This window comes from Homo sapiens, chromosome 12, assembly GCF_000001405.40.
Source record: "Homo sapiens chromosome 12, GRCh38.p14 Primary Assembly".
NCBI classification, from domain to species: Eukaryota; Metazoa; Chordata; class Mammalia; order Primates; family Hominidae; genus Homo; species Homo sapiens.
The window spans coordinates 113,018,786-113,571,106 of record NC_000012.12 but is presented as its reverse complement, the minus strand read 5'-3'; the positions used below and the strand labels follow the sequence as shown (position 1 = coordinate 113,571,106).

At 50.2% G+C, this 552,321-nt stretch overlaps 12 protein-coding genes, 2 long non-coding RNA genes, 2 other non-coding genes and 1 pseudogene across 73 annotated transcripts, besides 73 other annotated features; 8 read left to right on the top strand and 9 right to left on the bottom strand.

Moving 5' to 3' along the window:
• Positions 70,093 to 70,593: an enhancer, noted in NCBI's record as "H3K4me1 hESC enhancer chr12:113938319-113938819 (GRCh37/hg19 assembly coordinates)". NCBI's record gives its function as "activates a minimal SCP1, AML or CMV promoter by ChIP-STARR-seq in primed H9 embryonic stem cells {active_cell/tissue: H9 hESC(primed)}" and the evidence as "EXISTENCE:reporter gene assay evidence [ECO:0000049][PMID:30033119]".
• On the bottom strand, positions 90,626 to 99,104 carry LHX5-AS1 (LHX5 antisense RNA 1). Its single transcript, NR_126425.1, has 2 exons — positions 99,025 to 99,104; positions 90,626 to 90,924 (listed from the first exon to the last, which is right to left on the bottom strand). It is a non-coding gene; the product is annotated as an LHX5 antisense RNA 1 (long non-coding RNA).
• Positions 91,885 to 92,852: an enhancer, noted in NCBI's record as "H3K27ac-H3K4me1 hESC enhancer chr12:113916060-113917027 (GRCh37/hg19 assembly coordinates)". NCBI's record gives its function as "activates a minimal SCP1, AML or CMV promoter by ChIP-STARR-seq in naive H9 embryonic stem cells {active_cell/tissue: H9 hESC(naive)}" and the evidence as "EXISTENCE:reporter gene assay evidence [ECO:0000049][PMID:30033119]".
• Positions 99,105 to 99,235: 131 nt separating the features above from the next.
• On the top strand, positions 99,236 to 109,074 carry LHX5 (LIM homeobox 5). The gene is made up of 5 exons (NM_022363.3): positions 99,236 to 99,781; positions 101,762 to 101,985; positions 102,703 to 102,980; positions 103,686 to 103,851; positions 107,550 to 109,074. The coding sequence occupies exons 1-5, from the start codon at positions 99,609 to 99,611 to the stop codon at positions 107,915 to 107,917; spliced, it is 1,209 nt and encodes a 402-aa protein (NP_071758.1). The 5' UTR covers positions 99,236 to 99,608; the 3' UTR covers positions 107,918 to 109,074.
• Positions 99,354 to 100,154: an enhancer, noted in NCBI's record as "H3K27ac-H3K4me1 hESC enhancer chr12:113908758-113909558 (GRCh37/hg19 assembly coordinates)". NCBI's record gives its function as "activates a minimal SCP1, AML or CMV promoter by ChIP-STARR-seq in naive H9 embryonic stem cells {active_cell/tissue: H9 hESC(naive)}" and the evidence as "EXISTENCE:reporter gene assay evidence [ECO:0000049][PMID:30033119]".
• Positions 102,252 to 103,245: an enhancer, noted in NCBI's record as "H3K27ac-H3K4me1 hESC enhancer chr12:113905667-113906660 (GRCh37/hg19 assembly coordinates)". NCBI's record gives its function as "activates a minimal SCP1, AML or CMV promoter by ChIP-STARR-seq in naive H9 embryonic stem cells {active_cell/tissue: H9 hESC(naive)}" and the evidence as "EXISTENCE:reporter gene assay evidence [ECO:0000049][PMID:30033119]".
• A 23,756-nt stretch (positions 109,075 to 132,830) lies between the features above and the next one.
• SDSL (serine dehydratase like) lies at positions 132,831 to 148,727 on the bottom strand. Of its 4 annotated transcripts, NM_138432.4 has the most exons (9): positions 148,630 to 148,727; positions 143,856 to 143,977; positions 142,951 to 143,145; positions 142,648 to 142,687; positions 141,808 to 141,947; positions 136,885 to 136,973; positions 135,551 to 135,778; positions 134,232 to 134,356; positions 132,831 to 133,221 (listed from the first exon to the last, which is right to left on the bottom strand). In NM_138432.4, the coding sequence occupies exons 3-9, from the start codon at positions 143,122 to 143,124 to the stop codon at positions 133,028 to 133,030; spliced, it is 990 nt and encodes a 329-aa protein (NP_612441.1). In that variant the 5' UTR covers positions 143,125 to 143,145; positions 143,856 to 143,977; positions 148,630 to 148,727; the 3' UTR covers positions 132,831 to 133,027. The 4 variants fall into 4 exon arrangements, with proteins under 4 accessions (NP_612441.1, NP_001291922.1, XP_016874252.1 ...); NM_001304993.2 differs by lacking the exon at positions 143,856 to 143,977; XM_017018763.2 differs by lacking the exons at positions 143,856 to 143,977; positions 148,630 to 148,727 and adding an exon at positions 144,120 to 145,210.
• Positions 152,470 to 152,970: an enhancer, noted in NCBI's record as "H3K4me1 hESC enhancer chr12:113855942-113856442 (GRCh37/hg19 assembly coordinates)". NCBI's record gives its function as "activates a minimal SCP1, AML or CMV promoter by ChIP-STARR-seq in naive H9 embryonic stem cells {active_cell/tissue: H9 hESC(naive)}" and the evidence as "EXISTENCE:reporter gene assay evidence [ECO:0000049][PMID:30033119]".
• Positions 157,540 to 157,723: a silencer, noted in NCBI's record as "fragment chr12:113851189-113851372 (GRCh37/hg19 assembly coordinates)". NCBI's record gives its function as "represses an EF-1alpha promoter that drives an FKBP-Casp9 reporter gene in an ReSE screen in HepG2 liver carcinoma cells {active_cell/tissue: HepG2}" and the evidence as "EXISTENCE:reporter gene assay evidence [ECO:0000049][PMID:32094911]".
• On the top strand, positions 167,220 to 178,662 carry SDS (serine dehydratase). Its single transcript, NM_006843.3, has 8 exons — positions 167,220 to 167,339; positions 171,397 to 171,551; positions 171,956 to 171,995; positions 172,261 to 172,400; positions 172,501 to 172,592; positions 173,715 to 173,942; positions 177,091 to 177,215; positions 177,958 to 178,662. Exons 2-8 carry the CDS (start codon positions 171,399 to 171,401, stop codon positions 178,164 to 178,166), a joined length of 987 nt encoding a protein of 328 aa, NP_006834.2. The 5' UTR covers positions 167,220 to 167,339; positions 171,397 to 171,398; the 3' UTR covers positions 178,167 to 178,662.
• Positions 168,782 to 169,281: an enhancer, noted in NCBI's record as "H3K4me1 hESC enhancer chr12:113839631-113840130 (GRCh37/hg19 assembly coordinates)". NCBI's record gives its function as "activates a minimal SCP1, AML or CMV promoter by ChIP-STARR-seq in primed H9 embryonic stem cells {active_cell/tissue: H9 hESC(primed)}" and the evidence as "EXISTENCE:reporter gene assay evidence [ECO:0000049][PMID:30033119]".
• Positions 169,282 to 169,783: an enhancer, noted in NCBI's record as "H3K4me1 hESC enhancer chr12:113839129-113839630 (GRCh37/hg19 assembly coordinates)". NCBI's record gives its function as "activates a minimal SCP1, AML or CMV promoter by ChIP-STARR-seq in primed H9 embryonic stem cells {active_cell/tissue: H9 hESC(primed)}" and the evidence as "EXISTENCE:reporter gene assay evidence [ECO:0000049][PMID:30033119]".
• Positions 177,694 to 177,893: an enhancer, noted in NCBI's record as "active region_7074". NCBI's record gives its function as "activates an Ori minimal core promoter by ATAC-STARR-seq in GM12878 lymphoblastoid cells {active_cell/tissue: GM12878}" and the evidence as "EXISTENCE:reporter gene assay evidence [ECO:0000049][PMID:35858748]".
• Positions 178,663 to 179,477: 815 nt separating the features above from the next.
• Positions 179,478 to 212,520, bottom strand: PLBD2 (phospholipase B domain containing 2). Of its 4 annotated transcripts, NM_173542.4 has the most exons (12): positions 212,217 to 212,520; positions 201,898 to 201,991; positions 198,300 to 198,458; positions 196,533 to 196,633; positions 196,100 to 196,314; positions 190,265 to 190,362; positions 186,842 to 187,002; positions 186,161 to 186,256; positions 185,824 to 185,895; positions 184,018 to 184,170; positions 183,201 to 183,363; positions 179,478 to 182,648 (listed from the first exon to the last, which is right to left on the bottom strand). In NM_173542.4, the coding sequence occupies exons 1-12, from the start codon at positions 212,504 to 212,506 to the stop codon at positions 182,481 to 182,483; spliced, it is 1,770 nt and encodes a 589-aa protein (NP_775813.2). In that variant the 5' UTR covers positions 212,507 to 212,520; the 3' UTR covers positions 179,478 to 182,480. The 4 variants fall into 4 exon arrangements, with proteins under 4 accessions (NP_775813.2, NP_001153199.1, XP_016874466.1 ...); NM_001159727.2 differs by lacking the exon at positions 186,161 to 186,256; XM_017018977.2 differs by lacking the exon at positions 201,898 to 201,991.
• Positions 190,238 to 190,763: an enhancer, noted in NCBI's record as "H3K27ac-H3K4me1 hESC enhancer chr12:113818149-113818674 (GRCh37/hg19 assembly coordinates)". NCBI's record gives its function as "activates a minimal SCP1, AML or CMV promoter by ChIP-STARR-seq in primed H9 embryonic stem cells {active_cell/tissue: H9 hESC(primed)}" and the evidence as "EXISTENCE:reporter gene assay evidence [ECO:0000049][PMID:30033119]".
• Positions 206,896 to 207,396: an enhancer, noted in NCBI's record as "H3K4me1 hESC enhancer chr12:113801516-113802016 (GRCh37/hg19 assembly coordinates)". NCBI's record gives its function as "activates a minimal SCP1, AML or CMV promoter by ChIP-STARR-seq in primed H9 embryonic stem cells {active_cell/tissue: H9 hESC(primed)}" and the evidence as "EXISTENCE:reporter gene assay evidence [ECO:0000049][PMID:30033119]".
• Positions 211,262 to 211,761: an enhancer, noted in NCBI's record as "H3K4me1 hESC enhancer chr12:113797151-113797650 (GRCh37/hg19 assembly coordinates)". NCBI's record gives its function as "activates a minimal SCP1, AML or CMV promoter by ChIP-STARR-seq in naive H9 embryonic stem cells {active_cell/tissue: H9 hESC(naive)}" and the evidence as "EXISTENCE:reporter gene assay evidence [ECO:0000049][PMID:30033119]".
• LOC105369989 (uncharacterized) lies at positions 211,597 to 217,650 on the top strand. The gene is made up of 3 exons (XR_945346.3): positions 211,597 to 211,777; positions 217,339 to 217,432; positions 217,612 to 217,650. It is a non-coding gene; the product is annotated as an uncharacterized LOC105369989 (long non-coding RNA).
• Positions 212,097 to 212,156: a silencer, noted in NCBI's record as "silent region_4895". NCBI's record gives its function as "represses an Ori minimal core promoter by ATAC-STARR-seq in GM12878 lymphoblastoid cells {active_cell/tissue: GM12878}" and the evidence as "EXISTENCE:reporter gene assay evidence [ECO:0000049][PMID:35858748]".
• Positions 212,207 to 212,706: a silencer, noted in NCBI's record as "silent region_4894". NCBI's record gives its function as "represses an Ori minimal core promoter by ATAC-STARR-seq in GM12878 lymphoblastoid cells {active_cell/tissue: GM12878}" and the evidence as "EXISTENCE:reporter gene assay evidence [ECO:0000049][PMID:35858748]".
• Positions 235,788 to 236,077: a silencer, noted in NCBI's record as "silent region_4893". NCBI's record gives its function as "represses an Ori minimal core promoter by ATAC-STARR-seq in GM12878 lymphoblastoid cells {active_cell/tissue: GM12878}" and the evidence as "EXISTENCE:reporter gene assay evidence [ECO:0000049][PMID:35858748]".
• On the top strand, positions 235,998 to 272,336 carry SLC8B1 (solute carrier family 8 member B1). Of its 4 annotated transcripts, none has more exons than NR_152403.2 (16): positions 235,998 to 236,664; positions 238,147 to 238,358; positions 249,759 to 249,911; positions 249,999 to 250,051; positions 250,200 to 250,257; positions 250,421 to 250,526; positions 250,609 to 250,776; positions 252,036 to 252,143; positions 254,106 to 254,165; positions 254,451 to 254,581; positions 255,631 to 255,772; positions 260,752 to 260,873; positions 263,263 to 263,416; positions 264,532 to 264,612; positions 266,722 to 266,786; positions 271,133 to 272,336. NR_152403.2 is itself a non-coding variant. In NM_024959.4 (16 exons), exons 2-16 carry the CDS (start codon positions 238,229 to 238,231, stop codon positions 271,328 to 271,330), a joined length of 1,755 nt encoding a protein of 584 aa, NP_079235.2. In that variant the 5' UTR covers positions 235,998 to 236,114; positions 238,147 to 238,228; the 3' UTR covers positions 271,331 to 272,336. The 4 variants fall into 4 exon arrangements, 3 of the variants coding, with proteins under 3 accessions (NP_079235.2, NP_001345274.1, NP_001317395.1); NM_024959.4 differs by having other exon boundaries at positions 235,998 to 236,114; positions 238,147 to 238,384; NM_001358345.2 differs by having other exon boundaries at positions 238,147 to 238,384.
• Positions 248,416 to 248,616: a silencer, noted in NCBI's record as "peak1972 fragment used in MPRA reporter construct". NCBI's record gives its function as "represses an SCP1 promoter by STARR-seq MPRAs in K562 erythroleukemia cells {active_cell/tissue: K562}" and the evidence as "EXISTENCE:reporter gene assay evidence [ECO:0000049][PMID:32103011]".
• Positions 262,809 to 264,008: an enhancer, noted in NCBI's record as "P300/CBP strongly-dependent group 1 enhancer chr12:113744904-113746103 (GRCh37/hg19 assembly coordinates)". NCBI's record gives its function as "activates an origin of replication core promoter dependent on BRD2, BRD4, P300/CBP, MED14 and CDK7 cofactors, with strong dependence on P300/CBP, by STARR-seq in HCT116 cells {active_cell/tissue: HCT116}" and the evidence as "EXISTENCE:reporter gene assay evidence [ECO:0000049][PMID:35650434]".
• Positions 267,443 to 268,176: an enhancer, noted in NCBI's record as "NANOG hESC enhancer chr12:113740736-113741469 (GRCh37/hg19 assembly coordinates)". NCBI's record gives its function as "activates a minimal SCP1, AML or CMV promoter by ChIP-STARR-seq in naive H9 embryonic stem cells {active_cell/tissue: H9 hESC(naive)}" and the evidence as "EXISTENCE:reporter gene assay evidence [ECO:0000049][PMID:30033119]".
• Positions 270,989 to 271,283: a silencer, noted in NCBI's record as "tiled region #468; K562 Repressive non-DNase unmatched - State 5:Enh". NCBI's record gives its function as "represses a minimal TATA promoter and a strong SV40 promoter by Sharpr-MPRA in K562 cells {active_cell/tissue: K562}" and the evidence as "EXISTENCE:reporter gene assay evidence [ECO:0000049][PMID:27701403]".
• Positions 271,322 to 272,017: an enhancer, noted in NCBI's record as "H3K27ac-H3K4me1 hESC enhancer chr12:113736895-113737590 (GRCh37/hg19 assembly coordinates)". NCBI's record gives its function as "activates a minimal SCP1, AML or CMV promoter by ChIP-STARR-seq in naive H9 embryonic stem cells {active_cell/tissue: H9 hESC(naive)}" and the evidence as "EXISTENCE:reporter gene assay evidence [ECO:0000049][PMID:30033119]".
• Positions 272,018 to 272,715: an enhancer, noted in NCBI's record as "H3K27ac-H3K4me1 hESC enhancer chr12:113736197-113736894 (GRCh37/hg19 assembly coordinates)". NCBI's record gives its function as "activates a minimal SCP1, AML or CMV promoter by ChIP-STARR-seq in naive H9 embryonic stem cells {active_cell/tissue: H9 hESC(naive)}" and the evidence as "EXISTENCE:reporter gene assay evidence [ECO:0000049][PMID:30033119]".
• Positions 272,522 to 349,643, bottom strand: TPCN1 (two pore segment channel 1). Of its 15 annotated transcripts, none has more exons than NM_001143819.3 (29): positions 349,481 to 349,643; positions 345,771 to 345,863; positions 344,143 to 344,379; positions 310,615 to 310,739; positions 304,751 to 304,927; positions 303,151 to 303,264; positions 302,235 to 302,365; positions 301,262 to 301,350; positions 298,415 to 298,449; positions 297,817 to 297,875; positions 297,439 to 297,538; positions 294,072 to 294,188; positions 293,743 to 293,867; positions 292,870 to 292,918; positions 292,272 to 292,335; positions 290,912 to 290,956; positions 286,470 to 286,526; positions 286,336 to 286,389; positions 285,146 to 285,218; positions 284,013 to 284,120; positions 282,873 to 282,944; positions 282,260 to 282,349; positions 280,864 to 280,979; positions 280,109 to 280,155; positions 279,430 to 279,498; positions 279,149 to 279,233; positions 278,034 to 278,173; positions 277,758 to 277,838; positions 272,522 to 275,147 (listed from the first exon to the last, which is right to left on the bottom strand). In NM_001143819.3, the coding sequence occupies exons 2-29, from the start codon at positions 345,859 to 345,861 to the stop codon at positions 275,031 to 275,033; spliced, it is 2,667 nt and encodes an 888-aa protein (NP_001137291.1). In that variant the 5' UTR covers positions 345,862 to 345,863; positions 349,481 to 349,643; the 3' UTR covers positions 272,522 to 275,030. The 15 variants fall into 15 exon arrangements, 14 of the variants coding, with proteins under 14 accessions (NP_001137291.1, NP_001338275.1, XP_016874969.1 ...); NM_001351346.2 differs by lacking the exon at positions 345,771 to 345,863 and adding an exon at positions 338,500 to 338,760; XM_017019480.3 differs by lacking the exon at positions 286,336 to 286,389.
• On the bottom strand, positions 279,499 to 279,584 carry MIR6762 (microRNA 6762). The gene has a single exon (NR_106820.1). It is a non-coding gene; the product is annotated as a microRNA 6762 (primary transcript).
• Positions 283,220 to 283,387: an enhancer, noted in NCBI's record as "experimental_24616 CRE fragment used in MPRA reporter constructs". NCBI's record gives its function as "activates a minimal promoter by MPRAs in K562 erythroleukemia cells, with activity observed for both the introgressed and non-introgressed 12:113725608 variant alleles {active_cell/tissue: K562}" and the evidence as "EXISTENCE:reporter gene assay evidence [ECO:0000049][PMID:34662402]".
• Positions 290,245 to 290,414: an enhancer, noted in NCBI's record as "experimental_24613 CRE fragment used in MPRA reporter constructs". NCBI's record gives its function as "activates a minimal promoter by MPRAs in K562 erythroleukemia cells, with activity observed for both the introgressed and non-introgressed 12:113718583 variant alleles {active_cell/tissue: K562}" and the evidence as "EXISTENCE:reporter gene assay evidence [ECO:0000049][PMID:34662402]".
• Positions 301,919 to 302,088: an enhancer, noted in NCBI's record as "experimental_24611 CRE fragment used in MPRA reporter constructs". NCBI's record gives its function as "activates a minimal promoter by MPRAs in K562 erythroleukemia cells, with activity observed for both the introgressed and non-introgressed 12:113706909 or rs73192831 variant alleles {active_cell/tissue: K562}" and the evidence as "EXISTENCE:reporter gene assay evidence [ECO:0000049][PMID:34662402]".
• Position 302,003: a transcriptional cis regulatory region, noted in NCBI's record as "Neanderthal adaptively introgressed variant 12:113706909 (GRCh37/hg19 assembly coordinates) or rs73192831 in the experimental_24611 CRE". NCBI's record gives its function as "modulates activity of the experimental_24611 enhancer by MPRAs in K562 erythroleukemia cells {active_cell/tissue: K562}" and the evidence as "EXISTENCE:reporter gene assay evidence [ECO:0000049][PMID:34662402]".
• Positions 302,886 to 303,078: a silencer, noted in NCBI's record as "fragment chr12:113705834-113706026 (GRCh37/hg19 assembly coordinates)". NCBI's record gives its function as "represses an EF-1alpha promoter that drives an FKBP-Casp9 reporter gene in an ReSE screen in phorbol 12-myristate 13-acetate-treated (for megakaryocytic differentiation) K562 erythroleukemia cells {active_cell/tissue: K562(+PMA)}" and the evidence as "EXISTENCE:reporter gene assay evidence [ECO:0000049][PMID:32094911]".
• Positions 304,077 to 304,246: an enhancer, noted in NCBI's record as "experimental_24609 CRE fragment used in MPRA reporter constructs". NCBI's record gives its function as "activates a minimal promoter by MPRAs in K562 erythroleukemia cells, with activity observed for both the introgressed and non-introgressed 12:113704751 variant alleles {active_cell/tissue: K562}" and the evidence as "EXISTENCE:reporter gene assay evidence [ECO:0000049][PMID:34662402]".
• Positions 308,982 to 309,161: an enhancer, noted in NCBI's record as "active region_7073". NCBI's record gives its function as "activates an Ori minimal core promoter by ATAC-STARR-seq in GM12878 lymphoblastoid cells {active_cell/tissue: GM12878}" and the evidence as "EXISTENCE:reporter gene assay evidence [ECO:0000049][PMID:35858748]".
• Positions 314,167 to 314,336: an enhancer, noted in NCBI's record as "experimental_24607 CRE fragment used in MPRA reporter constructs". NCBI's record gives its function as "activates a minimal promoter by MPRAs in K562 erythroleukemia cells, with activity observed for both the introgressed and non-introgressed 12:113694661 variant alleles {active_cell/tissue: K562}" and the evidence as "EXISTENCE:reporter gene assay evidence [ECO:0000049][PMID:34662402]".
• Positions 319,001 to 319,501: an enhancer, noted in NCBI's record as "H3K4me1 hESC enhancer chr12:113689411-113689911 (GRCh37/hg19 assembly coordinates)". NCBI's record gives its function as "activates a minimal SCP1, AML or CMV promoter by ChIP-STARR-seq in naive H9 embryonic stem cells {active_cell/tissue: H9 hESC(naive)}" and the evidence as "EXISTENCE:reporter gene assay evidence [ECO:0000049][PMID:30033119]".
• Positions 323,936 to 324,599: an enhancer, noted in NCBI's record as "H3K27ac-H3K4me1 hESC enhancer chr12:113684313-113684976 (GRCh37/hg19 assembly coordinates)". NCBI's record gives its function as "activates a minimal SCP1, AML or CMV promoter by ChIP-STARR-seq in naive and primed H9 embryonic stem cells {active_cell/tissue: H9 hESC(naive and primed)}" and the evidence as "EXISTENCE:reporter gene assay evidence [ECO:0000049][PMID:30033119]".
• Positions 324,600 to 325,263: an enhancer, noted in NCBI's record as "OCT4-NANOG-H3K27ac-H3K4me1 hESC enhancer chr12:113683649-113684312 (GRCh37/hg19 assembly coordinates)". NCBI's record gives its function as "activates a minimal SCP1, AML or CMV promoter by ChIP-STARR-seq in naive H9 embryonic stem cells {active_cell/tissue: H9 hESC(naive)}" and the evidence as "EXISTENCE:reporter gene assay evidence [ECO:0000049][PMID:30033119]".
• Positions 337,639 to 337,808: an enhancer, noted in NCBI's record as "experimental_24604 CRE fragment used in MPRA reporter constructs". NCBI's record gives its function as "activates a minimal promoter by MPRAs in K562 erythroleukemia cells, with activity observed for both the introgressed and non-introgressed 12:113671189 or rs61943586 variant alleles {active_cell/tissue: K562}" and the evidence as "EXISTENCE:reporter gene assay evidence [ECO:0000049][PMID:34662402]".
• Positions 337,639 to 337,870: a biological region, named in NCBI's record as "ATAC-STARR-seq lymphoblastoid active region 7072".
• Position 337,723: a transcriptional cis regulatory region, noted in NCBI's record as "Neanderthal adaptively introgressed variant 12:113671189 (GRCh37/hg19 assembly coordinates) or rs61943586 in the experimental_24604 CRE". NCBI's record gives its function as "modulates activity of the experimental_24604 enhancer by MPRAs in K562 erythroleukemia cells {active_cell/tissue: K562}" and the evidence as "EXISTENCE:reporter gene assay evidence [ECO:0000049][PMID:34662402]".
• Positions 337,731 to 337,870: an enhancer, noted in NCBI's record as "active region_7072". NCBI's record gives its function as "activates an Ori minimal core promoter by ATAC-STARR-seq in GM12878 lymphoblastoid cells {active_cell/tissue: GM12878}" and the evidence as "EXISTENCE:reporter gene assay evidence [ECO:0000049][PMID:35858748]".
• Positions 337,891 to 338,000: an enhancer, noted in NCBI's record as "active region_7071". NCBI's record gives its function as "activates an Ori minimal core promoter by ATAC-STARR-seq in GM12878 lymphoblastoid cells {active_cell/tissue: GM12878}" and the evidence as "EXISTENCE:reporter gene assay evidence [ECO:0000049][PMID:35858748]".
• Positions 339,069 to 339,619: an enhancer, noted in NCBI's record as "H3K27ac-H3K4me1 hESC enhancer chr12:113669293-113669843 (GRCh37/hg19 assembly coordinates)". NCBI's record gives its function as "activates a minimal SCP1, AML or CMV promoter by ChIP-STARR-seq in naive H9 embryonic stem cells {active_cell/tissue: H9 hESC(naive)}" and the evidence as "EXISTENCE:reporter gene assay evidence [ECO:0000049][PMID:30033119]".
• Positions 340,736 to 340,785: an enhancer, noted in NCBI's record as "active region_7070". NCBI's record gives its function as "activates an Ori minimal core promoter by ATAC-STARR-seq in GM12878 lymphoblastoid cells {active_cell/tissue: GM12878}" and the evidence as "EXISTENCE:reporter gene assay evidence [ECO:0000049][PMID:35858748]".
• Positions 340,856 to 341,205: an enhancer, noted in NCBI's record as "active region_7069". NCBI's record gives its function as "activates an Ori minimal core promoter by ATAC-STARR-seq in GM12878 lymphoblastoid cells {active_cell/tissue: GM12878}" and the evidence as "EXISTENCE:reporter gene assay evidence [ECO:0000049][PMID:35858748]".
• Positions 345,222 to 345,391: an enhancer, noted in NCBI's record as "experimental_24602 CRE fragment used in MPRA reporter constructs". NCBI's record gives its function as "activates a minimal promoter by MPRAs in K562 erythroleukemia cells, with activity observed for the non-introgressed 12:113663606 variant allele {active_cell/tissue: K562}" and the evidence as "EXISTENCE:reporter gene assay evidence [ECO:0000049][PMID:34662402]".
• Positions 346,765 to 346,934: an enhancer, noted in NCBI's record as "experimental_24601 CRE fragment used in MPRA reporter constructs". NCBI's record gives its function as "activates a minimal promoter by MPRAs in K562 erythroleukemia cells, with activity observed for both the introgressed and non-introgressed 12:113662063 variant alleles {active_cell/tissue: K562}" and the evidence as "EXISTENCE:reporter gene assay evidence [ECO:0000049][PMID:34662402]".
• Positions 347,649 to 347,943: a silencer, noted in NCBI's record as "tiled region #2606; K562 Repressive DNase unmatched - State 5:Enh". NCBI's record gives its function as "represses a minimal TATA promoter and a strong SV40 promoter by Sharpr-MPRA in K562 cells {active_cell/tissue: K562}" and the evidence as "EXISTENCE:reporter gene assay evidence [ECO:0000049][PMID:27701403]".
• A 369-nt stretch (positions 349,644 to 350,012) lies between the features above and the next one.
• On the top strand, positions 350,013 to 375,661 carry DRC10 (dynein regulatory complex subunit 10). Of its 11 annotated transcripts, XM_047428260.1 has the most exons (6): positions 350,013 to 350,110; positions 360,979 to 361,106; positions 362,848 to 363,669; positions 370,294 to 370,523; positions 373,495 to 373,566; positions 375,218 to 375,661. In XM_047428260.1, exons 3-6 carry the CDS (start codon positions 362,941 to 362,943, stop codon positions 375,606 to 375,608), a joined length of 1,422 nt encoding a protein of 473 aa, XP_047284216.1. In that variant the 5' UTR covers positions 350,013 to 350,110; positions 360,979 to 361,106; positions 362,848 to 362,940; the 3' UTR covers positions 375,609 to 375,661. The 11 variants fall into 11 exon arrangements, with proteins under 11 accessions (XP_047284216.1, XP_047284220.1, XP_005253891.1 ...); XM_047428264.1 differs by lacking the exon at positions 360,979 to 361,106 and having other exon boundaries at positions 362,848 to 363,126; XM_005253834.5 differs by lacking the exon at positions 360,979 to 361,106 and having other exon boundaries at positions 362,848 to 363,126; positions 370,294 to 370,527.
• Positions 350,265 to 350,414: an enhancer, noted in NCBI's record as "active region_7068". NCBI's record gives its function as "activates an Ori minimal core promoter by ATAC-STARR-seq in GM12878 lymphoblastoid cells {active_cell/tissue: GM12878}" and the evidence as "EXISTENCE:reporter gene assay evidence [ECO:0000049][PMID:35858748]".
• Positions 362,099 to 362,258: an enhancer, noted in NCBI's record as "active region_7067". NCBI's record gives its function as "activates an Ori minimal core promoter by ATAC-STARR-seq in GM12878 lymphoblastoid cells {active_cell/tissue: GM12878}" and the evidence as "EXISTENCE:reporter gene assay evidence [ECO:0000049][PMID:35858748]".
• Positions 362,409 to 362,718: an enhancer, noted in NCBI's record as "active region_7066". NCBI's record gives its function as "activates an Ori minimal core promoter by ATAC-STARR-seq in GM12878 lymphoblastoid cells {active_cell/tissue: GM12878}" and the evidence as "EXISTENCE:reporter gene assay evidence [ECO:0000049][PMID:35858748]".
• Positions 362,929 to 363,058: an enhancer, noted in NCBI's record as "active region_7065". NCBI's record gives its function as "activates an Ori minimal core promoter by ATAC-STARR-seq in GM12878 lymphoblastoid cells {active_cell/tissue: GM12878}" and the evidence as "EXISTENCE:reporter gene assay evidence [ECO:0000049][PMID:35858748]".
• Positions 366,408 to 366,477: an enhancer, noted in NCBI's record as "active region_7064". NCBI's record gives its function as "activates an Ori minimal core promoter by ATAC-STARR-seq in GM12878 lymphoblastoid cells {active_cell/tissue: GM12878}" and the evidence as "EXISTENCE:reporter gene assay evidence [ECO:0000049][PMID:35858748]".
• Positions 368,156 to 369,047: an enhancer, noted in NCBI's record as "H3K27ac-H3K4me1 hESC enhancer chr12:113639865-113640756 (GRCh37/hg19 assembly coordinates)". NCBI's record gives its function as "activates a minimal SCP1, AML or CMV promoter by ChIP-STARR-seq in naive H9 embryonic stem cells {active_cell/tissue: H9 hESC(naive)}" and the evidence as "EXISTENCE:reporter gene assay evidence [ECO:0000049][PMID:30033119]".
• Positions 376,709 to 377,003: a silencer, noted in NCBI's record as "tiled region #6569; HepG2 Repressive DNase unmatched - State 5:Enh". NCBI's record gives its function as "represses a minimal TATA promoter and a strong SV40 promoter by Sharpr-MPRA in HepG2 cells {active_cell/tissue: HepG2}" and the evidence as "EXISTENCE:reporter gene assay evidence [ECO:0000049][PMID:27701403]".
• Positions 378,739 to 385,386, bottom strand: RITA1 (RBPJ interacting and tubulin associated 1). 2 transcript variants are annotated; one of them, NM_032848.3, is made up of 4 exons: positions 385,086 to 385,386; positions 384,791 to 384,922; positions 384,059 to 384,424; positions 378,739 to 379,797 (listed from the first exon to the last, which is right to left on the bottom strand). In NM_032848.3, the coding sequence occupies exons 3-4, from the start codon at positions 384,358 to 384,360 to the stop codon at positions 379,290 to 379,292; spliced, it is 810 nt and encodes a 269-aa protein (NP_116237.1). In that variant the 5' UTR covers positions 384,361 to 384,424; positions 384,791 to 384,922; positions 385,086 to 385,386; the 3' UTR covers positions 378,739 to 379,289. The 2 variants fall into 2 exon arrangements, with proteins under 2 accessions (NP_116237.1, NP_001273144.1); NM_001286215.2 differs by lacking the exon at positions 384,791 to 384,922.
• Positions 378,962 to 379,615: an enhancer, noted in NCBI's record as "H3K4me1 hESC enhancer chr12:113629297-113629950 (GRCh37/hg19 assembly coordinates)". NCBI's record gives its function as "activates a minimal SCP1, AML or CMV promoter by ChIP-STARR-seq in naive H9 embryonic stem cells {active_cell/tissue: H9 hESC(naive)}" and the evidence as "EXISTENCE:reporter gene assay evidence [ECO:0000049][PMID:30033119]".
• Positions 383,745 to 384,394: an enhancer, noted in NCBI's record as "H3K4me1 hESC enhancer chr12:113624518-113625167 (GRCh37/hg19 assembly coordinates)". NCBI's record gives its function as "activates a minimal SCP1, AML or CMV promoter by ChIP-STARR-seq in naive H9 embryonic stem cells {active_cell/tissue: H9 hESC(naive)}" and the evidence as "EXISTENCE:reporter gene assay evidence [ECO:0000049][PMID:30033119]".
• Positions 384,395 to 385,045: an enhancer, noted in NCBI's record as "H3K27ac-H3K4me1 hESC enhancer chr12:113623867-113624517 (GRCh37/hg19 assembly coordinates)". NCBI's record gives its function as "activates a minimal SCP1, AML or CMV promoter by ChIP-STARR-seq in primed H9 embryonic stem cells {active_cell/tissue: H9 hESC(primed)}" and the evidence as "EXISTENCE:reporter gene assay evidence [ECO:0000049][PMID:30033119]".
• Positions 385,046 to 385,695: an enhancer, noted in NCBI's record as "H3K27ac hESC enhancer chr12:113623217-113623866 (GRCh37/hg19 assembly coordinates)". NCBI's record gives its function as "activates a minimal SCP1, AML or CMV promoter by ChIP-STARR-seq in naive and primed H9 embryonic stem cells {active_cell/tissue: H9 hESC(naive and primed)}" and the evidence as "EXISTENCE:reporter gene assay evidence [ECO:0000049][PMID:30033119]".
• Positions 385,103 to 385,242: a silencer, noted in NCBI's record as "silent region_4892". NCBI's record gives its function as "represses an Ori minimal core promoter by ATAC-STARR-seq in GM12878 lymphoblastoid cells {active_cell/tissue: GM12878}" and the evidence as "EXISTENCE:reporter gene assay evidence [ECO:0000049][PMID:35858748]".
• Positions 385,629 to 413,934, top strand: DDX54 (DEAD-box helicase 54). Of its 2 annotated transcripts, none has more exons than NM_024072.4 (20): positions 385,629 to 385,829; positions 390,049 to 390,178; positions 391,102 to 391,172; positions 391,776 to 391,964; positions 392,081 to 392,130; positions 394,014 to 394,055; positions 394,172 to 394,267; positions 395,950 to 396,071; positions 396,171 to 396,232; positions 396,336 to 396,467; positions 398,544 to 398,754; positions 401,203 to 401,337; positions 405,075 to 405,305; positions 405,390 to 405,463; positions 406,822 to 407,040; positions 407,833 to 407,975; positions 408,062 to 408,175; positions 409,110 to 409,214; positions 409,725 to 409,837; positions 411,998 to 413,934. In NM_024072.4, exons 1-20 carry the CDS (start codon positions 385,656 to 385,658, stop codon positions 412,228 to 412,230), a joined length of 2,646 nt encoding a protein of 881 aa, NP_076977.3. In that variant the 5' UTR covers positions 385,629 to 385,655; the 3' UTR covers positions 412,231 to 413,934. The 2 variants fall into 2 exon arrangements, with proteins under 2 accessions (NP_076977.3, NP_001104792.1); NM_001111322.2 differs by having other exon boundaries at positions 411,995 to 413,934.
• Positions 385,733 to 385,812: an enhancer, noted in NCBI's record as "active region_7063". NCBI's record gives its function as "activates an Ori minimal core promoter by ATAC-STARR-seq in GM12878 lymphoblastoid cells {active_cell/tissue: GM12878}" and the evidence as "EXISTENCE:reporter gene assay evidence [ECO:0000049][PMID:35858748]".
• Positions 396,596 to 396,675: an enhancer, noted in NCBI's record as "active region_7062". NCBI's record gives its function as "activates an Ori minimal core promoter by ATAC-STARR-seq in GM12878 lymphoblastoid cells {active_cell/tissue: GM12878}" and the evidence as "EXISTENCE:reporter gene assay evidence [ECO:0000049][PMID:35858748]".
• CFAP73 (cilia and flagella associated protein 73) lies at positions 411,831 to 421,383 on the bottom strand. 2 transcript variants are annotated; one of them, NM_001144872.3, is made up of 8 exons: positions 421,194 to 421,383; positions 419,084 to 419,189; positions 418,220 to 418,324; positions 417,699 to 417,899; positions 416,472 to 416,693; positions 415,689 to 415,847; positions 413,417 to 413,505; positions 411,831 to 412,406 (listed from the first exon to the last, which is right to left on the bottom strand). In NM_001144872.3, exons 1-7 carry the CDS (start codon positions 421,247 to 421,249, stop codon positions 413,428 to 413,430), a joined length of 927 nt encoding a protein of 308 aa, NP_001138344.1. In that variant the 5' UTR covers positions 421,250 to 421,383; the 3' UTR covers positions 411,831 to 412,406; positions 413,417 to 413,427. The 2 variants fall into 2 exon arrangements, with proteins under 2 accessions (NP_001138344.1, XP_011536629.2); XM_011538327.3 differs by lacking the exon at positions 411,831 to 412,406 and having other exon boundaries at positions 412,583 to 414,510.
• On the top strand, positions 411,930 to 411,994 carry MIR7106 (microRNA 7106). Its single transcript, NR_106956.1, has one exon. It is a non-coding gene; the product is annotated as a microRNA 7106 (primary transcript).
• Positions 415,237 to 415,437: a silencer, noted in NCBI's record as "peak1971 fragment used in MPRA reporter construct". NCBI's record gives its function as "represses an SCP1 promoter by STARR-seq MPRAs in K562 erythroleukemia cells {active_cell/tissue: K562}" and the evidence as "EXISTENCE:reporter gene assay evidence [ECO:0000049][PMID:32103011]".
• Positions 415,804 to 416,303: an enhancer, noted in NCBI's record as "H3K4me1 hESC enhancer chr12:113592609-113593108 (GRCh37/hg19 assembly coordinates)". NCBI's record gives its function as "activates a minimal SCP1, AML or CMV promoter by ChIP-STARR-seq in naive H9 embryonic stem cells {active_cell/tissue: H9 hESC(naive)}" and the evidence as "EXISTENCE:reporter gene assay evidence [ECO:0000049][PMID:30033119]".
• Positions 434,351 to 471,829, top strand: RASAL1 (RAS protein activator like 1). Of its 22 annotated transcripts, none has more exons than XM_047429676.1 (22): positions 434,351 to 434,366; positions 435,508 to 435,709; positions 440,166 to 440,222; positions 442,929 to 443,042; positions 443,234 to 443,295; positions 449,469 to 449,598; positions 451,664 to 451,745; positions 451,848 to 451,979; positions 453,946 to 454,034; positions 455,056 to 455,173; positions 455,319 to 455,472; positions 455,843 to 455,907; positions 456,195 to 456,307; positions 458,829 to 459,021; positions 462,882 to 463,022; positions 463,866 to 464,010; positions 465,221 to 465,393; positions 466,809 to 466,946; positions 467,026 to 467,161; positions 469,098 to 469,218; positions 470,427 to 470,479; positions 471,039 to 471,829. In XM_047429676.1, exons 2-22 carry the CDS (start codon positions 435,645 to 435,647, stop codon positions 471,176 to 471,178), a joined length of 2,421 nt encoding a protein of 806 aa, XP_047285632.1. In that variant the 5' UTR covers positions 434,351 to 434,366; positions 435,508 to 435,644; the 3' UTR covers positions 471,179 to 471,829. The 22 variants fall into 22 exon arrangements, 21 of the variants coding, with proteins under 21 accessions (XP_047285632.1, NP_001381011.1, NP_001180449.1 ...); NM_001394082.1 differs by lacking the exon at positions 434,351 to 434,366 and adding an exon at positions 434,868 to 435,031 and having other exon boundaries at positions 462,885 to 463,022; NM_001193520.2 differs by lacking the exon at positions 434,351 to 434,366 and adding an exon at positions 434,868 to 435,031.
• Positions 435,220 to 435,359: a silencer, noted in NCBI's record as "silent region_4891". NCBI's record gives its function as "represses an Ori minimal core promoter by ATAC-STARR-seq in GM12878 lymphoblastoid cells {active_cell/tissue: GM12878}" and the evidence as "EXISTENCE:reporter gene assay evidence [ECO:0000049][PMID:35858748]".
• Positions 450,652 to 450,852: a silencer, noted in NCBI's record as "peak1969 fragment used in MPRA reporter construct". NCBI's record gives its function as "represses an SCP1 promoter by STARR-seq MPRAs in K562 erythroleukemia cells {active_cell/tissue: K562}" and the evidence as "EXISTENCE:reporter gene assay evidence [ECO:0000049][PMID:32103011]".
• Positions 472,598 to 472,857: an enhancer, noted in NCBI's record as "active region_7061". NCBI's record gives its function as "activates an Ori minimal core promoter by ATAC-STARR-seq in GM12878 lymphoblastoid cells {active_cell/tissue: GM12878}" and the evidence as "EXISTENCE:reporter gene assay evidence [ECO:0000049][PMID:35858748]".
• Positions 473,074 to 473,615: an enhancer, noted in NCBI's record as "H3K4me1 hESC enhancer chr12:113535297-113535838 (GRCh37/hg19 assembly coordinates)". NCBI's record gives its function as "activates a minimal SCP1, AML or CMV promoter by ChIP-STARR-seq in naive H9 embryonic stem cells {active_cell/tissue: H9 hESC(naive)}" and the evidence as "EXISTENCE:reporter gene assay evidence [ECO:0000049][PMID:30033119]".
• DTX1 (deltex E3 ubiquitin ligase 1) lies at positions 473,082 to 514,377 on the bottom strand. The gene is made up of 10 exons (NM_004416.3): positions 514,163 to 514,377; positions 512,656 to 513,658; positions 493,002 to 493,683; positions 477,884 to 477,945; positions 477,407 to 477,568; positions 477,008 to 477,069; positions 476,160 to 476,318; positions 475,904 to 476,065; positions 475,693 to 475,782; positions 473,082 to 474,392 (listed from the first exon to the last, which is right to left on the bottom strand). Exons 2-10 carry the CDS (start codon positions 512,912 to 512,914, stop codon positions 474,168 to 474,170), a joined length of 1,863 nt encoding a protein of 620 aa, NP_004407.2. The 5' UTR covers positions 512,915 to 513,658; positions 514,163 to 514,377; the 3' UTR covers positions 473,082 to 474,167.
• Positions 477,690 to 477,739: a silencer, noted in NCBI's record as "silent region_4890". NCBI's record gives its function as "represses an Ori minimal core promoter by ATAC-STARR-seq in GM12878 lymphoblastoid cells {active_cell/tissue: GM12878}" and the evidence as "EXISTENCE:reporter gene assay evidence [ECO:0000049][PMID:35858748]".
• Positions 484,194 to 484,283: a silencer, noted in NCBI's record as "silent region_4889". NCBI's record gives its function as "represses an Ori minimal core promoter by ATAC-STARR-seq in GM12878 lymphoblastoid cells {active_cell/tissue: GM12878}" and the evidence as "EXISTENCE:reporter gene assay evidence [ECO:0000049][PMID:35858748]".
• Positions 488,206 to 488,315: an enhancer, noted in NCBI's record as "active region_7060". NCBI's record gives its function as "activates an Ori minimal core promoter by ATAC-STARR-seq in GM12878 lymphoblastoid cells {active_cell/tissue: GM12878}" and the evidence as "EXISTENCE:reporter gene assay evidence [ECO:0000049][PMID:35858748]".
• Positions 488,346 to 488,405: an enhancer, noted in NCBI's record as "active region_7059". NCBI's record gives its function as "activates an Ori minimal core promoter by ATAC-STARR-seq in GM12878 lymphoblastoid cells {active_cell/tissue: GM12878}" and the evidence as "EXISTENCE:reporter gene assay evidence [ECO:0000049][PMID:35858748]".
• Positions 503,539 to 504,039: an enhancer, noted in NCBI's record as "H3K4me1 hESC enhancer chr12:113504873-113505373 (GRCh37/hg19 assembly coordinates)". NCBI's record gives its function as "activates a minimal SCP1, AML or CMV promoter by ChIP-STARR-seq in naive H9 embryonic stem cells {active_cell/tissue: H9 hESC(naive)}" and the evidence as "EXISTENCE:reporter gene assay evidence [ECO:0000049][PMID:30033119]".
• Positions 505,281 to 505,839: an enhancer, noted in NCBI's record as "H3K4me1 hESC enhancer chr12:113503073-113503631 (GRCh37/hg19 assembly coordinates)". NCBI's record gives its function as "activates a minimal SCP1, AML or CMV promoter by ChIP-STARR-seq in naive H9 embryonic stem cells {active_cell/tissue: H9 hESC(naive)}" and the evidence as "EXISTENCE:reporter gene assay evidence [ECO:0000049][PMID:30033119]".
• Positions 505,596 to 505,796: a silencer, noted in NCBI's record as "peak1968 fragment used in MPRA reporter construct". NCBI's record gives its function as "represses an SCP1 promoter by STARR-seq MPRAs in K562 erythroleukemia cells {active_cell/tissue: K562}" and the evidence as "EXISTENCE:reporter gene assay evidence [ECO:0000049][PMID:32103011]".
• Positions 512,351 to 513,139: an enhancer, noted in NCBI's record as "H3K27ac-H3K4me1 hESC enhancer chr12:113495773-113496561 (GRCh37/hg19 assembly coordinates)". NCBI's record gives its function as "activates a minimal SCP1, AML or CMV promoter by ChIP-STARR-seq in primed H9 embryonic stem cells {active_cell/tissue: H9 hESC(primed)}" and the evidence as "EXISTENCE:reporter gene assay evidence [ECO:0000049][PMID:30033119]".
• Positions 516,669 to 517,045, bottom strand: RPS15AP32 (ribosomal protein S15a pseudogene 32; annotated as a pseudogene).
• Positions 520,941 to 521,110: an enhancer, noted in NCBI's record as "active region_7058". NCBI's record gives its function as "activates an Ori minimal core promoter by ATAC-STARR-seq in GM12878 lymphoblastoid cells {active_cell/tissue: GM12878}" and the evidence as "EXISTENCE:reporter gene assay evidence [ECO:0000049][PMID:35858748]".
• Positions 522,179 to 522,298: a silencer, noted in NCBI's record as "silent region_4888". NCBI's record gives its function as "represses an Ori minimal core promoter by ATAC-STARR-seq in GM12878 lymphoblastoid cells {active_cell/tissue: GM12878}" and the evidence as "EXISTENCE:reporter gene assay evidence [ECO:0000049][PMID:35858748]".

The following is a 552,321-nucleotide window of genomic DNA, read 5'->3' as shown; positions in this document are numbered from 1 at the left end:
CTGGCCAATATGGTACAACCCCATCTCTACTAAAAATACAAAAATTAGCCAGACGTGGTGGTGAGCGCCTGTAATCCCAGCTACTCGGCAGGCTGAGGCAGAGAATTGTTTGAACCCAGGAGGCGGAGGTTGCAGTAAGCCAAGATCGTGCCACTGCACTCCAGCCTGGGTGACAGAGTGAGACTCCATCTCAAGAAAAAAAAAAAAGCATATTCGGTATGATCCCAATTTTGTAAATACATGCATAGAAAAAGATCCATAACTCCATATCTGAAAAATAAATGTAACAAACCTAATCGCTGGTGGAGATGAGGGAGAAGGCTGAAGAGAGAAGTTTGAGACTCAGTCCTACAAGATACACAGTATTCACCTTTCTGAGCCTCAGAATGGTGAGGCCGTAAAATAAGATATAATCAGTATTTCCCACCCACCCCCCGCCCCCCTGCCCACCCTGGAGGTGATATTGAGCAATCTCTGAAGATATTTTTGTTGTTACCACCGGGTGCTACTCGCATCTAGTGAGTAGAAGCCAAGGGCGCTGATAAACATCCCACAGCGCACAGGACAGCCCCTACAAAAGAGAATTACATGGCCCAAAATGTCAAAGTACTGAGGACAGAAAACCCTCACTGTAATAATAACCCCTGTGCACCTCACCGGGCTCTGTGAGATTCTAGCAGGTGCTGGGTAACAGGAAGCTCTTGTTATCACCATTGCTGTTCTTATCATCATGTTGGTGCTTATGATTATCAGCAATTTTGAAGAGCTGAATATTTTTGAAACCTGGAAATGCAGTCAGTTGTCTGAGCCTGAGCTCATGGAAGCCATTGGGCTGATTCACCAGCCAGGTGAGCACACGGCTGTCACAACATTTGCTCTAGGGACCAAGCCATAGGATGACCCTTCCTTCCCCTGCCCGAGGCCTGAGGCAGCAGGGCACAAGGTGGACCAGCAGGCTGGCCGGGGCATCCTTGGGCCTGGCATGAAGCCCCAGCCGGCAGCTGACCAGCTGGCCGAGCCCCTGAGTGGGGGCCCAGCTGCCCAGCCTGGGCCCCGGCCCTCTCTGCCTTCTCCGGCTGCTCCCAGAGAGCAGGAATTAGCAGGACGGCATCCTTTGCACCTCCCGAGCTCATTAGCTCCCCAGCCTCATTCTCTGCGGAAAGCTTGTGGCCTCACGCTCGACTGCTGGGCCCGTGATTGTGGCCAGCCGGCCTCCTCCATCCCGCCGGGGGCCACTCCTTCCCATCTGCCTCCCTGCTTGGAATCTTCCCCTTTGTCCTCTCCCCTCCGCCGCCCCCAGACGCCCCTCTTGACTCCATGTCCTCAGTACCTTCTCATCTTTCTTCTCTCCAGGGCCCTCCTAGCAGTGGGCACCATGCCTCCAGCTCCTCTCTACTCCTAATCAGACTCTGAGCCCTGAGACCCTCCTCCACCTCCCCTAAAAGAGGAAAAACCCTTAGAGGATTCATAGACACAGGATTTGAAAAAGAGACCTTGAGGCGGAGCGCAGTGGTTCATGCCTATAATCCTAGCACTTTGGGAGGCCAAGGAGGGCAAATCTCTTGAGGTCAGGAGTTTGAGACCAGCCCGACCAACATGGTGAAACCCCATCTCTACCAGAAATACAAAAATTAGCCAGGCATGGTGGTGTGTGCCTGTAGTCTCGGCTATTCCGGAGGCTGAGGCAGAAGAATCGCTTGAACCCGAGAGGCGGAGGTTGCAGTGAGCCGAGACCGCACCACCGCACTCCAGCCTGGGCGATAGAGCAAGACTCTGTCTCAAAAAAAAAAAAAAGAAAGAAAAGAAAAAGAGACCTTGATCTTGCTTATTCCATAGGTGTGAAAACTGAGGCCGGAGAGGGCAAGACTTAGCTGAGGTCCAAGAGTGAGTTGGGGAATCAAACACACATTCATTTATTCAAGATGTACGGTATCCTCTGGAAACTATCAGCAGGCCCTGCTCTAGACCCTAGGAACATAGTGGTGAGCAAATCAGCCACTGGGGAAGGAGGGTGGGGAGAAGGCACAGACCCTGAGGGTCTGGGTTGGGCAAAGACCCACCCGCAGGCAAGGGCTAGGCTTTCTTCCCAGGCTCCCAGGTCCCCCAGCCTGTTCCAGCCCCTTGTTCCTGGCTTCAGCCAAACTCAAGCCTCAATCTCAGCCCCTACCCTCATGGAGCTTCCTATCTAGAATGCGGCTGGCAAAGTTTTTCTGCAAAGTGCCAGACAGCAAAATATTCTGGGTTTTGCAGACCTCATACTCTCCATTGCAACTATTCAACACTGTCGTTGTAACGTGAAACACAGTATGTTTTCAAAAATGGGCATCACGGTGTTCCAATAAGACTTTATTTACAAAAACAGGGTGTGAGCTGGATTTGGCCCTCAGGGGTTAATTTGCTAACCCCTGGTCTAGGGATTTCTTTGTAGAGACAAGGTCTTGCTTTGTGGCCCAGGCTGGAGTACAGTTGCATAATCATAGCTCACTGTAGCCTTGAACTCCTGAGTTCAAGGGATCCTCCTGCCTCAGCCTCCCAAGTAGCTGGAACTACAGACACAACTAATTCTTTTTAATTTTTTTGTAGTGACGGGGTCTTGCTATGTTGTCTTGCTTGCTGGTCTTAAACTCCTGGCCTCAAGCGATCCTCCTGCATTGGCTTCCCAAAGTGCTTGGATTACAGGCCTGAGCCATCATGCTCTGCCAAGGGTTTTCTTAATTCTTGAATTTTTTTTCCACCTAGCAGCCCTAGCAACTCTCTTTTGCTTAATTACATGGGATTGTATTTAGAGAACAAAGAGAATTTTCCCCTTGATATTCCCCAGCCAAGGGATGGCCAAAGGCAACTGCTGACCAGAAGGCCGGGCCACTGGAGGGCAGTGGATAGAAACTAGACTTAGGGGGCTGGGCATGCCTGGTCTTGATGGCCAGCCTGCATGCCCCTAGGCTGAGTCTGCAAGTGGATCCTAGCTTTAGGTCCTCATTCAGACTATCACCTGCAGGTCGCTCAGCTCCATGCTGGCCTTTTCCAGCTCCACTTTGCAGACTCCTGTGATACCAGGGCCCCTGGAAATGACCTTGGGCTGGGAATCCAGAGTATGGCTTCTTTTCTTGGCTGAGGCTCTTCAAAAGGGTGCCTCAGTTTCCCCATTGTTAACACCGGGGGTCCCCGGTCATCCTCAAGAGTGGTAACTAGGTTCATCAGACAGCATGAGTACACGTGTGCACACATATGTACACATGCCATCCCCAAATTATTCATTCATTCCCAAAGGGAGGTGAGAAATCCTATGTCTTATGCCTGCATAGCCCCACAGTCTGAATGCAGATCACCTACACTGGGGTGGGGTAGGATAGTGCAGTGGTTAAGGAGGTTAAGGAGTGGTTAAGGAGGGGGACTCTGAAGGCCAGCTGCACTCCCTTAGCAGCTGAGAGACCTCAGGTAAATTACTTCCCCTCTCTGAGCCTGCGTTTGTCCTCAATAAGATAGGGATCACCATAGCCCCCACCTCACAAGGTCGGAATGAAGCCAAGATACAATTGCCAAGGAAGTCCTTAGCACAGCCTGGCATGTAGCACACTGTCAATAAACAGGAGTCACTACAATCATGTCATCGTCATGTCATTTGATCAAAATACTCTAAATGGTAGGCTGAGAAGAAATGTGCCATCATTCCCATTTTACAGACGAAGAGACTGAGAAGAAGGCCTATGCCTGGTGTAGTGGGTGCTGTGGTGTGCCACCCAGACCCCAGGCCCTCATTCCACAGATGATGCAGTGGTGGCTTCTGATGGTTCTACGCTGTCAGCCCTCCTCAGGAACCGCCCTGGGCTGAAGGAAGGCACCTTACCAGAGGCGCCCATATCCAGTGATAGGCATGGGTACAGTTGATGCAGGGGTGTGAAGACTCAGCCCCCTTCACCTCAATTTGGGGCATCTCTGAAAGATCACCCCAGCTCCAGAGCTCCCCATTGCAGCTGCATCCCAGCCCAACTTCCTTCTTGGCCCCCTCCTGCCGTCCTAATTCCTCGCAGGCATTTGTTGTAAGAGCACGCCCCGGGAAACCACCTGCGTGCACGTCTCCATTTCCGGGTCTGTTTCGGGGGAACCTGCCCTAAGATGCCTAACTAGCAAGCAGTGAAGCCTGCACCAGCCCCTGAGCCCTTCCCACCTCCTGCTCCAGGGCTGTACCCACCACATCAACCACTCTCTGCAAGAACATCTTCTTTTCATCTGGATAGAATAGAAATGTGAGCCCACAGAAAGCAGTGATGGCTGGTTGCACTTTACTTGTTGGCTGTGAGTTTCGTGAGCTGGATGGAATCAGCATGTACGAATAATAGCAACAACAGGAACAGAGAGGCACGATGTTTCACCACATGCAGGCTAGCTCGGTTCAGGAGCTCCCAAGCTTGGTGGTGCTTGCTCGTCAACTGAAGGGGATGGTTGCTAAAACACAGAGTGCTGGGCCCCGGCCCCAGAGTTTAGAATTCAGTAGGTCTGGGCCAGGCTCGGTGGCTCACGCCTGTAATCCCAGCACTTTGGGAGGCCAAGGCAGGTGGATCACGAGGTCAGGAGTTCAAGACTAACCTGGCCAATATGGTGAAACCCTGTCTCCACTAAAAATACAAAAATTAGCCGGGTGTGATGGCATGTGCCTGTAGTCCCTGCTACTCAGGATGCCGAGAAAGAAGAATCGCTTGAACCCGGGAGGCGGAGGTTGCAGTGAGCCAAGTTCGCACCACTGCACTCCAGCCTGGATGACAGAGCAAGACTCTGTCTCAAAAAAAAATATATATATATAGAATTCAGTAGGTCTGGAGTGAGATATAGGTTTCCAGGTGATGCCAATACTGCTGGTCCAGGGACCACAGTTTGAGTGAATATGGGCACAAGGCCTAGACTTAAAGACACATGCATTTACATTGTGACAATATCATGTGATGCTGTGTGATCTTGGACAAGTTACCTACCTTCTCTGGACCTCCATTTCATTATATGGAAAATGGATGTGGAGGGAGGAACCTGCTCTGCAGGATTAACTGGAAGATCCAAAAGATCGTGAATGCAAAAACATCTGGCACAAGGCGAGTGCCCAGATCGTGAAATCTGTCATTACGATGTCCAAGCGCGATGCTTGGGCATGCCACATGCTTCCTTTCATTATTATTTTCATTACTGGTAACAGTTGGCCCATCATCTTCGATGCCCTAGGCTGCCTGTTGCTGTCTGCCTCCTTCTCCCTTTGCTGAGTGGTTCTCCGCATTTGGGAGAGGAGAAAACTGAGGAATTTCCTGGCTGAAGGTCAGAGGCCCAGCTTGGGCTTTATCCGCCCCACCCATCTCTTCACCCTAGTCTTTTGCACAGCTTCCCCTCCTGGAGCTGGGGCTGGGCTCCTCTGGCAGGAAGTCTTTCCAAACAAGGAGAGAATAAAGAGCTTTCTGTCCACACCAGAAGAAAAACAAACCCCCAGCGCCCTCCATTCCCCGCTAAGGAAATGATGGATTTCTGTTATTGTTGTTGTTGAAATCACTACCAGGGGAAATAGATCAAGGGACATTTTGCCGGCGAGACAGCTCACTGTGTCACCGGGAAGAATACACATCTCCGCCACACCGCATTGCCTTTCTTTCCACAAGCTCCTTTTTCTCTCCCACAAACCTCAGGGTGGGGGCAGGACTGGACTTTGATGGGCCAGCGGTTGGGGCCCCATGGCTTGAGGGTTGGGGACAGTCATCAGCTTTGCCTCCTCCTTCTCTTCTTCTAGACCCCCATTTCTTTCCTTCCTGTGGGTATCTAAGGCAGGGGAGGGGGTGTAAACCAGTTAAATATTTAATTCGATTTTTCCCCTTTGTATAGGTGGTGATGGGGAGGGAATAATGGTATTCACAGGTGGGAAGGACAAAAAATGTTGTCTATATGGAAAAATTCCTCTGGACTTGTGGTCGGTCTGAAAAGCAACTACACATCCCATATCATCTGGGGCCATTTTGGTTTCCAATGTTCCGTGTTGCAGTCCCTATAAGACTCATATGACTGAATGTATACGGAATATCTGGAACTCACATTCCAACAGAGGAGATAAAATGGGGGTGGGGTTTTCGTACATTGGTTCTGCTCTAGTGACGACAGGTCTACAGTGGGTTATCTGCTTTGCCTATATCTCTCTCAACAAACTTTTCATATATCACCAAAGGCTGGGCTGAGACCATGTGGATCTGGCCTCTGTTGGTATTCTTACCACCTTCCCTCTCTCCTACCCCCAAGCCTCAAGCTAAGAAAGAACAGGGGTTTTGCAGCAGGTTTGAAGCCAGTACTTCAAATTTCCCACTGTGTGACCTTGGGCAAGGATTTTAAACCTCTACAAGTCTCAGTTTTTTTCATCTGTAAAATAGGATAATCTTGCCTACCCCCAATGAGTTAAATTAGAGGATTAAATGAGAGTAATCATAATCATTTCTATTAAATATCCAGAAAATAATGATAATCGTTAACACTTACTGAAATGTGCCAAGCATTGCTCTGTTTTTATGCGGATTCATTCAGTTAATCTTTACAATACCCCTATGAGGGAGGTACTACTATTATCCATTTTTTGCAGATGAGAAAACAGAGGCCCAGAGAGGTGAGGTAACTTCGCACAGGTCACATAGCTGGAAGAATGCAGAACTGGGGTTCAGTCACAAGGGACCTGGCCAAACCCCAGTCTTAAATCTAGATGTTCCTGAGGTCCAATGGCTTGACATTGCACTGACCAACCCCTAGAGGCTTGACCGAGGTTTTTCCTCTTTCCTATTTCATCGGTACAATCACTTCTGGTCATTTATATGTGACTGGCATGTTCAGATTTGTCCTCGGGGATTACTATTGGGTCCCCATGCCTTTGGGAACGATGATCCCAAAAATGTTATGCATCCAGGTTACATGTAGCATATCCTGTCATTTAAAGTATCTGAGGAAAGTGGCCCCAGGACATCTCTCCCATTCAAAACCTTTGCTTTGGGGAAAGCTTCCCTGGGTCTCACCTCTACCTCTTCTGCTCTGATCTTGGTCTACTTCCTGGAATTCTCAGCAGAGAGCTTTGCTCTGCACTCCCTACCACACCCACAATGTAATGGACTCATCATTAAACCGCAGCAGTCTCCTATCTGAGCGAAATCATAGCCCCATTAAACCCCAGAGACCCCACATTCCCCGCCCTGCACTTTTCCTGAAGCCCTGATCCCCCATTTTGCAGAAGAAATCCCACATTTAACAAACATTCCTTAAAGAACTACAAGAGTGCTGGGAATTGAGTTTAGCAGAAGGTGGAGACTTGAGTCTCGGTCTTTGAGGGCCAGATGCGCACATGTGTTTGGGTGTTTATCAATATCTACTGTCCAGGGAAGAACATGGCAAGAACCACAAGCCACAAGCCACCTTGGAGGCTGGCGTCAACAATGGACAGCAGTTTGGCAGGCAGGGATATTTGGCCGATGGCCTGCTAGGCTGGAGGGCATGCTTCAGAGACAGTGAATATTCAGTTCAGCTAGAGCATGGGTATATGAGAGATGCCACCAGACAGGTGTTTGAAGATCCTTGCTAAGGTGCCCGGACTTGATCTGATAGAAAACAGTGAAATGTTAAAGGGTCTGAGTAGATGTATCAGGGCTTGGTTTTAGGGTGATGGAAATGCATGGTACATGCCTGTCTTGGTTGACATCCCTTTGTGGGGAATGTTGAAATGCTAGTGGTTTATCTGGGAGGTGATCCCAACTGAAATGGGGGTGGAGAGTTAAGGAAGAAGAGAAGACGCTAATAAAAGGGATGTTACAGAGCCAGTTTCCACCTTGGACATCTGAAGCTTAACCCCACCAGAAAGCTCAGAGAGACAGACAGAGAACACGCAGCTCAGAGTTATTCCCTGCCTCCAGGTTGAGAAAGGCTGAGCATTGGTCTGCCATTGGCTGAAGCTGTTTGCCCAGCCAGCCTGCTCCCATCACCAAAAAGAAAGTCCTTGGGCAAAGAGTAAACCTCCTTCCCCAAGTAGAAGCAAAGACCCTGACAGTGTCTGCTGTAAGTGCTCGATAGACGTTCATTGAATGAATGAATGAATGAATGAATGATATTCTGTGTGCCTGACACTGTGCTGGTGGAATGTAGAGAAAACTTAGAGCCCTTGAAGAGCTCATGACAGCAGGGAAGACTGATACACACACACACACACACACACACACACACACACACACACACACACACACACAACTAATTATAATGAAATATGCAAGTATAAATGCTCCTGGAAACTGTTGCCTATTTTTAGTTACAGTCAGCCCAGAACACCTTCCTGGAAATTAGTGTTATCACTATGTTTCCCAAAGTGCATTTTAGGGAACTCTCCTCCCAGGACATGCTCTGAGCTGGGGAAATGCTCTGTGGCCAATCACAGGTGGAATTCTATATATTCTGTTCACAACAGCCAGGACCCACGGATCAATTACTCTTTGACCCAGAATTTGCCAAACATATTTGACATATTTATCCTCCAAGGTTCAAATTAAGTCCAGCAAAACTGGGTCAAGCAGTTCACTAGAATCTCCACTCTTCTGAGCTGGAGAAGATTACATGCCATGTTGTCCATGAAACCTTCTGCAATGGTGGAAGTGTTCTGAACCTGTGCTATCCAATATGGTAGCCACCATGGCTCTTGAGCACTTGGAATGTGGCTAGTATGACTGAGGAATGAATTTTTAATTTTAATTAATTTAACTTTAAATTAAATGCTATTATCTACCTAATTAGGCAGCATAGTTGCACCATCTAATTTTTGCCTATTACCCAGGTTCCCTGTTGAGCTTGTACCAACTGAGCATGGTGACTGGCACAGAATGACCCTTCTGTAAATCACAGTCTTCCTACAATATTGGCTGCCATTTATTGAGCACTTGCTATATGCCAGACACTCATAGCTTGATTTAATCCTCCAATAGCCTAAGGAGGTCAGTGCTATTGTTATCAAATCCATTTTCCAGATGAAGTGGAGGCATGGGGGCATTAAGTGACTTGTTCAAGCTCCGAAAACTAAGAAGTGATGGATCCAGGGATTGTGCCTGGGGGTGTCTGACTCCACATTCCCTTTCTTAATCCCGGTAGTGCACCCATATGCCAAGACTGGCTTCCAGGACAATCTCAGAAACAGCCCTGGGATGAGAGGTGAGACCCCCTATACCTCCTTCTTTGATGGGGCACTTTCCAGATAAAAGGTATTTTTCTCCACCTTTAAATGCCTGCTGAGTATGCACTGAGCATGGGGCTGGACACTGGGGAAGTAGGGAGCTGTGGAAGTCACAGGTGCACCCCTTGGGGAGCTCCCCATCTACTAGGGGGCAGCAGCCAAGTAAGCAATTACCCACGACACAGCAATATAAGAGTCCAGGGAGGAACAATCTCCTGCCTCCCCCACCATCACCCCTCCCCGGTCTGGCCCAGCCCAAAGCCTCCTCCTCTTCCTCACAAAGAAGCCCAGGAGGCCCCGCCCGAGCCCCTCCCCCAACAGTGGCGTGTTGTGCCCAGCGACTGAGGGTACATGATCCCATACCTTTCATCCCTTGCCGAGTTCAGATAAATATCCCCCTCCTCTCCCTCTACAGCTGAAAGTCGTCCGGTCTAGCTAGGGTTTCTCCCACTTATGCAGCTCATGAATATTTAACAGCATCTGCCATGGAGGCGATAAAGCCCTACCAATCCTTGACAAATATGGCCTAATCTTTTCAATTTTGGGGTGCAAATATGCCTTCTGAGTCCTGTTTGTCACCTAGATTAATGGCCCAGGGTCCCATAATCCTTTGGTGCTAATTCAAGTGGTGGCCGGCCGGCGTGTGCCTTCCAGGGGGATGCTGGGACGCACACAGGCACACACGCACACGCACACACACAAGAAGGAGTGATTAATCACGTGAAGATTACTTGTAGTGTGTGCGTGTGTGTGTGTGTGTTGAGTGTGGCCACTGCTTGTAGCACTTGTGTATATATAGGCCTGTATGGGTAGCCTGTGTCTTTGTGTACCTCGACTCTGTGTTTACAAGTGTTTGGCTGCATGTGTCCAGGTGACTTGTGTATGGTCTGTGTCTGTGTGTGTTCCTTTGTATGAGTGCATATGTGCGTGCATGCATGTAGAGTGGAAATATGTGTGTGTGTGTGTGTGTGTGTGTGTGTGTGTGTTTCTATGGGGGGAGGAGCATGTAAACCAGCTGAACACTGATGGCTTCACCCTTGTATAAGTGGTGATGGAGAGGAAGGAGATGGTAGTCACAGGTGGGAAGACATAAGAAAATATTGCCTACAGGGGAAAACTTTTCTAGAATATGTTTCTGGTCAGTCTGAAAAGCAGCCACACATCCCCCATCCTCTGGGGCCATTTTCATTTCAAATATTTTATGGTGCTGTCCCTATAAGAGACATATGATCAGATATGTATATGGAGTATCTGGAGTTTACAATCCAGTAGAGAAAAATAAGTGCGTGTGTGTGTGTGCGCGTGCACGCATACTTGCACACGTGTGTGTATGCAAGTGTGTGTGCATGTGCGTGTTGTTTTAGTGCCTTCATACACTGCTCTAATGCAGACAGAGATCCACAGCAGTTTATCTGCTTCCTTCTCTCTCTCTCAGCAAACCTTCAATATTTCACCAAAATGAAAGACTAAGACCTTGTGGATCCAGCCTCTGTTGATGTCCTTACCACCTGGTTCACTTCTCTCCCAGATCTATTCTCAGAGGAGCCCAGCAGGAGCTGGGGATGTGAGTGTGAGATCTCTCCCTATAGCCCAGTTGACCCACAAGGAAAGACCAAAATCCTTAATCTTTTCCCCTTTTCTTCCCATCACTAGCATCTGCACCACTCACCTATGAGAGCAGTGACCCAGGTAAGTGGCCAGGGGAGGGGGGAGGGGCAGCCTCACCCAGGATGGGGCTGGGAAGGAGGGAGTGCAGTGAGGGGTGCAAGGAGCTTGGACCAAAACTGGGACCGATGTAGAATGTCCACCCTCACCATGTAAGACGACTCCATCATGTCAAACAACCCTGTGTTCAAATGTAAAGAAAGGCCAGGCATGCTAACGCACGCCTGTAATCCCAGTGCTTTGGGAGGCTGAGGCAGGAGGATCACTTGAGCCCAGGAGTTCAAGATCAGCCTGAAAAATATAGCAAGATCATATCCCTACAAAAAAATTTTTTTAATTAGCCAGGCATGTTGATGTGCACCTGTAGTCCCAGCTCCAGCCTGGGCAACAGACTGAGACCCTGCCAAAAAAAAAAAGGTAGAGACAAAAATGCCCCTAGCTCAAGACAGCTCAAGACAGACCCAGGTGCCTTCCATTCAATTCTTGAGCAAATATTTCCCTAGCACCAACTATGTGTGCCTCTGTGCACAACATGGCTGCACGTCCATGGCATTTTTACCTGGCCCATTCTGTGCTGAGGATACTGACATGCAGAAGAGAACCTGTTGCACTGAGACCTAAAATAGAGCATGCCAAGGACTGTGGTGGGGAAAGTGGGGAATTATGTGGGAGTACCCAGCCTTCAGCAGAAACAACAAGGGCTGAGTTTATATTTTTGCAAAAGAACACAGCTTTGCGAACAAATTTACCAATCCCACCAAGATGTAGGACATAGAAGGCATAGCTTAGTGGTTGGCAGCGTTCACACTGGAGTCAAACAGGACTATGTGTAACTCTTTCCTCTGACACTTCGAAGTTATGTAACCTTGAACAAGTCATTTCTGTGTCCTGTCACTCAGTTTCCGCAGATGTAGCTGGGGACATCGAGCAGGACGGTCACTCCCTGTGGCATGGCGTGAGGATTGCATGCCCTGCACATGCTATGTGCTCGAGACAGTTAGAAGTTGTGGTTGTTGTCACTGTTATTACCTGCAGCCCCTGCTGCTGATGTTTCCATCCCCACTTTACTCCCACCTTTCCCAAGACTAGAGAAAGTTTCAGTAGTGCCGGCTTAAGGAACTTGATCTACAAACATTCTTCCTGCAACCTAGCCAGTGGGAAAAAGAGACCATTTCAAGACCCCTCTCCCTTTTGTAAGGAAAGTTCCGATCACTGGTCCTAATTTTGTTCCAAGCTCTTTGTACCCTACACCACTTCACTCCTTCCTTCCCAGCCCCATCCTGGGTGAGGCTGCCCCTCCCCACTCCTCCGGCCACCTACCTGGCTCGCTGCCCTCACTGGTGAGTGGTGCAGATGCTAGTGATGGGAAGAAAAGGGGAAAGGGTGAAGGATTTTGGTCTTTCCTGGTGGCTCAACTGGGCTATAGGGAGAAATCTCATGCTCACATCCCCAGCTCCTGCTGGACTCCTCTGAGAATAGATCTGGGAGAGAAGTGAACCAGGTGGTAAGGACATCAACAGAGGCCAGATCCACATGGTCTTAGTCTTTTGTTTTGGTGAAATATAGAAGGTTTGCTGAGGGGTGGGGAGGAAGATTGCAAAGTGGATAAACCACTGTGGATCTCTGTCTGCACTAGGGCAGTGTATGAAGGCACTGATACAGGAAAGACTTTTCACAGGAAAATGCAGAAACAGGAACCAGCATCCCCACCGCCTGGAGACCTACCTCCCAGGCATGGCTGTCTCCAATCATTCTGGCATATTTCCCCAGCACAACCAGGTCCTTCCCTCCACCATTATCCAGCCCATCCCACAGAGGAGGCCCCAGCTCTGAGGATGCAGGTGTTCGGGGGCTAAGAAATGACCAGAACTGCATTGACCAATGGTCACCTCTCTCTGAACTGGGAAAAATCACCTTGTTCTAAAGTAAGAGGAATCCAGGGCAACACTGTAAAGAATTAGGGTTAGATGTGCATTTCTCAGCCTTTTCATAACACAAAATCCTCCCCCCTCCCCTCCCCAAGAGTCTAAGAATGCCCACCCATCGACAGCTGAGAATTTCTGCCCTTCCATCTATGCGTCCCCACAAACCAAGGAGATTCTGTTCATCTTTCTACTCCATAGTTTGTGTAAGGAAAACAACAGGCTCAGCTCTTTTTCCAAATGCTACTAATTTTTCAAATGACATCTACTCCTCTCTGGGAGTCTCTCACTAGCAACCAATCCATCCACACCTGAATCAACAACCTCTGTATTTGCTTATTATTTCCTGGAAGACAGAGACCGAGGCCTGGGGAACTCTGTGGGGCACTCAGGGCATCTGCCCTGGCCTTTTTTTTAGGACACTGTAATGAATATGCTAAAGCAGCCAGAACATTTAAGCAATTGCTGACTATTACTGAGGGCAGCTGTGGTGTTTCAGGAGTTGAGTACAGTGGTTGTGGCAAGCAGCCTCATAAGGTGGCTGCCTTAAGATGTCCCCAAAGTTCCCCACCTTCCAGTATTCATTCCCTTGTGTAGTTCCCATCCCTTGAAAGTGGGCTGGACCTAGTGACTCACTTCTAATGAAGGCACTATGGCAAAAGAAATGGGATGTCACCTCTAAGATTCAGTTGGAAAAAGGTTATGACTTGCTTGCTCCCTCTCTGAGATCCCTGGCTTTAAGAGAAGCAAGCTGCCATATTGTGGGCAGCCCTAGAAAAGGCCCCTGAGGCAAGGAACAATGTCTCCAGCCAAAAGCTGGTAAGAACCTGAAACCTGCCAACAGCCCCATGAGCAAGCTTGGAAGCAGAGCTTCCCCCAGTGACCCTTGAAATGACTGTTGCCCGGGCTGACACCTTGATTGGACCTATGAGAGTCCCTGAGCCAGAGGCCCAAGCTAAGCTGCTCCTGATTCCTGACCCACAGAAACTGTGAGGTAATAAATGTTTATTCTTTACAGCCATTGAGTTTGTGGTCATCTGTTATAAAGAAATAGATAACTAATACAATGATTAAGCATGGCTTGGGTTCAAATCCTGGGCTCTGCTGTTTCCTACCTGTGTAACCTTGGACAAATCACTTCATCTCTTGGTGACTCAGTGTCCTTTTCTGTAACATGGGGTAATAACAGGACCTACCTCAAAGGGTTGTTGTGAGAATTAAATATGCTTAATATAGGTAAAGGGGCCGGGCGCAGTGGCTCACACCCAATCCCAGCACTTTGGGAGGCTGAGGCAGGCAGATCACTTCAAGACCAGCCTGGCCAACATGGTGAAAACCTGTCTCTACTAAATATACAAAAATTAGCCGGGCATGGTGGTGGGCACCTGTAATACCAGCTACTCGGGAGACTGAGGCATGAGAATTGCTTGAACCTGGGAGGGAGAGGTTGCAGTGAGCAGAGATCGCACCATTGCACTCCAGTCTGGACAACAGAGTGAGACTCTGTCTCAAAAATAATAATAATAATAATATAGGTAAAACATTTGGTACATAGAGAGCATTCTATAAGAGTTAGCATTGCTAGTATTGTTACCTCTGAAAACTTAAGTCTGAGATAACTCAGGTAACACATGGAGACGAGGAAGAAACTAAATGACCTGGGGAATGTCCCATCCAAACCAGCAGCCTTGAGAATATAGGACAAACTTACTACCTGTACCCCATTTCCTGAAACATCTTTCAACAATAAATTAACTTATATTTTCAGAGAGTTAACAAAGTACACCCCATATATGACATTATTCAACAACAATCCTATGAGACAGATAACATGATAGATTATTTCCAGAGGTAGCCAGCATGGATTCCTTCCCTTCCTGTTCACACATTCGGTTTTCCTTGAATCTAGTCTTACCTTGTGACTTGCTTTGACCCCTAGAATGAAGCAGAAAAGATGTTCTGAGATTTTTCAAGCCCAGGTCTGAAGAGGACTGGTAGAGTCTACTTTCTCCTCTTTGAAGCCACGTTCCATGTAAGAAGCCTGACTACCCTAAGACCACCATGTTGTGAGGAAGCCCAAAGCCAACCATGAGGTGTAAGAGGTCACATGGAGGAGCATTGAGGCAGGCACAAGACACTTAAGTACAACCTTCTTGGACCTCCCCATGCAGTCCAGCTACCACATAAATGCAGCCACACAAGTGACGCCAGCAGACACCACATTGAAGAGTCTCCCAGCTGAGCCTAGTCAACCTACAGAATTGTGAAAAATAAAAAATCATTGTTGTTTTCAGCCACTAAGGTTTGAGGTGTTTTCTTATGTAGCAATAGATAACTGAAACGGAGCTATTATTTCATTTTCTATTTTACAAATGAATAGACCAGGTCACTTGACTGAAGTAACATAGCCATTGGGTGGTGGTGCCTGGGGTGGGATTTGACCCCAGGAAGTCTGACTCCTGTAAATCTTACCATACAAACTCAAGTTTAAGTATGAGTCACCCTTCCTTCAGGAGGCCTTCCCAGCCCACTCTGAGGATGCTTCTCAGAGAGAGCAGCCTCTGGCCATAGGCCACCATATGGCTAGTGGCCTCATTTTTAGGACAGTGAATTCCTGATCTGAACCCCCAGCACATAGTAGGAGTTTAGAAAGTATAGCCTGATTTGATTTGTAAGGCACCTTATACTTTTCCAAATCGTTTCCTGCCCAATACCCCATTTGGTCTTCACTAAAGCTCAATGTGGGTACAGGACAAGGAGAAAAGGCTTTACTGACTTGATGTGAAACATCAGCCCGGATCACGAAACAAGTGAATGACCAAGCTGGGCCTGGAGCTGGATTTACCAAATCTCACACCCCTGGTCAAAGAATGTGACCGGATGATCTCAGCAAAGGAAAGAAAAATGACTGGCATGTGTCTATTCATGGAGCAAATATGTTCTACTCTCTACTGAGACGTGGGCAAAGGGTAGCTGAGGGTTTCTCAACCTTTGCGCATTTGGAGCCGGATACTTTTTGTTGAGGGGCTGTCCTGTGAACTGGAGGGTGTTTAGCAACATCCCTGGCCTCTCCCCATGAGGTCCCAGTAGCCCCTTCCCCCTCCCCCATTTTGGAGACAACCAAAAATGTCTCCAGGCATTGGTAACTGTCCCCTGGGGACAAAATGGACACTAGTGAACAAATTTCCACTTGGAGATGCCACTTCTAACTCTTATACTATTTTTTTAAAGCATTAGTATCAGTGAAAGCGGTTTTATTTTGTTTTGTTTTTATTCGTACAAATTGATGGGGTTTTTAAAATCCATAACAACCAAAACTTAGGACGTTGCTGATCAATGGTGCAAGCAAACTTCATTAACGGCAGGGTCAGTTGGCACAAACTTGTGGAAATCCACTTGTAAATATGATCATAGATGTGTCCTTCAATGCAATAAACCACGTATCAGTCAGGGTCTTTTAAATTTTATTTTATTTTTGGAGAGGGGGTCTCACTGTGTCACCAAGCCTGGAGTACAGTGGCACAATCATGGTTCATTGCAGCCTCGACCTCCTGGGCGCAAGCAATACTCTCACCTCAGCCTTCTGAGTAGCTGGGACCACAGGCATGCACCAACACATCCAGCTATTTTTTATTTTATTTTATTATTTATTTTTTTTTTTTGGAGAGATGGGATCTCATGATGTTGCCCAGGTTGGTCTCGAACTCCTGGGCTCAAGTAATCCTCCTGCCTCTGTTCCCAAAGTGTTGGGAATACAGGCATGAGCCACCATGCCAGCTCAGTCAGAGTCTTAGAAAGAGATGGAATTCATCCCCAGATGGTTCAAATAAAAATATTTTAATGAAAGGACTATTTACAGAGATGTCAGGAGGGTTAACAGAACCAACAAGAAAGGTAGAGGGACCCAGAGACTAGCAACAATGGGGAGCTGTTGTTCCCCACCCCCCACCATCACCCACTCCCCAGTGCTGAAGGGGCAGAGGGATGAAATGGCCCTGATAAAGCCCAGTGCTGGAGGAGGGGCCACAGGAGGGATAGTCTGGAGGGTGAACTATGGTCCAAGCCACACTGCAGAATCAAGGAAGGAGGCAGGAAGAAACACCCCAACCTCTCTCTCCTCCTGCCCTCCAACGGTGCCCTCCCACTGGCCAAACCCAACATAAGCCAGACAGCAAGGGAGCCCATAAAATATACGGGTCAGCTTCCCAGAGCACAGAGCAGGACAGAAGAGGAGGGAGAGACCAGGGGCAGTGGCTCACACCTGTAATCCCAGCAACTAGAGACTGAGGCGGGCAGATCACTTAAGGTCAGGAGTTCAAAACTAGTCTGGCCATCATAGTGAAACCCCATCTCTACTAAAAATACAAAAATTAGCTGGGCGTCGTGGCATGTGCCTGTAGTCCCAGCTACTCGGGAGGCTGAGGCAGGAGAATCACTTGAGCCCAGGAGGCAGAGGTTGTAGTGAGCTCAGATCGCACCACTGCACTCCAGCCTGGGCGACGGGAGTAAAACCTTGTCTCAAAAAAAAAAAAAAAAAAAGGAGGGAGAATAAATGGGTTGACAGGGAATAATAGCACCCCATTCCATGCGTAAAACCCTCTCCTGCAAATTAACGCTAAAAAAAAAATCCTCAGAAGTTAAAAGACCAATGCACAAAGATGTTCATGCAGTGTTATTTATAACTCCCCAAATCCACATGGGAAATAAAAAAAAATCCCAATCCAGTGCTCTTTCTACCATATCATCCCCTGGGACATCCCTGCTCCAGAAAGAGTCTCCATCACTTGCCCCTCAGCCCTCTGGGGTTCCTGAGACCCCGGAGGAGGGTAGAGACTCATTTAATTCCCATTCCAGAGTTTGGTCCCTGGGATGATGCCTGAAACTGCTGCACGGAGACCAAGCCCATGTGTGCTTTTGGAGGGCTAAGAAACTCACTTTTGGAGAAATGGTCCCCTATTGAATGGTTACCAGCACCAGGCAAGGTGGAGAAGACAAGAAAAGTCAGGGTCCCTGGTTCCCTCCATTCTCTCCAGGACATCATTGAGCAGAGACAACACAGAAGAATTGCTCAAGTTGCTCTTCGCAGTGCCCCAAATGCCTTAACTTCAGGATGCAGACGCCCAGGCCGCAATGGGGAAGGTGCTTGTCTTCCTCCTCCTTCGGATGCTGCATCTCCTGGCTGCAAAACCAGGGTGGGGACAGGACCTCTCACAGTTACTGAGCCGGTCCCTCTGCCTGTGTCACATGCACTATCCAAGCCTCACCCTGGCCTTACAAGGTTTGTTATTAAATCCGCCTTATGGATGAAGAAATGAGGCTCAGAGAGGTTAAGCCACTGCCCAAGGACACACAGCTACGAAGTGGCAGAACTAGGGCTCCAGCTCCAAGCTTGGCACTCCCAACCTCTAAGGTCTCCAGCCGCCCCCAGTCTCCTCCTCCACTCCCTCCTGCCCTGCTTTCTACTGGCCCCGTCACCCACCCAGGCATTGGCTGGCGGAGAGAAGAGAACAACTACTTGGTGCACCCCAACTCTGTGGCAAATGCGACTATCAATCCCCAAACTGCCCTCTCGACCCTGTAACCACAAGGCCCCTTACTTCCCAAGCCTCAGTCACCCCTTCTGTGAAATGGAAACAGTGTGATACCTACTTCACACGGTAGTGAGTGTGAGAACTAAGTAAGACAATGTGATTACTAATATTGCAGTGCTTGGTCCTATGCTAAGTGCCTTCTGTGATTATCTCATTGACTCCTCCCACCACCCTACAAGGGATGGACTATTATTCTTTTCATTTGAAAACAATTGGAAAGAAATGGAGACCAGGAGAGGTTAAGAAATTCACCTAAAGTCACACAGCGAGAAAGTGGCAAAGCCAGGATTCAAACCTTGATCTGTTAGACTCTGGAAGGTTTTAACCATCAAAACACCTGGTGTGTTAGGAAAACATGTAGAAGTAATCCATCCATCCATGTATAAATATGTAACAAAACTGCACGTTGTGCACATGTACCCTAGAACTTAAAATATAATTTTAATATATATATATATATATATATATAAAATGTTCGATGTAGTAGCCTCATGGGAGGAAGAAACAGTAATAGAGTTGGGGAGCACCTCTGGTCTTTCATCCCTAAGTGCATTAATAGTTTTAATTAAAAAAAAAACCCTTAAAAAAAAGAAGTCATCCATCCATCTATCATTTAAGCCATGTTTACTGAGCACCTGCTATGTCCTAGGTGTTCTTCTTGGCACCAAGGATACTATCAAGGATTAAGACAGGTGAAGTCCTTGGCCTCGTGGAGCTGACAGTCTAGAAAGGAGAGGTAGACAGGAAACAAATCAACGCATAGATAAATAAAAATGTAAATTATGCTGTTATGGAAAGAAACAGGTGCTATGATAAAAAGAAAATAATAACAAGGGGGATCTGAGTGGCGGGGGAGGGCCTCTCTCAAGGGATGACATTTGAGCTGAGCCCTAACGGAGGATATAGATCTCTCCCTGCCAGGAGCCAGGGAGATACGACCCATCCAAGGGAACAGCAAGTGCAAAGGTCCTGAGGCAGGAATGAGGTTGACCTAGCACAGCATTGGAAAGAGATGAGTGGTGAGAGAGTGGGTGGGCACAGAAGGAAGAAGGGGAGGCAGGCAGAAGCCAGGCCAAAGGAGGACCTTGTGGGCTGAGGCCAGGAGTTTGAATTTAATTCTAGTGCAATGTGGAGCCATTGAAGTATATTGACAATGATGCATGGGTGATAAGCTGGGGCCTCTGCCTGGGTCTGGCAGAACTCACAGTCCAGAGACAGACAAATGCATAATGACAGCATACTGGGACAGATGCTCTAAGAAAGATTCGTGCAGAGAGCTAATGGCCAGATACTGCCCAAGAGAGGTCTTGGACAGCACCAGCTCTTCAACCAGGGAACAGCCCTGCCCTAGAGGCCATCCCAACCCCTATTTATTCAGACTGTTTGTGAAAATGCTTTCATTTCTCCCCACTCCATGTTTCCATTCCCTTCTCAATATGACATTGCTCTTCCGATCAAAAACGGAGACCACTGGCCCTTTCTGGGCTGCTTTGTGACTTGCTTTGGCCAACAGAATGTGGAGGGAGTGAAGTTCAACCAGATCCAAGCTGAGGCCTCAAGACGCCTCATAGCTTCTTCTCTCCCTCTCAGAGTCCTGCCATCAGCATATGAAGAAACCCAGACCAGCCTACTGGAGGATGAGAGACAAAATAGACCAACCATAGACCAGTCCCATGGCCCCAGCAAGGTCCCAGATGTGAAAGAACAAAGCCACGTCAGCAAAGCTGGACCACAGCTGTCCAGAGATGTATGAGGAAGCCCAGCCATGGCCTGAAGAAAACACTCAGTTGACCCATAAAATAGTGAGCAATAATAATTGGTTGTAGTTTAAAAACCTTAAATTCAGGGGAAATTTGTTACACATCATAAGCTAACTGATAAACTTTTGAAGCTTTAACCTCTCCCCAACAACCAGGGCTGCCTATTCTCAAACCCTCAGAAGTGTGGAGAGAAGACCCAAAAAACATGTCCCCAAGAATCATATCCTACAGGGGTGGAAAAGGAGGGATTACAAACTCCCAAGCTCACACTATAGCCTGTTTCTCCCATAAAATGTGGTTAAGAATAAAAAAAATTCAACATTCCCTTTTATATGCTTAATGATTCTATAAGAGCAACATCATTTATTGTTATTTTTCTTTCTTTGAATCATCCTTTCACTCATCTAATATTTGTCAAGCACCTACTGTGTGCAAGGCACCGTGAAGACTGTACTAGACAAAGTCCCCAACCCCATGAAGCTGATGGTAAGGTGGAAGGATGGAGACACGAACAATAAATAAGTCTTTAATGACCAGGCGCAGTGGCTCACACCTGTAAATCCAGCACTTTGGGAGGTCAAGGTGGGCGGATCACTGAAGTCGGGAGTTTGAGACGGTCTGGCCAACATGGTGAAACCCCGTCTCTACTAAAAATACAAAAATTAGCTGGGCATGGTGGCGTACTCCTGTAGTCCCAGCTACTTGGGAGGCTGGGGCATGAGAATCGCTTGAACCCAGGAGGTGGAGGTTGCAGTGAGCCAAGATCACACCATTGCACTCCAGCCAGGCTGACACAGTGAGACTCTGTCTCAAAAAAAAAAAAAAAAAAAAAAAAAAAGTTGTATTAACTCCATACAACTGGTGGAGAAGGACAAGATGCTTTGATTGATAATGTTAAAGGAGGCTTATTGAAAGAGAGGGGTCAGAAAGGACTCTCTGAGAAGCTGACATTGCAGCTGAAATATGAGACAAAATCAGCTTTTTCAAGGGCTATAGGAAGAGTATTGCGAGGCAACAGAAGACAAGAGCAAAGACCTTGAGGCAGGAAAGAGCTTGATATGCTCAGAGGACTCAAGAGGCCAATGTGCCTGCAACAGCAAGTTTAGACCCCTTCTCTTGAGCTCATTCCTTATGGTCATTTGCAGCAATGGCCACAAAATCTTTGCTTCCTTCCCACCAAGAGGTGGAGTCCATTTCCCCCCCACTCTCCCTTGAATCTAGACTCAGCCATGTGGCTTGCTTTAGCCAATAAGAGATTAGTAAATATGAAGTGAGCAGAGGTTTAAACGGCGGTTGTGCATTAGGGCTTTCCCTGTCTTGCTGCTTTTTGGAACCCTGAGACCATCATGCAAAGAAGTCCAGACAAACCTGCTGGAGGATGAGAGACCACATGGATCAGTGATGAGTGAGGCAGGCCCTAGCTGAGGTCCCCTGGATCAAATAGCCTACCACCTGCCAGATGTGTGAGTGAAGCCATCCTAGACTATGCAGCCCCAGTTAAGCCAGCCCAGACCAAGAAAGCCGTTCTAGCCATCCCAGCCAACCCACAGAATCAAGAGCAAAATAAAATTGGTGTTGGTTTAGGCCACCACATTTTGTGCCTACTTGTTACACAGCAAAAGCTAACTGATACACTTGCCTCATCAGTGACTTGAAGTTAGTTTATTTTTTGAAGTGATTTTTCAAGAAAAAAGTTTGGATCCATTAACCAGATTTACTGAGCAGAAAATAGAGGTAATGAAATATGATTTCTGGGTGGTTGCTAGGCTCATTCCATAGCTGAATGATGCTCACTTATGCATGTGAGATTTAAATTCCTGCCTTGACAAAATAAATTACTACTGTGTTGTGCAAAGACTCCAGGTTATTCAGATGAAGCTACTAATGTTAAATTCACTAATTCTAGAAATCCACTATCCACCATGTTAAGCACCTTACTATGTGTAAGGTGTTGTAGAGATTAGAGAAAGCATGCGACACCGAATCCTTGTCTTCGAGAAGGTTAGAATACAACAGGGAAGCCTTGACTAATTCATGGAGTGTGTGTTGGACAGGGGATAGAAAAACATCTCAAACTAGTGGGTCAAGGAAGGAATTTTAGAGTATGCTTAGATGATAGTATTTAAAATATAATAAATGTCAACATCTTCAGGTGGGACACACTATCCCAGATATAATCGGCTTGTCCTCCTTTTCATTCTCCACTTTTTTCTACCCAGTCCTTGTCATGGGAGATGGAGTAACATGGATTCACCAATGGGCTCCCTTCTCTCTGATTCATGGTTGGATTCAGCCAATGGGAGGCACCAGTAGGAAACTGGAGGGTGGGAAGAATGTGAGGGTAGGGTGTTTAGTTACTCAGTCTCCTGGCTCCCTCCCTTCCCACTCGCTTCTCATCCCTTTGGCCTAAGAGTGGTAATGGCTCCTCTGCTACTCCCCCACCACTCCCAAGAGAGGAGGATCTATTTCTTTAGATTGCCTCCAAGGCCCCCACACCTTTGTAATGTATCCCTTTGTATATAAACCTTTTTGGATTATCCTAATTTGAGGATGTCATCTGTTTCCTCCCGGGACTCTGTTGGGAGATATGTGCACTCTCCAGTTTGCCCCCATCCCCACCATTCCCTATTGCCCTAAGGTGAACCTGACCAGCCACCTTCATGTATGTTACCTGCCTGGTTCATATCAGTTTGAACCTTGTGTTCATTTCAGTTTGGGATACCACCCCACAACTACAAGTTAAGTACTAAATCCTGAGGTCAAAGCGAACCCCTCCCTAGGCAGAAGGAATCAGAGGAGATCTCCTGAACAAGGAGAGGTTGAGGAATGGATAGGGTTTTCAAAAGGGAGAAGGAGCATGGCAGGTGATCCAAATGAAGGCATAGACATGCCCTCTCAAGAGGCAATGCCTTCATGAGAGCCCAAGCCAGCTTGGCCCAAGACAAGTGGGGATTGAGGATGTCGCTCCCCCATTTCTCTCTCCCTTGAAGCTAGACTTGGCCACGTGGCTTGCTTTGGCCAATGAGACATTAGTAAATATGATGTGAGTGGAGTCTTACAACGTGCTTGTGCATTAGAGCTTTCCCTAACTTGCTGCTTTTTGGAATCCTGAGACCATCATGCAAAGAACCCCACAAGCCTGGTGGAGGATGAGAGACCTCATGGAGCAGTGACATTGAGCAGCCCTAGTTGAGGTCCCTCCATTTGTCAGGCCCCTCTCTGGGGTCTGGGGACAGCTCAGGGCCCAGCCCTGCAGGCGCATCTGCTAGGAGCTCCCCTCCCACCTCTGCTTTGATTTAGACTTTGCCCAGGGCTACAGAGCGGGGGGAGGCTGTTGGAATTGAGAAAACAAATAAACAAACAGGCTGGGGCAGTCCAAGTCGCCTCTCCTTGCCTCCCTGCCTCCAGTTTCTGCCGCCTTTCCACCTTCCTTAAAACTGCATTTTCTTCCCACACTCCTCTTTCCCCAGCGTCCCTCCTCAGCCTTCTCTGCTTCTCTCTCCCATCCCCTCCTCCCTCTGCCTCCCTCTCCTAGTTCTCTTGCTGGCCACTTCCTTCTAGCTCACAGCGTCCTCTCCTCCCTTCTCATTTCTTTCCTCATCTCCCTTACTCAGCAATCTCTCCCCCTGGGGCCTTTCTTCCTTCTTTTCCCCTTTTCTCCTTCCCCTCCATTCTTCTCCTCCTCCTCCGCTCCCTCCTCCCTTCCCACTCCCATCCCTGCCTCTCAGCCCCCACCCCATCCATCTTCCCCTCTTCCTCCCCCCACACCCCGACCTCCCTTGCTTCGTGACAGGGAGCGGTTGGAGAAAGATGGATGGAAATGACACCCCGGCTCTGGCGTGACTGCCACTCCGTGATGCATTGGGAGCCGTCGCTGGCTTTCTGTGGGAGCCATACAGATGAGGCGGTGACCCCTCGCCACACAGGGTCAAGGACACTAGAAGGGCAGAGAGGGCTGGGGCCTGGGGAGGGAGGCCTGGGTCAGCACATGGGCTAGGCTCTCTCGTTTCTGGGGCCCAGCAGTGGGCAAAGGGCCTGCTCAGTTCCCACTGAGGGCTATATCCCAGGAAGGAAGACAACAGCAGAGAAGGGAAGCCGGAAGTGTGTGCACGGGGCCCAGCCACAGGCTTGATGTACAACAGTAGACAAGTCATCAAAACCCTCCGTGCCTCAGTTTCCTCATTTGTAAAAATGGGAATAGTAAGATTCTCAGATTCGATGAGTAGTCCACGTACAGAACTTAGCACAGCACACGTGGCAGAGGGTAAGCATTCAATGAGGATGAGTTTGTGCTATGATGAATGAGATGCCTATGACTGTTATTGAATATGGTCATATGCAAAATGATAGCATGTGGCTCATGAAGCTGCCATATGGGTTAAGCAAGAAATGCACAAGACAGAGTGATCATAAGAAGCACCAATGCATCCAGGCTCTTGTACATGCAGGCTGTGCTCTAGGTGCCCTCTGAGCACTAAACCATCCAATCCCTCCGTGACCTTGTGAAGTGGAGACTTATTCCCATTATACAGAGAAGGAAACCGAGGCCCAGGGTGGCTAGTATTATCATTAGGAGCTAAGGGATATTATAAGGAATGAAGTGTGACGATTCTGTCCCCCAGACACCCACTTGCACCAACTCACATGCAAAAGCTGTGCCCCAAGATGGGGTCACATGAGTCACATGTGGACTATGTCTGCTCTGGTGTCCTGGGCACCTCTGTCTCATGACATAGCCAAGCGCCACAGTACCCAACAAAGGGCTCAGTGTAAAGAATTTGAGCTATTGCCTGCCTGATGCTTCCACAGAGGGACCTGGGTAGTTGCAACTTGCGGGGGTGGGGGGGCAGATCCAGGGCACCTCCCAACATCTGAGCCCCAAACTCCTGTTTTCCTGGAATAAGTGGTTGGTGGCCGCTCCTTGTATGTCCAACAAGAAAATAAGCCTGCACAAGACATCTGCATATAGATAAGGCCTGCTCCGAAATCTCAGAAAGCAATTATGGCATGGGATTAAAAGAGAATTTTTTCTCTTGCTTTTTGTCTGCTGTTCCAGTTAACAGGCTGCTTGTGAAATTAGGGGCAGTTTGGAGTAGAGAGTAAACCTTGGACTTTGACAGTCTGGCAGCCTGCCTGTACCATCTCAGTCACTCAAACGCTAAGCCTCAGTTTCCTCATCTACAAGATGGGGATAATAATAACCCCTACCCTGTAGACAGATTTGTATCCACTCCTTCATTCATTCAACAGACACTTATTGAGCATCTACTATGGACCAGGTACTACTGTTCTAGGTTCTGAGAGGAAAGCAACAAACAAAATTTCAAAAATCCCTGCCCTTCTGCAGCTTACAAGCTAGTAGAAGAAGATAGACAATACATGTGGGAACTTTTGTTGGTGCCACTGCTAAAGACAGAGCCAGAGCACGCGTGCACACACACACACACACACACACACACACACACCCTGCCATGTCACATGGTCCTTTCCTTTCTCTGACCCAGACTGTCCCTAAACCAGCCCAGAGAGTCTACTAAGTTCCCAAAAATTCCTAGGGAGGAGGAAGCCCACACCCCAAAATGACCTCCTCACTCACCCTTCACTCTCCCCATGTCTTCACTCTTCCTTATTAGGCACCTATTATGTGCCAGGCACAGCTCGCCATCCAAAAGCTACACGTTGAGTAAAATGATCTCTGGCCTTCAAGAGCTTGCAAGCTACTTTCAGTCTCCTGCCTCATTGAATGCATTTCCTTCCTCCTTTCTGCCTCACCATCCCTCAATAACTGCTCAAAACTGTTCTTTTCCCAAAATTCCTCTGAGATCACCTCCTCTAAATGCCTGTACCTTTCAGACTCAAACAGGAGAATGTTCACCTCTTGGGGTCTCCCCTGGTGCACTCTTATTTGCTATATAGATCAGTGTTCTCTCTCCATCCAGACTTAAGCTACTGAGCAGTTAGAGCCAATTATTTCATTAGCCCCAATTCTTTATATTGCCTTATATGCATGTTGTTTGTCATTTGCAGTTTTTCCTTCTAAGAAGAAGTCCATTTCCTTGTCCCTTAAATCTGGGTTCAGCCACATGGCTGGTTGAATTTAATCAAATGCTGCAGAAACAACAGTGTCCCAGTTCTAAGTACAGGCCTTAAGAAGCCTTGCATGTTTCTACCTGTTCTCTTGTACTTCTGTCATCGCCATGAAAAGGACATGCCTTCTGGTCCAAGGAAGAAGATGAGAGAGATATGGACATGGCTGGCCCAACTAAGGTGCCCCAACCAAGCCCAACCTAGCATATAGCCTCTAGGCCAACCCTCAGAAGCTTGAGAAAGCCCAGCTGGGATGAGCTAAACCCACAGGGAAGTGCAATATAATAAGAGATTGTTGTGTTAAGCTTCTGCATATGGGGGCAGTTTGTTCCCCAGCATTAGCTGACTGATATAGTAGCCCTAGAAAGAGCATGGGCTTTGGAACCAGCAGCAGATCCAACTGAAGTCCAGCCACAGACTCACTGTGAGAACTTGGGCAATTACTTAACCTCCCTGGGCCTCATTGTCCTCCTCATCTGTAAAGTGGGGATGATGGTACCTACCTCACAAGGTTCCGTGAGGACCACATGGAGAGTAAAGCCCTCGGATCTAAGCAGACACCCATTGGATGGTGGTTATCATTATCATCATGAGAGTCATTGGGAAGGACTAAGATGGGATTTGCTCTTCTCTCTGGACAATGAGGGATTTTGCTTCTCTGTGCTCTGTACATATTGATAGATCAGTTCAGGAAAGCTGACCTCATGCTAAGATCTATGACACCATGGAAAAGGAATTGGATCAACTTAGAAATCTGTGTTCAAATCCCAGCTCTGCCACCTTACCAGTGTGTGACCCAGGCAAGAGATTTAACTTCTTTTTTTTTTGTTTTTTTGTTTTTTTGTTTTTTTTTTTGAGACGGAGTCTCGCGCTGTCACCCAGGCTGGAGTGCAGAGGCACGATCTCGGCTCACTGCAAGCTCTGCCTCCCTGGTTCACGCCATTCTCCTGCCTCAGCCACCCAAGTAGCTGGGACTACAGGTGCCCACCACCATGCCTGGCTAATTTTTCATATTTTTAGTAGAGATGGGGTTTCACTGTGTTAGCCAGGATGGTCTCCATCTTCTGACCTCATGATCTGCCCGCCTTGGCCTCCCAAAGTGCTGGGATTACAAGCATGAGCCACCACACCCAACTGGGACTTAACTTCTAAGAGCCTCAACTTCTCCATCTGCAAAATGGGAGTGATCAGACCCACTGGATCCCATGGTGCCCTCTTGATGACCCTGTAACCAACATAGACTGTGGGGCACAGTGTCTGCCACAGGGTGCCTATTCATAGAAAGTCAGTTCTTCCCCTCTCTCCACAGGAGCAGACAGTCTTTAGGGCTACCGCCTTTTAGATAACCCCACCCCACATCCCCCGATTTCAGAGAGCTGGTTTCTCTTCTCCCTGGGCACTGGAATCAGACATCCTGCTTTTATATATATATATATATATATATATATATATATATATATATATATATATATATATATATATATATATATTTATTTATTTATTTACTTTTATTTTTTTTAATTTTTTTTGAGACTCAGTCTTGCTCTGTCACCCACCAGGCTGGAGTGCAGTGGGGCGATGTCGGCTCACTGCAACTTCTGCCTCCCAGGTTCAAGTGATTCTCCTGCCTCAGCCTCCCGAGTAGCTGGGACTACAGGCACCCACTACCATGCCCGGCTAAGTTTTTGTATTTTCAGTAGAGACGGGGTTTCACTATGTTGGTCAGGCTGGTCTCAAACTCCCGACCTCAGGTGATCCGCCTGCCTCAGCCTTCCAAAGTGCTGGGATTATAGGCGTGAGCCACCGCACCCGGCCATCCTGCTTTTAATCCACGGCTCCTCCTTGAGCATTCCTGTGCATCCTCAAGCAAACCATTTTAACACTTCTAAACCTCAGTTTTGCTCCCTGTAAAATAAGGAGTATAAAATAAATCCTGTAAGATTTTTGTAACGGTTTAATTTAATTTGCCTAAAACAAAAGCATGTTCAATAAGGAATTGTGGGAGGCAAGTGAGACAGAAGGAAAGAAGAAAGGAAGGAAGGGAGGGAGGGAGGGGGAGAGGGAGGGAGGGAGGGAAAGATTCTAATTCAGAGGTCTTAAATGCACACAGCAGAAGTTATGATGGTTTCTCAGAATTCCGTGCAACATTAAGGCACTTAATCCCACTGTGCAAACTAGGAGTGGTTTTTCTAACAGGAAACAGGAGGATATTATACTCCTGTAATATAAAACTTCAGCCACAGGCACACAGGTAATCAAGCCACAACCTCCCAAACAAACTACTGAACTAAGCATGATAGAGGGCAACCGGGTTCCCTGTCAATAGCTGCTGCCACTCAGTCATTTGTTTTGTGGTTGTGAGAGCTGTCTGGCTGGCAAGCAGGGGCCGGGGTCAAGGTTTGCAAAAGAGAGACTTGGAGGAGAAAAGCTTAAAGATGAACAAATGCTGCCCAGTGCCTGAAATTGTCCCTGCATGGGTTGAAGACAGACACTGTTCCACTGAAGCAGCGGATCACCTTTGTGTCAGAGTGCGGGACATGTGAGGAGAGTCATTCCCTAGAACAGGGGCTCTTGAACTTAGGCCTGCATCAGAAGCCCCTGGAGGGCTTATGAAAACACACAGTGCTGGGTTCCTCCCTCAGAGCTTCTGATTCCGCAGGTTTTGGGGTCTGACATGAGAATTCTCATTTCTTCCAAGTCCCCAGGTGATGCTGCTGAGCTAGGAACCACGCTTTGAGAACGACTGGTCTAACGCAATTGAATGAACTTGGCCGATGACAAGTAGCTGCTTCCAGGTGCATCTTTCTGTGTTAGGAGCTCTGGGAGGTATAAAGGAATGAGTGGAACAAAGGTCAAAGGAGGCATCTGTCTTCAAGGAATTGACTGTAAGCTTTGCTCTTAGAAATAACAGAGTAGCAGTTAAGAGAAGAGAAAAACTTGGGTTCAAATCTCAGGCGCACCCCTAAGCTGTGTGACTTTGAGTAAGTTACGTGACCTCTGTTTTTCCATCTGTCAAACAGACGTAACAAGAGTAGTTACTTTATAAGTTTGCTGTTGAGGAAACTATCTATGTGTCCATCAAATGGTGGCCTGGCCACTTCTTTGAGAGTGGTTATATTTGCAGCCAGCACTCCTGGTTCTAGGCAAGCTCAAAGGACAAAGAGTTCCCTTTGGGTGACTTGGGAAGTTCTTTCACAGGGGATAAGGCTATACGCTAAGCCTTAAATTATGGCTGAGACTTGGACAGGGCTTAGGAAGTGGGGAATTCATCCTTGGCAGGGGAAATGGTATAAGCAACAGCTCAAAGGCCCATGGGGCATGCAAGACCAGGGAGAAGAGCAGCCTGTCCACAAGGAATCTTCAGCCCCTCACGGAGCACAGAGAAGCAAACAACCTAACAGTCACCATCATTTACAGAGGGCATATGCTGTGCTAGATATTTCTCCTGCACAATCTCATTTAAGCCTTTCAACAACCCTGCCAAGGAGGGGAGTTATTTTTCCCCTTCTAACCAATGAAGAAACTTGGGTTCAGAGAGGTTAAGCAACTATCTCAAGATCACATAGCCAGTGATAGAGTTGAAATTTGAACCCAAATCTCTGTGGCCCCAAATCAGATCCTTAAAACCCCAACTGATTATCATTTGACCAACTTTCGGCAGTCCCGTGCCAGGAATCGGGGTTTAAGGGCACTCTACTGTTGAGGATGAAGAACTTCTTGAAATGCATGAATTGGATCTTTCGACACCAAAGAATTTTCCCCAGGGACTTGGCCCCCTATGTGGCACAATTTTAGGACTCTCAGTCACTCCTCCTGCAATCTTTCCCTCATCCATCCACTGCTGAATTCTGAAATATCTTTATAGCCTCTACAATGGCCCCTAATGATCTCTGCCTCCTAGTGTTCATGCCCTCATGTAGTCCCCCTTCCACACTATCCGCACCTGTATAAACAGGAGGATATTGTGGAAATGACAGATTGTGACTTTCCAGGTTAGGTCATAAAAGACATTATGGCTTCCTCCTTGCTCTCTCTTTCTTTGTTGATTGACTCACTCAGAAAAGCCAGCCGCCATGTTGTAGGATACTCAAGCAGCCCTATGGGGAGGTCCACATGGAAAGGAGCCAACTTGCCAGCCATGTGAGTGAGACACCTTGAAGGCAGATAGACCCTCTGGCCCCAGTCAAGCCTTCAGATGGCTGCAGCCCCAGGTGACAACTTAAGCCAACTCATGAGAGACCCTGAGCTGGAACCACCCAGCTGGGCTACTTCCAAATTTCTGGCTCACAGAAGATAATCAGTGTTTGTCGTTGTGTTAAGCTGTCAATTTGTTATGCATCTGTAATTAACCAATATACCAAGGGCAGTCTTTAGCTCCTTTTTATTTTTCTGTAAGTGACCAAATTGCCCCCAGAAGGACCACAAGCTCCTCAAGGACAAGGGAGAGGCATCCGTCTCCCAATCCTCAGCATCCCATGCAGAATAGCTACTGGTGTCACTATTCTACATTTGCTGAAAATGACCAGAGGTGGGAGGGACTTGAAGCAGAGCTTTCAGAAAAGAACAGAGCTCAAAACCTGACGCTTGTGGTCACCACAGTCTAATGGGAGCCTTGGAACCCTGGTTCTGGGATTCCCTGTGTCTTCCTTTGACATCCTGGATGGTATCCTCACAGGACCTGGACACAGAAAGTCCCGTCAACCCAGCCCAGCTGCCAGAGCTCTCTACTCCTTCCTCATCCCTTTCCTGATCCCAGGGTTATCAGAAGAAGAAAGAGAGAAATGAGAGGTTCTTACTAGAGGAATTCTGAGCCTGGAGCAAAAAGTAGGAGAAAGCACACAGACCCTGGCACCGGAAGACCCAGATTCTCCTCCTAGCCCTGCCACTTGTTGGCTTTGGGGCTGTATATTTGTTTTCCATTGCTGCATAACAAATCACCCCAAAACTTAGCAGCTTACAATATCAACAATTTATTCTCTCTCAGTTTCTGTGGGTATTTGAGAGTAACAAAGTTAGGCTCGGGGCCAGGCACAGTGGCTCACGCTTGTAATCCCAGCACTTTGAGAGGCCAAGGTGGGTGGATCACGAGGTCAGGTGATCAAGACCATCCTGGCCAACATGGTGAAACCCCATCTCTACTAAAAATACAAAAATTAGCCGGGCATGGTGGTGTGCACCTGTATGTAGTCTCAGCTACTTGGGAGGCTAAGGCAGGAGAATCGCTTGAACCCGGAAGGCAGAGGTTGCAGTGAGCTGAGATCGCACCACTGCACTCCAGCCTGAGTGACAGAGTGAGACTTCATCTCAAAAAAAAAAAAAAGTGAGGCTCAGGGTCTTTCAAGATGTTGCAGTCAGATGTCAGCTGACGCTGAAGTCAGCTGAAGATTCCACTGGGACTGGGGATCCACTTCCAAGATGGCACACTTTCCTGGCTGGCAAATTGGTGCTGGCTATTGGCTGGGAGAGGGCCTCCCCACAGGCTGCTTGAGTGTCCTCACAACATGGCGGCCAGCTTCCCCCAGGGAGACCAACCCAAGGCAGAAGCAGCAGTGCCTTTTTTGACCTAACTAGCAATCACACCTCTTCTCTGGACCTCAGTTCCCTCATTTTTCAAATAATCCTCACTCACACTGCCCCATAGGGAACCAATGTCTTTTGTAAGAGATGGGGGTTTCACTATGTTGTCCAGGCTGGACTTGAACTCCTGACTCAAGCGATCCTCCCACCTCAGCCTCCCAAGTAGCTGGGACTACAGATGTGCACCACCACATCTGGCTTTAAAATTGATTTTCCCCTCTTCCCCAGCCACCTAGTCTTCTTTTTCCTCCTCAAATATGCTATGCTAGTTTTCTAGGGCTGCCGTAACGAAGAACCAAAGCTAAGTGGCTTAAAAAACAAAAATGTCTTCTTCTACAGTTCCAGAGACTAGAAGCCTGAAATCAAGGTGTCAGCAGAGCTGCCCTCTCATTCAGGGTCCTAAAGGAGAAGCTGCTCCAGGTCTTTCTCTTAGCTTCTGGTGCACCCCACAATCCTGCATGTTCCTTAGCTTGTAGACATATCACTCCCATCTCTGCGTCTGTCGTCACATGGCTTCTCCCTGGGGTCCTCATGTCATCCTCCCTCTGTCTTCTTAGTATCTCTCTCTTTAGTCTCTCTCTTCTTCTTATAAGAACAGCAATCATATTGGATTAGGGCCCACCCTAGTGACCTAGTTTTAACTTGATTCCATTGCAAAATCTCTATTTCCAAATCAGGTGCCATTCACAGCTACCAGCAGTTAAGATTCCAACATGTTTTTGAGGGACACAGCTTAACCCATAACACACACCACGTTCATTTCCACTTCAGGGCCTTTTCGCCAGCTGCCTCTCCATCTGGAACACTACTCTCCCTACACCCCTTTGGTGTTTGTCTGTTTGTTTTGAGACAGAGTCTCTTTCGCCCAGGCTGGAGTGCAATGGCACAATCTCGGCTCACTGCAACCTTTGTCTCCTAGATTCAAGCGATTCTCCTGCCTCAGCCTCCCAAATAACTGGGATTACAGGCACGCACCACCACACCAGGCTAATTTTTGTATTTTTAGTAGAGACAGAGTTTCACCATGTTGGCCAGGCTGGTCTCGAACTCCTGACCTCAAGTGATCTGACTGCCTTGGCTTCCCAAAGTGCTGGAATTACAGGCATGAGCCACCAGGCCCGGCATCCCCCCAGCTCTTGGAATGACTGGCTCTTTTGCAATGCTGATTTCTCAGCCCCACTCAGGGAGGCTGAGTCCCTCCCCCGACCCACCAAAGTAGCCCCTCCATCACTCTCTTTTGTCCCCTGCTTGTCCTATGTTCTTCAGAGAAGCTAACATGGTTCAGATATATGTTCCTCCAAATGGCATGTTGAGCTGTGACCCCCAATGTTGGAGGTGGAGGTGTTGAGTCATGGGGGCGAGGTGTTGAGTCATGGGGGCGAGGTGTTGAGTCATGGGGGTGAGGTGTTGAGTCGTCATGGAGGCGAGATCCTTGTGAACGGCCTAGCACCATCCCCTTGGTGATGAGCAAGTTCTTGCTCAGTTCGTTCCTGTGAGATCTGGATGTTTAAAGGAAGCTGGGACCTCCCCCTCACTCTCTCTTTCTCTCTCTCTTACTCTCTCTCTCTCTGTCTCTCTCTCTCTCTCTCTCTCACTATGTAACATGCTGGCTCTCTCTTCACCTTCCACCATGATTGGAAGCTTCCTGAGGCCTCACCATGCTTCCTGTACAGCCTGCTGAACTATGAGCCAAAATAAACCTCTTTTCTTGTAAATTACTCAGCCTCAGGTGTTCCTTTATAGCAAAGCAAATGGACTCACACAGAAGCCATAACAACCTAAACATTAACGTGTTCATTAATTCCTTTAGCTCTTCACTGAGTGTCTCTCCCACAAGAATAGAAGCTCCTTGGGGATGTGACTGTATCTGTCTCACTCGCAGTGGCTGTATCCACAACATCTCACCCAGCCCACGGCACATAATACATGCTCAGTAAATATTTGTTGAGCAAATGAAAGAAAATCACAAACAAAGGCTGATATGCTGGAGCTGCCAGGTCTGTGCACATTTCCATCCGTCTGGGGCTTCATTCCCACGTGCTTCCCACTCAAGGCAGCTCCGCCAAGCCCAGCTGCCACTCAGAAGGGTTTCCGGCTGTCTTCTTTCCTAATCAGTCACCTCATCTCCCCTCCACACTGGTGTCACATTTTAGAAAAGCTACGAGTCCCCACAGCCGTGTTTACCGCCAATTTGAAATTATCTATCACTCAGCCTGCCTCCTTCGTCTGCCCATCAATCTTATCACCTGTGGAAGGAGCGAGGTCTGGGGGCCACTCTTCTGGCTCTCTTTTGTCTCCTGCAGGCATCAATTTTTCTCGCTCCCGGCTTGCACTCCTCCGGGATTGAGCTGCCTGGACCCTTCCTCTGTTTTGATGGATGTTTCTGGATGGAGTGACCCCCGGCCCCCGACTTTCCTTGCATCCCTGCAGCCTTGGCCCCATCAGCCACACCCACCCTAGCTGGACCCAACCTGAGAGCAGGGTACCCAGGCATCCCCCTGGAGCTTGGGGGTAGGGTCTGCCAGGCTCCAGGCTTAGGGGGGCCCAAAGTGGTGATCTCTCCCATCTGCTGCTTCCTGGGAGCAGCGTCACGGGATTTCCTGTCTGCAGGCAAAGCCCTTGCCCCCCACAAAAGAGGGGAAGCCATGTTTCCTGGGTGCCTACCCTGGTACTTTCAATGCATTACCTGATTTTCTCTTCCCTACATCCTTGGGAAGCAGAAACTGTTACAATTAACCCCCATTTTACAGCCGAGAAAACTGAGGCTCAGAGAAGTCAACTGACTTGCCTAAAGTAACCCAGGAAGAAGGTGGCAGAGTGGGGCTTTGAATAAATGTATAGCTGACTCCCAAATCCATGCTGTCACCACCATCTCAACAAGGAAATTCTTTTGGTTTTGGGTTTTGTTTTGTTTTTTTTCTGAACAGGGTCTCACTCTGTCATCCAGGCTGGAGTGCAGTGGCACAATCATAGCTCAGCTCACTGCAGCCTCAAACTTCCAGGCTCAAGTGATCCTCCTGCCTCAGCCTCCTGAGTCCTCATGGGAACACAGGCAGGCACCACCACACCTGGCTATTTAAAAAAAAAAATAGAGTTGGGGTCTTGCTTTGTTACCCAAGCTGGTCTCGAACTTCTTGCCTCAAGCAATCCTCCTGCCTCAGTCTCCCAAAGCGCTGGGATTATAGGTATGAGCCACCATGCCTGACCTCAATAAGGAAGTTCTTGATGTTAAAACCTCAATCCCTCTTGTTACTTTAATATGTCCATTTCCTTTTGTTCTGTGCAAGGAAATGACTTTTTTTTTAATCACCTAGACCAGCAACTCTCAACCAAGAGCAATTTTGTCCCTCTAAGGGACATTTGGTAATGTCTGGAGATATTTTTGGTTGTCACAACCAGGGACAGTTGCTGCTGGCAGCTACTGGGTAGAGGTCAGGGGTGCTGTTCCCATTGCAGATAATTATCCAGCCTGAAATGCCAGTGGGGCTGGGGCTGAGAAACCCTACTCCGGCCACACTGCCAGTTAGCTCTCTGCAACAGTAGAAATGTTCTTTATCTATGGAGTCCAACACAGTAGCCACAAGCTACATGTGCCTTTGAGCATTCAAAATGTGGCAAGTGCAACCAAAGGACCGAACTTTTCATTTTAATTCATTTAAAGTTAAATAGCCACATGTGACCCTATAGGACAGAGCCACTCTTGGCCATTTTGAGATAGGTCAACTATTTTTATTCTTAAAGATGGTTTTCAGGAACTGGATTGAGGAGTGAAGGAAAAAAAATAGAAAGCAGAACCTGAAAACAGAAAGCTTACAGCCCTGATCATTGTCTGCTTCTCACTTTTCACACCTGAAAAAGAGAAAAAGACTAACAGAAAGGTGGGAAAGAAAGGATTGACCAAGGCGATGACATTAACCTACAAGAACACAATGATGGTGAGATGTTCCACCTTGCGAAAGTGCTTAGCTATTCTGAGCCTCAGTTTGCCAATCTGTGAAATGGGCAACTGTACTTAACTCACCTCTGTTCTGTGGTTTATAGGTTGACTATGGTTGGTAGGGGCAACCTACAAACCACAGAACAGCGGTGAGTTATTGTAGCTAATAATGACAGTGCCTGGATTTTGTCGTCTCATCTCAATGTCACCACAACCCTCTGAGGCAGAGCGGGGACAGAGATTAGACAACTCAAATTGAAGCTGAGACTACGGAGACCCACAGACATGACTTGGTTTGTCCAAGGTCACACAGCCCGCAGTCAGGCCTCGCCATCTAGGATTTACGTCTCCAACCCGCAGCTCTGCACTCAGGCCTGGGGGAAGCCATGGGGAAGGTCAGACCCTGACGACCCTGATAGGGCAAGAAGGGGGCTCTGGGTGCACAGAGACAGGGCAGGGGACAGGAAGGGATCTACCATCCCACACCAGCCCCATAATAGCAGCTAACGCAGATAGAGTATGTCACATATATTAATCCTCACAGCAGCCCTGGGAGAGAGGTACTGTTATTGCCAAAGAAGTGGCCGTGGCACAGAGAGGTTTATTATTTGCCCATGGTCACACAGCGTGTCAGTGATGAGCTTGGAGACCGCCCTCAACCCCTCTGCTTCAGAAGCTCATGCACCATGAGATGTTGCAGGGAGAGTGTTAAGAGGTGATCAGAAAACACCTGTAATCCCAGCACTTTGGGAGACTGAGGTGGGCAGATCACTTGAAGTCAGGAGTTCGAGATCAGCCTGGCCAACATGGCGAAACCCCGTCTCTACAAAAAATACAAAAATTAGCTGGGTGTGGTGGTGGGTGTCTGTAATCCTAGTTATTTGGGAGGCTGAGGCACAAGAATTGCTTGGACCCGGGAGACGGTGGTTGCAGTGAGCTGAGATCATGCCACTGCACTCCAACCTGGGCAACAGAGTGAGACTCGGTCTCAAAAAAAATTTTTTTAATTAAAAAAAAGAGGTTATTAGAAAGGTCTGAGGCAGGTCAGACTTAGAAAGGATTTGCTGGGGTTTTGCTCTGAGTAGAAACAGCAATGTGAATGCTGAAACGGAGATTGGGTCAGAGATTCAGTAGAAAGATGGAAGTAAGGATTGACCCTGCGTGGGAGAATTTACAACCTCCCTAACATACTCCCACGTGGAAACCGAAGACATGAGACTCCTGGGAAACGAGGAAGACTGAAAGCAATGTCACAGCAAACTGGCTCTGAAAGGAGACAGTCATCTGGCCATTGTGAACCAGAGAAGGCTTCCTGGAGGAAGAGGCTCCAATGAGATCTTGGAAGCAGCAAGTTGTCCTCTTCAGCAGAGTAAGCCCAGACAAGAGAATCCACATTCAAATCTTGGTTCCAGCATAAACTGGCTGTGCAATGTTGAACAAGCTCCTAAGCCCCTCTCTTCGTCTCAATTTTCTCACCTATAATCTGGGGCTAACATTATGTCTACCCTACAATGCTATTATATGGAGTAAGTGGACAGGAAAGGCTTTACAAGTTGTAAAACAACCTGGAGGTGGGTTTAGGGAAGCAGCGTCAGGTGGAGAGACCTGGGTTGAAGTTCAGATTTTGCTGAGTACAAGCTGTGGAAACCAGCAGGTCCTTGAGCCTCTCTGAGCCACAGTCTGCTTATTTATAAATAGGGGATCATCCAAATGTCTACTTTGCGGTAATTAAATGAGACAATGCAACACAGGCAAATGCTTGCCATGGTGCGAAACGCTCGGTAAACGTGAGCCGTTCTCATTTTACTTAACAAGCACTTACATGGCACCTACTCTGCACCGAGTACTTTTCAAGGTGCTCTACTCATTCTAAGTACACAGCTCATTTAACCCCAGAACAGCCCTCTGAGATAGCATGGCCATCAGGATCAAACCTGGGAAACACACACCACTCTAAGTGTGAAAACAGAGGGAAGGGAGAGCAAGGAAGTGATCCCAAGCCAGCACTTCCACCCCTAGGCTGGAGGGACGGGGTGGGAGTGATATTCCCAGAGCCCAGTGGTGGGGCCCATGGAAGCTGGAACCACAGCCGGGAGATGGAGGAAGGGGTTCCAGGTGGAGAGGCGGCCCAGGTCAGGACAGAGAGAGAGAAAAACCCTGGCCTCTCCCTTCCTCCACCCAACAGATCTCCCATTGGCTGAGCACAGCTGATACAAGGGGAGCCAGGACCATGCAGCCTATGGGTCAGCCCCTGGTGACACTGAGCAGAGCAGGGAGTAGAGCTGAGGGCAGTAGCCCCACGACTGGCACAAGGGGCACTATTATCAATCCCATCACCCAAAAGGGGACATTGTGACACAGAAAAATTCAGCAGCCTGCTGAGGTCACACAGGCTCCTCTTAACCCAAATCATACGAGTCTATGCCCATAACCACTACACAGGGTGCCTCTCCTCCATGGCTGAAGTGTCGCTTTTACAGATGCCGAAGGTACGATGCAAAAAAGACTGGAGCCCATCTTCTGGATTGAGAGACTGGAGCCCATCTTCTGGATTGAGAGGTGCCAGACCAAGAGGGCTGGAGGCCCGGCTGGAGAGGGAAAGCAGGCATTGCCCCTGAAGGTTCGCAGAGAAGCTAGGATCTGACCTGGAAGAAAGGAGACAGCCACCTTCTCCAGAACCGCATTAGCAGCAATTTCCCGAGGTGAGCGGGGACGGGAGTTGCCCGCCTGAATGTTGGCCATTTGTAATCGCAAAGCAAGCATTTTTCCATCCCTTAATGGGGGACCCAACCAATCCGCGAAACACCCTATTTCTCTTTGTCTTTCCCCTGCCAAGTCAGCAGGCTGACTGATCTCCCCCGGGTGATTAATTTTCCCCTTGACACCCTGGGGAATGAGACATTGGTCCCAAGGGAAGAGAGACAAAGAGGCAGGGCTGGAGTATGTGGATGGCGGCGGGACCATCGCAGGCCTGGCCCACCTTCCCAGACCCACCAGCTGGGGAACAGGGGGTTACGGGGTTATGGGGTTCTGGGGAGGGCTTCCCCAGCCTAGGATTTAGTGAAAGGGAATGGCAAAGGCAGATGGGAAGGTGCAGGACAGCAAATCAGTAGATGCCACCATCCCACTGGGGGAGAGCATAGAATTTTTGGTGGTTGGAGCGCAGGCCACGTTTTAACAGCTCAGTGGGCTATTTTGCTTCCTGAATTGCTAAGATCCTGGATCGAACCAATTAGAAAATAACACTAGTGTGGTCATGGGGCAGGAGGTACGCAGAACGTATCTCAGTGTTTCACATCTTCCTCTTCTAGAACTATAGCCAAGTACCTGCCTGCACAGCCCCTAAAGCTACATTTCCTTAATCCCAGAACGGCCCCCTTCAAGTCCTGAGTTGGCCATTTGCTAGCTGCGAGATTTGGGGAGAATTGCCTAATGTCTCTGAGCCTCAGTTTCCTCATCTGGTAAATGGGGCTAATAATTTCGCTTACCACATATTAGGTTAGGATGTCCTCAGCTTTAGGTATTGAAAGCCATAGAAATGTGCCCAGCACACAGTGGGTGCTGTGTTAAGTGGGAGCAATCACCACATTCCTGAGGTTGGATAAAAAGAAAGGTCTCTCAAACTCGTGTTCTTTTCAAATGCCCCAAGCATGGTTCTTGCCAGATTCAAATGGCACATCTAATACAATTCATTTAATATGTTTATTTAAGTTGATTCTGGGCCAGGGCAGTGGCTCACACCTGTAATCCCAGCACTTTGGGAGGCTGAGGTGGGTGGGTTGCTTGAGGTCAGGAGTTCAAGACCAACATGGTGAAACCCCTTCTCTACTAAAAATTAAAAAAATAGCCAGGCATGGTGGTGTGTGCCTGCAGTCCCAGCTACTTGGGAGGCTGAGGCAGGAGAATCGCTTGAGCCCATGTGTATTAGTCCATTTTCACACTGCTGATACAGACATACCCAAGACTGGACAATTTGCAAAAGAAAGAGGTTTAATGGACTTACAGTTCCACGTGGCTGGTGAGGCCTCACAATTATGGCGGAAGGCAAGGAGAAGCAAGTCATGTCTTACATGGATGGCAGCAGGCAAAGAGAGAGATTGGGCAGGGAAACTTCCCCTTACAAAACCATCAAATCTCATGAGGCTTATTCACTATCACAAGAACATCATGGGAAAGACCTGCCCCCATGATTCCATCACCTCTCACCAGGTTCCTCCCACAACATCTGGGAATTCAAGATGAGATTTGGGTGGGGATGGAGTCAAACTGTATCTTCCACCCTGGCCCCTCCCAAATCTCATGTCCACACATTTCAAAACCAATCATCCCTTCCCAACAGTCCCCTAAAGTCTCAACTCATTTCAGTATTAACTCAAAAGTCCACAATCCATAGTCACATCTGAGACAAGGTAAGTCCCTTCTGCCTATGAGTCTGTAAAATCAAAAGCAAATTAGTTACTTTCTAGATACAATGGAGGTACAGGCATTGGGTAAATACAGCCATTCCAAATGGGAGACATTGGCCAAAACGAAGAGGCTACAAGCCCTGTGCAAGTCCAAAATCCAGTGGGGCAGTCAAATCTTAAAGCTCCAAAATGATCTCCTTTGACTCCATGTCTCACATCCAGGTCACGCTGACACAAGAGGTGGGTTCCCATGGTCTTGGGCAGCTCTGCTCTTGTGGCTTTGCAGGGTACAGCCTCCCTCCTGGCTGCTTTCACAAGCTGGCTTTGAGTGTCTACAGCTTTTCCAAGTGCATGGTGCAAGCTGTCAGTGGATCTACCATTCTGGAGTCTGGAGGACAGTGGCCCTCTTCTCACAGCTCCACCAGGTGGTGCCCCAGTGGGAACACTGTGTGGGGGCTCCAACCCCACATTTCCCTTCTGCACTGCCCTAGCAGAGGTTCTCCATGAGAGCCCCACCGCTGCAGCAAACCTCTGCCTGGACATTCAGGCATTTCCATACATCCTCTGAAATCTAGGCGGAGGTTCCCAAACCCCAATTCCTGACTTCTGTGCAATGGCAAGCTCAACACCACATGGAAGCTGCCAAGGCTTGGGGCTTGCACCCTCTGAAGCCACGGCCCGAGCTCTATGTTGGCCTCTTTCAGCCACAGCTGAAGTGGCTGGGATGCAGGGCACCAAGTCCATAGGCTGCACACAGCAGGGGGACCCTGGGCCCAGCCCATGAAATCACTCTTTCCTCCTAGGCCTCTGGGCCTGTGATGGGAGGGGCTGCCATGAAGACTTCTGACATGCCCTAGAGACATTTTTCCCCATTGTCTTGGGGTCTAACGTTGGGGTCTTCATTACTTATGCAAATTTCTGCAGGCAGCTTGAATTTCTCCTCAGAAAATGAGATTTTCTTTTCTTTTCTTTCTTTCTTTCTTTTTTTTTTTTTTTGAGAAAATGAGATTTTCTTTTCTATCACATTGTCAGGCTGCAAATTTTCCAAACTTTTATGCTGTTTCCCTTTTAAAACTGAATGTCTTTAACAGCACTCAAGTCATCTCTTGAATGCTTTGCTGCTTAGAAATTTCTTCTGCCTGATACCCTAAATCATCTTTCTCAAGTTCAAAGTCCTACAAATGTCTAGGGCAGGGGAAAATGCTGCCCTGTGCCTGAGGCTGCACAGCTACCAAGTGGCAGGGCTGGAATCCAGGTCTGAGTGTTGCTCTTGCACGTGTAAGTTTGATTATTGGAGTAGCGAGTTCACTGTAATCTTTCTGTTTCTGGTTAGCGTCTCCCAACTGGACTGTGGAGACAGGAAGCAGACATCAAATTTTCTGTAGGTCTGGCATCTAGGCCAGCACCTCTACTAAGTGAGCCAACAAAGCAAGTTGCTCTTGAATCTTAAGAAAGTTTCCATCCTCTTTAAGCCTTTGCTTCTTTCCAAATGCATATTTGAGAGCTCCCTCCATAAGCATGGGCATGAGCTGCCTCCCTCAAACCTCAAAACACTGTGCTCTTTCCCACTTTAAGATCTTTGCATCTGCTGTCCTCTCTACCCACAATGTTCTGTCTCCAGACCTCTGTTGCATAAATGATTCAAATACACTTGTGCAGGAAGTAACTTTACAAAATGCATTCACAACAACTGTGAAAGACAGGACTTCGTCTCCCATTTTACGAATGAGGTGCTCCAGTACACGGGCTGCCTCCAGTTCACAGGGGAACTGCAAGTGTCAGCTTCCCAGCCTTGGGGGAGTGGAAACAGGACAGAAACAAGTCTAGGTTTTGCACAAGCCTCTCTAATCCAAAGCAAACAAATAAAGCCAGCGAAGAGAAGTGGGAAGCAGGCACTCCCCCACACCAATGCCCAGCACCAGCTCAGGGGTTCTAATTGCCTTAGAAACCACCTGGTCTCCATTTAGCAGAAAACTGCCCCCTTAGCTTGGCACGGTGTCCGAGGGGACGGCAAAGGGACATCAGGTGCTTCTTGGCTGGGAGCACAGAGGAGCTGGGACTCGTGCCTTTGGCCAGTCCGGGCTCCCACGATGGAGTGGACCGAATGGGCCAGGCTCAAGGCTCCTTTCCTGCTGGAGAGAGAGGGGCTTGCACGCCGCAATGCTGGGGTTTTGTTGTCTTCCTCCTGCTGCTGGCAGAGGAGGCTGGCAGAGTTGGCTGTAAGCCCTGTCCCTGGAATTTGCCATCTCAATTAGGACCCAAGATAGGCAAAACACCTGACAGGGGGAAGAGAGAGGGAAACAGGGAGGGGGCAGGGGCTGAAGACCTACCGGCCACACCTCCAGGAAGCAGAGACACAAAAAGAGAGGAAAACAGAGGCAGCCTTAGGAACCCTTCAGACCTAAGGAAAGTTCAGGGAAGGAGCCTATCTGAGAAGGCACAGCCTTGGCACTGGACAAGCTCTCTGTCTTTTTGAGAACTAATAGGCATTGCCTTTCAGTGAATACCTATAGTACCAAGTAGGGTGCTAAATGATTTACATGCATTATTTACATCTTCCTGGCAACCTTGCAAAATAAGCATGCATTCATTCATTCGTTCCGGAAGGTATTCCTTTCTTTCTTTGTTTAGAGACAGAGTCTCACTCTATTGCCCAGGCTGGTGTGCAGTAGTGTGGTCCTAGCTCCTTGTAGCCTCAAACTCCTGGGCTCAAATGATCCTCCTACCTCAGCCTCCCCAGTAGCTAATACTACAGCACATGTCATCATGCCCAGATAATGTTTTTTCTTGTTTATTTTTGTGGAGACAGGGATCTTATTATATTACCCAGGCTGGTCTCAAACTCCTGGGCTCAAGCAATTTTCCTGTCAGCCTCCCAAAGTACTGGGATTACAGGTGTGAGCCACCTTATCCAGCCCTCCCTATAAGTATTTCTTGAGCACATGCATACCTGGGCACTGTTCCCTATTTTGAGGATTTGGTGGTGATCTTTCTAGACAGACACAATCCCTGACCCTCATGGAGTTTATAATTAGTCAGAAGAGCCAGGCAATATACAAGTAACTAAATAACTTAAGTATTTTGGAAGGTGGTTGAGGAGGATCTAAGCGGGGTAGGCAACATTGGAGCAGAGACCTGGACAAAGTTCAAGTGTGAGTCGTTCTCAGTAGAGGGAACAGCATGTGCAAAGGCCCTGAGGTAGGAGGGGGCTGATGGGTTTGAGGGGTAGCCAGAGGACCAGTGTGGCTGGCACACAGGGAGCAATGGGATGGCATGAGGGTAAGATCAGGAAGGCAGCAGAGAGTCGACAGGACCTGGCCTTGGAAGCCATAGGAACACAATGGGGTGTGAGGGGCTTGAGCTGGGAGTGATGAGCTCTGATTGATAATTTACAAAGATCCCTCTGGCAGTGCAGCAGGGAAGAACTGGGGCAGGGGAAGGCCAGGTGTCTAATAAGGAGGCTGATGCCTTAGTACAGGTGAGAGAAGATGGTAGCTTGGACCAGAGTCATGGCAGTAGGGATGAAGAGAAATATTTCATTTGGGATACAGTGTGGAGGTAGAGCCAATTAGAACAAATGCTGGCCGAGCACAGTAGCTCACACCTGTAATGCCAGCGTTGTGGGAGGCTGAGTCAGGAGGATGGCTTGAGGCCAGGAGTTTGAGACCAGTTTGGGCAACATAGTGAGACCTCGTCTCTACCAAGAAAAAAAAAAAAGTAATTCAGTGGGTGTGGTAGCGTGCTCCTGTAGTCCCAGCTACTCAGGAGGCTAAGTCAGGAGGATCAACTGAGCCCAGGAGTTTGAGGCCGCAGTAAGCTATGATTGTGCCACTGCACTCCAGCCTGAGAGACAGAGCCAGACCCTGTCTCTAAGAAAAAAAAAAAATAATAAAGAATCCTCTTCATTCACAAATGAGCAAACAGAGAAGAAGCATGACTTGCCCCAAGGTTTCCCAGTGAGTTGATGGAACTGGGACCAATACCCAGAATTCCCAGATGAAAACCTCCTCTGCGCCCCAAGTTGCTGTCTTACAACAGGGGTTCGTAAAGTTTTTCTGTGAAGGAACAGAGAGCAAATATTTTAGCCTCTGCAGGCCGTAAAGTCTCTACTGCAGTTGTTCAGCTCTGCCATTGAGCCTCAAAAAGTGGCCACACACAACATGAAAGCAAACGCCCGTGGCTACGTAATGCTAAAACTTTATTTACAAGAATAGACGTCTGGTCCAGGGGCCATAGTTTGCCAATTCTTGATCTAAAATGATCCAGGAAGACTTTCCAAAGAAGAGGAATCATTTAAAGAAGCAAAAATAACCTTATTAAATGATTTAGGTTAATGGGACAGAACTTCTGTGCCCTGAGAATATAAAAATGCCCACTGCAAAGAGAAAGAAAAAAGGTAACTCAGGCATTTGACATAAGCTAGGAAACTTCCTGCTCCAAGAAGAAGTCCTGGCTTAAACCCACGGTGGGGAGGGCTGAGAAGGAGTTCTAGCCTGGAGGTGCCTGGCCGATAAGAGGACCTAAGGAGGTGGGGGAGCTAAGACCATCCCAGTGCCATTAGCATCACAGATGTGCAGGCTGGCAACGCCTCTAGACCATTGGCACTCTGTGAGGGTCCCAGGAGAGAAAGCAGGACACAGATGCTATTCTGGAGCATAAAATGGGTTGGAAAAATGAAAGCAGAGCCCCGGGAGGGAAAGTAGCCCTTGGGGTCCCTGTCCTCTGTAGAAACAAAGGTTGGCAAAACTTGCAAAGCAGTAGTTGCTGTTTTTTTTATTGGTGTGAGTTTATGCATGTGTTTGTTTGTGTGGGAGAAGTGGATTTTTTTTCTTTACATTTGTTATTTGGTTTAACAAAGGCATTTTGGCAATATCTGGGTCTTTATGCGGCTTCATCACTTGGTGTGAGACTTTGCCACACTTGGGCTGTCTGAGCCTCAGTTTCCTTCCCTATGAATCAGGAAATAATCAAGGTAGGGGTGGCATCTCACTGGGTTGGCCCAGTGCCTCTCAACTCTGCGTGTGCATAAAACACCCCAATGCCCAGGATGCCCCCCACCCCAGAGATTCTGATATCATCAGAATCAGCCAGCCAGAACGAAGCTCTGCCACTGCTATTTTTAAAAGCTGCCCACCCAATTCTAGAGTGTCACCAGGATCAAGAACCACTCTGTGCTCTACATAGATATCAGGAAGTGGTTCTCAACTGGGGCCCTTTGGCCCACAGAGGACACTTAGCAATGTTGAGATATTTGGATTGTCACAGCTAGGAGGTGGGGGTGCTGTTGGCATTATCTAGTGGCCAGGGATGCTGCCAAACATCCTACTCTGCATAAGACAGCCCCACACAACAAAGAATCATCAATAGTATTGACACCTTGATGGGAGGGACTGCTGTGTGATGTGACGGGGCTAAGTTCAGGAAAGATCTAAACAGGAAGTTTTGCCACAAAGGTCCAGCAGGTCTCGAAGCAGGTACAGGTTCCTCCAGGGAGCCTCTCCAGGTTTCCGCCAGGTGTGCTGGGCTCCCACGGCTCCATCTGCATCAGTCAGGGGCCAGTGAGGACATCAGAAGCCTCTTCAGGTATTACCCACAGAGGAAACGAAGGCAGAAAATTGGTTACTTTGAAGAGGCAGAAAGCTCAACAGAGAACAGAGAGGAGACACCTGGAGACTGGCAAGAGTGGGAAGCTGCTTCCACCCACCCGACTCTAAGGAACAGAGGAAAGGGATGGTATCACCAGAACCTCAGAAAACACTAGAACCAAGGCCAGGTGTAGTGGCTCACGCCAGTAATCCCAGCACTTTGGGAGGCCAAAGTGGGCGGATCACTTGAGGTCAGGAGTTTGAGACTAGCCTGGCCAACACGGTGAAACCCTGTCTTTACTAAAAATACAAAAATTAGCTGGGTGTGGTGGCATGCACCTGTAGTCCCAGCTACTCAGGAGGCTGAGACAGGAGAATCACTTCACCCCTGGAGGAGGAGGTTGCAGTGAGCCAAGATCACGCCACACCACTCCAGCCTTGGAGACAGAGCAAGACTCTGTCTCAAAAAAAAAAAAAAAAAAAGAAAGAAGAAACTAGAGCCATAGCTGGCAGCTTTTCAGCAGGAGAGGGAGCTGCAGAGGAGATGCAATGGTGACTGGAGAAGCCACCCATGGTAGAGAGAGATGGGGAGAAATCTCCCGGCTTCTCTCACCCTCTGCCCTCAATCCTTTGACAGCGCCTCCTCTTGGCCAAACCCGGGTAACCCAGGAGCCTGGAAGCATGGGCTGCAGGCATCACCCTCCCCTCCATCTCCCATGGTATAGCCCTGGGCAGGGGAAGATAGGAAATGGATCCAAGGGCAAGGGAGCTTCAGACCAGCCCACTATGTCCCATGTCCTGCTCCCAGAACTCGTAGACTGGGCCTTCACTGGCCACCTGTCCGTGCACCATATCTGACTATCTCATTGACAGTAATACATACCCTGGTGCCTACCACGGGCTGGCACCGAGGAGGGGCTCTGGCTTAGTCTCACAATGCATAAGGGGGCATGTGTGTGTGGGACACACCACCGTGACCCCTTATGCCTCCATTCAGGAGGAGTTTCAAAGGAGGGACTCTTGGAAGCAACCTCGGGACTTTCCATGAGGTCCTCTGACTGCAGTGTCTTGGGCACCTGTTATCTACCCAACCCTGGGCTGCGGGCTTTAGGTGTTCAGAAGTCAAACAAAAGTTGGCAAACAAGCCAGGCCAACATGGTAAAACCCCATCTCTACTAAAAATACAAAAATTAGCCAGGCATGGTGGTGGGCGCCTATAGTCCCAGCTACTCAGGAGGCTGAGACAGGAGACTCGCTTGAACCCAGGAGGCGGAGTTTGCAGTGACCTGAGATTGTGCCACTGCACTCCAGCCTGGGCAATAGAGCGAGACCCCATCTAAATAAATGAATAAATATAAATAAAAAAGATGGCAAACGAAATAGATGAGGTATCTACCCTTGGGGAGCTGACATTTTAGTGGGAGACAAATGGAAAGCAAGTAAACAAATGCATTCAATAATTCCAGATAACTAAGTGGTAGGAGGGGAAAAATAGGATGCTGGATCAAAAACAATCAGGAAGATGGCACAGGGACTGTCTTCTGCAGAGGAGTGGACAAAAGCCTCTCTGAGGTGATGTTGAATCTGAGACCTGGACAAAGTAAAGGAAGGAGTCCTGCAGCTTTCTGGAGGAAGAACATGCCAGGCAGGGGGAGCAGCAAGGGCAAAGGCCCTGAGGTAGGAGTGCATCTGGTGTGTTTGGAGAACAACAGCGGCCAGAGATGGTAGAGGGTCTCATAGACTAGAGCCACACATTGAGTTCTAGTTTGAGAAAGATGGAAGAGCTTTAGGCAGGAGAGCAACATGATCTGATTCCTGTGTTTATAAGATTACCCCACCTCTTGTATGGAGATAGGAACCAAGCTGAATAAATGAATCATGCTATCATTGATTCACTTGGACTTTACAGCACTAGTGAATTCTTCCCCCACCCCCAAAATAAGGAACCATTTTAAGTTTGTGAATGCTTCATCTCACCAAGATTGAAAATGTTAAAAAAAAAAAATACTGGCTCTTATCATTATAATTTAAAAATAGAATAGACATTTTAACACCAAAAAAAAAAAAGCTAAACAAAACCAGTAGGAAGGACAAAATCTCAGAATAAGGGACAATGGTTTGTATTAGATACATTTAGCTTTGTATGAAGCTCCTGCCTTCCTACTAACTTTTTGGTGTTTTGTTTGCTTCCTTAATAAAGAGTCTTGCTCTGTTGCCCAGGCTGGAGTGCAGTGGTGCGATCTCAGCTCACTGTAACCTCCACCTCCCAGATTCAAGCTATTCTCATGCCTCAGCCTCCTGAGTAGCTGGGATTGCAGGCATGTGCCACCATGCCTGGCTAATTTTTGCGTTTTTAGTTGCCATCTCTTCGGGCCGTTTCACCTGCTCATCCCCAGCAACAGCCAGGTCAGAGGAGCCTGGGTGGGATGGAGCCCAGGCCCGATCCTCAAAGAGGAGCTGTGATGTGATGAAGCCCTTTTTTCGCCCATAGTCTTTTTGATAAATCTGCAACTCTCCCCGGGGAGGAGTCAGGCTCTGATTCCCCTCCCCCCCATTCCAAGAAACCCCTCTCCAAGCTGGAGGGTCACTAAGTCATAAAAGTCAGGAGTCCTCCCTGGAGACTCAGACAGTGTCCCTGAGCCTTAGTTTATATTACAAATAATAAAAATTACAGATGCTATTTATTGAGCACTCATATGTGTAGGCATTGTTCCAAGAGCTTTATTCATTTAATCATGACAATATGATAATTACAATGTATTACATGTAACATACATATACTATGCTTAAATAGTTTATCTAATACCCACAGTATTATATAATAATAGTAACACTATACAGCAAGTACCACGGTTTTATGATGAGAAACCTGCAGCACAGAGAGATTAAGTAACTTGTCTACAGTAGCACAGCACATAGATGGTAGGTCATGGATTGAAACCTGGGCAGTCAGATTCCCAGGCCAGTGATGTTCATTTTTCCACTTCCCTGCTTAGATTGTTCTCTTTCACTGTCCAAATATACAATGACATAACATTGAACATGCTTTTTCAAACTGCACATGCCCCCAAGATTCCTGTTCCAAATCCTTTTATTCGTTCAGTAGAAATCCATTGAACACCTACGGCATGGAAGCTTCTTTCCTGGGGAGCGGTCCCCACCTTGCACTCTGGGGATGAGGGGTAGCTGGGGCAAAGGCTTGGAGGGGTGAACCATGACAGGGACAAGCCGAGGGATGTAAAAGCAGGGGAGGTGCAGGGGAGCGGAGGGGAGCCGAGGTCCTGAGGGGCACCTGGGAAAGACTTTGAAGGCCAGGCCATATTTGAGCATCTCATTAAGAACATCCACACCCCAGCCTCTGAGCAGAAAAGGGCACATTGGTGACGCACATAAAAGCCCCTTTTAGATTCTGTTCTCAGGCTTTGGTTCAATGCCACTCATTTCTCTCAAGGTTTCCTCCTTCATTCAACAAAACCTCACTGAGCACCTCCCGCATGACGTTCTGGGCGATGAGGATGCAGCTATGAACTGAACAGAGAGGTCCCTGCCCTTTTGCAGGCAAATGTCGGGGAGACGTGTAAATCAAATATGCTTGTGATTACAAAGAGATGAGGAGGTGGAGGCTGAGCAGGCCTTGAGGCAATTCAGGGTGACCTGACCCGGCCTGGGGGTCAGGAAGTGGCCCTTGGGCTCAGGTCTGAAACAGGAGTAGCAATTGGCTGGGCCACAGCCTCTCAACCCTCCCAGGGCTTCAGAATCACCAGGGGTGCTCTTAAAAATACACACGCCCAGGTCCTACCCCCGAAGAATCAACTTCAATTGGTCTGCAGTGGGGCTTAAGGGCTGAGCTTTAAACACATGCCCAGGTGATTCTAATGTGCAGGCAAAGTTGGGAAACCCAGGGCTGGACGAAGAGAGGGAGAAGAGCTTCCAGGCAAGGGAACTGGCCTGAGTAAGGGGCTGGAAATGAAAGGGAGGAATGAAAAAATGTAGGGGCGGCTAGAGGAGGTGAAGTCAGGAGGACCAGCTGCCCATGCAGTGTGCCATGGCAGGGAAGAGACATTTTCAGGTTAGTATCTTTTATTTATTTTATTTTTATTTTTAGACACAGAGTCACTGCAGCCTCAAACTCCTGGGCTCAAGCAATCCTCCCACCTCGGCCTCCAGAGTAGCTGGGTTTAAAGGCCACCTTGTTTCATCCTCTTGGATGAGAACATGGAGACATTAGTTCCTCTGGCCCCTGGTTAGCTTCAGATTTCTCTTTCCCAAAGCAAAGAACTTTCTAGAATCACAGGGCTGGATGGACCTTCATTCCTTCAAATGTCTTTTTCTCCATCAGAAGGGTCAAGACCCAGCTTCAAATCCCAACTCTGCCCCCAACAATCCGTGCAACTCAGCCTCGTTCTGTGAGCCTCGGTTTTTCCATCCATCCAATGGGAATAATGTGTTTTGATTCCCAGAAGAAGCAAATGAAATCTTGCAAGGGGTGCTTGGAAACACACCATCACTGGGCACCTGTTCTGCACCAGGCACTGTGCTGGGCATTGGAAAAGAGCAAGGCACAAACTGCCACCACTATCCTCTAGCGGAGAAGACGAAGACCTTGACAAATACCCTGTGGCAAGACAGGGTGTCGGGGTCCACGCTGGTGGGGCAGGTCCTCATCGTAATATCCTGACGGAGGTTGGGTATTAAGTGCCAGGAGCCTCCAGGAGGGTAAGAGGCCATGAGTAAAGAGCAGAACGAGGGGATGGGGCAGGTGTGTTGTTGGGGTGGACAGAGAGGCGGTGAGAAGATGGGGAGTGGGATCAGAGTGGGTGCAAGAGGAACAGGGCACCTTGCCTGTGGGATGCAAGAGGAGGCAGCCCCAGAAGGAACTCGGAACACACAAAGGGAGCCAGGAGATGGCAGGAGGGGCCTAATGCAACCTTTTAAAAATAAATAAATAAATAAATAAATAATAGCGCCCGGTGACAAATGCATCTCCTCATCTGAATGGCGGCTGGAGAACCGGCCCCTTCTTTCTAATCACTTAATGACCCCCAAGAGCGCGGAGGGGGCTCACTCAGGGCCCCCCTCCTCTCTCCCCGCTCTGCACCGAGGTCTATAAAGAGAAACTCGCTCCTTAAAGAGGGTCATTTACAAACCCTCCTTAATGGAGGGCGGCAGAGCTCCCCGGCGACACCCTTCTGGTCCTGGACAAGGGTCATGAAAAAGGAATTGGCTTCCGAGGCCCGAGCACATGAGCTCCTCCAGCCCCAAGCAGCCCCCCTGCCCCTCGCGCCTCTCCAGCCAGGATCCCCGCGGCTGGCACGCTCCGATGTATTTATTATTTTTCCCCCCATTGTCTCGGCCTCCGCCCCCCCACCCCTGCCTGAGCCCCTTCGCTCCTCCGAGCCTCCCCCTCCCAAGCCGCCCCTCGGGCCCGCCCTCCGCCTGCATCCAGCCTCTCTGATAATAGCGTCCTTTTCACAGAGACAAATTGTCCAGCCTCGGGATGCACCTGAGGACTTTCGCCCCTTAACAAATGGTCTTTTAATTTTCTACCAGAAGGGCAGAGGGAAGGGGGGCCGAATCAATCACACATCCATCTTCATCATTGCTGCCGAGGGACTCTTTTTGCTGGCTGGCTGCCCCTGGGGAAGATGGGGTGAAAAGAGGGAAGGGGGGCGCCGTCGGCAGGGCCGTGGGGGAGGGGCGGCGGCAGGGAAGCCATGCGGGAAGCCCACCGCCCCTGCTCGGAGGGAGCAAGCCCGGGCCCTGCACACCTCGCCTCTGAGTCTGGCTTGAGTCCAGCCCTCACCACCCAGGGAAGAAGGAGGCACTGCTGTTTGGCAAATGGGAAAACTGAGGCCGGCACAGCCGATGGTCAGGACAAGTGGCCCTAACAGGGGAGAGGTGTGAAAGAAGCACGCGCCTCTTTGCCACTTTCGGAACTGGACTTTGGAGTCCAGTTCTGCCCCGTCCCCCAGTTACTAGCTGCACTCTGGCCAAATGAAATCACTCAGCCTACGCCTCCAGTGTGTCGTCTGTAAGATGGGGCTAATGAGAGTGACTCCCTCTCAAGGGTGTCATGGGGACTAAGTGAGATAATCTAAGGGGAGTGCTTAGGACAGTCCCAGCCATGGGTGGGCCCTTGATCCGTGATAGCGATGTGGCTCTTGAAGGTTCTTGAGCCTGGTTTTTGGTTTCCAGACTCCCCCACATCACCCTCCTACCAAGTAATATTGTGCCTCCAATTAGAAATTTGGTTTCCAGGCCAGGCACGGTGGCTCATGCCTATAATCCCAGCTCTTTGAGAGGCCCAGATGGGAGGATTGCTTGAGGCCAGGAGTTTGAGGCTGCAATGAGCTATGGTGGCACCACTGCACTCCAGCCTAGGTGACACAGCAAGACTCTGTCTCTAAAATAATAATAATAAGAAGAAGAAGAAGTAATTTTTAAAAATAAAAAATATGGTTTCCCTGGAGTCTGGGGAGCTGGCATCTACTTTCAGGCAGGGTATATTCCTGCCTCAGGGTCTTCTTTGCACTAGCTGTCTCTTCTGCCTGCTCCCCATAGATATGGGCATGGCTTACTCCTTCACCTCCCCAGATCTCTTCTCAAATGCCATCTTCCAAGTAAAGCCTTCCTTGGCCATCCTACATAACATTGCAGCACCCTGTGGCTCATTTTTCTCTGGAGTACTTACTACTATCTAATACACTATATGTATTTCTTATTTGCCTAACAAACACTTGGATAGCATTGTCCACATGTCAGACAGGGCTCTAAGCACATTTCAGGTACTGGCTCATTTAATCTGCATACAGTCTAGGAGGTAGGGATGACTGTTTCCCATTTAACAGATGAAGAAACTGAGGCTCCCAGGTAGTGTGCTGAAAGGGCCCACATGCAGTAACACCCCAGTAACAGTGAGCACACCTGGAACCCAAATCATGGCATCTACATACTATTCCCCGCTAAAAGGAACCAGGGCTCCTTGGAGAAATGGCTGATTACAGGGCTGTGACAGGAACAGCACAAGGAGAGCCTGAAACACCTGCCTGTGCAAGACTGTAAAGAGGTACTCAAAGAGTGGTGAGGACACGTCAAAAAAGGCACAGGAGCCAACCTGAAGCAATTCCCATTAGCCAAATCTAGGACAAGTGGAGGAACCAACTGGCGACATCTGCCAGGCACAGTGGCTCATGTCAATAATCCCAGCACTATGGGAGGCCAAGGCAGGAGCATCTCTTGAAGCCAGGAACTTAAGACCAACCTGGGCAACACAGCAAGACCCCATCTCTACAAATTAATTTAAAAATTAGCCAGGCATGATAGTTTGCACCTGTAGTTCCAGCTACCTGGGAGGCTAAGGCAAGAGGATTGCTTGAGCCCAGGAGTTTGAGGTTGCAGTGAGCTATGATCATGCTACTGTACTCCAGCCTGAGAGACAGAGTAAGACCCTGTCTCAAAAAAGAAATGTTGACTAAATAAATAGTCATAATAAAAGAGGATTATCTATTGAATAAGAGTTCATGAGCCTATGCTGACATATGTAAATTTAAAAGTAAGGAATTTTCTTCTTTACACTAGAAAGCTAACTAATAAATGTAGAAAAAAGACTGGAGTTAGAAAACTGCATTTAGGAAACATCATCATCATCATTGATTCAGGCAAGAATCATCAAACTATGCTAAAACAAGTGAGTCAACATCCAAGGAGTAACCAGATATTTACATCATCTCAAAGCACCTCCCCGACAATGCGGTTGTAAATTACAGAAGGAAAAACCATAAATGTACAGTAGGAAAACCTAGCAGGCACCACCTTGAGCAAGTGCTTCAGGTTCACATCACTCTGGGACAGATGACACCATGTGGCTCCTGATACGAGGCACCAAGAAGAACAGTGTCACCAGTATGGGATTCGTGACAAAATGCACCACCTGAATCAAATCACACGAAAATATCAGACACACTCAGATTGAAGGACATCTTACAGAACAATTGGCCTGGATGCTTCAAAAACATCAATGTCATAAAACCTGAAGCCTGAGGAACTGGATCCAGATTAAAGGACATGACAACTGAAGGCAACGTGCAATCCAGCAAGACAGTTTGCTATGAGGGACATTATCGGGACATATAGAAAGATCTGAATAAGGTCTGTAGATTAGATCATAGTATGGTATCAATGTTAATCTCCTGGTTTTGATCATTGTACTGTACAGTATATAAAGGAATGTCTTCATTTTTAGAGAACAGACACTGAAGTGCTTAGCGGTAAATGGCCACCATGTCTGCAACTTACTCTTACAAAGTTTTAATAAAAAATTATGTGTGTATGTGTATATATAGAGAGAGAGAGAGAAAGAGAAAGAGACAGAGACAGAGAGAGAGAAAGCTATGCAAATGTTAACATTTAAGATCATAAGGGAGTTTTGTACTATTTTTTTCAGGTTTTCCATATATAAATATTTAAAAAGTAAAGAAAAGAAGAAAATCCTGGCCAGGCACAGTGGCTCACATCTGTAATCCCAGCACTTTGGGAGGCCGAGGCCAGAGGATTGCTTGAGCCCAGGAGATGGAGACCAACCTGGACAACACAATGAGACCTTGTCTCTACAAAAAATACAAAAATTAACTGAGTGTGGTCTCAGCTACTTGGGAGGCTGAAGCAGGAGGATTGTGTGAGTCTAGAAGGTGGAAGCTGCAGTGAGCAGTGATGGCATCACTGCACTTTAGCCTGGGAGACCAAGCAAGACCCTGTTTCCAAAAAAAAAGAAAAGAGGCCGGGTGTGGTGGCTCACGCCTGTAATCCCAGCACTTTGGGAGGCCAAGGCAGGTGGATCACCTGAGATCAGGTGTTCAAGACCATCCTGGCCAACATGGCAAAACCCCATCTCTCCTAAAAATACAAAAATTAGCCAGGCATGGTGGCACGTGCCTGTAGTCTCAGCTACTTGGGAGACTGAGGCAAGGGAATCCCTTGAACTCAGGAGACAGAGGTTGCAGTGAGCCGAGATTGTGCCACTGCACTCCAGCCTGGGCAACAGAGCAATACTCCATCTCAAAAAAAAAAGAAAAAATAAAGGAAGGGAGGAAGGGATGGAGGAAGGGATGGAGGAAGGGATGGAGGGAGGGAGGGAGGGAGGGAGGAAGGGAGGAAGGGAGGAAGGAAGGAAGGAAGGAAGGAAGGGAGGGAGGGAGGGAGGGAGAGGAAAGAAGAGAAACTGAGCATAGAGAATGTAGAACTTGCACTAGGTCACGCAGCTTATAAGTAGAAGAACTGGGATTCAAACTTCAGCATTCAAGCTCTCAGACACCATGCTACCGTCTCCTTTATTCTCTTTCTCCCACAGGGACAGAATAAAATGTGGGAGCCCACTGCCCACACTCCCAAAGACCCAGGAGGACAGAGCTTTGCTTTTTGCAGGGAGAGGCCGTTGTTTGTTTGGGTTTGGGGGAAAATCTGTTTTGTTTACTACTGTATTCTCATCACCTATTTTTAGCTTCTAAATGGGCAAGAACGGGGCCTAGTACACAGTAGGTGCTCAATAAATATTTGTTGAGTGAATAAATGAAGTGCCAAGAAGCTAATTAAGGCTCCCCAGGTCACACAACTCTCAGGGGTGGCGACTGGCCCCAGCTCCTGCTGTGGCCGCTGTGAATGCACTCTTGCACCTGCTGCGTCCGATGGCCCGGGATGCTCGGTGTCCCGAGAACTCAGAGGGCTGGAGAATTTTCACAAGAAGTAGGCTTTGCAGTATCGCATCCCCACCAAAGGGGAAAAAGACAACAACACCCCCTAAACTCTCCATTTCCCCCGATTCTAGGGCCACATACCTGGCCCTAGAATAATGTGAGTTTGCAAAGCGTGTTGGGGCTTATTAAACAGGAATGCAGGTCTCAGATCAAGCCTGAGAAAACCAACAGCGCTGGAGGTTTAGCTCAGCCCCTACCCGGAGGGGAGCCCGTTAAAGAAAGAAAGAAAGAAAAGAAAAAAGAAAGAAAACGCCTGGCTTCCTCCCCTCGCGCCTGCCTCCCCTCCTCCTCCCTTCCCCCAAATCCATCCCCCGAGGGAAGACAGGCGCTGGGAGCCCTAGGAGGCCCACCTCCCCCTCTGCGGAGGGAACTGAGGGAGAAGGTTAATTAGATGTTTGCATCCAATTTACGTCTTGTTTGTGAAAGCGCCGTTTCAGCTGCAGCCCGGGCGGCGGCCCCTTGGCCTCCATCACGCGTTTTAGAGTTACTTCACAGCTCCAGAACTGGTTAACCCGGGTCAAAACGCGCCCATTATCGTTTTATCGCTGCCTCTTCCTATGTAATTATGCCCCCCTCTTCTGTTGTTTAGATCCCCCTTCTCTTCCTGCTCCACGTTGGGAGACATTGGGCCTGGGAACTGCACAGGAACCTGCCCTCTGTGCGCTGGTCCCTGAGCCGGGCACAGTGGGTGGATGCAGAGGGCACGGGGAATTATTCAGCCTGGAAACCTCCCACACCGCCGGCTGCCCCACCAGGGGTTAAAGACCCCTTGTAACCTCAGGTGCCAGGCAGAAAAAGCAAAGGAATGACTTTGGAGAGTGTGGGGCGATAGGGAGTGGAGGAGACTGTGGCAAATGGAAAGCACAGCCCGGCCTAAAGGGAACCCCATTCTGTTACTGGAAAGTGGACCTGATCCAGACCCCAAGAGAGGGTTCTTGGATCTTGCGCAAGAAAGAATTCAAGGCAAAACCATAAAGTGAAAGCAAATTTATTAAGAAAGTAAAGAGATAAAAGAATGGGCTAGGCGCAGTGGTTCATGCCTGTAATCCCAGCACTTTGGGAGGCTGAGGTGGGCGGATCACTTGAGGTCAGGAGTTCTAGACCGGCCTGGCCAACGTGGCGATACCCCATCTCTACTAAAAATACAAAAATTAACTGGGCATGATGGCCCATGCCTGTAATCCCAGCTGCTCGGGAGTCTGAGGCAGGAGAATCTCTTGAGCCTGGGAGGCAGAGGTTGCAGTTTGCCGAGATCGTGCCGCTGCACTCCAGCCTGGGTGACAGAGTGAGACTCCATCTCAAAAAATAAATAAATAAATAAATAAAAGAATGGCTTCTTCATAGGCAGAACAGCCCCGAGGGCTACTGGTTGGCTATTTTTATTGTTATTTCTTGATTATATGCTAAACCAAGGGTGGATTATTCGTAAATTTTCCGGGAAAGGGGTGGATTATTCGTAAATTTTCCGGGAAAGGGGTGGGTAATTTCCAGAACTGAGGGCTCCTCCCCTTTTTAGATCATATAGAGTACCTTCCTGACGTTGCCATGGCATTTGTAAACTGTCATGACACCGGTGGGAGTGTCTTACAGTATGCTAATGTATTATAATTAGCGTATAATGAGCAGCGAGGATGACCAGAGTCACTTTCGTTGCCATCTTGGTTTTGGTGGGTTTTGGCTGGCTTCTTTACCACATACTGTCTTATGAGCAAGGTCTTTGTGACCTGTACCTTGTGCCGACCTCCTGTCTCACCCTATGACTTAGAATGCCTTAACCTCCTGGGAATGCAGCCCAGTAGGTCTCAGCCTTATTTTACCCAGCCCCTATTCAAGATGGAGTTGCTCTGATTCAAACATCTCTGACAATTTTGCTCTGGTCAATGGATAACCATTGATCAGCCAATCTCTGTCCTCAGGGAGGTTTAGGGAAAGCAGGGGTATGGGTAGAGGGGGAGATGTGGGCACAAAGACAAGATAGTCAAGGATGGACAGAGAGCCCAACATAGGAAACCACCCAAAACCCCTTGTTAAATTAGGTGAAGGCAGCTTAAACCTGCCTTCTTATATATTTTAAATTCCACCTAAAGGTCTCTTTGTGCATAGTGAACTAACCTAACTTGGTGTATAAACAGGCTGTAACCTGGTCTTGTGCTATTCACCAAGTTTGGGCCCATTAAAGGCATCCACTGTTCAAACCATGTTCAAATAAGGCAAATGCCAAGCTGTATAACCAATCTGGCTGTTTCTGTGCCTCACTTCCATTTTCTGTATGTAGCTTTCCTTTTTCTTAATTCCGTAATTCTTGTTCAACCATGAGGCAGCACCAAAGTCTCTGTCAACCTATTCTGGTTGGGGGACTGCCCGGTTCACAAATCGTTCTTTGGGCAGTTAAACTCTGTTAACTTTCATTTGTCTAAGGTTTTTCTTTTAATGCCATCCATGACAGAATAAATAAATCAAATGTGTTTTAGTCATATAATGGAATATTAGTCAGCAATGAGATCAAATTTCACAAACATAATGATGGAAAGAAGCCACACCATGAGGAGCACGCAGGGAAGGCCACTAGTGTCAGGATTTTTGTCTCTTTTGTCCCCTGATGTATTCCCAGTGCCTCACACAGCACCTGACACATAGTAGGTGCTAAATGCATGTTTGTTGAATCAACGAATGAGCAAGAGTCCTTGATAAGTGTGGTCTAAGATTTGGTTCTAAAAGTCCACTTCCAGAGTCCCCTGCTTGGACCCAGAATCTCTTTCCACGTGATATCCTGGCCAGCCCTAGATCTGCTCAGAACTCCCTGCTGCCTTCCCCTGGTCACCGTCCCACAGCCAGAGCCAGGCCTGCTGTGACCTGTCAGTCACTCTAAGTCCTGCAGGCAAGACCCACTGGAGACCAGATGGAGCCCTCCAAACTCATTCTGTTAGTCAGGGCAGCCCCACCTGGAGGTGGGGGCCTCTGGGGAGAGGTGGCCAGTCTGTTTATTAACCCCTTCACCCCTGCCTAGCCCTATCCAGGGAGGGCTGGCCTTTGGGATGCAAATCCAGGTGGCCGCAGTGGAGGAGGAATGTTTCTCTTGTCCATGGTTTGGGAAAGCCTCATGCAGTCTCCCTGGGATGCTGGGACTCTCCCTGTCGCTGGTCCTGGGCCCCTAACACTTCAGAAAATGAAAGGTATCTCTGCTTTGTCTTTGCAGGGAGGGTTAAGTCACAGTAACTCCCTCCCTCTCCACCTTACAGGCATTTAAACTGCCTCCCTACTTGCAGATAGGGAAACTGAGGCCCAGAGAGAAGAAAGCCTGGTCACCAGCCAGAGGGGAAAGTGAGAGTGAACTTCCTGCATTCAAGGGTCTTGCCTCCTCCCCAGGCAGAGTCCCCACCATTCAAGCCCCACCCCTAGCTCTGCAGGGCCCCCCATCTGAGCGGGAAGGGTGGGGGGTGGGGGAGGGAGAGGTGGAGGTTTCCGGGAGAGGAGCTTGAACAAAAGAGAACTAGAAAAGGGAGATAGTGCCCCTTTTCCTGACTTGCCCAATTGTTCAGGACTCTGTGCAAAGGTACAGAATAACGCTCTGCCTCAGTTTCCCCCTCTGCCAATCTTTGGCTTCTGTGGACAGGAGCTATCTCTGGCTGCCATGTGGAAAAGAGATTGGAGGGATGGAGAGGAAGATGAGGTCAGCTGGAAGGTAGCAGATGATAGGGTCATCCAGGCATGGACAGAAGAGCTGCACGTTGCACACCCACCTGGTATATCACGTGGGATATTGGGTCATAGTCTTCCAAAACCCTGGCACGGGACCCATCCCTAAGAAACGCTGACTTAGAAGCTTCATTTCATACCAAAGAGCAACTCCCGGGCTCATTCCATTAGATGCCCCCTCACCCCTGCCACCCTCTCAAATCCTGCCCTGAGGCTCCTCCCCAAGTGACTAGATTGCGAAGGGAGGGGGCTGGTTGTGATCTGCCCAAACTGGTAAATTTCTTAAGCGTCAGTCCCCACCCTGCCTGCAGCCCCCCTAACTCTGCTGGGGAGATCAGAACGTCTCTGCAGCTGCAAGAAGGAAGGGAGGGGGTCCTAATTGCTACTTATGACACTATAATGGCAGGACTATTTACAGGAGATTAAAATCCAATTCATAATGGGATCTAATAATTTCACCATTGCTGGGCTGGCAGCTGGGCAGAGGGGTTTCTGTGATGCTGAAATGCTAACAGCTCAGCCACAGATTCAAGACTTTGGACAAATCAGTTTGCCTTTTGGCCCTGGGTGGACGGAAGAACTGGGAGGTGGCACTGCATTCACTTATTCTTTCATTCGCTCAAGTGTTTATTGAGTGCCCGCTGAATGCTAGGCACTGGGGAGGCACATTCCTGTCCTCAAAGAGCTTACAGTCTCATGGGAAACACAGTGACAGACAAGCTGCCTGATGAAGGAATACAAAGTTCCAGTGATTAGAATTCCATCGATCCCTTTCCTTGGAAGGAAAGATCCTGGGTTCTAGGGCTGCTTGGAAGCATCCTTCCTGCCCCAAGTGACAACATCACTATTATAAATTGAAGTGCATATCCCAAAACAGCATGTTGAAGTCTTCATCCACGGGACCTCAAAATGTGACCTCATTTGGATCTTTACAGAGATAGTCAAGTAAAAAGTTAAAATGAGGTTCTTAGTGTCGGCTCTGATACAATATGCTGGTATCCTTATCTTTATATATACACCTTTTTTTTTCTCTTTTGGTAGAGAAGAGGTCTTGTTATGTTGCCCAGGCTGGTCTCAAACTCTTGAGCTTCTCAAGAGATCTGCCTGCCTCGGCCTCCCAAAGTGCTAGGATTACAGGCATGAGCCACCACCAAAAGGGGAAATGTGGACATACAGGCAGACACAGGGGCAGACATGCACAGAGGGAAGATGACATGAGGAGATATAGCAGCCACATCATGTGAAGATGGAGACTTGAAGTGATGAAGCCACAAGGAGCGTAAAGGATGGCCAGCGGCCACCAGAATCCCACTGGAGGACGCCAGGAAGGATCCTCCCCTAGAGTCTTCCCAGCAGGCATGGCCCTGCCCACATTTTGACTTTGGACTTCTAGCCTCTGGAACTGTGAGACAATACATGTTTGTTATCCTAAGGCACCCAGTGTGTGGCATTTGTTACAGCAGCCCGAGGAAATGTGACCATCCCCTACTACAGGGACACCACAGCCCAGGTCCACCCTGGAGCCAGAATGCCAGGGATCTCAGCGGCTTCCTAACTGGGTGGCCTTGGGCTAGCAGCAACCTCTCCTCTCAGAGCCTGGATTTCATCTCAGGTTCTTCAACCTATCCTGTGGGGCTGAGGATGATGATGACAGCACCTCCTTCCAGGAGTCATTGTAAAGATCAAGGGATCAATGGGCAGGTTGTAAAATGATAATGGCAGTGTTAGGGACAAGGCTGAGGAACATTATTCAAGTCCCAGGCAGCTGGCTCCAGATTAAGGGCTTAGAGTCATGCCCCACCCCAGGATGGAGGAGGCAGGGTCAGTATAGGAGAGGAAAGAATGACGGTGGGAAGACAAATAGAAACGGGGCCGGGCACAGTGGCTCATGCCTGTAATCCCAGCACTTTGGGGGACCCAGGCAGGTGGATCGCTTGAAGTCAGGAGTTCAAGACCAGCCTGGCCAAAATGGCAAAATGCCATCTCTACTAAAAACACAAAAATTAGCCAAGTGTGGTGGCACACGGCTGTAGTCCCAGCTACTCAGGAGGCTGAGGCAGGAGAATCATTTGGACCCAGAAGCGGAGGTTGCAGGGAGCCAAGATCGCGCCACTGCACTCCAGCCTGGGTGACAGATTGAGACTCTGTCTCAAAAAAAAGAAAAGAAAAGAAAAGAACTCTTGTTACCATGGATTGAGAGGCACATAGGGTAGTGACTGTCACACAGACTGCCTGGGTTCAAACCCCAGCTCCACCTTGACTATGTGACCTTGGGCAAAAGCTACTTAACTTTTCTGTGCATCCATTTCCCCACTTAAAAATGGAGAGAATAATCACACAGACCCCACCGGGTTGCTATGAAAATTAAGTAAGCTATTCATTAGCTCAATTAAACCATTCCACGAAGTATACATATTTCAAAACATCCTGTTGTACACAATAAATCTATACAATTTTTATTTAATTTTAAAAATAAAGAAAAGAAAGTTAAGTTAATCTGTGGGCAGCACTTAAAACATGATGTCTGGTACAAACTAAGGGCCATGTATGTGAATGTGAAATAAATAAAATAAACTTATATGTAAACAGCATCCCATTCAGGCAGCCCCTGCAGGCAGCTTCCTCCCCTGCTGAGGCCAGGGTGGCAGAAGCTATCTCTTGCCCGGATCCCATGAGCACAAGGACACAGGACTTTGTAGCTGTTTCTGGGGACCAGCCTTCAGCCAAAATGACAGAAGGATGGCCCCTCATGCTGAAATGAGAGAACATTCCACCGTCAGGAAATGGAACCACTGAGAGCTTTTGCTTGGAGGAGCCGGAGATTATACCTTGGCCAGCCTGGAATCCTGCTGCTGACCTCAATGAGCAAAGGAGAGATGGTGACAAAAGACCTGGTGAATGTATTGGGCCCTGCCACAAATTGCTTTTGGGGAGCAACAGGTTGAAGATCAATAGGGAGTAGAAAAGGGAGTGGTTTAAAAATACCTTGGTGGGGAGGGGATTAAAGGGGATAATGTGGTAGGGAGGGAGGTGATGGAGATGCCCAGTTGAAGGAAAGCTCACTGGCTGGGGACTTGGGAGATGGCTTTTAGACCCCATGCAGATCTAGGTCAGCTGTGGATCCCAGATGAATCTCCTAGGAAGCCAACCCCAATCCTGGCACCTCCTGGGGATGTCACACAGTTTCAGGGACTGGGAATGACCCTAGGGTTCCGTCTGAGATAGCTCAGCTGATCCAAGAGGAGCCAGAATGGTACAGGTGGGGAATATTGTAACATCTAATAACATCTAACCAATAATGATAGAAGCTCGTGTCTACAAAGGGCTTACTACATGCCAGACACAGTGATAAGTGCCTTACCTGCTGTATTAGCCTCTTCTTGCTGCTGTAACAAATTGCCACAAACTTAGTGGCTTAAAACAATGCAAAATGTATTATCTTACAGTTCTGGAGGTCAGAAGGCTAACGTAGGTCTCACTGGATTAAAATCAAGTTGCTGGTAGGGCTGCATTCATTCTGGAGGCTCTAGGGGAGAATCCATGTCGTTGCTTTTTCCAGATTCTTGATGCCTCCTGAATTCCTGGGCTTGTAGCCACTTCATCTGTCTTCAAAGCCAGCAGTAGAGCATCTTCTCTCTCACCAAGCTCTCTCTCTCTCTCTCGACCTCTGCTTCCATCATCACATCTCCTTCTCTAACTCTGACTCTCCCACCTCCCTCTTAGAAGGCCCCTTGTGATGACACTGGGCTCACACATAATCCAGGATCACCTCCCCATCTCAAGATCCTGAATATAATCACATCTGCAAAATGCCTTTTGCCATGTAAAGTTACATATTCACAGGTTCTGGGGATTCACAAGTGAATATTTTTAAATCCAGCCCAGACTGGGTACAGTCCCTCATTCCTGTAATTCCAGCGCTTTGGGGGAGGCTGAGATGGGAGGATCACTTGAGCTCAGACGTTCTAGACCAGCCTGGGCAACATGGTGAAACTCCATCTCTACAAAAAATTAGCCAGGCTGGTGGTGCATGCCTGCAATCCCAGCTACTCAGGAGGCTGAGGGGGGAGGATGGCTTGAGCCTGGGAGGCAGAGGTTGCAGTGAGCCAAGATCGTGCCACTGAACTCCAGCCTGAATGACACAGTCAGACCCTGTCTCAAAAATAAATAAATAAAAATAAAATAAAATCCAGCCCACTTCACTTGGATTGACTCATTTCACCCTTGCAGCTACCTTCTGAGGCAGGGCCACTATTCCTCCCACTTTACAGATAGAAAACTGAGGCTCTGAAAGCTAACCAGCTAACCCAAAGACATGCTCCCAGGAAGAGGAGAGACTCTCCCTTTCTCTGGCCTTGAACCTGGGAGGACCAGCCCCTGGATCCAACTGTGCCTGAAGTAGTCTACCTTAGACTTTTCAGTTCATGAGCTAACAAATTTCCTTTTCTGGCTCAAGCCAATCAAGTTAGATTTCTTATTATTTGCAACTGAGAGAGTTCTGATGGACAGGAGAGTCCTCCTGAAAAAGAACATTTCCTCAATGGTCAAAAATTGCATATGGCTGCAGTGCCTGGTCATTTAACCTGCTGGTCAGTCTGGTTTTTAAAACATACTAGATCTCATATTCATTCATTCATTCTATAAATAAATACTGAACACCTGCTTTCTGTCAGGCATTGTTCTAAGCCAGGGTCAGTAAACTTTTTCTGTAAAGAGCCAGATAGTAGATATTTTCAGCTTTGCAAGCCCTCCTGTCTCTGTCACAACTCCTCAGCTCTGCAATTGCAGAGCAAACACAGCTGTACATCATACAGAAATGAACAGGTATGGCTGTGTGACAATAAAACTTTATTTACAAATGCCTGTGAGCAGGCTTTATCCACAGACTGTAATTTGCTGGCCTTGTTCAAGGTAAGAAGAATACAGCCATGGGCTGGGCACAGTGGTTGAGCAACTTGCCCTTGGTCACACAGCTATCCAGTGATAAAAATCTATGAGTCTATCTGGGCGCAGTGGCTCACGCCTGTAATCCTAGCACTTTGGGAGGCTGAGGTGGGCGGATCACCTGAGGTCAGGAGTTTCAGACCAGCCTGGCCAACATGTTGAAACCTCATCTCTACTAAAATATAAAAAATTAGCCAGGCATGGTGGCACATGCCTGTAATCCCAGCTATTCGGGAGGCTAAGGCAGGAGAATCACCTGAATCCGAGAGGTGGAGGTTGCAGTGAGCACCACGCACTCCAGCCTGGGCAAAAGAAGAGTCTCAAAATAATAATAATAATAATAATAATAATAATACAACCATGAACAAGTCTGCCCTCATGGGTTTCCTAGAGCTTCTGTTCTAAGAAGAGAAATGGTCAACATGCAAATAAATAACTGTAAGTAACATCAAGAAGTGGTAAGTGCTGTGCAGAAAAACAGACCTGGGGGAGGAACTAGAGGGGAATGGGGTATTTATGCAGGGTAGTCGGGGAAGGCTTCTGTGCAGGGGCCATTCGGACAGAGACGTGAAATGAGGACATGAGTTGGGGGCTGAGGGGCATCCGTGGGAAGAGCATTCCAGTAAAGGGAATGGCAGATGCAAACACCCAAGGATGAGGCCACGCTTGGAGAGTTTGAGGAATGGAAGGACCTCACAGACCATGGCTAGAAAAAAGAGAGGAAAGGACAGAGGAGGGCATGAGGGCAGAGAGTGCTGGCACCGCAGTAAGGGCTCTGGGCCTCGGATGCGATGGGGCCATCTGAGGGTCTGGGGCCGAGCAGTGGCAGGATCTGGCTTATATTTTGAAATGGTGCCTCTGACTACTGGATGCAGGATGGGTTGAGGGGTGAGGACAGGAGCAGGGAGGCCAGTGAGGAGCCTTCTGCCATGACCCAGGCAGGAGATGAAGGGGTCTTGGACCGGGGGGCTGCAGCAGAGAGAGTGGGAGGTGGTTGGATTCAGGATCAATGTTCAAGGTCGAGCTGACAGGGTTGTCTAACGATGCCACCCCCACCAACTAAGACCTTACTTTCTATCACCTTCCGCGGCAGCCTCCACCCACCCTGACGACAGCGAAAACAGCTGTCAAGACTTCTTTTTTTCAGAGAATGGAAAAAAGAGCCAACAATCTATTAACTCATCAATACAGAACCACGCCAATCTGTCCATCACCCAGGCCCCATCGATAATTCCATCTCGGGGCTGACAAGGCAGGAGAGAAGAGGGAAAATGAAATATTTATAATTTCTTAAGGGACAAAGCCCTTCCCCAAGGTGATGTTTTCAGGTTCAAGCACATTAAGGCTTCCATCACAGAACAATCTCCCTGCCTCCCTGCCTCCTGCTGCCTTCTTGGAAGAGCAGAGACATCCAACAGAGGGGACATCCTAAAAAAATCTAGGATCAAAGTTCTTTGATTTTGGACCAAGGTTTTGACATCAGACCCATAGTTTTTTTTTTGTTTTGTTTTGTTTTTTGAGACGGAGTCTCGCTCTGTCGCCCAGGCTGGAGTGCAGTGGCGTGATCTTGGCTCACTGCAATCTCCGCCTCCCAGGTTCAAGCGATTCTACTGCCTCAGCCTCCTGAGTAGCTGGGATTACAGGCACGTGCCCCCATATCTGGCTAATTTTTGTATTTTTAGTCGAGACGGGGTTTTACCATGTTGGTCAGGCTGGTCTCGAACTCCTTAACTCATGATCCGCCCACCTCGGCCTCCCAAAGTCCTGGGATTATAGGTGTGAGCCACCACGCCTGGCCAGACTCATAGATTTTTATCACTGGATGGCTGTGTGACCAAGGGCAAGTTGCTTAACCTCTCTGAGCCTCAGTTTCTCATCTGTAAAATGGAGACAGCAATAGCACCTATCTTATGAAGTTCTTGTGAAGATGAAGTGAGATGATTTATGGGAAGCACTTAGCAGAGTACAACCCTAGCATGTGCAGAAAGTTACTATAACGAATATTTTCTGAGTGCCCATTTGATCTGAGTCTTGAGGGGTAAATAAGTTTCCGTCACAGGAACAGTGTTTTGGGCAGGAGGAACAACCTTGGCACAGGCCCTGAGAGTGTGAAGGAGCAGTTTTTAGAAACTGCAGAATCACGTCGGGGGACCAGAGCAATGCGGGTAAATTAAATTCCTTTCTAACTGTGGGAGATTCTAAAATTAAGCACTCCAGGATGAAGGAAGGAAGGTGGGGTTTCCCCAGTTTCAGATAAGGAGAGTTGGAATCTGGGCCTGGTTGTTTTGCCAACATTTTTTGTATACAACATTATTTGTATATTGACCGTTTCTCTTCTTAGAACAGAAGCTCTAGGAAACCCATGAGGGCAGACTTGTTCATGGCTGTATTATTATTATTATTATTATTATTATTATTATTATTATTATTTTGAGACTCTTCTGTTGCCCAGGCTGGAGCATGTGGTGCTCACTGCAACCTCCACCTCTCGGGTTCAAGCAATTCTTCTGCCTCAGCGTCCCGAATAGCTGGGATTACAGGCATGTGTAAGGTGCCCTGAAGATGCGTAGGGAGTTTGTGAGTGGATGGGTTGGTTCCTTTCTAACCCTAGGTGCTGGAATTAAGATAATTCTCTCCTCAACTCATAGCGCATGCTATTGTCATTTATTCAGGCAAGGCTCCTCTTTTGCTTTTTATTTTAGTATTATTTTTCCCTTTATTTCTGTATTAGTCAGCTTTTACTGCATTGATGCTGCAGAACAAACAACCTCAAAACCCCAGAGGCTTACAACAATAAACATGTTTGTCAGGTTTTTTTTCACACATGTGAGCCTGTGGGTTGGCTGTGGTTTGGCTGATCCAGACTGGGCCCAGCTGGGTCAGCTCAGCTGCGCTCCAGGATTCCTAGAGGGCCCAGGTCTGCTCCACAGGGCCCAGACTAAAGGGGAAGTGGCTGCCTGGGGCATGAGCTTATCATGGGGGATCATAAAAGTTAAGAGAGCAAGGCAAACCCCACAAGCACATTGAAAACCTCTGGTTGTGTCACATCCTTTAACATTCCTTTGGCCAAAAGTCAGTTGCCTAAGTCCAAGGTCAAGGAAGGGGCAGGGAACTACCACACACACACACCGAAGACTTGGCAAAGGTGGAGAAGTATAATTCTATAACAAGGAGGGAGAGAAGGGCTGGGAATGATGATCAATGATCCAATCTACCACAATTGCCCATTCACAATTTCATTTTCCTTCCCACTACAGGCACTTATGTGTGTCAAATAGATAGAATATAGATGATACATAGATGATAGATAGGTGATGGAAAGATGGATCATAGATGATAGATAGATTTATTTTATTTCACTTTATTTTATTTTATTTTACAGATTCTCACTTTGTGATCCCAGCTGGAGTGTACTGATGCGATCACAGCTCACTGCAGCCTCAAACTCCTGGGCTCAAGTGCTCCTCCCACCTCAGCCTCCCAAGTAACTGGGGCTACAGCCATGTGCCACCACACTGGGCTAATTTTTTTATTTTTCATACAGATGGGGTCTCACTACAGATTGATGATGGATTATAGGTGATTGATTGATAGATTATATGTTATAGATGATTGATAGAGAGAATGGATTACAGAAGATGGATATAGAGATAGATATCATTAAAATTTTTACAGTATTATCTTATATCTCATTATTTACAACAAAATAATTGTTTTAAATAAACTTTATTGAGACTAATTTATATTCAAATGATGCATCTGTTCTAAGGGTACAGCTTGATATGTTTTGATAAATGTATACACTCATGTAACCTCCACAACCAAGATATAGAACTTTTCCAACACCCCAGGAAAAAGTTTCCTTGAATCTCTTTGGAGTCAATTCCCCCACCCCCACCCCCCAATCCAGGGAGCCTTTGATGTGTTTCCTGTCCCCATAGATCAGTTTTGACTATTCTCCACATTCCTATAAATGGAATCCTATCATAGGGACTCTTTTGGGCCTGGCTTCTTTCACTTGGCATGAAGCTCTTGAGATTCACCAGTATCACTACCCAGATCAACACCATGTTCCTTTTAATTGCTGCGTAGTACTCCACTGTATGCAATTTGTCCATCCAGTCAACTGTTGATAAACAGTATTATTGTTTTTAATTTACCCAAATGATATTGATTTTACAAGTCTTATTCTGTTCCATACTTTTTCACATACCATATTTTTGTGGTCATCCATGGTGTTATGTGTAGCTCTAGTTTGGTCTTTCTGCTGCTGCACGATCTTGAACACCTCTCTTTACCTTGTTTTCTTTATCCATTTGCCTAATGATGGACCATCAGTTTGCCTGTTTGCCAGTATGAACACTGCTGCAATGAACATGCATGTTTCATGCATGTTTTCTTATATATCTGAGAGTTTCTCTGCGGTTCCTACCCAAGAATTGAATTTCTGGAGCATGCTGTCTGCAAATATTTAACATCATAAAATACTGGCTAACCACTCCTCAAACTGGCTGCTCCAGGCAATACCCCACAGCACACATCAGGACATTTATTTCTCCATGTCCTCACCAGCTCTTGGTGTTATATGTCCCAATGTTCTGATTTTTACCAGTTGGATAGGAATACCATAGTAAGTCATTGAGGTTTTTTTCATAAACATTCCTCCAATTACTGGTGATTCTTTTCTTGTATTCTCTTGCCTAGGCTTATTGTCAAAATTGCGAGTTGGACAGCTTTCCTTTTGTTTTATTTTTCTGGAAAAATCTAATACAAGAGTTATCTGCTTCTTAACATTTATACAACTCACCTGTAAGACTGTCTGGGCGTGGTTCTTTTTTTATGGCAAGGTAAGGCATTAACGCCCTTGAGTCCCATACATTGATCTTTCTGGGGAAGCTTGGCTATCTTTGGTGCTGCCTGTCAGATACACAATAGCCTGAGAAGACAGTGCTGCAACCAGGTGGGTAAGGAAGGGACAAAGGGTTGGGCAAAGCATGGATGGGGGCAGTCACTGAGCCTGGGAATGTGGAGAGGCAGCAGGAATGTGCGATATAAAAAGTAGGCTTAGTTCAGAAGAAACAAGGGAGAGGGAAAAGGGATAGGACTCTGAAACTGTGAGCTCTCTGCTGCATGCCTCTGTGTGTGTGTTGAATCTAACCAAGTGACTCTCACTAGACCTTGTCATGCATTGTTTCTGTGTCCATGCATACTACACCCAATGTCTTTTTGCATCAGTGTCATATATGGTGCATGTATGTTTCTGTGTGTCCACATATGCACACACCTACCTGTCATTTTCTCCAGAGCCTATTTGTGCAAGCTCTGTGCAACGTGTATGTGTGTTTGTCTGTGCATTTTACAGTTGATTATTAATCATTTACAGAATCTGCATATGACTATGTTTAGCGCATTTGCATCTATTGTGTTATTGGGAAAGACTTCACACACAGGTTCTGAGTGTGTGTGTGTGTGTGTGTGTGTGTGTGAGATGGGGGTAGTACAAACAGTATGCATTATTGCAGAGGCTGAGTATCCCATTGTGCAGGTTTATTTGTTAAACAAAACCCATGCACCAATTGTGTTTGCATCCACATGCAAGTATGTGTGTGCGTGTGTGTGTGTGTAGTAGAGTGTTACCATCTCTGTGTCTATTGCCACAGACTCCACACACTGTGCTTTTGCATGTTGGTGTCTGTCTATTGCACCCACACAGCCTCCCCTGCCCCCTCCCGAGCCTGTTTGTAGAGACACCGGCATAATGTGGCTATGCGTGTGAATGTGTGTGTGTGTTTGCCTTTTATTTTGCTCACTGTTCTGTGACAACAGAATGCTTTCCCTGCTTACCTCGTCTTCCACATTGCAATCCTTTGGGGATATCAAGGGCAAGCCAGAGAAGGGTTACCTGGAGAAAAGGGTTGCTAAGCAACCAAACACCCACCACCCCCAAGCACCACCAACCCAAAACTCCGTTCCAGGCCTGCAACCAGATTAGCATATTAATGAGGCTGTAATTTCCCCCGAATTGTCTGCTGGTACACACTCAACTCACAGCACACTGGCCCAGGAGTTTGCTATGCAAATAAACTGGTTTTACAGACTGCGACTTAATTAACTCATCAAGTTCATCCTCCTAACAGAAAAGGCAGACGAACTACAGATTAATGAACCTGTGTTTGCTCGCCCCTCTCTCTCTCTCCCCTGCCATAGCAAGCTGCCTTTTTCTTTTTACGGCCCGTTTCTTTTCCTTCTCCTCCTGAACCTAGTAGCTCCCAAAAACCCATCTGGGGTTCTCCTCCATCTTCCTCTGGGGTTTCTCCATCCGAGCCTGATCTCTCCATTCCCCAAATGCCTCTCCCTTCTCATGCCTGCCTGGAGCCTCCCCCAGGCCTCACACCCAGCTCCAGGGGTCTCCATCTCATGGGTCCTCCTCCCTGTCCAGGCAGGCTGTTGGAGAAGCAGAGAACTGAAAATGGGACGCTGTTCCTTTAACGAGCCGAGAGCACAGGCTTTATTTTTTGACACACGATTCATAGTTTAGCCCCAGCCCTGATATTCAATCAGCTGAATACAGATTCTGGAAGAAGAGGCATTCTCCCTGCCTGCGTGTTAATTAGAAACGCCAGTCCTGGCTGCCTCCCACACTAATCAACTTTCTCCACGTCTTGATGGAGGACACACACCCAGGAGGGGTCCCTGGAACTCTCTGTGGAGAAATCAGCAATGCCCTGGATGCAGGAAGCCCCTTAGGATGGAGTGGCTTTGAACACTGGACCATTTCTCCCCAAACCCCATTTCTTTTCTCCCTGGCTTTGCCACTCACTGAGCTCTGGTGATGACATCACCTCCTCCAGGAAGCCTTCTCTGGTTTGGTGAAATTCAGAGCATAAATCTAAACCTAGAAGACAGCTCTACATTGGAATGTCAAGACATTTGCCCCCCAGCCCTGGCCTCCATGCAAGGAGGACATTCCACAACTTCGCCAATGTCACAAATAAGCCGCTTAGTGACATTCTGCCCCTTCCCCAGACTTCCCTGTCCAAATTCAGGCCTTACTATTTCTTACGTGGGTTATTGTACAATGTCTTATATCAGTTCTCTCTGCCTGTTATCTTATTTCCTTACAATCAGCCTTCACTGTGCCACTGGAGAAATAAACCAGTTCCTCCCCTGCTCAAACACCTCTGATGGCTCCCTATGGCCATTAGAACAAAGTCCAAGTGTAGCACAGTGTTCAAGCCCATCTGTGATCTGGCACTACCTACTCCCCTCCAGCTTCGCCTTGCAACCCAAATGTCTGTGGTTTTGAAATACAAGTGAGTATAAGAATCATCTGAAGGCCAGGTGCAGTGGCTCACGCCTGTAATCCCAGCACTTTGGGAGGCCGAGGCAGGCAGATTGCTTGAGGCCAGCCAACATGGTAAAAAAAAAAAACCCCATCTCTACTAAAAATACAAAAATTAGCTGGGCATGGTGGCACATGCCTGTAATCCCAGCTACTTAGGAGGCTGAAGCAGGAGAATTGCTTGAACCCAGGAGGCAGAGGTTGCAGTGAGCCGAGATGGCGCCACTGCACTCCAGCATGGACGACAGAGTGAGACTCTGTCTCAAAAAAAAAAGAGAGAGAATTATCTGAAGCCCTTTAAAAGATTCAGATTCATGGGCCCTACCTTGAGATAAACTGCTGCTGTAGAAACTGCTTCTGTAGGCCTACAGCAAACCCAGGAATCTACATCTTTAACCCGTATCCCAGGTGACACTGATGGAGGTTGTCCTCGGACCACACTGTGAGAGACAAGGCCCTTTGCTCACCCTCCTGAGCTCCTGCCTGCACTTGATTAAATCCCGCTGGCCAAAGCACTTGGTCCGGTCTGGCCCTCCTTCTCAAAGGGCCTTCTTGACATGCTCCACCTGGCACTCCTCCCCAGCATCACCTGTTAGAGATGCTGCCTGGCCAGTGGTATGGCGGGGCCCTTCCCCTGGCCTCCCTAGCCCTCTGGTCTCTCATCCCTCCTGTCTGTGAGTAGCAGGCACCCAGGCAGCCCTCGGGACGGTTGTGTATGACTTTATGACCTGACATAGGGGTAGGTTGGAGTATTTTTTAACTCTCCTTGAAAACCAAGAGAGGCTTGGAAATTAAGAAAAAAAATTAATTCTCCCAAATGATTGCTTTTACTGTCAATCAATAAAGATCTTCAGTGTAAATAGAAAAGAACGTGAGTCCTAGAGATTGACCAACTCCCCATCTCACCATCAACTTGCTGTGTGTCCTTGGGCAAGTGACTTGCCCTCTCTGTGCCTCAGCTTCCCCCATGCAAAGTGGGAACAATGATAGCACTCACTTCATAGAAGCAGAAATGAGATTTTCAAACAGCCACAGGAAGTTCTTGAGACACCCAGTTAGTGGTTAATTACTGCCTGTCGTTCCCTTAACGTGTTCGTCTGAATCCAAGGGGCACAGTGAGTTCTTTATCTCCAGGTGCTCTGTTTTTGGTTTTACTCTCCGAGTGCAGTGCCTGGTGCATGGTAGATGCTCAGCCAGTGAAGGTTTCATAGTTGGAACTTAAATGGAAAGTGGACAGCTCTGGAGGTGCAGGAAAGCTGCTTCTTTCATGAATCCAGGTGGCTCTTATGTTCAGGCACGTCAAAGACAGACACACAGGCACACACAAATACATACACAGAGACAAACACATACACAGAGACAGACAGGCACACACAAAGACAGACAGACATGTAACAGAGACAGACAGACATACACATACAAAGACAGACATGTACAAAGACAGACACATGAATATAAACATACACACAAACAAACACAGATAAACAGACTCAGAAAGCCAGGCAGACAATCAGACACACACACGTACCTACATAAAGATAGACACATACACACAGAGACACCCTTACAACAACCCATTCTTCCACATCTACGTAAAGAACACATAGACACACATGCACAGACACACAAAGGAGACAAACACAGACAGACACACATAGATCCATGCAAACACACACAGATTGACACAGACAGATACACAACCTCACATGCACACAGATTCATATACACACCCACACACCCTGGCACACACCCACACACCCTGACACACACACACACGCATGCACATGCACTGCCAGTCCGTTTTGTTCTTGTATACCAGAATCACAAGCGGCAGCGGCGGCAGCTGCCTCCCCATCTCTATAACAAGCCCGCATTTATTTGAAGAGTGTCAGGAGGTCATTCCTCAGCTAAATAGTGTCATTCCTATCCATTCCCTCTCCTCCTAGGACCTATTCCACAATCCATTCATCATGCCCATATCTCCAGCCGCAGGGCCTCCCAGACGCCCGGCCTCCCCCTTCTCTGGCACAGAGGGGCAGCAGCAGCCTCGCTAGGGGGCTGACCTCCAGTCCCTGCCCCTGGGCCTGACATTCCTGTTTCCCCAGGACTTTCATCCTGCAATCATTGACCCCACCTTGTAGGCAAGAGGGCAGAGGCACAGAGAAGAAAAATGCATTCGTTCGTTTATTCACTTATTCGTTCAAGATTAGGTAGGAACACTTGAAATTGCCATTTTTAAAGATCAAAACCAGTCAAATATCAACAAATTAAAATGGTTCATCCTAATATTTAATGAGTGGGTCCCTCGTGCCAGGCATTGGGCCAGGCCTTGAGATGCAAGGATTCACCTGACACTGACATTCTAGGGGGCAAGAAAAACAAATACATGAATGACACCTTCAGATGGAAGGGAGTGCCAGGAAGAAAAGAGCTTCAGTGTGTCTGTAGTTCCAACTAGCGGGAGGCTGAAATGGAAGGATTGTTTGAGCCCAGGAGGTGGAGGAAGACGCAGTGAGCTATGATTGTGCCACTGCAGTCCAGCCAGGGCAACAGAGTGAGACTCCGTCTCAAAAAAGAAAGAAAGAAAGAAAAAGAAGAAAGAAAGAGAGAAAGAAAGAGAAAGAAAGAAAGAACGAAAGAAAGAAAGAAAAAGAAAGAAAGAAAAGAAAGAAAGAGGAAGGAAGGGGAGCTATACTGTTTTGAACAAGGATGTCAGGGAGGACTCCTCTGGGAAGGTGACATTTGAACAGAGGCCTGAGTTAAAGTGGGAGGCTCAGCCCCTTGGGTACTTGAGGCCAGCTGGTTTACAGGCAGAGAAAACAGCCAGTGCAAAGGCCCAGAGGTAGGCATATGCATGGCTGTGAGGGCAGCAGGGAGGCCGGGTGGCTGGAGCAGAGGAAAAAGAGGAGAGGGTGGGGGAATGAAGGCAGTCAGGCAGGAGAAGCCCAGGCATGGGGGCAGCTTGGATTTTATTCAAGCGTGATGGGATCCACTACAAGAAAGTGATAGGTTCTGACTTAACGTTGCCCACATCACTGCTTTCTCAGTGTATGCCTGAGAGAATTAAAAACCTAAGGCTGGGCACAGTGGCTCACGCCTATAATCCCAACACTTTGGGAGACTGAGGCAGGCAGATCGCCTGAGGTCAGGAGTTCGAGACAAGCCTGGCCAACATGGTGAAACCCTGTCTCTACTAAAAATACAAAAATTAGCTGGATGTGGTGGCACGTGCCTGTAGTCCCAGCAATCTGCAGTCCCAGGTACTCAAGAGGCTGAGACAGGAGAATCACTTGAACCTGGGAGACTGAGGTTGCACTGAGCAGAGATCGCACCACTGCACTCCAGCCTGGGTGACAGAACGAGCCTCTGTCTCTCTCTCTCTCTCGATAGATAGATAGATAGATAGATAGATAGATAGATAGATAGATAGATATAGATGGATGGATGGATGGATGGATGGATGGATGGATGGATGGATAGACAGACAGACAGACAGACAGATAGATTAGATAGATAGATAGATAGATAGATAGATAGATAGATAGATAGATAGATAGAAATAGATGGATGGATGGATGGATGGACGGACGGACGGACAGACAGGCAGACAGACAGACAGACAGACAGACAGATAGATTAGATAGATAGATAGATGATAGATGATAGATAGATGATAGATACATACATATTCTATAAATATAGTCTAGAGAGAGAGAGAATTAAAAACCCCGAGACTCACACAGATCACTGCATATAGATATTCATGGCAGCATTACTTATAATGGCCAAAAGGTGGAAACAGCCTAAATGTCTGTCATCAAATGAATAGATAAACAAACATGGTCTATCTATACCCTGGAATATGATTCAGCCATAAAAAGGAACAAAGTCCTGACACACATTACAACATGAAAGAACCTCGAAAGCATTATACTATGTGAAATAAGCCGGTCACTAGAGGACAACTATTATGTGATTCCACGTGTATGAAATACCTTGAATAGGCAAATGCAGAGAGACAGAATGTAAACCAGAAGTTGCCAGGGGACAAGGGAAATGAGAAGTTATTGCTTCAGGGAAACAGAGTTTCTGTTTGGGGTAATAAAGTTTGGGAACTAGATGGTGATGGTTGCACAACATTGTGAATGTACTTAATGCCACCAAACTGCGCCCCTTAAAAATGGTTAAAATATTTTATTCTTCTTGAATTTAAAAAAGGAAAAGAATAGTTAAAATGGCAAATTTTATGTTATATGTATTATACCACACTCACAATAAAAAATAATAATTGGCCGGGCACACTGGCTCACTCCTGTAACCCCAATATTTGGGAGGCTAAGGTGGGAGGATCATTTGAGCCCAGGACGTTGAGGCTGCAGTGAGCCATGATCACACCACTGCACTCTACCCTGGGGACAGAGCGAGACCCTGTCTCAAAAATAGTAATAGTAATAATCACTGCTGGACAGAGATTAACCCAGAAGGGGCAAGGAGAGCAGCAGGGAGGCCAGTAGGAAGCCACTGCCTTTTTCTGGGCTTATGACCATAACAGTCAGAGCATAATGTACCCAAGGTGTCTCAGGGACACCATGAGAACAAGGGCTCCAGCCCAGGACATTGGCCTCTACACCTCCCCTGTGCCAGTCTGGCTTTGGGGACTTTAGGAGTAGAATAATAGCTTGGAGTGACAGCTCTGGGTCTGGGAACCTGTGTTCAAATTGCAGATTTGCCCCACTCCTAGCTCTGTGACCTTGGGATTGCGACCTCAGCTCTCTGGGCCTCAGTTTCCTCTTCTGCTGAGTCGAGATGATAATGGCACCTACCACAGGGGTTGTTGGGAGGCTGAACTGGGATAAAGTAAGTCAAGGGCTGCCTCCATGTCTGGTAGCAGAAAGCCCTCCAGGAGCCATAATTCACCAAGGTAACTGTGTGAGGCCTTTTTTGTTTTGCTTTTTTGTGGGTTTTGTTTTTGTTTTTGTTTTTTTTAGACAGAGTCCCTCTCTGATGCCCGGGCTGGAGTGCAGTGGCGCAGTCTCAGCTCACTCCAACCTCTGCCTCCCACGTTAAAGGGGTTCTCATGCCTTAGCCTCCTGAGTAGCTGGGATTACAGGCGTGTACCACCATACCTGGCTAATTTTTCTATTTTAGTAGATACGGGTTTCACCGCGTTGGCCAGGCTAGTCTTGAACTCCTGATCTCAAATGATCCTTCTGCCTCAGCCTCCCAAAGTGCTGGGATTACAGGCATGAGCCACCGCACCTGGTTCCCTCACCTCTCTTCTTCTCTTCCCATGTCACCCTGCCTGCTGTCTCCTCCCTCCAGGACCAGCTTCGTAGGTCCACAACCTGCATAGTTGCACAGGGCCTAGTTCGGAAGGCCCCCATACCTGGTTTTAATGCTCCACTGCCACCATCTTGAAACTCTTAATCACAGTCAAGCAAGGGGCCCCATATTTGCATTTGGTACCAGCCAGTCCTGCCACTTCCTTGTCCAGGTTCTCACTCACAAACAGAACCACATTGCCCCTTACTGCTTTGTAGGAAAGTATTTCTCAAACCTCCAGCCAGAAGGAGTGGGATACACAAGCCTTCTTCATCTCCAATTTCATGTCCTTCCCCTATTTTAAAAGCCTTCCCTAGAAAAATTAGCAAAGGCAGGGAATGGGAGATGAGAAGACAACAATGAAAATATTCCAGATTGCCTCAAGCTTTCTCCTCTCCTCATTCCAGAAAGGCAGGCTGCCTTGGGGACAAGGAGTAGTGAGCAAGAGAGAGACAGCTGGCATTAGAGAATGCCCCAAAGGTCCTCTTGTCTAGAGAGTCTCAAAGCTGGCTGCATATCAGAATCTCCAGGAAAACTGATTTGAAAAGTGGATTCTCTGGCCCCACTATCTCCTGGGGGTTCTGATGACTCTACTGCAAACAGAATCCAGGCACCCCATGATTCCCCACAACACCCCACGTGATCTGACCCCAATTCTCCAACACATTCCCCTTCTGTCAACCACAACTGTTTCTTCTATCAGGGACACTCTCCCTGGATCTTCCCAAGGCTGGCTTTTTGATGTCATCCTGGTCTCAGCTTAAAGGTCAGGGGCAGTGGTTCACACCTATAATTCCAGCACTTTGGGAAGCTGAGGTAGGTGAATTGCTTGAGGCCAGAAGTTCAAGACCCAGCCTGGGCAACATGGCAAAATGCCATCTCTACTAAAAAAAAAAAAAAAAAATAGCCAGGCCCGATGATGAATGCCTGTAGTCCCAGCTACTCAGGAGGCTGAGGCAGGAGGATCACCTGAGCCCAGGAAGTCAAGGCTACAGTCAGCTCTGATCATGCCACTGAACTCCAGCCTGGGCAACAGAAATGAAATGCTGTATTAGTCCATTTTCACACTGCTGATAAAGAGATACCCAAGACTAGGAAGAAAAAAGGCTTAATTGGACTTACAGTTCCGCATGGCTGGTGAGGCCTCAGAATCATGGCAGGAGGCAAAAGGCACTTCTTACATGGCAGCGGCAAGAGAAAAATGAGGAGGAAGCAAAAGTGGAAACCACTGATAAACCCATCAGATCTCATGAGACCTATTCACTATCATGAGAATAGCACAGGAAAGATCAGCCTCCAGGATTCAATTACCTCCCCCTGGGTGCTTCCCACAACAATGTGGGAATTCTGGGAGATACAATTCAAGTTGAGATTTGAATGGGGACACAGCCAAACCATATCATTCCACCCTGACCCCTCCAAATCTCATGTCCTCACATTTCAAAACCAATCATGCTTTCCCAACAATCCCCCAAAGTCTTAACTCATTTCAGCATTAACCTAAAAGTCCATAGTCCAAAATCTCATTTGAGACAAGGCAAGTCCCTTCCGCCCATGAGCCTGTAAAATCGAAAGCAAGCTAGTTAATTCCTAGATACAATGGGAGTACAGGCATTGGGTAAATACAGCCATTCCAAATGGGAGACATTGGCCAAAACAAAGGGGTTACAGGGCCCATGCAGGTCCAAAATCCAGAAGGACAGTCAAATTTTAAAGCTCCAAAATGATTTCCTTTGACTCCATGTCTCACCTCCAGGCTATGCTGATGGAAGAGGTGGGTTCCCATGGTCTTGGGCAGCACCACCCCTGTGGCTTTGCAGGATACAGCCCTCCTCCTGGCTGCTTTCATGGGCTGGCATTGAGCATCTATGGCTTTTCCAGGCTCATGGTGCAAGCTGTCAGTGGATCTACCATTCTGGGGTCTGGAAGATGGTGGCCCTCTTCTCACAGCTCCACTAGGCAGTGCCCCAGAAGGGATTCTGTGTGGTGGCTCCCACCCCATATTTCCCTTCCACACTGCCCTAGCACAGGTTCTCCATGAGGGCCCTGTCCCTGCAGCAAACTTTTGCCTGGGCATCCAGGTGTTTCCATACATCTTCTGAAATCTAGGCAGAGGTTCCAAAACCTCAATTATTGACTTCTGTGCATCCACAGGTTCAACACCTCATGGAAGCTGCCAAGGCTTGGGGCCTCCACCCTCTGAAGCCACAGCCTGAGCTGTACATTGGCTCCTTTCAGCCATGGCTGGAGTGGCTGGGACACAGGGCACCAAGTCCCTAGACTGCACATCGCACAGGGACCCTGGGCCCAGCCCACAAAACCACTTTTTCCTCCTGGGCCTCCTGGCCTGTGATGGGAGGGGCTGCTGTGAAGGTCTCTGACATGGCCTGGAGACATTTTCTTCATGGTCTTTGGGATTAACATTAGGCTCCTTCCTACCTTTGCACATTTCTGCAGCTGGCTTGAATTTCTCCCCAGGAAATGGGTTTTTCTTTTCGACTGCATCATCAGGCTGCAAATTTTCTGAACTTTTATCCTCCATTTCCCTTTTAAAACAGAATGCTTTTAACAGCACCCAAGTCACATTTTGAATGCTTTGCTGCTTAGAAATTTCTTCCACCAGATACCCTAAATCATCTCTCTCAAGTTCAAAGTTTCACAAATCTCTAGGGCAGGGTCAAAATGCCACCAGTCTCTTTGTTAAAGCATAGAAAGAGTCACCTTTGCTCCAGTTCCCAACAAGTTCCTCATCTCCATCTGAGACCACCTCAGCCTGGACCTTATTGTTCATACCACTACCAGCATTTTTGTCAAAGCCATTCAACAAGTCTCTGGGAGGTTCCAAATTTTCCCACATTTTCCTGTCTTCTTCTGAGCCCTCCAAACTGTTCCAATCTCTGCCTGTTACCCAGTTCCAAAGTCACTTCCACATTTTTGGGTATCTTTTCAGCAGCACTCCATTCTATCATTCTACTGGTACCAATTTACCGTATCAGTCCATTTTCACACTGCTGATAAAGACATACCCGAGACTGGGAAGAAAAAGAGGTTTAATTGGACTTACAGTTCCACGTGGCTGGGGAGGCCTCAGAACCATGGCAGGAAGCAAAAGCCACTTCTTACATGGTGGCAGCAAGAGAAAAATGAGAAAGAAGCAAAAGCGGAAACCCCTGATAAGCCCATCAGATCTCATGAGACTTATTCACTATCACAAGAATAGCAAGGGAAAGACCAGTCCCCATGATTCAATTACATCCCCCTAGACCCCTCCCACAACATGTGGGAATTCTGGGAGATATGATTCAAGTTGAGATTTGAATGGGGACACAGCCAAACCATATCAAACCCTATCTCAAGCAAAAAGAAAGTCACCTCCTGGGACCTAAATCTAAATGAGGTCCCCCGGTCCCTGTCACCTCCATCCTATTATCTGTGTTGGGCCCTCATCACAATACAAAGTGATCTTATTTGTATCTTGTCCATTTTCTGTCTCCCCAGCTAGAACATAAGTCATGTGCGAACCAGGGTCTCAACTGCCTCAACAGCATGGTGGCCTCGCTGCCTAGCCCACTGCCTGACACGTAGCAGGTGCTCAGTAGACATCAGCTGTATCCATGAACGAATGAATCTGGGTTTTTTAGCAAGAGCCTCGGTGATTCTGATGCGTCCAGTCTGAGGGCAATTGGGAACTGGTGGTCTGGTCCAATCTCCCTTAGAAATGCCCTCTGTACTCCATCAACCATTTCTTGCATATCCCAGTGATGGGGAGGCTCATCCCCTTTTCAACAGCCCTAACCATTGGCAAGATTGACCTTCTGTAGTTGTTAAATCTGCCTCCCCAGAGCTTCCATCCAAAGGCCCTTTTTCAACCTTCCAGGCCTGTCCAAACAGACCTAATTCCTCCATCAAATAGCAGCCCCTCAGAGACTCAAAAGCCTTCAAGTCTTCAGACAGTGCCTCCCCAAGCCCTTCAACAATTCCCATTTGTAAGTTTCACCACTACCCAGGAAGGACCAGGACTTAATGGAAGGAAGCCTGCTCCAGATTGGACACCTCTCATTTATTATTCTTTGACAACTGGCTTCATTTCCAAAATGTTCCTCCATGAGCTTGGATTTCTTCTGTATTCAGGCAGAAAAGTATTTAAGAAGCAACCCTATTCAAAGCAAGGGCTGCTTATGGGAGAGCTTCCACCTCCCATAGCACACCACTCCCCAAAAATAAAACGAGTGTTTTCATGGTCCAGAAAGATATTAAGTAGGCTGGGTGTGGTGGTTTATGCCCAAAATCCCAGCACTTTGGGAAGCCTAGGCAGGAGGATTACTTGAGCCCACGAGTTTGAGACCAGCCTGAGCAACACAGTGAGACCCCATCTCTACAAATAACTTTTTATAGTATCCAGGTGTGGTAGTGCACACTTGTGATCCCAACTATTCAAGACGCTGAGACAGAAGGATCACTAAAGTCCAGAGGGTGGCAACTGCAGTGAGCTGTGATCCAGCCACTGTACTCCAGCCTGGTTGACAGAGTGAGACCCTGTCTCCAGAAAACAAAGAATAAAAAATGAAAGATATTAAGTAATGAGGAGTTAAAGAGTGGAGATGAAGGGACTTTTCTTCAGGATGCTTATGGTCTGTTTGCAAAGAAGAAAGCAAATTCACATCCATTTTCACTAGGTCCAACTGGAGGATCACAGGCCCTGTGGGACCATCTTTAAGATAAACGGCAGACCAGCCCAAGCAACCAAGCACATGGCTCTGCAAAAGACAGAGTGAGATTCTGTCACTTTCCATTCAAGGTTTTTCAGCTACAAACCTTAGCTGTGTTATTGGGAGAAGTATATGGATCAAAAGAGGACTGAGGCTAAGTTTGGAAATCTTTTTCTATTGGCCAGGCGTGGTGGCTCATGCCTGTAATCCCAGCACTTTGGGAAGCCAAGGTGGGCGAATTGCTACGAACCCAAGAGTTCAAGATCAGCCTGAGCTACATGGTAAAATCTTGTCTCTACAAAAAATACAAAAAATTAACTGGGTGTGGTGGTGCACACTTGTGGTCCTAGCTACTTAGGAGGCTGATGTGGGAGGATCACTTGAGCCCTGGAGGTTAAGGCTGCAGTGAAGACAGAAAGAAAGAAAGAAAGAAAGAAAGAAAGAAAGAAAGAAAGAAAGAAAGAAAGAAAGAAAGAAAGAAAGAAAGAAAGAAAGAAAGAAAGAAAGAAAGAAAGAAAGAAAGAGAGAGAGAGAGAGAGAGAAAGAAAGAAAGAGAGAGAGAAAGAGAGAAAGAGAAAGAAAGGAAAGAAAGAAAGAGAAAGAAAGAAAGAAAGAAAGAAAGAAAGAAAGAAAGAAAGAAAGAAAGAAAGGAAAGAAGAAAGAGAAAGAAAGGAAGAAAGAGAAAGAAAGAGAGAAAGAGAGAGAGAAGGAAGGAAGGAAGGAAGGAAGGAAGGAAGGAAGGAAGGAAGGAAGGAAGGAGGGAAGGAAATCTCTTTCTGACCATTTGGGAATTGTTCCTGCAGGCAGGGCTGGGACCTCAGTCCCAGAAACCCTGAAGGTGCATTTCCTCTGTGGGAAAGCCTTGGGGTGGGTCCGGTTTGGAGATTACACAGAGGCCATGAGTCCCTGAGTGTCATCCAAGGAGACTCCCAGCTACTCGCATGGTTGCCACCCTGGGATGCTGAAGAAAGGGCTCCAGAAAACCTGTCTCCACCCCCAGGTGATTTTCTGGTGCTTTCTACCAAGCCTCCAAGAGGTGAGCCCCAGCTTTGCCCAGAGAAGCACTGGAATGGTGATGTCATGCAGTAGAGAGAGTCAATGGACAGGAGTTGCGGCCAGAGGAATAGCTCCCAACCCACCAGGAATGTCTACTGGCCAAGCCCAGTGGGAAGCCAGTGAAAGGAGAGTCCATGGATGCTATCCAAATGGGTCAGCCTCCCAGGCCAGGCAGAGAAATGTCAGGGAGTGGATGTAGGGAAGCAAAAAGAAGACCCCTAGCACGCCACTCCAGCCCTGTCCCTAGCAGAGTGCCTAGCACATAGTTGGAGCTCAATAAATATTTGTTGAGTGAATGAACGACAGCCTGGTCTAGTTACCTCAAAGTTTTCTACTTTTGGATTTGTCACATTGTTCTCTTCTCACAAGAATGCCCTCCACTTCCTGTCTAATCATACCCCATCCTTCATTACATAGCTCAGAACCAACTCTGAGCCAGGAACCCTGCTGGCCCCTTCCCTGTCACTACACCTCAGATCCATCCCTAACCCTGTTGATTCCCTCTCTTTCACACCTCTCACCTACCTGTGGCCCTGTCTTAGTTCAGGCCAAAGCCTGAGAAAAAGAAGCCAGACATGAAAGAATACATACAGAATGATTCCATTTCTATAAAAGTTTAGAAAATGCAAACTAATCCACAGTGACAGGAGACAGATCCGTGGTTGCCCAGAGGTGGAGGCAGGGAGGAGAAGGAAGAAGGGATTATAAAGGGACAGGAGGTGACTTTGGGGAGGTGTCAGGTGTGTACCTTGATAGTTTCTCAGGCATGTACATGTCAACGCTCATCAAATTGTACACTTTAAATATATGCAGTTTATTCTACATCAACTGTTCCTCAGTCAAGCTGGACCCCCCGCAAAGAAACCCTAAATCCCCACAAAAACTTCACAGGTCTCCCCATCTCCCAGAAATGCCGAGGTCACTGGTTGCTGGACCCTTGCATCAACTCATCCCCTGGTTATTTATTTAGCATCGGCTATAAGCCAGACACTGGGCTGGATGTTGGTAGGAGGGGTGGGTAGAGGCCAGCCCCAGCCCTCCGTGAGCTCAGTGCCCTGCTGGGAAATAGACAGCTGAGTTATGGGGGTATGGAAGGTTTCCTACAGGGGATTTGTCTCAGAGGAGACCCAAAAGGCAAGATAGGTGGGTGGAAGTGGGAGGAAGAATAGTTAAGATCAAAGGAACAACAGGCTCAGAAGGGAGTGAACACACTGGAGAATGCAGTCAAATGATAGAAAACTGGGGGAGAAAAGATGCAAGAGATGATATAAAGGAAGGGGACAGGGGCTTGGAAACCAAGTATGGGGTTGGGATTTTATCTTGACAGCAACAAGGGAGCAGGTTATAAGCACACAAGTGACCTAGTCAGTTTTATTCTGTGACAAAATCACTTTGGCTGGGGCAGGAAGAATGGATTGGAAGAGAAAGGGTGAGAACCAAACGTCATGGCAAGAGATGGCTTTGATCTGAACTGAGGCATGACCATGGGTAGGTGAGAGACATGAAGGAGAGGGAATCAACAGGATTTGGGATGGATCCGAGGTGCGATGAGAGAGAAGGAGCCAGCAGGGTTTCTGGCCCAGGCAGCTGAGCTCATGACAGTGGCCACAGAGGCAGCAGGTGTAGGGAGGGGAAAGTGATGATTCAGCATTGATAACACCAAGTTTCAGGGGTATGTGGGCCCTCCTGGAATCAGTTCAGTGAAGTTGGGTAGATAGAGCTGACATTCAGGAGCCAGGTCGTGGGTGGTGTCTCCTTAAGCCATGAGATCTTGGAGACAAGAATCTCTAACATCTTTGCATCCACAGCAAGCTGCACTAAAGGCCTGGCATGTATTTTTCTCCTAATAGATGTTTGTTGGTTGACCCATGACTGAGTTCTCTCTCCAGATCTGTACACATAAGCCCTGCTTCAGGGACATCTATTTATTTATTTATGGGTGAGGTTTCCACGTCTCTTTGCTCCAAGCCCCAGGTAAGGAGAGAGACAGAGAACAACCCTCAATACCCATGGGCCGGCTCCACCAAACCCTCCCTTTGGTTCCTATCTTGGCTCCGCATTCCTGGAAAGGACCTGGTCTCTGAGTGGCTCCTCTTCATGATCAGTTTGCCCTCAGAAGGAAACAGAACTCTATGTCTGCCAAATATCAGTCATTACACTTCAGATGGCGCTAATATAGTTCCCCAGGAAGCTCTGGCCAATGTAATTTGGGCTGGGGACATGCAACTCCTAATTCACAGATTGAAGGGTGGAACAGAGAGGTTTAGGAACTTTCCCAAAGCCTCACAGTAAGCCCCAAGGCAGAACCAGGCCTCCGAGTGCTGACTGTGGCTTGTCCCCGACACTAGCTGATGTTCTTTCTACCTACTCTCTCCAAATTTGCCTCAATCTTGGCTTTGCTAATGACTGGCTGCGAAATCCTGGAAGAGTTGCTCAACCTCTCTGCACCTCAGTTTCCTCATCTGTGAAATGGATGGAATAACAGTGCCTACGCTGATGACACATGGGAAGCGCTTTGCACAGTGCCCGGCACATGCAATCTCCAGACAAGTTGTCACTGCTGCTTACCTTCCCAAGAGCGCCCAAGAAGTGATGCTAATGGTGGAGTTGCCTTGCACTGAAACAGATCAGAAGGGGGACATCTTTTAGACCAGAAGGACTTGTAATGCCTCTCAAACTTTACAATCATCTTGTCCCCGACCGCCTGGCCACCTCTGCGCACACCGTGCCTGCAGACTCCACAGGGCACTTGGCCAGGCTGAGAGCTATGTGCAAAATAGCTGGATCAGCTCTCACCAGAGAGGGACCCAATGGCAACTTTTGAGGTTCTGAGGTCTGGTTTCCTCAGGACCTCAAAAATGCCAAAGCCTCCTAGAAAGAGGGAGAAAGGCAAAGAGGTTCTGAGAGGTTTTCACATTTGCCCACCAGGAGAGAGAGGTCTTGGAAAAGCCCATGCAGCAGCTGGCCCTGGAACTCTGACCAGCCAGGGATCCCCACTGGCTCAGGGGAGAGAGGGCGGGGCCTGGCTGGGAGTGACACACCCCCTTCCCAGTGGGACGTTCAGTGGGGCTGGGCAGGGGAACCTGGGCTTGTTACCAGCCACAGGATGTGAGGCAGGTTGTCTTCACCTCTGCACTATTGACATTTTGAGCTGAATAATTCTGGGGCTGCAGGAGAAGCAGGGCACCCTTCTGTATATTGTAGGGTGTTGAGCAGCATCCCTGGCCTCTATCTACAGTAGCATCACCACTCAATTGTGTCAACCAAACATGTCTCTAGGCATTGCCAAATGTTCCTTGGGAAACAAAATTCCCTTTCCTACTCTCCCAGGGAGAACCACTGATGTGAAGGCAGCTTCCCAAAAGAGGAGGGGACAGGAAGAGGGAAAGAGACACACAGGTTAACAGTGGTGGGTAGAAGGTGAAAGAGAAGAGGGAGGGAAGGCAGAAGTACCTGCTGGCTTTAGGGGGAGAAAAGGACTTTTTTTAACCCTGAGTAGATCACATTAGTGTCTCTGGAGATCTGATCCAGGAAGTTCTCATATCCTCCTCCTTCACACGGAGGCACGCCCCTTCCTATTTTTCTTAATAAGAGCACAATTTCATTCTGTAAATATGTATTGATTGCTTTTTGTAGACAAGGCACTTTCATGCATCCATTCCAAACAACTATTCAGCAAGTCTGTAATGTTATTGTTATTACTTAATATTTCATCACTAATAATTTATTGAAGCCATCATAAGTTGGGCATTTGCCTTGTGCCACGCACCGTGCTAAGCCCCTTACATTCGTCTTCTCATTTAATCCTCCCAACAACTCCATGAGGTTATTAGTTTCTTTTATCATTATTATTTTTCCTGGTTTACAAATGAGGAAAATGAGCCTCAGAGTGAATAACTGAACCAAAGGCATCCAGCTTCATACACTTTTTGGTGAATAAATGAATAAATAGCCCTTCTTTCTCTGATATCCAGAGTAACGTGTAGATGTACAGAAATTTGTGTTGATGTATAGGTCTCCTCTGCTAGGCTATGAGCAGCTTGTAGGGGCGGTGGGAGGTGCTCATTCACAGTGGCTTCTGCAGCCTCTGGTACATTCCCAGGCACACACAGTAGGTGTCCAATACATGTTTACCAAATGAACAAATGAAGGAGAGTGCTTTGCGTGTTTCTAATTTACCTTTATAAACACCATCCCCCGGTCCCAGCACAGGCTCTTTCTCATAGTAGGGCTCAGTATTATTGAGTTTTGTTCAGTATTATTGAGTTTTGTTCAAGGGGTAAAGGGTAGGAGACGTGGAATGGACACACATCTTTGCAGAATGCTTCTGTTATGTACAGGAAAGCTCCCCTGCAGGGTGACAGTGGCTCAAATAAAACCTATGGGAATGAGCTCTGTGTGAAGGCAGGCCAGCCCCAGCCCTCAGACTGGATATTGAAAGGTCCTTTCATAACTCCAAGCACATAGCTCTCTACACCTCTCTCCAAGAAGACAACCCTCACCTTCTTTCTCTAACTATTTCAAGGTCCAACCAAATGAATTCACTTGCTTTCACCTGAAAAAAAAAAAAACACCCTTCTTTTTGTAAAGAATAAAGAAAGTCGCCCCCAAACAAGGACCAGTAACACCAGCTACTGCTCAGGGTGCTTCCCAGTTTCCCAAACATCATTTCCCTAAATGATCCCGATAACTCTCTAAGGCAGGCACCATTACTGCCCCATTTAACGGATTAGGAGACTGAGATTCAGGGAGGCTGGGCATTCCCACCTGCCATTCATGAGCGGGTTAGCATGGGAGCTACTAGGACTCTGAGCCAGCTCCTCTAACTTCAGAGCCCTCTTCTACCTCCACAGGTAATAGAAGAGCTCTTGAAGGAGATGAGCTCTTAAACAGTAAGTCCCATCTTTTCCCCTTTGCATCACAGCCTCTTTGCTCCATTGCCTTCCCCCATCTCTTACTACTCTGCTTCCTTTTTTCTCCTATGCAAGGCTCTAACACAAATAAAACAGACCAAAACAATCCCTCATGGCTACTCTCTGAGACAGACATACACCTTTTTTATGTGACAGCTGCCATAGAAACAAGTACACACTTTTATCCCCATCCCTCAAATGTGGAAACTGAGGCACAAAGAAGCTAAGTGACTTGCCGTCTATTGCACAGCTGGTAAGTGATGAAGCCAGATTCCAACACAGGAGCACTGGGTCCCAGAGTCTGGATGTTAACACTATACTCCATCAGCTCCCCCACAGATGGGACTGGTAACCTTTCCAAAAATTGTGTAATTTAGATGTCTTCTTGATTCATTGTGTTTTCCACTATCACTCTTTTTTGTTTTTTTGTAACCAAGCGGAGATTTCAGATCCAGCAAGAACAATAAAAATCACTCTCTGAGGCCACAGACCTGTTTCTCCACCCCAATGTGATTCTGTGTCTAGTCTGAAGAATCCACCCAATGACTGCATTCTCTTGGGGTCCTTGGATAAGCTTTTCTTTCGTCCTCTTTCCAAACTGGAAACCTACCCAGCCAGCTGCTCCATTTGCAGACCTCAGAAGATGGGCAAATAAAGCTCAGTCTTGTCTCAGCTCTGCCCATCCATCTCCATTCACTTCTGTAACTCTGTCTATGTATTCATTCATTATTCATTCAGTCAACAAATATGTATTGAACAACTATGTTCCAGGTACTGAGCTAGGCATTGGGGATTCAACAGTGAGCAAGACAAACACAGTCTGTCTGCCCTCTTGGAACTGATATTTTATTAAGAAATACACAATATGCTCCTAAACATATAAATAGAATAATTCTAGATATTGATAAAAGCTACAAAGAAAATAGACAGGGAGGAGGGCTAGAGAGTGACTGGGGATGGGGTGCTTTTAGACAAGGTGGTCAGGAGAGGTTTCTTTGAAAAGCTGACATTTGAGCTGAGATCTAAATGACAAAAGGGAACCAACAGTGTAAGAATCTGAGGGCAGAGGGGAAGCCTAGTGCAAAGGTCTTGAGGTGAGAAAAACTAGGTCTGTGTGAGCCACAGCAGGGGTGGGGGCGAGGCTAGCAAAAACCAATCACAAAGAGCCCTGCAGACCAGGGTGAGGAGTATGGATTTTATTCTAAGTGCAATGGGGAGTTGTTGGAGGGTTAAAAGCAGAATGACAAGACCTGATTTATGATTTTAAAATATAAGTTTAGTTATAGTGTGGAGACTAGATTGTAGATGAGGGCAAGGATAGAAGAATCAGGGAGCCCGGTCAGGAGGCTACTGCTATAAAACAGATGAGATGGTGGTGGCTTCGACCGGGGTGATAATGGAGGAAAAGATGAGAATTAGATGGGTTGGAATGTATTTTGGAGGCAGAGCTAACTGAACTTGCTGATGGATTGTGTGTGAGGCAGGAGAGAAAGGGGAAATCAAGGATGACTCCTAAGTGTGGGTCCAAGAGATTTTCATATTAAGCTGGTCCCATTCTGCGAAATGCCCACCCAACCCACATGAAATGAGAGCCTCTGTCCTCACCATTTTCACTCCTTCCTTTCAAATTTAGGACTTAAGGCAAATTGAAGTCTAGACCACAGGCCATGATGGCCAGGGAATTCAATGGGACTGTGCTAAATACATATATATATATATATATATATATATATATATATATATATATATACCATTGTAACCACAATGTAACCATCTATGTGGCTCTAATATCATGGGTTATTAGAGTAAGCACAGTCTCCAAAGCCAATGAGATCTGGGTTAGAATCACAGGCCTTCACAGCATACCTATAAGCAACTTAATAAATATTTCTGGGCCTCAGTTTCCTCACCCATAAAATAGGGCCATGATATATATCTACTAATGTTTAGATTTGCAATGAAGATTAAGGAACCAGATGTACAGAGTGATCACTAAATAAATGGATTTTTAACAAAATTTATCCTTCACCCACCCAAGGTCAGGACGTCTCTCCTAGTACCATGTGGCTCTGCATTCTGAGAGGGATAGAGGTGCATGGTCCAAAGGAGTGACCACATTGGTCCTAATCAAAGATCTAAGGGTGCTTAAGTGAAAAGATAACAGTCAGGGTCTAGAGAAACTGGAGTGTCACTCCCCTAACCCAAAGATACAACCCTTTATTGCAAATCCTTTGGGTTTGAGAATTCTGGTTCCTCTGCCTTTGTGGGCAAATTAGCTCTTCAATGTTCAGGTAGGGAGCCGGAGTTATTGTATTCCATTGAACTCACAAGGACCCCTCCCCCTTCATATGTACTGGCAATACTAACAACTGGGCATAGCTGACACTCCTGCAGTGGGGAGGCCTGGAGGGTGCTGAGAAGACCAAATGAAGATGTGGCCCTAAGGCATCTAGGCTCTCTGGGAGGCAGTGTATCTATGAGATGCCAGAGGAAACATACACAGCTCTCTGTGCACTAAAATGGGTGCTCCCCCACGAGGGAGGGAAAATGTGATTTTTTTTCCTACCCTGCACAAACTTATTTAGGAAAGTACTGCATACTAATTTGAACAGAGGAACACACTTGGTTATGCACCATGCCAGATGCCTAGGTAACACCATGAACATTTAGAAAATTAAGCACCAGATTAACTTTTGTATCCAAACTTTCCAAAGGAATCACTTTCCTCTTACTACTGATCCTGAAGATTGACATCCTTACAGATCCCATCTCTGTCTCAAAGGGTTAAGGCAACTTCATGTCCATCACTTTGGCCTTCACAAGCCATCTTTCTTCACGTAGGCAGGTGCCTTAGTCTGTTCACCACCAGTCCCCCCGCCCCCCGCTTCCAGCTCTTATGTTTTTCTACCCAAGAAGTTAAGATGCCAGGGATATGATATTCCCAAAACTAAAATTTCTAAACCCATTGCCTCTTTATCAGAATAAATCAGAGGGCAGATTCGTGACATTTGTTATAGGTTAGCTCTATTGTTTTTAACATGAATTTCCATTTATTTAGGAGTAGAAATATCCATTTCTCTCCGTTTTAGGGTACAGTTAAAATAAACCTTTCTAACATCATTTATTTGGGAAGAAAGGAGAAGACACCGTTTTCAATCAATCGTTTTGTTCTTTGATATATGTATATACACCTGTGTACAGGGCGCAGGTTCTAAGGTGAGTCCCCCAAAAGGGAAATAAATTCAGGGGAAGGCAAGAGTCACAGAGCGAAGGGGAGCTAGAAGGATGGGGAGTAAATGAGCAGAGGGCTGGTTACAGAAGCCCCCTTGCTCCGGCGACGGCGCCGCCGATTCAGCACCGCGGACAGCTCCTGTCTTTGTCTTGGTCCAAACTCCGGCGCCGGTGCACAGCCGGGCAGCCACCGTGGCTCACCCCTGCCTTCTCCGGCAAACCTGCTTAGAGGAGAAAGAAAGAGAGCAGAGCAGAACGATGGAGATTTTTCTATTCTCTCCCCGCATCCTCCGAACTCGGCTATGATCCCATCCCACCGCATCTCAGCTGCCGATTTTAACCCGGCTTCACGGGGAACCTCGCTTCTGCCTACACGGTGTTTGGGGTGGGTGTTGGAGGGCAGGAGAGCGCCATGGCGAGTTCAGAATGGGTTTGGAATTCGTTTCACTGTCACTGCCCGAGGCCCCAGCCGGCCGCGATCTGTCCCCAAACAACGCCTCGCCTTCGACTAAAAAAACAAAGCAAAACAAAACAAAAAAGCGGCGATGTCGAACGTTTCGCGGGTGCGTATCCGGGGCTGTGGACACGCAAGGACCCCCAGACCAGCTAAGCCTCGCCCCAAGACCCGCAACTTCAAATCCAGGGAGCTAGAAAGATTAGAAAGCGTTTCTTCCGACGCAACCGCGTCCCGGGAAAAATAAAAAATAAAAAAGCTTGCGGAATTATGTTGCAATCAGAACCTATACTCCCCAACCCTGCGCACCGTTTCCGCGGCGTTTTTTCTCCGTTTCGCCAGAAAAAGCGTCTGGCTCCGAGTTCAACAAGCTGCACCCACAGAGGCTGCTCAAAATGTGTATTATTTTTTTTTCTGGTTCCTTTCGTAGGAGCCAGTATAAAAGGGATTCTTCTCACGTTCTACCTTGCCCGAAATCTGGCTTCTTCCAGAGGGTGAAAAATGCCGTGCACGAAGCTCACTCGCCAAATCCCACACACATATGTAAACAAACACCACACACGCACGCACACACACACAAACACACACACACCCTCTAGCCCAGACTCAATAAAGTTACTCGCTTCCACCAAGCTTTAGGGAAGTAGGCCAGCCTAGCTATGATTTTATTCTCACGGAATTTGTTCCCGAAGTGGGGCCCTAGGGTAGGGGTAGACCTGGGAAAGAAAGTTTAAGAATGAACCCTCTCCAACCCCCGCCCACGCACGGAAGGCTCTTCCTGTGGCTGTCTGTGAATACCATAGGAGGAAAGAAAGAGGCCTTTTCGCAGGTTCCCTAAAGCCTGGGGCCCCCACATGGGCATCGGGGTACAGGGAGCTCACCCCCAACCAACCACCCAGAAGACCCCGGCTTCTGCGGACCGATTTGTATTTGCCTCTAAAATAAGATACTTCACCCCTACCCTCAAAAACATCCCTTGGAATTTTTTCGAAGGGGAAGCACTCTGTCCTCCCCTTCCCCCTCCCCAAAAAACCTGGCGGAAAAGGCCGCCGCGCACTGCGGGGCAGTTGAGAGGAGTTTTAGAGAGCGCGATCCCGCAGTGGTCCCCGCGGAGCGGAAGGGTGCCCAGCAGGGTAAACATACTCGCCTTGGGAGGAAGGAGCTGGGGTCGCTTTCCCCGGACCCCTCCTCCCTCCCGGGGTCCGCGGCGGTGGGCGCCTGGGGGAAGAGTGGGGGCCTGGGGGGTGGGCACCGTCCCCGCCCCCCAGCCCCTTGGCTCGCGGTGTTCAGCCGGGCTGCTGCGTAAACCGCCGCTTTCCCGATGCAGATTTCCCTTTTAACACCTTCTAAACAAAGGCTAATGAGGCCACTGCATCACTCTATCAACACACAATCATTAGCAAGCGAGAAATACACGCGCAGGCACACACACACACACGCGCACACACACACGCAGGCACACACACACACACGCAGCGCTGGGGCTGCCAAAGTCGGGCCAATTCTAAAGTAACCCGTATTAGGCTAACAAAAAGGAGGTGGGATATGGAGGGGCGGGAGAGAGGCTGGGAGAGAATGGAGAGAGAGAAGGGGAGAGCGTGTTCTCTTGATACCGAAAAAAAGGCCAAGAGAAAAGAAAGAGGAAGCAGACCCAGACTGAAAGATGGCTCTGCTGGTTGGAGCGAGATCATTAGAAAGTCCGGGGTTCTATTTTGGAGGATGGGGTCCCTGCAAAGCTCTTCTTCTTGGGGCACAGGAGCTGGAGTGGGGCTGCAGCTGTCTTCTTAGAAATAGCTCCCAAGGCCTGGTTCATGGCCTCTACCATCAGATAGTCTCAGTGGGGCCAGAGGGGCAAGACTACAGCCTCTCACGACCAAGTACTGCCTGCCCTGAGACCCCAAAAGTCCAGGGCCAGCCTCCAGGCCCAACCATCTATGCGAGGATGAAGAGAAGCCTGACTGTGCTCAGTGCCCAGCTGGGACCCACTGCTCCTCCAGTGCAACTGGCAGCCTGGAATCCAAGCTTCACCCATGGGGAAGTGGGCCGCTCTGTGTTAAGTACAGGGCTTTCCTCTCAGAACAAAAAAAAAGTCAGTGTTTCCCTTACAGGTTGGAGGACTGGCTTGCTGCTTTCCTTCTGTCTCTCCCAGGCCCCCTTCTGGCCCCCAGGGATCAGCCCCAGACTTCACCCTCCCAGCAACTAAGTGTGTTTTGCCCGGGGAAGGAGCACCCAGCAGGAGAAAGTAGCCTGTTTTTGCTTGCCAGATAGCCCAAGGTGTGGGACCTCTAGGGGAGGGGTGCATTCCAGGAGAGGGGCTTGCAGTAAGGAAGGAGGGAAACCCACGCCCTGCTGCAGCTCCAGAGGGACCTCTGAGCTGACTGGCACTCACCAGCGCACACACTCACTCCAGAGAGACCTCTGAGCTGGCCGGCACTCACCAGCGCACACACTCACTTGGAGGCTGGATCTCAGCCACTGCCCTCTCCACCTGCTCCAACCACCAAGATCCAGGGCCTGTCCCCTGAGGGGTAGTAGGCCCAGTGGACTTCCACTAGCTAGGGCCCCTGATGCTACAGCCCCAGAAGTCTGACTCAGAGTTGGCCCACCCCTGCCGGGTCCCACAGGAAGCCCCCTTAAAGTTCCAGCCCGGATATTGGACTGGGGTTTAGTTTAGACTCAGAGCCCTGCTTTCCTGTGCTGGGGGGTGAATGCAGAGGAAGATTGGGCAGGGAGAAAACTTGGTGGGAGATGCCATTGTTTAATTCCCACTTCCTGCAGCTCTCCAAAGGAAGGAAGGAAGGAAGAAGGGAGGGAGGGAGGGAAGGAAGAAAGGGAGGGAGGGAGGGAGGGAGGGAAGGAAGGAAGGAAGAAAGGAAGGAAGGAAGGAAGAAGGGAGGGAGGGAGGGAAGGAAGAAAGGGAGGGAGGGAGGAAGGGAGGGAGGGAAGGAAGGAAGGATGTAAGGAAGGAAGGAAGGGAGGGAGGGAGGGAGGGAGGGAAGGAAGGAAGAAACGAAAAGGAAAAGAAAGGGAAGGGGGAGGGAGGGAGGGAAGGAGGAGAGAAGAGAGGGAGGAGGAATTCCCTGCCTTTTTGATTAAACGTCCCGGGTCGGGCCTGCCCAGTTAACGAGACCGTTAATTAAGCCGAGCACGATTCAACTGACAGGAAGGCCCTGCGCCCCGCAGAGATGTTCTGGAAACCAAGCAATCCACGGCCTAGCGCCAGTGGGGCACACCAGCCACGACGCCCCCGCCTCCCAGGGTTCCACCCAGGCCAGGACACTCTCCCCGCCTGGGCTCCGGGCCGCTCTCAGACGGCCACCCCCAAGGGTTCCCCAGAAAATTCACCACCACCCCCCACCCACCCCACTCCCACCCCCGCCATCCCTCTCGCATCCCTGCCCGGATGTCTAGGCCTGAGCACCCATTGCACCCCGCCGGCGTCCTCTCTGGCCCGCCTGGGAGCGCGCGGTCCCGAGGTTCTCGGGCAAACCCGAACTGCGGAGGGCAGAGGCTGGGCTCGCTGGGTCTCGCCGGAGCGCCACACCAGCCGCTCTCCTCCGGCCTCCAGACAGCGGGGCTCAGCCTTCACGCCCGCTCCTACTCGGGGGCCCGATTCCTTCCGGCGGCGGGCGGTGCTCTGCGGCGCTGCGGGACGCTGAGTGTGTGTGCGAGGCGCGGCCTATATTTACACCCCAAACAAAATAATTACACTTTTGTCGGAGGGAGAAAGCCAGTGATTAGGCGTAGGCTCTTTGCGGCAAAACAGTTTCTCAGTGGTACACCAGTATAATTTTTCACGGCTGGCTGAAATCAAAGAGGGGAGGTAATGAATCCGGCGAGCAATTTAAATTTACAATTTGTAACGCCGCCGCCGCCGCGCAGACCCGGCCGAGAGCGCAGCTCGGAGGCGCTCGCTGCGTTTGTTTAATGTTAAAGCCGCGCTGGCTCTTGGGGGTGGGGTGGGGGAAGTATGCGTGTTGGGGTGGGAGCGGTAATGATCGAAGTCGGGAGAGGACGGGCTGGGTCGCACAAGATGCCACCAAGAGAAGTGGGCAAAGCGCGCGCCTCTCCGGTCCCCCCAGCCACCTGGGCCCCCAGAGCGCGCGTTTCCCAATAAAGCTGCCACTCCCGGCCGTTCGAAGGAGAGGATGCTTTAAGAGGAGCCAGGAGAGACACTGGCTGCCAGAGAAGACCCCCTTTCCTGCTTGGCTGCAGAATCTCCCAGGCCGGAGGCTTTCCGGTGAGGAATAGGGAGGTGCAACTGAAACGACCTCTTCAACCCGCGGGTGGGTCAGCTCCAAACCTCTGGAAGCGCCCTCATTCCGGCCGCTGCCCGGTGTCCCGGGCTGGAGAACTCAAGAGAGGTATGCCCCACGCCCCAGCTCAGCGCTCCCCAAAACTCCCACCCCAGGCTAGTGTGCGCCTCCTCGCCAGTAATTAATTACCGAACTCAAGGGGGAATATGCAAACCGCATATTACTAACTCTACAGGGCTTAAGTGATTGGAAACAGATTATTATCTTGTTTGTCTTTTGTCTGTTTTACTTATCCCGCCGCCGTCTGTCGAGTTGTAATGTTGATACTCTTTACTCTAGGAGGAAGATTTTTATATAGTAAATTCCATCAACATCTTGTATAAGTGACATTGCGTCTCCATGCATTACCCTGTTAAGACACAAGCGGTTTATTAGTTACATATAGGAGGGGATTTCGCTGCCTGGTCGCCATCTGTTAGCGCTGTTAGGTCGGGATGAGTCTAATAGCTGGTCTGCTGGCATTTTCCGATGCTGTGCACCGGGGAAGGTGGTGGGCTAGAGAAGGCCGGGCGGGTTCTGGGCAGCTTGGCTGAGCCCAGGTCCAGGGAGTTCTCGAACTGGGGCTGAGCTGTACTGAGGATGAGGCCCCCAACGCAACTCTAGGGGACTGCAACAAGGGCAGGATTGGTGAGTTCCCCTACAAGAGATGGAAGATCAGACCAGGGCTTCTGGAAACAGAGTCCTCATCTCCTGCAACCAAACATCCAGCCCCAGGTGACTGACGCTCATCCCTACTCAGGGCTGCTCTCATCTTCTTCCCTCTTCCTACGACCTCCCTGGCCTGGCCACACGGTTGTTAGAGCCTGGCTATGCATTGAAGCTCTCTGGGAGATGAGGACTAGTGGATCTGAGATTCAGATAGAGCTGGGTACACAGGCCCCCAGCCACCACCAATGGGTGGGCAAAGCCTGGGCTGGAAACACACACCAGACAGGGCACTTTGCATATTTTGTGGGGTTTGGGGGAGAATGGGCTCAGTGTGCCTAGTCTGGAGCAGAGAAGAAAGTGGTTGGATGGAGGTTCTGAATGATCATGAAGCACGTGGTGGGGGTGCAAGTCTTCCCCCCACACCCCAAAATCTGCACGATGCAAAATAAGGAGCATTCATCTCAGCTTTGAGTCGGATGCTGGATTTGGAAGCTCCAGCAGAGAGGCCAGGGGAGGAGAACAAAAAAAAAGAGAGAGAGAGAAATGGAGAAAGAAAACAAGGGAGAACCAAGAGAAAATGAAACAGAAAGAGAACAGATTCTGAGCATAAGAGAAAAACGGAGACAGAAAGGAAAAGAGATATGGTGAGAACTCGGGAGAGACAGAAAAAGCCTAGTGAGACAAAGACGGAGAAGGCAGTACAGTTCACCTCTGCCGGGAGCCTGAGCACCTCTCTCCTCTTCGGGTTCTTATTTCTTTCCAGCTCTGCCCCTGCCAGAGCTCAAGGATCCTTTAAGCCCAGGCGGGCAGGGCCAAGTGCTGCCAGAAACTGCAGTTCCATTTGAAGTCTCTCATGGCCGAGCCTAGGAGGCCAAGTGAGATTCATCCTGCCTGTTCCTGGTTGAGCTGGGCTCTAACCAGCGTTACTACTATGCTCTGTAGATGCCTGTCCCCTGACAAGCTAGAGGGTCAGGTAACAGCACCAATAAGCAGAAGCTGCCCGGGTTAGGGATTCCTTTTCCAGCGGGCTGGCTGGTGAGTCAATGCTCCACTCTGTAACCAGCACTCACCAATTCCCTGTCCCTAGCAAGATCACCTCCCCTAGATACTGTGGGGGACAGTGCTAGGCCTGAGAGGAAGGGGGACAAGTGGGCATCCCTGAGCCCCAACACAGGCATCCACAAATCCTGCTCCCTCAACCTCCGAATCCACAAAGGTAAGCGCAGCTAGGAGTACACACACAAACACAAATACAAACATAACCCCCTCACACACACATACACACACACACACAAAAGCCTACAGGAGTTGCATAAACAAAAAACTACTGTTTGCACAAATACACACATTTGCAGGCACACACACACAGCGACTGGCACACAAACATAGCTCTTCAGAATTCTGCACTCACAAACACAACCAAGCCAGCTCAGTCTCATACACACAGGGTCTCAAGCATGCACGCCCTCACCTACACACAAACACACACATTCAGATTTTTCAAAGTACACCTTCACATCAATGCTTGCAAACACAGACACAAACACTCTTACGTGAATGCACACGTACACATGAAAACACCCTCACATTTATGCATCCTCAAATAAGCAAACACACATAGGCACAGACCAACAAAAATAAAAGTGCACACAGTGATAAACACAAACATTAGCAGGACCATACACAATTACAAACACACGAATCTGCACACACGAAAACGCACACGCAGAAATTTACTCACAGGATTGATGGTACTAACACAATAAACAGATGCAAAAATGGAATTCTCAAACAGCGAGTATACACTAACAAGCTCAGGAAACACACCCAAACAAACATTCACAGCCAAGTGCTGGCACAAACCCCTCCAGCTCCAGCCCTTGGTCCCAGGCCCTACTCCCTCAGCCCCCTTTCCAGAAGCGAAAGGCAAATCCTGGTTGCCCATTCCCGGCTTCCCCAACTAGGATCCCTGGTGGCCACGCTGGCCCCAGGGGAAAGGAGGCCTGGTCCCTTCTCCTACTCAGACCCACACACCCCCTCCTCACGCACACCTGCCAACATCCCCCCTCCCCCTTAACACACACACACTCTCTCTCCTCACACTCTGGGCGCCCTGCCGAGCACGGAACATACGTGCGCCGCTTCTCCTGCGCCCAATGAGGGGACGAACTTGCACACCCAGCCCGCACGGCGTGAATACAAACAGCGCTCTCATAGTCGCTGGTGTCCCCCGCCTCAGCCGTACGACCCACTCACCACAGTGCCCCATAGGCTGACCTGGAATCTGGAAGGTGCAGCGAGGAAAGGAGAGACGTGGTGAGTGCCACCTCCGAGCTGTCTGCGGGAAGACCCGTCCACCCTGAATCTCCCCCTGTCCACATCTCCCTCAGAGCCCCGTGAGCAGCGCACTCAGGCCTGAAACTCTGGAGTTCGGGACCAGGCCAAATGGCACCCCTCCTGCTCCCCCGCCTCCCCACCCTGGGCCTGGGCCTGGGCTCGGCGGCCGGGCGGGGAAAACTACCCAGGCCGCGCGGTCTCCACTAGCTCTCTCCATGAGAAAGGCCCGGCTGGGCCCCAGCCCCGTGTATGACAAAAAGAAGCCGGGGCCGGCTCCAGGAGCCGGGAGAACCGCGCTGACGCAGCTTCAGGGCGCAGAGGGGGCGCGGGGGTGGGGGAATCCAATCTGGGCTGGCTGGGCTGGAGAAGGGGAGCGAAGTGTGGGGCGTGGGGCAACTTCTGCAAGTTCCAGGGATGGCGAAGGGGGCAGGGGTACCTCCCGGACTAGGCCTTGGAACCCGTGACCCCCAAATATTTGTGAGGAGAAAGAGAGAGGAAGAGAGACGCAATTTTCGTTTCGCGCTGCCCCCGCCCCGTCAGCCCCAAACTGGAAGGTAAATACTTACTTAGCCTCCGAACCAGGTACAAGCTAATACTCAACAATACTGATGCCTTGTTTTTTTTGCTCTGTCCGGACAGCAACGCTGTAGCCAATTTAGATATGCTATAAATTTAAGAGGTTGCCATGGCCACGGTGCGCCCATTGGCCGCTGGGCCCCCTACGTGCAGCGCCACGTCACCAAATCTGAATAAGGATGCGCGAATTACGCGGCGACCAGACAAAGATGAGGATCCGGACCGCTTGAAAGTGGGGGAAAGTGCCGGCGCCTCCGCCACCGGGGAAAGCCGCTCCGCAGCGCCGAGGCCAGCAGCCACCCGAGATACCTGGGGAAGCCCGGAACAGGCGCCGGGGCGTGCGGCCCGTGGCATGAGGTTGTGAACGCCACCCGCCCCCCACCACCCCACTCCGGGCAGCCCAGCGCCAGGCCAGAGATTGCCCAAGGACTGGACCGGCTGAGTCTTGGTCCGGACCAGACTCGCCCTGCAGCTGCTGAGACAAGAGGCGAAGGGCAGCGGAGGGCCCGGCAGGCCCGAGGGCCAGGGGCCCAAAGGGAGGGCAAGGCGGCCGAAGCCGCCGGGGCGCGGGGCTATGATGGTGCACTGCGCCGGTTGCGAGCGGCCCATCCTCGACCGCTTTCTGCTGAACGTGCTGGACCGCGCGTGGCACATCAAATGTGTTCAGTGCTGCGAGTGCAAAACCAACCTCTCGGAGAAGTGCTTCTCGCGCGAGGGCAAGCTCTACTGCAAAAATGACTTTTTCAGGTAAGAGGCCGCGCCGCTCTGCTGCCTGCGCGCCCACCCTGCGCGCGCTCCACTGGGGCGCTGGGGAAGGGGATACCCCCATCCCCATCCCAGCCTCCCCGGATCACAAGCTTAGATGGGGAGCGGGCAGCACTTTGCTCTCCTCCTGTCCTTGGTCCAGGAAAGGTCCCGAGCCCAGGCGGAGGAAGAAGGACGCTGCTTCGCTGCCTCACGTTGGCTCGAGGCCGGCTCAGAGCGCTGGCGGGGCAGAGGGAGGAAGCCCTGACAAACTTGCTATCCACTCCTCTCCGCCCCTTCCAAGCAGCTGCAACCCCAAGACAGAAGCTTCAAGCCCCGTCCCGAGAGAGAGGAAGGATTTTTGCATGAGTTAGAGACGCCTGAAGGCTTCTCGCTCCAGGCAGAATGTGTGAGCCCATCGGCCGCAATCCCAAACAGAAACTTCTCAGCTCCAGAGGGGGCCCAGCGAGGAAGGTCTCCCCTGGTGATGGGAGGAGAGAACCTCCCCCACCCACCTCCCAACCCCTTAAACATTTCCTCCCATGTTGAAAAGTAGAAACGAAATCGAGGCTGAGAATCAGGACCTCTGGGGTCTAGACTGGGCTGTGGCACCTCCCCAGCCCCCCTACCCCTGTGGGCCCTGTGGCTGGCCAGGGCAGATCACCTCTCTGGGCCTCAGTTTCCCCAGCCTGGAAGCCACTGGAGTTTGGGGCAGCTGAGCCCTACCTGTTTCCTCTGGGCACCCAGAGCCGGCTTTGTGAACAGGAATTCCCCGCGCTGAGGAATGGGGGCGTGAATCACGCCACAGAGAAAGGCAGCCTGCCGGCCCCAGCGACTCCGCACTGAGAATTTGAATGGGAGAAAATGTCAGCCGCTCCTTTACACGTGTTAACTCCCTGGACCCGGAGGCCCGATGCCCCTAATGTAGCAGTGCTTGCAAAGTGCCTAATGATTTTTGATAAGGTGCATATGGCCAATTACGCTGCCGGATAAGGCCAAAAGTGACTTATGGCTTCTAATGCCCTCACTACATCAATGTCACCCAAATTCGCCCTGTTTAGAGACATGGGTGTGAGTAGATGTGGGGTCCCTAGAGTCCTGGGTCCTCCCCCACCCCACCCCCAACCTGAGCCTCACCCATCTCCTATTTCGGGGGAGGCTGGCTTTCTCCCTGAGCTCAAAGAAGAAAGAAAAGGAATGAGATCAGGAACGCGGGAAAGCGGGGATTTGAGAGATTCCTGTCCTGGCCTTGCAGGATCTATGATTGTCCTCTATTCACATTCCCCTGCTGCCTGCCAGGCCAGAGGTTTAGGGGGGCTGAAACTCATCCCTGCTCTCTAGGGTCCATCACTATGAGGCCCTGCTGTCCACAGCTCCTGATTAGCTCCAGCGGGTCCCAGAGCGGTGGATTGGAAAGCCTCTCCATTGGTACTGGAAATCAGTGGAAGGTTCCCTCCTTTCTGCTTCCTCCTTCCAGCCTAGGAGAAGGGCTCCCCACCTCATGGCTAGGCTCAGCCAGCCAGGCAGATTGGCCCTAGCTAGGCAGCAGCAGACTAGAAAGGATCCAGGAGGCAGAGCCACCAAGTGGCCCAAACCCTCCCCGCCTGGCTTCAAATCATTCATGGACTCTGAGTTTGCCTGGAGCAGCCCAGGCAGGCCTGGCAGGGGTTGGGTTTGGGGGAGGACATCTTGGGGTGCTCTGGGCTCTCTTCTTGGCTGAAGGCTGCACCCACTGCTCACCCCTTCCCAGCTCAGGAGAGTCTGAAAAGCCCCAGTGGAGGCATGGCAGTCCCAGTCCCAAAAGCAGCTCAGGACATTTGTCCCACTTCTCCCACTCTGGCCAGAGCGCTCAGGATTGGGGTTCCGTTTGACAGATATGGAAATGGGGACTTCACCGAAGCCAGGTCGGGTGGGAAGAGGTCAGGGGCTGGGGAGGGCTGGATGCAGTCCCACCCCATAGTGACAGGCACATTGTGTCCACAGGCGCTTTGGCACGAAATGCGCCGGCTGCGCGCAAGGCATCTCGCCCAGCGACCTGGTGCGCAAGGCCCGGAGCAAAGTCTTTCACCTCAACTGTTTCACCTGCATGGTGTGTAACAAGCAGCTGTCCACCGGCGAGGAGCTCTACGTCATCGACGAGAACAAGTTCGTGTGCAAAGACGACTACCTGAGCTCATCCAGCCTCAAGGAGGGCAGCCTCAACTCAGGTAGGAAGCCTGGGCCCCTCACTAGCCTTAGGCCTTAGCACCCTCCCACCGTGCCCAGCCTGGCACTCCCTACTTGGCCCCCGGTGTGCTGTCTGTGCTGAGCTTGGAGCTCATCAGCCCCAGGCAGTTCTAGGGCAAGGCAAGGGGGTTAGAGGCTAGAGAAGAGAAGTGGCTTTGGAGCAGGTTTTACAGGGGATCTGAGACCTGCCAGCTCTGCCTCACCCTCCTCCAATTCAGGAGCCTTTTCCAAGTTGCCCTCCTCCCCTAATTTGGAAGCGCACAATTCCCCCTTATGTGTCACTTGAGCTCCAGGTAATTTCTTGATGCACTGGAAGGACATTAATTGAGGTCTGGAGAGAGGAGGGAAGAGAGAGGAAGATCCAAGCCCCAAGGGAATCTGTGCCCTCCTTGTCCCCTCTCCTTGAAAGTGGGAGTTCTCCAGAGGGTACGCGTCCCCCTACCCTTACCCAGGTACTAGCTGAGACGCGCGGAGAGGGCTTAAGAGCGCCCCTCCAAAGGCCCAGCCCCGCCTGGAGAGAGTGGGCGGGCACCGGGTCCCTGGGGGAGGGGCTGTCGCAGGTTTGGGAGGGAATCCAGCGGGGCTGGCCGTAGCCTGGGCAGGCCGTAGCTTGGGCCGGCGGGAACCCGCCACTGGACTGAAGAGGCGTCTGGCCGTCGCTGACGCCGCTGTCCCCTTCCCGATCCGTCCGCCCGCAGTGTCATCCTGTACGGACCGCAGTTTGTCCCCGGACCTCCAGGACGCACTGCAGGACGACCCCAAAGAGACGGACAACTCGACCTCGTCGGACAAGGAGACGGCCAACAACGAGAACGAGGAGCAGAACTCGGGCACCAAGCGGCGCGGCCCCCGCACCACCATCAAGGCCAAGCAGCTGGAGACGCTCAAGGCTGCCTTCGCCGCCACGCCCAAGCCCACGCGCCACATCCGCGAGCAGCTGGCGCAGGAGACCGGCCTCAACATGCGCGTCATCCAGGTGCGGCCCGGGGCGGGCACAGCTCCTTAGCCCCGCTGGCCTGGGAGCCGGGAGCCTCGGAGGAGTCTCCCGCCAAGCTTCCTTGGCTACGAGCGCGCCTGGTTCTGGTCTGGGAGCAGACCGTGCGCCCGAGTGGGGCACTTGCCCGAGGTCGGGGACTGTGAACCGAAAGATTCCATCTAGCCCTGCTGTCCTCCTGGTATTGCGATTTGGGGGCGGGTCACTTTACCTCTCTGAATTCCGCCCCCCGCCTTGCTTATGGAAGGTTGTAAGCCTCTCTGGGGTCCGGGATCCCTCTTTACCTCCACCTTTCGAGCAGAGAAACAGGCGATGCCCCCTCCCTCCCTGCGCCGAAGCGCGGGCAGACAAACGGCCAGAGGCTGGCTCCGGAGCCGAGGGGCCGAGGCGAGAGCCGTGCCGGGAGGGAGGCCTTTATAGAGCCGTCAGGCCGCGGGCGAGCCGGGGACCAGGAAGCCCAAGTCTTTATGAGTCGCCCCACGGGTCCGCGAAATCCTTCACCCTTGGCTGGTTCGCCGAAGCCTCTCTCCACCCCTCCCGGCCTAATCCGGCCCGGCCCCGCCTCGGGGGAGTCCTGGTGCGGAAGAGGCGCAAGGACCCAGCAGGGGCAGCCCAGTCAGGGAAGGGAGAAGAGGGGGGGAGAGGACACTCCTGATCCTGGGTTCACAGCCCCCTCCTCTGTCCCAGGTGTGGTTTCAGAACCGACGGTCCAAAGAACGCCGGATGAAACAGCTGAGCGCCCTAGGCGCCCGGAGGCACGCCTTCTTCCGGAGTCCGCGGCGCATGCGTCCGCTGGGCGGCCGCTTGGACGAGTCTGAGATGTTGGGGTCCACCCCGTACACCTACTACGGAGGTAAGGGGCGCCCCGGGATTCGCTGTTCCGCACCTGTCCTATTCCGGGAGCTGAGGGCGAAGGGTCCCGGCCAGCACGCTTTCCGCCGCTCCAGAACATCGCCCACTCGCTGGACACACGATCACAGACACATGTACACTCACCCACATGTCCTGGACACAAAATCAGATACATGGTCTCACCCATACAGTGATGCACACAGAAGCACACACGAGATACAGTGACACATTCACCCACGCAGGGCACAAGGTGCACTCACACTTGCGTTCAGAGACTCCAGGGACACACGTCTAGACACGATCGCACGATCACGTATAGGTAAATTCCACCCTCTCACACACAGGTACACTCACGGAGACACAACTCCACAGACGCGCACACTCCCACCAGTCACACTGAGGCCAGTACTGGCAAATCCACATGCATGCGGCCCCCACGGACAGACGCACAGCCTTCCTGCCGCCCTGTGCCTGGTGTACTTGGCATGAGGTGGATTCCGAGCGCTGGAGGGTAGTGTGAGGGGAGGGGATGGGGGTCTGGATTCATTCCAAGCCGCCTGCTCACTAGCATCGAAGGCAGCAACTCCTGTTCCATGTGGCGGGGTGTGTGCGCACAGCATCTGGCAGTGTTAGCCCAAATGCCGGCAGTTGCTCTGGGCAGGACTGTAGTCCACCCTCCAGCCCCGAGACCCCTGGGGTTCCTACAGACTGGGGGCACAAGTGTTGGGCCAACCCCAGATTTCCACCGTCTTTGGGGCTGCAGAGAGCGAGGAGCCCCAGTTTACAAAGGGCTTCAGATGGTGGTACCAGGCTTGGGCCTGGGGTGAGCTGTCCCCTTGCCACCTCAGCTTTTCCTCCTCTCACTTCCCTCACACTGGATTGGTGAGCCATCCCAACTCCCCCTATCCGATTTTTTCAGCTCCTTACCCTGAGCCGCATTGCTTGAGCTCACCAAGCTCACTGTCCTGTTCTTCCCAGGGCTGAGGGCTCAAGAAAGCACCTCTCCTCTTCTATTCTGAAGCTTCTGAATTTGGAGAGACCCCAGGACTGTCTATGTCTGAGAGGCATCTGCACTTCTGAGTTGTAACGCAGGTTAGGAAGAGGCAATTTCTCTTAGAAAGTGGGTTCAGTGGCAGTGTTAGCAAGGCAGGAGCTAGGCACCCAGGTAGACGCAGAAGGGAAGGGAAGATAACCCCATCACTAACCTCAGCACATCCGGAAGCCTGAGGGGGGATTAGACCTTGAGACCGGACCGGGGCCCCTAGAAATTGTGGGCAAAATGCCAGGCTGTGCTTTTCAGGGCAGAGACCCCAGGCAGTGGCAGGGCTCAGGCTGGAGCGCCCCAGCCGCCCAACCCTGGACAGCCCCCCAACCCTGGACAGACCCCCAACCCCGGACAGACCCCCAACCCTGGAGAGCCCGGATGGTGGGCGTGTCTTCCGGAGTCTCCACTCACCGACTCTCTCCACCTAAATTTGCCTCTTTCCCTACAAAATCTGGGCCCGGAGCAGCGAGGTAGTGGGGGCGGTACCGGCCCGGAATTTTTCCCCGCCTGGATAATTAACCAAGGTTTCCCCGAGGACCACTTCGCCCCCGCCCCGACCTATCCCACCGCCTCCTCTCCCTGCGCGCTGGATGAGGTGGGGAGCTGGATACTGGGGGCCCCTCGTTCCCCGTAATGGTGGGGAAGACTCCCCAGCCCCCAGCGAGGCAGCCCCGCCTAATCCGCGCTGGGAGATCCCGGCGGTGGCGACCGGCAGCGGGCGAGAAAGGGGCCGGGCGGCGGGGCCGGCGGCTCCCCGTGGGAGCGCGGACAAAGCCCCAGCTGCGGCTTTTGTGCCCTTTTCAGACGGCGTTTGTTCCAATTACCTCCGGCCCGGCCGCCATATGGGCGGAGGCGGCGCGCACGGCGCGGGGGCAGCGGCCTTCGCTGGTTTTCCGGCTCGCCGCGGGCCGCGGCCGTCTCCCATCCCTGTCCCTTTGGGGCTCCAAATTTGCCGCTCCCCATCTTCCCCTTCACTTTCGGGGAGAATTAAATTAATGGTTTTAAAAAGTAATTGGCAACCGTTTTAGCTGTTGCTTAAACTGCCTCCAAGCCACGCCTCCAGACACCCCCCATTTGGACAGATTTCAGGGTTTGGAGAGGGAAGAGGGTGGCAGGGGGCATCAGGAATTCGCCCCTTGACTGAGATCCCAGGACTCAGCAGGGGGAGTGGATTTGCAGAAGAGACTCAGGCTTCTGGACTCGCTGGTTTTCCCGCCGTACAAAGCGGGTGCCTGGTACAAGGTGGTCCTTTCGTGACGTCCCCCACGTCAGTCCTTCAGGGCCCCACCTGGTGGGGGAAGGCAGGATATCCCGAAGGTTCTGGAAAAGGGGCTATGTGGGGCGGTCAGAGAGTTGATACAGATTTGTTGAGGCAGAATGGGTTTGCAATCCGGAGTCCCTACACCTCCTGAATTTATGGGCAAAATTCTCATCCTTGCATTTTCCTTGAGAGAGAGCCCATAGCTATCACCAGCTTCTCAAAAGATCTCAATGTCCTCAGATGCTTCAGAACCTGGGGGTGCTGGCAAAACCAACCCGGGGCAAGGCTGGAGGACCGAGCTTCTACCCCAAGGAGCCCGCGGAGCTCTGGCCATGACCCAGAGAATCTTCGTGTCCTCCTCCCCCTCTCCCAAGTCGCTGGAGCTCAGTTTTCTCTTTCTCAGGCTAGGCTAGGCCGGTACAAATGGTCTCACCGGGATCGACGCGGCGGCCGTACTTGGCGAGGCGAAGGACTTGGACTGGGTTGGTAGGGCGCAGGGACCGAGTTTAGGGCGCCAAGGCCGCCCCGCCCGGCCCAACCCACCAGTCGCTCCTGCCGCGGCCCGGATCCAGTTTCCCCCGGCCAGGTCGCTTCCCGGTCTCAACCATTTCGCGCTCTGCTCTGTCCGCTGGTTTGTCCCTGCCCGGTTCCTCTCCCCGGGCCTGTCAGCCTCCGCTTCTCTGGAGGTTCCTGGGACTCATCTCTGATCCACCGTCTTGCGTTCTCTGGGCGCATCGACTTCTCTCCATCTTCGGGCTCACTCCTGACTCCCTCGCTGCCGCCCCCGGGGGTTTCCACGCGTGTCTCTAACCGCGGCCGTCTTTCCTCTCTCTGCGTCTCCTCGACTCCTCCGCGACCCTCCGATGTCTCGGGCTTTCGGGTCTCAGCCGCGGACTCCGCGTCTCTGGGTCTCTTTTCCGCCTTTCTCTCTGCCCCTCTGCCGATCTCTCCGTCTGTCTCTCGCTGTCCCGCATCTCTGTGTCTCTCACCGACCCTAAGACACTTAGGAATCATTGTCTGTCTCTGCGTCTCTGGCCGCCTCTGTCTCTCTCCATCTCTAGGTGTCAGGGAACCTGTGACTGAAGTCTCCGAGTTTTTGCCGCGTGTGTCCCCCACGGTCTCGGAGTCTCTCCCGTCTCTGTGTGTGGTCTCTGGCAGTCTGAGTCTCTTGCCCTTTCGAGATCTCTCATTGTCTCTCTCCCCAACCCTCCCCGTGAGCCTGCGACGTCCACCGTCTCAAGGGGCGCCGGCCTCCGCAGGTCTCTCTAACCTTGGGTCGGTGTCGCGCGCTCCCCTCTCTCGCCCGCCCGGGTCCCCTCCCCGGGTCCCGGGTCCCCCGCCTACTTCGCCTTCTCTCACCGCGCCCTGTCTCCTTCCCGCTCCCCCTCCGCAGACTACCAAGGCGACTACTACGCGCCGGGAAGCAACTACGACTTCTTCGCGCACGGCCCGCCTTCGCAGGCGCAGTCCCCGGCCGACTCCAGCTTCCTGGCGGCCTCTGGCCCCGGCTCGACGCCGCTGGGAGCGCTGGAACCGCCGCTCGCCGGCCCGCACGCCGCGGACAACCCCAGGTTCACCGACATGATCTCGCACCCGGACACACCGAGCCCCGAGCCAGGCCTGCCGGGCACGCTGCACCCCATGCCCGGCGAGGTATTCAGCGGCGGGCCCAGCCCGCCCTTCCCAATGAGCGGCACCAGCGGCTACAGCGGACCCCTGTCGCATCCCAACCCCGAGCTCAACGAAGCCGCCGTGTGGTAAGGCCGCCGGGCCGCCCCCCGCGCTCGGCCCCCGGGGGCCCCGCCCCGAAGCAGCCTCCTGAAACCAAAACGCCCGACGCAGACGCGGTGGGAGACGTGGGTGTCCCTCGGGGGTTCTCTCTCGGGTCCGCACTCAACTGGCAGCTGCTCCTCGGCTGGGCGCCGAGGGGGGGCCGACCCCCATCTCCACCCCGCGGGCTCTCCAGGAGCCTCAGCCCACCGCCAGTACTCTCCCAGCAACCGCGAGCAATTTCTTGGGACCAAAGTCAATACTCCGGAGGGTCAAGAGATTTCGAGCACGCTCTAGACTTTCCCCGGGCCCCCACCCACCCACCCAGCCACCGCCACCTCTTTGGACTGAGAGAGGGTGAGGCCAAGGGGCGGAGACGGTGTTTTTCCCTCTCTCTGCAATCCGAGTGGCATTTTGTAATCTTATTTCTCGCTGTGCTTTCCCCGTCTTTAAAAAAAAAGATGATAAGAAAAGGAGAGAGATTGAAAGAGAGGGAGAGGAAAGGGGGCAAGATGAGGAGGAGATGGAGAGACAGCGTCAGCCAGAGGGAGAAGACGGAGAGCGAGCGAGGAACTCGCGTGAACCGGGAGCCACCGAGAGGGAGACCGAGCCACCTGCACGCTGGCGCTCCCTGGTGGCCAATCTTGAGGCTCAAGGTCAGCTTCTCTAGGAATAGGGCTGTGGGTCAGGAAGTGGCCAGCCGGGTCCAGCTCCCGCTCTTCCTTACTTTGACGTTTATGTTGAGCCCGAGGGAGCAGGCCGGACTCGAACACGCACACATCCTGCTCTCCCCCTGGGTGGGGCGCCAGGATTGCTGGGCTCAGACCCACAGACCACCCTCCCTGCCCAGGGCCTGGAGGCTGGGCCGTCAGGATGTACAATATTATACTTTTTTGGAAGTTGAACGCTTCTAGTTTCCTTATTTTGTATAAAGAAGAAACAAATAAAGTATGTTTTTGTGTTTACTGTTTATTTATTGTACTCTAGTTATCCGGGGTTGGACATTTTTATATTTTTAAGAGGAGGTAGGGCAGAGTGACGGAGGGGAAGCAGAAAGAGGTTTACCTAAAAAAAACAAAAAACAAAAACAAAAAAAATCAACTTTTTTTAAAGAGAAAGATTAATAAAAAAAAATCTTTTTTCCCTCAGCGCTGTGTGGTTTTCTTTTTTTGTCCCTACCTTGATAACGACTCAGAGAGAATGAAACCATTCCTTTCCCTGGTTCTGGTCTCTGACATTAAACCCTTGATGGGTGCAAAAACCTCTGCTCACCCAAAGGGGGAGCTCTTCTAGTGACTCCCAGGTTCATGAAAGTGACTGTCCTCTTTCGACAGCTACTACGTGCCAGGCACCGTATCTCCCCATGCTTTATGTAATACCCTGCTCTAACACAGGCCTGCCCAGCATATAGTAGGTCTTCAGAATGTTTGATGAATGAATGAATGTGTGATTTGTTTGTTGCCAGCACATCAAAAGAATTAGAACTTCACTCCTAACTATTCCCCCATGTAATTTCTGGTGGCCCAAAAAAAGAGCAGGCTGGTAAGCTGATGCTGGTTATCTGCAAGGCTATGTTAGGACTGAAGTGCGCCTCCTCCCCAAAGTGAGGCTGTTGTGCTCTGCAAATCTTATGCAGTGCATGCTTGTCTTTAGGTAAAGGCATGAGGGAAAGAGTGTCCAGTGAGATTTAGGAGGCCTGAGGCCACTACCTAAAACAAGTCACTCTCCTTCTTTGACTCAGTTTCCCTACTTGCAAAAGCAGGGGTTGGAGAGAGTGCTTCCTACATTCCCTTCCAACTCGAATGTCTGTAATCCCAGCACTTTGGGAAGCTGAGGTGGGTGGATCACCTGAGATCAGGAGTTCAAGACCAGCCTGGCCAACATGGTGAAACCCTCTCTCTACTAAAAATACAAAAATTAGCCAGGCATGGTGGCAGGCACCTGTAATCCCAGATACTTGGGAGGCTGAGGCAGGAGAATCGCCTGAACCCGGGAAGCGGAGGTTGCAGTAAGCTGGTACTACATTACTGCACTCCAGCCTGGACGACAGAGCAAGACTGTCTCAAAAAAAGAGAGAAAGAAAGGAAAGAAAGAAAGAAAGAAAGAAAGAAAGAAAGAAAGAAAGAAAGAAAGAAAGAAAGAGAAAGAAAGAGAAAAAGAAAGAAGGGAAAAAAGAAAAAGAAAGGAAGGAAGGAAGGAAGGAAGAAAGGATAAAAGAAAAAGAAAAGAAAAGCAGGAGAGGGAGGTAAAAATAAATAGAAGAGTGTCCTGCATTGGGATCACTTTTCACCCAAGCTCGGGGTGAGTGAAGCGGCCCATTGTAGCTGCAGCAGGGGAAGGTGGGGAACAGACCGCCATGGGACAGGCGCACGCTCAGAGCCCCACTCTTCTGCCCTTCTTCTTTATGTGTTCCTCACAAGAATCATGCAATGTGCCTTGCCTTTTTCTTTTCTTTCCTTACTGCACATTCATCTTTATCAGACCAATGCTACTTGCTTGTGGAAAATTTAGAAATCTCAGATAAACAAAAGGAAGAAAATGTCACCACCCAGAATCTCAAGCACTATGGAAATCTAGATGATGCATTTTCTTTCAGACTTCTTTTTTCTTTTCTTGTTTTTTTGTTTGTTTTTTTGTTTGTTTGTTTTGTTTTGTTTTGTTTTTTCATTTTGAAACTAGAGATCATACCCTATACTCAATATGTGGTCATCTGCTCTGGTTCACTCAGCAATAGCTTCCAGATGTATAAACTGATCTTCATAGACAGAGCTATGTCATTCTGTGTAGTCACTGCTTAAAGTTCTCTTCAATGGCTGAGCCATCCTTTTATGGTTTTTGTTTTATTTTTAACCAAGTCTATTATTGGATATTTGGGTTTGTTTCCAACGTTTCACCACTTTAAACCACATCAGAATATCCTTGCAGCTGAATCCTTGGACGTGTATCAGGGTAGGTATTATTGGCCCCCTCAGGGTACTCAGAGAGGTTGAGGGACTGGCCCAAAGTCACACAGCTGGGAAGTGGCAAAGCTGAGATTCAAACCCATGTATTGGGTTGTGTTTCTACTTCTCTATGGTGCCCTAACTGTAACGGATTTTAGAGGCCAAGAGAGAATTTGCAAGGTGGACCTCATCTCTGGCGGGTCCCTGAATGCTTTCTGGGCATGTGTGAACTTTACAGAAGGGCTCACTTAGAACTTGCACCAGAGCAATATGGGGGAAGCGAAGCTAGGGGGAGGAGAGGACTCACCCCTTCCTCAAACAGGGTTGTGACAGGGAGATACAGGTTGGGGAGAGAGGGGAGGGGAGGAGGGGTGAAAGAGAGGAAGAGGAGGGGAGGGAGGCAGGAGAAAAGGAAAGAATAAGGAAGAGAGGAAGAGGAAGAGAAGGGAGAAAGGTTAGGAGGAGAGAAAGAGAAGATTAAATCTGTGGCAGGAAGAGCCCCCATAGGTGTGCCAAGTCACCTACTGCTCATGCTCCATGGTGTCCAGGGACCGCCCCCAGCCCCTACCCAGATAGGACGCTTAGACCCAGAGGTGTCCTTCAGTGAAGGCAGCAGAGTGAGGCTACAGAATGAGAAACCGCAGTAGAACCAAGCCCTCTGCCCCTTTCTCCAGGTACAGGCACACACATGCACACACACACGCACCAGACAGTTACATATGGGCCCACACAATGAACACTTACACATGCAAATACATGTACACGAACAAAAACACAAGCATATACTGATGCATGTTCACAGGCATATGGATTTACACACACACACACACACACAAAGCAGCCACATGGACACACAGCTGTGCATGCACACAGAGACACATACAAATACAGACAAGGGCACAATGGTAGGCGCACACATCTACATACATATGCACACAAATGTACATTAACAGACACCCACAGGCTTGTGTACACAAATGCACACACCTACAATATGTCTAACCCCTGTGGACACACAAAAACCCACACACCATGTCCTTGCACACATGCTAACACACATGTACACAGGATATATACCTGCCCCTTAAATACTCACAGCTTCAGTCTGGGAGAACTGGGAGAGGAAGAGGTCCCCTTTTATGTCAGGGACTTAAATAACCCTGGGGTGGCCCCATCAAGATCTCTGAGGGTGGCTCCAGAAGCCAGGTTCCAAGAGGGATGCCATGATTTCTGCATGATCAGTACTTGTGGACACACTCCCCATCATTCCTTCCTCTGAGTATTCACAAGTGAAGCGGGTTGGCAGCCTAGGTCACCTGAGAATGGGATGGAGGCAGAACAGAGCAGGAGCTCTGGGATCCAGGACACTACCTGGCTGAGGAACTGGAGGTTGCTCACTATGTCCCCTTTCTGGTCACTATGTCCCCTTTCTGGGTCTCAGTGTGCTCACCTGTGAAATGGACTCTCAACATCATTTCCTCCACAGGGTGAGGATGGAAGAGAAGTGACTCAGCCTGTCGCCAAGGTTCAGGAAATCTAGGGCCTGGGTTACATCCCCATGTCCATGTCTCTCTCTCTGTCTCTCTCACACACACACACACCAGCTTCCATGGAGGGTAACAAGAGGAGAGAGAGGACCTGATTCACACCAAATTCACTCCCACTCCCGTGAGCTCATTTTAACTCCCCAAGTGCTTACTGGGCCCAGGGGCTCTGGGAGGAGACATTCTCCCACCCCAACACTAGCACAGTGCCCCTGCAGGTGTACAGCCATAATACTGGGTGCACATTGTTAAGGAGGCAGTTCCTGAGAAAGGCTGGGTGGGGAAGGGGAGCAGTTGGGAAGAGACGTTTGTCTTTCAGCATCCACAACCATTTTCTCAAAGTATGATCGGAGGACAATGCTTGCTGCAAATTGCAGCCCCAGGTCCCACCACTTATGGCTTGAATTGTCCTCTGGAGTGGGGCCCAAGATGCTTCACATTTAGCTCCCCAAGAGATTCTGGCACCTCCCAAACATGCAAGACCACTGCTCAACATGATGCCACCTGTCTCCAAACCCATTGGTCAGAGTCCTATCCAATCCTCACAACGTCCCTTCGAGATAAGCATTGTTCTTCCCACTTTGCAGGTGGAGAGAATGAGCCCCAAGAGATGAAGTGAGCTGACCAAAGTCACACAGCCAGGGAGTGGCAAAGCTAGGTTTTGAATTGAGAACTTTTGCTGCAAGAGCCCACATTGTCCCTGGACCCAGGACAGAGCCCAGTGCAGATTCTAGTAACTACATGAATGAATGAATGAATGAATGAATGAATGAATGAATGAATAAAATTCAGCTACTATAAAAAGGGATTCTTTAAGAAAGGGCTTAATGAATAACCTCATTGGCTTTTGCTTAAAACCCCCTCCCGGGTTAAACAAAGCTAGCCAGAAGAGCAGAGGGCATCATGAACATTGCCAAGGTCAGAAGACATAAGGACGTCTGGTTTCTCCATGTTCGCCCTCCTCCCTTTCCTCCTCCATTAACGTATCTGCTCATCTCCTTCTATCTTCATCGCCTGTATTTATTATCTCTTAAAAATAAAAGATTTCTGAGAGGAAAAAAAACATCCCAGGGCATACAGGCAAAGAGGCAAGCCAGGCTCTCCTGCCAGTGCCCTCCAGCACTGGAAAAAGGGGGACCTCGCCTGTCCCCTTGCTGCCCCTAGGCTATAATTCTGGCCAACACTGGACAGTTAAACCACACGTACTCCAACCCCCGTCATGCATGCTCTCCTCCTGTCCCTGTCCCTGTCCCCGTCCTCCTGCCCCAAGATATACACCCCGCAAAACATGAGGGCTGACCCACTGTGCTTAGGACTAATATTTAAAATGCAGAATGGCTGTGGAGGGCGCCTGCTCCCAAGCCTTGTCGTGCAGTAAAAAGATATAAACAGAATAAATTACCTCTCCAGCTTGGATTATGAGAATACCCATCTCCTGACCGGAATTTTAAGTCCTGCCTCCCTCGTAGCGCTGCACATGGCTGATTTATGGAAACTCAAGCACCTCTCTGCATATTTCTTCTGTTCAGCCAAGTGACCAAGTTTACCCTTCCTATGCCATTAGCGTTATTAACACCTGGGTAACCGATCATTGCAAATGGGCCATTTCTGTGATGAACGGAAACCTCTCCAGCCGCTTCTCCAGGCCAGCACCACCTCTGGCTTCCTCTTTCTGAATTTTGTGCCAGAGCTCAGAACCATTCTCACCTGCCCCTGCCCCCCAGCACCTGCTGATGGGTTCCTGGGAGCTTGGGGAGGAAATGTCTCACCCCAGCAGGTGCTCATGGCTTTCTGACAAGCACACAGGAAGTGACACCACAGCTGGTATTCATTTATTCTTCAGAGAACTGACCAGGGAATGAAATTGAGGCTCAAGAAGGGCAAGAGAGTGGCCTAAAGTCCCACAAAGAGTTTACAGAGGAGTTGGGATCAGGATTCATATCTACTAACCTCTTGCTACTCAAAGTGTGGTCCGCAGACCAGCAGTGGCATCACCTGGGAGCTGGTTAGAAACGCAGCATTTCAGGCCCCACTCCGGAACTGCACACTACAGGTTGCACAGCTCCTAGGGGACCTGTGTGCACACTCTATTTTTGGAGCATTGGCTTGGAAATCACACCCAGATTCTCCATGATCCCTTGTTCACTGCAGGAAAACCTTATGGTGTAAATTTTCTTTGTTTGGAAACAGCTGAGATCTCCAACTCTGTGGTCTAGCTGAGTAAGTGTAGAGGAAGTAGCTGGCTGAGCTAGTGATGCCCTCCTGGGCACCTGCAGCATTCCTGTCCATGTCTTCCTCCATTGCAACACCTCAACCCACACTGTGTTTGTGTCTCCATCCCACCGCTGGGAGTAACTTGAGACCAGGGACTGTGTGACCTCACATTAGGTACACAACATCTCTGAGCCTCAGCTTTGCAAGGCCCTATAAAAACAGCACAAAAACATCTAACTTCAAGTTTCATCGTAAAGGTTAAATAAGGCCATATGTGTCATAGTCTACACACAGTGCCTGTTAGAGAGCTGGCCATTGAGTAATAAACACAAAAATGAAATAATATTAATAATATAGTAATCATGACAATGGTCATTCATTGGATGCTGTCATTATTATCTATTCCTTTTTCTTCTTTGAGGAAGTGCTTAAAACATTTTTTAAAACAAAGACTAACTTCACAGCCTACTGGACAAACATGCAGTTTATTACTTTTCAGAATATACTTCAAGATTACCCATGCTGCCTAACGAAAAACTATAGGGTCTGTGAAAATAAGACTGGGAGTTGGGTGCAGTGGATCACGCCTACAATCCGAGCACTTTGGGAGGCCGAGGCAGGTGGATCACTAGAGATCGGAAGTTCAACACCAGCCTGGCCAACATGGTAAAACCCCATCTCTATTAAAAATACAGAAAACATTAGCCAAGTCTGGTGGTGTGTGCCTGTAATCCCAGCTACTCGGGAGGCTTAGGTGGCAGGATCGCTTGAACCCAGGAGGTAGACGTTGCAATGAGCTGAAATTGCACCACTGCACTCCAGCCTGGGTGACAGAGCAAGACTCCATCTCAAAAAAAAAAAAAAAAAAAAAAAAAAAAAAAGACTGGGTCTGACACATAGTAAGAGGTCAAGGCCTAGTGGAGAATAATCTGACATCTTTTAAAAAAGAAATGTGGCTGGCATAGTGGCTCATGCCTGTAATCTCAGCACTTGGGGATGCTTGGATGGGAGGATCGCTTGAGCTCAAGAGTTGAGACCAGCCTGGGCAATATACTGAGACCCCATCTCTACAAAAAAAAAAAAAAATCAAAAATTTATAATTTAAAAGTTAGCCAAGTATGGTGGTAGTCCCAGCTACTCAGGATGCTGAGGTGGGAGCATCACTGGAGCCCAGGAGGTTGAAGTTGCAATGACTGTGACTGTACCACTGCACTCCAGCCTGCATGAGAGTGAGAACTTGTCTTAAAAAAATAATAAAAATAAAAATAAATGCATCATCAGGAGATGAATAGATAAACAAAATGTGGGCCGGGCATGATGGCTCATGCCTGTAATCACAGCACTTTGAGATGCCAAGGCGGGAGGATTGCTTCAGTTCAGGAGATTGAGACCAGCCTGGGCAACATGGCAAAAACCCATCTCTATTAAAAAAAAAAAAAAACACACACACACACACAAAGATTCACTGGGTATGGTGGCTCTTGCCTGTGGTCCCAGCCACTCGGAAGGCTGAGATAGGAGGATTCCTTGAGCCTGGGCGGTCGAGGCTGCAGTGAGCCATGATTGTGCCACTGCAATCCAGTCTGGGCAACAGAGCAAAACTCTGTCTCAATAATAATAATAATTAATTAATTAATTAATGAAAGATAAACAAAATGTGGTCTATCCATAAAATGGAATGTGGTCCAGCCATAAAAAGGAATGAAATGCAGATACAGACAACATGGATGAACTTTGAAAATTTTACAGTAATTTAAAGAAGTCAGTCACAAGAAAATTACACCTTAGAGGATTCCATTTATAAGAAATATCCAGAACAGGTAAAACCGTAGAAGCAGAAAGTGGATTGGTGGTTGCCAGGGGGTAGGGGGAGGGGAATAGGGAGTGGCTGCTAAAGTGATACAGGGTTTCCTTTCCATGTGATGAAATATTCTGGAACTAGACAGAAGAGGTGGCTGCACAGCCTTGTGAATGCATTCAATGCCTCTGAACTGTTTATTTTTAAATGGTTAATTTTATGTTATGTTTTACATTATTAAAATATGAAGAAGGGCCAGGCACAGTGGCTCACACCTGTAATCCCAACACTTTGGGAGGCTGAGGTGGGCGGACGACTTGAGGTCAGGAGTTTGAGACCAGCCTGGCCAACATGATGAAATCCCGTCTCTACTAAAAATACAGAAATTAGCTGGGCGTGGCGGTGCACGCATGTAATCCCAGCTACTTGGGAGGCTGAGACAGGAGAATCACTTGAACTCAGAAGGCAGAGGTTGCGGCAAGCTGAGATCATGCCACTGTACTCCAGCCTGGGCAACAGAGAGACTCCGTCTCAAAACAAAACAAAACAAATGAAGAAAAGGCCAGGCGTGGTGGCTCACACCTGTATTCCCAGCACTTTGGGAGGCTGAGGCAGGCAGATCACTTGAGGTGGGGAGTTCAAGACCAGCCTGGCCAACATGGTGAAACCCTAATCTCTACTAAAAATACAAAAATTAGCCAAGCGTGGTGGTGGTGCACGCCTGTAATCCCAGCTACTCGGGAGGCTGAGGCACAAGAATCACTTGAACCCAGGAGGCAGAGGTTGCAGTGAGCCAAGATCCCATTACTGCACTCCAGCCTAAGCAACAGAGCAGACTGTCTCCAAAAAAAAAAAAAAAAATCTGAAGAAAACAAAATGCAGTTGTGTTATACTTGGGGATTTAAGGAAGACTGAAGCCCAGCTAAACACGAACCCTCGTGCCTAACAAACAGTGTTTGAGAGTCTGTGTTATAATACCAGTTGCAGGTTGTCTGAATGCAGATATTGCTGAAGAAAGAGTTTGCTTTGCACGCTTTTTTTGGCGGGGGTGGTCCCTGAAATAAAGATCAGCCTCGTTATGTGATACTCCCACCAAGGCAGGGTTTCCTGAAGTGTGGGACGGGTACCCCTGGAGAACCAGGTATTTTCAGAGATGCCTAACATTCCGTGAGGAAGTCACTCTCTTTCCAGCTCTCCTTCAGCACTTCTGATTGTTTTAAGGAGACTCTCTGTGGGGTTTAGCATGTCTTAAGTGCCGTCTAACACTTGCTTATCCAGGCAACCATAGGCTCAGGCTTGGAGACTTGGTGGGCAGAAGCTAGTAACTATGTAATGATATTGTTTTGTTTTTCATTGTATCTATTTCCACACATAGTATCTAATTCTGGGAAGTGATACGGTTTCTCCATTTAGAGTGGTGATAACATTTTCTTTCTAACAGCATTGAAAGCTTCAAGAAAAATGCGAATGAGGGAATAGTAAAGATGTTGCTTGAGGCCAGGCACCATGCTGCATGCCTGTAATCCCAGCACTTTGGGAGGCTAAAGCGGGAGGATCTTTTGAGCCCAGGAGTTCAAGACCAGCCTGGGCAACACAGTGAGACTCAATCTCTACAAAAAAAAAAAAAAAAATGTAAAAATTAGCCAGGCACGGTGGTGAATGCCTGTGGTACCAGCTACTTGGGAGGCTGAGGTAGGAGGATCTCTAGAGCCCAGGAGGTTCAGGCTGTAGTGAGCTATGATCACTTCGCTGCATGCCAGCCTGGGCAACAGAGCAAGACCCTGCCTCTCTAGGAAAAAAAAAAAAAACAAATGACACATGGGGATCTGGCAAAACCCTAGGTGGCAATATGGGTTGGGGGATGATATTTCCGGAATATGCCTACTCAGAGACAGCTGGTCCCCAGCTAGACCACTCCAGGTCACTGGAGCTCTCTCTGTAGTAACCATACAGCCCCATGGGATTTTCAGTTTGGGACCGGCTTTGCCATGTTTGTGCTGTGTGACTGTGACTAGGTTACTCACCCTCTCTGAGCCTCAGTCTCTTCATCTGAAGTATGTGGGTGGAAAGTGGACCAAAGACCCTGGAGCCAAGTTGTGCAGACCTCTGACTTGTCTGATTTCAGGCTGAGGCTGCAGTGAGCTATGATCACTCCACTGCACTCTAGCCTGGGCTACAGAGCAAGACCCTGTCTCTCTAAAAAAAGAAAACAAAAAAGAAAGGTGATGCCTGACTTCCTGAACTTTCTCCTCATTTGTTCATTTATTCAATTATTCAGCAAACGTTTTGTAACGGCTTAGTGTACACTAGGCACTCCCTGGACTCCCTGGGTTCCGTGTAAGTAGAATAGATTTTGGTCCCAGTCCTCACAGAGCTAATATTCTATGGGGGGACACAGACAGTAACCAAAGGAGAAAGGGAGCAATAACTTCAAATCATGGTAGGAAAACAGAGTGATGAGATTGAGAAACTGGGTGATGGGAGGGGTACCCGGCAAGGATGGCCCAGGGTACAAGTGGGGTACTCACCTTGAGTGCAAAATTGAAGGGGAGGGGCACGAAAAGCTGAATAATAAAAATAAATGGTTCTTTGGTTTTGGTTTTGGTTTTTGAGACAGGGTCTCACTCTGCTGTCCAGGCTGCAGTGCAGTAATGCAATCACAGCTCACTGCACCCTCAAACTCCCAGGCTCAAACAATCCTTCCACCTCAGCCTCTGAAATAGCTGGGATGACAGACATGTGACATGACATTCGGCTAATCTTGTTATTATTTGTAGAGACAGGGTCTTGCTAGGTTGCCCAGGCTGGTCTCAAATTCCTGGGCTCAAGTGATCCATTCACTTCAGCCTCCCAAAGTGCTGGGATTACAGGCATGAGCCACCATGCCTGCCCCCCCCAAAAAATATATATAATATATACAATATATGACATATATAATATATTATATAATATATGTCATATATATTATATAATATATGTCATATATATATGTCATATATAATATATATGTCATATATTATATATTATATAATGTATGTCATATATTATGTAATATATGACATATATCATATATTATATATTACGTGTACTATATATTATATATGATAATATGATATGCATATATTATATATGATAATATGATATGCATATATTATATATGATAATATGATATGCATATATTATATATGATAATATGATATGCATATATTATATATGATAATATGATATGCATATATTATATATGATAATATGATATGCATATATTATATATGATAATATGATATGCATATATTATATATGATAATATGATATGCATATATTATATATGATAATATGATATGCATATATTATATATAATATGATATGCATATATTATATATAATATGATATGCATATATTATATATAATATGATATGCATATATTATATATAATATGATATGCATATATTATATATAATATGATATGCATATATTATAGATAATATGATATGCATATATTATAGATAATATGATATGCATATATTATAGATAATATGATATGCATATATTATAGATAATATGATATGCATATATTATAGATAATATGATATGCATATATTATAGATAATATGATATGCATATATTATATATGATAATATGATATGCATATATTATATATGATAATATGATATGCATATATTATATATGATAATATGATATGCATATATTATATATGATAATATGATATGCATATATTATATATGATAATATGATATGCATATATTATATATAATATGATATGCATATATTATATATAATATGATATGCATATATTATATATAATATGATATGCATATATTATATATAATATGATATGCATATATTATATATAATATGATATGCATATATTATAGATAATATGATATGCATATATTATAGATAATATGATATGCATATATTATAGATAATATGATATGCATATATTATAGATAATATGATATGCATATATTATAGATAATATGATATGCATATATTATAGATAATATGATATGCATATATTATATATGATAATATGATATGCATATATTATATATAATATGATATGCATATATTATAGATAATATGATATGCATATATTATAGATAATATGATATGCATATATTATATATAATATGATATGCATATATTATAGATAATATGATATGCATATATTATAGATAATATGATATGCATATATTATAGATAATATGATATGCATATATTATAGATAATATGATATGCATATATTATAGATAATATGATATGCATATATTATAGATAATATGATATGCATATATTATAGATAATATGATATGCATATATTATATAATATATTATATATTACATAATGTGTGTATATAATATATAATATAATATGCATATATTATATATTATATATTATATAATGTATGTATATAATATATAATATAATATGCATATATTATATATTATATATTATATAATGTATGTATATAATATATGCATATATTATATAAAATATGCATATATTATATATTATATAATGTATGTATATAATATATTATATATTATACTTTATATGTTATACATTATATATTATACATTATATGTGTTATATATAATATATTACATATAACATAATTATATTACATGTATTATATATATAATTTTTTAATAAGCTAGGGGGTGGGGTGTTGCACACCTATGGTCCAAGCTACTCCAGAGGCTGAGACAGGAGGATTGTTTGAGCCCCAGAGTCCAAGACCGCAATGAACCATGATCATACCACTGCACTACAGCCTGGGCAGCAGAGCAAGGCTCTGATGAAACAAACAAAAAAGACTACCCTGACTTCTGGCTTCTGGGTGGCAATTAAATTGGGGGTACCAGCCTCAAGACTAGCAGCAGGAGGCTGGGGGGAGGCTGCTGGTTCCCTCAGATAAGGGACGAGCCTGTTGGTGTCTTTTGTGTGCACAATGGCACATCTTCTCTCCTGGAAGCCTTTGAGGGATGCTTTCATTCCCCATTATGCAGAAAAGGAAACTGAGGCTCAGAGAGGTGAATGCACCTGCTCAGGGTCCTAGCTAGTAGGGAGCAGAGGTGGGATTTGAACTCAGATTTTTATATACCTGGCTGGCCTATTTTCTGCCCGTCTCATCATCTCAGAAGAATGGGCCAACCATGTAATTTCAGGTTAACCTCAGTTTTCCTCATCTGTAATATGGGCCAATTTATAGAACCCACCTCCAAGAGCTGAGGTAGTCAAAGAAATATGCCACACACAGGCTAAGTCCCCATTGACTTTTACCTTAAAAGAAAGTAAAAAAAGGTATTTTCTCATTCGCCTCTCTCTCTGCTGGCTCTACCCTAAAAGGAGAAACTTTGGTATTTGTTCTTCAAACATTTATTTTATTTTTTAGATCTTTTTGGAGGGGGAAGCATTGGTGAAGGTAATCAGTTTTTGGACTTAAGATAAAAAATTGCAGGAAAGCATCGACTTGACTCTTTATAATTAATGGGGCGGCTTGTAATAGGATTCTCCTGCCTGTGGCGCTCCCAGGAAACACCTTTTTACATAAGATATTGCCCACGCTGGAGTGGCAGCGGGGTGATTTATGGGGTTTCTTGCTCCAATAAACCTCTCCTGGGGTTGCCCAGCCAGCGGAATTTATCAGGGAGTTTAGAAGCAAAGCAAGAAACCTGCCCATGACATTTTTGGTGGAGTTTAAAAAGCACAAACACCGGGGAAGAGAGAGGCCAATGGGACAGGGGTAAGGGGGAGAGTGTTCATTTACACTGGGTTTTCTACAAGCAGAGGCTGAGATGGGGATTCTGGGCACATGGTTTACTAAGTGGGGGCTCCCAGTAGAAGGAATGAAAGAGGCAGAATAGAGCGATGGGGGGAAGCCAGGCTCAGATGCAAGTTCAGGTGGAGTCTGGACCCTGAATGGTACCCATGGGGTTGCCCCACTTTGAAATGAGGGGATCTGTTTTTTTTCTTCTCCTTCTTCTTCTTCCTCTTCCTCTTCCTCTTCCTCTTCTTCTTCTTCTTCTTCTTCTTCTTCTTCTTCTTCTTCTTCTTTTCTTCTTTTCTTCTTCTTCTAGTCTTCCTCTGTCACCCAGGCTGGAGTGCAGTGGCACAATCTCAGCTCACTGCAACCTCCGCCTCCCAGGTTCAAGTGAGTCTTGTGCCTCAGTTTCTCAAGTAGCTGGGACTACAGGCGCCTGCCACCATGCCTGGCTAATTTTTTGTATTTTTAGTAGAGATGGGGTTTCACCATGTTGGCCGGTCTTGAACTCCTGACCTCAGGTGATCCACCTGCCTCGGCCTCCCAAAGTTCTGGGATTACAGGTGTGGGCCACTGCACCCAGCCCAGGGTGGGGTGTGCTTTTTATTAATATATGCCTGTATTAGCCAGTCACTGGTTGTGGGCCACCCTCAGGCAGCTGTGACCCCACACATCTCTGGACAAGGCAACCCCCATAGGCAGTTCTCTGGACAGGGTGCAGCTGAAGTCTGTTAGCAGCCAACACGTCCCAGCAGCTGGGGGATGATTGCACCTGCCTGGTTAAAGGATCTGAATCCAGGAGTGGAGGGCACCAGTAATGTCCACTGCAGAGGCAAAGGATGCCCAGGACAGGAGATGGAAATCAAGGCTGAGAACAGGGCTGAGGGAGGCAGGCAGGGGAGATGTCTCATGCTGAACTCTTCCAGGACCTCCCTCATGCTCAGGAAAAACCAAAGCCTTGCAAGGCCTTTCACGATCCGGTATCCTTTCTGTTGACCCCCACCCCCCTCCCGTGCTCTGTCTGTCTTCTATTATCTTCTACTATTCTCCCCTCACCCTCTTCCCTGCAGCCACCCTGGCCTCCTCGCACGTTCCCACCTCAGGACATTTGCACATGCTGTTTCCCCTGCATGCCCCGCATGGCCTCCTTCATCTCCTTCCAGCCTCAGCTCGAACTTCACCTTTTCAAAGAGGCCTTCTTTGATCACTCTCTCTCAGCTAACTGTAATAGATTAAGAGACGTAAGAAATAGAGCAATCAAACGCAGCATAGCCCGGGCATGGTGGCTCGTGGCTGTAATCCCAGCACTTTGGGAGGCTGAGGCAAGATCACTTGAGCCCAGGAGTTAGAGACCAGTTTGGGCAATATATCAAGACCTTGTCTCTATTAAAAACAAAAACAAAAACAAAATGCAATATGAAGACTATTTAGATTCTGATCCAACAAACTAATTCTCTCTCTCTCTCTCTCTCTCTCTCTCTCTCCACCTCCCCCCCACCCCCAATCCCCCTGTCTTTTTTTTTTTTTTTTTTTTTTTTTTTTGAGATGGAGTTTCGCTTTTGTTGCCCAGGCTGGAGTGCAGTGATGTGACCTCAGCTCACTACAACCTCAGCCTCCCGGGTCTTAGCGATTCTCCTGCCTCAGCTTCCCAAGTAGCTGGGATTACAGGTGTGTGCCACCACACATAGCTAATTTGTGTATTTTTAGTAGAGATGGAGTTTCACCATATTGGTCAGGCTGGTCTCAAACTCCTGACTTCAAGTGATCTACCTACCTCGGCCTCCCAAAGTGCTGGGATTACAGGCGTGAGCCACCGCACTCGACCTTGTCTTTCTTTTTTAAGACAAGATCTCATTTTGTCACCCAGGCTGGAGTACAGTAGCACAATCACAACTCACTGCAGCTTTGAACTCCTGGGCTTAAGTGATCCTCCCGCCCCAGCCTCCCAAGTAGCTGAGGAGTACAGGCATGAGTCACAACACCTGGCTAAAATGTCGTGTTTTTTTGTAGAGATGGGGTCTTTCTATGTTGCCCAGGCAGGGAAAATTTTTTTCTAATCTGTTAGAGATCCATACTGCTATACTTGATGAGTAAAACAGTGTAATGCTTAGGATTTGTTGAAAATATTCCAACACAATAAATAGCCCCCCACCCCTTTCTTGCCATTCTCTCTCCCCTTATCCTGTCTCACCTTTCCTCAAACCCCCTATCGGTATCTGACACAGTGTATTTTTGTTTGGGGCTTTGCCATTGTCTGTCTCTTTCCATTAGAATGTAAGCCTCCTGAAGCCAGGGCTTTTGCTGTATCCCTATGCCTAGAAAAGTGCCTGGCACAGAGTAGGTGCTTAATAAATATTTGCCAAATAAATGACTGCATGGATCCCTAGGCTGTTCATTCCCCAACCCCCTTTACTCCCTTCTTTTGGATCCCCCGTCTCAGACATCTGCACAGATGGTTGCCCAAGCCAGAAACCTGGTGGCCACCCTTGGCCCACCCCCTTTCCCAATCAATCACTGAGCTTTGTTGACTTCACCTTCTTAATTTCTCCAAACTTGTTGCCTTTTCATGCAAACCACACGACCTGGTCTAAGCCTACAGGGCCCTTCCCAGGGCCACCCAATCAAACAGAGCTCAGTCTGGAGCTGGTCCTCCAGGCAGCTTGTCCCAGAGCAGAGAGATTTTAGCTCACCTGGAGTACCTCCTCATCCACAGTCACTCACTCATCCACTCCTTCATTCTTCATTGTAGTAGAGACTGCTAGTTACCCTCCAGTCCCAAGTCTTCTTTTTAGAAATTGAACGCTGAGCTTTAGCTGGGTAAGTGTCCTCCCAGATAGAGACTACATTACCCATCCTTTCTTACAGCTGGGTGATTAAGTCTTGGCCAATGGGCTATGAGCAGAAGGGAAGTGTGCCACATCCGGGTAATGCCCTTAAAAGGAAACATCTTGCCCTCTACTTTCTCTTTCCCCTTACTGCAGCCTTGGTAATTATGAGCCAATTTTGACCAGGCACATGAGAACAATATTTCAAGATAGGGTGAAGCAACAGAATAGAAAGAACCTGCTTGGTTCCCTATATTTTCTTGTGGAGCAGAGCTGCCTACCTGCCCTGAAATAACACTGTAGTTTTAGATCTTTTTGTTATAGCAGCTTAACCTATACCCTTACACATTTGCTCCATATGGCAAAGACTTCTTTTCATCCTCAACATCCATTCTATTATTGTTTGTTTGTTTGTTTTTTCAGGGAGTCTTGCTCTATCGCCCAAGCTGGAGTGCAACAGCACGATCTTGGCTCACTGCAACCTCCGCCTCCTGGGTTCAAGTGATTCTCGTGCCTCAGCCTCCTGAGTAGAATGGTAGAGCACACCACCATGTCCAGCTAATTCTTGTAATTTTAGTGGAGATGGGGTTTCACCCTGTTGCCCAGGTTGGTCTCAAACTCCTGGCCTCAAGCAATCTGCCCATCTCGGCCTCACAAAGTGCTGGGATTACAGGAATGAGCTACTGTGCCCAACCCATTCTATTCATCTTCCTCTATAGCAGAGCCTCTGATTCTGGCTGAGTTGCATGGCTGACATTTGTCAGCCACCTTTGCAGCTAGTTACGGCACATGACTAAGTTCTGACCAATGAGCTATGAGCAGAAGTAGTGTGTAGCAACTATTTTAAGTGTCCTTAAAGAGAAGGAAGTTTTCCTTCTTCATCTCTTCATCTCTTCCTCCTTCCTGCTGCCTGGAATTAGCATACAGTGGCTGTCCTCCAGCATCCACTTGGGACCATGAGATGACCATGGGAGTGGAAGCCATTCACGGCCACACAAACAGAGCAAAGGAGTCTGAGTCCCCAACACCACTGGACACAACACCAGCCTTGGAGTGCTTAATTCCAAACTTCTATTCGTTTATTTTTTGTTTGTTTGTTTGTTTGTTTGAGTCTCCCTTTGCACCCAGGCTAGAGTGCAATGGCGCAATCTCAGCTCACTGCAGCCTCTGCCTTCCAGGTTCAAGTGATTCTCCTGCCTCAGCCTCTCAAGTAGCTGGGATTACAGGCACATGCCACCACAGTCAGCTAATTTTTGTATTTTTAGTAGAGACGGGGTTTCACCATGTTGGTCAGGCTGGTCTCAAACTCCTAACCTCAAGTGATCTGCCCACTTAGGCCTCCCAAAGTGCTGGAATTAAAAGCATGAGCCACTGCTCCTGGCCTTAATTCCAAACTTTTAAGTGAAAGAGAAACAAACTTCTATTTTGTTTAAGTCTCTTATCTTGTGTTTCTTGAATTGTCAAACTGAACCAAACCCTAACTGATATACTCATTCATTCGTTCATTCTGAAATGAACCAGAAACACAAAGTAATGGAAATAGGTGTGCAGGTCCAGAATGGATCTCCCAAATCCCCCTGCCATGGGACACGAGGTGCCCAGTCTGACCCAGAAAGCCCCGGAGGAGCTGGACATGGAGGTCCCCAATCAATCGCTCTATGTCCCCATGAGAACAAAGCACCCCACCAGGCAAGTGGGAAGACCCTTGGGTGCCCACACCAGGTGTCCTGAAGTGAGAAGCTGCCCATCTCTGGACCTCCCCATGCCCCTCACCATCAGCAATGTTTGCTCTACCAGGCCTCCAGGAAGCTCAGGCAGGAGGCTCCAACTCAGAGTAACTTTCCAAGCCCCTAAGATGGATGGAAAATTAGGAAACTGCTGGACGCGGTGGCTAAGGTCTGTAATCCCAGCACTTTGGGAGGCCAAGCCAGGTGGATCACTTTGAGGCCAGGAGTTCAAAACCACCCTGGCCACCCTGGGTAAAACTCCATCTCTACCAAAAATAGAAAAATTAGTTGGACGTGGTAGTGTGCTCTTGTAATCTCAGCTACTCGGGAGGCTGAGGCAGGAGAATTGCTTGAACCTGGGAGGTGGCGGTTGCAGTGAGCCGAGGTCATGTCACTGCACTCCAGCCTGGGTGACAGTGAGATTTGTCGCAAAGAAAAAAAAAAAAGGTAAAAGGAAGAAAAAAATAAGAAAATTAGGAAACTGTCTTCCTAACAGGCTTGAATTTTAAATGTTGGAGGTGTCTCTGGGTTACCCCAGCCCTAACCATTATTTACACCAGTCACTTCCAAAAGAGACTTTTACCCAATCTGATTTTTAAAATCTCCCTATCTTCGTAAAATACTGCCACCCAACTCCTTAGCAATATGACATTGAGTTTTACTTTGCTCTTCCTGTAAGGGCAAACGGCATGAACTCCCAGCTTCCTGGGAGCAAAAATAAAAAGTGGATCCAAAGAGAAGATTGCCCTCATTTTGCTGAGGGCCAAGCTGAGATAAGATTCAAATCCAGGCAGCTCAAAGCAAATCAATTCAATTCAGCAGACATGTACGAAGTGTGTACCCCATCCGTCGGGATCCTTTAAGTCTCAAATGAGAGGAGGTCCAGGCTTGTGCAGAAAGGGACATTTATTGGCTTGCAGAAATGAACAGCTAGGAGTGCCTCCCTATTCCCAGCTAAACTTCCGAGGGCTACTCTGATTGGACAGCTTGGCTCCGGGGGCCCACCCTTGAACCAATCACCATGAGCATGGAAAATGTAATGCTCTGATTGGCTCAGGTTGGGGTCACATGCTCCTCCCCCAGATTCAGTGACTTTCCTGCAGGACTTGTCAGAGCCTTTATATGAATACATGAGCAAATGGAACAAACAGCATTTCCCAAACGGCTTTGATTTTGAGTGAACACTAATGAAATTGGGAGATGTGTTATGTTGGGCCTGCAATTGGCTGGAGCTGAGTAGTGGCTAAGTTCTTTAGACAGAGCATAAGCCCTCCATTTGGCCTCAGTCCCCATCACTCCTTAATGTCTAGCCCCCAGGCTGCTTCACTGTAGACATCCAAGTTTGATGTCTGGCTAGTGATTACATCACAAGTCCCAAATGCAACAATGTGAAGCACCACATTGAGGGGGAAATCAAGCAGCCCTCAATTACTGTGTCTATTCCCTCATAAACACACAAATATTCATGCACTCATGGACACAAACACACATGCATGCAGGTACACAACTACACGGGTGCACACACAACCACAGAGCTGACTTAGGATACAAAGTGCTGTGGTCTAAATGTCTATGTTCCTCCAAAATTCACAGTTGAAACCCTGACCCCCATGGTTTTAGGAGCTGGGGGCTTTGGGAGGTGATTAGGTCATGGGGAGAGGACCTTTATGAAACCATCAGTGCCTTATAAGAGATGTCTGAGGCCAGGCACAGTGGTTCACACCTGTAATCCCAGCACTTTGGGAGGCTGAGGTAGGAAGATCACTTGAGGCCAGGAGTTCGAGACCAGCCTGGCCAACATGGCAAAACCGCATCTCTACCAAAAATACAAAAATTAGCCAGGCATGGTGGCCTGAGCCTGTAATCCTAGCTATTCAGGAGGCTGAGGCAAGAGAATCACTTGAACCCAGGAGGAGGAGGTTGCAATGAGCTGAGCTCGCACCACTGCACTCCAGACTGGGCAACAGAGTGAGACTTCATCTAGAAAATAGATAAAAGTAAAAAAATAAGAGAGGTCTGAGAGAGATCCTTCCACCATGGGAGGGCAATGTGAGAAGATGGCTGTTGATGAGGGCACAGGTTCTCACCAGACACCAAATCCTCACCAGACACCAAGACCAGTACCTTGGTCTTGGACTTTCCAGCCTCCAGAACTGTGACCAATACATTTCAATTGTTTATAAGCCACCCCATTTATGGCATTTTGTTATAGCAGCCCAAATGGACTAAGACACGAAGTCAGTCTGAGCCATCATTTCCCTACATGAGAGTCAGACCATCCTCAGCAGGTGCTGGGGAATTTACTCTGCCCTGAACTGGGCTCCTGCCAAGGCTGAGGATGGGGTTGGGGAGGACCAGGCCTGACCCTGGATCCCCCTCCTCATGTCCCTGCCCTGTGTGGGCCCAGCTCTGGGGTGAGAGCACCTCAGAATGAAAGGCAAGATTCCAAGCCTCCCTGTCACCTGGCTTTAAAACTAGAAAGAAGGACTAGATGGAGGTGAGGCCCCTGGAGGTGGAGGTGTTAGGGTCATCCTGGGGAGGGGACACAGGGAGCCTCAGCTGCTAGAAGCCACAGGGAGCCAAAGAGGCCCCCAGCCTCAGGAGAGGGACCCCAGCTAGGGTGGGAGGCTGGTCATATCTCAGGCAGGCACACACACCTGATGGCCCAGTTTGCAGTGTTTTTTATGCAGCCTAGACAAACACAGAGAGGTCCCTGCTCCCCATTTCCCCAGCTGAGAGGCCAAGAAGGCAGAGGCAGAATTGGAATAGCCTCTGCCTTTGGAACCCATCCCTGCTATAAGTCATAGCAGCATGGCCTCAGCTTCAAACACTCCCCTGTCTCCTGGCTCTCTCCCTGAGCCTCATCCCTGCTCTCGGCATTCCTTGGGTGTCAACCAGGAAGGGCTAAACTGAGTTAATTGACATGTGTTATCTGGACAGGGTCAACAGCCCCCTCGGCTTCTTATCTCCAACTCGTTGAGACCAAGAGAGAAGCAAACAGCAGCTGACAAGTCTCCCAGGAGGGGAGCCAACAGCACGAGACCGTGGGTGGGGAGGCCTGGCTGGGAGACAGAACACCTGGAGCTGAGGTGGGCTCTGCGACTCACCTGGAGGAGCGTGGGTTGGGGGACTATCATCACTGGCTGAACCAATCCAGGGAGGCTTCAGAGAGGAGGCTGCACTCACACTGGGCTGTGAAGAATGTATAGGATTCGGAAGCGTAGCAGGCACGGCAGGCAGGGGACAGAGCTTAAGCAAAGGAAAGGAGGTGTACGAGCCGGAGTGGTTAGATATATGAGCCTCAGATTTCCACATATCGGGGCTCCCATACTGCTGGGTGACCCAGGCTAAGTGGCTCAACTGCTCCATGCCCCAGGTTCCTCGTTTGCAAAAATGGGGATAATAATAGTATCTACCGCGTGGGTTATTAAATGAAATAGCTGCTGAAGACCATAGCATATTATAGGTGCTCAATATATGAATAAATTCTAGTTCCCCTCATTGTTTGGGGAAGAATGCTCAGGAGACAGTAAGAATGGACAATTATTGAAAGACTAGATATGTCGTGTCCACAGTAACAATCCTCCAACCACCCATGTTACAGATGAGGACACTGAGGCACTGAGAAGGAGCATCGTTTGCTCAAGGTGCCCAGGCTGCTAAGCAGGAGCGGATTCCAGGCTCAGGTCTGGCTGCATCTAGCTCTGGTGCTCTTAATGTCTCCTCTATTCGGGGAATTCACAAAGCATGACTCCAAGAAAATGGGGCTGGCTCCTGAGGGTTTCTGGAGCTGGTGGGTGGCAGAGGTGGCGGTGGTGGTCCCTGGCTAGCGAGAGCTATGTCTGGAGTTAAAGAGAAAATGACACCAAAGCAGCAGGGGCACAGAGGGAGGTCACGGTCACTCTCAAATCTTGCTCTTCAGAAAAGGAGGGGTTGGGCATGGTGCCTGTAATCACAGCACTTTGGGAGGCCAAGAAAGGAAGACGGCTTGAGCCCAGGAGTTCAAGACCAGCCTGGGCAACAGAGCAAGACCACATCTCTACAAAAAATGATTTCAAATTAGCCGGGCATGGTGGCACATGACTGTGGTCCCACCTACTCGGGCGGCTGAGGCAGAAGGATCGCTTGAGCCCAGGAGTTCGTGGCTGCAGTGAGTTATGATCATGCCGCTGCACTTCAGCCTGGGTAACAGAGCAAGGCCCTGTCCCTAAAAAACAAAGAAGGAAAAGGAGGAGGCATCTGGCGAAGGGAAGAGCCTGAGCAAAGGAAAAGAGGTGAGAAGTGGCAAGTGGGCCTCCTACAGCACGAGGTGCTGCCTGAGGCCTGGAAAGGGGACGGCACTAGCCCAAGGTCACACAGCCCACATGAGTCAGGAGAGAGGACGTCGCTGGGGGCCAGGATCCAGGTTCTGCCAGGGCCTGTGATGCTGCACGGACCCTGCACTCTCTGAGCTTTGCTTCCCAGCAGAGCTGTGAGGGGTTGGAAAAGGTTCCTGCATGCCACAACCGTGTGGACCTCAGCATGCCCAGCTGGAGTGAGGGCCCCACAAGAGGCAGCATCCAGGAGGACCCAAGGAGAGGGTCTCTCCTGCCCGGAGCCAGCCTTCCCCATAGGAGACACTTTGCTGCCCCCCTGTGGCTCAAAGGAGTGCAACTTTCCATCCCACTTCTAAGAGAGACTTCCCAGAAGTCGGAGGTTCCCAATCCCAGGCACAGAACCTGCCTCTTCTCGTGACCCACAGGTGTGTCCAGACCCACCTACCCTTTCCTACCCTTTCCTCAATATTCCGCCACCCTCCACCCCGACACAGAGAGTTCAGATCCAAGCAATACAGAGTGACCCTGAAAATCAGGGAATCTGGATAGATGGATATGTCAATTGACGGATACACTGATAGATGGACAGACAGAGGGTCTAACGATGGCTAGAGGGATGAATGTATCAATGTATGAATGGATGGATGGATTATAGATGGATGGATGGATGGATATATTGATGGATTGATACACTGATGAATGGACAGTCTAATGACAGAGGATTGATGAATTAATGGATTATAGATGGATGAACGGATTATAGATGAATGGATGGATATGTGGATGGATGGATACACTGATGGATGGAGAGACAGACAGTCTATTGATGGATAGAGAAATGGATGGATGAATGAATGGATGGGTGGATGGATTATAGATGAATGGATGGATATGTGGATGGATGGACACACTGATGGATGGACAGTCAGTCTAATGATGGATAGAGGAATGGATGGATGGACGGATGGATGGAAGGATGAATTATAGATGAATGGATGGATATGTGGATGGATGGATGGATTATAGATGAATAGATGGATATGTGGATGGATAGACAGACAGTCTAATAATGATAGAGGAATTGATGGATGGATGAGTGGATGGCTTGTGAATGAATGCATGGATGGATTATGGATGGATGAATGGATGGATTGATACACTGATGGATGGACAGACACACAGTCTAATAATGGATAGAGGAATGGATGGATGGATAGAGAGATAAAAGATAGATGGGTGGACGGATGGGTGGTCAGGTTGATGGATGGAAACAGAGTGAGACAAGTGATCACATATCCTAGTTATGTGGTCTTGGGCAAGTTATGTAAACTTCCCGAGCCTCAGTTTCTGCATCTGTAAAATGGGGATGGTAATAATGGTTTTTACTTCCTAGTACCTTTGTGAATGTTAAAGAAGACAATGAGTAGAAAGTTCTTAGCAAAGTTTCTGGTATATAACAAGCACTGCATGAAGACTGGTGTTATTTTCCTCTCCTGCCTAGGCCTGAGAAGTGATAGAACATCTCCCTCTCCTTCCTGACCTGGTCAACCTGGGCTGGTCCTCCAGGTAAAGGAAGCCCATTTAAGATCTCATAATGGTTGGATTCCTTTAGAGACTGAGGTTTTCAAGTCTTGGCTTTGTTGCCTAAGATGGGGCTTGGAGTCACTTTATTACAGAAGTGGCAACAGGATTGTGGTGTGTCTCCTGTGAGCTCACTGACATGGAAAGATAGGATCCATAGCATTCGCAAACTCAATTCAGAAAGTGTTTATTGGCCGGAGTTGTCGGAGAGCCAAAAGAAGCAGTCCAGGAGGGCTTCCTTCAGGAGGCAGCCAGCACAGTTGCACAGGGCAGCTTCCACTGCCATCTGCCAGCACTGAGTCCTCCTCATCCAGACACAGGACTGTCCATGGGCCTCTCAGGGGTCTTTGGGGCCAGGATGGGACCCCTCAGACCTGGCCCAGGTGGGTTTTCAAAGCCTGCAGCTCTCGGCTGTTGATGTTGTTGCCTCCACACACGATTACCACAACTGAAGTCAGGGAAGGGGGCAGGCAGCCCTCGGCCTGGAGCCTCCGCAGGAGGCCTGAGTAGATGGCTGCTAAGGCTGCCCCACAGGCAGGCTCCACCAGCATACGCTCATCATCTGCCAGGATCGGGGGATGGAGAGAGGAAGGAAAGGGAAGAAGAACCACTCGGTGCTCAGCAGGCCCTGGGCACGGCAGATCCTTGCAGCCATCTCTCCAGCCAGTCAGCCATTCATCTGCTCTGCTGGCAATCCATCACTTGTCTCACGCTCTCCCCATCCATCAGCCTGGCCTCCTATCCTTCCACCATCCACCTTTTATCTCTCTATCCATCCATCCATTCCTCTATCCATCATTAGACTATCTATCTGTCCATCCATCAGTGTACCCATCCATCAACATATCCATCCATCCACCCATTCATAGCCATCCATCCATTCCTCTATCCATCATTTGACTGTCTGTCCATCCATCAACATGTTCATTAATCAATGTGTCTGTCCATTCATTCATTTCTATACCATTCATCAATCCGTCACTTCATTATCCATCCATCCGTCCATCCATCCACTGTCCATCTATCCATTACCCACCTTTCCACTCACTCATATATTCATCCCTTCAATCAACAAACATCTATTGAGTGCCTACTACCTGCCATGCCCTATGCCAGGAAGGCCCTAGGGACACGTCAGGGACTAAGACACACCAGCCCTCATGGGGCTCACATCAGTGATGTAGAGGGATAAGAACCAGGAGGTTATGAACACAGGGAGTGGTGCATTGGAGGTCCACAACCCAGGCAGCGTGGGGTGAGTGATCAAGGGAGGCTTCCTGAAGGAGGTGCTATGATGGCTGATAGCCCTCAGTCACATCAAACCAATAGGGAGCAGGGCCAGCCAGAGAGAGGAGCAGCATGTATGAAAGTCTGGGGGCTAGAGACAGCAAGATACACTCCTTCTTTATCCTCACCCCCTTCCATCTACTCGACGTGCACTTAGTGCACAGTAACTGCACACCTAGCCAGTGCCTGGTGCTGAGGATACAGATAAGACAGAACACACTCTTGCTAGAGGATGCAGGGACTTCGTGGGTCTCTGAGCCCAGGTGGAGGACAGGGATCACTCACCCAGGAGCTGCTGCACAGCGCTCACAGCCTCGGTGTCCTCCACCACTTCAGAGTGAATCTTGCACACCTGCATGCACTCCAGGGCCCGAGCGGCCACCGTCTTGGCACCCAGGCTCTTGGCCACACTGCAGGATAGAGCAGGGTGGGGCAGGGAGACCAGGGGCTCAGGGAAGAGCTGGTGAAACAGGTCTCTCCCCAGCCCCAGCCACCCCCTCCCATCCTGCCATGGGCTGGTTGGAGCTCAGCATTATAAGTCACAGAGGAGGTGCTCAAAAATAGTGTGTCCTTGCCGGGCGCAGTGGCTCACGCCTGTAATCCCAGCACTTTGGGAGGCCAAGGTGGGCAGATCACCTGAGGTCGGGGAGTTCAAGACCAGCCTGACCAACATGGTGAAACCCCGTCTCTACTAAAAATACAAAATTATCCGGGTGTGGTGGTGCATGCCTGTAATCCCAACTACTTGGGAGGCTAAGGCAGGAGAATCACTTGAACCCAGCAGGTAGAGGTTGCAGTGAGCTGAGATCGCGCCATTGCACTCTAGCCTGGGAAACAGAGTGAGATTCCATCTCAAAAAAAAAAAAATGCTCATCCACCAAGAACCTCAAAATGTGATCTTACTCGGAAATAGAGTCTTTGCAGATGTAATTAGTTAAATTAAGGTGAAATCATACTGGATTAGGGTGGGTCCTAAATTCAGTGATCATGTTCTTTTTAAAATTTATTGGCTTTTGGGGGGTTTGGGGGAGGACAGGGTCTTGCTAAGTTTCCCAGGCTGGAGCACGATGGCTATTCACAGGGACGATCATAGCACACAATAGCCTCAAACTCCTGGGCTCAAGCAAACCTTCCGTTTCAGCCTCCCAAGTAGCTAGGACTACAGGCGTGCGCTACCATGCCCAGGTAATTTTTGTATTTTTTTAGTAGAGACAGGGTTTCACTATATGTTGGCCAGGCCGGTCTCAAACTCCTGACCTCAAGTGATCCACCTGCTTCAGCCTCCCAAAATGCTGGGATTACAAGCATGAGCCATGGTGCCTGGCCTACATTTTCAAACTTATTTGCAACACACATGGATTGCTTTTGTAATGATAAGTCAATGAAAGCTTGTTTTAAGAACTGATTAGGTTTACATGAATCATATTCCTCATCTCCTTTTTCAGCACTGCCTTCTAACTCAGGTCCACTTTACTGTGGTTGGAGTCCCAGGACCAAGGACAGCCTTTTGGGTGCCCCCGTCTCCACCGGCTGGGACTGGAAGGCCCTAGGACAGTGGCACACCCACCCTCCAGCCCCTACAAATGTCCCCAGCCCTTACCCACCTGGTGATGTCTGGAAGTGTGACCAGCTTGCCGGCTGTGATGGCCGCATTGAAGCAGTGTGCCCCATGGGTCTCCATGGCAATGATGGGTACATGCTGCCAGCCCACCTCCAGCAGGCCAGCCACCACCCCGGCCAGGAGACCCCCACCCCCAACTGCCAGCACCAGGGCACCTGGTGGGGTCCTCAGCACTGCTTTCAGCTCCTGCACCAGGCTGGCGTGGCCTTTCCTGGGGAGGGGGGGTGAGAGGGAGAAGCAGAGTGAGGGAGGACCCCAGCCCAGATGGCTCCTGTGGTGGGGGAATTTACCAGGGGTGGGTTCTCTGCCCCCTCATATACATAAACCCCTCCCCACCATCCCCATCCCATCCACGGTGAGGGGAGAGGAAGTCCTGCAACAGTTACTTCACTCAGCTTCATTCATTCTCTTTATTTTTATTTTTTTGGATAGAGTCTCACTCTGTCACCCAGGCTGGAGTGCAGTGGCACGATCTCAGTTCACTACAACCTCCACTTCCTGGATTCAAGCGATTCTCCTGCCTCAGCCTCCCGAGTAGCTGGGACTAAAGGTGCGCACCACCACGCCCAGCTAATTTTTGTATTTTTAGTAGAGATAGGGTTTTGCCATGTTGGCCAGGTTGGCCTCGAACTCCTGACCTCAGGTGATCCACCCGCCTCGGCCTCCCAAAGTGCTGGGATTACAGGCGTGAGCCACCGCGCCTGGCCTCATTCATTTTCTTTATTATGTATTTGTTTGCTCATCCCTTCCCATCTCCATCAACCTCCCAGGCCCTTTCTTGGACATTATCCCAATTTAGCCCCCTCCCCAACTTTGCAAAGAGGCAATGGCAATGTGTGGTTAAGAGGGGACAAGTGTATCACTTGGGACCAGCCTGACTGCAGCCCTTTGTATCTGCCATGTACTTAGCTGTGTGATCCGGGGCAAGTTGTTTGACCTCGATGTGCCTCAGTTTCCTCACCTATGAAATGGGGATAATAGCACCCACCTCTAGGGCTTTGGGGAGGGTAAATAGAACAGTGCAGGAGGAGCCATTAGCCTGGTGCCTGGTCCCAAAGCACATATTCAGTAAAGGAGACTTGGTACTATCACTTCCATTTTACACACATAGAAACTGAGGCACAGGATCTGGGGTGCTTTGCACAAAGTCCCACAATTCACAAGGGGGCAGAAGTGGGATCTGAACCCATGTCTGCCTGGCTTTGAAGCCTCTTCTCCCCTCTGGGCCTCAGTTTCTCCTTCTGCCCAATGGGAGGACCCTGACTCAGTGAAGGTCTCCCAGCTCTGGACTCCTGGGGAGAGGGGCGTCAGCCTTACCATATTAGGGGGTGGTCAAACGGGGGGACATTCTCCCAGCCGTCCCTCTTGGCCAACTCTTGCGCCCTCAGATTGGCCTCGTCCCAGACCTACAGAGAAACCAAGGGCCCTCAGAACAGCCGGGAGTGGGACTGCTATGGAGGCCGGAGCAGAGGCCCAGGATCTCCTTGGTGGCCCCAGGATCTAGTAGTCTGGGGACAGCCCTGCAGATGAGACCATACCTGGTGTGGGCCCAGAGGCCTCCTGAGAATTGGACAAGCACTTCCAGGCGGACAAACAGATGCCATGTGCTTTCCACAATACCCAAGCGACCTGTCCTACTGCCACACTATGAAAACCAGGCCAGGCCAGCCAGGGAGGCTGGGAGCGGGTCAGCTCCAAGGTCAGCCACATGGTGCCCACTTCTAGCCAACCAGTAGGGGAGAAGCCCCCTAAAGTCAAACACCAGATAGCAACTTGGTCACCATAGAGTGTGTCCGTGGAAACCAGCAATGGCCCAGCTGATGGCCTGCTAGTTGAGTTCAAGCAGCCAGAGAGATGGCACATAGGGCCGGCCCTGACCATGATGGACCCAAGGCAACCACAGCAGGGGTGAGTTTTCTCTTCTCACTGGCTTGGCCTCTGTGGCAGAGATCCAGGTCCCCTGCTCATTCACACACCATTGACAGGCTTTCTTCCCTTCCCTGACTCATTTCTACACTCCCTACCAATGCTTCCTGCAATCACCTCCCAAATAAACCACATGCACCCCAGTCCTCATTTCAGGGACCGCTTTTGGGAGAATCCAAACTAAGACAGCATTTCAGAGGGACCCCATGCCAGCCGATCTCAGCAGGAACCAGATACAGAAACTAAATGGTAGACAATGGCCTCCTCTCCCAAGGGAGGGATGGAGGGTCACAAGGGGGGCAGAACTAGCCCCTGCTCATCCTCAGGGACTCTGCAGTGCCCACTCTGTGCCCAGTTCTAGGTATGGGGACTCTTCAGCAGGAGAGAAGCCAAGAAATGGTCTCTGACTGCAAGGAATTTCCCATCTGGCTGAAGAGAAGAGTCTCATTCCCCTGAGTTACTGAAACAAAAAATACACTGTTGGTGTGAATGCAAATGAGTTCAGCTCCAATAGGAAGCAGTTTGGAGATTTCTCAAAGAACTAAAAATAGAATTACCATTTGACCCAGCAATCCCATTACTGAGTATCTACCCAAAGGAAAATAAACCATTTTACCAAAAAGATCTGCATTTGTGTGTTCATCACAGCAGTACTCACAATAGCAAAGACATGGAATCAACCCAGGTGCCCATCAATGGTGGATTGGATACAGAAAATGTGGTGCATATACATCATGGAACACTACGCAGCCACAAAAAAAGATCATGTCCTTTGCAGCAACATGGATGCAGCTGGAGGCAATTATTCTAAGATAATTAACTTAGGAACAGAAAACCAAATACTGCATATTCTCACTTACAACTGGGAGTTAAACACTGGGTATAAACATGGGCACAAAGATGGGAACGAGAGACACTGGGGACTCCAAAAGTGGGGAGAGAGAGAGAGTGGCAGAGGTTGAAAAATACCTGTCAGCTGGGCGCAGTGGCTCACGCCTGTAATCCCAGCACTTTGAGAGGCCGAGGCAGGCAGATCCTGAGGTCAGGAGATCCAGACCATCCTGGCCAACATGGTGAAACCCCGTCTCTACTAAAATACAAAAAAATAGCCGGGTGTGGTGGCGTGCACCTGTAATCCCAGCTACTCAGGAGGCTGAGGCAGCGGAATCGCTTGAACCCGGACAGTGGAGGTTGCAGTGAGCCAAGATGGCGCCACTGCGCTCCAGCTTGGCAACAGAGCAAGACTGTCTCAAAAAAAAGAAAGAAAGAGAGAGACAGAGACAGAGAGAGAGAGAGACAGAGAGACAGAAAGAGAGAGAGAGAAAGAAAGAAAGAAAGAAAGAAAGAAAGAAAGAAAGAAAGAAAGAAAGAAAGAAAGAAAGAAAGAAAGAAAGAAAGAAAGAAGCAAACAAACAAACCTGTCAGCCAGGCACAGTGGTTCACACCTGTAATCCTAGCATTTTGGGAGGCTGAGACAGGAAGATTACCTGAGGTCAGGAGTTCGAGACCAGCCTGGCCAACATGGTGAAACCCTGTCTCTACTAAAAATACAAAAATTAGGCTGGGCGCAGCAGTTTACGCCTGTAATCCCAGCACTTTGGGAGGCCAAGTCAGGTGGATCACGAGGTCAGGAGTTCGAGACCATCCTGGCTAACATGGTGAAATCCTGTCTCTACTAAAAATACAAAAAAAAAAAAAAAAATAGCCAGGCGTGGTGGCTGTAGTAGCTGGCCTGTAGTCCCAGCTACTCGGGAGGCTGAGGCAGGAGAACGGTGTGAACCCGGGAGGCAGACCTTGCAGTGAGCCGAGATTGTACCACTGCACTCCAGCCTGGGCAACAGAGCGAGACTCGTCTCAAAAAAAAAAAAAAAAATTAGCTGGGTGTGGTGGTGGGTGCCTGTAATCCCAGCTACTTGGGAGGCCAAGGCAGGAGAATTGCTTGAACTTGGGAGGCGGAGGTTGCAGTGAGCCAAGATCATGCCACTGCACTCCAGCCTGGGCGACAGAATAAGACTCTGTCTCAAAAAAAAAAAAAACAACTACCTGTTGGTACTATGTTCACTACTTGGACAATAGAATCATTAGAAGCCCAAACCTCTCCATCATGAAATATACCCATGTAACAAACCTGCACATGTATCCCTGAATCTGAAATTAAAACTAAAGAAAAAAATAGATTCAAAACCGTGTAGTGCTTGACATCTCTCACCTGTAGGGCCCCAAGCAGCCTCCTCTCTGGCTCCTCTCCTGCATTGCCCCAGAGCAGGCAGAGTGAAAATCCAACCAGGTCCCTCCCCTGCTCAAACTCCTTTCATGCTTCCCTAGTGCTCTCAGGTGGAAACACATTAGCTTCACCTACAAGCCACCCTGCCTGATGGAGCAACTCTGCCCCTCTTCAGCCTCACCTTTCACCATCCCTCCCTGACGCTGGGCTCAGCCTGAATGCACCGTGCTCATCCACGCCACACCTTCACCCACAGCTTTTCCTCTGTTCACAATCAGATCATTCCCTCCCTTTTCTCCACTGTGGGGACTCAGATTTCTCCTTCAATACCCAACCCTGGGGACCCTTGTTGGGAGCCTGTCCTGGATCCTTTCCCCAAATCTAAGGCACAGCCCATTGGTTTGACCACTGCCCAATTCTCCACTGCCTCCCTCTGTTAGAATCATACACCTACACCTTGCCATGTGGCTTAATAGTTACTATTTTTAGAGACATGCTCTTACTATGTTGCCCAGGCTGGCCTCAAACTCCTGGGCTCAAGTGATCCTCCCAACTCAGCCTCCTGAGTAGCTGAGACTACAGGTGCACACCACAGTGCCCAGGTTTTTTATCTATTTATTTATTTATTTTATTTTTGCCATGTGGCTTTGCTGTTCTTCTCACTAGAGTGGGTGGAGCACATGTCCCCTCCCCATTGATGTTGGTCTCAGCTGTGTGACTTGCTCTGGCCAACAGCATATGGCAGAACTGACAGTGTAACAGTTCTGGGCTGAGGTCTTAAGAGCCGTCATGCGTTTCTTCTCACCCCTCTTGCCATTGCCCTTGAGAAGAACGTGCCCCCAGTGGCCACTGGCTGGGGAAGACACAGGGGACATCTGCAGACCTTAATCCTTCCCCACATTCCAAAGCAGAACCACCCTAACCCTCCCACAGACCCAAAGCATCGGAAACAAATGTTTCTTATAAGCTGCTGCTATTTGGGGGCTGTTTGTTATGCAGCATTACCAAGCAACAATAGCTGATTAAAACAACACACCTTCTCTCTGACTTCCTTGGTGCCCTGTGCTTCCCCCGTGGCAACACTTTTCACACTTTGTTACCATCATCTGGTTACCTGTGTGTCTCCTCATAATAATCTCAAATTTATGAGTGTAAAGACCATGTCTTACTATCTCTGTGTTTCTAGAATGTCTAACATAGCAGGTACTGAATATGTGCTCAATCAATATCTGATGGATGGATGGATGGGTGGATGGATGGATGGATGGATGGAAAGAAGGGAGAGAGGAGAGAGAAAGGGTGATGTGTGGAAGGATGGTTAGATGGATGAATAAATGGAAGGAAGGAAGGAGAAAAGAAGGAAGGAAGGAGAGAAAGAATGAAGAAAGGAAGGAGGGAGGGAAGGAGGGAGGGAGGGAGGGAAGAGGGAAGGAGGGAAATAATGAAGGAAGGAAAGAAGAAGAGAGGGAGGGAAGGAAGGACAGAAGAAAGGGAAGAAACTATATACAGGAAGTATTTGGGACCAGCTTTAACGTACCATAGTTTGGCTTTTAGTTTTAATTTCGAGAGGTTTAAAAATCTGTTTTCCATTATTTGAATGATTTTTTCCTTCTTCACAGAAGGAAAGACAGATTTTGTATCTGTGTCTCTATTTCTTTGGTAACAAAGGGAACCGGTGATATCTTTCTCAGTGGATACCATTTCTATTGGGGTGGTCTCAGAATGAGAACTAATGCTGCCATCATCTTGATACTTCTTGTCTTATCTAACAGCAAAAATGTTAAAAGTAGATAATACCAGGTGCTGGTGAGGATATAAGGAGACAGACAGTCTCCTGTTCATCGTCAGCTTCCCATTTGTCTTGGTTCACACATGAGGGGTACTTCTCAGGGTGGGCAGAGGAAAGTTGGGAGATCCCAGCCCTCAACACCCATCCCACCTCATTCCCCCCTCAGCTCAGCTATCCTGAGAGAGGACTGGGTCCCAGCCACAGCTCATCGAAAGGAAAAGGAGACAGGATGTCTTAGGGGTGGGGTGAGGTGAAGGAGAGCAGCCCACCCAGATGGTTCTCCCCTTCCCAGAGCCCTTACCTTTCCAGTCAGCTGAACCTCGGCCCCCTCCCCCTGCAGCCTCTGCACCACCTGCAGGGAGGTGCTCTCGGGGAGCACGATGGTGGCAGGAATGCCCAGCTTCCTAGCAGCATAGGCAGCAGCGATGCCCGCATTACCCCCTGTGCAGAAAGGAGGAAAGGGGCAGTGGGCAGAGCTGATTGGCCTTTGATATGCCTTCCCCTCCCCCTCCATATCCCTTCAGAGTCACTCGTCCCCAACATTCATATGCCCCATTGACTCCTTCCTCCACTCAAGAGGGGGACACATAATTTAGGTTGAGCCAATCAGAACCTAATCCCCCAACCCATGATTGGTTCAAGGATGAAGACGCCACCCAAGCGGGGCCAAAAAAAAAAAACAATTCCAGGATTGAGGCGAGGCATCGAGAAGGGGTGCTCCCTTTTCCCTAGGGTTGGGAGGCTGGTAGGATGCAAGGCTGGAATTCCTGGTGGCCATCTTGCTACCATGAGGCCCACCTAAAAATAAAGCTAATATGCAGGAAAGCAAAGTCCAGAGAAGGAGAGACAGAGAGGAGAGCTCCTGGATCCCCCTGTGCCTGAAAGCCACTTATCCCAAGAATTTTCCATTCTTAGAGCCTGTAGCTTAAACCTATATGAATTGGGTTTCTGGCACTTGCTACCATCATGAGTCCTGAACTATGGGAGAAGGCTAGGATGGGATGTACACAGTAGTCATCTCATCAATGACCTTGATGAGGCTGGGCCTTTAAGAGGAGACCAACCCTGGATGTGTACTGCCGCTCCAGCCTATTCCTCCTCCCCCAACCTCTGCCCATGAAACAAAAAAAGGTGGGGTCACCTGAGGAGCACACCAGGTGTCTGCATCCCTTCTTGGCCATCTGGGAAGAGAAGGAATGGGGTTAGCGGCTAACCCAAGCAGGTGTCATGAAGGCCTATGTGGAATGGCGTTAGAGTCTCCCCATCCCACTCCCAATACGCCTTTACCCCTCATCCTGCCCACAGCCCTGCCCTTACCTTTCCCCTCCCATCTGCACGAGTTCATGTTTCCCCTCCTGCCCGAACCCGTCCCCAGCCCACACCCCTCACTCTTCCCTCCCTCCTGCACAACCTCACTTCTCCCCTCCTTCCCACACACCCTCACCTCCTGGCAGAAATGCCCAATGCCCCGAATCTTGAAGGAGCCGCTGGGCTGCACATTCTCACACTTGAGGAAGACAGGCATGCCCGCCACCTGGGACAGCGCCCAGCTCTCCAACAGAGGTGTGACCACGTGAAAGGGCTCCTGCTTGGCATGCTCTGCCACAGGGCCGTCCATTCTGGAGACCAGGTAGACAGCCTGCAGGAGGACACAAAGTCACCACCCAGGCAGTCCCCATCAAGAGTTCCCTTAACCAGGACAGGGAGGGGAAGGTGGAGAAAGCCCTTGGCTTAGGTGCCCTTCACTTCATCCAGCTGCTGAGCTGTGAGACCCCCATCAAGTATCTGTGACTCTCTGGGCCTCAGTTTCCCCATCTGGTCAAAGAAGTTTGGCCTGGGGTCCTTTCATTCCATAAGTGTGGCTGTGCTGGGGATGTAGAAAGTGGCCAATATATGGTGAGAAATGAATGAGAGAGTGGGAGAATTCATTCCTCAGTCAAAAAATACTTATTCAGCACCTACTATGTGCCAGGCATTTCCAGGTTTGGGGACCCACGAGTCATAAAAAACCTCCCACTAGGAAAAGTCACAGAATTTCAAATAGGAGTGACTTGCAGAGGGTATGGGGTGTTATTTTAGCAAAAGCAATCATGAAAGACATCTCTCAGGAGGAAAACTTTGTAAAAACGTTTGTTATGGAAAATGTAAACATAGCAAAAGTATTGAGAACTGTATAAAGACCTTCAGCTGGCAGGGGCACAGCGGCTCACGCCTGTAATCCCAGCATTTTGGGAGGCCAAGGCAGGCAGATCACTTGAGGTCAGGAGTTCGAGACCAGCCTGGCCAACAAGGTAAAACCCTGTCTCTACTAAAAATACAAAAATTAGCCAGGCATGATGGTACACACACTTGTAATTCCAGCTACTCAGAAGGCTGAGGCAGGAGAATCACTTGAACCTGGGAGGCGGAGGTTGCAGTGAGCCAAGGTTGTGCCACTGCACTCCAGCCTGGGTGACAGATCGAGACTCCGTCTCAAAAACAAACAAACAAACAAAAACCCTTCAGCTTCAGCAATCAACTCATGGTCTAACTCGCTCCCCTATCGGTGCCCACTCCCCCTTCCTGTGTCATTATTTACCCCTTAATTACTATTATTCTTTTATATTATTTCACCTGTAAATATTTCAGCATGTCTCTCTGGAGGTAAAGAACTTGTGTTTTTGAGACAGAGTCTCACTCTGTCACCCAGGCTGGAGTGCAGTACTGTAATCACAGCTCTCTGCAGCCTCGACCTCTCAGGCTCAAGCAGTCCTCCCACCTCAGCCTCCTGAGTAGCTGGGACTACAGGCACACATCACCACGTCTGGCTAATTTTTGTACTTTTTTGTAGAGATAGGGTCTCACTATGTTGCCCAGGCTGGTCTCAAACTCCTAGGCTCAAGGGATCCTCCTGCCCCAGCCTCCCAAACTGCTGGGATTACAGGCGCGAGTCACTGCATCTGGCCTAAGAACTCCTTTTTTATATGTAACCATATGGTTTCATGACTGTACATACATTTGTTCAAACACATTGAATTCTATACTTAAAGTGGGCTAATTTTATTTTATGTAAATTATACCTCACTGAGGCTAATTTTTTTAAAAATGTAATCACAATACTATGATCACATCTAAAAATATAATTTTTTCATATCATCAAATATCTGTTAATTGTTCACATTTCAAATCATCCCATTAAATATGATCAGTGGCTGATTCTGTGGTTGGTTGTGGTTTGGGGTTTTTCACGGTTTGAATCAGGATGCAAATCAGATCCGTGCATTTTGATTGGCTGAGGGGTCTTTTAACTCTGCCTCCATCTGTACGTTCTTGAAAGGGGAACTTTGAAATGGATGACAGGAAGAGAGCCAAGAGGAAAAGTTCCTACAGAGAACAGCAGCCAGGACCACCTCGAGGGAGAAATGCACTTTGGGGTGCCGCGGATGCAGACAGAAGGGGTTTGGGGCAGGAGGTGAGGGTAGGGGGTGAGGGCGGAGATGTGGACAAGGGTGCCAGCAGGGGGTTCCCGCCCACGGAGAGGAGTTTGGTTGTTATTCAAATTCTACCTGCAATGGAAAGCCATTGGGAGGTGGTGGTGGAGGTGGTGGTGGTGTTGGTGGTGGTCGTGGTGTTTTGAAAGGGAGTCTCGCTCTTGCCCAGGCTGGAGTGCAGTGGTGCAATCTCTGCTCACTGCACCCTCTGCCTCCCGGGTTCAAGCGATTCTCCTGCCTCAGCCTCCCGAGTAACTGGGACCACAGGCACACGTCACCACGCCTGATTAATTTTTTGTATTTTTTGTAGAGACGGGGTTTCACCATGTTGGCTGGTCTCAAACTCCTGAGCTCAAGTGATCTGCCCACCTCGGCCTCCCGAAGTGCTGGGACTACATCCGTGAGCCACCGCGCTCAGCCCTTTGAGAGGTTTGAAGCCGAGGAGCTGTGTGTGAATGGACCAGTGGGTAAGGACGAAAAGAAGAGATGGAGGAAATGAGAGGGAGGAAAAATAGTAGAGAAAAAAAAAGGAAAAAATACAGCCAGCTCCTCTTGTCCCAGGCAGAAAAGCACTGGGCCGGTCCCCACCATTCCATTATTGGCCGCTAGGGGGGGCGCTGCAACTTCCCCTGCCCACTCACAAACCTAACCTTCTTGTCCACCCTTAAGTCATGGCTGGGGTTCCAAGATCAGAGAGATCAGGGTCTCTTGGCCCTGAGTTTGACCCCACGCCCTTGTCAGAATAGCCTTGAGAATCCTCAGGGCCCCCTCGGGCAGGGCACAGCCTGAGCCACCTCTTCCCAGTCCCACCCAGGGCACCTCTCAGCTTCGGGCATCAGGGGAAAGAAGCCCATGGGTCATCACTGATCCCCAAATGCCGCATACCCCAGCCTAGGCCTCAGCTCAACCCTGGACCCCAAGAGCACAGGCTTTGGGGTCGACCAGAAGCAAAAGTTAGAAACCAGCTCCGACTTCCTGGCTGTGTGACCCAAACAAGTGTCACAACCTCTCTGTGCCTGTTTCCCCTTCTCTAAAATGGGGATAAAAACAGTCCCCAACTCACAGGTTGTGGTGTAAGTTAATAAGAATAACATTGGCCAGGTGCAGTGGCTCATGCCTATAATCCCAGCACTTTGGGAGGCTGAGGCGGGTGGATCCCTTGAGGTCAGGAGTTCAAGACCAGCGTGGCCAACATGGTGAAACCCCGTCTCTACTAAAAATACAAAAATTAGCCGGGTGTGGTGGTGCACACCTGTAGTCCCAGCTACTTGGGAGGCTGAGGTGGGAGAATTGCTTGAACCTGGGAGGTGGAGATTGCAGTGAGCCAAGATCTCACCACTGTTCTCCAGCCTGGGCAACAGAGTGAGACTGTCTTTAAAAAAAAAAAAAGAGAGAGAGAGAGAATAACATCTGTCATTTGTTGAGTCCCTATTATGTGCCAGTCATCAGCTGAGTCCTCTGGAGACGTTATCTCACTGATACCTTGTGTCATGCTTTGAGCATGGTGACCTGCTTACCCTTACTTTAGCATGTTTACAGGGCACCTACAAGATGCAGGCCCTGACCTAGCAACAGGGGATACCACTGTGGACAAGATAGACATCAACCTTGGAGCTGAATTATAGCCTGATGAGATGGGCACTTAACAAATAACTGCATAGACAAACAAAATAATCAGAAATGTTGAAAACTTCTAAGAGGGAAACACGCATATAGGGAGTCCTAAAGAGAAGAACAAGGGGACCTACTTTGGGTATGGAGGTCAGGAAAGACCTCTTAGAGGAAGTGACCATTAAAACTAAGAACTGAGACAGGGCGCGGTGGCTCATGCCTGTAATCCCAGCACTTTGTGAGGCAGAGGCAGGCGGATCACCTGAGGTCAAGAGTTCAAGACCAGTCTGGCCAACATGGAGAAACCCCGTCTCTACTAAAAATACAAAATTAGCCGGGCATGGTGGCGCATGCCTGTAATCCCAGCTACTCGGGAGGCTGAGGCAGGAGAATTGCTTGAACCTGAGAGGCGAGGTTGCGGTGAGGCGAGGTTGCAGTGAGCCGAGATCGCGCCATTGCACTCCAGCCTAGAGAGTAAGAGGGAAACTCTGTCTCAAAAAAAATAATAAAAAATTAAAAATTAGACCCGAAAAATGAGAACCAACCAACCACACAACAAACTGCAAGAAGAGCGTGTACATGGCAGGACTATTGTGAGGATTCAATGAGCCTGCATGGTAAGGGCACCCATGTTGGGTGTCTGTCCACTTGGAATTGGGTCTCTCTTCCTTTTTGGTGAAATCCCCAGATTTTTCCCCTGGGGATCCTGGGATTGTCAGGATGAACTCCCCCTACTCCATAATCCTTCCGCTTTCTTGTTTTTTTGGTGTTTGTTTTAGAGACAAGGTCTCACTCTGTTGCCTGGGCTGGAGTGCAGTGGCACGATCATGGCTCACTGTAACCTTGAAGTCCCGGGCTCAAGCAATCCTCCCACCTCAGCTTCCTGAGTAGCTGGAACTGTAGACATGCACCACTGTATCCGGCTGATATTTTAATTTTTATAGAGATGCAGTTTTGCTGAGTTGTCCAGGCTGGTCTTGAACTCCTGGCCTCAGGTAAATCTCTTGTCTCTGCCTCTCAAAACACTAGGATAACAGGTGTGAGCCACCTGTTGGCTCACAACAGATGAGTCATTAACTCACCATTGACTCCATTTTATAAACAGTGAACCTGAGGTCCAGAGAGATTAAGTAACTTATCCAAGTTCACACAGTTAGAAACAGCATAGCCAGAATTCACACCAGGCAGTGTCTTTGGCATCTGTGCTATTAACCGCGATGCTATACTTTCTCTAATATACTAGTGTTATCGTTACTATTATGAAAGCTGCATGCATTTAATATTTATTGCCAATTGTCCTTTGGAACCAAATGCTCCTGGCTCAGTTTCCAGGCTTCCCCAGCCCTCTTGGTTATACTGACTCACAAGAGGACAGCAGGCATCAGTTAAATGAAAAAGCCCCAAGTTGCCAACAGCCTTATCAACCCCAGACCCCATCAGGCACCTGAGGTCTGGGACTGAGCTGTCTTGGCCCAGGGACACACACCTCTTGTCCCGTATGGCAGCCACCAGGGCTGAAATGGGGGACCTGGGTCTCCCTGCTGTGGAATAACCCAGGGGAAAGCAGGGGGCTCAGGCTCAGGTCCCAGTCATGCCAACCTTGGCCAAGTCACTTTTGTCACTGGGCCTTACCTGTCACATCTATGAGTTGAGGTAAGGACCACCAGTGCTGTCCACCTCACTTGTCCCCAAAGCCTTTCCCCAGAGGCCACCTTGGTGGCACTCCACAGCCAAATCCCTGGTGCCAGGGCTGGGACACCTCGGGCTGGCCCCTTGGCTGGCAGAATGCCCAACCCTGCCCCTCTGGCAGGCAGAACCCACTCTCGCCCTTCAGGGTCCCCAGCACAACACTTTCTTCTGCAGGGCACCCTGAATTCAATCGACATTCCCAGGAGGGCCTAGAACACGCTCAGGCCCTCTCACTCCCACCTGCTCAGCTTGGACTTTGCCCAAAGCCTCCCAAACTCCTGCAGCCTCTCATCAGCCTCTCATTCACACACACACTGAGCCCCAGGGGCCCCAGCTGGCCCCAGACCCCTTACCTCCCTGCCCAACTATCCCAGACCAGCGTGGCCCCAGCTCCTGCCCTCCAGCCTGCCAGGGAACCAGCTCTTTCCAGGAACCGGCTCTGTCCAGCTTCAGGCAGCTTCCGGCAACCTTGGTCCCTCCTCCTTTGTTAAAGAGAAAGCTCCAGACCCTAAGCCTCCGGGTGAAGACGGAGGAGGAGAGGGGATGAGAGCAACCCTCACCGCTTTCCCGGGCACTGCCTATGACTCATGCACCACCCTGTCTCATTTGACAGATGAGCAAACTGAAACTCAGAAAAGGGAACTTATTTGGCCAAAGCTTCCCAGACAGCAAGGGGCAGAGACAGCCTTTACCCCTGGCCCTGGGCCATCTCTTCCGGGATGCAGGCATCTCCATGTCTTCTCATTTTAGGTCTAGTGATTGTCCCGGATGCTGAACCACTGTTGGGGTCAGCTTAGGTCTGGGATGGGAAAACAAGGACAAGGGAACTTTTTTTTTTTGAGACACAGTTTCATTCTTGTCCCCCAGGCTGGAGTGCAATGGTGCGATCTCGGCTCACTGTTACCTCCGCCTCCTGGATTCAAGCGATTCTCCCACTTCAGCCTCCCAAGTAGCCAGGTTTACAGGCACCCACCACCACGCCAGCTAATTTTTGTATTTTTAGTAGGGACAGGGTTTGACCATGTTGGCCAGGCCAGTCTCGAACTCCTGTCCTCAGGTGATCTGCTTGCCTCTGCCTCCCAAAGTGCTGGGATTACAGGCGTGAGCCACTGCACCTGGCCAAGGAAACAATTATTATAATTATTATTTGTGACATGGGAAAGGTATATTTTTGTCTGAAGCACCTCTCCGTCTCGGATATTTTACACGCAGCATGAGAACCCAAGCAATTATTTGCTACTCAGATGAATGACTGACCATTCATTCATTCATTAAATGTTTATTGGACACCTACTATGTGCCAATCCCTGGAACTTTGGCCTCAAACAAAATAGCATGTCCTCTGCCTTCACAAAGCCCTTAGAGAGGGCCATTAGAGAGCACTTATTAGTGCTATCAGATGTTAGCAGCTGGCAGGGTGGGGCAGGGCTGTGGAACCCAGAGCAGGCACCCCGCCTGGCCCTGGGGGGCTGGGGAGGCTTCCTGGAGGAGGGGAAGTCTGAGTGGAGCCAGGAGTCAGGCACAGGGAGTGCAAAGGTCTGGAAATGAAAAACATGATATATTCCAGGGTCAGGGTAGTATCCAGTGGGGCTGGGAGGGAGAAGGCAGGGGTGGGGAAGCAAGTGGGGTTGAGGCTGGAGATGTGGGCAGAGATCAGAGTCCACAGGGATGCCTGTACCAATCCAGAGTTTGGACCTTACCCAGGGGCACTAGGGAGCCACAGAAGGCTTTAGGTGGGGGGAATGACATGGTCAAATTCATGTCTTGTCTCTGCACCATCTCACTGGGTGAACCTGAGCAGCTCGTGCCCATCTCTGGGCCTCAGTTTCCCTATGTGGAAAGTGGGAACAGGAAGACCTGGCATCACAGATGTTGTGTGTCCTTCTTGGGCTGTTTCTGATCTCCCCAGGTTTGATGATTAACTCCCAGCCACTTGGGGTTAGATGGAGCTGCTTGGCCGTGATCCTTAATGTGGACTCTGGCAAGTTTCTACCCATCCTCGCTTTAGACACACATCCATCCTTGTTGGGTGCCTTGTCCTGGACTGGGTACTGGGGACACAGAGGTGATAAAATCCAGTTTGTGCCTTGAAGTGGCCCCCAGCATGGAGGGGAGAGGAAGACACCCAATTCGGTAGCAACAATAACACTTCCTAAGATGACAGAGGGCAGAAAGTCCCCATAGGGTAGCTGGGGATGGGGCAAGATCAGGGAGGGCTTCTTGAAGTAGGCAGAGACTCAGCACACAGCTCAGACTTTGACAAGAAGCAGACTAGCTGCATTTAGTGCATGTCTACTGTACACCAACACGTGCATGCTGTCCAGCGTAACCCACACTGTTTATTTGTTTGTTTGTTTGTTTGTTTGTTTGTTTTACAAACGAGGTCTCACTGTGCTGCCCAGGCTGATCTTGAACTCCTGACCTCAAGCAATCCTCCTACCTTAGCCTCCCAAAATGCTCGGATTACAGGCAACAGCCACTGCGCCCAGCCCCCAAAGGTTTTTTAATAGTTGGCAATCTATTTCTGTGTGCATTAGGAAAGATGTGTGTATGTATGTAGGTATATATATATGTGTATACATATGTATGTGTATGTACATATAAAATATCAGACCCATAGTTTCATGGATATGATGGCTTAGGAAGAAGCTAAGGTAGGTATTAAAGTTTAAAAATGGAGCCTCTTTAAAAAATATATTAATTGGCCAGGCATGGTGGCTCATGCCTGTAATCCCAGCACTTTGGGATGCCGAGGCAGCTGGATCACCTGAGGTCAGGAGTTTGAGCGTGGCCAATGTAGTGAAACCCCATCACTACTAAAAATACAAAAAGCTAGCTGGACATGGTGGTGGGCGCCTGTAATCTCAGCTACTCGGGAGGCTGAGACAGGAGAATCACTTGAACCGGGGAAGTGGAGTTTGCAGTGAGCCGAGGTCGTGCTATTGCACTCCAGCCTGGGCAACAAGAGCGAAATTCCGTCTTAAAAAACATATATAAATATATATATGTGTGTGTGTATATATATGTTTATAAATATATATATTTGTATATAATATATATTTATATAAATATATATACTTGTATATAATATATATATTTGTATACAAATATACATGTTTGTATACAAATATATATGTATATAAATATATATATTTGTATATAAATATGTATATGTATATAAATATATATTTGTATATTATATATATTTGTATATAAATATATATATATTTGTATATAATATATATATTTGTATATAAATTATTAGTAGCAATAATAGTAGTAGTAGTTTCTGGCATGAACAAGCAGCATGCCTAGTAGTTAAAACACAGACCTGCAGCCAGGCTCTGATACAAATACTTGTTCTGCCACTTTCTCACTGTGTGACCCTGTGACCTTTTGTAAGTCACTTAACCTCTCTGTGCCTTGTTCCCTCAAATGTAAGATGGGGATAAAACACTACTTCCCTAGTACAGTGGATGTGAGGATCAAATGCATTAATGCAGGAAAATATTAGGACAGTAGTTAGTGCTCTGTGTTCGCTGCTGTTGCTTTTGCTTTATTTTGTTTTGTTTTTTGAGACAGAGTCTCACCATTCACTCTGTCGCCCAGGCTGGAGTGCAATGGCGCGATCTTGGCTCACTGCAAACTCTGCCTCACGGGTTCAAGGGATTCTCCTGCCTCAGCCTCCTAAGTAGCTGGGATTACAGGCTTGCACCACCACGCCTGGCTGATTTTTGTATTTTTAGTAGAGACAGGGTTTCACCATGTTGGCCAGGCTGCTCTCAAACTCCTGACCTCAAGTGATCTGCCTGCCTTGGCCTCCCAGAGTGGTGGGATTATAGGCATGAGCCACGGCGCCCAGCTGCTATTGTTTTGTATTGCTAATATAAAAGAGGTGATGGGACAATATGGCAAAAGTTGCAAAGGTGGCACGTAAGCGTTCAAAGTACCATGATGTCATTATATTACAGAATGCTAACAACTACCTGGAAAAGTAAGTATTATAATAAACCCTACATTGTGGAAATAGGGCCAGAGAGGCCAAGTCGCTTTCCCAAGGTCACACAGCAGTAGCAGAGTCAGGGCTCAGACCCAGAGGGACGAGGCTCCAGAGCTCCTGGCTTGGGTGACAAAGAGGATGGGCTGGGGAAGCCACGTGGCTGCATTGGAGAGCAGATGAGGCTGGAGAGGTGGGCCAGGTCACTGACCTGTCCCCACCAGAGCCATGTTCGTCAGCCAGCCCCTGTCCCTGACACCTTGGGCCGCAAAACACCCACCCCGGCCAGTCCCCTGGGTTATTCATTAAGCTTCATTACACCATCCTCACCCCTGGCTGACCTTCCTGTTCCCAGGGCAAGGGAATTGCGTGGAGAAGAGGGACGAAGCCTCTGACGCCTGAGATTAGCCTTTCCTTTCCCAATTTGCAGATTTAACCCTGGACTCTTCGTCATATGCTTCCCAAGGCCGAAGGCTTAGTTCCCCTAAATGGCAAAAGAGCTGAGGCTCAGGCAGCCCCAGCTAGTGAGTAATAACTGTGCCGGAATTCGGGTGCAGGTCTCCCAACACCCAATACAACAGAGCATCTTACCTAAGTTCTCAGACTCATCAACCCTGGCCAAGATGACAAATCACTGGAGCACTGGAGACCAGAGAGGGTCTCACACTGGGAGGTCACATTCCCCCTGGCTGGAGCTGGGGCACACTGTCCTCTGTAAAGGGACATGGCTCTATGTGTCTCGCTGTCCTAACCTCTCCCTACTGCAGCCCCAACACCTAACCGCCCCTTGATTGACCCCTTGTAAGTGTTTACCTTTGAGACCTTTATACAGAGGAACTTTCCCTCTGTCCTCTTGCCCTTGAAAAGGAAAGGAATCAGTGATCAAGGGAGAAGCTGAAGCACAGAAAGGTTAAGTAACTTGCTCCAGCTTGCCCAGCAAATAGGCCATGGGACCAATCTTCCAGGGACCCCACATCCAACCTGGATGCTCTTGTCCCAACAGATAGAAATTCACAGCCACAGCGTCTGAGCTGAAAGAATTCACAGAGGCCGAAACTGCCTTTGCAAAGAATATGACAGTGAGAAGTTCAGCCCGGCGGACTCCAGCCTGCTTCTAGCCTCACTGGCTGCGGACTCCAGCCTGCTTCTAGCCTCACTGGCTGCGGACTCCAGCCTGCTTCTAGCCTCATGGGCTGGCCATCCTCATTCCCAGGTATAGGCCAAGCCAACCATGGGAGGAATTCTTTTTTCTTTGAGACAGGGTCTCACTCTGTCACCCAGGCTGGAGTGCAGTGGCAAGATCACAGCTCACTGCAGCCTCAATCTCCTGGGCTCAAACAATCCTCCCACCTCAGCCTCCAGAGTAGCTGGGACTACAGGTGCGTGCCCACCAATTTCATTTTTATTTTTATTTTTTAGAGACAGAGTCTCCCTATGTTGCCCAGGCTGGTCTCGAACTCCTGGCCTCAAGCAATCCTCCCACCTTGGCCTCCCAAAATGCTGAGATTACAGGTGTGAGCCACCATGCCTGGCCCACCATGAGAATTTAATTTAATTTATAGTTTAACTTTGAAGCAAAGTCAGTCACGGTGGTTCACACCTGTAATCCCAGCACTTTGGGAGGCTGAGGTGGAAGGATCGCTTGGGCCAGGAGTTCAAGACCAGCCTGGGCAACATAGTGAGACCCTGTCTCTACAAAAAATAAAAATTAGCCAGGCATGATGCACACCTGTAGTCCCAACTCTTAAGGAGGCTAAGGTGGGAGGCTCACTTGAGCCCACAAGGTGAAGGCTACAGTGAGCCATGATCATGCCACTGCACTCCAGCCTGGGCAACAGAGTAAGACTCTGTCCCAAAAAAAAAAAAAAGAACAAAAAAAACAAAGCTAACCCCCTCCTTGCTCAGGGACTGAAATCACTTTTGTAAAACTAATAAAAGATCATGAAATTGAGATTATGAAAGGGGCTTGAATTCTGCTACAATCTAAGTGCAATCTCTGTAATCCCTTACTGTTTAACAGTCATGTGAGGGCTGAGAGTGGTGGCTCACGACTATAACTTTAGGACTTTGGGAGGCTGAGGTGGGAGGATTCCTTGAGCCCAGGAGTTCAAAGCCAGCCTGGGCACCATACTGAGACCCCATCTCTACTAACAGAAAAAAACATGAGCTGGGTGTGGTGGCACAGCTGTAGTCCCAGATACTCAGGAGGCTGAGGCAGGAGGATCCCTTGAGCTCAGGAGTTCGAGGCTGTGGTGATCTGTGATCGCACCACTGTACTCTAGCCTGGGCAACAGGGTGAGACTCTGTCTCAAAAAAAAAAAAAAAAAGAGAGAGAGTCATATGACCAGAGGTCACAAGATTTGTGACTTCCCCAATTACTCCTATAGAAACATTGCTATTATAGAACCTTAGATTGGTCTTTTGAGATGTTTTTCAGACTTCTGCATTCTGGTAATTGACTGACCTCCCAGCCCCCCAGACCCAGGACTCATGACTCAACCGGTATCTGATGACAAGTGCCCCACCTGGAGGTGGACTCACCCCATATTCCCCAACCTCAGCACTACTGACATTTGGGGCCAGATCATTCTTTGGTGTGAGCGGCAGTCATGTGCACTGCAGGAGATCACGTTACATCTTCCAGTCCTGTGCATAGCAGCCGCCCTGGCCTCCACCCACCAGATGCTAATAGCACCCTCTATCCCAGGCTTGACACCCCAAAATGTCTCCAGACATTGGCCAATGCCCACACCCGGGTTGCAAAATCGCCCCACTTTGAGAACCACTGTCCTTGAGTAGGGGGTCTGGGGTGGAGCCTTACTTGCACAGGGGCTGGAGAAAGTGGAGGGTGTGCAGAAACACCAGTCCTGCAAAAGGAAGGGCAGAAGGCAAAAAACGTTCCAGGGGCCTTATCAAGCACTGAGTCTTTAGAACATTTGGGGTGCTTTTGCATTTAGAATGATGAATGCGTGAAAACTGGGTAGTAAGAAAGCTGGGCAAGCGGTGGAAACACATACTGGCTTAGAGCAGGTATAAGGGGCTAACAGAAAGATCTCAGAGGGCCCTCCCTCCGGAAGAGAGGGGCCATATGCCCGAATGCACTTTTTTGTGTGTGTTTTTTGTTTTTTTGAGTTGGAGTCTCACTCTGTCACCGAGGCTGGAGTGCAGTGGTGTGACCTTGGCTCACTGCAGCCTCCACCTCCTAGGTTCAAGCAATTCTCCTGCCTCAGCCTTTTGAGTAGCTGGGATTACAGGCATATGGCACCACGCCCAGGTAATTTTTGTATTTTTAGTAGAAAAGAATTTTCATCATGTTGGCCAGGCAGGTCTCAAACTCCTGACCTCAGGTGATCCGCCTGCCTAGGCCTCCCAAAGTGCTGGGATTACAAGCATGAGCCACCACCCGCAGACACTGTATGCACTTTGAGCAAGGTCTCCCAGAGCTCCTCAGTCACGATCATTACAAGAGCCCACTGTCAGAGCTACTGCGATGCTCCCCAGCCCCATGCCTGCACAGCACGGGTGATCATTTAGCATTTTTCCTCTTCTTCTTCTTATGCTTCTCAGATATTTTGTTCATTTCACTTGGTAATGAATTAACCGATGTTTATTGAGCACTTACCTTATGCCAGGCACTGTTCTAGGCACTGGGAATTCAGCAGGAAACAAAACAGGCAAAAACCCTGCCCTCCTGGAGCTCACAGTCTAGTGGGGTGCAGCTGGAGTTGGGGAACAGGCACTAACCAGGGAAATGGCGGGTAAGATAATGGCAAGTGCTACCAAAAAAAAACAAAAACAGGCTGTGTGGTTTTCAATAGAGGGACCAGGGAAGTCCTCTCTGTGAAGGTGACATGTAAGTAAATATTTACAGGAGGTAAGGGGGTGAGACACCCTGATATCTAGGGGAAGACGGAGACAGGCAGGAAAGGTCAGGTGCAAAGGCCCTGAGGCAGGAGGGTGCCCCGAGTGCAGCAGGAACAGCAGAGAGGCCAGTGTGGCTGCAGTAGAATGAATGGAGGGGACAGTCGGCGAGGAAGAGGACAGAAAGAGAATGGAGCCACATCACGCAGAGCCTTGGAGGCTGAAGCACCGTCAGGACTTCAGCTTTTATTCCAAGTAAGACGGGAGCCATGGGAGGCTCTTGAGCAGAGCAGCAATGTGACCTGACTCCAGCAGAATAGGATCCCTCCAGCTGCTGTGTGGGGAATCAGCTGCCAGGGACCCCAGTGCGGAACTCCTGCAAGGGTCCAGGCACAGGACTCAGGGGCTTGAAGCAGGGTGGCGGCAGCAGACCTTGGTGAGAAGTGGTCACATTCTGGGTATTTTGAAGGTAAGGCCACCTGGCCTTCCTGCTGCAGCAGGTGCAGTGCATGTGACAGAGAAAGACACATCAAGACGTTTGGGGCCGGGTGCGGTGGCTCACGCCTGTAATCCCAGCACTTTGGGGGCTGAGGTGGGCGGATCACCTGAGGTCAGGAGTTCGAAATCATCCTGGCCAACATGGTGAAACTTAATCTCTTAATCTCTACTTAAAATACAAAAATTAGCCAGGTATGGTGGTATGCACCTGTAATCCCAGCTACTTGGGAGGCTGAAGCAGGAGAATCGCTTGAACCTGGGAGGCGGAGGCTGCAGTGAGCCAAGATCGCGCCACTGTACTCCAGCCTGGGCAACAGAGTAAGACTCCATCTCAAAAAAATAAATTAATTAAATTAAATTTTAAAATAGCAGCTGCTATTCTTTGAGTCCTTACTCGGTGCCTGGCCCTAGGCTGCCATTATCTATAAGACTCACAATACCTAGTAGCTATCATCGTTCCCATCTCTCCAGGCAGGAAACTGAGGCTAAGGGAACTTAGGTGACCACCACCCCAAGGTCACACAGCAGGGTAGCAGTTTCAGCCTGAGGTCTGAGACCTTAGTTAACCACGAGACTCAGGAGCTGGCTGCACTGGCCAGGGAGGGCAAACAGAGGTGAGAGCTGCCTGTCCTCCCGAGCTGTGAAAACAACCGTCAGAATCCCCACCTCCTGCCACAAAGGACAGGCTGATCTGGCCATCCCCCGGGACACTTCCCTGGAGGGTATGATGTAACTGATCCAGGAAGTGGAGATGACAGAGGCACTTGACAAAGCTCCCTGGCGGGACTCCACCATCCTCCTCCTAGGATTTCAGGCTTGTTTTAGATGGAGCTGGGCCTCAGTTTGTCCATCTGCGAAATGAACAGAAGGTGACTTGCACTTTCCTTCTTGCTTCCCAAGACTTTTTTCTTTCTTCTTTTTTTTTTTTTTTTTCCTTTTTTGAGACGGAGTCTCCGTCTGTCGCCCAGGCTGGAGTGCGGTGGTGCGATCTCGGCTCACAGCAAGCTCCACCTCCCAGGTTCAAGTGATTCTCCTGCCTCAGGCTCCCGAGTAGCTGGGACTACAGGCATGAGCCACCACACCCGGATAATTTTTTGTATTTTTAGTAGAGAAGGGGTTTCACCATGTTGGTCAGGCTCATCTTGAACTCCCAACCTCAGGTGATCTGCCCACCTTGGCCTCCCAAAGTGCTGGGACTACAGGCTCACCCAGTCATCCAAGACCTTTTAAAGGAAAACTAGGTAAGAGAAGAGCACCCTTGTGCTCCAGCACCCGGAGCTACAGACATGAATGCCCTAATGCCCTCTTAAGCACCAGAAAATAAAAATGACCATCTCTATTTTTTTTTTTCTGAGACAAAGCCTCTCACTCTGTTCCCCAGGCTGCAGTGCAGTGGCACAATCTCGGCTCACTGCAGCCTCGACCTCCTGGGCTCAAGCGATCCTCCCACCTCAGCCCCCCAAGTAGCAGGACTACAGGCACTTGCCACCAAGCCTGGCTGATTTTTTTTGTATTTTTTGTAGAGACAGGGTCTTGCCACGTTGCTAAGTCTGGTCTCCAACTCCTGGGCTCAAGTGGTCCACCCGCCTCGGCCTCCCAAAGTGCTGGGATTACAGGCGTGAGTCACAGCGCCTGGTCCAGCCATCACCTCTTGAGTGCTGACTATGTGCTGGGAACTGTCCTTACAGCTTTACATCAATTAAGCTACTTAAGCCTCATAACAAATCTAAGAGGTGGAAACTACTCTTAGTTGAAGAAACCAAAGCACAGAAAGGTTAAGTGACTTGTTCAAGGTCACATAGCAAGTTGATGGCAGAGGTTGGATTTGAACTTGGGCCTGTCCGACTGCACAGCCCATGCTGTCCACCACAAGGTTACACAGCCTCTCAGGGAAGTGATTTGCTTGCTGTCTGGAAATGAACAAGCCTGGGATACTACAATCACAGGTATGAACTAATCCCTCTGAGGTTCGAGCCTTTCCCTGAGACCCCTCCAGCAGCTGATGGACTGGTCAGAATGCCCCTATCACGTGGCCACTCTAACTGGTTCTGCCCCCATTCTCCCCAGAGTGACCTAGGGCAAGCCCCTCGTCCTCTTAGGTTCTCAGTCAGCCCATCCACATGACGGGACAAAGAAACACACATGTACGGCATGTGTAGGGTTTTTTGTTGTTATTGTTGCATATTTAAAAATTAAGAGGTTGCCAGGCTCAGTGGTTCATGCCTGTAATCCCAGCACTTTGAGAGGCCAAGGCAGGTGGATTTGTTGAGCCCAGGAGTTCAAGGCCAGCCTGGGCAACATGGTGAAACCCCGTCTCTACAAAAACATACAAAAATTAACTGGGCGTGGTGGTGCACACCTGTAGTCCCAGCTTCTTGAGAGGCTGAGGCAGGAGGATCACTTGAGCCTGGGAGGCTGAGGCTGTGGTGAGCCATGATTGTGCCACTGTACTCCAGCCTGGGCAATAGAGTGTGATCTTGTCTCAAAAAGAAAAAATGAATATGTACTCAGAAAGCAAATGTCCATGAATTGATGAACAGATAATCAACATGTGGCTTATCCATAGGATGGAATAATATTATTCATGAGAAGGAATGGAGGACTGGTACGTGCTGCGATGTGGATGAATCGTGAAAACGTGCCACCAGTGAAAGCAGCTGGACACAAAAGCCCACACATTGTGTGATTCCATTACACCAAATGACACAAGAACAGGGCAGCTGGGCACGGTGGCTCACGCCTGTAATACCAGCACTTGGGAGGCTGAGGCAAAGGATCACTTGAGGTCAGGAGTTCGAGACCAGCCTGGCCAACATGGTGAAACCCTGTCTCTACTAAAAATACAAAAATTACCTGGGCATGGTGGTGCACACCTGTAATCCCAGCTATTTGGGAGGCTGAGGCAGGAGAATCACTTGAACCTGGGAGGTGGAGGTTGCAGTGGGCCAAGACTGTGCCACTGCACTCCAGCCTGGGTGACAGAGTAAGACTCCATTTCAAAAAAAAAAAAAAACAGGCAGATCCGCAGAGACAGAATACAGACTGGTTGCCAGGGTCCTGGAGTGGGGAGGGAAGGATAGGGAGAGACTTTTTGGGGTGATGAAAATGTTCTGAAATTCATACTCTAAATGGGTGAATTGTATTGCTACATGATTTATATCTCAGTCGAGTTGTTATTTTAAAAAGCATATTCCCAGACGGGATATCAAAGACAGTGATATATATTTTGTCTTTTTCCCCTTTTTTGGTTCTTATATCATCCATTTTCTTAAGTTGATGTTTTTCAGATCACAACACTGATGCATTCTTTTTTTTTTCTTTTAAGACAGAGTCTTGTTACATTGCCCAGATTGATCTTGAACTCCTGAGCTCAAGCGATCCTCCCACCTCAGCCTCCTGAGTAGACAGGTGCACACCACCACACTCAGCTTTGATGCATTTTTTTTTTAATTGAGACAGAGTCTTGCTCTGTCACCCAGGCTGGAGTACAGTGGTGCAATCTTGGCTCACTGCAGCCTCCATTTCCCAGGCTCAAGTGATCCTCCCACTTCAGCCTCCCAAGTAGCTGGGACTATAGGCGCACACCACCACACCCGGCTACTTTTTGTATTTTTTGTAGAGACAGGGTTTCACATGTTGCCTAGGCTGGTCTCGAACTCCTGGGCACAAGTGATCCTCCCACCTTGGCCTCCCACAGTGCTGGGATTATAGGTGTGAGCCACCACGCCCAGCCTGATACATTCTTGGTGAAGCAAATGGAACAACATGCAGAGGTCTAGAGAGTTCGTCATCTTGTCCCTACCAGTTGCAGCTCCAAATCCATCTCCCCCCCCCCATATTCAATCATGACACTGGAGTGTAAATTAATTTGGTGGTGTAAGATAGTGAATTGCTGTCTTCCTTCAGTCTGAACTCCCTGACTTCGTGGGTAACCTCATGTGGAGATATCATCAAAACCCTAAATCTGAGACCTCTGAAGGTTACCAGGCAGGCAAGCTCTCCCACCCCCTTCCTGCTCAACCCTTTCCACTGACCCTGTGTCCTCAAAGGACTCAGGATTCCTGAGCTGACCTTCCTCTACTGCCATTCACTACCTGGTGCTCCCATGGACACTTTTACCCAACCTCTGAGCCTATTCGTCACCTGTACCTTGAGAATCAAAATGCCCATTCCTGTGGTTGTCTGGGGCTTATGAGAGACCCCACCTGGGAAACATAAGGCATGGGATCGGGCACTGGGAGGTGCTCCAGCAATGGGAGCACCAGCTGTATACACTCAGGTGCACACGAGGGAGGCTCTGTCTCCACGTGAACTTCGCCATCCCCGCCTCCCCCTAGGTTTGCCACCCCTCATCCCCAAAACTCACCCATGGATGCTCCACTGGGGAGGGAGCCTGGGAGCGCCATGGAAGGTCAGAGGGGGCCAGGGAGAGGTGACAGCTTGTCCCACAGAGGACGACGGCTGAGCAGGCTGTTTGTACCCTGGTTGCCCTCTGTCTCATCAATATTCTCGTCCTGGCCAGCTTGACAAGAGAGCTTTGTTGAGGGGGCCAGGGAGAGAGCCAGCCAGACAGACCTCTGTGCATGTGTATGGTGTGTGTGTGTGTATGTGTGTGCTGCCCTGTGGACAGACAGATCTCCGCACAGCTGGGAACAAACAAGAGGCTTGGCATGGGGCATGGAGAGTTTTCAGATGCAAGACCTTCCAGTTCTGTGATGATGATGATGATGATGACGATGACGATGGCTGCTAACTTACCAAACACTCAGTCAATTCGAGGCCCCTCTCACACATGCATTGTCAAGTCACCTAAGCCTAGAAGGGAGGTACCATTATCATTCCCATTTCACAGATAAGCAAATCGAGGCTCCAGAAGGCAGAATAGCTTGTCCATTGCCACACAGCTAGGAAACAACAGAGCCAGGATTTGAACCCTGCTCCCCTGGGGTCTTACCCCCCCCCCCCCACCCCTTCATGCCAAAGGTCATAAAAGGATGAGGGGGGAAGGCAATACAGAACTGCTCTGCTTGGCGGTTTTTAGTTTTTTTTTAATTTTAAAAAATTTTGGTGGGTACACAGTAGGTGTATATACTTATGGGGTATATTGATGGGGTAAGAAACTTTTTTTTTTTTTTTGAGACAGAGTCTCACTCTGTCACCCAGGCTGGAGTGAAGTGGTGCAATCTCAGCTCACTGCAACCTCCTCCTCCCGGGTTCAAGCAACTCTCTTGCCTCGGCCTCCCGAGTAGCTGAGATTACAGGTGCCCGTCACCACATCCCACTAATTTTTGTATTTTTAGTAGAGACAGGGTTTCACCATGTTGCCCAGGCTGGTCTCGAACTCCTGACCTCAAGTGATCGGCTTGCCTCAGCCTCTCAAAGTGCTGGGATTACAGGAGTGAGCCACCGCACCCAGCCTGTTTTGGATTGCAGGTTTAGGAGCAGACTGCCTGGGTTCTGAGGCCAGCTCCTCCCTCTTATTGCCTGGGTGATCTTGGGCAAATGACAATCTCATGTGCCTGTTTCCCTTTCTGTAAGATGGAGATAATAACAGTACCCGCGTCCTCTGTGGTTTGGTACTTGCTGAGGGCTCAGTGGCTGTTAGACATTCTAGCTTTATTACTGTTATTGTTTCTTGGGCACCTACTACGTGCCAAGCACATGCTAGCAACTTTAAGTGCATTATCTCACACAATCCTTATTCCATTTTCCTAACGGTCCTTGGAAAATAGATATTGTCCCCATTTGCAAGTGAAGAAACTATAAATCAAGAAGTATCAGGCCGGGCTCAGTGGGTCATGCCTGTAATCCAGCACTTTGGGAGGCCAAGGTGGGCAGATCACTTGAGGTCAGGAGTTCGAGACCAGCCTGGTCAACATGGTGAAACCCCGTCTCCACCAAAAATACAAAAAATTAGCAGGGCATGGTGGTGGGTGCCTGTAATCCCAGCTACTCAGGAGGCTGAGGCAGGAGAATTGCTTGGACCCAGGAGGCAGAGGTTGCAACAACCCAAGATCTCACCACTGCACTCCAGGCTGGGCAACAGGGTGACTCCATCTCAAAAAAAAAAAAAAAAAAGGAAGTATCTGAGGCAGTTCTCAATCGATTTAAAAGTTTATTTTGCCAAGGTTAAGGGCAAGGGCACAACCAGAAGACAGGTCCTTGCCTTTCTCCATAGATGATTTTACGTCTTCAATATTTAAAGGGGAAAAGCAGGCTGGAAGCTGGAAGGAAAAGAAAGAGGGTACGGTCACACTACTGAACCCACATGTTTCAAGAGAAGAGGAGCAGGTAGGGGAATAGTCAGTTATGTGTTTGTCTCATATTTAAGCTTCTACTGTAGCTCTCTGCTTAGGAACGAAAGGAAAGGCCGCTTCTTGCATGACTCAGCTTCCAGCTCAATTTTGGCAGAGTGAATTGGTGTCCCAAGTTTTGTGAATCCTGAGAAAGCATTTGGGCTCACAGTCTCTATTTTTCTGATAAAGTATCTGATTTAAGTACTTTTTTCTTTAAATCATTTCATTAGAGCTCTGTTGTCTATTTTTAGTAGTAACATTAGATACATGTATTAGACACAGACAGAGGTAGATCTTATAAATTCATAAGACTTCCTTTTTTTTCCTCCTATTTAAGACTTTGAATTTCTTTTTCTTTTCTTCTTTGTTTCTTTCTTTTTTTTTTTTTTTTCTGAGACAGGGTCTCACTCTGTTGCCCAGGCAGGAGTGCAGTGGTGTGGGCATGGCTCACTGCAGCCTCAACCACTCAGGCTCAAGTGATCCTCCCACCTCAGCCTTCCAAGTAGCTTGGACTATAGTTGCATGCCACCATACCCAGCTAATTTTTTATTTTTTGTAGAGATGGGGTCTCACTATGTTGCCCAAGCTGGTGTCAAACTCCTGGGCTTAAGCCATCCTCCCACCTAGGCCTCCCAACATGCTGGAATTAGTGCTAGTCACCCTACGCCCAGCCCAACCTCTAATTTCTGGATAACCTGTTTCATTACCCTAGGCAACTGCCAGCTAGATAGCCTTAAATTTACATACTAAATAAACAACTCTTAGATGAAAATCAGATAGCAAAATGTTTATCTCAAAGTAGAGAAAGAGAGAAAAGAGAGTCTGGGTGTGTTAGAGAGATTTAAAATGGATGCCACAGCTGGCATGGTGGCTGACACCTGTAATCCCAACACTTTAGGAGGCTGAGATGGGAGGATGGCTCGACCTCCTCCCATCTCAGGAGTTCAAGACCAGCTTGGGAGGCTGAGGTGGGAGGATTGTTTGAGCCTGGGAAGTCAAGGCTGCAGTGAGCCATGATCGCACCACTGTACTCCAGCCTGAGCAACAGAGTCTCAAAAAAAAAAAAAAAAGCAAATCAAATCAAACATTAAGTTATAGAAATCTATCAAATAAATATATTTTATTTAGATAGGTAGTTTTACATTTAGTTTCTATCTTTTAACTGGAACTCAGAGCTCTGGACAGAGCCCACACTGAATCCCGGGTCTCCAAAGAGAATGATATGGTGGACCTAGGCTGTGTGATGCTTTTACAGTGTACTTTGTTGCAAAGACATTTCTCTAAGGGTCTAAACCATACTCTCTCTTATCTTTAAAAAAAATTTTTTTATATATAACTAGGCCCACACATCCAGACCCTCTCCTGTTTTAAACATTCAAGAGTAGCCCCTGTTGTAATAAAGATTTTAGTCAAAAAAGAAGTCAGGTAACACACAACAAAAGCAAGCAGTTGAAGATCTGAGAGGAACTTATCTGTTTATATTCTTAGGGCTCCATAAGGTTATGGAAAAACAGAGGTTTCTCCCCAAAAAGGAGTCTGGCACTTTCTCTGTTTTCCTTAAGGGAGTCCCAAGCTGTTAGAAATTATTTTAGGTTCCTTGAGCTGTAGAGGGTGGCAAGAGAAAGGAGACAGGCAGAAGTAAATTGGAAAAAACAGAAATCAGTCAACTGAGAAGAAAAAAGAAAACTTTTTCTCAAAAAACAAGATCCTGGCCAAGTGGGGCGGCTCTCACCTGTAATCCCAGCACTGTGGGAGCCTAAGGCCGGTGAATAACTTGAGGCCAGGAGTTCAAGACCCGCCTGGCCAACATGGTGAAATCCTGTCTCTACTAAAAATACAAAAACAATAGCCCAGTGTGGTGGTGTGCGCCTGTAATCCCAGCCACTTGGGAGGCTGAGGCAGGAGAACCACTTGAACCCAGGGAGTGGAGGTTGCAGTGAGCTGAGATCATGCCACTGCACTCTAGCCTGGACGACAGAGTAAGACTCCATCTCAAAAAAAAAACAGATCCTAAGAGAGAAAAAAATGCATTAAGGCCCTATGAATAAATAAATAAATAAATACACACACACACACACACACACACACATCTTAGATATTCGCCTTTAATTAAGCTTTTAACCATTGAGCTCTTTAAAAAATCCTTTTAAATCTCATCACCATATTTTAGCTGGGACAAACTGCTAATATTTCAAAAGTAACACAAACATCAAACCAGAAAGGACTTGATTTAGGAACCAAGCCCAGGCCACGGTGGTGAAAAAGGAACAGAATCTTAGCTACTGAACTAGCGTGAGGTGACAGCCATGTAGCCTCTTTCAGTTTGGCTTGGCTAGCAAAAGATGGCCTTGTTATGTAAATAATGCCCCTCAGGTAATCAAAATCCTTGTCTCTCTCTCTCTTTTTTCTTTTGCTGGCTGTTTTTTCTTTTTCCTTTTTTTTTTTTTCCAGCTGTGGGTATTTAGCCAATTCATGAGACCTTGTTCGCCATAATATGAAACTTTCCTTCAGATTTGACCAAGTCAAATGGAGTTGGTCCAGTCCAATGGGGAAAAGACAGAAGCAACAAAACAACAACAGAAACAAAAACAGTTAAGCAAGGGAAACAAACAATCAAGCAATTTATACGATTACTGCACGCTCTAAAAGTAGGGAGAAATTAAGACCAGCTGGTTGTTAACCCTAACTTCTAGTCATGGGGCCCAGGCTGAAGACCGCTCTCTACCATCCTAGAAGCGGGGAAATCTCAAACTTGCCTTCCCTGCCGGACACAAGCGAAACTCCAGAAAGGAGCTGCCTGCTTGCCATCATCATGGAAGCCAGAAAACTCACCTTCCTTGTTGGAAGTGAGTAAAACGCAGAAAAGGAGCTGTTCAGGGAAATCAAGCTTAGATATCAACCAATTGTGGGAGATCAGGAGTTCTCTGGAGGTGGGGAGCTCCCAGGCCTCAGCAAACTGTCCTATTTTGGAGGGCAATCAAGATCGCTCAAGGCCGGCATGGTGGCTCACGCCTGTAATCCCAGCACTCTAGGAGACTGAGGCGGGTGGATCACTTGAGGTCAGGACTTCAAGACCAGCCTGGCTAACATGGTGAAACCCCATCTCTACTAAAAATACAAAAAATTAGCTGAGTGTGGTGGCACATGCCTATACTCCCAGTTATTTGGGGGGTTGAAACAGGAGCATCGCTTGAACCCAGGAGATGGAGGTTGCAGTGAGCCAAGATCATGCCATTGCACTCCAGCCAGGGTGACAGAGCAAGACCCACCAAGCACCAGTAGGAGACTTGTCAAAGGTCAGGGCCACCTCCACCCAGGGTCCCTTTCATGAGTCTCCAATCTGTAAATCAAAAAGAATCAAAAAGATTGAGACAGGACTCAATCCATTTAGAAATTTATTTCGCCAGGGTTAAGAATGCACCTGGGAGACAGGTCTGTGCTTTTCTCCAGAGATGACTTTAGGTGTCAGTATTTAAAGGAGAAAAGCAAGCTGGAGGGGAAAGAAGGAGGCTATGGCCACATTACCAAATCCACAGTTTGTAAGAGAAGAGGGGCAGATAGGGAAGTAGCCAATTATGTATTTGTCTTGATCTCAATAAATCGGCACTTTACATAAGATAAGGTGAACATAGAGTAGCGACCTGTGGAGATATTTAACTTTTTTTTTTCTTTCTGTTGTGAAGGCTGGAGTGCAGTGGCGAGATCTAGTCTCACTGTAACCTCTGCCTCCCAGGTTCAAGCAATTCTTGTGCCTCAGCCTCCTGAGTAGCTAGGATTACAGGCACGTGCCACCACACCCGGCTGATTTTTGTATTTTTAGTAGAGACGGGATTTCACCATGTTGGCCAGGCTGGTTTCGAATTCCTGACCTCAGGTGATCCACCCGCCTCGGCCTCCCAAAATGCGGAGCCAATATTTAACCTTTCATCTGAAGCTATCTGCTTAGGAACTAAAGGAAAGGCAGTTTCTTACATGACTCAGCTTTTAGCTTAATTCTTTTTCTTTTGGCATAGTGAGTTGGGGGTCCCAATTTTTTATTTTCCTTTCACGAAACTGAGGACAGAAAGGGGAAGTGGAAAGAGGGAGGAGGAGTGGGTTGTGGGAAAGGCAGGAGGAAGCTGCCAAAGAAGAAAGCTTGGCCAGATTCCACCTCCCTTCTGACAGCCTCAGTGGCCTCAAGCCAGGGGGGTGGGTCCTGGCAGGAGGGAGGGGGGGGTGTAGCCAGCCCCAGGGCCCCATTGGCTGCCCAGAGGTGCCAGAGGAATAAAGCCCAGGACCAAGTAGCCCCTGGGACCATTCAGAAGACTGTCCACCCGTCCTCAGCCCCCTCTCTTCGTGGGCTATCTACTCAGTTGATCCCTCCCTCGCTGGCTTGGCTCTGACTCCTGCTCAGACCCATCACCTTTGCCGGGTAAGTGGCCCCATCCTCAGTCCCACCTCAGGACTGGAGTGTCCCGGGCTAGCCTGTGGTTTCCCAGGGGAAGAGGGAGACATAGAAAGAGTCTGTCAAGGCTGGGCATGGTGGCTGATGCCTGTAATCCCAACACTTTGGAAGGCTGAGGTGGGAGGGTTGCTTGAGGCCACAAGTTCAAGACTGAGCTGGGCAACAGAGTGAGACCCCCCCCAATCTCTACAAAAAAAATTTTTTTTTTTTAAGACAGAGGTCTCACTCTGTCACCCAGGCTGAAGTGCAATGGCACAATCTGGGCTCACTGCAACCTCCACCTCCTGGGTTCAAGCGATTCTCCTGCCTCAGCCTCCCGAGTAGCTTGGACTACAGGCGTGTGCCACCACGCCCGGCTAATTTTTGTATTTTTAGTAGAGATGGGGTTTCACCATGTTGGCCAGGCTGGTCTCGAACTCCTGACCTAAAAAAAGAATTTAATTAGTATAGTGTGGTGGTGCACACCTGTAGTCCCAGCTACTGGGAAGGCTGAGTTGGGAGGATCGCTGGAGCCCAAGAGGTCGAGTCTGCAGTGAGCAATTATTGCGCCCCTGCACTCCAGCCTGGGTGACACAGCAAGACCTTGTCTCAAATTTTTAAAAAACAGCCATTTGGGCCTAAACACTGAGTTTGTGTCCAGTTCTGTGCCTCAGCTTCCACATCTGTAGAATGGGGATGAGCATAGCGCCTTCCTCCTCAGGTGGTTGTGACGGTGAAAGGATGACCTGCACTTAAGGTGTCCAGCCCAGATTTCATAATAGTTCATATCGACTGAGCACTTACTGTGAACCAAGTGAAAGGGAAGGTGGCTTCCGACTGCCGGAGTGGGCAGACAGCGGCTTCAGGGCTCCCTCCCTCCTCCTCCCCGGGCACAACCTCTTCTGAAGTCTTGCGATCCTTGGGGCAGGGATCCTTGGGGCAGGCTGGATGCAGTTAATGGATGCTCACTTCACGGAAAGCCGCGGCAGAGGGAGCCCTGTCCTTTTACCTGAAGGCATCCCATGGCACCGCCTGGGACAAACGGCGAGAGAGGCGCCCCAAACCCACCTGAAAAGGGTCTTCGTGGCCGGCTCCTCTGACTCCCACCCCGATTGTCCCTGAGGCCAGGCCTTGGTGACCTACACCGGCCTTTAATGTCAAGTCAGTCGGTGTGGTGGCTCACGCCTGTAATCCCAGCACTTTGGGAGGCCAAGGCAGGCAGATGACTTGAGGTCAGGAGTTCGAGACCAGCCTGCCCAATATGGTGAAACCTTGTCTCCACTAAAAATGCAAAAATTATTCGGGCGTGGTGGTGCACGTCTGTGATCCCAGCTACTTGGGAGGCTGAGGCAGGAAAATCGCTTGAACCCAGAAGGCGGAGGTTGCAGTGAGCCGAGATCATGCCGCTGCACTCCAGCCTGGGTGACAGAGGGAGGTTCTCTAAAAATAACTAAATAAAAACCGGGATCCCATTGTTTGGGGATTAACCTCCAGGAGCTGAAAGTTCATGCCGATTTGGGGATGTCCTGTTTTGAAGTTTGCCCCAGTCTCTGATTTTTATTCGAGAGATCCAGCGGAGAGAGGGTGTCTGTTCAAGTTCCCCTCCCAGGCCCCGAATGTCAGTTAATTCAGATAGACAAGGGGTGACCTATTTAGGGGATGCTAAGTCTGGCGGGGCAGTTGGAATCCCCACCCCTCATTCTCCCTCTGACCAAGGGATGTCTGGCTCATTCTGGGAGCGGGGGATGGATGTCCAAGCTAGGAGTGCCCAGGACAGGGGGCTGGACAAGGTGGCATTGGAGATGGGTCTCTGGCTAGCCACCCTTGCCTGGCCTTCTGGGATGGTGGAGGGAGGGGGAACCAGAGAGCCCCTTGGCCATCGTCAGCTGATCTCTTCTGGCCCGGCCCAAGTTGAGGAGAATCAAATCCTCCCTGAGACTCTCAGCAGAAGGCAGGGGAGATGGGAAGGCTGGGTGGGTGGACGTGGCTGTGGCTAGACCCCGGGCCACCCCAGCTGCTTCATCCCCCAGAGCCCATCCAGAAGCAGGAGCCTGAGCCACACCCATGGGTCGCAGAGAGAGCCTGAGCCCTGGAGCCAGCTGCCCGAGTTCAAATCCTGCCTCCCTGCCTCACTCACAGCGTGACTTTGGGCAAATTATGTTAATATTCCCCTTCCTGTTGCTGTGTACCAAACTACCCCAAAATGTGACTTAAAACAACAGCAAGCCAGGTGCTGTGGCTCATGCCTGTAATCCCAGCAGTTTGGGAGGCTGAGGTGGGCAGAACGCTTGAGGCCAGGAGTTGGAGACCAGCCTGGCCAACATAGCAAAACCCCATCTCTACTGGAATGAATGAATGAATGAATGAATGAATGAATGAATAAAATTTAAAAGCTGTGATTAGTCACTGCTATAATAATTATGACAAAATTAATAATTATGAAAGAGCTTTTCCTAACTGAATATTGGGCTTCCCAAAAGTTAGGTTATTTTGTTTTTTTTTAAATAAATATTTATTGAACATCTACTATGAGTCAGGCATTTTGCTGGGTCCTGGGATCGTCCATTTAAGCCAAGATACTTGGAACTGCATGTCAGAAGAGCCAGCTGCCAGGTTGTTTTTGTTTGTTTGTTTGTTTGTTTGAGACAGAGTCTCGATCTGTAGACGAGGCTGGAGTGCAGTGGCGCGATCTCGGCTCACTACAAGCTCCGCCTCCCGGGTTCACGCCATTCTCCTGCCTCAGCCTCCCAAGTAGCTTGTATTTTTAGTAGAGACGGGGTTTCACCATGTTAGCCAGGATGGTCTCGATCTCCTGACCTCGTGATCCGCCCGCTTCGGCCTCCCAAAGTGCTGGGATTACAGGTGTGAGTCACCGCGCCCAGCCCAGGTTTTTTTTAAATGTATGCATTTAAGTAAGTAATAGAGGCACATGGTAAAACATCAAACTGTGCAAAAGGTGGGTGCTATGATCCCGAGGGCCAGCTCTCCTCAGAGGCCCCACCCTGGCCAGCCTGTCATGCATGTTTCCTGAAATGCTCTGTGCACATGGAAACATGTGGAACAAAACAAAAAAAAATTCAAATAAAAAAATTAAAAAAATATATAAAAGAAACATGTGGACTATATGTGTGTGTGGATGGATTGTGCGTGTGTGTGGATGGATTGTGTGTGGGAGTGGATCGTGTGTGTGTGGATGGAGTATGTGTGTGTGGATGGATTATCTGTGTGTGTGGGTGTCCCTGAATTTTTCACATAGATAGATAGACTATTCTTTTTTTTTTTTGAGACACAGTCTCACTCTGTTGCCCAGGCTGGAGTGCAGTGGCTCGATCTTGGCCCATTACAACCTCCACCTCCTCGGTTCAAGTGATGCTCCTCCCTCAGCCTCCTGAGTAGCTGAGATTACAGGTGCCTGCCACCATGCCTGGCTAATTCTCTTTCTTCTTCTTTTTTTTTTTTTTCTCAAGACAGAGTCTTGCTCTGTCACCCAGGCAGGAGTGCAATGGCGCGATCTCGCTCACTGCAACCTCCGCCTCCTGGGTTCAAGTGATTCTCCTGCCTCAGCCTCCTAAGTAGCTGGGGTTACAGGCGTGCGCCACCATGCCCAGCTAATTTTTTGTATTTTTAGTAGAGACGGGGTTTCACCATGTTGGCCAGGCTGGTCTCGAACTTCTGACCTTGTGATCCACCAGCCTTGGCCTCCCAAAGTGCTGGTATTACATGCATAAGCCACTGTGCCCGGCCTCACCTCATGCATTTTGAAAGCTCCAAGGTTTGAGTGTTCTCTCTTCAGCCTCCCAGCAAATGTGTGAGAGGTCAGGAGTGGAGGGTGATCCCTGATAGAGCTGAGGCCAAGGCGTGATTACCTGTCTGATGTCACATGGTGAGTAGGTGGCCCACTTGCGATTAGAGCCCAGGTCTCCAGGATGCTCTCTCGTCTGAGGCCTTGCTTGGCTTGCTGGGAAGCGAAGGAAGGGATCACTCTGGCAGTGCTGGCACCGGGGCTAGCTCTCCTAACCCTCTGGGTTTCCTTCCTTTCTCCCAGGAATGATGTCTGGAGAACCCCTGCACGTGAAGACCCCCATCCGTGACAGCATGGCCCTGTCCAAAATGGCCGGCACCAGCGTCTACCTCAAGATGGACAGTGCCCAGCCCTCCGGCTCCTTCAAGATCCGGGGCATTGGGCACTTCTGCAAGAGGGTACGGGACCGGGTCAGCATTATCTGGGCAGGGGTGGCAGGTCCTCCTTCCTCAACAGGGCAGGGCCAGTGCTGTGTGAAATTAAAGGCGTTGTAGGATAAGCCTACTGACTCCCCGCAAGGACTGAGCGTCCACCATTAGGGCTTCCTCTGTTTGAGGGGTGCCCTTCCAGGAGGGTTCCTTGGGACTGATCCCAGAGCCATCAGTCGCCTATTTTCCTCCACCCTTTCCTGAGCCAGTCTCTTTGGAGATGGGAGGTGCAGTCTCAGACAAGGGTAGAACAAATTCTGAGTGAAGGAAACGTCCGTGTCCACTGGAATCCTGGCAGGTATTCCAGGTGGGGAGGAAGAGCACAGGCAATGACTGGGAGGTGGGCCTGAGTGCCTCTCCTGTTGTCTCCACAGTGGGCCAAGCAAGGCTGTGCACATTTTGTCTGCTCCTCGGGTAAGTGATCTGCTTCCCCATCCTGTCCTCTGCTGTGTGTCCTGGGATCAGACACTCTGCTTCTCTGAGCCCTGGTTTCCCCAGCAATGTGCCACTGAAAACAATGGCAGCAGCCACCAATTTGGAATTCCAGGGGGAGGCCAGCAGTCGCCCAGGGTGGGGAGGTGAGGGGGGAACTCCAGAGCCCCCAGTAGAGGGTACGCAGTCCTGCCTGGGCTCCCAGATGCTCCCGCACTGACACGCTCTCCACCCCCGACCCTGGCAGCGGGCAACGCAGGCATGGCGGCTGCATATGCGGCCAGGCAACTCGGCGTCCCCGCCACCATCGTGGTGCCCAGCACCACACCTGCTCTCACCATTGAGCGCCTCAAGAATGAAGGTGCCACAGTCAAGGTGGTGGGTGAGGTGAGTGCCGACCCAGGGCAAGGAAGAGAGAGGGCGCCTGGTGGCTGGACAGGGTGCCCCCTGTGCCTCACCCCCTCCTATCTCCCCTGTGGCTTTGCAGTTATTGGATGAAGCCTTCGAGCTGGCCAAGGCCCTAGCGAAGAACAACCCGGGTTGGGTCTACATTCCCCCCTTTGATGACCCCCTCATCTGGTATGTGGAGTTCAAGGTCACTTGGTGGGGGTGGCAGCCACTGCCCTATATCACTGGGCAGGCATTGCTATGATGCACATCATCACGTCCTCATGCACAGCAGCTGCACATGTGTGCGCACACCACCATGTAGAAGCACACTTAGGCGGGGCACAGTGGCTCACGCCTGTAATCCCAGCACTTTGGGAGGCCAAGGTGGGAGGATCACTTGAGGTCAGGTGTTTGAGACCAGTCTGGCCAACATGGGGAAACCCCATCTCTACTAAAAATACAAAAATTACCTGTACTTGGTGACACACGCCTGTAATCCCAGCTCCTAGGGAGACTAAGGCAGGAGAATCGCTTGAACCCAGGAGGTGGAAGTTGCAGTGAGCCATGATCACGCCACTGCACTCCAGCCTGGGCAAGAGAGTGAGACTCCATCTCAAAAAAAAAAACAAAAAAAAAAAAAAAGAAGAAACACACGTTACACCCAGGTGCAGCAGCAAGTGCACACATGTCACCAAATGCCCATTATCCACGGCTGCACATGCAACACACCCAAGGCTGAACATGCAAGCACACAGATGCCCAAGTGTCTGCAGTTGAGTCCTCCTGGAAGCAGACTTGGGGACAAAGGTTTCAGGGAAAGGAGTTTATTTGGGAGGTGATTCAGTGGGGGAGTGGGGAAGTAAGCCAGGGAAGGAAGGGGGCTTTGCTGTTTCTTTTTTCTTTTTCTATCATCCAGTCCAAAATGTCAGGAAGGGGGCTTTCAAAGGCAGGTGGCCGCTGTGGGTGGCTAGAGCTTAATCCCTCGGGGACCCTGGGAGCCAGTGCAGAAGGCGCACAGCAGTTTCCCGCCCCCTGGGAGAAGGAGCAGGGGAGTTTGTACACCGACTCGTAGCCATTGGTTGAGGGCTGCCTTAAGGGGCTGCCATCTCCTGACTCTGTTTGCAGGTAGCTCAGGTGGCCAGAGAAGGTCCTCAGGCAGAGACACAGATGCTGGCAGCTAGAAGCCAAGGTTGGGGGTGGGGAGGGAACTAGCTCCAGGCCCCATCAGCTGGGATAAGGCCGGTGCAAACCTGAGCTGGTGTCTCCAGGAAGCCTAGCCCTGACCTGCCACCCCCTCTCCCCACCCTCCAGGGAAGGCCACGCTTCCATCGTGAAAGAGCTGAAGGAGACACTGTGGGAAAAGCCGGGGGCCATCGCGCTGTCAGTGGGCGGCGGGGGCCTGCTGTGTGGAGTGGTCCAGGGGCTGCAGGAGGTGGGCTGGGGGGACGTGCCTGTCATCGCCATGGAGACTTTTGGTGCCCACAGCTTCCACGCTGCCACCACCGCAGGCAAACTTGTCTCCCTGCCCAAGATCACCAGGTGAGCAGCTGGGGTGCCTCCCTCGGGTGTCCAGCAAGCACTGGGGAGTCCCCCTTAGGGCTGGCTTTGAGATAGATCCTGATGTCAGCCTGTTTCACAGATGAGACAATGGAGGCTTTGATCGCTTGCCCAGGGCCACGTCCAGTGAGTGGTACAGCTTGGACTCAAACCCAAGTCTGTGTGACTCCAACATGTCACACTTCCTCACGTGAAAAGCCTCATATGAGGCTGGGCACAGTGACTTGTGCCTGTAATCCCAGCACTTTGGGTGGCTGAGGCAGGAAGATCACTTGAGGCCAGGAGTTCAAGACCAGCCTGAGCAACATAGAGAGATTCCCACCTCTAAAAAAAGTTTTTTGTTTTTTTTTTAAATTAACTGGGCGTGGTAGCACACACGCATAGTCCCAGGCTAAGGTGGGAAGGATTGCTTAAGCCCAGGAGACTGAGGCTGTAGTGAGCCATGATCATGCCAGTGCACTCCAGCCTGGGTGACAGAGCAAGACCCTGTCTAGAAACAAAGAAAAAGGAAGGAAGGGAGAGAGGGAGGGAGGGAGGAAGGGAGGGAAGGAAGGAAGGAAGGAAGGAAGGAAGGAAGGAAGGAAGGAAGGAAGGAAGGAAGGGAGAGAGGGAGGGAGGGAGGGAAAGAAGGAAGGAAGGAGAAAGGAAGAGGAAAGAAAGAGAGAGAAAGAAAGAAAAAAGGAGAAAGAGAAAGAGAGAAAGAAAAAGAAAGAGAAAGAAAGAGAGAAAGAAAGAAAAAAGAGAAAGAAAGGAAGAAAGAAAGAAAAAGAGAGAAAGAGAAAGAAAGGAAAGGAAAGGAAAGGAAAAAGGGAGGGAGGGAGGAAGGAAGGAAGGAAGGAAGGTCTCATAGGAATCATTTACTGAGTCCTCTGTGGCAAGGTTTTACATACCTCATTACTTTGCCAACCATTTACTGAGCCCCTATTGTGTGTAAGACACTGGCTGATCTGGGGAGAGAGTGGTGCATAAACACAAGTCTTGCTCCTAAGGAGTTCATATCCAAGCCCCAAACCTTTGATAGTTTGTTTGTTTTTGTCTTTGTTTTTTGAGACAGAGTTTCGCTCTTGTTGCCCAAGCTGGAGTGCAATGGTACAATCTCAGCTCACCGCAACCTCTGCCTCCCAAGTTCAAGCGATTCTCCTGCCTCAGCCTCAGGAGTAGGCGTCTGCCCCAACACTTGGCTAATTTTGTATTTTTAGTAGAAATGGGGTTTTACCGTGTTAGCCAGGCTAGTCTCGAACTCCTCACCTCAGGTGATCTGCCCACCTCAGCCTCCCAAAGTGCTGGGATTACAGGCGTGAGCCACCGCACCCGGCTGGTAGATAGTATTTAATTAGGATTAGGTTTTGACCCCATTACACAGAAGGCCCAAATAACAGTGACTTAAATGAGATTGAACTTTACCATGAAAAGTCAGGGCGCCAGGTCCCTTGAGTTTGTTTCCCCATTATCCTTAGCATGTAGTGTTTCAGTCCAAAATGGTTGCCTGAGTGCCAGCTATCACACCCACATTCCATTTGGCAGGGATGGGGAAGCAAGGGCAGAAGGCTATGCTCCAACCTTCAAAGACAGACACAACACTTCCACTTACCTTTCGTTGGCCTGAACTTAGTCACATGGCCACATCCAGCTGCAAGGGAGGCTGGGAAATGTCTTTACACCAGGTGCCCATAAGTGCAGCTAGAAAAGACACCGGGGCAGACAATAGTCTCCCCTACAGATAGGGAAGACTGAGCCCAGCCAGGTAAGAACTTCTTCCAGATTCCTGAGCCTGGCATCTGGAGCTGCTGTGTCCCACACTGTAGGGACTGAAGACGTCATGGCTGAGCGCCTACTGTAAACCACGTGCTGCTGAGGGCTGAGGTGGCTCAGGCCCTCAAGATGCTCCTGGGGAAGGGAGAGGGGGCAGCTGAGCTGGGAATAGAGCTAGTGGTCACCCCAGGAAGCTGGGGACAGCGTCAACACATTGGTTACCAGTGCAGGTCTTGAAGTTATACAGATCCTGCTTGCAGCCCCAGCTCCAGCACTCCCTAGGTGTGTGACCTTGGGCAAGTGACTGTACACTCTCTGCCTCAGTTTCCCCTTTCCAAAATCAAACCAATTAACAACAGCAGAATTCTTGTGTGAATTCAATAATGCTTGTGAAGTGCTTGGCACCTAACACTTTCTCAAGAAGTACTCAGGGCGCTTGTTACTAGCAGGGAGGACTATTTGAGAATTCCACATAGGGCCGTGGGACTCAGTACTCTCCCAGGAGGACTCCTTGGAGGAGGTGGCCTTAATCCTGAGCCTTGAAGGACACAGCAGGATGTGGGCAGGCAGAGTGGTGCTAAGCTTCATGAGGGTTAACCAGGTAGCGGTTGTAACCCGGAGCAAAAGCAGGGAGTCCTAGCAGGGAACAACAAGGGTCCTCTTAGGCATTTGCTCCTGACTTAGTGTTGATCAGAATATGACGCTGTGCCGAGGCAGGAGGATCACTTGAGCCCAGGAGTTCAAGACCAGCCTGGGGTCGGGCATGGTGGCTCATGCCTGTAATCCCAGCACTTTGGAAGGCCGAGGGGGGTGGATCACCTAAGGTCAGGAATTCGAGGCCAGCCTGGTCAACATAGTGAAACCCCATCTCTACTAAAAATACAAAAATTAGCCGGGTGTGGTGGTGGGCACCTGTAGTCCCAGCTACTCGGTAGGCTGAGGCTGGAGAATTGCTTGAACCCGGGAGGCAGAGATTGCAGTGAGCTGAGATCGCACCACTGCACTCCAGCCTGGGCAACAGAGCAAGACTCCGTCTAAAAAAAAAAAAAAACAAAAAAACAACAAAAAAACAAACAAAACAAAAACCCGCCTGGGCAACATAGTGACACTCAGTCTCAAAAAAATTAAAAAAATGATACTAAAGAATATACTATATGATGTCAATTCAAACACTCTGCACCTTATTAGAAGACCCCACTTGGTTTGGGGATCCCTGAGGCTTTTCAGGGTTTTACAGCTGCAGAGGTGATACCTGTCCCCCTGCCCCCAGATGCATTGCCTTCTCTGTCTCACATCCATCTCCTTCTCTCCCTCCCTGCCCCCATCTCTCTCCTGTTTCCCCCACTCCCATCCTCTTCTGGGTTCCCACTTCTCTCAGTGTTGCCAAGGCCCTGGGCGTGAAGACTGTGGGGGCTCAGGCCCTGAAGCTGTTTCAGGAACACCCCATTTTCTCTGAAGTTATCTCGGACCAGGAGGCTGTGGCCGCCATTGAGAAGTTCGTGGGTATGTGCCAGGTCCTCCCATGACCTGACCTGCTGACTCAGGCGCTAAGTGGCTGTCCACTTGGTATGCCACTGGGGATCCCACTCACCCCAAGTTTCCTTCACAGTTCTGTCTTCCACCTCTGCCTAGAATTTTCCATTAATAGAAGATAATACAATGCCGTGTAGAAATAGAAAAGCAAAAGCCACACATAATGGAAAAGTAAATAGAAAAGTAAGCCTGATAACCATAGCAGCAGAAAACAATAAGTGAATATTTAAAATGTTGCTTCTGAGTTTCCTGGCAGCCAGGGTAAAAAAAGGAAAACATGGGGCTCAGAGTTTGATTCATTCAGAGGTGAGTCTGTAACTAGGCTGGACTCTTTCTGGGTTCCGTCTAGGGCAGGGATGGCAAAAAAGAGAGAAAAAAATAGTACCATTTATGCTTCTGTACCTGCTGCACACTTGGCTAATCAACCATGGAACTCTTGCTCAGATGATGCCTCAGAATCCTTCTCAACACAGTGCTCACGCAACCACACTCATTCTATCAGTGTTAGCACTCATGATGAAACCCAGGCCCTGGCTCAGGCTTGGAAGGGCCAATTCAGGCCGATGACGGGACGTTTGGTTCAGGACCTGCGGCTGCAGCCAGGGCTGAGAGCTGATTGGCTCAGTATTCCCAGGTCCTGCCAATGGCCTGTCAGCTCCTGTGCACCCTGGGAAACTCAGGCCACGCCCCTGTCACGCCCCTTCTCTGGCAGATGATGAGAAGATCCTGGTGGAGCCCGCCTGCGGGGCAGCCCTGGCCGCTGTCTATAGCCACGTGATCCAGAAGCTCCAACTGGAGGGGAATCTCCGAACCCCGCTGCCATCCCTCGTGGTCATCGTCTGCGGGGGCAGCAACATCAGCCTGGCCCAGCTGCGGGCGCTCAAGGAACAGCTGGGCATGACAAATAGGTTGCCCAAGTGAGGACGGACCCCTTACCGATCTGTGCTCTCCTAGCCCAAGAGACCCCTGGAGGGGCTGGAGTTTTATCCAGCGCCTCGTCGTATGTTTGGCTGAGCACCTGTGGCCTGGGTGCAGGTTAACTTCTTGTTATCAGGAGCCCACTATGCAGAGGCCAAAGGTCGGCAGCCAGCGAGGCTATGAATTGGACCTTTTTGGTATCTGTGTGACTGCTCTGTGCCCATCCTTAGCCAACTTGCTGGCGTGACAAGTGCCCACAAGTAACACACCAGGTACCCAGAGCAGGGTGGACAGGAGAGACCTGAATCACAGCAGTGAGGAATTCCTCAAAGCTGTGACCTCGCCCCTGAACTTGTTCCCAGTGAAGGTCAACAGGGCCACCAACCAGGGTTGAGGAACCATCTCAGCCATCCTCCCAGGAAGCCCACCCCTGACCCTTACTAATTTTTCTAATGTGCAAACTTTTTCATTGAAAAATAAAATATATTTATGAAACAAAGATCCTGTGCATTTTCCCATCATCAGCTGTCTCCTTTCCTGCTTTCCTTCCACCCCAAGTCTGCTCTCAGCCCCAGCTCTCAACTGGGGCCCCAGAGTGAGGCCAGGAGCCTGACTCCAGCTAGTCTTGCATGCCAGGACAGGGGCATCCCTGTACCACAGGAAGCAGGTGGCTAAACAAGAGGGACTTGGGGTGGGACAAAGGCTGCCTCCGCTGAAGGCAGAAGCAGCTGGGGAGGCCAACTTCATTCTGATATGAAGTCCTTCCTACTAAGTCAGAATTATTTCATCACAGACCCAATGGAAGCAAAGAAGTGAGGCCCCCTCCCCTGGGCGTGTGTGAGCTGACACTGGACACCCATCTCTGGGAGAGGGAAAGGGTGGGTGGACTTGAAGTCAATGTCATGCAAACCCTCCTCAAACATGGAGCCCTCTCTTCCAACAAAAGCATATGCTGAAGCCCGTATCATAGATCAAAGAGGAATTACTGGGGCTGGCTCCAGAGCATGGAGGGAACCCCACCCTCAGGGTACTTTCTGGATGACCCCAAGTTCAAACTGAAGTTTAAGAGTCACTCAGGGCTGGGCGCAGTGGCTCACGCCTGTGGGAGGATCGCTTGAGCCCAGGAGTTCAAGACCAGGCTGGTTGGCACAGTGAGACTCTGTCTCTACAAAAAGGAAAAATAACTTGAACCCAGGAGGCAGAGGTTGCAGTGAGCCGGGATTGTGCCATTACACTCCAGTCTGGCGACAGAGTGAGACTCCGTCTCAAAAAATAAATAAATAAATAAAAAGGAAAATAAGATAAAACCACAAGTCAATTCCCAACCCCAGACCCCAACCTTGCTTTATTTTCTCCACGGGTTTACCAGCACTGACACACTGCATATTTCATTTATTTTGTTTACTATCTAGTCAATGTAAACTTCACAAGAGCAGGAATGCTTCTGTCCCTTTTGTTATAAAGTATCCCCGGGACCTCATAACAGTGCCTGGCATGTACTAGGGGTTCAATAAGTGTTTGCTAATAAAGAGATGCTGAGTGCATGAGGCCCCAAGTGGGCTGCATCACATCCCCCAGGGAAACGCTGCTCACACCATTACCCCATTTCACAGATGAGGTAATCGAGGCTCAGAGAGGAGTCCATAGCTAGCTAATAAGAGGTGGAGACAGAATTGAAACCCAGGTCTCTGACTCCAGGGCTGTGTGCTTTCCTCTCTCCAAGCACACAGCACTGGGAGAGTCTTGTCTCCAAGGCAGGCTGCATGAGATCAGACAGGGAGAGAGCCTTTTTTTTTGTATCTGTCTGTATACCACAATATGGCTTAGGAAGGTCTTGGTGGTTAACAAGGCTCCCAAATAGGACCCAGAACACAGGTGCTCAATAAACATCTGGATGGATAGATGGATGGATGGATATGAATGAATGGATGGCTGATGGATAGAAAATAGATAAATATGGATGCATGGGTGGATATTAATGAATCTGCACAGACCCGTGTGTGGATGGATGGGTGATAAATGAATAGGTAGGTGGATGGACGGGTGGGTGGGTGGATGGATGAATGGATGGATGAGTGGGTGGATGGATGGGTAGATGGGTGATAAATGGATAGGTGGACGGATGAGTGAATGGGTAGATGGGTAGATGGATGGAAATGAACAGATGGAAATGGTTGGATGGGTGGATAAATGGTTGGAAGGATGGATGGATGGGTGAGTGGGTAGATGGATGATAAATGGATAGGTAGGTGGATGGATGAGTGAATTAGTAGATGGGTAAATGGGTGGAAAATGAACAGATGGAAATAGTTGGATGGGTGGATAAATGGTTGGAAGGTTGGATGGATGGGTGAGTGGGTAGATGGATGATAAATGGATAGGAAGGTGGATGGATGAGTGAATGGGTGGATGGGTAGATGGATGGAAAAACAGATGGAAATGTTTGGATGGGTGGATAAATGGTTGGAAGGATGGATGGATGGATGGGTAAATGGGTGATAAATGGATAGGTAGGTGGATGGAGGAGTGAATGGGTGGACGGGTAGATGGATGGAAAATGAACAGATGAAAATGGTTGGATTGATGGTTGGATGGGTGATTGGATGGATGGATGGGTGGATGGGTGACAAATAGGTAGGTGGATGGGTGGATAGGTGAGTGGGTAGATGATTGGGTGGGTGGATGGATGGATGCGTTGGCAGATGGGTGGATGGATGAATGGATAGGTAGTTGGATGGGTGGGTGGATGAATGGGTGGGTAGATAAATGGGTGGGTGGATGGGTGATAGATAGATAAGAACTTCGTAAGCCATGCTGTGGTATACAGACCAATACAAAAAAGGATCCCTCCCTGTCTGATCTCATAGGTGGATGGATGAGTCAATGGCTGGATGAGTAAATGGGTGGGTGGGTAAGTGGATGGAAAATGGACAAATGAGGCCAGGTGCGGGGGCTCACATCTGTAATCCAAGCACTTTGGGAGGCCAAGACGGGCGGATCACTTGAGGCCAGGAGTTCGAGACCAGCCTGGCCAACATGGTGAAACCCTGTCTCTACTAAAAATACAAAATTAGCCAGGCATGGTGGCTCATGCCTGTAACCCCAGCTACTTGGGAAGCTAAGGCAGGAGAATCGCTTGAACCCAGGAAGCAGAGGTTGCAGTGAGCAGAGATTATGCCATTGCACTCCAGCCTGGGCAATAGAGTGAAACTCCCACTCAGAAAAAACAAAAACAAAAAAAAAAGAAGAAGAAAGAAAATGGACAGATGGAGATGGCTGAATGGTTGGATGGGTGGTTGGATGGGTGAGTGGATGGATGATAAATGGATAGGTAGATGGATGGATGGATGATGGAAGACGGATGGGTGGGTGGAAGGCTGTGCAGATGGATGATGGGTGAGTATGTTGGCAGATGAATGAATGGACAGAAGGACAGACAGAGGGCTGCACAGGAGGCTGCATGGGGGATGGCGCAGAACCCAAACCTGAGAGGAGAAAAAGCGCTGACCCCACCTTCCCTGCCACCCCAAGAAGCACAGCATGGGGCCACAGCCGCTCTTGTTTAATGGTGGCACAGCCTGCGGTCTGGTTCCTCCATCAGGGCGCTGTGGGTATGGCCCTGAGGTGAGGGGCAGGCCTGGGGTGGGGTGGGGTGGGGCCTGAGGCAGAAGCATGGGGGCTGACCCTCTGCCTGACATGGAGAGAGGACATTCAGAACCCTCCAGCCACAGATGGCCAGAAACTTTGGTTTGTGTTTGTTTTCAAGTTTCTGTCCTCAAGGAAGCTGCCCAGAAAGGGAGACGAGGGGACTGCTTCCTGAGGGAGCAGAGGGGCCAGAGCTGGGAGGAGCAATGCCAGCCGAAGACAACGCCCAGACAAAGCTCACCAGCTCCAGGGCCACCCGTGGGAATGCAGCTGGGAGAAGGGTGCTGGAACAGGCTCCTTCCACCCCATGGGAGCCCCAGAGTCTGCCCCAGGACCTTCCCAAACCCTCAGGAAGGAGAAGCACGAGGAAGGGGCCCCAGAGGTGGGAATGAGGTTGAGAGAGCAGCAGTAGGAAACAGACAGAAACAGAGAGTGGGAGATTTAGGGCAGGGCAGAAGAGACGCCACGGTGCCCACCCACCTCGGGGGAGAGAGGGGGTCAGTTCTGAGCCCCATCAGGTTCGTGACCCACTCTAGGAGGAGATGACTCAGACCCCAGATCAGAGAACGAAGCCCCCAGGAGGGGCTGGAGTTAGAAGTCCGGTGGCCTTGGGACGGGGGTGACCCTGACGAGGGTCAGCAGGGGCGAAAGCAGCAGAGCAGGGACAGAACTTCAGTCCCATGAAACCTTGACAGGCGCGAACTTCCAGAGGTCTGGCTGGCCCATGTGCAGCAGGCCGCTGAAGGGCGAGGTGCTCCACTGGAACGGGGGCACCTGGTCCCACGTGGGACCGCTGGCCGCCAGCAGGCTCAGGATCCTGGCCAGTGACATGCTGGTCACCTGGGGACAGGGCAGAGCCGCAGCTGAGCAGGGGTCCTGGCCTGCCCCAATCCAGGCACCCAGCCTCCCACCCTGACCTTGACCCCAGAGCCCAATTCTGAACTGTCACTTTTTTTTTTTTTGAGTCTCTGCTCTGTCACCCAGGTTGGAGTGCAGTGACGTGATCTTGGCTCACTGCAACCTCTGCCTCCCGGGTTCAAGCAATTCTCATGCCTCAGCCTCCTGAGTAGCTGGGATTACAGACGCCCGCCACCACGCCTAGCTAATTTTTGTATTATTAGTAGAGACGGGTTTTCACCATGTTGGCCAGGCTGGTCTCAAACTCCTGACCTCAAGTGATCTGCCCACCTTGGGCTCCCAAAGTGCTGGGATTACAGGCATGAGCCACCGTGCCCAGCCCATACTGTCACCTTTACTGTGACCCCAACCACAGCCCAATTCCGACTGTGATTCCTGCCCCGCCATCAGCTTTGCCCCAACCTGTCCCTTCCCCAAAGCTGGTGATGGTGACTTCCCCCACCCACAGCTCAGGCCCTAGGGAGGAGGCAGCACCTTCACATCGATACCCCCATGGGAGCGCTGACGCAGGGCCTGGAAGGGGTAGGAGCCATTGGCCGGGTTGAGGTCGGAGCGGGCGGAGATAGCATTCTCCCCATTGGGCTGGGGGTTGCAGGCTTTGCACAGTGACAGAGGGTCATGGAGGAAGTCATTGTACCTGGATGGGGAAAAGGAGGGAACATCAGTCATCCCAGGAAGGAGAGGCTAAGACGGGGGCCAAAATCCTCACAGGCAGCCCCGTTAACAGCTGCCAGCCTTCAACTTGATGAGCCCCTCCCACTGCACACTACCCCCGACAGTTCCTCTGCCTGGGGCCCGGACCCCTTCACCTAAGTCACTCTGCCTTCATTATTCAGCTCTCTGCTCAGGCACTCATCCTCAGGGAAGGCCTCCATGCCACCACCCCAGCCAGGTGAGGCACCCGTTTGTTCCTGGATAGCCTCTCTTGGAACACAGCCATCTTTACACATTGACACCAGTGCAAGAACTTGATGGATTTCTGCACCGCCCAAGAGACAGGACAGTGGGGCACAGGTTTTCTACCTGTTGCTCCTGGTACCAAGCATAGTGCCTAGCAGTACAGGTCACTCAACAGATGTCTAGCATCCTCCCCTTAGCTATGAGGACAGTGACAGGGCCCAAGTGGAGAGCGGCCACCGAGCTGCTGCACTGGTGTCCAACATCTGACCACCCCCTGCTGGCCCTCTGGGGCTGGCAGCAAAGTTTGAATGAGTTGGTACAAAAAGCGCACAGGAAGTTCTGTGTTCCTGCGGCCTCCCTCTCCCCAACCCACCACCCAACTGGCACCTACCTCATCAGCCTGACCATGGAGTCCATGTCTTGTACCAGTGACTGGTTCCGCCGGAAGATCTGGGCCCGGGGGCTCCCGTCATAAGAAAACCAGTCCCCATACTGGGCCACTAGGGCCTGCAGCCCACTGGCATTGAACACAGTCTCGAAGGACCTGCCGGGGACAAGGATGGTCACCCATGACCCCCACTGGCCTCACTCAGCCAAGGCTGTGGCCAGGGAGGGGAGGGGCAGTCACACCAGGACATTATTACTTACAACTACGACATTCAGGCTGGGTGCAGTGGCTCACACCTGTAATCCCAATACTTTGGGAGGCCGAGGCGGGCAGATCACCTGAGCTCAGGAGTTTGAGACTAGCCTGGCCAACATGGTGAAACCCTGTCTCCACTAAAAATACAAAAATTAGCCAGGCACGGTGGTGTGTGCCTGTAATCCCAGCTACTCGGGAGGCTGAGGCATGTACTCACTTGAACCTGGAAGGTGGAGGTTTCAGTGAGCTGAGATCGAGCCATTGCACTCCAACCTGGGCGACACAGCGAGACTCCGTCTCAAAAAAAAAAAAAAAAAATTAGCCGGCGTGGTGGCACGTGCCTGTAATCCCAGCTACTTGGGAGGCTGAGGCACAAGAATCACTTGAACCCGGGAAGCAGAGGTTGCAGCAAGCTGAGATCGCACCATTGCACTCCAGCCTGGGCGACACAGCGAGACTCCGTCTCAAAAAAAAAAAAAAAAATTAGCCGGCGTGGTGGCACGTGCCTGTAATCCCAGCTACTTGGGAGGCTGAGGCACAAGAATCGCTTGAACCCGGGAAGCAGAGGTTGCAGCAAGCTGAGATCGCACCATTGCACTCCAGCCTGGGTGACAGAGCGAGACTCTGTCTCTAAAAACAAACAAACAAACAACAACAACAACAACAAAACCAACTATGACATTCGGGATAACAATAATGTCTTCCATTTGTGCTGGGGGGTGGCTTGGTGGGGTGGCCAAGCTTGGGCTCTGGGGCCCAAAAGGCATGGCATCAAATCCTGCCTTCAGTCCGGGTGTGGTGACTTATGCCTATAATCCCAGCACTTTGGGAAGCCAAGGCAGGCGGATCACTTGAGGTCAGGAGTTTGAGATTAGACTGGCCAACATGGTGAAACCCTGTCTCTACTGAAAATAGAAAAATTAGCCAAGGATGGTGGCTGGCGCCTGTAATCCCAGCTACTCAGGAGGCTGAGGCAGGAGAATCACTTGAGCTCAGGAGGCGGAGGCTGCAGTGAGCTGAGATTGCACCATTGCACTCCAGCCTGGGTGACAGGGCAAGATTCTGTCTCAAAACAAAAAACAAAAAACAAATCCTGCCTTCACCATTCGCCAACAGGGGAAGCTTGGGAAAGTGAGGTACTTTCTCAGGGCCTCAGTTTCATCATCTGTGAGATGGGAACAGGAACTCTAGTGACCACATGTGGCAATTTTAAGAGTCAAATGAGAAAATGCAGGTAAAGTAAGTGAGCCTCAGGAGGTGACAGCTGTACAGCCCAGTAAGGCAGATCCAGTCAGAGACCCTGGCAGGGGCCAGTCCCTGAGCCTGGCCACCCCACACCACCCTGCTCTGGGTGTTAGAACCAGAGGTCACATGGATGCTGACTTAAGCCATGCAACTACACTGCCAAACTGTCTGGGCTCTCCTGGCCAGAAAAGGGGGTAGGCTGGGATTCTTTGTTCTGTGGGTTTAAAAACATTGCCTAGGAAGGAGCTGGGCAAGGAGTGAGGTGGATGCCCTGGAGGGTGACGGGGAGCGGAGTGAGAAGGCACGCACGGTATGTTGTAGCTGGCCCAGTAGGTCTTCTGGTAGAGCTCCGAGGTCTTGTCAGCCACCACCACCATGCCGCTGAGACCGAGAAGAGAGATGGGGTGGAGGTGATCAGAAAAGGGGCTCCTGTGGGCACTGCCCTGCTCGGGGAGCCCCGATGGCTCCCCATTGCCTGGAGGATGGATTAAGTCCTGAACTTCAGCCCCCACCAGGGACACCTTCTCTTCCAGCCACACCCTCCTGAGATCGTTCACTTCCTGCACAGCGCCAGCACGGCTCTGGGCCTTCACCCTGGCAGTCCCCTCTGCCCCGAGCCCCCACCCCTCCCTCCCAGGGTACGCACGGGATCTGCTCCAGGATGGTAAGCACCCGGCTCCCGGGGCTGGGCCCACCCGGGATGAACGCCTTGTAGTCCACGATCATCCACTGGTTGTTATACCTGCCGGGCAGGGGAAGGGAGGACTGAACAGAGCCTGGAGCCACCTCCCCAGCTTTCCCCACCCTGCAGTGTCCCACTCAGCTAGGAATTACAGGAAGTGGGCCTGGGGTTGTCCAGCCATTCAACTGACACCCTGACGCTGCAGCATGACCAGGTATCCACAAACCCCTCTCTCGTCATGCTGCTTGACTGTTCCAGAATATTCTGTGGCTCCCTAGGTCAGCTCCTCTGCCGGATGCTGTAAGATCTGCACTGCCCAGTTCCAGTGTCTCTGGCTCACAGGCCCTGCCACCCACCCACGTCCACCTCCTCAAACAGCCCTCCCCACTGTCCCCTTGAGAGTCTTCAGGTTCCAAGTGCTCTTCCTGTACTGCCACCAAGGCACCCCTTCCTAGGCTGAGGAGCCTGCAGGGGAGGGGCAAATCCTTTCCTTCCCTAGCCTCAGTCTCCCCATGTATGAAACAAAGGAGGGCGTGGGGTGTGTGGCCCGGATGCCACATCTGGTCCCCAGGAGTGTGAGTGTTAAAGGGGAGGTTGGTCTATCTCTTGGTGCAGGGGAAGCCACAGGGCCAGAAGCCCACTCACGTGCCGCTGTTGAACCTCTTGAAGATGTCTGCCCAGGTGGCCCCATCCGAGGCCAGGCGGTTGGCCACGATGTTGCGTACCCACTCCAGCACACAGCCCCTGGGCCGCACATACTTCCACAGGGCTGGGTTCTTGTTGCCAATGGTGGTCTCCAGTGTCACCTGTGGGAAGGTCAAGGGGGCTGCTGCACAGCCTAGGCATGCTGCCACCAAGTGGCAGTACTTCATCAGTCATGGCTCCAAAAATTTTTTTTTTTTTTTTTTTTTTTTGAGATAGAGTCTCACTCTTGCCCAGGCTGGAGTGCAGTGGTGTAACCTCAGCCCACTACAACCTCCGCCTCCCAAGTTCAAGCAATTTTCGTGCTTCAGCCTCCCTAGTAACTAGGATTACAGGCACGTGCCCCCACGCCTGGCTAACTTTTGTATTTTTAGTAGAGGCAGGGTTTCTCCATGTTGGCTAGGCTGGTCTAACTCCTGACCTCAAGTGATCCGCCCACCTCCGCCTCCCAAAGTGCTGGGATTACATGTGTTAAATACTTACTTAATCTGCCGGGCATGGTGGCTCACACTTTGGGAGGCCAAGGTAGGTGGATCACCTGAGGTCAGGAGTTCCAGACCAGCCTGGCCAACATGGTAAAACCCTGTCTCTACTAAAAATACAAAAATTAGCCAGGTGTGGTGGCATACACCTGTAATCCCAGCTACTGGAGAGGCTGAGGCAGGAGAATGACTTGAACCCAGGAGACAGAGGTTGCAGTGAGCCCAGATCATGCCACTGCACTTCAGCCTGGGTAACAAAAGAAGAAATAAATAAAAATAAAAACTCATATCCAGTTGAGGCACGTGTTCCCCACCAGTTCCTTGGACAAGCACGCAGGAGGATTTGGGATCATGCATCTAGCTTTGCCCTGGTGAACAGCCCCTGAGAGGCCCAAAGAGCCGCTCCCATGAACCCACTCCCTCACCAAGCTGGGCAACCTCCCATTCCCACCCCTTTCCCACAGTTCTGCAGGAAAAGTTGCACGGCCTGAGGCTGTCAGCCTGGCAGATGCAGCAGTCAGAGGACTAGGAGGCCTTACAACAGGAGAGGCCCTCAGTCTCCCTCCAGCCTTGGGGCATGCAGGATGCCCACCGCTGCCTCCGATTGCCTCCTCTCCCTTCTCCATTTCCTGCTGGAACCCTTGGCTGCCTTCAGCATATTTGAAAAGTAAAGCTTAGTTCTTGTGAGTTAAAAACCAAACCAAACAAAACTCATGTAATCCCAGCTATTCGGAGGCTGAGGCATGAGAATCACTTGAACCCTGGAAGCGAAGGTTGCAGTGAGCTGAGATCGTGCCACTGCACTCCAGCCTGGGCAACAGAGAGAGAGCCTATCTAAAAAAAAAAAAAAAAAAAAAAACACACACACACACACACACACACACACACACAAAAAACCACCACCACCACCACCCCCACCAAAAAGCTGAGAACAGCTAAAAGATAGCTGTATCCATAAATGTGATTTTTTCTTTTTTCTCTTTAAAGAGGAAAAAAAAGGCTGGACACAGTGGCTCAGCACTTTGGGAGGCCAAGGGGGTCAGATTGCTTGAGCCCAGGAGGTCAAGACCAGCCTGGGTAACATGGCAAAACCTGTCTCTACAAAAAATAAAAAAATTAGCCAGGCATGGTGGCAGGCGCCTATAGTTCCAGTTACTTGGGAGGCTGAGATGGGAGGATCGCTTGAGGCTGAGGTGATAGAGGCTGCAGTGAGCTGTGATCATGCCACTGCACTCAGGCCTGCATGACAGTGTGAGATCCTATCTCTGAAAAAAAAAAATCCTGAAATTTGGTATTTCTTTCCACTGTTAACGTGACACACCACAGTGGTATTAGTAGTCACTGGGACGGTCACTGTCAGAAATCACAGATGTTTTTCCATCAGATTACAAGGCTGTACATACCTTAAAGTATCATTCATGCACCTTGCTTCTTCTAACTTATGGTATTTATCACACCTGCTTCTGGATCTTATTATTCAGTGTGTTAATAAAGCAGCACATATATACTAAAAGTTTACTTATATTTTGATAACCATATTTCACTATAACTGGTTTCCTCCATAATCCTATACATTTTGGTTTATGTGTCTAAAAACACTAATTTGCCAGGCACAGTGGCTCACACCTATAATCCCAGCACTTTCGGAAGCTGAGGTAGGAGGATCCCTTCAACCCAGGAGTTCGAGACTGGCCTGGGAAATATAGTGAGACCTCATTTCTACAAGAAATTTAAAAATTAGCTGAGCATGGTGGCATGTGCCTGTAGTCCCAGCTACTCAGGAGGCTGAGGCAGGAGGATCGCCTGAACCCAGGAGGTGGGAGGTTGCAGTGAGCCACGATCACACCACTGCATTCCAACCTGAGTGACAGAGAGAGACCCTATCTCTATGAAAAAAAATAAATAAATAATAAAAGTTAAAACACTATTCTGAGAAGAGGGCCAACAGCCTCCTGGACTGCCCAAGGTGTTTATGGCACAAAAACAGTTAGGGACCCTGATGGAAGGGAAGTTTCCTGCCCAGACCCTTTCCTGGTAACCAGGTGGAACCATTTCACGTGTCCCTCCCCAGCTGCCTCAGTCCCCTTCCCCACCTGGGCCACAGCATGGGGGTTCCCTCACCCACCGCCTGGCCCTCTCTTGCCTCGTTCCACACTCAGAAAAAAGCAAGGATCAGACAAGAAGAAGAGTCCCCACCCCTCCCGTCCCCGCAGGGAGCTGGCGTTCTCTGCGCTAAGGGTGTTTTTTAGAGTGATGTTTTTTCTCCTCTGTCTCGTTGCCCTGGAGATCAAAGGGTTCACTTTCTCAGCGAGGGGTGCCAGGGACAGATTTCTAAACAAGTCTGGACCGCAGCCAGGAAAAAAGATGAAAACAACACACTGTAAACAGCCTCTATTCAGCAAACCTGGTCAGGTCAGAGGGGCTCTGAGGAAAGCAAGAGGGAGGCAGGAGGAGAGGGAAGCGGTGGGGATGTGGGGGGGGCGGGGGCACAGTTATCCTGAATACATAAAAACAAGTGAGGTCACTGAGGTCAGGGATAGTCCCAAACATCCCCAAGTCCAGCCTTTCCTGACAACCAGGGTTACATGCAGAGTCCCAGGCCATCTGCAGGTTTTGGAGGCCCTGTGCGGGGCCTGGGGGTCTATGTTTAAACACGCCCTTGTGGTGGTCCAAGTCCCCAGAGCAGGGGAAGGGCGAGTCTGGGCTCTGAATGGCAGGTGGGGCAGCGTCCACCTCATCCTCCACTGCACCCCTGGCTCCTACATGGCACCCAGCACTGGGCTGCAGCCTGGTCCCCACTTGCCGCAGGAATCAATCCTGCCAGCTCAGAGCCGCCGTGTGACAAACACCCCAGGAACAGAGGAGACATGAGAAAGGGACTCACCAGCCCACTGCCCAGGATGTAGAAGTCGTCGCAGGAGAAGATGGTGCCGGGGTAGGAGGAGAAGACCAGCTTGTTGCCGGGAACCAGCGGGTAGTCCCCTGTGCAGGCAGAGCGAGCCAGGGATGCTGGTCAGACAGGCACAGGTGGAGGCCCCTGCACCCTACCTAACAAGACACAGGCACAGGGGCACAGGCAGGCCTCCGAGGAAGCCCCCACTGTGTCCTTTTTGTCATTTAGCAAATGAGGTCATTGGGCATATAAAAGTGCATATACGTGCAAGTAAAAATAAAAGCTAGCAGCAAAACTTATATAGTTGGCCCTCCATGTCCGTGGGTTCCACATCCTTGGATTCAATCGACTGGGGACCAAAAATACTAGGAAAAAAACATGATTAAAAAGAAACAACACAGCTGGGTGCAGTGGCTCACACCTGTAATCCCTGCACTTTGGGAGGCCAAGGCAGGCGGATCACGAGGTCAGGAGACCAAGACCATCCTGGCTAACACGGTGAAACCCGTCTCTACTAAAAATACAAAAAATGAGCCAGGCGTGGTGGCGTGCGCCTATAGTCCCAGCTACTTGGGAGGCTGGGTCAGGAGAATGGCGTGAACCCGGGAGGCAGAGCTTGCAGCGAGCCGAGATCGCGCCACTGCACTCCAGCCTGGGCGACAGAGTGAGACTCCATCTAAAAAAAATAAATAAATAAATAAATAAAAGAAATAACACTAAAAGATAAAACAAATTTTAAAAATACAGTATAACAACTATTAATGTAGCATTGTATTAGGTCTTACAAGTAATCTAGAGATGATTATAGGATATGGGAGGATATGTATATGTTATAGGTAAACAGTCAGCCGTATTATAGAAGAGACCTGAGCTTCCACAGGGGCTCCTGGAGTCAACTCCCTCCCCAACACCAAGGGACAACTCTGTGTGTGCGTGGGTATATGTGTATGTGTTAAATATATATACTCAGATAGATAGACAAACAGATAAATATTTTGTTCACTGGACATTTTTTTTTTTTGAGACAGAGTTTCGCTCTTTTTGCCCAGGCTGGAGTGCAATGGGGCGATCTCAGCTCACTGCAACCTCCACCTCCCAGTTGTAAGCGCTTCTCCTGCCTCAGCCTCCCGAGTAGCTGGGATTACAGGCCCACCCCCGGCAGGTACCCTCACCCCTGCCCTAGAACTCCTTCTACCTGAAACCCATCCCTTGACAAGTGCTAGTCTGGTTTTATGCACTGTCTGCAGCAGGGCTACTGTGACCTCACGCTTATGCTGGAGGCTCATTACCCCTGTGATCTTGTAAATTGACTCCTTATACCCGCCCTGCATGGGGGCAGAGAATTATCATCTGCACTTTGCAGATAAGGCAATCTGAGACTCAGAAAGGCTAAGTAACTTAGCAGAGGCCAAACAGTTAAATGGCTGAGCAGGGATTCTACCCAGACCTCTTCCCTACAGTGCTCCAGAGTTCTGGGTGTAGCTCTCTGAATTATCCTTTGTCTTTTTTTTTTTTTTTTTTTTTTTGAGACAGAGTCTTGCTCTGTTGCCCAGGCTAGAGTGCAGTGGGGGGATCTCGGCTCACTGCAACCTCTGCCTCCCAGGTTCAAGTGATTCTCTTGTCTCAGCCTCCCGAGTAACTGCAATTACAGGCATTTACCACCATGTCTAGCTAATTTTTGTATTTTTAGTAGAGACATGGTTTTACCACATTGGCCAGGCTGGTCTCGAACTCTGACCTCAAGTGATCCACCAGCCTCGGCCTCCCAAAGTGCTAGAATTATAGGCATGAGCCACCGCGTCTGGCCTGAATTATCTCTTCCACATTAAGTCTTTGCACTTTAAAACAAAGGGACCAGTAGGCCGGGCACAGTGGCTCACGCCTGTAATCCCAGCACTTTGGAAGGCCAAGGTCAGGAGGCCAGGAGTTTGAGACCAGCCTTACCAACATGGTGAAACCCCATCTCTACTAAAAATACAAAATTAGCCAGGTTGGGGGTGCATGCCCGTAGTCCCAGCTACTCAGGAGGCTGAAGTGGGAGAATTGCTTGAACCTGGGAGGCGGAGGTTGAAGTGAGCCGAGATTGTGCCACTGCACTCCAGCCTGGGCAACAGAGTGAGACTCTGTCTCAAAGAAAAAAAAAAAAAAAAGGAAAGGAAAAAGGCACAGTGGGACCCAGCGCAGAGGCTCACACCTGAAATCCCAGTGCTTTGGGAGGCTGAGGCAGGAGGATCACCTGAGGCTAGAAGTTTGTGACCAGCCTGGGCAACACAGTGAGACCCTGTCTCAAAATAAGTAATTTGAAAAACAAAACGCACAGTGGACCAAACATGGCAGTACTGGCAACTCTCCAAGGCAGCCTAGTGGGCAAAAGAAGGAAGTCGCAAATAATTCATACAGTATAATCTTAATTATGATTTTAAAAAAACTCAGAAAGCAAACATTTTAGAGCAGTGAAACTATTCTGTATAATACTACAATGATGGGTATAGCACCCCATTCCATGCATGAAGCCCACCCTTGGAAATTTTTTTTTTTTTTTGAGACAGAGGCCGACTCTGTTGCCTAGGTTGGAGTACAGTGGCACCATCTTGGCTCACTGCAACCTCTGCCTTCGCGGTTCAAGCAATTCTGGGGCCTCAGCCTCCCGAGTAGCTGGGATTACAGGTGTGCGCCACCACGCCCAGCTAGTTTTTGTATTTTTAGTAGAGATGGGGTTTCACCATGTTGGCCAGTCTCGAACTCCTGACCTCAAGTGTTCCACCTGCCTTGGCCTCCCAAAGTGCTGGGTTTACAGGCATAAGCCATTGTGCCCAGGCAAGGTACATTTTTTAAAGTCTAGGAGAAAACATAACCAAATGTTCACAGAAATGTTCTCTTTTGGGTTGTGGAGTGTTCAAGTGATTTTCATTGTGAGAGTGTTTTGGTGGATTCTCCAATGTTCTATAACATACCTGTATGACTTATACAGTATGTTTTTAAAAGCTATTAAAATTTTAATGGATATATAGCAATGAGAATGATAGATCTACAGCTACACACAGTAATACAGATGAATCTCACAGACATGCAGAACAAATGAGCACACACTACATGATTCCATTCATATGACATTCAAAACCAGGCAAACCTAACCTATTCTGTGAGAAATCAGGACAGGCGGTTGGATCACTTGAGGTCAGGTATTCAAGACCAGCCTGGCCAACATGGCGAAACCCCATTTCTACGGAAAATACAAAAATTAGCTGGGTGTGGTGGTGTGTGCCTGTAATCCCAGCTACTCAGGAGGCTGAGGCAGAAGAATCGCTTGAACCTAGGAAGCAGAGGTTGCAGTGAGCCGAGATTGCACTACTGCCCTCTAGTCTGGGTGACAGAGCAAGACTGTTTAAAAACAAAACAAACAAACAAACAAAAAACAGAAATCAGGACAGAGATGATGCTGGGGTGGGGGTGTGCCTGGAAAGGGATACGAGGGAAGCTTCTAGGGGCTGGGAATGTTCTGTTTCTCCAGATGGATGCTATACACAGGTGTGTTCCACGTGCAAGAAATTCAAGTTGTACACTTACAGTGTATACGATTTCCTGTATAAATGTCAATTTAGAGTTTACTTAAATTTCAATGAATGGACATTAGGTTGTCACCAAACCACTGTGATAGCAGACTTGCTTATACACACTCCCCATGCAGAAGCTGAAATGTCTCTCTAGGGACAGACTGGAGTCAGAGAATTGCTGGATCACTGGAGTGACAGATTTTGAATTTTATTAGATGCCAGCTGGATTCCTCTTAAAAGTAGCTGTGCCAACGCATACTCCCATTAGCAATGAATAAGGCTGGACACTTCCCCACCTCCTCACCAGCTCCTGGTCCCATCAAGTTTTTACATTTGGCCATGAAGGAGGTACTGCAAACATTTGGCAGTGGTATCCCTGGGGCTGATGCTGGGGCCTGGGATGAAGGATGTGGCACTATGGAGGACTTTGGCCTTGACTGTAAAACTGTTTTTTTCTTTATTAGAGACAAGGTCTTGCACTGTCACCCAGGCTGGGGTGTCATGGCGTGATCACTGTTCACTGCAGCCTCAACCTCCTGGGCTCAAGCAATCCTCCTGCTTCGAATTCCCAAGGCGCTGGGATTACGGGGATGGGTCACCGTGCCCAGCCAGTTTTCACATTTGACAGGAAGAATGTATTCATGCAATCCTTGCAATTGGTTGTTTGCAAAAATAGCTCTAATTCTTCCCATGCCTGCATCCAAGCCATATGTGATGTGACTCTGCAGTTCCTCATAGCAAATGGTGGAGCCTATTCTCCCATCTCTTGAGCCTGGGCTGGCCACCTGACTTGATTTGGATAAAGAATGCTGTGTCAGCCAGGTGCGGTGGCTCACACCTTTAATCCCAGTACTTTGGGAGGCCGAGGCGGCTGTATCACCTGAGGTCAGGAGTTCAAGACCAGCCTGGCCAACATGGCAAAACCCCGTCTCTACTAAAAATACAAAAATTAGCCAGACACAGTGGTGCGCGCCTATAATCCCAGCTACTTGGGAGGCTGAGGCAGGAGAATCACTTGAACCCAGGAGGCAGAGGTCACAGTGAGCTGAGATTGTGCCACTGCACTCCAGCTTAGGCAACAGAACAAGACTCTGTCTCAAAAAAAAAAAAAAAAAATGCTGTGTCAAGCCAGGTGCGGTGGCTCACACCTGTAATCCAAGCACTTTAGGAGGCCAAAGTGGGCAGATCACTTGAGGTCAGGAGGTCAAGACCAGCCTGGCCAATATGGGAAAACCCTGTCTCTGCTAAAAATACAAAAATTAGCTGGGCATGGTGATGCACGCCTGTAGTCCCAGCTACTCGAGAGGCTGAGGCAGGAGAATTGCCTGAACCCGGGAGGCAGAGGTTGCAGTGAGCTGAGATCATGCCACTGCACTCCAGCCTGGGCACCAGAGCAAGATTCTGTCTCAAAATAAAAAGAAAAGAATGCTGTGTCAGTTTCACCAAGGTCTCAAGAGGCCTTTACCATATCCTGCCCCAGTGCTACATGAACAGGCCTGTGCTCACCTACTGATGATGAAAGACCACGTAGCCCAGCTGTCCCCATCACCCTGGCTGACAATCAACCCCAGACAGGAGAAGAGGCCATCCCATTCCAGCCATCCCACCCCAGCTGACCTGCCAGCAGACTGCTGATGCATCAGTGAGCCTAGCCAAGATCAGCCTGGCCCAGCCCAGAAAACCAAAACCACCTAGCTGACCCATAGAGGCAGGAGCAAAAAATAAATAGCGGTTATTTAAGCTGTTGTTGTTTTAAATTTTGGGGTAACTGGTTAAGCAGCAATAGGTAAAATAAAAAAGGCAATAAACATGTAAAACAAGATGAACTGGCTAGGCGTGGTGGCTCACATAAGTAATCACAGCACTTTGGGAGGCCAAGTCAGGAGGATCACTTGAGCCCAGGAGTTTGAGACAAGCCTGGGCAACATAGTGAGACTCCATCTCTTAAAAATAAAAAAATAAACAAATTAGCTGAGTGTGGTGGTACACATTTGTAGTTCCAGATACTTGGGAGGCTGAGGCAGGAGGATAATCTGAGCCTGGGAAGTCAAGGCTACAGTGAGCCATGACTGTGCCACTGTACTCCAGCCTGGGCAACAGAGCAAGACCCCAACTCAAAAAGAAAAAAACAAAACCAAAATGAACTCTTGGAATATCCCTGCAGTGACTCCGTGTGTTGGGAGGGTTTCCAAGGCCCAAACCTCCTAGGACCACTCCCCACGTGTGTGCCCACCCACCTGCTCATCCCCCAGACACACCCACACCCACCTACCCCAGGGGCCTTCCCGGAACTGGAGCCAGTACTTCTTGATGACACGCAGCATGTGCTGGTAGTTGTTCCAGGTGTTGTGGGCAACCAGGAGGTCACTCTGGCCAGGGAGCAGCTTGATGAGGGCAGAACAGGAGCCAGAGCCCAGAGAAGGTTTGATCTTGGTCTTGTTCAGGGCCAGCTCCAGGTCTTCCAGGTCCCCAGAGAGCTGCAGCAGGCTGAGGAGGGCCAGGGCATCAGAGGGTTACCACGCCTGCTGTGAGTGCTGTTATGTACTCATTTTGCAGAGGAGAAAGCTGAGGCTCTGGGAAGTCAGCTGACTGTTCCAAGGCCACAGAGCCAGGGAGTGGCAAGGTTGATGCTGGAACCCAGGTCTGTCCGACTATGAGTGTGTGGCCCTTCTTCCCACCCTGTTCACTCTGGGGGTGGCACTTACAGGAACCCCAAGGGTTTGATGGTGAACTTCCCAGCTGGGAAGCTCACACGGCCTTCGTAGCTGTCCTCCAGGCCTTTCAGCTGCAGGAGGGTCAGCCGCACCTAGGGGAGGGGGCGGGGGCAGAGGGAGGGTGAGGCCTCTCCTCCAGGCTCACACCTTCTCCTTCAACGGGACGGGCTCTGGCCTGGGGGTTCAGACAGAGCAGGAGGCCCGGGGGTACCCTCCAGACTCCAGCCAGCCTTGACTCCCCCAAACTACCACCCACCCCTCCATGCTGAGCACTCTCCTGCTTTCAATGAATTAACTCTATGTCTCTGCCCTGTGTTAACCCCAAATCAGCCCCACTTAAGAGCCTAGTTCAAAAGCCATCTCTTCTAGGACGCCTCCCAGCCTGGCCTGGCCTCTTGCCAACTGCTCCTGTTCTGAGTTCAGTACTGACTGTATTGCTGCCTCGGGCACCTGTCTCATGCATCTGACTTCTCCCCATTGTCATCATTTTGCCTCAACATCCTATAGCCATAAAGTATCATCAGTGTGTCCCTCATGGGGCCTTGGGCAGGCACACTGGGCACTTAGTAAGCATCTGCAAGATGGATGGGTGGGTTGTTGGATGAATGGATGGGTGGGTGGATGTATGTATGTATGGGTGGGTGAGTGGGTTGACAGGTGGGAGGTGAATGGATGGGTGGATGAGTGGGTGGGTGGGTGGGTGGATGTATGTATGTATGGGTAGATGGATGGATGATGGATGGACGGGTGTGTGAATGGATAGATGAATGGGTGGGTAAATGGATGGATGGATGAGTGAGTGAGCGAATGGATAGATATGTAGATGAGTGAGTGGGTGGGTGGGTGGAAGGATGGGTGGATGGAGGATGGATGGATGGGTGGGTAAATGGGTGGGTAAATGAACGGATGGATGAGTGAGTGAATAGATGGATAGGTAGATGGGTGAGTGGGTGGGTAGGTGGATGAATGGATGGATGGATGCATGGATGGATGGATGGGTGGATGGATGGGTGGTGGATGTGTGGAATGGACAGGTAGATGGGTTGGTGGTAGAAGAGTCTGTCTTAGGGTGTGAGTAGGTGGGTGGGTAAACAGTGAGAAGTTCTACAGAGGAAAATGGTGCAAACCTGGCCTAGGCTAGGCAGACATGCTAACAGGCATTGATGGCCACTTTACAGAGACAGCCTGCCGTGTGTACCTCACAGCAAACACCTGACATTTTCCGGGGAATCCATAAATAACTGACTTTTCCAATGATGGCCTAGCCAGTGGCCCAAAGGCAGAGAGCCTGCCTGGGCCTCTCCGTTAGCTGCCAGCTGATCAGCAGCTCACTCAAGGAAAGGAAAACAAAATTCACTGTGTCCAGACTTTCTGGGATTTTCTGGTTTTCCCCTTCCCCTCTTTCTCATACTGTCTTTACTTGCATCCAATGTAATCAATCTACCAAGCAACCTCCCTTGTATGCAAGCAAAACACCATATGTACACAAGCAAAACACCATGCTAACAACTGACTATTTGTTTTTGGTCATTATTTAACTGTAGGTAGGCTAGGATGGATGGCTGGAGTTCCAGCAAGTGGACAGATGGAGACTGGGCAGATGGATGAGTGGCAGGTCGGCTAGGAGGGATGGAGATGATGATGGAAACAGAGGCGGCTGGGCAGCTGGACATGCCACAAGGCTGGCCAGAACAACAGGAGACAGGATGGCTGGCCAGCTGGAAGCCCCCTCCCACCAAGCGTGGCAGCAGGACTCACCTGGTGCCAGTAAGGTGAGTCTGGGTTTGACTCCATCTCTTCCTGCATCCACTCTAGGTTGGCCTCCAGGAAGCTCTTCAGCCTCTCGCAGTAGCCGACTTCATACTCGAAGGGGCCGCAGTAATTCACCACCGTGTTCATCCAGTGCATGTAGATGAGCTGTGGGGTAGGGGGTGGGCGAGGCAAGGGCGGGCAGCTGGGGTGCTCTCTTCCCTGAGAGCCCCCCACCCAGGCTGCCCCAGAGCGGAGGCTGCTGGTGTGGCCACCTGAGTCCTTGCTCATGCTGTCCTCTCCCTGGAGGCTCCTCTCCCTGCCCAGCTCTGCCCCGGATAGGGACCCCAGGCCCCTGGAAGTTGCCCTGAGAGCCTTTAGCCTGCAAAGCCTATAACTGATGGCACCACCTCTGCTACTGGGGACCCCAATCTATATGTGTGTTCAGTTAGTCAATCCATGAATGTTTTTTTTTTGAGCACCTATTATGTTCCTTTTTAAGCACTGAGGACATAGCAGGGAACAAAACAGCAATAACCCTTCTGATTCCACTGGGCAAGAGAATGCCGTGGCAGTTTCACCCAGACTTCATGCGGCCCTCTGCACTTCCCACCGAGATGCCACCTGCATGAGTCCAGGCTCGCCTGCTGGGGGACAAAAGACCACGTAGCCTGGTCATCCCCGTGAGTGAGTGGCAGCACTCACTGCCTCAGGATTGATGGCTTCATGACTGCTGCTCCATCACCATCTCACTGAAACACATCCAAATCCTGTTCATCCTTCAAGGCCCACTAAGACACCACCTCCTCCATGCAGGCCTCCATGACTTCCACAGCATTTCCCCACTGCCTGTCCTATACCAGGTTCTGGGCTGGGATCAGGGGACACAGCTGGGGACAAGACATATTACCACCCACAAGAAGGCCACAGGCTAGAGGGGGAGGCAGCAGGGCACACTAGTTAGGAGCGAGACGTGGGTTAGACAGAGCTGAGGTTGAATGGTGCCTCCTCTGTGGACTGGCTGGCTGACCTTGTGAAAGTAGCTTCACCTCTCTGGGCCCAAGCCTGCCCATCCATCCAGGGGAGGTGCACATGCTTCCCTCAGGGGTTTAGGGTGGAGGCTCAGTGAGACTTTGTGGGCAAAGTGCCTGGCACATGGGCCTGGGATTCCTGACATAAGAGCCACTTGTGGCCTTGCCTCAGTGTCCCCAGCAGGCCGTGAGCCCCTTGAGAGACTGAACCGTGTCTCATTCACCACTGAGCACCCACAACAGCCCTGGCCCAGCATCTGACCACTTCCCCAGACACTAAGGTCCCAGAGGGCCACCCACAACTGCGACTGGGTGTCAGAAGGAGCAGTGTGAGTTTTATAAAAGGGTGTCCCACTGGACGTTGTCCTCTGTGATGTGCTCTTTCCCCCTCGCCTCCAGGCATCTCAGATTCACCCATTTCCACTGCTCTGTCATGCTGCACTGTGCACCTCCACCTGGTCAGCCATTCACCTGCCCATGGTGTTTTAAGGACTCCCACTTTGGGACTGCTTTGAGTACCTTGTGCATGTCCGTGGGTCACCTCTAAGGTATGCACCCAAGTAGTAGGGCTGCTGGATCCTAAGGCACATGCAGGTTCAACTCCACAAGTTGATGTCAACTTGTGACCCAATGCATGCCTCCATCTGCATCACAGGAGACAGCTGTCACTCCACAGCCTCGCCTACTTCTTGTTTTGTTTTTTGTGTGGTTTTGTTTTGTTTCATTTTTTTGAGACAAGGTCTCATTCTGTCACAAGGCTGGAGTACAGTGGTACAATCCTAGCTCACTGCAGCCTCCAACTCCTGAGCTCAAGCAGTCCTCCCTCCTCAGCCTCCCAACATCCTGGGATTACAGGCAGGTGCTCTGCCTTTGGGCCACTGGTTAGGCCATCAATGGAAAAGTCAGTAATTTATGGATTCCCTGGAAAATGTCGGTGTTTACTGTGAAGTACACATGACAAGCTGTCTCTGTAAAGTGGTCATCAATGCCTGATAGCATGTCTGCCTAGCCTAGGCCAGGTGGCTCGTACCTGTAATCCCAACACTCTGGGAAGCCGAGGTGGGCAGATCACTTGAGGTCAGGAGTTTGAGACCAGCCTGGCCAACATGGCAAAACCCCATCTCTACTTGAAATGCAAAAACTAGCCAGACGTGGTGGTGCATGCCTGTAATTCCAGCTACTCTGGAGGCTGAGGCATGAGAATCATTTGAACCCAGGGAGGCAGAGGTTGCAGTAAGCCAAGATCACGCCACTGTACTCCAGTCTAGGTGACAGAGTGAGACTCTGTCTCAAAAAAAAAAAAAAAAAAAAAAGAAAAGAAAAAGAAAATTACACTAGGTACTATCTGATACACAGAAAAAATATATAACATATTCTAAGTTATGAAGCATGATAATAAAATGAACATCCAAACTAAAACCTAGAATGGTACTGATACCATTGAGCATCCCCTAAGCCCCTGCCTCCTCTATCCCTAGAGGCACCCACCACCCTAAATGCGGTAGCTATCATTCCCTTTCATTCAGTCATTTATATTGAGATATAGTCAGCATACCATAAAATTCACATTTAAAAATGTACAATTTGGCCAGGCACAGTGGCTCACACCTGTAATCCCAGCACTTTGGGAGGCCGAGGTGGGCGGATCACTTGAGGTCAGGAGTTTGAGACCAGCCTGGCCAACAGGGCGAAATCCCACCTCTACTAAAAATACAAAAATTAGGTGGGCATGGTTGTGCACATCTGTAATCCCAGCTAGTCGGAAGGCTGAGGCAGGAAAATCACTTGAACCTGGGAAGCAGAGGTTGCAGTGAGCCGAGATCACACCACTGCACTCCAGCCTGGGTGACAGAGCAAGACTCTGTCTCAAAAAAAAAAAAAGTACAATTCATGGTTTTTAATGTATTCATAAGGTTGTGCAACTATCACCACTCTCTAACTCCAGAACATTTTCATCATCCCAGAAAGAAACCCCATACCCATCAGCAGTCACTCCCCACTCCCCACTCCCCCCAAGTCCCTGGCACCACTAGTTGGCTTTCTGTCTCTGTAGATTTGCTTATTCTGAACATTTTATATAAACAGAATCATACAGTATGTGCCCTTTTGTGACTGGTTTTTTTCGTTTAGCATGTTTTCAAGGTTCTTTCATGTTCTGGTGTGCGTCAGTCCTTTATTCCCGTTTATAGCTGAATAATGTTGCATTGTATGATAGATCACGTTGTATGTATCCATTCATCAGCAGCTGGGCATTCGAGTTGTGCCTACTCCCTTACTTTTGTTAAGCTAGTTTTACTGCATGTGATGAGTCCCTGAACAACATACTATTTTGCTTTACTTGTTATTGAGCTTTATAAGAAGTCAGACAATATCAGAAGTGGGTGAGAGCCAGGTGCAGTGGCCGGCCCCTAGTGTAATTTTCTAAAGAATGCATGTCCACTTTTTCTCCCCAGATAGATGAAGGGCTGTGGCAGGAGTTGGGGGCCTACTCTGCACACATCTCAAAAGCACACTGGGGAACATGCTTGTGGGGCTGGGGCAGGGTGGGAGCCCCATGTCCCCACCTTGGCCCTTACCTCCTCCGACACAGCAGCCTCCACCACACCGGCTGCATAGGCCTGCAAGCTGTCATTGTATTGGCCACTTGTGCCCAGCTCCAGGAAGGCCCACCTGGAGGGGAAGGAGGGGACACTCAGTCAGCAGCAGAGGCCCCCAGCTAGACACATGGCATCTCCAGGCTTAAACTATGAAAACAACACAGTGGTCAGTAGACGTGCACGTGAATGTCTGTCTGTCCATCTTTGTGAGCTTGCCGGATTAAATCCCTCCAAGAGGAACTACTGGCTCAAAGGGTACACGTATTTTTAATTTTCATAGATATTGACAAACAGCCTCCCCCAAAAATGCAGAACATATCTATATTCCCTTACCCACAATAACACCAGCTAACAACATCCATTGAGGATGACATGTTAGCTCTGTGCCACGCCATGTTCTAGTCACTTTCATGTCTATTAACTCATTGAGTCCCCTATAATCCTACAAGGTGGGCACGTCCCCATCTTGTCCCTCTTGCAGAAGAGGAGGAAATTAAAACACAGACTTATGTCACATGCCATCCCCACCCCCATGTCCATGCCCTTTGCCACGAGACTACAGTCCTCCACCAATGGCCAAGTATCCTTCCCTGCTCCTTCATTTGGGCTTGGTTGTGTCACGTGACCTGCTTTGGCCAATGGGATATGGGTGGAAGTGACAGCATGCTAGTTATAAGATTAGCCTTCAGGAAGCCTCACTTGCCCCTTTGTGCCTCTGCCATCACCATGGGAAGAACAAGCCCCGGCCAGCCCACTGGTCCCAGGGATATGAGAGCCACACAAGCACACCAGGTCTGTAGAGCTGCAGCATGAAGTAGAGCTGCCCCAGCAGCCCCACGGATCCATGAGAATCAATGTTGTTGGTTTAAGCTGCTGGATTGGGGCTGGTTTATCACACAGCACTGCTGCCCAATACTAGCGGATACATGTGAAAGGTCACAGAGTTGGCAGGGGCAGGATTCACTTCCAGGCAGGCTGGCTCCCACTCCTCTGAAGGAGCACTTCTCAACCTCTGATGTATATATGCAGGTTACCTGAAGGCCTGGTTAGAAGGCAGGTTCTGATCAGTTCTGCAATGGGGTCTGAGATTCTTGTTTTTTTTTTTTCCTGAGACAGAGTCTGGCTGTTTCCCAGGCTGGGGGGTACTGGCATGATCTCAGCTCACTGCAACCTCTGCCTCCCAGGTTCAAGTGATTCTCCTGCCTCAGCCTCCGGGGTAGCTGGGATTACAGGTGTGAGCCACCACACCCAGCTAATTTGTGTATTTTTAGTAGAGACAGGGTTTTACCATGTTGGCCAGTCTGGTCTAGAACTCCTGGCCTCAAGAGATCCGCCCACCTCAGCCTCCCAAAGTGCTGGGATTACAGGCACTTTGTTAAGATACTTTACAGTAGCTTAAGGCCACTGCACCAGGGCTTTTTTCTTTTTTTTTTTTTTTTTGAGACAGCATCTTGCTGTCACCCAGGCTGAAGTGCAGCGGCATGATCTTGGCACACTGCAGCCTCCGGCCTCCCAGGCTCAAACTATCCTTCCACCTACGCCTCCTGAGTAGCTAGAACTACAGGCATGTGCCACCACACCCAGCTAATTTTGGTATTTTTTGTAGAGACGGGGTTTCACCATGTTGGCCAGGCTGGTCTTGAACTCCTGACGTCAAGTGATCCACCTGCCTCGGCCTCCCAAAGTGATGGGATTACAGGCATGAGCCACTATGCCCGGGCTCTGCACTTCTAAGTAGCCTCCAGGTAATGCCAACACTGCCAGTCCTGGAACCATAGCAGGTCACAGACTGAGTCTCTACAATGAGCAAACTTCTGTTTGCCCACTCCCTCACTAAAATGATTACTAGCAAACTTTTTCATCTTTACCAAGGTGATAGCTGCAGAAGTTCCAACATGCTTCCAATTTTTAAATTAGTTGAGTTACATATATTTTCTTATTTTTATTGGTCATTTATATTTCTCTGTTTCATGTCCTTTATCCATTTTTCTCTATTGGGTTTTTAAAAATCTTTTCTTATTGGTTGGTGAAATTCCCTGTATACACATTAGCCCTCTGCTTGTCACTAACATTGAGAATACGGGGCCAAGCACAGTGGCTCATGCCTGTAATCCCAGCACTTTGGCTGGCCAAGAATTCGAGAAATTTGAGACCAGCCTGGCCAACATGGTGAAACCCCCATGTCTACTAAAAATAGAATAATCAGCTGGGTGTAGTGGTACACTCTTGTAGTCCCAGCTACTCAGGAGCCTGAGGCAGGAGAATCGCTTGAACTGGGAGGCGGAGGTTGCAGTGAGCAAAATGGCACCACTGCACTCCAGCCTGGGTGACAGAGCATGACTCTGTCTAGAAAAAGAAAAAAGAAGGGGAGGGAAGGGGGAGGGAGGGAGAGGAGGAGGAGGGAAGGAGGGGAGTGGGGAGAGGCCAGGTGGCTGATGCCTATAATCCTAGCACCTTAGGAGGCTAAGGCAGGAGCATCACTTGAGGCCAGGAGTTCAAGACCAGCCTGGGAAAGCAAGACTCTGTCTACACGAAATAATTTAAAAGTTACAGGTGCAGTGGGGTGTGCCTGTAGTCCCAGCTACTCAAGAGGTTGAGGCAGGAAGATCACTTGAGCCCAAGAGTTTGAGGCTGCAGTAAGTTATGATCATTCCACTGCACTCCAGCCTGGATGACAGAGCATGACCCTCTCTCTAAAATAATAATAAGAGAAAATATGTTTGTGTTTTAATTGGTTTTTGCATTTGTTCTTGCCATATAGACGTTTTCATTTTTGTGTAACCAGATCAATCTTTTCCTTCACGGTGCTAGATATCATTTTTGCTCCAAGGACACAAAAATATTCACTCATGTCATTTCTATAACTAGCGGGGGGAAGCATTTTTAAAGGCAATTTCTATTAAGAAAATGAGGGCAACAGGAAGACGCTAAAGAGACCTTGAAGAGGGTACAAGACAGGGAGAGGCAGGCTTGGCCAGGGCTGTCTCGTGGGAAGTTGGCTAAAAAGCCATCGAACACTTCCAGGACAGGAATAGCTCAGCCCTGGAGAAGACTCTGGAGAGGGAAAGACTCAAAAATGCCCACATCTGATACCTTCAGTAAGCAAGCCTTTTTGAGTGCCTACTGGCTGCCAGACATTGAGGGTATCTAAGGATGAATGATGTTCATCTGGCCTTCAAAATGCTAGTGGCAGCAGAGGGGAAAGGCATGAAAACAGATAAGGACATAACGGGGTAACCATTATGATGGAAAAACGAATAAAGTGTCAAGGGGTTGTCCTGAGGAGGTATACTGCTGCTGCTACAATTATCTGACTACAATCTGTGAAGGCATCACAGAAGAGGTGACAGCTGTTCTGGGTTTTGAAGTTTACATAGGAGTTTGCCAGGTGAAGAGAAGAGAGAAAGTAAAAGGAAGAAGCCTGAGTTCTGAATGTTCCAAAGCAAAGTACTTTGGGGCCAGCAGGGTGGGGCTGTGGGGATCTTTAGTGGGGCCTTGATACAGGGAATTACAGTAGCCCCAGAAACTGTGGTAAGTACTTACATTTTTATGTAACTCTAAATTCTTCCAAAAATGGCCAGGGCTCGGTGGCTCACGCCTGTAATCCCAGCACTTTGGGAAGCTGAGGAGGGCGATCACTTGAGGTCAGGAGTTTGAGACCAGCCTGGCTAACATGGTGAAACCTCGTCTCTACTAAAACTACAAAAATTAGCTGGGTGTAGTGGTGCGTGCCTGTAGTCCCAGCTACTCTGGTGACTGAGGCATGAATCGCTTGAACCCGGGAGGTTACAGTAAGCTAAGATTGTGCCACTATACTCCAGCCGGGGTGACAGAATGAGACTCTGTCAAAAAAAAAAAAAAAATTCTTCCAACAACCGTATGACATGGGTTTTATTCTTCCCATTTTACAGATGTGGGGAACCGAGGCTCCCACATAATACAGTTAGATGAAGTGATTTGCCCAAGGTCACACAGCAGGTGAGCAGCAGAGCTGAGACTAACATTCTTGAGTGAATGCTCTGCGCCTCTAACTCAACTCAGGTTTGTGGGGGAGTGTTGGGGGCAAGGAGGTATAGTTCTTATCAAATGCAGATGACAGCCATGAACTTCGGGCTAATTATTCACATAGCATCACAGATAAGGACAGAGGAAAAAACAAGGGGAAAAAATTAGATTTTTAAATTTCAAGGAGAATGGAAGACAAAGAGTTTGGGCTTGTGGGTCCCTCCGACTTGGTCTGAATCCCTGGGTAGATCCCTTACTGGTTGTGTACCTTTGGGCAAACTGCTTTACCTCTCGGGGCCTCGGTTTTCTCATCTGTAAAATGGGCAGAGTGACTCCCCCTTCAGAGGACTGCTGTGGCATGTGCCAGGAGAGAACACACATTATGCACTCACTAAGTATTTGTCTCATCAAGAATCTGAGAGGAGATGGCGCAGTGGCTCATGCCTGTAACCCCAGTGCTTTGGGAGGCTGAGGTGGGAGGATCACTTGAGACCAGGAGTAAGAGACCAGCCTGGACAATAAAGCGAGACTCCCCTCTCTACAAAAAATACAAAATAAATTAACCAGGTGTGGTGGTGCTTGCCTATAGTCACAGGAGGCTGGGGCTAAGATGGGAGGATCGCTTGAGCCCAGGCTGCAGTGAGCTATGATCACACCACTGTACTCCAGTCCAGACAATAGAGCAAGATGCTGTCTCATTAAAAAAAAAAAAAGAATCTGAGGGGGTAGGAGTTTGAGGAGACCCGGCGAGTGTGATGATGGGAGGAAGATTATAACAGGGCCCAATATGCAGATCCCCTCGTGATAAAAGCTGGCAGTGGATCAAAGGAGACCTCGGACAAACTGCGTAAAACCAAAAAAGCTGTGCAGCCGCGAGCCCCAGTAGTAACTGAGCGGCCAGTGGCCTCCTCCAGGGCACACCTGGTGAGAGCTACCCCTTCTAGCAAGGGTGGGCTCAGCCAAGGCCTCGGCACTGAGGCCCCGGAGACGGGCAGTGGTTAGGAACCCATTCCCTGGCCGGATGCTCATACAGCCCTGCAGAGATGGGCATAAAGGCCCTTCTTCACAGCAGGACTTCTCTTCAAAGCCAGAAAAGACGGGCCTTCCCGAAACACCCATCATTAGGGGCCTGATACAATAATCACACATGCCATAGCGGACTGCATGTGCTGATGAGCAAAGAGGTCAGAGATGAAGTTCAAAAAAAAGTCGAGAAGTCCAAATGGTAGGCACGAACTAAGCCCCTGTGTAAATGCATCACACACCACATATGCCTCTACATTTATATGTATGCAAGAAGGTTTAGGCCTCTTTATGCATAGAAAATTCTGGAAGAAAGAGCTAAAAGTCCGGGTGCAGTGGCTCACGCCTGTAATCCCAACACTCTGGGAGGCTGAGGCGGGTGGATCATGAGGTCAGGAGATCGAGACCATCTTGGCTAACATGGTGAAACCCCGTCTCTACTAAAAATACAAAAAATTAGCCGGGCGTGGGGGCGGGCACCTGTAGTCCCAGCTACTCGGGAGGCTGAGGCAGGAGAATGGCGTGAACCCGGGAGGCGGAGCTTGCAGCGACCCGAAATCGCGCCACTGACTCCAGCCTGGGCAACAGGGCGAGACTCCACCTCAAAAAAAAAAAAAAAAAAAGCTAAAAATGTTTATATCTAGGAAGAATGGTAGGGGGAGGCTTTTACTTCCCATATCCCATCCCCTCTTTCTAAACTGCTAGAAATTTGTTTTGTTTTGTTTTGTTTGAGATAGGGTCTCACTCTGTCACCCAGGCTGGAGTGCACTGGCGTGATCACAGCTCAGTGTAGCCTCACCTGGACTCAAGCAGTCCTCCCGTCTCAGCTTCTGAGTAGCTGGAACTACAGGCACGCACCACCGTGCCCAGCTAGTTTTTTATATTTTTTGCAGAGATAGGGTCTCACCATGTTGCCCAGGCTGGTCTCAAACTCCTGGGCTCAAGCAATCCTCCTGCCTCGGCCTCCCAAAGTGCTGGCATTACAGGCACAAGCCACAGCGCCCGGCCAGAAAAACACTTTAGAGTGTGTCTATAACTAGATGTGCTTATTAAAGACTACTCTTCGGCCAGGCACAATAGCTCACACCTGTAATCCCAGCACTTTGGGAGGCTGAGGTGGGCAGATCACCTGACGTCAGGAGTTCAAGACCAGCCTGGCCAACATGGTGAAACCCCATCTCTATTAAAATTACAAAAAAAAAAAAAAAATTAGCTGGGTATAGTGGCTCACACCTGTAATCCCAGCTACTAGGGAGGCTGAGGCAGGAAGATCACTTGAACCCAGGAGGCGGAGGTTGCAATGAGCCAAGATCATGCCACTGCACTCCAGCCTGGGTAACAGAGCAGACTCTATCTCAAAAAAAAAAAATAAATCAAAAGAAGATTACTCCTTATTCAGAGAGTATGTCCTTTCTGCTTGTTTGCTCTAAAATTGCCAATCTTTTATGAGATAAACGCTGACAGGGGTTGACAAATATTGCTCTCCTTTGTTTTTAATGCACTTGCTTGACAAAAATTAAAAGTTGGCAGCAGTAGGTCTGTTTCCTCAATCTTTTTTTTTTTTTCCTGGAAAATCTATGGGCCAAATTGCAATTTCATGCCAGGGGCAGCTAATGTCTCTAAGATGACTCAAGAGTCTAATCAAGGTGCCTCTTGAAAGAGGCCACATTGGAAAAAGTCAGACCACTGATATGAGCAGGGGGCCACAAATATCTCACAAATATCAGCACCCCACTTCCGCAGTCTAGTATGGCCTTGGATGCTCTCCATTATGTGGGATGCCCCCCATAACTGTGTCTATCACTCCTATCTCAGCCTTTTTTTTTTTTTATTTGAGACAGGGTCTCACTCTGTTGCCCAGGCTGGAGTGCAGTGGCACAATCACAGCTGACTGCAGCCTCGACTTCCCAGGCTCAAACGAGTAGCTGGGACCACAGGCATGCGCAACCACACCCAGCTAATTTTTTACTTTTTTTTTGCAGAGACAGGGTTTCACCACATTGCCCAAGCTGGTCTCGAAATCCTGGCCCCTCGCCATCCTCCTGCCTCGGTCTCCCAAAACATTGGGATTACAGGCATGAGCTACAGCGCCTGTCCTCCTTTCTCATTCTTGATGGTATAGATTCATCTCCTGTGATTGTTCAAAGAAACAGCTGGGCCTTATTTATCCATTTTACTGGGCTGTTTTTGCCTGTTGGTTGGTGGATTTGGGATGCTTCCCCGTTTACTAAATTTGTTAATTCCCTCTAACTTTGATTCACTTCCTCTCTCAACGGGATGGTGATTTACTTTAAGCAACCTCGTCGATAAGGTGCTGGTCAGTGGGATCAGATCAGGGAAGGAAGACAAAGTAAGGTTGGAGGATACAGCTTCCCCAGGACCAAGGCCAGAGCTAGACTGAGGCAGGCTCTGCTCCTAGTGACATCTCTGATCTCCAAGCACCAAATCATAAATGTTTCCAGGCTGTGTGGGGGTGTTGGCCCAAAGTCAAGATATGGCACAACTGAAAGAAGGTACCGAGCACAGTGGCTCACATCTGTAATCCCAACATTTGGGGATGCTAAGGTGAGAGGATCACTTGAGCCCAGGAGTTCAAGACCAGCCTGGGCAACATGACAAGACCCCTGTTTCTACAAAAAAAAAGAATTTAAAAATTAGCCAGGCATGGGGGTGCGTATCTATAGTCCCAGCTACTTGGGAGGCCGAGGTCGGAGGATTTCTTGAGCCTGGGAGTTCAAGGCTGCAGTGAGCCATGATCATACCACTGCACTCGAGCCTGGATAACACAGGGAGACCCTGTCTCAAAAAAAAAAAAAAAACAAAAAAAAAAAAACCTTTTTTAAAAAATAAAAAAGACGAAGGATTATGGTGTAGGGAGAATTTATCCTGATAATCCCAGGATCCCCAGTGGCAAAATCTGGGGATTTCACCAGGAAGGAGGAGGATCCTAATTCTGAGTGAACAGAGGCATCAAATCCCTGCCCCCACCCTCCGAAATAAGACACAGAGTCCCCCACAGATCAGAGATTCTGCTGATCAGGAGCCAGGACACCCCCTATGGCTTTCTTTCATCTGACCCTGAGTCCTCAAGCAGCTGTCTCTGAGGACCTCAGTTTCCTGCCTATAAAATGGGGCTCGCTTTATGGTTTTCCCTGCATCAGAGCCTCAAGGGCTGGCAAACTCAAAGGGAAAGGGGCATGTGAGCGTAAGAGGAGGGGATGAGAGAGGGTGCCGAAAACAAGCCAGAAAGTCCAAGATGGGCAGATCACCTGAAGTCAGGAGTTTGAGACCAGCCTGGCCAACATGGTGAAACCCCATCTCTACTAATAATACAAAAATTAGCCGGGCATGGTGGCACACACCTGTAATTCCAGCTACTTGGGAGGCTGAGACACGAGAATCGCTTGAACCCAGGGTGGGGAGGTTGCAGTGAGCCAATATCGTGCCCCTGCACTCCAGCTGGGCAACGGAGTGAAACTGTGTCTCAAAAAATAAAATACAAATAAAAATAAATAAACAGTGCTTTCTGTGACCCCAGTGAATTTCCATGACCCTTTTGGTCCTACCTTGATATGAGGGAACATGCTCAGAGAGGTGAAGGGATTTGCCCAAGGTCACACAGCAGAGGGGCTGAGCCTGGAAGAACTTTCCATCCAGCACAATCAAGGAAGCCTTCTCTCCACTTCCATGTTTACCATAGTCAAGAGCAACACAGCCCAGGAGGGGCCTCCAGAGGCCAAAGCCCCCTCCCCATGCTGGGCCTCGCTCCTGCCCCTCCTCGCCTGAACAGTTCTGTCATGTCCTCTTGATTCTGCTATGCAGGGCCAAAAACATGAGTGAGTCAGCAAAGAACGGGTCACCAGATCCAAGAGTCCCGGCAGCCCCCGAGGCCAGCCACAAAGCTTCAGTTCCCTCCACAGATGCCAGCTCACTCTGTGGCCTCCTCTCTCTGGGAGCCTTCCCAGATTTACCCCAACCAGTGCCCCTGTGTCTGTGCAAATATCTCCCCCAAATCTCACGTCTACTTGATGTACCCCCCAAGTGCCACCAGAATGGGGGTGTCCTCGGCATCCTGTGTCTCCCTAACACCTGCAGAAGCCAATGGATGCCAGTAAAATGGATAGGGGCTAAAGTGGGAGGAGGCCCTTTCTGCTGCAGGGGGCAGTGTGGTCTGAGCACAGACCACATCCTGGGCACATCCTAGTGCTAGGGTTCCCTAGCATCATCTGGACACTAGGATATGACGGATGCACCCCGGGTTCCCTAGGATCCCCCAGCACAGCCTGATCCAGCGTCTGGGCCCTGCTGACAAGGCTTTGAAGCTGATCCTTCCCACTCCCACTGACTCTGATTTCTCTTCTATCGCTGTCTGTGTTTCCCACTGAGTAGAGACAGCTGCTCAGCTGTGTCCCTAAGGCCAACCATCAGGGTAATGAATAAATGAATGGGCACAAGCCCTTGTACAGAACTTGCAGCACATGACCACCCAACTAGAGCACATCCTCAAAATCTGGGCCACAGATGGGGAAACGGGAGCCCAGACAGGCGGAGGAGTTAGGTGAGACTCACACATCAGAATGACAGCCTGGGTTCCAGCAATAAAGATGGTGAGCATGGCTGCCAAACACGGCATCCAGCCAAGGACTTCCCCTTGGACCAGGACACAGAAGACAAGGGAGGAGCAGAGCCCTAGCAGGATACTAAATGGGTCTATGTGACTTTAGGGACCCTCTGCTTTTGGACTAGCCTGGAACCCAGGTTCAGTCCTGCTGACCTGGCACTGGAAGGGAGGCAGGGTGCTGGCACCCACGAGCAAGCCACAGCCAAGCAGGTAAGAATTAGTCTCCTGCTGAGTTCTCATCACCCCTCAGGCCTGGGGACAGGGGGCTGGCCTCCATGGGGTGAGGAGGCAAAGTCTAGGGAAGGGAGCAGGTCCCCGTGAGGATAGAATTTACCCACCAGCCATGGACCTGATCCAGATGCAGGCACTGCGGCCTCGGTGGTAGGGAACTGGCTTCTTGGGGACAGAAGTACTGTCACCACTGGCTGAAGGCAAGGGACTGGCCCCATGAGGTGAGGGATGCCGCAGTAGCCAGCTCCCAAACAGGGTACTTGGCCCGCAGGGCGGTGCTGCAGCCTCGGGAGTAGCTGACCCCCAGAGAAACGGGCGTTCCCACCCGGCAAGAGGCCGGTCCCGGGAACAGGCGAGGTCCGGCGCCCACGCATCCCCCTCCCCCGATGGCCCCGCGTGGGGATAAGCCAACCCTTACCCAGTCTCGCGGATGGCGTTGGTGAGGTTGGCCCAGGCCACGGCGTCAGGGTGGCGTCCGTCCACCATAAGCAGCTGGCCCGCCGAGACGTCCAGGAGCACCGAGCGGCTGCGGGAGGCTGGAGGGACCTGCCCATCGCGCGCCCAGCGGCCCCCCGGCGCTGGGATCGCCCCCGCCAGGCCGCTCAGGAACGGCCCGACCAGCAGGGCCAGCACCAGGGCCAGCGCCAGCGCCCGCGTCAGCGCCCGGGCCAGGTGGCTGCCGGGGTAGCAGTACATCTGGCCCACCATGACCGCACAATGCTGCGCCCCGCAGCCCGGGTCACGTGACTGCGCTCTGCCATGGGCGGGGCCGAGGGCGGGCGGGGCCGGGCTTGGGCTGAGCCTTTCCGGGATGGGAGGGGCTGGCGCGAGGGGAGGCCTACGGGGCGGGACCCACCTTAAAGAGCCCGGCCGCCCCTTCCACCTACGCAAACCCGGTTTAGCACACTTCCCCAAGTTTTTTTTTTTTTTTTTTTTTGAGACAAGACAAAACCTCCATATGTCGCCCAGACTGGAGTGCAGTGACGCGATCTCGGCTCATTGCCACCTCCGCCTCCCGGGTTCAAGCGATTCTCCTGCCTCATCCTCCTGAGTAGGTGGGATTACAGGCGCGCACCACCACGCCCAGCTGATTTATGTAATTTCAGTACAGACGGGGTTTCGCCATGTTGGCCAGGCTGGTCTTGAACTCCTGACCTCAGGTGATCCGCCTGCCTCAGCCTCCCAAAGTGCTGGGATTACAGGGGTGAGCCACCGCGCCCGGCCAGATTTATTTAATGGTATTTGCCATTTATTTAATACAGTTATCTAATGCAGTCTTTATTCCAACTTTTCCCATTGTCCCTCAAATACCCTTTTTACATGTGTGTGGGAAAAAGCTGTCTAACTACTACTCAAAACCTAGATGCCGTCGGGCGCGGTGGCTCACGCCTGTAATCCCAACACTCCAGGAGGCCAGGGCGGGCGAGTTCAGGAGTTCAAGACCAGCCTGGGCAACATGGTGAAACCCCCGTCTCTACTAAAAATACAAAAAAGTAGCCGGACGCAGTGAGGCGCGCCTATAGTCCCAGCTACTCGGGAGACTGAGGTAGGAAAATCACCTGAGCCCGGAAGGTCGAGGCTGCAGAGAGTCGAGATTGCACCACTGCACTCCAGCCTGAGCAACCAGAATGAGACCTTGTCTCAAAAGAAAAAAAAAAAAAAAAAAACCTAGATGCAATAAAAGATTAATGCATTTGACTGTATAAATTTTTTAACTTTTTCATGTCAAAAAACTCAATAAGCAAAGTCAAAAGACATCTGACAGACCAGGAGAAACTATTTGCAACATATATCATATATATACATTACATATATATATGTATATATATCTCAACATATATCATATAATATATCAGGAACTCTTAAAATTTGAGAGGGAAGGCCAGGTGAGTGGTTCATGCCTGTAATCACAGCACTTTGGGTGGCCAAGGTGGGAGGAATGCTTGAGCCCAGGAGTTTGAGACCAGCCTAGGAAACCTGGCAAGACTCTGTCTCTATAAAATATAAAAATTAGCTGAGCTTGGTGGTGCACACCTGTAGTCCTGTTGTGGGAAACTGAGGAACGGAGAGACCAATATGAGAGAACAGGAGGATGTTTATTTCAACGTACGCACTGGCTCAGTGGATTCACATCCAAAAAGCTGAGCCTAGAACAAAGATATTGTGGGGTTTTTATAAGCAAGCTTAGAAAGGTAAAACAAAAGTAGTTAATCATATAGTGCATAACTTGTGGCCTTGCATAGCTGGTGGCCTTGTAGCTGCATCAAAAGTAAAACAAGAACTGGCTAAATAGAGAGGTTTGTAAAACATAGTCATGCTTAAGAGACCAAGGAAAGGAATAGCAATAAAATAATTTGTCTTTCTCTCTTTTTTTTCCTTCAACCTTGCTCTGGAGGCGGGCGGTGGGGTGGAGGGCGGGGTCTGGAGCCCAGTCCTCTGGCCTTGGCTTTTCGGACAGCGTTATCTTATAACTGTCCTTGAAGTGAGCTGCTAAGCAGAGGAAAACTTGTTCTTCTTCTTTTTTAACCCTTGCCTTGCCACATTCTGGGCCTTAGCTCTTACTTCTCTTGGAGTGAATATATGTAGTACTTATTATTATTATTATTTTAATTTCTGCCTCAGTCCCAGCTACTGGGAGGCCGAGGGGGGAGGATTGCTTGAGCCTAGGAAGTCGAGGCTACAGTGAGTTGCACTACAGCCTGGGCAACAGAGCAAGAAGTTGTCAAAAAGGAAAGAGAGAGAGAGAGAGAGAAAGAGAGAGAAAAGGAAGGAAGGAAGGGAGGGAGGGAGGGAAAGGGAAGGAAGGGAAGGAAGAAAGGAAGGAAGGAAGGAAGGAAGGAAGGAAGGAAGGAAGAAAGAAAGAAAGAAAGAAAGAAAGAAAGAAAGAAAGAAAGAAAGAAAAGGTTTGAGAAGGAAAATGTGAAAACCAGACAGAAAACATGGGCAAAAAGCATCAGCAAATAATTCATGAACAAAGATGTAGAAGTGACCATTATATTTATGAAAAATGCTTGCTTCATTCACTATAGGAGAAATGCAAATTAAAGCTACACTGAAAATAAACATTCAGAGAAATATATGGTGAGAGAGCGTATACCCTGAATGGTACATTCAGGGTAACATGAAGCGATGCTCCTAAGTGCCCAACCTCAATCTTCGGGTGAAAACAAACTCTATACTTAACCATTCAAAAAAGAAGAGGCCAGGTGCAGTGGCTCATGTCTGTAATCCCAGCACTTTGGGAAGCCGAGGCAGGCAGATCACGTGAGGTCAGGGGTTCAAGACCAGCCTGACCAACATTGTGAAACCCCATCTCTACTAAAAATACAAAATAATTAGCCGGGTGGTGGCATGTGCCTGTGGTCCCAGCTGCTGGGGAGGCTGAGGCAGGAAATTCGCTTGAACCTGGGAGGTGGAGGTTGCAGTGAACCGAGATCATGCCACTGCATTCCAGCCTGGGCGACAGAGTGAGACTCTGTCCAGAAGAAGGAGAAGGAGAAGAAGTAAGAAATATACAGTGAAAATAGAGTGCATGTAAAGACTGCTGAAATAAGGTCTGTAATTTAGTTTTTTGATTTTTGTTTTCTTGGGTTTGAGACAGGGTCTCACTTTGTCGTCCAGGCTGGGATGCAGTGGTGCAATCATAGCTCACTGTAGCCTCAATCTTTCAGGCTCAAGTGATTCTCTCACCTAAGTCTCCTAGGTAGCTGGGCTACAGGCATGCACCACCACACCTGGTTAATTTTTTTGAGTTTTTGAAGAGATGGAGTCTTACTTTGTTGCTTGACTGGTCTCAAACTCCTGGGCTCAAGCGATCCTCCCACCATGGCCTCCCAAAGTGCTGGGATTTGTAATTTAAAGTACCATATCAGGCCGGGTTCGGGGGCTCATGCCTGTAATCCCTGCACTTTGGGAGGCCATGGTGGGAGGATCGCTTGAGCTCAGGAGTTCAAGAGCAGCCTGAGCAAGATGGTGAAACCCCATCTCTACTAAAAATCCAAAAAAAATTTATCTGGGCATGGTGGCACACGCCTGTAATCTCAGCTACTCGGGAGGCTGAGGCACGAGAATTGCTTGAACCTGGGAGGCGGAGGTTGCAGTGAGCTGAGATTGTATCACTGCACTCCAGCCTAGGTAACAGAGTGAGACCCTGTCTCAAAAAATTTTTAAAAGTTAAAAAAAAAGTTCCATATCAAAGTCAATTTCCTGATTTTGATATTTATACTCTGGTTACATAAGTTGTTATCACTGGGAGAAACTAGATAAAGAGTACATGTTTTCAAAAACAAAAACTTTAGGGCCGGACACAGTGGCTCACGCCTGTAATCCCAGCACTTTGGGAGGCCGAGGCGGGTGGATCATGAGGTCAGGAGTTCAAGACCAGCCTGGCCAAGATGGTGAAACCCCGTCTCTACTAAAAATACAAAAAAAAATTACAGCATGCCTGTAATCCCAGCTACTCGGGAGGCTGAGGTAGGAGAATCGCTTGAACCCCGGGGGCGGAGGTTGCAGTGAGCTGAGATCGCACCACTGCACTCCAGCCTGGGTGACAGAGCAAGACTCCCTCTCAAAAAAAAAAACAAAAAAAAAAACTTTAAATAAACTACACTGAGATATCATTTCTTTCTATGAGATTAAAAAAAAAAAGTTTAGAAGCTTGACAACATACCCTGTTGGTGAGCCTGGAGAAACAGGCACATGCACGTTGCTAGTGGGTATGCAAAAGACAGGAAGAGTAATGTCTAACAAAACACCAAGGGCATCTACCTCTGACCCAGCAATCCCACCTCTAAGTATTTATCCATAAGGTTATTTATTGCAGCATTGTTTGTAATTTTAAACTGTTGGAAACACTTTCAAGCCCATACATAGAAGCTTCATTAAATAAACCACACAACAGCTGGGAAATGGAATACTATGCAGCTATAAAAAAGAATGAGGCCGGGTGCAGTGGCTCACGCCTGTAATCACAGCACTTTGGGAGGCCGAGGCGGGTGGATTACAAGGTCAGGAGTTCAAGATCAGCCTGGCCAATATGAGGAAACCCCATTTCTACTAAAAATACAAAAATTAGCCAGGCATCGTGGCAGGCGCCTGTAGTCCCAGCTACTCGGGAGGCTGAGGCAGGAGGATCACTTGAACCCAGAAGGCGGAAGTTGCAGTGAGCCAAGATCACACCAATGCACTCCAGCCCAGGTGACAGAGTGAGACTCCATCTCAAAAAAAAAAAAAAAAAAAAAAGAGAATGAAGAGGCTGGGCACAGTGGCTCATGCCTGTAATCTCAGCACTTTGGGAGTCTGAGGTGAGAGGATCACTTGAGCCCAGGAGTTCAAGACCAGCCTGGGCAACATAGTGAGACCCTGTCTCTGAAAACAAACAAACAAAAAAATCCATTCAACTCAATAGAATGGAGAAAACCCCTAAAGATGAACACAAAGAGAAACAAATAATCCTGACTGTATTTAAATAAACATAAGCACACTAAAAGGAATGGGGGTCTGGGGAGAAGTAACCCAACTACCTTTTTTTTTTTTTTAAGACTGATCTCGGCTGGGATTACAGGTGTGAGCCACTGCGTCTGGCCCCAAGTAACTTTTTAACACAGTTCTTCAACTGCATACCTTCAATCTAAGGTAGGAAGAGAGGGAGGGAGGGAAGAGTGGAGGGAGGGAGGGAGGAAAGAAGGGAAGGAAGGAGGGAGAGAGGGAGGGAGGGAGGAGTGGAGGGAGGGAGGGAAGAAGAGAAGGAAGGAGGGAGAGAGGGAGGAAGGAAGGACAACTGAATCTTAAATTCTTTTTTTTTTTTTTTTGAGATGGAGTCTCACTCTGTCGCCCAGGCTGAAGTGCAGTGGTGCGATCTCGGCTCACTGCAACCTCCGCCTCCTGAGTTCAAGCAATTCTCCTGCCTCAGCCTCCCAAGTAGCTGGGATTACAGGTGCCCACCACTAATTTTGTATTTTTGGTAGAGATGAGGTTTCATCATGTTAGCCAGGCTGGTCTTGAACTCCTGACCTCAAGTGATCTGCCTGCCTCAGCCTCCCAATGTTCTGGGATATAGGTGTGAGCCACCATGCCCAGCCTGAATCTTAAATTTTATGTCATAGGTTTGTTTTTTTCACAGTAGTATAACAAGTTTGAAACCATTCTCTTGTATTTTAGGATTAAGCAAATTAATAAATATAGTGCTGATTTGGGATCCAGGTGTATCACCATAGGAAAAGAAAAATACAAACATGGAAAGCTACAAGCCCAGGAAGAATACTGTGATATTAGGCTGGATTTAGAGGTATCAGTAGGAACTCATGACTTTTCATATTGATATGTCAAAATCTGGAAACATATCTATGTCATTCCTGGCTCTGTCCACTGAGTGACACCAGGGACAATGACACCCCAGAAACAATGAGTGTAGGCTGGACGCAGTGGCTCACACCTGTAATCCCAGAACTTTGGGAGGCTGAGGCAGGAGGATTGCTTGAGGTCAGTAACTTGAGACCAATCTGGGCAACATAGTGAGATCTTGTCTGTACCAAAAAAAAAAAAAAAAAAAAAAAAATCAGCCAGTATTGTGGCATGCACCTGTAGTCTCAGCCTCTCAGAAGGCTGAAGTAAGAGGATCACTTGGGCCTGCGAGGTCAAGTCTGCAGTGAGCCATGGTTGCGCCACTGCACTCCACCCTGGGCAGCACAGCAAAACACTGTTTCAGAAGAAAGAGAAAGAAAGAGAGGAAGGAAGGAAGGAAAGAAGGAAGGAACGAAGGAAGGAAGGAAAGAAGGGAGGGAGGGAGGGAGGGGAGGGCAGGGGAGGGGAGGGAGAGAGGGAGGGAGAGAAAGAAAGAGAGGAAAGACAGAAAGAAAGAGAGGAAAGAGAAAGAAAGGCAGAAAGACAGAAAGGAGGGAAGGAAGGTAGGAAGGAAAGAAGGAAGGAGGGAAGGGAGGGAGGGAGGGAAAGGGAAGGGAAGGAAGGGAAGGAAAGGAAGAAAGGAAGGAAGGAAAGAAGAAAGGAAGGAAGGAGAAAGAAAAAGGAAGGAAGGAAGGAAGGAAGGGGGGGGAGGGACGGAGGGGAGGGGTAAGGAGGGGAGGGAAGGAAGAAAGAAAAGAGAATATAAAAAGAAACAATGAAAGCATCCAGTGCCCAGATCCTCATTTCCACTCAAGGGATCCAGGGCTCTAGGAGAAATGGTTGACTCCAGGGTCAGAGAAAGTGCAAAGTGGGCCTGGAACATCTTGTTTTGCCCCAAAGCAAGGTGCTCAAAGAATGATGGGAACATGTCAGAAAGCCAGCAACCAGCTTGAAGAAGCTCCTACTGGCTAAAATTGGGACAGTTTGAGCATAAAAATAACAATACTAATGTATTTAGAAACACTGACTTAAATAAAAACCTATTGAGTGCTGAGGATAAATAAGTAAAAGGAAAGTGATTGGCCAGGGGGTGGAGGGAGAGAATGATCCCAGGATGACTCTGTTCTTCTTTTTTGGAGAATGCCAACTATCAATATCAAAATAATGATAGTACCAGCCTGGGGAACATAGTCAGACCCCATTTCGAAAAATAAATAAATAAATAAAATGATAGAGTTAGAAAAATCGTTTTGCAGCCAGGCGCAGTGGCTCATACTTGTAATCCCAGCATTTTGGGAGTCTGAGGCAGGAGGATTGCTTGGGGCCAGGAGTTTGAGACTCTGTCTCTACAAAAAAATTAAAAATTAGCTGGGTGTGATAATGTGTTCCTGTAGTCTCAGCTACCAGGGAAGCTAAGGTGGGAGAATCGCTTAAGCCCAGGAGTTCGAGGCTGCAGGCTATGATCACACCATTGCATTCCAGCCTGGGTGACAGAGCAAGACCCTGTCTCAAAAAAAAAAAAGAAAAGAAAAGAAAAACCATTTTGCAATTATAGTAATGACTGATATAGCTGAGAATTGTCATGGATGCTAAATCAATTTTCATCATGACAGCCAGAGGGATCATGTTAGACTCAAGTTGGATAATGCACCTCCCCTGCTCTAAACCCTCCCATGGCTCCCCATATCTCTAAAAACTAAAGTCCTTACCATAACCCAGGAGCCTACAGATCTGACCTCCTCTTCCTTTTCTCTGACTCATCTGCCATCATCTCCCCATCACTTACTCTGTTCCATCCACCCTGGCCTCCTTGATGTTCTTAAAACATCCCAAGCATGGTTCTATTGCAGGACCTTTGCACTTGCTGTCACCTTCTTTGGAAGGCCCTTCCTAACCACTCTATTAATATTATTATTATTATAATTTTAGAGATATGGTCTCACTCTGCCACCCAGGCTGGGGTGCAGTGTCTCAATCATAGCTCACTGCAGCCTTGACCTCTTGGTCTCAAGCAATCCTCCCACCAAAGTCTTTCAAGTAGCTGGGACTACAGCACACACACCACACCCAGCTAATTAAAAAAACATTTTTTTTTTTTTTTAGAGAAATGGTCTTGCTATGTTGCCCAAGCTGGTCTCAAACTCCTAGCCTCAAGCAATCTCCCCACCATGGCCTCCCAAAGTGCTGGGATTACAGGCATGAGCCACCAAGCCTGGCCCTGACCACCCTATTTAAAATTCAGACTTCTCCCCTAACTCCCAAGTTGCACATCTTACCACCCCCCACCCGCCATAATTTATTCTCTCTATAGCATCTAACACCATCTAACTCATTACTTATTTGGCTTATTAATTTTTTCATTCTCTGTTTCCCCAAAATTGAGTCTAAACTCCATGAGGCAGGGGTTTAGGGCTGTGATATTCAGTGCTGTGTCCTCAGTATCTAGACCAGGACCAGGCACACAGTAGGTGCTCCTTAAACGTGTAGAATGAGCAGAGCTTTTTCATTCTGACAATGGAAAAAGACAATAAGCACATAAACAAGCTGAGATGCAATGTCGGATAAGGACAAGTGCTGAGTTAGAACAGCAGGCTGAGTACATTGGAAATGACGTGTGCTACTCCACACAAGGCATGCACCAACCAGGGCCCTGAACACTCAGCTGGGTTTTTGTTTTGTTTTGTTTTGAGATGGAGTCTTGCTCTGTTGCCAGGCTGGAGTGCAGTGGCACCATCTCAGCTCACTGCAACCTCTACCTCCTGGGTTCAAGGGATTCTCCTGCCTCAGCCTCCCAAGTAGCTGGGACTACAGTCACACACCACCACACCCAGCTAATTTTTGTATTTTTAGTACAGACGGGGTTTCAACCATGTTGGCCAGGATCATCTCCATCTCTTGACCTCAAGTGATCCATCCGCCTTGGCCTCCCAAAGTGCTGGGATTACAACAGGCGTGAGTCACCGCGCCCGGCCTCAGCTGGAGTTTTAAAGAATCTTTAGGGGCTGGGCATGGTGGCTCACACCTGTTGTAATCCCAGCACTTTGGGAGGCCAAGGTAGGCGGATCACTTGAGGTCAGGAGTTCAAGACCAGCCTGGTCAACATGGTGAAACCCCCGTTTCTGCTAAAAATACCAAAAATTAGCTGGGCAGGATGGCGCCTGTAATCCCAGCTACTCAGGAGGCTGAGGCAGGAGAATCGCTTGAACCTGGGAGGCAGAGGTTGCAGGGAGCTGAGATCTCGCCATTGCACTCCAGCCTGGGGAACAGAGTGAGACTCTGTCTGAAAAAAAAAAAAAAGAACAAAAACTGGTCTATGCTGTTAACTAAAAAAAGAGATTGACACGGAGGTCAAAAGAAATAGCATTTATATAGGAAACAAAGAACTACGACTCGCGTACACTGAATCAGATAGGACTATTCAGGGCAGCCCTGAATAGCATCCCGTAAGGCAAGGGCAGGAGAGGTTTTTTATAAGGGATTTCCACAAAAAGTTGTTTCGGAGGCAGTTCATTGGCTGGGCGGAAATCCTCTATCGCAAGCCCATTCTGATTGGTTAGTTCATTAGGGTACTCCCAGCTAAGAGAGGTTGAAGGCGGTGGATTCTGACTTCAATTGTTAGCCAAACCGACTGGCACATTCTGCGATTTGACCTTCAGCCGGTGTGAGTGCGATCCTCCCACGGTCTCCCGACTCCCACTTTAGAAAGCCTTAGTTGTAGCTGCCTCATTTTCTTTCACGATATTGACATAATTCCTTCCCTCCCCGTCCCCTCCTGCACACTCACGAATGAAAGCTGGGGAAGAGCAGGCAGCTGGGGTTTTGGGGTGTGAGGTGTTGTCCCCTCCTCTGAGGCCTGATAACTGACAGCTGGGGCGGGACAAGATCAGGACCAAGTGTTGGGCAAGGTTGGGTAGGCGTCTGTGTCCCTGGAGGTCAGGAACAGAGGGAGCAAGGGAAGGAGGGAGGGGCCCGGCCTTGAAGGAGTAGGTGGAGGCCTCTGGAGATGGCCAGGGACACTGGGGAGTCACAGCTGGGCAGAGGACAGGCTGCGATCTGAGGACTGCTGAGGCAAATCCCAGCCGACCCAGCTGGCCTGGTGACCCCTGCACTGCTAGAAGCTCCCCAGAAATCATTCCTTCCTCAGCCTCTCCTGGAGGGTGAAAGGAAACCAGAGTCCCCCAGACAAGGGACACACAGCGGTCCTCAGCTGTGCTGATGGTCAAGAGCTGCATTGCTCCCACATTTGACGATCAAGACTTAAATTATTTTCTGGCCAGCTGCAGGGGCTCATGCCTGTAATCCCAGCACTCTGCGAGGCCGAGGCAGGCGGATCACTTGAGGTCAGGAGTTCGAGACCAGCCTGGCCAACATGGTGAAACCCTGTCTCTACTAAAAATACCAAAATTAGCCAAGCGTAGTGGCAGTCACCTGTAATCCCAGCTACTCGGGAGGCTGAGACATGAGAATGGCTTGAACCTGGGAAATGGAGGTTGCAGTGAGCCAAGATTGTGCCACTGTATTCCAGCCTGAGCAAGAGAGAGAGATTGTCTCAGAAAAAAAAAAAAAAAAAAATTTACCAAACAGGCTGGACACAATGGCTCTGTGCCTGGAATCTCAGCACTTTGGGAGGTTGAGGCGGGAGGATCACTTGAGCCCAGGAGTTCAGGACCAGCCTGGGCAAGATGATGAGACTGTGTTTCTCCAAAAAAAAAAAAAAAAAAAAAAAATTACAAATAAAAAATAAATCACCAGCCAGAAGCAAGGGCAATCAGCGTTTTCACCAGGCAGCGGTGTGGGGTGATGGTTAGGAGTGTGACAGTTGATTATATACAAAGTGAGTCATTCTTGTCATATCCAGGCAGAGAAGGCACTCAGAGCACATGGCACCTGCTCCAAGAATTAAATTTTGCAGAAGCCCAGCTGCTGAAACTGCCTGTTGTTACCCTAAGACTAGTTTTATCTCATAGCTACTGAAACACCCTGCTGCAACTCTAAGAGTAGCTTTACCCACCCCTGTGACTCACCAATCACAGCTTCCAGCTCCCCAAAACTTTGCTAGTGCCAATGAACTTTTTTTCAAGACAATACGTTTCGGTTTTTTTTGAGACGGGGCCTTGCTCTGTTGCCCAGGTTGAACTGCAGTGGTGTGATCGTAGCTTACTGCAGCCTCAACCTCCTGGACACAAGCGATCCTCCTGCTTCAGCCTCCCAAATAGCTGAGACTACTGGCATGCGCCACAATGCCTGGCTAATTTTTATTTTTATTTTTGGTAGAGTGGGTTCTCACTGTGTTGATCAGGCTAGTCTCAAACTCCTGGGCTCAAATGATCCTCCTGCCTAGGCCTTCCATAGCACTGAGATTACAGGCATGAGCCACCATGACCAGCCCCTTTCTCCTTTTTATAAAACATCCAACCTGCTCTTTGTTCTTCAAACATACTGAAAACCACCCAATCTATGTGTATGCCCCATATTGTAATTCTTCCTTCCCAAATAAAACGCTAAATTTAGAGAGTCATCACTGTATTTTTATTTTGACTTCAGCAGGAGCATGGAGTTGTGGAGTCAGACAGAATTGAGTTCTAAATCCAGCTCCACTATTTGCTGGCTGTGTGACCTTAGGAAAGCGACCTTCCCTCGCTGAGCCTGGAAGAAATGAAAGCCTCTCCACACTGGCCCCTAGTGCCACCTCCTTAGACCTTCAGCATGCTTGCAGTCACAGACAAAGGGCAGACTTCACATCTCAGTATCTTGGTCTGTCTACCTCCTTTCCCCAGCCCCTGTCCAGGGGCCACCCCCCACTTCCAGCCAGTTTTTGAGGTCCCTACCATCCAAGGCCACCAGGCAGGCTGAAAAGATAGAGCTCCCCAGGCAGAAAGCACCCTGTATTAGTCCATTTTCATACTGTTATAAAGAACTGCCAGAGACTGAGTAATTTATAAAGAAAAGAGGTTTAATTGACTCGCAGTTCGGCATGGCTGGGGAGGCCTCAGGAAACTTACAATCATGGCAGAAGGCACCTCTTCACAGGGTGGCAGGAAGGAGAAATGAATGCAGGAGGATCTACCAAACACTTATAAAACCATCAGGTCCCATGAGAACTCACTCACTATCATGAGAACAGTATGGGGGAACCACCCCCCATGATTCAATCACCTCCACCTGGTCTCTCCTTTGACATATGGGGATTACGGGGATTACCATTCAAGATGAGATTTTGGGTGGGGACACAGCCAAACCGTATCACATGCAGACCCACGTCAGCAACCACCCACTCAGTGCTAAGTGGGTCCCACTGCTGTAACAGCATTGCCCCAGTGCATGGCCTTTGACCCTCCCTTCCTTCAGATCATATGACCCTCTGTGGACATTGCTGTGCCTCATATGTGACCAGTCACCCAGGGTGTGCTGCATCTGACCACTGAGCAATCTGTGTTCCTGTAGGTTCCACCCCTGAGAACAATATCTAACCTCTAGCTATTGAGCATGTATGTGTCCCAGGACCTTACGTGTACTTCCTCATTTAATCTTCACAACAACCGGAGAGACCCAGGAAATCCCTAGTCCCATTTAAAGATGGACGGAGAAGACATGTGACTTGCCCAAGGTCAAACTGAAGTGAGTAGTGAACCTGGGTTGAGCTCATCCAAAGACTTAATTCTTTTTTTTTTTTTTGAGAGAGTCTCACTCTGTAACCCAAGCTGGAGTACAGTGGTGTGATCTCCACTCACTGCAACCTCCGCCTCCCGGGTTCAAGCGATTCTCCTGCCTCAGCCTCCTAGTAGCTGGGACTACAGGCGTGTGCCACCATGCCCGGCTAATTTTTATATTTTCAGTAGAGATGGGGTTTCACCATGTTGGCCAGGCTGGTCTCGAACTTCTGACCTCAGGTGATCCACCCAACTTGGCCTCCCAAAGCGCTGAGATTACAGGCATGAGCCACCATGCCAAGCCCCAAAGACTTAATTCTTATCCACTACATATAGGAGACCCCAAAATGAGACTAATGTGCAGTCTTCCCAAAACTGATTTAATGATTTTGTTAATGGCAACAGTGGTAACAGCCCATAGAAAAGTACTCAAAGGCCGGGCGAGGTGGCTCACGCCTGTAATCCCACCACTTTGGGAGGCCGAGGCGGGTGGATCACCTGAAGTCAGGAGTTCAAGACCAGCCGGGTCTTGAACATGGTGAAACCCCATCTCTACTAAAAATACAAAAAGATGCTTGCCTGTAGTCCCAGCTACTCGAGAGGCTGAGGCAGGAGAATCACTTGGGCCCAAGAGGCGGAGTTGGCAGTTAGCTGAGATCGCGCCATTGCATTCCAGCCTGGGAGACAGAGCGACTTGGTCTCAAATACAAAATTAAAAAAAAAAATACCTAGGAAATGTCTGGGTTGCAATAAGAGGTTGTGGAGACCAAAGTTTTATCATGCAGATGAGGCCTTCAGAGAGAACTGATTACAAATGCTTCTTATCAGATTTAAGGTCTATGTTGATGTTAATGCTGGAGAGGTATAATGAGGCATGTCAACCCCCACTTCCCATCATGGACTCAACCAGTCTCTCAGGTTAAATTTTAAGAGCGCCCTGGCCAAGAAGGAAGTCCATTCAGACAGTTGCGGGGGTGCTTAGAAATTTATTTTTGGGCTGAGCACGGCAGCTCACATCTATAATCCAGTACTTTGGGAGGCCAAGGCGGGCAGATCACTGCAGGTCAGGAGTTCGAGACAAGCCTGGCCAACATGGTGAAACCCCGTTTCTACTAAAAATACCAAAATTAGCTAGGCACGGTGGCGGGCGCCTATAATCCCAGCTACTCAGGAGGCTGAGGCAGGAGAATTGCTTTAACCTGGGAGACGGAGGTTGCAGTGAGTCAAGATCATGCCACTGCACTCCAGCCTGAGCCACAGAGCAAGTCTCCATCTCAAAAAAAAAAAAAGAAAGAAAGAAATTTATTTTTGGTTTACACAAAGTACCATAGATTGGGTGGTTTGGAAACAACAAAAATTAGGCCGGGCACAGTGGCTTATGCCTGTAATCCCAGCACTTTGGGAGGCCGAGGCGGGTGGATCACCTGAGGTGGGGAGTTCAAGACCAGCCTGACCAACATGGAGAAATCCCATCTCTACTAAAAATACAAAATTAGCCGGGCGTGGTGGCACATGCTTGTAATCCTAGCTAGTCGGGAGGCTGAGGCAGGAGAATCACTTGAACCCAGGAGGCGGAGGTTGTGGTGAGCCAAGATTGTGCCATTGCACTCCAGCCTGGGCAATAAGAGCTAAACTCCATCTCAAAAAAAAAAAAAAAAGAAACAACAAAAATTTCTTTCTCATCATTCTGGAGGCTGGACAGCCAAGATCAGGGTGCCAGCATCGTGGGGTTCTGGTAAGGGCCCCTCCCAGGTTGCAGACTGCTGACTTCTTGTATTCTCATATGATGAAGAGAGCTAGCTACCTCTCTGGTGTCTTCTTATACGGGCACTAATTTCATTCCTGAGGACTCCACCTGAATGACCCAATTACTTCCCAAAGCTCCCACCTCCCAATACCATCACACTGGGAGGGTTTCAACACCTGCATTTTGGGGGGACAGATACTTTTCATCCATTACAGGGGTAGAGGGCAGGATTTATTTATTTATGTTGAATAATGTGGTTTTCAGACTATTAAAAAAATGTTTTTTAAGAGTCAGAGTCGCTCGGGTTTGAGCGCAGTGGTGCAATCGTGGCTCATTGCAGCCTCAAACTTCCGGGCTCAAGACATCTTGCCACCCAAGCCTCCCGAGAGGCTGGGACTGCAGGCAGGTGCCACCACACCCAGCTTGTTTTAAAATTTTTTTAGAGATGGAGTCTTGCTATGTTGCCCAGACTGGTCTCGAACTCCTGGGCTCAAGTGATCCTCCTGCATCGGCCTCCCAAAGTGCTGGAATTACAGGTGTAACCCACCACATGGGCCTAATTCCTTTATCCTAGAGAAAACTGATTCCACATATATTTTTCTAGACTGTTTCCCACACAGATATAAATATATGTTTAAAATATACACTTAGGGGCCAGGCGTGCGTGGCTCACTCCTGTAATCCCAGCATTTTGGGAGGCGAAGGCAGGTGGATCACTTTGAGGTCAGGAGTTCGAGACCAGCCTGGCCAACATGATGAAACCCCATCTCTACTAAAAATACAAAAAAATTAGCCAGGCATAGTGGCGTGCACCTGTAATTCCAGCTACCTGGGAGGCTGAGGTAGGAGGTTGGCTTGGGAGGCTTGAGGCGTTCTCTCAAAAAAATAAAAGATAAAAGAAAAGTAAACATATACATACACACACACACACACACACACACACACACACACTTGGGATTATACTTATAAATGAGTGTCAAATCTGTTTTTTTATTTATTATATATACTTTGTGTAGTTTTTTTAAGAGATGCAGGTCTCAAGATTTTGCCCTGACTGATCTTGAACTCTTGGGCTCAATCTATCCTCCTCCTTCAGCCTCCCTAGTAAGCTGGGACTATAGGCTTGTGCCACTGCACCCGGCCTCTTTATGTAGTTTGTTTGTTGGTTGGTTTTTTGTTTGTTTGTTTGTTTTTGAGACAGAGTCTTGCTCTGTCGCCCAGGCTGGAGTACAGTGGTGTGATCTTGGCTCACTGCAACCTCCTGGGTTCAGGTGATTCTCCTGTCTCAGCCTCCAGAATAGCTGGGATTACAGGCATGCACCACCACACCTGGCTAATATTTTTTATTTATTTATTTATTTGAGACAAGTTTTGCTCTGTTGCCCAGGCTGGAGTGCAGTGGCGCAATCTCAGTGCACTGCAACCTCTACCTCCCGGGTTCAAGCAATTCTCCTGCCTCAGCCTCCCAAGTAGCTGGGATTACAGGCACATGCCACCATATCTGGCTAATTTTTTGTACTTTTAGTAGAGATGGGGTTTCACCATGTTGGCCAGGCTGGTCTCAAACTCCTGACCTCAGGTGATTCACTCTCCTCAGCCTCCCAAAGTGTTGGGATTACAGGCATGAGCCACTGCGCCCAGCCACTTTGTGTAGTTTTAATGTCATTGAAACAGGGTGTTAAATGTCTGCATAGCAAAATATTTCATAGGAGGCCTCGTGAACTATTTGCTTAATCCCCTGTTGTTGAACACCTATGCTGTTTTCAACTGTTGCACAATTGTGAAGATCACTGTAGTAAACATGCTGATGCTCAAGTCTTCTCTTCTTTACTTTAGAAAAGCTCCAGAGCAACATTGGTGGTGCAAAGGGTACATGTGTTTTCAAGGCTCTTAAGATTGACATTTATGGCCAGGAGCAGTGGCTCATGCCTGTAATTCCAACACTTTGGGAGGCCAAAGCGGGCAGATCACTTGAAGTCAGGAGTTCGAGACCAACCTGGCCAACATGATGAAACCCCATGTCTACTAAAAATACAAAAATTAGCCAGGTGTGATGACAGGCACCTGTAATCCCAGCTACTTGGGAGGCTGAGGCAGGAGAATCACTTGAACCTGGGAGGTGGAGGTTGCAGTGAGCTGAGATCGCACCACTGCACTCCAGCCTGGATGACAGAGTGAGACTCTATCTCAAAAAAAAAAAAAAAAAAAAAAAAGATTGACATTTATCAATTGCCAAGTCACTTTCTTCCCTCCCTCCCTCCCTCCCTCCCTCCTTTCCTTCCTTCCTTCCTTCCTGCCTTCCCTCCCTCCCTCTCTTTCTTTCCCTTTCTTTCTTTTTCTTCTTTCTTTCCTTTCTTTCTCTTTTTCTTTTTCTTTCTTTCTCTCTCTCTCTCTTTCTTTCTTTCTCTGATAGAGAGCAGTCTTATTCTGTTGCCCAGGCTGGTCTCGAACTCCTGGGCACAAGCAATCCTCCAGCCTTGGCCTCCCGAAGTGCTGGAATCACAGGTGTGAGCCATGGCACCCAATGGCTAAGTCACTCTCCAGGAAGATTATTCCAATGGAGATGCCTGCAGGCAATGACAATGAAAAACTCCCTCACAACTTCTCCTGTGTGCTGCTGTTAGTTGGGCTGCCCTGAGAGGTAACGAGCACCCTGTCTCCAGGGGCTTTCGAGCAGGTGCTGCATGAAGGTTTTCCAGAGCTGCCGTGATTGGGAGAGAACAAGTATTGGTTGGAGGTGAGACTCGTGCTGTCTTAAGGAACCTTCCAAGTCTCTGGGCCTCTTAGACTAACACTGAAAGTTCTGATTCTCTCTCTTTCCTCTTTTGAGTTCCCCATGAAGCCACACTACTTCTGCTCACAATGTCCCCAGGCAATTGTGTTGTGCCCAGAGCTGCCACCCGCACCCTGGGCCTCCTAAACAGGATGCCAAGTGTCGGGCAGATCTGGCCTTACCTTCAGGTGCAGCAGGGCACTCTCCTTGTGGTGGTGAGGGGGACTCAGTTGGGATCACTCAGACCTGGGTACAAATCCAGTCTCTGCCATTTCTCAGTGGGTGCCTCTGGGGCAGGCCATTTCATCTCCCTGAACCTCAATTTCCCGTCTGTGAACTGGAGATTATTGTAGCTCTCACCCCATTGGTCTATTAAATGAGACAAACATGTGCATACTCAAAATAAATGTTAAGTCTTCAACAGTTATTTACAGCCGGGGCAGTGGCTCACACCTGTAATCCCAGCACTTTGGGAGGTTAAGGCGAGCAGATTGCTTGAGGCCAGGAGTTCGAGACCAGCCTGGCCAACATGGCGAAACCCCATCTCTACTAAAAATACAAAAATTAGCCAGGCATGATGGCAAGCGCCTGTAGTCCCAGGTACTCAGGTGGCTGAGGCACAAGAATTGTTTGAACCTGAGAAGCAGAGGTTGCAGTGAGCCAAGATTGTGCCACTGCCCTCTAGTCTAGGTGACAGAGCAAGACTCTGTCACAAACAAACAAAACACAAATAGTAATTTACTTTTTATTGGTTTGGGGTTTGTTCAAAGATTCTGAGGACACGATCAGCCCACATGTGATGCTGAAGGAAAATGTCCACCCAATGGGATTTGAGGGTCCTTGCTCTTCCTACCCCCTAAATACAGCTCCCCTCTGCTGCCCATCATGCTGCCTAACATCCCACCATTGGTCACCTCTGTAGAGGAAGGCATGGAGGGAGATTGTATTTGGGATCTTGCTTTGTCACCCAGGCTGGAGTGCAGTGGCAGAATCATAGCTCCCTGCAGCCTTACTCCTGGGCTCAAGCGATCCTCCCACCTCAGCCTTCTGAGTAGCTGAGATCACAGGTGAGTGCCACTATGCCTGGCTAATTTTTGTATTTATTGTCAAGATGGGGGTGCTGGTATGTTGCCCAGGCTGGTCTCGAACTCCTGGCCTCAAGTGATCCCTTCACCTTGACTTCCCAAAGTGCTGGGATTACAGGCATAAGCCACTCACCCAGCCTTATATGCTCTTCTTATGATGTGACTTTGACAAACCTCCCACTGGGGGGTGGGAGGAGTGGTCTACATTTCCTCTCTTTGAATCTGGGTGGGCCTGTGAAGATGGTAGAAGTGACAAGAAGTGGCACAGTGTCATTTCCACAATGAAGTAATACAGGGCAATACAGCTTCTGCTTTGATGCCTGGAACCCCAGCACTGGCACCCTGAGATGCCATGTAAGCAGTATGTCTGCCCTGGGACGGCCATGCTCTAAGGAAACCCAGAAACCGGCTTGCATGGAACAATCCCATGCAGAAGCCCTGAGGCGACAGGAAGAATGAGAAACATCTGGGCAACCAAAGGAGAGACTTGTGCCAGAACTGCCTAGCTGAGCCCTTCCCTCCTTTTTTTTTTAAGTATATAAGAGACAAGATCTCCCTATGTTGTTTTTGTTGTTGTTGTTTGTTTTTGAGATGGAGTTTTGCTCTTGTCACCCAGGCTGGAGAGCAGTGGTATGGTCTCAGCTCACTGCAACCTCTGCCTCCCAGGTTCAAGTGATTCTCCTGCCTCAGCTTCCCGAGTAGCTGGGATTACAGGTGCCCGCCACCCTACCCAGCTAATTTTTGTATTTTTAGTAGAGATGGAGTTTCATCATGTTGGCCAGGCTGGTCTTGAACTTCTGACCTCAGGTGATTCACCCTCCTTGGCCTCCCAAAGTGCTAGGATTACAGGTGTGAGCCACCACGCCTGGCCTCCCTGAGTTGTTTTAAGGCCAAGCAATCCTCCTGCCCTGGCCTCCTGACTTCCCAAATTCTTGACCCATGGAAACCCTGACAGATAATGAAATGCTATTGTATTAGGCCTCTAAATTTTGGCATGTTTTGTTATGCAGCAATAGGTAACTGATACAAGCACAAAATCCTTCTCAATTTTTTTTTTTTTTTTTTTTTTTTTTTGAGAGGGAGTCTTGCTCTATCACCCAGGCTGGAGTGAAAGGGCACAATCGTAGTTCATTGCAGCCTCGACCTTCCGGGCTCAAGTGGTAAATCGACATTTAATCTACTCTCTGCCAGACATTGTGTCAGGTCCTTTTACCTTCAGTAATAATAATAAATAATAATAATAGCAGCTTGGCCAGGCATGGTGACTCATGCCTGTAATCACAGCACTTTGGGAGGCCGAGGCAGGCGGATCACGAGGTCAGGAGATCAAGACCATCCTGGCTAACACAGTGAAACCCCGTCTCTACTAAAAATACAAAAAATTAGCCGGGCGTGGTGGCGGGCGCCTGTAGTCCCAGCTACTTGGGAGGCTGAGGCAGGAGAATGGCGTGAACTCAGGAGGCGGAGCTGGCAGTGAGCCGAGATTGTGCCACTGCACTCCAGCCTGGGCGACAGAGCAAGACTCTGTCTCAAAAAAAAAAAAAAAGTAATAATAATAATAATAGCAGCTTCAATTTATTCAACTTTAACAAGTGCCAGGCACTATGCTATGGGTTTTATTATATAATCTCCTTGTTCTTTAAAATTATAATAGTAGAGACAGGGTCTTGCTATGTTGCCCAGGCTGGTCTCGAACTCCTGGCCTCAAGCAATCCTCCCACTTCAGCCTCCCAAAGTGCTGAATTACAGGTGTGAACCACTGTGCCCAGCCGACATATAAAATCTCAATCCTCACTATAGCCTGATGAGTGGGCCCTATAGGTGCTGTTTTCATCCCCATTTTCCAGGTAAGGAACTGAGACTCAAAAAGACAAAATAACTGGTCCAGGGCCAAATAGCCAGTAAATGGCAGAGCTGGGATTTGAGCTCGGATCTGGATGACTTCTAAGTCTGCTCCTAACATGTCAAAATGGCCTTTCTCAGCCTGGGGAATAGGCCCTAACCCTAACCACTGTCTACCAGAGCAGGGGTGAACCAGGGGCTATCCCAGGCCCCATCTATCTTTCTTCTCTGTCCCCAGGGGTTCCTCTCCCCGCCTGGATCTTTCCAGGAGTCTCTCAACAGATACTCATACTCTCCCCCAACACCCCTTGCTTCCTGCTCTACCCCAGTCCTGGGAGACAGGGAGGTAGTAACCCACCTGCTCTGCTGACCTAGAATGGTGATATCTAAGCCTCACCCTAGCTACCAGGGTCAGGCCCCTTGGGGAAGGAGGACTTCAAACTCAGCAATTCTGGAGTTACTTCTCAAGCAGCAGATGACCTGGGGAAAAGCTGACCCCGGAGTAGGATGACCCCGGAGCAGGCTTGGAGATTGTGACACACAGACACTACTGTGAACGCCCCTGTGCTGGCAGCCTGGACATGGGGATGAACCTGGCCTGGTGCTGCTTCGAGGTGCTCCCAGCCTGTGGGGGACATGGAAAGGTAAGTTAATGCATTGTTGTAACAATGGAATAATTTTTATTTTTTATTTTTCTTTGAGATGGAGTCTCACTGTCACCCAGGCTGGAGTGCAGTGGCATGATCTGGGCTCACTGCAGCCTCCACCTTCCAGGTTCAAACAATTCTCGTGCCTCAGCCTCCCAAGTAACTGAGATTGTGGGCTTGTGCCACATGCCTGGCTAATTTTTGTATTTTTAGTAGAGACGGGTTTTTGCCATGTTGGCCAGGCTGGTGTTGAACTCCTGACTTCGGGTGATCTGCCCACCTCAGCCTCCCAAAGTGCTGGGATTACAGGTGCGAACCACCACGCCCAGCCAACAATGGAATAATTAATGGGGACAACAAACCCTTCCACTGAGGGAGTGTTGACTCAGCATCCAGCATGGGGTTTGGGGCTCTTCACAGTGTCCTATTTCAGCTAGGCATGGTGGCTCATGCCTGTAATCACAGCAATTTGGGAGGCCAAGGTGGGGGGATTGCATGAGCCCAGGAGTTCAGGACCAGCCTGGGCAACATAGTGACACCCTGTCTCTACAAAAAATGAACAAAACGAGCCAGGCATGGTGGCACACGACTGTAGTCACAGCTACTTGGGAAGCTGAGGCGGGAGGATCGCTTGAGCCCAGGAGGTCAAGGATGCAGTGAGCCAAGATCACACCACTGCATTCTAGCCTGGGTGACAGAAGGAGACCCTGTCTCAAAAAAGATAAGGAAAAACATCTGGAAGGACCTCAGGAGGTTGGTACTAGTATCACTCCCATTTCACCAAGGGGGAAACTGAGGCTCAAAGAGAGGCTCTAAGTGTTTATAGAAGGTCCTACAGAAACCTGATGTTCTGCGATTCCAAACACATCATGCTCCAGATCACAATGTCACCTGCCCAGAGGTGGGAATTAGAGGTGTGCTCTGAAGGTGGGGAGCCCTGTGGCCATGTGGAGGGGTTGGGGGGAGGGTGGAAGACCCCCTAGTGGCGGTGACCTCTGAGCTGAGCCTGACAACATGAGTAAGAGTTTGTCAGGTGGAAAAGAGATAGGGTGTCATCAGGGCAGGGGGCTCGGAAGGAGCAGAGGCAGGTGGCTGTGAGCAAGAGGCCGATACGTTCAGGGAACAGGGAGCACTACTGGGCAGGAGGTGGAGGTAGGGGTGAAAGACGATTTCAGAAAGGTGTGCTAGGGCTGGATGCTGAAGGGCCTTGAATGCCAGGCTTGGCGTTGGGCCTGGGTCCTGCCCATGACGAGGAAGCAGGTCCTACCGTAAGGATAAGAGATGGGGTGACTAGATGCATGCTAATGGCAGAAGTGGGGCTGCAGGCAGGAGTGGCCTGGGAGGACACACTCCAGCCTTAAGGACCCCAGGTCCAGGCCCCATGCCTGCCTCCTCCCATTCCCCCATCCCCCCAACAGAAGAAAAGGCAGGATGAACAGAGCTTCCCCAGGAGGCTGGGAAACTGGAAATAGGGGGAGATACTGGTACATCCATCAGCAGATCACTAACTCCTCGGTCTTGATTTGTTTGCCACCTTCTTTTAAAAACGATGCTATGTGCCCCCTTCGGCAGCACATATACTAAAATTGGAACAATACAGAGATTAGCAAAAAGAAAAGGGAAAAAATTAAATACAAATTTTAAATATTAGATAAAAAGGTGGGCATGGTGGCTCACACCTGTAATCCAAGCACTTTTGTTACAGGAAAGGGGTCCTGATCCAGACCCTAAGATAGGGTTCTTGGATCTCGCGCAAGAACGAATTCAGGGTGATTCCATAGAGTAAAGTGAAAGCAAGTTTATTGAGAAAGTAAAGGAATAAAAGAATGGCTACTCCATAGGCAGAACAGCCCTGAGGGCTGCTGGTTGCCCATTTTTATGGTTATTTCTTGATGATATGCTAAACAAGGGGTGGATTATCTATGTTTCCCCTTTTTAGACCATATAGGGTAACTTCCTGACGTTGCCATGGCATTTGTAAACTGCCATGGCGCTGATGGGAGTGCAGCAGTGAGGACAACCAGAGGTCATTCTTGTCACCATCTTGGTTTTGGTGGGTTTGGGCTGGCTCCTTTACTGCAACCTGTTTTATCAGCAAGGTCTTTATGATAACCTGTATCTTGTGCCCACCTTCTATCTCAACCTGTGACTTAGAATGCCTTAACCGTCTGGGAATGCAGCCCAGTAGGTCTCAGCCTCATTTTACCCAGCCCCACTCGAGATGGAGTTGCTCTGGTTTACACAGCTCTGACACTTTGGGAGGCAGAGGCAGAAGGATCGCTTGAGACCAGGAGTTTGAGACCAACTTGGGCAACATATAGAGACCTCGTCTCTATAAAAAATTTTAAAAACTAGCCTGGTTTGGTGGCACACACCTGTGGTCTCAGCTACGTGGGAGGCTGAGGCGGGAGGATTATATAAGCCCAGGAGTTCGTGACCAGTTTGACCAACATAGTAAGAACATTTTACAAAAAATGAACAAAATTAGCCGGGCATGATGGCACTTGCCTGCAGTCCCAGCTACTTGGGAGGCCGAGGTGGGAGGATTGCTTGAGCCTCGGAGGTCGAGGCTTTAGTGAGCCGTGACAGCTGCTACTGCATTCCAGCCTGGGCGATAGAGTGAGACCCTGGCTTAAAAAATTAAAATTTAAATTAAAAAAAAAAAGCTATGCTACTAGAGGGGAATGTTGAACCCAATTAGGATCTCAGAAGGATTTCAGTGAAACCGCGAGAACTTTCCTGGGCAGGGTGGGGCTTTCTCCACCTGGGATTTTCCCAAACCTCTTTGTCACCATTCATTACCAGGAGCAGCTTGACACCCTCTGGTTCCTCTACCCTCGGGAAATGAACCTCCTAGTTTCACCCTCTAAATGTCCCTCTCCGGCTTCCTGCAGTCCTTACCCATCGGCTTGTATCTCAGTTTCAAAGCGGAGGGAGAGGACGGTGGAGAGTGGGAAGACCCTACGAAGCTCCCCGGGAGCTGTACCTTTAAGGGCAGGGGCGGGGCGAGCCCCGAGGGGGCGTGTCCTGAGGGCGTGGCCGAGACCGGGGCGGGGCGAGCCGGGGCGGGCCCGGACGGGAAGAGTAGGGGCCCGGACGCTGCAGCAGGCGGGGCACCCGGACTGGCGGCTTCGCTGGCGCAAGGTCGGTCCGGCGGCCAGGGACCTGGAAGGCTGCGAGGCCCTGCGAGGTCGAGGTTCGGAGTTTGCTGGTCCCAGGCCCGGCCCGAGGTAAGAAAGAGCCGCCTCCCCGCACGGCCGGAGGACCCGGGCGCCCCGAGTTCGACTTCTCAGCCTCCGTCCGGACGGGAAACGGAGCACGGAGATGTTCCTGAGGTCTCTTTCCTGGGAAGCGCAGCCCCGATTTCCCGCCCCTGTCCCTTAGCAGGTCGGCGACCATCCGAGCGCTGGGCATCGGCCCACGCGTACAGAAGGCGCTCAATAAATGCTCACTAGTGAATCAGTAAAATAAATCGGCAGCAAAGAGAGACGAGACGCATGCTGATCTTCAGGTGTTGGGGACATCAGGGACGCGAACATTTATTGAGCTCTTATTGTATACCGCGTCGGCCAGCATTTGTGTCCATTTCACACATGAGGAATAAGAGGCCCAGAGAGGTGAAGTGACTTCCTTAAGGCCACACAGATAGTAAGTGGCCGAGACGAATTTGAAACCAGGGGTGTCCTGTTTGAACTTGGTGCCAAATAGAGTAACTCGGACTCCAGTTGGAGGGGTTCGGGAGAACCATAGAAGAGGAAGGGCCGTGTCTTCCGTGGACAGGTAAGGAACCTGGCTGGGACAGGCGCCTTTCTGACCTCTCTTCCCCTCCCTACCTCCTCTCCCTCCCCTCAGGCTGCCAGTACATTGAGAAACACCTGCGCAGACTTAAAGAAAAAAACGTTTTTATGGGGTTTGGTTTCCTGATTGCAAAAATAAGACATACTCATCGTAGAACACATGAAAAAGCCAAAACAGGAAATTTAGTTTGCTGAGGACTTTTGTTTTTCCAGTTTAATTCCTTTGAAATATATTGAAGCCATTTTGGCCCTGGTCTTGAGGGAAGAGGCACATGGTGGTGACCAGCCCGGCCCCACTGCTAACCCGCGGTCTTTGAGCAACTCAACTTCCTTCTTGCCCTTAAGTTCCCTGTCGGAGGGGCTGTGGGCTCTGTGACCCTCTTGCTGTGTGACCTTGGGCAGGTTCTGGAATTCCTCTGCTGGGTGTGGTGGCTCACGCCTGTAGTCCCAGCACTTTGAGAGGTCAAGGCCGGCAGATCACTTGAGGCTAGGAGTTCCAGACCAGCCTGGCCAACATGGCGAAACCCCGTCTCCGTTAAAAATACAAAAATTAGCTGGGCATGGTGGTGTGTGCCTGTAATCCCAGCTACTCGGGAGGCTGAGGCAGGAGAATCACTTGAACCCGGGAGGCAGAGGTTGCAGTGAGCTGAGATCGCGCCACTGCACTCCAGCTTGGGTAACAGAGTGAGACTCCATCTGAAGAAACAAACAAAAAACAAAAAACACTCCTCTGAGCCCCTCTCCCTGCTGTGCAGGGTGGGGTGGGGGGCGGGGGGGTGACATTTCCAGAATTGTTCTGAGGACTGCATGAGGGAGGCGTGATGCAGGGGGGAAACAAGCCTGGCTTCACCTGTCTGTGCCTCAGTTAGTTCATCTGTAAAATGGAATGCTAGTGCTACCCCCGCTCGGCATGTCGTGAGGATAGAATGAGGTCATCCATGTAAAGCTTGGCTCCTTGTAAGACACAGAACAACAGCATTGCTTAGTGGGCTCTGTAAAATGTGGTGGGCAAGCCTCTCTACGTCTCAAACTGGTGGCCCAGAGGCCAAGTCCACCCCTAGAAGTAGAGTTTGTTTTGTTTTGTTTTGAGGGCTTCTGCAATCCCGCCCACTGCCCACTTCCCACATGTATCTCACCCACCTGCCCCAGAAGCCTGAGACTCTGAATCTTGGCTCAAGTCCCAAGTCCCTTGCAGCCCTGGCATTCTGGCCTCAGGCTGGGGGCCAGGTGGGACTGGGTAGGTTTTCATGGGTTCTCAGGAAGAAGGGCGTATCTGATCTGCACGCTGAATGGGCAGGGCCTTGGGCCCCTCCAGCGAGACTGTGCAGAACATGGTTTCTCCGTCAGCTTAACTTTGCTGCCGGGAGGCAGGAAGGCAGTTCCTTAACTAGAGTCTTCCAGCCCCTTTTGCTGTGTCCATGGGTTTTCAGTAATGTTGTCCCCCTTTCTCACTCCCACCTTGCAGGCCACCGGAGCCGCCAGCTGTTTGGAACTGAGCTACTGCAGAAAGGGAAGTGGAGAGTAAGGGCCAGGCCCCGTGGGGGCAGATGGCCGGCAGAAGGCTGAATCTGCGCTGGGCACTGAGTGTGCTTTGTGTGCTGCTAATGGCGGAGACAGTGTCTGGGACTAGGGGCTCGTCTACAGGAGCTCACATTAGCCCCCAGTTTCCAGCTTCAGGTGTGAACCAGACCCCCGTGGTAGACGTGAGTATCCCGGTAGGAACCTGGGGTTGAGTGGGGCTGTGTTCCTCCAATCGATAAATATCTATTGAGCATCTACTATGTGCCAGGCACTGACCGCAGCCTGGGATATACCGGGGAACAATAGAGACAAAATTCACTACTCTCAAGAAGCTGACAGTCTCCTGAACAGACAGATCAAGAAGTAAACTTATACACTTTGGGAGGCCAAGGCAGGAGGATCACTTGAGGCCAGGAGCTGGAGACCAGCCTGGCCATCGTGTCAAAACCCCGTATCTACTAAAAATACAAAAATTAGCTGGGCATGGTGGCAGGTGCCTGTAATCATCAGAACCCTGAGGCAGGAGAATTGCTTGAAACCGTGAGGTGGATGTTGCAGTGAGCCAGGATTGTACCACTGCACTCCAGCCTGGGCGGCGAAGCAAGACTCTGTCTCAACAACAAAAAAAAGAGAAGTAAGCATATACATTTCAGGTGGCGATGTGCTAAGTGCCCCGCACACAATAGCTAAAGTGGTATGGGGGAGGGCGTGAGCTTTTCCAACTATTTCAGATTGGGTGGTCACAGATGGCTTCTGTGAGGGGGTGATATTTGAGGCAAGCCAGCGAATGGAGAGAGGAAACCACCTACATTGACACCCCGGGGAAGAGCATTCTGGGCAAAGGGAACAGCAAGTACAAAGATTCTGGAGCAGGAACAAGCTTAGTGTGTTCCCGTAACAGCAGGGAGGCTAGAATGGATGGAACAGAGCAAGTGAGGGGAAGAATGCTAAGAGAGGAGGATGGAGAGGTAATGGCGGGCAGATTACAAAAGGCCTTACAGGCTGCGGCTAGGAGGTGAGAATTGTTTTGCGATAGTGGGGAGCCAATGGAAGGTTTTAAGCAGAGGGTCCCAAAATCTGTGTTAGTCGGAGTTCTCTAGTGGGACAGAACTAATAGGATAGATGTATATGTAAAGGGGAGTTTTTAAAGGAATATTGACTCACATGATCACAGGTGAGGTCCCGCAATAGGTCATCTGCAAGCTGAAGAGCGAGGAGGTCAGTCTGAGTCCCAAAACCTCAAAAGCAGGGAAGCTGACAGTGCAGCCTTTAGTCTGTGGCTGAAGGTCCAAGAGTCCCAAAGCTGAAGAACTTGGAGTCTGATGTTTGAGGGCAGGAAGCATCCAGCATGGGAGAAAGATGCAGGCCAGAAGACCAAGCCAGTCTAGTCTTTCCACATTCTTCTGCCTGCTTTTATTCTGGCTGTGCTGGTAGCTGATTAGATTGCACCCACCCAGATTGAGGGTGGGTCTGCTTTTCCCAGTCCACTGACTCAATTTTTTTTTTTTTTTTTTTTTTCGAGAACAGTCTCACTCTATACCCAGGCTGGAGTGCAATGGCACGATCTCAGCTCACTGCAACCTCCACCTCCCGGGTTCAAGCGATTCTTATGCACAGCCTCCCGAGTAGTTGGGATTACAGGTGCACACCACCACACCTGGCTAATTTTTTTGTATTTTTAGTAGAAACAGGGTTTCACCATGTTGGCCAGGCTGGTATTGAACTCCCACCCTCTCTCTTTCTCCCAGTGGTGGGAGAAAGAGAGGAGTTGTGGATGGCTCCAGGTTCCTGGCCTGATCAGCTGAGGGTGTGCTGGTGCTGTGATTTGAATGGGGAGCACTGAGGGAGGACCAATGACGACGCTGGAGTTAGAGGCAAGAGGCCTTCCTCCCAGGGCAGGGAGGGCACAGCCTGTTGAGACAGGCTACAGAGAACTTGCATCTTTCCGCTCTGATGTCTGTAAGGGGAGAAGAGGAGGTCACAGCAGATCTGGAGTGAAGGAACAAAAGCAGAGGACTGCTCAAGATGACCCCCTGGAGTGCCCTGTAGCTGCCAGGGACTGGAGTTCTCACCATTTCTTCAGCAGGAATCCCAAACTCAAACTGATGGGCTGAGAGCATTCAATGCCCACAGCAACTTTATGAGGCTGCAAAGTGCCTTCAAGTCCACCCTGTGAAACAGGCAACAGGCAATTAAGCCCATTTTACAGATGGGAAAGTGGTTTGTGGTTACTGTGGTTATAAAATTGAGTACCCCCTCTTGGAGCGTGCTCCTTGGGGGCAGGAAAACTGGGAGATCATACCAGATAATTGTGCCAGATAATCTCTCCAAGTTATTGAGCACTTAGATCAGCCTTGTGCCCACAAGTCCTCCCCCAAACCCCGTGAGGTGGGAGTGATTATCTCTGTGCTATAGATGAAGACTCCAAGGTTCAGGGAGGTGAAGGTGGCCAGGAGGAAAGTGGCAGAGCCAGGATGAGAACCCTTGGCTGCTTCATGCTAAATCCATCCCCTTCCCCTCTAGTCCACCGCCTCACAGGACAGATGGGGCAGCTGCCTTTCTGGAAGTCCCCACCATCCAGGGAGCCTGCAGGCTGGGAAAGGCCCCCCCAGCCCCTTACCTTAGGTCCTTTTCAAGTAGTCATTAATGCAACAAATAGTTATTGAGCACCTACTATGTGCCAGGGCCTGTGCCATGTGCTGAGGGGATAGCAGGAAGCAGAGAGCCTGGTCCCTGCCCCCCTGGAGCTTATACTCTAGTGGGGTCATGGATGAGAAGCAAGTTGACAAATCATTCCACAGGGTGAGGGGGAGGGGGGTGCTGCTTTGCTTAGGCTATCATGGAAGGCCTCTCTGAGGACATGACATTTAGACTGAGACCTGAATGGCTTATGAAGATCCAGGGGAAGTGAGGGAACAGTAGATGCAAAGGCCCTGGGGCAGGAGCAGAATGACAGATTTTGCAAAGTGGCTGGAACAGTGAGCAAGGGAGAAGGAAGGGAGACCAGGCAGGAGAGAACAGGGGCCCTGGGGACCACTGTAGACTTGGCTGTCAGTGGGAGGAAGGTGGGAGCCATGGGAGGCTTTAGAGCACAAGAGGATGTGATCTGATGTAAGTTTTTATAAGAATTCCAAGGTATTGAGTTGGTTACCCTTTCCTGTCCAGCCTGACCTCTGTGTGCACCTCTTTGGGTTTCCTGGGACTGAGTTAGTGACATAGGAAAGAGGGTGGGAAGGACTGGAAGGAAGTGAAGTCACTCCTTCCCTCCCCCAGACGCAGAGCAATCCCACCTTACTCTGTCTCTCTTGAGCAGAGAGCTGGGGAGGGGTCCTGAGGGACCTGGGGGAGGGCTGTGCAGCTCGGGGAGGGCAGAGCGAGACAGACTGCACAGTAATGTGATTTTGGAGGCCAGATTTGGGGGACCCACCTTGCTGACTCACTCTGCCATCAGGGAGATGGGGTGACTCCCTGCATCCTCCCTAGCTGACCCCGAGGACAGGGAGGAGGGAGGGCAGGAAGATAGTGAGAGGACAGGAAATGGAGGCTGCCCCTGCCCAGTTGGGCAGTTTCCTCAGGAGCTTCAGCGAGTAACTTTCAGGCGGAGCTGAGTTTGGAGCCACTTCTCAGTGGTGGGCTGTGTGCTCCTGGGCAAGCCACTTTGCCTCTCTGTGCCTCAGTTTTCTCATCTGTGAAGTGGAAACAATTGTGCCAACCTCCTGGGTCTCTGATGAAGACTGAATGGGTGAGATGATGCCCAGCACGGTGTGCAGCACAACTGTTAGGAGGGCCTACTCTGCCAGGCACTGTGCGAGACTTTAGTGGGAGGGGCAGATATTAAGCAAGTCTATGATCCTGCCTGGGTGCGGTGGCTCACACCTGTAATCCCAGCACTTTGGGAGGCCGAGGCAGGTGGATCACTTCAGGCCAGGATTTCGAGACCAGCCTGGCCAACATAGCAAAACCCCATCTCTACTAAAATACAAAAATTACCTGGGCATGGTGGTGGACGTCTGCAATCCCAGCTACTCGGGAGGCTGAGGTAGGAGAATCTCTTGAACCCATGAGATGGAGGTTGCAGTGAGCTGAGATCATACCACTGCCCTCCTGCCTGGGCGATGGAGTAAGACTCCATCTCAAAAAAGGAAAAAAAAAAAAAAAAGTAACTGGGAGGGCCAGCTAGGCTGGGAGTAGTCAGGGAGGGCTTCCTGCAAGAAGTGTCCTGGGAACCAAGAATTGGGTGGTGAATGTGGATTAAATAGAGGAAAAATAATCGTGGCACCAGGCAGAAGGAACAGCATGTACAAAAGCTGGACCAATGCCAGGAGGGTCTGGGCATTCCAGGACCTGACAGCTGACCAGACGAGCTTTACTGGAGACTGACAAGGGCAGAACACAGGGACCAAAAACAGGCAAAGGAGAGCTCTTCAGCAGCTGGAGGAGGGAGCACATTAGAAAGAGCCCCTCTGGTAAGATTGGGGGTAGGAGGCCAGATGAGAACCTCTGCAGTTGTTCTCCGTGCTGGTGGAGATGGAAGGAAGGGATGAATTCAAGTATTGTTTAAGAGAGAAAAATTTCTGGCCAGGCTTGGTGGCCCACCTGTGTAATCCCAGCACGTTGGAAGGCCGAGGCGGGAGGATCACTTGAGCCCAGGAGTTTGAGACTAGCCTGGCCAACAAGGCGAGACCCCTTCTCAACAAAAAATTTAAAAATTAGCCTCGTGTGATGCGCACCTGTGGTGCCAGCTACTCAGGAGGCTGAGGTAGGAGACTGCTTGAGCCTGAGTGGTTGAGGCTGGAGTGAGCTGTGATCACGCCACTGCACTCCAGCCTGGGTGACATAGACAGAACCTGTCTCTAAATAAATAAATAAATAAATAAATAATTAAAACTTAGATGATGATAATGCAACCTTTTTTTTTTTTTTTTGGAGACGTAGTTTCGCTCTTGTTGCCTAGGCTGGAGTGCAATGGTGCAATCTCAGCTCACTGCAACCTCTGCTTCCTGGGTTCAAGCGATTCTCCTGCCTTGGCTTCCCAAGTAGCTGCGATTACAGACATCTGCCACCATGCCCGGCTTTTTGTATTTTTAGTAGAGATGGTTTCACCATGTTGGTCAGGCTGGGCTCGAACTCCTGACCTCAGGTGATCCACCTGCCTTGGCCTCCCAAAGTGCTGGGATTACAGGTGTGACCCACCGCGCCCAGCCTATTTTTTTTTTTTTTTTTGAGACAGAGTCTCACTCTGTTGCCCAGCCTAGAGTGCAATGGTGTGATCTTGGCTCACTGCAACCTCCGCCTCCCGGGTTCAAGTTATTCTGCCTCAGCCTCCTGAGTAGCTGGGAACACAGGCACACGCCACCGTGCCTGGCTAATTTTTATATTTTTAGTGGAGATGGAGTTTCACCATGTTGGCCAGGCTGGTCTCAAACTCATGGGCTCAGGCACTGGGATTACAGATGTGAGCCACAATGCCTGGCCTCCATGTCCTTATCCCATTCCTGTCTAGGCTTGTGGGTGTTATTGCCCCCATTGTTCAGAGGAGAACACTGAGGTTAATTTACTTGCCCAAAATCACTCACCTAGAAGGACGCAAATTAGAATTTCAACCAGGCAGTTTCATGAGAGAGGAGGGCTCAGTAGAGGGAGCTGTACTGCCTCCCAATATGATTATTATTGTTCCTCCCAGAGGAGGAAATGGCAGCCCGCCTGCTTCCCTGGCCCCCATCTAGTGTCCTTCCTCCTTGTGCTGGGTGGGACCCTCTTTGTCAGAAACCCCTTGGGTGACTTTATCTCCCTGGGAAATTCCTGGGCCCCAGCAAAGCCACAGGCCCAGGCTTAGGGCAAGACTGAAACCCTCCCCCTCCCAGTATGGAAGGAGCCCAGCCTGACTGTTGCTTTTGGGTGGGAGCTGGGGATGGGATAAGGGAAGCTCAGGACAGAAACTTGAGACTTGCATCTGCATGTTTTGGTGGGAATAGTTGATGGAGATTCCCAAGCCTGGGTTGGGATGTGCACACCATCACTCCAGCCTGGGGCACAGACTTTCTGTAAAGAGCCAGATAGTAGGGCCGGGTTGTGGGCTCACATTTGTAGCTCCAGCCACTTGGGAGGTTGAAGTCGGGGGAATTCCTTAAGCCTAAGAGTTTGAGGCTGCAGTGAGCTATAATCATGCTTCTGCACTCCAGCCTGGGCAACAGTGAGACCTTGTCTCAAAAAAAAAAAAAGAGAGAGAAAGAAAAGAGGCCAGTCACAGTGCTCACACCTGTAATCCCAGCACTTTGGGAGGCGGAGGCTGGTGGATCACTTGAGGCCAGGAGTTTGAGACTAGCCTGGCCAACATGGTGAAACCCCATCTCTACTAAAAATAAAAAAATCAGCCAGGCGTGGTGGCACATATCTGTGATCCCAGCTCCTCCAGAGGCTGAGGCAGGATAATAATTTGAACCCAGGAGGCAAAGGTTGCAGTGAGCTGAGATCTCACCACTGTACTTCAGCCTGGGCAACAGAGTAAGACTCCGTCTCAAAATAAATAAGTAAATAAAAAAGAAAAAAGAAAAGAAAGAAAGAATAGAATAAGAGCTAGACAGTAAATATTTTCAGCTTTGTGGGCTACATGGTTTCTACAACTACTCACTGCTCTCACAGTGCCTGAGTAGCCACAGATTGTACATCAACGAATGGGTGTGGCTGTGCCCCAGTAAATATTTATGGAAATGGAAACTTGAGTTTTATATAATTTTACATGTCATGGAAAATTCTTCTTTTGATTTATGTCTCCCAACCATTTAAAAATGTAAGAATCATTCTTGGCTTGCAGGCTGTGCATAACCAGATGGTGGGCTGGATGTGGTCCAGGGGCCGAAGTTTGCTGACCCTTGGCTTACCCATATGTTAAAGGGGAATCATTCCATTTGCCTCGCAGGAGTGTTGGAAAGGCTACACAAAATCACTTAGTCATTCAAGCAGCCATTAACACAAATGTATTAAGCCCCTACTACAGGCCAGGCTCAGGGCAAATACAAGAATGCAGACAAAAAAAATTCAGGGCTGGGCGCGGTGGCTCACGCCTGTAATCCCAGCACTTTGGGAGGCCGAGGCGGGTGGATCACAAGGTCAGGAGATCGAGATCATCCTGGCTAACACGGTGAAACCCATCTCTACTAAAAATACAAAAAATTAGCTGGGCGTGGTGGCGAGCGCCTGTAGTCCCAGCTACTCGGGAGGCTGAGGCAGGAGAATGGTGTGAACCTGGGAGGCGGAACTTGCCGTGAGCCGAGATAGCGCCACTGCAGTCTGGCCTGGGCGAAAGAGCGAGACTCCGTCTCAAAAAAAAAAAAAAAAATTAAGGCCAGGTTTGGTGGTTCACGCCTATAATCCCAGCACAATGGGAGGCTGAGGTGGGAGGATGGCTTGAGGCCAGGAGTTGAAGACCAGCCTAGGCAACATAGCAAGACCTCCATCTCTACAAAAAATAATTTTTAAAAAAATTAACTGGGTGTGGTGGTGCATGCCTGTAGTCCCAGCTACTTGGGAGGCAAAGGCAGGAGGATCACATGCGCCCAGGAGTTCGAGGCTGAAGTGAGCCATGATTGCCCCACTGCACTCCAGCCTGAGTGACAAAGCACCTGGTCTCTAAAATAATAAAATTCAGTAAACAAGGAAATGAACAAAATAAAGATTGTGATAACTGCTGTGAATGCAGAAAACTGGGTATTAATAGTGGAGATAGGGGTAATAACTACTTTACATGGAAAGTCTCTGAGGAGGGCAAATTTGAACACCTGTAATCTCATTTGATTCTTTTATCAATGGGGTTGGTATAATTAGTCCCATTTTACAAATGAGACTGAAGCTCAAAGAGAGGAAGGGAATTGCTACAGATACAGCTCTTAGATGGTAGAGCTGGTTGGGCATGGAGGCTCACACCTGTAATCCCAGTACTTTGGGAGGCTGAAGTAGGTGGATCACTTGAGGTCAGGAGTTCAAGACCAGCCTGGCCAACACAGTGAAACCTCATCTTTACCAAAAATACAAAAATTAGCCAGGTGTGGTGTTGTGTGCATGTAGTTCCAGCTACTCAGGTGGCTGAGGCAGGAGAATCACTTGAACCCAGGAGGTGGAGGTTGCAGTGAGCCAAGATTGCTCTACTGCACTCCAGCCTAGGCGACAGAGTGAGACTCTGTCTCAAAGGAAAAAAAAGGGGCTGGGCGCAGTGGCTCACACCTGTAATCCTAGCACTCTGGGAGGCCAAGGCAGGTAGATCACTTGAGGTCAGAAGTTTGAGACCAGCCTGGCCAACGTGGTGAAACCCCATTTCTACTAAAAATACAAAACTTAGCCGGGCGTGTCGGTGGGCACCTGTAGTCCCAGCTACTCGGGAGGCTGAGGCAGGAGAATCAGTTGAACCCGAGAGGTGGAGGTTTCAGTGAGCCGAGATTGTGCTATTGTACTCCAGCCTGGGTGACAGAGGGAGACTCTGTCTCCAAAAAAAAAAAAAAAAAAAAAGGTAGAGCTGAGTGGCTGAGTGGGTATTATGCTCAGGTTGTCCTGATCTCAAAAAAAGAAAAGTTTTTTTTTTTGTTTGTTTGTTTTTTTTTGAGACAGGCTTGCTCTGTCACCCAGGCTGGAGAGCAGTGGTGCCATCATAGCTCACTGCAGCCTCAACCTCCCAGACTCAAGCAATCCTCTCACCTCAGCCTCTGAAGTAGCTGGAACCACAGGCGTGTGCCACCATGCCTGGCTCATTTTTAAATTTTTTTGTAGCAATGGGGTCTTACTATGTTACCCAAGTTGGTCTCAAACTCCTGGGCTTAAGCGATCCTCCTGCCTCAGCCTCCCAAAGTGTTGGGATTACAGGTGTGAGCCAGTTTACCTGGCCACAGATTTCATCTTCCCAGCTGGCATGTGCTTTCTGAGGACAGGACACTGTAGAAAGATTGAGGGGTTGGGGCAGGGCTGGGGGTTTCAGTCTCTGCTCAGGGGATACTGTATGGGTGGGTAGAGCTCTTAGCAAAAATTGGTGAGAAGGCCAGAGGCTCAGAGATAAGAAATCTCACTTCCAGTCTGGTGTTAGTGGGAGTTCAGAGAGGGCTTGTGGAGGAGGTGGAACTGTGGTTTGACAAAGCTTTTAAAAAATTATAATGAAATACACATAACCTAAAATTTACTGTCTTAGCTTTTTTTGTTGTTGTTTTTTTTTGAGATGGAGTCTCACTTTGTCACCCAGGCTGGAGTGCAGTGGTATGATCTTGGCTCACTGCAACCTCTGCCTCCTGGGTTCAAGCGATTCTCCTGCTTCAGCCTCCTGAGTAGCTGGGACTACAGGTGGATGTCACCACGCCTGGCTCATTTTTGTATTTTTAGTAGAGACGGGGTTTCCCCATGTTGACCAGGCTGGTCATGAACTCCTGACCTCAAGTGATCCGCCTACCTCGGCCTCCCAACGTGCTGGGATTACAGGCATGAGCCACCACACCTGGCCAGACTTGCAGTTTAACAATGACATTCCTATCACATTGATCTGAATAAGGCTGCTCATAGCCAATGTGGGTGCAGGCTTATGAGAATTGCTTATTTCCCATTCCTGGTGGGAGTGTATGTAGGTAGAGCTTGGCCAGGGCATTTTGGCAAAATCTAGCAATGTTGAAGATCCCTTGTCAGGGCCTTGAGCATTTCTTTTGGACTGTACTATTTTGGTGGGCTTTTGTTGACTTCCAGTTGCCAGTTTATTGTTCTAGAACCACTTATAAGCATAGTAGGCTAGAGGTGCTGGGGAACTAAAACCTCCATCTAGCAGTCCTCACCCAATGGCTGATGAGAGTTGGTGTATAAATATCCCAGCTCCCTTGCCTCCTGATTAAGCTCATGGTGGTGGTAACTGGCTCAACCCAGCCTTCGTTGGCAGCTATCCCTTCTCTGTACCACTTCTTTTCTCCTATTTCTTTTATTTTTTTCTTTTGAGACAGGGTCTCACTCTGTCACCCAGGCTGGACTGCAGTGGTACAATCATAGCTCTCTGCAACCTTGAACTTCCAGGCTCAGGTGCTCCTCCCACCTCCTCCTCCTGAGTAGTTGGGACTACAGGCGTATGCCACCAAGCCCGGCTAGTTTTTTTTGTATTTTTTGTAGAGATGGAGTTTTGTCATGTTGCCCAGGCTGGTCTCGAACTCCTGAGGTCAAGTGATCCTGCAGCCTTGGCCTCCCAAAATGCTACAGTTACAGGCGTGAGCCACCACACCCGGGCCCACTTCCCTTTCTCTATGTTTGTGTTCCTCAGGTCTCCCAAACATACTATGTCCATCTCAATCTTTGTCTCTGAGTCAGCTTCTGGAGGAACCCAGACCAGGATACCCTCTGATTCAGCACTTTCTCTTCTCAAATCTTCTCTGACAACATTTTTCTCATATGTGCTCAGAGAGTCATGTGTGAGGAAGCTCATTGGCTATATTGAAAAACTAGGCATACCCAAATGCCCAGTAGGGAAATGTTTACCTCAGTGATGTATCACCCATAGTATGAAATACTCTGCTGCAGTGAAAGACTCTGTGGGGAGGCAGGGGAGAACAGTGGGCCCTAGAGCCTAAAACTGCCTGGGTTCCAACCTTGACCCTCCCACTGAGTGCACACGGACATTGTCTCAGTCTCCTTAACTGTTTAATGGGCATGATAATAGTTCCTTCCTCGCAGACTGTTGTGCAGAGTAATTGAGATACATATTTTTTTTTTTTGAGACAAGATCTCATTCTATTCCCCAAGCTAAATGCAGTATTGCAGCCTCAACCTCCTGGGCTCAGGTGATCCTCCCACCTCAGTCTCCTGAGTAGCTGGGACTACAAGTGCACATCACCATGCCTACCTAATTTTTTATTTTATTTTTTTGCAGAGATGGGGTCTTGCTATGTTGTCCAGGCTGGTCTTGAAATCCTGGGTTCAAGCAATCCTCCCACCTCAACCTCCCAAAGTGCTGGGATTATAGGCATGAGCCACTGCCCCCAGCCATCATAGAATTATTGTACAGATTAATTGAGATACATTTTAAGCTCTTAGCACTATGCTTTGCATATAGAAATCACTATAGTATGTTTCAAATTCTGTATATTAAGGTATATTAATATATATATATATATAATGGTAAAAGCAAATTATAGAAACAAGAGATTTGGGATGGATCCATTTCTGTTAAACAAAACAAAGTGTGTAATAGGATATATATACAAATATAATTGATCTGAGAAATGTCTGTAAGGATGTGCTTCAAACTAATTATGGTGGGACCACTGGAGAGGGGGATTTACGGAGGGCAGGGATAAGAAAGCGGAATTTAGAAATCTTATGTATTGGTTTTTTTAAAAAACAAATATGTATTCATGAATTACTTATGTCAATTTCAAGCAGACGTTTATTTTTAAAATTAAAAGTGCATCCATAGTTGGCACCCAGAGGGTATGGTGGCCTTGGAGACCAGGCTGAAGGGACATTATGTTTAGCTGCTTAGATGGGCCTAGTCTAGTTCTCAGGGAAGTCTCTGCCGCTGATGTCCCCCTCCCTGTCTTCCTGCAGTGCCGCAAGGTGTGTGGCCTGAATGTCTCTGACCGCTGTGACTTCATCCGGACCAACCCTGACTGCCACAGTGATGGGGGGTACCTGGACTACCTGGAAGGCATCTTCTGCCACTTCCCTCCCAGCCTCCTCCCTCTGGCTGTCACTCTCTACGTGAGGCCCTGCCCTGGGGGGCTGGTGAGAGGGGCTGGTGTCTCCAGCTGGACTTGACTCTCCCTTCCTCGCCCGCTCCCCACCCAGGTTTCCTGGCTGCTCTACCTGTTTCTGATTCTGGGAGTCACCGCAGCCAAGTTGTGAGTTTGGCTCTGGGCTCCGGTCTGGCTTATCAATGGGAGGAGGGGTCCCAGGAGGCTGACATTCGGTCACCCTCAGTTTGGGGGAAGGATAGGGGTCCGGGGCCGGTTACTACGGAAATGCTTCCCGTCCGCTTTTTCTCCGTAGTTTCTGCCCCAACTTGTCGGCCATTTCTACCACACTGAAGCTCTCCCACAACGTGGCAGTATCCTTTTGTCCAGTGTCCTGCACCCTGGAGGGAGGGCAGTTGTGGGGAGGCTGGGAGATAGGGTCATGTCTATCCCCGTGTGGGGAAGCTGGGGGATAGGGTCGAAGGCCTGGGTGGGCTGCAGCTGCGATCCTGGCCCGCCTTGACATGCTCCCCACATGGCGTCACCTTCCTGGCATTTGGGAATGGTGCACCTGACATCTTCAGTGCCCTGGTGGCCTTCTCTGACCCGCACACAGCCGGCCTGGCCCTTGGGGCACTGTTTGGTGAGAGCAGCCCCAGTGAGGGGGGCGGGGAAAGCAGCAGGAGAGGGTGCAGGGTGGCTGAGCTCTGGCCTCCTCCCCCCAGGCGCTGGCGTGCTGGTTACCACAGTGGTGGCCGGAGGCATTACCATCCTACACCCCTTCATGGCTGCCTCCAGGCCCTTCTTCAGGGACATCGTTTTCTACATGGTGGCTGTGTTCCTGACCTTCCTCATGCTCTTCCGTGGCAGGGTCACCCTGGCATGGGCTCTGGGTGAGCAGCTCTGGGGCTCAGGCGTGAGATCCCAGGGCTGATGGGCAGGAGGTTTAGGAGGTGCCTGGGACAGAGAGGTGTGAGGGGTGGTCAGTGGGGGCTTTGATTTGATTACAAGTGACAGAAACCCTCCTCAAGCTGGCTTGAGCAAAAATGGGAACATGTGGGTCACATAACCAAAGAGGCCTGGCAGAGCTGGGGGCTGGGGAGGGAGTATTCAAAAGTGTCACAATTTTTTGGCCAAGCGTGATGGCTCACACCTATCATCCCAGCAATTTGAGAGGCTGAGGCAGGAGGATCACTTTGGTTCAGGAGTTTGAGACCAGCCTGGGCAACATAGCGAGACTACATCTCTACAAAAAAGAAAAAACTTAGCTGGGCATGGTGGTGGTGCATTCCTGTGGCCCCAGCTACTCTGGAAGCTACGGCAGGAGGATCCCTTGAGCCTAGGAGTTCGAGACTGCAGTGACCCATGATTGTGCCATGGCACTCCAGCCTGGGCAACAGAGCAAGACTCTGTCTCAAAAAAAAGAAAGTTTCATAATTTCCAATTTTAACAAGCAGTAAAGATGGGACGCTAACTGGGGCCACCCGGATCGTGACAGCAAACATGTTCCATTCAGACGGCTCAAGGGGTATGAATGGAGGGACAATTTGTACAGAAGGAAAATGAAACCAGCAAGGGAAACCGAGATTCGAGATACTCAGGGGCCAGCAACAATGGGAGCTGCGAACGCACTCATCCCTCGTGGCAGCAGGGGCAGGGAAGGGGGTGGTGGAGCCCAGTGAGAGTTGGAGGGCTGGAGGCCTGGAGCTATACTGAAGAGGGTTGCAAGCCCTGCCAGAGACACGCAACAGGGAGGGAGTAGGAAGAAAGACTCCAGAGTCTCTCCCGCTGCTTCTGATTTCCTGTCTGGCCTCCCATTGGCTGAACCTAGCTGTAGCCAGAGCTACAGGGCTGCCTCCTCCCAGGGCACAGAGCAGGACACCGACCCTTAGTACTTGAATGGGGACCTGGAGGTCTCTCGCTGTGCTTGGGTATTACCTCCTTGATTGCAAGGGAGACAGGAAGGGAGATGGTCCTGGAAGGCAGGAGGAAGGAGTGGGGAGCTCAAGGAAAAGGCCATTTACCCACTGGTACCTGGATGGGCTAACACAGATTGCCACCGCTAACACGCACCACTGATAGAACTGCCAGCTGTTGTTCTCTAGACCTGCACCAGGACACCACTTGGTGACGGCGTGCACCCCGTCTGCAGGTTACCTGGGCTTGTATGTGTTCTATGTGGTCACTGTGATTCTCTGCACCTGGATCTACCAACGGCAACGGAGAGGATCTCTGTTCTGCCCCATGCCAGTTACTCCAGGTAAGAGTCTGCATCGGACCCCAGAGAGGACCAGTGGGGACTGGGGGCCTCTGTGCCCTTCAGTGCTGCCCAGGGTCTCCTGAGGCCATTGTCCCCACCAAGCTCATCTCCTCTTCATGCTCTTTCTACTCATTCTGCTGAGGTCCCGCCTCCGTGCTTCCACTGGTACCCATGAGCCTCTGCATCACCTGCAGGCTCAAGTGCACTCCTTCCTTCTCTCTATGCAGTTGCCAGGGCCATCTCTCTAAGAATCGCCACTGCTCCCTGCCCTGATGTTTCCCACCATTCTCAGGGTAAAACACAAACGCTGCCGTGACAGGGACACTGAGAAATAAAAAATAAATACAAAGAAATCAATAATATTCAAATACAGTCATATACACAAATACATGCACACAACACACATACACAAATACACAACTCACACATATACAAATACATGCACACATACACATACATGCACACACACAACTCACACATGTACATGCACACAAATACATGCACACATACAACACATACACATACGTGTATACACACAACACACATACAAATATATGCACACACACAAATACATGCACACATATACAACACACACAACACACATAGGAGTACATGCACACACATGCAACATATATACAGATGCATGCATGCGCACATACACAAATACATGCTCACACACATGCAACACAAATACATGCACACACAACACAAATACACAACACACACACAAATGTGTACATACAACACATATATGAATACATGCACATACATGTGCAACACATACATGCATACACATCTGCAACACAAAACATGCATGCACACATATACAACATACACAGATACACAACACACTTATACAAACATGCGCACACATACAACAGACACAAATATATGCACACATGCAACACATACAGATGCATGCACATGCATACAAATATGTGCACACACATGCAACACACATAAATACATGCTCACACAACACACAAATGTGTATAGACACAGGATACACCTGCAACAGAGATACATGCACACACATGCAACATACACATACATGCATGCCATACACAACACAAAAACATCAATGCACACAAACATGCAGCATACACATACACAAATTCATGCACTCACATACACAATACACACAAATACATGCACACACACAAATACACTCACATACACAACACACATACAAATACATGCACACACACATAAACAAATACATGCACATACATAGATAACACACACAACACACTCAGCAGCAGAATCAGGGCGAGAGCTAACTCCTCACTCGAGGAGGGCCATTTTCCTTTCAGGCCCCTCCATACAGGTCCCAGGCCTCTCAGCATCCACAGGCCTCCTGAGAAGAGAAAAATAGTATGGGTTCCAGATTCTGAAAAGGACAACACTGAAGTCAATAAATGTTTGAGTTGTGCCTTCAGATGCCCCTATTAACTTTAGCATTATAGCTGCATGCTTACATTTGGCCATGTTTGGTGAATTAGACTTTCACTGTGTAAGAATCCCTGAGCACGCATGCAGACTGCTAGAAATCCAAAATAAAGACAGCCTGGACGTGGCCGGGCGCAGTGGCTCATGCCTGTAATGCCATCACTTTGGGAAGCTGAGGCGGGTGGACTGCTGAGGCCAGGAGTTTGAGACCAGCCAGGCCAACATAGCAAGACCCCATCTCTAAAATTTTTAAAAATTAGCTGGGCATAGTCTCAGCTACTCGGGAGGGAGGGAGGTTGAGGTGGGAGGATTGAGTGAGCCCAGGAGGTCTAGGCTGCAGTGAGCTGTGATCACACCTCTGCACTCCAGCCTGGGTGACAGAGAAAGATCCTGTCCCAAATAACTAAGTAAATAAGATGGCCTGAACACTTGCACCCCTAAACCTGCTCTGTCCCAGTGTGCCCCCTCGAAAATGGTCTGGGTTCTGTATGTAACTGGGCCTCTCTCCTGCAGAGATCCTCTCAGACTCCGAGGAGGACCGGGTATCTTCTAATACCAACAGCTATGACTACGGTGAGTCCGTGCCCTGTGCCCAGCCAGGGTGGCGGTAACAGGGAAAGGCTGGGGGTGGAAAGATGGGGCCCTCCAAGACCTGGGCTCCAGGAATGAGGCTCCAAATCGGCCCCACCTCTCACTGCAGCTCAGGTGAGCCAAGGGCCAGGGTTGTCTGCCCTCTGCCGAGTACTGGGCTTTGTCTCCTCCTTTAGGGCTGGGAGGACTGGTGGGATGGAGCGGGGAAGGTTTCCTGGAGAGCAAGTCAGCCGCAGGCACACCTCACCACCCGACCCCTGCACACAGGTGATGAGTACCGGCCGCTGTTCTTCTACCAGGAGACCACGGCTCAGATCCTGGTCCGGGCCCTCAATCCCCTGGATTACATGAAGTGGAGAAGGAAATCAGCATACTGGAAAGCCCTCAAGGTGTTCAAGGTAGGAGGGTCCTGGAGCCAGGCTCACAGCCTTCTGACAGCAGCAAGACAGTGGCCACGCTACCCTCTCCAGCTCTACGAGGGGGAGGGCCTGGGGTCCACTGAGACCCTCTCAGAATACATGACTTGTGATTTGATGGGGAAACTGAGGCGTGGAGCTTGGCTGATGGCTTGACCTGGGGCTCTGCCCTCTAGTGGCCCCTAAAGACATCCATATCCTAACCCCTGGAACCTGGGAGTATGTTACCTTTATGGTAGAAGGGCCTTTGCAGATGTGATTAAAGATCTTTTTTTTTTTTTTGAGACAGAGTTTCGCTCTATTGCCCAGGCTGGAGTGTGCAGTGGCGCGGTCTCGGCTCACTGCAAGCTCCACCTCCCGGGTTCACGCCATTCTCCTGCCTCAGCCTCCTGAGTAGCTGGGACTATAGGCGCCCGCCACCACGCCTGGCTAATTTTTTGTATTTTTAGTAGAGACGGGGTTTCACCGTGTTAGCCAGGATGGTCTCAATCTCCTGACCTCGTGATCCGCCCGCCTCGGCCTCCTAAAGTGCTGGGATTACAGGCGTGAGCCACCGCATCCAGCCATCATTAAAGATCTGAGATGAGCCTGGCTTATCCAGTGGGCCCAGTGTCATCACAGGGGTTGGCACAAGGAAAGAGGGAGGCAGGAGGGTCAGAGTCAGAGACTGAGAAGTGGCGACAGGAGCACAGGGTGGAATGATGTGGGGCCTGGAAGGCAGGTGGCTCCTGGAAGCTGGAAGGACCCTCAGTCTCCCCTAGAGCTTCCAGAAGGAACAACCCTGCTGACAACTTGACTTCAGGACTTCTGCCCTCCAGAACTGTCCAAGAATACATCTGTGCTATTGACAGTCACTGTTTGTGGTCATTTGTCCCAGTAGCCAGAGGCAACCAGGCACTTAGCCTGGAACCCGCACACAGTCAGTGCTTCAGCAATGAACGGCCGAGCTCTTGAGTCACTGAAGTCCATCTGTGGCCGGCTGGGATTCAGACTTCCCTGCCGACACCCTCCCACTTTTGCCCCCTTGACAGCTGCCTGTGGAGTTCCTGCTGCTCCTCACAGTCCCCGTCGTGGACCCGGACAAGGATGACCAGAACTGGAAACGGCCCCTCAACTGTCTGCATCTGGTTATCAGCCCCCTGGTTGTGGTCCTGACCCTGCAGTCGGGGACCTGTGAGTATCCCCTACCCCGGGCCAACCCACCTTCCTACTCCTTCCCACGTTCTGGAGTTTTCTTCCACCCAGGCTGGAGTACAGTGGCACGATCTCAGCTCACTGCAACCTCCCTCCACCTCTCGGGTTCAAGCAATCATCCCATCTAAGCCCCCTGGGCAGCTGGGATTACAGGCGTGCACTACCACGCCCAGCTAATTTTTGTATTTTTCACAGAGACGGGGTTTCACCATGTTGGCCAGGCTGGTCTTAAATTCCTGACCTCAAGTGATCCGCCCATCTTGGCCTTCCAAAGTGCTGGGATTACAGGCGTGAGCCACCGTGCACAGCCAGTGGAGTTTTCTTCTCAACCACGTGAGGGAGGTTTGGGCTAGAGGCAGAAACCTGGATATACAGCAGGCGCTTACTATGCGCTTGTGCCATAAGGGACACCAGCCTGGAAGTTCACCCAGGGGACCTCCTGCAGTCAGTTGATCCAATCTTGCTGGCCCCAGATGGAGGCTGCAAAACAGGTGACCCCAGGGCCAAATCCAGCCCTCTAGCTTGTTTGCCTGCATTTAAAAATTGGGGGATTTTATCTTAAAATCTGGATTTTGGCTTCTCAAGATCTGGGCCACATTCCTGAAGGCAAAACTGGCTGGAGCAGAGAAGGGGCACCCCCTATGGGGTGCCTGTGGCCTAAATCATCACAGTCCCCTCCATTGCCTGTTGGGTGCCCCTTCCCTCGTTTATGTGACCTGGCTGGTCCCCACTGGCATTTGAATTTTCCCCATCTGCCCCAGAATGTCCTTTTCTTTCTTGTCCTGCTCTGGCTGAGGAAACGCCCAGGCTTGTCCAACGTCTTCTAACTTCTGCTACCCAGATTTCTTCCTGTTGTCTAACTTTAGTATCTCATGCTGTCTGTTTCCTATCATCTAGGCTCCTCCCCCTCAGCCCAGGGGCTTCGCCTGGAGGTGGGGGTAGGACTCTGGTGCAGATGCATGGCTGGGCATGGTGTTGTGTGCTGTAACAGTGTCGGGATGAAACTCCATCGGGATGAAACAGCCTCCTTGCCACATTCCCTGTGAATTTCTCCCCCGGTTTGTGGGAGGATGCAGACATGGAGGGAAGGAGATAGGAGGAGAGATGATTGATAGAGAGTGACTCAGAGCTGAAAAGGGCCACCCACTAGGGCCGTCTGGTTCATCACAGCCCTCCATTCTCCATCCATTCTCTACGGAGCGGGGAAGCCTTGCCTTTCAGGCCAGGGCAAATCCAGGGACTTGCTTTCACAAGCGTTGTGGCATCTTTATTTATTTATTTATTTATTTTTATTTTATTTTATTTTGAGACGTAGTCTGACTGTCACCCAGACCCGAGTACAGTGGCATGATCTCAGCTCACTGCAACCTCTGCCTCCAGGGCTCAAGTGATTCTCCTGCCTCAGCCTCCCGAGTAGCTGGGATTACAGGCACCTGCCACCATGCTTGGCTAATTTTTGTATTTGTTGTGGCTTCTTAAAAGAGTGATTCCCACACATCAGTCATTCACAGACCATCTTCTCAATTTTGCTCTTACTCTATACTATTACATTTGATATTTTTCTTTGTTTTTCTTGAGACAGACTCTCACTCTGTCACCCACGCTGGAGTGCAGTGGCACGATCTCGGCTCACTGCAACCTCCACCTCTAGGGTAAGCAATTCTCCTGCCTCAGCCTTCTGAGTAGTTGGGACTACAGGCACCCGCCACCATGCCCGGCCAATTTTTATATTTTTAGTAGAGGCGGGGTTTCACTATGTCGGCCAGGCTGGTCTCAAACTCTTGACCTCAGGTGATCCACCCACCTCGGCTCCCCCAGAGTGCTGAGATTATAAGCATGAGCCACTGCGCCTGGCCACATTTGATATTTTTCTTAAATCAGCTCGTTGTATTGTCCAGGCTGGTCCTGAACTTCTGGGCTCCATTGAGTAGCTGGGACTACAGGCATGCACTACTGTACCCAGCTTCAGACTTTTTTTTTTTTTTTAAGGCAAATTTGTTGAAAAGGAAACCGTGTCACCTGCATCAATAGGAAACTGTAGTAGAATTGCATCATTTCCAATAAATTTAAGGTAACTGCAAAAATAAACACAATAAAAGTAAACCACCGACCAGCGATGGTGGCTCACGCCTGTAATCCCAGCACTTTGGGACGCTGAGGCAGTAGGATCACTTGAGGTCAGGAGTTCGAGATCAGCCTGGCCAACACAATGAAACCTCGTCTCTATTAAAAATACAAAAACTAGCCAGGTATGGTGATGGGTGTCTGTAATCCCAGGTACTTGGGAGGGTAAGACAGGAGAATCACTTGAACCCAGGAGGCAGAGGCTGCAGTGAGCCGAGATTGCACCCCTGCACTCCAGCCTGGGCGACAGAGTGAGACTCTGTCTCAAAATAGAAAAGAAAAAAAAAAGTAAACCACCTTACTCGGTCCTCCTAAGTCAAGCCCATGAGCTGGAAGCCTGTACTAGGGAGAAGAGCAGGTATTTGAGATGTTCAAGTCCTATTAGCACCAAATGGAAACTTTCTCCTTGATACAATGATAGAACTGAAGAAGGAATCCCTTTCCTGAGTCACGGTTCTGCAGCATGTAGTATCTTCACCACATGGCGTTAACACCACCTAGTGGTAGCAGGTCCACCCTGGGGAAAGACTGGTTCTGGCTAAAGCACTCTTGACCCCCGTCTGGGCTGAGCACTGTCTAGAGAAAACCCCTGGACTGGCTCCCAGCCTGAAGGGGTGCTGTGACTCAAGGTGAGCCTCCCGAGCAGCAGCCTCCAGCCTCCCCCATCTCTAGGCGTCCCCCAAGAGCCATCTTTATAAAGTGCTGCTTTTCATATGTTGTGGTCACTCCCCCACTCAAAGACCTCCATGGCTCCCCAGTACTTCTTGGGAAAAGTCCATGGCTGTCATTGCTCAGTGGTGTGATCTTGGCCCACTGTACTCGCTGCCTCCCAGGTTCAAATGATTCTCCTGCCTCAGTCTCCCAAGTAGCTGGGATTACAGGTGCGTGCCACCACACCTGGCTAATTTTTGTATTTTTAGTACTGATGAGGTTTCACCATGTTGGCCAGGCTGGTCTTGAACTCCTGACCTCAGGCGATCCTCCTGCCTCAGCCTCCCAAAGTGCTGGGATTATAGGTGTGAGCCACCGCACCCAGCCAAGGCCTCTGAGACTCTGAGCCAACTGCCTCCTACAGCCTTTTCTGTGCTATTCCTGATCTGCTTGATTCCATCTTACCCAACTCCCCTCTTCCCACAGAGCCCTTGCACCCCTCTCTGCTTAACACTCAGCTCAGATCCTCAGTGTCTTCACGCCCCAGCCACCTCCTAAAATTTCTCTAGCACAGGAGTGGCAAATACATGGAAAGGACTTCCAGCCCAGGTGTCTGGATCCAAAGCTGGCACTGTAGGTAAAAACCCCATGCTGGCAAAATTATCTCAGGAGCTGGGCACAGTGGCACACACCTACAGTCCCAACTACTCAGGAAGCTGAGGTGGGAGGATGGCTTGAGCCCAGGAGTTTGAGGCTGCAGTGAGCTGTGATTGTGTCAGTGCACTCCAGCCTGGTTGATACATCGAGACCCTGTCTAAAAAAAAAAAAAAAAAAAAAAAAATCCCCCTTGACAATCACTCATAACATATTGTGTACACAATTTTGTGTATTCAGCCCACTCACATAATTTTTTTTTTTGAGACAAGATCTCACTCTGTTGCCCAGGCTGGAGTACAGTGATGCAATTTAGGTTCACTGCAACCGCCACCTCCCGGGACTCAAGTGATCCTCCCACTTCAGCCTCCCAAGTAGCTGGGACGACAGGTGCCCACCACCACGCCCAGCTAATTTGTTTTTGTTTTTTTTTTTGAGATGGAGTCTTGCTCTGTCACCTAAGCTGGAGTGCAGTGGTGCGATCTCAGCTCACTGCAACCTCCACCTCCTGAGTTCAAGTGATTCTCCTGCCTTAGCCTCCTGAGTAGCTGGGACTACAGGTGTGTGCCACCACCCCCGGCTAATTTTTATATTTTTAGTAGAGACGGGGTTTCGCCCCTTGGCCAGGTTTGTCCCGAACTCCAGACCTCAGGTGATCCACCCGCCTCAGCTTCCCCAAGTGCTGGGATTACAGGTGTGAGCCACCGTGCCCGGCCTAATTTTTGTATTTTTTGTAGAGATGGGGTTGCACCATGTTGCCCAGGCTGGTTTCGAACTCCTGGGCTCAAGCGATCTGCACGCTGTGGCCTCCCAAAGTGCCGGCATTATAGGCATGAGTCACCACACCCGGCCTCCTCACATAATTCTTAAGCCCCCTGTCATTTGGGAGCCATGAGCTAGACTAAAAAAAGAACAAAAGAAGGGTCTTGATGCAGGTATATGAACATTTGAACTATTCATCGTCTTTAAGACCAGTACCAACTCCTAGTGGTGAAAAGGGTGATGTGTGGAGAATTCTAGAGTGTTCTCACCTTAGGGTGTCTCCCTTTGGTGTTTAATATGAAGCCTCTGGAACCTTCATATTTGTTAATGGAGAGTGGACTTATTTGGGTACCTCTCAGTGAAGAGGCTGGGTTTGACTGTCAGGTTCATCTCATGGAGCGATGCCATCTACTGGTAATGCCTGGCTGGAGGGAGCTGCCTGGAAATGCAGTTGGATGGAAGTATTGTGCTTGATTAGTGATGTCTGCCATGAAGGTGGAAGAGGGTGGTGGTGTTAGTGGTTATAGCCATTCCTATCCTAGTTCCACAGCAACAGGCTGGAGAGAGTCTTTTTTGTGTGTCTCTCTTTTTCTTTCAAATGTGACTAACTTGAGGGCAGGGGCTGCATTTTAAATTTTTCTGCCCCCATGAAGTGTCTAGGACAGGGCTGGGCAGATAGGAAGTGTCTACCTGACATCCAAATAGTCCATTGTAAGTGGGTGTTGAGGTGCTGGGAAGGTATCAGCTCCCTTTCTCTCCCTTTGCAGATGGTGTCTATGAGATAGGCGGCCTCGTTCCCGTCTGGGTCGTGGTGGTGATCGCAGGCACAGCCTTGGCTTCAGTGACCTTTTTTGCCACATCTGACAGCCAGCCCCCCAGGCTTCACTGGGTAAGAAGCCCGGGTTCTCCGAGATGGGGGGGGAGGGATGCTGATGTCTCCCACACAGATGTCCTGTCTGCATCTCTGAGGCACTTTGACCAGTTTGATCAGGAGTCACACAAAGACAGGTAACCGAACTTTAAAGCTGCTTTTGAGAGTGTTTGTATCTATACAGGGTTTTTTTCTTTTTTTTTTTGGTAATAGCTTAATTTTGTTGAGATGTAATTCACATACCATACAATTTACCCATTTAAAGTATACAATTTAATGTTTTTTATTATAGTTACAGAGTTGTGGAATCATCACAATCAATTTTAGAGAATTTCATCACCCCAAAAAGAGACCTCATGCCCATAAGTCACTCCCCATTTCCCCACCCCCCACATAGCCCCTGGCAACCACGACTCTACTCCGCGTCTCTATGGGTTTGCCTATCATGGACATTTTATATAAATAGAATCCTACAATATGTGATTTCCTTTTTTTTGAGACAGGGTCTCCCTCTGCTGTCCAGGCTAGAGTGCAGTGGTACAGTCATAGCTCACTGCAGCCTCGACCTCCTGGGCTGAAGCCATCCTCCCACCTCAGCCCCCCAAGTAGATGGGACTACAGGCGCAAGCCACCACGCCCAGCTAATTTTTGTATGTTTTTTGTAAAGATGAGGTCTCACTATGTTGCCCAGACTACTCTCAAACTCCTGGCCTCAAGCAATCCTCCTGCCTCGGCTTCCCAAAGTGCCAGGATTCCAGGCATGAGGCACTGTGCCCAGCCTTGGGTTTCTAAAGACACTCCAGGGATAGAATGGGATGGCCTTTGTGGGTGTCTTTTTCCATTTTCCCTAGTCTAGGCACTCTAAAGAATATTTAGGGGTTTGTCCAGAGACTTTTTCCTTAAAAGTTTACTTAAATTAGCTGGGCGTGGTGGCGGGCACCTGTAATCTCAGCTACTCGGGAGGCTGAGGCTGGAGAATTGCTTGAACCCAGGAGGCAGAGGTTGCAGTGAGATGAGATCGCATCATGGCACTTCAGCCTGGGTGACAGAGACTCCGTTTCAAAAAAAAAAAAAAGTTTACTTAATATTTTCATTTTGGCTGGGCGTGGTGGCTCACGCCTGTAATCCCAACACTTTGAGAGGCCGAGACGGGTGGATCACCTGAGGTCAGGAGTTTGAGACCAGTCTGGCCAACATGTCGAAACCCTGTCTCTACTAAAAAATACAAAAATTAGCCAGGCATGGTGGCGGGCACCTGTAATCCCAGCTCCTTGGGTGGCTGAGGCAGGAGAATCGCTTGAACCCAGGAGGCAGAGGTTGCAGTGTGCTGAGATCGCGCCACTGCATTCCAGCCTGGGCAACAGAGTGAGACATCGTCCTAAAAAAAAAGTTTACTTAAAATTTTCATTGTTTAGTGCTTAATGATTTTTTAAAATTTTAGTTTTTACTTTTGGAAACTCAATGAATGTACCAACCGAAGGGTGTTGAATTTTCAGCAAATGGATCATTTAGGGAAGTTGCCTTTTACTACTTAGGGAAAATTGTCTTTCACTGTTTTTTCAAGTACCGACGTGTGCCACAACATGGATCACCCTTGAAAACATGATGCTGAGTGAGAGAAGACTGTAGCAGAGGATCACACACTGTGGCATTCCATTGATGTGAAATGTCCACGAGGCACATTCAGAGAGACAGAGAGCAGAGTAGTGGTCGAGTTGGGCTGGTGGGGTGGGGCTAGGGAGTGACCGCTAATGAGTACAGGGATACTTATTGGGATGATGGGTGGTATTTGGTTCATAGACTGGAAATCTGATGAAAGTGATAAGGAACCCTTTCCAGACAAAATAATATTTTTTTTTAGTATATGAAAGGGAGGTTTTTTTGTTTTTATTTTTTTTCTTTTTTCGAGACAGAGTCTCACTCAGTCGCCCAGGCTAGAGTACACTGGCATGATCTAGGCTCACTGCAACTTCTGCCTCCCGGGTTCAAGCGATTCTCCCACCTCAGCCTCTCGAGTAGCTGGGATTACAGGTGTGTGACACCAGCCTGACTAATTTTTGTATTTTTAGTAGAGACAAGGTTTCACCATGTTGGCCAAGTTGGTCTCGAACTCCTGACCTCAGGTGATCTGCCCGCCTCGGCCTCCCAAAGTGCTGCGATTACAGGCGGTGAGCCACCGTGCCCGGCCTGAAAGGGAGTTTATTAAGGAAAAAAGAAAATAATATTGAACTCACGTTTTATTGAGCACTAACTTTGCACAGGCACCAATGCATATAGTAACGTGTTTTATACTCATAATAAGCTCATGAGGTAGATACTGTTATCATCCCGTTTCACAGGTGAGGAACTGAGGCTGTGTTCCTGTTGGGGCTGGCCTTGGTCCCACAGCAAACCATTCCCTCCGCAGCTCTTTGCTTTCCTGGGCTTTCTGACCAGCGCCCTGTGGATCAACGCGGCCGCCACAGAGGTGGTGAACATCTTGCGGTCCCTGGGTGTGGTCTTCCGGCTGAGCAACACTGTGCTGGGGCTCACGCTGCTGGCCTGGGGGAACAGCATTGGAGGTGACTCAGGGCTGGGTGGGGTTGAGTGGGGGTGAGTGCGGCCACATCTTAGCTCTTTCCTCCCCCAGCCAGAGTCGCATCTGGGCAGGAGTGTCCAGGGTGTCTGCCCTCTGCACCTGTGCAGTGTCCCCTGTCACTGTGGAGTGGCCAGCATTGGGGTGAGATGGCCCTGACTGCAGTTGGACCAAGAAACTCTATAGAGGCCCCTGCCTCTTCCCCACCCTCTGATGCGGGGATGGTCGGTGGCTCCCAGAGTTCAGGCAGGACATGGAGCCCATTGCAGCCGGCCGTGCTTGATGTGTACACGGGTGTGTGACATGCAGGCATTCACACTTACATACATACACCCTTCCCTAGCTGTAGCAGCCAGGTGTGGTTGGCCAGGTTATGCACTGCTCCAGAGCATCCAGACAAGAGGATGAGGGAGCTGAAATCTAGCCCCTCCTTCCACTTACCTTTTTGAGCACCTTCTTCTTATTCATGTGGAGGTGCTGTGCATGTTACCAGCAGATGAGACTTTGAAAAATTGGTAGCCGTAGTTTTTTTTTTTTTTTTTTTTTTTTTTTTTTTTTTTTTTTTTGAGATGGAGGCTTGCTCTGTCGCCCAGGCTGGAGTGCAATGGTGTGATCTTGGCTCACTGCAACCTCTGCCTCCCAGGTTTAAGCAGTTCTCCTGCCTCAGCCTCCCGAGTAGCTGGGATTACAGGCGCCCACTACCATGCCCAGCTAATTTTTGTATTTTTAATAGAGACAAGGTTTCATCATGTTGGCCAGGCTGGTCTCGAACTCCTGACCTCAGGTGATCCATCTATCTTGGCCTCCCAAAGTGCTGGGATTACAGGTGTGAGCCACTGTGCCCAGCTGGTAGCCGCGTTTTTCACACCTGCAAAGTTGTTCCTGGTGTGAAAGAGTGGGGTAAAGGAATTAAGGAGGGAAGTGTGTCTTCCCAGATGCTGTGCCCCCTCACACAGCACCCCACCAGCTAGTGCCCAGGCACACTTGGGCATCCATCTGTGTTTGTTGCCTGAATGACCGTGGGTGAGAATGAAGGCGTGGATGACCAGGGAGGGTGGGGGAAGCGACTCACCACTGCAGGCCCCTCTTGTTCCTGTGCAGATGCCTTCTCGGATTTCACACTGGCTCGCCAGGGCTACCCACGGATGGCGTTCTCCGCCTGCTTTGGCGGCATCATCTTCAGTATCCTTTGTGGTCTGTTCTTGGCCTTAGCACTGGTGTCACAGCCGTGGGTGGGGTGTGCTCCATGCCCCACCCTGGGGATTGGTTCTCGGTGTAACACCTGGGGCAGGTAATGTGGCTGCCTGAGCCTCAGGCTCCAAGGCTTTAAAATAGGGATTTGGGGAGTGCTAACCTCCAAGTGGTGTTGTAAGGATCCAGTGAGGTGAATGAAATTCTTGGCCCCTGGTAAGGGCTCAGCAGACAGCAGCTATTATTGTTAGGACAGTGAGTGGTGTGATAAGCAGGTGCCCATAGGATGAGCTTATGTGTCCTATGGAAGACCCTCTCTCTCTTGCTCATAGCGACATGTCATGGTCTATGTTAGGGTTGGCAGACTTTTTCTAAAAGGGCCAGAGAATTCTTTTTTTTTTTTTTTTTTTTTTTTTTTTGCAGGGTGGGGACGGAGTCTGGCTCGGTTGCCCAGGCTGGAGTGCGGTGGCGTGATCTTGGCTCACTGCAATTTCTGCCTTCCGGGTTCAAGCAATTCTCCTGCCTCAGTCTTCTGAGTAGCTGGGACTACAGGCGCCCACGACCACGCCCAGCTAATTTTTGTATTTTTAGTAGAGACAGGGTTTCACTATGTTGGCCAGGCTGTTCTCAAACTCCTGACCTCAAGTGATCTGCCAGCCTCAGCCTCCAAGTGCTGGGATTACAGGCGTGAGCCACCACACCTGGCCCAAAGAATAAATATTTTAGACTTTGGGGGCCATGCAGGCGGTTTTGCAGCTACTCAACTCTGCTGCTATAGTGCAGAAACAGGCACAGACAGTGCATAAGTGAATGGCCATGGCTCTGTTCCAATAAAACTTTATTTATAAAAGCAGTTAGTGGGCCAAATTTGGCCGGAGGGCTGATGTTTGCCAACTTTTGGTCTATATAGAAAAGACGGATATAGCCAGCCTGGGGCTATGAAGAGAAAGAGCTTTGAAACCAGATGGTTGTGGGTTCCAGACAGTGCCTGGCGCACGGCAGGCATTCGGCCAGCAGTGGATACTGTTGGCTGCTAAAGAAAGAAAGATGATCACAAAGTGCCTGAAGGGCCGCTCTCTCCAGGCTCCACGATGACAGAGCCTCACCAGGGGCTGCAGTGTGAGCAGTTGGCCGGCAAAACAGGCTAACTGCGGAGACAGTGATGCCTGCCCTTTTAACTCCCAGGCTGAGCAAGGCCCTTGGTGGCCCTTTTGCGCCCACTGAGGCCTACTCCTGGCTTTCGGGCTGCAGCCTCGCCTGACCTCCCAGGTTGGCTGGGAAGGAGGGAGCCCTGAACGACCCCTAGAGATGGCCTCGGCCCACACACTATCACCAGTTCCCTCTAGGGACTGGGGGCAGTCCCTTCATCTCTCCTGGCCTCGGTTTCCCCACCTACTGAGTGCTTACATGCGCCAAGCATTCCTGGCACCCTAAGGTGTTCGATCCTTAGAGACTGACTGCAACACTTACTCAGCACCCATCTTCTTAAAGGCCTAAAAAGATAGGGTCTCCTCAGATATGGTGTTTGGGGGAGTTGGGCATACATCATAAAGAAAGCCAAGTAAATTCATTTTTTTTTGTAAGTCTGGGCACAGTGGTTCATACCTGTAATCTCAGCACTTTGGGAGCCTGAGGCACGAGAATCACTTGAGTCCAGTGATTTGAGATTTGCCTGGGCAACACAGCAAGACCCTGTCTCTACAGAAAAATTAAAAAATTAGCCAGGTGTGGTGGCATATGCCTGTGATCCCAGCTACTTGGGAGGTTGAGGTGGGAGAATCACAAAGCCTAGGAGGTCGAGGCTGCAGTGAGCCGTGTTCACACCACTGCACTTCTCTACCTCCAACCCCCACCAAATTTTTTTTTTGAGACGGGTCTCACTCTGTTGCCAAGGCTGGTCTCAAACTCCTGGCCTCTAGTGATCCTCCTGCCTTGGCCTCCCAAAGTGCTGGGATTACAGGCATGAGCCACTGCGCCTGGCCCAAGTTCATTCTTGCAGTGGCATCCCAAGCCCTGGGGATGAACACAGTAGGAGGAACGGGCTATGTGGTTGGGTTATGTGCAGGCCATTCCAGCAAAGCTTCCTGAGCTGGGCTGCAGACATCCTCGTGGGTGTGGGGCTGGGCTGCCTGCTCCAGATCTCCCGAAGCCACACAGAAGTGAAGGTGAGTATTCCTTGTAAGTTTACAAGTGTATATAACCAAGATGTAGCTTGATGGGGAAGGGGCAGGAAGGCCCTGGCTTTGGATCTGGGTCCCATCACTTAAGTCCCTGGCTGTATGACTTTGAGTGAGCTAGGACATCTTGGCCGGGTGTGGTAGCTCATGCCTGTAATCCCAGCACTTTGGGAGACTGAGGCAGAGGATCACTTGAGGTCAGGAGTTCGAGACCAGCCTGGCCAACGTGGTGAAACCCCATCTCTACTAAAAATACAAAAATTAGTCAGGTGTGGTGGTGCACACCTGTAATCTCAGCTACTTGGGAGGCTGAGGCAGGGGAATCACTTGAACCCAAGAGGTGGAGGTCACAGTGAGCCAAGATTGCGCCACTGCACTCCAGCCTGGGCGACAGAGTGAGACTTCATCTCAGAAAAAAAGGGAAAAAATGGAGTTAGGACATCTCTGGGCCTCAATTTCCTCCCCTATAAAATGAGATTGATGACACCAGCTGAGCTTCCTGGATAAGCACGCAGCGGAAGGGCCAGACTGAGCACCATATCCCAGCACTGCCCACAGGGGAGGTGACAGAGATGTGTGGGTGATTTGGGTAGGTAGCATGTGGCCAGATATTCCAGGTCCTCTAGAGAAGAAATCAAGATTCCTAAGTGAATTTTTTTCTATTCGAAAATCTGCCTCACATGCAAACAAAACCCTGTGCATATGAGGCAGATTGGACCCCTGAGCCGCTGGCAGTCCCATCCCTGCATCTCTATTCTGGAGGACTTGAGTCCAGAGACTCAGCAAGGAAGACGTAGGCTGGGGAGGAAGAGATGGCCTGGGGGTTGGTTTTAAGCCTCGCCATGGGAAAGCTCTTTGAGTGTTATGAAGCTGAATAAAGTCACCCGTTTCTCCCAGAGGCACGAGTTGTTGAATAGGCTCTCGGCAGAGCCTGTTAGCCGGGGGCAGGGTGTTTCTTTCACACTGGCCATGCCCACAAGCAAACAGCTACTTAGGGCTTGAAATTTTCTTTTCTGAAAGGTAAACACCCTCTGCAAACTTTGTTGTCCCTCTTTATGGGTTTAATAGGTTCCCTTTCATGATAGATTCTAGGGTAGTTCCAGGTAATGAGGCTTTAGGGTTGGCTCCTCAGGGGACCTATTTCCTCTTTTCTCCTGTGCGCGCGCGTGTGTGTGTGTGTGTGTGTGTGTGTGTCCACCGCCTTTGTGCTGAGTTTAGGAAGTGTGTGTGTGTGTGTACGTGTGTGTGTGTGTGTCTACCACCTTTGTGCTGAGTTTAGGAAATGTGTGTGTGTGTGTGCGCGTGTGTCTACCACCTTTGTGCTGAGTTTAGGAAACGCTCCTGCCGTTAAATGGCATGAGACATCAACATGGAAGGATGTCCATGGTGTACCGTTGGTTGAAAACCACAAGTCGCTTTGAAACACTTACCTATTGTACGGTCCCATCTCTGTTTTCAGAATTGATGTACATGTCTAGAGGTGTGTGTGTCCACAGGCGTGTGTAATATGGCATCCCATGGGGAGGAGGATAGGCATTGGTTAAGAGCTTGCACTTGGATTTGGGCTCTGTCACTTACTCTGTCAGTTTCTTCATCTGTGGGTTGGAGACGAGGAGGATGCAGGTGGCTGGGAAGACGAAACGCCACGGTGCCTAGAAACAGCCCACACGGTACCTCATGTCTTCACTGCGTGTTGGATATACCTGCTAAGTGTGGAAGGAAGAGAAGCGGGGAGGGGACATTTCAGTCCCTTTTACTCTTCTGTACTGCTTGAAAATATGTCAGCAACCATGTGTGACATGTATACCATAGATAGTGTTAGTTCCCTAGTGCTGCCATAACTGACCACAAACCAGGGGGCTGACAACAGCAGAAATTGAGTCTCTCCCAGTTCTGGAAGCCAAAAGCCTGCAATCAGGGCATCAGCCGGGCAGTGCCACCTCCAAGCTCCAGAGGAGGATCCTTCCTCACCTCTTCCAGCTGCTGTTGGCTCCTGACGTTCCTTGCCCAGTGGGCCCATCTCTGCAGTCTCTGCCTCTGTGTTCCCATGGCCATCTCTCTCTTCTTCTTACGGAGACATGAGTCATTGGATTTAGGGGCCACCCTAAGTCCAAGATGATTGTATCTTGAAACCCTTAGCTTATTATATTTGCAAAGACCCTATTTCAGGTAAGGCCACATGCTGAGCTTCCGGATGGGCGTGAATTTGTTGGGGGTGGGGCACTACTTATCCTACTACACATATAAAAACCTGCAGCTGAAATCTGCAGGCTCCTCCCCAGTTCTAGAGAACGGGAGTTGCTGTCAGCTCCTCCTCCCGCAGAGGAGCCTGTCTTGTGCCTGACACTTTGGCTCTCGCTCATTCATTTCTGCTGCTGCCACTCCTTTATCATTCATCCATCCCCTCCTTCACCCAGAAGGCGGCATCCTCCCAAGTTCAGAGTCAGGCAGAGGTGCCAGGCCCAGTGCTGCTGAGCACCTTGGACAAGTCAGTCAAGTCTAAGGGTCTTGGTTTCCTCATCTGTAAAATGGAGTCCATCCTAGTACCCACCATACAAGACTATTGTTAGATCAAAGACGACAGTGCCTGTTAGGCCCTTCGCACAATGCCTGGCATAGAGCAGGCACTCAGTAGATACTTATAGCTGCCATTTCTTCAAAAACCTTATGGGCTGGGTGCGGTGGTTCACACATGTAATCCCAGCACTTTGGGAGGCCATGGTGGGCAGATCACTTGAGGTCAGGAGTTCGAGAACAGTCTGGCCAACATGGTGAAACTCCATCTCTACTAAAAATACAAAAAAATTAGCCAGGCGTGGTGGCAGACACCTGTAATCCCAGCTACTCGGGAGGCTGAGGCAGGAGAATCACTTGAACTTGGGAGGTAGAGGTTGCTGTGAGCTGAGATCACGCCATTGCACTCCAGCCTGGGCAACAAGAGTGAGACTCCATGTCAAAAAAAAAAAAAAAAAAAAGCCTTATAAAGATTTTTTCCATTTTATTATGAAAACTCAAACATAGAACAGTTAAAAGACTTGTATGATAGACACACATATTCCCACCACCCAGACTCTACTGTTTATGTTTGGCTGCCTTTGCTTTGTTGTCTGTTTGTCCATGCCTGTCTGTCCATGCCTCCATCTATTCTTTTCTTTTTTCTTCTTTTGTTTTTTGAGATGGAGTTTTGCTCTGTCACCCAGGCTGGAGTGCAGTGGTGCAATCTTGGCTCGCTGCAGCCTCCACCTCCCAGGTTCAAGTGATTCTCCTGCCTCAGCCTCCCGAGTAGCTGGGATTACAGGCATGTGCTACCACACCTGGCTAATTTTGGTATTTTTAATAGAGACGGGGTTTCACCATGTTGGTCAGGCTGGTCTCGAACTCCTAACTTCAAGTGATCTGCCCGCTTTGGCCTCCCAAAGTGTTGGGATTACAGGCCTGAGCCACCCTGCCCGGCCTAACGCATCCATATTGTTTCTTGATGCATTTCACAGTAAGTGGTGAACATCCGCTTGTGCATGTCGTTGACTAGAGTTCAGCATTAAAAACAGAGGGAATTATAATGACATCTGACTCGAGGCAGGGGAGAGGCACCCAGGCAGGTGGACCTGGCTGAAGTTGGAAGAGAAGGTTCCTTTTCCCTGCTGTTTCTGCGTCTGGAAACTTCTGGGGCCACGTCTGGGTAACTTCAGGGTGGGGCATGCCATCCCACAGGGCAGGCCGGGCTGCTGCAGGCCAGTCTTCCTTAAGTGGCCCCCAGCTGGTGCCCTCAAACACTGTTGAGGCTGCATTGTTGTTGTTGTTGTTGTTGTTATTTTATTTATTTTTTGAGACAGAGTCTTACTCCATCACCCAAGCTGGAGTGCAGTAGCACGATGTCGGCTTACTGCAACCTCCGCCTCCTGAGTTCAAGTGATTCTCCTGCCTCAGCCTCCCCAGTAGCACACTGCCATGTCTGGCTAATTTTTGTATTTTTAGTAGATACAGGGTTTCACTGTATTGGCCAGTGGTCTCGAACTCCTGGCCAATACAGGTCGAACTCCTGACCTCAGGTGATCCACCTGCCTCAGCCTCCCAAAGTGCTGGAATTACAGGCATGAGCCACTGTGCTCGGCTGAGATTGCATTGTTGTTGAGGGTGCATTGTTGTTGAGGGTGCATTGTTGTTGAGGCTGGATTGTTGTTGAGGCTGCATTGTTGCTGAGGCTGCATTGTTGCTGAGGCTGCATTGTTGTTGAGGCTGCATTGTTGTTGAGGCTGCATTGTTGTGTTGGCCACAGACGGGGCGGGGCCTGTGACGGGCAGTGACTCAGCCTCTCTCCCCTCATTCTTCCACAGCTGGAGCCAGACGGACTGCTGGTGTGGGTCCTGGCAGGCGCCCTGGGGCTCAGCCTCGTCTTCTCCCTGGTCTCAGTCCCATTGCAGTGCTTCCAGCTCAGCAGAGTCTATGGCTTCTGCCTGCTCCTCTTCTACCTGAACTTCCTTGTCGTGGCCCTCCTCACTGAATTTGGAGTGATTCACCTGAAAAGCATGTGACTGAAGCCGCTTAGTGCTGTGGCCTCACTGCAGGCAGGAGCCCCGCCCCTCCTGCCGGGGGAGGCCCAGGGACCGGAGCATTTCTGCAAGGCCCTTGTGGGCACGAGAGTGCGGCCCTTGCTGCTGGAGATCTGAGGTCACTGCTGTGAGCTGGGAGAACTGCTGTGTACCTCTTGCTGCCAGCACCCAACAGCCTTGCCGTGGGGACCTTGGAAACCTGGCTTTGCTCTGGACAAAGGGTTCCAGAGAGAAGCTAGAAGTCCCCCTTGAATGACCCCCAGAGCCCCTCTGAGAAGGGCTGGAGTTTGGGGGAAGGGGATGGCTGGATGTGCTCCAGGCCATGCTGGAGGTACCCCCGAGGCACAGGCACTGCCCGTTCCCCTTGCCTGGGCTTCAGGCCTTCTGGCACCTTCTCAGGACACAAGTGGCTGCCCAACCCTGACTCAGAGAATGAGGGTGGCTTGGACCCCTGGGAATCAGGCCGCCGAGGGCTGAGCTCCAGAGCCGCACCATCTGCCACAAACAGAATTCGAGACATACTTAATTTTGAATTTCTCCTTGCCACGTTAATAAAGCCAAAAGCAGCGGGTGCTATTCGTGGCAACACACTTCACTGAACCCACTTGCTTCCAAAACGATGCCAGCCCGAGGCACTGCTACGCCAGCAGCTGCCACATGGGATGGTGGCTCAGGCGCTCCCTCCAGGATTCTGCCCCTGCCTGTCCACAGACTCCTTTGTGCTGGAACCTGGGCTCCTCCAGCTGCCAGGCAGGAGTCGGTAGGACTGTGCCTGTGCCTCCCTCAGCGGGGCCCTGGGCGGGGTTCCAAGGCCTGCGAGCTGGGAAAGGACAGATGAGGGGACCTCGTGCCTTCTTGCTGTCATGCAATGACCCCGCCTTATGTTGCCGAAATAAGCAACTCTTAGGTTTGCCTGACTGCCTTATGCTGGTAAAGAAAAGGGATTCAACTGTCTCTTTTCCAAATAAAAAAAAAGTCAAAATTTCAAGTGTAGAGAAAATGACACCCCCAACTTTTACCAGTTCTTCCTCACCTGGGGCCAGTGCCAAGTGGCTGACCCCAGGGCACAGCTCGGGGTGGGGCTGAGGCAGGATCAGGAATGGCCATGGCCTTGGATGGGGCCACTCTCCCGACAATACCCAAAGCCACAGAAGTCAAGAGGCAGCAGCCATGTTTACAAAGCAGAGGCTCTTTTAGTAATGTGCTAGAAATCCAGAGACACAATGGGTTTTCTAGGAAACAAACCACCAGTGTACAAAACCGTACAGCATTGCTCCCGTGATCCGTACAAAATGATTGTCCGCATGGTGGAGTAAGGCTGGGGCTGTGGGAGGGGAAGCGAGGAGCTGAGGAGGGGCACAGTTCTATTGCCACCACCACCAGGCTGTGCCCCTGGCCGCCAGTGGGTGCCACTTGGGTGCACTCAACTATGACATCAAGGATGAGAGGGCATCTGAGCTAGATCACATCCCAGGGCCCACAGAGCTCACAGCCTGTGGGGGGACCCCAACTCCCTGCTGGGTGGGGCCAGGCATAACCTGGGGATAGCTGTCCCTAACCTCAATGACAAGGGCACCCACCCTGGCTGGACTCCCGTCTGTTGACACTGCTGCCATTGGGTATTTGTCAGGTCCTGGCCAAAACCAGGTCCTTTCTCAGGACAGGGTTGGGCAGATGGACACATTAACTCGCTCTGGACAGGGCCGAGATCCCACTCCTCCTGGAATAGGCCCCCCCACCTCGGGGCCTTGACTCCCCTGGGCAGACCCCGGGGTGCTGCTGGCCCCTCCACGTTTCCACCCCTGGGGAGGAAGAAGGGCCCAGGCGAGGCCCAGATGCTCAGGTCAGAGACTCACACCTTTAGAAGCTGTCCCCTGACCCTTGCTTCCAAAACGCCCATTTCAACACACAAAAGCTAAAAGGCACCCAATTGTGCAATAAAGTTCCCTCTCTGTGAAAGGGAGGGGGTTCTGGCCTGGGGCTCGATGTGGAGCTCCTGCTGATGGCCCATGGCCCTCCAGAGAGGAAGAGGACAAAGCCAGTCTGACTCCCGGGGGAATCACAGTGAGTCTCAATAATGTGTTGCTTTCCCAAAGGGCTGTGCTTTAAAAACAAACACCTGCTACTTGTCCAACTCCCCTGACCTGGGAAGGGGGGAAGGGGAGAACCATGCCGTGCTGGCTATGGGACCCAGCTTGGCCTTGGAGGTGGTTGGGAGGAGGGGGTGGGGGACCAGGTACTGCTCCCCTGGGGTCGGGTGCCACCCTGCCCGTTCTGTGGCTGGGAAGAGGACAAGGCCAGAGGGAGGCTCTGTCCACCTGCCTTCTGAAGTCACAGGAAGCAGGCACCAGAGGGCCGGGGCTGGCCAGGAATGCCCAGCAGTGCACTCCTTGCCCTTCGCACCCTCCATCCTGCCACTGCGGCTCCTGCTGCAGAACCTATGCTGTGTTCCGTTCTGTGGCCCAGGGAAGCGGAACCAAAGCGACCTCTGCACTGACCCTGCCTCTGTGGCAGGGTCACTGCAGCTGGCAACCCTCCTACCTCCACCACGCTCAGATGTCATACAGGGCTCCTACAGGGTACCATGGTGGGAGGAGGGGTGGCGACGTTAACTGAGGTTCATCTGAACCTACTTCTGCACCAACCGCTCCTGCTATGGAAATCTCTGGTGTGAGCAGAGCCAGGGAGGGTGGCTGGGAACTGGGCCGGGGCCACGGGGCTGCTGCGTCCCACAGGGAGCGTCTCTCTGTGCTGTTCGCTCCTGTTCCTAGTGCACACGTGTGAAGGACCTGGTATCGGCTTTAGCACAATCCTTAGTTAACCAAAACGTTGTTTTGCTTGAACGGGTAAATCGCAAAAAAAGGGATTTGGTCAAGAGCCCATTCCACGAAGTGGTCTGGGTTGCAGACATCGGCCCCACTTCCTGCCTCATGCCCCTTCCTCCGGGTTCTGGGTCCCCAAGGAGGCCACTGTGGAAGAGTTTTCGCCAACAAGGGTTAAGCCAGAGAAGGCTGGGTGGGAGGCTTGCAGAGCCAAGGGAGGAGATTGGTCAGTGTAATCTGTGGCCGCCCGGCACTGGCTAACTGAGCTCTGGCCACATGGGCCCAGTTGCCCCAATTCCGCTTCCATTAGATCCTGGGCACTGGTCCCCGAAGAGGTGTTGCGTGACATTATCACAGACACTGAAATACCACCCTGGAGACCGGGAGTTCTTTCCTTCCTAAGTGGTTCTGTCCCTAAAGCAAAACACAGAAACCTGTGGCATGGGCCGCAGGGAGAGGGGGCGGGCACGCCATCAGGTCGGGGGGATGTGAGCCTGAAGCAGTAGCAGTGACAGCTTTGGACGTGGCCGATGGAGGCCAGCCCACATGAGGGGCAAGCCCCGCAGTCGACTGGATCCAGGTGAGGGGTCTCCTTGTGAAGGGCCTTCTGGAGCCTTCCACAGTAGGAAGAGCTCAGACCTGGTGGCCGCACCCCCACCCCTCACCAAACTGGCTTCTGGAGTTAAGGAAGACAGGGCAAGGTGGTTATAAACCAAGCCCCATCTTGTCTGTCTTTTTTCTTCCTGTATATAAATATGTGCATATACGTGAGTATGTGTACACACACCGCAGTTCCGTACATCGCAGTAGAGTAATACTATTGTGTTATTGCATAGAAGAGACGGCTTTCGGGCGCTGGGCTAGGTAACGGTCTGGGAGCGCTGGCGGCTGCCTGGGGGCTGCTGGGCGGCGGGGGCTGCACTGCTGCTGAGTTGTCGCTGCTGCTCTTGCTCCCTGGCATGCTCCTCATACCACTCCTGGAGAAGAGAGCAGAAGGGGTGCTGAGGGCTGCACCCCACCCCCTGCCCCGCCCACCCCACAAGGTCACACAGCCCACAGCATCCAGGCTGGAAGGGGCAGGGCTGCCAGCCTCACCCAGCTGGTACTGAAACCCCCGTCACAGGCCCAGAAATGCTGGGAATTTTGAATGTGGCCCCAGAGGCAAAAATGACAATGAAATCTTTCCCTAGTGTCTGGAGGTTTGCGCATAACAGCTCTCTAACAGGCCCAGGCAGGAACAACCCTCACCCCTTGTTTGTGAGCATAACCTTTTGTCCTTCACTAAAGGGCCCCCCGAGTGACCCCTTTTGAGCTTGGCAGGAATTGTGTCCCTGTTTCACACCCGAGACACCGAGGCTTAGAGCTGTATTGTGCTGAATACCTCACCTGCCTAAGGCCATGATTATAAACTCTGACATTTTCAGGGACTGAGGTATTCAGGTAATTAAGGAATTAAGTATACCCCACATTTCCTTTTTTTTTTTTTTTTTTTTAGGAGACAGAGATTCACTGTGTGGCACAGGCTGGAGAGCAGTGGCGAGGTACGGCTCACTGCAGCCTCCCACTCCTGGGCTCAAATGATCCTCCCGCCTCAGCCTCCCAAGCAGCTGGAAATACAGGTGTGCACCACCATACCCTACCCTACTTTTTAAAAGACTGAACCATAGACTTTTAGAGCTTCGAGATGGCCTAGTTCTGGCCCCCTTGTTTTACAGAGGGGGAAACTGAGGCCTGGAGCAGATGGACAGGCAGAAGGGCAGAGGCCAAGGGCAGCACACCTCCTTCCAACCACACCTGAATGGGTGCTGCTGCACAGTCATCCCCTTGCACAGACAGGGAGGCATGGAGTGACTGCCCAAGGTCAAACGCTTCTATTATTTCCATGTTTCTGTGACACCAAGTTCAGTGAGCCACTACACATCAGCCCAAAGAACACTGCCTGAGTCTCTTGTGTTCCCGGAGAATGTGTAAGCTGCTTTGGGGACAGCACCCCCCGCTTTTCAGGCATGGACCCTGGTTGTCACTGTTTTAGTGAAACAGAAGGGCTTCAAGCTATTAGAATGCCAGAAAACAGAGCAAAGCCACCATAGCTGGTGTGGGAGAGGCTCCCCGGAGCCCTGGCAACCCTGAGGTGGTTGAGAAGACTCTGCAGGGCTCATGGGCTGGTGGCCCATGGTCTGGAAGGCACCGTGCCAAATGCCAGCCCACACGGTGCTTTGTGAGATATTTTCCTTAGCTGCCAATATGTAAAGATTGGGAGGTCATGCAAAAAAAGAAAAACATCTGATTCTGCCTTTTTTTTTTTTTTTTGAGACAGAGTCTAGCTCTGTCACCCAAGCTGGAGTGCAGTGGCATGATCTTGGCTCACTGCAACCTCTGCCTCCTGGAGTCAAGTAATTCTCCTGACTCAGCCTCTTCAGTAGCTGGGATTACAGGTGCACGGAACCAGGCCTGGCTAAATTTTGTAATTTTAGTAGAGACAGGGTTTCACCATGTTGGCCAGGCTGGTCTCGAGCTCCTGGCATCAAGTGATCCGCCTGCCTTGGCCTCCCAAAGTGCTGGGATTACAGGCATGAGCCACCATGCCTGGCCTGCCTTTTCTTAAATTAGAAGCCAAGGTGGAAGAATTGCTTGAGACCAGGAGTTTGAGACCCCAGCAAGACCTCACTGCTACAAAAATAAGGTAATTAGGGTGTCACAGTGCACACCTGTAGTTCCAGCTGCTTGGGTAGGCTGAGTGGGGAGGATCACTTGAGCCCAGGGGTTGGAGGCTACAGTGAGCTATGATCACGCCACTGGACTCCAGCCCAGGTGACAGAGCGATACCATCTCTAAAACAAAACAAAACAAAAAACACCCAATTATGAAAAATCCCAAGCACTCCCAGCCTGGCCAACATGGTGAAACCCCGTCTCCACTAAATATACAAAAATTAGCCAGGTGTGGTGGCGTGTGCCTGTAATCCCAGCTACTCGGGAGGCTGAGGCAGGAGAATCGCTTGAACCCAGGAGGCGGAGGTTGCAGTGAGCCTAGATCGTGCTGCTGCACTCCAGCCTGGGAGACAGAGCGAGACTCCATCTCAAAACAAAACACCAAGCAGCCCGACCGCAGTAGGGCCTTCTTCCTATTGGGCAGCACTCGCTGGGGCTGGGAGGAGGCTGTGTCCCCTTTGGACAGGCACATCCTGGAGCTGGGAGGAGACTGTCTCCTTTGGACAGGGACATCCTTGCCAGTTCACCACGGTCGCCGCTCTTTCCTCTTTGCTCACTGTGTTTCTTAGTACACATGTTTGAGTTTGCAGCTGACTCAGAGTAAGAGATGGAGAGGAGGTTCTGGAGAATTCATAAGGGGCAGGGACATATGGCGGCAGGCAGGCTGGAGAGCTGCCTCTGCTGGGCACGAGTCAAGGGTTCAAGGCTAAGTGAGCCCCGCTCAGGTCCCACACAACCCCAGCAGTGGTCCCGATGGACGGTCTGCATCTCTCTACCAGCCTTCTCCCTCTACTCAGAGGGCCAGAGAGCAGCTCCCTGCCCCTCCCAGGACATAGCTTGGGGGAGGATTCGCAGCGTGGTCGGCCAGGCTCCTACCTGGATCTCCTCCTGGTACATCTTCAGGCTCAGGTCGCTCTTGGTCCTTGATCGCCGTCCCAGAAACACCATGGAATGTTGCTAAGGAAGAGCAGAGGCTGCAGGGCTCGGCTGCAGATATTCAGGTCCCACCCCTGGTGCCACAGTTGGCGTCTCCCACTTCTCTGGCTTTTGCAACTGTGTCACTCAAAATGTTACCAATATCTGAGGGAAGGGATTATGCCACCCACACTGAAACCTGCCTCCCTCCTTCGGACCAGGGCCTGGGCTCCTCACCTGGTATCTCTCCATCTGGGAGAGGGTCTCCAGCAGCCTGGTGACATCCGAGGAGGCCCCCCGTGCCTCCCGGTAGAGCTCCAGGACGGCAACCAGCTCTTCTTTGGAGATTTCCTTCTCAAGGGTGATGCCACCATCAACTGCAGGGATGGAAGGCAGGTGTGGGAAGGGCCCGGGGCTGCAGCTGCCAACCTGGCTGGGTCTCGTACCTCCTTGCCCCCTTCCGCAGGGGGTCTTAAGGTTCTCTCTCTAAACCGACACTGCATTGGTGTCCTGCTCTCCTCGTTGGCCCTCCTTTCCCTTCCCCTCCCTCTGCTGTGATGTCAGGAGCGCAGGTCTAGCTGGCAGCTGTTACAGGGCCAGAGGGTTTCAGGAAGGGGCCTCTAAGCACAGAGAAAATGGTCAGATGGTCTGATAGCACAGAGATCTGAGGATGAGAGGTAACAAGTGTGGGCACAGGGTTTTCTGTTTCTTTTAAGAGACAGGGTCTCACTCCGCTGCCCAGGCTGGAGTGCAGTGGTGTGATCATGGCTCACTGCAGTCTTGACCTCCTGGGCTCAAGAGATCAAGTGCAGACAGTTTTGATGGAGAATTTGGGAAGAAGGGAGGGTCAGCACACAGAAAGCTGTGCAATCTGGGAAGAGTGAGGCAGTCACTAAAGCCAGCACCATCCAGTTGCAGCAGGAATACGATTCGCCTGTGCCATAAGCAATATTTACACCATTTAAATCAAGAACCGTAGTGTGAACCTATTATTGAGAAACGTGGAGATGACTAACAGAAGAAATAGCCAAGAAGGAGAAGCCTCTGGAGGACGGGAGGGAAAGGCAGGGCAGGGGCTGCTGCTGCCACATAAGCCTTTCTCTACTTCTTGATTTTTCTCCAACTATGACATGCTCTGTCTTATTTTAAAGTTAGATTACGTTTTCTGACATTAAATATTTGAAAATCAATGCAAATACAAGATCTAGAAAGACAAGCCAGATAGATAAGCTGGACAGCCAGACAGCAGAAAAATGACAGCCTGATGGCTGGCTGGACAGCCACCCAGACAGACAGACAGAGCTGGGTAGGCGGCAGATATCAAATGCCCAAGGCATCATCCCTGCACAGACCTTCCGAGTCCTGGTTCTTGCGGCTGTAGTTCATTCGGAAGACGAAGGCCTCGAGGATAAAGGCGACAATGATCGTCATCACCACCTGGCCAGGGATAGGGAGGGAGGGGCAGAGGCAGGGGAGGAGGGTGGGTAGGTGTCCGTGGCTGCGCAGCCCACGCCCAACAGAGTCCGGCCAGATGGGACCCAGCCCCACTCCCTGACGCTGCAGGCTGAAGAGCAGGGGCAGCTGGTGATGTGGAAGACGAAGGACAAAGAGCGTTCTGTGGTCCGGGACCTACCATGGTCACAATGTAAAAGGTCATGAAGTAGAGGCGGCTCCAGTGGGAGGTCTGAGAGGTGACGCCTTCCTGGAGACCAAGGGAAGCAGCCAGTGAGGGGGTGCCCATGCAGGGCAGGTCCCCGTCTACACAGGCTGCTCCATGGCCCCGGCTCTTCGCAGACCCCACCGTGATTTGTGGCTGGTTGTGAGAGATGGAGGAGAGGAAGCTTGCCCCTCTGGGCCTAACACTAATTCCTGACTGCTGAAGGAGCCCTGGCCACTCCCCTGGACGACTGGATCCAGAACCAGGGCAGCCTTTATCCCAGTAGGGCTGGGAGTCGGGAAAGTTTAAGGAATGGAATAAAGAGATCAGCAATGCTCGCCACTTTGTCACTAGAGGGAAAAGTCATCTCTACAGTGGGCGAGACAGGACAGAGACCCAGAGTCTAAGTGGCATCTCCTGGCTGCTGGGGACATGCAGGGAGATGGGAGTAACAGCCGAGTCCAGCCAACACTGGGAGGGGTGGCTCCTGGGGCCCAGCCATCCTGTGGCCTCCCCACTGAACACCAACACAGCATGACTCAAGACCCCCAGCCCTGCAAGCTACGGGAAGAATTATATACTCTGGGTTGGGGGAGACCCAGGGCCGACCCCAGGGCTGGCGGGAAGATACCCCCAGAGCTGCCCGAGCTCTTACCATGATGATGTACCAGTTGTTGACAACTGTGAGCTCAAACAGGGTCACTGCCGAGGGAAGAGAGAAAGAAGCATCCTGATGAGACCCCACTTCAAAGTCAATTTCAAGTGGCCTCTTGCCACCTATCCTGGGTGCCATGTGCTAAGATGAGAGGGTCACCATATGACCGCTTGGGTTGTGAGCTCCAGGAAAGACCAGGCAAGGCACTCCTAGGGCGCTGGCTCCACAGGACATCATGGCCTGCCCCCAAGAGAACACACCCTCTGCCTCAGCAGCCTGTGCCACATCAGACTATCTGGATCTTACTGGGTGCAGATCTGGGGTGTCATGGGGGCACACCCTTTTTCTGGAGAGGCGGTTTGGCTGTGTTCGCCTCTTCATGGGAGTGGGCAGAGGGCTGTGTGCAGTCTGAGCCAGGGGGCAGTGCAGCTGCAGCAGCAGTGGTGTGGCTGGGTCCCATTCTGCAAGTGGCACTGTGATGAGGGGACCCCGCCCAGCTAAGGCTTGCAACTCTTGTCCTCCCCGGTACTGAGAAAATATCAGGAAAGAGTGGAATCAGGCAACTGAGTGAGCTCCAGGATCCAGCCTGGACTGTACTGCCAAAGCTGGGCAGACCAAGTCCTCCACCTGGGCCAGGGAGGCTTCCAGAAAGTGTGGCCCAGACACTTGCTACACCACCTCTGGGACCCGTGGTGACAAGGGTGACAAGGGTGGGGTCCCCAGGGAATGTGCCCCCTGTGATTTTTCCCACTCACCAAAGCTGTTGAGGATGTTGTCAAAATTATTGAGATAATAGTAGCCTTCCTCCACCACGGTCCTGTTGCCCACGGTGTGGTTGCGCCAGCGGTAGGCATCTGCCACTGTACTCGTGCTGGCCGGAGCACAAGGGAGAAAGGAGGGAGGGTCACAAGGCGATCAGTCACCTCCAGAGAGGACAGAAGTCTGAAACAAACCGAGTTCTGGCCAAGGATCCTTCTGTTCTGCCCGCAGCCTGGTTTCCTGCCTAACCCTCTCCACCTCATGCCTGGGTCCCTGCTGAAGGAATGCCCTTGGCTATTCCTGCCTGCTGGGCTTGGCGGGATCCCCTGGCCAGCCTGACCCACCTCTGTCACCTGGAAGTTGTCTGCTGCAGGCAGGGCCTTCTCTCTCACCGTTGCTTGCAGGGGAGGGAGGAGAGGCAAGGGCCTCCTCTGCACCTGCCCCATCTAGGATCTGCTCTTGAGGCTGGACACTAGGCCACAGTCCCAGGGAAGGAATTCCCTACTGGGGCTTCCCCAATACTTGGCCTGAGCAAGTATTTGAAAAGGTTGGCCCTGTTTTGAGGAGCTCTTATTTGCCACTTTCCTTCCAATCTTTTATGGCTGTTCTGTTAATATCCATGCTAATGTTTATAAAAGTCTAGTGCTTGGGCCACCAGGGAGCCTCCTCCCACACGCATGCATCAGACACAAGAGTGAGGTCTGGAGCTTGCACTAAGCTCCCTGGTGACTGCAATGGGCTCTAAAGTCTGGGACCCACTGCTATAGGCTTCTGGTTCCAGACCAAGCTTGACACTCAAACTGGGTCTCAAAGCTACCAGTGTCTTTGTAAAACTGTTTCTTCATCGGTGCTTGAGGCTGTAAAGACCAAATGTAAGAGGACTCTCTGAATTGAGGATGAATGAATGGCAGTGTGCAGTGATTTCACTGTGGCGGCTCAGGAGAAAGGGAGTGCTCATGGGAGATTTCACTCTCTGCTCCCCATCCCTGAGCACCATGACCTTCCTGCACGTGTCCGTCTGTCTTATCCTACGATGCTGTCCCTAGAAGACTGGTCTTGGCCCAGGTCCCCAGCCACTCCAGGAGAGAAGTGGGAGGAAGCCATGGGACTTGACCTTGGGACCCAGGCTACTGTGGGGGTGGCCTCCAGCCCTCGGCAGAGGGTGAGCTGACAGCTCCCAACCCTGCCTGGGGGATGGAGAAACAGGGACCCCGAGTCCAGGCCCCTCATTTAGCTCACTGCACTCAACTAAGCCCTGAAAGCAAAGCAAGGTGGTTGCTTAGACAGGAACATCCCCGAGGACCCCAAGGCCACAAGGACACCAATCCTGGCCCTGGCCAGCCCTCTGCCCGGGAAATGCAGGCTGCCTGGGGCTGGGTGGGGCCTACTCACTTGCAGCAGTTGGGGAAGACGATCCCGCAGAAGAACTCCATGCCCACGATGGCGAAGGAGTAGTAAAAGATGAGCAGGGTGAGGCCCAGGCTGTGGGGCGACAGGGGCAGGGTGACGCGGGGCCGGCAGGAGGGAACGGCTCCTCTGCAGCCCCGGCCTCCTCGGACCCGTGGGGCTGACTGCAGGGCCATGCCCCTGGTCGGTTCACCAACTGGAAAGTGCCTGCGGGGAAGGGGCCTCGTGGGGCAGCTCTGGGGTGAAAAACAGCTCAAGTCAGGACGCTATGAACAAATGCCCCTTTCCCAGAGATTCACCCCTTACCTGTGAAGGTAGACTCACAGGTGACCCCTTACCTGTGAATGTAGACACAGGTGGTAAGCGAGTTGACAGCTCCCTGCCCTCCCTACTAAATATGTCAGACAGGTCAGTGGAGAAAAATGGTGCCCAGGAGACCTGTGGTGGTCAAGATTCCAGGCTCCTTGGAGCCCCGTCAGGCCCTCGATTGCAGTCCTTTGTGGAACTCCTTTCCCCCGACTGCCACTCGGCTCCCGCCCCCACGGGGCACTGCCACACGGCACCTGGACCTGCAGGCCAGGGTGGGGGCTGGCAGTACCTGGCCATCCGGGGCAGCAGCTCGAACATGGTGTCCAGCACGTTGCGGTAGCGCTCCTTCAACTTAAACAACCTGAGCGAGGAGGACACCCGTCACCTCCACACACAGGTGCACGCCTCAGCCCCCGCCCTCAGAACATGCCGGCCCCGCCTTCCACACGCCATGCGGTGAAGACAGGTGAGGGCCTCTCCTCCACCTGCGTCCACTCCCTTGGGCGCCACCAACCCTGAGCTGGGCTCAGGTGATTCATGCATGAGGGAAGGGATGGTGGCAGCCCCAGGACACCGGCTGGGCGGGGTCCTTCCACGAAGAGGAGCAGGGCCAGGCCACATCTCCTTGCAGTAGAGCTGCAGGCTCAGACAGGAGCAAGGCCTTGCTCCTGGGAAAGAGCGGGGAGAAGCCCATGTGCCCCGGGGAGCGGGGGCAATGGAGCTCACCAGTGAAGAAGGGTGGCAGGGGGCGGGACGGAGGCGGACACTCAGGAGCAGCCCCAGGCCACCCCCACACGCCAAGGGGGTAGGCTTTTCCTCCATAGACGCCACCACCCCTCCCCGCACCTGCCCCGCCTGTCCCGCCTTGGGAGAGGATGGGGCGGACGTGGATGGGGTTGCAGCTGGAGGGTCAGGAGGCAAGCCCAGGCTCTGAGGGCACAGGACCTCGGGACCCCTCATTAGGAAGAGACACCGTCAGTGGGGCAGGCTCGTCTGGGACTTTCTCCAGTGTCCCTGGGAAACCAGTGGGACCCACACGAGGGTTTTTCTCCATAAGACGCTGAGCCAGAAAAGCACGCAGGGCCCCTGAAAGGCCCTTCCAACCCTCAGACCTGTGGCTCTGTGATCTGTGACTTGAGCATATGGGCTCCTGTCGCTGGTGCAATGCCACCTCAGGTGGGGTGCACATGAGTCATGGGCTGGGTTTCTCTGCCCAGAGGCACCTGGTGCAGTGAGGGGAAGGGCACAGGCAGCCTGCACACCCTCAGGGGTGGGGATGTTGACCCCATGGTGATTCTCCAGGGGGTGACATCTGTGACTCTGGCTTGTGAACCTTCTGGCTCATTCTGGGTCACTTCCCGGATCAATCCTGGGGCATTCCCGTCCTCCCTCTCTTTCTCCCTGTCTCCGGCTCTGCCCTGCCCATCACCTCAGCAGCTGGAGGGGGCGCAGGACCACGATGAAATAGAAGGGCTCCATGTTGAGGGCCAGCGCCAGCAGTCCCAGGAAGGCGAACACTGTCACGGAGAAGTCAAACCTGCAGTAGGGGAGAGGCCAAGGTCCACCCTGTGGCCCTGAGCCTACCTGCGCCTGCTCCCCTCCCTGGCCCTGTGCACAGCCACCCTCCCACAGAGCCCAGACACAGCAACACCAACAGGAACCAGCCGGCTGCGGGAAGAACTTCCTGCCACCCTGGGGTTTCAAGGTGGCCAGGCCCTGTCCCAGCATGCGTCTCACGGGTCAGGCCTCAGTGCTCTGACCCCAAGGCCAGAAATGCCCGGGAACCCCTACAAAGGGCCCCATGCTGGTCTAACGACAAGAAGGAAAGAAGCCCCGGCCTCTGCAGCCCTGGCCTCCGCAGCCCTGGAGACAGGCCTCGTCTTCCGCTCAACAGACATCTGGTTACACACTGCAGACCAGCCTGACCCCAAGGAACTTTTTGAGGGAAGAGAGCAGGCCCTTCCAGTGAGATTCCCATCGGGAGAACAGCTCGCCCTGCCCCAAGCCAGAGGACCCTCTCTCCTCTCCAGACACGCAGGGCACACACGTGCTGTCGGCTCCTCCCAACTCCGCTCTGCGTGTTAACCCGCTCACCCTCGCGGCCCAAGACCTCATGAGTGCAGCCTGACTTCACAGGCCGGTTAACTTGAACAGGGCAGGGAAGTGACCTCCAACGCTCTGGGGAATAGGGAGAAGGGCCACATGGGGTCTCATTACTGCTGATCAAGGAAGGGGGGGAGCATTCTTTTCTGTGGGCATTGTGGCTTTTATGGAAGAGAAAAAAGTTTAATGAGTCAGGAAGAGCCAATCAGTCTATGGCACCTCAAGAGGCCGTTTCCAGAAGGACGGTGTGGGTGGTCTGAGAGGCTTCAGACAAGGGCCTGACCCTGGGGAGTTCCTGGGCTGTGGGCAGGGCTGCTTGAGGGAGACATAGGCCTCAGCCCATCCTCAGACCCTCCCTCTGCGATTCCAGAAATGGCCCGGGATCAGGGTGTGCAGAGAAGGGTCTGGGGCCATCCTCAAGAGTCTCAGCTTTGGGTCAGAAACATGCTGTCCACTCACAAGTTCCATCCGGAAGACAAGTACTCCACAGGGCCCAGGCCGGCAACCTTCAGGAACAGCTCCACCCCATAGACTGTGGACAGAAGGAATCCATCGGCAGCAGCCCCGCCACATCCTCCCCCATGCTCGGTCTCCTCTTTGAGGCTCCTCCACAGTCTGCAGCCTCCCTGCTGGCCATAAGCCCTCCAGGCTGAGCCCAGGCCTCACTCATGTCCCAGCGTGAGAGCAGGTGCTCCAGGAGAGGGCCTAGATGGTGGCCAACTGGGTAATCTGCTTAAGAGAAACTGGCCAGGCATAGGGGTTCACACCTATCATCCCAGCACTTTGGGAAGCCAAGAGAGGAGGACCACTTGAGCCCAGGAGTTGGAGACCAGCCTGAGCAACATAGTGAGACCCCATCTTTACAAAAAATACAAAAATTAGCCAGGCATTGTGGCGCTGTGTGCCTGTAATCCCAGCTACTTGGGAGGCTGAGGCTACTCGGGATCCCTTGAGCCCAGGAGGTTGAGGTTGCAGTGAGCTATGATCACGCCACTGCACTCCAGCTTGGGTGACAGAGAAAGATCCTGCCCCAAAAAAAGAGAGAGAAATCCTCCCTGCCTGTCTCTGGGCAGGGCCCAGCTAACCATCTGTCCATCCAACAGGTGTGTCCTGACTACCCCTTCTACCTTGGGCCTTGCATTGGGTACCAGGTGTGCAAAAGTGACCAGTGCAGGGCAACCCTGGGGGCACAGAGCTTATCAGCTAGGTGGGAGGAAAGACGCCAACAGGGAATGACAACACAGTGTGCTCAGACTTGATGGAAAGAGCAGGAAAGTCAGGCAGAGGTTAGAGGAAGACACCACCAGGCAGAGGAAACCCCTGTGCACAGCCCAGAGGCAGGCAAGAGCAGCAGGGAGCAGAGGCTGCTGAGGAGAGCAACAGTGTGCAGCGGGGGACACGGCGCTGGCAAACAGCAGGGCTGCAGAGCCGAGTGGAGGGTCACACACGCCTAGGATCTGGGCTCCATCCAGAGGGCAGCGGACAACCACGAAAGAGTTTTAAACGGGGACGAGATGGAATCAGACTGATTACTCCGTCTCTTTATAGCTTCCTGTTTTAGAGAAGAACCATGAGGTTCTACACTGAATGAAAGTTCTCCCAGACAATTTTAAAACAAGCAGTCCAGCAAAGCCATGTCGGAAACGTACTAGTTAGAAAGACGAGGTAACTCCAGGGCACGTGCTTGGAGAAGAAGTTCCCACCTGTAAGACAGAGAAGTAGCAGCTCACAGGTAAGCCAGGTGTGCCGGCCAGGACACGGCCAGTCCCTGAGCGGGGCTCACCTTTCAGCATAAATGTCTCCACGAGGATCCAGACCCCGTTGACTGCCACCACCAAGTCTGAAATACACAGGCCCGTAAAAGACAGAGAAATAACAGGGGGGCTTAGAAATCTGCAGGTCGCAGCTGAAGTCCCTGGTTAACTTCCTGGAGCTCTACGGGATGGGGAGAACAGGGCTGCTCCACACACCCATTTGATAGGGAACTTCTTTCTGCTCAGTGCTCTTACCAAGGGAGCTAAATCAACCAGTGTTTTCACCTAGAAACAGCTATAAATTTCTAAAAACACTCCCTCTGTCACTGTATGAATACCAGTTATGATGTAGAGATTATTCCAAATTGAGGTAAAAGAGGGACAATATACCAGGCATTCAAGTATTGAAAACACTTGTTTTCCCCTAGAGACTTCTAATTTTAAAATAATTGCATGAACTCTTTAGAAAAACTGCATATGCATTAAGCCATTCGCCTAGCAATCCCACTTTCCAGAAACCATCCCAATGACACACTAGCAAAAATATAAGATGTATCTGAAAGCTACTCACCGCAGCACTATTGTGATAGCAAAACACTGGCAACAATCTCAATGATCATCAGTAGGGGACTGGTTGAACAGACTACGATACATTCATAAACTGGCATACTTTAACCATAAAAAAGAAACACAGGCTAGGTACAGTGGCTCACACCTGTAATCCCAGCACTTTGAAAGGCTGGGGCAGGTGGATTGCGTGAGCCCAGGGGCTCGAAACCAGCCTGGGCACACAGGGAGACCAAATCCCTGCAAAAAATAAAAATAACTAGCCAGGTGTGGTAGTGTGCACCTGTGGGCCCAGCTACTCAGGAGGCTGAGGTGGGAGGATCGTTTGAACCCAGGAGGTCAAGGTTGCAGTGAGCTATGCTTGTGCCACTGCACTCCAGCTTGGGTGACAGAGCAAGACCCTCTCTCTAAGAGAGAAGAAAGAAAAGAAATGAGGTACATTTCTACATATTACTTTTTTTTTTTTAAGACAGGGTTTTATTATTACCCAGGCTGAAGTGCAGTGGGGCGTGATCTTGGCTCACTGCAACGTCCACCTCCTGGGCTCAAGCAATCCTCCCACCTTAGCTTCCTGAGTAGCTAGGAACACAGGTGCACACCACCACGCCAGCTAATTTTTGTATTTTTTGTAGAGATGGGGTTTTGCCACATTGCCCAGGCTGGTTTTGAACCCCTGGGCTCAAGCAATCCACCTGCCTCTGCCTTCCAAAGTGCCGGAATTACAGGTGTGAGCCACCACACCCAGCCTCATTTCTACATATTACGGTCTCCAGGGCATATTGTTAACTGCAAAAAGCCAGGTGGCAGAAAAAAGTGCATAAAATATGCTATTGTTTAAGACAGATATATTGATAGGTATCCAACTTACAGGTTTTAAACAATGGAAGGAGAAGCCATACATAAAAGTTGCCCACTGTGGGAAGTGACAGGGATATAAACTAAACTTCCTTCAATATACTTTTTTTGGTAGATCTGACTTGGAACCATGTAAGTATTTTACATAATTTTTTTTTGCTTTTTCTTGAGATGGAGTCTCACTGTATTACCCAGGTTGGAGTGCAGTGGCACCATCACAACTCACTGCAACCTCTGCCTCTCAGGATCAAGTGATCCTCCTGCCTCAGCCTCCCAAGTAGCTGGGACCACAGGCGTGCATGGCTAATTTTTTCTATTTTTGGTAGAGATGGGGTTTCACCACATTGCTCAGGCTGGTCTCGAACTCCTGACCTCAAGTGATCTGCCCGCCTCGGCCTCCCAAAGTGTTGGGATTACAGGCATAAGCCACCATGCCCAGGCCTAATTTACATAATTATGAAACAAAATTTGGGTTTTTTTTTCTTGAGATAGGGGGGTCTCACTCTGTTGCCCAGGCTGGAGTGCAGTGGCGCGATCATGGCACACTGCAGCCTCAACCTCCCCAGGCTCAGGTGATCCTCCCACCTCAGCCTCCCAAGTAGCTGGGACTACAGGTGTGAGCCACCATACCCAGTTAATTTTTGTATTTTTTTTTTTGTAGAGACAGGGGTCTCACTATGTTGCCCAGGCTGGTCTCAAACTCTTGGGCTCAAGTGATCCACCCGCCTCGGCCTCCTGAAGTGCTGGGATTTTAGGTCTGAGCCACCATGCCCGGCCATAAAACAAAATTAAATGCCAAAAGCAATCCCCCAAAATAAAAAATAACATGGCATAAAGAAATCCAAATGTGTAGGCCGGATGCGGTGGCTCATGCCTGTAATCCTAGCACTTTGGGAGGCCGAGGCAGGTGGATCAACTGAGGTCAGAAGTTCGAGACCAGCCTGGCCAACGTGGGGAAATCCCGTCTCTATTAAAAATACAAAAAAATTAGCCAGGCGTGGTGGTGGGTGCCTGTAGTCCCAGCTACTTGGGAGGCTGAGGCAGGAGAATGGTGTGAACCCGGGAGGCGGAGCTTGCAGTGAGCCGAGATCACGCCACTGCACTCCAGCCTGGGTGACAGAGTGAAATTCTGTCTCAAAAAAAAAAAAAAAAAAAAATTAGCCGGGTGTGGTGGTGGGCACCTGTAATCCCAGCTACTTGGGAGGCTGAGGGAGGAGAATTGCTTGAACCTGGGAGGCAGAGGTTGCAGTGAGCCAAGATCATGCCACTGCACCACAGCCTGGGTGACAGAGATAGAGTGAGACTCTGTCTCAAAAAAAAAAAAAAAAAAAAGAAATCCAAATGTGTATCCAGTTGGTGACATGTCCACATGGAGAGGAACTATCCCACATGACCTTAAAACACAAGGCCAAGCACACTGGCTCACACCCGTACTCCCAGCACTTCGGGAGGCCAAGGCAGGAGAATGGCTTGAGGCCAGGAGCTTGAGACCAGCCTGGGCAACATGAGGCTACCCCGTCTCTACAAAAAATTAAAAAATTAGCCAGGTGTGGTGGCATGCACCTGTGGTCCCAGCTACTCAGAAGACTGAGGTGGGAGGATGGATTGAGCCTGGGAGGTCAAGGCTGCAGTGAACCATGACTATGCCACTAGGGCACCAGACCTAAGTCTTTGTCTCAAAACAAACAAACAAAAAAACCCACAGTAATCTGAATGTACATCATTGGAATGATGTTTCTAGTAATTATATCATTGGGATTGCTTTGCAATTGTTATCCTGGGACTGTGAGACAAAGCAAATGAATAACTGTGCCAGTGTAGTTGGGAACCTGGATATTTATTTTTTTTTCTTTGTTGGTGTCTGATTGTCTTCAAAGACAACCTGGATTTTAAGATTGAGAATCTAGGCCAGGCACGTGGCTCACGCCTGTAATCCCAGCACTTTGGGAGGCTGAGGCAGGTGGACCACCTGAGGTCAGGAGTTCGAGACCATCCTGGTCAACATGGTGAAACTCCATCTCTACTAAAAATACAAAAACAGCTGGGCGTGGTGGCACACACCTGTAATCCCAGCTACTCAGGTGAGTGAGACAGGAGAATCACTTAGAACCTGGGAGGCAGAGGTTGCAGTGAGCACAGATTACGCTAGCCTGGGCGACAGAATGAGACTCTGTCTCAAAAAAAAAAGGATTGAGAATCTAGACGTGTAAGATTGATGAAATCAGTCTTACACATCTAGATTCTTAATCTTAAAATTGCTGTAGGCCTGAATGTGAAGTATTAGCATGAACGCACAACAGTTTATCTTTAAAAAAAACAAAACCCTAGTTCTGTCCATGGAAAGGCCTAGAAACAATGACCAACCCAAGCAATGAGCACCCAGCACCTCGAATTGTGTCTCTAACACCATTTCCTACTAAAAGGAACCAGAGCTCCTTGGAAAGACCAAATTGGATCAAGCCTCTAGGTTAGTACTGTCCAAGGGAATTTTCTGTGACAATACAAATTTTCTTATCTGCACAATCCAATTGGTAGTCATTAGCCATTTGTGGCTATTAATCACTTGAAATGTGACAGCTAAGCTGAATTTTTCATTTTAATTAGCTTAAATGTAAATTGCCACATGTGGCCAGTGGCTTCCACACTGCACAGCATGGCTCTAGACAGAACTACCAAATTCCAGGAAAAGGCAACAGAGGAACATACAAAACCCAAATCCTGCTTCCTCACCTAAATGAGGTGAGGAAGAGAAGCCTATAGATTAAAACAAACTCAAGAGACATATCGACCAGTCAACTCTGTGGTTCTGGAATTTGCTTCCAAAAAATCTAGGTCTAGAGAGGATGATGAGCCGGAGTGAAGATACAGATGGGTGATGGGCACGGGGATGCGTGTGGTAATGTTCTCTTCACTTTTATACATGCTGGGAATTCCCCACAATAAAAAGTCAAACACAGGACTCTAGGACCAATCTCTTGCCTCTCCCGCTTCTAGAACAGCAAAGGACTCAGGGGGAAAGTGGCCTAGAGTGGAGATATTTCACACTTACACATGAAATACTGGAAGGCCTTGGACTTCACAAGGATATTAATACCTATTTGAAGAAAAGACAAGTTAAAATGTAAATTTACGCACTTGTTCCCCCTACTGTATCCTTAATTATTATTATCTCTTTCTGGGCAGGTGCAACCACCTACCACACTCTTCGTGCATGCAGGTAAGCATGGTCTTTACCCCAGAGGTGAAGAAAGGAGGGTCCTGCTCAAAGAGTGGTACCCATGCTTCTGCTCAGACCCCCAGACAAGACTGCACTGACTACAGCTGCTCTGGGGGGAGCCTGAGCAACCTGGAACCAAGATAGAGCAGGACAAAGCTCTCCTGATCACTGCTGAAACTGGCATGAAATTAAGGGGCAACTGTCAGGTAAATAATACGAGCACCCAATTTCAAATTTTCAAACTTTACACTACACAAGCATTATTCAAGGGGTCATGCAAAGTATACATCCTGCCATAAGAGGAGGGCAAAAATATATTATCGGGGTCGGGCGCAGTGGCTCACGCCTGTAATCCCAGGCCTTTGGGAGGCCGAGGTGGGTGGATCACGAGGTCAGGAGTTCAAGATCAGCCTGGCCAGCATGGTGAAACTCCATCTCTACTAAAAACACACACACACAAAATTAGCCGGGCATGGTGGCACATGCCTGTAGTCCCAGCTACTCGGGAGGCTGAGGCAGGAGAATCGCTTGAATCTGGGAGGCGGAGGTTGCAGTGAGCGAGATCGCACCACGGCACTCCAGCCTGGGCAACAGAGCGAGACGCCGCCTCAAAAAAAAAAAAAAAAAAAAAAAAAATATATATATATATATATATATATATATATATACACACACACACACATATATATACACACACACACACACACACATATATATATACACACACACACATATGTGTTATTGGATGAAAAGGCAGATTACAGAATGGAATATATAATGTCACCCTACTGTTTTAAAAATGCATAGAAAAATGGCACAGAGGGAAACACATCAGAGAACTAACAGTGGTTATCTGGGTGGTAAATTTCCATTTACTTCTAATTATCTCACTTTCAAGTTTCTTCAATGAACATCTTTGCTTTTGTATGAAAAAAGAAAAATACCCCAAATGTCTTGGTTGGGTTAAGTTACCCATTTTGGTTGGGTTAAGTTACCCATTTCTCTCCCAATCTGCTTCCTACCACCCTTACGTCCCTGCTGGGGTAATCACACTGTCTCTTCACACAGGCATTCAGACAAACACACACACACACACACCCCTCTGAACCTCTCCTCAGACGCTTATCTGTGGTCTCTGAAAACCTCCATCGGCCCCCAGCTGCCAACACCTGCCATACTCAAGCCCACTTACCTTTGAAGATGAGGAGCGCCGTCCTGGGAAGCTCATCAAACCAGTGCTCTCTGTTTTTCTTGGCCTGGTAGACAACAGGACCAAGAGGGAGGGTGTCAGGGCCAGGGACCAGGGCCCTGCCTGGAGCCAGGATGCTGGCTTCCTTTCCTGTTCACCCTGCTAAACTGGGGAACAATGTTAACCTTCAGGGATCTACATGACAACACAGCCAGCCAGTGTGTACCGAGCGTTTACAATGTGCCATGCAGAGGCCTTATTTTAGTATAGTCCTGAAATGAGGTTTGTCAGTAGGGATTATCCTTACGCCACTTCCCAGGTAAGACAAGCCTCAGAAAGGCTCAGTAACCCGCCTGATGTCACACAATAACCAATGGGGTCTAAGTAAGATTCGGTGCTGTTAACGATGACACTGTATCACAAATGTAAGGGCAGATTTGGGGGCTGGGGCCACCTGTGATCCCTGAAGTGTACCATGCCAAGCTGGGGGCTGAGCTGCTCTAGCAGGGAGAGAGCTGGATCTCGGGGTGCCCCTGCTCCTCACTGCCCCACGTGGGGACCTCTCTGTCTACTCCTTCTATGGTCTCAGAGAAGAACTCACCTTCCACTTCAAAGCAGCAACTTCGTAGATATCGTAAAAGTCCTTTAGGCTACCAAAAGCAAAATAAAAAGGGACAAAATATCAGAACATAGTTCCACTGTGCTTTGCTTCTCTTACTTGCCTGCCTATGGACACCTTTATGGGGTGAGGGAGGAAGAGAGGGGACACCATGTGAGTCCCAGCACAGCAGTGCTGGGGGATCCTTTACCTGCAAGCGTTTGGATCTCCTCTGACCTTGAGGTACTACAAATATGTAATCCACTTAAGTCTCCACCGATGGCACTAACTACGGACAGTGTCAGTGCCCTGGAGAGGCAGCTGCTGGAGCACTAGGATTCTTAGGAGGACGGAAACTTCACTTTTTAGCAGGGGCCTTAATGCAACACCTGGGACTGCAAGTTCAGCTCAAACAGGGCTTGTTCTCAGCTCCACAGCAGGCTGCTGTGGACAGGGCTTGGTCATCAACAGCCTGGAAGACCAATCCTACCCCTGGAGATCTCGGGTCAGTTCTCTGCGGCCGAGCCAGGTGTGTGCAGGGGATTGGGGAAGTATATTCACCCCTGTCTGTCCACCTGGCTCACATGGGACTATCCCACCCCACTGGGGGTTCGAGGGCCAGCAGCTGGGCCAGTCCACTTCATGAGCTCCTTTTTTCTCAAGTCAGCTTGAATTGGATTTGTGTTGGACTTTTGTCACTTGCAAAAGGCATCCTGATGAATCCAGTGTGTAAGTCTACATGGATAAACATCTGTGGAGGAAGTCTCTGACAAGCCTATAGGCCTGCCCACCTCAAGGGCCTTCACATGCCCCCGTTCACTCTAGACGTGAACACCTTGTCTGGCCATGCTGCCCCTACCAGGCATCTGCTCTTACCTGAGCAGGGGTGTGTTGTTCTGATTCAGGGCCTTGAAGGTAAGATAGCGCTCCCTGGCACTCATCCGGGGCTTGTAGAAGCGCATGAGGCCTTCAAACTGCCTGTAGGAGATGCCGGCAGGCCTCTGGGGGAGAGGGAAGAGCAGTGTGGAACCCAGGCTACTCCCCTTCCCTTGGGGCACCCACTCCAGATCCACTCCAGCTCTGTTCATTCTTCCAAGGGCAGGGTTCCTGGTTTCTAAAGTGGCTGGCCTGGCCATGCTTAGGGGCTGCTCTGGGCAAGGGAGGGAGGACAGGGACCAAGCCCCTCCCTGGCCCATAGTTCCTACCCTCTGGCTGATGAGCAGGCGGTAGGCATGCTGGATAGCGGTTCGCTTGTGCAGTAGCAAAGACTTGAACTTGCGTTTCTCAATGTCATTGAAGGTGTCGAACACCACAGCCAGAAGCTGTGGGAGAGAAGCACAGAGCCCTAGCTCAGGACCTTGAGTGGTTAGGGCAGGGAGTGCAGGGGGGTATGAGTTCATCATCTAGGCAAGGCTCTTACCCAGTCACCCCAGAGAGGCCCTGGGGAGACCCTCTCGCCTGCACCTCATGGGGTAGGAAGTCAGTCTCCCAAGTCTCAACAGAGGAAGGCCCTTTGTTCCGCTTGTAAATTTCCCTCTTCAGATACATGAAGGCATTGTTACTCCATCTTTCCCAGGTTCCCCTCCACTTTCCCACACTCCTTTCCCCAGTTCCAGCTACAGCTTGTCCCAGGCTGCGCAGGGGCAAGCCAGGGGAGGAGAGAGTAGCAAGAGGGGCGCATCTGGATTCTGAGCCCAGTCCGACTCCAGCCAGTGGCAGGCGGAGGCTGCCTGCCCACTGCCCTCCTGACCTCCGATCCAGAAGGACCCTTCCTCCCCCTGCCCCTTTGTTACTTCTCCTTGTGAGTCACTGCTTCACGTGTGGCCCAGGAAAAAGGGGAGTGAGAGGCTCTGCATGCAAGGAAATAACGTTCTAGAGTTGGCTAATACCAAAAGTTAGCTTATCAGAGGGGGATGGAAGGCCGGGGAAGAACTTGAAAGAATCCTTTTTAGAAACACTTTCTCTGTCTTTAAAAATGTTTTAAGGGAAACTCTCTGGTCCTTTCCCTCAAACTGGTCCCCCATTTTTTCCCTGTGGATCAAAGGTCAGCATGCTTTTTCTGTAAAGGGTTCGACAGCAACTGTTTTAGGCTGTGAAGGCCAAATGATCTCTGCTGCGACTACTAACCTGTGGTCATATCATGAGATCAGCCACAGACTATACATGAACAAATGGGCATGACTCTGTCCCAATGAAACTTTATTTACAAACACAGGCCATGGGCCAAATTTGGCCAGCAGGTCGTACTTTGTTGACTGCTGCCCTAAATTTTCACAGCTCTAAATATATTATGAATTAAATCAAATACAAAGAAGTACTCAACATATTTCTTCTTGGTTTTGAGGAATTAAAACAAGAAAATATTTTCTCAGGCCGGGCACGGTGGCCTGTAATCCCAGCACTTTGGGAGGCCGAGGCGGGTGGATCACAAGGTCAGGAGATTGAGACCATCCTGGCTAACAAAGCGCGAAACCCCATCTCTACTAAAACTACAAAAAAAATTAGCCGGGCGTGGTGGCGGGTGCCTGTAGTCCCAGCTACTCGGGAGGCTGAGGCAGGAGAATGGTGTGAATCCAGGAGGCGGAGGTTGTAGTGAGCCGAGATCGCGCCACTGCACTACAGCCTGGGCAACAGAGCAAGTCTCTGTCTCAAAAAAAAAAAAAGGAAATATTTTCTCCTTTTTAAGACTTAAATTTTGGCCAGGCACTGTGGCTCACACCTGTAATCCCAGCACTTTGGGAGGCTGAGTCGGACGGATCACCTGAGGTCAGGAGTTCGAGACCAGCCTGACCAACATGGCAAAACCCTGTCTCTACCAAAAATACAAAAATTAGTCGGGTGTGGCGGCATGTGCATGTGCCTGTAGTCCCAGCTACTTGGGAGGCTGAGGCAGGAGAATCGCTTGAACCTGGGAGGCGGCGGTTGCAGTGAGCTGAGATTGCGCCACTGCACTCCAGCCTGGGTGACAGAGCGAGACTCCATCTCAAAAAAGAGAAAAGGACTTAAAATTTTTTAGATTTCACAAGTCTACCTGGAAAAGATGATTTTCATTTCTATACTGGGCCTGACTGTGGTGACTGGTGTGAGAATGCTCTGCAGAAGCATAAAAATAAACACAGGACTCGATCGGAAGCCTCTCCCCGTTAGCTCTGCCATGGATGTGTGGTCTGGGCACCGGCCTAACAGCCTGGTGTCGGATGTGATCTGTGATGGCTGGGACACTCCTGGAGGCTGTCCACACCTCCACAAACACCCTCAAAGTTCTTTGAGCACAGAGGCTTTACGTTCTCCTTCACAGAACGTGTTCTATACTGGATTTTCTGATGGTTCCTGATAAGTGAGGTAGAAATACACAAGACATTTCTGGCACGTGAGTGCAACTGAACAGAGTGGTTAGGAACAGGGCTCTGGGATGAGCCTGGCCTGGCCACTCCAAGCTATGTAGCCATGGGCAAATCACACTGTCACTCTGACCCTCAGTCTCTTCATCTGCACATGGAGAACCATACTCACTACCTCCACGGTTGTGTTTATTTATTAAATTATTTCATCCTCATATGTAAAGCACTTTGCATAGTGCCAAGTGGCTAAGGCTTACTAAATGCCAGCTTTTATGGTTATTATAATATACTTGGCCTTCTTTATCTGTGGGTTCTCCATCCATGCATTCAACCAACCGCAAATCAAAAATATTCCAAAAAGAAAAGGATGGTTGTATCTGTACTGAACATGTACAGCCTTCTTTTTCTTGTCATTATCCCTAAACAATATAGTATAACAATTTTTTTTTTTTGATACAGAGTCTCGTGCTGTTGCCCAGGCTGGAGTGCAACGGCATGATCTCGGCTCACAGCAACCTCCACCTCCTGGGTTCAAGCAATTCTTCTGCCTCAGCCTCCTGAGTAGATGGGATTACAGGCACCCACCACCACGCCCAGCTAATTTTCATAAGTAGAGACAGGGTTTCACCATGTTGGCCAGGCTGGTCTCGAACTCCTGACTTCAAATGATCCACCCACCTTGGCCTCCCAAAATGCTGGGATTACAGGCGTGAGCCACCATGTCCAGCCCAGTATAACAACTATTTACATAGCTTTTACATTGTATTAGGTGTTATAGGTAATGCAGGATAATTTAAAATATATGAGAGGATGAATGTACACAGGTTATCTGCAAATACTCTGCCATTTTATATAAGGGACTTGAACATCTGTGGATCTTTGTACCTACAGGGGGTCCTGCAAACAATCCCTGTGGACACCGAGGGTCAACTGCTTATTTCTGATGTAAGAATGAAAAGGTCCCAGGGTTGCCTGGGTTTCACATCCAGCACTACCAGCATCAGCAGCATTGCCTTGGTGAGGACGCCACCCCCAGCAACTGGCTGAACTCCTGAAGTCCCGACAGGGCATTCCCTGCAACACCGCACCTGACTATGAATCTGGGACTTCCTGCCCCAACGTTCTGCCCTGAGAGGCAGAAGACAGTCCCCACTTCTCCACTCCCACAGTGCCTAGTGCTGCATGGGTAGGGGCAGGCTGCTTCAGCGTAGCCTGAGGCATAGTCACTCACCAGGTTCATGATGAAATACAGCTCGATGGAGAGGTACACGATGAAGAAGACGCAGGACCAGGGGTTCCGGGAGTAGGAGGGCATCATCACATCTGGGAAACTGTATTTGCAGAGGGTGACCCGGCGTGCTGTATCTGCCTGTCTCCATCCTCTCAGAGCACATGCCTTGCAGAGGACAGCTCCTTGTCTGCCTTCCCAGCCTCCAACCCTGGTTCCCCTACTCTCATCCCTGGGCTCCGTGCTCAGTGGGCCAACCCTGTCTCCCAATAGCACCACAGCACCTGCCTGTGCTGGGATGTGGAATATACTTGGCAGAAAAGAGAAAGAGACCCCAGGGCGGCAGCAGAGGACCAAAGGCAAGGCAGAGCCTGCACTTACTTGGCTGTGGTCAGAAGGACAAACAGACTGACGATGCTGTTCTCCAGGGTGCTGAAGTACTGCAAGGGAAGAGAGGGCAGAGAAGTCGGGACCAGCCAAGAGCACACGGCCATCAGGAACAGGCTGTGATGGGCCACCTGGCATGCCCTGCCTTGACCGCTCTTGCATCTCTCAAGGAATCCCTGAGGGAGGCAGAGGAAAGAGCAAACATGCAGTCCAGAGGCCTCCCCTTTCCTGCACCTGATGCTTCCGGCAGAAGCAAACTATTGACTTGGGGGGACTTTTTTCTAGGGAGTCACATGTCTGGGCCATTCGCCTGGCTCTCCCCCACTGCTCCTCTGCCAAAATATTCCAATGGTCCAAACCTGATCCTGGCGGCACTCCTTTCAAGAACAGAAAAGGGGATCCCCAGCTCTCAAGGAAGAAAGTGGTCAAGTCTGAGTGATGGGAACTCCCAGGTGCAATGCACACACAAGCTATGATGAGAAACCAGGCAGGCCCCCCCTTCCCCATATGGCCACAGGGTCACGCCGGTGACCCTGTCTGAGGGAAAAGCCCTCCATAAAAGAAGAGACGGACAAATGTGCTGATTACTTACGGGGTCTGAAGGGTTAGGGGAGAACAAGTAGAAACCTAGAAGTGGGTGGAAACAGATAAACAAAAGGATTAGAGCAGAGGTCCCAAAACCTGGTGTCAAAAGGACTGGACAAATACATGCAAATGAACGCAGCAGGTCAGGAAGAGCAGCAGGGACTGCTGGGGACCACAGCACCCTGAGAACACATGCTCTGTTGGAAGGGAGCAGGGCTGCTGGCACCAGACGCTTGCTGCCCTACAGCAATGTGCCGGGCACTATCGGCTCTGTTCTTTCAAAAGGCTGGAAGTCTGTATTTTTGTGTAAAATCTAATTTTAAAATGCTGGCTCAAAGTTTTCAGACCAAACAAAACCCATCTGTAGGCTGGATCTGGAATCCAGGCTGCTGTTTCGCAATCTTAGGTTCTGAGAACATGACAGCTGACTAAATTCCAAAGGGATCCGCTGCTCCCTGCAGCCAGGGTCCCAGGGTGGGAATGCCATTCACTTCCTCCCTCCAGGAATGGACCACTCCCTGAGTCCCTGAAATCCTGAGTGGGAAAAGGGAGGAACTCTGCCCTCAGGGGAAATCAGCCCCTACCCCCGGAGAAGCACAAACAAAATTCTACCAAGAGTGGGGTGGTGGGTGGGAGGAAGTGAGAGCCATGACTCAGGACAAGGCAGTCACGAGGGCCGGGAGGGGTTGGCCCTGGCTCTAGCCTCAGAGTCAGGGCTCTGGAGTTCCACTGTCTTCACCATCTGCGGAGTCCTGGTGAAAGGACCTCGGCTTTCCCAGCTGAGTGCCACGGCTTCCGATGTCTATGCCCTGTGACTCTTGTGTGGCTGTCACAGTCAGCCCCACCTGAAAAACTAAGCCCTCCTGAGTGAGCAGCCTGTGACCATGCTGTACCCAGTGAAGCTGAAGCTTGCCGTCTCTCAGGGCCCAGGCAAGCGCCTTTGGGAAACTCTCAAGCGTGAGCACCGGGAAACACACAGGAGTGTTCACTGCGGTGGGATTTGTGATAAGAAAAACGTCCGACAGAAGAGCAGATAAACAAGCTTTGGCATACTTGCTCCGCTCCAGTGAAAATGAATAAACAGCATCTACATGTATCAACAGGAATAAATTTCAAAAACACAGTGCTGAGCGAAAGGGCAATGTGTAGAAGCGGACACCCATATTATATAACCACTTAGAGACTTTTTTAAGTATGCAAAGCATTATCATTTCTTTGTCACTTGGGGAAATGTAAATGTGAAGTAAAATATAAAGACGTGCATGGGAATGATAAGCGTAGGACAGGGGGTACCTTTGGGGAAAGCGGGAATCACAATCACTAAAGGTCACAAACATGCCTTCCATTTTATTTCTAAGGCTTCATTTCCTAAGCTGGATGGTAGGTCCATGGGTGTTCATGTTATTATTACTTATTTATTTTTGAGACAGAGTCTTGCTCTGTTGCCCAGGCTGGAATGCAGTTGCGCTGTCACAGCTCACTGCAACCTCTGTCTCCCCATGCTCAGGTGATCCTCCTGCCTCACCTCTTGAGTAGCAGGGACCACAGGTGCATGCCACATGCCACCATACCCAGCTAATTCCTGTATATTTTTTTTGTGTGTGTGTAGAGATGGGGTCTCCCTATCTTGCCCAGGCTGGTCTCGACCTCCTGGACTCAAGCGATCTGCCTGCCTCCTCCTCCTAGAATGCTGCGACAATCAGCGTGGGACACCATGCCTGGCGTATTTTTAAAATCTTTCTGAATTTATAAAACTACCTGCTCTGGTCTGAATGTTTGTGTCCCCTGCCCCTAATCCCTATGTTGAAATCCTAATCCCCAAGTTGAGGGTGTTAGGAGGTGGCGGCTGTGGGAGGTGAAGAGGTCATGAGTGTGACGTCCTCCCGAATGGGATTAGTGCCCCTATAAAAGAGGTCCCAGAGGCCGGGCGCGGTGGCCCACGCCTATAATCACAGCACTTTGGGAGGCGGAGGCAGGTGGATCACAAGGTCAGGAGTTGGAGACCAGCCTGGCCAATATGGTGAAACCCCATCTCTACTAAAACTACAAAAAGTAGCTGGGTGTGGTGGTGGGTGCCTGTAGTCCCAGCTACTCGGGAGGCTGAGGCAGGAGAATCACTTGAACCTGGGAGGCAGAGGTTGTAGTAAGCCGAGATCGTGCCACTGCACTCCAGCCTGGGTGACAGGGTGAGACTCCGTCTCAAAAAAAAAAAAACAAAACAAAACAAACAAAAAAGAGGCCTCAGAGAGCTGCCTCCCACCTTCCACCACGTGAGGACACAGCCAGAAGGCACCACCTATGGATCAGGAAATAGGCCCTCAACAGACACCCACAGCTGGCCTTTGATCTTGGACTTCCAGATCTCACAGCCTCCAGAAAGGGGTGAAATAAACTTCTGTTGTTTATAAGCTGCCCAGTCTATGGCATTTTGTTACAGCAGTCCAAAAGGACTAAGGCACTGTCTAAATAATTTTTCTTTTCTTTTCTTTTTTTTTTTGAGACAAAGTCTCACTCACTCTGTTGTTGCCCAGGCTGGAAAGCAGTGGCACGATCTCAGCTCACTGCAACCTTGGCCTCCCGGGTTCAAGCAATTCTCCTGCCTCAGCCTCCGAAGCAGCTGGGATTACAGGTGTGCACCACCACGCCCAGCTAATTTTTGTATTTTTAGTAGAAACTGGATTTCACCATGTTGACCAGGCTGGCCTCAAACTCCTGACCTAGGTTACCCACCCACCTTGGCCTCCCAAAATGCTAGGATTACAGGCGTGAGCCACTGAGCCAGGCCCAAAATAATTTTTCATCCACCGTGAACTTGCTTTTCCAGCGCACCTGGGCCTGAGAGGCGGGAACTCACCGAGGATGGCAAAGATGATCATGAAGAACAGCAGCAGCAGGAGGATGTCCATGAAGGGCGGCAGGGACTGGAAGATCTGCCGCAGGTTGCTGGGGAGAGATGGGCCAGCTCAGGGGAGGCACCAGCTGGGGCGGGCTGCCTGGGACTCCTCCTTGTTGAGATGGAGGCCTAGTGCTTCTGACTCGAAATACTAAACCCTGACGCACTCTGGTGTGACATCATGCTTCATTTTTTCCTAAAGTGGCTTGAGACCCCCACTCAGCGGATGGCAGGGAAGAACTAGGGCAGGCGTAGCACACAGCCACCTCCACCTGGTGAGGCCCCAAGGAGGTGAGTGCCATGCAAGCAGGGAACAGAGCAGCAGAAGGCCAAGGGCATGACCTTGGGTGCAAAGGTCAGTTTCCATGAGCAGGATGTGGAAGGCATGAAGACATTTCAAGGCCACTTAGTCCTGGGACACTGGGCCTGTTTCAAGGACACTGAGTCCTGTTTCTAGCTTTGCAGATGGGCACAGAGAATGAATTGCAAACCCACTCTCAGCAACAGTAGCCCAGCCAAGGAATTTTCCAGATTGAGTCTCCCAAAATAAATCTCAGTCGAGGCTTGGTCTGGTTTGAGTTTGGTCCTACAGCCTCGATGGAGGTGGCAGGAGAGTCTGCTTGTGTCACATGGACGCTGCTGAGCTGCCTGCATTTGGGTAGATAACATGCCTAGAGCGAGGAAGCAGCTCTGGAAGGCTGCGGATAAGATGGGAAAAAGCCCTGGACCCAGAGGCAGCAAACCTACACTGCGGTAGGAATACCGCTTTCTCCTGTGCGTGGATGGAATGGCAGAGGGAGAGTGAGTCTGCGTGTACTCCACCAGCATGCAGGGTCGACCTCATCACTAACTGACTCACAAGCTCCTGCCCCACTGGCCCAGAGGTCAGGCCATGCCAGGATAGTGACTGCCCAGCTCCCCACCCGGGCCTTACCGCCGGACGCCACCGCAATACCGACAGTCCACCAGGAAAATGCAGCGCAGTGCTCGGGTCACCCGCACATGGGACATCTGCCGTACCAACACCACGATGGCCTCGACAAACTGCACCACCAGCACCGAGGTCTGTGGGTGGCAGGCATGGAGCACCGTCAGCCCCTGCAGCCCAGCCGTCATCCTGCATACCTGGAACGGGGGGCTGGAGAGGCAGTGCCCACTCTGGCCTCGGGAGGCCTTCTCCTCTCTCCAGCCCTCTCACACTTCCTGCCAACATCAGGCAGCCCCAGAAGAAAAAAAACTCCAGGTGCTGGCACAGGTGTGTGGCACCAGAAGAATGGAAGGGCTGTGTGACTGCTGGTATCCACTGAGGAGGCAAAACCGCCACTCTGCCAGGACCCCTCGATCAGCCCTCGCCACTCACATCAGGGATCCCGGGGCCTGCAGCTCCTCTTCAGCTCTGCTTACTTGGCTATATTCTCCTAGAGTAGCGCACATGCTCCACACACTACAAAATGCCACCTTGACGTGCTCTTACTCATGCCACTCTCTGTGGCACAGAGAGAATATGCGCAACACTAGGGACAGGTGAGCCGGGCGCAGTGGGCAGAGCTGGGTGTGAGCCCCATGTCTCCAGATGAATGTAAACCACGGAGAGCAGCACATCTCTCTCGAAGGTGACTGCGCCAGTGCCTGGCAGGTACCAAACACCCAATCACATTAGCTACTGCTGGCATCACGACATCCAGGGCACCCACAAGGCTGAGGGCACGGTCAGGACAGGGACCCTAGGGTTACACCTCTGAGCATGGACTGGGCCCATGGTGGATTCTGAATTGTACCAAAGAGACAGGTTTGAAGGTGACATGGGAGAAAAGGCTGTGAGGGGAGGGACAGATGGGCGGACACATCACCTTGACCATGGTCCGCTTGTGCCGGATGAAGGTGTGGAGGCCCAGCCAGCGTAACTTCATGCAGAGTTCAAACACTACCACCATCAGGGCAAACAGCTCCAGGGTGGCGTGGACCTGAGACCAGAGGGTGTGGAGATGTGTCATGGCCAGCCCAGCCCATGGCCACTCCTCTTTGCCCAACCCTCCCAGGACCTGGGAGTGCCCCAGGACATCCTCCCAACACATATCAGAGTTACAAAAACCTGGCCTCGCATGCCTAAAGACAGAGCCTTGGTCACGGAGCTTTCCCCAGAACAACTAAACATAAACTTGATATCCATGAAACTGACATGCTGGCCCAAATGATGAAAAATCAGGAAGGAGCCTGAAGTTTAAAAGTAAGAAAAAGAAATTAGCTGGGCGTGGTGGCGCACACCTGTAATCCCAGCTACTCAGGAGGCTGAGGCAGGAGAATCGCTTGAGCACAGGAGGCAGATGTTGCAGTGAGCCGAGATGGTGCCACTGCACACCAGCCTGGGCAACAGAGGGAGACTCAGTCTCAAAAAAAAAAAAAGTAAGAAAAACAAGATAAGATAAAATTTAATATCTAGTCTTGTTCTAAGAGGGATTTCATGTAATTTACAAAAGATCTATAAAAGACACTAAGAAAGCATCAATTAGGAACTTAAGAAATAAAATCCGATTGTCAAAGAAACAAGGACTGTCAAGCAGAGAGCAGCCCCTAAAACTCTCATCCTCATTTTGGACAAAAGGACAAGACATGGAAAACCCTTAGATGGAAAACCTTCCCAGCAGGGAAGTCAAGTGCTTCTGGGAAACAGACATAGGAGAGCTCCTCCTCCTGGGGGTAGGGAGGTCCAGGGCCTGTGGACATTCCAGTGGGCAGGAATTGACAAAGTGAAGGGACAGGAAGAAGGACTCCAGCACAGGTGACGGCATGGGGGAGGTGTGCACAGAAAGAAACACAGACTGGCTGGAGCTGTGAGTTCCAGGCATGAAGAAGGAGAAACAGGAAGGGAAACTGAGTCATGGAGGGCCTTGGAGGCCAGGCTGGATGAGCGCTTCCTAACTCAACAGGCACAGGCTCCCTTCCCTGCTTCCATGCCTACCACACACCCCTTGAGAAGGGGACAAGCACAGCTCCACACCTGTTCTGGCCCCCACTGAATGATGGCTGGGCCTGGGTGTAGGGACATCTGCGGGGCTGGGGCTGCCCAGGAAACATCCCCCACCTCCCATGGTGACCACACCGAACTGCCTTCTCCTTTGAGGCTGGAGACAGAGTAGTGGGACTGTCCACTGGGTGCCCTCCCCACCCGGAGCCAAGGTGTGGGCACTGGTCCTGAGCAGGGCCTGGGACACTTCCCCTCCCTGGAATTTACTGGTGGGCAGAATCCCAGAGAGACTGGGTGAAGGCCATTCACTCCAGCAGGGACACCCAGGCATTTCCGCTCCCAAGGCCTCTATGACCACCTCGTATCTCTCTGTTTTAAGTCCGTTTGCAGTGTTTGCCCTCCCAGAATGTTCCTTTTTGGAGTTCCATCGCTTGCCCTGAAAGCCGTGGCTCCCAGCCCCCCGTATGAGGAGCATGTGCGCTCACATAGATGCCAAGCCGGAGTGCGGGGACGGCGGGGGCCTCGCACAGGGAGAGCAGCAGCAGCAGCAGGGCCGTGGCCAGCTCCATCAGGTAGAAGAGGTGATTGTGTGCAAAGAGGTAGGCCGCCAGCGCCTTGGCATCCTTGGGGTGGGTGAAGAACTTGTCGTTGTTCTCGCCTTCCTGAAAAGATGAGAGTAGTGTGGGCATGTAAGCCTGGAGACCCATCCAACGCCAAAGAGGAGCCGCGGGCAGGGGAGGAAAGGAAGGCCCCAGGCAGGCGAGGAGAGATTCAGGCCAGAGACAGAAGATGCTGGAAAATCAAAATGATCTTCGCGAAACTCACGGTGGTCAGGTCTCACTCCTGCCTGCTGATGGGCTCAAGAGATTTGCTGCTTCTTAAAAACCACTCGGAGGAACCAAAGACTAAAAGGGTCCAGAGACAGCCAGGTGTGGTGACATCCCAGCTACTCCGGAGGCCAAGGCGGGAAGATCCCTTGAGCCAGGACTTTGAGTCTAGCCTGGGCAACACAGCAAGACACCATCTCTTAAAAAAGAGGGGAGGGGCTGGGTGCGGTGGCTCATGCCTGTAATCCCAACACTTTGGGAGGCCAAGGCAGGAGGATTGCTTGAGCCCATGAGTTTGAGACCAGCCTGGGCAACATGTTGAGACCCCTGGTGCCAGCCACTTGGGAGGCTGAGGTTGGAGAATCACTTGAGCCCGGGAGGTCAAAGCTGCAGTGAGCCAAGATCGTGCCACTGCGCTCCAGCCTGGACCACAGAGCAAGACCTGGTCTCAAAAAAAAAAAAAAAAGAAAGAAAAAGAAAAAAGGTCCTGAGAGGAGGTAAAGAGAAACAGGCATGTCCAATCCCCTCAGAGGCCAAGTTCTCCCTCTAGGAGTGCCCAGCAGAGTGTAAAGAGCTCAGGGGCCTGGGAGGAACCACACGTGCTGAACCCTGGCTTTCTACTCCTTCCCTGAGGAATGCTGGGAAGGTTCCTTCACCCTTGAGGCTGAGCTTCTTCAACGATAAAGGAACTAACATTAGTGCTTCCTCCTGGAGCTGTTGTGAAGAGGAAAGGTGAGGACATTTGTGAGGCAGTTAGGGTGGTGTCTGCCACACAGTCAGCTCACTACAGGTATTTGCTATTATCGTAAGTTATATGAACATTACCAGAAAAAAAGAAGCCAATAACCCTGCCTAGTCAGACCCTTTAACACCCATCAAGAGCTACCCAAAACAGGTGCAGTGGCTCATGCCTGTAATCCCAGCACTTTGGGAGGCTGAGGCGGGTGGATCACCTGAGGTCAGGAGTTCGAGGCCGGCCTGGCCAACATGGTGAAACCTCGTCTCTACTAAAAATACAAAAATTAGCTGGGTATGGTGGCATGCGCCTGTAGTCCCAGCTACTTGGGAGGCTGAGGCAGGGGAATCACTTGAACCCAGGAGGTGGAGGTTGCAGTGAGCCAAAGTTGTACCACTATACTCCAACCTGGGCCCCGTCTCCAAAAAAATAAACAAAAAGAGCTGCACAGTGGCGTATTGCTACTATACATTTACTTAATTCAGGATTCCCCATACCCTACTTTGTTTTAATTGACAAATAATAATTGTATATGGGGTACAATGTGATATTTTGATATATTTATATGTTATGTAACAACTTTTTTTTTTCTTTTTTTTTGAGACAGAGTCTTGCTCTGTCACCCAGGCTGGAGTGCAGTGGTGCAATCTTGGCTCACTGCAACCTCCGCCTCCTGGGTTCAAGCAATTCTCTTGCCTCAGCCTCCCGGGTAGCTGGAATGACAGGCGTGCACCACCACACCTGGCTAATTTTTGTATTTTTAGTAGAGATGGTGTTTCACCATGTTGCCCAGGCTGGTCTCGAACTCCTGAGCTCAAGTGATCTGCCCACCTCAGCCTCCCAAAGTGCTGGGATTACAGGTGTGAGCCACCATGCTCGGCCCATTCTCACAAACTTATTCTGGGAAAGGCCCTGCCTGCAGTTTGCAGAGTGACTGTGAGTGAGTCACTTCCCTGAAGCTGGATAAACTGCTCGCCCCATTAGCAAAAAATCGAGACAAACCACAGACCCAGCAGCAAACCCGGCAGGGGCAGGCATGTCAAAGGGAGCAAACACCTTGGCAGTCAACAGAAGGTAAGTTGAACACAGTTCTGTGCTCTGTGCAGGGCTGTGGTTTTCACTACCACCTCCATGACCACAGCAGTGGGCAGGGGGCCACACACAGTGGCCTGGGGAGCTTCTGGTTTCAATAACCAAAAAAAAAAATGTATTTCTTGGGCAATTTCTTCCAACAAATAACCAGGAATGAAGGTCTCGCTAGAAGAACCACTGACATGGGGCTCAGATTTTAACTCTAGGACTTGGAGTTGTCCCAGAAGAGATGGGGGTAATGAGGTCTCCACCAACAGATGGAAATATCACCCATGGCACTGGATTCTGATGAAAACCCCAGAGAATATCGGCCCTGTTTCCTGGCTGATCATAAACTAGATTTGGAAAAATAAGGAAGGCCAGTTGTAGCGATTTCTAGGCCTTTGCTCTCCGCTCCCTGGGGTCCAAGTCCACACAGAAATGAGTACTGTTTCAAAGGCGTCAGGACTGCTGAGCACGTGGCTCCAGAGGATGAGTGAGTTAACAGGTAAAATGTGGGAAGAGGGGAAACTGCAGGCACCAGACACCCTCAAAGCAGCGAGGGCCAATTATCCATGCACACCAGCAACCTGGCTCACTGCAGGACCCGCAGCTTGGCTGCAAGCGTGAAAAGGCAGGCCATCTTGAGCCGGGCACAGAGGCTCATGCCTGTAATCCCAGCACTTTGGGAGGCTTAAGCAGGTGGATCACTTGAGGTCATAAATTTGAGACCAACCTGACCAACATGGTGAAACCCCATCTCTACTAAAAATACAAAAATTAGCCTGGTGTGGCGGCAGGTGCCTGTAATTCCAGCTACCTGGGTGGCTGAGGCAGGAGAATCACCTGAACCTGGGAGGAGGTTGCAGCGAGCCAAGGTCGCACCACTATACTCCAGCCCGGGCAACGGAGTGAGAGTCTGTCTCAAGAAAAACAGGCCATCTCATCCTCTAGAAACAGCCGTGAATGACTGTGAAATCCAAGTTTTTCTTTAATTTTTTTAAAAATAATGCATTTTTGGTAAAATAATTTAAACAATATAAATTTGTAAGGTAGTAAAAATTCCATCAGCCAGAGATAATCACCTTTAATATTTAAACAATTTTTGAGATATGTATGGATATCTGTACACATACATACCCACATGCACATGCTGCTGTATGACATCAATTTAAAATGATCATACAACACCAGCTGTTCCATAACTGCTTTTTCCCACAAGTACATGGCCCATTTTCAAGGAGATGCACAAGGTCAGTTCATAAGTGATGCAATAGCACACAGAATAAAAAACATCATCTGGAGGCTAAACAGTTTAAATGTGGAGCTCTGCAACTCCCTAGCTGGGTGGCCTTGGGCATCATTTGGCCCCTCTGAGTCTCAGTTGCCACATCTGTAAAGTGGGAGATGATCACTACAGCCTCAGAGGCTTGTTACAAAGATTAGCAGGTGCCCCCTTAAAGTTCCTATGTTCATTACCAATGTCCTCACCTGCTTAGGAAAGGAAGGAATGATCAGGATCCTTAGGGCTTCAACCATTCTGAGTCTGTGTTCTGACCTATCCCACGCTCTTATCCGGCCTCAGAGAAGGTGATGTGCATAAGATGTCCCTGCTAGATCATTAACAAGTATGCCTGCGCTTGGGACAATTTCCCTAAAACATTCTGTTGCCTTAATTTGAAACAAAACATGATCATTTAGGTGTATATGATGCTGCATGAACATATGAGAAACAGATGATTGAACAACCATCAAACAAATGTCTAAATTTCATTAAATCTTTTTTTTTTTTTTTTTTTAGACAGGGTCTCATTTTGTCACCCAGGCTGAAGTGCAGTGACACAAACACGGCTCACTGGAGCCTCAACTTCCCAGACTCAGGCGATCCCTTCACCTCAGTCTCACAAGTGGCTAGAACTAGAGGGTACACATGCTACGCCTGGCTAATTTTTGTATTTTTACCAGAGATGGGTTCTGCCATGTTGCCCAGGCTTGAATTTCACTAAATCCTTTTTAAATGACAAAACAAATACTTGCAGTGGAGAGCTGCTTCACATAAGAAAGATTAGGGAAAATTATGATTCGAATGCATTTAAGAAAAAGTCTATTTCCTCATCCAAGCTCTTACTCAATGCAAACCAGAAACTGAAATCTGATAGTGACAAGATTGGCAAGATTAAGGTTAAAATGTCACCGCCAGTGGGGCCCTCAGTAAAGAGGAAATACTTCCTGTGCAGAGGATTCCATGCTGAAACATCAAGGCCCTAAAAATTGTTGATTCCTTCTACCCGGTAATTCCATTTCTTAGAATTTCCATTTCTTTTACTTTCCTAGTAAAATAATCCTAGATGTAAGGGGGTGGGGGGTGCTACGTATAGATTGTCCTTGGACTATAATTTACAATAAGGGAAAATATTCAAGATTATCAGGTTAAGTAAATTAGAATAATTTACCTGATATAATTTAAAGCTATTTAAATAGCCAGGTGTGGTGGCTCATGCCTGTAACCCCAGCACTTTGGGAGGCTGAGGTCGGCGGATCACCTGAGGTCAAGAGTTTGAGATCAGCCTGGCCAACATGGCGAAACCCCATCTCTACTAAAAATACAAAAATTAGCCGGGCATGGTGGCACGTGCCTGTGGTCCCAGCTACTCCGGAGGCTGAGGCAGGAAAATCGCTTGAACCCGGGAGGCAGAGGTTGCACTGAGCCGAGATCAAGCCACTGCAATTCAACTCCAGCCTGGGTGATGGAGTGAGACTGTCTCCAAAAAAAGAAAAAAAAAAAAAAAAAAAAAGCTTATGCTATGAAAAAAAAAAGCAGACTATAAAATTGCACATACCATATGACTTTTTTGGAAAACAGATATATTATTCTTATAATACATTTTTTTTAAACCTGGAAGGAAATAATGTTGACAGTGACTGCCTTAGGTGAATGTTTCTTCATTCCTCTTTGTATCTAAATTTATTGTAATAAGCATGTATTACTTTCACACAAAAATACAAAATTTTTTGTTTGTTTTGGAGACAGAGTCTTGCATTGTCACCCAGGCTGAAGTGCAGTGGTGCGATCTCGGCTCACTGCAACCTCCATCTCATGCGATTCTCCTGTCTCAGCCTCCCGAGTAGCTGGGATTACAGGCGCCCACCAACGCCCAGCTAATTTTTTGTATTTTTAGTAGAGACAGGGTTTCACTATGTTGGCCAGGCTGATCTCGAACTCCTGATCTCAAGTGATCTGCAGGCCTTGGCCTCCCAAAGTGCTGGGATTACAGGCATGAGCGACCATGCCTGGCCAAAAATATATTTTTCAAAAAAAAAAAAATTCCTAAAATAGCAAACAGGAAAGCAGCAACAAGTTAAACAGGAATAAAGCTACCGCATTCAGTATGTAAAGAATTCCCTCCTGAGAACGTGGCCTCTCAGTGTGCCCTGAGAAGAGGGAGGGTGGCAGGGAAGGCCGAGTGGCCAGACTCCGGAAATTGTGGGGGTTGGCACAGCCCTAAACAGGGGTCTGAAGACAAGCTGGTGCACAGCAGTTTTCCCCTATGAGCACAGTCAGGTCAGCCCATCTTATGAACCTGAAGCTCACACACGAGCAGCAGCAGCATGAACTGATGCTGGAACTGAATTTCTGGGCACCTAACAGAGTCTTGGCTGCCCCACCCCACCAACAGGTGCAGACAACTGCCAGGGCCTGACTGGAGATACTCACCTGGAGGTAGATTGCTGCCTCTTGGTAATTCATCTCCCAGTTGTGTGCGGGGCTGGAGGGGGAACTCTCACCCCCAGAGCTGAGACTGGGGGCCTGGGAGTCGTGGATGGCATAGCTGCCGCCATCTGCATTGGAAGAGGAGAGAGATTCACTTGGCACCCAGGCTTAAGAGCAAAAAGACACCGTTTGGCAGAAGAAAAGCCTGGCAGTCCCTTCATATGCTCACATGGACATCCCGTCATCTTCAAATCAACCTCCATGCTGTGTACTGATAATGGCAAGAATTAGCACAGCTGGTTACAAATGTTTTCCTTTCTCTTGATAAGTGAAAAAAGCAAGTACAAAAGAGTACAAATAGTATGCTCTCTAATGTGTACAAAAGGGAGGAAACAAGAAAACATAAATACATCGACTTATCTTTACCAAAAGAAACACAGGAAGGAAAAATGAGAAGTCAATGAAATCAGTCGCCCTACAAGGGCTATAAGGAATAGGGTAGACAGACCCTTTTTGAATCCTTTGACTTTTGGAAGCATATTAATATCCTACTTAGTTAAAAATTAAAAACAACTGGATTTGTCCCCTGGTGCAGGGCCATCTGTTGCTCTTCCCTGCTGACAGCCACGCCCTCCTCTCCCAGCAACACTGGGCCATCTGTCTCTGTAGAACATCCCCTCCTTGCTCTCTGTCCACATTGTTTGGCTCTGGCCAACTCCACCCCTGGTTCCCAGGCAGGTGACCTGGGCCTGGCAATAAGCCCCTCATCTCCCTTGGGCATTCAGGCATAGCTGCTGACCCAAGTCCAGCCAGTGACAGCTGAACTTGAAACTGTTCCCAGGCCAATTAGGAAGGAGGGGCTCTTTCCCTGTTGTTGCTGGCGGCTGCCTCTGCCACCACATGGGGAAAACTTGCCTGAGAAGGAAGTCAGCAGACAACAAAACAATAACCAATAGATAACACTAACACCAGCTGCACCTCTGGAATCCAGCTGTGCCTGAAATCTACCCCTTAATTTCCAAAATCCAAGCTGATAAACAGATCCCATTGAGTCTGAGTTGGGTTTGTCACAATAATCCTGAAATTCAGTAGTTTACACACAGTAAACAACGGCACCAAGAAATGACGCATTCATTGGGAAGAAGTGAATCTGAGAGAAATCTGTAAATCTGCATTGTAAATGATCCACCCGAAGGAAGATAAAGAATCTAATGTTTTGGGCTGAGCACGGTGGCTCACGCCTGTAATCCCAGCACTTTGGGAGGCCAAGGTGGACGGATCACCTGAGATCAGGAGTTCAAGACCAGCATGGCCAACATGACAAAACCTCAACTCTACTAAAAATACAAAAAGTAGCCAGGCGTGGTGGAAGGTGCCTGTAATCCCAGCTACTCAGGAGGCTGAGGCATGAGAATCACTTGAACCTGGGAGGCGGAGGTTGCAGTGAGCCAAAATCGCATCACTACTCTAGCCTGGGGGACAGAGCAAGACTCCGTCTCAAAAAAAAAAAAAAAAATCTAATGTTTTGATACTGGGATTTGCACAGTTGGCAGAAAGCAAATGTGTAAGGCTTACAACCATGCAAGGGACAGGAGACTGACAGGGCTCAAAGGCCTGCTGGGTTGCAAAAGGTCCTTCTGATCTTGAATTGCCAGTCATGAGCAATGAGGTCCAGCCACATGCAACTTACTTCCCCAGCTCCCTGCTTTTTTTAAGACACAAGATCTCACTCTGTCACCCAGAATGGAGTACAGCGGCACAAGCATGGCTCATTGCAGTCTTAAACTCTTGAGTTCAAGAGATCCTCCTACTTCAGCCTCCTGAGCAGCTAGGACTACAGGCATGCACCATCACGCCTGGCTAATTTTTGTATTTTTATAGAGGTGGAGTCTCCCTTTGTTGCCCAGGCTGGTCTCGAACTCCTGGAATCAAGCAATTCTTCTGCCTTGGCCTCCCAAAGTGTTGAGATTACAGGTGTGGGCCACTGTGCCCAGCCACTCCACCCTTGTTTTTTCTTTCTTCCTTTTTTTGAGATGGAGTCTCACTCTGTCACCCAGGCTGGAATGCAATGGCGTGATCTCAGCTCACTGTAACCTCTGCTTCCGAGGTTCAAGTGATTCTCCCACCTCAGCCTCCCGAGCAGCTGGGATTACAGGTGCCTAACACCATGCCCAGCTAATTTTTGTATTTTTAGTAGAGACAGGGTTTAGCATGTTGGCCAGGTTGGTCTTAAACTCCTGACCTCAAGTGATCCACCCGCCTGGGCCTCCCAAAGTTCTGGGATTATAGATGTGAGCCATCGTGCCTGGCCAACCCTACCCATTTTTAAAAACAGTTTCGCTAAGTTGTGCCACAATAAACAGTATATATTTTAAGAATACAGTTTGATACATTTTGACCTACGTGCATATCTGTAAAATCATCACAACAATCAAGATAACATATCCATAACCCTCCCGTGCCTCCTTGCCCATCCATGCCCAGGCAACCACTGAGCTGCATTCTGTTACTATTAGATGAATCTGCATCTATTATTACATATAATATATATATTTACATGATGTATTATATAAATGGAATAATACAGTATGTAGTCTTTTTTTTTGCTTGGATTCTTTCACTCAGAATAATTATTTAAAAACTCATCCACATTGCACTGTGTACCAACAGTTCATTCTGTTTCTTTGCTGAGTAATAAATATACCACAGTTTATCCATTCACCTGTTGATGAACAGCTAAGATTGTTTCTAGTTTTGGGTTATTTCAAAGTTGCTATGAACATTCATTCAGGGCTTTGTGTGGATGTACACTTTTTGTTTCTTTTGGTAAAGCTAGAGGTGAAATAGCTAGATCACATGTTTAACTTTTTACAAAACTGCCAAACTGTTTTCCAAAATGATTGTACCATTTTACATTCTCACTAGCAGTATATGAGAGTTCCAGTTCCTCCACATCTCCACCAACTGTTGATATGCTCGCTCTTTTTAAGCATTTTTTTTTTTTTTTGAGACGGTCTCACTCTGTCGCCCAGGCTGGAGTGCAGTGGTGCCATCTCAGCTCACTAAAACCTCCACTTCCTGGGTTCAAGTGATCCTCCTGCCTCAGCCTCCTGAGTAGCTGGGATTACAGGCACGCACCACCATGCCTGGCTAATTTTTAAATATTTTTAGTAGAGACGTTTCACCATGTTGGCCAGGCTGGCCTTGAATTCCGAACCTCAGGTGATCTGCCCGCCTCGGCCTCCCAAAGTGTTGGGATCACAGGCATGGGCTGCTGCGCCTGGCCAACTTTAAGCATTTCAAAAGATGGGTAGTGGTATATCATTGTTTTTCATGTTCATGCTTGAAATTTGCATTTTCCTAACAATAATGTTGCACAACTTTCCATATGTTTATTTACCATCTATCTTCTTTGAAGTGTCCAGATCTTTCACCTTTTTCTTTTTTTTTATTATTAAATTGAGAGCTCTTTTATACACTCTGGATACAAGTCTATCAGATACATGATGATTTGCAAATATTTTCCCATTTGTGGTTTGTCTTCTCATTCTTTTCTAACAGTGCCTTTCAAAGGTCACTAAAACAGAAGTTTTACAAATTTTGATGAAGGCCAACTTATCCATTTATTCTTTTTATGGATTAATACTTTTGATATCATATCTAAGAAATCTTTGCCTAACCCCTGGTCATAAAGATTTCACATCAGGCTAAGGTGGGGAGGATCACTTGAGCCCAAGAGTTCAAGATTAACCTGGGCAACGCAGTGAGATCTTGTCTCTACAAAAAAATTAAAATAAAAAAGATTCCACATCAAGGCACAGTGGTGTAAGCCTGTAGTCCCAGTGCCTAGGAGGCTGAGGTGAGAGGATCACCTTAGCCCAGTAGTTCAAGCCAGCCTGGACAACACAGAAAGACACTGTCTTTAAAAAAGAAAAATAAAAACAAAGATTTCACATCAATACCTCGATGTCTTGGTTACTGAGGCTTTATAAGTCTTAAAATCAGGCAGTGTTAATCCTCCAACTTTGTTCATATTTTTTTCAAAGTTGTTTTGGCTAGCCCAGTTCTTCTGAACTTCCATATAAACTTTAGAATTAGTCAATTTCTTTGTCCCTAATCCAGGAGTCCAAATAAATAAATACATACATACATGCATACCCAGCCTGGGGAATATAGTGAGACCCTACCTCTACAAAAAAAAAAAATTTAAAAAGTAAAAAAATTTGAACTTCCATATGAACTTTAGAATTAGTCAATTTCTTTGTCCCTAATCCAAGAGTCCAATCAATCAATCAATCAATAGAAACCTAGCCTGGGGAATATAGTGAGACCCTATCTCTACAAAAAAAAAATTTTTTTTAAGTAAAAAAATTAGGCAAGCACAGTGGCATGTGCCTATAATCCCAGCACTTTGGGAGGCTGAGGTGGATGGATCGCTTCAGGTCAGGAGTTGAAGACCAGTCTGGGTAACATACTATGACCTCATAACAAAAAGTATAAAAAATAGCTGGGCATGGTGGCTTGCACCTGTAGTCCCAGCTACTCAGGAGGCTGAGGTGGGAGGATGGCTTGAGCTTGAGAGGTCAAGGCTAGAGTGAGCTATGATCATAGCTACTGCACTCCAGCCTGGGTGACAGAGCAAGATCCTGTCTCAATAATAATAACAGGCCAGGCACAGTGGCTCATGCCTGTAATCCTAGCACTTAGGGAGGCCAAGGCAGGTGGATCACCTGAGCTTAGGAGTTCGAGACCACCCTGGGCAACATAGTGAAACCCCGCCCGTCTCTACTAAAATACAAAAAATTAGCCGGGCATGGTGGCATGCGCCTGTAGTCCCAGCTACTCAGGAGGCTGAGGCATGAGACTCACTTGAGCCCAGGAGGTGGAGGTTGCGGTGAGCTGAGATTGCGCCACTGCACTCCAGCTTGGCTTACAGACTGAGACTCTGTCTCAAAAAAAAAAAATTAATTAATAATAATAATTAGTCAATTTCTACTTAAAAAAAAAAGTCTGCTGGGATTTGATTGAAATTATGTCAGATCTATTGGGGAGACTCTTAAAAACCCATGAATATGGTATATCTGTCAGTTTATTTTGATCTTTTTAAATTTTCTTAGTAATATTTTACAGCTTTCAGTATACAGACCTGACACATCTTTTCTTAGATTTATCACTAAGTCTTTTATATTTCCGATGCTGTTGCAAATGAAGTTGCCTTTTAATCTCAATTTCCAATTGTTTGTTGTTAGGATACAGAAATACAGCTGATTTTTATATGTTGGCCTTCTAGCCTGCAACCTTGATAAACTCACTTAAAAGGTCTAGTGGCCTCTTTTGTAAATATGTCATGGGCGTTTCTATACAGAAGATCATGTTGTCTGAGAATAAGGACAGTTTTATTTCTTCCTTTCTAATCCAGATGCCTTTCGTTTTTCTTGCCTTATGGCACTGTTTAGAAGCTCCCTTACAATACTGAATAAAAATGATGAGAAGGGATATCTTTGTCTCATTCCTGATCTTAGGGGAAAAGCATTCAGTTTTTCACCACTCAGTATGATGTAAGCTAGAAGTTTCTCGTAGATATCCTTTATCAGTCTGAGGAAATTCCTTTCTGTGCCTAGTTTGTTGTGAGATCTTACCATGAATGGGTGTTGCATTTTGTCAAACACTTTCTGTGTCTACTTCGAGATGATTTCAGCTTGAGAATCCCTAATCCGAAAATCTGAAATCCAAATGCTCCAAAATTCCAAACTTTTTGAGCACCAACATGACACTCAAAGAAAACGTTCACTGGAGCATTCTGGATATTCAGGTTAGAAATACTCAACCAGTAAGTATAACGCAAATACTCCAAAATCTGAAAAAAATTAAAAATCGGAAATACTTCTGGACCCAAGCATTTTGGATAAGGGATATTCAACCTGTATATGGTTTTTCTTTTTCCTTTGGTTAATATAGTGAATTACAATGATTGATTTTTGAACATTAAACCAACCCTGCATTCCTGAGCTAAGTCCCCCTAGTCATGATGTATTATCCTTTTTATATATTATTGCATTTGCAAAATTGTTTAAATTTTTTGCATCTACATCCGTGTAGAATGTTGGTCCGAGGTTTCTTTCCTTGTGAGGTCTTTGCTGGTTTGGGTATCAAGGTAATGCTGGCCTCATAAAATGGGCTAGAAAATATTTCCTCCTTTTCAATTTTCTGGAAGAATTTGTGTCAAATTGGTATTATTTCTTCCCTAATGTATACCGTTCACCAGGAAAGCTATCTGGGCCTGAAGTTTTCTTTCTGGGAAAGTTTTTATTACATATTAACCTTCTTCAGTACATATAGGGCCACTCAGGTTTTCTATTCTTATTGAGAAAGCTTTGGTGGTTTGTTTATCTTTCAAGAAATTTGCCAAGAGGCTAAACAATCTGTCCAAGATCACACAGCTATAAGGGCTGAGCCAGGCTTTGGCCCCTAGCAGCTTGCCACCAGAGCAGATGCACTTAACCACTGCACTATACTACCATCTCTCTAAGGAAGAGGAGTCGGGGATGAGGAATGCAGATGATGATTTTAAACTACTGGTAGCAAACATTTGTTGAGGTTTACTGTATGCCAAAACCTATCCTGCGGCAGATTTTATTTTCCATAAATGGCCACCGCATTATCTTTCACCTTCCATGCTCTTCTGGAACCTTGCTGCTTCTCCACACACAGGTAGAAGCTGTGTTTCTTCCTCTTGAAATCAGGTGAGCCTTTATGACTGCTGTGACTAACAGAGAACAGGGAACCTCATGACTTCTGAGGTTATAAAAATACTTTCACCTTATTCTCTTGGGGCACTTACTTGTGGAACCGAGCAACCATTTTGTAAGGAAGCCCAAGCAGCTGGTGCAGACAGAAGACTCAAGGCTCCAGTTCACAGCCCAGCTGAGCACCCAGCCAAGGGGTAGCACCAACTTCTCTGCCACATCAAGGAGCCATCTCAAAAATAGATCCTCCAGCCCCAGTTAAGCTGTCCAAACAGATGTTACGTACAACAGCAAAAAGACAACTCCACCAAGCCCTGCTCAAACTGCAAACTCAAGCAAAATAAATGTTGCTATCTTAAGGCACTATGTTGGGGCAGTGATTTGATACAAGGGCAACAGATAACTGACACCTATCTAAATACATTGTATCTATTAACCTACTTAGTTCTTACAACAATCCTGCCAAGTAGGTAATATTATTATCAACAGATAACTGATACCTATCTAAATACATTGTATCTATCTGTTAACCCACTTAGTTCTTACAACAGCCCTCCCAAGTAGGTAATATTACTATTCCCACCTCAGACTTGAGGAAACTAAGGTGCAGAGAAGCTAAGTAACCTCCCCGGGTCATGCTCCTAGTGAGAAGAGGGGCTGGGATCCCAAACTAGGCTGCCTAGCTCCCAATCGGTAGACTACTTGCCTCTCAAGAATCAGAAACTCCAAAAGCGTGACAGGGTAGTTAGTGCCAAAAGGACCAAAAATACACTAGCATTTCCATCACTACAGTGGAGTTGCAAGTAGGAGGTGGGACATCTGGGTGCGGTTTGAACTTGGTAATTCTGACCCTTCTCTTCCCAATAGCAACAGAGTAGCATTCCCTACCCTGATCCCAATGCTCATTTCTGAAAGAACTAAGCCCTAGGCAGAGACAGAAGAAGGTCAAACCACCGTCCTCAATCTGCTCATGTGGATCAGGGAAGCCTGAGCCAAAACGTGACTCCTGAGCAGAAAAAGCCACAGGCAAGCAGCTGGATGGAGCTGCGTCCTCGTGAGCCCATGCCCTGTCCTCCACGACCTCCACATGCCCCAGCAGGGGCTGGCACCGGCAACACAGAAGAGTCCTAGGTAACATAAATAACAATGATGGAGCGGAGCAGGCAGCTGCTAGCTGGCACAGATGGCAGCAGCCATTAGTGCCACCCTCCCACTTGACACTAGACACGAGTGTCTATGTGAGCGGCTGCCGTGAAGACCCCCTTTGGAGCCTTCCTGCCCTTCTTCTCACACAGGGGTCTCCTCGAATTGACAGGAGCTTCCTCCTTGTGCTCAGGAGGCTCTCTCAGCCCGTTCCTGGTGGGGAGACAACGTCTGGTCCTCCTCAAAAGCTCCCCTATCCCTTACCACTTATACCGCAGCATCCCTGGGACCAGGTGGCCCGACGCGTCCCACGGTGCAGGCCATTCCTTGCTAACAAGCCTCAATGACACTCCCAGCAACAGGTTTCTCCTGGGAGCAGGTAACCTTTGCTAATCTTTAGGTGTCCTGGTTTGGGTGAGAGATAGTCCCTCTTCCCCGATACATAACCCTTCAAAGCCACAAAGGACAGTTCCATTCAACTGAAATCCACAAGGACCACTGAGACAGGAAGGACCAAGCTTCTGGCTGCCCTGGGAGGACAGTCCTCAGAGCCAGAAATCTTAACCCGATCTTCTTTTTCACTCCTCATGGCCTGTAACTCACCAGGTCTGGAAAGGTCTCGTCCCTCTCATCTCTACTGAAGAGGTCTTTGGGGCCTCTTGTCTTTCACCTAAAAGCCTGCAGCAACCTGGACTCACTCTCACTGTCCAGGCCTTTCCTGACCACCTGACCCAGACGCCTTGAGGCAGGATGAATCAATCGGGTAAGGCCGAAGTCTCACGGTGTCACTCCACTACTTAAAATCCTTCCATGGCTTGCCTGCAGAAAAAGACTGACTCCTTGGAACAATGGGAGAGGATCTTTAGAGCTGGCTGCTGCTACATCCCTCTCCCTTTTCCCTATTCCTGTACCAAACTCCTAACAGGCAGGAGGGCTGTGGCCTGGGCCTCACGGGCTGGCCGCCGAAGGCAACAGGTGACCATGGAGCACCAAGGATGCAGGGAGCTGGCTGGAGCCCCCCCACGGGACAGCGAGCAACACAGAGACAAAACATGCGCCCCGTGGCCACAGACCACACATGGCTGGTGGGTGAGGGCAGACACGTAGCAGTGTTGCCAATGGTGGAACGAGGACTCGGGAATGGACTTCACAGGGTGTTTCTGCTAGATCTGAAAGGGCTTTGTAATAACTAGAAATGAGGGACCGGCACAGAGGGCTTTAGTTTTAGAGACAGGGTCTCACTATGTTGCCCAAGCTAGACTCAAATTCCTGGACTCAGGCGATCCTCTCCCCTTGGCCTCCATTTGGAAATAATTCTTTTTATTGAGCCCAGGCTGTAGTGCAGTGGCACTATCATGGCTCACTGCAGCCTCAACCTCTTAGGCTCAAGCCATCCTCCCACCTAAGCCTCCAGAGTAGCTGGGACTATAGGCATGTGCCACCATGCCCAGCTAATTTTTTTTTTTTGTAGAGATGGGGTCTTGCCATGTTGATCAGGGTGGTCTCAAACTCCTAGGCTCAAGCAATCCACCTGCCTCGCCCTCCCAGAGTTCTAGGATTACAGGTGTGAGCCACTGCACCTGGCCGGAAAGAATTCTTCTATTTTTATTTTTTAATTTTTATGTATTTTTTCTTTTTTTTTTGAGACAGAGTTGCTCTGTCGCCCAGGCTGGAGTACAGCAGTGCAATCTCATCTCACTACAACCTCTACTTCTCAGGTTCAAGCAATTCTTGTGCTTCAGCCTCCTGAGTAGCTGGGCATGCACCAACACACAGGCGTGCACCAACACACCCGGCTAATTTTTGTATTTTTTGGAAGAGACGGGGTTTTACCATGTTGGCCAGGCTGGTCTCAAACTCCTGACCTCAAGTGATCCAACTGCCTTGGCCTCCCAAAGTGCTGGGATTACAGGCGTGAGCCACTGCGCCTGGCCGGGAAATAATTCTTAATGAAAATATTCTAAGACCAACAACTGGCCTGTTCATCTACTCCTTTGTTTAGCAGACATTCCCAGGGTTGTCCCTGCCCAAGGTCAGCTCCTAGGTGCTGGGCCCTTAGTGGGGACTGTAGGAACTAGGCAGCCCTTGCCCTCCAGGGGCACCTGTCCACAGAGGCAGTGAGTACCCCATCACCACGTGGCCTCAAAAAGAGGCTCCACAGCTATTGGTTATGGACATTTCAATAGAGAAGAGGTTCACCAGCCAGTGAGCAGCTGAACTAGCTGCCCCTGCAACTTGTGGCATCTACATGTTTACAGGTATATGGTGACTTCAAGGGGAGCAGGCAGGTGGGTGCAGATGGCTTCAGAAGCAGCTCCAAACTGCAGAGCTGCCCCAGAGAGCTGGCAGTGCCACAATCTGAGCAGGGCCCAGCTGCCTAGATCCTGCTGGCGCCAAAAGCCTTCCACAAACACTTCCTTGCTGCTTAGGGAGGGCAATGGCATCTTTTTTTAGCACACGCGTCCCTCTCCCACCTCCCGATTAACTGCAGCCCCCAAATCTAGCCCCAATCTCAGCAGCTCAGCTTCCGCTAAAATAACACACACAAACACTTGCGGAACAAATTCTGTGAGGCAGGCACTAGTCTCAGCACTTTATAGGTGAAATAACTTCATCCTCGCATCAACCTTAGGAGGTGGATACCATCAGCATCCCCATTTCAGAAGAAGGGTGATGGGACAGAAGCACAGAGATTGGTCAGCTTGTCCGGGGGCTCCCACATTTAGAAAGTGACGGAGCTGGAGAATAAATGAGGTCTGTGCTTGGAACCACTCTAACTGTGGGCGGTGTCATTCCACATGGTCTGCACAGTCCATTAATGGTGTGCCATGGTCGGGGATGAGAACCATCCAGGAACCAGAGCCAGCGTGTAGAGGCCATCACCGCAGGTGGCACTGTGCGGCACTTCCTTCTCCTAGTACTTCGTTTTTGTTGTGTTTTATGGAAGTAGAGGTCCTCTGCTGCAGAGTATGGGAAGCGCTGCTGCGTAGCTCTCCTGCGTGAATTGTAGGCACTTTCTGCTGTTGTCTTAGAAGCAACGACTGTCAGGTCAGGAGCAGATCCTAGAGACCACCTAATTCATTGCCCAGCTTTTAGAGATGGGGAAACTGAGGGCAGGGAACGTGATGTCCCCATGGTATAGGGCCAATTGGTTACAGCGCCAGGTCTAGCATCCAGGCTTCCTGGCTCCCCATCCAGAGCTTTCCTTCATACAATCATCTGCCACTCACCTCTCACTAGAGAAATGTAGGGGGTGGCTCCGCTGACCCACTGTCTGCCGTGCGGTACGCCGGCCACTGTCTCTTCTGATGGACAGCATACAGCTGTGAAACAGGCTTAGCATCTATGACCCAAATCAAAGAGAACACGTGGCCGGTTCTCGCACAGACGGTCCCTCCATTGGCCAGGGCTCTTGGGATGCACTCTTATGGGCCACAAGTGACTGGGGGCAGGAGAAGGCCCTGGGGTGACTGAGACCACATTTTCCTGGCCATACCGGTGCTGAATGGAACAGCTGCACCAACAGAGAATCTTGGGGCAGGAGGGGCCTCAGGAATCAGGAGGCTCCTCCTCTCCCACAATCAGCTGAAAGGCCCACAAATAGGTGCTGCACCTGGCCCACAAGACCTCGCTCTCACCAGCTCCCCTGCCACACTGTGGCCCAAAACAGCTCTCCCCTAGACTAGCACAATCCCTTCTCTGTCTTCCTACTGTCTGTTCTTCCCTCTGTGGCCTATTCTTGACACCAGTCAGAGAAATCCTCTATCGTGTGTGTGCGTGTGTGTGTTTTTAGGTAACTTTTTTGTTTAATATAACAAAAATCCTAAAGAACACTAAGCCAAATGGTATCACTCCTCTGCCCCAAACGTGCCCCAGCCTCCCTTGATCAGAGGGTCTCGTGGAACCTGACCCGCAACCTCTCCAAGTCACCTCGTCCTGCCTGCCCCTCGCTGCCGCCATGCTAACCTCCTTGTTGTTCTGAAACGTGCCTGGAACACTCCGCCTTGGGGCCTCTGCCTCCCCGATCTTTGGCTGCTTTGTCACACCTTCCAGTTTCCACAAACATTTTATCAGAGGCTACCCTTGGCCTCCCCTACAAGGTGAGACCACATCACTCCGTCCCCTCAAAGCGCTGAGGCTTCCTCCTGGGGCTGTCACCACCTGACAGGGTATCTGTTTAATCGTGGGCCTGTTTCCCCGCCTGGAATGTCAGCTCCAAGAGGGCAGGGACTTTTGTTTTGGTCACTGTGGTGTTCCCAGGCCCCAGAACAGCGTTGTACACAATGTGTAAGTGGTCAGCAAACATGTCTGAACTGAAGTGAAATAGAAGGTCTTGCTAGCCCTGAAGATTCCACACACCCCCGTGGGGCACTTAAGGATGGCCAGGGCCTGGAGGGCGGAGAACAAGGAGCCATCCGTGGGGCCTGGCAGGCCTCGGGCAAGAGGGCGGGCTCCACCCGGGGTGCAGTGGGCAGCGCCAAAGGGTGTTAGGAAGGGGTGTGATGTGGTAAGTTTGTATTTGTAAAAACCTTTCTTTTAAGGATCTGCGGAAGAGGGGCTGTTTTGTGTTAAGAGTAATTCAGGGTAGAACCTTGAAAGGGAAAGGGGAGAATAAGACTCAAGAGCTAAGGTGAAAGAACAGCGAATTCTCCCCCTCCCAGGACGGACTTTGTTCTGTGCTTCTAACCACTCAACCTCAGAAAACAGGACTTGGAGTGCTCATGTGGTCCCAAAAGGCAAAGCATGATCGCTCATTTCTCCACACGGAGAGAGGGATGGAAGGCCTGGGGTGACACTGGCCACTCAGGGACTTTTCAAGAAAGCCACAGGTGATCGCAAAGGGCCTCCTTCACATCAAGGCACGAGCAACTGGGCTACATATTTAGGGATTATAGAAAGGGTGCAAATGGAAGGCGAGGAGCCACAGTTCCATTCTGTTCCTTTTGTACGTGGCCTTCACGCAGCAGTGCAGCTGTACCAGCCAAGACGAGGGCACGGCAGGGGCCGGGTGGGGCTGGGCCACCTCGTGGAGTGCTAATCCCCTGCCCTGTCTGCTGTCTAACCCTCTTCCCCACTTAAGAGGTTGCAGAAGTGGCTGAAGGGACAATGGATATGCTCCCACTCCGAGTGCTGCGTTGTTCCCGCAGAAGGTATGCTCGAAGGCTCGGCAGCTTTCTGAGGAGGACATTTCAGGCCCAGAAAGCGGGAAGGCAGGGGGCAGAAGGGGCAGATCAAAGGGGACAGGCTGATAGCCAAGTCCTGGTAAGTCAGGATGTGAGCCTGGTGAGTCAGGGTGTGAGTGCAGATGGAGTGGTTTCTGGGAGAATGAGCCCCTGCTTGCTGGGGAACCAATCCCGGCAGGCCCAGCTTCCTCAAAATGAATACCCTCCACGTGGGAACTAAGAGCATGTGCAGGGGCCCCCAGCTGGCCTGAGTCATCAGCACTGTGTGTGAAGCTAGAGGACACTCTGCCCCACTGAAGCCCATCGTGCCCACTGGGTTCACTCCAGGACCTCTACCTGGGCAGCCTCGAATGCCAACAGTTGTTTACACCCACCTGCTCTAGTGGCCTGGTGCCTTGTTCTGACCTCCTACTGCCCACAGACCCTGGGCAGAACCTCCAGGTCAATGACTGGCACTCGCATCTTTGGAGTACCAGGCACAGAAAGCACAGGAAGCATCCTAGCCAACAAAGTGACCGGGCAGGCTCACCCCGCATCACCCCAGTCCAGCCCCTTCCTCTGTGTGCCGGGGCTGGCCCTCTCCAACTGGTGCTCATTACGGACCACGGAAGAAGCAACACCTTTGGCCTCTGACCTTGGCACTGTTCTTGCCCAGAGCAGAACGGGTTCTTCCAGGCCAGCTGGAAAGGCAGGAACTGGGGCACGTCGCAGGGGCCCAGCTTGAGAAGACAGGACGACCTCACCACGGGGCTGTCAGGAAGCTGGCCCTCCACTGCCTCCTCCAGAAGGCCGGCAGCTAGCCCTTGCCTCTGCATGTTTACCTTTCCTGGGAGGCAACCGGGCCGGACATAGGAGGGAGGGAGATGAGCAGCAGCGTGGGCAGGCGGGCAGGATTTGCAGTCTCCCTGGCTCCCACAGCCAGCAAGCTCCACATGCAGGTTTCAGAAAGGACCAGAGGAGGCTGACCAGGAACACTCTTGGCAACCAGGAAGACTGTATTCTGCATCTCTGTTCTGGGCCTCTGGGGAAAGTTCCACGAAGGGAAACATTTTGTCCTGCCCTTCTGGTGCCCTGGGCAGACAGCTCTCTTGGGAAAACCAGACCAAGAGGACAGGCGCAGCCTTGCAGGCCTGCAGACTTTGGCCACTAAAGATTTATGTGGCACCAGCCCCTTAACCTCCCTCCCTGAATCCTGGCAATCAGCCCGGAGGAGAGAACGTAAAACCACTCAGAGGACGGGAAGGAGTGGAAAGAAACAGCTGAACTGACAGGCATGAGAATACAAAACAACAACGCAAACTCTGACTCGAAGCAGGAGAGACATCCCGGTGCAGAGGACAGGCAGACAAACCAGAATGACCTGTTTGCACACACGGTAACACTCCCACATGCTGATGTCACAGGGCCCAGACGCTCCCTCGAAACAGCTGGCTGCTTTGCACGCCACATCGGAAATGACCCTGCAGGGAATCCAAGGTTTCTGTTTGCTGGAGCACAGCATGCAGCAGCGTCCTGGTGGTGCCAGATAAATAGAAACAGTTTCCATATGCCAGCTATAAAGATGCACTGGGGAGGAGCAGGAAAGAACAGGCAGGAGGGGAAGGCTTCCACGACCCACCCCTCACCCAGCAGGCGCAGGGGGCAGCCCGGCTGCGTAAACCACTGGGGCCTTTCTTTGGTGCCTGGGCCAGAGATCGCTTTGGATAAAAGGGCCCCTCCTGGGAGGGAGCTCTGATCAGAAAAAGCAGAGAATGACTGTTCTCAGGAAGGGTGATACTGAGGGGCCTACCCCTTTTCTTTTCTTTTTTTTTTTTTTTTTTTTTGAGACGGAGTCTTGCTCTGTCGCCCAGGCTGGAGTGCAGTGGCGCGATCTCGGCTCACTGCAAGCTCCGCCTCCCGGGCTCACGCCATTCTCCTGCCTCAGCCTCCCGAGTAGCTGGGACTACAGGCGCCCGCTACCACGCCCGGCTAATTTTTTGTATTTTTTTTTAGTAGAGACGGGGTTTCACCGTGTTAGCCAGGATGGTCTCGATCTCCTGACCTCGTGATCCGCCCGCCTCGGCCTCCCAAAGTGCTGGGATTACAGGCGTGAGCCACCGCGCCCAGCCCCCTTTTCTAACCTCTCTCCTTTTTATTTTCTTTCTTTCTTTTTTTGGAGACAGGGTCTCACTCTGTTGCCCAGGCTGGAGTGCAGTGGTGCGATCATGGCTCACTGCAGCCTTTATCTCCTGGGTTCAAGCAATCCTCCCACCTCAGCCTCCCAAGTAGCTGGGACTACAGGCATGGATTGCCATGCCCTGCTAATTTTTTGTATTTTTTTGTAGAGACAGGGTTTCATCACCATGTTCCCCAGTCTGGTCTTGAACTCCTGGGCTCAAGTCATCCACCCAGCTCAGCCTCTCAAAGTGTTGGGATTACAGGCATGAGCCACTGTGCCCAGCCTCATTCTCATTTTCTTAAACACACACAACCTCACACATTCTCAAATGCACACATACACCCTCGCACATCCTCTGTGAGACGAAACAGAACCCTGGACACCCAAGTTCACTCCAGCTGTGCCTCCTCCACTCCCCACAGTTCACGATCTTAATCCCCAGAGCCTCAGTTTCTTCATCCAGAAACTGGGACCAGTGCCAACCGTGCTCCCAGCATCTCAGAAACAAATGCGAATACTCACAAAGCACTCGGAGCCCTCCGGAAACCAGCGCCTACCAGAATGACAACGAGCAACCGCCCCGCCGCTTGCCAGTTGTCACTGAGAGCCCCACACCATGGGAAAGAGCTCAAAGAGGAGAGGAAAATAAACCAGAGTGACACTGATGAGTTTTCCAGGCACAGCGTTGCCACCATGCTTCTGTGCCGGCTGGCTCTTCAAAGGCCCCCAGATAAAAATCTAGCATGAGATGCTACGCCGAAAGAAAGCAAAATGCACATCCCCCTGCTCAGGCCTTCTCTTTCTGATAATTGGTTGCAAGATGGTATGGAAGGTGGACCCGCATTATTGACACACGTTAGTAAAGGCTCCAAACCCAAGCAGAGCCCTGGGCAAATGTACCAACCTTCAGAAAGGCAAGAACTGGCACAGAGCCCTCCCAGTTGAATTGCTGGCCTCCAGCCCAAAATCTGTCCTGCCAAAGGCTTAAGCCAAAGGAGGAAAGGGAAAAAGAAAGGCTCAACGGGGCAGTACCACGGGTCAAGCCCTGTTCTAGAGGGAGGGACTCTGGTGTGAAAGTGGTCAGGATAATGCCCTGTGTCTCCTCTAACTCTGTTTCCGGCCACCTGAAAGGGACCTAAGTGGCCAAGTCCAGAGAGGTTCACTGTCATCCATGAGGCCAGGCCCAGGGAGCCTGGAACTGGCAGGGGATGGGGCAAGGAAGCGGAGAGCAGTTCTATAAATGGAGTGTGAAAGACATGGAAAGGCAGGAGGGGTGCAGATCAGAAACAGGCTTTTGGGAGTTAGGGGACAGAGGAGAATGTAGGCAGGGAGAGGGGCTGGGAAATGAGCACATCAAAATCATCGGGGGCAGTGACTGCAGCCTGAGATGCCCACTTCCTAACCGTCCACATGAGGAACACACAACAGACATCCTAAGGTTGCAAACATTGCCTTGAGAACACCTTTCTAAACTTTTTTTATTTTATTTTTATTTTTATTTATTTATTTTTGAGATGGAGTCTCACTCTTGTTGCTCAGGCTGGAGTGCAGTGGCACAATCTTGGCTCACTGCAACCTCCACCTCTCAAGTTCAAGTGATTCTCCTGCCTCAGCCTCCTCAGTAGCTGGGATTATAGGTGCCTGCCACCACACCCAGCTAATTTTTTGTATTTTTAGTAGAGACAGGGTTCACAAAGTTGGCCAGGCTGGTCTCAAAATCCTGACCTCAGGTGATCCACCCACCTCGGCCTCCCAAAGTGCTGGGATTATAGGGATGAGCCATGCTTTCCCATGGAGTGGGATTACAGGCATGAGTCTGTGCCTGGCCTCTAGTCTTAATAAATCACATGATAATTTTGGGGAGAAAAAGGGAGGATGTAGTATTTTTTTTTTTTTGAGACAGGGTCCCACTCTGTCATCCAGGCTAAAGTGCAATGGCACGATCTTGGCTCACTGCAACCTCCATCTCCCGGGTTCAAGTGATTCTTGTGCCTCAGTCTCCCAAATAGCTGGGAATACAGGCGCCCGCCATCAGGCCTGGCTAATTTTTGTATTTTTAGTAGAGATGGGGTTTCACCATGTTGGCTAGGCTGGTCTTGAACTTCTGACATCAAGTGATCCACCCACCTCAGCCTCCCAAAATGCTGGGATTACAGGTGTGAGGCACCGCACCCGGCCAGATGTAGTTTTAAAAGACTGACCACCTACATGCAAACACATATGGTTTAATTTGAGGAGACATTTATTCAGCACTTACTGTATACCAGGCATTGTGCTAGGTGTTGGATTAGAAAAGGTGAAACCATGGCCCTCGCCCTCATGGAACTCTCCATCAGTAGGTAATGAAGGATCGTGACTCTGGTGCACTGAGATCTAAAATGGGCTGGGATGACAAGGGCCCTCCGTGGGGGCTGGTGGCCAGTGGCAGGGAGGAACTCAGGGGAATGCCAGGGCTGGCATTTCAAGCATGAGGGATGAGGAGGTATTCACAGGGTGGATGGGGATGGGGTGAGTGGCACATTCTAGAAACAAGGATAGTCATTCAGAGAGCACAGAGACTTCAACAGCAGGGCACGTCTGAGAAACTGCAGAGGGTTCTGTAATTCTGAAGCTTAAAGTGCCAGAGACCAGTGACCAGGATGACGCAGTGGGCAAAGGTAACAGCCACGATTCGCATTCAGTACTTACCACACACCAGACACGGTTGAAAGGGCTTTACGTTAATTAATTCTTCTAAGTGTACAAAGGCCCTACAAACAAGACTTGATTATTATCCCCAGTTTACAGAGGGTGAAACTAAGGCCCAGAGAAGCTGAGTGACTTGCCCAAGGTCACAGAGGGAGGAAACGACGGGCAGCCAAGCCCTCACCTTTCCCTCCACTGTTTCCGCAAGGCTGGGGGTGTAGGCCAGGCGGAAAGCCATGCTGAGGGCCTGGACTTGAGCCACTGGGGACTAATGGTGTGGAGCAACCTGATCAGGTGTGCTACTTGGAAAAACACAGCCAAGGAGGTCAGTCCTGGCTAACTCCCTAACCCATCTGCAAACATTCTGCATGGGCAAAACCGCAAGTTCCTTTTCCCAGCACAGCCGTGGCCAGCTCACATTCGTGAGGCAGATTAAATTGCCAGGGGCCGCCACGGTCATTTTTATTGTCTAATCCTCCTTCCTGAGATGGAGAACTGTGTCTTGTCCCTACAGCATGCCCCCCGGTTTGCCAGATGTCCACGGGTAATTTCTTGGTGAGGCAGGACATGACTTCTTCTTTAGTCCATGAATTTCAAGACCCAACTTGGAATTGTACTTCCTGCTCCCATGCCACTGGGTTTATTATGAAACAAAGGGCTTTCCCTGCCACTGCTCACTCACTCACAAAGTATTTATTGAGTACCCGTCATGTGTAAAGTGTTTTAGACGCTTTAAAAAACATTTGTAAAGGCCCTATGCTTCCTGCTGTCTCATACACACACACGCACACACACACACACACACACACACACACACACGCAGAGGCACGCAAACGCCACTGTTTACCCAGTGAAGAGTACAGCACCTGTGCGAACATCTGTTCCATATTCACTTGGAAGCATCTGAAATGCTAATTGTGAAACACCCAGGGACAAGGAAGGGAGCCGGAGAAGAGCAAATGGAGATTAAAGGCATTTTTCACTGTGCACTGGTGCGCTCTGGTTCCCCTGCAAGAGGTCAGCAGAAAGCCAGTGCTCGGAAGAACAAGTTTGGCTTGAGACTCAAGCTGCATGAAGGCTACTGATGTGTCAGCTGATGGCATCCACTCAGCACAGATCAAAAGTCCGCTCTAGTCCTTAACCAGAAACACCTGGGGGCTGGCTGGACCCGGCTTCCATGAACACTGGCCACGCCCCAGCACCTGGATCTGCTGCTGCTGCTGCTGCAGGTGGCTTTGTTCAGAAGAAGAGTAACAAGAGGTGAGGCGGCCATGAAGCAAGCATGGGCACATTGGGGAAGTGACAGCTGGAGGACAGCTACATCCCACAGAGAGCTTGATGGCCTAGGCCTGCCACTTCTCCAGGGCCCTGAATTCCTATGCAGTCAATGGCCAGGCACTGCTTTCGGCCTTCCCTTCCTTTTGCTTCAGTTTCCCTTTCTGTTGGTGGGGAAGGCAGCCCAAAAGGAGCATTGTGAATAAAGGAAAATACAATGGAAATCAAGAAGCCACCCTAAAGAATGAGCAGGAGTGGCCAGGAGCGGTGGCTCATGCCTGTTATCCCAGCACTTAGGGAGGCTCACCAAGGTGAGCAGTTCACCTGAGGTCAGAAGTTCAAGACCAGCCTGGCCAACATGGTGAAACCCCATCTCTACAAAAATACAAAAATTAGCCAGGCATGATGGCAGATGCCTGTAATCCCAGCTACTCGGGAAGCTGAGGCAGGAGAATCACTTGAACCTGGGAAGCCGAGGTTGCAGTGAGCCGAAATTGTGCCTCTGCACTCCAGCCTGGGCAAGAGTGAGACTCTGTCTCCAAAAAAAAAAAAAAAAAAGAATGGGCAGGAGATGGAGCTGCTTGATTTTTAATTCTCCCTGCAACACAACAGGAATGGTAGTCAAGGAAGTTAACTACTGTCCCTCAACTGCTACAACACTTCAGAAAATGCAAACTACCAACTCACATCCCTTAAGAGGAACCGGAAGAATGTGAGAACGGAGGAAAGGTTCACATCCTCAATGCAGAAAGTCCTTCAATTACCTACTCATGGGTTGAGACTCTGACTGTAGACAATCATATACTGATTTTACAATGAAGAAACTGCAACTTAGGAAAAAACAAGCTCAGCTCCTCATTCAAGGATGTTCAGCTATCAAGAGACGATGCCAGAAATTCAACCCCATCCTTTGCAGACTGCGCGACACTCAGAAAATGTTCAACCGTTGTAGACACCAGCAGGTACCATCACTCCTCAATAGACACACATTCATCACAGCCTAAGAATCTCCCAAGCCACCTCCATTTATAGACTTCTGTGTCCCCATACACTCTGGACGGCGTCTGGTCTCCAAGAGGAAATAGCAAAAAACAACATGCAACAAAATCAAATGGGCCAACTAGGCTGGAGGCTGAGTGGACTTTAGCACTCATAAAATCTGCGCCCTGTTGAAGCTACCAGACTGGCTCGAGGCTGTGCAGTAAAAACTGCAATTCCAAACAACCAGGCAGGCCAGCCAAGTGTGAACAGCCGAGCCCGCAAGAAGAGAGGCCCCTCGAGAGTCACAGAGAGAAGACATCATGCTTGTCGACGACCACCCACAAGTGAAAGGCAGCGCAGCCGGCAGCTTGGAGCAGCTCCAAGCCATTAGCCAGCACTAAGCACAGGTCGCTCTGCCCAAGCTGGTTTTCAGCAAGTGCTGAAAGAATTAGGAAAAAAAAATAATAAAATCCCAATCTAACAAAAAGAGAGATAAAAAAGAGAGACAGGCAGTCTACAAATGGTAGGGCGGCGACGGGGAAGCTTAGATGGAAGGAAGGTTGGGATTGGACATGTGTGGGCTCCTGGGGAGTTCGAAGCTGGAAGCAGAGACCCAAACATCCAAAAAGTAGGCTGTTCCTAGGGGCAGCAACGCCATGCCCTGCTGGGCTACTTCTGGTCTGATCACATGTGAATGAGTCTCCTTGTCACCCTCCAGTGGCTCCAGGGGCTGGTTTAGCTGTGACAGTCACCTGGGACCCTGGATGTTTTTGGAAACCGGTGACTCACTCCCAGATATGCAACTTCTATTATGTCTATTATTGTGCCCAGAATATGTGTAGAAGAGACATGATCCCTGCCTTTGCAAAACTTGTACTACCAGAAAGAGGCACAGCTGTGTAAAACATCAGCACCTAAAACAACAGCCATTAACACCCAGGCATTACACTGGGTTAGGCCTCTACCTTCCTGCCCTGCCCTGCCCAGTCATCTCAAACAGGCATCAGGGAGACACAAGAAAGAAACTCACAAACCAGGTAAGCCCTAGCTGGGGGGAGCAGGATTCACAAAACCCTGCTTGATGCTGGATGAACAGAATGGGTATTATTCATACTACGAAAGGATTCTTTGCCAAACTTAGCCCTCCCACCTATATTTTATTTTGAAATATATATGTATATATGTATTTCTAGAGACAGGGTCTTACTCTATGCCCAGGCTCGAGTGCAGTAGTGTGATCATGGCTCACTGCAGTCTCAGACTCCTGGGCTCAAGCAATCCTCATGCCTCAGCCTCTCAAGGAGCTGAGACTACAGGTGTGCACCACCACACCTGGCTAACTTTTTTTAACTTCTTTTTAGAAATGGGGTCTCACTATGTTGTCCAAGCTGGTCTCAAATTCCTGGCCTCAAGTGATCCTCTCGCCTTGGTCTCCCAAAGTGCTAAGATTACAGGGTGAACCACTGCGCCTGGCTCCCACCCGTATTTTAAATTACCTAATTCATCAAAACTCCATTTTCTCACAATCCATCATGGCACAAAGCAAACTCTGATTCAATCATCAAATCGATCACATCCCGGTGCTGGGGAGCGAGTGGGTCTCTGTGCCGTGAAGAGCAGAGAAAGAGGTATAAACAGCATACCTGGAGAATGAGAGACTGTGGAAACACAACCACTATCCTCAAAGGTTAGGGAAGGCTCTCAAGGCCTTCAGCTAAATAAACAGGAAGGGCCAGGAGTGGTGGCTCATGCCTGTAATCTCAGCACTTTGGGAGGCCGAGGCAGGTGGATAGCAAGAGATAGCAAGAATGGCTCTGGGGAAGACTTGGTCATTTAAGGTAGCAAAAAGGACACTCTAATATACAGCTACTGGATTGTTGCCAGGCCAAGGAGCAGGGGTCACACCCACGTGGCACTCACAGGACATATCTGCAAGTCTTCCAAATGCTGCTGAAGCAGGAAGCCACCAAAACTAGGACCCCTAAATCATGTTTTTTAAGGAAAAAAAATAAGCGGCACTGCTGCTGCAGTAACATGATGCTCTCTGCTTGCTTCTACAGCTAAAATATGTGGGCAAAGAGATCAGAATATTTTTAATAATTTGTCATCCAAATACCCAAGCTGTATTCCAAGATGCCAATTCCTCAATACCGGAAGTGTGGCTATGAGGATAGGTTTCTCCACTAAGTGGGAAAGGCAGAACATCAGGGCTTTATCGTGAAGGAGGATGATAAAATGAGAGGTAGGCTGCCATCTGAACAGACTAAGAACTTCCTGATCAACCCAAGATGGGTTGTTCAGGGGACTGTGTCAGTGCACTGGAACAAAGCAGGAACTTATCTGCCGGAAACAGAAGCCACACTTTTTATTCAGGAGAGTGGCCCTGGAACTTCAACGTACTTTCTGATCCTAAGAGCTGGGTGTGGTGGGATTAGGGAGGGCAAAGTGGGAGATATGTGGCAGGGCTGGGCACAGTCAAACATCTTCCTCCCATCAGCTCTGCTTTTCTTTCACTAGCTGCTTCCTCCATGCCCAATACCGCTGGGATGTTTCTCATCAAAGAGCACCCTCCTGGGCCAGACCCCAGGCCAGGTGAGCCTATGAAAGTCCTCATCTGTTCAGCATTGTCCAGATGCTTCCTGAGTGCCTCTTAAGAAGTAGGGACTGGCCAGGCATGGTGGCTCACGCCTGTAATCCCAGCACCTTGGGAGGCCGAGGTGGGCAGATCACTTGAGGTCAGGAGTTTGAGACCAGCCTGGCCAATGTGGTGAAACCCCGTCTCTACTAAAAATACAAAAAAATTAACAGGGTGCGGTGGTGCACACCTGTAATCCCAGCTACTGGGGAGGCTGGGGCACTAGAATTGCTTGAACCCGGAAGGCGGAGGTTGCAGTGAGCCGAGACTGTGCCACTGCACTGCAGCCTGGGCAACAGAGCAAGACTCTAACTCAAGAAAAAAAAAAAAGAAGTAGGAACTGAGCTACTGAGCTGAGCTTCTGGGACCTGGGGAAGTTCAGTGACTGGTCAGGGAGACAGACACAGAGAGAAAAATGCCAAATCCGGCTCCTACTACTGCAGAATAGCCTGGCAGTTTCCTCTCCATCCACCTCTCAATCTCCAGAGGGAAAAGTAACCCCTATTCAGGGCTGACCCACCCCAGGGTTTCTAAGCTCAGGGCTTATCAAGTTGGCTAGAGACAGCATCCCGAGCTGGCAAGATGTCAGCAGGAAGATGCTCTGTCATCACTTGCTTTCTGGCCCAAACACATTTAGCAGCTCCCATGCCCAACTCAACCAGGTCCAAACTCCTGCCATCAGCATTTTAGGCACTCTGTAAAACAGATATGCCTGCTCTGACCCCTGACCCTAATTATAATGGCTGACATCCACCCAATGCTCATTCTGTATAAGCCAGGCACTGTGCTAGTTGTGTGAGGCATGCTATCTTGTATAAACCTCAGAACAGTCCTAAAAGGTAATACTAATATTAGTGTCATTTTACGGATGAGGAAATCAAAGCTTAGAGAGGTTACATCATCTGCCCAAAGTCCCAGCAGGAGAAGTCAGGGCTGGATTCAAACTCAGTGGGTCTGACCCCAGAGTGCATGTAACCACACCCAAATCCAATCTGCCCCCAGCATGCTAGTCTCTGGCCCCGTCCAGGGTGTGGGTCTCAGAAGAGTTCCTACTTCTTTTTTTTTTTTTCTTTTTGAGACAGGGTCTTGCTCTGTCACCCAGGCAGGCTGGAGTGCAGTGACAATCTCGACTCACTGCAACCCCCCTCCTTACTTCAGCCTATGCCATTTCCCCTCCCTGGGATGTTCGGTCCCTCTCCCCAGCACCCCAAACTCCACCTCTTCCTAAGTCACACCTGTCCATAGTTGATCTTCTGCTACTCCCCTGGCTGAGCTGCATGGTGTCCAGCCAAAGGGCTGTACCGTCAGAATTCAACCAGGGGCTACAAACTCAAATGCCTACAGGCACCAGGCAGGTAACAAACATGGGGTGCCGGGGGGTGGGAGACTCAGATGCCAAGCTGTACGTGCACAGCAACTGCTTGGTTATGCAGCCTCTTAAAACACAGTTCAGGCAAAACACAGTAGGCACCCCGTGTCCCTGGGCCACCTCCACACTGCCCGGTCTTGCCATCATTGCCAACTGCTCTTGCCAGGGCAGCATGAATGAATGTTCAGACACTACCCTGAAAAACAATGGTCATTCCCCTGCTTAAAGTGCCCGGGGCTTTTCCGCCACCCCAGGATGAAGGTCCAGCTCCTCTTCAGTATGGCTCTAGGAGTGCAGGCAAGGAGACCCTCAAGATTTGGATCTAACCTTTCTCCCCAACCCTCTGACTCAGATGCCACCCACTCCAGCACATGTATACCTTTCCTCCCCTATTCCTTTCTTCTGGGAGAATCTTTCACTTCCTGTTCATCTCCTTAGACACTCAGCACACTCAAGCTTAATCCGATCTCTAAAGCCAATCTGGATGCTACCCCAACCCCTCACCAAGAGGAAGCACGCCATCTCCTCCTGCCCCCATCTTCCACCTTCTTGGGAAGCCATGTCCACCTCCCCTAAACCCTTCTAGAGTTATACACCACAAAAGCAGCATGTTCTATACTCATCTCACTGCCAACCAGACCAAGCTGTAACTATACTTGACGCACTTCTTCTAACTTCCAGGGCAGCTGTTCTAAGTCCTAAATGTGCGGCCATTTTAGTAACTCGACTTAGTTTTTCAGTTGACAAGAAAGTGACGATTTAAGGAAAAAAGAAGACCAGCTATTAAATCACTTTTTTCTTTTTTTTTTTTTTAAACCACTACTTTTAAAAAAACTTCTAATGCTCACTTGAATCTTTATTACACATTTCAAAGTCAAAGCTAACAACAATAAAAAAAGGTTACAGCCCAAATCAAATCACTTTTAAAAAACAGTAGCGGTCTAAAGTTGCATAGGATGAAGATAAGAACGGAGAATGTAGAATGAGCACTCCATAGACTCATGTGAACCATAACAAAGAAGGAAAGAATCACCAGGAAAGAATGATGCAGGGTTTCCTGGGAGATGCGCCCACCTGCTCTGGCTTCAAATCTCCCTTTGCCTGGCCTGGCTTGACACCTCCACCCTCCAGCCCCAGCTTTGATCCCAAAGCCAAATGAAATCTGGTCTTTCTTTGGGCAAAGCATTTAGTGGCAAAGAGGAGACTGCCTGACCTGTTCTGATTCCCACTGGAAGCCACTGGAAGAGGAAGATAACCTCAAGGGCCATGGAGAGTTTGTTGTTGGTTTTGTACTCTTTTCCTTAATTTGAAGTAGTCTGCTCTGAACAGAAAACAAAGGGTGAATCGGTATGTTCTACGTCAGAGAGAGCAGGGGCAGCCTACTGACCAGATTTCACTATACATTGAAGACATATATGAATTGGTTGCCACTATTTACAAATCAAAAGACTTTTGATTAAAAATATAGGTTCTAATTTCTTTTGAAAAACTGGCAAATGTGCTAGCAATCAGCCTGTGATCCTACACGACAATGATTAGCCAGAATAAATCACAGTTGTCCCTTCAGAGAGTGCACACTGGCCCCAGTATGCCCCTGGTCCGGCAGGCCCCAGGGTGGCCCAGCTCTCAAATTTTTTGCTACAATCTTGTACCTCCTCTGAGCCAGAGCCTCATGACTGGGGTAGGGAAAGAACTGCACTTTTTACAAGGAGATAAATATCTCCAACAAAAAGCAAACAAGGCGTAAAGGGTACCCGGTACAAAAGGCAACACAAGCACCAATGGTCCCAATTTAGTTATCTGGCTCAGTCCAGGGACTTCTACCAGGCAAGTCCTGATAAGGGGTCACCTGCCACTGGGAGTCAACAACCTCAGAGGATCACTGCCCTCAGCAAGCCCACCTGGCCTTGAGAGTCTAACCTCATGCCCCGCTCCAAACTGCTCCTCTTCATCCTTCCTTTCCCAGGCCCAAATCTTGGCTCCTGAGAACTCCCATTTTCCGCCCAAATTTTCTTGTTCTAACCACCATGATGGAAAAAGTAGCCAAATGTCTCTATGCAGAGGAAGAATCAGGAAAAGGCGTGCATGGGGGAAAAGCCTAGTTTCCACAGATGGTGACACTGTAGCTGTCCTTTGTGGTCTGGTGTTCACTTGCCCTGTCTCGGAGCTTCTCTGGGATGATCCAACACAGCTTCACCATGAAACGCCATCAGTTGTGCTATTTTTACAATATGAAAGGGAGCTCTAGGTATGGAACTCCATTTAGAATAATTGCCTTGGAGGAAATAAAAGTTTAATTTAAAAAAAGGATAAAGATAGAAACCAACTTCCTTTTGGGAAACAAAGAAATTCAGCCTAAAATGCTACCTCTTCCACAGAGCTCTACCTCACGGAGGGGGGCATACTAGGTAAGAGACTGGTTCTGGAGTCACTAGACATGGGTTCAAAGGAAGTCAAAGTGTCTTTGTGACCTTGGATAAGTTTCAACCTCTGAGAGCCTCCGTTTCCTCTTCTTTGAGATGATATTGAAAGTAACGGCCCCCCAAATCTGCTGGGAGGGAGGACCAAATGATAGCAGCACAAAAGTGCTTTGGATACCGCCTGACACACGGCGAGGGCTCAACACCCACAGGCCATGATTATGACTGCACATACCCTGACCCAGGCACATCCTCTCCCCAGGCATACCTGACTGCGGGGAGAAGGGTGACAGTCAGAGGATGTCCGAACCAGAGGATTCACTCTAGCCAAGGGCAAGAATGGAGAGCCACCCAGGGCTCCTGGAGCAGGAAGGCGGCGTGGGGGCTGTCTCAAGATTGACGTCACTCCAGGTTTGTTCCTGGGCTACCTTGCTGTCATTTGAAACCTCCCCGCAGAGGGCACTGCAACCTGATGCCCCCAGCGGCACGCTGCTGTGAGCCATCCAAGCCCTCCCATATTGCCTCCCCGATGGGGAAGCTGAGAAGTTCACGGTTCTGGCTCATGAAGCGCTCTCAGAGGAAACGTGAACTCAGCCCTCCCCCAGGCGAGTGGGGAGGAGAGTGGCAGGTGCTTCAGCCTGCACCCAGCTGCCACGACTGCCATTTAGAGCGGCAGCGTCTTGTGTGCGGGAAAGGGGGACGGGAAGAGATGGCATCTCATGGCAGGGGGCCTGAGGCAACAGACAGGATCCCCCCCATGAAGATGTGGAGGGCTGAGGAAGTGAAAGCTCCAAGGCTCGGCTGCAAGGCTCTCGCCCAGCATGCTGGATGCTTACTCATTTTAATTGGCACCACTGCTGGTCTGGTGACACCCGACGCTCTGCCTTGGTGAGGCCCTGAAAAAGCCAGGGGAATGACTCCAGCGGAGCCAAATGCCCAAGCTCGGTGGGAGCCTGTGAAAATCTAATTGCTGCTTGGTCTCCAGCTGCTACACGGAGGCGTCCCAGCTTGGCAGGGGCCACCTGCTGTGCCAGGAGTGAGGCAAGAAGGATCTGAATCGTGGCCTGGGTTCAGGACCTCTGCTCATGGAGGATATTCCAAGGAAGCCCAGTTTCTGCCATGATAATAATGCCTATGACCGGCTGAGCACTGACCATGTGATCACACACATGCTCTCACTCAATCCCCCATGACGACTCTACTGGTAGATGCCATCATGGTCACATTCTACAGATGAGCAGGCTGAGGCTTAGAGCAGCTAAGCACTATACTCAGCTCAACCACTCCACTCACCATGGTATCACAAGTGACAAAAGCTGTGCAAGCCCCTTGGGCTTCTTCACTCTTTGGCAAGTATGCTGGGGCCATCTGGTCAGAGGCAGAGCCACGGCACAGACATCAGTGATGGAGCGCACACCTCGGGGTGTATTCTTCTCTGGTGCCAGCCGGCGAGGATCTCTCCCAACTCCTCCTGGCTACGGCGGCCCTGCGGCCAACAGCTCTGGCCCACCTTGACTGAGCCTGGTGCCAACTCGCCCTGGCTGCATGAAGACCCTGAAAAGGGGACCAGGGTGCCACATGGGGGCCCCTGCCAGGGGGCAGGGATCCTCCACATTGCTGAGGCTGCACTGTGTCCTAGGGAACTCCAGATGATGTGCCAGGCATCGGCGTGAAGGAGGGAGAGGTCAGCTCTCTGCGCTGTGACCTTGGGCCTTAGCTGCAGGACCTGTCACCTGAAAACCATAAACAACCCGGCACCAAAGCAGAGACGGAGCATCCTGCTCAGACCTCAGCCAGCCCCCGCGAGCCCAATCCTTCCTTCACTCAGAAAAGGCACATGGTCCAGCCCATCTTAGGCAGCAGCTGGCTTTAAAGGCAGGGAGAAGGCAGAGCTGAGTGTGACCAGAGTTACCCTGGGAAATTCCTTGGACTGCCCACTACATTCAGACTCGTCCTGATTCCCTGAATGTGGTGGGTGAGACCACCGCCTGTCACGCGGTGTGGACTGTGGTCTGTCTCTACACTGCTCTAACAGTGGCCCCGCTGACTGTTTTCAAGGTTATTCCTAGTTTCCAGGCTTTAAATACCTCTGCTCATACCTGCCTCCTTTATCAACCTGACACCATGCTGCCTGTGAGTCATTCATTAGCACTGCAGCAGCCGCACTTAGAGCCCAAAGATGTCTGAGTCTTGGATTAAATCCACAATTGCCCATATAAGGAGAAAAACCCAAACCCTCCAGTTTCCTGCAGGGATAAGGCCCTCACATAGGGTTAAAGGTCACAGGCAGCACAGCCAGATTCCTCAGTCCCTGCCTCTGAAGAATGGGTAGGAGTGTGATGGCCTGAACTGTGTCCCCCTCAAATTCATAGGCTGAAGTCCTAACCCCCAGTAGCTCAGAATGTGACTGTCTTTGGAGAAAGGGCCTTTAAAGGTGATTAAGGTAAAACAAGGTCATATGGATGAGCCCTAATCCAATAGGACTGGTGTCCTTATCTGAAGAGGACAGACACACAGACTCAGGGACAATCATGTGGGGACACAGCAAGAAGATAACCATTTGCGAGCCAAGGAAAGAGGCTTCGCAAGAAACCAAACCTGCTGACACCTTGGTCTTGGACTTCCAGCCTCCAGACCTGTGAGAAATTAGATTTCTGTCATTTAAGCCACCAGTCCATGGTGTTTTGTTAGGGGTGCCCAACCAGACATGGAGCGTGGAGGTACAGTGCTGAGAAGGCCTCAGCGGCTGCTGGGCCAAAACAAAGGCCAGGCTTGATGGTGACTCAGCCTTAGAAAGCTTGCTTCGTTCCCAGTAGCCCATGCTCATGTCGTTGCCAACTCCGCGGATGGCCTGCATCTGCATTCTGCCAACTCCTTAGTACTTCAAAGGTTTACAGCAACCAAAGACAAAGGTCAGTGATGGCAGCCACCAGGACACTCAGCTGTGCTGAGAGCAATGGGACTCAAAGCAATGGTGAGGAGAGGCGGCAGGAGGGAGGCTGCCCACCTCTAACTCGGGCCCTTACACTGCCACTCCCATGGGCTGCGAGGCCCCAGAAATCCAAGTACGTTGATTCTGACCACTATTTGTTGAGTACCTGCATATTGTGGGCACTGAGCTATGTGATACAAAGACAAATGGATGGGCCAGGCATGGTGGCTCATGCCTGTAATCCCAGCGCTTCAGGAGGCCAAGGCGGATAGATCACTCGAGGTCAGGAATTTGAGATCAGCCTGGCCAACATGGTGAAAGAATGTGACTGTGTTTGGAGAAAGGGCCTTTAAAGGTGACTAAGATAAAACAAGGTCATATGGATGAGCTCTAATCCAATAGGACTGGTGTCTTTATCAGAAGAGGACAGACACACAGACTCAGGGACAATCACGTGGGGACACAGCAAAAAGGTAACCATTTGGGAGCCAAGGAAAGAGGCTCTACTGAAAATACAAAAAATTAGCTGGGCGTGGTGACACATGCCTGTAGTCTCAGCTGCTGAGGTGGGAGGATCACTTGAACCTGGGAGGTGGAGGTTGCAGTGAACTGAGATGGTGCCACTGCACTCCAGCCTGGGTGACAGAGTGATACTCCACCTCAAAAAAAAAAAAAAAAAAAAAAAGATGAATGGATCTCAGGGCCTAGTAGGTGATCAGATGGTTAAATGTGTAATTACCCCACTATAATCTACTTGTAATAATGGAAGCCTAATCAAGATACCGAAGCAGAAAAGGGTAGTGAGTAATTAGCTCTGTCAGGAAGGGGAAGTTCAGTGAAGGCTTCAAAGAGATGGTGTTATCAGCAGGATTTTCAAGACAGAACTGGAGGCCACGAGCAAACAAGAGGCTGAGAAAGGGATTCTAGACTGACTTGCCAGCAAGGTGGAAAGGTTTAAGAATGCACAGGGGATTCACCGAACTAAATGCAGTATGATGCTGTGGACTGAGGCAGGAAATGGGACTGGTCAAGCAAGAAGGCACTAGAACACGCAAGGCTTCGTTGCCAGCTGAAGAGCTTGCCCTCCCCAACCCCCATAGAGGGATGGGAAAGTCCCAGGAAGCTTTAAAACAAGGCAACAACCAGGTTGGGCTTGTGTTTTAGATGGACTGCTCAGGGCCGGGTGTGGTGGCTCACGCCTATAATCCTAGCACTTTGGGAGGCCGAGGCAGGTGGATCACTTGAGGCCAACAGTTCGAGACCAGCCTGGCCAACATGGTAAAACCCCCGTCTCCACTAAAAATACAAAAAAATTAGCTGGGTGTAGTGGCTCACGCCTGTAATCCCAGCTACTTGGGAGGCTGAGGCAGGAGAATTGCTTGAACACGGGAGGCGGAGGTTGCAATGAGCCGAGATTGTGCCACTGCACTCTAGCCTGGGTAGCAGAACGAGACTGTCTCAAAAAAAAGGACTGAAGGACTGCTCCTCAGACAGCAGGGACAGGGGGACGCTGGGGTAGAAGGTCAAGGCCAAAATCCAAGCATGAAATATCAAAGGCCTACTATGCTAAGGCAGAGCAGGCCTCCTCTGAAAACTCTTGTTTACTTGCACAGGTCCTACCCTTCTTCCCAGCCAGGCTTGGTGAATTACACCCACAAGTCATTGAGGTTTTAAAAAATGACCCAGTAAGAAGCTGAGAGAAGAAACTAAGATACTAATGTGCTGTACAGGAAAAACAATGTCCCTGGACCCCAGCAGTTAGTTATACATTTCTTTATTCTTGAGAAACAAACCAAAGCAAGCCACTGACTTTGCCAAGATAAAAGCAGCCTTGCTAGTGGCCTAGCCAAGGGGAGTCTTATTGTGTCTCTGGCCTATTTCCTATTCATCAACATTCAAAGCCTGATCTTGACACAGGACTGGGTTGCTCTCTTGCCCCTTTCATCCCACAGGAAAGCTGGACACCCCACCATCAGGTCAGGCACGTTGGAGGGACTTAAAAGTGACACTCACGATGACAGCCAGGATTCCCATTTAGAATCTTAAGCCTGGCTATTTCCAGACACAAGCCACACCCTTAGTAGGCCAACCACCCTCCCTCACTAGGCAGCATTCCTCTCTAAAGCTGAAACTGAGCCACAATCACTTTCATCCCTTTCCCCAAAGCGCCTTCCACTGTGGTGTGGGAGGAAAGACAGGCTTTACTGCTTACTAGCTGTGTGACCTTGGACAAGTCACTTAACCTCTCTGAGCCTGTCTCCTCCTCTGTAAAATACAGATAATAATAACAACCCTATATTGAGGTTATATGAGGAGATAATATAAATGCTAAAGGTCTGTACTCACCTTTTATTTTTTTGAGACAGGGTCTTGCTCTGTTGCCCAGGCTGGAGTGCAGTGGTGCAGTCATAGCCCACTGCAACCTTCCTGGGCTCAAGCAATCCTCCCACCTCAGCCTCCTGAGTAGCTGGGACTACAGGCATGCACCACCATACCCAGCTAAGTTTTTAATTTTTTTGTACAGCCGAGGTCTCGCTATGTTGCCCAGGTTGGTCTTGAACTCAAAGTCACTGGGCTCAAGTGATCTTCCTGCCTTGGCCTCCCAAAGTGCTGTGATTAAAGGTGGGGGCCACCACGCCTGGCCTGTGCTCACATTTATTAAGGGTGATGAAGAAAAAAGGAGAGGGAGGAGCAGCTGAAGAAGTAAAAGAAGGAAGAGGAGAAGGGGAAGGAATTCTGGAGTCAGATGATGCTGGGTTCAAATCTCTGCTCAACCATTTCCTGGCTGTGTGACTTCAGACAAGTTACTTGACCTCTCTGACCCATAGTTTCCTCCTCTGTAAATAGGGATAATACTGCCTAGCCTTGCAAAGGGATTTCAGAAAGAAAACAGATAGTCTGAAATCAGAGCCACTGCTTTCTCATCCCTGAGTGGCACTTGGGGAAAAATCAAGTTTATGTTCGAATCCTTCTGGGCAATCCAGCTCTGCCACCCTAGATGAGGGTGAACACAGTGAAGCAAAGAGAGGCCTGTTTCTAGGCAGCCAGGGCTCCCCACCACACTCACATCCCTGGAAACACTGCTCTCCTTCATCAGTTCCCAGGGGAGGCCACCAAACTCCCTGCAACTCAACTGAATTCTCCCTGGACAAATGAGACGGGAGAGCCTGGCTCGTCTCTCCTTGGCCCCAAACATCTCTGCCCTGACTGGGGAGCACTGGGAGACGGTGGAACATCCATTTGCTAAGCAGACCCTAAAGCACTGCTTCCTGATGTCTTAGGACCCTCCAGAAAAGGCGAGTTATTTTAAGCCTCTCCTGAGCCCAAGGCCTGAGCAACTGAAACAAATGGCTTCGGGATGAGAACCAGAAAGGTTTTCAAGGCCTCTCATTCTGCCAGAAACACACTTAAAATTTAAAAAATTTAAAGCTCCTTGCCGCACTTGGGTTCACTTTGTGCTAGGCTTTGGTTCAGAGGAAGACAAAGCAAAACCCCAAGCCCTCAAATCAATGGATCATGACAAAACACTCGCCCTCTTCCCCGCTGTCCTGGGCAAGAAGGGACTGAGATGGAGCAAAGAGACGCGGGCAGTGCTGCTTTCCTGCCAACGGTTTCAGATGGGGACAGACGGAGGCTGGTGTTGAAATCTGTTTCTTTTTTTAACAAGGAATGGGGCAGGGAAGGCAGCCAAAGTAGGTTGGCCTGAGGTCCCCACCAAGCATCCACAGGCAGGCCAAGGTACCTCAGGTGCAAGGCAGGCAGTGGAGAAGGTAGCGAGGGCACCAAGAGGGGCAGCTAGGCCCCCAGAAACACTGCCAAGCTGGGGGTGTGGAAGGAGAAACACACAGCCTCCCAGGAGTAGTTTCTGTATCAGAACTTGGGGCTCAAATGTGGGGCCAGGCAACAAGTTACACACCCCTACTATCAGACCACAAAGCGCTTATCACCTCTCAGCCTCTGAAACAGAAAAGCTGGGGTCCCCCCAGCCCACCCCACCATCTTACTTTTGCTAGGTAGCTCTTCTTGGCCCAGGCCGTTGGAGGGAGCCAGTGGGGCACTGCCACCCTCATCCAAGGTCAGGATGAGCGGCACGTCGTCATCCAAACTCACAGCCATGTTCTCTTCTCCTGTGGCCCTCAGGATATGATATCCAGGGCTTGAAATAGTCTCTGGTTTGAGCTCCCTTTCAAAGCCACTGGGCCAGGGGTGCTGCTCAGAAACTCCTCCATTAGAGGCATCTTCTAGGGTTTGGGAATTAAAAAAATAAAAGATAATTATTAAAATACAGCCATGACTGATGAATCTATTCTGAAATTAGATAGTGGTGATGGTTGCACAACCTCGTGAATAAAAACCACTCAAGTATACTCTTTAAAATGGTGAACTAGGGCCAGGCGCGGTGGCTCACACCTATAATCCCAGCACTTTGGGAGGCCAAGGTGGGTGGGTCACTTGAGCCAGGAGTTCAAGACCAGCCTGGCCAACATAGCAAAACCCCATCTCTACTAAAAATACAGAAAATTAGCTGGGCTTGGTGGTAGGTGCCTGTAATCCCAGGTACTCGGGTAACTGAGGCATGAGAATTGCTTAAACCCAGGAGGTGGAAGCTGCAGTGAGCAGAGATCATGCCACTGCACTCCAGCTTAAGTGACAGAGACCTTGTCTCAAAATAAATAATAAAATGGTAAATTATATCTTAATTTAAAAAATAATAAAATGGTAAATTAAAACTCAATTTTTAAAAAAATTGGCCGGTGGGGTGGCTCACATCTGTAACCCCAGCATTTTGGAAGGCTGTGGTGGGAAGATCAATTAAGGCCAGGAATTTGAGATCAGCCTGGGCAATATAGCAAGACCTTGTCTCTATAAAAAATTAAAAAAAAAAAAAGCTGGTTGGGTAAGCATACACACAGAAAAAAATAAAATAAATATTTAACATACAAAAATAAATAAATAAATAAAATTAGCTGGGCAGGTGGCACACCTGTAGTCCCAGCTACTCAGAAGGCTCACTTGAGCCCAGGAGTTCAAGGCTACAGTGAGCTATGACTGCACCACTGCACTCTGGCTTGGGCAACAGAGTGAAATCCTGTCTCTTAAAAAATAAAAGAATTAGGCCGGGCACAGTGGCTGACACCTGTAATCCCAGCACTTTGGGAGGCCGAGGCGGGCGGATCCTGAGGTCAGGAGTTTGAGAGCAGCCTGGCCAACATGGTGAAAACCCATCTCTACCAAAAATTCAAAAAATTAGCTGGGCGGGGTGGCACGTGCCGGTAATCCCAGCTACTCAAGAAGCTGAGGCAGGAGAATCGCTTGAACCCGGAAGGCAGAGGTTGCAGTGAACCGAGATAGAGCCATCCAGCCTGGGTGACAGGGCGAGACTCTGTCTCAAAAAAATAAAATAAAGATAAATAAATAAATAAAAACAGAATAAAAGCATTATTACAGTATAATAGCATTAAAATACGGAGGGAGGGAACCCTGCAAGAACAAATACTGAAAAGTTAAGGGTAATTCTGTCTGGAGAGTGACATTAGGGCCAATATGTCCTACCTCCACTTCTCTTTACATTTATTTGTAAGTTTTGTAAAGACTTCAAAGAAAAAAATAGGCTGGGCACAGTGGCTCCCACCTGTAATCTCAGCGCTTTGGGAGGTCAAGGTGGGAGAACTGCTTGAGCCTAGCAGTTCAAGACCAGCCTGGGCAATGTAGCAAGACTCCATCTCTACAAAATAAAAAATTTTAAATTAGCTGGGTATGATGGCATATGCCTGTAGGCCTAGCTGCTTGGGAGGCTGAGGTGACGGAAACACTTGATCCCAGGAGTTGGAGGTTATAGTGAGCTATGATCACACCACTGCAGTCCAGCCTGGACAACAGAGTGAGACCCTGTCTCTAAAAAATAAAGTAAAATAAAAGGCTGGGCACGGTGGCTTACAACTGTAATCCCAGCACTTTGGGAGGCAGAGACGGGTGGATCACTTGAGCTCAGGAGTTCAAGACCAGCCTGGCCAAAATGAAGAAACCCCGCCTCTATTAAAGATACAAAAATTAGCTGGGTGTGGTGGCTTGCGCCTGTAATCCCAGCTACTCTGTAGGCTGAGGCAGGAGAATCACTTGAACCCAGGAGGCAGAGGTTGCAGTGAGCCGAGATGGTGCACTGCACTGCAGCCTGGGCGACAGAGCCAGATTCCACCTCAAATAAATAAATAAATTAATTTAATTAAATTAAATGACAAAAAAATACAACCATTAAAATAATAGTTAATATGCGGCCAGGCGCGGTGGCTCATGCCTGTAATCCCAGCACTTTGGGAGGCCGAGGCGGGCGGATCACGAGGTCAGGAGATCAAGACCATCCTGGCTAACATGGTGAAACCCCGTCTCTACTAAAAATACAAAAAATTAGCCGGGCGTGGTGGCAGACGCCTGTAGTCCCAGCTGCTCAGGAGGTTGAGGCAGGAGAAAGGCGTGAACCCGGGAGGCGGAGCTTGCAGTGAGCCGAGATTGCACCACTGCACTCCAGCCTGGGCGACAGAGCGAGACTCGTCTCAAAATAGTAATAATAATAATAGTTAATACTCAATGAGTGCGTACTATGTATGAGGGACCCTACTAGCACTTCATAAGTAAAAGTTAACTGAAAATTCTTAATAGCCCCATGAGATAGGCAGGCTTATTATCCCCCCATTACAGGATGGGTGTGGTGGGTATTTCAGGCACAGACAGATTACGTATCCTGCCCAAGGACCCACAGCTAAATAAAAGCCAAGCTTTCAGCTCTACGGTGTGACTCCAAACCTGTATTCCCAGCCATTACACTATAATTCCTCAAAGTCTGGGCCATGTATTTAGGCAGCACCTAGCTTCAATCATCAATATATACTTGCTCATATATACAGATTTAAAATACATCTTTCACTTCAGCTTTACCATGCAGCCTCTCAGAACAGTTAGAAACATACTTCCAAAATGTATGATTTTTATATCATTTTTATATAGGAGTTGTTCTCTTAGATTTAGGTGTCCGAGGAAGGGGAAAAGAGTATTTTTTTTTAACTGGTGAGTATTTTTTAATACAGTAAAAGTGCTCATCCTTAACTCCCAATTTAAAACACTCAGAGCAGCCGGGAGTGGTGGCTCATGCCTGTAATCCCAACATTTTGAGAGGCCGAGGCAGGTGGATCGCTTGAGGTCAGGAGTTTGAGACCAGCCTGGCCAACATGGCGAAACCTGGTCTCTACTAAAAATACAAAAATTAGCCAGGTGTGGTGGTGCATGCCTGTAATCCCAGCTACTGGGGAGCCTGAAGCAGGAGAATCACTTGAACCCAGGAGGCAGAGGTTGCAGTGAACTGAGATCACGCCACTACACTCCAGCCTGGGCGACAGAGCGAGACTCCATCTCAAAAAATAAATAAACTAAAAATTTAAAAATAACTAAATAAGTAAAACACTCCGAGCTAGCCTGTTACAGCTCCTATTTATGCACATTCCCGTTTCCGCTGAGAAGAACCAAAAAAAAAAAAAAAAAGACTCAGCAGATCTGACTGCAGACCTTTGAACTTGCAAACAGCAGCAGGTTCCTTCCTCAAGCTGTGGGCTCTGGGCTCAACCCACTTTGCCTCCCAACTGACCTAGTCAATGGCAGCTGAGCAACTGACTTCTTCCTCGAATCATTGGAACAACTCCAAGCAAATCCTTGTGCATCCACAGGGAACAGTACAACGTTTTGAAACAAGGCAGCGAAAGTAAACATCATTCTACTTGCTGCTAAGCCCGTAGCTCTCTGCCCAGCACACTTCCTGTGAGTTTTTTTTTCTTAAGTTTCCTCCAGATCTGGGGATTTATTTTGCTTTTAAATCTCAGCAGTGGAAAGGCAGAAGAGGAAATCCCAGATGAGACACTACTATTTGGCAGTCTTAAGAATTATGGTTGTATTGTCGTTTTGGTTTAACTTTTTACCACAGATATTTTCAAACATTCTCAAAAGTGCAGAGAATATATACGTGAACTTCCTTGTATCCATTACTCAGCTTTGACAATTATCTCCCATGTTTACTTTGAAGGCAGGAGAATTTATTAACTCACAGAGAAGAGGTTTCTTAATGTTACCATTATCATAATGGCTAGTGGTTTCTATGTTTTAACTCACGGCTGTCCAACCTTTTGGCTTCCCTGGGCCACGCTGGAAGAACTATCTTGGGCCACACATAAAATACACTACCATTAATGATGAGCTAAAAAAAAAGAGGCAGGGGGGTTGTTCATGCATAATTTTCATGATATCTGCCACCATAGATTAAAGTCCTCGCATTCAAATGCTTCAACACGGTTGTTTAACTGTTTAATATATGACTGCTTGCCTGCCTGTACTGCCTTTGCCCACTGGCTTTCAACTGGGGTGATTTTTGCCCCCATGGGGACATCGGCAATGTCTGGAGACATCTTGACTGTCACAACTTGGGAGTGGGGGGATTGCTGGTGGGTGGAGTCCAGGTATGCCACTGAACTTGCTTCAATGCACAGGTGAGACCTCCCGAAACAGAATTATGTGGCTCAAAATGTCAACTGAGCTGCTGTTGAAAAATCCTATCTTAGCTAATATCCCCACTTTAGGAATGAGGAAATTGAAGCTTGGAGTGGTTAACTTGCCTTTTATAAGTTTCAACCCAGGCAGTCTGAATCAGGGACCCTGCCTGCTTAACCATTACCCTATATACACCTACGACTAGAACCAGTCCCCTGATTTGAATTCAAACACGTCATTTTTCCAGACAGACAAAAATGAGGCCCAGAGAGGGGAAGAGACTTGCCCAAGGTCACACAGTGGAGGAGTAGGGCTAGAACCCGGGACTCCTGCGTCCTGGTCCAGTGTTCCCTCCGCGGGCTTTGCTTCTGCCTCTACAGAGGACCCAACTGGCCAGCGCTGGGGAAAGGGCCTAGGGGAAGAGGTTCAGCTACCATCCCGCTGTCCGCTGGGGCAGCCTGACCCAGGCACAAGACTCCTGTGGGGTCACCTAAGGGCGCCAGGGAGAAGAGCGAGGGAGGGAGGAAGAAGGAGGCAGGACAGCTGGCTCCAGCTCCACGTGCTCCCAGCCCCTGGCTGGGAGCCCACGTGAGGGTCGCCCTAAGAAGTCGGGGGCGAGGAGAGAGGGTGCAAAGCCCCGGCCCGGGCTGGACGGAGAGAAGCGCGGTGGAGACTTCCCTGCGCCCCCTCTGGGCCCGTACGGCCCACCTCCCACACCAGAGTGCTGCGCCGCAACCCCTTACTCCGCGTCCTCTGACCCCTGATCCCTGCCCTCTCCCTCGGGCCAAGCCGTCGCATCCCTCGGATTCTTACACGCGCCGCCCCAGCAACCCGGACCGCGCGCCGGGGTCCGCACCGCGCAGCCTAGCCCGCCGGCGCCGCCGCCAAAACCCCGAGCCCGAAGCTGTTGCAGCCGCCGCAGCCGCCGAAGCCGCCGCCACTTCAGCCACTGCCACCAGGGCAGCTGCGCCAGCTCTCCTATCCACCGCCTACCGTCCTCTCAACCCCGCTGGCCCCGCCCCATTTCCCCTTCACAGCGTCCTACTGGCTAACTGGGCTACCGTGATGAACTCTGATTGGCCAACTATCACGTCCTTCCGCAGGTCTCGCCCGCCGCCGATGCGGTACTCCCTGCCCGCCTCCTTAAGAAGGGGCGGGACGAAGAATCCACGCCCCTTACTCCTCCCTTGTTCCCCGCCTTACTCGTTGAGTCCAACCCAGAGGGAGTCCCAAGTCTTTCCATTGGTGAAAGGTCAAAATGGCGGTGCTTCTGATTGGTCAGACTTCAGGAGGTGGGGACAACTGAGCGGAACAATAAATTGAATGGTGAAAAGAAAGGTCAGTCAGACACCGAGTCTCGCCTTCTGAGATTGGCGGGTAACCTAGCAACGCAGGGACCGCGGCGGTAACTGTGGCTAGGGAAACCTGGAGCGGTCAGAGCAGGTGAGTAGCCAGTTGGGAAAGGGTCGCGGATCGGGGGAGATGTGGAATAGGGTTCAGCCCTCTGTCCTTTGGCTCCCTGAGGAATTAGAAGCCCCCGCTGCGATCTCGTCTCAGCTTCAGGACCCTGTCCCTCAGCTCCTGCCTTAGTCTGGACCTTTCGCTCCACAACCTGCAGGGAGCCGGCCTCCATTCTGCCCTTCTACCTGCCCACTTCATGGCTCCACTCCCTCATCCCTAAAACGAGGAGGACAACAGTCAAGCAGAGTCATATCGTAGTTAACTTATTTCAAGTCAAACATGGGAGCTGTGGGTGGGAGGGGAGTTTATAAGTCCCCTCCCATTTCACCCAACGGCCATACGTTCCTCGGTGAGCAGGCAATCTCACTTCAGTGTTTAAATTAGGTAGTTTTGTTTGTTTGTTTTGTTGTTGTTGTTGTTGTTTTTGCCGAGCATGGTGGCTCACGCCTGTAATCCCAGCACTTTGGGAGGCCGAGGCGGGCAGATCACTTGAGGTCAGGAGTTCTAGGCCAGCCTAGCCAGTATGGTGAAACCCCATCTCTACTGAAAATACAAAAATTAGCTGAGCATGGAGGCGCACCTGTAATCCCAACTACTCGGGAGGCTAAGGCACGAGAATCACTTGAACCCGGGAGACTTAGGTTGCAGTAAGCCAAGATAGCGCCATTGCACTCCAGCCCGGGCAACAGAGCAAGACTCTGTCTCAAATAAATAAATAAATTAGGTAATTTTTATTACACCACTTTTGCCTTTATCCTAACTTTGGAATTTAACTCCCATCTCCATCCTTAAGATGTGATCTCATTGTACCTACTGAAGACAGAGAGTTTCTTGTGATGATTAAATGAGGCTAAGGGCCGGGCGCGGTGGCTCAGCCTGTAATCCCAGCACTTTGGGAGGCCGAGGCCAGCAGATCACCTGGGCCAGCAGATCACCTGAGGCCAGGAGTTTGCGACTAGCCTGGCCAACATGGTGAAACCCTGTCTCTACTAAAAATACAAAAATTAGCCGGGCCTGGTGGCGTGTGCCTGTGATCCCAGCTACTCAGGAGGCTGAGCGGGAGAATTTCTTGAACCCGGGTGGTGGAGGTTGCAGCGAGCCGAGATCGTGCCACTGCACTCCAGTCTGGGTGATAGAGCGAGACTCCAGCTCAAAAAATAAATAAATAAATAAATAAATAAATAAGGCTGAGGTGGGAGAATTGCTTGATCGCAAGAGGCGGAGGTTGCGGTGAGCCATGATTGCACTACTGCACTCCAGCCTGGGCGACAGAGCGAAAAACCCTGTCTCAAAAAAATATATAAAAAAAAAACTTTGAGGTTCAAAAGATATTTTCATAAGAAAATGAAAAGATCAGCCACAGACACAGACATGGAGGAAATATTTGCAAATCATGTGTCATAAAAGAGTTGTATATAGAATATAAAAATAACTCTTATAACTCAATAAGAGGACAACTCAATTTTTTTAATGGGCAAAAGAGTTGAGTAGACATTTAAAAATCAAAAAGACAATACCAAGTATCATCATGTAGATAAATAAACAAACTGTAGCTTTCATATGTTGCCGGTAGGTACAGCAGAATACCAATTGGTACCACCAATCTGAAATATAGTTGGCAGTTTCTTAAAAAGTTAAACATAGGCCAGGCACAGTGGCTCGTGCCTGTAATCCCAGCACTGTAGGAGGCACAGGCAGGTGGATCACCTGAGGTCAGGAGTTCGAGACCAGCCTGGCCAACATAGCAAAACCCCGTCTCTACTAAAAATACAAAAATTAGCAGGGCATGCTGGCGGGTCCCTGTAATCCCAGCCATTTGGGAGGCTGAGGCAGGAGAATCACCTGAACCCAGGAGGCGGAGGTTGCAGTGAGCCGAGATCGTGCCACTGCACTCCAGTCTATGTGACAGAGTGAGACCCTGTCTCAAAAATAAATAAATAAAACAAAAAATAAACTTACACATAACCTAGCAATTCCACTCTTAGGAAGTTACCCCTCCCAAGTGAAAACATAAGTCCACACAAAGACTTAAATATAAATGTTCTTAGCAACATCACCCTTAACAGCCCAAAACTGGAAACAACCCAAATGTCATCAACAGGTGAATAAATAAATAACTCATGATATTTCCTTAGAATGGAATACTATTCAGCAATAAAATACTATTCAGGAATGAAATACTAATAATTGCTACAACCTGGATGAACCTCAAAAACATGTTAAGTTGAGGGTTTTTGGCCCAGTGGCTCACGCCTGTAATCCCAGCAATTTGGGAGGCCAAGGCAGGAGGATCCTAGTTTGAGCCTAGGAGTTTGAGCCTAGGAGCCTGGTAACAAAGTGAGACCCTATCTCTACAAAAAATACAAAAATTAGCCAGGCATGGTGGTATGCACCTGTAGTCCCAACTATTCAGAAGGCTGAGGTGGGAGGATCACCTGAGCCTGGGGAGGTCAAGGCTACAGTAATCCATGGTTGCACTGCTGCACTCTAGCCTGCGTGACAGAGTAAGACCCTGTCTATTAAAAAAAAAAGGCAGCCGGGCACGGTGGCTCACGCCTGTAAATCCCAGCACTTTGGGAGGCCAAGGCAGGCAGATCACCTGAGGTAGGGAATTTGAGACCAGCCTGACCAACATGGAGAAACCCCGTCTCTACTAAAAATACAAAAAAAAAAAATTAGCTGCGCGTGGTGGCGCATGCCTGTAATCCCAGCTACTTGGGAGGCTGAGGCAGGAGAATCGCTTGAACCCAGGAGGCAGAGGTTGCAGTGAGCCGAGATCACGCCATGGCACTCCAGCCTGGGAAACGAGAGCAAAACTCCATCTCAAAAAAAAAAAAAAAAGGTCAGGGTTTTTCAACCTCAGCTCTATTGATGTTTTGGGTGAGAAAATTCTTTGTTGTGGGGAACTATCCTGCCAATTGTAGGATATTTAGCAATATTACGAGCCTCTACCTACAAGATGCCAGTAGTAGCCTCTCTCAGTTGTGACAAGCAAATGCATCTCCCGATTATTGCCAAATGTCTTCTGGAGGGCAAAGTTGCCCCAGGTTGAAAACCACTGTGCTAAGCAAAAAGTCAGATGCAAACAATTACATACTGCATGATCCCATTTATATGAACTATCCAGGAAAGTTACATATGAGTGGAGGCCAGGGGCAGTGGCTCACGCTTGCAATTCCAGCACTTTGGGAGGCCAAGGAAGGTGGATTACTTGAGCCCGGGAGTTCAAGACCAGCCTGGGCAACATGCTGAAACCCTGTCTCTCCTAAAAACGTAAAAATTAGCCAAGCGTGGTAACACGCACCTGTAATCCCAGCTACTTGGGAGGCTGAGGCACGAGAATTGCTTGAACCAGGGGGGTGGAGGTTGCAGTGAGCCGAGATTACGCCACTGCACTCCAGCCTGGGCGACAGAGCGAGACTCAGTTTCAAAAACAAAACAACCACAACAAAAAATGTGAGTGGAAGCAGAGATTGTTTGCAGATTAGCTCATGGGAATTTGGGGGGAGTGATAGAAATGTTCTAAAACTGGATTGTAGTGATGTGGCAACTTCAGATACATTTACAAAAATAGTCACTGAGTTTTACACTTACAATGGGTGAATTTTATGGTAATGTAAATTATACCTCAATAGAGCTGTAAAAAAAAAAAAATTACACGTGTGATTAGTACTATGCAGGAAAGGTGAGAGAGTTTCCACAGGTTGTAAAGTGCTGTCTGTTCCAGTCTGAGGAGGGGTAGCCATTGAGCTAAGACCTAAAGAATGAGAAATTGTTAATCTAGGGAGAAATTATTCCTGGGGGGTTGGTTTCTGACAAAAGGAACATTATACATTAGTGCCTGAGAGCAGGACGGGTTTGAGATAGGCTGTTTTTTGTTTTGTTTTTTTGAGACAGAGCCTTTCTCTGTTGCCCAGGCTGGAGTGCAGTGGTGCAATCTCAGCTCACTGCAACCTACGCCTCTTGGGTTCAAGCGATTCTCCTGCCTCAGCCTACCAGGTAGCTGGAATTACAGGTGCCCAACACCATGCGCTGCTAATTTCTGTATTTTTAGTAGAGACTGGGTTTCACCATGATAGCCAGGCTTGGTCTCGAACTCTTGACCTCAGGTGATCCACCCACCTCGGCCTCCCAAAGTGCTCCCAAAGTCCTGTAATCCCAAAGATTACAGGAGTGAGCCACCGCACCCAACCCTGTTTCGTTTAATTTTAACTCTAGTCCCAGTTGGCAAACTGATTTCACTGCCCAGTAAAGGGTTACAACCTTAAGATTTTATTTTTTAAGCAGTTTTAGATTCACAGCAAAATTGAGAGAAAGGTAGAGAGAGTTCCTACATACCCCCTATTCCCACATGCACAGCCTGCCCCACCGTCAACCTCCCCCACCAGAGTGGTGCATTTGTTACAGTTGATGAACCTACATTGACACATCAGCAGCAGCATCCAAATTCCATAGTTTACATAAGGGATAAGGGTTCACGCTTGGTGTTGTACATTCTGTGAATTTGGACAAATGTATAATGATGGTATCCATCATTGTAGTAAGGTACATAGTATTTTCACTGCCCTAAAAATCCTCCCTGTTCTGCCTATTCATCCCTCCCTTCCCCCAGCCCTTAGACAACACTGATCTTTTTACTATCTCCATAGTTTTGCCTTTGCCAGAATGTCATATAGTTGGAGTGATACCATATGCAGCTTCTTCAGATTGGCTTCTTTCACTTAGTGATATGCATTTAAGTTTCTTCCATGTCTTTTCGTGGCTTGACAGCTCATTTCTTTTTAACACTGAATAATCCTGTATTCCATTGTCGGGATGCCCCACTGTTTATCTACTCAGCTCCTGAAGGACATCTTGGTTGCTTCCAAATTTTGGCAGTTGTGAATGAAGCTGCTATAAATATCCATAAGCTTTTTGTGTGTGCAGGTTTTTGTGTGCACATGAGTTTTCAACTCCTTTGGGTAAACACCAAGGAGTGCAATTACTGGATCGTACAGTAAGAGCAGGTTTAAATTTGTAAGAAAACAACTGTCTTCCCAAGTGGCCGCACCATGTTGCATTCCCACCAGCAATGACAGAGTTTCTGCTTCACATCCTCACCAGCATTTGGAGTTGTCGGTGTTCTAGATTTTGTCCATTCTAATAGGTGTGTAGTAGTTAAATATTTTTTTCAAGTTGGAGAAGTTGATTATAGAATAATCTAAATTCACTACTAGGAAATTCTTCCTTCTGTCTGAAACTGCCAAAGTGATGCTGTCTACACTTAGATATAACCAGAAATAAGCATTTCTAAAGTGACACTGTAACCAAAAGAGGAATTAAAATTCCTGATGAACTGATTGATAAGGAGGGGAGACTGGACAATGGGGAGTGATTTAAGGGAACTTGGTCTTCTTCGGTCACTAACAGGAGAACATGAATAATGCAGAAACCAGCAAAATTAAAAACAAAATAGTAAAAAGGAGTAAAAACTGCTTCTGTTTTGACTTTTTATAAAGCCTTTGATACAAAAACATATACCATATTATTTTGTGGAAAAGCACATCTATTTTAAGAAACATTAAAGTGTTGATATTAACATAATTTTTGAAGTAGTACTAAAAGTCATAAAAGCGTAACACTTTTGAGCAAGGATTTCATTTCATTCCCTCAACAGTGCTGTGTCCCATTTCACAGGTAGAACGTCAAGGCTTAGAGAGGTTAATCGACTTACCCAAAGCCACACAGCCAGGAAGTGGTGAGACACTGGAATTGCATTCCAAATGTGTTTTTCGTTTCCACTTCAGTAATGAGGAAATGAAAGCCCAGAAGATCAAGTGGACTTGCCCAAGGCTATATAGCTTGTGGTCAGTGGAAAGTATTTCATCATAACCAGCAACATAGAAATCTGTCCCGGGGGGCATGTTCCCTCCCAATCTGAGTCACTATCCCATGTCCTCTGTCTCCAAAGCACCAGATAATCCTGGAGCCTGCAGCCACCCAGCCAGCATTACAAACAGGGTCCCAACTGTCAATACCTCCAGCATTCATTGCTGCAGCCCTAGCCTGGGAATCTTTTACAGACCAGTTGTAAACCATAAAACACAGGTTCTCAAAAAGAACAAGAGAGGAGGATTGGGTAATAGTTCAAAATTAGTCACAGAAAGAAAAAAAAAACCACTCAACTATGAAAAAGTAAAAAATTCATTACATTTAAAACTTTTGTTTAAAAAATTCCAAGCCCTGAGTAAAGGGATGCAAAAGAATTCATAGGCCAATTGTTGGCCTACAGTTCTATCATGAAAATATGACTCTCTTTTCTGGCTCCAATTCAGGACATATATATTTTGCAAAACAACATTATCCTATTATGCCAGCATCTCCCAGTGAGGAGACAAGCCTGTTGGTAAATCTGGGTTTGCCATCTCATTTATTCAACAGTGATTTCTTTTTCTTTTCTCTTTTTTTCTCTTTTTTTTTTTTTTTTTTTTTGAGACGGAGTCTCACGCTGTCACCCAGGCTGGAGTGTGCAGTGGTGCGATCTCAGCTCACTGCAACTTCCATTTCCCTGGTTCAAGTGATTCTCCTGCCTCAGCCTCCCAAGTAGTTGGGATTACAGGCATGTTTCACCACACCCGGCTAATTTTTGTATTTTTAGTAGAGATGTTTCGCCATATTGCCCAGGCTGGTCTCAAACTCCTGACCTCAGGTGATCCACCTGCCTCGGCCTCCCACAGTGCTGGAATTACAGGTGTGAGCCACTGAGCCCAACCGCAACAGTGATTTCTTTATTGAGCACCTACTGTATAGTAGTTGGTTGGGATAGCAGGTTTCATCATGAATCTGTTGCTTCTTTCTAGCCCCTCACTTTCCCCCTCCCTAGACTTGAAAGCCTCAGATAAAACATACAGAGTTCGGAAGAAAGCTAGAGGTTTGGAGGGTAGTGAGATCTTTCTGAGGCTAAAAAGAAAATTCCTCTTGAGCCCAGGAGTTCAAGACCAGCCTGGGCAACATAGCAAGACCTTGGTTTTTTTGTTTTTTGTTTTTGTTTTTTTTGAGACAGAGTCTCACTGTGTCACCCAGGCTGGAGTGCAGTGCTGCAATCTCGGCTCACTGCAACCTCCACCTCCCAGGTTCAAGCAATTCTCCCGCCTCAGCCTCCACAGGTGCCCACCACCATGCCCAGCTAATTTTTGTATTTTTAGTAGGGACAGGGTTTCACCATGTTGGCCAGGTTGGTCTCAAACTCCTGACCTCAAGTGATCAACCTGCCTTAGCCTCCCAAAGTGGTGGCATTACAGGCGTGGGCCACTGCGCCCGGCCAGAAGTCAATCTTAAAATCAAGAGACTGGACAGAATAGTGCTGATGGGGTGCAGGCCCTGTCACTTCCTAGCTGTAAACTAACTAGAATCATCTAACCTCTCTCTCTGTCTCCCTTTCTTCATCTGTGAAATAGAGGTAATAATAGCACCTACCTCATAGGGTTGTTGCAAGGATTAAAGGAATTAATTCGTATATAGCATTCAGAACAGTGTCTGCTACACAGTAAGTTCTCAAGAACTTACTTAGCTAATGTTAAAATGGTATTCCTTAAAATGAGATCCGGATGAGGATGGAAAAACTACCTATCAGGTACTATGCTTATTACCTGGGTGATGAAATAATCTGTACACCAAACCCCCATGACATGAAATTTACCTATATAACAAACCTGCACATGTAACCCGAACCTAAATTAAGAGTGAATTTAAAAAGAGAGAGAGAAATCCATTTCCCACACTCCAGTTGTTTTGGTTTTTTTTTTTTTTTTTTTTTTTTTTTTAGCACCCTCTGACTTTTCCACTTGCCAGTTTGGATTTGTAGGGTAGTTGTTAAGTGTTGGGTTTTTTCCTTCTCTCCAGGGGGAAAAAATATATAATTTAGTTCAAATCTTTTTTTTCCTCAAAATATTCTAAGAGCAAAATTAATAAAATATCCAACAAGCCTGTTTGAATGAAGACGAGGTATAATTTGCATGATAAAGATATATTTCCATTTATAAAGTTCATCAGCAGAATTAATGACAAATAAAGGGAATATCCAATTAAAGTTTCCCATCCATTAACAATTTGCTTCACTCTCAGGGCAGGAATTTTAAACGGAGATGCTTAAGTTGGAAATGATTTAAATATTAAGGTTGGTGGCATTAAAAAGGACATGAAATGATCATATTAGGATTCAAGGAAAAGAGATTCTCCAGTCATTTTTGTCGTCAGAGTCAGATGCATTTCCCCTCAATCCTAGTTCCACGGGCTTTATCTTGTTCACCCAAATGAGCTGTCAAGAAATGATGGGTGTCATCATAATCAAAGAAAACAAGTTTGCCCTTTAAAGCAAAAGAGGTAATTTGGCTGAAAGCAAATTGGAAACATTTCATGTAACGTTGCGTTTCCAGCCGCACTCTCTGAAGAATTCAGGCATTTTGATTTATGCCTGAGAGCTTTGGGGTACAATGGAGAGGACTGCATTCATTAACTACCTTGTTCACATTCATCCTGTAGCCATGGGCAAAGATCCTTCATCCTCAGAGAGCCTGAGAAATCTCCATGGCTGTCCCTAAAACTTTTTTTTCACTTACAAGATAGGATCTAGGCTGGGCATGGTGGCTCACGCCTGTAATCCCACCACTTTGGGAGGCCAAGGTGGGCAGATCACCTGAGGTCAGGAGTTTGAGACCAGACTGGCCAACATGATGAAACCCTGTCTCTATTAAAAATACAAAATTAGGCTAGCGTGGTGGTGCACGCCTGTAATCCCAGCTACTTGGGAGGCTGAGACAGGAGACTGCTTGTACCTGGGAGGCAGAGGTTGCAGTGAGCCCAAATCACACCATTGCACTCCAGCCTGGGTGACAACAGCAAAACTCCAGCTTAAAAAAAAAAAAAAAAAAGAGGAGAGATAGGATCTCGCTCTGTCACCCAGGCTGGAGTGCAGTGGTGCGATCATGGCTCACTGTAGCCTCAACCTCCCTGGCTCAAGCAATCCTCCTGCCTCAGCTCCCCAAATAGCGGGGACTACAGGCACCTGCCACCATGACAGGCTAATTTTTTTTTTAACTTTTTGTAGAGGTCTCATTTTGTTGCCCATGCTGATCTTGAACTCCTGGGCTCAAGGAATCTTCCCTCCTTGGCCTCCCAAAGTGCTTGGATTGCAGCTGTGAGCCACCATGCCCAGCCTCCTAAAACTTTGTCTTCAGGAAAAGCCTCAAAGGATCTCATGAGATTCATTAGGGAGCAGGAAGTGTGTGTGAATCAAAGTGATTGAAGATAATTCCCAATCCTCTGCTCCCAAAGGGGCTTCTGGTTTGTTTTTTGTTTTTTTGTTTTTTTAAGAGACAAGATCTCACTCTGTTGCTCAGGCTGGAATGCAGTGGCCTGATCATAGCTCACTGCATCCTCAAACTCCTGGGCTCAACAAATCCTCCTGCCTCAGCCTCCCAAAGTGTTGGGATTACGGGCGTGAACCATGATACCTGGCCTGATATTGAATACATTCTGCCTTGCCAAGGAACTAAACATCCTTAGCACCTGATCTGGCCTGCCTTTCTTTTTCGTTCTTAGTCACTTTGGGTGTTTCTTTGATTCCCTGCCATTCTCTTGGTGTGTTCTTTGGTTTGGTGAGTTGAAGTTATCTTTTGTGGCTTCAAGTGTCACTTCCTTCTCCTGGGCAACATAGCAAGACCCTATATCTACAAAAATAAAAATACAATAATTAGCTGGGAATGGTGGCACGTGCCTGTAGTATCAGCTACTCGGGAGCATGAGGCAGGAGGACTGTTTGAGCCCAGGAAGTCGAGGTTGCAGTGAGCCATGATCGTGCCACTGCACTCCCTGGATAATGGGAAGGCCAAGACACCATTGTCCACTGCAGTATGGCAGCTAGAGCTCAATGAGTTTAAAAGTGAGCTCATTGTCCTCCCCTCCAAATGTCCTCTCCTCTCCCAATTTCTGCCATAGTTTCTTAAGGGCCCCATCTTTCTCTACCAGTCACCCAAACTCAAAACTCTTTCACTCAAGTCCTAATGATTCTTTCTTCAAAACATTTCTCACATCTACAGACAATATGAAAATAAAAGTGGCACAGGTAACCTGTAAGTAGTAACTTACAGCTTTCATTGGTGCTTACTTCTTAGGAGAGGGGGAAAGACAGACAATAAACAAATAAACAGGTGCATATAGGGATGTCAGATGGTGATACTTAACCTGGAGAACGAACAGGATAAGGGGGAAGAGATGAAGAAGAATCAGGGTGAGGGATGGGGATGTTATGGGGGGTGTCCATCTGAGACATGGTGTTGGGGGGTGAGCAGACATCCTGGGCAGTAGGTGTTCTTTTTTTTTTTTTTTTCTTTTTTTCTTTTTTAAGAGATGGGGACTTGCTATGTTGCCTGGGCTGGTCTTGAACTCCTGGGCTCAAGCGATCCTCCCACTTCAACCTCCCAAAGTGCTAGGATTACAGGCGTGAGCCCCTGTGCTTGGCCAAGGCAGTAGGTGTTCGTTCAGCAATTGCATCAGAAATCATTAAAGTCCTGGACTTGGGATTTTCGTTTTCCTGGGTTAGTGCTATTAGTTATTTATTGAACATTTTTTACAGCGTGCAGGCTTCTCATTCATCCTGAGGACTCTTGTTTTACAGCTGAGGAAGCCCAAGCTCTGGAGGATTAAATGACCAGCCCAGAGACCCCCAGCAAGGATTTGAACCCAAGTGGGGCTGTGCAAAGCTAGTACTTTTAGCCATTGTACTATGAAAGCAATATAAATTACTGATCTCTGATTGCCCTATAGATTTTTCTGAAACAGTTATTTATTTGTCTATCTATCTTTTGAAACAGAGTCTCATTCTGTTGCCCAGGCCGGAGTACAGTGATGCAAACTTGGCTTACTGCAACCTCCGCCTCCTAGGTTCAAGAGATTCTCATGCCTCAGCCTCCTGAGTAACTGGGGTTAACCTGAGTAACAGGTGCGTACCACCATGCCTGGCATTCTCTCGTATTTTTATTAGAGACGGGGTTTCGCCATGTTGGCCAGGCTTGTCTTGAACTCCTGACCTCAGATGATCCACCTCCCTCGGCCTCCCACAGTGCTGTGATTACAGGTGTGAGCTACCATGCCTGGCCTGAAATAGTCTTTTAACTAAACTTTTTACTTTGTAATAATTGTAGATTTATAGAAAAGTTGCAAAGATAGTACAGAGAGTTCCCGTATGCCCTCCATTCTGCTCCCCCTAATGTTAACATCTTAGATAACCTTGATGTGTTTGTCAAAACCACAAAATTAGGCCCGGCACGGTGGCTCCTGTCTGTATTCCCAGCACTGGGAGGCTAAGGTGGGAGGATTGCTTGAGCCTAGGAGTTCAAGATCAGTCTGGGCAACATAGTGGAGCTCATCTCTATAAAAAGTTAAAAAATTAGCTAGGCATCGAGCACCTATAGTCCTAGCTACTTGAGAGGCTGAGACAGGAGGATCACTTGAGCCCAGTAGGTCGAGGCTGGAGTGAGCCATGGTCACACTATTGCACTCCAGCCAGGGTAACAGAGCGCCTACAAAATTAATGTTGGTACAATGCTATTAACTAAACTTTAGACTAGATTTGGATTTGGATTTGGATTTCTCCAGTTCCACTAATGTCCTTTTTCCACTCCAGAACCCAATCCAGAATACAACATTACATTTAGTGAAACAGTTTTTTAAATTGTATTTCAAAGTTATATTTCACCCACCAATTTTTAAAATCAGTACTTAAAAATGGCCAGGCGTGGTGGCTCAGGCCTGTAATCCCAGCACTTTGGGAGGCAAAGGCAGGTGGATTGAGAACAGCCTGGCAAACATGGCAAAACCCTGTCTCTACTAAAAATACAAAGATTAGCCAGGCGTGGTGGTGTGCACCTGTAGTCCCAGCTGCTCAGGAGGCTGAGGCAGGAGAATCACTTGAACCCAGGAGGCAGAGGTTGCAGTGAGCCGAGATCATGGCACTGCACTGCAGCCTGGGCGACAGAGCAAGACTCTGTCTCAAAACAAATAAACAAACAAACCAAAAAACTTTAAAATCAGTGAAAATGTGCCATTCCTAGTCCTGTTAGTCTTACACTGCATTCTGCCCTGTCCCTGTCCTGCTCAGACATAGGCTGAGGCCTGTGGTTCCGTCGCCCAGGCTGCTTGTCAGTTGGTTTCCTGCTGGTTTTGGCCAAGGGCAGTAGAAAGAAACCAGGGTATTTCTCCTCCCCCACCGCCACCCTTCTTTAATCTGCATTTCCGGCAATGTCTCTAGCTCCTCTGGGAACTGATGGCTGTGGTTCAAACTTCCCCTGGGTGACCCTGGGCCCCAGGCTCACCATCTCTTCATGTGGTGGCTTCCTGCCATTGACAATTGCGGGATGGCTTTGTCTTCCCCTGGTTGGCCTCTCAACTCTCCCATCACTGATGTAACCAGTCTCTGGTTTTAAATCCTTAGAATGCTGTCTGTATGCCTGGCTGGTCCCCGCCTGACACATGTGCCTGAGATGCCTCCACACTTGGTCTTCCTGCCCTTGTGGCCCTAACACCCTCACAAAGCTGAAAACTGCTTCCAGTGAAAGGTTCTGTGTAAAAGCGACAGAGGACCTAAGATGAACTCTTGATGTCAACAGTTGTGGTTTCTGCAGCCACACTAACCACACAGATGTCAGCACAGCTGCACTCACACCTACTTCTTCATTTTGCAGGATGGCCAGAGACAATAAAAGCACGAGACCCAAGTAGTCTACCGAAGTCTCCATCTCTGTGGACCTACAGAGGCACAGAGGGCTGCTCACAAGATGGCTTTAGACATTCTCGCCATGGCCCCTTTGTATCAGGCCCCTGCCATCAACAGAATAGGGCCAAAGACAGACCCATCTAAAAGGCCAGCTGATCCACTAAAACCCTTGGTTCTCTCTAGGACCAAACTCACCACCATTGAGGCCAAAAGGATCATGTCCATCCTGGATGAGGCGATCTACAAGGTGGAGCTGGTGACCTTGCTGTCGTATGTGGCATCCAACAGAGAGGATATGGAGGGGATGCTGGGGGAGGACGTCATGAGGGCAGTGAGAGAGCATGAGGATCTCTGCCAGGTCCTCCTTGAAAACGTCAGGTGCCTGAAAGAGAAAGAAAGGCAATTGCAGGAGCAGAAAGAGGCTGAGGAGGAAGGGTGGCTCAGAGACCGCCTCCTTTCCATAGAGCTGCAGAAATCCAGCCTCTCACCACTTATGCAGCAGATCAAAGACTCCACCAAGAACGTCCTTAGACTCTTGCTCAGCAACCCCCAGGCTGCTAGGCTCCTGCAGATGCAGACACAGGGTAGAAGTGCAGAAGCCCAGAATTTTATTGACAGCCTGATAGAGCTCCGTGGTTTCCTGTTTGAAAAACTACTCACTAGTCCCATGGAAGCGAGGGATAAGGCCCAGTTCTTACAGGATATCAGTAGACAGAATAGTAATAACCAACAAATCATTGATACTCTTGAAAAGGAATTGGCGGAGAGAATGAAGAACAGGAATGCAGAGGTATTGTTTCATAGTATTGCTGAAATTACTGAAGAAGCCACACAAATCTTTTGTTGGTTGGGTTTTTCCTCAATGATTGATTTTTTTTTTAAGATGGAGTCTCGCTCTGTTGTCCAGACTAGAGTGCAGTGGTGTAATCTCGACTCACTGCAACCTCTGCCTCCCAGGTTCAAGCGATTCTCCCACCACAGCCTCCCAAGTAGTTGGGATTACAGGCGTATGCCACCACGCCCGGCTAATTTTTGTATTTTTAGTAGAGACAGGTTTTCGCCATGTTGGCCAGGCTGGTCTAGAACTCCTGACCTCAAGTGATCCTCCTGCTTTGGCCTCCCAAAGTGCTGGCCACTGCGCCTGGCCAATTGATTGACTGATTTTTTTGAGACAGGGTCTCACTCTGTTGCCCAGGCTAGAGTGCAGTGGCATGATCACAGCACACTGCAGCCTCCATCTCTCAGGCTTAAGCAATCCTCCCATCTCACCCTCCCAAGTAGCTGAGACTACAGGTGTGTGTCACCATGCCTGGCTAATTTTTTGATTGTTTGTAAAGATGGGCTCTTGCTACGTTGCCCAGGTTGGTCTCGAACTTCTGGGTTCAAGAGATCCTTCCGCCTTGGCCTCCCAAAGTGCTGGGGTTACAGGCATGAGCCACTATGCCCGGCCTCCCCAGTGATTTTTTTTTTTTTAAGATGGAGTCTTGCTGTGTCACCCAGGCTAAAGTGCAGTGGCAACATCTTGATTCACTGCAACCTCCGCCTCCTGTGTTGGGAATGGGTGCTCGGTGTCGCCAAAATCAACACTGAGACAAAGGATCTCTCAGCAAGGCTAGTTTACTCTCTGCAGAAAGGGTGCTGCTTGCTAGCAGTCTTGCCACAAGAGCACACATGAACAAAAGAGACGGGGTCATTTATAACCTGACGCATCCACCCTACTGCTGTGTCCAGTTTCCATTGGCTGGAACAGGACCTCACATTCTGTACTCAACCCGATTGGCTAGCAATTTAGAACTTCCCAAAAGAGGCAAAGGCAGAGGGAAACAAAGGAAGAGAGCAAGTAACTCCTGGAATGCTGAGAGAGGCAAAAACACCTCCAAATAAGGAAGAGGAATAGGCTATGACCTAATGCTTGCTTGGACCGGTTCAGGTATGCCAAGGCAAATATCTAAGCTAAAATGTGGGAGCTAAGAACAGAGTATATTGATTTCTTTTTTTTTTTTTTTTTTGAGGCGGAGTCTTGCTCTGTCACCCAGGCTGGAGTGCAGTGGTGTGATATCAGCTCACTGCAAGCTCCGCCTCCAGGGTCACACCATTCTCCTGCCTCAGCCTCCCGAGTAGCTGGGACTACAGGTGCCCACCACCATACCCAGCTAATTTTTTTTTTGTATTTTTAGTAGAGATGGGGTTTCACCGTGTTAGCCAGGATAGTCTCGATCTCCTGACCTCGTGATCCGCCCACCTCTGCCCCCCAAAGTGCTGGGATTACAGGCGTGAGTCACCACGCCCGGCCTATTGATTTCTTTTTTTTTTTTTTTTTTTTTTGAGACGGAGTCTCGCTCTGTCGCCCAGGCCGGAAGCCGGACTGCGGACTGCAGTGGCGCAATCTCGGCTCACTGCAAGCTCCGCTTCCCGGGTTCACGCCATTCTCCTGCCTCAGCCTCCCGAGTAGCTGGGACTACAGGCGCCCGCCACCGCGCCCGGCTAATTTTTTGTATTTTTAGTAGAGACGGGGTTTCACCTTGTTAGCCAGGATGGTCTCGATCTCCTGACCTCATGATCCACCCGCCTCGGCCTCCCAAAGTGCTGGGATTACTGGCATGAGCCACCGCGCCCGGCCTGATTTCTTTATTACAGCTAGCAGAATTGAAGAATATTAACACAGGTCTTCGAGTAAATTTTGGTTCTAAGAGAGGTTACTACCTATTCTGAATTAGACTGGGAGGAAAGTCCCTTTGAAGAGGAACCTCTATTTCATTTTCTACATCCTGGGTTCAAGCAATTCTTCTGGCTCAGCCTCCCGAGTCTCTGGGACTACAGGTGCCCGCCACAATGCCCAGCTAATTTTTTTATTTTTAGTAGAGATGGGGTTTCACCGTGTTGGCCAGGCTGGTCTTGAACTCCTGACCCTAAGTGATCTGCCCGCCTTGGCCTCCCAAAGTGCTGGGATTATAGGCGTGAGCCACTGCGCCTGGCCTAAGTAGCTTTTTTTTTTTAAAAAAAAATTCATTTACTCCACAAATTATTGTAAGTACTTACTAGGTGCCAGGTCTTATAAATAAGCCCATGTGGTTCCAGCCTCATGGAGTTCACAGTAAGGAAGGTAGGAATTAAAGAATTCATTTAATTACAGTTTTGAGAAGTACAATGTACTTCTCAAAGGGAGTGTTACAGGAGAACTTAACACCAAAAGGTCAGGGACATTGAAGCCAAGATATGAAGAATGCGAGGGCGTGAACCAGGCAAGTGCAGTGAGGAAGAACCTTCCAAGCTAGGGATCAGCGAACTATTTTTTTTTTTTTGAGACAGTCTTACTCTATGCCCAAGCTGGAGTATAATGGCATGATCTCAGCTTACTGCAGCCTTCACCTCCCAGGTTCAAGTGATTCTTGTGCCTCAGCCTCCTGAGTAGCTGGGATTACAGGCATGTGCCACCACGCCTGGCTAATTTTTGTATCTTTTAGTAGAGACAGAGTTTTGCCATTTTGGCCAGGCTGTTCTTGAATTCCTGGTCTCAAGTGATCCTCCCACCTCCCACCTCAGCCTCCCAAAGTGCTGGAATTACATGTGTGAGCCACCGCACCTGGCCCCAACTTTTTCTACAAAGGGCCAGATAGTAAAAACATTAGGCTTTGTGGGCCAGATGGTCTGTTGCAATTACTCAACTCAGCTTTGCTGTTATAGGGGAAAAGCAGCCACAAACAATATGTAAATGAATGGGCTGTGTTCCAACAAAACTTTACTTACAAATACAAGTGGCTGGCTGGATTCGGCCTGTGGGCCATAGTTTGCCAACCCCTGTTCCAGGTGGAGGGTAGAGTGCACCTCAGTAATGAGACAAGAATAAGCCTGGCTAGTTCAGAAACCCAGAGAATGCCAGTGAGCTAGAGGGAAGGGACAAAGATGGGCTGGGAAAGCAGGGGAAGGAGACAGATCACACAGGGCCTTTGAGGCCTAATCAAGGAATTTGGTTTCTAGAAGTTTTTAGTTTTAGAGACAAGATCTTGCTCTGTCACCCAGGCTTGAGTGCATTGGCACGTTCATAGCTCACTGCGGCCTTGACCTCCTGGGCGATTCTCCTGCCTTAGCCTTTTGAGTAGCTGAAACTACAGGCATGCGCCACCACTCTTGGCTAATTTTTTACATTTTTGTAGAGACAGGGTCTCGCTATGTTGCCCAGGCTGGTTTCGAACTCCTGGGCTCAAGCAATCTCCCTGCCTCAGCCTCCCAAGTAGCTGTGACTACAGGCACATGCCACCATGCCTGCCTAATTAATTTTTTTTCTTTTTTTAGAGATGGGGTGTCTGGCTGGAAGTAGTGGCTCACACCTATAATCCCAGCACTTTGGGAAGCCAAGGCAGATGGATCACTTGAGGTCAAGAGTTCAAGACCAGCCTGGGCAACAGGGTGAAACCCCATCTCTACAAAAAAAAAAAAAAAAAAAAAAAAATTAGCTGGGCACAGTGGCTCATGCCTGTAATCCCAGCACTTTGGGAGGCTGAGGCAGGCAGATCACCTAAGGTCAGGAGTTCGAGACCAGCCTGACCAACATGGTGAAACCCCATCTCTACTCATAATATAAAAATTAGCTGGGTGTGGTGGCGTGCACCTATAATCTCAGCTACTCGGGAGGCTGAGGCACAAGAATTGCTTGAACCCAGGAAGTGGAGATTGCAGTGAGCCTAGATTGCACCATCATACTCCAGCCTGTGCGACAGAGTGAGACTCTGTCTCAATGAAAGGGAAGGGAAGGGAAGGGGTGGGGAGGGGAGGGGAGGGGTCTTACTCTGTTACCCAGGCTGGTCTTAAACTCCTAGCTTCAAGGGATCCTCCAGCCTCAGCCTCCTGAGTAGCTAGGATTATAGGCATACCACACCAGTTAGAAGAATTGTTAAGAAGGGAAATGGCGGTGTGGTGGCTCACGCCTGTAATCCCAACACTTTGGGAGGCCAAGGCAGGTGGATCACTTGAGCTCAGGAGTTTGAGACCAGCCTGGGCAACACGGCAAAACCCTGTCTCTACGTAAAAGACAAAATTAGCTGGGCGTGGTGGTATGCACCTGTAGTCCCAGCTACTCAGGAAGCTGAGGTGGGAGGATCACTTGCGCCCAGAAGGCAGAGGTTGCAGGGAGCTGAGATCGCACCACTGTACTCCAGCCTGGCTGCAGAGCAAGACCCTGTCTCAAAAAAAAAAGGGAAACAGTAGCATGATCCCAAACCCTAATAATAATTGTCATATTGCACACATACAGTGTATTTAGTTTAACATACATTTTCTCTCTAAATCTTTACAAAAACCCTGTGAGATGGTGTATGAGTACAGATTTGGCTGCTATAACAGAGACACCCAAAATAGCTGTGGCTTAGTCAAGATGGCAGTGTATTTCTCTGTAGTGGAAACACCGGAGCTGGTGTGGCATCTCTGCTCCCCAACTTGTCAGAGGTCTGGTTTCTTCTATGTGACTTCCCTGCTGTCCCCAACATGGGACTTCTGCTTGTGGGCCAAGATGGCTGCTCCAGCTTTCCCCATCATGTGGCCCCCAGTCTAGCCAGCAGGAAGGAGGAAAGGGGAGGAGAGGGCTTGGTTCTGCCCCTTAAGGACACGTGTGGAGGTGGCACACAGAACTTCCATGCATATCTTGTAGCCACACCCAGCAGAGAGAAGTGCTAGGAAGGACCGACCACCCGTCACTGGGGCTGTGTTATGCTCCACATTCTACCCCACAGCCTCTCTGGGGAGAGCAGACATGGGGGTAGCCAGGCTGCACTGCCACAGGCCCTTCTGTTTCTATCCCCCACCACTGATGAAAGGTTCAAGGCCCTGGGAAACTATTCACAGCCCCCTCCCTGGTGCTGGGTTGGGCACTTCTCACTGAATTTGTCCTTTAAAGCATTCACCTGACTTTGTGGATAACATTCACCTGACTTTGTGGATAACATATGTGTGTGTGATTTGTGTGGTCTTGAGGGGTCTGGCTCCTCCACAAGAAAAGGGGGACCTTGTCTCTTTCAGCCTGCCACTGTGTCCCCAGTGAGCCTGTCCAAAAGAGGGGCATGATGTATACTTGTTGAGTGGACAGAGGACCAGCTGCTGAGCCCTCGGGCAGGGAGGTTACTAGTAAGGTGGGAGGGGCATCATCTAGGAATAGGCAGAGGGACACAGGTGGCCCTGCTGGTCTCATTCAGGTGCTAGAACCAGCTTGGGGCTTCACCTTGGACTGACCTGGGCTCAAATGCCATTTTTGCCAGGTGGGCAAATTTCATGTCATTGAACCTCAGTGTACAGTGAGGGGAGACACCAATCAGGCACGTGTGGGGAGTCTACAGGGAGAGCTCTGACTGCCGATCATATTCCCAGCGCCTGGTGCCTAAAGCCTTGCCTGCAGGATGGGCTTGCCCCAAAGGCACTGCCTCCCTGCCCCCAGTGTGCAGGAAGTGAGCAGATGCCCGGCGGGCCTGCTGCCAGCTGACCCAAGCCCAAGATGGTGGCGTGAGCAGCCATAGCACCGCTGTGCTCAGAGGGAGACTCTAGTGTAGTGAGAAGCCTTGAGAGCTTCTTTACAAAACTGTCTCATCCTCCACCCCCATTCCTGTTCTAGAATCCACCCAAGGCAGGGGACAAGCCAGACATGGGCCCTCAAGAAAGAGCCCGGTGGCAATCCCTGCAGCCTGTGTTCATCGCACACCTTCATGCACCCCACTAAGTGTCTCTGCCAGCTGGGCCTCCCCTGCTGTGTCCCCAGGAGGAGCATCGCCGCTGTCCCAGTCCTCCCCTGTGGCCTCAATCCAACAAGCTTGTACCCTTCACTCGTGCAAGGAAATAGAAAGTGGTGGCCAAGAACGTGGGCTCAAGGTCAGACAAACCTGGCTTCAGGCCCCAGTTCAGCTGGGCAACCCCAGACAGATGAAGCCACCTCCTTGAGCCTCAGTTGTCTTGTCTGTAATCAGGCTGTCCCTGACCTCCATTGTGGGGTTGGGGGTGTGATTAGAGAGATATAACCCAGGTGGCATGCCTGGCCCTGAGGGAGGATGCAGTGGTGCCAGCCTCTGGTGACTGTCAGTGGATATGGAGAGTTGCTTTTTTTTTTGAGATGGAATCTCACTCTGTCACCCAAGTAAAAGTGCAGTGGTATGATATCTCCGCTCACTGCAATCTCTACTTCCTGTATTCAAGTGATTCTCCTGCCTCAGCCTCCCGAGTAGCTGGGATTACAGGCATGCACCACCACACCCAGCTAATTTTTGTATTTTTAGAAGAGACGGGATTTCATCATGTTAGCCAGGCTGGTCTCAAACTCCTGACCTCAGGTGACCCACCCACCTCAGCCTCCCTAAGTGTTGGGATTACAGGCGTGAGCCACTGTGCCCGGCTGGGCATGGAGGTATTAACGGAGCCCTTTCTCTTCCTGGCTTAGGTGGAAAAGGAGAACTTTGTGATCCAAGAACTGAAAAACCACCTGCACCAGGTGCTCAAGTTCTCAGAGAACAGCCTCGTTCGCACTAAGCAGGAGGCTGAGAAGCAGCAGAAGGCCGATTTCCGGGCATCACAGGCCAGGGTGGCCAAGATCCAGCAGGAGATCCTGCAGCTGCAGTCACAGTTTTACAACCTGGTCATGGAGAACCGGGAGGCAGAGCAGGCGCTGAGGAAGGTGCCCCGGGAAGCAGCGAGGATGGGCCGAGGGGGCCCCTGGTGGGGGGGATGGGTGGGACTGTTCCATCACTCCTGGAGGTCCAGCAGTGTTGGGCAGGGCAGGACTGCACCAGCTACTCAGGAAGTGGCTTGGTGGAGGGGAAGGGCACAGGAGCAGGGAAGGCCCAAATCCAAGCCAGTGTCTCCTGGGAGGCAGGAAGGGGCAGCACACAGGCCTGGGGACAGGGGACAAACTGGGATCCTGTCCCAGCATTGCTGCATGCCAGCTTTGTGACCTTGGGCAAGTTCCTCAACTCCTGAGACCCCACAGGGATAATACCCACATCGTCAGAGGCTGGGTGCCCTGCAAAGGAATGAAGAAGTAGCATGTAAAGCTCAGGCTAATTACTCAACTCCTGCCCAGCTGCCGATTTCACACCTCAGAAATGAAAATGCTAACATTGGTCTTAATGGTTGTTACATGAGAATTACATGAGATGGTAGTGAGAGAGCTGGTGCATAGTAAGTGTTCAATAAATATCATTTCTGACCGGGTAAGGTGGCTCATGCCTGTAATCCCAACACTTTGGGAGGCTGAGGTGGGAGGATCGCTTGAACCCAGGAGGCGGAGGCTGCAGTGAGCTGTGATTGCACCACTGCACTCCAGCCTGGGCAACAGCAAGACCCTGTCTGTACAAAGAATAAAAGATAAATTAGTCAGGCGCTGTGATGTGTGCCTATAGTCCCAGCTACTTGGGAGGCTGAGGCAGGAGGATCACTTTAGCCCAGGAGTTTGGAGGCTGCAGTGAACTATAACTGTGCCACTGCATTCCAGCCAGGTCAACAGAGTGAAACCTTGCCTCTTAAAAAAAAAAACCCAAAACCTTCATTTGCCTTCTCCTTCATCATCTCAGCCAAGACCCAGGCCTAGCACACACCCAACTTCCAAATCTCTTTCCTTGTAAAAGGCACCCTTTTTAATACTTGTCTCCAGTCTCTTAGTGTCACACTCTTGAGCATCTGATGGAAGCCACGGGCCTCTCCCCCAGAAAGAAGGCACAGATGCACTTACACATCCTAGTGGACAGTTCCCTGGGGAGCCCAGTCCCCCTGAAGCCGGCCTACCCATGGTGCCCAAGCTAAGGGCTCTTGCTCTGTAGGATTAGGGGGTTTATTTATTTATTTATTTATTTATTTATGTTTGAGACAGGGTCTCACTCTGTCACCCATGCCAGAGTGCAGTGGCGTGATCATAGCTCACTTCAGCCTCCAACTCCTGGGCTCAAGTGATCCTCCCATCTCAGCCCTCATGGGTCGCTGGGGCATGTCACCACGTCTGGCTAATTACAAATTATTATTATTGGCTGGGAGCAGTGGCTCACGCCTGTAATCCCAGCACTTTGGGAGGCTGAGGCAGACGGATCTCCTGAGGTCAGGAGTTCGAGACCAGCCTGGCCAATGTGGTGAAACCCTGTCTCTACTAAAAATACAAAATTAGCCGGGCGTGGTGGCATGCACCTGTAATCCCAGCTACTTGGGAGGCTGAGGCATGAGAATTGCTTGAACTCAGGAGGCGGGGGTTGCGGTGAACCGAGATCACACCACTGCACTCCAGCCTGGGTGACAGAGCGAAACTCCATCTCAAAAGAAAAAAAAAAAGTATCATTTTTTGTGGAGACAGGGTTTTGCTCTGTTGCCCAGGCTGATCTAGAACTTGTGGCCTCAAGCAATTCTCCCATTCCCACCGTGGCCTCCCAAATGGTTGGGATGAGCCACTGGCCCAGCCTGCTTATTTTTAATTTAGGTGAAACTTACATAACATAAAACCATTTTAAAATGAGCAATTCAGTGGCATTTAGTATATTCACGATGTTGTGCCACCCCCACTTCCACCACTTCTATCTAGTTCCAAAACATTATCACCTCAAAATAAAACTCCATATCCATTAAGAAGTTACTCCCCATTCCCTTATTCCCCCTGTCCCTGGCAATCACTAATGTGCTTTCTGTCTCTGTGGATTCACCTATTCTAGACACTTCATATGAATGGAATCTTCTGTGGCCGTTGTGTCTGGCATGTTTTACTTAGCACTGTGTTTTCAAGGTTCACCCATGTTGTAGCATGGATCAGTGCTTCACTGCTTTTTATGGTGGAAATAATCTTTTAAAAACAAGATTAGATCATGTCCCTCCACTGCATCTAAATCACCCAGTGGCTTCACCTCACCCTTTCCTGAGAATACAGCCTCCTCTTGCTGACACTCCCTCTGTGACACAGCCTTTTCCTTGGACCTTGTTGGGGACCACTTTCCTCCTCGCCACTCCCTTCCAGTCACACTGGCTTGATTTCTGTCCTTTAATTTTTTTTTTAATTTTTATTTTTTGAGACAGTCTTGCTCTGTCACCCAGGCTGGAGTGTGGTGGCATGATCTCAGCTCACTGCAAACTCTGCCTCCTGGGTTCAAGTGATTCTCCTGCCTCAGCCTCCTGAGTAGCTGAGATTACAGGTGTGCATCACCATGCCTGGCTAATTTTTGTATCTTTAGTAGAGATGGGGTTTTGGCATGTTGGCCAGGCTGGTCTCAAACTCCTGGCCTCAAGTGACCCGCCTGCCTCAGCCTCCCAAAGCGCTGGGATTACAGGCGTAAGCCACCACGCCAGGCTGATTTCTGTCCTTTAAACAGCACAAGCTTGTTCCTACCTCAGGGCCTTTGCACCTGCTGCTTTCTCTGCCTAGGATGTCCTGGAACCAGGCTGCTGGCATCAAATTCAGGCTCTGCCACCCATTAGCTCTGTCACCTTGGGCAAGTAAGATAGCATGTCTGAGCCTCAGTTCTCTCCCCTGTGAAATGGAGAAAAGGGAACCTCCTTGTTCAATAGGCGAGGCATGTCAAGCACCTGCCAGAGCCTAGTGATGCAGAGAGTGCTCAGTGCTGTTGATTGTTAATATATTCCATCAAACAATGACAAATTGGATCTTTTCTAGAAGAAATATAAAGTGGAAACGGAAATCGAGAACTGGATCCAGAAATATGATACAGAGATGGGTGAGAAGCAGGTATTTGTCGCTGAATAAGTCTCTCTCGCATGCTTTTCCCAAGACCTTCTAGGAATGGGATGAATGGGAAAAGTAGCCTTGGGATGGTCCATGGAGTGGGCAAACTTCTGAGCCTCTCTGCAGGGAGCACTTCCCTTTGTTTAAAGGGTTTGTCCAGCCTGGGGCAGAGTGAGAGGTGGGAAAGAAAAGAGCCAGAAGCTGCAAGGCCAGGTGCTGTGGCTCATGCCTGTAATCCCAGCACGTTGGGAGGCTGAGGTGGGAGGATCGCTTGAGCTCAGTAATTCAAGACCGGCCTGGGCAACAGAGCAAGACTCCATCTCTATTAATTTAAAAAAAAAAAAAAAAAAAAAGCGACTGGCTAGAAGGGCCTGACACTCTGACACTGGGCCTAATGATCATGGCTCCATCTAGTGTCCACATCCCATACTCCTCTGGATGGGCTCCTGCCAGCACCCCTACAAGGTGGGGCTCCTTCCCACAGACTCAGATGGGAGCCTGCCTCCACTGCATCACTCAGTCACTCAGCCAGTTTTTATTGAGCACCTGAGATGTGCCAGCTGTGTGGCCTTAAGCAAGGTACTTGACCTTCCCAAGCCCGTTTCTGCATCTGATTAGCAAAGGCAGTAATTCCCATTTTGGGACCATGGCGGGGATTCGGTGAGACACCATGGCTGCAAGTGTGTGTGCCCAGCACAGGGTCTGGCCTGGAGGGAAGTGCTCAGGGGGTGGTAACCTTCAAATCGAGACACGCCCAAACCCTTCACCCAGCACTGGGATAACATTGGTGGCCCATGGCTCCAACCCAGGGGCCAGGGAGGACTGGGGAGCACTGGAGAGCACTGGAGGTAATATGCGCTGGAGTGAGCCAAAGCCAGGTGTGCTCTTCAGAGAAGGGCAAGTCAGAACCTTGTCCTGGGCAACCATCAGGGCCTGGAGAGGGGAGCTTTGCAGGCGGGGGCTCTCATTTCTCTGGGTCCCATGAGGGTTGTGGGTTGGTTGCGGGCAGGGACTTTGTCCACCCAGCTCTGTGTCCTCTGGCAGTGCTCTGCTTTTTGTAGATGCTGGGAAAACATCAGTGGAAGGAAGGAAAACGGGTGTAAATGACAGCAGGAGAGGCTATGGTTAGACATAAGGAAGAACTCTGGGACTCCGTTTGAGGCCTGAGAAAGTTCCTTCTCCTCTGGTGTCTTGTGGAACAGACTGCTTTCATGGCAGCAGCCTCCATTTCTTGTGTCCCCACTGTGTGCCTGGCATCATGTCCAGTACATTGTGTCCATCGGGTCATTTAATCCTAGAAACAGCCCCTGGCTTCGGAATCGTCCCCATGTTTCAGATGAGGAAAAACGAAGGCCCGAAAGGTGAAGTCAGTTGAGGTGTGGCAGAGCTGGGACTTAAAACTAAGTCTGCCCAACTCACAAGCCCATGTTCTTTTCCTGTTCCTGAAATTATTTCAGTTGGGTCCTTCCTAGAGCTAGGATGGAGCCCATCCCCTCTCCCCATCCATGTCACTGGGACCGAGAGATGCTGAACAGCTTAGCTTAGGGGCATCGCTGGGGCAGAAGACCATTTGGGAAGGGTAAGGGGGCCTCAGGGAGGAGGGTGGGAGGAGGCACTCTATGTGTGGTGACCCCAGCCCCACCCCTCACCCCAGGAGGAGTTGGAGGATCTGGACGCTGTTCACAGGGAGGAGAAGATCTCGCTGGAGGAGCTCAGGCGGAGGCACAAAGTGCTGGTGGGAGAGTTTGCGCAGATCCGGGAAGAGCGGGAGATCAACTCCAAGAAAAGGATGGAGGCAGAGCAGGAGATGGTGCGCATGGTACGGGCGGCCACGCTCATCCAGGCCCTATGGAAGGGCTATCTGGTGCGCTCCCTGCTCAGATCCAAGAAGAAGCGGGGCAAGGGCAAAGCAAAGGACAAGGAGAAGGGCAAGCAGAAAGGCAAGGAGAAGGGCAAGGGCAAGAAATGAGCTCTCCACCCAGCCCGCTCCTGACCCTTATCTTCCCAGAGACCAGGCCAGGAAGGCCCGAGATGGAGAGCACTAAATTCACGGCTTTCATGTTTTTATTTAATAAATTAAAAAGTATTTGAAGCCACATTGAAGGGAACGCTCTACGAATAAATCTCTTTACCCAGGGCTGTGGGCTGTGTGTGTCCAGCTCACAGATGGTGTTTCCATGAGGAGCGTGCAGCCTGGGGTGTCAGCCCAGAGATTATGGTTCCTTACTTCAGCCTTAGTGGGAAACCAGACCCCAGCTGCAGCCCGGAAGCTGCCATGGCCATGATGGACACATCACTCACCAGGGCAGCGGGGTGTGGGTCACAGCTGCCCATAGGGGGCAAAGAAGCAGGCAGGGAACTCCAGGAGGAGCGGGGCCTCAGGTTTCAGGCTGCCCCTAACCCTGTTCTGGGATTAATTTGCTTGCAACTTCCCCTGCTCTAGCACTGTGAAAGCTCAGAGGGAGTCCTGAGGTCACAGCAGCCCTCAGCCTCACATTCCAGGGAGCTGAACAATTATTTAAAACAACTTTTTTTTTTTAAAGTAAAAAATTTTTAGGCCAGGAGTGGTTACTCACACCTCTAATCGCAGCACTTTGGGAGGCTGAGGCAGGCAGATCACTTGAGCTCAGGAGTTTGAGACCAGCTTGGGAAACATGGCAAAACCCCATGTTTTATTTTTTGTCTCTACAAAAAATTAAAAAATTAGCCAGGCATGGTGGCACACGGCAGTAGTCCCAGCTACTTGGGAGGCTGAGGTAGGAGGATCACTGGAGTCTGGGAGGGTCGAGATTGCAGCGAGCTGAGATTGTGCCACTGCACTCCAGCCTGAGTGACACAGGAAGACCCTGTCTCAAAAAAAAAAAAAAAAAAAAAAAAGGGTAGGTAGAGACAGGGTCTCACTATGTTGCCCAGGCTGGTCTTGAACTCCTGGCCTCAAGCGATCCTCCTGCCTGGGCCCCCCAAAGTGCTGGGATTACGGGCATGAGCCATCACCCCCGGCCTGAACAATTATCTTTAAATTATTTGTCAGCATTTAAAAAACTGAGGGCTACCATGTAGAAATCCAACACTCTCCCTTTTCTGGAAAAAAATCTAATCATCCAGATATCCCAGGTCTGCATATCTCCTAGGGCTCAGCAGCAGCAGCCCCCATTAGATGGTAAAGTAAGTCGCCCCCATCCTCACCACCCCCAACTGCCTTACATACACCACAGCCTGGTGTCCGTTGCCCTTTAGTGTCACCTTGGGCTACTGCCAGATTTTACTGTAGTTGGGAGGAGGAAAGAGGTTTGTTTTTTTTTTTTTTAGACAGAGTCTTGCTCTGTTGCTCAGGCTGCAGTGCACTGGTTGGATCTCAGCTTACTACTGCCTCTGCCTCCCAGTTTCAAGCGATTCTCCTGCCTCAGCCTCCCGAGTAGCTGGGATTACAGGCATGCGCCATCATGCCTGGCTAATTTTTGTATTTTTAGTAGAAACAGCGTTTTGCCATGTTTACCAGGCTAGTCTCAAGCTCCTAACCTCAAGTGATCCACCCACCTTGGCCTCCCAAAGTGCTGGGATTACAGGCATGAGTCACCATGCCCAGCCAGGAAAGAGAGGTTATTTCTGGCCTATGTCTGTGGAAACAAAGGGGAAGATGGGAAGGCAAAAGAGAGATGGATGTTTCAGGAAAAACTGAGGTGGGCGTGAGTAACTAATTGTTAGTGAAAGTTCCAGGAAGCTTAAACATTCTATATGTTTAAAATGCACATTGCAGCTGGGCGAGGTGGCTCACACCTGTAATCTCAGCACTTTGGGAGGCTGAAGCGGGAGGATCACTTCAGGCCAGGAGTTTGAGACCAGCCTGTACAACATAGTGAGACTCATGTCTCTTTTTTTTCCCTTTTTTTCTTGTTTCTTACTGGAAGGAATGAAATCCCTCTCTATAAATTTTTTTTTTTTTTTTTGAGACAGAGTCTCGCTCTGTTGCCCAGGCTGGAGTGCAGTGGCACGATCTCGGCTCACTGCAAGCTCCGCCTCCTGGGTTCACGCCATTCTCCTGCCTCAGCCTCCCATGTAGCTGGGACTACAGGCGCCTGCCACCGCGCCCGGCTAATTTTTTGTATTTTTAGTAGAGACAGGGTTTCACTGTGTTAGCCAGGATGGTCTCGATCTCCTGACCTCGTGATCCGCCCGCCTCGGCCTCCTAAAGTGCTGGGATTACAGGCATGAACCACCGCGCCCAGTCCAAAAAAATTTTTAAAAGAAGTTAGCCAGGCATGGTGGTGCATGCATGTAGTCCCCGCCACTCAGGAGGCTGAGGGGGAGGATGGCTTGAGCCGGGAGGTCAAGTCAGCAGTGAGCTATGATCGCACCACTGCACTCCAGGGTGGGCAAGGAAACGAGGCCCCGTGTCTTAAAAAACAAAACAAAACAAAAAAAAGAAACACCAAAAACAAACAAACATACAAACAAACAAACAAAAAACAAAGCATGTTTGCATGAGAGCACAGCTGGCCTGCCTGACCCCACAGGTGTTTCTGTGTGTCACTGGTCCTGGGCACTGCAGGTCTCCCTCCCCAGCAGTGTCCACTCTTCCCTGCCCCAAGGCAGACGTACCAACCAGATGATGTGGCTTCCAACTGGACTCCCTAAAATCCTGGTGCCTCCTGGAGGTGCCTTACAGGAAGACGGGGGCAAGGAGAGGCCCAGAGCCCAGCCCACACTGCCCAATCTGGGTGCAATTCCATCTGCGCAAAGGCTTTGTTGCTTTTCCTAAGTCCTGGGCTGCATCCTAAGTGCTCTGCAGACACACATGTCACTGTCTGGCTTTCTTGGACCCTCCACTTGGCAAAGTCCTAGCCATTGTGTTTTATTTCCCACCTTAACACACACACACACACACACACACACACACAAACAAACTTAAAAACAAAACTAAAAAAATACTATTGTCTGTACTCTGAGCTAAGGAAGAGCCGGCCAACCACAAGTTAGTGGCATTAGCCAGAAGCCGACGGGAGGAAGAGTCCAGCGCTTCCCGAAGCCCCAGATTCCCAAACTTCAGTTACCCACTCACCGCTGTCATGTTGCCTGCCACATCCTTGTACTATCTGTTGTATTTAACTTTGTTATTTAAATCAACTCAGGCCTAACAATGGCCTTTACCCTGAGGGGGAAAAAAAGTGACATTCATGGCTTTGATGAGCTGATCTATTTAGTACATGAAAATAAATTCAGAAGCATATTAAGATGAAACAGTGTTCACTCACAAATCTCCCAGTTGCCGTTGTGTTCCCCAGGCTTCACAGACAGCCTGGAAAAACTCCTCTAGGGCTTGCAGACTTAGCTGGAAACTAATCCTGAGCAGGAAGCTTGGCTTGAAGGGATAAGAGGGGACCCTCCAGGTTGGCAATCACGCCGTTTATTCGCACTTGGCAGCAAGACAATGGATGATGTGGGAGGTGCCAGGCCCCTGGGTTGGCACTAATTTGGAGTATGGTTGAGACAGGGCTGGAGAGAGGCATCTTAGAGGTGGCCCCCAAATCCGCAATCGGGAGAAAAAGGCAAGAATCGACTAGAGATTGTCAGGATAAAGGGAGGCACTGCCCACCCCTGCTATGTCTGTCTGCCCCCACAGGGGCTTCTTTAATACCTGGGGTTCCCTGGGTGATGAATGTCCTCCTACCCTGGCAAGGGGCCATACCTGTCGCCGTGGCCCCATAGGCAACCCTGATGAAAGAGTATCATTTCCAAGGGGGCTTTGGTTTCTGGGTGGCCCCACCTCGTCGTGGGGTAGATGGCACTGAAATGCTAACTGAGCGAGCCCTGGAAGTCACCAGGGGGCTCCGGAAGGTCACCCCTGACGTGGAAGGCCTGAGATCCTGAGGCCCATTTGTGTGGGGGGCACTGGTGGCTGGATGACCAGTGCTGGGGACATTCAGGTGGGTGAGGGAATGGGAAAGTCCCCGCTTCAGGGGGCGTGAAGAGTGTAACCCACCCATAGATAACTTCTGGGAGTCTGCCGCTGGCCCCGGCTCTGTCTTGGAGGGACCAGCTGGGTGAATGGCTCGCAGTGGTGCCTCCCTGGGGCGGGGCGAGTGGCTACCCCTGGGGGTAGGTGGTGGCGTCCACAAGAGAGCACGGAGCTTTGCGGCATCCCCCTTCGCCATCCGCGGGGCCCCGAAGCTGGCGCCTTCAGATCGGGAGCCAAACAGCGACTCATCACAGTAAGACGGGGTGTGGCTGATGGGTCTGGCAAATGGAAGATAAACGCCATGAGCTGGGGGATGAACAACCCCTCAAAACTTTAACAGCTCTCCCACCCACCCTGGGATGGCAGCAGCAGAGGAGGGTTGCCTGCAGATCCCAGGAGTCCTTGTCTCCCAGTCTGAAACCTACAGCGAGGCCACAGCCTCTTAAGCACCACTGCCCCCGGTCTCTGCTGATTTTCCCTGCGAAACATCCACTGCCCCTGCATCCTGACCCCATTCCCAGACATGTGCCCCAGGCCTGGACAATTTGCATATTCCATCCTCCTGGCCACATGGATTGGTTCACGAATGGCCAGATGACCCAAGCCTGTCCAATCAGAATCTGCCTTAGGACCTTGCAGAAACCACTAGGAAAGAGATGTCTTTCTGCCACCTGACTTTACTTCTTGCTAAGCTGATAGGATGTCAGCCCAAAGCAGCTTGTGGCTATCTCCTTCCTACTGAAGATTGAAGGGCATGCAGGGAAAAGCAGCACTAAGGTGGAGACAGACAGTTCCAGCCACAGTTTGAGCCCCTGTTACAGGAGCCCCACATGCCTTCTCCTGGGGAAGCCAGTTTGAATAAGTTTTCTGTCACTTGCAATTGAGAGTCACAATTAGTATAACCTTAGTCTTTATAGCCTCCACTTTTTCTTTTCTTTGTGAGACACGATCTCACTCTGTTGTTCAAGTGGAGTGTAGTGGCACAGTCACAGATCACAGCAGCCTCAAATTCCTGGGCCCAAGCAATCCTCTCACCTCAGCCTCCCTAATAGCTGGGACTACAGGCACAGTGCCACCAAGCCCAGCTAATTTTTTTGTTTTTGATTTTTAGTAGAGATCAGATTTATGTTGCTCAGGCTGGTCTTGAGTTCCTGAACTCAAGCAGCCCCCTGCCTTAACCTCTCAAAGTGTTAGGATTGCAGGAGTAAGCCACCGTGCCCATTTTCTTTTCTTTCTTTCTTTTTCTTTTTTTTTCTGAGACAGAGTCTCGCTCTGTCACCCAGGCTGGAGTGCAGTGGTGCAATCTCAGCTCACTGCAACCTCCGCCTCCTGGGTTCAAGCGATTCTCCTGCCTCAGCCTCCTGAGTAGGCGGGATTACAGGCATGTGCTACCATGCCCAGCTAATTTTTGTATTTTTAGTAGAGACGGGGGGGGTTTCACCATGTTGGCCAGGCTGGTCTTCAATTCCTGACCTCATGATCTACCCACCTCGGCCTCCCAAAGTGCTGGGATTACAGGCAAGAGTCACTGCGCCCGGCCTTTTTTTTTTTTTTTTTTAAGAGACAGGGTCTCACTCTGTCACCCAGGCTGGAGTGCAGTGACGCTCGCTGCAGCTGCGAACTCCTGAGCTCAAGTAATCCTCCCACTTCAGCCTCCAGAGTAGCTGGGACTACAGGTATGCACCACTATGCCCTGCTAATATTTTTATTTTTTGTAGAGACAGGGATCTCACTATGTTGCCCAGGCTGGTCTCAAACTCTGGAGCTCAAGCGATCCTCCCACCTCAGCCTCCCAAAGTGCTGGGACTACAGGCCTGAGTCAGCCTGTCTGGCCTTTTTTTTTTTTTTTTTTTTTATTCAACAGATATTCACGGCATACCTGCAAGATTCCACGCCCATAGTTTTTTTGGCCAGGACTGAAAGTGCTTCTATCCCCAAACTGCAAGTCTTTGAAAGGGCAAGCTTTTGCCACTTGGTTTAGCTGCTCAAACCACATTGGCTAATGCCTGTATATGTCTGGTGCCAAGGTTTTTGCTCAATAACTTCTCTACCTCTTATGCAACCCCTCACTTGACACCCTCTACCTGTTGGCATCCAGAAGAAAATTCCACCCTCCAGGTGAGCAAGGAGTTGTCACCTCCCTTTTCATGGACACCATACTTCCTAATGCAGCCTATCTTTACCTCAGTGTTTTCAGCCATGTTGTAGGTATCAGTGTTGCTAATCTCCACCTGACCCTGCCTTGTCTACAGAACTGGCAATAACTGATTCTTGTTTTTATAATAGGTATCATTCCCATTCTCATTTCATTTCTCTCATCTGAAATATGTCCCTGTGGTTCAGAATGAACCCTAACTTTAGCTGGCCAGTTCTTATGGACTGAATTGTGCCCACCCAAATTCATATGTTGAAGCCCTAACCCCAAATGTCTCTACACTTGGCCTTAATTATTTAGATTAATTAAAGGTAATTAAGGCTGGCCAGACATGGTGGCTCACATCTGTAATTCCAGCACTTTGGAAAGCAGAGGCGGGAGAACGACTTGAGCTCAGGAGTTTGAGACCAGCCTGGCCAACACAGTGAAACCCCGTCTCTACTAAAAATACAAAAATTAGCCAGGCATGGTGGCGTGCACCTGTAATGCCAGCTACTCGGGAGGCTGAGGCAGGAGAATTCCTTGAACCCGGAGGTGGAGGCTGCAGTGATCCGAGATGGTGCCACTGCACTCCAGCCTGGGCGACAGAGCCAGACTCCATCTCAAAAAAAAAAAAAAAAAAAAAAAAAAAAAAAAAAAAAAAAAGGTAACTAAGGCTAAATAACATTATAAGGGTAGGGGATCCTAATCCAATAGAACTGGTGTCCTTATGAGAGGAAGAGACATCAGGGGTGTGTGTGTATACAGAAAAGGCCCTTGCATGTAATTGAAGGATTAAAAAAAAATGAGAAAAGGCCCTATGATGACACTGTGAGAACGTGGCCAACTGCAAGCCAAGGAGAGAGGCCTCAGGAGAAACCAAACCTGCCAACACCTTGATCTTGGGCTTCCAGCCTCCAGACTGTGACAAAATAAATTTGTGTTGTGGCCAGGCGCGGTGGCTCATGCCTGTAATCCCAGCACTTCGGGAGGCCAAGGCAGGTGGATCACCTGGTCGGGAGTTCAAGATCAGCCTGACCAACATGGAGAAACCCCGTCTCTACTAAAAATACAAAATTAGCCAGGCATGGTGGCGTAATCCCAGCTACCAGGGAGGGTGAGGCAGGAGAATCGCTTGAACCTGGGAGGCAGAGGTTCAGGTTAGCTGAGATGGCTCCACTGCACTCCAGCCTGGGCAACAAGAGCAAAACTCCGTCTCAAAAAAAAAAAAAAAAAATTAAGTCAGGCATGGTGGCATGTGCCTGTAGTCCCAGCTACTCAGGAGACTGAGGCAGGAGAGTCGCTTGAACCCGGGAGGTGGAGGTTGTGGTGAGCCAAGATCGTGCCACTGCACTCCAGCCTGGGCAACAGAGCGAGACTCCATCTCAAAAAAAAAAAAAATTGTGTTGTTTAAGCCACCCAGTCTGTGGTATTTTGTCATGGTGGCCCTAGCCAACTACTGTGCTAATCTTCTGTGTCTTTGTCCAAACCACTGATAACAATAAACAGGACAGAGCCCTGTGGCTCACCACTAGACACCTCCCTCCAGGCTGATATTAATCTGAAACAGTCCAAATAATCTAATTCTAATCTAATTAATTAACAACAATAACAATTTGCATTAGTTCCTATTTTTCTAACTTGTTCATAAAAATGCAGCAAGAACCATTTTCAATTTTTTTTTTTTTTTTTTTTTGGAGACAGGGTCTCACTCTGTCACTCAGGCTGGAGTGCAGAGGCGTGATCTCAGCTCATTGCAATCTCTGCCTCCTAGGCTCAAGTGATCCTCCCACCTCAGCCTCCCGGGAGCTGGGAGTACAGGCGCACACCACCACACTTGGCTAATTTTTGCATTTTTTATAGAGACACAGTTTCACCACGCTGCCCAGGCTGGTCTCAAACTCCTGAGCTCAAGTGATCCCACCTCAACCTCCAAACGTTCTGGGATTACAGGCATGAGCTACCCCATGTGGCCAAAACCCATTTTCAAAATGACTTCAGAAACACCACATCTATGTCATTTCAAGGATCGAACACATTAATATTAATAAGCTTATGCAAATTTCTCTGTGATCTTATGCCTCAGCTGACTCCTCTGGGCCTCAGATGCCCAGTTTGTGACATTTGGGGATAGGGAGTTCACCATCACAACCATCAACACTACCATTTATTGACAGCTTTCTAAGTATTAGGTTACTGTGCGAAGCACTGCAGACCCCTCTCTCATTTAATCCATCAACAATCCCCCTAGGTAGGAATAATTGGTCCTATTTTCCACATGAGTAAACTGGCTCAGAGAGGTCAAGATGCTTGCCCAAGGTCACAGAGCAGGTGAACACCAGAGCTGTAACTGGAATCCAGGTGGCTGCACTGAGTACAGGATTTGCATCTCCCTACCCCATTACCTGTATTTGTTCTTCTTCCTTGGTGTGAGGGTGGGGGTGCTGCCCCTTGAGGGGGTGGTCTCACAGCTCCCCTTTGCCCCCAAGGCCTTCGATGCCTCCTTGCCCACGCCTCTGGTTCTGTTAGCCTTCTCCACCCAGGGCGGATCGAAGTCCGGTGGGGTAGGCCGGGTGCCTGCTGGGCTGCCAAACAGAGTCTCATCCACATATGACGTCCTGGCCTTGACCCGGTAGCCACCTCGGCAGCGGTGCTGAAGGCCGAGGGTCTGCATCCCACTGACGGCCAGCTCCACGGGGGTCTTCATGCTGCCTGTGGTCCCTGGTGACAGCAGGTGTGCTCTGCCGGCCAGGCCCTGCTTCCGAGGCTCCCTGTGAGAGGAGGTCAGAGTAGCACCCCTGAGCCACAGAAGTGCTAATGGAGGAAGACCGGTAGTGTCTGAAGTTCTCATCCCAAGGGTTTAGTTCTCTCTCAACCAGTCTCTCAAAGGGGAGCTGTCAACTTCAGGGGGCATTTTGGAAATTTCTTTGGCTTTTTTTTAGTTGTCATAATGGTGGTGAAAGGGGGGCTACTGGCAATTATTTACAGAATGACTCTGGCGGTGAAGGAGAGATGACACCTGTGTCTATTTAGGCACCAACCAGAAAACACACTATGGTGGTAGGGGAGACAGGCACTTTCCTATGTGTACTGATGGGGGTGGGGGCAATGACAGCCAGCGTGGATCCCATGCCTACCTCCTGCAAAGAGCTTTACAAGCATTGTTTCATTTAATCCTCTCAACAGCACTGTGAAGTAGCTTCGAATTTGTCCATTTTACGGATCACAAAACTGAGGTGAAGTCACATGTGTAGGTCACACCTATAAAGCTAAAACGGTGGAAGTGAAATCTGAGTCCAGAGCTTGTGTACTTGGCTACACTGCTATCGGGAGATCACCGCCGCCCCCACCGCCCCACATTCTGCGACTCCCAAATCAATGACCCGATTAAAAAGTGCCCGAGGTCCCTGCATTTTTGGGTTGTTCTCCTACCTGAGCATCTTGGCTCGTAGGCATCGGGATCCTCAGGGACCCGTCCCCGCACCTTCTTCCCACCAGGTCTGGACCCGTCGGTGAGGGCGCGGGGGCGCGCGGTGCATCCGGGATCCCCGTCAATCTGCAGCCCGGAATGCCTGGGGCCCCGGACCCCCGGCAGCCTAGGCCGTCCCGGGGCACCGCGCGCGGACGGACTCACCCGAGGAGCCGGCACAGGCTACGTGTGAACGGCCCGCGAATCCAGAAACCCAGAACCCAGCACTTTGCACCCAGCAACCAGGGAGCAGCCAGCAGCACTGCGGACGCGGCCCGGACCATTCGCGCCCGCGGATGGGGGGAGTCCGCCCAGGGGCGGGCGCCACGCTCCTGAGGCCCAGGAGGTCCCTAAACATGGAGAGGGTCCTCTGGTGCCACTCACTCAGGTGCGTGTGTACTAGGCCGCCGAGGGCCGCAGGCACTGGCGAAAGCTCAGCGGAGGTCACGTGGTCACCGCACCTCCCCCCCCCCCACGCAGTTGGTGCGCTCCTCAGGCCACGCCCCCTTCTGCGTTCCCAGCGCGCGGCCCGAATGGCGGCCGACAAGGGCCCGGCGGCTGGACCTCGGTCGCGAGCTGCCATGGCCCAGTGGAGGAAGAAGAAAGGGCTCCGGAAGCGCCGAGGCGCGGCCTCCCAGGCCCGCGGCAGCGACTCGGAGGACGGCGAGTTTGAGATCCAGGCGGAAGATGACGCCCGGGCCCGGAAGGTAGGCGCGTGGGGCTGGGACGCATGTTCGGGCCCGAGACCCGGCTCCGGGCAGCGCCTCGAGGCCTCAGTTTCCCCAGCTGGGGATTGGGCTCCGCAGAGTGTGGGGAGGGAGGCTGCCGACCCGAGGACCGGTCTTGGGACCGCCGGCCTGAGCACGTGTCTCGGGGCTTGTCAGGCTCAGGGTTCCGCGGCCAGAGCCTTGGGATCCCGGGGCTGGAGCCTGCGGGCCTTCCTGCCGGGTTTTGGTCGCGCGTCTCTCATTGGCTGCCTCCTGCTCGTGGGGCGGATCCTGGCTCCCTTTCGCCCAATGAAAAGTGCGGGTGCAGAAGATCTGACTTTGAGAGTTTGGAGCGTTCTTGGGAGGTTGAATTAAGGGGAGGCCAGACTGCGTGGCTTGAGACAGTGTGACGCCTCCAAACCTCTGGGAAACGAATTAAAACAATTTTTTTTGAGACAGAGTCTTGCTCTGTTGCTCATGCCGGAGTGCAGTTGTGTAGCCACGCCTTGCTACAGCCTCCGCCTCCTGGGCTCAAGCGATCCTCCCACGTCAGCCTCTCCGGTAGCTGAGACCACAGACATGCGCCACCACGCCCGGATAATTTTTAAATTTTTTGTAGAGACGGGGGTCTCCCTATGTTGCCCAGGATGGTCTCGAACTTCTGGCCTCAAGCAGTCCTCCCACTTCTGCTTCCCAAAGTGTTGGGATTAACAGGCGTGAGCCCGGCCAGTTTGTGTTTGTTGACCGTTTACTATGTGCCAGGCTCCATGCTAAGAGCTGTACGAGCCTTATTATTTAATCCTCACACCAACGTTGTGCTAACACCACCAGCAACTGTCATCTTCATTTTTCTACAGGAGGAAACTGAGGCCTAGAGGGTTAAGAAATAGTCAAAGGCCTGGTGTAGTGGCTACACGCCTGTAAACCCAGCACTTAGGGAGGCTGAGGTGGGAGGATTGCTTGAGGTCAGGAGTTCAAGATCAGCCTGGGCAACATAGGCAGACCCCGTCTCTACAAAAAATTAAAAAATTAGGATGGCCGCGGTGGCTCACGCCTGTAATCCCAGCACTTTAGGAGGCTGAGGCAGGCGGATCACCTGAGGTCGGGAGTTCAAGACCAGCCTGGCCAACATGGTGAAACCCTGTCTCTACTAAAAATACAAAAATAGCCAGGTGTGGTGGCATGTGCCTGTAATCCCAGCTACTCGGGAGGCTGAGGCAGGAGAATCGCTTGAAACTGGGAGTCAGAGGTTGCAGTGAGCCGATATTGCACCACTGCACTCCAGCCTGGGTGACAGAGCAAGACTCTGTCTCAAAAAATAAAAATTAGCCTGGCTTGGTGGCGCCCACCTGTGGTCCCACCTCCTGGAGAGGCAATGTGGGAGGATCACTTAAACCTGGGCGGCGGAGAGTACAGTGAGCTGTGGCTACACAACTGCACTCCATCATAAGCAACAGAGCAAGACTCTGTCTCCAAAAAAAGAAAAAAAAAAAAAAGGGAGATCCCATCTTTACAAAAAAAGAGAGAAAGCAGCTTGACCAAGACCTCACAGCTTGTGAGTACAAGAGCCAGGAGATTCAAACTTGAGACTGTCTGATTCCAAGGCCTGTGCCGTTTCCATTACTGAATGTCATGTGTATGCACATGAAGGGATGGGTGTGAGCACCAATGGGGCAGAAGGGCTGCGCCCATTATTTCCCACAGTCCTGTTCCCAGCGGGTGCCTGGCACCAGGTAGGCTCAGGGCAAGATGAGTAAGTGGACATTTATATGAAGAGAAAGGATCACACTCCAAGGCAGGAACTAGAAGAGACCTCATCCCACTGTCCCTCTCTCATCTTCCAGCCTAGCCAGTACCTGGCACACAGTAGGTGCTCAACAAATGTAGAGAAACTACTAAAGGTAATGAACAGCACAGGCGGGCAGAGGTGGTTATTACCAAAGAAGAGGAGTCTAAGTGTAGTTCAGACCAAGGGCTTCTCACGGCACTGCCCTGTGTTCAAATTTGGCCCAACCTTGCACTGGCTGTGGGACATTGGAGAGGTTGCTTAACCTCTCTGTGCCCGTTTCCACATCCGTAGAAGGCAAGTAAATGATTATATATGTTTCAAAGGTTGTTGGCCCGGTGCCGTGGCTCATGCCCGTAATCCCAGCACTTTGGGAGTCCGAGGAGTGAGGATCACTTGATGCCAGGAGTTCGAGACCAGCCTGGGCAACATGCATGGCGAGACTGCATCTACAAAAAATACAAAAATTAGCCAGGCATGGTGGTGTGTGCCTGTAGTCCCAGCTACTTGGGAGGCTGAGGTGGGAGGATCACCTGAGCTAGGTGAGCCGTGATTGCCCCACTGCACTCCAGCCTGGGAGACTGAGTGAAACTCTGTCTCAAAAAAAAAAAAAAAGTGTTGAAAAGACCAAAGGAGGCTGGGCGTGGTGGCTCATGCCTGTAATCCGAGCACTTTGGGAGGCCAAGGTGAGCGGATCACTTGAGGTCGGGAGTTTGAGACCGGCCTGGCCAACATGGTGAAACCCCATCTCTACTGAAAATACAAAAATTAGCCGGGCTGGTGGCATGTGCCTGTAGTCCCAGCTAGTTGGGAGGCTGAGGCAGGAGAATTGCTTGGACCCAGGAGGTGGAGGCTGCAGTGAGCCAAGATCCTGCCACTGCACTCCAGCCTGGGTGACTGAACGAGACTGTCTCAAAAAAAAAAAAAGAAGAAGACTGAAGGACATGCTGTTCATACATTCAGTAGCTATTGCAGGCGCCTGTGTGTCCCAGGCACCTTGTTTTCATGTACCTAGAGCAGGGGTTGGCAGACCTATCAAGGGCCAGATGGTAAATCTTTTTTTTAGGTTTTGTTGGGCCATATAAGATCACTGTCTTTTTTGTTGGATTTCTTTTTCTTTTCTACAACCCTTTAAAAAGTAAAAACCGTTCTAAACTCACAGACTGTTCAAGACAGGCCATGGCTCTGCCCTAGAGGATTGTAGTTAATCTTAGAGGGTCACAGTGAAAAGAACACAGTCTCTGAAGCCAGGGTTCACATCCCTCACCCACTACCTGCTGGCTGTGTGACCTTGGGCACGTCACTGTATCTCTGTGCCTCAGTTTTCTTCTCTGTAAAATGGACAGAACAATAGTACCCACTTCATCAGATTGTTGTGAGGATTAAGTGGGTTAATTTGTATAATTCTCAGAGCAGCACCTAGCTTATAGTAGATACCTTGTAAGTTTCAGCCACTCTTATGAATTGCTGCTCCGTAAATGCTTTTTTTTTTTTCTTTTTTGGTAAAGATGGGGTTTTACCATGTTGCCCAGGCTAGTCTGGGAACTCCTGGGCTCAAATGATCCACCCACCTCAGCCTCCCAGTGCTGGGATTACAGGCGTGAGCCACCACGCCTGGCCATGAATGCTATTTTTAAGAGAAAGGGGACAGCCCTGTAGTCCAAGAAGGTTCCCCAGAGGAGGTGTCTGGATTGGATTTAGCTGTGCCAGGACAAGTGGGTCCTGGGTGAGCAGAAAGGAGGCCAGGCATGAGACAGACCAGAGATCAGAAAGGAGATTGGTTGGCGGCTGATGGGGCGGGGGTAGGGGGCGGGAGATCTTGGAAAAGTCTAGTACTTCACATATAGTAGGCATTTCGATTGGCTCTTTAATGTATTTAGGGGCTGGGTGTGGTGGTTCATGCCTGTAATCCCAACACTTTGGGAGGCCAAGAAGGGAGGAATACTTGAGGCCAGGAATTCAAGACTAGCCTGGGCAATGCAGTAAGACCTCATCTCTACAAAAAAAAAAAAATAAATACAAAATAAAAAAATTAGCCAGATGTGGTAGTATACGCCTGTAGTCCCAGCTACTCAGAAGTCTAAGGTGGGAGACTCACTTGAGCCTAGGAGTTCAAGGCTGCAGTGAGCCATGCCTGCACTGCTGTACTCCAGCCTGGGTGACAGAGTAAGACCCTGTCTCTTAAAAAAAAAAAAAAAATGTACTTACTTTTGGGATTGAGATTCAAACCGAGACAGTCTATCTGCAGACCCCACTCTAAACTTCTGTCCTGGCCCAGCCAAAGGAGAACTTACTAGCAAAAAAGTGACGTGATCTGGCGGAAGCATCATTGGCTTGAATGGGGGAGAGAGGGCAACAGCACAGGCCCCTTCCCTGCCCCCTGTGGTCCCACTGTGCCTGGAGTGACACCACCTCTCTGTCCTTCCCTCCCAGCTGGGACCTGGAAGACCCCTGCCCACCTTCCCCACCTCGGAATGCACCTCGGATGTGGAGCCGGACACCCGGGAGATGGTGCGTGCCCAGAACAAGAAGAAGAAGAAGTCTGGAGGCTTCCAGTCCATGGGTGGGTGCAACTTGGCATCAGGGACTCTGCGGGAGTGGCAGCTGGAGGTCAACCCCGCCTCTGCACTCCATCACTGATGTCCACTCTGGGCCCAGCACTGTGGTTGGGTAGACCGGGGTAGCAGATGTGGTCCTCCAGTCATTCAGGGCCTTCTAGTGGGGCAGCGGGCCTGACACAGGAGAGGGCAGTTAGAACAGGCCTCAGGAAAGGCAATGCAGATGCAGGAACAGGCAAAGACAGTCGGGGACTTATTGCCTGCAGAGGGACATTTCAGAAGGAGGGAAAGGATGGAATGGGTGGGTGGTGTGGGGACACCTGGCTGGCCAGAAATAAAGCCTGACTCTGTTACTCTTTACAAATCAGTAGCAGCTGGAGCAAGGATTTAAATATCAAGATGAGTGCTGGGTGCGATGACTCATGCCTGTAATCTTAGCGTTTGGGGAGGCAGAGGTAGGATCACTTGAGGCCAGGAGTTCAAGTCCAGCTTGGGCAACAAAGTGAGCTCCCATCCATGCCCTCACCACCAAGAGGGACAAGAGTCCCTCCCCACACCCGGGTGATTCTGAAGTTCATTCCAGACATCCTCATTGTGTCCACACACACTTCCAAGAGGCGCAGGACCTTACCACGCCTAAAACGAAGGCACAGCTTCTTAGTGTCACCTAAGACCCCGTTAGTGTTCAGAGATCCCTGCTGTCTCATGACATCAAGAGTGGGTTCACATCAGAAAATCAGATAAGGTTCAGGTGCCCCAGTCAGATCTGTCTCCTAAGTCTCATTTCACCTTTCAGTTTGTGCTTTATTGCTTTTTTTTTTCCCTTGCTGTTTATTGTTGATGAAGCTGTCATTTGTCCTGTAAAGTTCTCTGGGGTTGGTGCTGTGGGGACTCCCTCGGCCCCCTGACCGTTTCATGTCTCTCCCAGGCCTGAGCTACCCGGTGTTCAAAGGCATCATGAAGAAGGGGTACAAGGTGCCAACACCCATCCAGAGGAAGGTGAGGGGTGGGGCGGTCGACGGGTGAGGGCGAGGGAGGAGTGACATGGCCCTCCTCTCTGGCCCCTTGACAGCCACCCCTTGTCCCACCTGTCACATCTCCTGCCCCCTTTACTCTGCTGAAGCCCCAGCTAGCGTGCCCACTTCCTAGGTGGAGAAGGTTGGGCCGAGCCGAGCAGAGACTCTGGGCCTTTCTGCCAGTTGAGCCTCCTGGAGGCTGCCCACAGCTGAACCTCAGCTCAGGCAGCTCCCAGCCACCTATATTATCACCCAGGGCTTGTGATTATTCTTCTTAGACATTTCGCCCAGTGGGAGCCATTTCTCTGGGGTTCTGAGGAGGAGGACTAGACGGGAGGTAGAGTCTGGCTCCTCCGAAGAAGGGTGTTCCAGCAATGGAAAGAGTTGGGGTAGTGAGCCGCTCATCCTTGGAGGCATGCTAACAGGCTTTTGAAAGAATGGGCAAGAATAGGCTCAGGGCTGGGTGACGGGTGCCTGCCCATTCACTGAGATCTATAGCATGCCCACTCCTCAGGGCCTTGAAGCTCTGGATCACATGGTGTTTGGGGAGGAGCTGACCTTGACTTCCCTGCTTGTGCCTCTCCAGACCATCCCGGTGATCTTGGATGGCAAGGACGTGGTGGCCATGGCCCGGACGGGCAGTGGCAAGACAGCCTGCTTCCTCCTCCCAATGTTCGAGCGGCTCAAGACCCACAGTGCCCAGACCGGGGCCCGCGCCCTCATCCTCTCGCCGACCCGAGAGCTGGCCCTGCAGACCCTGAAGTTCACTAAGGAGGTGTGTCTGAGCTTGGCTAGAGGCTGGAGGCAAGGGCTGACTTGGGACCGGACACAGAGGCCACGAGTGTGCTGTCATCTCACCCCTGCCCTCTCTCAATCACTTTCTCTTCTCAGCTAGGCAAGTTCACTGGCCTCAAGACTGCCCTGATCCTGGGTGGAGACAGGTAAGGTCCCTGCACCCCATGCCAGGGTCACCACCATGCAGGCACATCTCTGTGTCTCCAGGACATTAGTTCGATTTAAGCTGTGTTGCTTATTAATAATAGCAGCTTCTGTGCTCATTCAAAAAACCCAACAAGGCCGGGCCCAGTGGCTCATGCCTGTAATCCCAGCACTCTGGGAGGCCGAGGTGGGCAGATCCCCTGAGGTCAGGAGTTTGAGACCAGCCTGACCAACATAGCAGAACCCTGTCTCTACTAAAAATACAAAAATTAGCTGGGCATGGTGTCGCATACCTGTAATCCCAGCTACAATGGAGGCTGAGAAAAGAGAATCACTTGAACCCAGGAGGTGGAGGTTGCAGTGAGCCGAGATGGCATTACTGCACTCCAACATGGGCGACAGCGCGAGACTCCAATCTCAAAAAAAAAAAAAAGAAAAAACAAAACAAAAACCCAAGAAGGCTGGTCCAGTGGTAGCAGGTTATCAGAACTTACCAACATTAGTATCATTAAAGTTGGTATACAACCCCCCTCACTGCTAAATTTGACTGGCTTAAGAAAAAAACCAACAAGGGAAATCATGTGATAAAACATTAAAATAAATTGCCCACAGAGGCACTGCCACTCAGAAGTTCTGATGCTCCTGAAATAGAGTCATCAGCTCACAGGACAGACAGGTGTATCTATTTTAAAATGCATAATCGTGGGCTTGTTTTTGTTTTTGTTTTTTGTTTGTTTATTTTGAGACAGGGTCTCGCTCTGTCACCCTGGCTGGAGTACAGTGGCGCAATCACAGCTAACAGCAGCCTCAACCTCCTGGGCTCAAGTGATCCTCCCACGTCAGCCTCCCCAGTAGCTGGCACTACAGGTGTGCACCACCATGCCCAGCCAATTTTTTGTATTTTTTGTAGAGATGAGGTCTCGCCATGTTACTCAGGCTGGTCTCAAACTCCTGGGCTCAAGTGATCTGCTACTTTGGCCTCCCAAAGTGTTGGGATTACAGGCGTAAGCCACCACGCCTGGCTGTGGGCTGTTAGAAAGCAGAAAGCACAGGAATCGAGGGATGTTTGTAATAGCTCAGATTCATAAGATGTAGTATCTCCTGCTGTTCATCTACCACCCTTCCTAGGTAGTAGGTGCCACGTCTGTTTTACAGATGGGCAAAGTGAGGAAGTGACAGGTTAGAGTTTGGCAATGATTCCATAGTAGAGCTGGGATCAGAATCCAGTCTCCTGCCTCATTCCATGCCTTATCTCACAGTTTATCCCTTAAAGGGCAGCCCCTTTAAGGGAGAAAGTTTAAGGATGCCGCTATTAACACTCTTGATTCTCGGAGAGTTTGCTTTTCAGTGCCTTTGTCTCCATTGTCATTTATTCTTTCTGAAGTTTGTGATTGTCAGAAAGGCCTCCCTGGGCTAGTCCTGGCCCAGGACTACCCTGGCTCCTACAGGTATCCCAAGGGTGCTGCAGAGGAGGGCTAAAATTAGGGATTTGTGCCCAAAGGGTTTAAGGACGGGAGCTGATAGAGATCCATGGAACCTGGGTTCTAGTTGGGGCTGGTAGTTCTGGGGTTAGTTGCTGGGGGCACTGTGGGTGGAAGGCAGCTTTGTTGCTATCTGGAACAACAGAAGGAGTGAATTGAGGTCTGTAGTTGAGCCCATCTCTTCAGAGGAACTCTGTTGTTACCATTCTTTTGCATATTTCAGCTTGTATCTCTTGTCAGGGCAATGCCTTTGCCTCATACCTCAGCACTGGCCTTTCCTCAGTTCCAAGCCTTGGGTCTGTGTTCCTGGGGATGGGGTGTGCAGCCTTGCCTGGACATTTGGTTATGGGAAGGGAAACCAAAGAGACCTGTTCTATCAAGCTAACCCCTTCTCTCCTCTCTAGGATGGAAGACCAGTTTGCAGCCCTGCACGAAAATCCCGACATGTGAGTTTGTGGATTGGGGATGACTCCCTGAGATCCCTTCCTAGTGGTGGGGGTGTAAGAGAACTGTGGTGGTGGCCCTGGCCCTGGGGTCACCTGGCCTGTGCACCCTCTTCCAGAATTATTGCCACGCCCGGACGGTTGGTGCATGTGGCTGTGGAAATGAGCCTGAAGCTGCAGAGTGTGGAATACGTGGTGTTCGATGAAGCTGACCGGTAAGGCTGCAGGTCCAGCCCTGAGCACTTGTGTCTGAACTGGGAAAGCAGAGGCAGAGAGGTCAACCAGAGGAAGGCTCTGCCAGGAGAGCCCTGTGTGGCTGAGATCGAAGCAGTGTCTTCCCAGATGTGGGCTGCAGACCTCCTCATAAGCGGTGCTGGAGCTCATCTCTGGGGCTCTCTGACCAATATTTATAATTTTGCATTTCAGGAGTATTGAAATGAATAATAGGACATCTAACATGGGATTTATTTATTTATTTATTTATTTATGAGATAGAGTCTTGCTCTGTCACCCAGGCTGGAGTGCAATGGTATGATCTTGGCTCATTTCAACCTCCGCCTTCCGGGTTCTAGTGATTCTCCTGCCTTAGCCTCCTGTGTAGCTGGGGTTACAAGTACGCGCTACCACGCCTGGCTAATTTTGTATTTTTAGTAGAGATGGGATTTCACCATATTGGCCAGGCTGGTCTTAAACTCCTGACCTCAGGTGATCCACCCGCCTCGGCCTCCCAAAGTGCTGGGATTACAGGCGGGAGCCACAGCACCCGGCCCCTAACATGGGATTTCAAAGAGATTTTTTTAAAAGCACAAAGTTGAGAGCATGGACTCAGGAGCCAGACAGGAGTGGGATCAAGTCCTAGCTCTGCGACTTCAGCTCTGTGAATTTGGGCAATCACTGGACATCTCTGGGCCTTGGCTGCTTCAACTGCAAAATGGGGATAAAGTAGCACGTACCTCACAGGGGTGTTGTGAGGACCAGAAGACTTGATACTTGTAAAGTACTTGGAACCCTCCCTGGCAGAGTTGGGGAGGGGGTTGTGGGGGAAGTGGGGAGGGGGATGTGGGGGAAGTGGGGAGGGACTGCTATCATTGATTGATTGATGGTGACAGGGTCTTGCTCTGTCACCCAGTTTGGAGTACAGTGGTGTGATGATGGCTCACTGCAGCCTCGACCTCCCAGGCTCAAGGGATCCTCCCATGTCAGCCTCCTGAGTAGCTGGGAATATAGGCATGCGCCACCATGCCCAGCTAATTTTTTTTTTTTTTTGAGACGGAGTCTCACTCTGTTGCCCAGGCTGGAGTTCAGTGGCATGATGTCGGCTCACTGCAAGCTCCGCCTCCTGGGTTCACGCCATTCTCTTGCCTCAGCCTCTCGAGTAGCTGGGACTACAGGCGCCCGCCACCACGCCCGGCTAATTTTTTTGTATTTTTAATAGAGACGGGGTTTCACTGTGTTAGCCAGGATGGTCTCGATCTCCTGACCTCATGATCCGCCCGCCTTGGCCTCCCAAAGTGCTTGGGATTACAGGCCTGAGCCACTGCGCCCGGCCCCAGCTAATTTTTTATTTTTGTAGAGATGGGATCTCGCCTAGGGTGTTCTTGAACTCCTCCTGCCTTGGCCTCTCAAAGTGCTGGGATTACAGGTGTGAGCCTCTGCAGCCAGCCTGGGCTGCTGTCATTTATTTCAGCATGAGTTTGTAAGAACATGACCAAGACAGATTCCAGATTTCAAGGTTATTGTTGTTTAGGATGAAGTCACGTGATAAGTGTGAGTGGGCTGAGTTAGAGTGAGGCAAGCCCTGGGACACTGCAGAAGTTGTGGGGACAAGGATGGCTGCGGTTGGAACTCCAGGGAGTGAAGGCCCCCTCTGACCCAGTCCTGCCCTCTACCCTTCCAGGCTTTTTGAAATGGGTTTCGCAGAGCAGCTGCAGGAGATCATCGCCCGCCTCCCCGGGGGCCACCAGACGGTGCTGTTCTCCGCCACGCTGCCCAAACTGCTGGTGGAATTTGCCCGGGCTGGTGCGTGAGCTGGGGGTGGAGATGGGGGCTGGGGGTCAGGCTGGGGCCTGGGGGCCAGTCCCTCTGCGACTCCCCCACTTTCCCCCATGTCTCCTGCAGGCCTCACGGAGCCCGTGCTCATCCGGCTTGACGTGGATACCAAGCTCAACGAGCAGCTGAAGGTGAGGCTGCACCTGTCCCATCCCAGGAGGTTGTGTCCAGGTGGGCCCTGCAGGCCCTGGGCCAGGACCCCGTAAGCCAACACGTGATGCCCTCTCCCCACAGACCTCCTTCTTCCTCGTGCGGGAGGACACCAAGGCTGCCGTGCTGCTCCACCTGCTGCACAACGTGGTGCGGCCCCAGGACCAGACCGTGGTGTTTGTGGCCACGAAGCACCACGCCGAGTACCTCACTGAGGTGAGCAGGGTCCTGAGTGGGAGGAGCACCTCCTTCAGCTGGAGTTTGGAGCTGCAGTTCCCTGTGCAGTCACTAGAGGGCAGCACGAGAGCGGACCAGGAGCCTGGGCCTGGGCTCAAGATGGTCATTTTTATTTTTATTTTTTATTTTTTTGAGACGGAGCCTCGCTCTGCCATCCAGGCTAGAGTGCAGTGGCACAATCGTGGCTCACTGCAGCCTTGACCTTCCAGGCTCAAACAATTCTCCCGCCTCAGCCTCCCGAGTACTTGGGACTTCTGGCGCATGTCACCATGCCCAACTAACTTGTTACTTATTTTTATATTTTGTAAAGACAGGTTCTCACTCGGTTGCCCAAGCTGGTCTTGAACTCCTGGGCTCAGGTGATCCTCCCACCTTGGCCTCCCATAGTACTGGGATTATAGTACTGGGATTATGAAAACATTTCTTTTTTTTTTTTTTTGGAAATGGTATCTCACTCTGTCGCCCAGGCTGGAGTGCAGTGGCACGATCTCAGCTCACTGCAACCTCCACCTCCCAGGTTCAAGTGATTCTCCTGCCTCATCCTCCTGAGTAGCTGAGACTTCAGGCGCCACCATGCCTGTCTAATTTTTGTATTTCTCATGGAGACGGGGTTTTGCCGTGTTGGCCAGGTGGGTCTTGAACTCCTGACCTCAAATGATCTGCCCGTCTCAGCCTCCTAAAGTGCTGGGATTACAGGTGTAAGCCACAGCGCCTGGCCTAAACTTTTTATTGTGAGAAAATTTCAAACCAATTCTAAGATCAGAAAATAATATGATGAACCCCGGGTACTCGTTATCTAGGTACAACTGTTACCAGCTGATAGCTGGTCTTGACCTTCATCCGTTAGTTCCCCTTACATCCGGGTTATTTTGAAGCCTGTCCCTGCCATCCTGTTATTTTCCTGTAGATTTTTAGTATGTGGTTTGTTTGACTTCTTAAGATTGAGGCATGACCTGCATGTAGCAAGCTGTGTGAAGCGCTGTTAGCATGTGTGAGTGGCTCAAAGATTTTTTTCATATGTGTTATGCCTGTGTGACCCCCGCCTGGGTCAAAGCCTGGGGAGTCGCTGTGCCCCAGAAGGCAGTGGGGCCCCTTTCCGTTGGTGCCTGCCTCCCTGTCAGCTACACCTGGGTCTGTTATCTGAGGACATGGTTCACTGGGTTTCACTTACTCCACACACAGTTAACAACACTCCCTCTGTGCAGCTGCTGGGGTCACCAGTGAATAAGACCAAAATAGTAATTTTTAAACAGTTGTTTTTTTAGAGAGAGTTTTGCTCCTTTGGCCAGGCTGGAGTGCAATGGCATGATCATGGCTTACTGCAACCTCTGCCTCCTGGGCTCAAGTGATCCACCCACCTCAGCCTCCGAAGTACCTGGGACTGTAGGCACAAGTCATGCCTGACCATGCCAGCTCATTTTTTATTTATTTTAATTTTTTTTGTAGAGATGGTGTCTTGCTGTGTTACCCAGGCTAGTCTCGAGTTTCTGGTCTCAAGTGATTTTCCAGCCTTGGTTTCCCGAAATGCTGGATTACAGGCGTGAGCCACCATGCCCAGTTTAAATAGTAATCTGTAAAGAACAGCTAGCACTCTCATGAGTGTTCCATGTTGAGACTCTGTTCTCAGCACTGTATATACTGACTCATGTGATCCTCATAATAAGGCACAAAGAAGGGGCAGTTATTCGTACAGATGAGGAAAATGAGGCATAGAAAAGTTTGGTAACTTGCCCAAGGTCACACAGCTTGTTTGTAGCAGAATCCGGATAAGGCTTGTGCACTGAGGTGGCATTTGCAGCTTCCCTGAGAGGGCCCTCTGCACACATCATCTCTGATCCTCAGACAACCCTGCAGAGAGGTGGGAGGTGTTGTAAGCTCCATTCCTCCCCAAACTGGCATCACCCAGCAAGCTGGGATTCAGACCAAGGGTGCCAGACTCCAGAACCCGTGGTCTTGTCTCTGCACCTCAGTGCCCGTCCCCCGCCATGGTCTGGCTTCCTTTCCTTTCTCCTCCAAGTCTCCTTCTCACTTTGCTACCATCTTTGCTCTGAGCAGCTGCTGACGACCCAGCGGGTGAGCTGCGCCCACATCTACAGTGCCCTAGACCCGACAGCCCGCAAGATCAATCTCGCCAAATTCACGCTTGGCAAGTGCTCCACTCTCATTGTGACTGACCTGGCCGCCCGAGGCCTGGACATCCCGCTGCTGGACAATGTCATCAACTACAGCTTCCCCGCCAAGGGCAAACTCTTCCTGCACCGCGTGGGTAAGCAGCCCGTGGCTGGCCCTGGGGCAGGCAGGGGTGCCGGATCCTGGCAGAAGCCGAGGGTACAAGGCTTAACTCTTGACACTGCACATGGGGTGGCTGTGGGCCTTGTTTTAGAGACAGAGCCTCGCTATATTGCTTAAGCTGGTCTCAAACTCGCGATCGTGCCACTGCGATCCAGCCTGGGTGACGGAGCAAGATCTTGTCTCAAAAAAACCAAAAAAAAAAAACAACCCAATTATTCAGCTTATGGTTTTTTTGACTTTACAATAGCACCCATACAGCTGTTCTATTTTTTTCTTTCAGTACAGTATTCAATAAGTTACATGAGATACTCAACACTTTATTTTAAAATCGGCTATGTGTGGGATGATTTTGCCCAAGGGTAGGCTAATGGAAGTATTTGGAGCATGCTCAAGGCAGGCTGGCTGAGCTGCGATGTTTAGTGGGTTAGGTGCCGTGCGTGTGTTTTTGACGGCTATTGGGTTTATTGAGACGCAGCCCTTCGTAAGTCACGGAACAGCTGTGGTCTCATTTCAGAGATCACTGTCCCCCATTGCTCTCTGATGACATGGCCGTCATTTTGGTGTGTGTCCATTCTTCTGATGTTTCTATTTTAAGTTGTGGTAAAGTAGACATAGCATGCAATTCAGCATTTTGCCATTTCCCAGTGTGCAGTGGAGTGGCATTGAGTCTGTTCCCATTGTGCAACTGTCACCACCATCTGTCCCCAAAACTTTTTTTTTTTTTTTTGAGAGTCTTGCTTTGTACCCCAGGCTGGAGTGCAGGGGTGTGATCTCGGCTCACTGCAACCTTCACCTCCCAGGTTCTAGCTATTCTCTTGCATCAGCCTCCCGAGTAGCTGGGATTACAGGTGCTCGCCACCAGGCCCAGCTAATTTTTTGTGTTTTTAGTAGAGACAGGGGTTTCACCATGTTGGCCAAGGTGGTCTTGAACTCCTAACCTCAAGTGATGCATCTGCCTCAGCCTCCCAAAGTGCTGTGATTACAGGCGTGAGCCACCATGCTTGGCCCCAGAACTTTTCCATCTTGCAAAATTGAAGCTCTATCCGTCAGACAAAATCTCCTTATTCCCCTCCCGCAGCCCCTGGTAACTGTTATTCTACTTTCTTTGCCTTCTTTTAATTCATAAGTGTCATGTGGTGGGTGCACTTCCCCCTTGTTGCTGTCTGCTGTCCCCTAGTTTCTGTTGCTGTGTGGAGAGCTGGTTCTGCATGTCCCTAGGGAGGTCCCCAGGACGCCCCCAAAGGGAATTTCTTGTGCCTCACAAGACCAACAGTGCCGGTCAGACAACCTCAAATGAAATCTCCAAATGTCATAACACCTTGTTTTCCCAAGATACAGAGACAAACCAAAATATAATGCTATGTAGTGATTTAGGTACTTCATGCAAAATTGCAATCATATTGGGTGTTCTTTTTTATAACTGGCTTTTTGTTTTTTTCTTTTTACATCACCATACATCACGAATGTTTTTCGTTTACTATGAAATGTCATTCTGTGATGGGTTGGCACATCTTTTCTGTAAGGGGCTAGACATGAAACGTTAGGCTTTGTGGACCATACTGTCTCTGTCATAACTGTTCATCTCTGCTGCTGTCGTGTGACTGCTGCCTATTCATTTATATAGATAATATATAAACAAATGAGTGTGGCTGTGTTCCAATAAATCTTTATTTACACAGACAAGCAGGGGGCCGGGATCTCACTCTGTTGCTTGGGCTCTAGTGCTGTGGCATGATCATAGCTCACTGTAAGCTTGAACTCCCAGATTCAAGCAATCCTCCCAGCTCAGCCTCCCAAGTACTTAGGGCTACAGGCACACACCATCACATCTGGCTAATTTTCGTTTTTTGTAGACATGGGGTCTTGCTATTTTGCCCAGGCTGTTCTCGAACTCCTGGCCTCAAGTGATTCTCCCACCTCAGCCCCTCAAAGTGCTGTGATTACAGGCGTGAGCCACCAGCCTGGCCCTGTAGGCTGCAGTTTGCCCACTCTTTTCCTGAGCTGTTTAATTCCCACTGTGTGGCCATCAGCTAATTCACTTATCTAGTCCTCTACCCTTGAGACTTTAGTTTCCAACTTGGGGCTGTCCTAGTCAGGGCCACACTAAACCTCCTTGTGTGTGAATCTTTACATCTTTGCGGGGAATTCTCAAAAGTGGGGACACTGAAGAGTTTTGATCATGCTCATGAGCAGGGCCTTGCTGTATTTTTGCTAGTCTCCCAGAGCACTGTGTCAGCTTGGGCACACTCTCACAGATCAACCTAGGGACCGGGATTAAACTTCCCTGTGCGTAGGTGGGGACAGCAGCCGTGTGAGGTTCGAGGCTTGGCCAGGCTCACCTGCTCAGGGTCTGGCCTGTGGAACTCATGCTGGGTCCGGGTCCTTCTTTGCTTAATTAAGCTTGAACGTCTCCTTGCTGCAGGCCGTGTGGCTCGGGCTGGCCGAAGTGGCACAGCCTACTCCTTGGTGGCCCCTGATGAAATCCCCTACCTGCTGGATCTGCACCTGTTCCTGGGCCGCTCCCTCACCCTCGCCCGACCCCTCAAGGAGCCCTCAGGTGAGTGGAGGCTGGGTGGGGATAGGGGTCCCCGTGGAGTTCATGGGCCCTGTTTTGGCTGTGGGAGGAGGTAGGGCTGGGTTTGACCCCAGCAGAAGATGATTCCTTTTATTTATTTTATTGTATTTTATTTGTTTTGTTTATTTTTTGAGACAGAGCCTCGCTCTGTTGCCCAGGCTGGGGTGCAGTGGTGTGATCTTGGCTCACAGCAACCTCTGCCTCCCAGGTTCAAGCCATTCTCTTGCCTCAGCCTCCCGAGTAGCTGGGACTATAGATGCCCGCCACCACGCCTGGCAAATTTTTTATTGTATTTTTAGTAGAGACAAGGTTTCACCATGTTGGCCAGGCTGATCTCGAACTCCTGACCTCAAGTGATTCGCCCACCTCCCAAAGTGCTGGGATTACAGGTGTGAGTCACTGCGCCCGGCTGATTCCTTCTATTTTTTAACGAGACGGGGTCTTACTCTTGCTCAGGCTGGAGTGCAGTGGTGCGATCATGGCTCGCTGCAACTTCCAACTCCTGGGCTCAAGCAAGCCACTATGCCTGGCTAATCCCTCTATTTTAAACTCAGGATTTCCCACAACAATCCAGATTTCTGGTATCTACTGGGAAACAGTTGGATCTGGGTGCTAAGCTGTGGCACCCCCATTAGACAGGCTTCCTGGTCCCCTGCAGCCCCTGCCTGCCTCCCCTTCCTGTCAGTGTGGCCTGCCCAGCCCCTGCAGGCATCTAGTGTGTGACCCTATACTTGATGAGTTTTCAGGGGAGCGCAGCGGAGGGAAAGAGAGGCTGAGGCTCATTCAGACCAAGCCCACAGGACATTTTTAATTTATTTATTGAGACAGAGTTTCGCTCTTGTTGCCCAGGCTGGAGTGCAGTGGTGCAATCTTGGCTCACCACAACCTCCGCATCCTGGGTTCAAGCGATTCTCCTGCCTCAGCCTCCCGAGTAGCTGGGACTGCAGGCACACACAACCACGCCCAGCTAATTTTGTATTTTTAGTAGAGACAGGGTTTCACCATGTTGGCCACGCTGGTCTTGAACTTCTGATCTCAGGTGATCTGCCCGCCTCGGCCTCCCAAAGTGCTGGAATTACAGGCGTGAGCCACTGTGCCCAGCCGCCCACAGGACATTTCTGTATACATCCTAGAATGGGAATGCATGGGACAGACAATAGCAATCACCATGGCCTCCATCTGTGGGCCTCCAACTATGGGCCTCCACCTGCAGTCCTGCTGGTTCCCGGGCCCTGGACACATCTTGTCTCATTTGTCCATCTGTGCTAGAGGGAGGGCTGTCATCACCTCTGCTTCACAGATGAGAGAACGGCTCTGACAGGCCTACCCGCATGCACACAGCAGGGAGGTGGGGAGCTGAGATTCAGGCCCCCCCAGAGGCCCAAGACTCAAGCTCAGAGAGCTGAGGCGGCTTCCTCCGGACAGCCTAGCCAGTGGTCAGCAGAGAGCGCAGCCCTCAGAGCTCCGGGCCCCCTCTGCCTCGGCTGTTCACTCTTGGCTGCCAGTGGTGGTCTCTGTCCAGGCCACGGCCCCCTCAGGTGACCATGTGGCCCTGCAGTGTCCCAGCCCATGCCTGGAGGCGGCTGGAAAGCAGACACCATAGCAGAAAGTCTGGGGTCAGATGCAAGGGCACAGGAAAGGGCTGCGGGGCCTGGCCGGGGTGGGGGGCGGCCTGTGCAGTCACTGGAGGTGGAGGCCTCAGTCGGGCGCCACGCAGGGGTGAATTGGAAGGGGCGCCTAAAGGGCATTTCAAAGCATTTTCCTGGGGGCAAAGCTGAGAGTGCAAGGGCCAAGGGAGGGAGGTGCAAGCACAGCCCCACCTGGCAGCCCCAGGGGCCCAGTGACAGGCAGGAGCAGGAGGAAATGGACCCTGCGCCCAGGGCCAGAGGCAGCACGCAGCCCCGTACAGGCTCTACAGATCTGCAGCCTCCTGGGTTGAGAGCTGTGCATGGGCGTGGGAGGGGCAGAGGGAGGGAAGGAGCCTCCCCCAATGTCCAGGCAGAAACCACCCCCGGTGCAGTTAGCTTTTAGGGAGAGACATCCTGCATTTGCTCCAGAGCTAGCCAGGGGTCAGCAGGGCCCAGCACCTGCTTAATCTGGAGAGATGGGAAGAGGGCAGGCTCCTGACCCAGTGCAGGGTTCGGTTTCCGACCCTGACCCTTACCACGTGCCCCTTGGCAAATCTCTAAACCTCCAGGAGCCTCAGTTTCCTCCTCTCTAAAAGGGACTCATCAGGGCCTTTCTTGCAAGATTGGCCAAATGTTGGTAATTAACGCTGGGTGATGGGCCCATGAGGTCCATCATGCTCTTCCCTCAGCTTTTTGTTTTTCTTTTGTTGTTTTGCTTTTTTATTTTATTTCATTTTATTTTATTTTTTGAGAGGGGCTCACTCTGTCACCCAGGCTAGAGTATAGTGGCACGATCACAGCTCACTGCGCCCTTGACCTCCTAGGCTCAAGCAATCCTTCCACCTCAGCCTCTTGAGGAGCTGGGAATACAGGCAGGTGCCACCATGCCTGGATAATTTTTTAATTTTTTGTAGAGATGGGGTATCACTATGTTGCCCAGGCTGGTATTGAACTCCTGCACTCAAGCGATCCTCCTGCCTTGGCTTCCAAAGTGCTGGGGTTACAGGTGTGAGCCACCATGCTTGGCTTACTGTTGTATATATTTTGTAGTAAAAAGTTAGAACATGACGACAAAAGAAAACAGGTACTTTCCTCATAGGTTTGGTGTGAGGTAAAGGAGATGATGATGATGGACTCAGCACAGTGCTTACACATAGGAAGCCTCTGTCCCCGGCATCCTCTGCTCTTAACTGTTGCTGTTACTTATTACCATAAGTATTGCTGTTGTTAGTATGGACTCTGCCTAGATTGAATCCTGTCTCTGCAACTGACTCATTTGACAGTCCTGGTAGTAATTGAACCTCGCTGAGCCTCAGTTTTCTTATCTATAGAACAGGGTTGCTGTGGAAATTGAATTTCTAATGCTGGAGTCAGCAAAGTTGCTGTTGTTTGTTTTTTGTTTTTGTTTTTTTGTTTTTAAGAGAGACAAAGTCTTGTTCTGTCACCCAGGCTGGAGTGCAGTGGCACCATCACGGCTCACTGCAGCCGTGAGCTCCCAGGCTCAAGCGATCCTCCTGTCTCACCCCCTGAGTAGTTGAGAGACTACAGGGGCACACCACCATGCCCGGCTAATTTTAAAATTTATTGTAGACATGGAGTGTCACTACATTGCTCAGGCTGGTCTCCAATTCCTGGCCTCAAGTGATCCTCCTGCCTCAGCCTCCCGGAACTCTGAGATTATAGGCATGAGCCACCGCACCCGGCCAACAAAGTTTTTTTTTTTTAGAGCCGGATAGTACATATTCTAGGCTCTGTGGGCTGTGTGATCCAGGGTGGCTCTTCAACCCTGGCCTTGTAGTGCAAAAACAGCTGGAGACCATGCGTAAGCAAGTAGTGAGCTGTGCTCCCGTAGAGCTATTTCCAGAAGCAGCAGGCAGCTGGCCGGCCGGCCGCAGTTTGTTGACCCCTGTCAGTGTATTCAAGTGTCTGGCTCTCTAGCTCCTCCCTGAGTGCTGGTGTTCTTTGCAGTGATTATTTTGTAGCCATTTACCTGTGATTCAGGGGCCAGGGTGAGGCCCAAGAGTGGTGGTCGGGCAGTGGACAGGCGGGCCAGGCTGAAAGACCTCTGACAAGGTGCTGTGTGGGGTGCAGGTGTGGCCGGTGTGGATGGCATGCTGGGTCGGGTGCCACAGAGTGTGGTGGACGAGGAGGACAGTGGTCTGCAGAGCACCCTGGAGGCATCGCTGGAGCTACGGGGCCTGGCCCGCGTTGCTGATAACGCCCAGCAGCAGTATGTGCGCTCACGCCCGGCGCCCTCGCCTGAGTCCATCAAGAGGGCCAAGGAGATGGACCTTGTGGGGCTGGGCCTGCACCCCCTCTTCAGTGAGTCCTTCTACAAGGCAGGGGGTGGCAGGTGGGCCTTGCTGACCCCACCCACAGCCTCACACCTTGCTGCTTTCCTACCAGGCTCGCGTTTTGAGGAGGAGGAGCTGCAGCGGCTGAGGCTGGTGGACAGCATAAAGAACTACCGCTCCCGGGCGGTGAGTGGGGCCGGGTGGAGACCACGCTCTGAGTCCTGGCTCTGTGGAGCCCAGAGACAGATGGCCTGTGGCCTGGGGTCACACAGTGACAACGGTGGTGCCAGGACTCAGATTGCACTCCTGACCCCCAGCAGGACCCCAGCAGGGATTTTCATCTGAGCTTCTTATAGCTTCTTAACCTGCAGCCTTGGCTCTGACAACCTCTCTTGAGATGCACCTTGTTCTGGAACCATCCCTGCTGGCTCACAGCAGGTCCTATGGGGCAGCCATTCCCTAGCACTTACAGATGGCTCACAAGGGGAAGTGACATGCTTCTGGTCTGTTAGAGGCCTGAAGAGCTGGCTTTCCTGAGCTTCTTTCCCTCCTTCCCAACTGTTGACTCCCATTAGGCACCCCATCTTGTGCATATGGAAGGGGATGCACAAAAGGAAAGACCTACTGAGGAGTGAGTAAGCCTGCCAGCCAGCTAGGATCAGGAGAGGAGCTGGAGAGAGTGTCATGTTTAAGAGCACCGGTTTTGAAGTCAAATGGACTTGGGTTGACAAGCTATGCCTTTTCCTAGCATGTGACCATGGGCTGGTTACTCACCCTCTCTGGGTTTTTGTTTGTTTGTTTTTGAAACAGGGTCTTGCTTTGTCACCCAGGCTGGAGTGCAGTGGTGCAATCATGGCTCACTGCAGCCTTGACCTCCTGGGCTCAAACGATCCTCCTATCTCAGCCTCCTGAGTAGCTGGGACTACAGGTGCATGCCACCACACCCAGCTATTTTTTTTTATTTTTTGTAGAGATGAGGTCATGTTGCCTAGGCTGCTCTCAGACCCCTGGGCTCAGGTGATCCTCTTGCCTCAGCCTCCCAAAGTGCTGAGATTACAGGCGTGAGCCACGGTGCCTGGCCTGGGTCTCTCTGTGTTTTTGTTTGGTTTTGTTTTTGAGATGGAGTCTCGCTCTGTTACCCAGGCTGGGGTGCAGTGGTGCAATCTCGGCTCACTGCAACCTCTGCCTTCTGGGTTCAAGTGATTCTCCTGCCTCAGCCTCCTAAGTAGCTGGGACTACAGGTGCCCACCACCACACCTAGCTAATTTTTGTATTTTTAGCAGAGATGGGGTTTCGCCGTGTTGGCCAGGCTAGTCTCGAACTCCTGACCTCAAGTGATCCACCCGCCTCAGCCTCCTCAAGTGCTGGGATTACAGGCATGAGCCACTGCGCCTGGTCTGGGTCTGTCTATCTAATTGTGAAGTGCAGATAATGGACACTGGGGAAGACTTGGGGAAGAACGCCCATAGGAAGCCCACCAAGTGGTAAGGGTGGGGTTAGGAGTAGGAGGCCAGTGGGCAAAGGACTGGGTGTCCCCTCCACAGACTATCTTTGAGATCAACGCCTCCAGCCGAGACCTGTGCAGCCAGGTGATGCGCGCCAAGCGGCAGAAGGACCGCAAGGCCATCGCCCGCTTCCAGCAGGGACAGCAGGGGCGGCAGGAGCAGCAGGAGGGCCCAGTGGGCCCAGCCCCGAGCCGCCCAGCACTGCAGGAGAAGCAGCCTGAGAAGGAGGAGGAGGAGGAGGCGGGAGAGAGTGTGGAGGTACAGGTTCCACCCTGGGGACCCTGGACCTGGGGTATGGGGAAGGGGTGGCTAAGTCCCAGCAGCCCATGAGGCTGTCCTAGGATCTTTGAGCAGTGGATGGAGGTGGATGCAGTCAGCTTCCCATCTGCAGAGTCGGGGCATGGTTCTTGTCCACCATCCCTCGTTTAAAACTCTGGGGCCAGATCTTTAGCCTGAGGAGCTGTGCACGACATGACACCCTCAGTGGGGTCCGGGGCATCACCAGCCACCAAACACATCAGGGCTTCTGCAGTGAGACGTGTAGGTCTCCACTCAGAGGGAGGACCATGAAGTGTCCCATTCACCTGGTGGGTGGGTCCTGGGCCTGTGCGTCCCCCAGGATGTCCCTCTCTCATGTTTTGTTTGGACAGAGGGTTCAGTAGCCAAGAAGACCAGTTGGAGACCCCTGGCCTAGTCCATGTTGTTCAGAGCAGGCCAGGCGCAGAGAGGGGCAGGGCCGGCTGTCACATAGCCTGGGGTGCGGAGCTGGAATGGGGAGTTGGGTCTCCCTCGGCCGGCACTCTCCTCCTCACCCAGCTGTCCTGCCTCTGCTGGTCCCTGAGGCAGGGGTTGCACTGTGTGTGCAGATGAGGAAACTGAGGGTCCCACAGGAGACACTGTCACCCAGCTAAGAAATGGCAAAATGAAGCTTTGAAAGTCCCCGAGAAGCCACTGGCCCCTCACTGTGGCCAGGCTGGTGGGTAGGGAGGCAGGGGGAAGTCCCCAGGGGGCAGCAGGCATGACACTGGGCCTTGGTCTGTGCTCTGCCAGGACATTTTCTCAGAGGTCGTGGGCCGGAAGCGGCAGCGGTCAGGACCCAACAGGGGAGCCAAGAGGCGGAGGGAGGAGGCCCGGCAGCGGGACCAGGAATTCTACATCCCCTACCGGCCCAAGGACTTTGACAGCGAGCGGGGGTGAGTGGCTGGCTGGGTCCTGGGTGGGGCAGTTGGGTCCGCTGGGTCCCATCAATCCAATTATGTCTCCCACTCTCCCTCTGCAGCCTGAGCATCAGCGGGGAAGGGGGAGCCTTTGAGCAGCAGGCAGCTGGCGCTGTCCTGGACTTGATGGGGGATGAAGCCCAGAACCTGACGAGGGGCCGGCAGCAGCTCAAGTGGTGAGTGATCGAGTGAGCCGCCCCTCCATGCTCGGGGTGAGTGACCGAGTGAGCTGCTCCTCCGTGCCTGGGGTGAGTGATCGAGTGAGCCGCCCCTCCCTCCATGCCCGGGGTGAGTGAGTGAGTGAGCCGCCCCTCCATGCCCGGGGTGAGTGATCGAGTGAGCTGCCCCTCCAGGCCCAGGGTGAGTGAGAGAGTGAGCTGCCCCTCCATGCCTGGGGTGAGTGAGCGAGTGAGCCTCCCCTACCTCCATTCCCTGAAGTGAGTGAGCGAGTGAGCCGCCCCTCCATTCCCTGGGGTGAGTGAGCGAGTGAGCCACCCCTCCAGGCCCAGGGTGAGTGATCGAGTGAGCTGCCCTCCATGCCAGCAGGCAGGGTGAGCTCCCTGAAGTCCTCACTCCCATCTGATCCTGCACAGCCCAGATTATGGCCTGGCTGTCCCCCATGTGACCACTCACAGCAGGTGTGATGGCCCCTGGCTGTGCTGTCCCCTTGATTTGATCACACACCACAGAGATCTTGACCCCGTCTATTCTTTTTGCTGGCAAGTCTTTCTAGACAGGGCTCAGGACCCATTCGTTCAGGACTCTAGCGTCTGGAGAGTGTATGTGACTCAACCCAGGGTCACAGCTGGGTAGGGGGAGGGGATTGGAAACCCTCCAGGAGGCCCTTGTCCCTGAGCCAGGCCCCAGTGCTGGCGGCAGTCCTCTGACCTCCGCACTCCCTTTTGAGACCTGGACTGCAGGGAGAGGTGAGGAGGGATAGGGAAGAAGCCTTTATTGAGCGCCAACTGCATGCCAGACATGGCTGCACTGCTTTCCTTTAATGCTCCAACAACCTGACAAGAGGGTCGGGTGAGGAGACAGGCCCCAAGCGGCAGCCGGCACTCCAAGGGTTTCCCTCCACGGCAGCCGTCCCAACTCCCTCTCCTGCAGGGACCGTAAGAAGAAGCGGTTTGTGGGACAGTCAGGACAGGAAGACAAGAAGAAGATTAAGACAGAGAGCGGCCGCTACATCAGCAGCTCCTACAAGCGAGACCTGTATCCTGAGGGGCGTGGCTGGGGAGGGGCGGGGCCGAGGAGCTTCAGCAGGAGCAGCTTCAATTAAGTGGAACCTGGGGGCGGGGGCGGGGGCGGGGAGGAGGGGGCGGGGCTGAGCGGCTTAAGCAGCCGCATCTCCAATAGATGGGACCTGGTGCTGGGGGCGGGGCCGAGCAGCTTCAGCAGCAGCATCTCGAACTAGTGGGACCTGTGCTGGGGGCGGGGCCCAGCAGCTTCAGCAGCAGCATCTCCAGTAAGTGGGGCCTGTGCTGGGGGCGGGCCCAGCAGCTTCAGCAGCGGCATCTCCAATAAGTGGGACCTGGTGCTGGGGGCGGGGCCGAGCAGCTTCAGCAACAGCATCTCCAATAAGTGGGACCTGTGTGCTGGGGGCGGGGCCGAGCAGCTTCAGCTGCGGCTGGGATAACGGAACTCTGTCTGCTGGGGCAGTGTGGGGAGGAGCCTTCTCCCATCCCAGGGGCTTCACGCAGCTTCCTTAACGAGGTTTCCCAGCTATCAGAAGTGGAAACAGAAACAGAAAATTGATGATCGTGACTCGGACGAAGAAGGGGCATCTGACCGGCGAGGCCCAGAGCGAAGAGGTGGGAAGCGAGACCGTGGCCAAGGTGAGAGCCAGGGTGGGGAGTGTGGGTGCACAGGTAGGCAGAGCAGTTGTGGTCAGATTAGGGTAACGCTGAGGCACAGGTGCAGGGGCTACTGCAGAGCCCCAGAGCTGGGTGTGTTGGGGTATGCTGCCAAAACCCTGGGTCCCTCCATGATCCCCCCCACCCAACCCCCACACCCACAGTTTCCCCCTTCCTACTGTCCCGGCCTCTGATGGTCACGAGCACCGCCTGACAGGCGCTGGGAAGTGCCATGCCCCTCAGGTGCCTTGTCCCCGACCCCCTTCCACTTCACAGATGAAGCTACAGGGATAACTTCTGGTAGATGCCCTGTTCACCTAATTAAGCCGATTGTGTAAAATCCTAGAGAACCCGGGAGGTGGAACCTTGTGCAAATGCAGGCCATTTTCACCTGCAAAAATGGCATTTGCATGTGGTTCGACCTGACAGTGAGCATGAATTGATTCCCTGTGGCATCCTTAGGAGTGACGTTCTTTTTAGCAATGCTGTGGGGAAGTTCATGTCACCAAAGACGCAGTCAGAAGCAGCTTTGGTTCTGGGAGGAGGCGATCACAGGGGATGTTGAGGAAGATACTTCCTTGAAATGTGGGTTGGCAAGTGGTACATTTGGTCATCTGAGGACTTGGACCTCTTTGATCTGGCCTGGGTCCCTCAGCCAGTAACAAGCTAAGGTGGATTTGAAGCCGGCTCTGTCTGCCAGAGCCTGTGCTTAAGGGCTGTTATCAGGGAGGGGCTCCCGCTTGCTGGGTGCAGGCAGGCTCTGTCCTGGAAGGCCACACATGACCTGGGAGGCAAGGTGACTGCGAATACCCATTTTACAGGCCAGGAAACAGGTGCCTTATGAGGGCTATGACTGAACCTGGGTCACCCAGCTGCCCAAGGCTCCCACCTGGAGTCTTCCCTGGGGAGAGGGGAGTTTGGGACCATGTCTTGGGTCTCTCTCAGATGGCCTTAGCCCCTGCTTGTGTCCCTCCACCTCCTGGGGCTGGTCACTGCCTCCCCTGGGTGTCTCTGTGAGCCTGCGTGCATTTGCCTGGGCCTGTTCTCTGTGGCTCCTCCCTCTCCAGCTCTCCCATCTGTGGGAGTGTCTCCTTGTCAGCATGGCTGGGTGGGGACCACCCACACCTCACTTCTCAGCCTGTTTTTACCTAGGTGAAACAGCAGCTTCTGCTGCGAGCATTGCCGTGCAGTGGGCGTGCAGGGGCTGGGGAGACGGGGGCGACCTGTGGGCTTTGGGAAAAAGCAGCTGTTCTTCCTTTGCTGTCCTCATTGGAGGTGATAGGTCCTGCGAGGCACCCTGGCTCCATTGGAGACAGCTGGGACCACCTTAATGGTCATCCCTCTAGGAGCCCTGGGGAGGCTGCTGTTATGAATGGGGAAGAGGAGGAGGAGGACACAGGGCTTAGTGGGAGCCAGGGAGGGTGGTGCTTGCCTCCCGGAGAACTAGAAGAATGGACTACCTGATGCCCACCTGTGGGGCTGGGGCAGGGTCGCTGACCTCTGCTGCTGCTGCTGCTTTGCTGTGTGATCTCAGATAAGTCCCTCTCCCTCTCTGGCCTTCTTTGATTCCTCTCCCACCTAAAGGAAGGTTCATCTACACTCTTTTTTCATCTAACAAGCCTAGAGCATGGTGTCCATGGAGACAGAGGCTGAGGTCTGTATCGGTTACTATGGGGGGCCTCAGAGCCTGGCGTGCCGTAGGTGTGCTGTGGAGACATACACTCCTTGGTTGGAGAATTTTTAATAGTAACAGTCATGCCCAAAAGGCTCCCACTATGGGACAGGCCTTGAAATTCTGACCACTTTACACCATGGAAATGCATTTACTCTTCACCCATGAGGGAGGTGCTGTGATTTATAATTCATAGATGGGGAAACTGAGGCACAGAGCCGTTAACTTCTTGCCCACGGTCCAAGAGGTCACAGCTGGGATTTGAACCCCAGCGGTTCTGGCCCCGTGTTATTGACCACTCCATGAGGCTGCCTAAAACTTTATTAGCCACCTACTGTGTACAGACACTGGGCCACAGCAATAAGCACAGAACAGGAGTAGGGGCAGGGGAGGAGTCTGCAAGCTTCTGGGAGGAGGGGATCTTGGGAGTGATCCCAACAGCTGAGCTCCCTGAATCCCTGTCCCAGCAGGTGCATCCCGGCCCCACGCCCCAGGCACCCCTGCAGGCCGAGTCCGCCCGGAACTCAAGACCAAGCAGCAGATCCTGAAGCAGCGGCGCCGGGCCCAGAAGCTGCACTTCCTGCAGCGTGGTGGCCTCAAGCAGCTCTCTGCCCGCAACCGCCGCCGCGTCCAGGAGCTGCAGCAGGGCGCCTTCGGCCGGGGTGCCCGCTCCAAGAAGGGCAAGATGCGGAAGAGGATGTGAGGACCAGGACCCAGCCCCGTGGCTCCTTGATTGGCCTTAGGGTGGGCATCAGCAGACGTTCCCGTGCACCACTGTGTGCCTGGCCCTGTGCTGGGCACTGGGGGCACTCCCTGCAGGAGCCATCATCTGTGAAAAGGAGCACTGTATGGCCACAGAAGGGCAGCAGCTGCGTCAGCCTAAGACAGAGACATTTGAACAGGGCCTTGAAGGGTGTGCAGGAGTTCGCCAGCAAAGCCAGGCAGGCCAAGACTTGAGTTGGCAACTCAGCTGCTGCTGCTTCCATGTGTTCTGGGTTCAGAGGTCATGGCTGCACCGGTCAGAGCCCTGAGTGCCTCAGGGTTTGGCAATGGAATTTTTAATGTAATAAATCTTTATTGAGCACTGCTGGTGGCCAGGAGTGCGGTCTACTTGGGGAACTGGAATGGAGAGACCCAGGTACTAAAATCCCAGCTAACGTGGCAGAGGAGTTGCGGGTCTCCTGAGGGTGAGTTCTGCTGCCTTGTCCATTTAGCGATGAGGAAAGTGAAGCTCAGAGCACAAACCAGGTGCCAGAGGCGGGAGTTGGTCCCCCTTCCTCCCACTGGACATGGTTGCAGCTGGGAGTGGGCTGGGGGAGGGGAACAGGATGCCCAGCCCAGGGGGCAAGGACACAGCTGCTCCCCTCTGGCTATGAAGAGGTTAACGCGGCCCCTCCACACCTGGAGGTCAGAACCTGGCCTGTCCTCTGTCTTCTTGCCACCCACCCCCTGTTTGAGGTTCTGAGAAGGTCAAGGGCAGCCCCAGCAGCTGGATTCTCAGGCTGGGCCCCTCACCTGGCAGAGTCCATAGTGGAGGGGGCCTTGGTGATCTCTCATCTAGCATGGACCCTGTTCTGAGACCTGACAAAGAGTTTTTTTTCATGCCCCAACCACCCTGGCAGGGAGGGCCTGGTCTGATCTCATTTTAGAGGCAGTTGCCCCACACATAGCCCCTTGACCTTCCCATCACCTCCTCATCAGGGCCTGCATTTATGGAGTGCTTGCTATGTGCCCCTCATGGCAGGCCCACAGCACTCTGAACAGGCACAGCCCTCCCATCTTCCCAATGAGGAAACGGATTCAGGAAGAGCCACTCAGTCCACACCCCATTGGAAATGTGGGCCCTCCTATCTCAGGGTCTCTCAGGGGTTCCCTCTCCCGCTGCTCACCTGTGTCAGGGCTAGGAGGCAGGGGCTGCAGGCTCAGCCTGACCCAGGCCGGCCAGCATGGCAGAGAGGTCCTGCATGAACAGCTTCACCTGGGGGGGCCCAGCACGAAGTCACATCCCAGCCCCAGAGTCACTGTCCAGCCCCCACCCCTCAACACGCGGGGGAGGCCGAAAGGTAGGGCGGGGACTGGAGATCCCCTCATTAAAAGAACAGTGATGATGGTGGTTCCCAGAGGTGGTGACTGAGATCCTAAACCGTTCTGGGTTTTGAAAGCCTCAGGCCAACCTTCCCAACTGCTGCGTGAGCAGACACCTTCACAGCTTCCTCGCTGCTGTCACCTGCACTATCCAATTAGTATTTTCATTTACATCAATCAGCTTTATTTTCTTGTAACTGGATCAGTCATATTCATTGGTTTGTGACCTACTCTTATCTCCGTGGGTGGCTCTCCTTTTGTTTTAATTAACTTCTTTATGAATATGAACTTAATAAATACCATGGATCCATTGTAAAAACTAGAACTTGAGGGTGAACTTACAACCATCTGTGGGCTCCCCCTCATATTCATCACCGTATCAACAGCTGAGAAGGAAACTTTTTATCTCCACCAAAAATGGAAAAAAATAGTTACCCCTTGTCATAACTAGGGGGCAACTGGAAAAATAATGCAATGAACAAATGAAGCTGTTACTGAATTCTGGCAGCCGCAGGACAGTGTGAGTCCCAGGCCCGGAGGCCAGGGAGTGTTAGGGGAGGTGGGAAAAGGCATCATGTCCCTCCGTGGAGCCTTTCTCCTTGACGGGCAGAGAGTTGATTTTGAAAAGAGATGGTCTGGTCCTAGTGCAGTGGTGTTTACAACGAATTAATTACAACCGGTTACAGATTTTGTTTCTTCTTAATTTCCACTACTCCAGTTGGACTAAAAGAAAAGGCACTGACTTTTGCCTGTTTACATCAAGCCTGTGTTTCTGCTAGTCTCATGTGCCACAAGGTAACAGGCCAGGCTTGGAAGAACAGTGGCATCGATGCATCCAACCAACTAGGAGGGGCGAAGCGGATTCCCAGGACCCAGATCTTGGCATTCGGTTGGAATCCTGGCCATTGGGCAGAACAGGAATGGGAATCGGTTGGGGAAAAGGTGGGATGCCTCCCTTTGTAGCAGGACGAGCCGCAGACAAAACTCCTCAGACACCGGATTAACACAAAACTCCTCAGACACCGGATTAAAGAAGGAAGAGTTTTTTATTCGGCTGGGAGCATTGGCAGACTCGTGTCTTAAGAGCCGAGCTCCCGGCCGAATAAAAACCTCTTCCTTCTTTAATCCGGTGTCTGAGGAGTTTTGTCTGTGGCTCATCCTGCTACACCTTTACTTTTCCTCCAGTTCTCAAAGGGGCCATGCTTTGGGTATACCCACTAGAAACAAAAGAAGTGTTTGAAGTCTGAAATCTTCCTCCATTGTAAACCTATGTCACGCTGGGTGTGGTGGCTCACACTTGTAATCCTAGCACTTTGGGAGGCTGAGGCGGGAGGATAACTTGAGGTTGGGATTTCGAGACCAGCCTGGCCAACCTGGTGAAACCCTAGCTCTACTAAAAATACAAAATTAGCCGGGTGTCGTGGTGTGTGCCTGTAATCCCAACTACTCGAGAGGCTGAGGCAGGAGAATCGCCAGGAGGCAGAGGTTGCAGTGAGCCGAGATCGTGTCACTGCACTCCAGCCTAGGTGACAGAACTAGACTCTGTCTCAAAAAAAAAAAAAAAAGCCTATGGCACATTCTACACCACACAACTCAGCCTAACCCCACCCTCACCCTCCCTGCGGAAGCTGAGGCCTCTCTGTGCAGGAAGCAGGGAGACAGAGGGCCAGAGATTAATGAAGAGCGAGTCTGGACCTCATGATTTTTTACAGGTGTTGACACGTGTGGGCTGTTGGATCCTGTGAGAAAAGAGGGACTCAGCACAAACCCTGGCCTTCCTGGTAGAGGGAGGGCATTGAGACCAGCCACTTTTTTTTTCTTTTTGAGATAGAGTCTAGCTTTGTCGCAGAGAGGGGCATGGCTTTCTTCTGGCCACTGTCAGAGCCAAGATGCACCCAGGAATCCATCCTAGACCGGGTGCCTGCCCGACAATCGAGCCACGGCTGGGGCAAGGGCTCTGACCGTAGAGGGCCATGCTTAACCCAGAGAAGGTGTCACTAACTGTGGGGTTTTAGGCTCATTTTTCCAAAGAGGGAGTGTTTGGGGGCTGGAGGTGCCATAAAGAGGGGTCCTCACGTGCTCTAGCTGTCCCTCCGTGTCCTCGATGTCCAGGGTGGGAGGCTGCCCCTGATGCTGGCACACTAGCTGGAACAGGTTGAGCACAGCCATCCTGCTGCGTCCCAGGAGCAGAGTCTTCTCCGCTGCTGTGTTCTGAATCTGAATCCACTTGGATTCCTGGAGAACACCCGCCCCACTCCCAATTATGGCAACTGGGCCAAGGCGGGCTGCCCCCTCTTCCCAGCCACTTTTTTTTTTTTTCTTTTTGAGATGGAGTCTAGCTTTGTCGCCCAGGCTGGAGTGCAGTGGCCTGATCTCAGCTCACTGCAACCGCCGGCTCCCAGAGCCTAGCGATTCTCCTCCTTCAGCCTCCCGAGTAGCTGGGAGTACAGGCGCCCGCCAGTGGACCTGGCTAATTTTTGTATTTTTAGTAGAGACAGGGTTTCACCATGTTGGCCAGGCTGGTCTCGAACTCATGACCTGAGGTGATCCGCCCCTTTCGGCCTCCCAAAGTGTTGGGATTACAGGCATGAGCCACCGCGCCCGGCATTCTTCCCATCCACCTCTGCCAGTCAGGCAGTCAGGTGCTCTCGGGAGTGGGGTGCAGGAGCCTTGTGCAGGCGGATGGGGCGGGGCCTCATGCCCGAAACGGCTCGGTGATGCCTGAGATTCCCCTCCTTAGTGCAGCGGACCCTCTGGGGTAAGCATTGCCCCATCGGTCCTCATCAGCCCTGGCGTTCCTCCCCGCCCGGCTGTGGAAGCCTGGGGTCCGGAGCGCCCCCCACCTAGGGCGGGTCGTACCCACTGCAGCGTACGCTCCCTGGCAGCCTCCAGGCGCTCCTGCAGCTGTGCCCGCCGCTGGCCCTGTGCGAGCACCTCGTCCGGCCAGGCGTCCCGCAGCTGCTGCAGCCGCGCTCGCGCCGCCTCCAGCTCCGCGAGCTGCTCGCGCTCCCTGAGCCTCAGCGCCGCCTGCGTCTCGGCCAGGCCGTCGAAGCGCGCCACCAGCTCCGGAACCTCTTGGAACTAGAGTCGGGGGCGGGGAAGGGACTCACATGGGCCTGCAGTGCCTTACCCTCTCCATCCCACCTGGCCGCCAGCGTTCCTTATTATTGGAATAATCTTTCTGGAAAGTGACTTAAATGTCAACCTCCATTTGTTAGAGACAAGGTCTCGCTCTGTCACCTGGGCTGGAGTGCAGTGGCGCGATCATAGCTCACTGTCATCTTGAACTCCTGGGCTCAAGCGATCCTCCCATCTCCGCTCCAAAGTAGCTGGGACTATAGTCACACGCCACCACGCCCGACTAATTTTTTGTAGAGACAGGTGTCACTCTATGTTACCCAGACTGGTCTCGAACTCCTGGCTTCAAGCAATCCTCCCGCCTTGGCCCCCCAAAGTGTTGGGATTACAGGCGTGAGCCACCGCGCCCGGCCAGAGTTAGCTTTCTGAATCTTCAGTTCTCCTATCTGTAAAATGGGGTGGACAGTTGACAATAACAGGACTTACTTCACTGGACTTTGGGGAGGATTCAAGAACAAAGCGTGGGCGGTGGCTCACACCTGTAATCCCAGCACTTTGGGAGCGGAGGTGGCAGGATCGCTTGAGCCCAGGAGTTCGAAACCAGCCTGGGCAACATAGAGAAACCACCGTCTCTACTAAAAATAATAATTTAAAAAAATAGCTAGGCGTGGTGGCGTGCGCCTGTGGTCCCAGCTACTTGGGAGGCAGAGGCAGGAGGATCCCTTGAGCCCAGGAAGTCGAGGCTGCAGTGAGCCGTGATCGCGCCAATGCACTCCAGCCTGGTGACAAAGCGAGACACTGTCTCAAAAAACCTCCAAAACTAACAACCACAAAAACCAAAGCGTATCCCTTGCTTACAGTGAGCGCTCCATAAGTGATAGTTCTCGGCATGCATGCCAAGATCTCCAGTAGTTCAGCGAACCAGTAGTTCGCCGGTCCGAAGCCGTCCCTGAGCCACTCAGCGCCACGCGGTGGCGCCGAGCTCCCAGCCTCCTGCCCCGGACTCACCCCGGGCAGCAGCTCCAGCGCTTGCTCCAGCAGGCGCGCGCAGGGCTCCAGGCGCTTAAGCCGGCGCTGCAGCCGCGCGTGTTCCCGCCGTAGCTCCTGGAGCTGGGTCCACAGACGCAGCGCCTCCACCTCCCGACGGCCCGCCTGGTGCCTCTCCTCCGCCGCCCTCCGCAGCGCGCGATTGCGCCGGGCCTCGGAGTCCTGGGGAGTACGGTGGGGAGAAGACGACCTTCAGGACTCAGGAGCTGGCGGGGAGTTCGGCACCTCCATCCTGCCCTGACATTCGCTCGCAAAACCAGGGGCGGCCAGCAGGCCTGGCTCGGAAGCTGGCTCTTCACCCAACTCCCCCGCCCGCTTTTTTTTTTTTTAATCGGTTGCTTCAGGCAGTGCGTGTGTGTTTCCCGCCGTTTCCTTTTGCATGACGAAAACCACTTCTTTTATTTTTGTTACCTGCCGGGCCCCTATAGGAGTGTGGGCTGCTACCCATAGGCCCCGCCTCCCCCCCAGGAGGCTCCACCTACCTGCAAAAACTTGTCAAAGCGGATGAACGATCCCTTTAGCTCCCGCTCCTTTTGTTCCAGCTGTTCCCAACGCTGTTTCAGGGCTGCCGTCTTGGTGCGGAACACCTGGGGGTGAGGAGTGGGTTGTCTGTGTGGGTTCGGGGGTCCGGGTCCTCCCATGCTGTCAGGTTCACACCTAACCCCTTCCACCTGTTGTCCCTGATCTGTGGCTGCTCCCTGCTCAACCCATCCGGGGCTCCCATCACCCAGGGATGAAGCCCAAACACCCTCCTCCAGCCCTCGAATGCCAGTGTCCCTGCCCTTCCTTCAGGCCTCATCTTACCCTCTGCCCTCCCATATTCTGTCTTCCAGCCACTCAACCACCTGTGTTTGGTTCTTGCCTTCCAACCAGTCTTTGTGTATGGTTTTCCTCTGCCTGTTTTTCCTTCCTCATCTGTTTCACCTTTGCTGGATAAGCCGACTTGCCCTTCAGCAATCCCCAAGACATCACTTCCTCCAGGAAGCCCTCCTTGACCACCCCCATGGGGAGGTAGGGACTTCTGGGCTTCCACAGCCCCTGCCCAGTGCTTCTTCCCTGTAGCAGTCACCACCTGAACACTTATCTGTTTTCCTCTCTAGACTGTGAGCCCCACAAGGCCAGGGACTATCGTAAGACCTCCAGGGCTTAATGCAGTGCCCAGCACATGCTCAATGCACACAAATTTATTTGCACCAACAACTGGTCTCATTTGATCCCCATTTGACGATGAGGAAATCAAGGCTTGGAGTGGTGAAATGACTTGTCTCAGACCTTGTCACTAATAAATTGGCTCCATCACTTCCCATCCACCAGCTCACCACCTCGTTACAGTAGTGGGGGCTCACCTCCTTCTGGGCCTGCAGGGCCTGGTCTGCATCTACCAGCTCTTGCCTCTTCTCCAGGAGACGCAGTACTGGTGGGACATGATCCTCAGCCTGCTCTGGCAGCTTTCTGAAGAGGCTCAAGTAGGAGGTGGGGGTGAAGGAAGCATGTTTCAGGGCCCCACATCTCACCACTGTGTCTGGAGTGCCCCATTAGCCACCTGCTGGCTGTTTAATTTTTTTTTTTTTTTTTTGAGACTTGTTTTTGGGTCTTGCTTTGTCACCCAGGCTGGAGTGCAGTGGTCTAATCATCATAGCTCACTCCTGGGCTTAAGCGATCCTCCCATCTTGTCTCTTGAGTAGCTGGGACTGCAGGCATGTGCCACCACACCCGGCTAATTTTTATTTTTTTATTTTTGTAAAGATGAGGTCTTGTTTTATTGCCCAGGCTGGTCTTGAACTCGTGGACTCAAGCAATCCTCCTGCCTCAGCCTCCCAAAGTGTTGGGATTACAGGCATAAGCCACCACATCTGGTTGAATTATTATTATTATTATATAGTTTTTGAGATGGAGTCTTGCTCTGTCATTCAGGTTGGAGTGCAGTGGCACGATCTTGGCTCACTGCAACCTCCCGCCTTCCAGGTTCAAGCAGTTCTCCTGCCTCAGCCTCCCAAGTAGCTGGGATTACAGGTGCACGCCACCATGCCCAGCTAATTTCTGTATTTTTAGTAGAGACAGGGTTTCACCATGTTGGCTAGGCTGGTCTCGAAATCCTGACCTCATGTGATCTACCCACCTTGGCATCCCAAAGTGCCGGGATTACAGGTGTGAGCCACCGCACCTGGTTGAATTCTTTATTCATTGAACAAATTGTCCTGAGCACCTACTCTGGGCCAGGCACCCTTGTAGGCACTGGGGGTGCAGCTGTAAACAGGACAGACAAAAATCCCTGTTCCCTCGTGAACTTGCATTGTTCTGGGAGCCACAGAAAATCAAGCTAATAAATAATAATAATAATAATAATAAAGAATGCCAGGACATGGTAGGCACTGAGATGAAAAATTAAGTGGACTAAAGGAATCTTTCAACACAGAGGAGGTGGCATCTGAGCAGAGACCTGGAGGAGAAGAGGGAGCAAGCCACGTGGACATCTCCAGGGAACAGATTCTAGGACCCTGGTGTGGCTAGGGTGGCTGCAGAGGAGGGAGGGAGGAGGAAAAAGATGGGAATTGGGAGCAGGGAGGAGCTGAGAATCCAACTGCGGTGGGCCATGGTGAGTGGAGACTTTGGCCTTGACTCTAAGTGAAGTGGGAGCGGAGGGAGTGTTTTGGGCAGAGGAGGGGCCCTTCTGGCTGCTTTGAGGAGCAAGGACAGTGGGCAGCTGCGGGAGACCAGTGGTGGGGCCACGGGATATTCCAGAGATAGTGTGGTTCTGAGCAGGGCAGCAGTGGCAGGAGGTGAGAGCAGAACTGATGGAGTGGGGAGGGGAGTGAGAAAGGGGTCAGAGGTGACCCCAGGAGCCGGAAGGATGAGGCTGCAGGAGAGCAGGTCAGGTGGGGGAGACCAGCTCCCTACTACGGCCAAGCCCGAGATGCCTGAGACCTCTGCAGGGAGAGGCCCAGGAGGCAGTGGGGTTCTGGAGTCCAGCGCCCCGGGAGAAAGGGAGAGCAGAAAGAATGACTAATGTGTAATCAGCAAGGCTTTCCCAGCCGTGGTCCAGAAGAAAACCCCCCTCCCCATTTTACAGATGCTGATACTGAGGTTGGGACTTGAGGCCATGCTGCTGAACATGAAGGAGACACAGAACAAGCTTCCTCTGTTCCTCCTGAAAATGCAGTTTTGGGGGTGGATTGGGGAGCAGGATTTCATAGAATAATTCCTTCCCAGCTTGGTTTGAATGATTTAATCTCAGCCGGATGTCAGCTAGGGGTGGGGGATCAGGAACGATCCCTGAGACCATGGTGATGCCTCGGTTTCTCTCTGATCCTCAGTTTCCTCCTCTGTGAAGTGGGGACAATAACCCCCACTATGATCTGCCCAAAGCCAGGACCCAGGAGGTGAGGAAGAAAGGATGGGCCAGCCCACGCATTCCCGCCCTCCTTCTAGCCCTCCCTCCCTCTACGTCCCACTCACGTAGACAGTTTCTCTTGCAAAGCCAGTCGGAAATATTCCTCCCAGGGCACCGCCATCCTTCTGGCAGTTGCCCCAGCTTTCTTTCCACCAGCTGGAGTTTTGCACAAGCTTAGGAGACCCTGGGGGTTCTGTGGAGCGTGGTGTGGAAGCCTGCTCAGCTCGGCCCAGAAGGCAGCCACCAGCAGGCTCTGGTTGCCTGGCAACCGACCACACAACATTCCATCGCCTAGCTGCCGCCTGGAGGGAGAGGGAGGGGCCTGCGAGGAAAGGAGCACCTCTGCCCCTCCTGGAGAGGCCTGTAACACCCCATCAAATCGGTGGTGCAATGGAGAGGATGGGGCTCCCTTGGCCAAGAAATTGCCTCTCTTAGTGCCCCACGTTTGGCCAAGCTTCTTCCTGGCTGGGTGGGATAGCCTCACTATCTGGGCCACGCTTGTGTGTACTCAGTTAATGGCTCGAAAGAATAATTACTGGGCGCGCACTGCTAGCCAGGCCCTGGGTGGAGTCATTCACTCCCAGCCCTTTGAGGCGCCACTCCCTGTCCTGGTGATGGGGCTCCTCTGGCTATTTCTCAGGGAGCCCCCAGCCTGGTTAGGGAAAGGGAGACCATCAGGACCTCCTAGTGGAGACCAGCTTAGAAGGGATGGTCTGGACTTGGGGGATGGGGTGATGGGAGAAGCTGAGAGTTCGGGCATTTATTTATTTGACATGGAGTTTCGCTCTGTCACCCAGGCTGGAGTGCAGAGGCTCGATCTCGGCTCACTGCAACCTCTGCCTCCCAGGTTCAAGCGATTCTCGTGCCTCAGCCTCCCGAGTAGCTGGGATTACAGGTGAACTCCACCAGGCCTGGCTAATTTTTGTATTTTTATTAGAGATGGGCTTTCACCATGTTGGTCAGGCTGGTCTTGAAATCCTGACCTCAAGTGAGCCACCTGCCTTGGCCTCCCAAAGTGCTGGGATTACAGGCGTGAGCCACCACACCTGGCCAATAGTTTGGGCTTTACTGTGGGTTAGATGCTATGCTCAGCACTCTATAGTATCTAAATTAATCCCTAAGACAGCCCTGTGGGGGGTGGATGGTACTAGGGAAAAGTACCAAGAGTAATATAAAAAGTACCCTTGGGTTCTTCAATTCAAAGCAACAAACACTAGCATCTTGTCCTCCCTGCTTCCGGTCATTTTATTTTCCATTTTAAATAATTTATTTTCCATTCAAAGAAATGTATTTTCTTAATGTAGAGCAATGCTGTTTCAAAAACCTATAGTTCCTTGTAATCCTACATTGCTTAAAAAACTCCTAAGGATTTCGTTAGAGCATGTTTTAAAAAACAGAACTAGGGCCGGGTGCGGTGGCTGATGCCTGTAATCTCAGCACTCTGGGAGGCCAAGGTGGGAGGCTTGTTTGAGCCCAGGAGTTCCAGCCCAGCCTGTGTAACACAGAGAGACCCCATCTCTACAAAAAATAATAAGATTAGCTGGGGATAGTGGCATGTGTCTATAGTTCCAGCTACTCGGGAAGCTGAGGCAGGAGGATCACTTGAGCCCAGGAGGTTGAGGTTGCAGTGAGCTATGATCACTCCACTGCACTCCAGCGTGGGCAACAGAGCAAGACCCTGTCTCAATCAATCAATCAATCAATATCTAAGAAATTAAAAAGAACTAAAATAATGTACATTTTACCTTTGAGCATTTTTAAAAATTAAATTGGACATGCTGTCTTTCTGCACAAATTGATGTGAAGTTACAATAAGATATGATCTCATTTTTTCATTCTTTTTTTTTTGAGATGGAGTCTTGCTCTGTGACCTAGGCTGGAGTGCAGTGGCACGATCTCCTCTCACTGCAACCTCTGCCTCCTGGGTTCAAGCGAGTCTCCTGCCTCAGCCTCTGGAGTAGCTGAGATTGAAGGCGCGCGCCACCGCATCTGGCTAGTTTTTTGTATTTTTAGTAGAGATGGGTTTTTGCCATGTTGGCCAGGCTGGTCATGAACTCCTGACTTCAGGCGATCTGCCCGCCTCAGCCTCCCAAAGTCCTGGGATTACAGGCGTGAGCCACCTTGCCTGGCTTCATTTTTTTCTTAATTTTTTAAAAGATAAAGGTATCTTTTACAAAAAGTAAAAGTCACTTTTTCCATATACCATTCTATGGATTTTGGCAAATGCATAAAGTCATGTAATCACCACCACAATCAACATACAAAACATTTCCATCACCCCAAAAAGCCCTTGTGCCCCTTTATAATCAACCCTTCCCTCCACACCAGCCTCTGGCAACTTCTACATATTCTTTGTCCTTCGAGTTTTACCTTTTGCAGGATATCATACATGAAATCACGGTATACACTTTGTAGCCCTTTGAGTCTGTCTTCTTTCACTTAGTAATATTCATTTGAGATTCATTCATATTGATATGTGTATCAGTAGCTCATTCTTTTTCATTGCCGGGTACATTATATTATGAATACTATAGTTTGTTGATTCATTCCCCAGATGAAAGACAGGTGAGTTGCTTCCAGTTCTGGGCACTTGCAAATACAGGCTGTATTCATGTGCAGGTTTTTGTGCAAACATAAGTTTTCATTTCACTTGTGTAAATATGTCAGAGTGGTATTGCTGTGTCGTATGGTAAGTGTATGTTTAACTGTATAAAAAACTGCAAGCTGTTATTCAAGGTGGCTGTACTATTTTTATATTCACACTAGCAATGTACAAGAGTTCTAGTTGCTCCATTAGGAGAGTTCTAGTTGCTCCATATCCTCACCAGCAGTTGGTATTGTCAGTTTTTTAAAAAGTCATTTTATGGCCGGGTGTGGTGGCTCATGCCTGTATTCCCAGCACTTTGGGAGGCTGAAGCAGGTGGATCACCTGAGGTCACCAAGACCAGCCTGAGCAACATGGTGAAACCCAGTTTCTACTAAAAATACAAAAATCAGCTGGGCATGGGGGCATGTGCCTGTAATCCCAGCTACTCAGGAGGCTGAGGCAGGAGAATCGCTTGAACCTGGGAGGCAGAGGTTGCAGTGAGCTGAGATTGCACCACTGCACTCCAGCCTGGGTGATAAGAGTGAGACTCTGTCTCAAAAAAAAAAAAAGGTCATTTTAATAGTTGTATTGTAGTATAGATTATGGTTTAATTTTTTTTTTTTTTTTTTGAGACAAGGTCTGGCTCTACCACAAGGCTGGAATGCAGTGGCATGATCTTGGCTCACTGCAACCTCTACCTCCCAGACTCAAGCCATCCTCCCACCTCAGCCTCCCAAGAAACTGGGACCTCAGTCAGGTGCCACCACACCCAGCTAATTTTTGTATTTTTTGTAGGTGGGGTTTCACCATGTTGTCCAGGCTGGTCTTGAACTTGTGTGCTCAAGCTATCCGCCTGCCTCTGCCTCCCAAACTGCTGAGATTATAGGCGTTAGCCACCACACCCGGCCTAGATTACATTTTAATTTTTGAGATAACTGTAGATTTACATGCAGTTTAAGGACCAATACAGAGAGATCCCATATCCCTTCCACCCAGTTTTCTCCAGTGGTAACATCTTGCGTAACTATAGTACAATATCACAATCAGAAAGTTGGCATTGATACAACCCACTGAACTCACTCAGATTTCACCATTCTAACATGCATTCATGGGTATGTGTGTGTGTGTGTATATTTAGTTCTATGCAGCCTTGCCTCAGGTATATTTATGTGACAACCACTATAGTCAAAATACAGAACAGTTCATCACAAGGTTCACTTAGAGGCATACTGGTCTCCTGCTTCTCCCCTCCCTAAGCCCTGACAACCATTCCTCTGTTCTTCATCTGTATAATTTTGACATGTCAAGGATGTTAGAGAAATGGAATTGGCCAGCCACGGTGGCCACGCCTGTAATTCCAACACTTTGAGAGGCCGAGGCAGGAGGATCGTTTGACTCCAGGAGTTTGACACTAGCCTGGGCAACATGATGCAATCCTGTCTCTACAAAAAAATACAAAAGTTATCCAGGCGTGGTGGCGCATGCCTGTAGTCTCAGCTACTCGGTAGGTTGAAGTGGGAGGATCACTTGATCCTGGGAGACAGAGTCTGCAGTGAGCCATGATCCCGCCAGTGCACTCTAGCCTGTGTGACAGAGCAAGACCCTGTCTCAAAAGGAAGGAGGGGGAGGGGGGAGCAGGGGTGGGGGAAGGGAGGGGAGGGGAGAGAAAGGGAATCTTTCAGTATGTAACCTTCTGAGATTGGCTTTTTTCACTACGCGTAATTCTCTTGAGATCCATCCTGGTTGTTGTATGTATCGATAGTTTGTTCCTTTGGATTGCTGAGCAGCATGCCATGGTATGGGTGTACCACAGTTTGTTTAACCATTCAGGCTGAAGGACATTTGGGTCATTTCCAGTTTTTAAGAATAAAGCTATTAAGAGTAAAGCTGGGTCAGGTGCAGTGGCTCATGCCTGTAATCTTGGCACTTTGGTAGGCTGAAGCAGGAGGATCTCTTGAACCCAGGAGTTCAAAGTCAGTCTGGATAACATAGAGAGACCCTGTCTCTACAAAAAAAAAAAAGAAAAGAAAAATCAGCTGGGTTTGGTGGCACAGGCCTGTGGTCCTAGCTACTTGGGAGACTGAGGCAGGAGCCTGTGAGGTCAAGGCTGCAGTGAGCTGTGATCACATCACTGCACTGCAGCCTGGGCGACAGAGTGAGACCATGTCTCCAAAATATATACATACATATATAAAATATATATACATATAAATAAATTATATATATAAAGAATATATATATATGCCATGAAGATTCATGTGCTACTTTTTGTGTGAGCCTATGCCTTTATTTCTTTGGGATAAATGCCCAAGAGTGAAATTGTTGGGCTGTATGGTAAGTGACATTTCGTTTTTAAAGAAGCTGCCAGCCGGTCATGGTGGCTCACGCTGTTCTCCCAGCCACCCAGGCTGCAACAGAGTGAGCTGAGCACTTCTCCCAGCACTTTGGGAGGCTGAGGCGGACAGATCACCTAAGGTCAGGAGGAGTTCGAGGCCAGCCTGGCCAACATGGTGAAACTCCATCTCTACTAAAAATACAAAAATTAACCTGGTATGGTGGTGCACACCTGCAATCCCAGCTACTCTACTTGGGAGACTGAGGCAGAAGAATTGCTTGAATCCAGGAGGCAGAAGTTGCAGTGAGCTGAGATCGCACCACTGCACTCCAGCCTGGGGGACAGAGTGAGACTCCATCTCAAAAAAAAAAAAATTAAATTAAAAAATTTAAAAAAACCTCTCATATTCTTTTGCATAGGGGCTGCACATTTTACATTTCCACCAGCAAAAAATGAATGATCCAGTGTCTCTGTATCTTTGCTGTGATCACTATTTTTTTATTTCAGCCATTCTGATAGGCATGTAGTGATAGCACATTGTGTTTTTATTTTGCATTTCTTTAAAGGCTAATGAAGTTGAACATCTTTTCATGTGCTTGTTTGCCATCTGTATATCCTCCTCAGTAAAATATATGTTCAGTTCAGTGAAACGCCTCTTGCCTATGTCTTAACTGGATTGTTTTTAACTGTAGAGTTTTATTTATTTATTTATTTATTTATTTTAGAGCCAGAGTCTCACTCTGTCGCCCAGGCTAAAGGGCTTAAGCAATCCTCCCACCTCAGCCTTCTCAGTAGCTGTGACTACAGGTGTGCACCACCGTGCTAGGCTAAGTTTAAAAAATTTTTTTGTAGAGATGGGGTCTTACTACATTGCCCAGGCTGGTCCTGATCTCCTGGCCTCAGGAGAGCCTCCTACCTCGGCCTCCTCCTACCTCGGTCCCCCAGAGTGTTGGGATTACAGGCATTAGAGATGGGGTTTCACCATGTTGGCCAGACTGCTCTCAAACTCCTGACCTCAGGTGATCCGCCTGCCTTGGCCTCCAAAAGTGCTGGGATTACAGGCATGAGCCACCGTGTGCGGCCGTAATTATTAAAATTTCTTGTAGAGATGAGGTCTTGCTATGTTGCTTAGGCTGGTCTCAAACTCCTGGGCTCAAGTGATTCTCCCGCCTCAGCCTCTCAAAGTGTTGAGATTACAGGCGTGAGCCACCACACCAGCAATTTCTATTCTTATTTTTATTTTTATTTTTTTTGAGACGGAGTTTCTCTCTTGTTGCCCAGGCCGGAGTGCAATGGCACAATCTTGGCTCACCGCAACCTCCACCTCCCAGGTTCAAGTGATTCTCCTGTCTCAGCCTCCCGAGTAGCTGGGATTACAGGCATGTGCCACCACGCCCGGCTAATTTTTTGTATTTTTAGTAGAGAGGGGGTTTCTTCATGTTGGTCAGGCTGGTCTCAAACTCCCAACCTCAGGTAATCCACCCATCTCAGCCTCCCAAAGTGTTGGGATGATAGGCATGAGCCACCGCACCCAGCCATTATGTTCTTTTAGAAGTGGTTTTTGCAAATATTTATTGAGCATCTTACCCTATGCCAGACACTGTGCTCAATGCTAAGGATATAGCAGGGGACAAGACAAAACCTGACTTCCCGGGCTTACAGGCCAGTGGAGAAGTCAGAGCAATCAAATCACCCTACAGATATGTGATGGGTTAGGAGGAGAGGCCTAGAGAGCATGCACAGGGGCAGGGAGGCCTCCTTGAGGAAGGGATAAGCCCAGGAGGTTGCAGTGAGCCGAGATCATGCCACTGCACTCCAGGCTGGGTGACAGAGAGAGACTCCATCTCAAAAAAAAAAATCATTCAACTTCCCTCTCCTGGAGCTGCTCATGGCTTAAGGAAGGGAAGAAAGTCCTTGCACAAACCACTTCTCTTAGAAGGCTGGGGCTGTGGCTTCAGCTCTGCAGCCAGCTAATACCCTTGCCTACCCAGGCCTCAGCATTCCTCTCTGTTCAATGGGGTGCTGTTCCCAAGCCCTCCCGCCATGCTTCGGGGTGGGAGTCCCAGTGTCTTGCCAGCTCAGCCTCCTTCATGCCTCTGCCCCTACCTCCTGGAGGGTGGGGACGCTGAGTGACAGCAGGACACAGCTCAGCCGGCCTTGCCCTTGGCTGAAAACCTACAAGCTCTGGAAATATCCCCCAACCCGCCCATCTCACGCTTCCGTGCCTTCCCCATTTCTACTTCTCCATTCCAAGGTGGGGTGCGGGGAGAACTCTGGGGAGTGGGGCTGAGGCAGGAGGAAGTGGGGGTGCCGACTGAAAGACAGACACCTTGTTTTCAGGCCCTGGGAGGAGGGAACCTCGGCAGCCAGCCCGCAGGAGGGGGTTTGGGAATTCCTGCCCACTCCTGCCACCGCTGCCTCCTGTCCCACGTGGCTCCCTGCCCAGAATCGTGCCCAGCAATCACAAACAGGGCTTTGTGTTCCTGAGACAAAGAACAACCCATCACCCCAGCCTAGGCCAGGGCCCGTGTCTGCTTTGCCCTGGTCTTGGCCTCAGAATGGAAGGTGCCACTCCCCAGGAGGGGACACAGGCCTCCTGGTTTGAAGGTGTAGGTACACTGGGCAGGTGGTAAATTGGCAATGACGAAGCTGCCCTCCTAGGCACTGTAGGGAGGGAGGAAGTAAAAAATAATGTGACTGTTATCACATGAAGAGAGGCCGGGTTCCAGCCCTCCAGGGGAACTGAATTCTGTTTAGCCCGGTGTGCGTGTCGTGAGTCTTTCTTATGTGCCTAGCTGTGTGGGAGGCTCAACATGAATCAGACACTGTCCCTGACATTTAGAAGGTAAGAGAAGCATGTAAATTGCCACGAAATAAGGGAACAAGAGACCAAGGTCACACAGCGGTGCCTCTGGGGCCTGGGGTTGGGGGAGCATCTCTGCCTCCCCACTCCTCTGTAAGGGCTTCTCAGAGACTGTGGAAATACAAATAAAGGACAACTATTCCATTTATTTATGTATGGAGACGGGGTCTCACTACATTGCCCAGGCTGGTCTCAAACTCCTGGGCTCAAGAGATCTTCCTGCCTTAGCCTCTGGAGTAGCTGAGGCTACAGGTGTGTGCCACCACACCCAACGAATTTTTTATTTTTATTTTTTGTAGAGACAGGGTCTTGCTATGTTGCCCAGGCTGGTCTCAAACTCCTGGGCTCAAGCAATCCTCCTGCCTCAGCCTCACAAAGTGCTGGGATTAGAGGTGAGAGCCACTCACCTGTACTTGGGGCCGTGGGAGAGGCCACAAGTCTGGAGAGATCAGGGGTCTGGAAGCAGCCACCCCCTCTTGCCACATGGCCTGTGGAGCACATGGCTTGGGACAGTGGTTCCTTTAGAAGCCGGAGGGACCACGAATCCTTTTCTGATGATAAAAGAAGCACATGGGGTTGGGTGTGGTGGCTCACGCCTGTAACCCCAGCACTTTGGGAGGCCGAAGCAGGAGGGTCACCTGGGGTCAGGAGTTCAAGACCACCCTGGCCAACATGGTGAAACCCCGTCTCTACTAAAAATACAAAAATTACAATTTGGGAAGCCGAGGAGGGTGGATCACGGGGTCAGGAGATCGAGACCATCCTGGCTAACACGGTGAAACCCTGTCTCTACTAAAAATACAAAAAATTAGCCAAGCGTGGCAGTGGGCGCCTGTAGTCCCAGCTACTCAGGAGGTTGAGGCAGGAGTATGGCATGAACCCAGGAGTTGGAGGTTGCAGTGAGCCGAGATCCCGCCACTGCACTCCAGCCTGGGCGACAGAGCGAGACTCGGTCTCAAAAAAAAAAAACAAACAAACAAACCGAAACCAAAAACAAAAATTAGCCAGGTGTGTTGGCGGACCCCTGTAATCCCAGCTACTTGGGAGGCTGAGTCAGGAGAATTGCTTGAACCCAGGAGGCAGAGGCTGCAGTGAGCCGAGATTGCCCCACTGCACTCTGGCCTGGGCGACAGAGTGAAAGTCTGTCTCAACAACAACAAAAACAACAACACAAAAAATTAGCTGGGCGTGGTGGCACATGCCTATAATCCTAGCTACTTGGAAGGCTGAGGTGGGAGGATCACTTGAACCTGGAAGGCAGAGGTGCCACTCCACCTCCCTGTGAGCCAAGATCACTCCAGCCACCCAGGCTGCAACAGAGTGAGCCGAGATCGTGCCACTGCACTTTAGCCTGGGTGACAGAGCAAGGCTTCACCTCAAAAAAAAAAAAAAAAAAAAAAAAGTACATGCTATTTTGTGTAAGGAATCCCTCCAGCTCCAGCTGTACCCCCATGTCTGCTCCATCATCCTCGCATCGTTCTTTACTCTCTGGGAGTTTATTATTGAGCTGTGTTACTTTTGTCTGCTTTCCTATTTTACTGAGAGCCCCAGGAGAGCAGCGCGGGGCCATCTTATCCTTCACTTGAACCTCGCTATATCCCTACCATCTAGTACATTGTAGGTGCTCAATACACGTTTATTCAACAAAAGATCTTATATATTCATACACAGAATATTCTATGGCCTCAGACTCATACTGTGTATATGGTTGTATATACCTTTTCCTCACCATTTATGCTTTTTTAGTATTTTCTTGTCATTAAATCTTCCTTGAGAACATTTTTGAAAGAGCCATGCAGTATTCATTTACACTGATGCCTGTGCTTTACTTCCCCCCACCACCATCTCTTATAATCTTTATTAACCTATTGGGAGGACTTTTACTTATTTATTTATTTGTTTTTGAGAAAGTCTCGCTCTGTCACCCAGGCTGGAGTGCATTGGTGCAATCTCGGCTCACTGAAACCTATGTCTCCAAGGTTCAAGTAATTCTTGTGCCTTAGCCTTCCAAGTAGCTGGGATTACAGGCACATGCCACCACGCCTGGCTAATTTTTATATTTTTAGTAGAGACGGGGTTTCGCCATGTTGCCCAGGCTAGTCTCTGACTCCTGAGCTCAAGTGATCTGTCCCTCTCGGCCTCCCAAAATGCTGGGATTACAGGTGTGAGCCACCATGCCCAGCCTTATTTACTTATTTAATTAAAAAGAATTCTATAATAGAGATGAGGCCTCACTATGCTGCCCAGGCTGATCTCAAACTCCTGAGCTCAAGTGATCCTCCTGCCTCGGCCTCCCAAAATGCTAGGTTTACAGGTGTGAGCCACCACACCCAGCCTATTTATTTATTTTTAAGATACGGTGTCTTGCTATGTTGCCCAGGCTGGAGTGCAGTGATGCTATCATAGCTTACTGCAGCCTTGAACTCCTGGGCTCAAGCCATCCTCCTGCCTCAGCCTCCTGAGTAGCTGGGACTACAGGTGCAAGCCATCATACCTGGTTAATTTTAAAATTTTCTGTAGCAACGAGGTCTTGCTATGTTGCTCAGGCTGGTCTCAAACTCCTTGCCTCAGCGATCCTCCCACCTTGGCCTCCCAAAGTGTTGGGATTACAGGGGTAAGCCACCATGTCTGGCCCTGTAAAGGCCTTCTTGAGGGAAATGACTGATCGAGCAAAGGCAGTGTGTGTTGGGGGAGCAGATTGGGAGGATACGAGAAAAGTCTTAAGGGTGTTGAATTCAGGAACGGTGTCTAGAGAGCTATGTGACTGGGGATTCCTGTGCCCAGTAGTGTATTGGTAAACTGACTCTCAAAAACAAATGTAGCATTTGCCAGTTTCCATACTGTAAATCCTACCCTAGTCAATTTCAAGTTCCCATGTGATGTGGCTAAACATGGAGTTGGAAAGTTATGTGCACAGTCGAATCCAGTGCCGATGGGAGCGGGCTCCAGGACGCCCCCACCATGCCCAGGCCCGATTCCTCTTCTGGGATGAGGAGCCCTCTCTCCTCCATGCCTGTGAGCCCTCCCTGGGCCACAGGCCCAGCATCTCAGATCAAGTGGAGACTCAGCCAGTCCTGGTCAGAGGGCTCAGCATCTCAGATCAAGCAAAGACTCAGCCTGTCCTGGACAGAGGGCCCACAGGGGAGGCCGGAGCCCTGATCTTGGAAGCTGTCTATCAGATTTCTCAGCCAGGATGAAAATCCTCAGATTCCCCCAGCTCAGCGATCTGGAACTGCCCTGGCTACTGAAGTGTGGGCCTTCATCCATGTCTGGAATCTGGGGCTGGGCCTGCATTCTACCTGGGCAATGTCCCCAGGACCCAGCCTCAGAGCTAAGCCACCAAATGGGGCTCAGTATCAGGCACAGGACGTCCCACAATGGCCATGACATTTATTGAGTGCTTGTAGTATGCCAGGCTGTGCTAAACACCTGGCACTTATTTCTTTTCCAGCCTCATGCTCATCCTAGAGGTGGATTCTATTAGTATCCCCACTTTACAGATGAAGAAACTGAGGCACTGAGAGAGTAACTCACTTGCCCAAGAACACTTGGCTTGGAAGTACAGGTGCCAGGGTTCAATCCTAGGTCAGCCTGATGCTAAACCCTCTTCTGGTAAACCCTGAGCTCAGCATTTCTTCCCACTTAAGTCTTTATGAAACACCTGCTGTGTGTATCGCATGGGTATTGCAAGAGATGGTTATGAATTTACCTTTAAGGAGCTTGGGGTTGGGGTTTGGCCATTTCTTGAGCACCTACTATGTGCCAGGAATGATGCTAAGTGCCTTACGCTGCCCTCGAGATTAACTCTCATAATAACCCTGGGAGAATCACCAGCCTGCCCTCTCCCTGCCTAGCTGGATGGTCCCGCGCAGGTCACACACTCTCTCTGGTCTGCCTTTTCCGCTTCGGTCCCTTGGCATGGACTGCCCTAGGCAACCTCCAACTCCCTGCTAGTTTCAGGTCAGAGATTCTCAGAACAACAGGAAATGGCCGGGCCATGTGCAAAGTTTGGGGACTGTGGCCATTGCCCCAGGCAAATTTTGGGGTCACCCTCCAGATATTGGACAGGTAACAGCGCTGGCTTGCTGGAGGCCCAGCTGGCACAGTCTATATCCTTGGTATTTCCCCGTGGGGAGCTGGGGAAGGGTGTTTGGGTATATGACTTCCTGCTTAGCTCTGGAAGATGGGCCAAGATGGCTGCGTGGCAGTTTGGCTGGCATCCCATGGGGGCTGGAGGAACAGGCCCCTTAGGTTCCATCATCAGGGGGTTCCAAAAGGGGTCCTGGGGGTCTGGAGGCCTGTCTGCGGTCTTTGCAGGCTCACAGAAGAAAAAGGCTCAAACAGTAGCTTCCACTAAATGTGTGTGGTGGGGGGCGGTGTGGGGCGGGGGGCAGGATTCCCGTCTTAAAGCTTCAGTTACATAGCAAATACCTTAAGTACCATTCCCCCCACCACCTTAGGTGGTATATTTTCTTTGGAGAGAATCTGGGGTAACTGATAAAGATCACAGTGGGCCAGGCATGGTGGCTCACGCCTATAATCCCAGCACTTTGGGAGGCTGAGGTGGGTGGATTGCTTGAGATCAGGAGTTCAAGACCAGCCTGGCCAACATGGTGATATAAAAATACAAACTATAAAAATCTACTAAAAATACAAAAATTAACCGGGCATAGTAGTGGGTGCCTGTAGTCCCAGCTACTCAGGAGGCTGAAGCAGGAGAATCACTTGAACCCAGGAGTGGAAGTTGCAGTGAGCCAAGATCGAGCCCTGCCCTCCAGCTGGGCAAAAAAAAAAAAAAAAATCACAGTGGGATGACTCCTTTGGGGCTATTACTGTTCTGGATCTAACCCTGGATTACCCCTCATGCCCCGCTGAGGATGTTGCAATACTTCTAAGCCTTGGAGCCTGTTCTGCTAGGTCCATTTCCCAGATGGGATTAACTGAGACCCCATCTCTGGTGGGTCAGAGACTCACCAGGCAGCCACCAGCTGGGGAAGGAATTCCAGGGCTCTGAGTTCCTCATCAGCCTGTCTGGGTTGCTGGGTGGGGAGTCAAGAAGGGAGACTGGGAAGCAGACCATTGGGCTGCTGACGGATCCAGGAAGGGCACTCCTGGTCTCACCGGTCTGGGCGTTGGCTCCCGCACTCAGTCTGCAGGGGCACTCCCATTGGTGCCTGGCCTTTCTAAGAGGTCTTGGGCAGGTCAACAATGAATTCACAGGGAGAAATAAGTGTGCGAACGGATCTGTTCTGGGACAGGCCCTGCCTGTCATATTATCTCATTTAAAATCAGAAAAATGTACAAACCTGGAGCCACTGGAGCAGAGAGAAAGGAAAGAAAATCTCTACCGGAGTGGAAGGGCATCCTGGAAGCCTTCCCAGGAGAGGTGACGCGTGGCCCACGCCTCAAAGGACAACAATCAGAATATCAAACACTTTCTGGACGTGTATTAGGTACTTGTCACTGTCCTGAGACTTTTATCTTCATTAACTCTTTTAATTCTTTCAAAATCCTGTGACTGAAATGCAATGTCATCCTCACTCAACAGATGAGAAAACCAAACCAAAGCACAGAGAGGTTGAATGGCTTACCCAAGTCCAGACAGCTACCAAATGGCAGAGCCAGGATTCGAACCCCTGGAAGGCAAATCAGTTACTGACTGTGAGACCTCTGCCAAGTTATTTAATCCCTCTGAACCTCAGTTTCTTTATCCATAAACTGCGGATAATGGGGTAACAGTGGAGTAGTGTGTAGTGCACATCTGGAGACAAAAATGAGCTAATCCCAGTAAAGCGCTTAGAACAGTGCCTGGCACCCATGAAGTGTTCAAACAACTGTAGATGACTTTTTATCATCGCTGTAGTGGTTATCTTCAAGCCTTCCCCTCCCCCATCTGGCCGCGGCTTCCTCCCCCGCAGTGCCAGCCCGTGACGTTAGAGCAGAGTCTGGGTTCTGTGTTTAACTGGAAACTAGAACGAGATGGAAGGGGATGTTCAAGGCCCCTCCCTTGACTCTGAACGGACCCCCAGGGAACATGCGACCCTCTCTCTGGCGACGCCTCCCACCCACCACTAATACTTGCTCCTGGACCGGGGGGCGCGGAGGTTGGAGAGAGGAGGCAGGTGTCTGCATGGTAGGCAAGGAGGGGTGGGGGCGGAGAGGTGTGAATATGTTGGATGAGGGACAGGCGGGGGCACAGACCATGTCTTTTAAGCCCAATGCCAACTCACCAGGAGCCAGCGGCCACGCCCATCAGGACGGGGGCCCCTCCCCACCTGGCGGTGCACCCTTGTCTCCGCCGCCCGTGCGCTCTGGCGCGCATGACTGGGGTGCCGGTAGAGGGCGCGCGAGGGGGCCCGGGGTCAGGTGGGGGACCCCATTGGAGGCGGGATTGTGGGGAGGTCCCTGGGCCGCCCCTCCCGCCCCCTGCCCGCCCAGCCTGCTTGTCTGGAGCTCCAGACGCCTCGGCAAGAGCCCGCTGCGCCCCCTGCGCGCTCCTCCTGCTCGGAGCACGGCTCCTACCTGTAGAGTCCGGACGGGCGCTCCCTCCCCGGGCACCTACACCTTCTCCTCTTTCGGAAATCTCCCATCCAGCTACCCGGGTCTCGGACAGGCGGCACTGGGACCACGAGGCAGGGAGCCAGGCTTGAAGCAGGTGACATGTAGACGTCCCCTGGTCCAGCCTCGGAACCTGAGCGCCCTTCTGCCTGGAAAGTTTGTGGCTAGGCGCCATGGCCAAGAGCAGCTCCCTGAATGTTCGCGTGGTGGAGGGCCGCGCGCTGCCTGCCAAGGACGTGTGAGTACTCCTCGGGCGCTTCTGGGTGAGGGGCGCGCAAGGCCTGGGGTGGGGCCGACGTCGCCCTTTCCGCGTGCCAGGGCGGGTTGGCAGGAGGGCGAGGGGTTCTTGTCCAAGACTGGTCTTGGGGCAGTTCCGCTTTAAAGGGGCGAGAGGCCGCATGCCCATGGCTGTCCCGGTGGGAGGGGGGCGCCTAGAGTTAGCAGATGCCCCGCCTCACCCCCGGGCAGGGGAGGGGGTGTCTTTGTTCCCGGGATGTACTAAAGGGGGTCGTCCAGAGCTGAAGAGGGGATTAGAGGGCCATATTCTGTCAGATCTGGGAGGGGAGAAAGCGGGGGGTCTCTTCCTTAGTCCAGGCAGATGTTGGAGGTGGCTCCTCCAGGCGTGGGTGGGGGCCTAGCAAGGGAACCCTGGGGAGGACCCTTGGAGAGGGCCTGGGATCAGATGAGCCCTAACATCCTGTGTGGATCTGGTGCTTAGGTTTGCAGAGTGTCACCAGGTGGCCCTCCAGGGTCCTTTTGACCCCAAGCCCTGAGCTCCCCAGTCTTGTGGCTCCCAGCCTCGTGTGGGCCTTCCCCGGGTGCTGAGCTGCTTGAAGAGCCAATTCCTTGCTGCGACCCCCTCCCCAGCCAGGTGCAATGGGACTGGGGGACCCTACGGCTCCCTTCACTACTAGTCCCAAGCTATGCTTCCCCCAGGGCTGAGTCAGCAGCTGCTGAATCAGCAGAATATGGGGGGCGGGTTCCCCCTCCTGCTTGGCATAGTGCCCAGAAGGGGCTCTGAGGGCCTTAGCACCTGCGACAGGTGTGGGATCCTCTGGAGGACATTTGTTGTGTGACCTTGAACCTGCTTCTCTCTGGGCCTTGGTTTCCCATTTGGGCAATGAGAGCTCTGGACCGGAGTCCCCATCTGGTTGCCTGGGGTCTCCCATCCAGCTGGGAGGGTGGAGGACCTGTTAGGAGTTCCCCTGTGGCCCAGGTGAGCAGGAGCATGGATTGGGAGCCTTCACCTGTGTCAAGATTCAGTCTTAGCTCTGTGCTGATTCCCCAAGGTGTGGGCTCCCAGAGAGGACTTTCCTGCCTGATTTTATGACATTCCCAACCCCCAAAACACTGCAGCTGCGTCAAGGGGGCAGCTGTTGAGAGCAATTTTTGCCACCCTTCATCCTCATTGGCTACTCCAAATATACACACCCTGAATGAGAAGCAGAGTGTGTGCTCTGACAGTTCAGTGGCTGGACAAGCCCCCCCACCAGACTCTTTCTAAGATGTCCCCTCAGAGGCCCTGGGAATGAGACGGCCTACACTGTTAGGGCATTGAGGCCAGGCTGGATGCCTGGCAGCTGCTAGGTGGTGAAAGGAGTTCTTTCCAGAAACGGGGTTCTCACTCACTGAGCTCTGGCCCCTCCACCAGCCCTGGGTGAGAGGTCATGAGGGGGCGATGGGTGTCACCCCTGCACCTGGACACTGGCTTACGGTAACCTGCTGCTCTTCTGGAGAAGGGACTTGAGTCATGCCTGGTTCCTGCAGCTCTTGGCCAAACTTCCTGCCCCCAATTCCTGGGCCAGTGAGCTATGAAATAGGTCATGCCCTAGAGCAAGGGTGGGGAGGAGTCACTTAGCCCCAGCTGGCAGGGGGGGTTCTGGCCACCCTGCCTCAGTTTCCCTAGCTGTCAGCACCCTTCTTCAAAGGGGCTCTTCCTGGAGGCTGCTGGGAGCTCCATGCCATGGGAGCCCTTAGGTGGGGTGTGTTCTTTCCCTCTTCTCCTAAGGGAAAGGGCCCAGATTCTGCCTAAAGCATTGCCAGGTTTGAGGGGGGTCCATTCTGGCCCGGGAGGAGGCCTCTTCAGGTAATTTTAGAGTTTTTACTATTAGAAATAGTAGCAGTCAGTCACTGAGGGCTTAGTATGGACAGGCCCTGTGCTTAACACTTCATATAGTTCTATTGGCGTCTCTTATTTTACAAATGGGGAAACTGAGGACCAGAGAGGCAGTCACTTGCCTAAGGTCACCCAGCTGCGATTTGAACTCTGACTACTCCATGCCCAAACCAGACTGGGCAGGCAATGGCTGAGGGGCCTGCTTTCCCAAGACTGAGCTGAGTCAGGGGCCGTGGGAGAGGCCACAAGTCTGGAGAGATCAGGGGTCTGGAAGCAGCCACCCCCTCTTGCCACCGTTGCCCTCCCTGATAGGAGTCTGATAAGGCCCTCATGCGTCAGAGCCCTGCAGCTGACTAGTGCTGAGCTCGGCTCCCAGGAGGGCCTGGAGGTCAGGCTGGGTCTGCAGGAGGGGGTGTGTCTCCCAGCCCTCGGCTAGTGGGATCCCAGCCCATCTGACCCCACATCTGTAGTTGGGGAAACTGAGGGGTGGGAGCCTGCATAAAGGAAGCTTAGGGGTGGAGAACCCAGGGAAGGAAACTGAGACACAGGACATTACCAGCCACAGGAGTCTGAAGGTGAAGCCCAGATGGGGAAACTGAGGCTCCAATGGATTTGGGATGGAGCCAGAAGAGGAAACTGAGGCTTGGGGCACTCCACAGAAGGGGATTCAGATGTAGGATCCACAGAGGATCACGAAGACACTGTCTGTCTAAAGTGTTCAGGGATAGAAGCCAGGTAGGGAAATGGAGGCATTGGAGTGTCCAGCCAGAGGGGGATGAGGGAAGGAGTCCAGAGAGGGAAACCGAGGCACAGGGAAGGGCTCATCCAGCAAGATAGGTTCAGGTTGGAGGCAACTCTTAGCGCCAATGTCCCTCTTTCCTGGCATCCCAGAGGCATTTGTGGATCTATACAAACTGGAGAGACAGAAGGTGGCAGAGATCAAGGGAGTGGTGCTGGGGCATCGAGGGAGAGGGCCATTTGAATAGGTAGAGGGGGCATTGGTTTCAGAACATGAGTGTGAGCCCACAAACCTGGGTCCCAGTCCTATCTCCACTGTTACTCCGTGCTCCAGAGAGAGCACTCCATAAACCCAGTCATTCAGAAATAGCTCTAGAGGGCCAAATGCATGCCAGATGTGGGGGCCAGGGGTGGGGAAGTGGGGGACACAGACTCTCCCCAGGGAGTTCACAGTTTGGAAGTGGCAGGGAGGTGGGGAGACAATACTAAACGCATAGAGAAATAAGGGAGGCCGGCTGTGGTGGCTCACGCCTGTAATCCCAACACTTTGGGAGGCCGAGGCGGGTGGATTACTGGAGGCCAGGAGTTGGAGTCCAGCCTGGCCAGCATGGTGAAACCCTGTCTCTACTAAAAATGCAAAAAATTAGCCAGGTGTGGTGGTGTGTGCCTGTAATCCCAGCTACTCAGGAGGCTGAGGCAGGAGAATCGCTTGAACTTGGGAGGCAGAGATTGCAGTGAACCAAGATCGCGCCACTGCACTCCAGCCTGGGTGATACGGTGAGACTCTGTCTCAAAAAAAAAAAAAAAAAAAAAGAAGAAGAAGAAGAAGAAAGAAGATGATTTTAGGTGGAGGTCATTTTAGATAGGACAGTGGTGGCCAGGGACAGCCTCTCAAGGAGGTGACTTTGGACTGAGACTTGAATGGCAGGAAGGAGCCAGCCATGGCAGTATCAGGGCTAAAGTGTCTTAGGCAAAGGGAACAGCAGGTGCAAAGGCCCTGAGGCTGGCCTGGGGCCTGATGAAAGACAAAGAAGCCCTGTATGATGGGATGGAGGAGGAAGTGAGGGACCTGTTAGACAGCTTGGGATTTGCTGGTGACTGTTATTATGAAGGGGGGATGCAGCTGGCCTGAATTGGCAGATGACTCATAGCTACTTAAGGGGGTGCAGCACATCTTAAGAGATTTCGAGGGTTGATTTTGAAGCCTGGGTTCCCTGGTCTTTGCCTGTAGGGAGGGTCTGCTGAGTCTGTCCCCATGGAGGGCTGAGGAATGGGGAGTCCCCTTCCCAGGGAAGCTCCCATTGAAATGAAAAGCTGGGGACACAGCATTAAAGCCCCTGCAGGGGAGAGCTGGGGGCCAGACCATGATCCGGCCCAGCATTTGAGTTCCTCCAGCCCCCTAGGAGGTGTATGTGAGCATCACACCTGATTTATAGAGCAGAGAAACTGAGGCCCAGAGAGGGAAGGGGACTCTCTGGGATGGCACAGCCAGAGGGTGGTGAAGCCAGGCATTCAAGACCCCCCCACCCCCCCCACACACGCTCTGGGCCTCTGCTTTGGGCTTTTCGAGGCCAGGACTCAGAACCTGCTGGCCTCAGGCCTCCCTGTTCTATTTCTATGGGTGGAAGCCCAGAGTGCACAGATGTGGTGGCCTGGGCAGCTGTGACATCTCCTGCTGGTCCCCTAAGGTTCTACTTCTGAGCTGGACTTGCTGTGTGACCCTGGGCAAGTCCCCTTCTCTGTCTGTGCCTCCGACTCCCCTGCCTGTGTCATGACTGGGACCCTCCACTCATGGCTGCCCTCTCAACCTGCTTCCTCCCTGAACTCCCTCCTTCTGCAGGTCTGGGAGCAGCGACCCCTACTGCCTAGTGAAAGTGGACGACGAGGTGGTGGCCAGGTGAGGGGTGGCGACACGGGGGAGAGGAGGAAGGGAGGGGTCTCTTTCTAGACCTGGGGAATCTGGGACCAAGAATTCACATTTAAAGGAGTGCTTACCCTGAGGGGGACTCGCGGGCCTGCAGGTGGGTGATTTGTGTCCAGCTGGGACTGCCAGCTCCTCTCCCCGACCAGCCCTGCCTTCCCCCTCTGGACCTAATGCTGTCCCTGCTGGCTCCCTGGGGCTGACTCAGCGCTGCCAGCCTGTGCCTCCTACAGTGGCCTCCCTGGGGGCGGGCATCTCACGCTTGGCTGGACTGGTTGGTTCCGGGCCTGCCGGGTGCTGCGGGCACTGGGGATGTCTGTGCGCGTGGGCATGTGCATGTGTGTCTGTGTGTGCACCCGCCCAGCTGGGCCTGCTTGTGAGTTGCAGGGGGTGGGGGATGTTGCGGGGCTAGTGTGAGTGCCTGTGACCACGTGTGTATGTCCTCGTGGCTGTGCAGGGCACAGGCTCACGTGTGTGTACCAGTGTAGGGTGCATGTACATGCACGTGCACATGGCTGCCCTGCACATGCATGTGAACACCAATGCCAGCTGATTTGGTCACAAAGGCACCGGTGTGGACACATGTGAAGGTGTGAGGATGTTTGGGGTGTCAGTGAGTCTCGCAGGGGGATATCAGGCTGCGCCCTGCTTGGCTCCCACCCCCGCAGGCCGAGGGACAGCTCTCAGCCCCTGGAGGCCTGATGGGGGTGGGTGGGCTGGTGGGTGGCTGAGGCCTTGGTTCCTATGGAGACGGCAGGATTCAGGATGCTCCTATTCTGGTCCAGATGGGCTCAGAGCTGGGGGTGGGGAGCCTGCCTGGGGGAGGGGTCAGCTGTAGCTCCCCCCTCCACTGACTCCCCTCCACTGTCCTCCCAGTGCTCATGCTGGCCCCTTGATACATTCCCTGACACCACCCCAAACCCACAGATTGATTTTCTGTGTGACCCCAGGCTGCTGTCTCTCCCTCTCTGGGCTGTAAGAAGCCTTTCAGCTCAGGAGCTGGGGAATGTTCAGAAGACCTTTGGCTGGGAAAAGGTCAGGTTGGGGGAAGAGGGTATTTGGGAGGAAGCACTGGGGGTCCATCTGAGGTTGGTGCCGCTGGGCTGGAGGAAGAAGGCGGGGTGTGTGTGTGTGTGTGCGCGCACGCGCGCATATGTGCACTCTTTCTTAGGGCACAGTGTGGTGAAAGGAGGGAGGAAGGGAGCAACAGGTATGAGAACCAAACTTTGCATCCACAAATGTGGGTGTGTCTTTACCGGGCAAGTAGAATCTGTTCTCTGCTGGGTAAAGGGAAGTACCCCTGCAGGGATGTCAGGGCAGAGATGCTGTGTGTGTGCACCTGTTTCTGGGCTTATCTTGGTCCCCATCCTTCCTGTGCCTTCCTCCTGCTCACTGTGTGCTTCAAAGCCCCGAGTGCTCTGTCCCCTGCTCACCTCCTGTCTCCTGGCCCCTCTCCCTCCCCCATTCCCACCAGGCACCTTCCTATTCCTTCAGCTCACGAAACTCATTCCTGCTACAGGGCCTTTGCCCATGCTGTTCCAGCCTTCTGGAATACTTGTCCTTGTCCTCATTGTCTCTCCCCACTTTGCCTGACTAGCTCCTACAGGAAGCCTTCCCTAATCCCCTCCGACCCTACCCCCACGACCCAACCAGGGGCGATTGAGCTAACCCCAATCCCAGGACTTCTCCCACCATGTCCTAATTGCTGGGAGAGAGCGCCTGCTTGTGGAAGGGGGGTCTGTGGGGTAAGCAGCCCTGACACCTGTTCCTCTGATCCCTGGAGCCCAGCACAGGCTGGGCCCATAGTCCAAGTGAATGTTTATGGAGTAAACGAATGAACAAATGAATGAATGGAATTGTGTGTGTGTGTGTGTGTGTGTGTGTGTGTCAGTGACTGTGTGTTTGTATGACTGTGTGTGTGTCTCTATGTGTACCTGCCTTGTATCATTGTAAGTGTGTGAGAGTGTGTCTCTGGATCTCTGAGTGTGTCTCTGTGTTCCCGACATATGTCTATTTTCATATGTTTTCATATGTGTCTGTTTTCTATGTGTCTATCTGCATGTGTCTGGTGTCTGGATTTCCAAACACAAAGGTACATGTTTTTAGGACTTTCTGAGGGTGCATATGTGTATCTGCTTATGTGTAAATGTGTCTCTGTCTCTGGCCTCCTTGGTGTATCTGTGAGCAACTCTGTCTCAGTGTGAATCCGTGTGTGTGTATCTGCACATATGTTTCTGTTGGTTGCTATGCATGTCTGTTGGTCTCTGTGTATCTGGGACCTTAGATGTGTATTGGGGCCCTGTATGTGGGTGTGTAGGATCATGTGTGTGTTTTGTGTATGTGCCTCTGTGTGTGTGTGTGTGTGTGTGTTGAGATCTCTGGTGTATGTCTGATACTCTGGGTATGTGAGTGTTGGGGTCTGTGTGTGTTTCTATGCCTGGATTCATACATGCTCCAGTGTCCCTGGGTGAGTACATATCTAGGATCTTGGAGTGGCTGTCCTTGGGTGTGTGTGTGTGTCTGGGCCTCTAACTGGGTTCATGTGGGGGGTCTCTGAGTGTGTGTGTGTCTGGATTCCCGTGTGTGTGTGTGTGTGTGTGTGTGTGTGTGTGTGTCTGGGTCTCCAGGTGTCTGCCTCCTGTGTGGCCCGAGGACCCCAGCCCCCTGCACCTCCTTTTGCAGGACAGCTACTGTCTGGAGGAGCCTGGGCCCCTTCTGGGGGGAGGAGTACACGGTGCACCTGCCTCTGGATTTCCACCAGCTGGCCTTCTACGTGCTGGATGAGGACACTGTCGGGTTTGTGGTTGGGGAAAGTGGAATGTGTGGGTTAGGGACCCAAGCCTGGGCACCTGAGGGGAGAGGGGATGTGGGTCCACAGCCCACGAGGGTGTGCCCTCCCACCCAGACCTTGACACCTGCCCCCACTTCTCTTGGGGCGGGGCAAAGGGGCCCCTGACTCAGACCTTCACGTGCCCGCCTTCCTGCAGGCACGACGACATCATCGGCAAGATCTCGCTGAGCAGGGAGGCGATTACAGCCGACCCCCGAGGTGGGCGAGGGACATGGGCAGAGGGAGGAGGGGGCCATGCCCAGGGTGGGCATTTGCAGGGGCATAGCACATGGCACGGTGAAGCACAGAGCCTTCAGTGGAAACTTATTTCTCTTGTTGCTTTTGTCTTTACTTTTTGTTTGCTTTTAATTGTTGTTGTTAGAGATGAGGTCTTGCTCTGTCACCCAGGCTGGAGTGCGGTGGTGCTATCATAGCTCACTGCAATCTTGAACCTCTGGGCTCAAGCGATCCTCCCATCTCAGCTTCTGGAGTAGCTGGGATTACAGGTGCACACCACCACACCCAGCTAATTTTTTCAGAAATATCTTATAGATACGGAGTCTTGCTATGTTGCCCAAGCTGGTCTCAAACTCCTGGGCTCAAGCAATCCTCCCACCTTGGCCTCCCAAAGTGTTGGGAGTACAAGTGTGAGCCACTATGCCCAGCCTTGTCTTTAGTTTTTGAGCAGTTAATTTGTTTGCCTAGTTCAACATTCAGATTTTATGATAAGCACCCCAGCTACTCTGTTCCCTTCCTGGCATTGTCAGCTTCTTGTATGTCCTTCTAGAAATATTTTAAACATATATAAGCAAGTAACAGTAGTAATAGCAGGCTGGGCATTGTGCCTCACACCTGTAATCCCAGCACCTTGGGAGGCAGAGGCAGAGGCAGAGGCAGGAGGATCGCTTGAGCCCAGGAGTCCGTGAGCAGCCTGGACAACATAGGGAGACCCCATTGCTACTAAAAATAATTTAAAAATAATAACAGCAGCAAACATTTATATACTGTATATATAAATATAAACATATAACATATTTATATATAATAAATATAAACATATAACATATTTATATATAATAATTATATATAAATATTATTCTGAACACTAATTCTTTATATTTATGGACTCAGTGATGTAGGTTCATCATAACCCTGAGAGGCAGGTGCTCTAATTATTAATGCCCACTTTATAGGTGAATAAACTGAGGCACAGAAAGTTAAATGACTTGCTCAAGATCACATTATTAAGTGAGGCAGCCAGGATTTGAACCAAAGTTGTCTAGTTCCAGAGTCTATGCCTTTTGTGTGTGTGTGTGTGTGTGTGTGTGTGTGTGTGTGTGTGAGAGAGAGAGACAGTGTCTCATTCTGTCACCCAGGCTGTCGTGAAGTGGTGCAGTCTTGGCTCACTGCAGTCTCAACCTCCCTGGCTCAAGTGATTCTCCCACCTCAACCTCCCAAGTAGCTGGGACTACAGGCGTGCACCACCACACCTGGCTAATTTTTGTATTTCTTGTAGAGGAAGGGTTTCACCATGTGAAATCACGCTGGTCTTGAACTCTTGGCCTCAAGTGATCCACCTGCCTTGGCCTCCCAAAGTGCTGGGATAACGGGTGTGAGCCACTGCACCAAGCCGAGTCTGCGCTCTTAATACTGTGTTTTTCTGTGCTTATACAAATTGCAGCCTTTTACACTCTGCTCTGTATCTTGCCTTTAAAATTTTTTTAATTAATTAATTTATTTATTTTTGAGACGGAGTCTTGCTCTGTCGCCCAGGCTGGAGTGCAATGGCACAATCTCAACTCACTGCAACCTTTGCCTCCCGGGCTCAAGCAATTCTCCTGCCTTGGCCTCCTGAGTAACTGGGATTACAGGGGTCTGCCACCACACCCGGCTAAGTTTTGTATTTTTAGTAGAGATGGGGTTTCACCATGTTGGCCGGGCTGGTCTCGAACTCTTGACTTCGAGTGATCCATCTGCCTTAGCCTCCCAAAGTGCTGGGATTACAGGCATAAGCCACTGCACCCGGCCTGTACCTTGCCTTTTCACTTCACTAAGTATCTCTGAGATCTTCCTATAACAGTGGTCTCAGAGTTTCCGCATTCTTCGTTTGGGATGGCATCGTGGTGCTTCATTGTGTGGCTTTACCATTGTTTATTTGGCTAGTTCCCTACTGATGGCATCTAGGGAGGTCATAGTCTTTCCCTGGTTCAAGCAATGCTACAATAACTAGCCTGTACAAATAAAATTTCACACATATGTAAGTTATATCCATCGGTCAGATAAATTACTAGAGGTGAATTAAAGAGTGCACACATTTGCATACTTGATAGTTGTTGCTAAATTACCCTCCATGGAAGAGGTAGCAGTTCACTCACCCCACACTCTCTCAGTTATCAAACTTTTTGTGATCAATTAGTTGTAAACACCACCGCACTCAGACCAGCCAGTTATCAAACTTTTTGATCGTGTATCTGATAGGTGAAATATTGCCTCAGCATAGGTTTATTTTGCACTTCTCCATGAGCCTTTTTTATATACAGTTTTGAAGAATCACTTTATTTTCTCTTCCATTTATTGTCTACTCATATTATACATGAATTTCCCCCCACTAGGTTGTTTGCCTTTTCTTATTGATTTGTAGGAGCTCTTTACATATTTGGGCAGTTACTTCTTTGTCAAATTAGCTGCAATATTTTTTCTCCATTTGTCTCTTACGTTTTGACTTTGCCTGTAATTTTTTCATGTATAAAATTTCTTTTTCTATATTTAATCTCATATTTTTCTTTTGGTTCTGAATTTTCTGTTAGACCTAAAAAGAACTTCTCAACTCTAAGATTAAGAGAAACATTTTAAAACATAATTCCTTCTAACATTAATGTATTACATACACAAACACACACACATATATGTATATGTATTTTTTTTTTTTTTTTAAGAGACAAGTTCTCACTATGTTGTCCAGGCTGATCTTGAACTCCTGGCCTCAAGCAATCCTCCTGCCTTGGCCCCACAAGGTGCCGGGATTACAGGTGTGAGCCACCATGCCTGGCCATTTATTGCATTAAACAAAAAACACATTTAAGTCTTTGATCTATTTGGAATTTGCCTAGATACAAGGTATGTAGTAAGGATTAAACTTTATTACTTTTTGTCTACATGACTGTTAATTGTCTCAATACCATTTATTGAATAATGCATTATTTCCCTCAGTGGGAATTAGTTGAAAACCTACTATGTGCTGATCATCATTATAATCCTATTTCATGAGGGCCTACTATATGCCAGGCATGGTGCTAAGCGCTTTACTTCTCAACACACCAGTGAAGTGTCCACCAGAATGATCTCCAATATACAGAGGCATAGAGAGGGGAGGTGACTTCCCCCTTCTAGAAGGTTCAGAAATCAGAGTCCAACCCAAGTTTTGTCGGCCTCCAAAATCTGTGCTCTTAATCTGCCCACTGAGCTGTACCCAGTGTACCTCAAACATCCTCCCAGGGCAGTGAAATTAAATGAGTGAAGTTTGAGGCCTGGCTTGCAGGAACTTGTGGACTTGGATAGGAAAACAGAACACATTCCCACAGAACAGGCAGCAAGAAAAGAAGGAACGTGTCCATGTGTCTGCAAGCATGTGGCGGAAATGTGGAGGCTGCAGTGGAGATAGAGAGATGTGAGATGAGACTTCTACTTTCAGCAGCTGGCGGGACTCAATCCTCAAAAGCACTCTCCTGCTATACAACAGTGAGATCCTGGATTAAATAGGGTTCCTAATACATTGTTGGACTTGTGGTAACTTTTTTTTTTTTTTTTTTTTTTGAGACAGAGTCTCGCTCTATCACCCAGGCTGGAGTGTAGTGGCATGATCTCAGATCACTGCAACCTCCGCCTTCCAGTTTCAAGCGATTCTCATGCCTCAGCCTCTGGAGTAGCTGGGATTGCAGGCATGCACCACCATGCCTAACTTTTTTTGTATTTTCATAGAGACAGGGTTTTGCCATGTTGGCCAGGCTGGTCTCAAACTCCTGACCTCAGGTGATCAGCTCACCTTGGCTTCCCAAACTTTTGGGATTACAGGTGTGAACCACCATGCCAGGCCAAACTTCTTTATAGAACGGGAAATCCCTCAGTATTTTTTCCATCTCAAGTCATGAGACTGGGTGGAATAGCTCACGTGTGTAATCCCAGAACTTTGGGAGGCCGAGGCTGGCGGATCAGTTGAGGTCAGGAGTTCGAGACCAGCCTGGCCAACATGGTGAAAACCCACTCTACTGAAAATACAAAAATTAGATGGGCATGGTGGCAGGTGCCTGTAATCCTTGCTATTCGAGAGACTGAGACATGAGAATTGCTTGAACCTGGGAGGTGGAGTTTGCAGTGAGCCAAGATTGCACCATTGCACTCCAGCCTGGGTGACAGAGTGAGACTCCATCTCAAACAAAAACAAAAACCATTAGCTAAAACCTAACAGTGAATGGTAAACAAAAAGCAAGGAGACCATGAAGGATTTCCCTGAAAGCAGACGTCAGTATCAATTCTACACTCAACAAAGAGACTAAAACTTGGACAAGGGGCAGGGTGGATGTTACTCAACATGAGAATTCTCCATTAGGCTGAGACCCTCAAGGGGTCCCAGAATAACCAACTCCTGCTCCTCTCTAGGGATAAGCATGTTCACTTAGGTTTCCCAGAGTAAGATCAAACAAACATGACTTCACAATCAAAGATCAGCAAACACACAAGGAAATGAGACACCATGGGCAATAGTCAGCAGAAACAATAATCATCTGATTTAGACCCACAAAGACTTTAGATTCTGTAATTATAATATACGGGATTTTTAAAAAGAATCAGATTTAAAGAAATAAAAGATGTAATCACAAGAAAGGTCTGCAATAACAGCAATAAATTACAAGTAATTACGCAGACAGATTTTAGAAAAGCACCAAATAAAACTTTTAGAGGTAAGTATAATTGTCAAAATAAAAAATGGAGTGGTTGAGTGAAACATCAGATTATTCATAGTTAAAGGGAGATTTAGTGAACTGGAAGAAAGGTCTAGAGAAATTATTCAGAATTAGTTTCAGAGGAAAAGGAGAAAAAATAAAATAGAAATTCAGAGACATGGAAAATAACTGTGGAGGTTTAACATTTATTTAATTGGAGTTCCAGAAGGATAGAATTTTAAAAATTAGAGACAGGCAAAAATTATAACAAAAATTGGGAAGAGGAAATAATTTTAAAAAATCAATCATCTAGAATTTTGCAGAAATAAAGGAAGGATATGATTCCATAAATAGAAGCAGTGCAATCTCTACTCAGCAGGATTTTAAAAAATCTGTATCTAGACACATTGTGATGAAACTGCAGTGCATCAGAGACATAGTCCTTAGAATTATAATAGATAGAAAAGCCTGGGCATAGTGGCTCCTGCCTGTAATCCCAGAACTTTGGGAGGCCAAGGCAGGCAGATGGCTTGAGTTCAGGAGTTCGAGACCAGCCTGGGCAACATGGCAAAACCTCGTCTCTACAAAAAACACAAAAAATTAGCTAGCTGTGGTGGTATACATCTGTAGTCCAAGTTACTGGGGAGGCTGAGGCAGGAGGATCGCTTAAGCCTGGGAGGCTGAGGCTGCAGTGAGCTGAGATTGTGCCACGGCACTCCAGCCTGGTGATGGAAAGCTAGAATTCAGTGGAACAATATCTTCAAAGTGTTGAGAGAAATACAGAGGGGAGAAATGTCCAAGATTTTTTTGAGGGGAGAGTATGTTGGGATTACATGATGAAGTTCTTTCTATACCAGGGGGAAGTGTGTGATGGCACATGGCTACGAGCATTGGCCCTAGAACTAACTATACTGCCTGCATTCAAATTCCAGCTCTGCCATTTGCTAGCTGTGAGACCATGGACAAAACTCTTTCTCCTTGTGCCTCATTTTCCTCATCTGAAAATGGGGATAATTACAGCACCTATATCAGAAGCCAGGGTCTTGACACATTTTTAATTTTAATTGAGGCAGGACATAGTGGCTCATGCCTGTAATCCCAGCATTTTGGGAGGCCAAGGTGGGTGGATCGCTTGATCTCAGGAGTTTGAGACCAGCCTGGGCAACATAATGAAACCCCATCTTTACAGAACAACACAAAAATTATCCAGGCATGGTGGTGCACGCCTAAAGTCCCAGCTGGTCGGGAGGGTGAGGCAGGAGAATCGCTTGAGCCCAGGAGGCAGAGGTTGCAGTGAGCCAAAATTGTGCCACTGCACTCCAGCCTGGGCAACAGAACCAGACCCTGTGTCAAAAAAAAAAAAATGAAAATAATGTTAATTGAATTTTTAAGTTAACACAATGCCCAGTACATGGTAGGCGCTTCATAAATGTTAGTGCCTGTGCCCTTCAGGGATTGACAGCTGGATTAACTTGAGCCGAGTGGACCCAGATGCAGAAGTGCAGGGTGAGATCTGCCTGTCAGTGCAGATGCTGGAGGATGGGCAGGGCCGCTGCCTTCGCTGCCATGTGCTTCAGGCCAGGTATGCTTAAGGTGGAGGTGGTGTGGAGGGTGGTCTGAGAATGAGCAGGAGTCCCCTGGGTCTCCCCTGCTGCCTGGCGTTTGGGACCTCCTCAGTCCTGGGGCACTTCTGGGCTGGCAGTCAGGTTCCCTGTGTGGACAAACAGTCCAAGCTCACTGGGTTGTAAGTTCCTGGGGGCAAAATCCTGTTGAGTCCCCAGGGACTAGCAGCAACAGACCAGACACTCAGGATGACAGGTGACAGGTGAGTGTGGAGGTGTAGTCATTAAATTGTAACTGACAAATACCCAACTCATACTGGCTTAAGCAAAAGAGCTACTTTATTGGCTTATATGACTGACATGTAGCTTCAGGCATGGCTGGGTCCAGGTGTTCAAACGATGCCATTAGGAATCTGTCTTTTAGCTCTGCTGGTCTCTGTGTTAGCTTCATTCTTAGGCAGACTCTCCCCAGGTGAGAGATGGCCCTAGCAACTCCAGGCGGGCACCCTGCCAGCTTAGCCACTCCAACAGAAAAATCACTTCTATTTCCTACCATTTCCAACCAATGTCCTGGGATTAATTTTTACTGGCTCAAGCTGGGGCACATGTCTATCTCTGAACCAATTACACTGAATAATGGATCAGGCCTGAGTCACAAGCCCATTACTGGAGCGGAGGGAGGGATTGGACCCCACTAAGTCATGTGAGAGGGGGGTGGTGAGAAGGAGATAGGTCCTGTCCCAAAGAAAAATCAGATGGAAGATGGATGCAAGACCAGGAAAACCCACAGGTGGCCCTCTAGGGGCACCAGCTCATGGGACACCCATCTTCCCTCTTGCCTACTTGTCATGGCCATCCCTTTTTCCCTTCCTCAGCTCTCTGTCATTTTGCTCCCTCAAATACCTCCACCCTTCCCCCACTCCTCTCTCATCCTGTTTTTCTGCCTGTTTTTCACCTCCCCAGCTCTCATTTTTAGGAAAATCCCTGCCCAGATTGGGGAGGACCTCCAATTTCCAGCTTGCTGTGTGACCATAAAGCCCTTCCTTGCCCTCTCTGAGCCTCTCCCACCGCCTCCAGATTTTTGCTTCCAGCCTTGGCCTCAGCTGGGGCTTCCTAGAGTCTGGTTGAGGGAGAACCAGGGAGGCAGGTGACAGGCTGAGGGACTCAGCAGGGGGCAGAGGCTCCTGGTCTTCCTTGAGCCCATGGCCCCTTCCTCAGCCACAAGGCTGTGCAGGATCCTTGCAGGCATGAGAGGGACTGATTGCTGTCGCTTAGCAACTGGGCCAGCTCCTAGGAAACCGAAGAAGGCTTTGGATGCTAAGCAGGGGTGGGAAGGGAGCAGGAGGAAGAAGGAAGCAGCCCCTGGTGTGGGGGTGGGGTGGTGGTGTGTTCCTGGGTTTGGAGAACGTCAAGAAGGAGGGATGGGGAAGCTGCCTGGAGTAAGACTTTTGGGTTGTCATGGCAACCAATGGCAAGGAGTCCCTGCCTCATGCTTTCTCTTGGGTCCTAGACAAGGTGTGGGCATGGGTGTTTGTTGAATGAATAAATGAACCAAGCACCCATCACCTGCCAGGTGCTATGCTTGGCCCTTTACACACATCATCCAATCTAACCCTCGGCTCTATGAGGTTGGTCTGTTATTACTCCCATTTTCCAGGTAAGGAAATGAAGACTTAGAGAGGGGAAGTGACTTTCCCTAGTGTCCGCTAGCCAATGAGTGCAAAGCCAGGCTTTGAACCTTTGCATCAAGTTTCCCATCTGGGGCCTCCAGAGAATCTGAGGCTCTCTTTTCCCCCTCCCTGCTGCACTTCTACTTGCTGGGCTTTGTGATGTAGGATATGACCTTTTGGTGCCTCAGTTTCCTCATCTGAAAAATAGGGATATACAAGTGCCTCCCCATAGGGTGGTGACAGGAAGATACTGGGTTTGGACGGTCATGGTTAGGGGTGTCCCTAGCTGGACCCCTACATGGAACAGTTTGTTGCCTTGGAAACCAGCGACATTGGAATGATCTACTCTTAACAGCCTTTCCAAGGCCCAACTTGGGTGCCGTGTTTCCTCACTCCTTTCCCCATCTGTTCCCAGGGACCTGGCTCCCAGAGACATCTCTGGCACATCTGACCCATTTGCACGTGTGTTTTGGGGCAGCCAGAGCTTGGAGACCTCAGTGAGTGGTGGGGAATGAAGCCAGGAAGGAGTGGGGCATTTGGTGGTGGGGCAGGAGTCCCCATCAGCTCTCCCACTCACAGACCACTTCCTTCGCCCTCAGACCATCAAGAAGACTCGCTTCCCGCACTGGGATGAAGTGCTGGAGCTGCGGGAGATGCCAGGTGCCCCGTCCCCACTGCGGGTGGAGCTCTGGGACTGGGACATGGTGGGCAAGAATGACTTCTTGGGCATGGTGAGCCTCATTCCCTACAATACCCTCCATGGCTCCCCAGTGCCTCCAAGGGGGAAGAAAGATGAGACGGGCTGAGCCTCCTGGCTCTCAGAAGGGTGGATGTACAGCTGCCTCATCAGGTTCCCCTGGTTAGGCCTGAGTGTTGCAGTTTCATTGCTCTGTTGTACAGGTGAGGAAACTGAGGCTGTCAAAGGTACAGGAACCTATCCAAGATCACAGGACGGGCCCAGATTCTCATTCTGGGATGAGAGCATGACAGATGACTATGTGCTGGCCCTGTGCTGAGTGTCCCTCCCACAGAGCCTCATTACTTAACCTTCATGGCTACCCTATGAGGCTGGGACTGTTGCTATCCGCATTTTACAGATGGGGACATTGAGGCTCAGAGAGGCTAAGTGGCTTTTTCAAGGTCATATGGCTAAGAAAGGGCAGAGCCAGGATCTGAGTTCAGATCTCTTTGACTCCAGACTTAACGCCCTTAACTCCTACTCCTGGAAGTCCTGGGCTCAGGTTCTTTCTCTTGGTTTCCCTGTCTTTGGAGACAGCCTGGCATTTCCTCAAATAGTTAAAGATAGAGTTACTCTATGACCTAGCAATTCCACTCTTAGGTACATACCCCAAAGAAATGAAAACTTATCTTCACACAAAAACTCTGACATTACTGTTCATAGCAGCATTAGTCATAACAGCCCAAAATGGAAAAAAACTCAAGTGTCCATTATAGATAAACAAAATGTGGTCTATCGATACAATGGAATATTATTCAGCCATAAAAAGGAATGAAGTACAGTAAGTCCTCATTTAATGTCATCCATAGGTTCTTGGAAACTGCAGCCTTAAGCAAAATGACATACTGTATGCTGTAGGAACTTAACTCTTGTTTATTTTTTTTATTTTTATTTTTTAGAAGGAATCTCCCTCTATTGCCCAGGCTGGAGTGCAGTGGCATGAACTCAGCTCACTGCAACCTCCACCTCCTGGGTTCAAGGAATTATTTTGCCTCAGTCTCCCAAGTAGCTGGGGTTACAGGTGAACACCACTACATCTGAGTAATTTTTGTATTTTTAATAGAGACAGGGTTTCATCATGTTGGTCAGGCTGGTCTTGAACTCCTGACCTCAAGTGATCTGCCCGCCTCATCCTCCCAAAGTGCTGGGATTACAGGCATGAGCTACCCACCCAGCCTTCATTCTTGTTTATAGTAATTAGCTCATGGTACATTTGATTTCCTTATACGTTATGAGTCAGGACTTACCGTACTGGCACGTGGATGAACCATTACACTAAGTGGAAAAAGCCAGCCCCTGCAAAACACATATGATTCCATTTATACGAAATGTCTAGAATAGGCAAATCTACCGACACAGAAAATAGATTCGTGGTTGTCAGGGGCTGGGGGGCACGAAGTGACTGGTAATGAGTGCAGGCTCTTTAGGGCTCATAGACAATGTTCTGGAATCAGCGGCACAACTAATTGCGGTAAGTCTGTGAATATACTAAAAATCATTGAATTGTACACTTTTAAAAGGTGAATTGTTTAGGATGTGAATTACGTCTCTATAAAGTTATTTAAAAAGAGAGAGAGTGTGGGGCTTGGGTCCCTCCAGGGCTGTCCTTATGCCTTTTGATAGAAGAAATTTATGTCCCTAAACAGAGCTGAAAATACACTCAGTCCAGACATGCTATCTCTAGCAGCTGTGTGACCTTGGGCAAATCACTCCACATCGCTGAGCCTCAGTTTCCTCAACTGTAAATTAAGTGTCCCTGGTAGGCCCTCAGAAGCCCTCAGTGTCCTGGCAGGAGCTAATAATTTGGGACTTGTAGGAGAGAAGGAGGGGTCCCCTGGCAGGCCATTCTGCCCCTCTGTGGGTGGGCAGTCTGTTCTTCCAGGGCTAGGTGAGACCTGAGCCAGGCAGGGCAGGGCAGGCCAGGGCCCGGCTGAGGGTCTGTGTGTCTCTCTCAAAAGGTGGAGTTCTCTCCAAAGACCCTCCAGCAGAAGCCACCTAAAGGCTGGTTCCGCCTCCTGCCCTTTCCCAGAGCCGAGGAGGATTCTGGGTAAATGTGGGTGCAGAGGGAGGGGGCCAGGCTGGAGCCATGCCGGGCAGCATCCACAGCTTGCGGGCAGAGCCCATGCCAGCCCACACATTATCACTATGCCACTTCATGCATTCATCCATTTAACAACTGTCTATGGAATGTCTCTCAAGGTGTTTACATAAATCCACATAAGTTCACTTTACACCCGTTCACCTGTTCATGTGCAAACATGTTGGTTCACACTTGATGTATATTTAGAACTTTGGGTCCTTCCACACCTCTCCATACTGTTCATTCTTGAACACACTTGTTTATACCATCTCCACTTGCCTGTCCTGTTTATACCCATCAATATCATTTCACACCTGTTTATACTGGCCGCACCTATACACACCTGTCCATGCTTGTTCACACTGTCAACAATCATCTACACTTGTCCACACATCCTGTACATATTTGTGTACACTGGCCACATCTATCCACTCTGGCCACACCTGCCTGTTTATGTTGTTTGTATACATTCCTATTTATGCCTGTTCACAGCTGCCTACCCCTGTTCATACCTGTCCACACTTGTCTATACCTGCCTACACCTGTCTTGTTTTGCAAACACCTGCCCTCCTCCCATGTGTTCCCATTGGCCTCTCTTGGCTCTCCACACCTGCCCATGCGCACTTGTGCTCTTCCATAAGGGCATCTTTCATTTTCTTTTCCTTCTTTCTTTTTTTTTTTAGACAGAGTATCGCTCTGTCACGCAGGCTGGAGTGCAGCGGCACAATCTTAACCTCTGCCTGCCAGGTTCAAGCAATTCTCCTGCCTCAGCCTCCTGAGTAGCTGGGACTACAGGCGTGTGTCATCACGCCCGGCTAATTTTTGTATTTTTAGTAGAGATGGGGCTTCACCATGTTGGTCAGGCTGGTCACAAACTGCTGACCTCAAGTGATCTGCCCACCTTGGCCTCCCAAAATGCTGGGATTACAGGCGTGAGCCATCGTGTTCGGCCAGATCTTTCATTTTCTTATGATCTGATCCTGGACAGGGGGAACCTGGGTGCCCTGCGAGTGAAGGTACGCCTGATTGAGGACCGCGTCCTGCCCTCCCAGTGCTACCAGCCTCTCATGGAGCTGCTCATGGAGTCTGTGCAGGGGCCAGCAGAGGTGGGTGCGTCAGGCAAGCAATGCTATCAGGCGGGTGCCGGGGGTCTGGATCCTGGCCTCCCCCTGCCTCACGGAGCCCTATCTAGGCCCATCTGCTTTGGGGTCCCAGGGGCCGAGGTCATCTTTGTCTCCCGCCCCCACCCAGGAGGACACTGCTAGCCCCTTGGCTTTGCTGGAAGAGCTGACCTTGGGGGACTGCCGCCAGGACCTTGCCACCAAGCTGGTGAAACTCTTTCTTGGCCGGGGACTGGCTGGGCGCTTTCTGGACTATCTCACCCGGCGTGAGGTGGCTCGGACCAGTGAGTTGCCCGCACAACCCCCGACATCACCGCCCTCAATGGTGGGCTTGCAGGAGGGTCCTGGGGGAGGAATGGGGAGGCCTCAGGCAGAGGGAAAAAGGGCTCCTTTTTCTGTGGGTCCCTGTGCTGTGCACCTCCAGACAGTTGGGAGCCCAATTGCAGGTTCAGGCCCTGGCTTTGCTACTTGTGGGCTGTGTGACCTCAGGCAATTCACTTAACCACTCCGGGCCTCTGTACTGTGAATGGGGTTGATGTTTTGGGTCTTCCTGATTCTTGGGGCTGGAAGAATCATGACTCCCACCTTGGGTGAGTGGGGTGAGCTGGGTTCAGCTCCCTAAATCCCAGCAAACACTTCCTCCTGTCCTCCCAGTGGACCCCAACACCCTCTTCCGTTCTAACTCCCTGGCATCCAAGTCGATGGAACAGTTTATGAAGGTGAGTAGGTGAAGGCCTGCGGGACCAGGCGCAGCTTCCTCGGGTACCTCCTTCCCAGTGCCTACCTGGCTCCCTCACTTAGCTGGCTTCAGACAGCACTGAGCAGCCGAGCTGCAGTGCTGGCGGCTGGTGCCCGGCCTTGCCCTGAGTTGCACCTGGATGTGTCCCCTACCCCAGCCCTGGCCTCTCTCTGAACCTCTTCCTGCATGGTCCCCCCTGCGCCCAGCTCATGGGCATGCCCCGGCCTCGCCCTCAGCCCCACCCCGTGTGGTGCCCCCTGCCCCCAGCTCGTGGGCATGCCCTACCTGCACGAGGTCCTGAAGCCTGTGATTAGCCGTGTCTTTGAGGAGAAGAAGTACATGGAGCTGGATCCCTGCAAGATGGACCTGGGCCGCACCCGGTGAGCAAAGCCTGAGGACCCTGACCTTCCGACGGGCCCCTTTGGCTACCCGGAGCCTTGTCTGGGGGCTGGGTTCATGCTGACTGCCACCCACCCTGGGGCTACAGCTGCTCAGGAGCTCGGTGGCTGAGCTGAAAGCCTCACACACAAGCCCTTAAACCATCAGGCTGTGTAGTATAGGGGTTATGGTCAGGACTCTGATGCTAAGCGCCCTGGGTTCAAATCTTAGCTTTGCCACTACTGGTGGACAAAGTTGCCAAAACTTCTGTTCCTCAGTGGTTAAGTTGCTTCTTTTCTTTTCCTTTTTTTCTTTTTTTTTTTTTTTTGAGACAAGGTTTTACTCTGTCACCCAGGCTGGGGTGCAGTGGTGTGACCACAGCTCACTGCAGCGTCAACTTCCCGGGCTCAGGTAATTTTTCCACCTCAGCCTCCTGAGTAGCTGGGACTATAGGCGCACACCACCATGCCCAGCTAAGTTTTTACATTTTTAGCAGAGACAGGGTTTTGCCACATTGCCCAGGCTGGTCTCGAACTCCTGGGCTCAAGCAATCCTCCTGCCTTGGTCTCCCGAAGTGCTGGGATTACAGGCGTGAACAACCGTGCCTGGCATAATCAGATTTTTTAAAATTAAAAAACCTAAAATATTGATCCAATGTTCTTCTACTTAATGCACACACTACTTCTAAAATGTCCCTTATCCAGCTGGTGAGAATATTATCACCTGAAACGTGGGGCTCATGACCTCTGCTCCGTTAACTGAGTCATGCATGTGCTCCACAAGCATTAGTGATCTTTATTACTGTGCTGCTGGGGCTCCTCGACATTAGTGATATTTACTGCTGTGCTGCTGGGGGTCCCCAACATTAGCGATTTTTATTATTGTGGTGTTGGCGGTCTCTGAGTGGGCCTGCCTGCAAGGGAGATCGTGGAGAGCTCAATGAGATTGGGAGGAAGCAGAGCAGTGGCTGGGGGTCATTCCACCCCTCCGTGGGCTCCTCCTTTCTCTCCAGAACCTTCTCCTGTCTAACCCACAAGCCTGGAGCTGTGGAAAATTGTTGCTGGGGTATCCACTGGGGACCGTGGCAGAGACAGGAGAGGATCTTTCCTTGTGCTGTCCACACCTTCTGACTACTTTAGAGGCAGGCATCATGACCCCCTCTTACTGATGATGCAACTGAGCCTCAGAGAGGGAAGGTCACTTGCCTAAGGTCATACAGCCAGGAAATTACAGAGCAAGGATTTGATCCCAGGCCCTGAGCAGAAGGACACAGTCCATCTGTGAGACTCCAAGTTGAGGGCTTTTCCTAGCACACTTGATAACGATGGAGGAAACTCAGTGGGCACCCATGGGGACAGGGGCATGTAGGGACCTGGACAGGGCAGGGTTGCAGGCAGGCTGTGGAGTTGGCAGTCCTGGGTTCTATTCTCAGCTGTGCCATCTCCCCAGTAACCTCTCTGAGCCTCAGTTTTCTTATCTGTTAAACGGGAACAAGTAAGGCTACTTACCCCATCAAGTTGCTGTTAGGATTAAAAGAGACCATGCCAGAGACAAGTCCAGGGCTCAGCACGTTGGGTCCAGGACACAGTGGGGCTGAGAACCCCCAGCTGTCACTCTAGGTGTGGGCAAGACAGACCCTCAATCTGTAAAGAAAGAAAGGAACACAATAATTGCAGATGGAAAAGTGCTGTTCTAGCATCCACAAAACAAAACAATGATTGAGTGCCAGGCTCTGGGCTGAACACTGACGATACAGTAGGGAACAAATAGTCCCAAGTCCCTATTCTGGGGGGAGACAGATAATGAGCAACTGGAGGAAGAAGGTTTATTTATTTATTTATTTATTTTTTGAGATGGAGTCTCGCTGTGTCACCCAGGCTGCAGTGCAGTGGTGCGATCTCGACTCACTGCAACCTCCACTTCCCATATTGAAGCGATTCTCCTGCCTCAGCATCCCAAGTAGCTGAGATTATAGGCGTGCACCACCACGCTGGGCTAATTTTTGTATTTTTTGGTGGAGATGGAGTTTCACCATGTTGGCCAGGCTGGTCTTGAACTCCTGGTCTCAAGTGACCTGCCCCCTCGGCCTCCCAGAGTGCTGGGATTACAGGCATGAGCCACCGGGCCTGGTTGGGAAAAGGTTATTGAATGGGACCAGGGAATGGAATAAACGAGGGAGGGGAGAGGCCTGCAATATTCCAGAGGGTGAGGACAGGGGCAGCCTCGCAGGGGAGGGGACATCTAAGCAAAGACTTGCAGGGGGTGAGGAAGGGAGTGTTGCGGAGATTTAACATTTAACGGGAGAGTGTTCTGGGCACGGAGATAAGCCAGTGCAAAGGCTGCAGGATGGGAATGAGCTCATCGTGTTTAAGCAACAGCAAGAAACCCGGTGGGAAGGGGCAGGAAGGAGGCTGCGGACGTGGAGGGAAGATGAGTCCTCTCGGAGCTCAGCGGGGCCGGTGGAGGGTTTGGAGCAGGCAGATGTTGTGCCCCGAGGCTGAGCTGCTCCGCCGGCCCCTCCAGGAGGATCTCCTTCAAAGGCGCACTCTCGGAGGAGCAGATGCGGGAGACCAGCCTGGGGCTGCTGACGGGCTACCTGGGGCCCATCGTGGACGCCATCGTGGGCTCCGTGGGGCGCTGCCCGCCCGCCATGCGCCTCGCCTTCAAGCAGCTGCACCGGCGAGTGGAGGAGCGCTTCCCCCAGGCCGAGCACCAGGTGCGCCAGGATGGGAGGCTGAGGCTGGGGACAGGCCGGAGCTTGTCCGGGGTCACTCGGAGGAGTCAGGACAGAACTGTGACCAGAACCTAGGCTGCCGGCACTAGAGCATTCTGTCCTGGCAGAAGTGGGGACAGCGTTCCTGGCAGGGTCCGGGTCCCAAGAATGATAGTAATAATAAAAATAGGCCGGGCGCAGTGGCTCACGCCTGTAATCCCAGCACTTTGGGAGGCCGAGGAGGGTGGATCACTTTCAAGTGAAGTGAGGAGTTCGAGACCAGCCTGGCCAACATGATGAAACCCTGTCTCTACTAAAAATACAAAAATTAACTGGGCATGGTGGCTCACACCTGTAATCCCAGCTACTCCGGAGGCTGAGTCAGGAGAATCGCTTGAAGCCAGGAGACAGAGGTTGCAGTGAGCCGAGATTGCGCCACTGCACTCCAGACTGGGTGACAGAGATAGACTCTGTCTCAAAATAAACAAATAAATACCAATAATAAATATAATAATGGCAGCTAACACTCTATGTAGCCTGACCATGGTCCATATCTTGTTTTAGGTGATTTATGTATTTATTACCCTATCTAACCATCACACGCAGCCTGTGAGGTGGATACCAGGATTATTCCCATTTTACGGAGGAGGAAACTGAGGCCCAGAGAGCTTAAGTCACACAGGTAGAAAGGAGTGATATTGGGACTGGCACTCACCCAGGCAGGCTGGCTCCTGAGTCTGTGCTCATAACCAGCAAATAATAGAGTCTGGCACAAAGTAAGTGCTTCTTGAAATTCCAGATGTAAAATAGAGAGAGAGAGAGGAAGTAAGAGAGAAGAACGCAGATCTGGCATACAGTAAGTGCTCAGAAACACCCAGAATAAAGTCTAAAAATGAATCCCTGCAGGTGTAGTGCTATACCAACATGGATAGAAAAGTTGAAAACTCAGATGCTGTGAGTTTCAGGCAGACGAGGCGCAAGAACAAAGCAAGCAGCGCGTGGGGTGGTAGGGAGACATGAAGACTGTGGCCAACTGAAGCCCCCAGATCTTGTCTAAAGGGGGCAGCTCCAGGGGATCACTGCCATATAGGAATGGAAGCCCAGTACTGCCAGATCTTTAGAGATTCTGGATTTTATGTGAGGTTATTTATTTATTTACTTATTACTAACTTTTGAGACGGGGTCTTGCTCTGTTGCTCAGGCTGGAGTGCAGTGGCACAATCATAGCTCACTGCAGCCTCTATCCCAGGCTTGAGTGATCTTCCCACCTCAGCCTCCCGAGTTGCTGGGACTAGAGGGGTGCACCACCACACCCAGCTAATTATTTATTTTTCTAGAGACAGGGTCTCACTGTGTTGCCCAGAGGGTCTCGAACTCCTAGCCTCAAGCAGTCCCCTTGCCTCAGCCTCCCAAAGTGCTGGGACTACAGGCGTGAACCACCGCGCCCGGCCTGATCTCTTATTTTTAAAATGTCAGCATGAATTCACCTGAAAACCAAACACACAAAAACACTTTGGGTCATGCATTACAAAACATTTGTGGTTGGACTGGCCAGTTTGGGACCCCCTGGTTGAATGCTCAGCACACCTCCCGAGGTGGCTGTCATTGTCCTCACTTGCAGATAACATCAGGTGAGATGAACTCTTACGTAGTGCTGATGTATCAGACCAGGATTCACTTTGCAGAAAGACCTAAGACCTGTTACATTTTGGCAATGTCGTAACCCACTTCCTACAGCCTCATTTGAGAGCTTTTGATTTATGCCACATCTCTCTCCACTTCCTGTTTACAGATGGGGAAACTGAGGCCCAGAGAGGCAAAACACTTGGCCAAGGGTTTTCTAGACTCCCAGCTGGGGTCTCTCCCCTCCTCCCCCTCCTCCCCAGCTGAGGAGTAAGCTCTGGGCCTTGAGACTGGGATGTAGCTTGGCTTACACCTCACCTTGCTGGGCTCTCACCTGGGCTGCCAGCAGAGGTGTTAAGTGGGGCACAGCTGTGGCAGGGAACAGGGAAGAAAGGGAGGAGGCCAGCTCCCCAGACAGCCTAGACCTCGTATGGTGAGCCAATATCAGTGACACCCAAGTGTCCTCTAGTTCTCAGCCCCCAAGGTGGCCCTGGAGCAGGGACTTCCTCCGGCCCGGGGAACCCAGGGAAGCCCCTTTCTCTGCTGCACTGACACCGGTTCTTTGCCTTCAAAAAGGAGGAAACAAATGAGCTGATGTGAAGACTGAAATTACCCTGGACTACAGATGGCAGTGGGGTAGTGGTGGGACAGTTCAGGGCTCCAGATGGAGGGGGACAGTTCAGGGCTCCAGATGGAGGGGAAGATGCTCCCTCTGGGCAGTTCTAGGTACCCAGCTCCTACAGGGGTCACTGCCAAGGCCAAGATGCCCCAGGAAGGTGGCACACGCCCCGGGGAGGGCATTGTTTCATGTGTGACTACAACCTCTGAATAAACACAGGCGCAGACTCTCAGGCTAAATATAGCCTGGCAAGTGTGAGAGGTGGGTGGGGAGCTGGTTTGGGGGGAGCAAGATGCACCCAGGATGGAGGGGCACCCTTCCCTGAGTCACCTCTGCTGGTGCTGGGGAACCAGCGTTACCTTTAGATGGGCCAGGCCCCGGATTCACATGGAGGGGAACCATACTCTACAGTTTGTAGAGGGCAGAGGTTGGAGGTGGGGAGGTGCACACAGGATGGACTCTGGAGCCCATCAGACTGGGTTCACTACTGAGCCTCAGTTTCCTCATCTGAAAAAATGGGATAATAGCACTTACCTACCCACATGGAGTTGTTTGAGGACTAAATGTGATAGTTCAGGCTTGGTTTCTAATACTTAGTGAGGGCTCCTTGGTAGCTGGTGTTGAATGGCAGGAGAGTGTGGTGAAGAACAGAGAGTTCAAATCCTTGGCTGGGCGAGGTGGCTTATGCCTGTAATCCTAGGACTTTGGGAGGCTGAGGCGGCTGGATCACTTGAGATTAGGAGTTCAAGACCAGCCTGGCCAACATGGTAAAACCCCATCTCTACTAAAAAAAAAAAAAAAAACACACACAAAAAAACCTAAAAACAAAAAAAGCAAAACAAAAACTGGCCAGGTGTGGTGGCATATGCCTGTAATCCCAGCTACTTGGGAGGCTGAGGCACTAGAATCACTTGAAACTGGGAGGTGGAGGTTGCAGTAAGCAGAGATCGTGCCACTGCACTCCAGCCTGAACAACAGAGCAAGACTCTGCCTCAAAAAAAAAAAAAAAGAAAGAAAAAAAAAAGAAAAATAATCAAATCCTGCCTAAGTCCAACTCCTGGCTCTGCCGCTTATGGCTGTGCAGACTTAGGCAAGGGACTTTCCCTTGCTGGGCCTCAGTTGCCTCCTCTGTAAAATGGAGATGTGATCCTTCCTGGGTTGAGTATTAAATAAGCGAATGTATAGAGAGGTATCCATCCTGCTGCTGTTATTATCATAAATCACAGGTCTGGGTTTGAATCCTGACTTTGCCACTCATTAGCTGTGTGACCCTGGGCAAATCGCTTGATGTCTCTGAGCTTCTGCTTCCTCATCTGTAAAATGGGACTCATGATGGTGCCTCCCTCTTAGGGCTGTGCTCTTGGCATAGTGCTTGGCACAAAGCCAACTCTGAGGACATTTGGCCAAATCTGCTTTTGTAGGATTGGTTTTGTTATTCCATTTTCCAGGTGAGAAAACTGAGGCCCAGAGAGGAAAAACTTCCTCGGCCAGCCGGTGTGGCTTCCTGGTCAATTCCCCATCCTACTTCTCTTTGCACCACGAATTTCTAGTCCTTGCTGCCTCAGTTTACGCAGCTGAGAAGTGGGTTTGGGGGGCTCCTCTTACCTTCTGCTCCTCCCAGCAGGATGTGAAGTACCTGGCCATCAGTGGATTTCTCTTCTTGCGATTCTTCGCACCTGCCATCCTTACCCCAAAGCTGTTTGACCTTCGGGACCAACACGCGGACCCCCAGACTAGCCGCTCACTGCTGTTGCTTGCCAAGGTGCCAGCCATGGGTTTCCCCCATCCTAGGTACTTTAGCCAGGGAAAAAAGCATGGTAGGAGCAGAGCTGGGAGGCCAGACCCACAGAAGACCCAAAGAACATCCGAAGAAACCCAAGTCTGAAACACCACCGTTAGCATTCCATCCCAAGGGTGAAGGCAGTCATCATGCACTCCAATTTCCCCTTTGGGAATGAAAACCCAACCCTTCCAGAAGGAAAGTGGAAAACAGGCTAGCAGGCATTCACACCTTAGTATGAATTAGATCATCATTTGCAAAGGGCAACAACTTGAGATTCTGCATGAGAGTACCATGGTAGGACTGAGCAGTTCTTGGGGAGGATCTGGGCTCGGGAGGGAACAGAATAAGGTTAGTGGGGAGTGCAGATTCCAAAAAGAGGAAGGGGAAACAGACATCACCCAAGGAAGGTGTTGAGTCTTCTTATTGATTTATTTTTTTCCTTGAGACAAGTCTCGCTCTGTCACCCAGGCTGGAGTGCAGTGGCACGATCTTGGCTTACTGCAACCTCTGCCTCCTCGGTTCAAGTGATCTTCCCACCTCAGCTTCTGGAGTAGCTGGATTTACAGGCGTGAGCCACCACGACCAGCTAATTTTTGCATTTTTAGTAGAGATGAGGTATCACCATGTTGGCCAGGCTCGTCACAAGCTCCTGACCTCAAGTGATCCGCTTACTTCGGCCTCCCAAAGTGCTGGGATTACAGGCATGAGCCACTGTGCCCGGCAATATGAGTCTTCTTTTATTGAGCACTGATTTGGGAGCCAGGAGGGGCCCTACCCTCTGCTGTGACCTTGGCCCCGGCATCCCTCGCTTCTTTGCTCCAGGCTGTGCAGAGCATTGGAAACCTGGGCCAGCAGCTGGGCCAAGGCAAGGAACTGTGGATGGCCCCCCTGCACCCCTTCCTGCTGCAGTGTGTCTCACGTGTGAGAGACTTCCTGGACCGGCTGGTGGATGTGGATGGGGATGAAGGTGAGTTCCTGTGGTCCGGCCACATCTGGCTTCTCAGCCCAGTTGAGACACCACTCAGGGACTTCCCCTTTCCCCCTCCAGCTCCTCAGCACTAAGAATGTGAATCTGTGGGTCAGTCAACTAACATTTCCTGATACTTACTGTGCTAGGCCCCAGAGATGAACAGAGCTCAGGTGCTGTCCTCCAGGCCCATCCCCAGCCAGTGTGGGGATATGGCTGTGGGCAGGATCGTGGCATGGTGTGCATGCCATTGACAAACATCTATTAAGCGCTTACTAAATAACAGGCACAGTTCTAGGTGCTGGGGATGCAGCAGTGAACAAGACAGAGAAAATCTGATCTCACAGAGCTTTTATTTTGTTGGGGACCACAGGCCATTAGCAAGATAAATAAGCAAGTTATGTGGTATGTTAGAGAGCTGTAAGTGCTAAGAAGGAAAAAAAAAAGGAGGAAAGAACAGAGATCTGAAAGGGAAAAGTTAGAGAGCCTTGAGGATCCTGGGGAAGAGTGTGCCAGGCAGGGCACAGCATGTGCAAGGGCCCTGAGGTAGGACACAGAGCAGCACTGAGGACACCCGTGAAGAAGAGTGAACTGGGGGCAGTGGGGAGGCAAAGAGGCAAGGCCAGAGAGGTGAGGGGGCCAGATCCTGTGGGGCCTCATAGGCCTTGGGAAGAATTTTAGCTTTGACTTGGAGTGAAACAGAATCACAGGATGATTTGTAGCAGGAAAGTTGTGGTTGAGTCCATACCATAATGTGGGGCTCAGGTCATAACCTAGTTGGATCCCAGTCCCATTGAAGCAACCTGTCAGAACGTAGAACCTGGCTGTGGCATGGTGGGGTCCCTATGGTGCTGGGGTGGGGTGGCGGGGCTGTGTCCTGGCTCCCTGAGCATGATTAAATGCTGGACATTGCCTGGATGGGACCCCATAGGGTGTGGCTGCCCCTGCTGGCTGCCTGCATACTGTCTGCAGATTTCTCTGGTTGGAGAGAGGTCTTCAAGGGCTACTCTGCCCTCCCCCTCCTCCCAGCCTCCATGATTGCATCCCCTATTGAGGGAGTGGTCTGAAGTCATCGCGCTCATCCTCCTGCCTCTAGGGGAGCAGAGAACCATGCCCGTCCACTGAGGTCCTCCCTGGGCATGCTAGTGGAGCAAGGTGAGCCTGGTTAGGGAGGGCTCACTGTCCACCGCTCTCTTCTCCCATCTCCTAGAAGCTGGTGTCCCAGCCAGGGCCCTGTTCCCGCCCTCGGCCATTGTTCGAGAAGGCTATCTGCTGAAGCGCAAGGAGGAGCCTGCCGGCCTGGCCACGCGCTTTGCCTTCAAGAAGCGCTACGTCTGGCTCAGCGGGGAGACCCTCTCCTTCTCCAAGAGTCCTGAGTGGCAGGTGGGGTTCCAGTCCACTATGGAGGGCTTTCCAGGGGTGGCCTTTTTCAGTGTGCTGCCTCTTTGTACCCAGGGGGAAACTGAGGCCCACAGTGGGGCAAGGCCCCAAGATGCCATAGCAACTTAACAACGACAAACTCTCAGGACAGGCTCTGCTCACAAGTTCAGGCCAATGTGGGCACAGGACATGGACAGGCACCATCATGCATCCTTCAGAATGTGCACATGCGGTGGCGGGGATACGCCTCCCAGATGTGGATGCACACAGGACAGGGATGATGCTGAGCCTCTCTCCAATGCTCCCACCAGGATCTAGACACATGCTAGACAGACTCATAAAATTGAATGTGTTCACTAGGAACGTGTGCAGATGTTCAGGCACATCCATCCAAGCATTCATTCACTCGTTCATTCATTCAGCAAACATTTATTGAGTGCCTATTATGTGCCAGTGTCCTAGGCACTGGAGATACAGAAGTGAACAAGACAGGTGAAAATCCTGCCCTTGTGGGGCTGGCGTTCATGACTAGAATGCCCCGAGACACGTGCTGGAATCTCCCGAATGGGGAGCTGTGTGCACACCAGTAGATGATGACGGCTAACGCTGAGAAGGGAGCCCACGCTTCCTGTTTCTATTTTATCAGAAGAATGGAGATTCTAGGGGTCAGTTCTCTGGGTTCCAATTTTGGGTCCACCCAATGAGTGACCTTGGAAGCGTCATCTATCCTCTTGCACCTCAGTTTTCTCATCTGCAGGTTGGAGAGAATAACAGAACCAACCCCAGAAGTTTGTTGTGATAATTAAATAAGTTGATCAATGTAAAGTGCTTGGAATCGCGTCCCAAGTACCATAGAAGTGGTAGTTATTATTAACAAGGAAATGGATGCCCAGAGAAGTTGTCACTTAGAGAGGTGGCTGGGCACGGTGGCTCATGCCTGTAATCCCAGCACTTTGGGAGGCCGGGGTGGGCAGATCACTTGAGGCCAGGAGTTCGAGACCAGCCTGGCCAACATAGTGAAACCCCGTCTCTACTAAAAATACAAAAATTAGCCGGGAGCGGTGGTGCACGCCTGTAATCCCAGCTACTTGGGAGGCTGAGGCAGGAGAATCGCTTGAACCTGGGAGGCGGAGGTAGCAGTGAGGCCAGCTCGTGCAACTGCACTCCAGCCTGGGCGGCAGAGCGAGACTCTGTTAAAAAAATAAATAAATAAAAATTAAAAAAATAAAAGGGGATAGGGCAGGACTCATGGAACAGCTCACATGGATGGATGGACGAGCACACAGAGCACAGACTTACAGGGTTGAATGTCCCGCCGCTGGGAACTGACTCCACCTGCTGCACACAACCAGACGGAAGGTGTCCCCACCCCGGCCCTAGCCCCCAGCCCATCCTGCAGCGACAATCCTCTTCCCCAGATGTGTCACTCCATCCCCGTGTCTCACATCCGCGCCGTGGAGCGCGTAGACGAGGGCGCCTTCCAACTGCCCCACGTGATGCAGGTGGTGACGCAGGACGGCACGGGGGCGCTGCACACCACCTACCTCCAGTGCAAGGTGAGACCCCACCGCGATGGGGAGCGGGGGGCGTCCCTCTGTTCCCACCCGCCCCCTGATCGCCTCCCACCCGCTGCAGAATGTGAATGAGCTCAACCAGTGGCTCTCGGCCTTGCGCAAGGCCAGCGCCCCCAACCCGAACAAGCTGGCCGCCTGCCACCCCGGTGCCTTCCGCAGCGCGCGCTGGACCTGCTGCCTCCAGGCTGAGCGCTCAGGTGAGGGGGCAGGGCGGACTGCAGGCTCCGCCCTCCCCACCCGTCAATCAGCGGGTGTCCCACTTCCGCCTGGGCTGGCTGTGCAACCTTGGGCAAGTTACTCAACCTCTCTATGCCTCAGTCTCCTCAACTGTGAAATGAGGTTGATAACAGTGCCTATCTCGTGGAGTTGTGATAATTAAATGACTTGATTTACACAAAGAGCATAGGACGCTGCTTGGCGTATGCGACGTGTTATTTCTAAAGTACTCACTAGGTGCCAGCATCCAGTGGTACTCAAACATCATGAGCTTGTTCTCAAGAAAGATGAGTGCATAACCCAATAATTTTTTTTTTTTTTGAGACAGAGTCTCACTCTATTGCCCAGGCTGGAGTGCAGTGGCACAACCTCGGCTCACTGCAACCTCTGCCTCCCGGGTTCAAGCGATTCTCCTGCCTCAGCCTCCTGACTAGCTGGGTTTATAGGTGCGTACCACTGCACCCAGCTAATTTTTGTATTTTTAGTAGGGACGGGGTTTCCCCATGTTGGTCAGGCTGGTCTCGAACTCCTGACCTCAGGTGATAAGCCCTCCTCGGCCTCCCAAAGTGTTGGGATTACAGGCCTGAGCCACCGTGCCCGGCCTTTTGTTAATACAATGTTATACATTGTTATTAACAATGTATATACAATGTATAACAATGTATTACAATGTATAACATTGTAAATAATAACATTGTTATTATATAAAATAATATATAATATATATAAAATATATATAAAATAATATATAAAATAATGACATTGTTATTAACAATGTATATACAATATATAATGATGTATTACAATGTATAACAATGTAATACAATGTTATAAGTGCCAAGATGAGACGTTTGAGATTCCAGTGGATGCCTCTGACCCAGCCTCAGGATGGGGACTCAAGGAGGGCTTCCTGGAGGAGGTGCTGCTTAAATGTGACCTGAGTAGAGCAGAAGTTAAGCAGCGGCATTGGAGACAGAACTGGGAGATGGGGGTAAGGAAGTGTTGCAGGTGTCATGAGCAAAGGCCTAGAGGTTGGGACAAGGTAGGCTGACGGATGGAAAAGGGTCTGTGTGACTGGAGCCTAGAATGAGGGAGGAGTACCGGGAGAGGCGAGGCTACTGCTAGAGTCTGGGGAGCAGAAGTGGGGCTGGATGAGAGTGGAGGATGTAAGATTCAACGGAAGTAGTGGGTTTTTTTATTTTTGTTTTTGAGACAGAGTCTCTGTTGCCCAGGCTGGAGTGCAGTGGTGCAATCATGGCTCCCTGCAGCCTCAAACTCCTGGGCTCAAGCAGTCCTCTCACCTCAGCCTCCCAAGTAGCTGGGACCACAGACGTGCCACCATGTGAGGCTAATATTTTTGTGTGTGTGTGAGATGGAGTCTCACCCTTTTGCCCAGGCTAGAATGCACTGGTGCAATCTTAGCTCACTGCAATCTGTGCCTCCCAGGTTCAAGAGATTCTCCTGCCTCAGCCTCCCAAGTAGCTGAGATTACAGGCATGAGCCACCACGCCTGGCTAATTTTTGTATTTTTAGTAGAGATGGGATTTCACCACATTGGCCAGGCTGGTCTGAAACTCCTGACCTCAGGTGATCCACCCACCTTGGCCTCCCAAAGTTCTGGGATTACAGGCGTGAGCCACCGCTCCAGACCCAAGGGTAATTTTTAAATTATTTGTAGAGACAAGGTCTCACTATGTTGCCCAGGCTGGTCTTGAACTCTTGGGCTCGAGTGATCCTCCCATCTCAGCCTCCAAAAGTGCTGAGATTACAGGCATGAGCCACCGTGTGTGGCCTAGAAGTAGTAGGTTTGAGGAGGGATTTTACAGGAAGAAGGAGCACGGCTTGGCGAATGCCTGGCTGTGGAGGCTTCTGGAAGGGGAGAGGGAGTTACTGATGAATGAAGCTGTGTTCCCTCAGCCGCCGGCTGCAGCCGTACACACTCAGCTGTCACCCTGGGGGACTGGAGTGACCCACTGGATCCTGATGCTGAGGCCCAGACAGTGTATCGGCAGCTGCTCCTGGGGCGGGACCAGCTCAGGTGGGTGCCCCCACCCATCCCACTTCACCTCCTATGACCAGCCAGGCCAGCCCCCCACCGTGGCCTTGCTGTGTCCATTTATTCATTCTTCCCATGTGTGTTGGTGGATATTCCCCGGGGGCCTGGCCCAGGGTGGGGACTGGGTGTCTACACAGTCAGGGCTTGGGAAGCATCCTCAGTGGGAGGGGTCCCTTATGCAGAACTGGGTCTTGGGATCTTTTAATACCTGGAGCTCCAGAGACCCTGGCACAATTCACATAAAATCCTGGCCCCCTGCGCTTGCTAAATGACCTTGGATAGATCTCTTCCCCTTCCTGGCATGAGGATCACTATCACTGTTATTTGGTGACAGAGATTTGTCCCAACTCATTATAGAGTGGGTTCTGAAGCTGACCTGTCTGGGTTCAAATCGTGACCTGGCCACTTACTAGCTGTGTGATCTCTTTTTAAAAAAATTTATTTATTTATTTACTTAGACAGAGTCTGGCTCTGTTGCCCAGGCTGGAGTGCAGTGGCATGATCTTGGCTCACTGCAACCTCTGCCTCCTGGGTTCAAGCGATTCTCTTGCTTCAGCCTCCCACATAGCCAGGATTACAGGCACTTGCCACCACGCCTGACTAGTTTTTGTATTTTTAGTAGAGACGGGGTTTCACCATGTTGGCCAGGCTAGTCTCCAGTTCCTGACTTCAAGTGATCCACCTGTCTCGCCTTGCCCTCTCAAAGTGCAGGGATTACAGGCATGAGCCACTGCACCCAACCAGTGCATCTGGAAAAGGGGGATAATAATGGTGGCGACCTCGTGGGTTGTCCTGAGGATCAAATGAGCTAATACAGGTAGAGCACTTTGTAGGTGCCTGGCCAGATAGTTAGCTTTCAATAAGTGATAATGATGCTGCTGCTGATGCTGTGTGACCTTAAGCAAGTTACCTAACCTCTCTGTGTCTCAGTGATCATCTGTATAATGGAGCTAATAGTAAATACCTACCTCATATGAGTTTGTCATGATAATTAAATGAGTTAATACATGTAAAAGGTTTAGAATAGTATCTGGCACTCTAGAAATGTTTGCTGTGTAGATGATGATGATGATGATGGTAGATGGTGATGGTGATGGTTCAGGAAAACTAATTTCTCAGAGAATTTCTGGGGTAGGAAGCAGGAATGGGAATCAGGGACCAGACTTGTCTTTCTCCCTCTTACCTTCCAGGCTGAAATTACTGGAGGATTCTAACATGGATACAACTCTGGAGGCAGACACAGGTAAGGGCTCCTGTACCTCAGAAGGTAAAGGCTGGGTGCAGTGGCTCACACCTGTAATCCCAGCACTTTGGGAGGCCGAGGTGGGTGGATCACTTGAGGTCAGGAGTTCGAGATCAGCTTGGCCAACATGGTGAAACCCTGTCTCTACTAAAAATTTAAAAATTAGCCGGGCGTGGTGGTGCACACCTGTGATCCCAGCTACTGGGGAGGCTGAGGCATGAGAATTGCTTGAGCCCAGGAGGTGGAGGTTGCAATGAGCTGAGATCATGCTACTGCACTGCACCCTGGGCAACACAGCAAGACTCTGCCTCCACCCCCAAAAAAAGAAGCTAAGGGGTTAAGGAGGTCCCTTTTTCTTCGCAGGCACTTCCCCACTGTCTCCTGTGTCCTCCTGTTTCCAGTCCATTATCAGGCCACAGGGCTGTGTGTGGGGATTCTCAAGGATTTTAGGGTTCTCAGGGCACAAGGCACATCTTCAGCATGAGAAACCATTGGGTCCGGGTTACAGCAGCCTGCCCTGGACTGGCTGAGCCCCTGTGGCCTCTTGTCTCCCTCCTAGGGGCCTGTCCTGAGGTCCTGGCCCGGCAAAGAGCAGCAACTGCCCGCCTGCTGGAGGTGCTCGCAGACCTGGATCGTGCCCACGAGGAGTTCCAGCAGCAGGAGCGAGGGAAGGCGGCCCTGGGCCCCCTTGGCCCCTAAGGAAATGCCAGAGCTAGCCCGGAAGGAGGAGCAAGAGCCAGGGGGCCCTCTTCAGCGCATCCTGCCCCGGGAGTCTCCTGTCTCCTTGGACCTCTTTGATTCTGTGGTTTGGAGGCTCCCAGAGACGTGCCTAGTCCTGTGTGCCTTGAGTCCAGAACTCAGGGCATGGAAGCCCTTTGGCAGGGGCCAGCCTTGCACTGAGTGAAACTTGCCCTCTGGCTTGATTCAGACTGGAGTGGATAGGATAAGGAACCTGACTTATTTGACTGAGACTGGGGTCTCTACTTCACCAAACTGGCCTCTATCCATACCAAGGAGGCCAGCCTGGCCCTGAGCTGCTGGATACAGCTGGACCTGAATTCCTGATGCCCATGTGATGTTGTTGCCCCAGATGGGCACTAAATGGCCTCACTCCTTCCTGTTTTCATGTCTGCTAATCCCTATAACCTCACTGATTCTTCTGTACCCTGCCCTTGGCCTAGGACTCCAACCACAAGCTTCCAGAATCAGGTGCCCTCAGGAAGAACCAAGGCTGGGTGGGGGTCCAGTGTGCCAAACTCAGACCCTTGGAGCCTGGGAGACCTTGGGCCAGGCTGTTTATCTCTCTCTGGGTCTCAGATTACCCTGTATAAAAAGAGGAGGGAAAGTCTAGATGTGTGGTTTTCAAACTGGATTCCAATGAGGTAGTTCAAGAACAAGGGAGGAGTTTCTCTGACTGTGGGCCAAAGACCACCCGCTAGAATGTCTGCTAGAAATGCAGATTTCTGAGGCCCAGCCAGCTACTGACTCAGAATCTGAGGGTATATGAAGGCAAGAATCAGGGTTATTTAACAGATTCCGTAGGTCATTTGGATGAGTATCAGCTTTGAGGACCACAGGCCTGGGGAATGGGCAATTTTATTTTATTTTGTTTTTAGAGTTGGGGGTCTCACTCTGTTGCCCAGGCTGCAGTACAGTGGCATGATCATAGGTCAGTGCACCCTCAAACTTCTGGACTTCAGTGATCCTCCCACGTTAGCCTCCAGAGCAGCTGCGACTACAGGTGCAAGCCATCACGCCTGGCTAATTTTTAAATTTTTGTAGAGATGGGGGGTCTCACTATGTTGCCCAGGCTGGTCTCAAGCTCCTGGCGTCAAATGAGCCTCCCGCTTCGGCCTCCTTAGTTGCTGGGATTACAGGTGTGAGTCAGTGCCTGGCTTGCAATTTTATATGCCAGAGTTTGGGTTGAGGTTTTGTCTGAGAATGAACCACGGAGTACAAATGTTTGGGAACATGTGACTGGCAGAACTGGAAGGGCCTCCAAGGACTCGTTTCCGGTGTTGTGTCACTAGGGGGTGGGACAGAAACCAAAGCCTACCTGGCAGGGGATCAAGTGGACCAGGAAAGACACGGCGCTATCCCGAGGGTGGCCAGCAGGGGTTGCCCGAAGCCGCAGCATCCACCAGAACTACAGGGGCGTCCTGGCATGTTGCAGAGAGGCTGATTTAAGGCTGGGGTCCATCCCTGTTTTTCCCTAGTTAGAACCTGACCCTCCTCCCCAAGGACAGGGTCCTGACAAGCTCTGAGATCCTGATGAGCTGATCACAGTGTCTCCCAGCTCCTCCGTATTTCCCTCGAGGCTCCCAGCTCTGCACCTGAGTTCCTTGTTTCTTGTCATTGTGCCAGGGAGCAGATGTGTGCATTGCCTTGTGCTCTTGTGAAAGAGAAGGGCACTTTCACCTCTGCATTCTTGGAGACTAGGACTAGGAGGGTCTGCCACTGCTTCACCGCCCCCACCCCTTCCAGCCCGAGGCAAGGACCCTGAAGTCATTCTCTTGCAAGCCATCACTCCCCAACGGGGCTGACTGCAGCCCCCAGGAACAGAGCCACCCACCCCTCTCTTGGCAGGAAAAGACCAGGCGAGGAGGAGAAAGACCATTTATTTCTCCACCCACAGTGGGACTGGTAGGTTTTGAAAAGAGCAATCGCTGGCATCCCTTTAAATCTTGGCTGACTCCCACCGTGGCAGCCAATCAGCAGAGGCGGAGCTGGTGAGTTGCCTGGGCAACAGGCCCCTGGTTGGCCGAAGACAATTAGCCACCCCACTGCCCACTCCCAACGAAAGGGAAATTGACTCTCTGCTGTCCACTCTGCTTTAAAATACATCGGCCCAAACTAGGCCTCCTCCTTTCGCTCCTGAAGTCAGAAGCGCCAGCCTTTGGCTCTCAAAATTGGGAGCGATTTGGTGGAGAGGATGGGGTAGGGAGGATGGGAGAACAGCGCCTTTATCTGGGACAGACAGAAGGCCTGGAGATGGGAAGGGAGAAGGAGATCAGAGTCCAGAGAGATGAAGAGGCACAGACACAAAATCAGGACCCTCTAGTCCCCGCTCGTGCTGGCCATTCTTTTGTAGAACTGCTCAGTCATCTGGGGGCTTCCACCCCATGGGCCCACAATTGCCCAATCAGTGGGTGGCAGACATGGGTGATGACACGGAATGGGTGAGGCATCTGGGGTACACTGAGTTTCCCGAGTCCCTCTTTGCCCCCCGAGCCCTGGCAGGCCCCTAAGGGCTTGCCCCGCATCCTCCAGTTTGCAGACAAGGCTGTACAGATGCAACTGAGACACAGATGGGGATCCACATGGGGGGGTCATGGGGTCTTTCTGTCTCTTCTCTTCCAGCCTGGGGGCAAGTACAGGCACGTGGGTGTGCGTGCATGAGTTCAACAGGACATGTGTGTTTGTGTGTGAGGGGGCGGGTCTCTGTCTTTTTGGTAGGGAGGTTTCCAGTACTCTCTGCTTGGCCCTCTCAGGGAGCTATGATTCGGGGCCAGCCTGACATGCCATCTCTCTTCATCCCAGCTGCCACCAGGCAGGTCCCCTGAATGGCTGCGGCCCCTTCCGCAGGCTCCTCCCCAGCCCTGAACCTGGGCTACCAGGACACACCTGGCGAAGGAGGCATTTGCCGGACCAGGGGCAAAGCAGGAGGGAAGGTGGGCAGCCTTGGGCCTCAAGCCTTGGCTGCAGCCTCGGATACGCCCTGGGCTGTGAGCTCAGCCAGCACGTTGTCTAGGTAGCTAGCGTCCGGGTAGCCGTGGCCCGTGAGGTTGGATCCAAACTCGGTCTTGTGGTGGATCTCGTTCCACACCACGGTGTCCGACTCGCCCGTGGTGTTGGACGTGCCGATAGTGAAGATGAGTCTTCTCTCCCAGGCCGTGATGAGCAGCCGCAGCACCTGGGGGGACAGGGACACAGTGGGGCCGGGAGGAGGTCACAGGCAGCTTCCAGCCCACCAGCCTCAGCCTCCCTCCCTCCCCTGCCACATCATGGCTACCTTATGGCTTCGTCCATTAGCACCAACTACGTACTGCTGGCTTGGCCATTTCCTTTGCATTTGTATTTCCTGAACTTCCAGTAAAAGCTCTTTCCAAGTTACTTATGTTTGTTTTTTCTTTTCTTTTCTTTCCTTTTCTTTTTTTTCTTTTTCTTTTTTTTTTTTTTTTTTTTTTTGAGGCAGAGTCTTGCTGTGTTGCTCAGGCTGGAGTGCAGCAGTGCAACCAGAGCTCACTGCAGCCTCGAACTCCTGGGCTCCAACAATCGTCCCACATCAGCCTCTCCAAGTCTCACTATGTTGCCCAGATTGGTCTCAAACTCCTGGCCTCAAGTGATCCTCCCACCTCGGCCTCCCCAAGTGCAGGGATTACAGGTGTGCACCACTGCGCTTGGCCTGCCTGTTTTTTTTTTTGTGATGGAGTCTTGCTCTGTCACCCAGGCTGGAGTGCAGTGGGGTGATCTCGACTCAGTGCAACCTCTGCTTCCTGAGTTCAAGCAATTCTCCTGCCTCAGCCTCCCAGGTAGCTGGGACTACAGGCGCACTCCACCACTCCGGATAATTTTTGTATTTTTAGTAGAGACGGGGTTTCACCATGTTGTCCAGGCTGGTCTCAAACTCCTGATCTCGTGATCTGCCCGCCTTAGCCTCCCAAAGTGCTGGGATTAGAGGCATGAGCCACCACACCCGGCCCTGCCTGTTTTTTTCTGGGGTGAAGAAAGCATCTGGCAGCTCTCTGCTCTATTTAGTTTGGACTCCACACTATATTAAAGAGCCACTTGTAAATTAGTTACTAACATTCAAAAGCCTAGAGATTTCCCATGAAAATCTGGATTTCTTGGTGCTCTTGAAAAGCAGAAAGTCAAATCAGACAACCTGTAGGGTGGTGGTGACAGCTTGGACTGCCTGGGCTCAAATCCCAGCTCCGCCACTTAGTTTCTCTGTGACCACAGTCAAGTGACTTGCCCTTTCTGAAGCCTTGTGTCTTTGTCTATAAAATGGGGTCAGGATCTTGACCTCAGTGGCTCAGGAAACGAGATAAGATGTGTGAAGGAGGTGGCTGTGGTCGTTACTGTTCGGGTGCTGCTTTTGGGAGGAATGTGAGAGCAGGGATTGGGAATGATGGGGACCACAGGCCCAGGCCAGTGGTTGCTGGAGCCCCTGCCTGTGCCTATCTCCCATGCCCTCACGGCTGGGCACCCACCTTCCGGCCTTTCTCGTTGTTGGGTAGATAGCAGTGGCGAGGGAATCCTCTTGCGGTGAACTTCTTCCCGGGGTTGGGGTGCTCAGGGCCCTGCAGAGAGGGACAGTACAGGGATTTAGACCATGAACAGGTGGTGGCAGGGTGGAGAAGCATCTGGAGGAGTTGGAGGGGTGTGGGGGCTGGGGGCCAGAGAGGCGGAAGGGGAGCCCACCTGGATGCCTGTGGGGATGTCATAGACGATGCGGATGGTCTGGGTATCAGGGAAGCCGGGCAGCGAGTGGGGGATGAGGTGGAACTCCATCTTCCCAGGCGGCTGCGTACCCGTCTTCTCCCCGTAGATGGCCTTGCAGGTGGGGCACTGCAGGCTGCCATCCTGGGCAGGGGAGGCTGGCAGTGAGTTCCCAGCACCCCCCCAAACCCCACTCCGTTCCCTGCCCACTCCTCAGCCATTGTCCCGCCCAACCCACCTTGTTGCCATTGGAGTACATGGCCACGAGGCACAGCAGGTGGTACATGTGGCCACAGCGGCCCAGGCGGCCCACGAGCTCAGGCCGCACGCCCTTGTGCCGAAGCACGCCCTCGTAGCCTGATGCTGTGACCAGTCGCTCCATGCAGATGGTGCAGTCCTGCAGGTGGCAGCAGGGGAGACTGAGGACTGGGGAGGGCAGGGCACCTACTGGGTCAGCACTGCCCCTTGGTGGGTCACCATAGGCAGCAGACCACACTCTCTCTGGTACCCATTTGGCAAAGGGAGACAGGACACACCCTCTGCCCCATACATTGTTTTATTTTCTTTTCTTCTTCTTCGTTATTTTATTTATTTTATTTATTTATTTTTATTAAGAGACAGGCTCTGTTGCCCAGGCTGAAGTGCAGCAGTGCAATCATAGCTCACTGCAGAGTCAAACTCCTGGGCTCAAGAGATCCTCCTGCCTCAGCCTCCTACGTAGCTGGAACTACAGGGATGAGCCACTGCACCCAGCCCCTTCCCATATATTGAATTCTGATATATCACAGAGGAAGATGGCTCCCCTCACCACCCCCCAGGTGAATTAAGGGCTTAACTATCAAAAGCAAAACTTAAAAACATTTAGTGGAAAATATGGGTGAAAATGACACAAAAACTCAATCATCAAAAGATGGATAAATGTGAGTCTATTAAACGTAAGTATTTCTATTCATCAAAAAACCTCATAAAGTGAAGAAAGGAACAAACTAGAAGAGCTCTGTATCACCCAGAACCCAGGAGGAGGGGTGAGGGTTCCTGCCCCCTCCATGCCAGGGCCCTCCCCCAGCCCCCCCATCCCCTCCTCACCTCATCAGGTGGGTTTTTCACCTTCTGCATGTATCTTCGAACCACATCCTCGGGATTCTTACCTGCAGGGACACAGCGGGGTGGGTTTGAGGGTACCCAGAGTCTGTCCCCGAAGGCTTGGCTCAGAACTGGGTCAGGGGTCAGAGGGCAGGGGTCAGGCTGGCAAGGGTTGGCCGGGGTCAGGCTGGCAAGGGTTGGCCAGGGTCAGAGGTCAGGGGTTGCTGGAGGTTAGCTGTAACAGGAGCTGGTGAAAGATGGGGCCAGGGCAAGGGGAGCTGAGATCAGGCAATGGAGGTGAGGTAGTAAATGCTAAGAATAAGTTGGAGACCAGGGGTCACAGAGTTGTGGTCAAGGCTTAGTGGGGTTCATCTCGTGTGAGGCAGGGCGTGGAGGGCGTACTCTTTTTAAGGTGCTTCTTCTTGGTCTTGCGGCACACCCCGGGCACGCCAGGCACGGGCTTCACGTCGCTCTTGCTCACGGGCGGCGGGTGCAGGATGGGCTTGGGGGCCCGCGTCAGGCACACGGGCAGCCCGGCCGCGCACAGCAGTATCCCGGTCATCCCTGGGGGTTAGGGGGCGCAGTCACAGGGCGGGGCGCCATCCCCGCCCAAACCCCCGACCACTGGCCCTGGGAATCCCGGGGCCCTCGGGTGGGTGGGAGGGTTGCGCTCTTGGGCCCCACCCACTCAGCCCCTTGAAGGCCCCTGAAGGGCCTTTCTGCGGGCCACGCCCGCCCTGTGTCCTGGGCCCAGTGGAAGGGGGCGTTTCCTCCGGGCCACGCTCACCAGCCCATCTCGGGGGCGGGGTCACCGGGTGACAGGCGGAGCTGCCTCCTAGTGGGCCCCGCCCTTCTTTCCCGCCCTGGGCCAGACCTCACCTGCCAGGGCCGGATGGACCGGCCCAGTACCATTCAAGTTCTTCACCGGGAGTGCGGGGACCCTGCGGGGAGAAGAGAAGAGGCCGCAGCTGGACTCCAGCCCCCGAAGCGACGTCAGGGGACCTGGCTTGCCTTCTGTCTCTGGCTCCTGGGCCACACACCCTGGCCTCTTTGTACCTCTCTGCCAACTGCAGTTACCTCCAGGAAACTCTCTTTCTACTCTGACATCCTATTATGGGGCGGGGGTGGCCAGGACCTCCGCCCAGGTTCCAATGGGATGCACCCTTAGACTTTAGTGCAGACACCTCCTTACCCTACAGCCGGCTCCTCCCTCGAGAGGGCGCTTTGGCTCTGAGGGCTCCTTTCGTTGGCCGCTGTGCCTGAAACCCAACTACTAGTGGTGTAGCTATTTTAACATCTCTCAAAGCTTGTTAGATGTAGCATTATTAATTTCCATAAAACGTTCCAGGAAAGAAGGATTCAGGAATCAAGTAAGTTAGGAACACGTCACTGTCTCCCTCTCTGAAATTCACAACATATCTGAGCATATTAAAGGCTCTGACAAGCCCTGCGTAAGAACATATCATTAACAATGATAAGTCCAGGTTTTCAAAAGCATTTGGTGATGAATTTTTTTTCTCTTCTGGAATATTTACTGATGTCAGTTTCTGTGACAAGGTACTATCCTCTCTTCAAATGAAGAGCCCCTAGGAAAAGGTATCCTGACTCTCCTCTTCCTCTGGCCCTCAAAAGAGCTTTGGCTTTTGGAGTCAGCCAGAGCTGCTTTCATATCTCAGTTCAACCACTAATGAGCTGGGCGACACACAGCACATCATCTCATCTCTTGTAAGGGGTGGTCTGTAAAATGGGGACAATATGGTACCTTTTTTTTTTTTTAATCTGCTGTGAGGATTCCGTGAAATTATATGTGTCAAGGGCCAAGCACAGTTCCTGGTACCTAACAGCTACTAAAAGCACAGCCATCGGTATCATCACTGTCAGCTGTGCAATCCTGGCCGAGTAATTTCACCTCTTTGCTTCCCAGGCACTAAGTCCTGGTGTAACTTCTCTCCATCTTAGAGAGGAAACCACAAAACTGCTGCAGTGACAACCTTGAACAAGTCACTTAACTTCTTGATCCTCAGTTACCTTATCTGTAAAACAGGCATATTAACACCTCACTTATAGTCGTTGGGAGGACTGAAGGAGAGCTTGCGGTGATGTGTACAGTGTGTCTGCCTGAGTCCTCCTGACTTCAGCACCTGTTTATGCAGGGGAACTGGTGTCTTGCTGTTGATGGGCATGGAACCCAGGCTGGATACGTTCTGATGAAGAGGGGTGTTCTGAAATCCAGGGGTCAGCCTGAAGGCCTTGGGGGATGTGCCAGGAGAGGGGGCAGGAAGGGCTGGGAGCAGTGACAGCTGGAGAAGGAGCTGCAGCAGCCCCCTTGGCTCTGGCCGTGCCTGTTCAGGTCACAGCCTGTCTAATGCTGTCTGGTCACCTGTCCTTGGCAGGCACAGTTGGCACCAGAAAGCATCTTCAAGCAAATGGTGCCCTTGGCAGGCTTGGGTACTGCTGCAGTGGGTGCAGACACACAGACATACACACCCAGGGCACACACCATCCACACAGATCCACAGATCCAAATATACACACATGCATGGAGAAGACCACACAGACTTATCATACTCCCCGGGACACATTACACACACATGTTTAAGTACACAGACACACAAACACACACAACCCAGGGAGTACATCACAGATACATGCACACACAGACACACAGATACCAGGGAGCCTCCCTCCCCATCCGTCTACTTGGGGAACATACCGCACACACTAGGGAATGCACACCATGAACATATACATGGATACACACAGGCACACTTCAGGGCACGCCCCCCACAAACATACATGGATTAAGATACACACACACTCACATATTCCAGGGAATGCCTCCCCACACCTACATACAGAGACTTGTGCACACACGGGGACACACACATACACACAGAAGCACACACAGCTCTCCCCTGGGAGGATACTCCATTGGACAAGAGTCGGTGGCTCATGTAGACCAGTACCGCACCTGCTACTGCCGCCCCTCTCCCCAGCTGCACAGAGCTGGGTAAGGTGGGCAGCAAACCCAGAGGAGCATGCGCTCAGCCCTACAAGCCCCCGGCGCGCTGCAGCCTGCAGAACGGCCTGCCGTCCACACGCGGACACACGATTCCGCACCGCCTGTGGGGAAGTACTCGTGCGTACTGATTCACATCATGCATGGGGGCGCAGGAGGACACGCTGACTCACTGCACACGAGGACACATGCGCACATGCTCTGACCCACACCTCCTGACACTGACACACAGACACTCAGCCTGGGAGGCCCACACCTGCACACATGCAGAGGCACAATCACACATGCACACAGGTGCAGCGCACACACACCCACTTGGTGGCTGCTCGGCTATACAGGATAGTATCACGTGGCCAGGACTCCCATCCCAGACCCCTCTGAGGGCTGTGGAGAGGTCTGGAGCAGACATCTGGATTGAGCCCCTTGAGGAGGCGCCGGTGTGATGGAAGTCAATGAACACAGCTCCCGAGGGAGGCAGGATGGGATGGCGGGTACCCTGGGTCCCCCAGGACCTGGTCAGTGGAGGTGGGAAGAAAGCACTGTGCCTCAGTTTCCCCACCTGTAATGGGGATAGAGTCCTGTGAAAGTTAAATGTGCTAAAACATGTAAAGCTCATCATTTGGCGCAGGGATGAGAGTGGAGGTGTCTTGATTTTCTTGTCGGGCACCCTGCGGGGGGGCCCCAGGAAGAGGGGCACTGAGTATTCATTTGACCCTTCTCAGGGTCTGTCATAATCCTCCAGGGCCTTCCTCAGGGGGGCAGCTGTCACCACTCTAACTTCCTCCCTCTCTATACTTTTATAGGAATGCATAGAGGCATTTCCCTCAAGCTTTTCCTCTTTCCTGCCCATTCTTCAAGCACCTCTAGTGCAGACAACCTGGTTAAGTCTAGGTCTGCCTCACCCCTCTTTCTTCCTTTCTGCCTCACAAGAAGAAAGTATCTCTTTTTTTCTCCAGGACTACCTATAAATTGGGTGGAAAGAAAAATATTGAGCATGCATACCACCACTGGTTGGTCTCCTGCCTGTGGCAGACATCACTAATCCATCACAGCACTCTCTCAAGCTTAGCAGAGTCCTCAGTACAGCTCTCCAAGCAGCCTCTATCAATCAGTATAGCCAGTTTGCTACCCCAGGTCTATATAATGCCCAGTCTGGCCCAGTGGGTAACCCTGCTCTTGCTGAGTGTTTGGTCTAGGAGTTAGACAGAGGGTACTCCAGGAAGGGAAGGATTTAGATCTCAGCTGCCCTAAAATTTCTGGAGCCCCTTAAATACCACATAGCCCTAGATTACAAAAGTCAGTCTTGCTCCTGGGAAGAGCACTGTGAGTGGGGTGTCACTGTGGGACTGTTATTTATTTACCCATCAGTGAGCCTGGGGGACAGTCCCGAGGTAGTCTCCAGCTTCTCTCTAACTGCAGGCCTCCTGCGAGAACCCAGGGTAGCAGAGTTCCCACGAACCCTGAGCGTGGGAGCCACCCGGCCCCCTTTTGATGTGGGACACGCTGTTTCCTCCGAGTCAGTGAGAACATCCTCCTGCCTGGACAAGCGACCGCTGCCTGCGGGCCTCCCGGAAGGGGAGCCAGCCTTCACCCCTAGCTCTGCCTTCTTGGGGGCCCAGGCTGGCACAGGACCTGAGGAGTCCCTCAGGCCCTCCCCGAAATCTACTCTGACCAGAAGGCAGGCATGGGCCCCACTGCCATGCAAGCCTCTCTGCCTTTCCCAGTCCCAAATCAGATCCCATCTGTCCTCTGCTCTCACTCCTCCTGCAGCTCCCACTTTGCTCACAGTTAACACCTGGCCTCCTGATCTGGCCCCCATCTACCCTCTGAACCTCATTTCCTATGTGTTCACCCCTCTCCCACTCCACTCCAGCCACCCTGGTCTCTCTGCTCTTTCTCAAGCATGCCAGGCACACTCCCACCCCAGGGCCTTTGCACTTGCTGACCCTTTCCCAAGGTGCTCTTCCCAGATATCCTCATGGCACACTCCCTCACTTAGCACAGGTCTCTGCTCAAATGTCAGCTTATCTGAGACACCTTCCCGACCACTTTATTTAGTTATTTATTTATAGACAAGATCTTGCTCTGTTGTCCTGGCTAGAGTGCAGTGGCTTAACCATTGCTTACTGCAGTCTTGAACTCCTGGGCTCAAGCGATCTTCCCACCTCAGCCTCTTGAGTAGCTGGGACTACTGGCACACACCACCACACCCAGCTTAAACAACAACAACAACAACAACAACAAAACTTTTGAGGAGACAGGGCCTCGCTGTGTTGCCCAGGCTGGTCTGGACCTGACCTCCTGGGCTCAAGTAGTCCTCCCTCCTCGACCTCCCAAAGTGCTGGGTTTACAGGCATAAGCCACTGTGCCTGGCCGCAACCACTTTATTTTTAAAAAGCCCATCTTTGTCCTTACCTTACTGAATTCTTTTTTCATAGCACTAATCACGACCTGACATTATAGTCTTTTTTTAAAATTATACTTTAAGTTCTAGGGTACATGTGCACAACGTGCAGGTTTGTTAAATATGTATACATGTGCCATGCTGGTGTGCTGCGCCCATTAACTCATCATTTACATTAGATATATCTCCTAATGTTATCCCTCTTTAAGCATGACCAGGCCCTGTATGATCTGGTCCACGCCGCCTCTTCTGCCAGACAAAGTTAGAGCAGGAATGTCAAATATATGAGTGCATACCACTACTGTCCTCCTAGCACCCACAGCAGGCATTACTAATCAATTTCGGCATGCCTTACCGCTAAGCCAAGATGCAACTTCAGAATCCTCCTCAACACAGTGCTCCAGGAAGTCACTGCCCTGGAGCAGAGATGGCACATGAGATGAACTCTATTTGTCATTTATTTTGCAGATGATGGGACTGAAGCCCAGAGAAGGGAAATGACTTCACTAAGGTCACCCAGCTGGTTGGTGGTGCAGCTGGCACTGGGTCCTGGAGTTTCCGAGTCAGGGGCCAGGGCTGACCCTGCCAGGTTGGTCTGTGGAGCCATCTGGAGTTGAGCCAGCCTAGAGAGCCCTCTGTGCTCTACAGGTGGGCTGAAGTCTTTGACCTGGATCCTGGAGCTGGCTCAGGCCTGGGCAGGGTAGATCAGGGCTGTCTAACTGGATCCATTGGCCTGCTTTGGCCACCTCTCTCTGTCCCCTAGAGGGGTCCAGGATCCCGAAACACTGACAACTGACCCTCCCTTTAGGGCAGCCAAGTCCCCTCCCTCCTCCAAAGTCTGGTCTCCTTATCTCTCCCCTCCCACCCCCAGCAGGCCTAGACTTGTTACTTTCTCTGATGCTAGTTTCCAGGTCCCCCATTGGCCTTGGCCCCCTTCAGGATACCTCACACTTACCCAGCAGACCCCAAAGAGCCCCAGGAGCCTCAGGACTCAGTCATTTGGGGCCAAGTGGGTGAGGAGGGGGCAGAAGTGAGGATGTCACTTTATGGGGAGAAGGAAGTTGAACAGTGCTTTAGGGACCCCCCACCCTCTCCCTTTCTCCTTTCTAGGGGTGTGAGCCTGTCACCTTTCCCCACTTTCAGGGCTGTCTCTGCCTCATAGCTGCCTTCTCCCCCTCCTCCCCCCACAGTCCTGGGGAACACAGCCTGGGGCCAAGTCCCTGCCGCCACCCCCACTGCAGAGACTTGAAGGACATCGCTGCAAGCCCGGGGGACCAGGTGCCCATGGACTCCTCCTCAGCTGCTGTCTGGGGTCCTCACTTCCCCTTTCCTTACCCCAGCACCTCCGTCTGCCTAGACAAACCTCTGAGCTTCTCTGGGCTTCAGTGTCCCCTCTGTGAAATGGGACCCCTTACTTCTGTCTTCTAGACCCCTTACTTCCATGTTCTAGAGATTAAAGGATGTAAAAGTCCCCTCGGGAGACATTTTGAGGTGTGAGTGGTATTGGAGGCTCAGATTTATCTAGAGGTATGGGGGCTGCGGGGGTCACTCTTCAACCCTCCCGGTCCTCCAGCCTGCCCAGCTCTCTGCGGGGGAAGGAACGGGAGGAGATGGTTGGGGGCAGGGAGGACCGGTCAGGTAGGGGAGGGGAGGGCAGGACCGGCTGTTCCCACGGCCCGGGGCAGCCACGTGCAGACAGGAGTGTGTGTGGTTTGGTCTCCCAGGGAGCAGGGCAGGAAGTGCTTCAGGTGGGGGGCAGGGTGGGGGGAGTGTTTGGTTTGACCTTGCAGCAGCGGTGAGGCGGGGTGACAGTCACTGCACACCAGTGGCTAGCGGGGCAGAAAAGTGGGGGAGGGTGGGCAGCCAGGGGCCTGGTGGGGTCCTTGACTTCACAGTGTACCTGTCAGTACTTTAACATTTTCAAACCCCTGAAATGTAATACTTATGGAAGATCTGGAGAAAGAAAATGTGGATTTTTTAAAAATAAAAGCATAAAATCACTGCAAGAAATTTAAAGAAAAAAGGAAAAAAAAGGAAGGAAAACCCTAAAACACACCCACCACAACAAAGTCCCTTTGCCCTTGGCCTCCTGCTTCAGCCCCACTGCGGTCTATGCTCAGCATTCAGAGTGAACCTGTTAAAACAGTCCCACCCGTCTCTCCCAACACACAGCCCTGCTGGTTCCCTTCTCATGCAGAGCAAAAGCCAAAGTCCTAACCGCAACCTTCCAGACCCTGTGTGACCTGGCGCCTTTTCCTCTCTTACTTCTTTCCCACCGATTGCCCTGAGCCTCTCCAACCACACTGGCCTTCTCAGGCACCCCAGACCCACTCTGCCTCAGGGCCTTTGCACATGCTGTTCTGCTGTCTGGCATGTTGGAATGCTCTTCCCCCAGTTCTTTTGCTTTTTTTTTTTTTTCTTGATACAGGGTTTTGCTCTGCCACCCAGGCTGGAGTGCAGTGGCTCGATCTTGGCTCACTGCAACCTGGGCTCAAGGGATCCTCCCACCTCAGCCTCCTGTGTAGCTGGGACTACAGGCACGCACCACCGCACCCAGCTAATTTAAAAAAATTTTGTAAAGGTGGAGTCTCACTATGTTGTCCAGGCTGGTCTCAAATTCCTGGGCTCAAGTGATCCTCCCACCTTAGCCTCCCAAAGTGCTGGGATTACAGGTGTGAGCCACAGTGCCTGGACCATACCTTGCTTTTTAACCTCCTTCCACCTTTGCTCAAGAAGGTATTACCTTCTCCATGAGGCCTTTTCTTCTCATCACTCCCTACATCCTTTCTCTCCTATATTTTTCCTCTGTAGCAGTTACTACTTTCTACCATATTCTACAATTAATTTATTCTGTTTCGTGTTTGTCTCCCACTAGAATGTGAGCTCCAAGAGAGCAAGGACTGTCTGTTTAGTTCACTGCTGTGTCCCCAGGGCCCCAAACAGTGCCTGCCACACAGAAGTTATTCAATAAATATGAATGAATTAATTAAAAAACAGATGAACATATGCTATAAAGGAAAAAGAAACAGCAAACTACAGAAAAGATGGGAGACAAAGGGTTAATGCCCTTAATGCAGGAAGAACACTTGCAAATTAATAAGGAAGCAATAAACAGCTCCAGGGAAGGATAAGCCAAAGAAATACACAAGTAATTGGCAAAAGAAGGAACCACTCATGGCCAGTAAACAGGAAAAAGTTCTCAGGTTCAACTAAGAACCAAGGGTACGGAAACTTAAATGACGTCTCTTTAGGAATTATCAGCTTGGCAATGTTGTACAAATCTGATAGAGATGGGAGGGACAAGGGTGGATTTAAAATGGGAGCAGGCCTGGCTGGGCACTGTGGCTCACGCCTGTAATCCCAGCACTTTGGGAGGCTAAGGTGGGTGGATTGCTTGAGGTCAGGAGTTGGAGACCAACCTGGCAAACATGGTGAAACCCCACCTCTACAAAAAATATAAAAAATTAGCCGGGTTGGTGGCGTGCGCCTGTAGTCCCAGATACTCAGGAGGCTGAGGTACAAGTATTGCTTGAGCCTGGGAGGCGGAGGTTGCAGTGAGTGGAGATCTCGCCACTGCACTCCAGCCTGGACAACAAAGTGAGACTCCATCTAAAAAAAAAAAAAAAGGGTACGGGCCTGAGAAATCCAAGTGCTTTGACATCTGGCTTCATGATGGACTATGTGGGCCTGTGTTGCCAGTCCCATTTCACAGATGCAAAAACTGAAGACCAGAGAGGAAGATGAGCTCAGGCAGGGTCACACAGGAATCAGGGTGGGGCTTCTGGGACCATGATCCAAAACAGTACAGGCTGGCTGGAGATGGGGCATCCCCAATATGCTGGTCAACTTGGGTTTTTGAATCTGAGTCCTAATTGTGTTACCTTGTGCAAATGTCTTAGTCTTCTGGAGCCTCAGTTTCCTCATTTGAAAAATGGGGATTATAGAACCTGCCACATTGAGTATCTGTGAGAATTAAGAGAGACATGCCTGTAAATGGCCAGACACAGTGGTTCATGCCAGTAATCCCAGTGCTTTGGGAGGCCAAGGCGAGAGGATCACTTGAGCCCAGGAATTTGAGACTAGCCTGGGCAACATAGTGAGACGCCCATCTCTACAAAAATAAAAAATTGGCCGGGCATGGTGGTGCATACCTTTAGTCTCAGCTACTTAGGAGGCTGAGGCAGGAGGATTGCTTGAGCCCAGGAGGTCGAGGTTGCAGTGAGCTATAATTGTGCCACTGCACTCCAGCCTGGGTGACGGAGTGAGACCCTGTCTCACACACACAAAAAAGCCATGAAATTGAGAGCCTGGGACATAGGGAGCGCTCGATAAATGGAAATAGGCCCGCAGCTATCACTGTCCTCCCACCCACCACGTGGGGTGGAAACTCTGAGTGTGGTTCCTCTGCTCCACAGCTGTGTTCCAACGCACTGGACACTGACCCCTCAGGGGACAGGGCGGATCTTCCCCACCCCCGCAGGTCCCCCAGGCCCAGGCTGCCAGCTGGCTCCCCGCCCTGTCTGTTACAGGGGCAAGTGGAAAAAACCCTGGCCAGGTGGATACTCTGCCCCCACTGGCTGGGTGACCCTAGATGAGCCAATCCCCCTCTCTGGGCCTCCTTCGCTGTTACCCGTCCAGGGCTGAGATGAGGTTGGAGGTGAGAATGACATTGAAGATCTCTGCAGAGTTCACACCTCCCTTGCAAGCTGATCCTTGCTGAGTCTGCCCATGTGAGAGGTGGTGGTTTTAGCTCTGTCTGACAGATGGGGAGACTGAGGCTAGAGAGGCCAAGCCTCAAGTGGGTCCAAGGTCACCCAACCTGTAAAGGGCTCTGGATCTGTTTGGGTCCAGGAGGGGAGAGAAGGAGGGTGGACAGAAGGAAGCCAGGGAAGGAAAGAGAGTGACTAAGAGGAAAAGGCAGAAGACAGAGAAAGAGAGAGAGAGACACAGAGCTACAAAGAGATATGGAAAGACTGAAAAAGACCAAGACACACAGAGATATTGTTTGGTGCAAAAGAAATGGTGGTTTTTGCCATTAAAATTATTGGCAAATTGGCCGGGCGCAGTGGCTCATGCCTGTAATCCCAGAATTTCGGGAGGCCGAGGTGGGTGGATCACTTGAGGTCAGGAGTTCGAGACCAGCCTGACCAACATGCCAAAACTCCGTCTCTACTAAAAATACAAAAAATAGCCGGTCATGGTGGCAGGTGTCTGTAATCTCCACTACTTGGGAGGCTGAGGCAGGAGAATCACTTGAACCTGGGAGGTGGAGGTTGCAGTGAGCCAAGATTGCACCACTGCACTCCAGCCTGGGTAACAGAGCAAGACGGTCTCAAAAAAAAAAGTATTGGTAAATTATAAAAGGAGAGACACACAGACACATTGTTATGGGCTGAACTGTGCCCCAAAGAAGTCATGTGTTGAAACCTTAAGCCTCAGGACCTCAGAATGTGACTGTATTTAGAGACGGGGTCTTTAAAGAGGTAATTAAGATAAAATGAGGTCACTAGGATGGGCCCTAATCCAATAGGACTGATGTCCTTCTAAGAAGAGAAGATTAAGACACAGACAGGTACAGAGGGAAGACCATATGAGGACACAGGTAAAAGATGCAATCTACAAGCCCAGGAGAGAGGCCTCAGAAGGAAACTACCCTGTGACACCGTGATCTCGGACTTCTAGTCTCAAGAATGTGAAAGAGAGAATACATTTCTGTGGTTTAAGCTGTTACTTTGTTACCACTGCCCCAGCAAACTAATACAGACTTAAAGTCATAGAGACAGGCCAGTCGCTGTGGCTCACGCCTATAATTCCCAGCACTTTTGGAGGCTGAGGCAGGCGGATGCTTGAGGCCAGGAGTTTGAGACCAGCCTGGGCAACATAGTGAGATCCTGTCCCTACAAAAAATTTTAAAAAATTAGCTGGGTGTGGTGGTGCGTGCCTGTAGTCCCACCTACTTGGGAGGCTGAATCAGGAGGATTTCTTGAGCCCAGAAGTTTCAGGCTGCCAGGAGCTGTGATTGCGCCACTGTACTCCAGCCTGGGCAATAAGAGCGAGGCTCTGTCTCTAAAAACAAAAAACAAAGACACAGAAACAAAGAGACCAGGGTTGGGAGGGCTGGGAGGTGGTTTGGGGACGAGAGTGACAGTGGGTAGACCTGTCTGCCTGGCTCCTCAAAGACCCCCCACCTCCATCCCTTTCCCCTCATAGGCTGCACTTGGGCCTCAGCTGTCTCAGCAATGGAAAGCTTTAGGCGGAAGAAGCCAGGGTCTGCCACCCCTATCTTCCTTCCTCCTACTCCCCTTCCCCAGCAACAGGCTCCACGGGTCTTGAGAGCCAGAGGGATTTTCCCCGGGGGGTTTCTTGGAGATGGAGCGTTGGGGACTTTGAGCCGGGCTTGTCTGGCTGGGGAGGATCAGTTAGAGGGGCTGGAGTGAGGCTGGGCAGCATCTGCGTGGGTGGGGAGGGATGAGGGAGTTCTTGAGAAGTTTCCCCCACCCCACATCTTCTGTTTTCCAGGCCAATGTCTGGGCTCAGGGAGGGTCAGAAACAGTCCCCAAGGGGAGGGGCAGGAGAAATGATGTCGGCTGTGGGGGAGCGGCATGTGGCTGGAGACAACAGAGCTCTGGCAGGTCAGAGGAGGACATGTTTAATGATCCGCACCCCCAAAGAGAAAACTTCCTTTTCACTACAGCCCTCTAGAGCTCAAGCACACTCTATAGCTCCCCACTGATGGCAGCACCAAGCCCAGGCTTCCCTGAGGCCACCCAACCTGGCCTTGTACCCCCATTTGGGGTAAAAAATCTCAGCCCCCACTGTTCCAGAAGGGAGCCTCTATCCCCCGGTGGTCTCCAGAACCTTCTGGATTCATTCCTACCTCTGCCCCTTTGCACCTGCAATGCCCTGCCTGGGGTGCCCTTCTCCTTCTTGCTGGCGCCTCACTCCAGCCCTCCCCACACCTCTAGCCCTTCCCTGAACACACCACGCCCTTCGAGCCCCCTTGAAGTTGTTCATGCTGTTCCCTCTGCATGGATCAGCTGTTCTCCACATCTGGCCACCTCCTCAGAGGGATTTTCCCTGAATTCCCACATCACCCTGTCCCACTACCTCCCCAGCACTTCTGTCTCACTCCAGAGATCGTCTTCATTTACTCTTTGCTTGCTGTAGGTCTGTCTCCCCATCTGTCTGTGTGCCCCGGGAGGACACAGGCCTTGTTTGTCTTGTTCAGCTCTGTGAATACACACCCACAGCACATATTTGGAGAATTAACACTAGGCCATGAAAGCTGAGTAATTTTCAGCCTCCTCTAGAACAGTAGCTTTCAAATCTCTCTCTTTTTTTAATTTTTTTGGAGACGGAGTCTCACTCTGTTACCCAGGCTGGAGTGCAGTGGCGTGATCTCGGCTCACTGCAACCTCCACCTCCCGGGTTCACGCAATCCTCCCAGTAGCTGGGATTACAGGTGTGTACCACCATGCTCAGCTAATTTTTGTATTTTTAGTAGAGATGGGGTTTCACCATGTTGGCCATGCTGGTCTCGAACTCCTGGCCTCAAGTGATCCACCTACTTTGGCCTCCCAAAGTGAGCCACTACGCCCGCCTCAAATATTTCATCAGTGACTAAGAAATTCATTTCACCTCGCAACCTATTAAACATATGCAGAAATGATGCAAAACATTCATGGAGCAATTTTTTTTTTTTTTTGAGACAGTGTCTTGCTCTGTCTCTCAGGCTGCAGTGCAGTGGTGTGATCACAGGTCACTGCAGCCTTGACCTACTGGGCTCAAGTGATCCTCTTGCCTCAGCCTTCCGAGTAACTGGGACTACAAGCACACCACCCTGCCTGGCTAATTTTTTGTTATTGTTGTAGAGATGGTGTCTTGCTATGTTTCCCAGGCTAGTCTTGAACTCCTGGACTCAAGTGATCTACCCACCTTGGTCTCCCAAAGTGCTGGGATTACAGGCATGAGGCACTGTTCCCAGGCTACATGTAACAATTCTTATTTTTACTATGTATTACACATGCCAATCTATTCTAGTTCTATTCTGTTTTCCATTCCGTTCCATTCCATTCCATTCCATTCCATTCTGTTCCAAGAAAATTCTGGCTACAACCTTCTGATTTCTTTTTTTTCTTTTAACCTTCTGATTTCCAGTCTTCTTGTGGGTTACAATAAATTTACCCAGAGAGAAGGTTCTCAAATTCTTACTGCAGAGGTCCCTGGAATTTTTCTGGTTCTGTCCCCTCCCACACTCCCCCTAGCCTGTCATTCTAGGACCCACTCTTCTTGTCATTCTGGGACCTCCAGCCCCTCTTTTTGTAAGGCAGCCAGAGCCCAGCTGCTGTCTATAAGGGGCCATAACTGATACTTCAGCCCCCTGAGATCTCCCTGAGATCTCAGTGACTCTATCCTGCAGCTTTGGACAAGGCTTCCCCAAGGGGTCTTCTTTGACCCCCTCAAGTCTGCTCTCTGTTGGCACTGGGCCTGCCCTAGGCTGAGGTCACATGGGACACACCTCTGTTTGTCCCCATGACCCTCTCCTCCGAGAGGAATGACCAGGCAGGCAGGTGGTAGTGGCTGTGATGCATCCCTGGAAAATTACAGCTTCCCCGCCCTCCATGCCAACCCTCCTCCTGGAGAGCAAAAGTAGTCCTAACGGCCATGGCTGAACTACTGCCAGTGTAGATGCTGTGTTCAGGTACACAGCGTTTTCACATGGTGGGAAGATCTGCTCCCATTTGACAGATGACAAAACTGAGGCTCAAGGAAGGAGAGGGACTCGTCCCAGGTCTCCCAGCTCAGAAGTGGTCAAGAAGGGGGCCGGGCATGGTGGCTCATGCCTGTAATCCCAGCACTTTGGGAGGCCAAGGCTGGCAGATCACAAGAGGTCAGGAGTTCAAGACAAGCCTGGGAAACATGGTGAAATCCCATCTCCACTAACACACACACACACACACACACACACACACACACACACACACAGTAGCCGGGAATGGTGGCATGCACCTGTAGTCCCAGCTACTCAGAAGACTGAGGCAGAAGAATCACTTGAACCCTGGAGGCAGAAGTTGCAGTCAGTGGAGATTGTGCCACTGCACTCCAGCCTGGGCAACAGAGTGAAACTGTATCTCAAAAAAAAAAAAAAAAAAAAAAAAAAAAAAGAGAAGTGGCCAAGAGGGGATTCGAACCCAGGAAGTCAGACTCCCAAAGGGACAAAAGGTGAATAGGGCCACCTAGTTCAGGGTCCTGGCCTTTCCTTTTCCCAGGCCTTGTTTGCCCATAATAAAAGGGGTGAGCTGGATGCAGTGACCCCAAAGGTCGCATCCAGATCTGAGCTTTGGTGATCTCGGACCATCATTATCAATTCCCCCGGCCATGCCATAGTGATTGAAGCACAGTTGGTTTTGGGTGCCCTCTCTTCCTCTTGGGGACCACAGTCCAAACCCCCCTGGTCTTTTCTCTTCTGGTCTGTCCCAAGTTCAAGGTCTTTGATCTTTCCTCTCATTGCCACCCCTCAGGGCTTGGTTCTTTGCTCAGATGACTGAATCTGGAGTCCAGGGTAGGCACCCAACAGCAGCTCACTGGGTCCCTATCCTGGGGCCTGGGACACCTTAACCCAAGAATTTGCAAACTTGATACAAGCTGGGTGCCCATCCTTAATAAAATCATGCTGAGAAAGCCAGTTCATAAAAGTGTTTCCAAAAAGGGCTGCTCTGGTTAAAACAAGAGCAGAGAGACAGACTCTCGTTTGCCTGGCTTTCTATTACCCCACCCCCCACGATTCCAGGTCACCCCGGGAGTCCCTGGAGCCCAGTGTGCAAACCATAGTATTAACCCAGAGTAATTGTGGTATTTCAGGTGCAGCCTATGGGGAAATACTTTGGACAAGCAGCTGATGCTTGCTCGAGCCACCATGTGAGGTGGGCATGGACTGGGACAAGGACAGATGGACTCTGAAGCCCTCTAAAAATCCTAAGACAACACAGCACAGACTTTGGAATTGGGCAGGTCTGGACTCCAATGTCTACCCTTCCCCGGTGACCCTGAGAAGGCACCATAGCTTTCCCAGCCTTGGCTTCCCCATCTGTAATATGCACATGGTAGAACTGTTTGGTGGAATAAATGAGAAGGCACCATAGCTCTCCTAGCCTCGGTTTCCCCATCTATAATATGCACATGGTAGAACTGTTTGGCAGAATAAACGAGGTGATACATATAACGGGTTTAGCAAATAATAAACATGGAACACGCACCATTGCTGATGTTGCTATTATGGCCCCATCACTTGTGAACTGTCTGATCTTGGGGGAGTTAGTTCTTCATCTGTGAACTGGAGGTGATGATGGTACCTACCTCATAGGGTCCTTATGCATGGAGATAGATGTGTGGGAACATGTAAAGGTGCTTAGTTGATGCTTGGCACAAAATGAACATTTAGTGCATGCTGGATATTACTTATCGTCATTATTATTATTGTAATCTTTGCTCCTGCCCTAGTGGCCAACCACCCCCGGGCTTCGTCCTTGCCTGCGGACGACGCAGAGGCCCCCTCCCCCTGGGCCCCGTCTTACCCCGGCGGGATGGAGGCGCGCGCGCTCACGCTGGTGGTGCGCTGGGGCCCGGGCCGGTTGAGGTTGTTCTGCCCCGGGGTGCGCGCTCCGCCGGGGGCGCCCGGGCTCCGTGGGGGCGCCCCGGGAGGCGGCGCGGGCTCGGCGGGGCCGGCGGCGGGCGCTGCCCAGAGCGCGGCGCCTGTGAAGGTGGCGCTGGGGCGCACGGCAAGCGCGCCTGGAGGCCCTCCAGGTGGCGGCGGCGGCGGCAGCGGGGGCGCGGGGGGCGCCTTGCGGCGCTGCGAGGCCAGGATGGCGTTGGAGGCGGCGCGCGTGCTGTTGACCAGCAGGCACTGCTGGCAGGAGCAGGGCTGGCCCGAGCTGGCGCCCACGGGCCACGACTGCGACTTAGGGATGGAGCCCACGGTGAGCGGGTAGGCGAGGTCCAGGCGGCGGCGCAGGCGGCGGCGCCGGCGCGTCTGGCGGTTCATCTGCGACATGCTGTTGAAGTAGATGAGGTAGCAGAAGCCTAGCGATGAGAGGTCGAGCCACGGGTGCTGCTTCTCGTAGGCGTTCTGGATGGTGATGCAGATGTCCATATCGTAGGCCGTCCATGCGCCGCCGTCGTTCTCCCACTCCCACACGATGCCCTTGCCCGGCGCCGACGACGGGTCGTAGAAGTTGCGCCGCACGGGCCGCATGGTGCCTGTACTCGAAATGGGGAGGAGGCGTCAGCACAGCGGGCGTTGGTCTGCGCGGCTGGAAGGGCGGGCCACAGCCAGGCAAGGGTGGGCGGGAGGTTGGGGGGTCAGCACAGGCCTCCAGGGGGTCCACCCAGACTTGGGGAGAGGGTCAACACATGCACGGAGAGGAAGGAGGTCAAGGCCCAGGCATGAGGTTCAGCACAGGCTGGAGGGTCAGGACAGGCGGCAGCCAGGGTGAGGGGGGCCGGGGCTAAAGGTTCAGCGCATAGCACTGGGGCGAGAGGTGGGCAGGGGCGCGTGGTCAGTAGATTGGGCGTAGGGGCGGGAGAGCCACCAAACAGGGTGGGGGTGCCAAGATAGCCTGGGGTAGGAAACCAGCAAGGTGTGGAGGGCTCCCCCACCCTCCACCTCTCCAGGGCCAAGACAGACACTGAAGTGGGGGTTATCACAGGCCCTGGATGGTGCGGGGGAGGGCAAAGGGGGCCTGGGGGTTCTTCAGACCAGAGTCAGATAAAGTGGGGCAGGCATAGACAGAGACCAAGGCCATGCACATAGGCCCCATGCAGTCCTCTTCTTCATTATAGTTTGCTCACTCATTCAATGATTCATTCATCAATCTGTTCATGCCTTAGTTCATTAATTTAAGCACTATTTCATTTAGTCATTCAACAATTCTTGCATTAGTTCATTCACTTATCCATGCCCTAGTTCACATATTCATATATTCCTTCATTCAATGATTCATTCATTCATTGATTCTTTCCTTAGGTCATTCATTCGTGCCTGCAGTCATCCATTATGTTATTTTATTTTATTTATTTATTTAGAGACAGGGGTCTCCCTATGTTGCCCAGGCTAAGTCTCAAACTCTTCGGCTCAAGCAATCCAACCGCCTTGGCCTCCCAAAGTGCTGAGATGACAGGTGTGAGCCACCATGACCGGCCCCACTTTTTTTTTTTTTTTTTTTCCAGGCAGAGTATTGCTCTGTCGCCCAGGCTGGAATACAGTGGCACAATCTAGGCTCAATGCAATCTCCGCCTCCAGGTTCAAGCGATTCTCCTGCCTCAGCCTCCTGAGTAGCTGGGACTACAGGCATGCACCACCTTGCTGGGCTAATTTTTGTATTTTTAGTAGAGATGGGGTTTTGCCATGTTGGCCAGGCTGGTCTCGAACTCCTGACCTCAGGTGATCCACCCACCTCAGCCTCCCAAAGTGCTGGGATTACAGGTGTGAGCCACCGCCCCTGGGCCCCTTATGCTTTTTTTAAATTGATACCTTTATGTATTCTCCATCTTCAGCCCACTCCCGTATTCAGGCATTCAGACATTCCTTCATTTACCATCATCCTATTTAAAAATGTGCACCCCCCACGTACTTTCCCCTCTCTCCTTCCCCGCTCCATTTTCTCCCTCAGATATACTTCACATTCTACCCATTTATCTTGGTTTCTGTCTGTCCCCCCCTCGCTAGAATGTAATAGCCACAAGGTCAGGGATTTTGTTTTATTTACTGCTATATCCCCAGCACCTGCACACAGCAGGTGCTCGAGCGATATTTGTTGAATGAATGAATAAATTCATTAGGTCACAAATGGATTCTTTTTTTTTTAATTCATTCACACTTTGTGCTCATCCCTGCATTCGTCCATTCCTTCATTTGCTTATTTGTTACTTTCATTCATCTGTTTGTTTCATTTGTTACTTCCTTCAACAAACAACTGCTGACTGCCAGGTGGGCCCCCTTTCATAAAGGAGGGCACTGAGGCTTTACTCCAAACCACAGCTTCATGTTTGCCAAAGCTCTGCGTGCTCCCCTGACAGCAAGGCTCCACGGGAAACTCTGGGCTAACCAGAGATAACCCAAGGTCCAGGCCGCAGGACTTCTCAGAGCCTTTAGCCTGCTCTGTGTCTTGGGGCTGATGAAGTGAGTCTTTTGCTGGGTTCATTTGGCACACCTGCAGAAAGGCTGCACACTTGACTTCCCCTCAACTGCGGGAAAGTCCCTTAAGCCTCCTCAGGCCTTAGTGGCCCCATCTCAAAAAGAGGGGTGATCATCCATGACCCAGCCCTTCCCTCTCACACAGTATTTGGGGGAGGAGTGAGTGAGAACAGCTGCAGAGGGTCTGGGTGGGACCCCAGGGCTGGGAGGCAGACAGCCCTCACTTCAAGTCCTGACTTTCTGACTTTCCAGCTCTGTGACTGTGCGTAGGCAACTCAGCATCTCTGGGCCCCAGTTTTCTCATGTTGAAAATGGGCATAAGCAGACATGCAATAGAAGACTGCTGCGTTTGCCAGCTGTAGCAACAGTTGCTTGTGGGGTTGCTGAGAGGATCAATTGAGATAAATACCGTGTCTACTCTGATGATTCCAAAATCTGCCATCTTTGGCCCCGTCTTCTCCCCTGGGAGCCAGGTTCATGACCCTTCCCTGGAGAGGTTTAACAGGCACCTTGAACTCAGCTCTGCTCTCCCCTGCCCCAAACCTGCTCCTCCTGAAGTCTTCACATAGCAATTCCTGGCAGCTCCTGCGCTTCCGGATGCTCTTCCTTGGACCCCCAAATCTTGGTCTCATCCTTGACTTCTACCTCATATCCCACCTCCAATCTGTCAGTAAATCCAGTCATCTCCACCTTCAAACACATCCACATCTGACCACTGCTCCCCACTGCACTCACACCACCCAGTCCCCGCCATGTTATCTCTCCTGCCTGGACCATTGCAGTAGACTCATGACTGGCCTCTGTAATCCATTTCCCATACCGCAGCCAGAGGGATCCTGCTCAATGCAAGTCAGATCACATCTTTCCTCTGCTCAAAATCCTTCCTGGCTTCCGCTCACTTGGAGTAAAAGCCAAAGTCCTTGCCATGACCTACAACGAAATCACACATTGTGGGGCCCTGTCCTCCTCTGGCATTGTCTACCTCCCCCTTATCACTCACTCCATTCCAGCCACCCTGGCCTCCTTGCTGTTCCTCAAATACACCAGGCACTGTCCAGCCTCAGGGCCTTCTCACTGGCTGTTCCCTCTGCCTGGAATATGACCTCACCATTCCCAGATGTTCTCATCATTTCCTCCCTTCTTTCTTACAGGTGTGTGTTCAAACATCTAAAAGTGCAGCCCTCCTATTGCTGTCCTCTGAGCTTGCTTTATTTTCCTCCCTGGCACTTGGCATTACCTGACTGACTATATATATATATGAGAGAGAGTCTTTCTCTGTCACCCAGCCTGGAGTGCAGTGGCGTGATCTCGGCTCACTGCAACCTCTGCCTCCCAGGTTCAAACGATTCTCCTGCCTCAGACTCCCAAGTAGCTGGCATTACAGGTATGTGTCACCCAGCTGATTTTTTTTGTATTTTTCGTAGAGACGGGATTTCACCATGTTGGCCAGGCTGGTCTCGAACTCCTGACCTCAGGTGATCCACCTGCCTCAGCCTCCCAAAGTGCTGGGATTACAGGTGTGAGCCACTGCGCCAGGCTGTGACATGATGTATTAATCTGCATGCATTCTTTATGCTGCGTATCCTCACTCTAGGCTGTCAGCTGCAAAGTCAGGGATCTTGTCTGCTTTGCTCACTGCTGTACTCCCAGCACCTGGCACAGTACCTGCACACAGTAGGACCTCAAAACCTGGAAGGCATTTCCATTGTTAATTGGCATCTTCCTCGGGTGCCTGGCCCAGGGATCTGCAACCAGATAGGGGAACTCAGACTGTTCCACACTGGTGTGTCCCTACTCAGGGCTGAAAGAGCTTGTCCTCTGCCCTCTCCTCTGTTAGAATCACAAGGGCTACAGACTAGCCTTGTGCCCTGCCAACTGGACAGGCCCCAATAGCTGGAGAAATCGAGGCACGGAGCTATGGCTATTGATATGAAAGGGGCGGGGTTGAAGAGGTGGAGAGGTTGGACTGGCAGCCCAGCCCCAGGAAATAAGGTCCCTGGGCACCTACCATGTTCCAGCCAATCAGACAAAAACTTCCCCTGCATCTCTGGGGCAGCCTCACTCTGATGCCTGATTTATCATTTTAATTGAGTGTGTGCAGATTGATTTCTTCCCTGGTGATGGGGCTTCCTCCACAGTAGGCCCGGGAGGAGGTGAGTTAGAGAGAAAACCCTGGATCCTGCTCCCACCTGCTCTTGTGTGCTGGTCTTCCCCTCTCAGGGCCTCAGTTTCCCCACCTGCAAAATGAGGGGTTGTGATGACTGATCTTCAAGGCTGATGTGCCTGAAGTACCACCATTCAGCTCCTGGTGAGGTGAAGGCAGTGTATTACCTGAAAAATGTGCAGGATAGGAAGGGAAGCAATGGGAACCCGCCTTATTTAACTTCCCCTGTGTGCCAAATCCTGAGCTCGGCAGGGGAGGGGCCGGGATAGGAGGTGCAGAGTGAAGTGATTCAAGCAACTCAGAAGTCTCTCGGGTCGAGCCAGGTGCAGTGGCTCATGCCTGTAATCCCAACACTTTGGGAAGCTGAGGCGGGTGGATCATCTGAGGTCAGGAATTCGGGACCAGCCTGGCCCACATGGTGAAACCCCCGATCTCTACTAAAAAATACAAACATTAGCCAGGCGTGGTGGTACGTGCCTGTAATCCCAGTTACTCAGGAGGCTAAGGCATGAGAATCGCTTGAACCCAGGAGGCAGAGGTTGCAGTGAGCTGAGATCACACCATTGCACTCCAGCCTGGGCGACAAAGCAAGACTCTGTCTCAAAAAAAAAAAAAAAAAAAAAAAAAGAAAATCTCTCAGGTCTTGTGCAAATCCTGGCTGGTACCACACATAGCCTCAGTGCCCTTATCTATAAAATGGGGGTATTAATATCTACCCCAAAGAATTACTGGGGAAACAAAATGAGATAACGTATAGGCAAAGGTGCTTAGCAGAACACTTAGCATTTAGTAAGCACTCAATGAATACAGCTACAATGGCTGATATTACATATGTTACCCACATTCATCCTCCCCCAGCCCTTGTTCACTTGGCAAACTCCTATTCATCCAGCAAAGCCCTCCATGTGCTCATCTCCTCCAACATGGGCTTCTCTGTTCTGTTGCTATAGTTGGCAAACGCAGCAGTCTTTTATTGCATGTCTGTCCTCACACTGTCATTATTTGTTTTTGTTCTTAGTCATCCTCATTGGTAGATCACTTTTGGGAGGACAAAGACTACTAGGTCAGATATGCAACTATGTTTGGAGCACCAGGCACAAAGCCTGGTGCAAAGAAGACATCTGCAAGCGAGACGGGCAACCTACTTGGCACTTGGAGGAGTGGGAAAGAGGAAAATCTGGGCTTGATGGAGAGGGAGTGGAGATTGGAGAGCAAGCAGCCCCCAGGGTGGAGGCCAAGCTTCGAGGGGTCCCTGGGGAGGACCCTCAGGCCAGGAGGAGGATTCTCAACATCAGCGTTGGCCAGCTCTGCAGCAAAGGACTCTGGGAGCCCGTCAGGGCCAGCTAGCCCAGGCCTCCCTCTCTCCAGGGCTCTATTTACCAGGTATCGATTTTCCTGCCTGTTTACTGGTAGTTATTAAAGGCTGTGTCCCTGGAGTCCTTTTGAAACAAGATTGGAACCTGGAGAGCAGGAGTAATTAGGGCAGCTGCTGTCCTCCCCGCTGGGCCCTGCACCCCGCAGCGCCCGCCGCTGCCCGCCTGCCCATCCGTCCGCCTCTCCGGCCCAGGCTGGCCATGGACCAGGCCGAGGGGGTGGGCAGCTGGTTCCTTGGTGACCTGCCTGGACTTCGATCTCAAGATTTCTAAGGGAGCAGTGGTGGAAATGCTCCTTCTCCTCCGCAGTGGCCATGGCCTAGATTTTCAGCCAGAACAATGGGTCTAAGAAGGGGCTGGAGTTTCTTCAGCCTGGGAAAGAGGCTGGGCCTCAGGCTGGTGGCCCAGAGCAGACCACACCCCACTCTGGCCTTCAGGGCACCCTGCTGTGCTGGCCACAGGGTCTGCGTCCCCCAGGCAGTTAGGGGCCTGTGACAAACATGGGCTCCGTGCCTCTGCCTCGGCCTGTTTTTGTGTCTCTGCCTTTGTTGTCTTCCCCTTCTCTCTCCTCCCTAGTTGCTTAAAAATGTTTGGCAGAAAAATTCCAGGCTTCTTCCAGCTGAACTGGAGAAAGGGGCTTTGGTCAGTGTCAGCTGGAGGACTGCACAAGCTGGGCCCCTGAGACCGGGTGTGGGGGCGGCCACAGCCACAGCTGCCAGTGACTGCTTCATGCCTGGGGCAGAGACAGGGTGACAGCAGGATGGAGAGAGACAGAGAGAGACATACATGATCAAAGAGACTGTCAGAGACAGGCCAAGGCCAACATGGGAAACTGAGGCAGATACCAAGAGAGCTGGAGTCAGAGATAGAACGAGCTTGAGAGATGAAAAGAAAGGGAAGCTGGAAACCTGGAGGCTGAGACCATCATGGAGAATCAGGGAAACCAAGGCTAGCATTTATTGAGCACCTACTGTATGGCACATGCTGCACTCAGCACTCTCCTTGCACTCACTCATTCCATCCTCACACCATTGCTTCCAGGGAGGGACCAGGACTATTTCCATTTTACAGATGAGGAAACTGAGGCCCGGAGAGGTGAACTCTTGGGAGGGTGAGAGCAGAGGGCTGGGAATGATGCCACACTCGTGGAGTAAAGGCAGGCCCAGGTTGGACTGGTTCCATGGGGTTCAACCTCACCAAGTGGTAGCACAGCCTAGGATACTTCCAGCGATGGAGAGCTCACTACTTCAGCTTTACTTTCCGTTGTTTAGCCGTGTGAGGTTTCTGCCCTAGAGCATGGTCCCGATCTGAACCCACTGCCTAGAGGTGGGTATGTGGGTGCCTCAGCCCCCACCTCTTGGCCTTAAGAAGCAGCTGACTCCATGGAGAAGGGGGAGGGTTCTGAGCCCCCGAGCCTTCCTCCTGCTGGTCCCTCAGCCTCTAAACGGTTCCTCTCTGGGCTGGGCCAGCTTCAAGGCCCAGCAGGGAACCCCTCCCTTTGGGGGTGGCTTCCCGGAGGGAAGTGATCTCAGTTTGGGGGCACCCAGACCCTGACGGGAAGGGGGCACGTGGGAGGCGGTCATGGGACATCCTGTCAGGCTGGGGGAGTCCCACCACAGGCTGAGGCCTGTGACCGGGGGTTGGGCAGTGGCTGGGCCCCAGTCAGAGACTTCACTGAATCCTTCACCAACCCAGAAGTCATAATACTAACAGCCATCCACACTCAGAGAGCACACTTTTCTGCCCCAGGCTGTGTTTAGCTCATTCAAGCGAAAGAGTGTGTTTAGCACCCCTAGGAGGTGGGGGTGTTATTGCCCCATTTTAGAGGCGAGAAAACAGAGGCACGGAGCAGTTAGGAGCACACCGGATGCCATCTGTGAGTGGTCCAGCTGGAGCCTACACAAGGCCACCTTGCTTCATTTGCTGTTCCCTCTGACTTAGTCTCATGAGCCCATGTTCTGGGGGAGGAAACTGAGGCACAGCGGTTGCATGGTAAGTAAGTGACATGGCTGAGGTTCCAACCCTGGATTGCTATGTGACCTTCTGGAATAGCCCCTTAGCTGGCATCTGCATGGCTGCTCACCTGTCTCCTACAACAAGGACAACAGCGGCACCCAACACCTTACCGAATGCTCCGCAGTGCCAGCAACTGTGCTAGGGGCTCACACACATCATCTCCCAGTCCTCACAGCAGCCCCAGGGGTGTGTGTGCTAATATTAGCCCCATCGGACAGATGGGGAGACTGAGGCTCCCTAAGAAGACGTGGAAGTCTGGCTGGGGGCACCGGCTGGGCTGGGATTCGAGCTGCAGCCTGTGGATCCAGGCTGCCTCACCAGCTCCTGCCCCATGATCAATAATCCCGCAGTGTTCTGTTTCCCTCCAAACTCTCCTCTGGGATTCATCAGGCTAAGCTGTGGCCCATTAGTGGTTTCCTTGTGGTTGAAGCTGGCCCAGGTTCTCCAGGGTCTGCTGGAAGCCAGGCCAGGGTGGTGGGGAGACAAGGGGAGGAGAGGGGGTCTGCAGTGCTGCCTAAGGAAGGCTGAAGGGCTGCGTGGCACTCGGAGAGGCTACCACCTTGGAGGCTGCTGGCAGGCGGAGGCGGGCACTCATACGCCATGGGCTGTATGGGGGGCTTTCTGGTCACCTGGCTTCCCACACACCCAGCAGGGGATTCAGATCCCTAGCAAAGCAGGAAGTGGAGGGGGAGGGGACAGAGGGCTGGACAGTCCTCCACAGCCTGAGCCCTCCAAACTGCTCCTTTCTCATCTGTGAAATGGCATAATTGTAATAATAATAAAATAATAATGATAATAAACACTCCCAGAGGGCCTACTATGTGCCAGGCGCTGTTCTAAATGCTTCGTGTAAGTCAACTCTTCAGCCACAAAATGACTGGGGCAGGTTGTTATGATAATAATGATAATAAACATATGATAATGATAACTATTACGATCACTGTCTTGTACAAACACTGAGTGAAGCACAGAGAGGTGAAGCAATTTGCCTGAAGTCCAGAGTCACATAGCCACTGGGCTACTAAGTGAAGATTGAATCTAGTCAGGATTTGAACTTCCCCGACTTCCACTGTCAGCCCTCTGGCCCATGCCACCAGAGTGCTAGCCTGGACTGTTGCAGGGGCCTCCTCCCCATGTCCCAGTGTCCACCCTTTGCAATGTTCAGTGCATTCTCACATGGCGCCGGGGGGATTTTTCACAGACTCAAGGCTGGACTGTGTCACTCCTCTGCTCCACAGCTATCAATAGCTCCCTAGTGCCCTTAGGAATCAGTCTAAACTCCTTAGAGTAGCCTCTGAAGCCCATCACAAGCTGTCTGCACAGCCTCACACTCTAACCACACCAAAATTCCAGCTATTTTTTGAACATACCGTGTGTGCGGTTATGCCTCTGTATTTGCATATGCTGTTCCATCTGTCTAGAGTGTCCTACCCACCCCACCCCACTGGCCTCCCTGCTGAGTTCTTTCTCAATCTTCTGGCTCAGCACAAGCACTCTGTCTTCTTGGAATCTTCTCTGCCATCCTTAGGGCAAACCACTCGCTCCTTGGGGACTCCATAGCACCTTGCGCCTGCAATGCTCCCATCAAAGCACATAGCTCACTAGGTGCGGAGGTGTCTGTGTTCCTTCGGGCCTGGCAGCCCCTCCAAGGCTGGGCTGGTTTACAGTCACCTTGGCATCCCTCTGTGGTCAGGAGTGCAGGGAGGTAGGTCCTTGCAAAATGTTGGATGAATGAATAAATGAATGAATAACCAAATACATCTGAATGAACCTAACTGAATGCTGCTCATGACTAGGCTGGAGACTGCAAGCTGGGCGGATATGGTTTTGTTCTGGTTCACATGCTATTTACATTTAAAAAATAGTGACCTGTATTTATTTATTTATTTATTTTTTGAGACAGGATCTCACTCTGTTGCCCAGGGTGGATTGCAGTGGTGCCATGATAACTCACTGCAGCCTGCACCTCCTGGTCTCAAGCAATCCTCCAGCCTCAGCCTCCTGAGTAGCTGGGATCACAGGTGTGTGCCATCATGTCTAGCTATTTTTTTTTTTGTTTTTATTTGGTGGAGATGGGGTTTCACTACATTGCTCAGGCTGGTCTTAAACTCCTGTGCTCAAGTGATCCTCCTGTCTCAGCCTCCCAAAGTGCTGGGATTCCAGGCATGAGCCACCTCAAATGGCCTCACATTTAAAAATTGGGGCAGATTCACACCAGTCCAGATTTCAGAAATCCCCAGATATCCAAGGGTGGGGCCACAACAATTGGCCTCCTTGGCAACAGTGAGCAGGAGCTGAGTTATGCTGGCCCCATTCATGCCTTCAAGTATTTATTGAGCACCTGCTGCATACCAGGCACTGGAGAGCAAGACAGTTAAAAAACCTCTGCCTTCCCAGACACTGCACACACTTCTATTAGTTGCCCAGGCCCTGTAAGCATCTGAATTTGCAGCCTTTGTGTAGATGGGTAAGCTGAGCTGCAGAGAGAAACTTGGGCAAGATCACCTGGCAAATTAGAGACAGGCCTTGGACCCAGGCTCCCTGACTGTCATTTCCACAGGGCCAGGTGAGTAACACCTTGGAACAAGTGAACCTTCGCCCCCTAGAACAGAGGAAGCTGGGGAGGGCAATGCTTACCCCAGCCAGGGGGAGGGCCCTGGGAAGGTGGTATTCCAGGTAAACTCTGTGCTTCCTCTTACCGTGCTCTGCTTGCAGTTGGAGGGGGAGGGGACAAAGGCCCAGTCGGTCATCGGGACAAGAGGTGGCTGTGCTGCAGCTGCTGGCAGGACTGTCCTGGCAGCCTCCTTTGATTGCCTCGTCCTTTGTTCTGCATCTCAGGGTGCTCAGCTCCAGGGCCCAGCGCCAGACTCCCTCATGCACCCCGTCACCGGCCTGCCACTGCTGTCTGTGCAGGCAGCAGTAGCAGCCTGGAGCAGCTCCAGAGGGATGATGGAAGGAGCCCAGAGAGGGAGAGGCGCTTGGCCAGGGTGGCCGAGCAAGGACACAACTATGCGGGACCTAGAGGAGACTCAGCTCCTAGCCCGGCAGCTCCTGGGCTCCAAGGTAGGGGACAGTCCTATATGCTGGGACTTCCTTGGCGCCTGGCCTCCTGCATCACACCCATCATCACTCCACCCCTCACCCCCAGAACAGAAGCACCTTGAGGGCTTCTGTGTCTGTCCTGTTGATTGTGACATTCCTAGTGCCCGGACAGTGCCTGGCACACAGTAGGTGCTCATGAAACTCCTGATGAATGAATGAATAGTGACCACAATCACACAAGTTCAGTACTATCATCAGGTCCATATTACAGGTGAGGAAACAGAGGCTCAGAGGCTCAGGGAGGGAGTGTGGTTTACTTAAGGTCACAAATCTCCCCACCCACTACGATTCTTTTTTTTTTTTTTGAGACGGAGTCTCACTCTGTTACTCAGGCTGGAGTGCAATGGCTCAATCTCAGCTCACTGCTACCTCCACCTCCCGGGTTCAAGTGATTCTCCTGCCTTGGCCTCCCGAGTAGCTGGGATTACAGGCGCCCACCACCATGCCCACTAATTTTTGTATTTTTAGTAGAGAGGGGGTTTTACCATGTTGGCCAGGCTGGTCTCGAACTCCTGACCTCAGGTGATCCACTCACCTTAGCCTCCCAAAGTGCTGGGATTATAGATGTGAGCCACCACACCCGGCCTACACACCCCATGATTCTTAGTAAGCAGCTGGGATGGGAACCCAGAGCCTGGCCCTCACCAACAGCATTCCCCGAGGTAGCTGTTTCCAGGTTCCAGGCCCCATGTCCTCAGTTGATGTCAGCCAGAGGCAGCTAGGGGCTGCTGGGGGTGTCTGTGTCAACCCAGAGGCTGGGTGGGCTCATGGGGGTGACTATCTAAGGGACTGGAGCTGTCCTGGGGACTGGCTACCACCGGTTGTGATTCCAGAGCCAGGTGGAAGGATGGAGGCCCAGGGAGAGACAGAGGTGGCGGGCGGAGGCCTGGGAGCACCCCAGGCACCCCCATGCACCAAGAACATCACACTGGAGAGAGAGTTAGGGACCTCAACCCCATTGCCTACTGCCTGAATGGGCACTTGGAGCCACTGTGACCAGTCCTGCCCCAACCCCTTGGCCTCCCCGTGGCCTCCCCGTCCTGGCCCCTCCTCGTCACCCTCTCATCACACCCTCCATCATCTCCCCTCCCAACCCCTCACGCTTCACTCCTTACCACCTTCTTCACCATCCCCTCCACAGCCCCGCTACCTGTCACTTCCGCATCACCTCCCCTACTCCAGCCCCCACGCTTCCCATCACAGCTTCCATCTCCTCCTTCCTCTCCAGGTCAGACTCCGCAGCTCCTTTGGAAGAATGAGGCGGGGGATGGGAGGAAGCTGGAGAGGAGGAGGGAGGGAAGAAGGAGGAGAAAGGGGTGAGGGGAGGAGAAGGAGAGGGAGAGGGCTGCGAGGGGGTCTGTCCCGGGCATCCCCACCCCCAGCCCGGAAGGCGCGGGCGGGTCGTTGATGGTGCTGTCCAAGGTACTCGGTGGCCCGGGCGAGCCTGGGAAGGGCCGTGCGCACCCAGCTGCAGACCTGGATCTGATCTCAGACCCGTCTCTTCTCAGCGTCGGCAGGCGGCTCCCCACCCTCTGAGCTTCAGCTTTACTATGTGTAAAATGGGGTGACACCCGCTGGCTGGGTGAAGGGAACCCAGACAGACTGTAGGAAGTGCCTGAGGCTGCCCCTGCCCCACCTGCTCCAGCTCCAAGGGCCCGTGATTAATGAGGCTGGTCCTGCAGCGTGGCTGTGAGTCCCCCGGGGCCTGGCTGCTAAAGGGCAGCAGCTGGCAGCCCAGCCTGCCAGGCCCCAGTGGGCCCCACGAGGCCTCCTCTACCCATCCCCTATCTCCCATCACAGCCTCCCTCTGCCACCCAGGCCTGAGACCCTCCTCCAGGACCCTGCTGAAGGACCCCTGCTGTTTCCTCCACCTGTAAGTGTTCCTCCTATCATTCTATTTACCCAAATCACACACTCTCAAAGGACTCCTCCTCCAGGAAGTCCTCCTCTCAGAGGCTCCAGGCATACACCATGCACATCCCATGGCTGAAGGCACCGTGCATCTGCCTAGTGAGGCATTTAAATCTTTTTCTTCCTCGAGCATGAGTGCTTACTACGTGCAAAGTAGTATCCTCCAAGCTTTTATCTACATATCTCATTTATGTATCTCATTATGTCCTCATGACAACCCTCCCAGCTAGGGACTATTCTTATCCCCATTTTACAGAGGAGGAAATAAACTCAGAGACGTTAAGGAATTTGCCCATGGTCACACAGCCAGCAAGGGGCCAAGCTGGGTTTTAGGTCTGTATCTGTTGTCCTTATGAGTCAGAGGGTTCAAAGGCTATTTCCATGATATGCATTTGCCTTCACCTTCACTAGACTCTGAAACTGATCTGAAATGGATAGATTAGACTCTGAAATGGATTTTGCCCTTCTCTCTGAGTCCCCAAGACCCAGCCCAGGACCTGGTACTGAGAAGCCACCAATGACTACCAAATACGAGCGATGAATTTAGTTTCAAAACAGGCTTCTGGAGTTAGCCAAGCAGCCAGAGACCATGGGTCTGCAATAGTAGAAATACAGACAGCGTGACTGGTGGTTGGGGAGCACCCACATATGGATTAGCTGGACCTGCTGCTACCAGAGATGGGCCGCTCCCTGCCCCTACACATAGTCTTTCTTGCCCCTGGCATCAGGCCCAGCCCTAGTCTCCAGTGAGGAGGCTGGAGAGAGGGTCCCAAAGGGTCCTGTAACCAGGAGCTGAGCCCTGGAGGCCTCCAGGGTAGTGCAGGCTGTCCCTGCCTTGGGCTAGACCCTGACAACAAGCCCCAAGAGCGCTCTCAAGGGAGAAGGGGGAAGGGGGAAGGGGTTCTCTCAGCCCTGGCATTAAATGTCACCTTGTTTTCTATCCCTAAGGCCTGTCTGGGGGGCCTGGGCTCTAGCTTAGGACTGGTAGGCTGTGTGACCTTGGGGAAGTCACTCACCCTCTCTGGGCCTCACTGTCCCCAGTTGGTGTCTAATTCTGGAGGTGTTTTCCCCGGTGATGGGAAAAGCTCCTCCCATCTGGGTGGTAACAGCCTAAGGGTCTCCAGCCTAAGTGTCCTCAGATAGTGCTTCCTCTCATGGCAGGGACCAGGGCTGAGTGAAGCCCAAGGTTTCCAGGGAAGGAGGCAGGCTGGAAGATCCCAGAACCAGCCACCACCTGCCACTCCAGCCTGTTGGCCAGCTTGGGGGCACCAGAAAAGGCCAGGCTTGCAGCCTCGGGTATGGCATCTTTGGATGGTCCCCAGCTGGCATCCCTCGGCCTCAGCTATCCCATCAGCAGAAGGGGCAGGAGGCTGCCATGCACCCCTCCAGCAGCACATGGAGAGCGACATGGGAGATACCAGGCAGATAGGTGCCCCTCCCCAGCTCCAGTCATATGAGGCCAGGGAGCGAGCTGGGAGCTTCTGCGGAAGTGGCTGAGTTACACCTCTGTCCAGCTGTGTGAACTGGGTGGGAAATTCAGGGTCTGGGTGAGGCCCTCGGAGGCGGCTGTCCCAGTGGCAGGGGATGTAAATGACCCCCCAGGGAAGATGTGGCTTCTTCTCTGGGAGCAGAAAGCCATTCTCAAACCTTTCCCCGACTGCCAGTGGCAGCCAACCCCCTCACCCCAAGACCCTGATGGCTCCTGGGCCCAGCCCAGCCACCAGCTGAGCATACCCTTCGGCCTTGGGCTTCCCATATGTGGCAATCTTTGTCTGTGGGAGGGACGGTTGGAGACAGAGGGAAATGAAGAAAGAAAGCTTTGAGGGAAACCGGGCACTTGGCTCAGTACTGCGAAGCGAGCAAGCGACCCATCCCTCGCCCAGCTCTGACTCTCCCTCCAACCCTCTGCCTGGGACACCACCGTGATTGATCTAACATCATCCAGCTCAGGGTCACAGCATTAGGCCTCCCCGTGGAGGGGCTCCAGTTTCCAGTCCAGACTCTGGGCTCTGGACCTGGAGGGCTTCAAAGGGAACCTCACCCCCTGCAGGGAGCAGTGAAAACAGCCCAGCAGGGGAAAGGTGAGGGGGCACGGCTGAACAAACCGCAGCCCCTGTGGGGCCAGAGCCTGGCTTCTCCCCTGTGGCCCCAGCCTGACACCGGGGCTTTCTTCCGCTGGCTGCACTGCACGGGAGGCACATACACAGGGCATGTGTGTGTCGGCATTGTGCGAGCAGACTGGTGCTGTGTGTGTGTACGCACACGCACGTGTACCTTGGTACACACCACAAGGGGTGGATAAGCCATGCTGGGTGTCCTGTGGCACCAGCACGGTCTTACCCCATGCTCAGGTTCAGAACATGTGGGGCAGGGGTCAGTGAACCTGCAGCACACAGGCCAAATCCACCCACCATCTGCTATCGTGCAGCTCAGGAAGTAAGAATGGCTTTTACATTTTTAAATGGTTGGGGGAAAAAAAAGAATATTTCATGACCCGTGAAAAAGATATGAAATTCAAATTTCTGTGTCCACAACTAGTTTGATTAGAACACAGCCACACGCATTCACTTACATATTGTCTATGCTGCTTTTCTGCTCCGATAGAGTTGAATAGTTACAACAGAGACTGCAGGTCCCACAAAGTTAAAAGATTTATTATCTGATGCTATTAGAAAAAAATCAGCCAGCTCCTGCATTGGGAAACTAGCAAAGCTAGGGCAGTCTCCCCTCAAAGTTCAAGTTCAGCTTCAATGAACATATCAAGAATTTTACAATTAGAAAATCTAGACAGAAGCTTGTGTTGATTTCAGCACATACACATGAGTTTTGGGTTTTACAGCATTATGTTGGAGTGTGTGTGTGTGTGTGTGTGTGTGTGTGTGTGTGTGTATGAAATATAATATTTTCAAGATTCACAGCCAGGCACAGTGGCTCACGCTTGTAATCCCAGCACTTTGGGAGGCCGAGGCGGGCGGCTCACTTGAGGCCAGGAGTTCAAGACCAGCTTGGCCAACAGGGTAAAACCCCATCTCTACTAAAAATACAAAAATTAGCCGGGTGTGGTATGTGGTAGCTTGCCTGTAATGCCAGCTACTTGGGAGGTTGAGGCACGAGAATCACTTGAACCCGGGGAAAGAGGCTGCAGTGAGCCGACATCACACCACTGTACTCTAGCCTGGGAGACAGAGTGAGACACTGTCTCAAAAAAAGAAGAAAAAAAAAAGATTTAAGATCTTTTGCTTGTCTCTCTTGTACCCACAGTGGTGAGCACGTGCTAGATGCACAGTAGATAATTAGTTGATGTTTGTGGGATAAAATCAGCCAGATTCTCTCTGTTCAACCCGACAACCCTGCTGGAGAGGTGATCCTCTCACCCATTTCACGGATGTGGAAACTGAGACCTGGAGAGGCCTGAGGTCACACCGTTGGCACTCAGGTCTGCTCCCTGCCGGTTGAGGCTCTTTTCCAGTGCGTTACCAATGAGGACAAGACGTCCTTTCTTGACATTGTTTTGCTCCTGGGTAAAGCGAGGGAAAAACCCTCACATATCTGGTGAGGAGGCCTCTTGCCCCACTCTCCAGCAGGTTCCCAGGCAGCTGAGGTCTCCTGCCAATCGCAATAGGTTTCCAGGCCTTCCTCCCTCTCTGGTTGGGGTGGGAGGGGGTTCCTGGCAGGCTCCCAGGAGTCCATTTAGGAATGAGTGTTTTTTTTCCCTTTTCCGGCAAACAGGGGGCAGGTGTGGAGTGAACAGCTCTGGAGAGAGGGAGAGGGGAAGTGACCAGAGCTGAACTTCTGGGGGATCCAGTGAGGCTGAACCATAAAAGGGGTACTATTGAGAGAATGGGGCCTGATGAAAGGGGAGTGTGCAAGTCTGGGGACTCGGGAACATAAGGGGATGCTGGGAATAGAAATGGGGGTCCCCCCAAAGATAAGAGGATCAAAGGTAAAGTTGCCAACTTGGCAGCCTTGTGGGGAGTCTGTCCCTGCTTCTAAGGACCCTGCCGCCCATACCCAACCCAGCTAGGTCCCGGAAGATCTCTACACCCAGCATTAGCTCTGAACCTGCAGAACACCAGACCTCCTAGCAAGGAGTGACACCTACCCACTTCTGCTCTCACAGCCCTGCCCTCTACCCCTAGGAGAAAACAGAATGGGGCGGGTAATGTGCAACACTTCCCCTTCTTCCATCAGGTCCTTGGTGCCTCTCTGGAAGAATGGGCACATGGAGCTAATGATGACTTCTACTCTCTGGATCAAATTCAAAGTTCTTTGCGTGGCTGTCCAGGCCTGTACATCCGGTCCTTGCTCAGCTGCCATCTTGCACCATCTTCCCCTTGGTGGGAGATGCATCCCAAACAGAACGGACTTAAATGTCCTCTGCCCCTTCCTACCCCAGGGCCTTTGCACTGGCTGTGCCCTCTGCCTGGGACACTGGCACCCTCACTCATTCTTCAGATCTCTGTTCAAACATCACTTTCTCAGGCTAGCCTTCCCTGAGTACCTCTGGGCCAGGTTTAGTTCATGCTCTCGGATCTGCCACTGATTGTCTCTGTGGTGATATGTTTGCTTGCTCCCTGACCACACCAGGACCTTCAGTGTAGGTCCTCCAGCACAAGACCTCGACTGATGACTTTGTCTTGCTCCCTGCTGTACTCCAGTGCTTAGCACAGAAATTGACACACAGCAGAGATCAATAAATAATCATATGATGGAATGCATGAACAATTGGCACCATCAGTGATGGTGGTCAATGCCTGGAGTTACGGAAACATAGATGTACTAATCTGTACCATCAATAAGCCATTTGTTATGAATTCGCCTGTGTTTCCAGACATGGTAAGCACTCTGTGGGTACCTAGCAATGTTCCGGACTATTGGAAAGTTCAATCATTGCAGAAACTTATATTGGACTGTGCTAGTTAGAAAGGCTGGCCTCCTTTCTAACTAGCATGGTGTAATAGAACTTTCTGCAACAATGCAATGTTCTGGATCTACACTGGCCCACAAGGTACCACAAGACACATGTGGCTATGAGCACTTGAAGTGTGGCTAGTGAGACTGAAGAACTGGATTTTACATTTTACTTAGTTTTAATTAATGTAAATTTAAGTAGCCACATGTGGTTGGTGGCTAACATATTGGTTGGCACAGCTCTAGAGGGAAAGCGAGCATCCTACCAGCCTGGGGTTATTACGTGTGGTTCTGTCATCCAGGGATTCATAGGAACTTCCCCAAACCCCATCAGCTGGTCCTTGGGGGGTCAAACATGCCAAGGATTTCTAGGCTGCTTCTGCACGGCAGGACCCCACCAGTCCCCACTGCCCATGGAGCTTGTCACAGATACCACCGGGCAATGACTCAGGGAGATCTCCCCAACGATGACAAATCTCCAGAACAAAAGAGAGTAGGCCTGAGAGTGGGACCTCATCGATTTTATCTCCATCATCAGCCATCACATTACCACCAACGCAACCATCAACATCACCATCATTACAACCACAACAGGATCACCAATACCACTAAGTAACAGCCACACACAGGGCTACCAGCCACACCACATGGCCACGAAGACTGCCACCAACATCATTCTCTCATTTTCTCCATCATCACCACCCCATCACACCACTTCCAGCACCACCACCAACACAACTATCAATGTCACCAACACCACTGAATCCCATGGTTAACGCTATCACTGACATCACCACCAACACTGCCACGTCACCATCATCCATCCCTCCATTGTCACCAAGACCCCACCACCATCAATACTATCACTGAGTCACCACCAACACAACCGCTAACACTGTCTCCTCCATCATTGCCACCTCACCCCACCATCAACACCACCAACGCCCCCCATCCCCAATTAATTACCACCAGCACGACTCCACCCCACAAACCAACACTTGGAGCCAGTATAGGATACCAGTTAAGAACTTTGGTTCTGGAACTCAACCGCCTGGGTTTAAATCCCAGCTCTGAGTTTAAATCACTCAGCTTCTGGGAGACTCGGTTTCTTCATCTATAAAATGGGACTCATAATAATACAACAATACACAGACTTACTGCCTGTGATTCTTGGGAAAAATCAAATGAGGAAGTGCATGTAAAGCCCTTATTCTACAATCCCATGCTACTGCTGTTCTAGGTTCTGTGCTCAGTGAGCACAATTTTATTTAATCCTCACTCAGCTGTGAGAGATATTGATCTACCCATTTTGCAGATGAGGAAACTGAGGCTCAGAGAGATGATGCAACTTGCTCAAGGCCCTACAGCTTGCTCAGAGGCTGCATTGGAATCCAAGTCTTAAACTGGACAAGGTTAGACTGCCCTGTTTTTCTGGAGGTGAGGCAGGGAGATGGGGAAGGGATTTGGCATCAGCAGATTTACTGGGATTTTCAGCATCCTACGCTGCAAGGTAGTGATGGCTCGGCGGGGCGGGTGGCATGGGGTGGGTGTCTGCTCACCTGTGTCCTGGCGAAACTGGTGCATGGACTGCAGGTCGATGATGTAGGGCACAAGCTGGGCGTCCACCTGCCCCAGGACCACGGAACCGCGAGCGTCCTCCTTCAGCACGTTCTCAATGTGGTGGCACACGGTGGCCGTGTAGGGCCGCCAGCGGCTGTGCTCATTCAGCCACTCCCACACCACCACCCGGGCCACGTTCTGCGGTGGGAAGCCCAGACCATTCACAGGCATCAGCCCACCGTGGCCTGGCCGTGACATGGCCGCCACTGCCTCAGGGGCCAGGTCCCCCACTATTGCAGGCCCAGCTCCTCCTGGGCCTGGCAGCAGGCGGCAACTTCCTCTCTCCCCAGGGGGACAGCAAGGACCGTCTGGCCTCCTTTCTAACTCTGGGTTCTCTCTGAGGCCTAGAGACCTCCGTTAAAGGAATGTGGGATGGCCATCCAGGCTGCAAAGACCCCTTCCCTGTAGAGCCTTCTCCGATAAAGGGTGCTGCCCTGGAAAGCAAGTGTCTCTCTTATGCCGGAGGAAACAGCTCTAAAGTCCTTGGCCCCCTCGGCTGGCTCAGGTAGGGAGTGAGGCAGCCGCCCCTGTTCGAGGTCCAGCCTCTTCCGTGTTGTCTCTTGGTCCCTCTTCCCCGCCAGACAGGGCCTGTCACCCAGGAGGCCTGGGCCACAGCCTGCTGCTCCTGCGGCTCTCAGCCAGCCCTTTGCACTCCCAACTGCGTCCCAGACCCTGCGCCCGGCTTCAGTGGGGCTTCTCGCCTCCCTCCGGTCTGGGCCCCCTTCTCCGACGGCTCCTGCCGAAGGGGGCGTCCCTGCCCCCTTGTTCCCTCTCCACGGTGTCCTGGAAGGCCTGGGTGGCCGCAGAACGCACGGGGGAGGGGTGCGGCGTGGACCCTCGGGCGGCGCGCCTGGACTGCGGCTCCGGAGCTGGGCTGGGGGACGAGGGGGACGAGGGGGGCGGGGGCCCGTGGGCACGCCCCACCCCACTCGTGCTCGCGACCTGCCAGGAGACAAGAGGGGAGAGGGCCCTTTAAGAGGAGAGCGCAGCACCCCCTCCCCCCTTCCCAGGAGAGCATTCGGCTGAGAACAATGGGGAACCGAAGGGGGACAGCAAGGGGGGCGTACGGGGTCGCCCCGCCCGCTTTCCCTTGGGGCAGGCCTGGAGGGAAGGCAGGGGCCGGGGGCGCGGTTTTCCGAGACTCTCCGCCTGGGGGGCGCCCTCCTTGGCTCCCGGAGCCTTCCCTTCCCCCGGGGCCCTCGCCCTGCCGGGGGGATGCCGGGTGCGCTGGGGTGCGCCGGGAAGCACGGGGATGCGCGGCGCTGCAGGCGCGGCCCAGGGCCCCTCGGGGGTCGCGTCGCGGAGGGGGCGAAGCCAGGAGCTGGATCGTCTCTGCCTCCCGCCCTGGGGGTAACAGCCCCGCTTCCCCAGCCCAGACGTCCCCGAGCCGCTCGCGGGCCCCCAGCGGGAGCCGGGGGTGGGGTCCCTAAGCACCCGCGTTCTCACCGCCTCTCTTCGTCTCCGGCTCCGGCTCCGGCTCGCGCTCCAGCACCGCCGCCTCCTGGGCTCCCCCCGGAGTGGGAGGGAGCCGCGGTCCCGCCTCCGCGCCCGTTCCCTCCCAGGCCCCTCGGCCGCCGCGCCGAGCTTTCCGCGCGTGGACAGACTGCCCGGCCGACGGACGGACGCAGGAGCCGGCTGGCGGCCGCCGGGATCTCGCGGGTGGGAGGAGGCCTCGGCCGTGCTCCGGGAGGGAGAGGGGAGGGGGCGGAGGAGGAGGAAGGGGAGGAGACAGATCTCGGCCCTGAGCGCCACCGGCGCTGACACGCGAGTCTCGGGGCGCCCCAAATCCTCGGCCAGGCCCTCCCGAGACCCCAAGGGGCCTTCTGACCCCAAGCAGAGCGTGAGGCAGGGAGTGGGATGTTTAGGAGTCACCGGCTTGAATCTTTGTCATCTTTATTTCCAGTCTCCCAGTCCAGGGCCTGGCACTGAATAGGTGCTCAATAAATGCTTGAATGAATGAATAAGATCCAGAGACTGTCTAAAGAAAGATCTTGAAGCATTCAGAGCTAGCCTCCTTTCCTCCTCTAACTATTCCTGGGGGTGGGAGGGTGCTGACAAGGCCTGATTCAGACTCAGTTGGAACCGTGGAATCTGAAGAGTACAGATGAGGAGACTGAAGCCAGAGAGAGTAAGAGCCAGGCCCAGGATCACAAAAGCTTAGAGCGATGCCCAGACACCAACCCCGATCTGAATCTCCTGCCAGTACCCAGTTCCCAGCCCTGAGCCCACTTCCCCCAAAGCACCCACCTGCTCCAGGTGAGAGGGGTGGGACCAGGGGAGGGGACCCTGGCCAGGAGGTGAGATCCTGGAGGAAGAGAAGGGCAGGCCCTCTGCCATGTCATTCACAGCCACCTGCAAACAACTGGTGCTCAATAAATGGTGGGTGAGCATTGGTTGGATGGAAGGGAAGGCTGGAAATGGCAGCGGCTCAAGTGTTAACGGGATGGCCAGTCCCCCTGTCCTCCAGCAAGCTGGATGCGGCTGAGACACACATTGGCTGGGAGGGGGGTGGACCACCTGGGGCCTGGGGGTGTTTAGATTGGGGAAGATGAAGGATGCGTCCGGGAACTCCAGCCTGGGTGGCTGACGGGGGTCAGTGGCCTGTTTGGGCGCCTGCCCAGAGCAGCCCACGCCTGCCTCCCCGGGGCAGATGGGGATACACTAGGCAGGGTCAGGGGCAGGCTGCTCAGGGGTGCTTTCCCAGAATCCAGCTCTGGCTCTCCGGCCAGCTGGAGGGACCTCCCCTCCCCAGGCCCCTGCTCTGACCTGCAGCCCAGTGTTGGATGGGCTTTTTCAGATTGGGTCAATGATTCTGCTTGCTTTCACCTGCTGTAGACTAAAGAGAGAGGCTTTGCATAGGGCAGGGCCAAGTCTGACGATACTCCCACAGGATCACTGAGTTCTGGGATTTTAGCCTAGGGTCCCTGGATGGCCTTCTGGGGTCCATGAAGTCCCCCTCTCCCATTACAGGCAAACTTGTGTGTCTAGGCATTGTGTGTCTTGTATGTCTGGGAAGAAGGGCTCTGGCTGTCAGCAGATTCTTCTCACAGGAGACTGTGACTGAACGGATTCAGAGCAGGTGCTCAACCAGCTTATGTTGTAGAAGGATCTGGGGATCCCACAGTGGAGAAGAGATTGGCTCAAGGTCGCATGGTGATTTAGCAGCAAATTGGAAAGAAGAACTCGTGTCTCTGGACTTCCTGTCGAATGCTATTTAAGGTCTGATTAAATGTCACCTCCTCCAGGAAGCCTTTCCTGAATTCACCCCATCTTCCTCTGTGTTCCTTTGCCCATACCTTGACATGACACCCTGTATCACAATTAGCCTCTTAAATGAAATCTGTCCCTGCTAGAGTGAGATAGCCATCATATTCATCTTGGTGTGGTGTGGCTGGTGCCCCATTACATAAGGGTGTCATTTACTGAGTGCCTATTATGTGCCAGGCACTTAAATAATACTTACTACTCTTCATAACTGCCCCACAAGGAAGGTAATGTTGTCCTCATTTTACACAAGGAAACAAAAAACCTCCTGAAGCTCAGAAAGGCTAAGTAGCTTACCCAAGTTCCCACAAGGAGTAAGTGGCAGAGCTAGGGTCTGAGTCCCAAATGCTTTTGCACCTCCCATAGCACCATGCTGCCTCTGTGTTTGTTGAGTGACTACTGGATGGCACCCAGCTGAGGATCTGGTGCAGAGTGGCCCTTAATGGCCCCTCTCAACTGGGTTTGGAACATCTGGGAATGCAACACTCTGCTCCCAGGGAACTTGGGGAGAAAAGAATTCCAAGGAGAGGGAAGGAATTTGGCCACCAAGGAGCCCACAATTCATGGGAGGGATGGCTCAGATACCAATGGGGAAGTCAATAGGACAAAAGCAAAAGCAATCAATCATGAACTGTTTTTTTTTTTTTGGTCCATTGAGGCATTTTATTCATATGAATTTATTACATCCCTAGAAAAACAATCCCAGGATTTTCCCTCCTGTGTATTTTTGTCTTGCTTCCTTGCAATCCCTGATACCAGCTGAGGTTGTCAGGACAATGAAACCAAAGGGGATAGGGGTACCATTTTTCTAGATCTTTGAGTTGCACATCAAACTGGGGCTTGTCACTGTACACTTGTTTAACCTGCCTGTGAGGTCCACAGTGATTTTTCTAGCTCTGTGATTATTGATGATTGCAAATTCACTGATGTAAACTAAACTTCATCATCACACTTAGAAACTAGATGATGATTTTGGAACACAACCTAAAACAACCTGGTATTTGCTTCTCTTCTCAGCATGTTGATGCTATTGAGAACACTGGCCAGGACGTTCACATGCACCATTATAGCAGCTCAGAAAGATGGCAGAAAGAGACCAACTCATTTTTTTTGTTCTGCCATCCACCATCCACTTATCCATCCACCCGTCTATCCATTCATCTATCCACCCATCCTCCATCCATCCATTCCACCCATCCATCCACCCACCCACCCACCCACCCACCCATCCATCCAGTCATTCACCCATCCACCCACTCATCCATCATCCATTCATCCATACACCCACCCACCCATCATCCATCCATCAATCCATCTATCCATTTATTCATCCATTCATCTATACATTCATGTATGAAATTTCCCACCTTCCTTGCTTCCCTTCCTCCATCTCTCCCTTCCTTCCTTCCTTCCTCTTTTTATTTTTATTTTTTTAAGATGGAATCTTGCTCTGTCACCAGGCTGGAGCACAGTGGCGCAATCTCAGCTCACTGAAACCTCTGACTCCCTGGTTCAAGTGATTCTCCTGCCTCAGCCTCCCAAGTAGCTGCAATTAGAGGCACGTGCCACCACGCCCAGCTAATTTTTATATTTTTAGTAGAGATGGGGTTTCACCATGTTGGCCAGGATGGTCTTGATCTCCTGACCTCATGATCCACCTGCCTTGGCCTCCCGAAGTGCTGGGATTACAGGCATGAGTCACCGCACCCGGCCCCTTCCTTCCTCTTATCCACTTATTCATCCATCCATCCATCCATCCATTCATCCAAAAAATACCAGATGCCCTCCTATGTGCCAGGCACTGGGCTACGTGCTGAGATAGAGAGCTGACACCAGCAGCATGGTCCCTGCCCTCCTGGGTCTCAGAGTCTAGTGAGGAAGTCGGACATGAATCAAGAATCACACAAAGTCTAATTCCAAACTTTTGCAAAGACTATGAGGGAAAAGTACAGGATATCGTGAGGACATCTAACAGGGGTCTTATCAGGTCTAAGGAATCAGGGAGGGCTTTTCAGAGGAGTTGATGTTTCAGCCACTCCCTGAAGGATTCATAGGTCTTAATGTGGCTGAGTGGGGTAGGAGGGGGAATGATTAAATCAGAGGAAACAGGGATGTGCAAAGGCCCAGAGGTGGGAAAGCGCTTGGTGTGTTAAAGCAACAGAAAGGAGACCAAGTAACCACTGAGAAAGAAGAGGGGTGAGCCTGGGGCCAGAAGAGGCAGAGCTACCATGCAGGGCCTTATAAGACCCAGTGTGGGTTTGCAATTTTATTCTAAGAGTCATGGGAATTACTAAAAATTTGATGTGATTTGATTTGTGTTGGAAAGAGCCTGGAATTAACTAGACTTTATTGAGTACCTACTGTATGTCCAGCCCTGGTCTAGGTACAGGAGAGTCTGGAAGGGGACACAAAACAAGATGAGTAACACTGAAGACCGTATTAGGGGCATGTGCATTAGGGTATGAGCCCTGGGAGACACATGCCACCCCTGTCCCCAGCCTGTGGAGCCGAGTGAGTTAGGCTTTTTTGAGCCCTTCTCTCCAGCCCTCTACATTCTTCTGTGCAGACCAGCTGTGACCTCCCCTTCAGCAGTTGAGAAAAAGTTTAAGTGGAAAACAGGAAACAGAGTGAGAAGGACTGTTTGGGTGTCTCTGGGGACTGAAATGGGGCCCCTGGAAGTCAGAGTGTTCCTTGGGCCTGTAGGACACTGGTGGGGTGCGAGTGGTGAAAGGTCTTTTGCTGCCTGCTGAGAATGGGCAGTAGAATTGGAGAAGCCTCAGAAGGGTGACATCCACAGCCGGCTTTGCTTAGCGAGGAGGGTCTGCAGGCCCAAGGTTAAGGTGGGCACTGCTCTCGTGGCCATGTGTGCAGGTCATGGTTCCTGGGAGCAGTGTCTCCCCATCACCAGGCAGAGGCTGGTTCCAGGTGAGCACAGATTCATCCCAGGGTCTTGCTCTGAAATTCACATACAGCCGGAGTTGAAAGCAGCTTGAGCATCTATGGGCGAGATGGTGAGATGAACGCCCTCCCCACCCCAGAGCACTGGGTCCCACCCTGGATTCATGTGAGAATCTCCTGCAGAGTGCATACAAATTACCCATGTCCAAGCCCCACCCTCAGAAACTGATGTAGTTGGCTGGGGGGTCCAGGTATTTGTAGGCTTTGGCCAATGGTTCTTTCCCTGGATTTAAGGGATTAAAACTGAGAGATGGTTGTCAACCTGTCTCTAGGTAGTTGGGCTAATCATATGTGATATTGCGAGCTTTTAGGGCCCATTTAGAGCCATCCATTTATTCATCTAATCAGATGATGTTTACTGAGCACCTGCTATGTGCCAGATACCATTCTAGGCACTGAAGATACAATGATGAATAAAAGACATAAAACGCTTGCTCTCCTAGAAGCTGACCTTCTAGGTGGCAGGAGAGAAAAAGTAAATAAATGCACAAATATAGAGTGCATCTTGTAATGTAAGTGCAGTGGAGAAAAATTAAGCCCTCTTAGACATTACTGGTGGGGACGTGACTTGGTGCAACCATGTTGGAAAACAGCCCGGCTTTATCTCTGATAGTTAAGCACATATACACCCCATGGTCCAGCAATTCTACTCTGGAGTATGGACCTTGGAGAAATTCTTGCCCATTCACAGCAGGAGTCCCATAGAAGGATGTTTATAGCAGCTCTGTTCACAGTGGTCAAAGCTGGGAAATAACCCAAATGCCCATCTGGAGAGAACAAATGAATAAATTATGGTTTAATTCCCACGATGAAATATTACGCAGCACTCAATACGAAGGAACTATACAGCCACACGCCGTAATATGGATGGATCTTTGAAATAGAATATTCAATGAAAAATGTCCTGTTACATAAACATGATTCCCTTTTTATAAAGTCAACGGCAACTAAAATTATGGGCACACATATGCGATAATAAACTGTATGAAGGGAAACAAGGGAAGAATAAATACAGGATTTAGGATGAGGATTAAGAGGGCAACGTGGCGCCACAGGTTGGGGGGCCATATGGTAAGATGTAAATCACTGTCAAGATCCTAGCTTTTGTTTGGGTAGTGGTTTCACAGGTGTTTATTACATTCTTCTTCTTTTTCAAGAGACAGGGTCTCGCTCGATCGCTCAGGTTTCAGTGCAGTGGTGCGATCACAGCACTCTGCAGCCTCCAGTTCCTGGGCTCAAGCAATTCTCCTGCCTCAGCTGGGGCTACGGAAATGTACCACCATACTTAATTATTTCATTTTATTTTTGTAGAGACAAGGTCTCCCTTTGTTGCCCAGGCTGGTCTTGAACTCCTGGGCTCAAGTGATCCTCCTGCCTTGGCCTCCCAAAGTGCCGGGATTACAGGTGTGAGCCACTGTGCCCAGCCATTCTTAAAATTAACCAGTTAATTAAAAGCTGATGAGAGCATTATTAACCCCCTTTTTTGTGGACCAAGATTAAAGAAATAAGCGAGTAAGCAGGGAGGGGCTAGATCATCCAGATCGTGCTCAGGGTGGAGATATGATTGCCGTTTTTTCTGTTTTTGAGACAGGGTCTTGCTCTGTTGCCCAGGCTGGAGTGCAGAGGCACAATCACAACTCACTGCAGCCTCAACCTCACTTGCTCAATTGACCCTTCCATCTCAGCCTCCCAAGTAGCTAGGACTACAGGTGTGCACCACCACACCTGGCTAATTTTTGTATATTTTGTAGAGACGGGGTTTGGCCATGTTGTCCAGACTGGGGTTGCAACTTTAATCAGCTTGTCAGGGAAGGTACTACCCAGGTGACATCTGAGCCATGACTTGAAGGAGAGTAGCGAATAAGGGGAGATCTGAGGAAGAGGGTACTGGGTAGAGGGCACAGCAGGTACGAAGGCCGCTAGGTGGCAGGGTGCTTGACATGCTGTAGGAATGGCAGGGAGGTCAGTGGGCTGGAGGAAGTGAGTGCAGCCATGTGAGAAGCAGGCGTAGGGAGGGAGAGAGATGGAGACACGGGGGAGAAGAGAGGGAGAATGTTTCCTGCGTTTCCCAAGGGGTTCTTCCCAGCGACTGGCTATTCAACTTTTCCTTAGGTTCCATGAGGCACCCCAGTTTCCTTGAGGTGGTTTAATGGGGTTTCTATTACTTGTAAGCCAGTGAGTCCTACCTGGTGAAATCACTGGCCCTGTGGCCAGAAGATCATGGTGTGAGTTTCTTCAAGAAAGATTTCTTAAGAGAAACTGCAAACTGGAGGGTTGGTGCTCGCACAGCAGAAGCCCCTGGGAGATGGAAGGGGACCCAGGCGGCATCGGCTAAGGGGTATGGAATAGCAGTTAGCCCATTCATGGAGTGATTTCTAGGTACAGGGATTTTATTACACTCTTCTTTTCTTTTGAGACAGGGTCTCGCTCTGTCACTCAGACTGGAGTGCAGTGGCATGATCTCAGCTCACTGCAACTTCCTCCACCCAGGTTCAAGTGATTCTCTTGCCTCAGCCTCCCAAGTAGCTGGGATTACAGGCATGAGCCACCATGCCTGGCTAATTTTTGTATGTTTAGTAGAGACAGGGTTTCACCATGTTGGCCAGGCTGTTCTCAAACTCCTGACCTTAAGTGATCCACCTCGGCATCCCAAAGTGCTGGGATTACAACCCTGAGCCACCTTATTATGCTCTTTTAATCCTCCCAACAACTCTGACAGGCATTATTACAGATTTTACAGGTGGGGAAACTGAGGCAGTAGAGGTTGTGGCATACACAGTGAGTATTTGAGCCTGAAAACCCCAGGTCTGGCTGACCTCGGAGCTCTTGCACCTGGGATATGAGGTGTCTGATCTATTTCCATTGTGGTGTCCCTTTGTCTTTGGGGACCACAGTTTCTCTCCTTTATAGTGTGGGTGGGTGGGTCCTTGCCTCCTGTCCTCTCTTCCCCAGCTCCTGGGCCATCGAGAAGGCCTATGAGCAGCCAGGCGAAGTGGGAACACTCAATCTGGAATTCGCTGTGTCTCCAACGTGGAGAGAAGGAACCCAGAGAAAGAACGGGGTTTAGAGTTAGTGTGGCCTGGGGTGTGGTGGAAGTTTAGTGTGGCTAGGGGACTAAGAGAGGGAGTTGGGGGGAGGTGTGTTTGTGTGTGTGTGTGTGTGTGTGTGTGTGTGTGTGTTGCTTATGCAGAGCTGGTTCATTTGGGGAAGGGTGGGGGGAGCAGAAAAGAGAGAGGAACCCTAGACCTTTTCCTCCCTGTACAAATCAACCGCCTGAGTCCAGCAGGCAGGGCCGGGAAATGAAATGGGAGCGTGTGTATAGAACGCCCCCTAGTGGTCTATTTTGGTCCCTCGTTCTAATGCTGGAGACATTTCCAGATAATTTATTTTTAATTTTTTTGTTGCAGTAAACATGCATACCATAAAATTTACCATCTCAATTCTATCTAAGCTAAGTGTTAAGCATATACACATTGTCTTACAACCGATTTCTGTACTTTTTCATCTTGCAAAACTGAAACTGTACCCTTTAAACAAGAATTTTCCCATTTTCCCCTCCCTCCAGGCTGTAGCACCCACTGTTCTACTTTCTGTCTCTAAGAACTTGACTAGTCCAGTACCTCCTATAAGTGGAAGCATGCAGTGTTTGCCTTTTTGTGCCTGGCTTATTTCACTGAGCGTAATGTCCTCAAGGTTTCCCCATGTTGTAGCTGTGTCGGGATTCTCTTCCTATTTAGGGCGAAGCATATTCCACTGTAGGTATAGACCACATTTTGTTATCTATTTGTTATCTGTTCATCTGTCAGTGGACCCTTGAGTTGCTTCTACCTGTTGGTCATTGTGAATAGAGCTGTTATGAGTATGGGTGTACAAATATCTCTTCCAGACTTTGTTGTCACTTCTTTTGGGTGTATCCCCAGAAGCGAGATTGCTGGATCATATGTGCTAGACTGAACTCCCCGCTCCCCTTTTCATATGTTGAAGCCCTCACCTGCAATGTGACTGTATTTGGAGATAGGGCTTTTAGGAGGTAATTAAGATCATAAGGGGCTGGGCGCTGTGGCTCACGCCTGTAATCTCAGCACTTTGGGAGGCAGAGATGGATAGATCACTTGAGGTCAGGATTCGAGACCAGGCTGGACCAACATGGTGAAACCTCGTCTCTACTAAAAATACAAAAATTAGCCAGGTGTGGTGGCACGCTCCTGTAGTGCCAGCTTCTCCGGAGGCTGAGGCAAGAGAATCCCTTGAACCCTGGAGAGAGAGGTTGCAGTGAGCCAAGATCGCGCCACTGCACTCCAGCCTGGGTGACAGAGTGAGACTCCTTTTCAAAAGAAAAAAAAATCAAAAGGGGTCATAAGGATGGAGTACTAACTTGATAAAAATGGGTAGCCTTATAAGAAGAGGAGAGACAGGGATCTCTCTTTCTCCTTCCCTGTGCATACAGGCAATGAGGAATGGCTGTGTGAGGGAGTATCAAGAAGACAGCAGCCTGTAAGCCAGGGATGGGGGTCTCACAAGAACCAGACCATGCTGGCACCCTGATCCCAAACTTCCAGCCTCCAGAACTGTCGGAAGTAAATTTCTGTTGTTTAAGCCACCAGTCTATGATATTTTCTTTTCTCTTTTCTTTTCTTTTCTTTCTTTCTTTCTTTCTTTCTTTCTTTCTTTCTTTCTTTCTTTCTTTCTTTCTCTCTCTGTCCTTCTTTCTCCTTCCTTCCTTCCTTCCTTCCTTCCTTCCTTCCTTCCTTCCTCCCTCCCTCCCTCCCTCCCTCTCTCTCTTTCTTTCTTTATTTTTTGACAGCCTTGCTTTGTCTCCCAGGCTGGAGTGAAGTGGTGCAACCTTGGTTCACTGCAACCTCCACCCCCCGGGTTCAAGCGATTCTCCTACCTCAGCCTATCAGGTAGCTGGGACTACGGGTGCACGCCAACACGCCCGGCTAATTTTTTGTATTTTTAGTAGAGATAGGGTTTTGCCATGTTGGCCAGGCTGGTCTTGAACTCCTCACCTCAGGTGATCCACTCACCTTGGCCCCCCAAAGTGCCGGGATTACAGGTGTGAGCCACCACACCCGGCCTGATATTTTCTTATGGCAGCCAGAGTGAATACAATATAGTAATTCTATTTTTAATTTTTGAGGAACTGTCATACTGTTCCCAGAGCATTTTACAGGCCCACCGAGAGTACACAGGGTTCCAATGTTTCTACATCCTCACCAACACTTGTTATTTTCTTTCTTTTCTTTTATTAAAATAATAGTAGCCATCTGAGTGGGTTTTCCAGGTAGTTTTTCTCCCAGCCACCAATGAGGCCTCCTGTGTGCCCAACACCAGGCTGAATATGTCACATGCCCAGTGGTTAGTATCATTCCCATTTTACAGATAAGGACACTGTGGTTTGATGGGACAAGTAACTAACTCAGTGTCACCAATGAGTAAGTGCTGCATGCATCACTGGCTCCAAGTTGGATTTCTTGACTCTAAAGTCAAGAATCCTAATGGAAATCCTATTAATCTTGGTGATGATGGTGGTGATGATGACAAGTAGCAATTACAGAGCATTACTCCTGTGACTGGCACTGTCCCCAGCTCCTTACAGACATTTTAATGGATTTAATCCATAACAACCCTATGTGATGTCTACTATTAAGTTCTTCATTTTACAGATGAGGAAACCGAGACATGGAAAACTCAATTTGTTTGTTCAAAGTCATATGGCAACTAAATGGTACAACCAGGATTCTAACCCAATATCCTATTCTGCCTTCCTATGGGCACTGATGGCTAAAGAAAATCCTACCTACCAAAATCTAAATTCCCCCAAAGTAAAAATGAGGGCGACAACCTTTGCTTCAGTGAAAGCATCACCGCCATAATTCTCCTGGCTAAAGGGCTTCATCCTCATGCTGTTTTTGTTGAGGATGTTTTAGTTGAGTTTGAGAGAGCCTCAGATTGACCTGAGATGAACTCTGGGACCCTAGGAGTCAGTGTGTAACCCTGGTCTCCTACGGAAAGCCCCAAATCAAGTTTGAACCCTGGCTCCTTTCCTTTTTTTTTTTTTTTTTGTTAAAAATTTTATTTTAAATTAATTTGGGAGCTTATAGAGAACTTACAAAGAGTACAATAAATTCTTTATACCTTTCACCTGGATTCCTCAAATGTTAACCTTATATTTGATTTCTTCCTCTTCCTCCTCCTCCCCCTTCTCCTCCTCCTCTTCTTCCTCCTCCTCTTCTTCTTCCTCCTCCTCCTGCTTCTTTTCTCTCTCTCTCTCTGTATACACACACACACACACACACACACACACAAACACAATACATGGATATATAAAATTTTCTGAAACATTTGAGGATGAACTGCATACACTATACCACTATACCCCCTAGTGCTTCAATATATGTATTCCCTAATATAAGGAAATTCTTTTACCTGACCACAGTACAATGATCACAATCAGGTAATCAAAATACAATGACCTAATCTATAGCTGTTATTTGTATTTTGCCAATTGTCCCAATAGTGTCCTTTATTGATAGCAAAATAAATAAATAAAAAATCCAGGATCATGCCTAGCACATAGATGGTGCTAGACCATCTATCTCAACCAACATGCCTGTCGAGGCAGAGGCATAAGTGAGCCCAGCTAAGACTGGCACACCTGCTTGGCTGACCTGTAGATTTATGAGAGATAATACCTGGTTGTTGCCTTTAGTCACTTAGTTTTGGGGTGGCTTTTCAAGCAGCAATAGAAATGATAGAGCAGGTGCACTAACCAGGATGCTTGGGCTGCAAATAACAGAAAACCCAACTTAGAGAGGCTTAGACCATGAGGACACTCTTATTCTTCATGAGGAGTCCTTAGGTCAGGAGCATCCCCCCGCCATCCCATCCCAAAGCCATTATATGGGTCAGGGTTTTCCAGAGAATCAGAACCAATAAAATGTGTATCTCTCTCTCTCTGTAGCTTCCTTCCTTCCTTCCTTCTTCCTCCTTTCTTCTTTCCTTTCTCCCTCCCTTGCTTCCTCCATTCTTTCCTTTCTTCCTCTTTCCCCTTTCCTTCTTTCCTTCCTCCCTCCTTCCCCCACTCCCCCTCCTCCTTCCTTTTCCCCCCTCCATCCTTCCCTCCCTCCCTTCCCTTCCCTTCCTTCCTCCCTCCCTCCTTCCCTCCTTCTTTCCTTTCTTTTTCCCACACTCCCTCCCTTCCCTTCCTTTCCTTCCTTCCTCCCTCCCTCCTTCCCTCCTTCTTTCCTTCTTTTCTTTTTCCCACACTCCCTCCCTTCCCTTCCCTTCCCTTCCCTTCCCTTCCCTTCCCTTCCATTCCCTTCTCTTCCCTCCCTTTCTTCCTTCCTTCCTTTCTCCCTCCCTCTCTCCCTCCCTCCTCTCTAGGAATTGAATTACATGATTTCAGAGGCTGGCAAGTCCAAATCTGCAGGACAGGCTGGAGACCCAGGGAAGAGCTGATGCTTCAGCTTGAGTCATAAGCAGTCTGGAGAGATAATTTCTTCTCCCTGCGGGGACCTTGGTCTTTTTCTCCTAAGGCTTTAACTCATTGGCTGAACCCACCCATGCTATGGAGGATAATCGCTGTACTCAAACTCTACTGTTTCATATCTAAAAATACCTTTACACCAACGTCTAGACTGATGATTACCAAACATCTGGGCCCTACAGCCTATCCGAGTTGACTTTTAAAACTAACCATCCCAGCCATCAAAGTTCTTCTGCTTTCCATCCCTGACATGTTGATATTTCAGAATTAGCATTGTCATCTCAAGGTCACAAGATGGCTGCTGAAGCTCCAGAAATCACAACCTCAAACAGCAGCATCCAGAGCAAAAGGGAAGAAGGAAGATTGAAAAGGTCTTTTCGTTTCCTGACCCATCTCTCTCTCTCTCTCTCTCTCTCTCTTTCTCTTTAGAGACAGGGCCTCATTCTGTTGTCCATGCTGGAGTACAGTGGCATCATTATAGCTCACTGCAGCCTCCAGTTCCTAGGTTCAAGCGATCCTCCTGTCTCAGCCTCCCAAGTAGCTGGGACCTACAGGCATGCACCGTCACATCCAGCTAATTAATTTTTTTGTTTGTTTGTAGAGATGGGGTGTGGCTATATTGCTCAGGCTGGTCTGGAACTTCTGGCCTCAAGCAATCCTCCTGCCTTGACCTCCCAAAGCGTTGGGATTACAGGTATAAGCCTGGCTGCATCTCTCTCTTAATAGAAAGACAGTCTTCCTAGAATCTCTTAGCAGAATTCTCTTTATGTTTAATTGGCCAGACTGGGTCACATGTCCCTCCTGACCGTGCACTGGCAAGGAGGCACAGGATGCCAGGATTGGCTTAGACCAAGCAAGACATCCCCTGGGACTGGGTGGAATTTGGGGGGCAAGGTAAAAAGGAGGAATGACTGCTAGGTAGGCAACCAACAGTGTTGGTGCATAATTAATGCTGTTTAAATATTTGGGGAGGGAGCAAATGGACGCCTGAACCTTAGTAGAGATGAAGGTCCCATAGAGGAAGGCACTCGTGGAGGGTTGACTTGGGTCTTCTTAGTGTCAGGCTAATGGTTGGTTTGCCCAGCGCCCTTGAAGATGAACAGGCTATCTGGGGGACTTCACCTTATTAGGTAGGTGGGGTGACCCAGTGGCAGTGGAGGAAGTGGCCGTCACCAGCTGCTGTCCTCTGGGTTGTGACAATCTGATCCTGTCTCACGGCCTCCCAGCCTGGCCTCCAGCCAAGTGGCTGACACCTGGCCAGCCATCTGTCGTCCACCTAGAAGCTAAGTCTGCAGGGGGACACCACAGAGGACACACCAGTAGATTTCCCAGCATGGCGCGGGTGGGGGAAGAGAGGAAGCAGGGAGGGCTCTTCGTCCCAAAGCTAACACCCAGAAAGAGGTCAAGGATATGCGGAAATGGACTTAAAAATTCAATTCTCTTTTATAGCACACTTTCCAAACCTTTACATATTTATTAACTTGTTTAAGTCTCCCCACAGGCAAGGGAGGCAGGGACCACTCTCCTCATTTTTTTCTTCTTTTTTCTTTTTTTTTTTGAGATAGAGTCTTGCTCTGTCACCCAGGCTGGAGTGCAGTGGCGCAGTTTTGGCTCACTGCAATCTCTGCCTCCTGAGTTCAAGCGATTCTCCTGCTTCAGCCTCCTGAGTAACTGGCGTTACAGGCACATGCCACCACGCCTGGCTAATTTTGTATTTTTAGTAGAGATGGGGTTTCACCATGTTGGCCAGGCTGGTTTTGAACTCCTGGTCTTAAGTGATCCACCCGCCATGGCCTCCCAAAGTGCTGGGATTACAGGTTTGAGCCACCGCGCATGGCCAACTCTCCTCATTTTATAGCCAGGCAATGGAGGTGAGAAAGTCAAAAGGCCTTGCCCAAGGTCACCACATGAGTCTCGTCTTGCCGATGGAACACATGACCAAACCTTGCAGCTTAGAACAGCACAGGTGTGTTACCCCACATTTCCGGAGGCCAGAAGCCCTAAAGTCAAGGTGCTGGGTTCATTCTGGAGGGTTCGGGGGGAATCCTTTTCCTTGCCTTCTTCCAGCTCCTAGAGGCTGCTCCAGTTCCCTTATTCCTTGGCGCAGGGCCCCACCTTCATCTTCACAGCCAGCAGCACCCTCCAGTCCCTTTCCCTGCTTCCGCTGTCACTTTTTTCTTCACTCTGATCTTCTGCTTCCTCTTAGAAGGACCCTCCCTCTTATAAAGACCCTTGTGATGACACTGGGCTTACTTGGATCATCCAGGATCATCTCTCATCTCAAGACCCTTAGTCACATCTGCAAGGCCCCTTTGCCGTATGTGTAGGTGTGGGGATGAGGATGTGCGCATCTTTGGGGGCCCTTATTCAGCCTATCACGGCTACCTGGCTGAGGACTGGCTGAGACCTTCTGAGCCTCTTCATTGCTCCTTTGCTCCCAAATCCCCCACCCGCTTCACCAGGGCTGCAGTCATTGACCAACTCTGTCTGAGGTTGCATGCCTCAGTGGCAGCATTTTAGTGAATCCTGCACTTGCCCTTTTTTTTTTTTTTTTTTTTTTGAGACAGTCTTGCTATGTCACCCAGGCTGAAGTGTAGTGGCGTGATCTCAGCTCACTGCAACCTCTGCCTCCCGGATTCAAGCGATTCTCCCACCTCAGCCTCCAGAATAGCTGGGATTACAGGCATACACCACCACACCCAGCTAATTTTTGTATTTTTAGTAGAGACGGGGTTTCACCATGTTGGCCATGATGGTCTCGATCTCCTGACCTCGCGATCCGCCCACCTCAGCCTCCCAAACTTCTGGGATTACAGGCATGAGCCATTGTGCCCAGCCGCCATTCTTAGTTAAGAAGTGAGCATGTGGGCCCCAGAGTCTGACTGTCTGGGTTGAAATCCTGGCTTCAATGCTTTGTGGCTGTGTGACCTTGGATAAGTTACTGCACCTCTCTGTGCCTCTGTTTTCTCATCTGTAAATGAGAGTGAGATAATAGGTACCAGTCCCATAGGTATAGGGTGTGAGGATTAAATGACTTCATGACTGTTGCGTTCTTAGAACAATACCTAATTCAGAATGACCTCAGTTAATGTTAGCTAGCTTAAAAAAAATTAAACAAAAACATTATTGGCCGCGTGCTGTGGCTTACTCCTGTAATCCCAGCACTTTGGGAGGCCAAGGTGGGTGGATCACTTGAGGTCAGGAGTTCGAGACCAGCCTGAGCAACATGGTGAAACCCAGTCTTTACTAAAAATAAAAAAATTAGCCAGGTGTGGTGGTGCACGTCTGTAGTCCCAGCTACTTGGGAGGCTGAGGCATGAGAATTGCTTGAGCCCGGGGGGGGTGGAGGTTGCAGTGAGCCGAGATCTCACCACTACACTCTAGCCGGGTGACAGAGCCAGACTCTGTCTCAAAAAAAATTATTAAAAGCAGAATATTTCATCATTTACCATCTACCAGGTTGCTTCACTGTCTTCTAGGCTTGGGCTTTGAGGTCTGAGTGTGCCAGGGCGTTTAATGCCAGCTGCCACAACAGACAAACCCTGGACTTGCAGTGGCGAAACACAATCAAGGCTTGCTTCTCGCTCTTCTAAGGAGGAGGGCAGCCCTTCCCCAGAGAGAGCACGTGGCCTCGGGGTCACTGTGGCAGGGCAAGAGAGCGGTGGGGCTGCTCCATTTCACAACACCAGCTCTCCATTGCCTTAACTCCCAAAGTCACATGTCAGTCTCACTCCAGTTCCAGCCCAGGAACTAGGTCAGTGGAGGCAGGGATGAGGTGGTCAGTGCTGGGTTGGGGAGGTGGAGCCTGGGACAGAGGAATCACTAATGCAAACCATGGAGTCAGGGAGGCCTCAGGGAGGAAGTGATGACTAACTCGAAGCTTGAACAGGAACTTGCCTAGGACAATCCTGGGTGTGGTCCTGGGATAAACCCTGCAGGAGATTAAGGTTTCAACATTCAGGGTGAGAAACTAAATCTGGATATCTAGAGACAGCTGCACTCCAATGCTCATTCCATCATTATTCACAATAACCAAGATACGGAAACAACCCAGGTGTTCATGGCAGACGATGGATAACGAAACCGTGGTATATACACAAAGATTATTCAGCCTTCCAAAAAGGGAAACTCTGCCATTTACAACAACCTTGATGAACTTGGAGGACATTATGCTAAGTGAAATAAGCCAAACACAAAAAGAAAAACACTGCAGGATCTCACTAGTAAGCGAAATCTAAGAGTCAAATTCATAGATGCAGAGAGTAGAAGGGCTGTATCTGGATTATCTTGAGATGGGAGATGACCCTTGAGAAAGAAGGATGGGGGTAGAACTGGGTGATTCATTGAGGATTTGGCGGACCCAGGAGACATTACCCTGACACATTCAGATCCCAAAACCCTAGCCTAGAAGATAGCGAAGAATCTCTTGGCTGGGGTTCTCAGCCTGGGGATCACAGACTCCTTTGAACTTGGATGGGGAAAGTGATATCTTTATTCTCATTAACTGTGAATTGAAAGACAGCATTTCCTTCTACTATGAACATAGGCAACAAACCACAATGGTGTGAGTAGCGTCTGACTGTGTCATGAATAGAATCCTATAGTTTCCTATTACATTTCACTTGTTGGTGCTGTCTCAAAATATATTGCTTTTACTCATCACTGCTTTGAAGTATTACAGTAATTAGACTGGGATCTTCATTTTATTTTATTTTTTGAGATGGAGTCCCACTCTGTTGCCCAGGCCAGAGTGCAGTGGCGCAATCTCAGCTCACTGCAGTCTCTGCCTCCTGAGTCCAAGCCATTCTCCTGCCTCAGCCTCCCAAGTAGCTGGGATTAAAGGCGTGCACCATCACACTCGGCTAATTTTTGTATTTTTAGTAGAGATGGGGTTTCGCCATATTGGCCAGGCTGGTCTTGAACTCCTGACCTCAGGTGATCCACCAGCCTCAGCCTCCCAAAGTGCTGGGATTACAGGGGTGAGCCACCTAGCCCAGGTTATTTTAACACAGCCTGAATTAATTGTAGCTCAAGAGGGGTGCCCCTAACAACCTGCAGCTGAGGAGTCTTGCTGAGATCTGCCAGGCTTTGGGCAGCACTGGTGCAGTGGACTGAATGTCTATGTCTCCTCAACCCCTAAATTCATACATTGAACTCCTAACCCACAGTGTGATGGTGTGAGGAGGTGATGTGAGAAGGTGATTAAGTCATGCAGGTGGGGACTTCATGAATGGGATTAGTGCCCTTATAAAAGGATCCCTGGAAAGCTTCCTTACCCCTTCAGCCATATGAAGACACAGAGAGAAGGCAGCTACCTATGAACCAGGCAGCTACCTATGAACCAGGAAGAAGGCCTTCATCAGACACCAAATCTGCAGACGCCTTGATCTTGTATTTGCCAGTCTCTGGAACTATGAGCACCACATTTCTGTAGTTTCTAAGCCACCCAGTCTATGTATTTTGTTATGGCAGTCCTGAAAGTAACCCCCGTTGGTGAGGGTCTTTCTCTGGGTCTTAAATCAGCATGACTGCAATGGGAGGCACCCAGCCTGGGTGGGGGGGCTGCACCCCGGCTTCAGGGCTCAGTGGGAAGACTTTGGGGGCTTCTTATCATTCAAGGGAGAACAGCTCTTTCTTTCTTTCTCCTTTCTTTCTTTCTTTCTTTCTTTCTTTCTTTCTTTCTTTCTTTCCTCCCTCCCTCCCTCCCTTCTTTCTTTCTTTCTCTTTCTTTCTTTCTTTCTTTCTCTCTCTTTCTCTCTCTCTCTTTCTTTCTCTTTCTTTCTTTCTTTCTTTCTTTCTTTCTTTCTTTCTTTCTTTCTTTCTCTCTCTCTCTCTCTCTCTCTCTTTCTTTCTTTCTTTCTTTCTTTCTTTCTTTCTTTCTTTCTTTCTTTCTTTCTTTCCCTTCTTTTTTTTGAGACAGAATCACTCTGTCACCCAGGCTGGAGTGCAGTGGTGCGATCTCGGTTCACTGCAACCTCCACCTCCCAGGTTCAAGTGATTCTCTTGCCTCAGTCTCCTGAGTAGCTGGGATTACAAATGTGCCCCACCACCCCCAGCTAATTTTTATATTTTTAGTAGTGACACGGTTTCATCATGTTGGCTAGGTTGGTCTCAAACTCCTGGCCTCAAGTGATCTGCTTGCCTCCGCCTCCTAAAGTACTGGGATTACAGGCATGAGCCACTGTGCCTGGTCAATATTTTTGTTTTTGATTACCCATGGCCATTATAACCTTATCTCTGTGCGAAGTGACATCTTAGCTAGAGGGTGTCCTACCCAAAACCAGGTTTTTGGGAGTCCATAGAGTTAAAGAATTAAAAGCTGAGAATTTGGAGATTGAGGGGGCCCAGAGTAGAATTCTGCCAGGCTGCTTGTTTGTGCAGGCTCTTTGGGCAAGGGACTTAACTTCCCTGGGCCTCAGTTTCCCTATTTGTAAAATGTGAATAATGGTCTTCAACTTAGAGGGCAGTTTGGAGGCATTCAGGGCTATGAGGCCCTTATCTCAGGTCTTGTCACAAGGGAAGTGAGTGCTCGGTAAATAGCAGCTGCTCTTGTCACCTTCGCCTGGGCCAGATCAGGGCCCGCAGCAGGTTCCTTCTTTTCCCTGGCCATCCCTCTTCACTCAGCCTGCAGTGAGCAGCATTGCTGGCTTCCTGGAGGAGGCCATCTCAGTCTTCTAAATCAAGCTGGACAGTGGGGCATGCATTGCCCATCAGTAGGGACATTGGGACTCAGAGCAGCTTTGAAACAGCAGGGCCCGATAGTGCCCCTGAAATGTGGTTTGCTAATGAAGTTTCTGCCTTGGCTCTGGGCCTTTCTGAACTGTTTACTGCAGGAGGACTGTGAGCCTTTAGTTGCCTGCAGGAGGAGGCAGGTAGAAGACAGTGAGGCTCCCCAGCGTCCAGCGGAGTTGAGGTCCCAAATCTTATACAGTGAGGATTCCAGGGTGTGAGCATGGGAATACTTCCTGATCAAGACCTGGGCAGTGACCTTGGGTTAGAGAGCTGCTCTGAGCCTCAGTTTCCCCCTCGGTCAGATGGAGATGAAAATACCTACCTCATAGGCAAGGATCCAATGAGGATGAATGAAAACTTCGAGCTGAGCACACAGAACACTCTAAGAGTGAGCTGCTTTTGTTCTCTCTGCTTTGGACAGGATGCCCAGGGCTGAGCCTAGCTTGCTTTGGATGAGTGAAAAATAAGATAGGGATGTAACCCAGTGTATTTAGTCCAACAGGATTTCCCAAGAGCCCTTAAGAAGAGTTATGGGCCAGGTGCGGTGGCTCACACCCGTAATGCCAGCACTTTGGGAGGCCAAGGTGGATAGATCACCTGAGGTCAGGAGTTCGAGACCAGCCTGGCCAACATGGTGAAACCCCATCTCTACTAAAAATACGCCAGGCATGATGGCAGGTGCCTGTAATCCCAGCTACTTGGGAGGCTGAGGCTGGAGAATTGCTTGAACCCAGAAGGCGGAGGTTGCAGTGAGCCGAGATTGCGCCATTGCAATTGCACTCCAGCCTGTGCGACAGAGCGAGACTCTGTCTCAAAAAAAAAAAAAAAAAAAGGAAAAGTTATGAGTTAGCATTAAGCTGGAGCTTGACCTGGGCCTGGTAAATTCAGTTGGGTGGGGGTGCAGGCTGGGGTGTTTATGCCCCAAAGGAGGATGGTGGTGTTAGGGTGGGGACAGGTGGGTTTGGTGGCAGTAGGAGACAGACCTGGAGGTGGGCGGGTGCTAGCTTTGTATGGGCTGCCCACCGTGTGATGGAGGACATACACAGGTGCTTCTGCACTGCCACACTTAGCGTGTGGGGTCGCATGCACATCACCTTGTCCTTGTTAAATGGCTGTCGCAGCTACAGACCTGATATTGCATCAAGGGCAAATAAGGGGAACCCGGGTGGTGGTGGCTGAGGCTGTTCCTTTTATCAGGAAAGTAAAAACTCTCTGAAACCTCCTAGCAGATTTCTCCATCAGTCCCATCCGTCAGCATCGCGATCCAGCACAAGGCCCCCTTTAGCTATGAAAGACTCTGAGAAGAGACTCAGGTTTTCAGCCCCTGCAGTGAGAAGCAGCAGGGGAGAAGGCGTGGGGATGGCTGTTGGGTCCATCCGTTGATTGTGTCCCTCTCAGCTATGTGAACCCCACTGGTACCTGGGGGCCACTCACTCACCTCTTCTTTCTTCTGGACTTCTACCTGAACACTCTAGGTTCTTAGCTACTGCCAGGGACAGCTTCCCAACTGTGTCACACAGAGCCCTTCAGTCAGAAGTGCCCTTGGTTAAACACTCTGGTGGTATAGCCTTAACACTTTTTGTTTGTTTGTTTGTTTGTTTGTTTTGAGACAGAGTCTCGCTGTATCACCCAGGCTGGAGTGCGGCAGTACAGTCATGGCTCACTGCACCCTCGATCTCCTGGGCTCAAGCGAGCCTCCCTCCTCGACCTCCTAAATAGCTGGGACTACAGACTCATGTCACCACAGCCACCTAAATTGTTAAATTTTTTGTAGAGATGGGGTCTCACTATGTTGCCCAGGCTGGTCTCCAACTCTTGTCCTCAAGTGATCCTCCCACCTTGGCCTTCCAAAGTGCTGGGATTACAGGCGTGAGCCACCGTGCCCAGCCAGTCTTTAAACTCTTGAGACTTTTTCAACAAGGGGTCCTGCATTTTCTTTTTGCACTGGGCCTCACAAATCATGGAGTTGGCCTTGTCTACTGCTCATGGTGCTATAGCCACTTTTTCTACGAGGCCAGAGGCTTCTTGGTTTCCTGTATATTTATGACCTTAGAGAAACAAAAGACCTCAAGATGCAAAATCATTCACCAGGGAGCAGACCATCATGGAATTAGACTGCATTCAAACCTCCCTCCTGCCGCAGTAGAGGTATGTGTGTGCTCAGCTTGGGTGTTTCTAAGTGAAGGATATGATTTTTTTTTTTGGGAGAAAAAAATGAAGACTTGATTTTTGACTCTGTTTTCTTTTTTTTTTCTTTTTCGGTTATATAGATGAGAGGTTTCTATGTTGCCTAGGTTGGCCTCGAATGCCTAGCCTTGCCTCCTTATGCGCCAGGACAATAGGCCTGAGCCACCGTGGCTCCTGATTTTGTCTCTGTTTTAAGAGTTACTAATTAATTGAAACACAATGTAAAATATGCTAATTGAAACAATGTAAAACATGTTAAATGTCATAAAAATAAGCTTCTTTTCCTTTTCTTTTTTTTTTTTTTTTTTTTGAGACAAGTTCTCACTGTGTCACCCAGGCTGGAGTGCAGTGACATGATCACCACTCACTGCAGCCTCGACTTCCTGGGCTCAAGCAATGCTTCCACCTCAGCCTCCTGAGTAGTTGTGACTACAGGCGTGACCCACCATGCCTAGCTAATTTTTGTAGGTTTTTGTTTTTGTTTGTAGAGATGGGGTTTCACCATGTTGCCCAGGCCAGTGTTGAACTCTGGGCTCAAGCAATCCTCCTGCCTCAGCCTCCCAAAGTGCTGGGATTACAGGCATGAGCCACTATGCCCAGCCTGTTATTTTTCAAGATAGCTCCACAATCAAGCCTGTTCTCTTACTCCCATTTATTATGACATTTTCATTCTTGTGGGTTTAGTTAAGTGGTCTTTCCCACTTCTATTTTTTTATTGTTTTTATGGTGGTAAAAGTATATATAACATAAGATTTGTAATTTTAATTGGTTTTTAACATATAATTCAGTGGAATTAATCACATTCACAATGCCATGTAATCATTGCCTCTACCTATTTAGAAAACTTTTTCATTATCTCAAACATAAACTTCATACCCATTATGCAGTAATGCCTCATTATTCCTTTCCCCAGGCCCTGGTAACCACTTTTTGTCTGTATGATTTCTGAATTTGAAATTATGCAGTATTTTTTTGTGTCTGGCTTCTTTCAATTAGCACTTTTTTTTTTCGAGACAGAGTCTTGCTTTGTTGCCCAGGCTGGAGTGCAGTGGCACGATCACGGCTCACTCTAGCCTTGACTTTCTGAGCTCAGCCCATCCTCCTGCCTCAGCCTCCTGAGTAGCTGGGACTACAGGTGCTTACCACCATACCTGGTTACTTTTTTTTTTTTTGGTCTATTTTGGAGAGACAGGGTCTCACCATGTTGCTGAGGCCGGTCTTGTCCTCCTGGGCTCAAGCAATCCTGTTGAATTTCCTTGGCCTCCCAAAGTGCTGGGATCACAGGTGTGCACCACCACACTCAGTCTTAGCACCGTGTCTTAGTACTGAGGTCCATCCATGTTGTAGCCTGTATCAGAATGTCGTTATTTCTATGGCTAAATTATAGTCCACTGTGTTATGTGCCACATTTTGTTTAGCCATTCATCTGTGAATGGACACTTAGGTTGTTTCCACCTTTAGGCTATTGTGAATAGCATGCTATGAACATTTGTGTACAAACATCTGTTTAAGTCCTTGTTTTTAACTTTTTAGGGTCTATATCTAGGCGTGCATTTGCTGGATCACATGGAAATTCTATGTTTAACTTTTTGAGGAATGGCCAGTCTGTGTCTACAGTGGCTGCACCATTTCCACTTCTCACCAACAATGTACAGTAGTTCCAGTTTCTTCTCATCTTCTCCAACAACTGTTATTTTTTCATTAAGAAATTATAGCTGGCTGGGCACAGTGGCTCATGCCTGTAATTCCAACACTGTGGGAGACTGAGGCAGGCAGATCACCTGAGGTCATTAGTTCAAGACCAGCCTGGCCAACATGGTGAAACCCTGTCTCTACTAAAAACACAAAAATTAGCTGGGTGTGGGGGCGTACGCCTGTAATCTCAGCTACTCAGGAGGCTGAAGGAGGAGAATTGTTTGAACCTGGGAGACAGAGGTTGCAGTAAGTCGAGATCACACTACTGAACTCCAGCCTGGGTAACAGAGTGAGACTCCATCTCAAAAAAAAAAAAAAAAGTCATCCTAATGGGTATGAAGTGGTATCTCATTACAGTTTTGATTTGGATTTCTCTAATGACTAATGACATCGGGCATCTTTTCATAAACTCATTAGCCATTTGCATATTTTCTTTGGAGAAATGTCTATCCAAGTCTTTTGCCCATTTCTGAGTTGCAGTTTTGTCTTTTTGTTGTTGAGTTATACTTCTTTATATATTCTGGATATTAAATCCTTATCAAATATATGATTTGCAAATATTTTTATTCCATTTTGTGGGTTGTCTTTTCCATGCTAATAGTGATGCAGGACAGGCAAGCCCCCAAACTGGGGCTTAGCCCGGGAGGGTTCTTGGCTTCGCCCAGTGTATTTGTCTGTTTTCACGCTGCTGATAAAGGCATACCCAAGACTGGGCAATTTACAAAGGAAAGAGGTTTAATGGAGCGTTCACAGTTCCACATGGCTGGGGAAGCCTCACAATCATGATGGAAGGCAAGGAGGAGCAAGTCACATCTTACGTGGATGGCAGCAGGCAAAGAGAGAGAGCTTGTGCAGGGGAACTCCTTTTTTTTTTTTTTTTTGAGATGGAGTCTTGCTCTGTTGCCCAGGCTGCAGTGCAGTGGTGCGATCTCGGCTCACTGCAAGCTCTGCATCCCAGGTTCATGCCATTCTCCTGCCTCAGCCTCCTGAGTAGCTGGGACTACAGGCACGTGCTACCATTCCTGGCTAATTTTTGTATTTTTTGTAGGGATGGGGTTTCACCATGTTGGCCAGGCTGATCTCGAACTCCTGACCTCAGGCAATCCACCCACCTTAGTCTCCCAAAGTGCTGGATTACAGGCGTGAGCCACCGCGCCTGGCCCAGGAGCTCCTCTTTTTAAAACCATCAGATATTGTGAGACTTGTTCACTACATGAGAACAGCATGAGAAAGACCTGCCCCCATGATTCAATTACCTCCCACTGGGTCCCTCCCACAACATGTGAGAATTGTGGGAGTTACAATTCAAGATGAGATTTGGGTGGGGACACAGCCAAACCATATCACCCAGGAAAGAATTCAAGGATGAGCTGGTGGTGTTAAACAGCAACTGTTATTGAAGCAGTGGTGTACAGTAGCCGCAGAGGTACTGCTCCTTGCAGAGCAGGGATACCCCATAGGCAGTGTGCCCAGAGTAGCAGCTCAGAGGCAGTTCTTCAGTTAAACTTATACCCACTTCTAATTATATGAAAATTAAGGGGCGGTTTATGGAGCCATTTCTAGGATGAGGGTGGTAACTTCTGGGTTGTTGGGTCATTGCCATGGGAAGGGTCAGTAACATTGGAGTGTTGCCATGGTAATGGTAAACTGACATGGCACACTAGTGAGTGTGTCTTATGGAAAGCTGCTTCTGCCCCAGACCTGTTTTAGCTAGTCCTCAATTTGGTCTGGTGTCTGAGCCCTGCTTCCAGAGCTAAGCCCCATCTCCTGCCTTGCTAGTATCCTTTAATGTACAAATTTTGTAATCTTAATAATTTCTATTTTTTTGTTGTTGCCTGGGCTTTTAATGTCATATTAAGAAATCCAAGGTCATGTAGATTTTCCTCTGTGTTTTCTTCTAAGAATTTGATAGTTTTAGCTTTTAAAATTTAGGTCTTTGATTGATTTTGAGTTAATTTTTGTATATGGTGTATGGTAAGGATCCAAATTCATTCTTTGGTGTGCGAATATTCAGTTTTCCCAGCACCGTTTGTTGAAGACACCATTCTTTCCCATTGAATAGTCTTGGCACCCTTATTGAAAATCAACTAACTATAAATGTGAGGGCTTATTTCTGGCTTCTCAATTCTATTCTATTCTATTGATTCTCAATTCTATTCTATTGATTCTCAATTCTATTCTATTGATACACACACACACACAGACACACATGTTCTTGTGTGAGTACCACATTGTTTTGATTACTGTACTATAGCTCTGTATCAAGTCTTGATACAGAATTTCAAGGAATCAGAACAGGCAACTTTTTTTTTTTTTTTAAAGATTGTTTTGGCTATTCTGAGTCCTTGAAACTCTGATGAGTTTTTCCATATTGGCAAAAAATACGATTGGGATTTTGACAGGGATTGCATTGACTCTGTGTGTTGCTTTGGGTAGTATTGCCGTCTTAACATCAAGTCTTCCAATCTGTGAACAACATTGTTCCATTTATTTTTAAGGACCTTATTAACACCTTAGGAGGTAATTCTTAAAAATAGGACTGTCTTCAGAACTCCAAGATGTGAATCCATCCGTAATGGTCAAATTTGAGGTCCATAGGGAAGACCTGTCTTTCGAATACATAGCAAAATACCACAGTGGGTTAATTTGGTAGAGCCCATCCAGTGTCCCTGAATTTGTAGGAAGCCAAATTAGAAGAATAATTTGTGAATAATTTGTGAATAATTAGAAGAATAATTCACTCCTAGTGAGTAGTGAATGCACAGGATGTGGAAACACTCAAGTGCTTAAAGATGCCCTGGTTATGTGCATCAGGATTCAGAATGGACCTCCCTTCCCTAATCACATTACAGTGGCTTTAACGGTACTTAACCATATTCTAGGACTTTTCTGTTTCCTGCTCAGGCTAATTTAATTCTCTCTAATACCACAAGATGGCAGCAAGAGCAGAGCCACCCTGAGCCAAGAGTACAGGAGTAGAAGAAAAAAATCAGGCACAAAGAGAGAAAAGGAGGGAGATGGGGCGAGGAGATGGAGAGAGAGAGAGAGGAGGAGGAGGCGTGAGCAGGACAGACGCCACCCTGTGGACTTGCACGCTTGGCAGGCCGGGGATACTGACCACGGATGTGCAACCACCCTGTGCAGGTGGGCTGTCATGCTTGAAGTAAGATGACACATGAAACTGTTTGAAACCAGTGTTTTCCTTTAATAGTGAGCATGGAGAAAGCAAGGGGAAATTAGGGACAGCAAAGAACTTCTCTGTCTTCCTCCCTATGTCCGCTCATGGAAAGCTATTTTACATGACAACGTGCTCAACAATTGCAATCTCCCGTCAAAGAAACATCCCCTGCCTTAGAAACGTTAGAATCTTAGAAACGTTCCCTGTGGAATGGACAAAAGTGTTCCATAGAGAGAGCTCTAGTGCACAGCAAGTATGTAACAACCAGCAAAACCCACTGGATCATTGAGATAAGTGGCCATGGAGATAAGAGTAGAAGCCGAAAAAGAAGTGAATTCAAGGGTAGAGTGCGAGACCTGGGTTCAAGTCCTAGCTCAGCCACCGACTTGCTGACCATCGCAAGTGGCTCCAAGTCTCTAGACATCAGTTTTCTTTTCTGTAAAATGAGGATTGGATCAGCCAGGCACAGTTGCTCATGCCTGTAATCCCAACACTTCGGGAGGCCTAGGCAGGTGGATCGCTTGAGGTCAGGAGTTTGAGACCGGCCTGGCCAACATAGCAAAACCCTGTCTCTACTAAAAATACAAAAAATTAGCCAGGTGTGGTGGCTGCATACCTGTAGTCCCAGCTACCTGGGAGGCTGAGGCACAAGAATTGCTTGAACCTGGGAGGTGGAGGCTGCAGTGAGCTGAGATCACACCACTGCACTCCAGCTTAAAAAAAAAAAAAAAAAGGCTGGGTGCAGTGGCTCACGCTGGTAATCCAAGCACTTTGGGAGGCCAAGGTGGATAGATCACCTGAGCTCAGGGGAGACCAGCAAGTGGCTCCAAGTCTCTAGACATCAGTTTGCTTTTCTGTAAAATGAGGATTGGATCACCCAGGTGCAATTGCTCACGCCTGTAATCCCAACACTTTGGGAGGCCTAGGTGGGCGGATCACTTGAGGTCAGGAGTTTGAGACCGGCCTGGCCAACATAGCAAAACCCTGTCTCTACTAAAAATACAAAAAATTAGCTGGATGTGGTGGCAGGCACCTGTAATCCCAGCGACTTGGGAGGCCAAGGCATGAGAATTGCTTGAACCCAGGAGTTGGAGGCTGCAGTGAGCTGAGACCACACCACTGCACTCTAGCCTGGGCAGCAGAGTGAGACTGTCTCAAAAAAAAAAAAAAAAATGAAGATTGGATTGAATGGTCTATCCTTCTTCAATCCCTCTAGAAGATCCAGCTTTAAGGACGAAGATATTAAAAGTGAGGAGTTTTAGCAAGTCCCACCGGCCACCAAGTAGGAAAGAACAGAAGGGGCCCCTGTAGAATGGGCGTGAGAATATCTCACAGCCCACAAACTCAGGTGTGCTGGACGTAACGCATGCCTTTATTTTCTTTGAATCAGCCTAGTTTTGTTTTCAGGCTCCCATCCATGTAGAGTGGAAAATTCCACCTTGGTGGTTTTTGGGGCTTTCTTCCCTGGTGAAGGGATCTCCAGCAGTGCCAAGGAGGGGCTGAGACCCTAGTCACTGGCCATCTCTGAACTTGGGTTCCACTGGAATGTCCACTGTTCCAATCAAATGGCACCAGGGTGGTCCTCAGCTGTTTCTTTTTGCTGCCTGGGGCACGGGCCCCTTTGTCCAGGCTGAAATCCCTTGTTCAGGGGCACATTGTGGGGGTGCCAGGCTGTCAGTCCTTCCCAGGGCACTGCCTCAGAGCACTGGTCCTGTTATCTCAGGACCCCCAAACTCTGCCCACCCCCCTACCTATCTCAAGTCACTCTTGATACCCAGACAAGTGTTGCCAGCTACTCAGTATTAAACATTACTAGGTGGAAGGATCTTTTATAATTTTTTTTTTTGAGACAGGGTCTTGCTCTGTCATCTGAGCTAGAGTATAGTGGTGTGATCATAGCTCACAAAAGCCTTCACCTCCCAGGCTTGAACAATCCTCCCACCTCAGCCTCCCAAGTATCTGGGACTATAGCAGTGCACAACCATGCTCAGCTAATTTTTCAATATTTTGTAGAGATGGGATCTTGCTCAGTTGCCCAGGCTGATCTTGAACTCCTGGCCTCAAGTGATCCTTCTACCTCGGCCTCCCAAAGTGCTGGCACTACAGGTGTGAGCCACTGTGCCTGGCCCCCTATTTTTTTTTTTTTAAATCCATGGTAGCGCTGAAGTTTTCATGGTTGTGGAGAAGCAGTTTTTGGGAGGCAAGGAGGATGAGTGGTTTGCCCAAGTGATTCAAAGCTCAGAAAGTTTAAGCCCTTGGCCCTGGGGCTCCTCTCACTTCTCTGAGCCCCTGCACGATGATGGATGGAGCCACCGTTGTCGTCTCATTGTGATCAGAGAGAGCGCCTTTACCCTTCACCCCTTCTCACTGTGTTTGTTCATCCTGCCCACCAAACCCAGAGCAGTTAATTTTGTTACATTCAGTGTTGTTTTCTTTTTAATTAGGCTATTACAATGAAAGACAGAATTACACTCATTTTCCTATTGCATCATTATTGTATAAAAGGAAATTCTAATAGTGGTTTAAAATACTTTTAGGGATTACTATATAATTCTCTTCTTCTGTACTTAACGTTTTAGCACTGGGAGGGAACTTAGGTATCCTGTTAATGTAACACTCTCATTTTAGAAACTAGAACATGGAGGCCAAGAAGGTATAAGTTCAAGAGAACTATTGTCCAACATGGTGACCATAGTTAATAACAATGTATTGTGTACTTGAAAATTGCTCAGAGAGTAGATATTAAGTGTTCTCACCACAAAAAAAAATATGTGTATTAGTCTGTTCTTCCACTGCTATAAAGAACTACTTGAGACTGGGTAATTTATGAAGAAAGGAGGTTTAATTGTCTCACAGTTCTGCAGGTTGTATAGGAAGCATGGCTGGGAGGCCTTGGGAAACTTACAGTCATGGCAGAAGGCAAAGGGGAAGCAAGCATGTCTTTCCACGGTGGAGCAGGAGACAGAGAGTGAAGGGGGAAATGCTACACTCTGTCAAACAACCAGACGTGAGAACTCATTCACTGTCACGAGAACAGCAAGGGGAAATCCTGCCCCATGACCGAATCCCCTTCCACCAGGTACCTCCCCCAACATTGGGAATTACAATTAGACATGAGATTTGGGTGGGGATACAGAGCCAAACCATATCAGTATGTATGGTAATGCTTATGTTAAATAGTTTGATTTAGTGTTCCACAATGTATACATATTTAAGAACATCATGGTGTACATCATAAATATATACAATTTGTCTTTGCCAGTTAAAAAAATGGAGGCCGAGATTCTTCATGGCAGGGTGGGGACGGAATTCCTGTCTGCACCCAATGACTTTCTTGATTATTGAGGCACATCAGATGAAAAGTTCTTCAGCTCCAACGATCATATTGGCTGTCCTGCTGAATTGTGTTAGTCTAAAGCTTGATTTCCTGGGAGGTGCTAATGTTCCCCCCCTCAGAGAGGAGAGGCTATGTGGCATTTGAGGACGGGCTCCTTATTTCCTTCTCAGGAATGGCCTTATGTGATGGCGAGAAGCAGTCTGGTTTTGGCTGGGTGTGGTGGGTCACACCTGTAATCCCAGCACTTTGGGAGGATGAGGTGGGAGGATCACTTGAGATCAGGAGTTAGAGACCAGCCTGGCCAACATGGTGAAATCCTGTCTCTACTAAAAATACAAAAATTAATCAGGCATGGTGGTGCATGCCTGTAATTCCAGCTACTCGGGAGGCTGAGGTGGGAGGATTGCTTTAACCTGGGAGGTGGAGGTTGTGGTGAGCCGAGATCACACCACTGCAATCCAAACCTGGTGACAGAGTAAGAATCCATTTCCAAAAAATAAAAAATAAAAAAAAAATAAAGAAGTAATCTGGTTTCGTCAGATGCCTCGTTTCTCTTGGTAGTATTTTTGTGTATGAGTTGCCCAAACAGTGTGTTTAGGTTAACTGAGGATAAGACATCTTTGGGGGCTCCTGGCCAGAAATCAACCCCAGCTTTTGCAGTGGAATTGGTTATGTGGTGGACTCAAGCATTCCTGACAGAAACAGGCGTGGTTGTGTCTAACTTGACTGGCCAAGATGAGACAGCCAGAGGTTCGGGCACTCTCTGGAGTCAGTAGTGAGGTAGGAAGTGGGACTGGTTGCTGGAGGCAGACTCCGACTCTGGACCAGATTGAAGGATAGCTGAAACAGGGAAGAGGCAAAAGCACCTTTCCATAAGACACGCCCACCTGTGCCATTGCCACGGCAACACCTGGAAGTTACCACCCCTTTCTAAGGCAATGACCCAACAACCCAGAAGTTACCCCTCTTTTTCTAAAAATTTCTGCATAATCTGCCCCTTAATTTGCATATAATTAAAAATGGGCATAAACATGAATGCAGAACTGCCCTTGAGTTGCTACTCTGGGCATACTGCCTGTGAGGTAGCCCTCTTCTGCAAGGAGCAGGACCTCTGCTGCTGCTGTACACTGCTGCTTCAATAAAAGTCGCTATCTAACACCACTGGCTAGCCCTTGAATTCTTTCCTGGGTGAAGCCAAGAACCCTCCTGGGCTAAGCCCCAGTTTTGGGGCTCACCTGTCCTGCATCAATAGGACATTAGCTTCATCTCTGGGAATGCCAAGGAACCAGGTGTTTAAGCCAGTGAATGTTTCCATTCCTGTCTTCTGGTGCTCCTTAAGAGACTTCCATGATAGGACATTTAGTTTTTTTATCTAGGCCCAGAATAATACCTGGAATCCATGTGCTAAGATTCCTTACTGGGAAGAGACAGACTTGGAAGGTGGCAGTGGGTTGGTGCTCTTCCCACTGTGTGCCATCTATCTGCTCCAAATAGGGATTAGGGGTCTCCTATTACAGGTAGGGAAGAAGGAAGGAAGGTAGCAGAGCAGAACAGTGTCCCTGGCATCAGATAGAACCGAGTTTGAGACCTAGTTCTCCTATTTCCTGGCTCTGTGGCCTTGGCAAGTTCCTTCTGCTTTGAGCTCAGCCTGCTCATCAGTAATGATAATAACATTAGTGACTATTAGTGATCACTTACTAGGTGCTGGGCACTATGCCATGTGCTTTGCATATCTGTTAATTAACTCTCACAACAATCCCTGGAAGTAAGTTCTTATACTTTTTCTTTTTTTTAAAGATAGGATCTTGCTCTGTCATCCAGGCTGGAGTTCAGTGGCACAATCATAGCTCACTGCAGCCTTGAAGTCCTGGGCTCAAGCAATCCTCCTGACTCAGCCTCCTGAGTAGCTGGGACTACAGGTGCATGCCACATGTCACCACATCTGGCTAATTTTTTTGTAAAGACAAGGGAGTCTCACTATATTGCTCAGGCTGGTCTCGAACTCCTGGCCTCAAGCAATCCTCTGATCTCAGCTTGCCAAAGTGCTGGGATTACAGGTGCGAACCACAACGCTTGGCCAATCCTTATAATTCTTATCTTACTGTATTAGCTTGCTGGGGCTGCCATAACAAAATACCACACACTGGGTGGCTTAAACAACAGAAATTTATTTTCTCAAAGTTCTGGAAGCTGGAAGTCCAAGGTCAAGGTGCCAGCAGGGTTGGTTTTTCCTGAGGCCTCTCTCCTTGGCTTGCAGATGGCCACCTTCTTCCTGCATCCTCACATAGTTGTCCTGTGCATGTGTACCCCTGGCATCTCTTCCTTTTCTTATAAGGACACTGGTCCTATTGTACTGATGTCATGACCTCCCCTTTCTCATGACCTCCTTTATCATCACTACTTAATGACCTTGTAAACCTTAATCACCTTAATTGCTGTAATCTTAATTATCTCTTTAAAGGCCCTATCTCCAAAAAATAATCACTTTCTAAAGTACTGGGTTGGGCAGGGGGTGGGCAGGTGCGGTGGCTCATGCCTGTAATCTCAGCACTTTGGGAGGCAGGCGGATCACCTGAGGCCAGGAGTTCAAGACGAGCCTGGCCAACATGGTGAAACCCTGTCTCTCCTGAAAATACAAAAATTAACCGGGCCTGGTGGTGCATGCCTGTAGTCCCAGCTGCTTTGGAGGCTGAGGCAGGAGAATTGTGTGAACCCAGGAGGTTGCTGTGAGCTGAGATCGTGCCACTGCACTCCAACCTGGGCGACAGAGCAAGACTTTGTCTCAAAAAAAAAAAAAAGTACTGGGGGTTAGGGCTTTTACATATGAATTTGCGGGGAGGGGACACAATTCAGTTCATAACATTTAACAGAAAGGAAAGCCAGGCTAGTGAGGTGCAGTACTTTGCCCAAGCCCACTCAGTAAGTGACAGAGCTGGGATTTAGATTTGGAGGCCATTTAAGTTTAAATTAATTAAAATTAAATACAATTTAAAATTCATTTTCTCAGGCATGCATCTCATGTGCTCAGTAGCCAATGTGGCTGTTGGGTACGGAGTTGGACACTGTAGATCTGGAACATTCTCATCATTGCAGAAAGTCCTGTTGGACAGCCCTGCTTCAGAGTCTATGCCCGTGGCCTCTATGAGCTCTGCTCTGGGGGTATGAAACTCAGGGAGCTGTTGTGAGGACTAAAGGAACTAATGTCTCCTAGGGGTCCGGTACACACAGACAGTTTGGGAAATGGTAACTGCTTGCGGTATTATTATTAAGCATCAAACAGAGAGGGACTTCTGAATAGCTGGAACAGTGGGGATTATAGACACCATTAAATTTCACCTTGTAAGACTCAACTTGGTCATTGCACGCAAAGAAACACATCACAGCTAGGCGTGTTTTGGATGAACAAACCTAGTCAAATATCTGGCGTTGTTTTTCTCAGTTAGCACTTTGGGACAGGAGGCAAATAGCATTATTATAGTTTACTGGATATTCCAAGTTCCTTCTGTTGACCAATCTCCGTGGATGTCAGTGACTAAATACATGAATACAAGGTCGTTCTGCAGTGGGCAGGTCTATACAAACCTACCCTCAAAAGTTAGAAGAAGCTGAGAGGCCAAAGAAAGAGGCTGGTAAATCAAGTTTCTTAGGAAGAAATACTTAACAGGGTCTTACAAACTGAAGCCATGTCTGTGTCTTGTGCAGTGGGAAGACCAGATGGTGGATCCCCACGCTATTATGACTGCCCAGTGGGTTCTTGCTGCCCACTGCCTAGATAGAGCCAACTTATCAAGACAGGGGAATTGCAATAAAGAGTTTAATACTCATAGAGGCAGTTAAATGGGAGACTGGAGTTTTATTGTTAACTTAAATCAGCTTCCCTGAATATTCAGAGGCTAGGGGTTTTAGGCCAGGCACGGTGGCTCATGCCTGTAATCCCAGCACTTTGGGAGGCCGAGGTGGGTGGATCATGAGGTCAGGAGTTCGAGACCAGCCTGATCAACATGGTGAAACCCCATCTCTACTAAAAAATAAAAATAAAAAAATTAGCCAGGCGTGGTGGCACGTGCCTGTAATCCCAGCTACTCAGGAGGCTGAGGCAGGAGAATCGCTTGAACTAGGGAGGCGGAGGTTGCAGTGAGCTGAGATTGCACCACTGCACTCCAGCCTGGGCAACAGAGTGAGATTCTGTCTCCAAAAAAAAAAAAAAAAGATAGTTTGGAAGATGAAGGGTAGGGAATGAGGAATGTTGATTGGTGGGTTTGGGGCTGAAATCATAGGGAGTTGAAGATGTCTTCTTGTACCACATCAGTTCCTGGGTGGGGGCCATAAGGCCAGATGAGCCAGTTTACTGGTCTGGGTGGGACCAACTGATCCATCAGAATTCAGTGGCTGAAAAATATCTCTAACACCAGTCCTAGGTCTTACAATAGTAACATTACCCACAGGAGCAACTGGGGAGGTTAGGAATCTTGTGGCCTCTGTCTGCGTGACTCCTGAGCTATAATTTCTAATCTTGTGGTTAATGTGTTGGTTTTACAGAGGTGGTTTGAGCTCTAAGCAAGGAGGGGGTTTCTTTTGGGGAAGGAGTCTTATCACCTTTGTTTTAAAGCTAAACTCCAAACTAAATTCCTCCCCAAATTTAGTTCAGCCTATTCCCAGGAGTGAAGAAGGGAAGCTTGGAGGTTAAAGGCAAGATGGAGTTGGTTAGGTCAGATCTCTTTCACCGTCATAATTTTCTCAGTGTTAGAATTTTTGCAAAGGCAGTTTCACTATTACTCCCAGACCCAGGACTTATATACCATAAGGAAAGGATGATTCAGAAGGGATGCTTAGGGCAATTGATGTAGAAAACATCAAGGTGGTTTGACCTGGGAGCAAGATTTATAGCAAGTACCTGCTCTTCCACAAGGAACAATAGATAAACTGGAAATTTTAGGGGACTTCTTGGAACTGGGGTTAATCAGAAGCCCATATGGTGGATTAGCGTCTGAGATGGAGCTGCGTTGGCTTCCACAAAGACGTATTTCATTTCTACTCTCAAGAAACTTAAAACCTAGAGCAAATGCACCATGGCATATGAGATAGTTTGGATGTGTGTTCCCACCCAAATCTCACATTGAAATGTAATCTCCAATGTTGGAGGTCGGGCCTGGTGGGCAGTGATTGGATCATGGAGGTGGATTTCCCATGAATGGTTTGGCACCATTCCCCTTGGTACTGTTCTCACAATAGTGCATGAGTTCTCATGAGATCTGGTTCTTTAAAAGTGTGTAGCACCTCCTGCCCTCATTCTCTTGCTCCTGCTTTCGCCATGTGATTTGTCTGTTCACCCTTTGCCTTCCACCATAATTGGAAGCTTCCTGAGGCCTCCCCAGAAGCAGATGTTGCCATGCTTCCTGTACAGCTTGCAGAACTGTGAGCCAATTAAGCATCTTTTCTTTATAAACTGCCCAGTCTCAAGTATTTATTTATAGCAATGTGAGAATGGACCAAAACACCATATCATACAATACTTTAATACTTTAGCAACCAGCAAAGTTATACAACTGTCAGTTCTTGTTCTCATTCTAGCTCTATCTTAGCATGGGTTACCTGCAGACTGATGGACTCTCCTTCAATAACCATTGAGATGTCAGTTGATTTATTGGTAGATCCAAAACTCTCTTCCTACAGACCAACATAGTCTTTGGAAATAGTCATGGGAATAGGCTTTGGAAATATGTCCAAAGCCAAGATGCTAGATTTCCCTAGAGTGCACATCACTCAGAAGATTAAGAAAGACTTAGAGGAGGTGGTGTTTGCCATGATGCTTGAGATATGGGAGTGTGTCTGCTAAGATACGGGGTAAAGATATTCCAGGTAAAGAGGAAGCATGAGTCAGTCCCTGTGTGTGTGTATGAAAGACACATTCCATAGCAGGATAACAGTTCAGTTAGCTGGAGTTTTCTTCCATGAAGACCCTGGTACAGGAATGGGTGGTGCATGTATGAGTGACACAAAAGAAGGTTCAGAGCTGTGTGTGGTGGCCCACACCTGTAATTCCAGCACTTTGGGAGGCCGAGGCAGGTGGATCACCTGAGGTCAGGAGTTCGAGACCAGCCTGGCCAACATGATGAAACCCTGTCTCTACTAAAAATACAAAATTAGCTGGGGGTGGTGGTGGGCACCTGTAATCCCAGATACTTGGTAGGCTGAGACAGGAGAATTGCTTGAGCCCGGGAGGCAGAGGTTGCAGTGAGCCAAGATTGCACCACTGCACTCCGGTGTGGGTGACAGAATGAGTCTCCGTGGAAAAAAAAAAAGGTTAAAAAACATGCCCAATACAAAGGGAATTGGGTGTATGATAAAGGAAGCACTACTCACCTATGAGAAAGTGGTAAGATGTTAAGGTAACTGGCCTTAACAATAAAATAAAGCTGAATTTCCATTTGATTTCTTACACTAAAAAATTCTAGACAAAACCATGAAAATCTCTGATAAAAGATGAAAACGTAAAAACAAAAACAAATGAAGTCCCAGAAGTGGAGAGCTTTCTAATGATGACATAAAACTCAAAGGAAAAAAATCACACAATTTAATGACTGGAATGTATAAACAAAGCACCAGGGGAGAATGCCTGCATCACTAGTTAAAAAGCCTGGATTATTTAATATGGAAAGAGCTTGTACAAATCTAGGTAAAAGGAAACCAACCTAGAGAAGTGGACAAAGGACACGGGCAGGTGGTTATCAGAAAGATAAGTGCAAATAGGCAGTGACTCTCTGAAAAGCATGCTAGACACAGATCTTAGAGGTAATGAAGAAAATGTAAAATTTTAGCTTTTCTTGTGTGAAATATGGCAAACATACCTAAAAGTCCAGAAGCACAAACGGACAGATTAGCAAATACTAAAAATGTGCTTAAAAGAACCACCTTACCCCACCTACTCAGCGACCACTGTCCAGTAATCACCATCTGATTGCTTTCACCAGAAAGTAGTTTGCTTGTTCTTGAACTTCATGTGAATGGAATCGTGCTGCCTGCACTCATTTGTATCTTGCTCCTTGTACTCAGTGTTAAGCCTGCAAAACTCATTCATGCTGTTCCATGTTATTGGTATTTGTTCCTTCTCTTTTGCTAGGTAGTATTCCATTGCATATCTTTGCCACAATTTATTTCTCTGTTCCTCTGTTGTTGAAACATTTGGGTCATTTCTAGTTTTTGGCTATTATGAATAGAGTTCCTATGAACATGTGAGTGCAAATTTTTAAAAATATTATATTAATTACCCAGTCTCAGGTATTCCTTCAGAGCAATACGAGAGAATTGCTGGGTAATTAATAAAGAAAAGAGGTTTAATTGGCTCCTGGTTCTGCAGGCTGTACAGGAAACATAGTAGCTTTTGCTTCTGGGGAGACCTCAGGAAGCTTCCAATCATGGCAGGAGGCAAAAGGGAGTGAGGTGTCTCACATGGTGGGAACAGGAGCAAGACAGGGGAGGTGCTAAACACTCTTAAATAACCAGATCTCTGAAGAACTCACTCACTATCACGAGAAGAGCACCAAGGGGATGGTGCTGAACTATTCATGAGAAACACTTCCGTGATCTAATCACCTCCCATCAGGCCCTACCTCCAACATTGGGGATTACAATTCGACATGAGATTTGGGTGGGGACACAGCCAAGCCATATCAGATATATATTTTCACTGGGTATACACCTTAGGAATGGGTCCTTATAAGAGGGAGGAAGTGGGGCTGGGAGGTGGGGTGGTCAAAGCCAGAGGTATAAGGAGGAGAAAGCAATGAGACCATGGAGACAGAGATTATAGCAATTGCAGCTGTAAGCTGAGGAATGCAGGTGGCCTTTAGAAGGTGGAAGAGGCAAAGAATGGATCTCCCCTAGAGCCTCTAGAAGGAAGCAGCTCTATTGATACCTTGCTTCACTGCAAATAGGCAGTGGATCTCTGAAAAGCACGCAAGACACAAATCTTAGAGGAAATGAAGGCCAAGGAAGCCCATTTCAGACTTCTGACCTCCAGAACTGTAATGGAATATATATATTTTTGTTGTTTTAAGCCACTAAGTTTCCGGTAATTTGTTACAGCAACCATAGGAAAGAATCAAATTCCAGCTTGGATCAAATTCCAGGCTCTTATAAGCTCTGCAGCCTTGAATCAGTTCTGCAACTGCCAAGTCCCTTTCCCCCTCTGTAAAATGTGAATCTATCAAGAGCATGTCAGAAGCATCAAATGTCAGTGTTCAGAAGTTGGCGTTTAATCAGTAGGTGTTGAATGATGTAGTTCTGTCTCTTTTTTTTCTGACATGAGCATTGTGTTTGCAGTAGAAAAACTGCTCAGTGAAGGAAGAGGCAGGGCATGGAGGAACAAGAATGGGATGAATTTTATCTTACTCATTTCCTGGAGGAATTTTGACAAAGCAGAGACGAAGGCGAGTCCTCATTCCTAATTCACCAGGAGGCTGTTAGCCCAGCAATTGGGCGTGACTGTTCCTGCCCAGTGTGCTGGGTGACAGCTGTGTCCCAGGAGCCCCACATCCCCAGAGCTCCAGGTATATTGTGGCTTCATTTATATTTTTATTTTTTGTAAATTTTTTCTTTTTTTCTTTTTTTTTTTTTTTTTTGAGACGGAGTCTTGCTCTGTCATCCAGGCTGGAGGCTGGAGTGGCACAATCTTGGCTTACTGCAACCTCCACCTCCTGGGTTCAAGTGATTCTCCTGCCTCAGCCTCTGGAGTACCTGGGATTCAGGTCCCCACCACCATGCCT

What these genes read in the sequence shown, in the direction of transcription:
- LHX5 (NM_022363.3), top strand. Translation starts at nt 99,609, where the DNA reads ATGATGGTGCACTGCGCCGGTTGCGAGCGGCCCATCCTCGACCGCTTT. An exon ending in GGAGGGCAGCCTCAACTCAG is followed by an intron (nt 101,986 to 102,702) that starts GTAGGAAGCCTG and finishes GTCCGCCCGCAG; the next exon opens with TGTCATCCTGTACGGACCGC. An exon ending in TCAACATGCGCGTCATCCAG is followed by an intron (nt 102,981 to 103,685) that starts GTGCGGCCCGGG and finishes CCTCTGTCCCAG; the next exon opens with GTGTGGTTTCAGAACCGACG.
- SDSL (XM_017018763.2), bottom strand. An exon ending in ACACCTGGTGTGCTCCTCAG is followed by an intron (nt 141,948 to 142,647) that starts GTGACCCCACCT and finishes CTTTCTGCACAG; the next exon opens with GGGGTAATGCGGGCATCGCT. An exon ending in AGGTTCAGCTGACTGGAAAG is followed by an intron (nt 136,974 to 141,807) that starts GTAAGGGCTCTG and finishes GTTTCTCTGTAG; the next exon opens with GTCTGGGACGAGGCCAATCT.
- SDS (NM_006843.3), top strand. Translation starts at nt 171,399, where the DNA reads ATGATGTCTGGAGAACCCCTGCACGTGAAGACCCCCATCCGTGACAGC. An exon ending in CAGTCAAGGTGGTGGGTGAG is followed by an intron (nt 172,401 to 172,500) that starts GTGAGTGCCGAC and finishes GTGGCTTTGCAG; the next exon opens with TTATTGGATGAAGCCTTCGA. An exon ending in TCCCTGCCCAAGATCACCAG is followed by an intron (nt 173,943 to 177,090) that starts GTGAGCAGCTGG and finishes CACTTCTCTCAG; the next exon opens with TGTTGCCAAGGCCCTGGGCG.
- PLBD2 (NM_173542.4), bottom strand. Translation starts at nt 212,506, where the DNA reads ATGGTGGGCCAGATGTACTGCTACCCCGGCAGCCACCTGGCCCGGGCG. An exon ending in AACGCCATCCGCGAGACTGG is followed by an intron (nt 201,992 to 212,216) that starts GTAAGGGTTGGC and finishes CTTCCCCTCCAG; the next exon opens with GTGGGCCTTCCTGGAGCTGG. An exon ending in ATCAAACCCTTGGGGTTCCT is followed by an intron (nt 196,315 to 196,532) that starts GTAAGTGCCACC and finishes GGCCCTCCTCAG; the next exon opens with CCTGCTGCAGCTCTCTGGGG.
- SLC8B1 (NM_024959.4), top strand. Translation starts at nt 238,229, where the DNA reads ATGGCCGGCAGAAGGCTGAATCTGCGCTGGGCACTGAGTGTGCTTTGT. An exon ending in ACCAGACCCCCGTGGTAGAC is followed by an intron (nt 238,385 to 249,758) that starts GTGAGTATCCCG and finishes GTCTTCCTGCAG; the next exon opens with TGCCGCAAGGTGTGTGGCCT. An exon ending in CTCTGGCTGTCACTCTCTAC is followed by an intron (nt 249,912 to 249,998) that starts GTGAGGCCCTGC and finishes CTCCCCACCCAG; the next exon opens with GTTTCCTGGCTGCTCTACCT.
- TPCN1 (NM_001143819.3), bottom strand. Translation starts at nt 345,861, where the DNA reads ATGGAGTCTTGCTACATTGCCCAGGCTGGTCTTGAACTGCTAGGCTCA. An exon ending in TTACCTCGTCTTTCTAACTA is followed by an intron (nt 285,219 to 286,335) that starts GTACGTTTCCGA and finishes TTCTGTCCACAG; the next exon opens with TCTATGGGGTGGAGCTGTTC. An exon ending in CAACATCCTCAACAGCTTTG is followed by an intron (nt 280,156 to 280,863) that starts GTGAGTGGGAAA and finishes TTCCCTCGGCAG; the next exon opens with TGACCCTGTTTGAGCTCACA.
- DRC10 (XM_047428258.1), top strand. Translation starts at nt 362,941, where the DNA reads ATGGCTTTAGACATTCTCGCCATGGCCCCTTTGTATCAGGCCCCTGCC. An exon ending in GAGGCAGAGCAGGCGCTGAG is followed by an intron (nt 370,524 to 373,494) that starts GAAGGTGCCCCG and finishes GATCTTTTCTAG; the next exon opens with AAGAAATATAAAGTGGAAAC. An exon ending in CAGAGATGGGTGAGAAGCAG is followed by an intron (nt 373,567 to 375,217) that starts GTATTTGTCGCT and finishes CCCTCACCCCAG; the next exon opens with GAGGAGTTGGAGGATCTGGA.
- RITA1 (NM_001286215.2), bottom strand. An exon ending in AGGAAGAAGAACAAATACAG is followed by an intron (nt 379,798 to 384,058) that starts GTAATGGGGTAG and finishes TCCATTTGCCAG; the next exon opens with ACCCATCAGCCACACCCCGT.
- DDX54 (NM_001111322.2), top strand. Translation starts at nt 385,656, where the DNA reads ATGGCGGCCGACAAGGGCCCGGCGGCTGGACCTCGGTCGCGAGCTGCC. An exon ending in GGTGGAATTTGCCCGGGCTG is followed by an intron (nt 396,072 to 396,170) that starts GTGCGTGAGCTG and finishes TGTCTCCTGCAG; the next exon opens with GCCTCACGGAGCCCGTGCTC. An exon ending in AGAACTACCGCTCCCGGGCG is followed by an intron (nt 405,464 to 406,821) that starts GTGAGTGGGGCC and finishes TCCCCTCCACAG; the next exon opens with ACTATCTTTGAGATCAACGC.
- CFAP73 (XM_011538327.3), bottom strand. Translation starts at nt 421,249, where the DNA reads ATGGCGGTGCCCTGGGAGGAATATTTCCGACTGGCTTTGCAAGAGAAA. An exon ending in TTGCAAGAGAAACTGTCTAC is followed by an intron (nt 419,190 to 421,193) that starts GTGAGTGGGACG and finishes GAGCCTCTTCAG; the next exon opens with AAAGCTGCCAGAGCAGGCTG. An exon ending in GGGAGCGTACGCTGCAGTGG is followed by an intron (nt 415,848 to 416,471) that starts GTACGACCCGCC and finishes GGTGTTCTCCAG; the next exon opens with GAATCCAAGTGGATTCAGAT.
- RASAL1 (XM_047429676.1), top strand. Translation starts at nt 435,645, where the DNA reads ATGGCCAAGAGCAGCTCCCTGAATGTTCGCGTGGTGGAGGGCCGCGCG. An exon ending in CTGGATGAGGACACTGTCGG is followed by an intron (nt 443,043 to 443,233) that starts GTTTGTGGTTGG and finishes GCCTTCCTGCAG; the next exon opens with GCACGACGACATCATCGGCA. An exon ending in CGATGGAACAGTTTATGAAG is followed by an intron (nt 455,908 to 456,194) that starts GTGAGTAGGTGA and finishes CCCTGCCCCCAG; the next exon opens with CTCGTGGGCATGCCCTACCT.
- DTX1 (NM_004416.3), bottom strand. Translation starts at nt 512,914, where the DNA reads ATGTCACGGCCAGGCCACGGTGGGCTGATGCCTGTGAATGGTCTGGGC. An exon ending in GGTCCATCCGGCCCTGGCAG is followed by an intron (nt 477,569 to 477,883) that starts GTGAGGTCTGGC and finishes CCTAACCCCCAG; the next exon opens with GGATGACCGGGATACTGCTG. An exon ending in ACAACGAGAAAGGCCGGAAG is followed by an intron (nt 474,393 to 475,692) that starts GTGGGTGCCCAG and finishes CTGTCCCCCCAG; the next exon opens with GTGCTGCGGCTGCTCATCAC.